Source organism: Heloderma suspectum, chromosome 3 (genome assembly GCF_057233095.1).
Source record: "Heloderma suspectum isolate Gila_16-S chromosome 3, 16-S_ref, whole genome shotgun sequence".
NCBI lineage: Eukaryota > Metazoa > Chordata > Lepidosauria > Squamata > Helodermatidae > Heloderma > Heloderma suspectum.
The window spans coordinates 317,488,932-318,051,359 of record NC_139460.1 but is presented as its reverse complement, the minus strand read 5'-3'; the positions used below and the strand labels follow the sequence as shown (position 1 = coordinate 318,051,359).

Sequence of the window (562,428 nt, the reverse complement as noted above, 5' to 3'; positions counted from 1 at the left end):
CGCAATCCTATGCATGTTTGGACAGGAAAAATAGCCTGCTGGGGCATGCTGGGAGTTGTAGGCCTTTTTCCTGTCTAAACATGCATAGGATTGTGCCCTTAATAAATGGAACTAGGCAAATGCTTGTTAACACCCCAACTCTCATATCAAAGATCACTTTCTGAGCTCCACCGTGTTCCACTATTAATACATTGTTGAAGCTCTTACCTGCCTATTGCAGCAGTTCTCAAACTACCCCCACCCTGCCTCAGAGTGGTTCAGTAAAAATGCTGGGGAATCCCAGTGGACCACTTTCTTCCTTTCCTTCTTATACCACCCAATAGCCGAAGCTCTTTGGGCTATTCACAACTATTAAAACCACAAAATACATCATAAAATCTTCTATATATATAAAAGTCAAAAGTTTTGTGTGGGTTTGTGTGTTTGAGGCTGGCTGCGGGGCCATCTGTAACGCAGGGAATAAGGGGGAGCTGCCCTGCGTGTAATCACACTGTAGGGGCCCACTGAGCCTGTCATTTGGGCCCTACAGTTGCTGCCCCTTTTACTTCTCATTCTCACATGCCAGAGTGTATGACAGGAGTCACTAGGACATTATTACTTTGTTTCTACTTTCCCTTAGTAACAAGTACACCCTCCCAGCCAGTCATGGTACAGGCCAGGTTTCTGATTTCAGCTACCAGTCATCCTATGGGCCATCTTTCATTCTATTGGTCTCTCTCCCATTCACTCTGACTTCCTTCACCTTGGATTGGCTGGCTGCTGTTTGTTCCCTCCGCTTGACTCATGGTTTCTTTTCTGACTGTGGAGAGCATTTAGTTTCTCTCCCCTGTTCCTGCAATATCCAGCAAGGAAGCCTCTGTTGAACATTTTAATAGTGGTATGAGATTCATTGTGGATTATATTGTAGAAGTGCTTACAGATTCAGTCTCTTGCATTTTTAGTAGTGTTTTTTATTCAATACGCTCATTATAATTGTTGTGCTTTTTTAATCAAGTCTGGCGGATTCAACTTTTCACCTTTCTTATGGGGCCTACCCGAGAAGCGTAACCCTACCTTAATGTGTTTCTAACAAACAGTGCCTATGACTAAATTACATCCCGGGCAACGCCGGGTATATCAGCTACTACAATATAAAATTTAAAACTTTAAAACTACAGTATAATAGTACAAGCCAAAATAAAACCTAGCAGCAATGAAAATGTTTAAAATACAATAACAGATTTAAAACAATACAGCTAAAAAAACTAAAATGCCTGGGAAAATAAAAAGGTCTTCACCTGATGCTGGAAAGAGTGCAATGTAGGCCCCAGGTGAGCCTGCATAACCAGAGTGCCACAGCAGAAAAGGCCCTCTTCCAGACACCCACCTCACTTTCTTTGTCAGAGGCTCCCAGAGAAGGATCACTGAAGATTATTTTAGGGTCCAGGCAGGTACATATGGGAGGAGACGATCCTTCAGGTAACCTAGCACCAAGCCATTTAAGGCGTTGAATATTAATACCAGCACTTTGAATTGGACCTGGAAATGGACTGGCAGCCAGTGCAGATGGAAAAGTACTGGCATAATATGGTCATGCTGGCCAGTCCCTGTTATCCGACCATGACAAGGGGATGGATGTTAATTCCCCCACTTTCAGATCAACATCCTCCTGCCCAGTCGAGAAAACCAGATCAAGTGTGTGTCCTCTTATATGCGTTGGGCCAATGACACATTGAGACAGTCCCATGGTTGTCATGGTGGCCATGAAGTCCCGAGACAGCATGGATACAGCAGCCTCTGCATGGATGTTGAGATCCCCCAGAACCATCATCCTAGGGGTCCTCAACACCAAATCCAAGACTACCTCTGTCAGCTCAAACAGGGAGTCTGATGGGTAATGGGCTGGGTGGTACACCAGCAGAATCCCAAATCCGTCCCAGGTACCCAACACAAGGTACAGACACTCAGGATCAGCACTCAAATAAACAGAAAGCTTAGAGAGGAAGACAGTATTCCTATAGTCCACAGCAACCACCCCTCCCTGACCCTCAAGTTGGTGTTGGTACTGCACCAAGTACCCAAGAAGTTATATATACATTTTTGTTACATAATTAAAAGCACAACTCTTTTAAAAAAATGTTATATTTTTCTTCAGCCCCAGCACCATAGTCAACACCAGCACCATATTATGAAAATCACAGGCCCTAGGCAAGGCTGTTAATAAGAGCTCCTTTAACTATTACATGTACAGGGAAATATTACTAAACTGCACTTGTGCTGTATTATGAAAATCATAACCAGGGCCTTGTTAGACTGTTTGATAATCCGTCCCTCCTCAAAACACCCATGATCTCCAGGGTCAGAAAAAAATAAATCAGGTGTGGAGTCAAGTACAGATATTCTTAACTGTTCCACACTCTTTCCATAGACCATCTGAATGGAGTTCGTGGACCACAATTTGCGAACCTCTGGCATACTGTACTCTTTTACTCCGTAACAGTCTGTCCTCCAGTGATTCAAAATTCAATAAGATTACTGCCCATTTGTTTAAAGATGTACAAGAAAAACATGTTATCAACCATTCAAAACATGCCATGCCAGGTGTGCATGTGCAATGCACTTACATGCTTGTGTACTAGAGATAACAAGATCCATGCATTTCACACTCAGAGATTTACTAAATATCTTCAAGAGACTGCAGGGAGTGAGCTGAATCCTGAAGAATGACAACTCTAACAACTCACACTAGCAAAAAGTTGACAAGTCATCCTCAAAAGACAAAAATTAGGACAAAACGGACAGTGGTGATTTACTAGGGAGAAGGACCAGAAAATAGTTCCTCTCCCTGGTAAACAGGGACAGATGGTGTGTATGCCATTCTCTCCATTGCCTGCACTAAACACCTTCACAGAAGCCATCATAAACTCATATAGGAGGAGCAGATGCCTTCCTCCTATTCTGCTAAGCCCACGCCTGTGGGGACATACCCAAGAACACTAAATGCAAAATTAGTCATCTCTTACTATCCTTTGCAGATCCCATCTCATTCACAATCAAGGTGATTAGAAGCTGCACTTTCCACACACTTTCAGTTATAAAGCAGAAATTGGGTGTTAATTTTTTCCAAATTAATTAATGCAAAGCACAATGGTAGGATTCTTCCTCCTGCTGCTAAAGAAAAAGAGAAAGCTCTTCTGTCACTTTAACTGCTATTGAAGTGGCTGTTCTGATTGCATAAAAAGTCTCAATTCGGATACAAAACACATTGTGGTGTATCTGAACGACTCACAGAAGCTGCCCTCTGCGCCTTCCCATAACGTTTTAAAACCCGCATCCCAGACAGATGTCTTCTGTGAGCAGTTGCTGTTAAAAGACATGCACAAAACAATCCCGCCCCACTCAAAATGTGAGTCACTGGCTGACTTTTTGAGTTACTAGGGGAGCCAAAAGGAAACTTCTCTCCTGTCAAAGACAATCCCAGTCTGGAGAATAAAAATGCTCTGGTAATGCAGAAAACTGAGACAGTGAGCTGACAATGCCATTGAAGGGCGCGAAACAGAGGGCACCTTTTTGGCTCACCCAGCCCACTGAGGACAATAACAACAACAAAAATGTATTCAGTTTACTATTCAAGAACTTTCAAAGAGATACAGACTTTGCTGAAAGCTCAGGAAAGTGTTCAGCCTTTCCAGATTTATAGATCTTTCTTCGACCAAGAAATGGGAACATCTGTGACAGCAAACAGAAAAAAAAATCCTTCAGTTTGAAAGGATCATTAGAAACTAGAAAACAGCAGAGCTCTGGTTGAGCAATGGTTCAGCCATTGGCTATCTGATGTAATTGTTGTTGTTCAGTCGTTCAGTCGTGTCCGACTCTTCGTGACCCCATGGACCATAGCACGCCAGGCCTTCCTGTCCTGCGCTCTCTCCCGGAGCGTGCTCAAGTTCATATTCATTGCATCCGTGATGCTATCTAGCCATCTCATCCTCTGCCGTCCCCTTCTCCTTTTGCCTTCAGTCTTTCCCAGCATCAGGGTCTTTTCCAGGGAGTTTTCTCTTCGCATTAGGTGGCCAAAATATTGGAGCTTCAGCTTCAGGATCTGTCCTTCCAAGGAGCACTCAGGGTTGATTTCCTTTAGGATGGACTGATTGGACCTCCTTGCAGTCCAGGGGACTCGTAAGAGTCTTCTCCAGCACCACAGTTCGAAAGCATCAATTCTTCGGCGCTCAGCCTTCCTTATAGTCCAGCTCTCACAGCCATACATTACTACTGGGAAAACCATAGCTTTGATTAGACGGACCTTTGTCGGCAAGGTGATGTCTCTGCTTCTTACTATGCTGTCTAGGTTGGCCATAGCTTTCCTCCCAAGGAGCAAGCGTCTTTTAATTTCATGGCTACAGTCACCGTCTGCGGTGATCTTGGAGCCCAAGAAAGTAAAATCTGTCACTGCTTCCATTTCTTCCCCTTCTATATGCCAGGAAGTGATAGGGCCAGATGACATGATCTTAGTTTTTTTAATGTTGAGTTTCAAACCAGCTTTTGCACTCTCCTCTTTCACCCTCAACAAGAGGCTCTTGAGATCCTCTTCGCTTTCTGCCATTAGGGTGGTATCGTCTGCATATCAGAGGTTGTTGATAATTCTCCCGGCAATCTTAATTCCGACCTCTGATTCATCCAACCCGGCATTTCTCATGATGTACTCTGCATATAAGTTAAATAAGCAGGGTGACAATATGCAGCCTTGTCGTACTCCTTTCCCAATTTGGAACCAATCGGTTGTTCCATGTCTGGTTCTTACTGTTGCTTCTTGACCCTCGTACAGGTTTCTCAGGAGACGGGTAAGGTGGTCTGGTACTCCCATCACTTTCAGAATTTGCCACAGTTTGTTGTGATCCACACAATCAAAGGCTTTAGCGTAGTCAATGAAGCAGAAATAGACGTTTTTCTGGAATTCTCTTGCTTTCTCCATGATGCAGCGAATGTTGGCGATTTGATCTCTAGTTCCTCTGCCTCTTCGAAACCCAGCTTGTACTTCCGGTAGTTCTCGGTTCGCATACTGCTGAAGCCTAGCTTGTAGGATTTTGAGCATCACCTTGCTGGCATGTGAAATGAGCGCAATTGTGCGGTAGTTTGAACACTCTTTGGCGTTGCCCTTCTTTGGAATTGGAATGTAAACTGACCTTTTCCAGTCTTGTGGCCACTGTTGAGTGTTCCAGATTTGTTGGCATATTGAATGCAGCACTTTAACAGCATCATCTTTTAGGATTTTAAATAGCTCGGCTGGAATACTGTCATCTCCGCTAGCTTTGTTGTTACTAATGCTTCCTAAGGCCCACTTGACTTCACTCTCTAGGATGTCCGGCTCAAGTTCAGTGACCGCACTATCATGGCTATCAGGGACATTCAGATCTTTCCTGTATAGTTCTTCTGTGTATTCTTGCCACCTCTTCTTAATCTCATCTGCTTCTGTTAGGTCCCTGCCTTCTTTGTCCTTGATCATGCCCGTCTTTGCACAAAACGTTCCCTTGAGATCTCCAATTTTCTTGAAGAGATCTCTAGTCTTTCCCATTCTGTTGTTTTCCTCGATTTCTTTGCATTGTTCATTTAAGAAGGCCTTCTTGTCTCTCCTTGCTATTCTCTGGAACTCTGCATTCAGTTGGATATATCTTCCCCTTTCTCCCTTGCTTTTCGCTTCCCTTCTTTCATGAGCTACTTGTAAAGCCTCATCAGACAGCCACTTGGCTTTCTTGCATTTCTTTTTCTTTGGGACGGATTTTTTTGCTGCCTCCTGAACAATGTTACGGACCTCCGTCCATAGTTCCTCAGGCACTCTGTCTATCAGGTCTAATCCCTGAAATCTATTCCTCACCTCCACTGTATATTCAGAAGGGATATGACTGAGGTCATACCTGAACGGTTTAGTGGTTTTCCCGACGTTCTTCAATTTAAGCCGAAATTTTGCAAGAAGCAGCTCATGATCTGAGCCACAGTCAGCTCCAGGTCTTGTTTTTACTGACTGTATGGAGCTTCTCCATCTTTGGCTGCAAAGGACATAATCAATCTGATTTCGATATTGACCATCTGGTGACGTCCATGTGTAGAGTCGCCTCTTATGCTGTTGGAAAAGAGTGTTTGCTATGATCAGCATGTTCTCTTGGCAAAACTCTATTAGCTTTTGTCCTGCTTCATTTGGTACACCAAGGCCATGCCTGCCTGTTATCCCGGTGATTTCTTGACTTCCTACTTTAGCATTCCAATCCCCTATGATGAAGAGGACATCTTTTTTGGGTGTTAGTTCTAGAAGGTGTTGTAGGTCTTCATAGAACCGATCAACCTCAGCTTCTTCGGCCTCAGTGGTTGGGGCATAGACTTGAATTACTGTGATGTTGAATGGTTTGCCTTGGATTCGTACTGAGATCATTCTACCATTTTTAAGATTGTACCCCAGTACTGCTTTTCCCACCCTTTTGTTGACGATGAGTGCTACTCCATTTCTTCTAAGGGATTCTTGCCCACAATAGTAGATATGATGGTCACCTGAATTAAATTCGCCCATGCCTGTCCATTTTAGTTCGCTGATTCCCAAGATGTCGATGTTCAATCTTGCCATCTCATGTTTGACCACCTCCAGCTTACCTTGATTCATTGATCTGACATTCCAGGTTCCTAAACAATATTGTTCTTTACAGCATCGGATTTTCTTTTCACCGCCAGACACATCCACAGCTGAGTGTCCTTTCGGGTTTGGCCCAGCCGCTTCACTCTTTCTGGCGCTACTTGGAAATACCCTCTGCTCTTCCCCAGTAGCATATTGGACACCTTCCAACCTGAGGGGCTCATCTTCCGGCGTCATCTCTTTTAGCCTTGTGATACGTTCCATGGGGTTTTCTTGGCAAGAATAGTGGAGTGGGTTGCCATTTCCTTCTCCAGTGGACCACATTTTGTCAGAACCCTCTGCCATGACCTGTCCGTCTTGGGTGGCCCTGCACGGCATAGCTTATGGCTTCACTGAGTTACGCAAGCCCCTTCGCCACAACAAGGCAGTGATCCATGAAGGGGTATCTGATGTAATAAATAACAAAAATATCTGTAGCTTCCATTCTGATGGAATATATTTCATGCCTATGCTCATTCTCCCACAGCTGGAGCTCTCTGGTTTTCCTGCATTTCTCCACATCAGCTGAGGGACAATTCATCTGGCCCTTACTGAGATGGGAAAGCTAATTCAAGGAAACACTTACCCCTGCCTCCCCACACCCAGTTTTCACTTGGTCATGTGGTCTTGTGAAAGCCTGCCTGAAACATGTATAATTTTATTACAGATTTTGATTTGGGGGAGTTGGCATAACTCGGAAATCTTTGTTCTAACACAATCTCTTTTTTAATATTTCCATAAACAGTAGCAGAAACCAAAGCCTATTCAATTTCAGGATAGTATACGTATGTAGGAAATTAAGACCAAGGCCTGATCCACATGAAGTATCATCTCTACCTCCTGACCATTAGAAAACTCATTAAAGGTAAAGGTGTCCCCAACCAGTCGTGTCCAACTCTAGGGTGCGGCACTCATCCCCGTTTCTAAGCTGAAGAGCCAGCGCTGTCTGAAGACGCTTCCGTGGTCATGTGGCCGGCATGACTGAACACTGAGGTGCACGGTACGCCGAAGCGGTACCTATTTATCTATTTGCAATTTCTTGCTTTCGAACTACTAGGTTGGCAGAAGCTGGGACTGAAGACGGGAGCTCACTCCGTCACGCAGCACTCGGGTCTCGAACTGCTGACCTGCCGACCTTCCAGTCTGCAGTTCAGCGTCTTAACCACTAAGCCACCGCGGCCCCTAGAAAACTCATTAGACCACCCCTAAAGTATTAATGTAGAATCCTGAAAAGGCTACCCTGGAAGCAAGTTCCATTGAAAATGGCCCATAAAATTGCAGGTTTCTCTTAATCACCTTGAGGACTAGAAATTTGTCACACACACAAAAGCTCAGAGAACAAGTTCTCTTCAAGAGATTATGTTCTGAAAGTTGCAGCTTTAGTAACACTATGTAGGCTGCTTGCTATGCCCACTGCTTACAATGCTGGCATGTTGCATCTACTTTATGGCTGATGTGAGTATCAAAGTCTGGCAGGTACTGTAGTCGTTTTCTAACTGTGTACAGAGAATCTTCGAAGCGGATTAAGTTAGATCAGTAACAGTAAATGAACTCCCCTGAAATTCAACAGCTAGCTCATCCCTAATGATGTTTCCCTGCAGCGATGGGGAGGGACTATTTTAGGATGTGCTCGTAGTTCACTTGAGGGAACGGCAAAGTTCAATAAGCCTGGAAAAGAGTTTGTGTGAATGGAGTGTGCCTCTAAGTCTAGAATATGCGCCAGAAGTCTCTGGAAGGCCCAGGGATCCCATGGCAGATATGCTGATGTGGAAACAATTGCCTGGAGTTGGAAAGGTCGCAAAATCACCGCTTTAGTGTTTCACTCATGACAGCCAGTATGTCACAGCCAGGGAGCAGCAGATGCAAAACCACGCCAGTGCCAAAGACATTGCAAGGGAAGTGGCAGAATGGGAGATCTGCAGTGTGCAGCAGCAGCAGAAAAAAAAGAGCAGGCAAGCAGCTGTAGAGGTTTCAATGACAACAAAACTTTGGGAGCTTGTTCAGGTGGGTGAGAAGAGGCAGAATGGGATAGATCATTCTGCACAGGATTCCAGTCAAGCTATGACAGGCAGAAGTACACAAAATGTCAGAAAAAGATATGTAAGGATTCATATTATATCCTTACATACCCCCAAAGCATCCTGAGCCCCATCTACACCAGGCTTTTACTCCGGGGCGGGGGTGAGATGAAGTCCCTCCTGATAGATGACGCAGTCATGACTTTGCAGCCATCCATGGTTTTCGCCCAGAAAAAGCGGAGTTCCAAGGAGTTGTTTTACTGCAATTTGGGGGGGGGGGTGCTGTGGGTTTCCCCGTGGTTGCGGGCTGTCTGTTCCTTCCCCAAACTGACTTCGCATCTTACAGTGGGCATGTCGTAGGTGTACATAGTGCCTGTGTCACTCTGTGACGCCCCTTTGCTCCCCCATCCCTTCGCAGCTGCAGTTACAGAGGCACAGAGGGGTGTTTTCATTTATTTAATCACACTTTCACACATTCTTGCAGCTTCATATCTTCACAACAGCTGCTTCTGGACTCAGTACCCAAGGGCTGGGGAGGGTCTTGGGGGAGGAACAACATCGCTCTGGGCACCATTTTGAAGTGATGGCTAGGCACGTAGCGCTCACACTTGTGTGTGCGAACCATCACGAGATTCTCAGGCTGGGGAACTGACAAACGGATGGTGCGGAAATGAAGGAGCACAAAACACCCCATTTTTACTTAAAACAGGGTCAGAAAGACACAGCAGAGCCCCTCAAATATAAAACAGCCACTGAAGTGTCGCAGCCCCACACTCACAGGACTGCACAACTGCGGATTTCAGTATAATGGCAAAGGGGGGGGGGGCGCAATGAGTCTCTTAGGGAAGCAGTACATCGCCAATGTATCGCAGGGCATGGTGATTTGAAGCTACATTGTGCAGTTGCAATGGGGTGCAGGGTCAAAGCAGGGCCATATAGATGGGGCCCAGGCCTCATTCTGCTTAAACCAGCCTGCAGTATTTAATTCTGTTGCTCAACCACTGTGGGAAAGTAAGGCAGCACTTCAAATTGTGTAATGCTAAGTACACTGGCTGTGGTTATGCCCAACACCTATGGCTACTGGACTAACCAGACTTTTGGTCTGATCCAGCAGGGCTCTTTTTATGTTCATATGTTGTCTCAACCTGTGTCAGATGGCACAAAGGACAAGTATTGGCAGGCATTAACAAATTTTCCCCAGGAGCCACGCAAGTGCTAACATTTGCCTGATGAAGTCAGTCCATGTATATTTAGCAGTACTTTCTCATTTCCCTCATCAGCCATCCTGTGCTGAATAGATTTCAAGTTTCAACTGCCCTCCGAACAGCAGGGCTTCTGTTACAGCAGTGCCAACAAGACAGTTCCCACAGCAGCAAAGAGCTTCTGGAAATTATCAAAAAAGCGGTTCATTCCTTCATCACAGTGTTTCCTCTGCAAAGCAGGGTGGCTGCAAACGTGTTTGCTCATAATTCTCTGCAACCCTGTGCAGCTTAACCAAAAAACTCTATTGGTCATTGCTCACGCTCTCTCTCTCTCTCTCTCTCTCTCTCTCAAATATGCTATTCTCCTTTTTTAGGCAGCAGCAAGGTCATAGATTTTGGTTCTCTTTGACTCCTCCCCACTGCTGCTGAGTTTTTATTATGACCCTGTCTTATATAGTGTCTTCAGCACAGGAAATCCAGGCGAAAGTGTGTGTCTTTTTCTCTTTCTTTCTTTCTTTCTTTTTCTCTCTCTCTCTCTAAGCAGCAGCACTATGGCAACAGGACTTCTGGGGCAGCATTTCCCTCAGTTCACTCACATTTATGCTCTGCCTTTAGCATGCAAACTAATGGCTTGTTCACACACTGCAATATTAAACACATACAGTTCAAATGTGCATTTGTACTGCAAATTCTTTTTCCACCAGACTGGAAAAGGTGCTTTTCTTCTAGAATGCTTTCACCTCAGTCTCCCCTAGGAAAAGCAGTAAAATTAATGTTACATTTTGTAAAAGAAACACGGTGTTTAAAGCTATAATATTAAGCTTTTGCAAACCAGATAGAGAAGGATCTATATTAGGTATCTCTCACCAGCTTTTAAAGTGGGATACAATTTCATCGCAATTCGAACATTCCTTTATTAAATACGACTCAGGCATGAGTGTTAACATTTCCTGCAGCTAGACAAGCAATGAAGTCACATAGGGATATCTGCTGAAAATCAAGGTTGCATTCCAGAAGAAAGTTCTGAGTATGAAGTGCACCAGCTGAGATGCTTGTACTGTTACACAAACATCCCTTTTAAAACAGAGAACACTGTTTTCACAAGGCTGATTTATCCCCCAGCCTTACACAAAGATGCCAAGGATTGAACTGGGTGCTTTCTGCTTGCAAAGCATGCAATCTACTCCCAAACTACAGCCTTTCCCCACCTCAGGGCTGGCCTCATGGGGATTTTGCTGTATTTCGAGGCTGTTCACGGCAGATATCGTGGCCAGTCTGCAGCCACCCTGGAGATTTCTGGTGGAAAAGGCAGATTTTCTGAGACTGAGACTTTCACCATTGTCTTTCTTTAGTTCAGGTTCTCGGTGCTTCTGATACTGCGTGCCCCTATCCTCCGTGTTTACTTTGGCATGATAGCCCTGCCCAGGGGTGTGTCTTTCACCTGGCCAGGACCTCACTGAGCTTTTCCAGCCTTCAAAATTACCCTGCACTCCCATTTCACCAGCAATTAGCTGCCATGATGATGCACTTATCTGATATTTGCATTACTTCGCTTCACTGTTGTGTTAAATCACATCGCCAATATTGCCTAAAGTCACTTCTTTGATGTTATGTAAAGTCACTTCTCTGATCTGGCAAGGTCTCAGGAGCCTGTCATTGCAAGCAAGGAGAAAGTGCCCAGAGAAGGAGAAAGGGGGGTGGGGTGGAAGCAATAACTCTGACAGTTTGCTGGAAGAGGGCAAAATGGGGAGGGGGATGCCTCATGGGGAGCCTTCAGATGCTGCATTCAAGACTTGGGTATTTTGGCTTCTTCAGGCAAAAGTGTACACATTGGGAAAAATGGGGTGGGAGAAATAACTCTTCAACAGTTTGCTGGAATGGGGCAAAATTGGGGTGATGGGATGTTCTCATAGGGAGCTTTCAGATGCTGCACTTGAGAATTGGGGCTTCTTCAGAGAAAACGGGTGGGGAGCCTGGACAGGGGCGGGAAACAAGCCTCTCTCATTGGTTGAGCAGCCCCTGCCAGGTTGATAACATTCCATTCTACTCCCCCCACCAAACCTGGAAGCAAGCTCCTTTGAAGTGCTGTGCGACACATGAAAACCAGATTTTAAAGGTACAGTACACTCAGCTTTTCTTGTTTTGTGTGTTCCTGACGGACCAAAGCTGATTCCAGGAAAATCTGGATAATATTCCATTGTGCTTCTTATTCCATTGTCGTGAAGATCCTCCCAGCCCCTTGTTTCTAGTATCTTTCCTCCCAGCTTCTGATTTAGCACTAGAAATAGTGTATAGAGCTGCTCTCTACATACAACTCAAGATAAACAGAATACATTTATGACATATGTAGGCAATTTTTGTTTTTGAACAATGGGACTGATTTCATGCATAGCACTGTACACCAGTACTATGTACTCAGTACAAATCTAAAGAGTGAGGGGAGGGTTTGGCCTTGCTTGGGGGGAGAACAGCCAATTTTCCCATTTTAAGGGGCATGAGAGCTATGCTCTTTAGCACTGGAAGGGGTAACACAAACATTCTTCTACAGAAAAAAAAGTAAAGAAACAGGTGTTACTGAAGAGGGCTAGATAGCCTTAATAGTTTGCACTTCTTTTCAAGGGCTACAAAAGAAAATGCAGGGAAGAGCAGGGAAGAAACAAAACATAAGCGATCACAAAACAAAACTTGACTAACAAAATTTAAATTGGCACAGAATTGCATGTCATCAGTGATATAATGCTAAACACAGGATCTCAACAGCAATGGTGGTCACTAACAGCACAATTCTATACACATCCTCTCAGCAATAAGTCCCATTGAGTTCAGTGAGGCTTATTCACAGGCAGTGGGAATAGGACTGCATCCTAAAGCTATCCCTTGGCCTCTTCCCCCCCTGTAAAGTGGCAATGATGACTGACCTTATACTGTTGGAGCAAAATGATGTACTAGAATGCTGTGAAATTGCTGAAAATGCTATAGAAACCAATTCCCCAGCAATATAGTAATTTAGCAGGGTTTTAAAATAAAGTAATTCAAAGAGGGACCATTTAGTGAAAATTGTGTCCCAATTTACCCCATTGCTGCAAGGGAAGGGACAATGCAGAAGACCTTGGGTGCAATCTGTAGCATTTTCAGTTAAAAGATCTCATGTTGCAAGGCTAGGGAAATCTGCTAAGACTCAGAAGATCAGCTATAAGTGAGGGTTGAGAGTACTGGACGAGATGGCCTATTGGTCAGACTCATTATGAAGCAGTTCCTTATATCCGACTGATTCCTGATCGGGGCATTTACAAGTAGCAAACATTACATCAAGCAATATATCCAAGGTCCTAAGGATATATTTACTCAGAAGGCCCATTGTGTTCAATTGAGCTTCCTCCCTAGGAACTGCCAATGTAAATAGCTGGCATGGGGGGGGCGAGGCAATTTTGATCTGGACCACAGTGGGGCAAAGATTTAAAGCCTTCTCCAATGCCATGGTTCCAAACTGGCTTCCCCTGCACCCATGCTTGCTATGAAAAATCAGTCACACAAAGCCAAACCATGTAACAAGAGCGAAATCTAGTTTGGCCCTTAATTAGAAAGAAAACCTGAGGGTAGGGTCCATGTCGTATTTTTGTTGCAAACAAAACACTAGGTGCTCTAAGATTTTTTTTTTAATTAAACCACTAAATGGCGCCAGAAGAATGTTGAATAGTAAATTGCTACCAATATAAAAGTATACAGTTGTGGTGCTTTTTCTTGATTACAAAAGCAAAATGGTCTGTTATGACTCAGAGCTGTAGTATACACATGACAAGATAAAGGGATCAATAGATTTCTGCAATCTGTTACAAATTGTCAAATGCTAGATCTTATTGTTCAAGCAACAGCATCTGCTTATTGCTAGCTGCCACAACCTACTGCACTCTGGGAGGGCTCAGACAACAGTGCCACAGCTGGTAACTGATGATTAAAGGAAAAAATAATATTTAGAGGCAGGTATTTCATACTCTGCTAGGAACAATCCCCTAAGACCATAGTCTGTCAAAATGTCTAGAGCAGCAGGCAGGATTATGAAAATAGGGCATCCATCTCTGTCTTCCATGGAAAAGAAAATATATGTAAAAGGAACAGATTAGCACTACTTGCAAAGGCTTCCAGTGGTTTTATGGCAATTCTTGCCTTGAACACATGACACAGGACTCAGAAGCCTTATGAACATTATAGCCATAACCTGCTTGTGGCACTCATTTTACAACCCAGTCCACAGACTTGATGTGCCTTGGATAAGGTATTTAACCACCAACACAGGATCAGAAGATGATGTGTGGCTTGCATTTCAAGGATGTTTTCATGCAGGTACTCTCAACACAACTTGCAGCCCAGTTTGGGTACTTAAATCCTGTCTTGCTAAACCATAGTTTAGCAGCCAGGAACAAATGACAAGATTGTGTGCTCCTTCCTTCCCCCTCCCTTCCTTGGTGCTTACATCCCGGTTTAATTAAACCACAGTTAGCTGTTAAGTCCAAAACAGGGAACTCGTTTAATGTCAGTTTACCAACCAGGATGGGATCTTAAACCAACTTCAAACTGTAGATCTTGGTTAGTGCACTGACATTAAACCACAGTTCCCCATTTCAGACATAACTAACTGTAGTTTAATTAAACAAAGATGTAACTGCTGATGATGAGAGCAGAGGGGCAAGGAGGGAACATGAGGGCTCATCACTCAACCGCAGCTGCTAAATTGTGATTTAGCAAGCTGGGAATTGACTGCTCTAACCAAGCCAACATTGTAAGGCCAGTTGCTAGCGTGTCAGTTGTGGATATGATTCAGTGCAGCCTTCCCCAAACTGGTGCCCTTCAATCATTTTGGACTATGCCACCCAGGATTCATAACCATTGACCATGCTGGGTGGGGCTGATGGGAGTTGAAAGCCCACATCTGGAGGGCATCAAGTTGAGGAAGGCTGATTCAGAACAGACCTAGGAATGCAATGGAACCACCCTGCCTCCCATGTATAAACATTCTCCCATACCACATTACAAGTTGCTCTTGAAACTCTGGGGAGTTTTACAAGGAAGTAGCAATACAGGGAGCAGGGGCTTCTTTTGTCAAAAGAAAAATAAAGCCCCAATGCAATGTACAAAGTACACATTGGATCGTGGCTTGTAACAGCCATATTCAGAATCTATAAACATCTAACAGCACAATCTTATGTTTACTCAGAAGTCCCATTGTGTTAAATGGGGTTTACTCCAAGGTAAGATTGCAGCCTAAATGACATGAGCAGGTAGAATAAAACTTATCTAGAAATCGGCCGGGGAAACCTTGCTTGTTTTCCTGCCAAAAGCAGAGGCTAGGAAGGTGATGACATGAGGCACGGCATTCTCTGTGGTGGCACATTTATGGAACTGGTTTGCTCCCACAGTCCAATTGTTCAAATAAAGACGGAAGACATGTTTCTTCAGGCATTTGGACTCTGATGTAAAGTTGTTTAGGTGCGGTCCTAGTGGGGGTTATCATGGCTTTTGTATTTTAATGCACCATGATTTTAAGGATGTTTATATTTTTACTTTATGATTGTTTCAGTATTTTGTGTTGTTCGCTACCCTGTGTTCCAGAATTGGAAGAAGGGCAGGATACCAAAATACTGAATGAATGAATGAATGAATGAATGAATACTGTACAAAGAGCCTGAGCATGCACAAATATGTTCAAACCAATCTTTCTTGTTCCCTCTACACTTTGGCTTTTACTGACAGCTGTATATGAAATGAAATACACTGCACTGTCACAGCATTTTAGCCCCCTACATGAAATATTAATGCAACAGTATTTCAGAAGTTTATCAGCAGCTACCACCTGCTTCAGCTCTCATTCTATCTCCCATGCAACCTAAAGGGCAAGCTCTGCCCCTCAAACACGTGCACACCATCTCCCAGCAAACACTTTATAGCACTTTCCCATTAAAGATCTCTACATGCTAGACAAGGTAAACCCTAACAAAAATATTCAGGAAAGCCTTTCTCCCCCAAGAAGGAGAACACCAATCTCTTCACAGGGACTTTATGAGGGTTATAAGGCTTTATCTTCATGTCTCTTTGTGAGATATGACATTTCTCGTTAGGTTAAGACTGCCACAACATTATTTGGTTGTCTGACTGACATACTTCTTTGAAATGGTTTCCCATTCAAAGGCAGCCCAACTCATTGCATTCTAGCACTGGCATTATGGTTCATTGACCTTTACGTACTCGACAGTTCAAGATTTATAGCTGACTGCTTGCTTCTGGCCATTGTTGTGAACTGCCCAGAGAGCTTTGGCTACTGGGTGGTATAGAAGTGTGTGTGTGTACGCACAACTCACCCAGCCCTGAGTTTTGCTAGTGCAATTATTAATTGGCCCACAAGCCCATTTAAGTCAACTGGTTTAAGTGGTTCCCTTCTATGTGTGGCTTGACTATATTTCATCACTTGGAGCTATTGCTCTGCTAACAGCCTTGGGTGGTGCACCAATTATTTAACTGATCATAGTACCACTGTTCATTGGACTGTAGAGCTGGATGCCCAGGGGATTGGACTGGTAGCAATAGTGACTACTAATGCCATGGATCAGGTAGAAGTTGTTCTTATAGAGTTATCTATCTACTGGATTTGCAGCATTAGCACTTGACTGTTGTAACTAACCAAAGTTAAGGTAAACACTTCATAGGGCATGCCTCGGGCTGATTTCATATCTTAGAGGTAGCAAGGTCTCCATGCAGTGACTGTATCACTTCAAAAATAAATGTGTAAAATCAGACCTAAATAGTGTGCAGTGTGTGTGTACGGAGAATTTGCCAATGAAATTCAGCTGTAAAGATAGAAAGTACTTTTTCCTGTCCTCCAACCCTTTCCCAAGGGCTCAGTGGTGCAATACATGCCTTGCATGCAGAATCTCCCAGATTCAATGCCCAGGATCTCCAGTTGAACATCACTGGGAATTGCCTCTGCCTGAGGCTTTGGAGAGCTGTTGCCAGATAAAGTAGACGATACTGACCAAGTATAGCTGGCCAATATAAAGTAGCTTCATGCATACAAGCAGCATAGATTCAAATCAGCTTTAAAATGTAACTGGCTGCAATCTCGTCCTATGGAACAGCCTAATTTTCCATAATAAGCTGTATCTACAATACTGTTGGTTAAACTATGGCTCATAAGGCAAAGAGCCTTCCAAGACATTCCAAAAAACCAAAACAGAAACAGAAATAAGTGTATTCCAGGTTGTTGGAGGGAAGGAAAAAAAGAAATATTAGTCATCTGGGATAGGTCTTGGGTGTTGAGAAACATTCAGGGATTCTAGGGTCTAAGAGGGAAGGAGATAGCAGTCAGTAAGATAGGCTCAGGGGAGGGAAGAGGAACACGGCAAAGTCTGTGAAGTTGCTCTCAAACATATACATCCCAATCTTAATCCTATTTACACAAAGTAAGTCCCAATTATTTCAGCAGGACTTACAAGTACATGCAGGACTGTAGCCAAAGAAAATTTTGGTATGCAATTATTTCATTTTAGAACTTTTGCCATCCCTATCTAGTCTGTTACAAAGTTATTTGATTTTGCTCATTTTGATACTGCCTTAGCATTAGTATAGAACCGTGGTTTTCAGTGCATTGCTGCCTGACTTTCCATGCAACATTCAGCCACAGGGGACTCCTGGGCACAATCTCAGTTCATGAAAAACAACATGAAGCACCATAGGCCTGTGCCTAGCACGGGCTGAGCATCCTAAATCATACCCCCAAATCCTCTGAGACATGTAAGAGTTCCTCTGCAGACAAGTCAATGTAGAAATGGTCCCCTAAAATTTAGGGCCAAAATTAATGAATGTTTGGAAACTACTGGGATAGAGGAATGGTGGCTATTACAGAAAAAAAGCATGACAAACTCAAAACAGATCAACATATATAAGGTCTCAGGTGAAAACTGATGTGTAACAAGAAGAGCCTCTTAACAGTCCATAAACCATAGAAATTTACAGCACAATTTAAAAACAAAGATAACCATGCTAGTCCATGAGAAAAAAATCCAAAATCCATAGTTGGGCACTATCTTTATTAGGACCAACCAAAATGCCACAAAACTTTGTGCAAACTTTTGAGTTCTTCAAAAGCTCTTCAGCCTGGATGATGGGAGATCCAGGATAAAAGAAAGTACTTCTTCATATAGTGCATCTTTAAACTGTGGAATTTGCTACCACAAGATGTAATGAGAGCCACCAACCTGGGCAGCTTTAAAAGGGGATTAGACAAATTCATGGAGGATAAGGCTATCCATGGCTACTAGTCATGCTAGATATATTACCTCCTGTCAGGCGCAGTATACCTCTGAATACTAGTTGATGGGAACATGAGCAGGAGGGTGCTGTTGTACTTATGTCCAGCTTGTGGGCTTCCCAGGGACATCTAGTTGGCCACTGTGTGAACAGAATGCTGGAACAGATAGGCCTTTGGATGGATCCAAAATGGCTCTTATGGTCTTAAGACATCCTCCCATTTATTAAATTACATGCACGACTCAACAGGAAATGGCTGCCCTGATCAAGTCTAGCAATGATCCTGTACTATAACTAATTTTCTCTTCTGTTACCGGCTTAAACAATATACCTCAAAGGATGCAGCTTCTGCTTTTACAGACACAATCCTATTGAGATAGTCTGCAGCCTCCAAAGTTAGAGGTTGCTGAGCATCCAATGCATACCTCCATGCTCCAGCCGCCCTGTGTTTTTAGCTAGATGGCCAATATCAGTCCCGGGTGTAGGAAAGAATCCTGCCTGAAACCCCGGAGAGCTGCTGCCAGTCAGTGTATGGCCTGACCAACAGGTAGCTTCCTATGAACAGTAATAACTCACTGGAAAAGACCCTGACGCTGGGAAAGATTGAAGGCAAAAGGAGAAGGGGACGGCAGAGGATGAGATGGCTAGATAGCATCACCGATGCAGTGAATATGAACTTGATCACACTCGGGGAGAGAGCGGAGGACAGGAAGGCCTGGCGTGCTATGGTCCATGGGGTCACGAAGAGTCGGACATGACTGAACAATCCCATACGGCAACCAGAGGGCTGAGGAGGAAAGAGTGCAGCTTGCCCAAGAGAATTCATACCAGAGATGAGGTCTTAAGGTGGGCCATCCAAGTTCATTGTTTAGCACTAGCCACTGCTCCAGCTACTGGCTTTTGGAGCACCTCTGGCACCAACAAATACCAGAACAAAATTACCCCTATCACCCTCTCTTCTGATTGCCCTTTTGGCCCTTTAGATCCCAATACCCCTCTCCTACCCCTCATTCTCCACCTCCAACTCTGTCACCAATTCTCTCTTCACCCCTGCTCCTATTTCTTAATTCCCTTCATGGATGTCTCTCCCCCGCCCCATATCTTTCAGCCCCGCACGCTTTCGCCTCTTCCTTATGCTATTCCCTCCACTTTCACTCTCCTCCCTAATTCTCCTCACACATTTCCCCAGAGCCCTAATCCTTGTCTCGCCTTCCTCACTTCTCACCCCCCAGACAACTCCTATCTCCCCTCATCCTCATTTCCCCACTCTCTTTCTCCACAGCTCTCTTACCCCCGCTTTCTATCCTCAGTCAAGTCGTGCCTCGCCACCACCTCCCTGCTTTATTTCCTCCTTCATTTCTCCCCCCCTCACCCCAGAATCCCCCCAGGCAGCCACAACCACCGCCATTTCCCTCGCCCTTCTCAAGCCCCGCCCCGCACGCTTCCGAGGCAGGGGCGATGTAGGAAACCCCGTTTACGAGACTGAGGGCTGATAAGGGAGGGAAGAGGAGGCCGGGAAAAAAGCGGGACGCAGTCAGTCGCCACCCAACTGCTGCAATATCCCTCCGCGTCGCCGTGCGTAAAGTAGTCCCACGCAAGGCCTCTGTCTGACCTGAAAAGCCGTAATCCTTGACGCTCCTCTAGAATTATCCAAACCTTTCCCTCATGAAACTGTGAGAAGGGCTTTCTTGTCGGGCAAGGGAAACAGTGGTGGGGTGTTGTGCCTAACGCGCGCCTCGCACGTTGTTAATAGCTATACCCCTCCGCAACGAGAGGAGGCGGAGGGGGGAGTAAAAGTAGTCCCGGCCAACGAGACGGATATATAAAGCAGGCGCCGCGGAGGCGCTGCCTTTTCAGTTGGGGAGAGCGGCGGCGATCGGAACATGTCAGGCGGCTCCGCGGACTATAGCAGGTAGTAGGGCGCGGGAGGGGGAAAGCGAAGCGGTTATGTTGGGAAGGTGGGGACTATTTGAGGCCGGGCGGAGGCTTTTTTCGGGCAAGGCGGAGCGTGTCAAAGGCTGTGACGTGAAAGGGGCAATAAGCGGGACGATCGCCGCGCCGCCTTCAAGGCCGCCGCGGGGACGCGCCGTTTCTTCCGCCCCTCGCTTGTGAAATCGAGGCCGCACTTCTGAGTTAGGTTTCCCGTTGATAAGCGAATCCATGCAAATAACTGCCTGCCCTCCTTCCGTTGGGATGAGAGGGGGCTTTTCCTCCCTCGCCGGGGCGCCAAATGGTGTGGTCCGAAATGGCTGCGAGGAGGAGGGGACCTAGACCAATCTGGCCGTTGGCTTTAAGGGGGGAAACCGGCCTTTCCCGTCAATTTATTGCATTTGCTCGTCTCTTTAATTACGCTCTCCAGCGGCGTGCCACATTGCTAGGTTAAAAATGGATCCCCCGTTTCTCCACCCCCCCCCACCCCCGACTCCTCTCAGAAGGCCACATGGTTTCGCCCAAATGGTGAGCCTCAAGCCCCTCAGCGAATGTGCCTCGGAAGTGCCCATTTCACCCAAAGGAGGGGGGAGGATAGCGAGCAGGGAGGGGCGCGGCTCGCAGGCCGTTCGTTCGCCGGCAGCCTCGTCAGTCACTGGCGCGTCCTCGACTTGGCGCAATGAAGCCTCGGGTGGAGCTCTCGCGAGAGCCTCAGCTCTCGGCGACGAGCGGGAAGAAAGGCCGGGCCTTGGCTAAAGTAACTCCCCCATGAGGAAGAGTTACAAAGTCTGAGGCTGCTTAATCTAGAACAAGGCGAGTATGGGGAGACATGATAGGGGTGTACAAAATACTGTCCCATAAATAATAGAACCCGGGGTCATCCCATGAAGCTGATTGGGGGGAGATCCAGGACGGAGAAGAAGAAGGGCTTCTTCACACAGGGAAAAGTTAAACTATGGAATTCACGTCCACAAGAGGTAATGCTGACCGCTAGTTTGGGCGGCTTTGAAAGGAGATTAGGCAAACTACTGGAGAAGTATATCAGTGGCTACCATTGGGGCATCTGACACACGTTGCTAATACCACACCATGTGCCTGTCTCCTCTTGCCACTCTTCCCTCTTAAAAAGAACTCAGGCTGATGGAAGAAATATGGAGCAGTCTCATCTCCTATGTGCATGAAGGGCGGGGTTTCCCCTCCCCCCCGACCTGATATAAAAATTAAGAACATAACTTTATGATAGAAGGTATGAAATGAGTATAACAGACCTTAGTGTAGGTCATTAGCTGAGCATTTCCGCTTACCCATCTTCTAGGCATGGAGAGCTTTTATGCCCAAGCTTGTAATTTGCACATACTCTGAAGTGAGTTGTATAGCAAGAAAAAGTAGTACTTTCAGTTTCAGGTTTTAAAAAATGGTTTGACTGTAGTGAACAACTCAGTAATGATGTCGACAGGATAGGAAGGTAGTAGTTTCAGTGTAGGCAAGGTACGTACTTCAGAGTAATCGTCACTGTATTTGAGTCAGTTTTCATTTAAGTTGCATCCGTAGGAGTCTTCACCCAGCCTAGTTGACAACGTTTGTGTCTCATTTGACAGAGACCATGGCCCAGAGGGAATGGACCCCGATGGTGTCATTGAGGTTAGTATTTCAATTATAGTTCCATTAAAAGCGTAAGGGGGAAGGTGTTGATGAGTGAAGTAAAATTTACTTTCCTCCTGCAGAGCAATTGGAATGAAATCGTTGACAATTTTGATGATATGAACTTAAAAGAATCCCTTCTCAGGGGAATTTATGCTTATGGTTTTGAGAAGCCTTCAGCTATCCAGCAACGAGCTATTATTCCATGTATCAAAGGTGAGCAAGTAGTCATTGAGTAGATACTATATGAGTAGATACTAAGAATTGTCAAAGCTCTCCTTAAGTTCTCAGCCTTGGGGTGGAAGTAAAACACATCTTTCCTTGAAAAGTGAGATGATGGTATACCATCTTTCGGGACTGACCTGGAATGGAGATAATTTGTAACTGCTGATCACTTGAAAAGGAAATCAACAGTTAAACTGAATCCTGATGTGTTGTGTGGGAGCAGTAAATATCTATCCTTTTTTTAGGGTATGATGTGATTGCTCAAGCTCAGTCAGGTACTGGCAAGACAGCCACATTTGCTATTTCCATCCTGCAACAGTTGGAGATTGATCTCAAGGAGACCCAAGCACTAGTATTGGCCCCTACCAGAGAACTGGCTCAACAGGTATTGATAGTGTAGTTAAAAAGCTGCTTACATGTTGCATAGGTTTCAGGTTTCACAACTGTAGGACAGTTAACATTTCTTGCGAGTCTGTAATGACTTCTTGTTGCCTCTGGGTTGTAAAAATAAAAACAGGCCTCTCCCCCTCTAACTTTTCTCCTTTAATTATATGGAGAGAGGTCAGATGGGACAATAGGCCAGTGACGCTGGGATGAAGTGGGGTAACAGCTGTATAGGAGTGATGGGCATATCCAGAAGACTTAGTGATGCTAAATAGCATAATTTGAGTAGAAAAGGCACTTTTAAAATGCATGCAGTTGTGCAACATGAAAACTGCAGTGCGCATGTGATCAGTTCATTTTTTTCCTGTATGTATTTACTTTGTACTGTGTGTGCTTCAGTCTCTTAATCTTCTGTTTTGAACAGCGTTTTTGCAGCACTACACACTCCCTATTAAATTCTATGTTCTTGTGAATATAACCTTGAATATTGAGATAAGTGTAGACCAATTTATGACAACCTTGGAGGAGTTTATAATTCGGTTCAGTATTAAATTCTTATTTGGGCCTAAAATGTAACACTTCCTTGGAGGCAATCATTCAGATAACTTAGAAAACACACTCTTCTACAGTATCTCTGTGCATATAGCTAAAATACAGGTAACAACTAGGATGCCCTAGAGTGGAGTTCTGGGTTCACTTGCATAGTTTCTCCATGGAGACAAAGCAACAAATAAACTGAGATTAGTCTTTAAGGAACAATACATAGCATTCAATTTAGAGGTGTTTTTGCCAGTGTGATTCGCATTTGCTTGCAATGTAACACCAGATTATCTACTCTGAGGAAGCAAAAGGGTGGTTGGTCAGTTGTCAGCACAAGACATGTCCAGCTGTTTCCTTATGTATCAGCATAGGGATACCATATTTAAAGTGATGTGTAGGTAGATATCTGTTGAGAGCCTGCTAAATTCACTTAATCTGTCCAGAAGGGTCAGTTATTTAAATTTTTATTTTTCAATGTAATACCCTCCCCGCCAGCTTATGGTATTTTTTTTAAAGAAACAATACAGTGCTTCTGCATAGGTAGTAACTAGTAGCTATTCTTTGTTTTGCCATGGCACCAAGACAAGCCTAGTTCTTGACTGGGAGTACTTTAATGTGGGCCTTTATAAAACATAAGGCTCCCCTTCTGTGGAAAGAGCCAGCATTTCTGTAGTGGAAGACAATCTGACTATGAAGACAGCTTTGGATGTGATGAGTTTCCAATGCAGATAGAATCTGTGGGTAGGAAATGCTTTGCAAACTGCATGTAGGTCATAAAATACGAGTTGCATGTGCCCGTCACTATACACAGTGTACACTCGCTGGGAAGCTCCTTTGATGCCATTCTAATTGAGAATTATTATTTCAGATCCAAAAAGTTATTCTGGCTCTTGGAGATTATATGGGCGCAACTTGCCATGCTTGCATTGGTGGCACAAATGTTCGCAATGAGATGCAGAAGCTGCAAGCAGAGGCTCCCCACATCGTGGTGGGAACTCCAGGACGTGTATTTGACATGTTAAACAGGCGCTATCTGTGTAAGTAATGAAATACTAATTAAAACCTCAGAGGGACAAGTTTGAGCAAGTGTTGACTAAAAGAAAGGCAGAGTTTAAAAAGTTAACTAGGCTGCTTAAAAATAACATATAAACTCCTGCAAGGTGGTCTAAATAGTAGCTTGGCGTTTGGTAGCACTGATTTTCTCGCTCAAGAAGTCAGCGTTCTAGTTAGAGGCACTCTTAACCTATAAAACTGCTGAAATGTTTGCTTTTCTTGTAGCACCTAAATGGATCAAAATGTTTGTCTTGGATGAAGCAGATGAAATGCTGAGCCGGGGATTTAAGGATCAAATTTATGAAATTTTTCAGAAGTTAAGCACAAACATTCAGGTAAAGTCAAACTTGATGTGATAAAATTGGCCATTCCAGAAATGCAGGTAAAGTTACAATGTAGCTGTGAAGTGCTGTATTGTCGTTCCCCCTGCACAAAGCAAAATTGTCTCTTTTCTATCCTTGTTTGTTTCGATTCCACAGCAGACAAGGACGCTTGGTTTCATACATTATTTTATTATATTTCTGCAGCACTCAATAGCCAAAGCTGTCCAGGCGATTCTCATTGACCACTACCAACCTGACAAGTGTCTGACCAGTTTTACTTAATGAATCTTTGCTGTTCCAGGTTGTGTTACTATCTGCCACTATGCCAATGGATGTGTTGGAAGTGACCAAAAAGTTCATGAGAGATCCCATTCGTATTTTAGTAAAGAAAGAGGAATTGACTCTTGAGGGCATCAAACAATTCTATATTAATGTGGAGAGAGAGGTAAGGAAGACACTTAAACCATCTTAGGAGTACTTCTTGTACAAGCACTGTGCTAAAACTACATAAGTTGAGGTTGTGCCTTGGCTTCTGTAGTAATGCTAGCACGGTACACACAAGAAGTAGAACAAATGCACTGGATCAGTAAAAGACTAGGGTGGACCTCTTTCTTAATGTCCAGTGTCCTAGTCTGTGGACTTGGTGCAACACTACTGTCTGGAAATTTGACTTTAGTTAGCAGCTCAGTGTAATCTTGAACATAGTATACTGAGGCTTTATGTATTATTTTGTACAGCCCTTTTCATGTGTGCTAATGACCATTGCCTTAACATTACAGGAATGGAAGCTGGATACCCTCTGTGATTTGTATGAAACCTTGACCATTACACAGGCTGTTATTTTCCTTAATACAAGGAGGAAAGTAGATTGGCTTACAGAGAAAATGCATGCAAGGGACTTCACTGTCTCTGCTCTGGTAAGTGTTGATACTGAAGATGTGTTGCATGATGCTACTGGAATTGAGAAGCAAGTTCTAAATTGCAAAGTATTTGGAAATGGTGTTCCTAATACCAGTGACATGGCGTTAAAAAGTTGACTGACAGAATTGTAGGGCTGAGAAATGCTTTAATCTTACTTCAAAACAAGACTGTTTTTGCTTAACTACATTGTCATACCTTACTACAACCTCCAGCCCCCTCTTAGATATGGTTTGCACATAATGACACTCGGCCCAACCTACTTCACAGGCTTGTTAGGATAAAATGGAGGAAGAGGATAATGTAAGCCACCTTGGGTTCCTTGCGGGGGGGGGGGGGGGTTGTTTATAAATTAAATAAATAAATATTTAACCCATGGGTGGTTGAATTCTGTCCTGATGTGTGAACGTATCCACACTAACAATCCATGCTTTGTTAACCATGAACAACCCAGGTAAAGAACCCATAGTTTGATGTTGGATTGTTTAAACCCTAGTTCGTTGCTCTGCATGAACCCAAAACGGCAGGTTCATGGGTTGTTTCATTAGACTACATAGGCAGTGGGGGGAAATAGTGGCTCTACGTGCTATCGCTGCAAATGCATTTGGGAAACGGGGCTGAAGGAGGAAGAAAACAAACAGCCCAGGGATTGAAAAAACCAATCAGTTTGTTACTTCATTTGCCAGACAAACTGGGTAGGGAAATAAGCTGTGGGTTAGTGTTATGGGCAAAGCAGGTCTTAATGTACATTTTCTAGGCCATAGCATATCCGCTACAGATGGTAGATACATCTCTTACAGTTTTTGTGAGTTTAGGGTTCTGGTAGAGCCAGAGTGGTGTACTGGTTAGAGTGTTGGTCTGGGACTTGGGAGACCCAGATTCTAGTCCCTTAGCCTAATTTATCTTACAGGGTGGTTGTGAGGATAAAATGGAGAGGGAGGAGGATTATGTACGCTGCCTTGAGCTCTTTGGAGGAAGGGTGGGACATAAATGTAATAAGTCACTCATAGAGATGTGAGGGCCCATTTTTTCCACGAGGACCACTTTTGTTTTTTTCCTGAAAATTTGAACAGCTTTGGATTATAAAATACTTCTTTAGAATTTAAGACAATGTATTTATATATGGTTAACCAGCCTTTACTCCCCCTAAAATTATTCCTAAAAGCTACATAATAAAAACACTGATAGAAAGACTAGAGATGTAAAATGTCTGGAAATAATGAAGCCATGAGGAAAAATATTTCTTAATCCTGTCTGTGGAACCCCAGCATAGTTATTTCTTTCATTCCTCATTAAAATTCTTGGATCTAAAATGTTTTACTGATATTTATGCTCAGTTTCCCAATGTGTGAGTAAAGTTGCTATTGTGCGTTATTGACAGTGAGTGTGCATTCTTGACACCTTGGATTTTGTTTTGTAGAGCCCTGTGTTTCTGATGCTGTTCCAGTCATTTAATATAGTTCTAACATATTCAGACAGTGACTACAACTATACTAACTTGAGTTCACTTTTAAAGGTTTTAAAATAAATAATCTTATGAGCAAACTTAAGTCATACATAAAATGACGTTAGAAACAGCCCCCAACCAGGTGGCTTCCAGATGTTTTGGACTAGTGCCCAGCATTCCTGAAAGTATATGGTCTTTTTTACTTGCTTGATATTCCAATTAACATAAGTTTTTAAAAATCTTTACAGCATGGTGACATGGACCAGAAGGAGCGAGATGTTATCATGAGAGAGTTTAGATCAGGATCAAGCCGTGTCTTGATCACTACTGATTTGTTGGTAAGTATTCATGGTCACTGCCCTTTGTATATACTTATCCAAAGCTTTTCTCTTTGGTGCAGGTTATTGTAACCTGAGCTACTCAAGCTATTGGAAGAGTAAAGACCATGCTCCACTATGAACTTGCATAATTGTAGTTCATCACTATATCATGGTCAACAAAACATAAATGCTTTAACCTAGGCATACAGTGGGTTTTCTTTTTTGATGTGTTGCCTTCCCTCACAGGCTCGTGGCATTGATGTGCAACAAGTATCATTGGTTATAAATTATGACCTACCGACCAATCGTGAAAACTATATTCACAGGTTAGTTGACTTTTTGCTGAGTTTCCATGTTGAAGTTCCTTCAGAATCTACACCCTCAAACTTGCCTTCCTTTCTTGCATTAATACTACACTGTGTGTGTATGTAGTGTGGTGAAGATGGGAGGGGCAGAGCTTCTTGGTTAGCTAGTAAGACAAAACAGTGGGAAAACTTAGTTGTACTAGAACTTTGGCAAGTAATGATCGGCCATCAAGACATCTTAAGAGCTCCAGAACTAATGTTCTATGGCATGTGTTGTGGAGTCTGCCAAAGTTCTTTAAAGATCTTGTGTTGCGTATATTGTGACTAGGAAAGAATTTCCAGAGGTTATGCTTTTTACACTAGATGTAAATATTTGTGCCTCTCAGCTTGTTTAATGTTGCTTTATTGGAAGTTTCTTCATGCCAATGCCTTCACTGCTGCTCTTTGGTTCCTCTTACAGTGGGATTCTTTCTCTGGTGTCTTCTAGTAGAACTTTCAGTTTATCTCCCTAAGCTGTTATCTATCTTAGTGGCTTTGTCCCTAAATGAAGTAAATTGTACCTTGTTACTTGATATAAAAAAATACAGGAGTCGCTAGCCCACTTGATGACGAGATGGTGCTCAGAAACGGCGTTGGCGTAATTTAGGACGTGGATTCGTAAGCGGCACACTGTTTGAATAAAGAGCGAGTTGGTATTTATATACTTTTCTTTTGTAATGATTGTTGTGAGCTATGTTTGTCTTAAAGCTCTTAATGGTTTGGCCAGATGGAGGCAGAAGTTGTGGGTTTGAAAACCTCTATATGTACTGTGTGCCCTGTAAATGATCTTGCAAAAAAACTAGTTGTTGGTGGTTAAGTTTTCCCACTGATGAATAAGCTTATGTCTTTGAAAAATTAATTGTAAGGCTTGGCTTTTAAGGGCTTTGATTTGGAACAATAGTCTTAATGGTTAAAACAATTTTTATAATTTACAGGCTGACATCAAGCTCTGTCCATGTACAAAAAGAAATGGTGTGAGATAAGAACCTTCTTCCAAAGTTCTCTAGAAAGCTTGGGGGATGGGGGAGTCTTCAACTAGAAGTCATGCAAAGTATAATGGTTCTTTGTCTGTGCTACCTAGTGTGACAACCTCTCTGTAGTTGGGGCATTTGTCAAGACTTCCAATAGATAGCTAAACAAACCTTGCATATGGATTTGGCACAAAAATAGTAAATATAATACAGGATTTGTCATAACTAAAGTTTTTGACAATGAGTACTAATAATTTTTAACCCTGAATACAGGTTATTTAAAACCTGTTTAAAAGTAAGCTCTTCACAATTTTTTCTGTTCTACGCAGGATTGGCAGAGGTGGTCGTTTTGGCAGGAAAGGTGTGGCTATAAACTTTGTCACTGAGGAGGACAAGCGGATCCTTCGGGATATTGAGACTTTCTACAATACTACGGTGGAGGAAATGCCAATGAATGTGGCAGACCTCATTTAATCCCTGGGATGAGATGTTTTTGGAATGCAGTGCTCGCTGTTGCTGACTAGGCGATCCACAACGCGCATTGTGCTTCTTTCTTGGGGGATACATTGAATCTTGTCTCAATGCTCATTACGGATCAGAAATACAGATTTTTGATAAGCGAAGCGACAATTTGTCGTGAGCTTTTGTGGGGATTGCCTTTGGCTTTCTCCTCCTTAGGGTTTAGACTGTTGGGGTTGGGTGGAAAGACATGGGGTCTGTAAATTTTTTCTTTATTAGAAATTTATTTCCTAGTTCTGTAGAAGTGATAGTGTTAGATGTTCTTTATCATTTAATAATTTACTTATGGACTAAAAGGTATAAGCGCTGTATAAAATCAGCCAATTATGTTAAACTGACATATTTACCTTTATTGTATGTTATAGTTCTATATTAGACTACATTGGAAAGGCCTTTCAACATGACTCAACTTTTATAAGAGTATTAAAATGCATTTTTGTTTGGTATGTATTTATTGAATAAAGTATTTAATTAGTGTTAAGTGTGATCTGGACCCTATAGCTAAACCCCAGCAAGCAATCATTACTATTGTCTTAGTTAGGGTTAAACCCATTAAAATTGCCATATTGCACATGTCTTAATGAAGTTTGAATGTTCAATAAAACACTTATATATTCACTGGGTGCACTTCATTGCTTCTTGGGAGGCTAGGGGCTTCAGTTATGATTGGTAGGCTCAGTTGTGGTTGGTTCAGGGGACTGCTACCTTTCCAAGGAGAAGAGTAGTTCTAAGCCAGGATGGGAAATGTGCAGCCCTCTAGCTGTTGGACTCTGCACTCCTTTCCATTAACTCTGTTGTAACACAGCTTCTGGAGAAGGATAGGTCCCCCACCACTGCAATAAAGGCTCCAGAGTATCTTACAAAAAACTGCTCAAGATTTTTAACCCTTAGAAAAAAAGCATAATAGTGCAGATTGTACTCATCTATCCTGATGGCGCTTGAAATAGGCTGCAAATACCCTGAAACCACTTAGGTCACAAACAGTACAGCCTCAAGAGGAAAATTCCGTTTTCTTTCTACAGCAAGCATCTAGAATGCTGCGCACAGTTCACATTCCCACTACAGAGACTGCAAGGCTAGAGCTGGGTTGAATCTCAGCCACTGGGAGAGGGCACTATAGAAATGGGGGGGGGGGGGGCTTCCGTTTACCTTAGTTTTAGACAAGGTACAATGGGATAGTCTTTTCTCATTTTTCAAACAAGGCTCCTTGCTGGAGAGACAAGGGGAGGCTATGGAGAACGTCACTGGATACTTTTTAACGTGGAAAAATTTATCTACGACTCCATCTAAAATGTAAGATTTTTAGATGAGAGATTTTTGGCAGGTGCTGCCATCTGTTCTGCATAAACTTAGACAATTTGTAGGAGCAAACTAATGGAAGGTCACTTAAAATACTTCTTAAATGCAAGCCCATAGCCTTCATAGCTACTTCCTGTTAACACCTTTTCTGCTTGACACCCAGCCAAAGCAAAAAGATGAGGTCCCAACTTAAATGTTCCATTGGATTATTGCAAGGTTATCCAGCCCCCAAAGTAGCATGCTGAAGTGTATACAGGAGCGATTAAGGGCAAACTACCTTTTCAGTATGCAATACTATGTAGTTTTGCAAGAAAGTAAAACTAGAACAGACCTGCACAAAACTGCCCTGAAAGTTCTGGACAAATTGGGTCTGCTAATGTTTAAAAATAGTTAATGTGGGCAGCATGCAGAGAAGATGTAGTACAAGTTATACATTGCAAGATTTCTTTTTTGAGCTGCAGGAATTGTGAATGGTAGCTTTCCCTATGCAGGTGGCTCCAGGTGGGGGTGGTGATCTGGAGGGTAGTAGGTAGGACAAGGTTGCTGTATAGTATCGGTGAAGTACAGTTTTAGTATAAATAACTCAATTACACACAGCTGTATTTTATTACAAAAACAGTTCACAAATAGGTTTGTCTGTCAAAACTGCATCAAAAATTATATACCAAGTTCCTTATGGAGCCATTAAAAGGGAAGTTTCACCTTGCAGTTAGCTATTTTGAATTAGCTGCTGCATCATTACTGCACACAGGCTGATCAACTGCAGGAACTCGTCAGAGCCATCTGCCAAGCATTTGTCTACCTCCTGCAACAACAAAAAGGTCAAGGTTTTCCAGATTCAATGACAGCAATACCAACCTGCCAGAGAGCAAAAATTTCAGCAGGGTTTTTACAGGCTACCTCTTCCACGCACCCCTCAGGAATATACATCCATGATTCTCAAGCTGCAGAAACTAGTCAAGGGTATGGTTTGGCTTCCCACAAGTATGTTTATACCAGTCACTACCTTAATAGAAGTTAAAACCGATGTATGCAAGATACTTTGAGTTGCTAGATCTGTGTTTGTGATGCTTGCTTGATGGAGAAATTCTACTAACATTTAAATTCACATTCCACATACCATCTTTCAGGCAGCTATTCTACTTGCCAATAAAGAGCAAGAATGGCATACAGGTGATTGGAGGGTACCACTTCCATCTTCCCTTCCTGCTAGATGAAGCAAGTTCAGAAAGCTGAGAAAGGATTGCTCAGACAAGATGACTGGGGTGCAACCTCCACCAGACATTTTATTTGAAAGTTATTTCTCTTGCTTCTCAAGCCCCTCTCAACTATCCGTTACCATAAAAGGAAACATAGAGACTTGGTTCACACATAATGTTAACCCATGGTTTATTTAAACCATGATTTGTTGCCCTACGCAAGATGTCTGGCAGACAATCAAACCATGATTTGATTTCTCAGTCGCTGAATTGTTCCTCTCATTTGCTCGTTCCCTCCCTTTATCCCAACCGCAGCACTGCCCAAAGTAAACTGTAAACAACCCACAGTTCACAGCCCCACAATAAAGCATAGGTTCTCTTCATGGGTTGTTTGTGGTTAACATTCCATAGCTAACTCATAGTTCTAGGTTTGCATGCAACAACCCAGGATTCAATAAACCATAGTTTGTCACTGCATGTGAATCGGGTCACTGAGAACTACCATTAGTATAATTTCTCATGAAGGAAGAATACAGTATGAACAAGAAAGAATACAATAAAAGACAACTCCCCACAAGCAAATGAACATTCTAAATGCTTCATGTTCATTCTTAACTCTATGTTTTAGCCACTAAGGGAACAATCCTATGGCGGCTAGACAGCCATAGGATATCTGGTTTTCTGGGAACCAATCTCTCCTCCATCCGTGCTCTGCACTCGCAAGGGCAGCATGGAGTGGCATAAAAGGGGCATTACCGGCGGATGTTCTGGGGTGGGGAGGGCAGAAATGCCTGTACAACTCATCCAATGTGTCATACAGCAGCCCACTCTCCCACTCTGCCGTCCCGCAGCTATACAGCTGCAATTGGCTGACTAGCTGAAAATGCAGGGCGGGAGAAGCGCGGAGGGAACAATCTCCTCCGTGCTTCTGCCCTGCACTGGATAGGCGGTTGCCTCTGAGTTCAGAAGCAGCCACCTATCTGCATAGGATTGCACCCTAAAGATCTTAATGAAAAGCAAATAACCAAGACTTACAGCAAGTTTCTCTGCAATAACAGATTTCTGCTTGTCGCTGAGATCCTCACTTTCAACAATGATATCATGAAGCTGGTTTATAAGTTGTGTAGCTGCGTAACCTTCACTGATCAAATTCTAGATACAGGGAATATTGAAAGTAGCTAGCATTAACAGTTCTAAGCAAATATGTTTTATTGACTTAAGACTACAAACCCCTTTCATTAGTAGAGAGTGAAAGTTCTCCTTGACTTAAATAGCAGAATGGCGGGAGATGCTCAGCTTATCATTAATTCCCTACAGTGTCCCATAAGGTCTATTGTGGTACAAGGTTTCCTGAAATCGGGAATTATATTATGAAATGCAAGCATATACAATGCCAATTCTTAAAAGGTAGCTTAAATGGGATTTGTCTAATACTCTGAGGATTACTTGATGGCTCAGACAACGGGGCTATCTCATTTTGTTGTATGCCAGCACTGTAAGAGCTTTAAGCACAAATCAGGTAATTAGCTTAGCAATTTCTGCAGGTTAACCAGACACCCAGTCCCTCATTGAGAGTCCTGAAATATTTGTGCAAGTGTTTGTGTTATGTGCTGACAAGCAGGCTTGCAGCTTTACAAGAAATTTGCACTGCTTGCGAAGACCTAAAAAGATCCACTCTACTAATATAATCTTTGAGGTGGCCTTCACAGTGTATCTAGTCCATTTCTCTATTGGAAGGAAGGATATTCAGCATTCTAATGTAGAACTCCCAGCCAGAAGGCCCTCTCTATCAAAGCAATTTTATTTGGCCCCTAGTTATCCTATCAAATTTTAATCAAAATGTGGTAAAATGTTTGCCCAGTTCCACTTATAAGCAAATGGGAAATGTTTTTAAGGTAGATTCCACAGCTCAATGTTGCATGCCTAAGATTTTGTGTAATGCCCCAAGCTATGTCAGAGTACATACGCTCTATTTAATAACTAGATGTCATCAACTTCATTACAGAGCCTAACAGTAAATTGGGGGGTGGGGGGAAGACTCCTGCTGCAGCTGTCTGCAGAGGGCTTTTGGCTATTTGCAGGGGGGCGCGGTATAGAAATGTAATAAATAAAAAATAAATGTGAGGGAAGAAGGAGTAAGTGAAAGGGTGGGGAACCCAGACCTAACAAACACTGGAAGGATTCTACATCATAAGAACATAAGACCCATGCTGGATCAGACCAAGGGTCCATCTAGTCCAGCATTCTGTTCTCACAGTGGCCAACCAGCTGCCCATGGGAAACCCACAAGCAGGACATGAGAACAAAAGCATCTTCCTGCCCAAGTTCCTCAGCAACAGCCTTTGACAGCATATAACCATCAGAGCTAGTAGCCATTGATAACCTTCCCCTCCGTGAATTCGTCCAATCCCCTTTTAAAACCATCCAAATTGGTGACCATCACTTAGGGATGTCGGAGAATTCCGCCACAGGCCCCAATGAGGCCAGATTCAAAGGAATCCGGCCTCTGGAGTACGCAGCAAAACGGATCCCTTACCTCCGCCGCCTCCCCAGAACCATCCGGAGCTGGATCCTCCCCGCAACTCTGCGGAGCCGCCAGCCGGCTCCGTATCACCAGCAATGCGGCTATTGCCGTGCCACATCACTAGGTTAAGGGCTGACGCTGGACGCAAATGGCATCCACTACACCATTTGCGGCCGTAAAGCTCTTAGATTAACCTAAATGCAGCCATCAATGGCTAGCCTATCGCGGGAAAAACCAGACGCAAATGGCGTAGAGGACGGCTGCATTTAGGTTAACCTAAGAGCTTTATGGCCGCAAATGGCGTAACGGATGCCATTTGCGTCCCGAGTCAGCCTTTAACCTAGCAATATGGCATGGCAATGGCCGGCGATACGGAGCCGGTGGCCAGCTCCGCAGAATCACTGCAGAGCGGTGTTGGCCAAAGAGGATTCCAGAGAGAGGAATGGATTGCCTCCCCTTGGGGGCAGATTCCCGCCCCCCCCCCCGAACAACAGGTAGGGAATCCACCCACCCCTACCGTCACTACACCTTGCAGAAATTAATTCCATAGTTTAACTATGCGCTGTGTGAAGAAGTACTTCCTTTTATTTGTCCTGGAACTCCCACCAATCATCTTCATGAGTTGCGCCCTAGTTCTAGTATTATATGAAAAATGTCTCCCTATCCACTTTCTCCACACCATGAATAGTTTTGTATACCTCTATCACATCTCTCCTTACTCATCTTTTTTCTAAGCTAAACAATCCCAGCTGTTGTAAACTTTCCTCATAGGGGACTTGCTCCAGCCCCTTGATCATTTTAGCTGCCCTTTCCTGCACGTTTTCCAACCCTACAATATCCTTTTTTTAGATGCAGTGACCAGAACTGTACGCCGTATTATCAGCATGGTCATATCACAGATTTGTAACACGGGGAGTATGATAATGGCAGTTTTATTTTCAATTCCTTTCCTAATTATGCCTAATATGGAATTTGCCTTTTTCACAGCAGCCGTACAGCAGGTTGACATTTTCATTGAGCTGACCACCACAAACCCAAGATCTCTTTCAGGGTCAGTCACCGCTAGCTTAAATCCCATCAGCTTATACTTGAAGTTGGGCTTTTTTACCCCAATGTGCACCACTTTACACTTGCTTACATAGAACCACATTTCCCATTTGGATGCCCATTCTCCCAGTTTGGAGATATCCTTTTGGAGCTCCTCGCAATTCCCTTTTATTTTAACCACCATAAATAATTTAGTGTTATCACCAAACTTGGCCACTTCACTGCTCAGTCCTAGTTCCAGATCACGGATGAATAGGTTGAAAAACATTGGTCCCAGTACGCATCCCTGCGGGGCCCCACTATTTACATCATTGAGAGAATTTCCCATTTATTCCCATTCTTCTTTCTGTTCTTTAACCAGTTAGTGATCCATAAGAGGGCCTCTTCTCTTATTCCATGACTGCTGTTTGCTCAGGAGTCTTTGGTGTGGGACTCTGTCAAAAGCCTTTTGGAAGTCCAACTAAACGATGTCTACCAGATCACCCCTCTCCACATTTTTATTGACACTCTCAATGAACTCTAAAAGGTTAGTGAGACAGGACTTACCTTTGTTAAAGCGATGTTGCTTCTTTTTCAGTAGGGCTTGTCCTTGCATATGCTAAATAATTTTATTTTTTAATAATGCTTTCAACCTATTTACCCAGAACAGACATTAAGCTCACTGGCCTGTAATTTCCTGGATCCTTTTTTAAGAATTGGTGTTACATTGGTCATTCTCCAGTCCTCTGGCAAAGGACATGTTACATATTTTTGTTAGAAGATCAGCAATTTTACACTTGACTTCTTTAAGTAGGATGGATACCATCTGGGCCCAGGGATTTATTAACTTTCAATTAATAAATTGAAGGTTGAGAACTTCATCTTTTGTCACCACTATTTGCCTCAGTTCCTCAAACTCCCTTCCTGAAAACATCAGTTCACACAGAGGTATACATCCTACATTTTCTAGTGAAGACAGATGAAAATAATTCATTCTGCTTCCCCACAATCTCCTTATCCTCCTTTAGTACTCCTTTAACTCCATTATCATCCAGTGGTCCAACCATCTCCCTAGCTGGTTTCCAGCTTCTGATATATTTAAAGAATTCTTCATTGCTGGCCGTGACATTGTTAGCAATATGCTCTTCAAAATGCTTTTTTGCATTTCTCATTGTCTGCTTGCATCTCCTTTTGCAAACTTGTGCTCCGTTCAGTTTTCCCTCATTTGGGGAAGCATTTACCTTCAGAAAATGGAAGCCTTCTTTTCTCTAATAGCTTCCTTGACACTGTTCATTAACCATGCTGGTGACATGGTGCTACCTTTCCTAACCTGTGGTACACATTCTAGCTGAACTTCTTTTATTGTGGTTTTGAGTAACCTCCAAGTATTTTGAAGGGATTTAACCCTCTTGACTCCCTTTTTCAACTTCATTTTTGCTAGTTCCCTCATTTTAGAGACATTTCCTCTTTTGAAGTCAAATGTAACTGTGTTGGACTTCCTTGGCAATTTTCCACTTAAATATATATTAAATCTGATTAACACTGTGAGCACTGTTTCCAATTGGTTCAGCAACATTTACATATCGTACTAGGCTCTGAGCAACACCACTTGGGATTAAATCCAGGGTCGCTTCTCTGGTCGGTTCCATGACCAACTTTTCTAGGGCACAGTCATTCAGGGTATCAAGAAATGTAACGTCTTTGTCATGAATGGAACATCCATTTATCCAGTCAATGTGAGGGTAATTGAAATCAGCCATTATTACAATACTGCCTCATTTGGAGATTCTCTGATTTCATTTCCCATCCATCTCAAGATCACCATGAGTGTTCTGGTCTGGGGGACGATAGCATGTTCCTAGTACTAAATTAGTTTTGGAGTCCAGTATTGTCACCCACAGCGCTTCTGCAGAAGCGTCTGCTGAAAGGACCCTTATATACAGCTAAGGGTATAAAGAGGGAGAAAAAGAGATTGAGTTGAAGAACCCGATGACAAGTGGAGTGTCCTCCTAGCTTATCAGGGAGAGGGGGTTGTTGAAGGAACATGAGTTTCTATAAACCAATCCCAGGCACACTAGCCAAGACCTATTCCTCTATTTCTGCCTGCTATCTCCCTGGCTGTCTCCCTTGATCATACCTACTTAAAGGAAGACCAGGAAGCAAGTGTGGGTGGGAGTGACAGACTTGGCAGAAGGAAACATAAAGCACACATGATTAAGAATTTTCATGTGATTTCAGCACCTGCCACACTGAATTATTCAAATATGCTGAAGCTTAACATTAATCAAGCCCTTACTGTAAGTCAACTCAGAAAAGAACTCAGATGAAACCAGTTGCATAAATCTTTACTGTACAAACTGAGCCAGGCAATTTTACCTCTAGGGATGTCTATTAGCAGGAGGGCTACTTCTCCCCTTAGGAGTGCTTTCCCACCTAAGGTCACAGGCCAAATAAATGTCAGGGAGTTCACATTACATTTACACCATGACTGGCTTAAAGGCAAGCAGGTTTTAGTTTCAATGTGCTTACATAAGCACCATCACCTCCTCTCACAGCATTTACAACCTACCAACACAGAAAGGAGCATAAAATAACCCTGACCCTTATATGTTTAAAATTTTAAGTAAGCTACCTTTGTTACAGCTTCCAGTTTCTCAAACGAACCACTCTGACAGGCAGTTAGTAGTCCATCCAACATTTCTTTAGGGACAATCTGCAACAAAAAGCTCCATGAATAAAAGTACACGTACTTTGCCATCTCATGATGCACCAAAACAATTTTTTAACATTAGTGGTATTTCAAGAGAGTGTGGATATGCAGGCAAAAAATCAAAGGCCATGATCAGAATATTTTGGCTTATATCCAATGATGTCATTCTACAGCTTGCAGAAACCCTATTTTTATCCTTGCACAAGTGTCAAATCCAACACTTTGTTTGGCTTGCACAAGGCCTTGCGCAACTCATTACAACTTCATTAGACTAGTTGTTGTTAGTTGTGCTAGCAGTTGCACTAGCAGAACGTTAACTCTTCTCATTTTTCCACTAGCATAACATCGGATATAACTCAGAACTAGCACAACTAGCACAAGCAACACCTCCTAATGAGTTGCACAACAGCTTGAGCAAGTACAATCAAAAGTATTGGATTTGATACCTGTGTGAGGATAAAAACTGGGTGTCTGCAAGTTGTAGAAGCTTTGCGCTAGCATAATGACATTGAGTACAACCCCCGTTTCCCGCAAATTGTCTCTCATAAGCACTGCAACCAGTGTTCTTAGGTTTCCATACATTTTTAGATGGAAAACATTTCATATGGCAACTTTACCATACCACCAATGTCAACGCTACAACACATTAACATCACGCCATGCAAAAAAGGGATGGTAGAACCCAAATTAAGGGCTTTACCTAAAAATGTATGAGCATCAGTTTTTGGAATGGGCAAGGCATACGCATGTACTAGCAGTAGATTATGTAAGGCATGAGTATTCGTTGGCAATATTATACAATAATGGACACAAGTTGTGGGCCCATAAGGAATCACTAGTGGGACGGGCAAAAGTCAAAGAAGTGCATTTCCTGCAGCCTCAACACCTCCTCCACCAAGATTCTTTGAATCTAAAAAGGAGTCAGAGCCCTTAAAAGTTTATAGCATTCTCAACTGGAGTGGTGGACCCCACAGATCTCTCTACAGTACACATCTCTCAAATCAACTCTGTAAGCTCTCAGGGAGTCAAGCAGACCAGTCCCTTCGTCCGTCCACCCCCCATCTGATGCTCAACTGCCCTTAATATTCCATGACTCCTAAAGCACAATTAACACACACAACCCCATGAAATCAGTTCAGAGGGGATTAGCTGTTATTTATATGTTTAACCACCCCTTTGCCATGGAACAAGATTAGGCAAGTAGTTTCACAACAGTGTTGATCTCTGCCATATTATATGCCTTTCCTTTGCTTGATCAGCTACTCTAAGAACGTGTCAAGCTTCCAAAAACATGCATATCAATATTATTTCTTTATTTTTCTATGCCACCCAACAGCCAAAGCTCTATGAGCATTTACAAAATATTAAAACCTTAATAATACAATATAAAACACAATAAAAACAATTTACATATAAAAAGCCATAGATGTTCATAGCAAGAGACAAATTACAGCTTGTTTTATCCTGCCTTGGTAATGGGTTTAGTGTCACATTTCAAGACTTATAAACAAGCTAGTATTAGAAAAGGCTACCTGTGTCAAGAATGTCTTACTTTGCCTTATCTCGTATGTGCCCTACAAAGGCTTCTGAGAAATTTGTGTTCACAGGAAGAAACAAAATAAAGTACACTACTTATGCTGGTAATTCATTCATAATTTGTCAAATCAGATTAATTCAACTTGAAAAATCACCAGTATCGATTATTTACCACTAAATCCTTAAAAAGACAACTAAGCAGGAAGGAAAACTTTTTTTTTTGCTCAAAATGTTTCCCTTTTGAATCAGAACACCTGGTTCAAAGGATTTCTAAGGATACATTTCTGTATGCTTAATTTTTTACCCTCAAATCATTAAGTTTATTATTCTTAGCAAGTCATAAAAAAAAAAACTTGCCACTACTGAAAGCACAGCTTTGAAGAAAGACTGCCGTTTTACATGGGCATTTTTCCAGTAGCAAGCACGCGATAGGTCAGCTTAAATAAAAGTGCTTGGACCCACCCCTGCAATTTCAGTGACAATTTTCTCAGTGACTTCTTTCCCGCCTGTTAGTCGTGTAGCACTCTGAAGAAGCGTGATTGCTTTTCTCAAGTCTCCTTCCGACGCATGAACAAGATAAGAGACTGCCTATGGAACATAAGAAATAATATTTAAAAGAAAAGAAAACAAGAGTAAATAATGACCAGGAGAGATGAACACTGGATATCCTTTTCTGAAGCACTCATCTTCCTGTTTCTTACAGCATATTTGATATCTAATTGACTGGGAAGGCTAACACCAGGGGAAGTGGGGGAGAGAACAGAGCACTGTCCCACATAAAATGATTTGCCACACCTAAGAAGATACATTCCAAGCTTTCCTTTTCAATTATAAATTTATCTGAATGTGTTTAATAGATGAATCTATTTGCAACTTAAAAAGAAGCCCATCTCCCAGCCATTTCCTTAGATGTGTTTTAGGGTTGTTTCTCATATTACTTTTCCTTACAAGCATTCTTAAGTGGATATTGGAACCAGATTGTAAGCTTCTTCCTGCTGAGAAGCACCATGTACATTGATAGTATCGCATCTTAAGTTGGTTGGTTGCTGCACCGGCAGCAAGAGTCTGCAGCACTCCTGAATGGTAGTCGGAGGGCTCATGGGCCTGGCTATGGCACAGCACCAGGCCTACAATCTGCTCCCTGGCTCAGTGAACTAGAGGCAAGGCCACTGCATGGGGAAACTGGATACGCACTGCTCTCTAGAATGGTGCTATTCTGTACTTTGGATGTAACTTGTGGCTCATTTGTCAAAAGGCTGGCCATTCACTGACCAAGCACAGAAACTGTCTTACAATGCTCAGATATTGTTGTTTTGGCTATCTGCTACAGCAACTATCCTTCTGGGAAATGGGAATAATGGTTGTACCATGCATGTAGTTCAGCAGTGACCCAGAAAAATACACTGAGCAATGCAACAGTCTCTTTTCACAGCATTAAAACAATGAATCTCTGGATTAACAGAAAAGCTACCTCACTGCTGACCATTACATTCTCCTTTTCAGCAATGTCTAGAAGTCTCTGCTGTTGGATTTTGTCTGAAAGGGGCTTGAAACGAAATTTAGAGCATCGAGATGTTATAGGTTCAATTATCCTGTCAAAAGGAGGCAGGGAAACATAATTAGAATAAATCCATTACCTCCAGTTTCTATAGAACAAAACAGTTTTCATTCCCTCCTACCCATAGTAGATACATTTAATTTAGCATACACACATGTGGAATTCAATCAATTCTAAAAATACAAGCTTAATCCTGGGCTTTTTAGGAAAGGAGCTTGTTAAGAGTGGGGTACTAAAACATACACAAACAATCAATAAGGGTGCATGGTAAAACCTATACATACCGGCTGATGTAATTACAGATAAGACAGAAGCGTGTCGTTTTGGATTCTCTCTCCATGGTCCGCCGTAAAGCTGCCTGGGCTGCTGAGGTCATAGAATCTGCTTCATCCAAGATTATAATCTTAAAAGGGGGACACGGCTTTCCACTAAACACACATCCACCACCAAAACACACATTAACAACTTATGGTACTAGTGCAATGTTTTTGGCAACATATATTAGCAAAAAAAAATCAAGCTAGGACATAAACATTGTTTAGCCATGTTTATCAGTTTGAGATTTGAAAAATGCTTTAATATTTCAGAACTCTTCACATGCAGGACATCTTCTTAGAACACTGTGGCACTCTCTCTACTCAAATGTTACTTGTGTATTAAATTACTTTCTAGAGACAAGTTAAGTTCCTTTCGCTTGTGAACCTCTTTTCCCCCCTAATAATTCTTTATTAGTTCTCAGTTTCATATAACAAAAGAACAATATATCAAGAAATCAACAGTATCCACTAGTCCGTGTCTTTCTACTGATTAAACATAAATAAACGTTCTCAAATCCTGGACATTGTTGCATGAATTTCCATTTCTTTTTCTTACAGTCCTTTTTCCCCTACCAACCTTCCCTCCCCCCACCCTCCCATAACACCCATCACCTGAGTGATCCCACCTCAGGAAAAACAAAAAAACCTCAGATGGACAAAATAATATTCAAAGAAAAGCAAAAGGGGAAAATAACTTAGTAATTAGTGATTAACCAAACAGTTCCACATATGGCTGCCAAATCAGGAGGCCTCTGTCCTCTTTCATCAGGTTTTAAACAACATTAATTCATGGGAGGCCAAAGATGACATGGCCTCACACCATGCTTCAATCCTGGGTGGGTGTTTTGCCTTCCACGCCTGCAGCACCGATCTTTTAGCCTCTAGAGTCGCCTTTAACAAGTCCATTAGTGGTACGTCACTCCTCCATATTAATGGTCTAACACCACAGTATGGCCTAGTATGTCAAAATCTAATTGAAGAGTGAATTTGATCGTTTCAATCACATTCCCCCAAAACGGTTCCAGCACTGGACAACTCCAGAGCCTGTGCATTAGAGTCCCTTTCCCTTTTTGACATCTCCAACAAAGGCGAGAGTCACTTAAATTCTTCTGAGACAGTCTTTCAGGTGTCCAGTAGGCTCTTAGAATAATCTTTTGTTGGATTGATCTTAATTTCAGATCTAGGGTGCTTTTTTTTAAATGCAGGCATGGGTTCCAAAACTTGCCCCTCCACCACCACCCAGATAGGGGTTTCCAATCATTTCGGTTCAGACCAGTGCAATGTCTGTGGTTAAAATATAGGTAGTGTGGTAGGTGCCTGGGTCTGGTAGACTGAAGCTTCCCTCCTGCACTGAGAGTCTCATTTTGCAATAGAGAATCTGGTGTTTTTTCCTTCCCATAAGAACATTCTAAATAATGTATCCACAAGATTAAAATAAATAGGCTTTGGATATTTTGAAGGGGATTCCCCTTAGCACGTAAATCAGCCTGGGGCTGATATTCATTTTAATGGTATTCGCTTTGGCCCACAAACTTAATCTGCATCCCTTACATTGTTCAGTGTCTAGCTTTATGTGCTCCATTAGGGGATCTAAATTATATAGGATCAAGTTATTTAATAGCTTAGGGACGGAGAGACCTAAATACTTGAAAGAACCTTCACTAAGTTTAAATCCCAATTCTGAATAAATCATCTTGCTATGTGGGGTTCCTAGGAGCATAACCTCTGATTTCTCCCAGTTCACCCTGTAACCTGAGGCTTTGCTATATTGGTTTAGTGTGGTAATTAGTTTAGATAGGGACTTGGAAGGGTTGGAAAGGGACACCAGGGTATCATCCGTATACAAAAATATTTTTTGTTCAGTGTCACCCAGTCTAATCCCTCTAATTTTTGGGTCCGTCCTCAGTGCACAGGCCAATGATTCTAATGACCACCTGTAAACCTCCTTTAAAAAAAAGTTGTACATAAATGAGTTAATCTTAGACTCGAAAGGCTCTTTTTAAAATTCCAGCTGGAATTCCCCTCCCTCTCTGCCCCAAGCAGCAAATCAGACTAGATGGCTTTCAGGGTATAGCAATGAGAGGAGAAGGAGAGGAGCACCAAGTATGTGACAGGAAACAGCTGACCCAAAGAAGCAGATTGACCAATGGTTCTCATAAAAATGAGAAGCAAAGAGCTGCCAGGGAAGATGTAGCCTTTCGCCAACCCTTGTCCTGTATCTTTCTTTGAGTTATTTCAAATAGGCTATTTCCCTATGTACCAATTGTTGCCCTGATGTTCAGAATCGACAGCACTATTTTCAACCAGATTTTTTATTTTTCAAGGGTATCTTTATTCAAAACATTTAAAGCTTGCCATTGTCCTGTGTTGTCTTAATCCTTTTCTTAAACTATGTAATATTTTTGTTCCTGATTTAAGGGCAAGAGCAAGTGCCAATAACTCTCCTAGTTGTATTTGGGAAGGCTCATGTAAGGCCTGACAGGACGTGGGGGAAAGCCCTTAGCTTTGTAAGCTTCTGATGTGTACCTGATAACATTTCAACGCATTTGCTATGTCTGCTTGCCCATTTGCAGGCCACTGATTATGGGCATGTAAGCATTAACATGCAAATGGCCCACCACTTGCGGCAAGCGCATTCAGAGTTTGCCCAAGACAAGGTGGACATGATGATGCCCCTCCCCCATATCAAGTACAGAAGCCAACTGGACTGGCAGCTGAATCTTACTTCAACACTAGCAACTTGACAAGTGTCTTCCACCGCACTTGAGGTCAATGGGCTAGCTTGGGGGAGTGCAGGGCTGGCAGCATGGCACACACAGCTCTGTTCTTCAATGCCACTTGCTCACTGCCCACTCAAGCAAGTACTGCAACGCAGGGGTGCCATGCCAGCATGCATCATCTGAGCAGAGCAACATGTGCACACTTAATTTATTAAATTTCATCCCGTGTTTCTGGGATATAAATTAGCTGCTCAAGGCAGCTAAAATAAAACACAAATTAAAAGATCTTGGTTAAAACACAAATAAAAACAAATCAATTAGAAGGGCACAATCCTAAGCATGTTTAGAGAGAAATAAGTCCTACAACTCCCAGCATTGCTGGCTGGGGGGTTCTGAAAGTTCTAGAACTTATTTCTCTCTAAACATGCATAGGATTGTGCCTTAAAAGACATAGCCAGCACCCAACCAATTAAACCCCCTTCAACAGAAGACCACCTTTCATGCCAAATGCCTGCCTGAGTAAAAACATTTGTCTGCTGATGGAAGGCCAACAGAGACGGAACCAACCTAGCCTCCCTCGACAGCGTTCCAGTGTCTGGGAGCAACTATGTACAATGATTCCTGCTGAAATGTGCGGTCTGGGCTGGCTGCCTCTCTGCTTGCTTGCCTAAGCAGACACTTTTCCCAACTGTGATGTCTATGAAGCACTGAGTACAAGTGACAAGAGAGCCAGCTAGCTCAGGCCAGAAATAAGCAAGCATTGCTGCTGCCAGAGTACCAACTTAGGCAGGTAGGAACAACATGAGTGTGTATAGCTGGAGGGGTGGGGGGCACTCAGGAGGAATGGCATGCATGATGCCCTCCAATATTCACTGCTGAATGTGGCTGCCTCATTCTGCCTAATGGTAGGGCTGGCCATGACTGAATTTAAATGTGACCAGGAATGCACAGTAAACTTAGTTTGCTTATGGCCCACATCCTGTAAATCAGGCCTATGAACTGTTTACCAGAAGTGGCAAAGTACTGACAAGATAAATATCTTATGTACCAGGGACAACACGACTTAACTGGAAAGAAAATTAGCACTGGAATATTTTGGCGAGAGAATGTATGGATGTGAAGCTTGGGTAGAGGAGGCAGGAACAACAGCTATTGTATAGGGCAGGGTTCCCAAACTTGATCACAGTAGCCCTCTAAAGCAGGGGTGCAGAACGTCTTTCAAGACTGGAGAAACTCTTGCGAGTTGCATTCCAGTGATGGGCAGGACCCAAGGCAAAAAGGATCAGCCACAAAAAAACAAAAAATACCAGTATAGTTTAGCTTGAAGTTCTTACTGCCAGGAACTAAGCCTCAGAAGAGGTATTTCAACCTCTTAGACTGGGGGAAAAACCTGCACAAAAGCCAGGAAACCACCAACCGATTGGTGGTTGTGGAAAAGAGGCTAGGGCCAGGGGAAGGAGTATAACCATCTGAGAAACCCTGGAGAGCTGGGTTTGGACCCCAGGCCCAAGGTTCCCCACCCCTGCTCTAAGGCAAAACAAAACATCAACACCTTTTTGCATCTTCTCCCTGGCAGCTTTTCAGCTACTCTGGAAAATGTAATCATATCCTCTCCCCCCGCACTCTTAACATTTTCCCTAAGCACAACTTTTAATATTTCATGCTTTCATCTTGTAAGCTTTTTAGCCAACTCTGATCAACGGGCTGATAGGATGCAGGATATCCAGTGCCAAAAACCATGATTGTGAAGCTGTTCATATTCTAATGACTGAATCATTAAGGGTGCAATAAAAGAAAAGTACATTCAGCATTACAAAAGCTTAAAAGGGTCCATACGTGACCTATCAGGGACTTTAGTGCAAGATGTGTGCAACTGGTGAAGGATAAATTCTCTCAGAACGTAGTTATGCTCTGTGACTCACAGTGGCATGCATTTTAGAACCTGAAAGCCATCGTGCAGTGCTGACTCATGGCTTATTTTAGCATTACAAAGCTAATCCATATAAAACTGAAACAGAAAAATATAATCCTATGGAGTGGCTTTGATCGTTGTGCTTACTCTGAACGACTTCCCGACACTGTCAGCTGAGCAAAACTCTTCACTTTCTCTCGAACGACTTGTATTCCACGTTCATCAGATGCATTTAACTCAAGGACTCGCTGTCGGAACAGTTCGGGCCTATTTACCATAACAGAAATTTAGCCATCTTTTAATAAATTTATTATGCAGAACTGTTAATCTGGCTTCACATTTTGAATTCTGGATATTGGTCTTCCCAGGATAAAAACAAGGATTTCTCTCTCCCTTCCTTCCCCTTAAATAGGGATGTACAGTTTGTGTAAAATCCGTTCTGTCTGTGTTTCGCAGATTGTCAGACACCTTTCATTCCATCATCTGCCCATCCACAGAATCAGTTTTGTTTCCGAATTTGCACAAATTCGTATTTGCACAAATGCACGTTTGCACACATACAAAAATGTGCAAATTCCCCCAAAATGCCCATTTTCACGCTTTAGCCTATGGGGGAAATGCACATTTTGGCCGGGTTATTTTAATCTTGCATATTTTTCTACGACTACACTTTGGAAGGTTAGAGAAATGGCCCATAAGTCCATGGGATCTACCTGATAGGGAGAAAGCCGGTCTACTGCAGAATCTGGGAGTCAGATTCATGAAAATCCAAACTCATTTGGTTCCATTGTGGATTTCTCTGACATCCCTACCTTTAACTGAAGATCCATCGCTTTGAAATGATTCAGCTGATGCTATGCCCAGCACCTCTTTGCTTAAGAAAAGAATGAGTGTTTAGGGCAAAGCATCAACTCCAAAACAACACGAAATGTTGTGATTATTCAAATGCCTGTGGTACCATCACAGGCCTCCACAACCTGTGACGCATTAAAATGAACACAGCCCATCAGGGGAATAATAAGCCTCTTGTTTCTGTAATTAGTCGTATAATGCTACTCTGAAATATCAGGAAGATGCATGAGTGTGAAGATGGGAAAGGTGTTGGAGATGTGATAGGACATAGGAAGCTGCCTTACACTGAGTGAGATCACAGGTCACAAATTCTGCAGGCCTTTATTACTGTTAGGCTTTCAAACACTCAAAGCCATGCCCTCAGTTTTAAAAAATAACTTTTGGTTTTCCTCCCAACATTGCAGTTAATCTTACTGCCACAAAACTAACATACTTTGCAAGATTGTCATTCCCAATATTCTTTGGGCATTAGATTATAACAATAGGTCTAGTGTACCAGCTTTACAACCTCGAAGCCCTTCTCCCCAAGCTTAAGATGGGGATATTTAAGGAGTGTATAACAATGCAGAACAGTTCTACTAGCCACTTTAGCTTCCCCTGAAAAAGGCATAAAGAAATTGTTGATAAAATGGAGATGGGAGGCCGTGGCTTAATCATTAGAAGCGAAGTTAAGTATTTTTCTGGATCTGGCTTCCGGTCTTTTTGTTGTTGCTAAAATACAATTCACTCCTTCCTTTCATGTTCTAGGCATCCTTTTCCAACTATCCCTCTTTTATAAGCTCCATTCAACTGAGCTTACTTACATTTCCCTACTGTTTTCTATGTAAAGATATTAGTACTTTGCTCTTCACTGTCAGTCACCCAGAGCATTTCCCAGTCATCAGTTACAGATGTAGTTCAAATGTGAAGTTTCCTGTTTCCGGGAAAGACTAAACTGTTCTAACTAGAAGAATAAGGGCTGATCACAGGATAGTAAACAACCTTTCAAAGATGCACATCTCTAGTTACTGGATTTTTTAAAATTCACAATTTTTATTCTCTCATTTAATATTCCTCCTGCCCTCATAATATTTTTGTGGCTTTTGCTATTAGTAGTTTTACTCTAGTTTATATGCATGTTTTATTATTTAAATAGATCCTAGCATACTTTGACAACAAATATTTCCTAGGCATCGTATGCACATGTCCATGAACATATATGGATTTTTCATTCTTCAATCTTTGCCAACCATTAGCCTTGTGAGCCTACCTACTCTCCCCACTCCAGCATTTTATATGCATGACTACAAAGCATTTTACTGTGCACTATTTTGTTGAAGTTAGTGCCAGATATGCCTACGAACTAGAACAGCGTATATATTTAAAAACACAATTCAAGTCATCAAAACTACAAGAGGATTGCCAAACTTGAAATGGACACTTTCCTAAATGCCACTGGATTCCAGACTTACCCATAGAGTTCTCTGGCTGCTGCCAAAATAGTAGATGTTTTTCCAGTTCCAGGTGGGCCATAGAACAAGAGATTGGGAAGCTGCAACAGCAGACGGTTAAAATACTTAGTCATACAATATTTAATTAAGTATGTATTTTGCTGTCTTTTCTGGACATTCACAACAGCAAGTGCAGAAAAGAGGCAGTACATAATTATATGGGAGGTGGGAAATACACAAACATTCAGAGATGTATTTTGTCCATAACACCTTTGCTGTGTTCGTTCTCACACACAGCCTATTTAACCTCTATTTGTGGTTGCACTACACTACCCTCTTCCTCTCCCAACCCCCTCCCACCCCTAGTACCTCCATTCACATACTCATAATGGTAATAAGGCATTAGTCTGATAGTCTTCCCTCCTACTCTATCTGCATCCCTTCTCACCAAGAGATTCATAAATTCCTAGGCTGCGCAGTCCAACAGTTTAAAATTTCCGAGCAGCTGGATAGCACCATAGCAGCTGAGCCAATGGCAAGGCATGTATTCTAGTATGTCCTAACCCTTTAACTTAAAGGTGCGCTACTATACATGTCTACTTGGAAGTAAGCCCTATCAAGTTTAATTGGCCTTACAACAGGTAATTCTGTATAGGACTGCAGCCTTAATGGCTATATTTTTAGCAGAGCTGTAACTTGACCAAGCCACGCTATTTCTGACTCTCGCCAATGATGAGGTTATGATACCTGTTGGAACAGTCTATTCTGATTACAAGAAGGTTACAGTTACGTGGAAATTTACAGCTCATGGTGATTTCTCCATGGAAAACACATTCAAACAAAATGTTGACTACTTTCAAGATATGTCATCAGTCAATCGATGACGTATTACTTTACCATGGTCAAATATTCTATTGAATACTTGGAAAAGGTATTTATAGTCCAAAACATCTGGAAGGTAGCAGGTTGCCTACCCCAAATAGAATCATCTTTAAATGAACTAACTATTCAATAATGGTGAGAGTTCCAACAGCTACCATAGGCACCAAAGAAGGGACATGTCCCATTACATTATTAACCCTTTCTTTGAGCAGACACCCTTGCTGTATCACAAGCTGCCTTTGACAGCCCCTTCAGTTAAAAAAAACTGCTTTTTGGCAAGGGGAAATGTCTCTTTAAGAAATGGAACCCTGAAGTCCCTTGGGCAAGTTGTGTAGTTTTTAGGATCCCAGTCAATAATATTTTTTTCAACTACCAATTAAGCAATATTGTTCAAATATCATTTGTTTGGTCATTTCAAATCTAGGTATAACATGGAAGTTATATTCAATGCTTTCTAACTGGGATGCAAAAAAAAGCTCTCAGCTTATCATTATGTCCATAAACTTATCTGAACCTGTAAGCATCTAAAATAGTAGACTCAAAATAGAACAGCCCAGCCATCTTCACAAGTCAAACAAGGCACCAAATTATCAGTCTTCTAAAGAGAAGCAATAGTATTTCTTCTCTTACTAATAAAAGTATTTTCTTTTTGAGTTATCATTATAATTAACTATATAAGGAGCAAGTAATAAGCCTCTCTCTGTTTCAAGGCAAGAACCCAGCAAAACAGTATCTTTATACTTTCTTTTATATTCTAGTGTAACTGTGAAGAAGTGTTATTACATTCTGGGGACTGCTCGCACTTACGTGGAATATGTATCTGCTTAAATACAAGATGGTTTCACCTTCGAAGCAAAAATTATAACTCCCCCACCCCCAAATTTTTTTTTTATATATATATATATATATATATATATATATATATATAAATAAAAGTTCTTGCAGCCTTGCAATATCCTGCAATTAAGAATACTGGGTCAATTCAACTTTCAAGAAGCAACACTAAATTACACATATGGTTGCTTGTTTTAGAATGAGCAGCACCCTAACTATCACAAGAATATGACACTGCTGGAGTCACACTCAGGAAGTTGACCTCCTTACTCATTCCTATAAGCATCATTCTACAGCTAAGGATTTTATGGCATTTTGACCTTATTTTGTAAGCTGCTCTGACAGCCATGGTTGAAAAATGACTAAGAAACATTTCAAATAAATGATTCATAAGGCAGTAATGCACAAGTGCTCTTCTACTGAAGGACAAGTTTAGTTTAACTTAGATATGCTACAAAGCATTAAGGGAACTACAGTACTCACATCAGCTCCCTGTAAGGATTTCTTCAGTACTGCAACAACTTCTTCTTGAAATGCAACTTCATCCATACATTTTGGGCGGCTAGATAGAAAAAAGGAGGAACACTAAACATGTACTAATTACTAATACTGATGAAAATTGTTATATGTATTCTCTTCATTCCCTTAGATTAATGAGCAAAGACTTGCTCCCCCTTTTTTTTAAACTGACGTTAGAGTTTTGAGGGTGCAGAGCACAGCTGTCATGGCTGCAGGACCCATCCTGTAGAACTCATTCCAAGATATGCACCAGACTCCCTTATTGTATTATTTTCACTGCCATGAGAAAATGTTTTATTTAGTAAGGGCTTTTTTATTGGATATGCAGCTTAGGCTGCAATCCTATACCCACTTACTAGGAGTAAGCCCCATTGAACTCAATAGGTCTTACTTCTGAGTACACATATATAGGAATGTGCTGTGAGTCTCTTAAACTGGTCCTCTGCAGCTGTTCATTTTTAAATGTAGTTTTATTTTACTGTAAACCACTTCCTTTTAACAGAAGTTAATAACTCGTTCACACTTCAAATCTGGGGCCTGAGAAATATTTTAGTCAGAACAGATGCATATTCTATAGTGACTCTGAAGCTCTAAGGTTCATTATATAGACTAGGGTAGGCAACCTGTGGCCCTTCAGATGTTGCTGGATTCCAACTCCTGCCAACAGTTATGGAAGCCAGGAGCAGGAATTCAACATAATCTGGAGAGCTGGAAGTAGCCCACCCCAATACAGACAGTCGATGTGCTAGTCACAGATGAAATACAAAATAGAAGTACAAATAATTTTTTATTGTGTTATATTATTAAGAGTTCTTGCACATAGCCTCTCTGCTTATGACTGCAATACCATGCTGTATGCACAACAACACTGTCAAGTCTTTTTTGGCCTCCATATCATCAGGTAGGTATGGATAAAGCGAAATATATTATGGGATTACTCTCAATGCCGTCTGAACTGCAGCATAACCTTTCACTGGCTGGAACATCCAAAGGACATCCGATGTGTGGTGAAGTCATGCCAGGCAATGACTGAAAATGTTACCAGACTCTGTGCACTGACTCAAAAAGGCTCTGTGGGAAAGAGAAGGAGTGCCAGGATGAACAAGGAACTGCGGCATCCCTAAAAGGAGTGAACAAGGGTAGCAGCCCAAAACAGAGCAACTGTACTGGTTCTCTTTTTCACGGCTTACCTACCCAAGTTAACTGCCAATATGAGTGGTCTACTTGTGCAAGCAACATAATCTAACAGGAGCTGCAGACGGAATACCACAGGTTCTATTTTTCCACAGAAGTAGTCTCTAATCTTCCACAAGCAGCTCCTCTGGCACCAGACTTCATATGAAGGCAAAGTTAATTTAAACTGGCAGGAAATACTCACTGGTGCACTTGTCTATTAAATGTAACAGAAAATCAACACGGGGGACATCTAGCAGTTACAACCACAGTGATTACTTAAAACACCTAAAACACTGGCAACCCCCTTCCCCCAAGCACTTCTACCTCTTGCATGAATCCTAGGTAGTTACGCCTGTCAGATCCTAAGCCACAGCCCAATGCTTACTATTTTTCCACCCAAGGAATGGGTCTGACCCTCTTGCCCTCCCCACTGCCTCCTGCAGTGGCAGCTGTTCCCCGGTCCTTGGTAGATAGGGGTTTAGTGCTGATTGAAGATGGACCTTTCAGGAAAGCCTGCATTGCTGCTGTTTCTCACCAGACTGCAAAGGGAGAATGAGAAGAGGATTAAACATACGTCATTATCGTTTGCCTTTGAAAAAATATGTTTGTACATGTTAATAGCCTCCTCTTGTTTTTCAGTGGCCCCATTTTGGCTATAAACTGACTGTCAGCACTCACCATCTAAGTTTGCTGTTTCTATATACATCCATGGTTTTAACCTGAAGCGCAGACAATTTTTTTAGTCACCTGTATTAGGTTTTCTCTTTTTGAACCTTAATTTCCACTTGTTTTAACTCTCCTTTCTAAAACCTTCTTTCTAAAAACAAAGTCCACATTATAAAAAATAGCAACCTTAGTTATCACAGGGAGCACAATCGGCACAGCATCCAAAGATGGTAAGAACATAAAGAGAACCAAACGAAGTCCCTCAGTCAACTATGCAACTGCACAAGAGAATGAAGAAATGCCTAATAAAGTCATCCAACTCCAGATGAATATTGGATTAAAGTTGCTAACTGTCAAACCGCTTTCTAACATGACAGCTCCACAGAAGATCTGTTATTTCATGAGGGGAAATTGACTTCTTCAGAACAAGGGTAAAAAAAAAAAAGCAATTACTTTTGTTGGACCAATTCATTTACATGTAGCAAAGTCTTCCAACATCCACATTTTCCATCTGGTATCAGAATACAATGGGTGAAGTCTGCAAGGATCATTTCACCTACTGTCCCATTCTCTAGAACCAACGCAGTGACAGCAGCCTTTTTAATCCAAAACGTCATTTTTATAGTTCAAAACTGCAGGTAATTTAAGTCCAGCTACTAACAGGATCCTTCAGCAAAGGAGATCGTTACCTTGTCGTGGTGCTAGAGCTTGAGCACCTCAATGACGTCATGAGCTAAACTGTGAAGGGACACCCAAGACGGGAAGGTCATGGCAGAGAGGTCAGACTAAATACGATCCCTGGGGAAGGAAACGGCAACCCACCCCAGTATTCTTGCCATGAAAACTAAATGGATCAGTACAACCAGAGATATGTTGGTATACCATCGGAAGATGGGACTCCCAGGTCGGAAGATGGTCAAAATGCTACTGGGGAGGAACAGTGGATAAGTTCAACTAGCCCCAGATGTGATGACACAGCTAGCTCAAAGCCGAAAGGACAGCTAGCAGCTGACAGTGCTGGTGGTGAACGACGAATCCAATGTTCTAAAGATCAACACACCATAGGAACCTGGAATGTAAGATCTATGAGGCAGGGCAAACTGGATGTGCTTATTGGGGAGATGTCGAGATTAAATATAGACATTTTGGGTGTCAGTGAACTGAAATGGACTGGAATGGGCCACTTCACATCAAATGACCACCAGATCTACTATTGTGGACAAGAGGACCACAGAAGAAATGGAGTAGCCTTCATAATTAATAATCAAGTGGCTAAAGCAGTGCTTGGATACAATCCAAAAAATGATAGAATGATCCCAATTTGAATTCAGGGTAAGCCATTTAGCATCACAGTGATCCAAATATACTCACCAACCACAGATGCTGAAGAAGCAGAAGTAGATCAGTTCTATGATGATCTGCAGCACCTACTGGATAATACACCAAAAAGAGATGTTATTTTCATTACAGGAGACTGGAATGCTAAGGTGGGTAGTCAAACAACACCTGGAATTACAGGCAAGCATGGTCTGGGAGAATAAAATGAAGCGGGACATAGGCTGATAGAATTTTGCCAAGACAACTCACTGTGCATAACAAACACTCTTCCAACAACCTAAAAGATGACTTTATACATGGACTTCACCAGATGGTCGACACCGAAATCAGATTGACTACATCCTTTGTAGCCAAAGGTGGCAGAAATCTATACAGTTGGTAAAAACAAGACCTGGAGCTGACTGTAGTTCAGATCACAAACTTCTTATTGCACAATTTAGAATCAGACTAAAGAGAATAGGGAAGACGCACAGATCAGTTAGATATGAGCTCACTAATATTCCTAAGGAATATGCAGTGGAGGTGAAGAATAGATTTAAGGGACTAGATTTAGTAGATAGGGTCCCGGAAGAACTATGGACAGAAGTTTGCAACACTGTTCAGGAGGCGGCAACAAAAAACGTCCCAAAGAAAAAGAAAACCAAGAAGGCAAGATGGCTGTCTGCTGAGACACAGGAAGCAGCCCAAGAAAGAAGGAAAGCAAAAGGCAACAGTGATAGGGGGAGATATGCCCAATTAAATGCAAAATTCCAGAGGTTAGCCAGAAGACATAAGGAATTATTTTTAAACAAGCAATGCAAGGAAGTGGAAGAAAATAGAATAGGAAGGACAAGAGACCTCTTCCAGAAAATTAGAAACATCGGAGCTAAATTCCAGGCAAAAATGGGTATGATCAAAAACAAAGATGGCAAGGACCTAACAGAAGCAGAAGAGATCAAGAAAAGATGGCAAGAATAGATGGAAGATCTGTATAGGAAGGATAATAATATCGGGGATAGATTTGACGGTGTGGTCAGTGAGCTAGAGCCAGACATCCTGAAGAGTGAGGTTGAATGGGCCTTAAGAAGCATTGCTAATAACAAGGCAGCAGGAGATGACGGTATCCCAGCTGAACTGTTTAAAATCTTGCAAGATGATGCTGTCAAGGTGATGCATGCCATATGCCAGCAAATTTGGGAAACACAAGAATGGCCAACAGATTGGAAAAGATCAACTTATATCCCCATACCAAAAACGGGAAGCACCAAAGAATGTTCAAACTATCGAACAGTGGCACTTATTTCACATGCCAGTAAAGTAATGCTCAAGATCTTGCAAGGTAGACTCCAGCAATTCATGGAACGAGAATTGCCAGATGTACAAGCTGGGTTTCGAAAAGGCAGAGGAACTAGAGACCAAATTCCCAATATCCGCTGGATAACGGAGAAAGCCAGGGAGTTTCAGAAAAACATCTATTTCTGTTTTATTGACTAATCTAAAGCCTTTGACTGTGTGGATCATAACAAATTGTGGCAAGTTCTTGGCGGTATGGGGATACCAAGTCATCTCGTCTGCCTCCTGAGGAATCTGTATAACGACCAAGCAGCAACGGTAAGAACAGACCACAGAACAACGGACTGGTTTTAAGATTGGGAAAGGAGTACAGCAGGGTTGTATACTCTCACCCTACCTATTCCACCTGTACGCAGAACACATCATGCGACGTGCTGGGCTTGATGAAGCCAAGGCTGGAGTTAAAATTGCTGGAAGAAACATTAACAATCTCCGATATGCAGATGATACCACTTTGATGGCTGAAAGTGAGGAGGAGCTGAGGGACCTCATGATGAAGGTGAAAGAAGAAAGTGCAAAAGCTGGGTTGCAGTTCAACCTCAAAAAAACCAAGATTATGGCAACCAGCTGGATTGATAACTGGCAAATACAGGGAGAAAACGTGGAGGCAGTGACAGACTTTGTCTTTCTAGGCGCAAAGATTACTGCAGATGCTGACTGCAGCCAGGAAATCAGAAGACGTTTACTTCTTGGGAGGACAGCAATGACAAATCTTGATAAAATAGTGAAGAGCAGGGACATTACACTGACAACAAAGGTCCGCATAGTTCAAGCAATGGTATTCCCCGCAGTAACCTATGGCTGCGAGAGCTGGACCATAAGGAAGGCTGAGCAAAGGAAGACAGATGCTTTTGAACTGTGGTGCTGGAGGAAAATTCCGAGAGTGCCTTGGACTGCAAGAAGATCAAACCAGTCCATACTCCAAGAAATAAAGCCAGACTGCTCACTTGAGGGAAGGATATTAAAGGCAAAACTGAAGTACTTTGGCCACATCATGAGAAGACAGGATACCCTGGAGAAGATGCTGATGCTAGGGAAAGTGGAAGGCAAAAGGAAGAGGGGCCGACCAAGGGCAAGATGGAGGGATGATATTCTGGAGGTGACGGATTCGACCTTGGGGGAGCTGGGGGTGGCGACGGCTGACAGGAAGGTCTGGCGTGGGCTGGTCCATGAAGTCACGAAGAGTCAGAAGCGACTGAATGAATAAACAACAACTAACAGGATCGCAGCAGTTCAACTTCTCTGGTCCCACAGATCAGCTTTCTCCATTTCAAATAGAGGGGTAAAGTACCAGACCCAACTGTATTACTTTCATCTTCTTGGGTGGTGGGGGGAGGGAAAACTCTGCAAGCCACTGCTTCAAAGCACTCTGTGTGCCTTGAAGCAGCAGCTCCCAATGGCACATACTTCTCCCACTCCTTGCCCTTCCGTCATCAGAAGACGACACCATAAGAACAACCATGCTGAAGCAGACCAAGGCCTATCTAATCCACCATTCTCTTCCCACAGTGGCCAACCAGATACCCCAAAGGGAAGCCCACGAATGAGACTTGGGCACAAAAGCACCCTGCTGCTCGTGCTCTCCACCAACTGGTATTCTGAGGAAACACTATCCCATATACCATAAGCAATATTCAGCCATCATGACAAGTAGTGATCGCCGATAGCCTTACCCTCTATGAGGAGAAGGAAATGGCAACCCACTCCAGTATTCTTGCCAAAGAAAACCCCATGGAACGTATCACAAGGCTAAGATATGACAGGGAGGCCTAGCGTGCTATGGTCCATGGGGTCATGAAGGGTCGGACACGACTTAACGACTGAACAACAACAACCCCCATTTGAAGCCATCCAAAGATGAAATCGCAGTGAGCAGAGCCTGGCTTAATCAGACAATGCATGAGCTTGTTCCTTGAGGAGCTCCTGCACTGCCCCCTTTGGTGTCCAATCCAGCAGACTTTTGAGTGCAGCAGTTGCAAAGGCAAGTTGGTACGCTGCTTCAACCCAGGAAGGCTTAAGCCAGGGAAAGACAGCAGGCCGGATGCGGAGGCCAGCAGTCCCCCATCCCTCTAGTTCAGGGGTGGGCAACCTGTGGCCCCCGTGATCCCACAATCCCTCACCACTGGCTATGCTGGCTAGGACGGTAAGCCAAAACATCTGGAGGGCCACAAAGTGCCCACCCCAGTACTGGAGGGATGAGAAACTGCCCACCCCTGCTCTCCTGCAGCCTTCCCCAACCTGGCGCCCTCCAGATGTGTTGGAATGCACCTCGCGGAAGCCCCCAGCCACTGCAACTGCCCGGGGGGTTCAGAGAGTTGTCGCCCGAAACATCTGGGGGGCACCAGGTTGGGGAAGGGTCTAGTACAGGGGCCCACCGTGCCTGAGGAGCGGGGAAAGGATCGCGGCCTCCGGCGTCACTACCGCCCGCGCGCTCCCCACAAGCCGCCTGCGAGGCGCGCGCAGCTCCCCTCTGCCTTCTTCCGCCCGAGGCCGCCGCCGCCGCCGCCGGCCGCTTCCCGCCTCGCCTCCCAGCTCCCGCCAAAACCGAGCGCTCTTTTTCCTCCACCCAAAGGGAGGGGCCACTTCCGGCCACATAGGACCGCGCTAGGAATGCGACTGCCCATAGAGCTTTACTACCGTCGCGCGGCCCGTAGAATTATGGCACGACTCGAAGAGATGGGGGAGGGGAGAAGGCGGAGCCATCTGAAGGGACGGGGGAGGGCCGAAGGGAGGGGCACGAAAGGAGAAACCCCTCCCGTCCCGTGAAATACGTCTTCACCCGCCAGCGTTCCCTCCCCTAATCGGGAGAAAAGACACACCGCGCATGCGTAGAACTCCGGCTCTGTTTCCACCCCCTCCCCCGCGGTCCCAGAGGGTTTACGCGTGGGTCCGCGCGAGAGGCGCGCTGTCGCCCTCGCCCATACCGGGTGACGTCATGCTTCGAACTGGAAAGACGGCCGCTAGGGCGCGCATGCGTACAAGTCTGTCTACAGAGTCCGTAGAGTTAAAGTAAAAAAGACAGTTGTATTTGCGGAGGGCGTCGTGTTGAGTCTCTCTCGCGCGCGCTACAGGAGTAACAGCGACAACGCGAAAAAAATTTATTTATTTTATTTATTTATTGCATTTATACCCCGCCTTTTTTCCTCTTGCAAGGAACCCAAGGCGGCTGACATTATCCTCCTCCTCTCCGTTGTATCCTCACAACAACAACCCTGTGAGGTGGGTTGGGCTGAGAGTGTGTGACTGGCCCAAAGTCACCCAGTGAGCTTCCATGGCCGAGTGGGGACTAGAACCCGGATCTCCCGGCTCCTAGTCCAACACTCTTGCCGCTACACCACACTGGCTCTGTGTATCCGGCGCTGTTTCGTTACAGTGTCGAAAATCCCTGTACGTGAGCATCCCGCCCACTCGCCCGCCCGTGGAAAACGCAGAAGAGAGACACCCATGTTCTCCCACTCTCCGGTTTGGATGTGCTGCGGGAAAACACTGCCACTTCTCACTGCCCTGCAAAATACCCCGCGCAGCTAGAGCGCGACTGCACGCGTGTTCAGACAAGAACGGAGTCCTACAACTCCCAGCGTGGAGGGGTGCGCCTGGCCTGCTCAGAAGCAACCTTTGCCCAGAGCAGCGAACCGGCGGCAGAAGGTGGCCCTGTGCCGGAGGGAGACGGAGGGGAACACAGCTGTGGGCAGGCGTGCGAGAGGAATTCGCCGCGTCCCAAAATGTCCAGTTTCCTCGCACGTTTGGAAACTGGAAATGCGTCTGCGGATGCAAGCCACGCGTTGTTGTCATTCAGTCGTGTCCGACTCTTTGTGACCCCGTGGACCATAGCACGCCAGGCCTTCCTGTCCTGCGCTCTCTCCCGGAGTGTGCTCAAGTCCATATTCATTGCATCCGTGATGCTATCTAGCCATCTCATTCTCTGCCGTCCCCTTCTCCTTTTGCCTTCAGTCTTTCCCAGCATCAGGGTCTTTTCCAGACAGTTTCTCTTCGCATTAGGTGGCCGAAATATTTGAGCTTCAGCTTCAGGATCTGTCCTTCCAATGAGCAGCCAGGGTTGATTTCCTTTAGGATTGACTGATTTGACCTCCTTGCAGTCCAGGGGACTCGTGAGAGTCTTCTCCAGCACCACAACCCACACATACCTCTTGAGTAAGCCCCACGGATCTCCATGGGCATTACTCCTGGGTAGACGTGTGTACGTCTTTGTAGCCTTTTGTTGCATGCGCGTGGCAGAGGCGAGGGTGGACAGATCTGGCTCATAATGTCTAGGTACTTTTATTATATTACCTTTTTCCCCCATCCTGAAATGGGATCTCATGCCGTGTGGAAATTCAACAGGTGCAGATTTCCCTATACAGCTGATAAAGCGTATGAAACCCTGTCAGGGAGGGGGGGAAAAGTGGCAACCTGATCCTACTTTTGTGCCTCAGGGGCAACACTTCACCAAATTTTTCTGGAAGTTTCAATACCATTATAGTGCCAATTGCCTGGTTTAAAAATAAGGTGGGGAAAATCCTATGGCATGGATTTATTTAATACATACATTTATTAATCATTTTTCTGCTAAATAAGCTCTCAAAGCAACTTACAAACACACACACAAAGAAACTGCTCTTAAACTAATTAACATGAATTAAAGTTACGGCTCTTCAGCAGCTTTGGGTGGGATGGCAAAATGTTCAGAGAGGCCTGTGTAGCAGCAGAAACATACACCCATCAAGTCTGTATACTGGTGATTTTTTCTGTTGGCCAGGTAAACAAGATCACACTTTTTCCCTCCAGAGGTTTTAGTCCACTTTGGCTGTTAAATAACACATTACACAGTGTCTGATCCCTAGTTTAGATTTCAGCATGTTTTCCATAGTGTATTAGAAACCGATTCCAGATGTGGGAAACAAAGGGTTTTAGAGCTTCAGTTGCTGCTACTGAGCATGCTCAACAAACATAAAACTGACCAGTGTATGTAAAAGTTGCTGTACTGGCCCTGCCTTCCCTGATCCTGTGGAAGGTGATAGAATTCAGGGAGCCAAATCAATCGCTTCATCAGTCTCTTCATCACAGAGTTGGAAGCGATCATGGGAGTCATCTAACCCTGTCCACTGCTCAGTGCAGACTCTGCGCTGTAGGGTGCAGCTTTACAGCATCCCTGACACAAGGCCTTCCAGCCTTTGCTCAGATAACCTCCAATGAACGTATACCTCCGCTCCTGAGGCAGTGTGTTCCACTACCAGACTGCTCTTATCATTAAGACGTTTATCCTAAACGTTAAGCTGAAATCTGCTTCCCTGCCATTTCTGTCCAGTGGTTAAAGTCTTGCCCTCTGGAGCAACAGAGAAAAAATCTGTTCTTGCGCAGCGCTCTTCAGGTACTTGAGGACTGCTATCATGTCTCCCCATAATCTTCTCTTCTCCAGGCCCAGCATACTGACAGGGTTGGATCGGAGCCCATAGAGCCCCAAAACAGTTCTGATTCTGAGGAAAAGACAGAAACTGTGGGAGAGGAACCTGCGCGCTGTTCAGGGGTGCTGCCGGAGGGAGAGTCCCTCCTCCTCACATTCCTGAGAGTGGTAGTGACCCTGGCAGGCAGGGGGAGGGACAACTGGAGCTTCGGGACACTAGGCGCCGGCGCAGGGACAAGCGGGAGGTGGAGGGCGCTGAGAGGAGGCGCTCAGCCTGCTTGGTGCGACATCAGCAGCTGTACCCCAATGCCCCATGGGAAAGGGGTGGACTTTTGCCTCCTAGCCCTTAAGTTCAGAGGCTTCCCGCCTTTACCCTCCAGATGGAGATCAACTGATTCACTTAGGCTAGAAACCCCTAGTAGGCAGCTCTCTTAAGTTTCCCTCATTAGGCTCATGCAATTAGCATCTGTAAGCATCATTAGGTTGAATGGAAATACAGCCTCGGAAAAGAGCCCTATCGTCTGCGTGTTGATTCTGGCTACTTGCGGATTTCGGAAGGCAGCAAGGGCGCTCCTGACACATGCTTGGCTCTTTCATCCATTCCTCACAGAGCATGGTTTCCAGTCCCCTCACCATCCTGCTCACCATTCCCAGAACCTTAGAAGGACAGGTGCATTCTTGGTTCATCCATGATAATTTCAGGCTGTCTTTACAAGAGATGTCCATGTGTAATGACATCATCTTAGTATTATGTGTTATTCATGTTCTAAAGTTACCACTTTCTGTGGTGAGGGGCCACTCAATAGGAGTAGAATGCGGGTGTTTTCTCAGCCATGCATGCCTCCAGATGTATCCTTTTCACAGCACACCATGGTCTATCAAGTTTTTTTCTTAATTTGGAAGAGAGACCAGAGACCACAATAGATGGAGAAACAGACACACATCACCTGCTTATTCAAGGACTGGAGTATCATATTATCCCCCTTGTAGTTATTCAACTGGTTTTATAGAATCCCTATGAGCAACAACTTTGTATCTTTGTTTCCCGCCTCCCAGCTGAGCAGAGCAAGCTGCTCCAGCTGGTCCAGGGACTACAGAAGCAAGCAAGTGACCAGAGGGAGCGAACAGGGGGAGCAAACAGGAGTTGGCCAGGGGAGCTGCAGCAGTAGAAGAGACAAAGAAGACAGAGGCTAAGAGGTAAGTGGGCTGCAGGAAGCCGAGGGGGCTGCCCTTTATCCTTCTGAGTGGCTGTGAGTGTCAGGGTGGACACTGAGCCCATAGAACCTCAGAGCAGTTCTGAATCTGAGGAGGAACAGCCGTCCGTGGGAGAGGAGAGCGCTCATCCCTCCCAGGCCCTGCAGCTGGCAGAGATTCCTCCTGTCGGCATTCCAGACATAGATAGCGGTCCCGGTAGTGAAAGAGTGCGGGAGGAGGGCTGGCTGGATGCTCGATGCAGACGCAAAGAGCTACGAGCTATGGAGGGCGCAGAAAGGAGGCGTAGTGCCCGTTTGGCGCGCAAGCAACAGTCGCGTCCAGAGGACCCACGGGAAAAGGGGAGGGACTCTCCCTAGCCCAGAAGTTCAGGGTCTGCAAGTGATTCTCATTCAAACGGGGACCAACTGTTTCCAACCCGGGGCATAGGTTACTCTGCTGTTCATAGCTTAGTCACTGGTGATAGAGTTATTAAGTTGTAAAAGGAATAAAGCCTTGAAAAGAATCCTTTGTCTGTGTCTGGAGTTGGCTACTGGAGTAGACTGAAAGAGGCCGGCTAGGGCCCCCTGACAGTGGGCTCACCAGGTGCTTCTGAGAGCTCCAACTGGATTGGGGGTGTGTGGCCTGAGTACTCCCAGCAGCTGAGTGGGCGGGAAACTTCAGTCTGTTTCCTGCCTCCTAGCTGAGCAGAGCAGTGCAAGCTGCTCCAGCTGGTCCAGGGACTACAGAAGCAAGCAAGCTCCCAGAGAGTGAGCGACCAGAGTGAGCAAACAGGGGGAGCAAACAGGAGTTGGCCAGGGGAGTTGCAGTGGTAGAAGAGACAAAGGAGACAGAGGCTAAGAGTGGGACTCTGCTTTTAACCTCTAGTGAGTAGAGGAGCAGGCACAGGCTAGTCTAGAACAATCAGAAAGCTAGACACAAAAAGGGAAAAGAGGCTATGGAAGGACAAGACTCTCCAGTGGTGGTGACCTGCAAGGTGTGTGCAATGTTTTCTTGACTGAGAACAACATGGCCTACACCTGCAACAAGTGCATGTTGATCATGCTGCTGGAAGAAAAAGTACGTGGACTGGAGCGGCGACCGTCGACCCTCCAGGGAATAAGAGAACACGAAAAGTTCTTGGACAGAATGGGGGAACTACAGCAGCAAAGTGAAGAACAGAAGCTTGAAGAGCAACAGCTAGCTGAGGCAGAAGTGGGAAATGCTGAGGTGAAGAAAAATGGAGTAGAGAATACTCCTTGGAAAAGGGTGACAGTTAGGAGAAGAAGAACTAGATGCCACTCTGCACAGTGGAAGCAGTGGAGCTGTGGAACTGATTCCAGGTACTTGAGGATGAGACTGGAGGACAGCCTGCAGAGGAAGAATCACAGGGGAACCTACATGAGAGTGAGCAAGAGGCTGAAGGTCAATCAAACAGAGGCGATGAAACCCAGACCTACAACAAGAAGAAGAGAAGAGTGGTAGTAGTGGGAGACTCCTTGTTGCATGGGATTGAGACCCAAGTATGTCGCGAAGACCCGTGGATTCGCCAGGTATGTTGTCTCCCAGGAGGATGGATTAGAGACGTGACTGAAAGGTTGCCTGCACTCATAAAGCCCACTGACAGGTATCTCTTTCTTCTTATCCATGTGGGAACAAATGATACCGCCAAGCAGAGCTACGAAGAAATCACATCAGACTTTGAAGCTTTGGGGAGGAAACTCAAGAACTTTGGGGCCCAGATAGTTTTCTCATCCATCCTTCCAGTAGTTAGAAGAGGGATAGAAAGGGAATGAAAAATACTCCGGGTGAATGACTGGCTATGAAGGTGGTGCCAACAAGAGAGATTTGGATTCTGGGACCACGGGCTATACTTCCTGGAAAATGGGCTGTTGGCAAGGGACGGGTTGCACCTCACAAAGGATGGGAAGAATGTGTTTGGCCACAACATGAAGAACTTCATCAGGAGGGCTTTAAACTGAATCCTACGGGGAAGGGAGATGTAAAGTTGGAGGTAAAAATGGACGCAGGCTCATGCACTGCAATGGAGAGAACAGCTCTAATAGCACCCAATAATAGTCTTCAGACACATGTAGGAAGAAAGCCAGACTATGAAGCACATGGTCTTCGATGTCTATATACTAATGCCCAGAGTATGGGAAACAAACAGAACGAACTTGAACTCTTAATACAAGAGGGAAATTATGACTTCATAGGTATAACTGAGACTTGGTGGGATGTCTCTCATGACTGGAATACAGCAATTGAAGGATATAACTTGTTCAAAAAGAACAGGAGGAACAGAAAGGGAGGGGGGGTTGCACTGTATGTGAAAAATACATATCTCTGCACAGAAATACAGGAGGATGAGCTTGGTAGCCCCATTGAGAGCATCTGGATCAAAATAAATGGAGCAAAGAATGAAAGGAACCTGGTGGTCAGAGTGTACTACCAGCCACCCAATCAAGGAGAAGACAAGGATGAAACTTTTGAAAAGCAAATAGCCAATGTTTTAAGGAAGCATGATATAGTAGTAATGGGGGACTTCAATTTCCCGGATATTTGTTGGGAGACAAATTCTGCAAAACATGGCCCCTCCAGGAAATTCCTGACTTGTGTGGCAGATAACTTCCTCCTACAGAAAGTAGACAAAGGAACTAGAAGATCGGCTATCCTTGACTTGATCCTAACCAACAGAGATGACTTAGTGGATAAAGTAGCAGTTACAAGAACTCTGGGGGAAAGCGACCATGTTGTACTTGAGTTCTTGGTTCTAAGGGAAGCAAAAGCCGAGTGTAGTCAAATGCGTACCCTGGATTTTAGGAAAGCTGATTTTAATAAACTCAGAATAATTATCAGTAAGGTCCCATGGCAAGCGACTCTAACGAGAAAAGGAGTCCAAGTTGGGTGGGAGCTTTTAAAAAAGGAAATTCTCAAGGCACAATTACAAACAATTCCAACAAGAAGAAAAGGTGGAAGACAACAGAAAAAGCCAATGTGGCTTCACAAAAAGCTTAGAGATGACCTGAAAACAAAAAAGGACACATATAGGAAATATAGTGGAAAGAAGGCCAAGCAACGAAGGAAGAGTACAGGCAGGTAGCACAGAATTGCAGGGATGTTGTCAGGGAGGCTAAAGCTGAGAACGAGCTAAGGTTAGCGAGGGATGCTAAAAACAACAAAAAGGCTTTCTTCAGATACATGCATAGTAAAAGGCAGTGGAAAAAAATGGTTGTTCAGCTATTAAATAAGGATGGCAAAATGATAACAGATGACAAAGAAAAGGCAGAGGTGCTCAATTCCTACTTTGGCTCAGTCTTCTCCCAAAAGAGGGTCTATGACCCCCCTGGCAAAGGCGAAGTAGAGGCTGAAGGGGCAGGGTTGCAGCTTGAGATCGATAGGCATATGGTCAAGGAACACCTAATTACTTTGAATGAGTTCATATCTCCAGGGCCAGATGAACTGCATCCTAGAGTAATAAAGGAACTGGCAGAAGAACTCTCAGAACCACTGTCTATTCTCTTTGAGAAATCATGGAGGACGGGGGAAGTGCCAGATGACTGGAGGAGGGCTAATGTTGTCCCTATCTTCAAAAAGGGTAAAAAGGAGGAACCTGGGAACTACAGACCAGTCAGTCTGACATCAATCCCAGGGAAAATTCTGGAGCAGTTGATAAAGCAATCCATCTGGAAGCACCTTGAAAACAATGCAGTGATTACTTGAAGACAACATGGATTTGTCAAGAACAAATCCTGCCAGATGAATCTGATCTAGTTTTTTGATCAAGTAACCTCCCTTGTGGACCATGGGAATGCTATAGACATCATATATCTCAACTTCAGCAAAGCTTTCGACAAAGTGCCCCATGATATCCTGATGAGCAAACTAGCTCGAAGTGGGCTAGATGAAACAACAATCAGGTGGATTGGCTACAGTTGGCTACAGAATCGGACTCAAAGAGTGCTTATCAATGGGACCTTCTCAAACTCAGGAGAGGTAACGAGTGGGGTACTGCAGGGCTCAGTCCTGGGCCCAGTGCTCTTCAATATTTGTATTAATGACTTGGAGGAGGAGGTGCAGGGAATGCTGATCAAATTTGCAGATGACACAAAATTGGGCAGGATAGCTAATACTTTGGAAGTCAGAAACAAAATTCAAAGTGATCTTGATAGACTGGAGTGCTAGGCAGAAAACAACAGAATGACATTTAATAGGGATAAATGCCAAGTTCTGCACCTAGGAAAAAGAAACCAAATGCACAGTTACAAGATGGGGGATACGTGGCTCAACAACACTACAAGCGAGAAGGATCTTGGAATTGTTGTCGATCACAAGCTGAATATGAGCCAACAATGTGATGTGGCTGCAAAAAAGGCAAATGCTCTTTTGGGCTGCATTCATAGAAGCATAGCTTCCAAATCCCGGGAAGTACTAGTTCCCCTCTCCTCAGCACTGGTTAGGCCTCATCTGGAGTACTGTGTCCAGTTCTGGGCACCTCACTTTAAGAAGGATGCAGACAAACTGGAGAGGGTTCAGAGGAGGGCAACAAAGATGATCAGGGGACTGGAAACAAAGCCCTATGAAGAGAGACTGAAAGAACTGGGCATGTTTAGCCTTGAGAAGACTGAGGGGAGATAGGATAGCACTCTTCAAGTACTTGTTGAAAGGTTTTCACAGAGAGGAAGGCCAGGATCTCTTCTCGATCATCCCAGAGTGCAGGACACGGAATAATGGGCTCAAGTTACAGGAAGCCAGATTCCGGCTGAACATCAGGAAAAACTTCCTGACTGTTAGAGCAATACGACAATGGAACCAATTCCCTAGGGAGGTGGTGGGCTCTCCCACACTGGATGCATTCAAGACGAGGCTGGACAGCCATCTGTCAGGGATGCTCTGACTTGGATTCCTGCATTGAACAGGGCATTGGACTCGATGGCCTTGTAGGGCCCTTCCAACCCTACTATTCTATGATTCTATGATCTACATTCGGGAGAGGCAGCAATGTTAATTTGGTGTAGCAAGAACAATAAAGAATCTTGTGGTGCTGAAAGACTAACAGATTTAGGGAGCAATCCTATGGCCGCTAGTCAGTGGCTAGACAGCCATAGGATATCTGGTTTTCCAGGAACCGACCTCAGAGCCCATGCTCCAAGGTCAGTTCCCGGAGAACCGACCTCCCCCCACTTCCAAGGCAATGTGGAACAGCCCCGTCCTCCACGCTCGCAGGAGGAGTGTGGAGCACCTGGAAAGGGGCGTTCCCAGAGGGCTTTCCGGGGCAGGGAGGGCGGAAATGCCTGTATGACACATCCAATGTGTCGTACAGCAGCCTCCTTCGCCGCTCGGCCTTCCTGCAGCTAGACAGCCAAAATCGGCTGTCTAGCTGAATGTGTGGGGCAGGAGGAGCGCGGAGGGAACTATCCCCTCCATGCTTCTCCTGCCCTGCATTGGATAGGCGGTCGCCTCCGAATTTGGCGGCGGCCCCCTATCTGAATAGGATTGCGCCCAATATGCCCCAGCTAGCATGGCTGACTGGAGAATGCTAGGAGCTGTAGGACTTTTTTTTTCCTGTCTAAACATGCATAGTATTGCACCTTAACTGTGGCATTCAGCTCGTGTAGGTAAGAGTCCATTTCATCAGATTCATGAAGTGTTAATAATGACAGTGAGTGAGTGAGTGAGTGAGTGAGTGAGATGAATCAGGTCAAAAGGCAACAAAATTCAGAGTGATCTGTTCAGAACAGCAGTCACTGGTGCTTTCTTCCTAATTTTGTAATCATGTTGATCTGTTAGGAAAAATCCCAAAGCCACAGCTGGGTAATACTTTTATTATGACCAACCAAATGTCACAAAGCTACAAGCAAGCTTTCTCGTTCCCCAGAACTCTTCCTCAGGCCATATGCATTAAACAAAATAAGGGGTAGGGAATGAGGTTAAAGCCACAAAGTCTGAAGTTTTAAAATGGAGTGCAGCCTTACTACATGTCTTCTCAGAAGTAAGTTTGATTGTTTTCAATGGGACTTACTCCCTGGTAAGTGCATATAGGATTACAACCTTAATTAGATCAGTTTCGGCTGGGTGCTAAATAGATTTCATGCTATTGGAACAACAAGAAGCAATAATGTCTGTTCTACAATGGGGGTAGGATGGTGTTACATTCATACATACTAGGTAATCCTGTCCAATTAGTCTTCTATTTGCTCTCCAGCTAGTGCACCATCTAACATTAATCTCCAGCTTTGCTAATATACAGTCATGTTTCTATTTACTTTTGCCCCTCAAAGGAACTGGGTCTTCTGCTGATTGCTAGAAAAAGAACTACTATATTTTATATGTTCCAAAACATGCACTCCCACCCCGTCGTCATCACTCCACTGTCATCATAACCAGACACCCCACAACTGCCCACATACAGCAGCTCATTTCGCCATGGTACAGGTACACAGACTGGCACTTTTATGGCATGACCAGAGAAAATACTGCATTTTCCCCGTTCTGAAATAGCACAGGATAAGCAGGGGGAAAGCACGGAAAACCAGTGGAGGACGACGACGTCATGTAAAGCACCTGGAAAATTCCATGCTTGAGGAATGATGAATGCACAACAAAACCCAGGTGTACAGACACCCTTCATCCCAGGTAAGTGAGTATGTGTTTAACAGCTAATATGGTTGCCAACCAGGGATTCCATGCAGGCAAATGAGCAGGCTGACATAGGAGGGACAGATTATTCCACTCCCCCTCCGCCAGCCTGCTTGGTTTCCATGCTAGCCACAGAGGAAGAAAAGTCTCTTTCTTCATGATCGGCATAGAAATGCAGCAAGCTGGGCGAGAGAAATGGAGGATCTGTCCCTCAAACTACTTGGTAGAAGTGGGGGGGGGGGCAACCCTAGAGGCTAGTGGCCTTCCTCTGTGGCCAGCATAAAAATGTAGCCTACTAGCCTCTTAGCAGGATAGTAAACATTTCTGCAGACTGATCACTTCTGAGGGTTTATTTACAAGGCTAGAGAATAGGTTTGTGGTTGATTAATCAAATAAGTTCTGCGCAATTAAAATATTACATTTGCACATAATAATTTTTTATCTCTTTTGGCCAATATTTGAAGGGACATTTCCCCTGCTCTTTCTCATACAGGTAGGAATGCCCCTTTACAAAATCCATTCCCCATCTGGAGTTTTTACATAAATACTTGAATTTTTAAACAAAGATTTCTTTACTTTTGAAATTTGCTACCCATTAATCAGGGGCACATTTTTAATCAATCAAAATATTTTAATCAATTAATCACACCAGTTAATCAGGCTGAAATAATCTTTTGTCGTCATTCAGCCAGTTAACCCACCTACCCATACCTGAAGGCATGCTTTATTTATTTGCCTAGCTCTTAAAATTCTACCAAGCACCATAGAAGGAATCCCAAACAAACAGGATTCTGCCAGAATAGCTTGCAGACTAAATAGACAGGTCACATATCACAACAAGAGATGGCAGAAGGAGGAGTAAAACAAACAAATTCAGGGCAAAGATAGAAAGACATTTGGCCAAAGAAGGAACAGATGGGGGAAGATTACTTTCCTTCCCTCCACTGCACGCAGACAGAATATTCAGCTTCAGCTGCCAGTTCCCTTGGGGCTGCAGAACCCAAAGGTAACATGTTCTGCCCCCATCTATTGGTCAGAGGACTAAGGGGCACTGGGTTATTTGTATTTGTGTGAGTTGTGTGGGGAGGGATTGGTACTATTGTGTGTTGGTTTTAAGCCACCTTGAGAATCATTTGATATATAAATCTTCTTTAAAAAAAAAAAGGGGGTGGGTGGGATGAACATATGTCATCTGCTCAGAAAACTAATGATCTTGCATCCCAGCAAACTTGTATTCAAACCACTTGAAATATTCAGAGTAGGAGCATCTCTACACCAGCCTAAAATCCCACATTGAAAACAGGGCCTTCTGCTTCTGTTTTAATTGCAGAATCATGATGGACTCCCTTTACATGGACTCCCTCCTGCCTTTCCCCCCTCTTTTTCCCCTTTATCTGAGCCTTCCGTATGTTTCATTGTATAGCTGCTAGACAGCGCTGTGGTCTAGCACGTCTTATTGCCGGTTTTCCTCTTTTCATGAGGGAACTCAAGTGGAACTCAAGCACTGTAATTTGATAGCTCATGATCTCCAATCGTCATTTAGTGTGGGAGATGCCCTGGAGGTTGACGACGCCATCTAAAGGACCTGCAAACATCCATGAGTAACCAATTTCAATAGCAGGATAAAAGCTCTGTGTGAAGAAGCCCTTAGGGTGCCTCCAGACAAGGCGTTTATGGCGATGTCGCTGTGCCTCACTCATGGAATTTTACAGGGCGGTGGGGTCCGGATGATGTTGTCTTCCATTCATAATCCTCCCATGTTTCTCTACAGCTTCTTCTGTCTTTTTTTCCTAACTGCAGAAAATTTGTTAAGGAAGGAAAGACGGATTAGCTGGATGATGCCTTCTGATTGGTAGTGCTAGGGACTCGTCTGTCTGGAAGGGCCCTTGAAGTCTGATCACTTTACAGATGAATGGGTGGAATGGCCATGATGGAGACTGTTCAGGAGGGAGGAGCTCACAAGCTATTGGTCCCAAGCAGGCCTGCAAAGAGGACCACCTGGCTACCCTGGGGTGACTCCAGGTTTGAGGGCATGCTCAAGAAAGTATGAAAGACCAGATGGGACAAAACAAGCTGAAGCTTAATCCTGACAAGACAGAAGTACTGTTGGTGGGTGGACGATCTGACTCAGGATTGGGTGTTGTCCTGTCCAGCTTGGTTCAAGGCACCCAGATGGGCTAAAACCAGCAGGATACAGACAGGCAACCTGACAAGTCAGGTTGGGACCAGGCCAGGCCAGTGTAAGGGTCCTGAATAGCCAGGCAAGTTAGAGTCTAGACCAGGCAGGGTCTTCCAGGACCTTGGCTAGCTCCCAAGTGGCGGAGATTCACACAGGAGAACTGTTTACTCTGCAACAGTCAGAAGCTTTCTGAAGCCTTATGAAGGCCAGTAGCTCAAGACCTGCAGTTAAATCCACCCCCTCAGAGAAGTAGCTACTGCCTGATCTGTAACCACTGGTTCCTACGGGGTGGGGGTGGTGAAGGCTGTAAAGGGGGGTGTCTTCTGCACCAGAGGAGTCAAGTAGAGGCACATCCTCTGGCCTAGCGAGGACTGGATTAATGGAGGGCGTGTCTTCTGCCTCCGAGTCCTCTTTGGACCCAGAGGACAGGTCAAGGCTGGGGAACATGACAGGGGTTCAACTTGTCTTGGATGGGGTGGTACTCCCCCTAAAACAGGGGGGTTGGATCTCTTTCAGCCCAAGGGCTGGATTCCATTTAGCAAAAGCTCTCAGGGGCTGCATTCCAGTGGTGGGTGCTGGCAAAGGGGTGGTACCAGAATTACCAGCCTACGTTAGCATAATAGCTGCATAAGGCCTTCTGATTGGTAGCACTAGCTCTTACTGCCTGTAAGCCTTAAAAGCCTTAGGAGAGGTGTTTCAGCCTTTGAGAATGAGCGGGGCGGGATTGCATAAAAGCCAGGAAACCACCAAATGATCAGCGGTTGGGGAAAAGGGGATGGGGCCAGGGGAAGCTGGGGTATTCCCCAGATGGCCGGATTTGGCCTCCAGACCTGAGGTTCTGCACCTCCTACCCTCAAAGAACAGGTTCATGGTTTGGGAGTGCTTCTCAGCCTCTCACTTCTGTTGGATATGAAGGCAGCATAAATGGCAAGGGGTGTTTTTTTTTCCAGTTTTGCCTGGTACACCAGGTATGACCTTTTCTGGCCAAGGCAGACCTCACCAAAGCCACTCACACTCTAGTGGCCTCCAGATTAGACTGCTGTAACATGGACCTGCTCTTGAAAAGCATCTGGAAACTTCCAACTGGTTCAAGACGCTGGAGGAAGATTGTTGACTGGCATGAGGCCCACTACTCCTATTTTGTTTGAGCTAGATTGGTTGCCAGTGTATTTCCAGGTTCAATTCAAGCTGCAGGTTTTAACCTATAACACCCTAATGGTTTGGGAGCTGGATACCTTAAGCACCACATTTTTATGTATGTAAGCTCCCAGCATGCTCCAGTCAACCATTGAGGACACATTAGCTATTGATGGCAATGGAGGTGTCTACTAGGAGTAGGGCCTTTTCAGTAGTGACACCCACCCTGTAGAACACCCTTCCAAGTCGGCTCCATCACACCCCAGCTTTGTATTTCTTCAAACACTTGACAAAAACATGGCTGTTCATTAAGACCTTCAGCTGAATGTTTTTAGTTTGATATATGTTTAATGCTGTTCCCTTACGTGCTTCTCTTATATTGGTTGGTATGCTCTTTCTGTATCTTTATTTTATATGGTGGGGAGGGGCATTGTTGATGATCAGGCTTTTAAGATGTTGTTTATTTTGTGAGTACCCAGCTTGCTGGGGGAAAGGTAGTCCCGACTGGGGAAGGCAATGGCAAACCACCCTGTTATAGTCTGCCATGAAAACGCCAGCAAAAGCGGCATCCCTCTAGGGGTCGACAATGACTCAGTACTTGCACAGGACGAACCTTTCTTTTTTTCCCTTATTTTGTGAGCTGTTTTGTGTCCACAGCTGGTAGGGGAACAGTGGGATATAAGCATTTTAAGTAGTTGATAAATAAGTGTCTTTTGGTGGTCCCCTTCTTCATTAGTGGGCCATGGTAGGTTTATCTGGCAGTGGTGGCCACAGCTTGGAGTTGCCATTTAAATTTCCCACAGTGTCCCCAGTGTAGTTTTGGCCATGGTACAAACTTAAAAAGGCAGCTCCTAGACCCACATGCCTGATGCAGGGTGCTCAAGACAAGCATCAGTACAGAGGTTTGGAGATGGGACCCCCACATCTGCTCAAGGGTGCCGGTCTTGTAAAGCTCCCTTCCCCTCCTAGTGTGGCCACTTGTGAATCACCAAAAAAGAGGGTACCAATTTGCATACACTTTCTATTTGCTATTTTATATCTATAGATGCAAATTTCAAAATTATCAGTGTTATATTATTTAAATAGAAATACTGAACATGTGACCAGAGTGTGGAATACTGTGACCAGGTGAGCTGTGTGCCCTGCTCAGTCTGCTGTCCAGGTGCTGTTGAGAGGAAACTTCAAGGCCCTTTAGCTCTTCCTTCTGATGGTTCTTTATCTTTAAGTTGGACTTGGACTGGAAAGGAAAGGAAAGGTTCCTCCTGTGCAAGCACCGGGTCATTACTGACCCCTAGAGGGACGCTGCTTACACTGGCGTTTGCATGGCAGACTATTGCGAGGTGGTTTGCCATTGCCTTCCCCAGTCGTGACTACCTTTCCCCCAGCAAGCTGGGTACTCATTTTACCGACCTCGGAAGGATGGAAGGCTGAGTCGACCTGAGCCGGCTACCCAAGACCCAGCTTCCGCTGGGATCGAACTCAGATCGTGGGGAGAGTTTCGGTTGCAATACTGCCGCCTACCACTCTGTGCCACACAAGGCTCTGGACTTGGACTGGACAGCCCTTCAAATACAGGATGCCTTCAAAATAGAGGACAGTCTTCTGGCAGACCAAAGAGGGCTCATGGCCACTGCAGCTTCAGGAAGCTGACAGGTAGAATGGCCACCTGGCCACCGATGGAGTCTCTGCAACTGGGACCAATAAGGACTCCATCTCTCTATTCCACTCTAGGTATCTATAGCTGATCTCTGGCTACCCTGTTGCCATTCCTCTGTTTGGCATTGTAAAGTCAACACTTCTCGTAAATGAAATGTTTGTGCACATGCGTTATTGGGCAAAACAAAGGCACCATCCAGCAATTAAGCCAGAGGACAACAACAGGAGGAATCACTTGGGAAAAAAGCTATGCAAGGGCGGAAAGGTGACCTGGAGAGGGTCTCTATAGCAACAACAGTTTATTGAAAAGGAAGCTGCAGGGAAGGCAACAAGCTAAAATTACATCATTCTACTGGGAAAGGAAAGCTATAATTTTGTTTGGGGCAATTTGGAATAAATAGCTTCCTGTTATTGGGCACAGGAGTGGCATCCTCCATTGAATCAGACCAGATCACATATTAAGGGCAGTGAAGGGTCAGCAGTATTTATAATCAGTAAAATTGCACCGGAGAATTTTCCTTACAGCACAGGAGGGAAAATGTTCTTTGCATCCATCATGGATTGATGATATCATAGAATCATATTGTTGGAATGAGTCTTGTAGGCCATCTTATCCAACCCCTTAGAAATGCAAGGCAAGAGCATCCTCTACAGATGGCTGTGGAGTCTCTGTTCTAAGACCTCCTGCAGGAGGGAGCCCAGCACACCTCTAGGTAACTAACTCCAGTGTCAAACTGCACTTACCATCAAGAAGTTTCTCCTAATGATCACTTATGCCCATTACATCTAGTCCTGCCCTTCAGGTATTTGAAGAGAGCTATCACATCCCCACTCAGCCTTCTCTTCTCCAGGCTAAATGTACCCAGTTCCTTCAACCTTTCCTCACAGGGTTTTCCATGCTGCTGGGCATCTTCCGTGTCCTCCTCTGAACTCATCCCACTTTGTCTATATCCTTCTTAAAGTGTGGTGCCCTGAACTGGACACAGTACTCCAGATGAGATCTGATTAATGCAGAATAAAGTGGAAGTATATCTGAGCTGTATCTTCAGCCTATCACGTGGCGGTGAAGGAAGCAAAAAAGGAATATTATGCTGCCTCCATCGCGTCTGCAGAGTGCTGCCCCAGGAGGCTGTTCCAAGTGGTCCGGAGCCTGGTCGGTCCTGTGGCTCCAGAACCACTGGAGCATTCTAAGGCCTCCTGTGAGGCTTTGGCAAGGCACTTTGCAGATAAAATTGATCAGATTAGGTGTGTTACTCTGCACACTGTGGATACAGTTAGTGAGCGAGAGGCGGCCTGTGGCAAACCGGTTTTGTGGGATCGGTTCCAGCTTCTTCCTCCTGATGAAGTGGACAAGGTGCTTTCATCTGTAAGGCTGACAACCTGCTTACTTGATCCTTGCCCATTGTGGCTCATTATGAGCTGCAGAGAGAGACTGGGTGAGGGGATCAAGGCGGTGGTGAACGCCTCCCTTGAGGAGGGAGTGATGCCATCAGCCCTCAAGGAGGCAGTGATAAGACCGCTCTTAAAGAAGCCCTCCTTGGATCCTCAAGTTCTGAACAACTTTCGCCCAGTCTCAAATCTGCCATTTTTGGGCAAGGTGATTGAGCGGGTGGTGGCGGTGCAGTTGAAGGCACACTTGGAAGAAACTGATTATCTAGACCCATTTCAGTTGGGCTTCAGGCCTGGGCATGGGACAGAAACGGCCTTGGTCGCCTTGGTGGATGATATGAGGAGGGCTCTGGATAGGGGTGAATGCTCCTTCCTTGTTCTCCTCGACCTCTCAGCGGCTTTTGATACCGTTGACCATGGTATCCTCCTGGACCGCCTGGAGGGGTTGGGCATTGGAGACACTGTATTGCGGTGGTTCCGGTCCTTCCTCTCCGGCAGGTACCGGAGGGTACCACTGGGAGAGGAGGTTTCGGACCCGTGGCCACTTACTTGTGAGGTGCCACAGGGTTCCATCCTCTCCCCGATGCTATTTAACATCTATGTGAAGCCACTGGGGGCTATCATCAGGAGGTTTGGGGTGCAGTGTCATCAATATGCGGATGACACGCAGCTCTACCTCTCATTCAAATCTTCACCAAAGTTGGCCGTAGAATCCCTGTCCAAATGTCTGGAGACGGTGAGTGGCTGGATGGGGAGGAATAAGCTGAAGCTGAACCCTGACAAGACCGAGGTACTTTTGGTGGGAGACAAGAGGAGGCTGGGGGATGTTGACCTGGTGTTGAATGGGGTATGGCTACCCTTGAAAGACGAGGTCCGCAACCTGGGGGTCATTTTGGACTCCCAGCTGTCCATGGAGGCTCAGGTGTCAGCTGTGAGCCGGACAGCGCTGTATCAACTCCATCTGATACGGCGGCTGCTCCCCTTCCTTCCCGACCATCTGCTCCCATCGGTAGTACATGCCCTGGTCTCCTCTCATTTAGACTACTGTAATGTGCTCTACGTGGGGTTACCCTTGAAGACGGTTCAGAAGCTGCAGCTGGTACAGAACGCGGCGGCTCGCCTGATTAAAGGCAGCCGCTGGCGAGATCACATCACTCCAGTGCTGAAGTAGTTGCACTGGTTACCAGTTGTTTTCCGGGCCAAATTCAGGGTGTTGGTTTTGACCTTTAAAACCCTATATGGTTCCGGCCCACCCTATCTTAAGGAGCGCCTCCAGCAACACCAGACAGGCCGCTTAACAAGATCAGCCTCGGATGGCCTTCTCTCTGTCCCATCAGCCAGGACAGCTAGACTGGTGGGGATGAGGGAGAGGGCCTTTTCTGTGGGGCCCCCACTCTGTGGAACTCCCTCCCTAGGGAACTCCGTCATGCCCCCTCTTTAATGAGCTTCCGTCGTGCATTAAAAATGTGGTTGTTCAGGCAGGCATTTGGGGTGGGTTAGGGTATTTTAAAAAAAAATTATGGTAAAATTTTATTGTTTTAAATTGTTTTATGGTGGGTTGTACATCGCCCAGAGTGGCTGGGTGACCAGTCAGATGGGCGATTAATAAATTAATTAATTAAATAATTAAATAAATAAATATTACTTTTCCTGTGATTTGGAAACTATGATTTTGTTATAGCACAATCCTATGCATGTTTGGACAGAAAAAAGTCTACAACTCCCACCATGGCTGTCTGGGGCATGCTGGGAGAGGTAGGACTTTTTTCTGTCTAAACATGCAGAGGATTGCACTCTTAGGGCGCATAGGATTGTGCCCTTAGTCTTTGAAAGTGCTGCTGAGCAATTCAGACCTGCTTACTTCTCTGAGTAGAACATGCCAGTTAGCTTGATGTCTGTTCTGGGTTAATTGGTTGAAAGCATCACTGCAGATAAAATTAGTAAACATATAGAAGGACAAGCCCTGCTGAAAAAGAATCAACATGGCTTCCACAAAGGTAAGTCCTGTCTCACTAACCTTTTAGAGTTCTTTGAGAATGTCAGTAAACATATAGACAGGGGTGATCTGGTGGACATTGTTTACTTGGACTTCCAAAAGGCTTTTGACAAATCCCTCACCAAAGACTCCTGTGAGCAAACTTGGCAGTCATGGAATAAGAGGACAGGTCCTCTCTTGGATCAGTAACTGGTGAAAGAGCAGAATGCAGAGAGTAGGAATAAATGGTAAATTCTCCCAATGGAGGGAAGTAAATAGTGGGGTCCCACAGGGATCTGTACAACCAATGCTTTTCAACCTGTTCATAAATGATCTGGAACTAGGAGTGAGCAGTGAGGTGGCCAAGTTTGCTAATGACATCATATTACTTAGGATAGTTAAAACAAAAAGGGATTGCAAGGAGCTCCAAAAGGATCTTTCCAAACTAGGAGAATGGGCATCCAAATGGCAAATGCAGTTCAGTGTAAGCAAGTGTAAAGTGATGCACACTGGGGCAAAAAATCCCAACTTCAAGTATAGCCTGACGGGATCTAAGCTAGCGGTGACTGACCAGGAAAGAGATCTTGGGGTTGTGGTGGACAGCTCAAGGAAAATGTCTGCTGTAAAAAAGACAAATTCCATGTTAGGCATAATTAGAAAAGGAATTGAGAATAACACTGCCAATATCATACTGCCCCTATACAAATCTACAGTGTGACCACACTTGGAATACTGTGTATAGTTCTGGTCACCACACCTAAAAAAGATATTGTAGAGCTGGAAAAAGTGCAGAAAAGGGCAACTAAAATGAACAAGAGGCTGGAGCATCTCCCCTATGAGAGAAGTTTACAACAGCTAGGATTGTTTAGCTTGGAAAAAGGAGGGTAAAGGGAGACATGATAGAGGACTACAAAATTATGCATGGTGTGAAAGTGGATAGGGAGCCATTTTTCTCCCTCTCTCAAAATACTAGAACCCAGTGGGGTCATCCCATGAAGCTGATTGGTCAGAGATTCCAGATAGATAAAAGGATATACTTCTTCACACAGCGCATAGTTAAACTATAGAATTTGCCACCACAAGATGTAGTGATGGCCACCAATTTGGATGGCTTAATAGAGGGCTAGATACTAGGGATGTCAGAGAATTCCATCACGGGTCTTGGGGAGGCCGAATGCCAGCACATTCGGCCCCCCCAAATCGGTGGCGGAACGGTCTGCCCCCCCGCCCGCCCCCCCGGGACGAGACTTACCTGGGGCGGATCTTCCTGGCGGCGGCAGCTCTGGCGGCGGGGCGGCGGCAGCGGTGGCCGGTCTTCTGACCGGCTGCCACCACCGCCATTTCCAGTTAAAAAAAAACACAAAATAAAAAAACGTGATAGGCTATGTAAAGATTTACGTAGCCTATCACGGCTAGATTTAAAAAAAACACGTGATAGGCTAAGTAAATCTTTACGTAGCCTATCACAGCTGACTTAAAAAAACAACAACAACGCGCGTATGCAAATGGCGGCGCCCATGGGCGCCGCCATTTGCGTTCCTTATTTTGGCATGTCTTAGTCTATGTAAACATTTACGTAGACTAAGACAGCGAAAATAAGGGGAACGCAAATAGCGTAGACGCTACGCTATTTGCGTTCCCCTTATTTTCGCCATCTTAGTCTATGTAAATGTTTACGTAGACTAAGACGTGCCAAAATAAGGAACACAAATGGCGGCGCCCATGGGCACCGCCATTTGCGTACACACGTTTTTTGTTTTTTGTTTTTACTCAGCCATGATAGGTTATGTAAACATTTACGTAGCCTATCACGGCTGACTGCAGGGACACAAACAGTGGCTACGGCCGCTGCCATTTGCGTCCCTGCTAGCCAGCGGCTGGATGTCCGGCTGCTGGCGAAGCTAGCCGGCGGCTCTGCAGAATCGCTGCAGAGCACAGCCGGCCAGCCAGGATTCCGGGGGGGAGGAACGGAGCGCCTCCCCCCCCCGGCGAGGATTCCGGGGGGAGGGACGGAATGCCTCCCCCCGCACCATCAGCATAATCCCCAAAAGGTAAATGATTTTCGTACATCCCTACTAGATACAGTCGGGGCCAGAAATATTGGAACAAGGATAACTGTTTTGGCAGTTGGCCTCTGTACACCACCACATTGAAGTTGAAAGGAAACACACCCAGATGGGAGAGAAGTCAGGACTTTCAGCTGTAATTCAAAGGGTTTGACAAAAGTGGGGCACTAACCTTTCAGGAAGTACAGCCAGTGGCATGCATACATACATACATGCATACATGCATACACATACACATACATACATACATACACACACACACACACATCGTTGGTGGCTCATAAGTAATGGAACGAATGGCTGACAAGCAGCTGCATGGCCAGGTGTGGCCTGTTTCCTGGGTACCCCATGACCAATCAAGCAGATAAAAGGCCTGGAGGTGGTTCTGAGTGTTATATTTGCATTTGGTAGCTGTTCACTGGAACTCCCAACTTGAGGTCCAAAGAGGTGTCCATGCAAGTGATGGAGGCGATCATTAGGCTGAGGAAACAACATAAACCCATCAGAGAGATAGCAAAAACAGTGGGAATAGCGAATACAACAGTTTGGAACATCCTGAAAAAGAAGGAATTAACTGGCAAGCTCAGCAACAGCAAAAGACCTGGAAGACCACAGAAGACAACTAAAGTGGATGACTGCAAAATTCTGCTCTTGGTGAAGAGGAACCCTTTCACAACATCTAGCCAGGTCAAGAATGCTCTTGCGGAGGCATGCATGTCATTGTCAACATCTACAGTCAAGAGACGGCTTTATGAATGTAAATACAGAGGCTTCACAACAAGGTGCAAACCATTGGTAACGCTCAAGAACAGAAAGGCCAGATTAACCTTCGCCAGCAAACAACTAAAAAAGCCTGCCCAGTTCTGGAATAAGATTATTTGGACTGATGAAACCAAGATTAACTTGTACTAGAATGATGGTAACAGAAAAGTATGGAGAAGGAAAGGAAAACACCTCATGATCCACAGCCTACCACATCATCTGTCAAACATGGTAGAGGCAGTGTTATGGCATGGGCATGTATGGCTGCCAATGGAACCAGGTCACTGGTGCTTATTGATGACCTGACTGCTGATAAAAGCAGCAGGATGAATGTTGCTGGGGAACATGGGCGGGAGGGTGCTGTTGTGCTCGTGTCCTACTTGTGGGTTTCCATGGGCATCTGGTTGGCCAGTGTGTGAACAGAATGCTGGACTAGATGGACCCTTGGTCTGATCCAGTTTTAGGGCTCTTCTTATGTTCTTATATTCTTATCCAGAGGCCTTTCCTGCTTTCTTCTGAGTATTTATTTATTTATTTATTCCATTTCTATGCCGCCCAATAGCTGAAGCTCTCTGGGCGGTTCACAAAAATTAAAACCAAACAACACACAATAAAACAATTTAAAATATATAGAACATTAAAACCACAATATAACAATACAACCACAATAAAACCTAGCAGCAGTGCAGGAGTTTAAAATACAGATTTAAAACAGCAAAGCTAAAAATTTAGAAAGCTAAAGTGCCTGGGAAAATAAAAAGGTCTTCACCTGGCGCCGAAAGGAATACAATGTAGGTGCCAGGAAAACCTCACTAGGGAGCTCATTCCAGAGCCAGGGTGCCACAGCAGAAAAAGCCCTCCTCCTAGTAGCCACCCGCCTCACTTCCTTTGGCAGGGGCTCACAGAGAAGGGCCACTGACGATGATCCTAAGGTCCGGGCAGGCACATATGGGAGGAGGCGATCCTTCAGATAACCTGGCCCCAAGCCGTTAAGGGCTTTGAATGTTAACACCAGCACTTTGAATCGGGCCTGGAAATGGACTGGCAGCCAGTGCAGCTGGAAAAGTACTGGCGTAATATGAGCTCGCAGGCCAGTCCTTGTTAACAATCTTGCTGCCCTATTTTGGACCAGCTGAAGTTTCCAGACCGTTTTCAAAGGCAGCCCCACGTATAACGCATTGCAGTAATCCAGACGAGAAGTTATCAGAGCATGGATAACTGTAGCTAGGCTATCTCTGTCCAGATAAGGGTGTAGTTGGTATACCAGCCTAAGCTGATAAAAAGTGCTCTGTGCCACTGAGTTCACCTGTGCCTCAAGTGTAGGGATGGCGGAGAATTTCTCCCCGAAACTTCGGGGGGCCGAACGCCAACGTGTTCAGCCCCCTGAACAAGTTTCGGGGAGAAATTCTCCGCACCCCCCCGCCCCCCCCCCCCCGGGACGGGACTTACCTTTGCCGAATGTCCCTCCCAGCAGCGGGTCCGGCCAGCGGTTCGGCGGGTGTTCGTGTGGGGTGGGAGCAGCAGCCGGTCTTTCGACCGGCTGCCGCCGCCACCGCCACCGCCATTCCAATAAAAGAAAAAAAAAACACGCCCCTGTGATAGGCTACGTGACAATTAACGTAGCCTATCACAGCTAGATCTGCAAAGTCAGCCGTGATAGGCTACATTAATCGTCACGTAGCCTATCACGGGTGACTTAAAAAAAAAAAAAAGCGCGTACGGATAATGGCGGCCCCCATAGGGAGCCGCCATTCCCGTTCCTTATTTGGTCGCTGTAGTCTACGTAAAGATTTACGTAGACTACGGCGAAAATAAGGGCAACGCTATTAAATAAGGGCAACTACGGCCCTTATTTTCGCCGTAGTCTACGTAAATCTTTACGTAGACTACAGCGACCAAATAAGGAACGCGAATGGCGGCTCCCTATGGGGGCCGCCATTAGCGTACGCGCTTTTTTTTTTTTTTTAAGTCACCCGTGATAGGCTATGTGACGATTAACGTAGCCTATCATGGCTGACTTTGCAGATCTAGCCATGATAGGCTACGTTAATCGTTACGTAGCCTATCACGGGGGCATTTGTTTGTTTGTTTTTAAACTTTGGAGTTCGCAGCCGGGCGAGGCGGGAAGCCTCCTTCCTGGCCTGAATTTCAGCCGGGCGAGGCAGGAAGCCTCCCCCCCCGGCCTGAACTTCGCGGGGGGAGCAGCGAAGTGCCTCCCCCCCACCGCGAACAAGCTTCGACGACAGGTAAGTGACTTTCGTCCACCCCTACTCAAGTGACAGTTCTGGATCCAAGAGCACCCCCAAACTACGAACCTGATCCTTTTTGGGGAGTGCAACCCCTTCCAGAACAGGTTGAATATCACCTAGCCGGGCAGATGAACCACCCACCAACAGTACCTCTGTCTTGTCTGGATTGAGTTTCAGTTTATTGGCCCTCATCCAGTCCATTACCGTGCCCAGGCACAGCCACTGCCTCACCTGGGTTTGATGAGAAAGAGAGGTAGAGCTGGGTGTCATCTGCATATTGATGGCACCTCAGCCCACACCTCCGGATAACCTCCCCCAGTGGTTTCATGTAGATGTTAAACAGCATGGGGGATAAAATGGAGCCCTGTGGAACCCCATGGCACAATTGCCATGGCATAGAGCAATAATCCCCCAGCACCACCTTCTGGAATCGGCCATCCAAATAGGAGCAGAACCACTGTAGTGCAGTGCCTCCAACTCCTAACCCAGACAACCTATCCAGAAGGATACCATGGTCGATGGTATTGAAAGCCACTGAGAGGTTCAGGAGAATCAACAGGGTCACATTCCCCCTGTCCCTCTCCCGGCAGAGGTCATCCCACAGGGCGACCAAGGCAGTTTCCGTTCCAAAACCAGGCCTGAAGCCCAATTGAAATGGATCTAGATATCATTCAACAGTGCCTGGAGCTGTCCTGCAACCACCCGCTCAAGCACCTTGCCCAGGAAGGAGATGTTGGCCACTGGCCTATAATTGTTAACATCCTCTGGGTCCAGGTTAGGCTTTTTCAGGAGTGGTCTAATTACCGCCTCTTTTAAAGCGGCAGGCACCACTCCCTCTCTCAAGGAGGAATTTACAACCTCCTGGACCCAGCCAGACATCCCCTCCTTGTTTGATTTAATAAGCCATGAAGAGCAAGGGTCAAGCACCCAAGTGGTCGATCGGACTTGGCCAAGCACCTTGTCCACATCCTCAGGCCTCAGTAACTGAAACTCATCCAATAAAACTGGACCAGATGGTGCTCTGAACGCCTCTACCAATGGAACTGCATTAATGGTGGTGTCCAATTCATGACGAATCTGAGCGACTTTATCCTCAAAGTGCCGTGCAAACTCATCACAGCGTGCTACCGAGGGTTCCACCGTCTCTCTCCCTGGCCCAGAATGTAACAGGCCGCGAACCACTTGGAAAAGCTCCGCTGGCGACATTGAGAAGATGCAATGCTGGTGGAAAAGAACTGTCTCTTTTCCACCCTCACCGCCACAGAGTAGGCTTGATAGTGGGCTCTTACCTGTGTTCGGTCAGACTCAGCATGAGTTTTCCTCCACCTGCGTTCTAGCCGTCTCCCCTCTTGCTTCATTGCCCTCAGCTCAGGTGTATACCAAGGAGCTGGCTGGGCTCTGCTCAGAGGGAGAGGGCGCTTGGGCGCGATCGTGTCAACCGCCCGAGTCATCTCTGCATTCCACAGAGTGACCTGGGCTTTGACAGGAGCACCAGCCATACCAGCAGGAAAATCCCCCAGAGCCCTCTGGAATCCATCGGAATCCATTAATCTCCGGGGGCGGACCATTTTAATAGGTCCCCCACCCTTGCAGAGGGGGAAGGCTGCCAGGAGTCTAAACATCAGCAGGAAGTGATCTGTCCATGACAAAGGGACAGATGTTAATTCCTCCACTTTCAGATCACCATCCTCCTGCCCAGTCGAGAAAACCAGATCAAGCGTGTGTCCTTTTATATGCATTGGGCCGATGACATGTTGGGACAGCCCCATGGTTGTCATGGCGGCCATGAAGTCCTGAGCTGCCCCGGATACAGCAGCCTCGGCATGGAAGTTGAGATCCCCCAGGACCATAATTATAGGGGTCCTCAACACCAAGTCCGAGACTACCTCCATATGCTTAAAATCAGTACGAATGACATGTTGGCCCTACCCACTTTGCCTTTGGGCCCGCACATAAACTGAATGCACCTGCTGAGACCTTTCCCACATTGGAATTCAGTTCTTGAAGTTCACTGGGTAACTTTGGGCCTGTCACTAACTCTAACCTACCTCACACAGTTGTTATGAGGATAAAATGGAGAGGAGGATCATGTTAGCTGCCTTGAGTTCCATGGAGGAAAAAAGGTGGCATATAAATGTAATAATAAAAAATAAATCATGCCCAAACAAGGAAATTATGGTTAATGGCTTCTAAGCAAACCATGTTTTAAAGCTGGCTTATAGATTCTGGCTTATTTGGAAGCCATTAACTATAGTTCCCAGTTCGCACATATGAAGCTTTGATTAATTTTGGCTTCTTGGTTTGTTCACTTGCTTGCACAAAGGAAGAGCAAACCAGGAGCAAAGGGTGCATGAAGCTTGTACTTTGATCATGTGAACTGGGCCTTAGAGTATGGTTTTCCAACCAGCTGTGAATCCACCAGATTATAGTATATTAACATTATTTATCTCAGGGGTGGGGAACATGTGACCCCCCTGATGTTAGTGGACTGTAAGTCCCATCAGCCCTAACCAGAATACCCAATGGTGAAGGATGATGGAAGTTGCAGTCCAGCAACATCTGGAGCACTACATGTTCCCCACCCTTGATCTAGCCCATATTTAAACCGTTTGCTAACCAAAATAACATGGGAGACTTGGTCAAATTGATGCTGGCTTCTACTAATCACTGCACTGTTATCCAGCTGCTTTCAAACTGACTCCTTTATAATAATTCCCGATATCTTTCCAAGTATCAAAATCAGACTGACCACTCTGTAGTTTCCCAGATATTCCCTTTCCCCATTTTTGGAAGACTGGGGCAACATTTGCCTGTCTCCAGTCCTGCGGCACCTCACCCATTCTCAAGGATTTCTCAAGGACAACAGACAGAAGTTCTGAGTGTACATCAGCAGGTCCCTTTAGTCGTACCATAGGATAAAATTCATCTGGCCCTGAACTCATTTAAAGTAGCTTGGTATCTTTGTTTGAAAGAAGAAGAGTTGTGGAAATTCTTGGTGAATATAATTGTTTTTACAGAATCAGAGAGGAACTCACTTGCCCTTGCAGATTGCAGTGATTTTCCACTGAATATTTCTTCACAACATTTTATCTCATGTTGCAAACCCATTTGTAGGTGATCATATGTCTCGGTATGCAGACAGCTTGCACCGGTATGATACAGTCATGATTCTATGCTCACCCAGAACTATTTTTTACCACTGGAAGGGGGTAACCATTTGGTTTCTACATCAAGTGACAAAAAGTATCAAGCCAGACACACCCACCACTTATTTATTTTTGTGTTCACAATCAGGGTGGCTAAAGAATGGTGCAAATCACTTCTTCCATTCTTTCTGTGCGTGTTTATGCTGGAGGTTGCTGTAAATTGTACTGGTTATTGTGAGCATGCAGCTGGTGGTAGTGATGTTTTTTCCTGATTCCTCTTGATGTCATCAAAATAGAATCACCCTAGAACAGGCCCACAAATCATGTGATACACCAAACTGAATCCAGCCTACCAGCCACTGGTGGCCCTGCCATGTGCCCAATTTCCCCCATCTTCATGCTGCCAAAGGCAGGCAGCAAAAACAAGAGGTTTATGGAGCCCCTACATCAAAATGGCAGCACAGTGCTACACTGTGTCCTATATGGTTTTTCCTCTTTCCTGCAAAACTGTTGCTTGAAAAGGTGACAGGAATCCAGATGTGGTATGCTTGTGCACTTATCTAGTGGCCAGATTCACATGATCAGCAGGGGAAAAGAGGCTACTGTGGCTTGTTATCCCGCCCCTGCGCATGCCGCTCACACACACATTATTTGCCTAATTACCTGCGACGTGGCGCAGGATATCATGTTGTCCAATCCCGGCACAGTGCATGGCAAGGGTGGCTTCTAAACCACCCCACAACCCCATGGGTTTGGACAACGTGAGGCAAACGGTGCGTGCGTGAGCGGTACGCGCGTGAGTGGTACGCACGGGGGGGGGGAGAAACCACAGTGGCTTCTCCCCTGCCCCTCGTGTGAACCCCAGTCAATGAGTCAAAAGCCAAAACAATTCCTTCCCTTTTCTGTAATTGTCCCCTGCCAATTCCACCCCATGCACCATTATCTTATAATTAATGCATTTCTCCTTGGTTTTGATAGGTAGGAGGTCAAAACAAATAAATCTGGAATGTGTAAAAAAAAAAAAAAAGAACAAAGAACAAACATCCTTATTCCCCTATTATCCCATTTATTAGAAATTCTGTCTGCTTCTCCGGCCCAGAGTACGATTGCAATTTGTAACTGTCCACTCCATCAACCTCTCTCTCTCTTTTAATTCTAGCTTTATATACCAGCTGGGCTCCAAATTGGTATCAGAGCTCTCTATCCATTATAGCTGTTCCAAAGGACATCTGGAGACACCCAGGGGATCCATCAGTATCCACCAAAAAGACAGCTGTTCCGCTCTTGTATCCAGGCTCAGCCCAGCTCCTGGGCATCTCTGATCTACAATTTCCCCTCTTATTTAATTTATCCAATCTGATGGGCTTTGCTCTTATTCTATAATGTTCCCATTTTAAACAATCAACTCCCACCCTCTCTTCCTCTGCTTCTAAAAATTGTGGCCAGTCTGACTCAGTCTCCTGGGAGCATCCCTCAATGTGCAAAGAAATAGTATTAAGATTTTATTCTTAAATGATGATGAGAAAAGCATCCATTTGGTATCTCATGGGGATTTTGTGCAGAAGGTTGCTATATTTGCCCTAGTAGACCAAGGAATTAGGCATAAATTAGTCTCTCAAAATGTGGTACTTTGGGCCAGGGATCGAGTCCGCTAAACTGTAATACTATGCTCCTTTTTAAAGTTTGTACCTGTCACTGCCACCTGAGTTTGTACTTCCAGTGGCTTGACTGAAGTATTATAGTGAGACTTTGACATATTAGGATTTCTTCTTCTCACATTACGTTTTGCATATCTGAGGGTTGCTTTCCCTACCTTTGTTTTGCATACAACTATAAATATACTGCAGGAAGGACTCAAAAGCAGAGCAGGACTTGAGCTGTTCTCAGATAACAAAGTGTACAGTGTGATATATTCAGGCACAGTGAATTGTGAGCTTTTAGACTCCTTCCCTTCTTTTGGCCTAGGACAGCTTTCCCCAACCTGGCACCCTTCAGTTGTTTTGGATTATAACTCCCAGCATTCCTGGCCATTGGCCATGCCAGCTGGGGCTGATGGGAGCTGAAGTCCAAAATATCCGGGAAGTACCTGTTTGGGGAAGACTAGCCTTGGAGAAACATTGCTGTAGGCCTGCGCTAAGCAGCCTGCCAGAGAAATTTATAAAAACCTGTTAATAAGCCAGTTACGTTACCAACACCAGTGTGAAGCCTGAATTCAATAGTCAAAATGTAGCAACAGACAATGCATACAGAACACACACACAAAAGCATACCAGGTCAATATAGATGAAATCACAATCATTCATTCATTCATTCATTATGTTTCTATACTGCTCAATAGCTGAAGCTTTCTGGGCAGTTCACAACAATTAAAACCACAAAATGCAGCATAAAATACAATATAAAATTTAAAAGTTTAAAACTACAGTATACAAGTCAAATCAAAGTTAAATTAGTGGCAATGCAGAAATTTAAAATACAATAACAGGTTTAAAACAACAGGACTAAAAGACTAAAATGCCTGGAGAAGTAAGAAGGCGCCAGAGACCTGGCACCAGAAAGAGCACCAGTAGGCAGGCACTCTCATGGAAGCTCATGTCATAGCTGGGGTACCTCAGCAGAAAAGGCCCTCTTCTTGGTAGCCATCCACCTCACTTCCTTTGGTAGGGCTCCCAGAGAAGGACTACTGAGGATGATCTCAGGATCCGGGCAGGTACATATGGGATACTGATACAAAAATAGAAAAAGTGAGTGTCCACCAAAAGAACTTTAGAAATGTAACAAATTCAAACCACAAACAGAATTTAGGGCTCCTTCACACCGGGCTTTTATCCTGCGATTGAGAATTGAGATGGCTCTCTCTCGGAAGTTTGCAGGCTCTTTACATGACGCCGTGACCCTCCAGGGCATCTCCTACACTAAATGCCCTTTGTTCCGTTTTTAAATAGATTGCACTCATTGCAGATAATGAGCTATCCCAATTACCCGGTTGTGTTCCGCTTCACTTCCCTCCATCAAAACAGTTAAAGCAGCAAGAAGAGGAGCAAGATCAATGAAAGATAATGGAAGACTCAGCTATGGGGGAGAAGGAGCGGGGAAGGGGAGGGGGGGAAGGAGTGATCCTGCATTTAAAGCAGAAGCAGAAAGCCCCATTTTAAATGCAGGATCTTAGGCTAGTGTAGAGATGCCCCTAATCTTGTTACTTCTAGACTTAACACTGTGCATATGATCATGATTGATATAATGGCTGATAAATCATTGGGAAGTTGGTCAACTTGCCCAGTGTTGTATATTTTGTAAACAAATGTATTCATGAGTATACCAATAAGGTAAAGTACCACAGCATGGGACCAGAATATCACACAAACTATGTCCCTCCATCTGAGGGTATCTCTACACCAGCCTAAATTCCTGCATATAAAATGAGGCTTTCTGTTTTAAATGCAGGATCACAACTGACTCCCTTTACACACGCTTCCTTTCCCCCCTCCCCTTCCCCCCTCCTTCTCCCCCTTATCTGAGTCTTCCATTATCTTTCATTGATCTCGCTCCTCTTTTTGCTAGTTTTCCTCTTTTCACAGAGGGAACTCAAGTGGAACACAACAGAGTAATTTCATAGCTCATTATATGCAATCTGTTTAGGGATGTACGAAAATCACTTACCTTTCGGGGATTATGCTAATGGTTGGCGGGGAGGTGTTCCGTCCCTCCCCCTGGAATCCTCGCTGGGGGGGGGGAGGTGCTCCGTTCCTCCCCCCCTGGAATCCTGGCCGGCCGGCTCCGCTCCGCAGAGATTCTGCGGAGCCGCCGGCTGGCTCCGCCAGCGGCCGGACATCCGGGCGCTGGCTAGCAGGGACGCAAATGGCAGCGGCCATAGCCATTTGCGTCCCTGCAGTCAGCTGTGATAGGCTACATAAATGTTTACGTAGCCTATCATGGCTGATTTAAAAGGGAAAAATACGCGCATATGCAAATGGCGGCGCCCATGGGCACCGCCAATTGCGTTCCTTATTTTGGTACAACTTAGTCTACATAAATATTTACGTAGACTAAGACGGCGAAAATAAGGGGAACGCAAATAGCGTAGCGTCTACGCTATTTGCGTTCCCCTTATTTTTGCCATCTTAGTCTACGAAAATGTTTACGTAGACTAAGACATGCCAAAATAAGGAACGCAAATGGCGGCGCCCGTGGGCGCCGCCATTTGCGTATGCACGTTTTTTTTCTTTTAAATCAGCCGTGATAGGCTACGTAAAGATTTACGTAGCCTATTTAAAAATCTAGCTGTGATAGGCTACGTAAATCTTTACATAGCCTATCACTTTTTTTTTTTTTTTAACTGGAAATGGCGGCGGTGGCAGCCGGTCAGAAGACCGGCTGCCGGAGCTGCCACCACCAGGAAGATCCGCCCAAGGTGAGTCCCGTCCCGGGGGGGCGGGGGGGCAGACCATTCCGCTACCGATTTCGGGGGGCCGAATGCGCTGGCATTCGGCCTCCCTGAGATCTGTGGCGGAATTCTCTGACATCCCCAAATCTGTTTAAAAATGGAACAAAGGGCATGTAGTTCAGGAGACACCCTGGAGATTCATGGTGTCATGTAAAGAGCCCGCAAACTTCCATGAGAGAGCCATCTCAATCGCAAGATAAAAGCTCCATGTGAAGAAGCAATGTATATTTTCTATAACTGATCTATCTTCTACTTACATCCATACACAGTGTTGACTTCCTGGCAACCTGACTGTACTTGCAAATGAGGGCCCTGTAGAGGTATCCTGTTAGAGTAAGTTAAATTCTGAAGTTCTTCAGCTGAGGTCCAGACTTTCAGTACATGGTCTGAACCCATCATTCCATCTATTTTTGATGTTCAGGCTGTGAGCACCTATGTTAATGTAGCCAAAATGGTATGCACCACCCATGCACACGAGAAAAGTATCACCAGGCTAGCAGGAACCCTGAGGTTTGCAGAATACAACAATAAGGTGGGGGGAAGCCCTAAGTGGGGAGGGGGAGTCTAAAACAACAGCCCTATGAGGATGGAGGCAAGGGGGTGGTGGAACAGGGTGACTGGAATGCTGAACGGGGAGCATTCCACTCTGCAACTTTTTGTCCCACTTGTGAAATTATTTCCTCATATTTTTATTTGTTTATTTATTTCTATACTGCCCAATAACCAAAGCTGTCTGGGCAGTTCACATAAATTAAAACCACAAAGCTCAGCATAAAACAATAAAAAATGAAAGCTTAAAACCACAATATAACAGTACAACCAGAACAAAACCTAGCAGCAGAGATTTAAAATACGGATTTAAAACACCAAAGCTAAAAGACTAGGAAGCTAAAATGCTAAAATATTGGGAGAATAAAAAAGTTTTCACCTGACGCTGGAAGGAGTACAACATAGGTGCCAAGCAAACCTCCCTAGGGAGCTCATTCTACAGCCGGGGTGCCACAGCAGAAAAGGCCCTCTTCCTGGTAGCCACCCACCTCACTTCCTTTGATGGGGGCTTCCAAAGAAGGACCCCTGAGGATGATCTTAGGGTCTGGACAGGCACATATGGGAGGAGGCGATTCTTCAGATAACATGGCCCAAGCCATTAAGGGCTTTGAATGTTAATACCAACACTTTGAATTGGGCCTGGAAATATATCTATAAGGCCTAGCTATCACTGAGGCGGTAAACCTGTGTCTGAGCTGTACCACTGCAGGCTTCAGGTGGGGGACTGAATGCCTCTCAGTGAAATAATAATAATCCTTGCACATAGAAAAATAGTTGTCAAAGAGGAAGGCTTATATAGCTTGGCTTTCTCACTGACACGCTATTTTTCTAGGTGCAGGGATTTATTCATGGTTATGTTTCTGGTATGGAGGAGCTTTCCATCATATGAACCCCCACCTGCATCCTGAAGTGGTACAGCCCAGACTTGAGTCTACTACCCACTAACCAGGTAAACCTGTCTGGCCTGTGCACTATAAACAGTTCTGGGAGTTAGCTAGGTCGGCATAGGACTCCACAGATTTTCAAATAAGGCCTTGCTCAAAATTTAATCATTTAGAGATATTAGGAATGTTGAAGAGCCTTTTCTGTAGTAGCCTCAAGGCTTTAGATTGAGTTCCCACAAGAAATGCAGCAATGCACCTCACTATTGACTTTCAGAAAGAAACAGATGGGCCTTTTGGGAGGGGGGCAAACCGAATGTAGCATCAAACACTTATTCATTCAAGGTTTCTATCCCACCCTTTCCAAGGGCTCAGGGTGGGTGCCAGCATGGTAGAAATGTTACCTCATGGAAGTCACCCCAGGGTAGAAATCAGAATGGTATTCTTATATCATAGAATAGTAGAGTTGGAAGGGGCCTACAAGACATTCGAGTCCAGCCCCCTACTCAGTGCAGGAATCCAAGTCAGAGCATCCCTGACAAATGACTGTCCAGCCTCGTCTTGAATGTCTCCAGTATGGTGGTGGTGTCTCCATCACCTCCCTAGGTAATTGGGTCCATTGTCACATTGCTCTAACTGCCAGGAAGTTTTTCCTGATGTTCAGCTGGAATCTGGCTTCCTGTAATGTGAGCCCATTATTCTGTGTCCTGCACTCTCGGATGATCGAGAAGAGATCCTGGCCTTCCTCTCTTTGACAACCTTTCAAGTTCTTTGAGAGTGCTATCGTATCTCCCCTCAGTCTTCTCTTCTCGAGGCTAAACATGCCCATTTCTTTCAGTCTCTTCTCATAGGGCTTTGTTTCCGGTCCCCTGATCATCTTTGTTGCCCTCCACCGAACCCTCTCCAGTTTGTCTGCATCCTTCTTAAAGTGCAGTGCTCAGAACTGGACACAGTACTCCAGATGAGGCCTAACCAGTGCTGAGTAGAGGGGAACTAGTACTTCCAGGGATTTGCAAGCTGTGCTTCTATCACTGCAGCCCAAAATAGCATTTGCCTTTTTTGCAGCCACATCACATTGTTGGCTGCAAGAAAGGCAGAAAGAAAGTCACATTGCATGAAAGCACCTGTGGGCAAAATACCACTTCCATGCTGCTGCTTCGTGTAGGATAGAAACCCAGCAAATTCTGTCTTGGAAATTTCCTGGTTCAGATCTCACCTTTCGCTATGCTATGAACTCATTTCTTGGGTGAGACGCCCACCCCACCCCACCCCACCCCACCCAGACACACCTGCCCTGTGTGTGCTTGTGTGTAATGGCACTGACAGGGCTGTTGTAACGATTCCACCAAGAGAACTGCGAACAATCTACAGCACTCCATACATGCTAGGTATTTTTATTATTTCTCTTTATTTATTTCTTTTACATGGAAGTGCTTTCTGTGTACCAATTTTGTTTCACTTGAAACAGACCTCGCGCTGGTTTATTCTCTGCGGTGCTGTGTGTAGGATATATGTTTTAAGAAGGAATGACGGATTTAAATGGATTCCGGCACACGTATGGGAGGAGAGTCTCCAGGCATTTTGTGTGTGCAAATTAATGGGCATGTGCATATGTGCAGTTTCTTCGTTCTTCAGTCTTTGCCAGCCATTACCCTGTGAGCCTAACCCACTTTCATCTCTTAATCGCAAAGGTGGAGCTGCATTGGGGGGAAGCAGTGTGTGTGTGTTTGTGTGTGTGTGTGTGTGTGTGTGTAAGAATACGCCTAACCTCTCTGTCTGAGAAAGGGGGGAGAGGGACCCTCAGGCTAAAACAGTCGGATTTTCTAGTGCAAGCGTGCTGCCTATTATCATTTTAATCGTGTCACAGCTCTGGGATTTGTTTTTCCTGCCTCGCAGCATTAGGATCTCAGAGTCTCCTTGGAAATTAGGTAGCTGCCGGCTGGAGAGATCTGCCTCATTTAAGAGAGAGACAGAGAGAGAAGAGGGAGCAGCAGCAGCAGAATGAATGACATACGGATTTGTGGGTGGTGGTGAGCTCCGAAATGTATCACAGCTTAGGAAAGGGCCTTGCGAGGAGGAACTGCTAGCGTGCGCTCCAGGATATTACAAGAAGAGCCGGCCAATGCAAAATAGGGTGCAAGAATCCGGCCAGTAGCGCTCTGGAAGGATCCGACACTGTGGGAGTGGCACATGCATTGTGCTTGTAGCTGAGCTGCTTCTCACTCCAGCTACATTTTGGGGGTGGTGTGGGGGTTGGGGGGAGGGGTGTCTGTGTTTTTGGATGCTGTGCAGTCGTGTCCGGGTGAAATGCTTTTCTGGTTGAAAGAAGAAGAGATGTCGCATCAGGAGCTAACCCAGCGACTGGCTACAGTCATCACTCATGTGGGTAAGGAAGGCACCTTTTGTCGTTCTCCCCCCCCCCCACCACTTGATTTTTTTGTAGGGACAGGCGTGTCGGGATCCCCTCCCTCTAGGCTGCCATGGTGCTGTTACCCACAAGGTTGGAATGCTTTTGTGTGTCAGTGTTACACCTGGGGGAGGGAGGGGGAGTGTGGCATCCTAGCAGATCTGTGCATTGGAAAGGGGAGGGGTGCATCTTCTGGGCATTAAATATGGTTGGTGCACTGAGTCAAGCCGGCAAGTTGTTATCCTTAGTTATGTTTTATTAATTGTGCTCTATGCGTTTAAGTGAGCTTGGTATGATCCCTGTGTGCGTCTGTGTTTTTAAGGGTATTGGAGGTTACTGCTCTCACTGGCTTCGGACTAAATTTGCAAAATGTGGAATTATTGCGTATACTTCATAATTCCTGCAGATACATTTTAGAAGGGGAAGCACTTTAGGAGCAGAGTAAATGGTTAAATGCAGCGTGTCCATAAGCATCGTCTAATCAAAATTAAAATTGCAGCCAGTTGAAATATTAAAGCGAACACGGATGCACTCTTTCATCCATTGGGGCTGTTTCAGTGGTTCTGGAATACGTGAGCAGGTGTATCCCTAGTCTTGAAAGCTGTAGAAGAAGTGGGGACTTCCTCCAGTACTGCTGCTGAGCTTGGCAGGGCCTGAGATGGTGGTGATGTCCCCTCTCCCAGATAGTGGGGGTTACCCCAATGGGGTTACTGAATGCACATTATCCTGATGATGATGATAGTCCTGAAGATTAGCAATGGCTACTGGTCCTGATGGCTATGTGCTACCTCCAGTACCAGAGGCAGTGAGCCTATGTACACCAGTTGCTGGAGAACATGGGTGGGAGGGTGCTGTTGTGCTCATGTCCTGCTTGTGGCTTCCTGGTCGACAGCTGGTTGGCCACTGTGTGAACAGAATGCTGGACTAGATGGGCCCTTGGTCTGATCCAGCAGGGCTCTTCTTACATTCTTATGAAGAGCCCTATAATGCTGTTGGCTTTTTAAAAAGGGAACTATACCATGATTGGTATATTTGACAAAGGCATATAATGTAGTTGGAACACACTCCATTTCCACCCATAAGAGGTATTTGTAGGCTTAAAGATGTACCATATTGTTGACATGTTCATAATGGGGGGCGGGCGGGATCAGATCCAGTTCTGGTTCCAGGTTTTGGTCAAAATGATCACAGTGGCCCACCTTCTCCTCTTACTTGTCCCTGTTGCTGCTGTCCATTCACTAGCTTCTCCCTCTATGCCCATCTGTACCACCTCCCAGAAGGAGAGTTAGTGTATGTAGACGTCAGGCTGGCATCAGGGTTTGGCACTATTGGGCATTTGCTGAGGTCCTGAGCCCTCCAGGGTGGCCACCACCCCATTTCCCTCCCCTTACCTTGAGGCCGGTGTGTGCCAACAACTGCAAAAAATCCATCTAGCAGCCAGCAAGCCCTTTTTTTAGGGCCCACAATTCTGATTCCCCAAGAATGTCTCTAAGGGGGCCCTGACAGAGTGTCACTTTGTTGGGGCCCCAGCAGCATTGTGGAGGAATTAAATGGAAGACCCCAGCAGCACTTGCCAGCTAGACCATCTTTCTTGCTTGCTGCTGGTCCACACTTGCTTCAAGGTAAGGAGAGGGGAGGAGACCGACCCCCAGGGGAGTGAGTTCACAGTTTCCACTGCCACCCCCACTATCTGGGAGAGGGGATATCACCACCATCTAAGGCCCTGCCAAGCCCAGCAGTAATACTGGTGGAAGTTCCCACTTCTTCTCCACCCTCCTCTCACTGCTTGCGTGGGCAGTGCAGGGCGCTGGACAAGTAGCAACAGGTGAAAAGTCTTCAGAGGATTAACTACAGGTTTCCTGCTGGGCTGTGTGAGCCTTGGCAGGTACCCAGGGATTCTGACCCCAGAGGCCAGCCTGCTTGGATGAGATCTCTTTTTACTAATTGTATTTGTTTGTTTGTAAAGTGCTAGTGCGGTGTGGTGGTTAGAGTGTTGGACTGGGGCTTGGGAGATCCAGATTCTAGTCCCCACTCAGGCCATGAAGTTCACTGAGGGCGCAATCCTATGCATGTTCAGATAGAGAAAAGGCCTACAACTCCCAGCATGCCCCAGCCAGGATTGCGCCCTAAGTGACTTTGGGCCAATCACTGACTCTCAGCTAACTTACCTCACAGGGTTGTTGTGAGGGTAAAATGGAGAGGAGGAGGGATCCCTTGGAAGAGGGGAAAAGGTGAGATATAAATGTAAAAATAAAATTGCTAGGCGCTATACACATGCTAAAAATAATACAAGCCCTGCAGACTGGCTTACAGTCTAATCAGCCTTTCTACCAATAACTATTAGTCATCATTTCTATTAGGAAACCAAAGCATCTTGCTCATATTGTCATTACCTCTATTTGTATAGCTAGCTCCAAAAATAGAAGGCAGGTTTATTAGCGAAATAATAAATTAAAGGGGCCATCCATTTATAGCCTTGGGCAGGGGGGTTCTTAAGCGGTGACTGTTTTATCTGAGGCTGTTTTAGTGAAGTATTGTGTGTGTTCTTCTAGGTCGTGCCATGTAAATACGTTGTATTTTTCAGATGCTATATCACGTTCTTGTTAAGTATGAACATCAACCATTCCTATCATGTTTTTGCATTTGAAAAGTGCCTTATGAGATTTAGGTGCCATCCAAAGAAACTCTGGTACACCTTAATCCTATAGACATCTGCAGGACTTGAATGCTTATACGTCTGGTAAAGACGTGCCATTGATTTCAGTGGAACAGGAATGGCTTCAAACAATACAGAACAGAGTGCACGCACAGTACCCTTGTACTGAATCATGAACTGTTTGAAAGAGAGAGACGTGTCAGTGAACAGATAGTAAACATGTGCCTGGGAGGTTTGTCCAATCTACCCATTGGTGAGCCGCGCTGAAAGCATAAGTTCACATATCTGTCATGTAGTCAACACTACATAATTGCACCCTCAAGGGATGTCTTGTATGTGTGAAACAGCTCTTAGGAATCACAGGCAGGGCTGCCAGGGTCTCCTGACCTCAATTCATATGCAGTATTTTTCTGTGGATGCAATCCACCTGTTTGCCTGCAAGTATTATTATAATTATTATCTTTCTTGGGCACGCATGTTGGAAAAATGACATTTTCAACAGGTGCCGTAAACCCAGCAGGGTTGACGCCTGTCTAATTTGTAGTAGTAGGGAGTTCCAGAGAGTGAGTGCAGGACTGGCATCAAGGGCAGGCATGATTGGGCACCAGCCAAGGCCCACAGTCCAGCAGGAGCCCACTGACAAGAGCTCTGGAGGTGCTGCTCCTCTTCACCATTGCAACCTGCTTGTTCACCTGCCTCTCACTCAGGCCCAGACGATGCTGGCAGTGAAGGAAGAGCAGCAGATGCCATGTGGCCTACTTGCTCACTGCCTCTCTGCCTGTCATCAAGCAAATGGTAGCCATGATGAGGACGAGGATGAGGGGGACGAGCAGCTGTTGTCAATGGCAGTGAGAAAGTAGATTCTCTGAGGGAGGGGGCCCATGGAGGGTGTCTCCCTCAGGGCCCTCGAAACCCTGTAGCCATCACTGAGCGGGTGCTATGACACTGACGGTCCTATCCCAAGCCATCACGGACTGGACCTCTGAAATCTTGGGCACCACCTGACCTGTCCCAGGATCACTCAAGTCCTTGACTGATAGGGGTTGCTAAGAAATGTACATGCATGTGTGAATCAGCATTTATGCTTCCATCCTAACCGCATTTACTTTACAGATGTGAAGGGAGAAGTGGAAGAGTGAGTGTGCTGAGGCTGGCAGACCTAACTTTGTGCAGGACCCCAGCTAGCTCAACCAGATTGTGCCTTTTGCTAGCCTCCTCCAAATGGTTGTGTGTGATTTCCCCCTTCTACATCTTTGCAAACTGTGTCTGTGGGGTGGTTACCCTGCGACCTGTGGGATAGGCAGCTACCTCCATTAAATGCATTGCCTGCAGTTAAAAGTTTAGCCGAATTATGTTAAATCGGGTTGTTTGGTTCTTTGAAAAAAATGCAAAAATAGAATCGCTATGGAAGCCATTTTAATAGCCCTTGGTTTCTTTTAAGAGGTTGTTTGTTGCAAAGGAATCATACTTGCCTCTGGAGCGCGTCCTCTTGATTGTGGTCCTGCATTATGCGTGAACTGTAAATGCTGTCCGTTTTATGCGCTGTTTCCATGCAATTCGTCATGGGCAGCTTAACACTGCACCACATCTGGATGTCATTCTGTGCGCCTTTGTTGGGTTTTAAGGACCAAAAATGGGCAGAAGAGTTGAGAGGCCTTCCTGTACTGGTACTTTCACTAGGACATTCCTTTTAACAAAGACTATCAGCCACTTTTTAAAAAATGAGTTGATAAGTAACCTGGCTTTAATCGCCTAATCTAGGTTTCCCCAACCTGCTGGTACCCTCTAAATGAGATTACCCCAGTTTAGATGTTTGTGCCTCCCTCGCCCCCACCCCCATTCAGAGGTGCATTTGGTGGTGATGTGAGAGGGGGGCCTTCTCAGTGGCTGCTGCCAAGCTGTGGAACTCCCTTACGGAATGAAGCTAGGTTGGCTCCCTCTCCATTGTCCTTCTGTCTGTGTTTTTATTCAAGCAAGTCTTTGGTGTGTAAGCTGGTCTGTTGGAGTGGGTGCTGTTTTTATTCTGTTGTGGTTTTTAGGATGCAATCCTATGCACGTCTAGATGGAAAAAAAGTCCTACAACACCCAGCATTCGCCAGCCAGCTATATTGGCTGGGAAATGCTAGGAGATGTTGGACTTCTTTGTTTAAATATGCATAGGGTTGAACTCTTAGGGTGCAATCCTATGCATGGTTAGAAAGAGAAAAAGCTTACAACATGCATAGGATTGCGCACTTAATTGTTTTTAATGCCTTTGTTTTATTGTTTTAATCAAGTTTTTATTTTATTTTTTATAGTTTGTAAGCCCCCTTGAGTGCCATTTTCTTGGTAGAAAGGCAAGGTACAAATCAAATTAATAGATACATACATATTCAGATGGGGCTTTCTCACCCAGGCTGCTGCTGCTATCTCTTGCATCTTCTGGCTCTTGGTGGCAGATGCAAGAGGCACTGGGGAAACCAAGATGTTTACAAACCTCCCCCTCCCCCTCAGATATTCCATCATGAATAATGAAAAGCTCATTGTTACAACAAGGAGTATCCAACTTTAACCTATACTTGTTCCTTCCCAATTCCAATAACTTTCAGCTACACTCATTGGAATTGACCTTCACTGATTGATCAACTAGATCTTCAGTTAATCTACAGATTAAGCTAATTAAAGACTGTAGCCACCATGACTCTGAAACCTGAAGTCCAGCATCCACCTGGACACAGTGGGTGAAGGACTGTGGTGTTGACTGAGGAGACATTGGCCCGAGACCCCCAACCCTAAAACTCCTGAGCCTGGACCCCGGTGCCTGGTTCTATTGAAGGCCCCTCCAACAGTGCACTAATGCAGGCACTGCACCTGGGATCAGCTCACGGAGAGCTGATGGAGTTTTAGGCTCTCGGCCAGAGGGCTGCCCCTTTAAGACCCTAGACTCCTCAGCAGTGGGGTGGAACCTGTGAGGTATAGTGAGGTAACCTGTTCAGAAAGCATAAAAGGGCTCCGTTGGAACAAGTCATCTGCTCCCTAGGCTCTATCCAGGGTCCTGAAAACCTACCACTGATTTTCCTGGTTTTTCAGGAATCCTGTCTAGATCCCACCTTTCTTCCAAGAAGGTCAAGGTAGTATACATGGTGCCCCCCCCCCTTTATTCTTACAGCAACCCTGTGAGGGAGGTTAGACTGAGAGTTGGTGAGTTTCATGGCCAAGTGGAGATTTGAACCTGTGTCTTCCCGGTGCTACTCCAGCACTATAACTGCTACAGCACACCCACATCTTGAGTTAACTCCGCATGCCCTCTCCTTCTGCCCCAGATTGGTTTCCAGGTGTTCATCCTCATGACTTGTGAGAGAGATCTATACAAATTCCTTACTTTGCATAATGTCTGCAGATTCCAAAACCCACTTTTTCCCTTGGTGCAGAATTTTGTCACCTTGCAGGAAAATGGCCTTTTAAGGGTAATATTTGCAGAAATATTTAAGGAGGTACTCTTACCCATTAGAAATAACATTTTGGTCTCAGAATGAAAGAGGTGGAGTGTTCATCAAAGATTAATGAATCTTCCTGCTACCTTTGATTCCTAGGGAAAAATATTCTTCTTTCTGATTCAGTTAGGTGGTTTCCTCGAGATCACTGTTGTATACGGTGTTAGTGAGAGACAAAAACCCAGGCAGAAAAACCAAACTTCCTATATTGACATCCAGAGCAGATTTCTTTGGATGCCTCTTCTGTTTTATCTAGAACAAAGACAAGGGAAACATAAACTCATCTCAACAAAATACCCCACAAATGTTCATCTCAAGCACTCACCATTTTTATTAAATCAAAAAATTACGAAGAATGTATAAAAACATTAAAAATGTAAAGGATATCTAGTGATATAAACAACAAACATGTAAAATATTGATAAATTTGCAATAGATACATAAGTAGTAGATGGAAAGACCCAGTTCGGGCTGGCTCCAGGTTTTTGAGGGCCCTTGGGCAAGACACCCTCAATGCCCCCCCCTTCCTCAATGAGTCCACCTTCTCACTGCTGTTGTCACCAGCTGCCCTTGCCCCTCCTCCTCTTTCTCATCACTGCTGACGCTTGCTTGCTTGCTTGCTTGCTTGATAGGTGGAGAGCCAGGGAGCAAGGCAGCAGGGGCATCTACTGCTCTTCCATTTCACCACCACCATTGTCTGGGCCAGAGCATGGGGCAAGTGAAAAAGCAGCTTGCAAGCGTGAAGAGGAGGAGCAACTCCAGGGGGCTCTTGTCAGTGGGCCCCAACTGGTGAGTGGGCCCTCAGCAGGTGCCCAACCATGACTAACTTTGACACCGGTCCTGGGCCCAGTTTTCACAAGTCCAAGAAACACATATACACAAATATGTTAGATGTCCTGAGGCCTGCATCTGAAACAAGGTCAACTTTGCCAGATGTGATCTGCTGCCTCCAATGCTGATGTGGAGATGCCCTGACATCTCACGGAATATAATTTGCACTGGTGAGGTGGGGTAGGTCTCAGGAACCCATGGAGTAGTTCCTGAATTGTGCAAACAAAACTCAAAAGGTGGACACCCAAACGAGAAAGAATGCCAAAAGCAAAACTAGTTCTCAAAGGTGCTGCTGATGAGAACTGATTGCAGCCCAGGGAGCGACGTTTTGGAGCAATGAGCTCTGTCTTCAGGAGCATCCCAATTCTGAGAACCCATCTTACAAAAATAGTGCTGTATTGCACCATCCTTAGCTTGTTCTCAGAATTTGGATGTACAAGATTGCCCCTGAAGAAGGAGCTAATTGTTATTGGGCTGCAATACATTTCCCATTGTTTAACAGGTTCATAATATAAATATTTTTATAGGGGGTGGATACTCAGATCAGCCTTTGTCTTGGTTATTGGGTGAACAGTTTGCAGGGGGAGGGAGGATCTGTTTTCTCCACAACTGAAGTCGACAAATCACATGTTTTCCAGGGCCAGCGACGGCTTGTCTAAAATAGAATGTGGAAAAGGTACATATTTTTGGCAAAACTGGGAGGGATTCATTTTGCAAAGTCTTTGTATTTATTTTTCTTTGTCTGTCTGGACCAGTCACCTGAATTTTAAATACTCCTCTCAAGTGATATATACATTCTCTCTCCCCCCCCACACCATCCCAATGACACACTAAGTCATGAATCATGTTATAGCTAGCTGAATCAGCACCAGCTTATTAGAGGTCAGGAAAAAGATCACCTTTTATGGTGGCTGATGTGATCTGTTTGAAAAGTGCAGGGGAAAGCACTATTTTACAAGTGCATTTTTCATAAGGCCTTTTGCAGTCCCCACCCAACCACCCAGCAATTTCATAATTGCGCTGAACTCACTACACCAGCCTTCCCCAGCTTCATGCCCTCCAGATGTGTTAGACTACAACACACATCATGCCCAGCCAGCAGGCCCATTCCCACCGAGAGCCATGTTGGTATAGTGGTTAGGGTGTTGGACTGGGACTTAGAAGATCTGGGTTCTGAGGATAAAATGGAAAAGAGGAGGACCATGTAAGGCACTTTGGTTTCCTTAAAAGAGGGAAAAGGCAGGATATAAATGTAATAATAAGAGATGATGATGATAATGATGTCCACTAGCTTAAATAAGGGATGGGCTGATTCAGCCTTCTGTAGCTGCAACCTCGCGTGGTGCATACGTAACCCACTGGTATATTTTTCTTTAAGAACTCTGATGGAATATTCTTGCACACGCTCAGTAAAGGCGTGAGATAGGGAGTGACCACCATTTTAGGCAGTCACCAAAAATGCAGTGTGGAAGAAGCTTGCTTTCTCCTCTCTGTAAGACCCTGAACTTTTGAGACAGGGCTGTTTACATTTTTCCTGTGTTGCTGAATCTTGATCCATTTTTGAGAACATTGCTGTGGAGCTGGAGTGAACTGGTAGAGACTGTTTTCTTTCTCTGGCCAGCAGAAAAATTAAGCTTCAGAGATGTTTTATTTATACTTTTATTTGTGGACTCAAGCTGAAAGACAGAACTTTGGGAGGGCTGTGTTCTGTTTTATTGTTTTGGTGAGAAGTGAATTGTTATTCATGTAAAATTATTACATGTGCATTATTATTGCTTTTAATTCAGAAATTAAAATGATATATGTTAATTGCCCCTGTACAAGGTCTTTGCTGTGAGTCTGTTTAGAGATCCTGAAGAAAAGTGTTACACATACTCAGGAACTCTGAATATTTAAAGCAGAGGTGCAGAACCTCTTTCAACCTGAGGGCCAAATTCCATTTCATGGAAGCTCTCTGGGGCTATATTCCAGTGGTGGGCAATGCCAAAGGCGAAAGGAATGGGACCAAAAACCTATTTTAGTATAAAGCTCTTCCTGCCAGTAAGCCTTAGGAGAGGTATTTAAATATTTTAGAATTGGGAAAAACTTCACAAAAGCTGGGAAACCACACAATGACCAGTGGTTCAGGGAAAGGAGGTGAAGCCAGGGGAAAGGAGCATGGCTCTCTGAGAACCCCTGGTGGGCTGGATTTTCTCTCCAAGCCTGAGGTTCTTCAATTTGATGGGATACCCGATCTGTGTTAAGTGATTCTGAGCATGCGATCTTGCTTGGGAATGGGAGAAGGGCTTTGCCGGATCATACGAAGACCCACCTACTCCAGCCTTCTTTGCCAGAAGCACAGCAACCAGCAGGTCTGCATCATTCACCAGTAATTGGCTAGTGGCTACTGGTAGATCACAATTAACATTAGATAAGATTTACAATGATTAAGGGTGCAATCCTATGCATGTTTAGAAAGAGAAAAGGCCTACACCTCCCAGCGTGCCCCAGCTAACTATGCTGGCTGGGGAATACTGGGAGGTGTAGGCCTTTTTCTGTCTAAACATGCATAGGATTGCACCCTAAATTAGATAGGTCTGGCTTCCATGATTTCTATCAACAGTTAGTTGCTGTGAAAACTAAGGGCACAGTCTTATGAATCTGTAGCAGACCTCAGGTTCCTAGATATGTAATTAGATCTAAGCAACAGGGCAAGGTTAACCCAAATTTATAAAATAAAGGAAAGGGCAAGTACAGAATTCAGATAATGAAGAAAGGGAAGTCAGTACATATAACAATGATGCCAGAATAAACAAATGCTTCCAGCATTTAAAGAAATACAGTTCCAACAAGCAGTAATACTTATACCACAGTGAGGGCATCTCTACACCAGCCTAAAATCCTGCATTTAAAACAGGGCTTTCTGCTTCCATTTTAAATGCAGGATCACAACAACTCCTTTTTTCACGTGCTTCCCTTCCCCTCACCCCTTTCCCCCCTCCTTCTCCCCGTAGTACATGAGTCTTCCATTATCTTTCATTGATCTCTCTCCTCTTCTTGCCACTTTTCCTCTTTTCACAGAGGGAACTCAAGCGGAACACAATGGGGTAATTCGATAGCTCATTATCTGCAATCTATTTAAAAGCAGAACAAGGGGCATTTAGTGCAGGAGACGCCCTGGAGGGTCACGGCATCATGTAAAGAGCCCACAAACTTCCATGAATCTCAGTCACAGAATAAAAGCGCCGTGAGAAGAAAGCCTGAGTCTGTTGTAGTTCTGTCTCTCCTTCCTTCAACCTCCAGAGGTGTACCTTCCGAAAACACAAACCCCTAAAAGTCCCACTTTCCACATCAGTCAGGCCTGACGCACAGCACAGACGCACTCAGCACTCAAGAGTAGATGCTTCTTCTGTTAACAGTAACTGCTGACTTCCTCTGTCAGATTTCTTACTCTCTGTCTTCTGCTGTCTCAGGTGCTTATTCTCGACTTGATTTGTTTTCTAGGGATGTCAGAGAATTCCGCGAAGGATCTCGGTGAGGCCGAATGCCAGTGCATTCGACCCCCCAAAATCCATTGCGGAACGGCCTGCCACCCCCTCGCCACCCCTGGATCCCCCCAGGATGAGACTTACCTGGGGCGGATGTTTCAGGTGGTGGCAGCAGCAGTGGCGGCTTCGGTGGCGGTGGCGGCTGGTCTTCCGACTGGCTGCTGCCGCCGCCATTTGCAGTTTGTCTTTTTTTCTTTTTTTTTCCCCCCTATAGATGTGATAGGCTACGTAAAGACTTACGTAGCTTATCACGGCTGGGGGGGGGGAGAAAAACACGTACACAAATGGTGGCAGCTACGGCCGCCGCCATTTGCATTCCTTATTTTTCGCCATCTTAGTCTACATAAATATTTAGCCCAGTACACTATTTACGTTCCCCTTTCTTTTCTTCGTCTTAGTCTACGTAAAAATGTACGTAGACTAAGACGGCGAAAAATAAGGAACGCAAATGGCGGCTTTAGCCACCGCCGTTTGCGTACGCGTTTTTTATTTTTATTTTTTTTACCCAGAGCCCTCCGCAGCCGGAAATCCGGCTGCGGACGGCCCTGGCCTGGGCCTGGCCAGCTGCTCTGCGGAGCCGCCACAGAGCACAGCTGGCTGTCGAGGATTCCAGGGGGGAGGACCAGATCGCCTCCCCCCCGTTGAGGATTCCGGTGGGAGGGACGGAACGCCTCCCCCCCACACCATGAACAGAATCCGCGGAAAGGTAAGTGACTTTCGTACATCCCTAATTTTCTTCCTCCTCTCATGAAGACTTTCTTTAGCTTCCCTCTCAGTCAGCCTCCCTTCTTTCCACTCTTCCTTCTTTCCCCCTCCCACCACATCAACTGCCCACATTCTTTTTCGATTAGTCATGCAACTTGCTCCCTTCCCCTACCCCCTGCTGTATCCATCTGATAATTTCAGCTCTTTCTACACGTTTAGATGGAAGGTACTGCTGCTGAACTTCTAAGTTCTCACTGCTCGGATAGACTGCTTCAGCAAAGATGTTGTGCAGAAAATCTGCTTGCTGTTGCTGTCCAACATCATATGTCTGTCACTGATTTTCTCCTTCCCCACCATTGGTTTTCAACAACTGAATACACTTTACTGGATTAGGCTGTTAACATTACACAGTTCAACTGATGCAATGCACATGACACAGCACTCCAAAACAAATCAACTGACCAGTGATAATGCATTCAGTTTATAAATTTGTAGATTTAAAAAATTATAAACAGATTTTAAAAATGTGAAACATTTCAGCATAAAACACCAGCTTCAGTCACAAATAAGAGTATGCTACAATATTTTGGCTCTTGCTCAGTTTATATGTCATATTGTTGCATATTCATATCTGTGACTGAAGCTGGTGTTTTATGCTGAAACATTTCATGTTTTTAAAATCTGTTTATAGTTCTTCAGATTTAAAAATTTATAAACTTGATGCACTATGGTTGTTCGTTTTGTTTTGGATTACACAAGTAAACATTGTTTTAATAACTGTCAGCATGCAACATGATCACTGACGCCCATTATATGCTTCCGTCCCAGTGGTACTCCATACATGTAGCCCTTATTTCTCCATCCTAGTTAGTTACACCTTTGCTGCACATAAAATGTAGGTGCAGTACAGAAAAGCAGAGAATTCCACAATGTGGAGCCAGACCACAGGACCAGCCCAAGATATTTTGCTGCCTAAAGCAAAGAACAAGATGGCCCCTCCACCACTGCAGATACAGAAGCCAGCCAGAGTGGCATTTAAATATTACTTCAACACTAGTTAAGGGACGGCATCCTGCATGGCACCTGAGTGCAGCATGCTAGCTTAGGGGGGTGCAGGGTGAACCACATGGCACACACAGCTCTGTCCTCCAACATATTGCCATGACTCACTGCCCCCCAGCATCTGCTGACTGAGGCAGCTGCCTCACTCTGTTGAATGGTAGGGCTGGCCCTGCCAGACAAGCTATGTTAGCAACCTGGTGTTCACACTGGCTCCATTGATAACAGGTTCTACCCCCGACTCATCAGGACAGAATCTGACTTTAAAAATCAGTCCTACCCAAGGAAGGCTGGGGGAGGCATTTCATAAGTCAAAAGTTGGGGCAGGGGGAGGCTCACTACCCAGGCTAAAGCATAAATGTCACAGGAAAGCTAGGATTGTATAATACAGTAGGAATCCTGTGCATGCAGAAACATCTGTGAATAGTTTGATTGCTTCTCCATACACAGAGTATTGTTAAAAATAATAACTGTTTTTCTCCCCCCTCCCCCCTCCCTCCTTGCAAACATTCGAGAGAAACGATTCACTTCATTTATTGGTGTTAATTTCCCCCTCCCCTCCCCACATCTATCTCTTTGATGAATGGCTGGGTGTGAAGCTTTTATTAAGGAAATGCCAAGATTGCTCTTCTCTGCACAGACTGGAAGAAAAAAATAACCATATCAGCGGCAATTAACAGCTGGTGCAATTTTTATGTACTTTTGTTCTTGGGCAGTTGTATTTCAGTTCCTCAGTTTGGTTTCATTAATGCTGACTTTCCAAAACTTTGCTGTAAGAAGGTGGGCTGGAAGAAGAGCTAGCAACTAAAGTTTAACAGAGGCCATGTTTTGAACCAAGCCAAGGCTGGAAGGCCAGGAACACAGGCTAACAACAACCCTGTGAAGTAGGTTAGGCTGAGAGAGGTTGACTCACCCAAGATTACCCAGTGAGCTTGTTGGCTGAGTGGTGATTTGAATGTGTCACTGGGTTCACGCAATACAATAACCCATACTCAAGACTGAGTATGGGTTGAGTGTAGGTTGTTGAATGGTCAGTTGTTGTTGAACTGTTGGTTGTTGTGTTGTCTGAACCCAGCTGCACTAACAAACCATGATTTATTAACCACAAACAACCCACCGTTCACAACCCAACAACAAACCATGGGTTCTATGTGAAGCCGCTGGGGGCTATCATCAGGAGGATTGGGGTGTGGTGTCATCAATATGCGGATGACACGCAGCTCTACTTCTTGTTTAAATCTTCACCAAGGTTGGCCGTAGAATCTCTGTCCAAATTTCTGGAGATGGTGAGTGGCTGGATGGGGAGGAATAAGCTGAAGCTGAACCCTGACAAGACTGAGGTACTTTTGGTGGGAGACAAGAGGAAGCTGGGGGATGTTGACCTGGTGTTGAATGTGGTACGGCTACCCTTGAAAGACCAGGTCCGCAGCCTGGGGGTCATTTTAGACTCCCTGCTGTCCATGGAGGCTCAGATGTCAGCTGTGAGCCAGACAGCGCTGTATCAACTCCATCTGATATGGCGGCTGCACCTCTTCCTTCCTGACCATCTGCTCCCATCGGTAGTACACAGGGGTGTGCAAAACCCTGCGGGTTCCGCAGGTGGGAGGAGGCGATCTGTTCCTCCCCCGGAATCCTCGATGGGGGGGGGAGGCGATCTGTTCCTCCCCCCCGGAATCCTGTCTGGCCGGCTCCGCTCCGCGGCCAGGCTGTGAAGCTACCGGCCGGGCCAACCCGCAGTGGGGCCTCCAGCTGCTGCCTGGCTGCTGTGGACGCAAATGGCGTCCTGTGTAGGGGATGCCATTTGCGTCCCTACGCCGGCCTGTGATAGGCTATGTAAATAATTACGTAGCCTATCACAGCTAAAGCAGGGATGCAAATGGCATCCCCTACGCCATTTGCGTTCCCACTTTAGCTGTGATAGGCTACGTAAATATATACGTAGCCTATCACGGGCTGGCATAGGGATGCAAATGGCAGCTGCTACGATGGCTGCCATTTGTGGCTGGAGCCGCCGGAGCCGGAGCCATAGCCAGGTAGGCTCCGTTTCGCAAGGCTTTCGCGGAGCGGGGGGCTCCGTTCCGCCACGGATTCTGGGGGGCCGAATTCACTGGAATTCGGCCCCCCTGGGATCCATGGCGGAATTCTCTAACATCTCTGGTCTCCTCTCATCTAGACTACTGTAATGTGCTCTACGTGGGGTTATCCTTGAAGACAGTTCAGAAGCTGCAGCTGGTGCAGAACACAGTGGCTTGCCTGATTAAAGGCAGCCACTGGGGTGATCACGTCACTCCAGTGCTGAAGGAGTTGCACTGGTTACCGGTTGTTTTCCAGGCCAAATTCAGCGTGTTGGTTTTGACCTTTAAAACCCTATATGGTTCCAGGCCAGCCTATCTTAAGGAGCACCTCCAGCAACACCAGACAGGTCGCTCAACAAGATCAGCCTCGGATGGCCTTCTCTCTGTCCCATCAGCCAGGACAGCTAGACTGGTGGGGACGAGGGAGAGGGCCTTTTCTGTGGTGGCCCCCACTCTGTGGAACTCCCTCCCTAGGGAACTCCGCCATGCCCCCTCTTTAATGAGCTTCCGCCATGCATTGAAAACGTGGTTGTTCAGGCAGGCGTTTGGGGTGGGCTAGGGAAATTTTAGAAAATGATGTTTTAATGTGTGATTTTATTGTTTTAAAACTGTTTGTATTATTGTACATCGGCCAGATCGGTGATTAAGAAATTTAATAAATAAATAAATTAACCACTCTTATAATGCAAGGGTAGCCATGTTGGCCAAAAGAATTCCAAAAGACAAATGTCAAAATCCATATCACCATAATACCTTTAATAGGACAACTCAACCATCACTAAATACTGTGAAAGCTTTCAAGTTCTCCAGAACATTTCATCAAGCAGGATGATAAACAGAGCCAAAAAAGTGGGGGGCGTAGCTGATGGGAGGGGGCTGCAGACATTCAAATTAGGGTCTACCAGGTACTGAAATGTAATCCTCCTAAGGGTTTGCTGAGAAGATGAAACAAACAATGACTGATTCACCATGTTTAAAAATATTAAATCCTTCTGCTACTCAAAAATCACCTCCATCCTTAAGCAAAACACACAGCTTCCTTGGTAGGTGGGAAACAGAAGTAGAGAGAAACTAGACAGATTTTATATTAACAAAACTGAAAATAATTTTAGATGGTGTATTGGGTTTTTAAAAAGGAAGCCAAATTGGATAGCTTTACCTAATAGTTGGGAACGTACCCTCAGAAAATGAAGTCCCAGCTTCTGGTGGTGTGCGATCATATTTGTCTTTACCCTTACTAGAAAGCTATAGGCTGTACCAGAATACTTCCTTTGTTTGCAGTCCTTAAAGTTTTGTTTCCTGCTGCACTGTTGTTCCATGTTATGTTTCTGTGCAGCAAAATGTTCATGAGAGTTCATGCTAAGTTGTACCCTGTTTACAGTATATGTGCTCTTCCGCTTTCCACAATTAGCAGCTGTACTTTGCATTATGAATGTGGGCTTAACTATTTTATGAATTGTGCTGAAGTTGGGCACAGCCGGATGTGCTCAGGTTAGCTTAGATATTGTTCTTTGCATCTGTAATTTCCTCTCAGCCCCTTAGCTGAGGCCCCAAGCAGTAGGTTCCAGCAGCACCAAATTAAAGCTGGTACTGAAGAGTAAACAAGGATCTCAGTTAAATTGGTCATCCCAGAACAGTGACTCACCGCAGCTTTCGATGCTGAGTCACCATACATCTGATCCACACTTCTGTCTCAGGAGACAAGAGGTACTTTATGCAGAAATGTTAGTGAGGTGCTGTGCAGAAATTTAGCTGGCAATTTTTTTCCTAGCATGCAGATGAAGTCTTGGGGAAAGCTGCACATGGCCAAGTTTGGCCTGCTGGGTTGCTGTTAAAGGCAGAGGAGCAGAGACAGGGGCTCCATCTACATGAGCCATTTGCTCTAGGGCCACTGCAATTCAAGGTCCTTTGGGACATAATGCAGTCACCACTTTGCAGCCTAACCGTGGTTTTCACCCGGAAAATGCGGATTTCCAAGGGCGCGTTTTGCTGCAATGTTTTTAGTTTGCTGCAGGTTTCCTGCAGTTGCGAGCTGTCTGTCCCTTCCCGAAACCAACTTCGCATTGTGTGGTAGGCGTGCCTAGTGCTTGTGTCACTCTGTGATGCCCTTTCACTCCTCCCCATTCCTCCAAGGCTGCACAGTTACAGAGGCATGGGGAAGCATGCTCATTTCTTGAACCACGAGTCGGACACAACTGAACAACAATTGCAGCTTCATAGCTTCACAATGTCTGCTTTGGAGTCATTGACCAAGGGCCGGGGAGTCTCGGGGGTGCAGGAAGTCCAGGACCAACTTTGCTCCAGCCACCATTTTGGAGGGATGGGTATGCACGTACCTCTCAAGGGCACACGCCTTGGCCAACCATCATGAGAGCCTCAGGCTGGAGAACTGCCAAATGAGGAACAGACAGACACAAAAGAACCCTTAAAATATAAAACAGCCACTGAACCCCCAAGTGTGGCACCCCCACCTTCATGTGCATGCGCAGCTGCACATTTAATAATAATGGTAAAAAATGGGGGGCAGCGCGACTGCCGCAGTTTACTTCTCTTCAATGGCTATGTGTCAGGTGGTAAGCTTAGTGAAAAAAGTGGAAGTAAGAACAGCTGAAGTGCTTTATTGTCATTATGGTAATGAGTAGCAGGGTAGACATGTCTCCTTTGTCCTCCAAGGAAATGTGTCTCTCCCTTGAAGTCTTCTTTCTAGAAGCAGAAAGCCTGGACAGGAGAACCTTCAGGATGTGGTTAAAAAAAGAATGTTAGAGTAGCAAGGCCAAACTCACAGCACAGTTCAGCCACCTGACCTTGGATGTATTTAGGATAATTAAAGGGTGCTTCAGACGGCAGGCTCCTAGCGATACCAATCAAAAGGCATTGTGCAGTTAAACCATCTTTCCCTCCTTAACAGATTTTTTTCTGGAAGAAAAAAGACAGAAGAAGCAGTGGGGAGACATGGGAGGGTTACAAATGGAAGATAATTATATTTGGACCTCCACCCCCTGAAATTCTGTGAATGAGGCAGGGCAATTGCACAAGAAAAGCCTCGTCTAGAAGCATCCCCAATGGCAAAACATCGTATTTTGAGAGCATTTGTTATGGTTATTTAAGAATAACCAAAGATATATGTGCTGCTGCTGAAGAATATACAGCGCTGTGTTTCACACCTTTGCGCTATGAAACACAGGATGCAAACTGCCCTCCATTCCTGCGGTGTGCCCCTGAGGGTAGGGTTGTGGGCCGTGGTTACTGAAATAATGTAAACATCTTACACTACTTGAACCCCACAAGATTACAGTGAACTGTACCAGAGAGACTAATTCAGTATTTTACACTGCTAAGGGACATGCCACTAAACATGACAGGACAGCCATGTGTAACAGTCCCAAACAGGGGACAATTTGCAGGTGGAAAGGGCTGGAGGCTGAGAGCAGATGGGGTCCTTGGGCCCTCGCCCCACAAAAAAGCCCTCTTCCCTGCCCAGCTCCTTCTCCGCAATACCTAGCCCCCACTCCCCACCCCAGGGTTCCAGACGGGTGCTTTGAAGGCTAGCAAGGTTTCATGCTTTAAAAAGATTCTTCTGCATTTCAGATTTGATGTGTGAAATCAAATAGCTCAGGTTGACTTCTCTGCTTCCTACCTGACAAGTGATTTGGACATTCCTTGCATTGCCGAGTGGCATCTCAAGAGCTGTGGTTAGCTGGGGCTTTTCAAGTGCTGATCCAGATTTCAAAGCCTTCTGACAAAGCCTTCCTTGGCACGAGGGCGAGTTATGTAGAACAGGCAGTTGCCAAGGGAAACACGATGCACGTGGCTGCTGACTATACACTGCTGTGGGCTGTATGATTTCCCATTTACTGGGGGCGCGATGAGTCCTTTGCTACTACCCCTGTGCACTTCCACTGTTTTTCTGGCTGAGAGAGAGGACACACAAGACTTCCTCCAGCACTGATGCGCAAGAAGCTTCCAGCTCAGGTAAGAATTGCATTTAAACTGCAGCATTGGGTACTGCAGTAAACCGGAAAGGGGTCAGAAAAGATCGAGGACAATGATGAGCGTAGCTGTGTGCAGGACTGGCGCAAGGGGTCGGCGTTGTTGGGTTCTGTGCCTGACCCCGCTGCTGAGCCCCTGGCCCTGCTCCTCGTCCTCCTTGCTGTTGCTGCCTGCTCACCTGCCTTCTCCAAGCCCGCAGGCAGACAGAAGGGCAAGGAGAAGCAGCAGCTGGCTCTGTGTGTGCCACGATTATAATGTGAATGTGGAAAAATTGGTATTGGGCACAGAACTGAGCATCCTGAACATCTTAGCGTTCAGTGATTGATCGTTTTTCTTACGTTTCTAGCCCTTAATGCTTGAAAGTTTTTAGGCAAGTCAGAGAGGAGCAGAGCAGGCTTTCCAGTGTTCTGGAGCTGGGTCTTCAATTTAGCACAACTGCGTGCCCCTCCCCATGACTAGGATATGCAGAATCAATTGTGCCAATCAAGAGAACATGCCAATGTGCTTTATTTGCTTGATCCATACAAGTTGCAAATTTCCTCTTTTCTTGGCTCAGGAGTTAGAGCCCAGCTTCACTTTTAAAGATGGGGAGGTGGAAAACATGGGGGAAATAAGTATATTTAATTTACGGAAAAGAAAAGGAAGAAGGGAAAGGGCAAGATGTAATGGGTTTAAATACAAAACAAAACATATAGGTTAAACGGTAGAAGAAAATCTTACTACTAAGCAGTTCAGTGGAGGGAAAAAGACTACTAAGGGCACAATCCTATGCATGTTTAGACAGAGAAAAGGCCTACAACTCCCAGTATGCTGGCTGGGGCATGCTGGGAGTTGTAGGCCTTTTCTCTGTCTTATCATGCATAGGATTGCACCATAAGTTTGCTAGCCTGTGGATCTGGACATTTTGAAGGATTCAGTAGCTGAGTAGGGAGAGCACAGCATATTCCAGGGTGTTTGGATGAATTAGGGTCTGTAAGAAGTTGGAAGGAGAGTTCCAGCAGAAAACAACCTAGGTTACAGACTGCCAATCAGTTAGTGTTATTTTGGTTTGATCAGTAAAACGCATATTCTGTGAGGAAGCTCATATTGGGACCCTTAGGAGTTAGTAGGGTGGCCAGGTGTCCTTTACAAGGGACTGTCCATTATTTGAAGAGGGGTCCTGTCCAAATCTGGTTTAAAATCAACGAACCATAAGGAGGAAAAGCAGGGTCCTTCATGTTCCCCATCAATAGCACCTGGACAGCGGACTGAGCAGGCACACAGGTCACCTGGTCAGCCTTCTCTCCTATGGTGAGATGTCTTGTATTTCTGTTTAAATTATAGTAATTATTTCTAAATGTACACTTACAGATATATAATTGCATATGCAAATTGGCATCACCTTTTGTCATTGGTGACACATTTCGTCCTTTTTGGTGATGTGTTAATGGTTACCCTAGGAGCTCCAGATTCCGCCAGGCTCTTCCCATGACATGAGCCACTATATTCTGAAAGCTCCACCCATAACGCACCAATTTCTGCCCCTGCCAGCCAGATTTGATCCTCACTCTGCTCTGACTCCCTCAGATTCCTCTTGGTCCATCACAGACTTTTGTCCTGACTCTTGCTTCCCTGGTTTTGTCTCCTGGCTCTGCCCAAGGTTGTATGTGCATGTATGTCCATATTTTTGAAATCCAAAATGAGTAACTCTGATTTGTTTATTTATTTATTACATTTTGATACCACCCAATAGCCAAATGGCATGGATTCCATGCATTTTCTTAATATGCAGGAATTAGCAGGCAGGTTTCTTTCACCGCCTGGAGATAAGTATTATCACCTGTAGATCAAACAGTTGCTAAAAGGCCAAGCTATAGGGAACAGTTCAAAGGTTAGCAACCCTGCTCTTCATGCTTGGGTATCAGTAATAATTAAAAGGCATTCCTGTGATAGGCTATACCTATAACTGTATGTTCCCTTATTCCTATCTTGCATTATTGGCAGTATTGGGAAGGGGAAACAAAAACCACAATTACATCATGTCACATATCTGTTATAAACATTAACAGGGAGAGGGGAAATAGAGACAAAGAGGAATGGCAGCTCCACAGCTGTTATCACTCCTTCTAATAACAAACACAGATGGTGAGTGCCGAAAGGATTGTTACCAAAATGGAGCCGCTGAGAAACAAGAGGGATGTGTTACCATACTCAGGGGGGCTCAAGGTTTGCAAAAATACAAAAAAAAAAATGTTAAGGAAAAGATCTAAGGGAGTAAGAAGCAACATCAGCCTAATGAGAATTAAGTGTATTCAATGTCCATGTAATGCTGAGTGTTAGTGCGGGGAAGAATGGAAGGGCCATCATAGCTCAGTGTGATAGAGCACATCCTTTGCGTGCAGAAGGTCCCAAGTTTGATCCCTGGCTTCTCCAGGTAGGCCAAGGAAAGAATCCTGCCAGGAACCCTTGAAAGCTGCTGCCAGCCAGTGTTGACAATACTGGGCTAGATGGACCCAGGGTCTGACTCAGTATAAGGCAGCTTCCTATGTTCCTATGGAAAATGGTTGGTGGGGAATAGACATTACAGTTGAGACATACAACAAGGTGTAGTGTGGAGCAGTCCTGTCCAGATTTTCAGCCAGCCAGGCCCTCTTCCAGCATGCTACTTCCCATTCCATGGAACGTTTTATACTAGAAGAGGGCCTGGCTAGGCTGACTGAGAGCATCTCTATATCAGCCTAAAATGCTGCATTTAAAATGGGGCTTTCTGCTTCCATTTTAAATGCAGGATCACAACGGCTTTCTTCACACGGAGCTTTTATCCTGTTATTGAGATTGCTCCTTCACAGAAGTTTGCGGGCTCTTTACATGACGCCGTGAACCTCCAGGAAAAAGGAAGTGTGTGAAAAAGGGAGTCAGTGTGATCCTGCATTTAAAGCAGAAAGCCCCATTTTAAATGCAGGATTTTAGGCTGGTGTAGAGATGCCCAAGGACTCCCTTCCCCCTGCTTCCCCCTCTCCTTCTCCCCATATCTGAGTCTTCCATTATCTTTCATTGATCACACTCCTCTTCTTGCCGCTTTTCCTCTTTTCATGGAGGGAACTCAAGTGGAACACAATGGGGTAATTGGATAACTCATTATCTGCCATCTATTTAAAAACGGAACAAAGGGCGTTTAGTGCAGGAGATGCCCTGTGGTTCGCGGCATCATGTAAAGAGCCTGCAAACTTCCGTGAAAGAGCAATCTCAATTGCAGGATAAAAGCGCTGTGAGAAGAAGGAGCCATGACTGGAACACTCCACACCATATCTTGATGCATGTCTCAATTGTAATGTCTATTTCTGTTCTGAGTGTCCAGGTAAGTAAGTTTGCTGGCAGCTGCCCTTCTATTTTGCAGACTTAATGTTGCTTAAAGTATGCTTTTAAGAATGTGTTGGCTCTGAAATCAGCATCTTACTGGGATTGGTCTGCCTATATTTACTACAGCCAGAGTTGTTTCTTTGTTGATCAAAAACCTCCCCCCTCTTATAACAACAAAGGAGGAGGACTATAAATATTTTCTCCCTGGGATTATGAAGTTGAGACCTGCTACACTGCTAATGCTGCTTAAGCTTTGTATTTCTGAAGTGAATCAATGCTGGTGTTTCTACGCAGGAGCTGACAACAAAGCACAGGAGTTATACAGAAGAGTTGTGTTATTGATCTGTCATGATGCAGAGAGAAAAGGTTATACTGGGACAGAAAAATGGCTTCAGCCACCGTCTGTTGTTGCTTGCAGCAGGCAAATGACAAATTACTTTGGATTCCAACGTGCTCAAGAGACAGACCAAGTCTTTGCCAGACTTTCCTACCTTTATCATTTGCTTTTGTTTTCTGGGCAGTTTCAACTGAAGTGCTGTAAAGTGTTTGTAATGTTATTTGTAAGAGAGATAAGAAAGATAAACTTTGCAAGAGATGAGTTATAACGTATTATTCGTAATATTTGGTGCTGCATCACCAAAGTTCCCAGCATGCGATCTTCCTCAAGTACATGGAACTGGCAGCTATGAAATGCAATTATTATTATTTTCAAAAGATAAACTTCTAGATCAAACCCTGGTTATTTATACTTCAGGAGTGGCAAAATGTTTATGCCAGGATTTCTTAGTGCTGCTCAGACATTCAGCTGGAAGCAACATTAAAATACTAGTCCACATGGCACTTAAAACAGTGCAAATCCCATTCCTACAGGCAAGATATTAATATATGTTTATTCAGAAATAAGTCCCATTCAGCAAGAGTTGTATTTCTCCTGGATACTAGCTCTTCAATTAGTAGCTTCTGCCTCGCCACTTCCTTTTAAATGTAAAACATAATTGTGATATTTTTAAAATGTATTAAAAAAATTAAACTTTCCTCTGGTTGCAAAGAGGAAAGTAATAATTAATTCCAGAGAGAGAGAGAGAGAACAGAAGCATGCTAATTAAAGGGTTGGTTCAGAAATGCTGTGGTTGGAATAAAGGAAACAACTAATCAAAGCTGAAAAGTAGAAGCTACTTTAAAAGAAAGGAGAGTTAGACTTATTAAAGGTCTGGGACTAAGAAGCAGCCTCAGTAGCACTCTGTCAATCAATATTGGACAAGCTGGTGGTGTGATTGTGTTTTAAGTTCCTCAAATTGCACAAATCAGGTTGGAAAAAAAAGACAAGAAGACACACCCAAAACAATAGAATTCAACAGTTTGGCACTATTGCCATCTGGATTCTCTGTAAAAACCGGGTAAATGGATTATATTAATCCTGCAGAAAACAGCTACTGTGGAAGCAAGCCAGGTTTCTCCTCTTGAACCACCAAAAGGAAAGGCAGCTGCTGCACTGAAGGTTGATTTTTTGGCAAATGTTTTGAGGTTTTGAACCCTGTTAGCTTCCTTGCTATTAACAACACAGCAATGCGACATTTCGATTTTAAATAGGAATCTGTTCTACGAGGCTCATTATGGCCCCAGTCTACATTGTTTCAGATTGCCCAAGCCAAGGGTGTGCAACATTTGGCCCTCCAGATGTATTAGCCTACAATTCCCATCAGCCATAGCCAACTTAGACAACGGTGAGAGATGATGGGAGTTGTAGGCCACAAGTTGCCCACCTCCGCACCAGGCAGTCTTGTTACTTATAGGATGGTTCCCTCGCCATCAAAAGGCTACAACCGGAGCAAGGTCCACAGCTGGTATAATCAGTTTAAGCCCACCCATTCTGCTTTGCACGAAGTGAAGCTGCAGCCCCCAGGAGTTGTCAAAAGTTGTCAAACCCCTTTATTTCTTCCCTGCAAATTTTGCATCTCAGTCCCTTCATAACAAATTCAACTGCATCATGAATGTGGTTATATGTGGACATATGACTGCATCATACCCAACGGCAGATAAACCAAGGGACAAATCTAGATGGAAATGTCATATCATGGTTTTCTTTCAAACATCTGAGTGACTGAAAAAGACATTTTTTTCTTGGATCAACATGTTTGTTTTTTATCCAAGGCAGCAGGAAGCACTGACACCAAAGTTCAGTTTTCGAATGTAGGAAACTAATATTACACACATTACTTTTTTAGTGTTGTGTCAAACCCCAACTTTTCCCAAGTGCTACACATAGTTGGAAGACAAAGTCCTTCATTTAAGCATTGCTACTGTCTTTCTGATCCAGTGAGTTCTGAAATTTTAGCTTCTCTTGGCATCATCTTGCAACTTGGAGCTTATACGAAGTTCTTGTCATGATAACATCAAAGGGCTGGATTCAGGATGGGAGTATGGTGGGAATTAGGATGCCCAGATTTGTTTTTCAAAGAGTGGGCTCCTCTACCTATAACAATTGCTAGGAAATGTTATCAGGTGCAGCTTTTCTCACCTTATATAATATGCATCACCTGCTAAAATTCCATCTACAGCTCCCCAATCCTGCAACATTTCCTGATCTTTTAAACTTTTTACATTTTTTAGTTTAATTAAAAAATATTTAATGGCTACATACTGAAACATTTACTTATAATGTGTAATAACAATGTTACACTTTTATAATGTTCCATGTATATTATCTTCTTGTAATCTTTGCAAAACTTTATAGAGTAGCGCAGAGGCAGACCATCTGCTGTGCATGCAGGAGGCTGCAGGCTCAAACCCTGGCAGCTCTCACTGAAAGACAGACAGTCAGCTATCAGGCGATAGGAGAGACCCCAGCCTGAGACCTTAGAGGCAATAATGGGCTAGATGGACAAATAGTCTAATTCAGTATGGCAAGTTGTTATTATTATTATTATTATTAAATTTATTAATCGCCCATCTGGCTGGTCACCCAGCCACTCTGGGCGATGTACAACATACAATAAAACAGTTTAAAACAATAAAATTCTACAATAAAAACATTTTCTAAAATACCCTAACCCACCCCAAATGCCTGCCTGAACAACCACGTTTTTAATGCACGACGGAAGCTCATTAAAGAGGGGGCATGGCGGAGTTCCCTAGGGAGGGAGTTCCACAGAGTGGGGGCCACCACAGAAAAGGCCCTCTCCCTCGTCCCCACCAGTCTAGCTGTCCTGGCTGATGGGACAGAGAGAAGGCCATCCGAGGCTGATCTTATTAAGCGGCCTGTCTGGTGCTGCTGGAGGCGCTCCTTAAGATAGGGTGGGCCGGAACCAGATAGGGTTTTAAAGGTCAAAACCAACACCTTGAATTTGGCCCGGAAAACAACTGGTAACCAGTGCAACTCCTTCAGCACTGGAGTGATGTGATCTCGCCGGCGGCTGCCTTTAATCAGGCGAGCCGCCGTGTTCTGTACCAGCTGCAGTTTCCGAACCATCTTCAAGGGTGACCCCACGTAGAGCGCATTACAGTAGTCTAAACGAGAGGAGACCAGGGCATGTACTACCGATGGGAGCAGATGGTCGGGAAGGAAGGGGCGCAGCTGCTGTATCAGATGGAGTTGATACAGCGCTGTCCGGCTCACAGCTGACACCTGAGCCTCCATGGACAGCTGGGAGTCCAAAATGACCCCCATGCTGCGGACCTGGTCTTTCAAGGGTAGCCGTACCCCATTCAACACCAGGTCAACATCCCCCAGCCTCCTATATTATGTAAGTTCATATATATAGCTCATAAAATAAAACAAACAGTGTATGAAATAGTACAAAATCAGCATCTTTACCATTTAAAATGTCTGGAAATACATTTTTAAGTGTGCATTGCTACGCCTAAATTCCATCAACACAGTGGCCTGGTAGTAGCTACTTCCAGAATTGTGGTTCTCCCTGCACTAAGCCCATTGTACCAAGTAAAACACAGATGTTCTTATCCAACCCTTTAAAGCAGTGCCACCCCCCTCTAGTCTAACCATTATGTAGGTTAGACTAGAACCACCTGATACTAAATTAAATAGTATTCATAGTGGCAGCAGTTAATGGTTGTGGCGATTCTGTATTTTCCTCACTAAACATGAATAGAAAGGCTTCATCGTGATAGTGACAAAATCTCATTAAGCAAATCAGGCTCACGCTATTTTGGAGCATAACGTATGGTGTTAAATCAGAAGGCCAATGCCGATGCCAGCAGCTTCCACCGGATGGATTTCACACAGACACACCCCAATCAACTGAGATGTCAGGGTTCAAACATACCCCCAAATCTCTTCTCTGATCCCAGAAGTATGGGGGGCTAGGGGAAAGGACTTTGTGGCCAGCTGTATATGTGCTCAGAGGCACCATCCTCACCAGCCGTCTGGAGAAGATGCAGCTTTAGCAACTATATCTTAAGTAGTCTTAGGGTGAAGACAGACATTCCATATTGAGGAAGAAGAGGATTTTTGAACAGACATTTGCTGCATTCCAGAGTATTTGGTTTGGGGGCAGAGAAAATGTGTCTAAACAACTTCTGTCACACCTAGAATGTCTGTCTCTCTGTCTGTCCCCTTTGAATCTGGAGCCTGAAAACAGCTTACGGAACATCTTCTAATGCCAGTAACGGTTTGCTACCCACACCAGGGCAGCATGCAGGATAAATGGGAGTGCAGGATGGGTCACTGCTAAAGACTGGAGGTGGGACAGCTTCTTCCTATGAGTCATTGCTTGGGTGGGGCCATGACATGCCCACATTCTCCGTTGCCCCCCACGGTGTTATCATGTAGCCAAATCAGGTTGGCTATGGATGCCTGTGATCGTGGCTTGTTCACTACGTGATCCCTGATTGGATGGGATTACCCAAGTGCCTCATCCAGGAAGAAGAAAACTGGGTAAACAAGGGTTCCAAGCAGAATAGCAAGAAAGGTTCAGTCTTCTTAAGTGGGTTTGTGGAGAAATTTAAACTCCCCTGAAATCCTAAAAATTGAAAACTAGTCACTGTTCACCTTAGAAAATGATATTTAGGGCACATTCCTATCCATGTTTAGACAGAAAAAAAGTCCTACAACTCCCAGCATGTCTAAACATGCATAGGATTGCACCTTAATTTATTAGATCGGAACTGAGCATCAGTCCCCCAAACAAGAGGTGAAAATTCCCTTGGCTGCTATTTCTAGGCACTGTGGTTAGATGTGAGATGTGCATGTCTTTCTGCATGTCACATGCCTTATCCTTCCCCAGCACAAAATGGACCATGTTACTTAGCCTCAAATGAGGATGGCTTAGTGCTTTAAGCTCTAGGTTCAACAGTTAGCTCTAAGGGTGAAAGTGCTATGCATTAGAATGCTATGCATTACTAGCAAAATAAAAAATGTGTTTGCTATACACATCTCTACCAGTTTGTAAATGGAGGGGGGGGGCATTTGCAGGGGAGGTTTGGTAAGGAGGATACTTAACCTTTCCAATTGCTATTCATTCCCCCATGCAAATACCTTCTGGGGTAATTTTGCCCTGCAGTTGTGCTTCTTCCAGTCTCAGGAACTGGCCGAAGGAAACCAATTAAAAAAAAAAAAAAAAGCCCAGGGAGCATTTAATAACATAGATGCAATACGAAGTACTTCCTTTACCTTGGTATGAAGGGTGAAGTGTTTCTAACTGGCCCCTCTCTTTTTAAAAGCCACCCAGATACAAAGAAATTTAGAAGCTAGAGTTTTTCCACATCACTTATAACCATGTTAGGAAATGCTTCCCCTGGTTAATGTCTGTGTCTGGCTGCTGTTAAAAGCATAGGAGTATGGCCACTAAAAAAAAGCGGGGGGAGGGTGGATATACCTCTGAGGGCTGTGCACCGCTTTGGTCTGAAGCCTGAATAACAAGTCGAAGCAGGCTGTTTCAGAGGTGCCTCCATGTTAGGGATGTCAGAGAATTCCGCCACGGATCTCGGTGGCGGAACGGTCTGTGTCCCCCCCCCCCCCGGGACGAGACTTACCTGGGGCGGATCTTCCTGGCAGCGCTGGCGGTGGTGGCCGGTCTTCTGACCGGCCGCCGCCGCCGCCATTTCCAGGTTAAAAAAAACAAAAAAACGTGATAGGCTACGTAAAGATTTACATAGCCTATCACGGCTAGATTTTTAAAAAACACCGTGATAGGCTACGTAAATCTTTACGTAGCCTATCACGGCTGACTTTTTTTAAAAAAACAAAACAACGCGCCGTTGTTTCAAGGTGTATACTTGGACAAAGATGAGTTCTGTGCTTTGATTGGGGGGGTTGGGTTGGGCAGGGGGGACCCAATGTAAAAATTCAGAGGATCTTATCCATGGTTTTATAACAAGACGGTGCTATGAAGCCCCCAAAGCTATGTTTTTTGTCACTCAATCCGTGGGCATAGATGTGTTCTGTGATATGATGGCGTTTGGGGGCATCTTTCTTGTAAAAATCATGAGGATCCCTAAGGATCCCTGCCTTAACTCAAAGTTCAAAAACTCAAAGTTCAGCCGCACCTAGCACAAAGAGTACTGGGCCAAACTGTCTGAAATTTGGCAGGTGGGACCCCCTCCATGTCAGCAGAGAAGCTCCCCAAATTCACGTATTTTTCACAAAATTGAAAAAGTTATGGCCATTTGTGTTTTCCCATGCAAGACAATAGGAAAACGCCCAAACCAAGTGGTCCGAATCTCACTTTGTATCCAGAACCAAGTTGAAGTGGAGGGGGTCCAAATAGGTCCGAGGTGTAACAGGGCTCATTAGGAGGGTCTGAAGTGGCATCCGAAGCAAAGTGGGGGGTCCGTGCACAGCCCCAATATCTCTTTCCATCTGCCCTTTTTCTGCCCTCTTCTATGTTAGTGCTTTCATGGGGGAAGCTGCCATCTAGATAGAGTTTAAGCCCACTTCCTCCAGATTTGCAGATGCTGGCAACCAAGATGTTAAGAGACTGGAATAGGGTCTGGATGCATGTACACAGCATGGTGGCCATGTATGCATCACCCAAAAAGAGGAAAAGCATCACCTAAAAAGAGGACAAAAGAGGACACAGACTTGCATAAAATTTACATGTACTAATATACATGTATAGATCCAAATTTGGAAATAATTACTATAATTTAAATAGAAGTACAGTACATCCCACCCTAATGGGGAAGCCTGTGGCCAGGTGGCTGGTATATCTGCTCAGTCTGCTGTCCGGGTGCAAAATGTTGATGGGCAACTTCAAGGCTCTGCTTTCTTAAGGTTCTTTATCTTTAAACCTGACTTGGATGATAGCCCTTCAAATACAGGACACCTTGAAACAGAGGACTATCCTCTGATAGCTCTTTAAACAGAGGACTGTCCTCTGTAAAGTAGGTCACCTGGCCACCCAAATGCAGCCACCTGTCAAGTTCTGCCTGATGGGGTGTAGTCAGTGGAGGCTGGTGGCTCCTATGCCAGTGGGGCAGTGAATCCACTCTGGGTTTCAGTCAGAACTGGTCAGAACTCTAAAGGAGCTATCCAAGGTGCTTCCAAGGGATTCCTCTCAGTAGCAACCAAGACATCCTATGTCTAGGAGAGATGAGCATTGATCTCACCACTTCATTGTTCTCAAGTCCAGCTCTTTGTTGTTGTTTATTCGTTCAGTCGCTTCCGACTCTTCTTGACTTCATGGACCAGCCCACGCCAGAGCTTCCTGTCGGCCGTCGCCACCCCCAGCTCCCCCAAGGTCGAGTCCGTCACCTCCAGAATATCATCCATCCATCTTGCCCTTGGTCGGCCCTTCTTCCTTTTGCCTTCCACTTTCCCTAGCATCAGCATCTTCTCCAGGGTATCCTGACTTTACTTTTTACAGCTCTTTACTTTTCCCCATAGTAGTGAATGGCAGCCACATACCTACATTGGAAGAAGTGTGTGGGGGGGTTAAACATGCTTCCTGCCCCAGTGACCCCAACAAGTCAAACCTACTTCTATCTGCATAGCCCCACCTCTTCATTTGCATAGTCCCATCCTGGGTCCGTTCTTGCACATCACTGTGTGATGGAATGTTGAAGACCAGAGTGCCTCGTACAGACACAAAATGAATTGTAATAATTCTTCCACTTATTGCAGGAGACCTAATATTGTAGGAGGCCCCCTTCAATGGTCCAAACAGATTGCAGTGCCCAAACAAATACTGAAATGTCCTTGGTGAAAGGTAAACAGAGAGCTTTATGATGCATCATCAAGGGAGGGAAAAGCATGTTTCATGCAGAAATTACAAAAGGTTAAAGTCGACGATGCCCAGGGATATAATTTTATAGGTGGATCCTGAATTTGCTGCAAGCTCCACCCATTTGCCATAGCAATCAATGAGTGATAAGGAAGCCATTCTGAATTGTATGCTGACTTGCCCCATCTGTCTCTGTCTCTTGCTTCCATCAATAAGAAAATAAATGAAACTGATATTAAAAACAAAGGAGAGGAAACAAGTGCAGTCAATAAGCCTATCAAGGTCTTGACCAATAGGACTCAGGAGATTTCTGCACGTTACAACGACCTTGAATGAACTTAAGCTGGATAAGTCATCTGCAGGGATTGAAAGCTAGCAACCGACCTGCGGGGAAGCTATGGTAAGGGACATATATCTACTAGCCAGTTTTGTCTTGGCTCATTCAATGGCTTCTTGGTGTAAAAGATGCAGGAAACATGTGGGTGAAAACCCTCCTTTCTCCATCGTCCGAATAACAGAAGGAGAAATGAAGTCCTACTACAATTTCTTAAGGGAATGTACAAAGTTGGAGAAGATGGCCGGGACAGGTAGGTTGAAGTCTCTTTATAGCATGATCTGAAGTGACTTTACTGAAAGCTCAGAGGGACTTATTCCATAGTAAAAAGTACTTAGGTTTGCAGTCTTAAAAAGACTGGGCTGTTGTCATATAGTCAAGTTCATATTGATTTGTGGCCATATTTTATTGCACTTTTCATTATTTTATTTGTGGGTTTTGGATTGTCAACTTACTCTGACCCTGACGGCTCATGGGTAATACTTAGAAATGTCTAACTGAAAGACATGCTGTGTGACCCTAAACAGGGCCCAATCTATATGGAAACGGAATGAGAAGCACTTCCTGGTTTTATCCGGATTGTCATGAAATCGGCTTTGGTCCATCAGAGGCACACAAAGCAAGAAAAGCGGAGTATACACCACCTAAAAACCCGCTTTCACAAGTCACATCAGTGCACTTTAAACCGCCTTACTTTGGGGTTGGGCGGAGTCCCACCAGTTGAAGTGAATCATGTCATCAACAGCAGAGGTGCTGCTCTGCGAATGAGAGAGGCTTGTTCCCCGCCCTATCTATGCTCCCGCTACTGGGCGCCCCCTCTCCTTCCCCTCTGTGAATGAAACTGCGCAGTCAAGTGCAATGGATGTGTGTGACTTACTTCCAAGTAGGCACATTTAGCGAACACCTCCCTTCATGTGCTCCTTCTCCCAGGGGAAATTGGGGTGAATTAAAGTACTTCAATTAAATTCCTATGGACTTGCAGACAGACAGGCTTGCCCCGTCCCCCACTGCTCTATGCATTCCCGTGCTTTGTTAAGTCAATAGGAGACACCAAGTTACTTCTGACCCTTTTCTCCTTTCCAGGCTCAGTCAAGTGAAATGGAGGAGAATGAGGGAGGGGTGGGGTGGGGATAGGAGCTTTTTGAGCTCATAGAAAAGCATAGTTCTGCACTGCTGCATATGCGTGCATTCGAACCATCAGCACTTCAGTGCTTTCCCCCCTCACTTGTGTGCAATGGAGGAGTTACTTCCCAGTAGACGTACAAACATCCCCCGTCCCACCCCTCTCTCTTCCTCCGATGGTGGCAGCCCTCTAAGCCCAGGTGAAGTAATGCCAAGGTGCGCAACAACGTTCCTCTGGAAAAGCAATTTTGTGAGCAGCAGCACTACTACTACTACTACTACTAATGGTCCTGGTTGGATTAGGGGTCATTTGGGGGCCATCAGCTCTAAAAAAGAAAAAAGCAATAAAGCTCTGCAGTACCTGAGAATCAGGAAGTGGGGGAGGGGAAGGGCATTGCAGGAATGAGTGTAAAACTACAATGCTGCATAGAGTTGTGTGTTGTTTTTTTTAACAAAGGGAACCCAAAAACAACCTGCTGACTTTCTCAGGAGTAAGCCTCACTGAAAAAAATGTGATTTACTTCTGAGTAGACATGATTATCCATGCCAACTCATTGTTCCTTGAGCCAAAGAAATTAAAAAGGAGAAAGGATAGAATCAGCCCTATTCACATATGCATTTCCACCCCACCCCCCATCCCAATAGGTAGAAGCCGAAGGTTAACTCCTTCCATTCCTTCCCTTTCCTGCTGTTTGAGGCTTGCTCTCCACCACTCTCCCCACCCCCTCTCCACTGGTAGTGAACTACAAAAGAGGACCAGTTACTTCCAAGTAGGGAAGTGTAGTTTTAAAATGACAGGCTTGAGGCTTGCTCTCTACCACTCCCACTCCCTACTCCCACCTCAATGAATATTATAACAACAGGCAGAGGAATTATCCCGACCCCTGTGCTCCTGTACTCAGCAAAGTGCAATTTGAAGTTACTTCCGGGAAGACATGACTCGGCTATCCCCCCCCCCCGCACTTTCTCTTCTGCCAATAAGCACTGCTCCAGCAGCCCACAGCAAGGGCAGTTCAGCTCACACAGACCCCAAAAGCACGTAAAGGCATCGCAACAAGATAATCAGTCAGAAAAGCAGTTTCAGAAACACCAGATTTTAGGGCTAGAAACAGTGCGTTGGATACAGAGAAGGTCATGCATCATCTGACTCTATCAACTTTGGGGTGCAGGAGATCTGGCATAAAAGCCCCATGTGGAGCCAGCCCAGGTTTGCTCAAAAGTAAGCCCCACTGAGTTCAATGGGACTTGCTACCTAGGAAGTATCTTTAGGATTAAAGAATTCAGACTGTGTGGTGTAGTAGATACTGTGGGACCTGGGCTTAAATCCCCATCTCATGGATTGGTGGTACAGCCTAGAGCAAGTCAACTTTTGCCCAGGCTCAGTTCCCCATCTATTACACTGGAATAAGAGTGGTCACTCTTGCAGCGTAGTTGTGAGGTCCCACATCTTAAATGTTGTAAAGCACTATGCAACTGTAAAAAGGTCTGTGTGTGTGTGTGTGGGAGGGAGGGAGGGAGGGATGGCTACTTTCCAAGATTCTAGCACATGTGACTGTGACCCAGAAACAGAACTGGGGATGGCACAAAGCCTATAATACAAGGTCACAATTTATCAAAAGCCACCAGTTTTATTCAGTAAGAAGCAGTTATATATAATTACAGCAATAACAACCCAGCATAATACCATCTGGTGACATCTTTTTTTATGGGAAAGCACCTTGGAATAAATGCACTTTCAAAGCCCACTTAAAGGCCTGTATTAATGGGGCCAAACAAATCGCAGTTGGAATAGCATTCCATTTCCACAAATGTTGGGCCACCACCAAAAAGGCCCTATCCCTCATGCTTGCCAGCCTAATTGATCTCATTGGTGGGGATACAAGCAGGGCCTCTGAAGCTGATCTTAGTACAGGCAAGTTCATATGGGTGAAGGCAGTCCTTCAAATAATCAGTCCCCTAACCATTTAGTGCATTAAATTGAGCACAAAATAGACTGGTGCAATATTGGTGTCACATGCTTTCACTATCCTACCCCCATCAACACCCAAGCAGCTGCATTTAGTACCAGTTGCAGTTTCTGAACTGTCTTTAAAGGTAGGCTCACATAGAGTGCATTACCGTAGTCTACCTTTGGGCATCACTAGTAGTGCATGGGTAAGAGGCAAAAGCCTGCCAAGCTCTAACAAACTTCTGACTGTCTCCAGACACAAAATGCTTGCCTAGGAAAAAGGAACTTTGTATTTCTTATATCTGGAGTTGCAGTGCTAATGTAATACACTCCTGGTGACTATGAGCCACTGTCAAGAAGCACATCTGCAATCAGCAACATTAATCTATCTGCTGAGGCCATAAGAAGGAGAGGAAGCAGCTGTCAAGCACCCTCCATCGTGCCTCTTCTACCAACTGTCAATGCTGAGGTCATCAGAGGAAGCAGCGGCCCTTTCACTGTGTTTAGATCCCAACTCCATGACCAGCTGAACTTTGCAACTAAGAATCTAGTCCCTGAATTTGCTTTTTTTTCTCCCTGCCCCACTCACCCCCTTTCCTTTTGTGTTGTGTCTTTTAGATTGTACATTTGCAGGCAAGAACTGTCTTATTTCTTAACTTTGTTAGCAGCCCTAGCAGCCTTTTTGGCAGAAGGGCAGGATAAAAATGCTTTAAATGAAGAAGCATGTAATATTGATGAAGCACCTACAATGTACTAGCTACTTTCTGCATTACCTGAAGTTTCTTCACTATTTAAAAAAAGGAAATGGAGGTGAAGGAGGCAAGGAAACCAATAAGTAAAGCTTCCCCCAATGTGGAAATGGAATCTGATGCTGGAGCAATTAAGAGGGTCTATTCAAGGGGCAATTAACAGCCTAATCTCCCAATTTCAGTAAACAGGAAGCAATAAAATGGGCAGGAAACTGTTAGTTAAAGGCAAAGGAGCCCTGAAAAGTCTTAATAGCAGTTTGCTATCCAACACTGGACAGATTTGTGCTGCAATCACATTTAATCACAAAAATTTGCTGCTATTCAGGTCTGAAAAAACACAGGAGGACAATACAGAGAATAAAGTTCTGCAATAATCTGACAATTTTGTTGCCTGGATTCTCCATAAAGTGGAAGTGACACTAGAAGGAAGGTAGTATATTAATGAAAAAAGCAAAAGACTTTTGGCTCTTCACTTCTTTATCTGCTCACCCTTTATCCAAATGTTCTGCCTTCCTTGTTTGGATTATGGCTGAAATTGACGATCAAATTGAGGCTGCAATACTATACACACTTATCTGGGAGTAAGTCCCATCCAACTCAGTGGGAGTTACATCTGATTAAACATGAATAGGTTTGCACTGTTAATGACAATAAGAAAGCAGAATAAATCAAGGTTCTTGTCACATGTTTGATGCAAACTGAAGTATTAATCAAAGTATTTCCTCTGACTGAAATCATGGATTTGAAAAGTGCATTTTGCTTTTGCTAAGAAAGGAAGGAAGGAAGATAAAGAAAATGCTGTAGCATGCAGCACTTGCCTTGGCATACAAAGACTGCAAAGTCTATTTTGGGGGTCGGATTTGATATTAAAGGAAGTCAATGAGAGTCCATTAACTAAGGTGATTGGGTCGTTTAATGTTCAGTACTGCACTGTAAATGCACTTTTAAGTCTTCTCAGCTCCACAGCAACAGAACATATAGGAAACATTCATATGCAAAGAGGGAACCAGGAAGGAATGCTGAAGTCAGATTCAGACCAAACATATCTTTTCTCTCCAGGGTCCAGCTCTGGAATCAATTGATTCTGCAGGTTTGAAGCAGAAGTTGCCTGTGCGTGTTGCTGATTGGGTGACAGCCTTTCTCCCTGATGTGCTAGGGTGGTTGTTTTTTACTTGCAGGGTTGTTGTTGTTTTTTAAATGGCACGTCCCACCTGTAGCCAATTGTACAGTCCATGCTACCATTTCATTCCGCTGCATGCATAGATGGGTGTGTGTGTGTGTGTGTGTGTGTGTGAAGAAATGCCCTGTATATAACTGTTGTTCTTATGTAATGTTTACTTTGTGTGGGCTTTGTGAGGCAACAATGTATCTGTGTAGGCCTGAAGCCTTGTTTTGTTACTGTCAAAGGCCTGTGTAGTGATTGCTTAGTGACATTCTGAAAGAAGGGAGAGAGACAATTGCTTCCAATATTGTTAGATGGGGCCTGGATCAGGTACATTCAATTCTGATTGGCTGGGGCTTCTAGCTAAGTGGGAAAGAGCAGTTGGAACGTGACAGTTAAGGAGCTGACAGTTGGGAATTTAGGGCGCAGTGCTATTCGGATAGTCGCCAACCTCTGAAATCGGAGGCTGCTGACTATCCTATGCAAGGCAGCTGGAGCACAGAGGAGCTCCTCTCCTCCGTGCTCCAGCCACCCTGCATTTTGGCTGGATGGGTGATTTCGCCTGTCCAGCTGCAGCTTTGGGGAGGGGGACGCAAGGAGCCTCGAGACCCGATAGGAAGCTGCATAAAGCAGCTTCCGCAGTCTCCTCCCCTCCTGCCACCTGGGACTGCCCCTTTTCCCTGTCTCCACGTTCCATTTCCAAGCACGGAGACGTAGCTGGCGTGGAGAGAACCGCGCCAGCTACAAAGGGGCAGAGGAGGGGAGTGTGGTTCCTGGCCTCGGAGGTCAGAGCCCTGGTTCCGACTTCAGATCCCAGAAACCAAACAATCCTATGTCTGTGTCTTCCCACACACCCACTCAAGAAGCTGTCTAGGGGCATACAATTGCTCTCTTAGTTAACTGGTTGGTAGACAAGAATGGAGAAGTCTGTTGGTTGGTGTGCAATGTTTAAGAAGGACTAGGAGAAAGCTGAGGAGAAACTGAATAGCTAAGTCCTGAGTATTAAGTTATTTATTCTCTGTGGGATAGCCACACATGGCTGGTGAAGATCAGGAGTTGGGAGCAGGTGGCTGTGTGATGCCAGGAGGCTGTCCTAAGATCTTGCCAGAAGAGGTTTATACAAGCAGGCAGTAAAAACCCAGATAAATGGTCCAAGCAGCAAGAAATATAACAGAAGGAGCACTGCTGTCAAAGGAAGACTGTACCCAGGAGTTGGACCTGGTTGTAAGTGTATTTGGCTGGGGTGAAGGTTAGGGAATTTGGCCTGAGGTAAAATAAGTCAATAAGAGGTTTGTAGCAGCAACAGTATCTCTTGAGTCCTTCAGAATTGTCACTAAACAGTCTCTTTAAAAACCCCAAAGAAAATATTAGTAATGCCTTATGCACGAAATATCCCATTAATAAATTGCTTGTTTAATTGTTCATTTTTGCTTTAGTGTCGGTCCCCATTTCACACCTAAACCTTTTATACCAGCTGCTAGAAGGTTTTAAAGTATTCTAACAGAATTGGTGGCAGCAGAAAAGAGTCATCTTGTGGAACTCCTGAGTTATAGTGGCAGAGAGTTCCTTAGGCCTAGAAATATAAGCATTTGTTATAAATAAGAATGGCCATAGGTGGGACTGCCCAGTGAAAGTGCAGTTTCCCCATAGGTGGTAGCAGTGCTGGGGAGAGGAAATCACCCATGGGGGGGATGGCTTTCAATGTTGGCTGATGTGCAAAGACATATAAAACAATGCAAATCTATACATGTCTCCTCAGGCGTATGCCCCATTGAGTAAACCCTCTAAGCCACACATTCCTGCCCCTGGCCTTTTTTGCAGGTCCTGCAGTCAAATTTTCTGCTGAAATTCAGTGGCACAGCAGTGGCAAAAAAATTGGTGTGGTGGCAGAAATTTCAGCAGGGTGGGTATGGCTCTTGTGGATTCCAGGAGAAATTGGCCCCTGGACCCCCAAAGGTTGCCCACCCCTGGTGTGTAGGACTGCAGAACAAGTGTGACACTCCCTGCTCAGAAGACCCACAGTCTACACTACACCACTAGCCTCCCCCAACCTGGTGTTCTCCAGATGTGTTGGGCTACAACAACTCCCATCATTTCCAGACAAGCATGGCCAAGGTTGCAGTGCAGTATGGTGGTCTCTTCAAAGTGCTTAAACTATGTGGAATATCCCTAATTCAGACCTCTAGAGCAGCCTTCTCCAACCCAGGCCTCTCCAAATTTATTGGACTACACATCTATGGGTTGGGGGGAGTTGTAGTCCAGTGCATCTGGAATCCCCCACAGTGGCCATGTGTCCTCTTTTACAGAGGACAGTACTGTATTTTAAAAGGCTGCCAGAGGACTGCCCTCCATTCTGAAGGCATCCTCTATTTGAAGGGCAGTCTAGTCCAAGTCCAGGATAAAGATAAAGAACCATCAGAAGGAAGAGCAAAAGGGCTTTGAAGCTGCCCCGGGGTGTCATTATAAAAAGCCTACCTGGGCATCGGCCCCGGAACTTTTTTGAGCTGTGCCCTGGATCTTTTGAGCTGTCCTAATTGCCATTTTTTCTCCCTTCATGGATCACTGCCTTGTTGTGGTGAAGGGGCTTGAGTGAAGCTCAGTGAAGCCATAAGCTATGCCGTGCAGGGCCACCCAAGATGGACAGGTCATGGCGGAGAGTTCTGACAAAATGTGGTCCACTGGAGAAGGAAATGGCAACCCACTCCAGTATTCTTGCCAAGAAAACCCCATGGAACATATCACAAGGCTAAAAGAGATGATGCCGGAAGATGAGCCCCTCAGGTCAGAAGGTGTCCAATATACTACTGGGGAAGAGCAGAGGGAATTTCCAAGTAGCGCCAGAAAGAGTGAAGTGGCTGGGCCAAAGCCGAAAGGACACTCAGCTGTGGATGTGTCTGGTGGTGAAAAGAAAGTCCGATGCTGTAAAGAACAATATTGTTTAGGAACCTGGAATGTAAGATCAATGAATCAAGGAGGTGGAGGTGGTCAAACATGAGATGGCAAGATTGAACATCAACATCTTGGGCATCAGCGAACTAAAATGGACAAGCCTGGGCGAATTTAATTCAGGTGACCATTATATCTACTACAGTGGGCAAGAATCCCTTAGAAGAAATGGAGTAGCACTCATAGTCAATGAAAGGGTGGGAAAAGCAGTACTGGGGTACAATCTCAAAAATGACAGAATGATCTCAGTACGAATCCAAGGCAAACCAATCAACATCACAGTAATTCAAGTCTATGCCCCAACCACTGAGGCTGAAGAAGCTGAGGTTGATTGGTTCTATGAAGCCCTACAACACCTTCTAGAACTAACACCAAAAAAAGATGTCCTCTCCATCATAGGGGATTGGAATGGTAAAGTAGGAAGTCAAGAAATCACTGGGATAACAGGCAAGCATGGCCTTGGTATACAAAATTAAGCAGGACAAAGACTAATAGGGTTCTGTCAAGAGAACATGCTGATCATAGCAAACACTCTTTTCCAACAGCACAAGAGATGACTCTACACATGGACATCACCAGGTGGTCAATATCGAAATCAGATTGATTATGTCCTTTGCAGCCAAAGATGGAGAAGCTCCATACAGTCAGTAAAAACAAGACCTGGAGCTGACTGTGGCTCAGATCATGAGCTTCTTATTGCAAAATTTCGGCTTACATTGAAGAACGTAGTGAAAACCACTAAACCATTCAGGTATGACCTAAATCATATCCCTTATGAATATACAGTGGACGTAAGGAATAGATTTCAGGGATTAGACCTGATAGACAGAGTGCCTGAGGAACTATGGACGGAGGTCTGTAACATTGTTCAGGAGGCAGCAACTCAATCCATCCCAAAGAAAAAGAAATGCAAGAAAGCAAAGTGGCTGTCTGATGAGGCTTTACAAGTAGCTGAGGAAAGAACGGAAGCAAAAAGCAAAGGAGAAAGGGGAAGATATATCCAACTGAATGCAGAGTTCCAGAAAATAGCAAGGAGAGACACGAAGGCCTTCTTAAATGAGCAATGCAAAGAAATCGAGGAAAACAATAGAATGGGAAAGATTAGAGATCTTTTCAAGAAAATCGGAGATCTCAAGGGAACATATTGTGCAAAGACGGGCAGGATAAAGGACAAAGAAGGCAGGGACCTAACAGAAGCAGATGAGATTAAGAAGAGGTGGCAAGAATACACAGAAGAACTATACAGGAAAGATCTTAATGCCCCTGATAGGCATGATAGTGCGGTCACTGAACTTGAGCCAGACATCCTAGAGAGTGAAGTCAAGTGGGCCTTAGGAAGCATTACTACCAACAAGGCTAGCAGAGATGACAGTATTCCAGCTGAGCTATTTAAAATCCTAAAAGATTATGCTGTTAAAGCGCTTGCACCCAATATGCCAACAAATTTGGAACACTCAACAGTGGCCACAAGACTGGAAAAGGCCAGTTTACATTCCAATTCCAAAGAAGGGCAATGCCAAAGAGTGTTCAAACTACCGTACAATTCCGCTCATTTCACATGCCAGCAAAGTGATGCTCAAAATCCTACAAGCTAGGCTTCAGCAGTATGTGAACTGAGAACTACCGGAAGTACAAGCTGGGTTCCGAAGAGGCAGAGGAACTAGAGATCAAATCGCCAACATTCGCTGGATCATGGAGAAAGCAAGAGAATTCCAGAAAAACGTCTACTTCTGCTTCATCGACTACGCTAAAGCCTTTGATTGTGTGGATCACAACAAACTGTGGCAAATTCTGAAAGAGATGGGAGTACCAGACCACCTTACCTATCTCCTGAGAAACCTGTACAAGGGTCAAGAAGCAACAGTAAGAACCAGACATGGAACAACCGATTGGTTCAAAATTGGGAAAGGAGTACAACAAGGCTGCATATTGTTGCCCTGCCCTGCTCATTTAACTGATATGCAGAGTACATAATGAGAAACGCTGGGTTGGATGAATCACACAGGTCAGAATTAAGATTGCCGGGAGAATTATCAACAACCTCCGATATGCAGACAATACCACCCTAATGGCAGAAAGCGAAGAGGATCTAAAGAGCCTCTTGTTGAGGGTGAAAGTGGAGAGTGCAAAAGCTGGTTTGAAACTCAACATTAACAAAACTAAGATCGTGGCATCTGGCCCCATCACTTCCTGGCATATAGAAGGGGAAGAAATGGAAGCAGTGACAGATTTATTTTCTTGGGCTCCAAGATCACCACAGACGGTGACTGTAGCCATGAAATTAAAAGACGCTTGCTCCTTGGGAGGAAAGCTATGGCAAACCTAGACAGCATAGTAAGAAGCAGAGACATCACCTTGCCGACAAAGGTTTGTATAATCAAAACTATTGTTTTCCCAGTAGTAATGTATGGCTGTGAGAGCTGGACTATAAGGAAGGCTGAGCGCCGAAGAATGGATGCTTTCGAACTGTGGTGCTGGAGAAGACTCCTACGAGTCCCCTGGACTGCAAGGAGGTCAAATCAGTCCATCCTAAAGGAAATCAACCCTGAGTGCTCATTGGAAGGACAGATACTGAGGCTGAAGCTCAAATATTTTGGCCACCTAATGCGAAGAGAAAACTCTCTGGAAAAGACCCTGATGCTGGGAAAGACTGAAGGCAAAAGGAGAAGGGGACAGCAGAGGATGAGATGGCTAGATAGCATCACCGATGCAATGAATATGAACTTGAGCACACTTCGGGAGAGAGCAGAGGACAGGGAGGCCTGGCGTGCTATGGTCCATGGGGTCACGAAGAGTCGGACACGACTTAACGACTAAAAATTGCCATTTTTAATAAACATTTTCCCATTGACTACATTGGAAGACAGAAACGGCCATAACTTGTTTAGTGTGTATGATAAATACATGAAACTTGGAGACCCGGTAGCCCCCATGGATCTTATTAAACCTGCCCCCAATTTCAGGCAGTTAGGTCCAGTGGCTTTTGTGCTAGCCACAGGTAAAATTTGCTTTTTTCAACAAAATCTATCAAACCAAAGAGCTATATTTTTTGTGCTTCCACATAAGTTTATGGAATATGGGGACCTGGCAGCCCCTATGGGGCTATCTGACCCTGCCAAATTTCAGACAGTTATGTCCAGTGGCTTTTGTGCTAGCCATGCATAAAGTTTCCTTTTCCCAAAGACTAAAACAAAAAGTAAAAAACTGTCAAACCACACAGAGGATTAGAGATCCTAATCAGACGGTGTTTAAGGTGACCATTAGGAGATCACTATCCCTAATCTCTCGTGTAAATTTTTTTGAGGTGCAAAAAATCTGGCTCCCCCTACTTTTCTGCTCTTACATGCCCACTGTTGGAAGCTTGTTTGCAATGAAATTTTGAAGAGGGAGAAGGAAGGGAAGAAAGAGCTCCATGTGAAATACTGGTATTTCACACAGCATCTGATTTTACTGCCCCAAACTGGGACCTTTGGCTTCCGCAGAAGTTTAGTAGCTTCAGTACAGCAAAGGATCCAATCAGCCTTCATAAAGTTCTTTTTTCCCCTCCACTAAATTTCTCCCAAATAGCTGTAGGACTCAAATTATTCCAAAAGGAGGGTTAGGACTATGTGCTGTCATGATCGAGGAACTGCTGAGGCTTTTAAATAGGTTCTACAGTTTTAAAAAAGCAAGAAACCGCCCTCAGCCACCTCACCTCATAAAGTTAATTTAACTATGTGCAATCCTTACAAACCCTCCACAGCCTCCTAAATTCCTCTGAAGTACTACATCTCTTGGGCCATGGGGTCACGAAGAGTCGGACACAACTGAACAACAACAACAACTACATCTCTGAAAGAAGCCACTTGGCTCAGAGAATTATCTCCCTACCCCCCACCCGGTACATTTCCAATCACCATTCTTCTTTTATAATTCCTTCCCCTATCCTGTTCTTTCTTTCTCTTCTTTATTCCACCCAGAACATATCCTGGGGAATTCTTAAAGAGAATTCCCTTCGGTGGGCAAGAGAAGTTCTGAACTGTATTTGACTTTATATAAACAGACAAGAGGGTTGGTTTTTCTCCTTTTCACTCAAGTCTTTGAAAAAAGTGGGTTCACATGGTTGCAGAGAAACAAATCTGGGGCTGTTTTGTTTCTCAGTTGCCACTGTCCAGCAACAGGAAGGGCTGTAGCTCAGTGGCAGAGCACATGCTTGGTATTCAAAAGGTCCCAGGTTCAGTCCCCAGCATCTCCAGGTAGGGCTAGGAAAGAATCTGGCCTGAAACCCTGGAAAGCTGTTGCTGCCAGTCAGTGTTGACAATACTGGGCTAGATGGACCCATGGTCTGACTCAGTATAAGGTACCTTCCTATGTTGCTATGAACAGAAAGCTTTAATACAGTTTGGTTTGTTTTTTAAGTGGAGGGGATATAAATACTGCTCATTTATACAAGCCTATGTATGCCTACTCAGAAGCCCCATTATGTTTAAAGAGGCTTACCCTCAGGAAAGTATGCATAGGATTCCAGCAGAAGTTACTTTTGCAGGAAGGTTTGCACCTTGATGTTCTGCATGTTTACTCAGAAATAAGTCCTGAGTTGTGAGCATGGTACTGCAGGCTTCATACAGTGCCTACCCAGTTCGGTCTAATGAATTGCCTACTCTTTCAGCTCAGTCCAATGCATGTTTTGTTGTGTGTGTGTTTTGAAAACAGACTCACTGGCTGAATCCTGGTGAAGTCTTGGCACAAATTAAGTTATGAGGAGGAAGATACAATGAGAGTTTGTGCATAGCAAGGAGGAGGTAGAGGAGAGCTGCACAAAACAAGACATCTGTTTTTATGAAGAGTTGCTGGAGGATGGTAGGATGAGGAGGGATGGTTGCATGGAGGGGAATAGAATTGGTATGGAGAGAATATAAGTGCTCAGTAGTGAAGGAAAAGCATTCTGCATATGCTCAGAGGCACTCTCTAAGAACATAAGAAGAGCCATGCTGTATCAGACCAAGGTTCATCTAGTCCAGCATTCTATTCGCACAATGGCCAACCAGATGCCCATGGGAAACCCACAAGTAGGACATGAGTGCAATAGCACCTTCCCACCCATATTCCCCTGCTGCTAACATTGGTGAAATGTAAACAAATTCTAGTAATTCTAAATTTGCATGTATGGTGGATATCCTTCAGGAACTTTGCAGGTTTTTTGCCTGGGGGACACTTCTAATGACTTGTGCATTTTCATACAAATGTACCCAAAAACTGTTGGGGAAGGGGTGAATGGAAGGGAAAGCAAATCACTCCCTCCTCCAAATTGGAAATGCCCTTCCACATGAACTGCTTCACCTATCCTTCTGAAATGTTGCTGGTTTCCTACTTAGGGACAACTCTAGGCTGTCTGTAATTTTCAGAACACTGGTCCACAAGGAAAACAGGAATAAAAATATATCCTCTTTTGGAGACCTCAAAATGTCAAGGCCACCTTTGCACAAAAACTCCTGTGGCTATCATTCTGAAATTTGGCAGACATGATCTCCTCTGATAGGGCAATGAATCCTGAAAATTTTATCCAATTCTTCCAAGGAATAAAAATGTTATTGGCAGTTCCCTTTAAAAGAAAATCAAAATATAACCTATTTTTCTGACATTGGACAGATGTAATCCCCTCTAGGAGGCTACTATGCCTGAAATTATCATCCAATTCTCACCAAGAGAAAAAAGTTACAGTTTTTTTCCAGTTCCCCATGGTAGTCAGCAGGAACCCTAAAGACTCATTTTTTCAAACCTTGACTCAGGTTTGGTGCTGAGCTGAAATGGTCCAACTATAAATTGGCCTGAGCAGAAGCGGGATGTTTTCCAAAACACTGAATTGAGGTGTGAGTTGAAGTGGGGTGGGGGGTCAGTGCACACTTTTTATGTGTGTATGTATGTAATCTGTACACACACGCATTTCTGTACACACACAAGCACACCACACACACACACACACACACGAGGTGCACTCGGATATACTGTATATTTATATATATATATATATATATATATGCGCAAATTTGTGTTATGGGCCTGTGCCCCAGATCTTTAAAGAACCTAAAAACACCCCTAAATTCTAATAATTCTAAATTTGCATGCATGGATATCCTTCAGGAACTTTGCAGGTTTCTTGCCTGGGGGACACCTCTAATGACCTGTGTATTTTCATACAAAGTTACCCAAAAACTATTGGGAACGGAGGGAAGGGAAATCACTCCCTCCTCCAAATTGGAGAACTCCCCTTCCACATGAACTGCAGCACCTATCCTTCTGAAACTTTGCTGTTTCTTACTTAGGGACAACTCTAGGCTATCCATAATTTTCAGAACAATGGTCCACAAGGAACATCGAGAGATAAGTATGTCCTCTTTTGGAGACCTCAAAATGTCAAGGCCACTCTTGCACAAAAACCCCTGTGGCTATCGTTCTGAAATTTGGCAGAAATGATCTCCTCTGACAGGGCAATGAATCCTGAAATGTTTATGCAGTTCTTCCAAATAATAAAAATGTTATCGGCAGTTCCCTTTAAAAGAAAATCAAAACATAAACCTTCCACCTATTTTTCTGACATTGGACAGGTGTAATCCCCTTCTAGGAGGCTACTATGCCCTATCATCCAGTTCTGACCAAGAGATAAAAGTTATCGTTTTTTTCTAATTTCCCATGGTAGTCAACAGGAAGCATAAAGACTCATTTTTCCAAACCTTGACTCGCGTTTGGTGCTGAGCTGAAGTGATCCGACTATAACTTGGCGGGAGCAGAAGCAGAATGTATTCCAAAACGCTGAACCGGGGTCTGAGTTGAAGTGGGGCAGGGGCGGTGGGGGGGGGCAGTGCACACTTATGTATGTATGTAATCTATATCACATGCACACACACCACACGCATACACACACACACACGTGTGTGTGTGTATATATATATATATATGTTAGAGGTGCGCTTATACTCGGACATTATATATACAAACACACACACATTTGCGTTACGGGCCTGTGTCCCGGATCTTTTAAGAACCTAGCAACGCCCCTGAAGCTGCCCCTCATCACTTAGGACCTGGACGGAGCAAGGCACACACATCGCCCAGCGTTAGGGTGAGATGACCTGTATTTCTATTTAAGTGATGCTGTTAATTTTGAAATTCGCTTCTATAGATATAATTCGGCACGTGCAAATTGTGCGCCAGCGGGCCCCCTCGTTCGCCCCCCGTTTCGGCGATGCGCGCTCTCTCCGGGGCGATCACAAGGGGCCGCGCTACGCCAGGCTCCCGGAGGCTGCTCTAGAGAGACCCCCCCCCCGCCGGCCCCCCGCGCCTGCGTTGCGAAGGCCAGACCCAGGGATTGTCCCTTCGGCGCGGGCGCTGGTTCGCTCGTGCGGCCCCGTTACAGCAGAGGAAAGCCTTCCCCTGCCCACGGAGGCTTGCCGGTTTCCGCGGCCAGACAGACAGGCAGACAAAACAAGGCAGCGCTGGCCCGAGGGCGCGTGAAAGGCTGTCGAGAGACGAGGGCTCTTTTGAAATGGCTTTGCGTTAGTTCCCTGGTTTGAAATGGACCTTTTGCACTGAAGCGATGGTGGCAGCGTGGGGAAGAGCTCCGCGGGGAAGAGGGCTGCTGGATCTCTTCAAGAGAACAGGTTGGCTTTGGGTCGGAAATGAGCAAGCCGCGCGGCTCGAGCAGCGTCTTCTCTTCGCGGGGCTGAACTTTGCGGGGGGAGCGCAGGCGGCTGCTCGGGCTGCGCATTGTGCTCGCATGTAGGGCCGGAGCGGAAAACACACACGCGCCGCGGCGAGTGTTTTGGAAACGGCTCCGAAAATCAACCCGGCCCTGCTGCTGTCCCCTCCTCCTGCATTCTTTTTTAAAGTGCTCTTATGGAGAAAGGTTGGGGCCACCCAGTGACTTTCACTCCCGAAAGCCTGCGGGCATCACCCCATCGCTGCTGCACAATTGGGTGGGGTTGGATGTTTGGGGGGATTCGTAGGCATATTATAGATTGTGCTGTTTGGCGTTAAAGCCACTGGAAGCAAAGTAATAGGATCGAAGCAACCGGCGGCATTATCATTTGGGGTCTCAGAACGGTCGGTGTAGTCCGTTTATGGAAAGAGTGGGAAATCCTGTGCCATTTGGTCCCGTACATAGCGGCGAACCTGATTGTGCTTACTAGGAGTAAGTCCCGCTTCTGAGTAAACACACTCAGGCTAATAGAATGTTTTGATTAACAACTTATATAGTGTTTTTTTAAAAATAAAATAAACCTGATAGTAAGTAAGCAACAAAGATGCCCGGAGTCGTTAACAGAACACTGTAAAATAATTTTTTTCCGTAGAGACTTCTTTAGGAATTTTCTTTGTTCTTTGGTTTTAAGTGTTTATACATCCCTTTTATGGTAATGCATATAGTTTTTATTTTGTTTTATAAAGGCTTTGCAGTGTGCAGCTTAGGCTATGAAAGTGTGGTCGTTTATTGTTCATTTATGAGAAGGATGAGTTAATCACGAATCCTTCAATGGAAAGAAAGAAAGAAAGAAAGAAAGAAGCTGGCATAGAAATAGTGGAATATCCCATATTTCAACAAGGGAATGCTTGGGGCTGCTACAATTCTGTGCAAGATGGTAAAATGGTTTATTTTCTTCCCCTCTCAACAATGTTAAAGAATTCAGCCAGAGATTTATTTATTTATTTTTGTCTTTAAGGCAAGTGGTTATTGCACTTTTAATGCTATCGATGGCATAATTACAGTTGTATTCTTATCTTCTATATTCTAGTCCACAAAACAAGAATAATTTTGCATTTGAAACATTAACAATGCATTCCTACACTTGTTTACTCAGTAGTAAACCCCACTGAGTTCAGTGGGACTTGCTCCCAGGTAAGCGTGTATAAAATTGCAATCTAAATATCTTTTGTGAGGTGGATGGCATTCATCATTTGAAATTTGCTCTCATTTCAGTGCCAACCGATAATGAATAGGGGAAGGAAGTTACATACTACACAAACAAAAATATTAATAAAGCTCATGCAATGTGTATTTTACATATGCATTGCTTTGTAATGCATACATGGTTTATGATGAGGAGGGGTCTTCTTCATAAGAAACAGGCCCACATCTTGAACTTTGGCACTGAAGGGAGAGGTACACAGGAGTTGTATGTGCACAGGAGTTGTATGTGCACATTTATATGTTTTAATAAGTTGTCTGTTTAAAAGCTCTTGAAGAAAAAGCTAGTTTCCCAATCTAGACTGGTGTGACTGTGTTGCAATATAGTAAACATGTGGTCATTCCAAAATAATGCAAAAACACAATTTCAACTCACTTGGAAAAAAGAAGAAGAAAAGTGTTTGAATGTTTTCCCCAGACATGCTAGCTTTCCGCTGCTGCTGTGGAGTTTTTGTTAAGGAGGAGTATATTGTCATGTGATTCTCCATCTTCACTCTGAAGTTGTACACTTACAGGACAGCTGTACTATGTGCTTTTTCAGAAGGTGTAAATCACCCCTCCATCAGCATTTAATGTCATGATGGCTGTCCTCCTGAACCCCGGGGGGCTGCATGCACAATTGGTCTTGAGTGGTCCTGCACAACTTGTGACATACCCAAAGTTAGCCCACTAGCTGTGTTTGTGGCCTGCAAGGGGCTTAACAATGTCCCTGTTTGCTAACCAGGCAGGTGACAAAACCAGGAAGTCTCTCAAGAACTCGTTGGGCTATCTGTAGAGTGGCTCTAGAAAAAATCGGAGCAACATGCAGCCTGAAGTGAACTGGAAACCATCATTGCTCATATAGTACTGTATGGATGCAGATAGTACAGTGTGTTGTTGCTCTAGGTTAACCCTTCATCTCTATAGTGCAGTTCTTAATTGCCTATTACTTATGTCAGGCAAATGAGTGCTGAGGTGGGAGACAAGCTAGTTATGTATGATGACTGTTACAAGCATTTCTAATGTGAAAATACATTCTAATGTTTTCTTAATAGCTTTTGTTCAGATGTAGAATTCCTTCCACCTGGAAGTTCTCCAGGGTCTAAGCAGCAGCGGTGTAGGGCTCCCAGGGATACAGTGCCAGCACTTGTTCATTAGCAGGGACTCTGATGTCATCTTCCAGCCCCCACAGAATTCCCTGTTCCCTCTGAGTTTAGCTGCAATCTAATCTTACAACAGCTGGGAGGAAATGAATTTTCCCATTGTTCCCTGTTGTACTGCGAAGTATTTTGGATGTTTGCTTAGTCTTGAACGGCAATTAAGACCCATTAGCTTTACCAAAGACCTGCTGTTGGTGGAGATTAAAACCGCTAGAACTGGTTTGTTGATATGGATCAACACAGCTGCCTGAATTTTTGGACTCTCTTTGAGGGTGTAGCTATATGGGAATTGTCATGATGAGTGCCTGGACTTCAAAATTTATCACTACCCCACTACTAAGCAGCTTCCAGAAGCACAGTATGGCCTTTACTGAATTGGCTCTCAGTGGGTTAAGCTGGTACTGGCAGGATTTTTAGATTTGTTTTGAAGTGTGGTTCATTTGATCTTTTCCCCTGTTTAATCTTATGCTTTATCTTGCTGGTGTATTATTACAAAATGCTGCAACCTGTCCTGTCCTCTCATCTTGGGATAGAGTAGAACGACAGATCAAAATGCGGGGAAAAACTAAAAACATTTATCTATATATTACAGTTTGCCTTAATTAATTACATCACTTGTCTCAAAGACAATTATCTCAAATTCTTATTTTGTCCCTATTTTTGTCTTGTGGGAATACTTGTTAAAAGTTTTGTGAGATCAAGTTACCAATGCTGTTCTTCGTGTTTTCACATTCTCCCCAAGGTCCCCCAAAGAGAGAGAAATCTCTGTAGAATGTATACAACTGCTTTCCCCAACCTGGGCCCTCCAGATCCATTGAAGTGCAACTCCCAGCTGGCTAGAGGATTATGGGAGTTGCAATCCAGCACATCAGGAAGGCCCCAGGTTGCAGAAGGCTAGTATACATCTAAATGTGTGCATGAAAAGGAAGGTGTCATTTCAAATACTGCAGCTGCTGAGGTATATTCTGAACTGTAGATGATGCAACCGTAGGACAATTGTATTTCTCTAGTATACCTTTAGATATAAGATCAAATACCCTCTTCGCTTTTTAACCAGTGGACAATTGATTAATTGGCCCATTGCAGGGCAAATAAGAACATAAAAACAGCCATTCTGGATCAAACCAAAGGCCTATTCAGTCCAGCATTCTGTTCACACATTGGCCAACCAACGTCTGTAGGAAGCCCACAAGCAGAACATGAGTAAAATAATACCCTCCCAGTTATGTTCCCCTGCAACTGGTATACAGAAGCATACAGCCTCTGACACTGCAGGCCATAAATAGCCACTGGTGGTCTTATAAATACAGTAAGCAAGTCAAGTCTTCAGCAACATAAAATAGTTGGATGTTTAATTAGAGTTTCAGGCAGTGATCATTCATTGGTATTAGTAATGGAGGTAAGATGTTACATGCATACCGCCGTTTCCATGTGTTTTTCATGTGTGAAATATTGAAGGGAATTTGTTGGGAGGGGAGGGTAAAATTGCAAAGCATGGATATATAAAAGAACAGGGGGAAACCTCACCTGCAATCCTAAACACACTTACTGGTGAGTAAGCCCCATTGAACAATATGGAATTTACATCTGAGTAAACATGCATAGGATTGCACTGTTAGTGTTTGCTTCTTCCTAGATACCTTGCATTTGATAGAAAAAGAAGAATTTTCTAACACATACACAATCAGCCCAGACACCGGAAAACTCACTATAAAGTGGTTAGATTTGGAAAAAGTGACCAAAGCAGTTTAATTCCCACAAAAGCATGAACTAAGCCAAGACTGACTCAGCAACTGGCATGGATTAGTGAAGCAAACCCTGAACAGGGCAGAGGGACAGCAGCAGAAGCCATGTAGTCAGCTCCATAGCAAGCAATATAACCCAGGGAGGCTGGGTATTTGCTGGGCCAAGTGCCGGCTCCAGGTTTTTGAGGGCCCTTGGGCAAGATACCCTTAATGGGCCCCCTCCCCCAGTGAGTCTACCTTCTCACCACCATTGTCACCAGCTGCTATTGCTCCTCATCCTCTTTCTCATCATTGCTACCGCTTGCGTGACAGGCAGAAAGCCAGTGAGCAAGTAGGCCGTGGCATCTACTGCTCCTCCTCCTCACCACCACCCTTGTCTGAGCCGGTGCAAGAGGCAGAGGAACAAGTAGGTTGCAATGGTGAAGAGAAGGAGCAAGTCAAAGGCGCTATTTTCAGAGCAAGTTCCCAACCATGCCTACGCTCGATACCAGCCATGGGGCTAAATAATAGACAAAAGGTTCTACCTGCGGACAGTGGTGATATTCTCACTCTCTATGGGGGGCACATGAGATGTTCAGAGGCAGTAGAAGTTTCTTCTGGGTGGGGGTGTCTGTTGTTAATTGAAAGACTACTCCCCCCCACCCCAAGTATGCCACACATTCCAGGTTAATTGGAAGGGTACAGAATTGATCTCTTACTTTGTGTCAGATGCCACTCAATTCTCAGAGTTCTCCGGTAGACATCTGGATCTCCATGGGTACTGGGCATCTAACATGAAGTGAGGAATCAATTCTGCCCCTTACAATGGCTGTGACACACAGAAAGAGAGAGAAAGACAAGACTTGTGATCATGTTTGTGTCTGTGCCCCCATTTTTTAAAATGCTCTGGTAGGCTGTGGGGATGGTTAGAAGTTTCTCTACCTGCTACTGATCTTCCCCAACATTGGGGGTAAAGTGAGAGAGGCCACAATCACAGGAACATAGGAAGCTGCCTTATACCGAGTCAAACCCTTGGTCAATGTAGACCAGTCATGTCGATACTGACTGGCAGCAGCTCTCCAGGGCTTCAGGCAGGAGTTTTTCCAGTCCTACCAGGAGATGCCAAGGACTGAACCTGGGACCTCTTGCATGCAAAGCGTGTGCTCTACCCACTGAACCATGACCAATGCTATGGCTTAGTGGTCCCTTCATTCCAGGCAGTGGGGAAGGTCAGAATCAGCTAGAGGAGCTTCCACTGTTTTGACTGACCCCCAAAGCCCAGCAAGGCGTAAGAGAAGACTCCACCTCAGTATACAAGGCTCCCCTTTTGCATATAGGTATCATGGTATAGTATGAAGGCATATGACGAAGCAACCTTTTTGAAGCTAAGCAGGTCTGGGTTTGGTCAGGGGCTGGATGGGGGGCTGCTTGGGAATCTTATATTGATAGAATTGGTTTACCAGTTTACCTACTGAATGGAATCCTATGAACTTCCATGAATAAGAGTTGGTGTACTTTTGCCGTGCGATTCTGGATCTCTGTGGCAAATTTCCTCACCTCCTACCCACATTGCGCAATTCACCATGTAAATTGGGGCCATTATATCATTGTATTCCCTCTCTTTGATCCATATCAGTGGAGATTGCTGGCAGGGAATGGGGAAACTCATACCTCATGGCCCCAATTCACCTGACATGGTGCTGGGGAAAAAGCTGCTACAGACATGCAAATACTACCAGCACAAGCTCTAAGGCATAGGGTAACCTTCCCCAACCTGGTATTCTCCAGATATTTTGGACTACAGCTCCCAGCATTCCTGACCATTCACCATACTGGCTGGGGCTGGTGGGAGCTGAAGTCCAAAACATCCAGAGGGGATTTGGTTGGGGAAGGCTGGCATACGGAGCATCATTTGATGAAGTGCTTACACTCTTCTGTTTTGGGACATGTAAGAACTTCTGTAATGTTAATACTGCTTTTAGAGTTCACTTTTCTTTTACTATGTTTTTACACTATTACTGGATCACAGTGTAGTACTGGAGTGGGCATGTTTGGACCTCCAGATGTTTAGGCCTTTAACTCCCATCAGCCCTAGCCAGCATGGTCAATGGTGAGGGATGATGGGAGTTGTAGGCCAAAACATCTGGAGGGCCACAAGTTGCCCATCCCTGGTGTAGTCTTTTCTTCACTATAGTCTTTTTGCAATACTAAAGTGACCATGTTACCTGTTGGCAGATTTACATACAACATACATCCCTTTTTGAAATGGAGTTAATTGCTCTCAGGTTACCCGTACCGCAGAGGTAGGCTTAGTGGCAACAGAAGCAGAGAGTTTTCCCCTTGTTTGAGCATTCATCACAGGTAGGTAAGAGGAAATTCCAAGATAAGCCCCACCAAAAGCGTCAGTTGGCAGAATTTATTCTTTTGTGGTGATATTCTCATTTTCTCCATCCTCTTCCACATGCAGATGGGATAGGAGTTGAAGCTCTGCGTTAGGAGGCTGATCGGATGAAACGCTGATCCAGATTTGGCATTACACGCAGAGGATTTTTTGTGTGATTAAAAAAAACATTCCTGCCATTAGCTCGGCTTCTGCCCATGTATACAAACTGGGTCATATTTTCCCCTGTGGCCTGCACCTGCTCAGAGCTCTGCAGAAGAGCTGTGCTTGTAAACTCTCCTTCCCTTGCAGGAACAATATCCCAGTTCACCTACAAGCAGTGTGCAGGTATCTGCTAAGCAGAAATAGGAACACTGTCAGTAACCCTCTGACAGTTCCAGCTTCCCTTTATTTAACACCTCTGCAGTGCATCTTTCACCGCAGCATAGCCTTATATATATTATTTATTTCATTTATTTCATTTCTATACCGGCCGATAGCTGAAGCTGTCTGGGCGGTTCACAAAAATTAAAATAAAAAAGCACACAGTAAAATAATATAAAATATAAAAACATTAAAACCACAATATAACAATAAAACCAGAATAAAACCAGAGTAAAACCTAGCAGCAATGCAGAGACTTAACATACAGATTTAAAACAGCAAAGCTGAAAGTCTAGAAAGCTAAAATGCCTGGGAAAATAAGGTCTTCACCTGGCGCCGGAAGGAATACAATGTAGGTGCCAGGTGAACCTCACTAGGGAGCTCATTCCACAGCCGGGGTGCCACAGCAGAAAAGGCCCTCCTCCTAGTAGCCACCTGCCTCACTTCCTTTGGCAGGGGCTCATGGAGGAGGGACGCTGAGGATGATCTTAAGGTCCGGGCAGGCACATATGGGCGGAGGCGATCCTTCAGATAACCTGGCCCCAAGCCATTTAGGGCCTTCAAGGGAACAGTCACTGAGTTTTGTAAAAACAACAACAACCCAAAACACTTGTTTCCACTGGTGGAAAGTGTCAGAGATGGGTGCCTTCAGCTATAGTGAAGCACACAACTAACATTTCTTCACACACACACACACACACACACACACAATGGTCATTCCATGCTTTACTGCCAGGGATGAGTCTAAGTGCCTTGTCTGACAGCTCCAATTCTGAATCAGAGTTGGAGCGTCAGCTAGATCAGAGGCTGGAAGAGGTACCCTCTCTAGTGAGCCAAAATGCTGGAAGAGAGTTGCAAATGCAAGACCTTGACCAACAGATGGCCCAGACTAAGTCCCTCTCCTTCCTCTCCACCATAAGAAGACAAGTTTCCGAGGAGGAGGAAGAGGGGCATGACTTGAGAGATTCTAGGGCATGACGCAAAGCGGGAAAAGTTAGGGGCAGGGCTCAGACGTTCCATCTGGATAGCTACTCTTGGAAGCCAGTGTAGGAGGGAGCCACCCTAAGGGATGGGCATCACTGTAATGCTAGCTTGGCCAGGAGGTTCATACCCCAAACTGCCAGCAACTTTCTGTCCCTCTGGTTCCTCTCCTCTGTATAGAAATTGTTGATTAGTTGTTTAGGGCCTGGAGGCAGCTTGAGAGTTTTTCTTGAATCTGCATTTGTAGAGAAACTGTTGTTGTTCAGTCATTAAGTCGTGTCCGACTCTTCATGACCCCATGGACCATAGCACGCCAGGCCTTCCTGTACTGCGCTCTCTCCCGGAGTGTTCTCAAGTTCATCTTCATTGCATCGGTCAATGCCGTCCCCTTCTCCTTTTGCCTTCAATCTTTCCCAGCATCAGGTAGGGATGTAGGAAAGTTCTGCCACGGATCTCGGGGAGGCCGAATGCCAGTGCATTCAGCCCCCCGAATTCGGTGGTGGAACGGCCCCCCCCCGGGACAGGACTTACCTGGGGTGGATCTTCCTGGTGGCGGCGGCTTGGCGGCGGCGGCTGCGGCGGCTGGTCTTCCGACTGGCTGCCGCCGCCGCCATTTCCAGGTTTAAAAAAAAACAACAACAACAAAACGTGATTGGCTACATAAAGATTTACATAGCCTATCACGGCTAAATTTTAAAAAAACACTGTGATAGGCTACGTAAATGTTTACGTAGCCTATCATGGCTGATTAAAAAAAAAACAAAAAAAACCCCGCGCGTATGCAAATGGCGGCGCCCATGGGTGCCGCCATTTGCGTATGCGCGGTTTTTTGTTTTTCTTTAATCAGCCGTGATAGGCTACGTAAACATTTACGTAGCCTATCACGGCTGACTGCAGGGATGCAAACGGTGGCGGCTACGGCCACCGCCATTTGCGTCCCTGCTAGCCAGTGGCCGGATGTCTGGCTGCTGGCGGAGCCGGCCGGCAGCTCCACAGAATCGCTGTGGAGCACAGCCAGCCAGCCAGGATTCCGGGGGGGGGAGGAACGGAGCACCTCCCCCCCCGGCCAGGATTCCGGGGGGAGGGACAGAACGCCTCCCCCCGCACCATCAGCATAATCCCCGAAAGGTAAGTGATTTTCGTACATCCCTAGCATCAGGGTCTGTTCCAGGGAGTTTTCTCTTCGCATTAGGTGGCCAAAATATTTGAGCTTCAGCTTCAGTATTTGTCCTTCCAATGAGCAGTCAGGGTTGATTTCTTTTAAGATTGACTGATCTGACCTCTTTACAGTCCAGGGGACTCGTAAGAGTCTTCTCCAGCACCACAGTTCGAAAGCATCAGTTTTTCGGCGCTCAGCCTTCCTTATAGTCCAGCTCTCATAGCCATACGTTGCCACTGGGAAAACCATAGCTTTGATTTTACAGGCCTTTGTCGGCAAGGTGATGTCTCTGCTTCTTCCTGTGCTGTCTAGGTTTGCCATAGCTTTCCTCCCAAGGAGCAAGCGACTTTTAATTTCATGGCTACAGTCACCGTCTGCGGTGATCTTGGAGCCCCAGAAAATAAAATCTGTCACTGCTTCCATTTCTTCCCCTTCTATATGCCAGGAAGTGATGGGGCCAGATGCCATGATCTTAGTTTTGTTAATGTTGAGTTTCAAACCAGCTTTTGCACTCTCCACTTTCACCCTCAACAAGAGGCTCTTTAGATCCTCTTCGCTTTCTGCCATTAGGGTGGTATCGTCTGCATATCTGAGGTTGTTGATAATTCTCCCGGCAATCTTAATTCCAACCTGTGATTCATCCAACCCGGCGTTTCTCATGATGTACTCTGCATATCAGTTAAATAAGCAGGGGGACAATATACAGCCTTGTCGTACTCCTTTCCCAATTTTGAGCCAATTGGTTGTTCCATGTCTGGTTCTTACTGTTGCTTCTTGACCCTCGTACAGGTTTCTCAGGAGACAGGTAAGGTGGTCTGGTACTCCCATCACTTTCAGAATTTGCCACAGTTTGTTGTGATCCACACAATCAAAGGCTTTAGCGTAGTCAATGAAGCAGAAATAGACGTTTTTCTGGTATTCTCTTGCTTTCTCCATGATCCAGCGAATGTTGGCGATTTGATCTCTAGTTCCTCTGCCTCTTCGGAACCCAGCTTGTACTTCCGGTAGTTCTCAGTGCTGGCATGTGAAATGAGCGGAATTGTACGGTAGTTTGAACACTCTTTGGCATTGCCCTTCTTTGGAATTGGAATGTAAACTGACCTTTTCCAGTCGTGTAAGGAGCATGAGAGAAAGGGATAAATACCCTCTCCCAGAATACCACTTCCACAGTCTTCAACACTGTTAAACTAGGTGTCAGGCCTTTCTGGGGAGAGCATTCCACAATCTGGTTGCCACCACTAGTAAGGCCCCTTCACTTGTAGCTGCCTGCTGTACCTTGTTTGTCAGGGACACTTGAAGAAGAGCTTCAAATGAGGATCTCAGGTTCTGGACAGTTACATGTGGGAAGTAGTTATCCTTCAGCTGCCATGATCTAAAGCTATCATGGGCCTTGAGCTATAATGGGCTGAGCAGTTTTAATTTTGCCTGGGAATGGACTGGGAGCATGTGAAGATAATACTGGTCAATGAGTTTCTAATGTAAGACCCTAATTTTCTTGGCTGGCTTGCAAATCCCCTACTCTACCTGCTGTCTTTGTAGGTGTGACAAGTTTTGATGTGATCTGTTAATTTACCAATAATAGAGCAAGTGGAATCCTTCGAAAGCTGCTGAAAGGTTTTTAATTTTCATGTGTATGTCTACCATGTGTGCTACTGTGGTTGCTTTGTGGCCTGATCCATAATTACCCAGAGTCCCAGTGAAAAATGTGACGTGTTTGGCCATGGCTAGCAAATAACAGTGCAGCTATACATCAGATGAAAACCCCTGTGTCCTCCGGATAGTTAATTTCTCCTCCACTGTGTCAGGAATCCTGAATGTTGCACACATCTTTAATTTTAATCAAAGCACTGACTCTGAAACAGAAGGTCATACATTTCGCCAAGTGTGAATTAGGAGATGGGATCCTCTGTGTGCTTGACAAAGTGTTCCCCCACCTCCACTCCATCTCATTCTGGGCTCTCTCCATCCCTAGGTTAATATGCTATAAAGGTACATCCAGAACACTGGTTTAGTTTCTTTTTAGTTTGCCTTTTATCCCTCATTTGTCTTGGGACAAATCTTTACATGCATTCACATTAACACAATACTCATGGTTTCACCATCACAGTGGTAATCTCTGCGTGGGGGGGGGATTAGCACTCTGGGTCAGCCTTCCCCAGCCTGGTATCCTCCAGATGGGTTGGACTACAACTCCCATCATCCCCAGCCAGCATGGCCATGGCTGGGGAAGGCTGCTCTGGTATCAGAATCAAAGACCCTAAATTGGATGAACCCAGTAATGCAGAACTTGTAAGCTGCATGTAGATGGCATGATATACCATGGCTTATCATGACTAGAACAAAACTCACCTCCCCCCAGGTTTCTGCACTTCCCCTTCCTGTCCTCTGGCACTGCCATGAGACGTTTAGAAGTGTTCACTTCTGGTTTTGGTTAACTACAGCTTGTATTATTGTTCGAACCCAAAAAACTTTGATTAATGTTAACCGTGGTTTGTTTGAAAGTCACTACCTTCAAGCTATGTTTTATGAAACTGGCTTGTTTCAACAAACCACAGTTAAGATTGACCACCGTTTAGAGTTTGAGCATAACACTTTGTTGTTGTTGTTGTTGTTGTTGTTGAGTTGTTAAGTCGTGTCTGACTCTTCGTGACCCCATGGACCATAGCACGCCACGCCTTCCTGTCCTGCGCTCTCTCCCGGATTGTGCTCAAGTTCATATTCATTGCATCGGTGATGCTATCTAGCCATCTCATCCTCTGCCGCCCCCTTCTCCTTTTGCCTTCAATCTTTCCCAGCATCAGGATCTGTTCCAGGGAGTTTTCTCTTCGCATTAGGTGGCCAAAATATTTGAGCTTCAGCTTCAGTCTCTGCCCTTCCAATGAGCAGTCAGGGTTGATTTCCTTTAGGATGGACTGATTTGACCTCCTTGCAGTCCAGGGGACTCGTAAGAGTCTTCTCCAGCACCACAGTTCGAAAGCATCCATTCTTCGGCACTCAGCCTTCCCTATAGTCCTGCTCTCACAGCCATACATTACCACTGGGAAAACCATAGCTTTGATTATATGGACCTTTGTCAACAAGGTGATGTCTCTGCTTCTTACTATGCTGTCTAGGTTTGCCATAGCTTTCCTCCCAAGGAGCAAGCATCTTTTGAGCATAACACTAAGCTCTGGTTAATTGAAAGTGAAAGAACTCCTCGTGTTCAAACCAAAGCGGGGAAGGGGGGGATTCCAGGAACCCTTGGGAGGCTTGGCTCATTCCCATCATAATAAGCCATGGTTTATCGTGATATCTGAATGCAGTCATTGTGTGACAAAAACTCTATACCAAGGAAAAATTGCTGACCAGCTTCTAACATCCTCTTACTGATTTCTTTTGCAGTTACAGCTGGGGCCAACGAGGCCTCAGCTGTACTGCATTCCAGGTCCACAGAGAGAGCAAGCTTGTAGAGCAAAATCAATCCCTGCTTTTAACAGAGGAACCAAGCGAAGCTGGATGAGTGGTTGTCATCACCCCAAGTCACATACAAAACAAAGATGTCCCAGTGTTCTGCTACAGCTGGTTGCCTCAGCTGCTCTTTCATTAAGCAATAAGACATTAGTGTGTCAATCTTCTGTGCATAGTTTGGTCTTTCTCTCCAGCTGGTCATGTTTTTGACAGTCATTTGGAGACAATTAACATATAAATGAGTTTGCTTATGTCAGGAGGGGGGAATGTGGGGTTCAGCAGGCCAAGATGGTATTCACTGTGGTGCATTTGGTTAGAGCATGGCTTCTTTTCATGCTGGTCTTAAAGTAGCTGGCACTGTTCCATCCATCCCAAGGCCGGACAAAGAAAAGTGGAAGGATTGCCCCTCCAAAAGATTTGAAGGAAGATTCCTTTTCCTGAAGTGGTACCACCATGCAGCACCAGCTCCAGGTTTTTTAGTGGTCTTGAGCAAGACACCTTCAATGGGCCCCCTCCCCCAGTAGGTCAGTCTTACTACTATTGTCACCAGCTGCTATCGCTCCTTCTCTTTCTCATCATTGATACCACAGGCAGAGAGCAGGTGAGCCAGTAGGCTGTGGCATCTACTTTCTCACCACCACCGTTATCTGAGCAAGAGGCTCTGGAACAAGCAGGTTGCAGTGGTGAAGAGGAGGCGCACCTCCCGAAGGTTTTTGTCAGTGGGCCCCTGCTGTGGTGTGGGGCCTCGGCAGGTGCCCAACCATGCCCACCCTTGACGCCGGCCCTCCCACCGTGGCAGGACTTTGAGGCAGAAGTCCAGGGGCCCATTCAGGAGAATGAACAGCAGGGCCCCAAATGCAACAGGCTGACATACTAAATTATGACGTAAGTGAAGTAATACAGGTTTGTGTTGTTCAGTCGTTAAGTTGTGTCCGACTCTTCGTGACCCCATGGACCATAGCACACCAGGCCTTCCTGTCCTGCACTCTCTCCCGGAGTGTGCTCAAGTTCATACTCATTGCATCGGTGATGCTATCTAGCCATCTCATCCTCTGCCGTCCCCTTCTCCTTTTGCCTTCAATCTTTCCCAGCATCAGGGTCTGTTCCACAGAGTTTTCTCTTCACATTAGGTGGCCAAAATATTTGAGCTTCAGTATCTGTCCTTCCAATGAGCAGTCAGGGTTGATTTCCTTTAGGATTGACTGATTTGACGTCCTTGCAGTCCAGGGGACTCGTAAGAGTCTTCTCCAGCACCACAGTTCGAAATCATCCATTCTTCGGCGCTCAGCCTTCCTTATAGTCCAGCTCTCACAGCCATACGTTGCTATTGGGAAAACCATAGCTTTGATTATACGAATCTTTGTCGGCAAGGTGATGTCTCTGCTTCTTACTATGCTGTCTAGGTTTGCCGTAGCTTTCCTCCCAAGGAGCAAGCGTCTTTTAATTTCATGGCTACAGTCACCCATCTGCGGAGATCTTGGAGCCCAAGAAAATAAATCTGTCACTACTTTCATTTCTTCCCCTTCTATATGCCAGGAAGCGATGGGGCCAGATGCCATGATCTTCATTTTGTTAATGTTGAGTTTCAAACCAGCTTTTGCACTCTCCACTTTCACCCTCCACAAGAGGCTCTTTAGATCCTCTTCGCTTTCTGCCATTAGGGTGGTATCGTCTGCATATCTGAGGTTGTTGATAATTCTCCTGGCAATCTTAATTCCGACCTGTGAATCATCCAACCCGGCGTTTCTCATGATGTACTCTGCGTATCAGTTAAATAAGCAGGGCAACAATATACAGCCTTGTTGCACTCCTTTCCCAATTTTGAACCAATCGGTTGTTTCATATCTGGTTCTTACTGTTGCTTCTTGACCCTCATACAGGTTTCTCAGGAGACAGGTAAGGTGGTCTGGTACTCCCATCTCTTTTAAGAATTTGCCAGAGTTTGTTGTGATCCACACAATCAAAGGCTTCAGCATAGTCAGTGAAGCAGAAATAGACGTTTTTCTGGAATTCTCTTGCTTTCTCCATGATGCAGCGAATGTTGGCGATTTGATCTCTAGTTCCTCTGCCTCTTCGAAACCCAGCTTGTACTTCCGGTAGTTCTCGGTTCACATACTGCTGAAGCCTAGCTTGGAGGATTTTGAGCATCACCTTGCTGGCATGTGAAATGAGCACAATTGTACGGTAGTTTGAACACTCATTGCCCTTCTTTGGAATTGGAATGTAAACTGACCTTTTCCAGTCTTGTGGCCACTGTTGAGTGTTCCAAATTTGTTGGCATATTGAGTGCAGCACTTTAACAGCATCATCATTTAGGATTTTAAATAGCTCAGCTGGAATACTGTCATCTCCGCTAGCTTTGTTGTTAGTAATGCTTCCTAAGGCCCACTTGACTTCTAGGATGTCTGGCTCAAGTTCAGTGACCGCACTGAAAATCTCCGATTTTCTTGAAAAGATCTCTAGTCTTACTCATTCAATTGTTCTCCTTGATTTATTTGCATTGTTCATTTAAGAAGGCCTTCTTGTCTCTCCTTGCTATTCTCTGGAACTCTGCATTCAGTTGGATATATCTTCCCCTTTCTCCCTTGCTTTTCGCTTCCCTTCTTTCCTCAGCTACTTGTAAAGCCTCATCAGACAGCCACTTAGCTTTGTTGCATTTCTTTTTCTTTGGGATGGATTTCGTTGCTGCCTCCTGAACAATGTTACAGACCTCCGTCCATAGTTCCTCAGGCACTCTGTCTATCAGGTCTAATCCCTTAAATCTATTCCTCACCTCCACTGTATATTCATAAGGGATATGATTTAGGTCATACGTGAATGGTTTAGTGCTTTTCCCTACATTCTTCAATTTCAGCCGAACTTTTGCAAGAATCAGCTCATGATCAGAGCCACAGTCAGCTCCAGGTCTTGTTTTTACTGACTGTATAGAGCTTCTCCATCTTTGGTTGCAAAGGACATAATCAATCTGATTTCGATATTGACCGTCTGGTGATGTCCATGTGTAGAGTCGCCTCTTGTGCTGTTGGAAAAGCGTGATTGCTATGATCAGCGTGTTCTCTTGGCAAAACTCTATGAGCCTTTGTCCTACTTCATTTTGTACACCAAGGCCATGCTTGCCTGTTATCCCCATGATTTCTTGACTTCCTACTTTAGCATTCCAATCCCCTATGATGAAAAGGACATCTTTTTTTTGGTGTTAGTTCTAGAAGGTGTTGTAGGTCTTCATTGAACCGATCAACCTCAGCTTCTTCGGCCTCAGTGGTTGGGGCATAGACTTGAATTACTGTGATGTTGAATGGTTTGCTTTGGATTCGTACTGAGATCATTGTATCGTTTTTGAGATTATACCCCAGTACTGCTTTTCCCACCCTTTTGTTGACTATGAGTGCTACTCCATTTCTTCTAAGGGATTCTTGCCCACAGTAGTAGATATGATGGTCACCTGAATTAAATTCGCTCATGCTGTCCATTTTAGTTCGCTGATGCCCAAGATGTTGATGTTCAATCTTGCCATCTCATATTTGACCACCTCCAGCTTGCCTTGATTCATTGATCTGACATTCCAGGTTCCTAAACAATATTGTTCTTTACAGCATCGGACTTTCTTTTCACCACCAGACATATCCACAGCTGAGAGTCTTTTCGGCTTTGGCCCAGCCGCTTCACCCTTTCTGGTGCTACTTGGAAATTCCCTCTGCTCTTCCCCAGTAGTACATTGGACACCTTCCGACCTGAGGGGCCCATCTTCCGGCGTCATCTCTTTTAGCCTTGTGATACGTTCCATGGGGTTTTCTTGGCAGGAATACTGGAATGGGTTGCCATTTCCGTCTCCAGTGGACCACATTTTGTCAGAACTCTCTGCCATGACCTGTCCATCTTGGGTGGCCCTGCACGGCATAGCTTATGGCTTCACTGAGTTACGCAAGCCCCTTTGCCACAACAAGGCAGTTATCTATGTCTGTATGTGTCACGCCATTAGCCCCCACATTTAAAAGTACCCAACTGCCAGTGCCTTCTAAGTTGTCAGCCAGCTAGAATTTTACAGGCCTGTGTAGAATTTCAGCTTTTTTGCTTCTTCCCCAAATGAAAAGCCAGGAAAATTCCAATTATTTTATTGTTATTGCATATGCATGAGTTATTACAGGGTCAAACCATATGTGACAGGCAAGAAAGGAACTTGAGTGTTTTAGGGCGCAATCCTATGCGTGTTTAGACAGAGACATGGCTGGCTGGGGAATGCTGGGAGTTGTGGGCCTTTTCCTCTGTCTAAACATGCATAGGATTGTCCCCTTTGTTGTTGTTGTTCCGTTGTTCAGTCGTGACCGACTCTTTGTGACCCCATGGACCATAGCACGCCAGGCCTTCCTATCCTGCGCTCTCTCCCAGAGTGTGCTCAAGTTCATATTCATTGCATCGGTGATGCTATCTAGCCATCTCATCCTCTGCTGTCCCCTTCTCCTTTTGCCTTCAGTCTTTCCCAGCATCAGGGTCTTTTCCAGGGAGTTTTCTCTTCGTATTAGGTGGCCAAAATATTTGAGCTTCAGCTTCAGTATTGGTCCTTCCAATGAGCAGTAAGGGTTGATTTCCTTTAGGATGGACTGATTTGACCTCCTTGCAGTCCAGGGGACTCGTAAGAGTCTTCTCCAGCACCACAGTTCGAAAGCATCAATTCTTCGGCGCTCAGCCTTCCTTATAGTCCAGCTCTCACAGCCATACATTACTACTGGGAAAACCATAGCTTTGATCAGACGGACCTTTGTCGGCAAGGTGATGTCTCTGCTTCTTACTATGCTGTCTAGGTTGGCCATAGCTTTCCTCCCAAGGAGCAAGCGTCTTTTAATTTCATGGCTACAGTCACCGTCTGTGGTGATCTTGGAGCCCAAGAAAGTAAAATCTGTCACTGCTTCCATTTCTTCCCCTTCTATATGCCAGGAAGTGATAGGGCCAGATGAGATGATCTTAGTTTTTTTAATGTTGAGTTTCAAACCAGCTTTTGCACTCTCCTCTTTCACCCTCAACAAGAGGCTCTTGAGATCCTCTTCGCTTTCTGCCATTAGGGTGGTATCGTCTGCATATCGGAAGTTGTTGATAATTCTCCCGGCAATCTTAATTCCGACCTGTGATTCATCCAACCCGGCATTTCTCATGATGTACTCTGCATATACGTTAAATAAGCAGGGTGACAATATGCAGCCTTGTCGTACTCCTTTCCCAATTTTGAACGAATCGGTTGTTCCATGTCTGGTTCTTACTGTTGCTTCTTGACCCTCGTACAGGTTTCTCAGGAGACAGGTAAGGTGGTCTGGTACTCCCATCACTTTAAGAATTTGCCACAGTTCGTTGTGATCCACACAATCAAAGGCTTTAGCGTAGTCAATGAAGCAGAAATAGACATTTTTCTGGAATTCTCTTGCTTTCTCCATGATGCAGCGAATGTTGGCGATTTGATCTCTAGTTCCTCTGCCTCTTCGAAACCCAGCTTGTACTTCCGGTAGTTCTCGGTTCGCATACTGCTGAAGCCTAGCTTGTAGGATTTTGAGCATCACCTTGCTGGCATGTGAAATGAGCGCAATTGTGCGGTAGTTTGAACACTCTTTGGCGTTGCCCTTCTTTGGAATTGGAATGTAAACTGACCTTTTCCAGTCTTGTGGCCACTGTTGAGTGTTCCAGATTTGTTGGCATATTGAATGCAGCACTTTAACAGCATCATCTTTTAGGATTTTAAATAGCTCGGCTGGAATACTGTCATCTCCGCTAGCTTTGTTGTTACTAATGCTTCCTAAGGCCCACTTGACTTCACTCTCTAGGATGTCCGGCTCAAGTTCAGCGACCGCACTATCATGGCTATCAGGGACATTCAGATCTTTCCTGTATAGTTCTTCTGTGTATTCTTGCCACCTCTTCTTAATCTCATCTGCTTCTGTTAGGTCCCTGCCTTCTTTGTCCTTGATCATGCCCGTCTTTGCACAAAACGTTCCCTTGAGATCTCCAATTTTCTTGAAGAGATCTCTAGTCTTTCCCATTCTGTTGTTTTCCTCGATTTCTTTGCATTGTTCATTTAAGAAGGCCTTCTTGTCTCTCCTTGCTATTCTCTGGAACTCTGCATTCAGTTGGATATATCTTCCCCTTTCTCCCTTGCTTTTCGCTTCCCTTCTTTCGTGAGCTACTTGTAAAGCCTCATCAGACAGCCACTTGGCTTTCTTGCATTTCTTTTTCTTTGGGACGGATTTTGTTGCTGCCTCCTGAACAATGTTACGGACCTCCGTCCATAGTTCCTCAGGCACTCTGTCTATCAGGTCTAATCCCTGAAATCTATTCCTCACCTCCACTGTATATTCATCAGGGATATGATTTAGGTCATACCTGAATGGTTTAGTGGTTTTCCCGATGTTCTTCAATTTAAGCCGAAATTTTGCAAGAAGCAGCTCATGATCTGAGCCACAGTCAGCTCCAGGTCTTGTTTTTACTGACTGTATGGAGCTTCTCCATCTTTGGCTGCAAAGGACATAATCAATCTGATTTCGATATTGACCATCTGGTGACATCCATGTGTAGAGTCGCCTCTTGTGCTGTTGGAAAAGAGTGTTTGCTATGATCAGCATGTTCTCTTGGCAAAACTCTATTAGCTTTTGTCCTGCTTCATTTTGTACACCAAGGCCATGCCTGCCTGTTATCCCGGTGATTTCTTGACTTCCTCCTTTAGCATTCCAATCCCCTATGATGAAGAGGACATCTTTTTTTGGTGTTAGTTCTAGAAGGTGTTGTAGGTCTTCATAGAACCGATCAACCTCAGCTTCTTCGGCCTCAGTGGTTGGGGGATAGACTTGAATTACTGTGATGTTGAATGGTTTGCCTTGGATTCGTACTGAGATCATTCTATCATTTTTAAGATTGTACCCCAGTACTGCTTTTCCCACCCTTTTGTTGACTATGAGTGCTACTCCATTTCTTCTAAGGGATTCTTGCCCACAATAGTAGATATGATGGTCACCTGAATTAAATTCGCCCATGCCTGTCCATTTTAGTTCGCTGATTCCCAAGATGTCGATGTTCAATCTTGCCATCTCATGTTTGACCACCTCCAGCTTACCTTGATTCATTGATCTGACATTCCAGGTTCCTAAACAATATTGTTCTTTACAGCACCGGATTTTCTTTTCACCGCCAGACACATCCACAGCTGAGTGTCCTTTCGGCTTTGGCCCAGCCGCTTCACTCTTTCTGGCGCTACTTGGAAATACCCTCTGCTCTTCCCCAGTAGTACATTGGACACCTTCCGACCTGAGGGGCTCATCTTCCGGCATCATCTCTTTTAGCCTTGTGATACGTTTCATGGGGTTTTCTTGGCAAGAGTACTGGAGTGGGTTGCCATTTCCTTCTCCAGTGGACCACATTTTGTCAGAACTCTCTGCCATGACCTGTCCGTCTTGGGTGGCCCTGCACGGCATAGCTTATGGCTTCACTGAGTTATGCAAACCCCTTCGCCACAACAAGGCCGTGATCCATGAAGGGGCTAATCTGTATTAGGGCACAATCCTATCTAGATAGGCTGCCGCCTCCGAACTCGGAGGCAACTGCCTATCCAAAGCAGGGCAGGAGAATCATAGAGGGGATTGTTCCCTCCGCGTTTCTCCTGCCCTGCTTTTTCTGCTAGACAGCCGATTGCGGCTGTCCAGCTGCAGGAGTACGGAGCAGGGAAAGAGGCTGCTGTATGACACATTGGATGTGTTGTACAGGCAGCTACGATCTCCCCGCCCCGAAACGCCCCCAGCCCCTTTCCAGCCCCTCCACACTCCTCTTGCGAGCACAGAGGATGGGGCTGTCCCGCATTGCCTCGGAAGTGGGGAGAGGTTGGTTTTCCGGGAAGCAACCTTGGAGCGCAGGCTCTGAGGTCAGTTCCCAGAAAACAGCATATCCTATGGCTGTCTAGCCGCTGTCTAGCGGCCATAGGATTGCTCCCTCCGTATCTTATTAAACAAACACTAACATTATCAGGACAACCTGTGCATTTGTTTGAATAAATGCCTCTCGTCGTCCTTCGACCCAATGACTGAACTGCCCCCTTATTCCTCCTCTACTAGCAGAGTATCTTCTCTAAAATGGCTAAAAGGGAGGAAGGAGAAAATAAAAAGAGAGTGCACAATAAATGAAATGATAATGTGTTTAACTTCATTTTAAGTAGGGAATTGGGAAGCTCAGCTGTGGAAGTCTTTACTACCCCAAGGGATTAGATGGTATCACTGCTGTTTCTGTGTTGAATCAAAGAGGAGTGATATCAAACTGACGGACATAGTAATTGCTTCTTCTCTTGGTAGAAACCAAAAGCAGTGCCATGTGAAATGAGCATGTATCAAATATTTTCTGTGGGCCTTTTGACATTACATCTCAGCGAACCTGGCTTTGCAACCACCAAGTATACCATACAGCTAATCTTGCCTTTCCCTGAAGAGCACACCTGTAAAATGCAGTTGGCCTTAACCAGGATTGGCATCAGTACCTGGCATCCTTGGGCAGTTCTCAGAGCCCCAGGAACCTGGCTGGGCCCACCAGCTCTCCATCTCCCCCCACTCTTTATTAAAACGACAGCTGCAGCAGCAACAAGCCTGACCTTCAGTACTGGCAACTATGTCTACCTGCTATTTAAATTTCCTATAATGCCCCAGGAGTGGTGCTACATTGTGGGCATTGTAAGAAATTAAAATGGCAGCTAGACCCAGCAACCTGGCACCGCTTGAAGCATCACTGATGCCCACTGCCACTAGGTAAGATCACCAGGGTCCATTGAGAGTGGAGAAGGTCTACCAGAGGGCATTTTGCCCAGGGACCCCTCAAGCCTGGAACCAGCCCTGGTTTTAACCTATAAAGCCCTATTGAGCTTGGGACCAGATAGGTCAAGGACTGTCTGCTTCTATACAAACCTGTGCATGCCCTGAGATCACCTGGGAACTCCCTTTGCCAGATTTCCACTTGCTGAGGTTAGGTTTGTGGGGACTGGAGAACAGGCCTTTTCCGTGGTGGCACCCCACTGGTGGAATTCCCTTCCAAGATCTCTATACCTGGCAGTTAAGGCTATGAGTTCTCAGCACCAGGTATAAATGTTCCTACTTGTCCAGGCATTTTAACTTCAGTGTATTGTTTTGCTGTTCTTAGGGTGCCCATTTATGCATTGCCAAAAAAGAGGACAAAAGAGGAGCCAGAGTTGCATAAAGTTTGCATGTGCTAATTCAATTGATTACTGCAACGCGTTATATGTGGGGCTGCCTTTGAAAACGGTCCGGAAACATCAGCTGGTCCAAAACAGGGCAGCAAGATTGTTAACAGGGACTGGCCTGTGAGCTCATATTACGCCAATACTTTTCCAGCTGCACTGGCTGCCAGTCCATTTCCGGGCCCGATTCAAAGTGTTGGTATAAACATTTAAAGCCCTTAATGGCTTGGGGCCAGGTTATCTGAAGGATCGCCTCCTCCCATATGTGCCTGCCCGGACCTTAAGATCATCGTCAGCGGCCCTTTTCCGTGAGTCCCTGCCAAAGGAAGTGAGGCGGGTGGCTACTAGGAGGAGGGCTTTTTCTGCTGTGTGGCACTCCGGCTCTGGAATGAGCTCCCTAGCAAGGTTCGCCTGGCACCTACATTGTATTCCTTTCGGTGCCAGGTGAAGACCTTTTTATTTTCCCAGGCATTTTAGCATTTTAGCTTTCTAAACTTTTAGCTTTGCTGTTTTAAATCTGTATTTTAAACTCCTGCACTGCTGCTAGGTTTTATTGTGGTTGTATTGTTATATTGTGGTTTTAATGTTCTGTATATTTTAAATTGTTTTATTGTGTGCTGTTTGGTTTTAATTTTTGTGAACCGCCCAGAGAGCTTCGGCTATTGGGCAGTATAGAAATAAATAAATAAATAAATAAATAAAATATGAATAGAAGCAAATTTGGAAACAATTTCTATAATTTAAATGGAAATACAGTGCCTCTCACTCTAATGGGGAAGACTTTGACGAGGTGACCTGTGTGCCTGCTCAGTCTGCTGTCCAGATGCTAACTGCAGATGGGCAACTTCAAGGGCTTGCTCTCCCTTCTATGGTTCTTTTATCTTTAAGGGTGCAATCATATGCATGCTTAGGCAGAAAAAAGTCCTACAACTGGCTGGGGAATGCAAGGAGTTGTAGGACTTTTTTCTGCCTAAGCATAGATAGGATTGCTCCCTAAATCAGTTTTGGCCTGGACAGTCCTTCAAACAGAGGATGCCTTCAAACAGAGGACTGTCCTCTTTAATGTAGGACACTTGGCCACTTGCCTTGTTTAGATTTTAGAGTTATTTTGTGTTTGCTACTGTTTTGTCACTTTAATGCTACTTCTCATCTGCTTATTGTTCCTGTTTTCAACTTCCTTGTTGGTATTTATTGTTTTATATTTGGTTTGTACAGTGTAAGCTGCCTTCTACTATTTTCTTGATGAGGCCTGGTAGAAATACATTAACTGAATACAGGTCTCCTTCACACTCTACATCCCTTGGATGCACACTTACAGGGTTTTTTTAGATGCACTCCTAAAACATGTAATGTATGATACGGTCTTGTGAGTTCTATTCATTCTGCATGAATATAACTACCCAGTCAGGAGCTTCTGTGGGGACACAGCTAGGAAACTCCTGCTGACTGGATTGGGCTTCCACTTGCCTGCCACTAGCATAGAACCTAGCACATACAGAAACCATCACATGACTGCTGGTTTACCGTGTGCACAACAGCCCAGCTTGGGCCTTACCTTTGAGCCCTAAAGCAGAGCAAGGGGACCTGTGTGGCCCTCCAGATACTGCTGGACTACAGTTCCCATCAGCCCCAGTAAGCATGACCCATGATCTGATCATGGGAGCTTAGTCCAGCAACATCTGGAGGACCACGGGTTCCCTAGCCCTGCCCTAAACTGTCTGGGTCCTGCATACCTGCACCTTACTGTAAAAGTGTATGCACACCTGGGCGTGTGTCTTCTCCCATATGAACCTTTCCATGGACTAAAATCTACCAGGGGTGCCCTGCTCCACACCCAGGGTGCCCTGTTTACACCGATGAAATCTGCCAAGGACCAGGTACCATCGGTGATCATGCCCACTCTCAGGAACTCCCTACCACAAGAGATCCCTCTATATTCCCTCTATTTTTATCATTTACTGCCATGAAAAAGCCTTCTTAATTCTGAAAAGCTGTCAAGGTCTGATGCTGAGACTGATAGTGTTCCAGTCTTTCGGTTTATCTGCTCGCTGGTTATTTATGGTTATTGTGTTGTTTTCAGAGTCTTTAAAAAAGAGCCGGGGGGCGGAGATTGCTATTTATCAGTTTTATGTTTTCCAAAGGATGTAGTTGTTTTGAGCACCTTCTGGCAGGAATCCGTGACCCCCAAATGCAGTCAATAAATCAAAGCACCCAGCTTGCAACTTTGGCTAATTTTACTGTCGTGTCGCTACATGCACAGTCAGCAGCTTTTCTGAGCCCTTAATTCCACTGAGTAACTTTTTGCGTATTAATAAAATTTGCTATTGCATATGCAGGCTGTTATTATTCTTGGCCTTGGTGTGCTGTTCTTGATGGATTGCACTGAAGCACACAAATCGTGACACCTCGCACTATCCCTTCCATCTCGCCTCCCTGGCACTCATTAATTTTTGCACTCATTATGATAATACAGCATGCAGGGGATGATACCAATGTTAAATGACCCAGATTTTCTCTGCGGTCATGTGGGATAGTAGGACAAATTCAGAAACAACGAAGTCCAAATGTCTGAAAAAGCAAGCACCATGATGCCTCGCATATTTATTTATGTCTGTAGCCACCTTCTTTGAACCATTGTTACAAATGGATATAACAAACTCTGAAGTCTGCCTGTCATGGACAAGAATTATATTATTTGTTGTATATAGCACAATGTCAGTGGCCCTTTAAAGAGTCAACCAACAAAAGGTTCTCTGCCCCAAACAGTTTACACTTTGTAAAGGCAGACATTGTGGGTGTATTGGGTTTCCTATCTGGCTTCTGTGAGATGGGCTGTAGGTGTGGGTTGCCCTAAAGCAGGGCTGTTGAACCTCTTTCAGCCTGAGGGCCAAATTAAATGTTTGAGAAAGGGCCGCATTCCACTAAAAACACCAGCGTGTTTTAGCTTGAAGATCTTCCAGCCAGTAACTAAGCCTTAGGAGAGCATTTCAACCATTTAGAAGGAGGGGGTGTGGACTTTTGGAAAACCCCAGAGGGCTGAATTGGAACCACAGCCAAGCCGGATTTGGCCTGAGATTCAACACCTTTGCCATAAGGCAACAGTTGGACTTGTCAAAAGAGTGTCAACAGCCCAGAGATGTTGCCTTGGGAACCAAATACTAAGCCAATTGCTTCTTGATACATGATAGTTTTGAGAATGTTCTGAAGAGGAAAACCAATCAGACACCCCCCCCCCCCAGCTAAGGATGAGTGTCTGTGTATGAATCCAGGCGTCTGTGTATAAAAAGGACAGGAGACTGCGGTTTTAATTTGGAGATAGAGAGATCTGAGTTTTGGATTCGATAAGCTAGGGGTCCCCAGCACGCAGCTGCAGAGATCTTCATCTGCGTCCACTAAGCTCTCCCCTCCCTGCCACCTTCAAAAAAATTATTTTAAGAAAAACTTTGGAAAATATTAGAGCAGTCTCTTTCTAGCCTCTAGCCTTGCTCTTTCTCTCCTCTCTCCCCTTTGCCTTGCCATTTTCCTCTCCCTCCCAGCCTCTAGCCTCACTATTTCTGTCTCCTCTCCACCACACTAGCCAGGCCCCTGCAGCAGCCATTATGTGAGTAGCCATGGCCTGCATGGGAGCCATTCTATGGTGGTGCTCTCAGCACTTTCTCAAAATCCCAAATATGTCCACAGGTCCGAAAAGGTTGGGGACCCCTTCTGTAAACCTTTGGTATGTAAACTGGTCTGTTGGGTTGGATGCTGTTTTTATTCTGTTCTTGTGTTCTTAACTGTGTTTTAATGTATTTGTTTTATTGTTATAATCAAGTTTTATTTTAAATGATTTAGTTCCTGTGTTTGTGAGCTGCCTTGAGTGCCATTTTATTGACAGGAAGGCGGGGTACAAATCAATCAAATAAACAAACATATAAGCTAACAGCATTTTTAGGGTACTGGCTGACCTGGTTTGCACGACACAGTGCAGGTTATCAGGGGTTATGTAACACATGATAAGCTGCGGCCCCCATGGGTGCCACTTTGCATATCCAACCCCCACTCAAGGGTTGTCATGTTGTGCGAACCTGGCCAGCATGGGTTTTGCGAGGGTTAAGCAAGCCTTGCATAACTCATGGTCTGTTCTAGCTAACCGGGTTAACTCGCTAGTTTTGCACGACACAACAACCCCCAAGCAGGGGTTGGATATACATAATGGCAGCCGCACATGCCACTGTGCCTTTCCACCTATGGTCAACCTGTATATTTGTAAATAAACACATAAACCAATATATAGACGATGTGATACGCATGACCCAGCACTCCAAAAACAAAAGAATTTATCAATAATAGCTCATCCAGTTTATAAATATTTAAATTAAACAAATATAAACAGATTTTTAAAATGTGAAACTTTTTGGCACAAAATGCCAGTGTCAGTCATTGAAACGTGCCGAAACGTTTCACATTTTTTAAGTATGTTTATATTTTTTTTAAATCTATACATTTATAAAATGGATGTTCTGTCATTGGTCATTCATTGTTTCTGGAATAAGCACATACCTTACAAAATGCCAGTAAGCCTCCAGTGACCTCCTTCCAAAGGAAACCACACGTGGGTAAGTGCTGCACCCTGGAAGTTCTCAGCAGTGTGCATGTAACAGGGAAGCACACGAAGGGAGGAGAGGGCCAGATGAAGATGACAGGGGGTTCACGGGCTTGGTTTCAGTTGGAGATAAGGACTGTGGTAGGTATTGGCAGTTCTTCTCACCAAGTAGCAAAATGCCTGTCTCTATGAATGGGGGCAGAGGATCTTGCGGGGGGGGGGGGTATCTCTGTTGCTGCAGAAGAGGGGACTTCCATTGTCAGGGGGAATATCCCCCCCCCCCCGCTGCAAAAGTGCTTACAATGCTTGCCATACTACAGTATTTCAGTAATCTTTACAATAGTCCTGTAAGATATTGTCATCTCCCACTTCACAGGCTGGGGCTCAGAGAGAGAGAGATGTTTTCTGAAGGCTACCTAGTGATTTGAGCTGAGAACCGAACCTGAGGCTTGCAGACTCACATTTTGTATCTGCTACACATCAAGCCACTTTGGTTCCTTCCTGCTGTATGATACTGTGAAATGGCCTCTTTCCCTTTGGGGCAAGAATGTTCTCACTTAACTGAGCCTTCCGTCTCTTATTACAAAGCCATGGAAATGGTTCTATAGTTAAGATGAGTGGCTTTTTCAGGATTCTATAAAGCCTTAAAATGCTGTTCCTTATAAAATCAAGACAAGCAGCAGCATACGAGGATTTGGGTCTGAAAGACCAAGGGGAAGTATGAATGCAAGGAGCTGGAGTAGGACATGACTCCACTATGCGAGAATGTACAATATCTTTACTGCTTTCTTGGTGCATGAGGAAATTTGCAAGTACCTTAAACAATGTGTTTTTTATCCAATAATTACTTCTAGGGTTGCCAACCACCAGCAGGGGGAAAATGTCCTGGCCAGCTTTTTCTCATTGGTGCTGGACAACGGAAAAGAAAAGCAATCCCCTCTGCCCCAAACACACATCAATTTCCTCCCCTTCAAAATGATGTTTTCTTCTCTCCCCCACCGCCCCACACACTACATATACATGCTGGAGTCATGGGGAGTTGGCAACTGGTGGTGGGAGTACAGGGGCAGCAAAATTTTAATTTTGGGAGGCTCCATGGTTCCGTAGTAGAGCACCTGCTTTGCATGCCGAAGGTCCCAGGTTCAATCCCCAGCGTTTCCAGGTAGGTCTAGGAAGGAATCCCTCCTGAAACCCTGGAGAGCCTCTGCCTGGCTAACAATACTGGGCTAGCTGGACCAATGGTCTGAGTCAAGACGAGGCTGGGCAGCCATCTGTCAGGGATGCTCTGACTTGGATTCCTGCATTGAGCAGGGGGTTGGACTTGATGGCCTTGTAGGCCCCTTCCAACCCTACTATTCTATGATTCTGTGACTCGGTATAAGGCAGCTTTCTAGGTTCCTATGAATACTGCACATTGCCTCTTCATGTCTGAGGGCTGAAGATGGTGCAGGCAGATGGTGGCTGTAAGGAGGAGCTGTTGCTGTGCTAGCTGTGGATGACTTAGTGGGGAATGAGGTGGAAGAGGACGGAGGAGTCTCAGTGAGGAGTCCAGCAGGGGCGATGCACATAATCATGACAAATTCATTATGTTACACTGCAAAGCAACTTCAAAGGTGGGTTCCAGCCCCCACTGAAGTGCTCAGAAGTTCCCAGCCAACCAGGTTAGCTCACTGGTGCAAAGAGAACCCATCAGCCTTGCCCCACCTGCCTGCTTGTTCTCCTCTCTGATGCTCAGGAAAGAAGAGGCAGAAAATGCCAGCACAGCAGCTACTCAAGTGGGACTGAGTCCCTCAGCCTAAGTTAGGCTCTGGTCTTGTGCTTGTGTGTCCACGTATAAGTGGGGAACCGTGTTTCTCAGCTGCTTAATTCCTCGAGAGAATATCTGTCTCCCGCATCATGCATAATCCTTTAACCATTTCATTTGTTTATATTTAAAGGGTTTCTGTCCCACCCTTCAAATAAAACCATCTTAGAGCAGTTAACAGGGTTAAACATGAAAGAGCAACACATAACATAAAAACAGCATAAGACAATAGCAGTGGGAGAAAACAAAAGAAGCCAGATTAAAACGGTATAAAAAATCAGTCTCAGCAAATAAAAAACTCATTGCTTGGTGCTGAGAAGACATCAGGCCTTAGTCCCAGGCGAGCCTCCTTGGGGAGTGAGTGTGTCCTAGAGTTGGGGCACACCCACAACTCAAAAGGCCCTACCTGCCTTACTTCTGAAGGTGGTGGGTGGGAACTGAACAAGGAGCATCTGGAAATGCTCTTAGCGGCCAGGCAGGTATATAATGCATATGTGTCATCTTGACTTGTTATCTGTGGTTTGGTCCACTTTCCTGTGTTATCTACTCTTTGTGGGCTCTTAAGTGCATCTACCCTATATGTAGGTTATCTTCTGCTTTCCTATTGTGACACAGTCGTAGAATGGATTGTGTTGTGATCCGTCGGGGGATGATATTGTGTCTGGGTGATATAGCTTTGCAGCAATAAGCCACTTGTAAGCACATGCAATTGTTGTATATTGGACACATTTAATAAAATGGAACGTTTTCCCCCTCAACCAAGTACCAGAAGTTTTTAATTTTATTTCAAGAGTTAGCAACCCTAATTACCTCATCTCTTTATCCTTATCCCACAACATTCTTTTGGTAAGAAAAAGAGCTTAAATACCAGTGAATAATGGTTTTTAGAAGCAAGCCCATATAAAATAAATGTATATGGGGAGAGGAAAAACACACAGAAACCGTTCTTTCCTCTGCAAGGCTTGGTAAGTGTTAGTGATGCAATTTCTTCTTCTATAAAGTTTTCCAGTCCTCAGATTTTTGCAGTGTGCTATTTGTCTTTTAATGATCGTGGAAACCCTCAAGCAATGGGCATATAATTGGAATGGCCTTTGAGACTGATGTGTTTTACTTAAGCCATTCCAGGTTTTAGTGTAGCCAAAGACTCATACAACCAGAACCATTTTAATTAACGTTAGGCCTGTTCTACACAGGTAGCAGAAAGAGGTGGGAGAATCCTGAGGCGGTTCAGCGGACTGTACCACTTCAGGCGGCAGGTGAGGGATGTCATTTTTGAATGCTCTCCTTTGTAAAAACAACAACAGTGTCCTCCCAGGAAGTAAAAAACTAGCAGATTGGGGAGAAATGTTCTAACCCAGCCCTTTCCCTGCTGTGCTAGATTTCATCTTGCAGGGAGTGTTTTGTTTTGTTTTTTAATTAATATTGGAGAGCAGTGGGGAGCCAGGTCAGGGAAGGCTGCTGTAAGGGGTTACATGTCCTTGGTGGATGGGGCCACTCTTTTTCTGTGTCTCTTTCTGTCACCCCCTTTTCTGCCTTTGTCTCCCCTTTTCCTCTCTGTCACTCAGTGAAGAAACTGACACACATTTCCCCCTTGTACTGTTAACCTTTTCATCTTCAGCCTTGGTTTTACACACAATACACATAAACACATTAAACATTTGCCTCACAAAAATCAGTTTCTTCACACACAACCTTTCTCCCTCTCCCTCTCTCCCTACCTCCCTCTGTCACCTCTTATACTCTCTCTCCCCACCTCTCTGTCTCCCTCTTCCTCCACTCACAGCCGTTTTCCAGGAGAGGGTCAGTTCACTGTTGACGGAGGTCTGAATTCACTGGGTACTTGCAGAGATTTCAGCGCTTTTTGTGCTGGGGGGGGCGGGTGGTGGAGATTCTCAGCAAAGTTTAAAGGCCTCTTGGATATATTAAAGACTTAACTGAGAAAACAACAACAATTCAGGCGTGTAACTTAAGAGGATTTCTTGCAGTTACTTTTTGTACCTTGTAAAAGCTATAGCAATGGTGTCAACATCAAACAATCACATCCTTTTTTAAGCAAAGGGATTTGCAGCTTTGGGCTTCTTCACACGGAGCTTTTATCCCGCGATTGAGAATTGAGATGGCTGTCTCTCGGAAGTTTGGGGGCTCTTTACATGACGCTGTGAACCTCCAAGGCGTCTCCTGCACTAAATGCCCTTAGTTCCGTTTTTAAATAGATCGCAGATAATGAGCTATCAATATTTATTTATTTATTTATTTATTTATTTATTTCTATACCGCCCAATAGCCAAGGCTCTCTGGGCAATTCACAAAAATGGTCAAATTATCCTGTTGTGTTCTGCTTGAGTTTCCTCCGTGAAAAGAGGAAAAGTGGCAAGAAGAGGAGCGAGATCAATGAAAGATAATGGAAGACTCAGATACGGGGAGAAGGAGGGGGGAAAGGAAGCACGTGAAAAAGGGAGTCGTTGCGATCCTGCATTTAAAACGGAAGCAGAAAGCCCCGTTTTAAATGCAGGATTTTAGGCTGGTGTAGAGGTGCTCTTTGTGTAGTTCTATGAGTTGGTCAGAAATAGATGTCTTCCTCCTGAGAAAGAAGCACATGTAATCTAAAATTGCGGAAGGGGATATCAGCTGTCCCCCTCCTTCCTCCCATATCTCCCACATACAAAAGGCACTTTTACAGCCCAGTCCTATGCATGTTCTCCTCAGTAGTAAGTCCCACTGTGTTCAATACACAAGTAAGTATGCATAGGATTGCACAAGTAAGTGTGCATAGGATTACAACCCTGTCACTTTGAAGTTACTCTGCATTTGCATTGCATTCTGTGCTCGCCTCCAAACACCTGACAGAACAGTCACACTAGGTTAGGGGAGACCCGGGTTCTATTCCCCCCTTGGCCATGATGCCCCCTGGGTAACCTTGGGCCAGCCAGTCTCTCTCAGTCTAACCTACCCCACAGGACTGTTGTGACCATGAAATGGAGGCAGGGAGAAAGAGAGCCATGTTTGCTGCCTTGAGCTCCTTGGAGGAAAGACAGGATGTAATATAAAAGAAAGTAAATAAGTAAAACAGTCACTTATCCAGAAATAAAACAGAAGCAAGCTAAGAGCCCCTAATTATCCAGGGGCTCTTCTTTGAGCTCACATTTGCTTCTGATGAATGCCCTGTGTACCTGCATAATAGTCTGAAGCAAAAGGGCCTGTTATCTCTGAAAAACTAGCTCAATGAGAAACCTCTCATGGATTACAGGAAATAACTCTGGACCTTGATATAGCTATCGTCACGCTCATCGCCAACCATCAGCCAGTCCCACCTCGTAATTCCAAAGCCCTTGCCGGCTTTCCTCTGCATGACTGTGCAAAGGAAGTGGTACTTGTCTGTCAGGCAGGAGTGGGAAACCTGTAGCTCTCCAAATGTTTTTGGACTCCCAGCTCCCATTAGTTCCAGGCAGCATGACCAGTGATTAGGGTGATGGGAGTTGTAGTCCTGCTGTAGGGGTAAATGCGGAGAACATTGCGTGTGTGTTTACAGCATCTTCCACTTCCTTCCACTATTCATTATTCAAAGCATGAGCAGCTGCTGAAAGTACAATTTATAATGCTCTTAATTAGTTTAGTATAAACAGAAAAGAAAGCACCCCCCCCCGCAAGATAAATAAATAAATAAATGTACAGCATCAACAGCTGCTGCATTTTGTCACAAGAACATTGGTGATTTTTTTTTAAAAAAATGCTTGGAATCATACTATGATATTAAATATTTATGAACCCCTATTTTTCAAAAGGAGTAAAAGGTAGCCCACAGGTCCATCTGTGGGGAGGAAGTTGGCACTGAGGCTGGGGGAGATGAACAAAAAAAGACTTTATCAGTTTTATCATGCCTTGCACACTTAATAAAATATGAATTTGCTACAGTGTTTTTTTTACTGGGATGGGAATGAGGCTTCCCACACACACACGCGCGCGCGTGCACTTTTTTTTTTTAAGGAAAGATGTATTTGATTTATAAGTAATTGGATGAAATTGTAAGAATTAAAATAGCTGGACTGTAGAAATTGCAATCAAGGGAATATGTAGTCCCCTGATTGGACATCAAAATAAGATATGGATTAGAATCACGTTTGTCAAGGAAGGACAGGAGCAGTGCTTAATTTATTGAAGTATTGATGCTGATGTGCAAGTCTTTTTAGAAAAGCCTCGTGCTGAGGGCCAAAACAGAAGTTACACTGGAGATCTCCAGTCAAATCTCCAAACATTTTTTTTCTACTTCATTTTTAGAAATTGAACACTGGTGGTAATTTTGGGTTTATCTGCATCACAGACTCTATCTACTGGATAATATTCTTTGTTCCCAAGAGATCTTAGAAATTGTCATTTTTAAAGGGAAAACTATGGTCTCTGAACTGGGAATTCTCAGCACTCTCACCATAAGAAGAACCCTGCTGGATTGGACCAAAGGTCTATCTATTCCAGTACCTTGTTTCCTGCAGTGGCCAACCAGGTGCCTCTGGGAAGCCCACTAACAAGTGGGCAATATGCCCCTGCTGTTCCCCAGAGACTGGTATCAGAGGCACACTACCTCTGATCTTAGAGGCAGCATATAGCCATCATGGCTAGTAGCCACTAATAGCTTGATGAACCATTAATTTGATTAAATCCCCTTTTAAAAGTATCCGGGTTGGTAGCTGTCATTGCATCTTGCAGCAGTGAATTCCAAAGTTTAACAATGCACCGTGTGAAGAAGCATGTCCTTGTTCTGAGTCTTCCGCTGTTCGGTTTCATTGGATGACCCCAGGTTCTAGTATACAAGTATGTCATGTGGGTTGTGTCCTCTTGTCTCCTGAATCCATCAAGAAATACCTCATCAAGAAACACCTTAAAGACGATCAGGGTGAAGCTGAACTTCCCCGCCCCCCATGGCAACTGCTTGTAACTCTCTGGAGAGGACTGTGCCACCTTTTGAAAAGCATTACTACAAGGGGAAAGGCGGAGATGAGAGGGACTATGGCAACATTGTGTGTTCTATAATTTGTGAAGAATGGAGTGCTTTGTTACAAGGATGGGGTCAGGCATACCAGTATTTCGTTCAAAAATAAATAGTGCTGTTTCAGAAGATTGAAAAGGTGCTTTATTTCAGAGTCCAGATGCATGGACTTAATATAGACCATGAAGTTGGCCATTAGAAGCTCATTGCCCTCAGCAAAGCCCTAGTAAGACTCGGTTTATGAAAAGCCCATTTCTGCAAAGCACAAAGACAATACATAAAGTAATTGGACTGGAGATGGGGCTTTTCTGTAAACAACACTCAGTGAGCGTTTCGACCTTCAGAAAAGTCATATGACAAAGTGAGAGCCAATGGTCAAGGCAAGAAGGACTCTGAATATCTGAGAACCTTCTTTGTGTAGCTGTGTGATGGTGGAAATCTGCAGGAGAATTTCTCCGTTAACTGATTGGAGGTTTCTCTAATTTTTCTCTCTCCCTTTTTGCGCAGATGAAATCATGCAACAGGAGATCAGGCCTCTTGTTGCCGTGGATATCATAGAGCAGCTTCACCGGCAGTTTGCTATCTTGTCAGGTAAGGATTGGGCTTCTGTTGCATTATATCTTGATTGAACCCACCCCTTTAATTGCCTGTTAAGATAATCAGGGGAAGCTTTACTGAAGCTACCAAGTGCCCTGGTTTTCAGGTCCCCTGATGCTCAGACCCTAAGATTTAGGAGCAGACCCTTGAGAGCTCTGGAGAGGTGTCTAGCAGAAGATGATCCCCAGCTGCTTCTTCTAATGGATCTCCAGGGCAGGATTATTGCCATGTGCTTTCAACATATGATAGGATCCAGAGAGCTGTATGTGGCCTCCTCACATGCACAGGGGCTTTTGAGGGCCTCCTTTCCACCTGCAGCCCTTTGATCCACCTTCAAAAGGTGCTCCTGAAGATTATGTGTGTCTTGAGTGGCCTGAGTGGGAGGGGTGGGGATACGTCTGTAAGGGGAAATTAGCACAGTTCCCCAGTGTGCATGGACTTCTGTAAGAGCATCTCTGCACCAGCCTAAAATCCTGCATTTAAAACGGGGCTTTCTGCTTCCATTTTAAATGTAGGATCACAACAGACTCTCTTACACATGCTTCCTTTCCCCCTCCTCCCCTTTCCCCCTCCTTCTCCCCCTTATCTGAGTCTTCAACATGTTTCTTTGATCTAGCTCCTCTTCTTCCGGCTTTTCCTTTTCATGGAGGTAACTCAAGTGGGGTAATTTGATACCTCATTATCTCCAATCTATTTAAAAATGGAATAAAGGTCATTTAGTGCAGGAGACGCCCTGGAGGATAACGAGGTCATCCAAAGGACCCACAAATTTCCAAAGGCTTGGTGTGAAGAAGCCCTTTAGACAGGCCTCTTTGGATCTTGGCCATTTTTATTATGCCCAGTACGGTGACTGATAGTGCAGTTTGCCACTCTGTCCTACACTGGGCTGGCAGCGGGATTGAGGGGCTTTGGTGTGCCTCCCCCACCCCTGTAAGTTTAGCAGGTCCCTTTTTCTTTCTGTTAAAAAAGGTGGAATGGTAGAAGCACTGCAAAGAGAAGAGCAGGCCAAGGCTGCAGCACCTGCCATATTCTTTTCCCCAGAATGCTCCTGGGTACCCTGATGTCAGGGAGAAGCCTAGGCTAGAAACCTTCTTCCTGACACTACATTTACTATTGAGTGGAGGGAGTGGGGGTTGTATGGAGGGGCATTCCATCAGGTAAGTCCTCACCTGCAGTCTGAAGTGTTACAGCCCAGATGGAGAGTGAAAACTAATTTCAGAAGGAGACCAAAATTCTAAAACTTCTGGTCAGACCATGAGACCTAAGTAACACTAGCATGGATAAAGAAAAGGATATGTACAGCAGATCCAGTGCCACAGCTATCCTTTCCTAGAGAAGCTTGGGCCCGTCTACATGGGAGGTTTTCTCTAGTGCTGCTGTGGCTTAAAGTCGTTAGGGACACATGGCATCGTGGCCACTGTGCAGCAAAGCCCTCATTTCCGGCCTGAAACCCAGAGTTTTTCAGAGGTGTCTTGTGCCACATTTCCCCTTGAAGCCAGCTTCTGCCCACTTCCAGTGCAGCGTGCCCCATATCCCCAAATTAAATGTGGCTTCTTACGTGTGTGTGTGTGGGGGGATTCTGCTGTTGCTTCACTGTAGGTGGGCTGCCCCTTTTGTTTTGTTTTCCCCCGCCACATCCCTGCTTTGTGGAAGGATGGCCGTCGGGGTTTGGGGACCTCATTGCCCTCAAGTGCACTTGAGCAAAGAGCAGAACACCCACCAAAGGGTAAACACAAGCTCAGCATCGTTACTCAGAAGTAAGGGAACACCTGATTGCCCCAGTTTAATTTTTAATGTAATTTTCTCCACATCCATTTTTTTCTGAGGGCACCAGGTTGGGGAAATAACTGGTTGTCTCCTCATATATCACTGAGCACGGAAAGGGGGCTGCAGGGGGAAGCGAGCCTGTTATTCTCAATCGGCACTGCTTCTCTGCTGTTGCCTCTGCTGGCTCCTCCTCCCTTTCCTGCATCCTTTAGTTTTCACTCTATCGCCCTATCCATAAAATGAAATACTGGGGCTGCAGACTCTCACTCCTGGCCGCCTCCTCTAGCTAGATAGCTAGTACTTGAAATAGCGCCACTCCAATTTTCTCAGTGGGAAAAAGACACTACAGATTCTCAATGGGGGGAAAGCAGGCAACAGAGGCTGTAGACTGAGAACAGGTGAAGCAGCTAGATCACTGTGTTTACTCCCTGGATGTGCACAACTGGGACTTTATGACTGGGCAATACAGGCTGCAAGCTGTCAATGGGTGAAGTGGCTAGATCCCCGAATTTACTCCCTGCAAAAGGAGAAAGGGGGTTGGAGCTCTAACTCCCTGACTGTTGGCTGGAATGGGGTGAAATTGCACTGGTGGGTGCTCTCATGGGGAGCCTTCAGATGCTGTCGGGGATAATAATGTGGTAGCCGGGGGAGCCTGGACAGAGGTGGGAAACAAGCCTTTCTCATTGTTTGAGTCGCACCTGTTGGGTTGATGACATTCAGTTCTACTCCCCCCACCCAACCCAGAAGTACGTTGCTTTCAAGTGCTGTGTGACCCATGAAAAGCGGATCTTTAAGTTATGGCACGCTTGGTTTTTCTTGCTTTATGTGTCCCTGATGGACCAAAGCCGATTCCATGAAAATCTGGATAATACTCCAACAGCTTCTCATTCTGTTGTCATGAAGATCCCCCCATTGTCTTTCTTCAGAGGTCCAGTGAAGGCATAACATTAGAGCTGAAATGAATTTGTTCTCAGAATTCTCCTATATGAATTTTGATATTAAATATTCTCCAAATGTTTGCTGTCTGTATTTGACATCCAGTGCTATTTGATTTTCAGTAGTTGATAACCTGGCAATTGACATTTTGCATTTTGATTGTTGAGGTACTTAGCATTTGATAGTACTGATTTTCCAGATAGGCAATAATAGCATGCCACTGCAGTTTTCAGACTTTCAGCGTTTAGGAATCACTTTCCACATCGACATCTTCCACAGTGCATTTTGCACTGGATTCTGCAGCCTGTTTTGTGGTGCACACTCAGTTCACACAGGACAGTGCTGGGCCCACCGCTGCCCACTGTGAACTAAGAATGTGTCCTACAACACACCAACCATCCCCCTGGGCCAGCACACATTGTAAGGGAAGATTAGTAGTGATGGGCAAACTGTCTTTCTGCCAGTGCCTGCCTTGGGGGCCTCTTTGTTCTGGGCGGCCACCATTTTTATTTCCCACAGTGCCTCCAATGTAACATTGCTGCAGGGCATTGTGAGAAATTAAAATGTCAGTCCCCACTGGGAGGCTGACTGGGGGCTGTTATTTTAATTTTCCACAAGACCTCTGAATGAGGCAACGTTGTGGGCATTCTGGAAAATTAAAATGGTGGCCGCCTGCACTAATTGGGGGAGTGTCGCCAATGCTGCTGCTGCTGGATAAGCATCCTAGGGCAGGGGAGCACTGACGTAAGAGGGGGACCATCAGAGGGCACTTTTCAAGTGCCCCCCTCTCCCGCTCACTCACATTTGAGAGACATCCTTATAATTAACAACACAAAACGACACCAGGGTGAACCCCAGCATGATCTCATCAGCTATGCTCATTGTTCATATATCTGCCCTGTTTATACTATGTTCATTATTATGGCTTCCCCCAAAGAATTCTGAGAATTGTAGTTTGGTGAGGGTGACACCCATACCAGGGAGAAGGAATCACTATTCAATCACTTTCAGTCTGTAGTATAGATTTGCTTCAGGCCCACATAAAACTGGCGTGGCAGCCACATGTTTGTTCACATGCCTGCTCTGTTCGTATACAAAGCATGTGCGTATGTTTTATTTTAACATCAACAGAAGTTCACAGGTGAGAAACTGAACCCTCCCTTGCCTTTCGTCTGTGCGCTCAGGCACTTTTTTCCCAGCCTGGCTCTAATACACGAAGAGAGCCAACCTGAGGAGAAAAGGTGTCTGAAGCAGCAGAGCATAGGGAGATAAAAGGCCAGTTCACACATGGGTTATGAGAGGGCTGCTTAGCCCTCAAATAACCCCCACCAGCCAGGTTCGCATGACACAGCAATCCCCAGTTGGGAGTTGCATATTCATAATGGCAGCCAGCAAGGACCCCAGCTCCTTGAAGGTAATTAACCCAAGATGGGCTGTGCGAAGCAGGTCAAAGCTGGGGAGGGGTAAGGTTCAGTTCCCTTCAGTTGTGTCTCTCCCTTGGTGTCTAAAGTAGATTCCCCACCCATGCTTTACAAGAGTTAGAGATGCGAATAAACAAATATGGCTGCCCTGTCATGTTTCATTTGACACTGAGACCTATCTATACCGCAGACTGAAAGTAGTTTAATACTGGGAACTTTGGAAACTGTAATTCTGTGATGAGAGAGGGAAGAATCACCTCTTGTTCATTCTCTCCAGGCGGCAGGGGGTGTCACAGTCACCAAGCCACAATTCGACAATTCTCAGGATTCTTTGGGGGAAGCCACAACAATAAACATAGTATAAAGCCAATATAAGCTTGTAATGTCAGGAGGGTCTCTGTAAAAAAGAAGAAAAAAGAGGTGTAGCAGCTGAAAGTCATGTGTCAGCTGAGACTGTTACTGATGCCTTGATAGATTTTTTTTTCTTCCTTAAATGCCCAGGAGAAAAAAAGAGAAAAGAATGGCTATCCACCTGCTTTGTATTTCATCGTCCTGTAATAATCTGTAATTATGTACAAAGGAGTCCAGTGTGCTGCACCTTTGATTGATACACAACAGGCATTTATGAGACAAACTGTCACCAAAGGTATTAAAGAGACTTTGATTTCCTTCGCAAACTAAAGTCTTGTTTTTTCCATGTCTTTAAAATCAGCTTAGTGTCCTTTTTTTTGACTGGAATGGAAGAAGGAAAAATATATTTTTTAAAAACTGGGAAGAATGGACGATTATTATTTGAATCTACAACCCTAACCTCATGCCTGAAACCCAGACTGGTAATACGATTCTTTCCTGTCCACCCACCCAAACACGCACAGAGTTGGCCTGGGCCACAAAACCTAAAATCTACATGGCAGATTTCCACATTTTGGGCCTGGCACTTTTGCATAAAACCAGACTTGAAGGGCACAGTAACTGGGAGGGAGAGACATGGGAGGAATGTACCAACTTGTGTGTCATTTCTTCCAGTATGTCATGCAGTGTGTCCAGATGTGCTCTCTAAGCTAGGGTGGCCTTTAGAGAGGACAGTCCACTATTTTGGACAGCCAGCAGTGGACAGTCCTCTATTTGAAGGTATCCTCTATTTGACAGCTGTCCAGTCCAAGTCTGGGCTAGATAAAGAATCATAAGAAGGGAGAGCAGCAGGGGCTCGCAGTTGCTTATCAATGGCACCTGGGGGGAATATCCACAAGAACAATGAGAAGCAAATGGTGGCTTACCTGGATTTTTCAAGGAATTGGCTTTGGTCCATGCAGAGCTCCACAAATGAGTGGCCTGCACCTTGTAAGTCACTTCACAGGCACATACCTCCGGGTGGGGTGAGGGGATTGGAACTGAGCATCATCAGACTGGCAGAGGCTGCTAAACCAGTGAGAGAGCCTCCCCCTCTCCCCGTCCAGGTTCTCCTCCCCTTCTTCCTTCCCCATTAAGCTCCTGCTGTGTGATACGGTATACTTCTTAAAAGCAGTGAACCAAACATCAAAGAAACTGAGCTTCGAGATTGAACTTCACAGCTTTTAGGAGAGTTACTCCAGTCAGCCTTTAACCTGTCAATACTTGAGTTGCCCTGGCTCCAACCAGCCCTGTCTACCCCTTTTCTTTTTCCCCTGAAGCTCAACCAATGAGAGAGCCTCCCCCCCCCACTCCAGGGTCTCCTCGCTTCCTCCTTCCCCATTAAGCTCCCGCTGTGTGATGCTGTGAGGATCAAAGGATCGAAGCTGCAGATTAGTTACTTCCTAAAAGCAATGAACCAAACATTAAAAAAACACAGCTTTGAGATTGTACTTCACAGCCTTTAGGGGAATTACTTAGTTATTTAAGGCTCCTAAATGCACTATTTTGGTTGATGGGAATCTCAGTAACTTCAGGAGTGCGCTTTTAGGGAACAAGCCTCATTGACCACAATGGAAAGTTACTTCTGAGTAGACACAAACCTCTCTCTGGTTTGTGCTGGGAAACACAGGAACGGGGAACACCCCTTGACCTGGGTCACAGTGAAGGGCTCTGGGTAGGGTTAGCATACCCAAAGCAAATAGTTGGGTATGCTAACCCTACCCAGCTAGGGGAAGTTGGGGTGCACAACAACTATAGCGCAGAGAATCCGACATTAGGAAAAGAATCAGACTTTAAGTAGTCTCAGGAAATCTGGGTTTTCTGCAAAAAGGCCTGGGGTGGCTGCTGGATGGCCATGATGTGATGTGCCCCGAATGCTCTCCAGACGGAGCCAGCTCGCAGCAAATTGACCCTGGGGACACCCCCTGGACAGCAGACTTAGTAAACACACAGGTCACCTAATCGGTCTTCTCTGCTATAATTTCTGTTGAAATAATAGTGTTTATTTCTAAATGTGTACCTATACATATACATTTGCATGCATAAATGTTATGCAAATTGGTGTCCTTCCCGTGTTGTCCTCATTTTTTGGTGATGCATTTCCTCTTTTTCGAAGATATGTAAGCGCACACCCTAAAGCTATATCAAAATCTGTTGTTTCTTCTTCCTCTAGACTCTAGAGGCAAGCAGTTCCAGGGGCAGCGGTACAGGGCCAACTTCCTTGGGTAGAGACTTGGGGTGTCTCAGCAATATCTCTGTGTTGGCAAATATACAGGCTGAGCAGATGCAAAGCAAGCTGGGACAAAGGCAGACAATGTTAGTCCAAATACAGTATGATCAGCCCCCCCAACAAAAGCACACCATTTCAGCCCCTGTCCCCTTCTTTTTTTCTTGCCAACCAGAATCCTCTTAGCAACCTTCAAAACTCTACACTGTTTTGTCTTTCTCTCTCTGGACCTGATTCCAGAACTGCAAAATTTGTTCCAGATCACATCCAGGCAGGAGAGGCATGACAACCATTCCAGTGACTTGAAGTGGCCATGTGCTAGAAAGGCCTGGGTTGTCCACCATCAAGTACCAGGATATACAAAACCTAAGAGCATGTTTACAATGCTGTGAACGAGAATCCTCTCCACGTCTCCCTCTAGCAGCTATTAGTGCCACTGCCAAAAAAAAGGTTGCCAATTTGTTTTCTGATACTGCTCCTATGCCTTTAACAGCCATATGACATGACATGCAGAAATTTATCACATGCAGTTTTTCCCAGCACAGAGATGCAATCATGGGAGAATCAAAGCTTTGCCATATGAATTTTCTCCTGCCTTGAAAGCTACGAAAGGCACACGAGCCCTATCAGAAGTGGAGGGGAACTGGCAACTTTACCATCTGTGGATTTCTGGATGAGTAATGAGACAAAATGCGTATGGGTATTATTCATTGCCTCATAGATTCCCAGTGGTTTTCCTTTTTTGAGTTTCAGACATAAAATTATCTGCTTTTACAATTTAACTATCTGTAGACTTTATAAAAATACACTAAGTTTATGGATGTTTCTCCACAAAATAAAGACTAATTTTTCTTCTAGCAAGTCCTTTTTAGCAAAATTCACTGGCGTTGCCATTTTAAATAATCTGCTGTCAGTCCCTGATCAAATCAAATATTTTTCTCTTAAAAATCTGCTGTGCCTTTAAGAACCTATCAAACAAAAGATGTGGATGACTGCAGCTTTCTGACCGCTGAGAAATCTGCAGGAATTTGCATAATCTGAACACAATAAACACTGCAGCAAGCCTTATTTTAATTCATTTTTCCCTAAGACTGACAGAGAGAGAGAGAGGTTTGACAGGTTTGTGATTTATTTCTCCCATGAGTGTTTGTTGATGGACCTCCCCCTCCGCTGGTTAACTAATTAGAAAGAGCGTGATTTGAGAACCTCCTTGTTTCAGTGCATTGATCACGTGCTTTGCCTTCTTCGTCCTGGGTACTAGTGCCAAGTAAACCTAGGTGGACAGCCTGTTTTGGCCAATATGCCACGGGTGAGTTCTGAAGTCTGAGCTGAACTAGTGCCACTGACGTGTTACAATACCTATTCATCTCTGAGAAGGGCACACAGGCTTAGTTATACCATGAAGTCAAAACGACAGTGGGGAGAGTCAGATGGCTGTCGTTTTGACTTCATGCTATAACTAAGCCTGTGTGCCCTTCTCCTGCTGTCCAGATGTGCCACAAGCCACTGTTGCCTATGCCACAGGCTGGCTACCCCTGGCTTATGGAGATGGCCAGAAACAAAGGGCTTTGCCGTTGACAAGGGTCTGTGTATGTTTGTGTGATAGGGAATTTCAGCAGGTGCAGTTTCTCCACAGTTGCTCTTCTGCGCAAATACAAAAGGTACAGGAGCCCAGTGCTAAACACAAAAAAGTGTTCTGAGTAACTCAGAGTTCACTTCCAGCGTTTTGAAAATTCACTCATTTAATTAAGAGGTATCACTCTGCTTTGTAATTTTTATTGGGGGGTTGTTCAGTCGTGTCCGACTCTTCGTGACCCCATGGACCATAGCATGCTACGCCTTCCTGTCCTGCGCTCTCTCCCGGAGTGTGCTCAAGTCCATATTCATTGCATCGGTGATGCTATCTAGCCATCTCATCCTCTGCCGCCCCCTTCTCCTTTTGCCTTCAATCTTTCCCAGCATCAGGGTCTTTTCCAGTGACTTTTCTCTTCGCATTAGGTGACCAAAAAGCTTCAGCTTCGGTATCTGTCCTTCCAATGAGCAGTCAGGGTTGATTTCCTTTAGGATGGACTGATTTGACCTCCTTGCAGTCCAGGGGACTCGTAAGAGTCTTCTCCAGCACCACAGTTCGAAAGTATCAATTCTTCGGCGCTCAGCCTTCCTTATAGTCCAGCTCTCACAGCCATATGTTACTACTGGGAAAACCATAGCTTTGATTAGACGGACCTTTGTCGGCAAGGTGATGTCTCTTCTTCTTACTATGCTGTCTAGGTTTGCCATAGCTTTCCTCCCAAGGAGCAAGCGTCTTTTAATTACATGGCTACAGTCACCATCTACAGTGATCTTGGAGCCCAAGAAAATAAAATCTGTCACTGCTTCCATTTCTTAGCCTTGTGATACGGTTCCATGGGGTTTTCTTGCAAGAATACTGGAGTGGGCTGCCATTTCCTTCTCCAGTGGACCACATTTTGTCAGAACTCTCCACCATGACCTGTCCGTCTTGGGGAGCCCTGCACGGCATAGCTTATGGCTTCACTGAGTTACGCAAGCCCGTTCGCCACAAGGAGGCAGTGCTCCATGAAGGGGTTATTGGGAGGTGGGAGGTAATTAAACTCTGATATTTCCCGCTGTTATCCTCTAGGCCATAACCTGCCTTGTCCACTTGTTGTTCAGTCGCTCAGTCATGTCCGACTCTTCGTGACCCCATGGACCATAGTACGCCAGGCCTTCCTGTCCTGCGCTCTCTCCCAGAGCGTGCTCAAGTTCATATTCATTGCATCCGTGATGCTATCTAGCCATCTCATCCTCTGCCGTCCCCTTCTCCTTTTGCCTTCAGTCTTTCCCAGCATCAGGGTCTTTTCCAGAGAGTTTTCTCTTCGCATTAGGTGGCCAAAATATTTCAGCTTCAGCTTCAGTATCTGTCCTTCCAATGAGCACTCAGGGTTGATTTCCTTTAGGATGGACTGATTTGACCTCCTTGCAGTCCAGGGGACTCGTAAGAGTCTTCTCCAGCACCACAGTTCGAAAGCATCAGTTCTTCGGTGCTCAGCCTTCCTTATAGTCCAGCTCTCACAGCCATACATTACTACTGGGAAAACCATAGCTTTGATTAGACGGACCTTTGTCGGCAAGGTGATGTCTCTGCTTCTTACTATGCTGTCTAGGTTTGCCATAGCTTTCCTCCCAAGGAGCAAGCGTCTTTTAATTTCATGGCTACAGTCACCGTCTGCGGTGATCTTGGAGCCCAAGAAAGTAAAATCTGTCACTGCTTCCATTTCTTCCCCTTCTATATGCCAGGAAGTGATAGGGCCAGATGACATGATCTTAGTTTTTTTAATGTTGAGTTTCAAACCAGCTTTTGCACTCTCCTCTTTCACCCTCCACAAGAGGCTCTTTAGATTCTCTTCGCTTTCTGCCATTAGGGTGGTATCGTCTGCATATCGGAGGTTGTTGATAATTCTCCCGGCAATCTTAATTCCGACCTCTGATTCATCCAACCCGGCATTTCTCATGATGTACTCTGCATATAAGTTAAATAAGCAGGGTGACAATATGCAGCCTTGTCGTACTCCTTTCCCAATTTTGAACCAATCGGTTGTTCCATCTCTGGTTCTTACTGTTGCTTGTTGACCCTCGTACAGGTTTCTCAGGAGACAGGTAAGGTGGTCTGGTACTCCCATCACTTTAAGAATTTGCCACAGTTTGTTGTGATCCACACAATCAAAGGCTTTAGCGTAGTCAATGAAGCAGAAATAGACATTTTTCTGGAATTCTCTTGCTTTCTCCATGATGCAGCGAATGTTGGCGATTTGATCTCTAGTTCCTCTGCCTCTTCGAAACCCAGCTTGTACTTCCGGTAGTTCTCGGTTCGCATACTGCTGAAGCCTAGCTTGTAGGATTTTGAGCATCACCTTGCTGGCATGTGAAATGAGCGCAATTGTGCGGTAGTTTGAACACTCTTTGGCGTTGCCCTTCTTTGGAATTGGAATGTAAACTGACCTTTTCCAGTCTTGTGGCCACTGTTGAGTGTTCCAGATTTGTTGGCATATTGAATGCAGCACTTTAACAGCATCATCTTTTAGGATTTTAAATAGCTCAGCTGGAATACTGTCATCTCCGCTAGCTTTGTTGTTACTAATGCTTCCTAAGGCCCACTTGACTTCACTCTCTAGGATGTCCGGCTCAAGTTCAGTGACCGCACTATCATGGCTATCAGGGACATTCAGATCTTTCCTGTATAGTTCTTCTGTGTATTCTTGCCACCTCTTCTTAATCTCATCTGCTTCTGTTAGGTCCCTGCCTTCTTTGTCCTTTATCATGCCCGTCTTTGCACTAAACGTTCCCTTGAGATCTCCAATTTTCTTGAAGAGATCTCTAGTCTTTCCCATTCTGTTGTTTTCCTCGATTTCTTTGCATTGTTCATTTAAGAAGGCCTTCTTGTCTCTCCTTGCTATTCTCTGGAACTCTGCATTCAGTTGGGTATATCTTCCCCTTTCTCCCTTGCTTTTCGCTTCCCTTCTTTCCTCAGCTACTTGTAAAGCCTCATCAGACAGCCACTTTGCTTTCTTGCATTTCTTTTTCTTTGGGATGGATTTCGTTGCTGCCTCCTGAACAATGTTACGGACCTCCGTCCATAGTTCCTCAGGCACTCTGTCTATCAGGTCTAATCCCTGAAATCTATTCCTCACCTCCACTGTATATTCATCAGGGATATGATTTAGGTCATACCTGAACGGTTTAGTGGTTTTCCCGACGTTCTTCAATTTCAGCCGAAATTTTGCAAGAATCAGCTCATGATCTGAGCCACAGTCAGCTCCAGGTCTTGTTTTTACTGACTGCATGGAGCTTCTCCATCTTTGGCTGCAAAGGACATAATCAATCTGATTTCGATATTGACCATCTGGTGACGTCCATGTGTAGAGTCGCCTCTTGTGCTGTTGGAAAAGAGTGTTTGCTATGATCAGCATGTTCTCTTGGCAAAACTCTATTAGCTTTTGTCCTGCTTCATTTTGTACACCAAGGCCATGCCTGCCTGTTATCCCGGTGATTTCTTGACTTCCTACTTTAGCATTCCAATCCCCTATGATGAAGAGGACATCTTTTTTTGGTGTGAGTTCTAGAAGGTGTTGTAGGGCTTCATAGAACCGATCAACCTCAGCTTCTTCAGCCTCAGTGGTTGGGGGATAGACTTGAATTACTGTGATGTTGAATGGTTTGCCTTGGATTCGTACTGAAATCATTCTATCATTTTTAAGATTGTACCCCAGTACTGCTTTTCCCACCCTTTCGTTGACTATGAGTGCTACTCCATTTCTTCTAAGGGATTCTTGCCCACAATAGTAGATATGATGGTCACCTGAATTAAATTCGCCCATGCCTGTCCATTTTAGTTCGCTGATTCCCAAGATGTCGATGTTCAATCTTGCCATCTCATGTTTGACCACCTCCAGCTTACCTTGATTCATTGATCTGACATTCCAGGTTCCTAAACAATATTGTTCTTTACAGCATCGGATTTTCTTTTCACCGCCAGACACATCCACAGCTGAGTGTCCTTTCGGGTTTGGCCCAGCCGCTTCACTCTTTCTGGTGCTACTTGGAAATACCCTCTGCTCTTCCCCAGTAGCATATTGGACACCTTCCGACCTGAGGGGCTCATCTTCCGGCGTCATATCTTTTAGCTTTTCTGACTTGGATTCCTGCATTGAGCAGGGGGTTGGACTCGATGGCCTTGTAGGCCCCTTCCAACCCTACTATTCTATGATTCTAGCCTTGTGATACGTTCCATGGGGTTTTCTTGGCAAGAATACTGGAGTGGGTTGCCATTTCCTTCTCCAGTGGACCATATTTTGTCAGAACTCTCTGCCATGACCTGTCCGTCTTGGGTGGCCCTGCACGGCATAGCTTATGGCTTCACTGAGTTACACAAGCCCCTTCGCCACAACAAGGCAGTGATCCATGAAGGGGGCCTTGTCCACTAGGTGTCACTAATTCTCTTCTCTCTGAAGGATGGTTCCGTTCAAAGGCATCACTGCTATTGCATCCTACATAGAGTTGAGTGATGCTTCAAATCAAGTGTTCCAAGTTTACTACACGGAAAGCATTACTGTACAGGAAATGGTGTCAACCCATTATGTATATTGCCAGACAATAAAAACAATTAACAATTGTTAACAACAACGGCAAAATGGTAAAAACACTAATTACATTACACATTTTGAAAGACTAAATTGAAAATATGCATCTTTACACCCTTTCTAAAAGCCAAGAGAGTGGGGGCTAATCATAGTTCTTGAGGGAGTGCATTCCATAGTTTGGGAGCAATGGAGGAGAAGGCTCTTTCATGCATGCCCAGCGAACGGGCCTCTGCGGGTAATGGCACCCTCAGAAGCCCTGTCCTGCAGATCTCTCGGGCAGGCTCATAGCAAGACAAGTGGTCCCTTAGATAGTCAGGTCCTAAGCTGTTAGGACACAATTCTATGCATGTTTAAACATAACAAGTCATACAACTCCCAGCATTGCCCAGCTGGCTAGCTAGGGAATGCTGGGAGTTATGGGGCTTTTTTTGCCTGAACATGCATAGAATTGCATTCTTAGGGCTTTGAAGGTTAAAACCAACTATATGCTCAAATACACTTGTTTTTCATCCTTTCCCTCCCCCACCTGCTGTAGGAAGCCAGAACTCAGGGATCCTGTTCTGCAGGCTGGGGAGGGTGGTAGATGAAAGGAATCTTGATTGCAATTTGGCAGTCGGAGGCATGAATTATATGATACCCCATTTCCTAAATTTCTGCATACACCCACACCCACACACACACATATAATATGGCTAAAAGCCATTGTGAAAGAATGTGACTTGGTCTAGCAAACAAGAAACCTCAGTTGAATTTCTGTGGGGTTCTAATCCAAAGCACCTTGGATAGCGCCTTTAGAGTTCTGACTGGTTCTGAGACTGACACCTGGAGAGGATTCACTGCCCCACTGACATCGGAGCCACCAGGCTCCACTGAGTTTATTTCAGGCAGATCAATGAGGTCATTTGTGATACAAGCTAGAACACAGCAACCTGTGCAATTTGGCCAGTAGTCCATCATGCCCAAACTGAGCATCATTTTTATGTCTTACTTCCTCTGCCCCAGACCTGCTCATCAAGGCGAAGCTGAACACTTGCAGCCTGGCCTGTTCCTGTCAGTGGTCAGTTATATGTATCCATGAAAGGTAGCGGTGTTGAGCCTCTTTCTGCCCATGGGCCAAATTCCATTTCGGATAAATTCGGGGGGGGGGGAGTTGCATTCCAGTGGTGGGCAGGTCTGAATGCCAAAGGGGTGAGGCTAAAAACTACCAGAATATTTTAGTTTAAAGCTCTTCCTATGAGTAACTAAGCCTTCGGAGAGGCATTTCAACCTTTTAGAATGGGGAAAAAACTGCACAAAAGCCAGGAAATCACCAAATGATCAGCAGTCAGGGGAGGGGAGGGCCTTCTGGAAAAACCTAGAGGGCTGGATTGGGACCCCAGGTGTGCAGATTTGGTCCCTGAGCCTGAGCTTCTCCACCCCTGGTATACAGACTGGGTTTGGACAATCGGCGGGGAAAACAGTGCAGGATGGGTTGTTTCCCCCACCCCCTCATGCAACCGGCATTTCCCTAATTACTAGTGCCGCATCGCAGGTTGCTGTGTCGTCTGAACCCAGTGTGCAGTATGGAAGGGGTGGCTTCTTACCGGCCCTACAACCTATGGCTTGCGGTAGGGGTTATGGGTGGGTGAGAAACTAACCCCGCTGCACCGTGTACCAAGTTCAGACTAGACGGCAACCTGCGTTGTGGGTAATTAGGGAAATGCCAGTTGCGGGACCGGCATGCATGAGAGGCGGAGGAAACTATCCATACTGCATTGTTTCCCCTGCTGATTGTCCAAACGCAGCCCAAGTTTAATTAGTCCCCCAGTCCTCATCCCCAGCTGAAATGGAGCCTAAAAATGCTAACTACATTTGATTGCATTTATTCCTTGTTAGCTTTGGCTCCCCCATCTCTGCAAGCAGCCACCATTTAGATTATAAACTCCGGAAGGGCAAGGATAAATCACCCCTGGGCAATTCCCCAGGGCACCACTGCAGATTAATAAATAATCAGAAGAACACTTTTTGGTGAAAAAGTTGTACGTTGCTTTCGTTGGGTTTCTAGCAACATAACTGCAAGTTGAGGAAACAACATTGATTAGAAACATCTGATTGCTGTGGTCTAAGGGATTTTTTTTAGTCTGCTCACAGCCAAATTTTCTTGCAGGAGGAAGAGGGAAAGATGGGGCACCGATCATCACCTTTCCCGAGTATGCAGGTTTTAGTGAGATCCCTGATGAGGATTTTCTGAATGTTGTGACGTATTTAACTAGTATTCCCAGGTAAGTCTGAAAATTTTTTTATCAATGCTTTGGGGCCCAGATTAATTCACCACTTTTTTTCAGGGCACATCCAAATGGCACCTTCTCATACTTCCCATTTTTACATCTTCCCTTTCTGCCCCCCACAGACCCAATGGTGTGTGTGGGAGGCCACAATCAGCAGAGGTTCTAGTCCTTGTCAGCTACATAAACTGGTGGGACTGATTCATCTTTTGCGAGCTCAATCCATAATACGTTTTTTAAAAAGCATATTATGGATAGATCCTGTCTATAACTTTTGTGAAGGCAGAATTGTGCATCCAAACAAAGTTCAGATTGAAGCTGAAGTTTGTATGTGAATTCCAGGTCATGTATATACTGGCTTATACTATTGAGAAAAACAAGGAGAAGTGAACTGTATTTCAGAAATAAGTACTGATGAGCCTTTAAAGTTTGTAAATTCAAAATATGAAAGAGATTGAGTTTGATGCAGATGAATGCGGGAGTAATCTCTGCACATTCTACACCTATATTTGAGGACATACCTTGGGGATTATGTCAGTTTCTGCTACTTTTCCTGCTGTTTGTTACGCAATTTACTTTGATTTGTACAAGGAGGTATATGTTGTGCAGGACATAATGCTGTCACAAAAACCTTTTGTTGAGTTCTTCCCCAAAATGTGCAGTATCTTTTTACCCTGTGTCATGATATCATCAGTTTGGGGCTTCCCTACCCTCTCTACTCATTATTTGCTGCAGGCAGGGGCGGAAACATGATACTATCATGAGACAGGGTGATAAGTCTACCAAGTTGCAGTGGAAAATGTGACATAGGTGCTGTTTTCAGTGACAGCTCTGAGTAATGTGTAGTTCTGTGGATTTTTATTGATATTGACTGTTGTATTGATATATTTACTAGCATTTGGACTTCATAAGTTTTTATACTGACATGATAGAAGTGTGTGAATCAGCTTTGTGTGGGAGTCTGTTAAGAGCAGTGAACGGGAGTTACCTCTCTATAGTGAACAATATTCTGTTTGAGAGGTTTTAATGTAATTATTGTACCTTTACAAGCTAACTTCCCCTCCTTTTCCAGTGTGGTTGGCAGATTGGTGATTCTTGTCTTGTATCCCTCGTTTTCTCTTTGCCAAAATGTTTAGCACTGAAAGCAAACTTGTTGTTGACTGCCATTGTGAGAAACCCAGAGATAAGGAATTATCCGGGCTGCCATATTGACAGAATAGACCAGGGGTCCTTTTTGGACTTGTAGGCACATTTGAGAATTTTGGAAAAACAACAGCGTGTCGTCAAGTAATGGTACATGAGCCTTCTGGGTAGTGACACCCACCTTCTGGAATGCTCTCCCACGTGTGGGCTGAGAGGCGGAAACTGTGGCAAACTTTAGATGCCTGTTGAAGATACACTTGTTTACCCAAGCTTTCCCTGACATGTAATTATACTACTCTGTTTTACTGTTTCTCTAAAGTTTTAAAGGTATTTATTATTTTATATTGCTTTATGTTGGCTTTTCTATTGTTTTTTATGTATTTCTTATCTAAACGGCTTAGAGATCTTATTACATCAAGCGTTATAGAAGTAGTTTAAATAAATAATAAATAAACTAAGACTCTTATGAAACCTTAAAGACTAATACATTTATTCTTTCATAAAGCTTTCGTGGACTGTAGCCCACCTCATCGGATGCATGGAGTATTATGGACAGTTTCAAGTTTATGGGCAGAATGTTGTGGTTAAAGTTGTAGGTGACAGTATTAGGTTCTGTAATAGAGTTTCCAGAGTAGACATGGAGTCTGGGTTTGTTGCAGAGTCTGGTCCCTGTGTTTGTATTGTTCTTACATGGCCTGCTGTTATTGGTGAGTAGCTGTTTTAGGTGGGGGCGGGGGGGGCTGTCTATAAACAAATACAGGCCTACCACCCAAGGCCTGTGAGAGGAAAGTGCTGTTGTCCATGATGAGCTATAGATCAGTGATGACACATTTGAGTAGTTTTAGCTGGGAACTGTAGGTGACAACAAGTGATGTTCTCTTGTTTTCTCTTCTGGGTCTGTCCTGTGGTAGATTGTTCCTAGGTACACGTCTGGCCTTGTCAATCTGTTTTCTCACTTCGTTGGGCGGATGTTATAGTCTGACGAATGTCTGATTTAGATCCTTAAACTGAGTTTCTGATTCCAGCGAATCTGAACAGTCATGGTTATATCGTAGGGCTTGGCTGTAAGCAATGGATCTTGTGGTGTGTTCTGACTGGAAGTTGGAAGCATGTGTAGCTGTCAGTAGGTTTCCGATATAAGTTGGAACTTATATGGACGTTATGTAGTTGCAAAGTCATGTCCAGAAAGTGAATCATAGAATAGTAAGGTTGGAAGGGGCCTACAAGACCATCGAGTCCAACCCCCTGCTCAATGCAGGAATCCTGAAGCTGTTGTGTGGATTGTTCAAGGCTTAGTTTGATGGTGGGGTGAAAGTTACTGAAGTCCTAGTGGAACTTCATTAGTCCCTGCTGTCCATTTATCTGGACTCCTGGATGGGAGACCCTGACAAAGTTCCACGAGGATCTGCTGTTCACATCATATACAATCTCTCCACTGGATTTTGAAAAGTATTTATTTAAAACATTTTAACCATAAGAACATAAGAAGAGCCATGCTGAATCAGACCAAAAGCCTATTGAGTCCAACATTCTGTTCATACAGTGGTCAACCAGCTGCGTGTGAGAAGCCTGTAAGACATGACTGCAATAGCACCATCCTGCTTGTGTTTCTGAGCAACTGGTATACAGAGTCATACCGTCTCTGATACTGGAGGTTGTGTATAGCCATCATGATTAGGAGCCGTTGAAAGTCTTGTCTTCCATGAACTTGTCTGAACCCCTTTTGCTGTATTTGCCATTTTTAATTAAAAAAAAAATTAAAAATCTCCTTTGAAAGCCATCCAAGTTGGTGGCCATCACTACATCCCATGGTAGCGAATTCCATAGTGTAACTATGCACTGTGTGAAGAAGTACCTCTCCTTATCTGTCCTGAATCTCCCACCATTCAGCTTCATGGGATAACTCCAGGTTCTAGTATTATGGGAGAGAGAGAAAAATGTCTCTCTATCTGAATATAATAAGACCCACGCTGGATCAGACCAAGGGCCCATCTAGTCCAGCATGGTCAACCAGCTGCCTGTGGGAAGCCCACAAGCAGGACATGGATGCAACGGCACCCTCTTGCCCATGTTCCCCAGCAACTGGTGTACATAGGCTCACTGCCTCTGATAATGGAGGTAGCATATGACCATCACGAGAAGTAGCCACTGATAGACTTATCCTTCATGAACCTGCCTTCTCTGGGGCACAAATCTAGAATGGTAAATAAAAAGATTTGGGCTTCGTGGCATGCCACACTGTAATTTACGAAAGGAGACTTTTAAAATACAAAACTACGTCTTTGCCCACAGTTTGTTGGGGGAGCAATAGTGAAAAATGAAAATACCTCTGCTCCATAGTATATTTAATGGTAACAATATGACTGACAGAGAGAGAATGTCAGTGAGGTAAGTAGAATTATTCCATTTTACTGAGGGAAGCTGGTAATAGAATTTAATGTGCTGGTATGTAGCAAAATAGAGCAGTTCCGGGTGGGACACATAACAGATGCTTAAATGTGTGCACCTCTATTATGTCTCCTCTTATCTTTTTTCTAAGCTAAACAGTCCTGGACCATAAAAAGTTAAATTGCAAGGTCTCCCATTCTTAGGCTTGTTTACCCAGCCATAACCCAGTAATTTTTGTGAACCTCCCAGATTGCTTTGGCTATTAATAATAAACAAGAAACAAACAAACAAACTACCACTGTGTCCATAAGAACTTGCTTCCAGGTAAGCATCCATAGGGTTGCAGCCAAAGGCACCTTACAAAATAAAACATTAAAACAACAATAATAAAATATTTCATGTTATTAAGACCAGAGATTAGACAGATTCATGGAGGATAAGGCTATCAGTGCTACTAGTCGTGATGCCTATATGCTACCTTGAGGATCAAGATCAATGGATACCACTTGCTGAGGAACAGCAGCAGAGGAGGGCTATTGCCCTCCTGGCCTGTTTCCTGGCCTCCCGTAGGCTTCTAGTTTGCCCAGTGGAAGTTGGTGGCTCCAATAGGATTCTGTGATTCAATGATTCTGTATCAGCTTGGCTACCTCCTTTACAGTTCTGACGGGTTCTGCCTGACCCCTGGAGCAGATTCACCGTCCCACTGACATCGGCGCCACCAGCCTCAACTGAGTTTGGCACTGTGGGAAACAGGATCCTGGAGCAGGCAGGCCTTTGGTCTGATCCAGCAGGTTCTTCTTAAATAAACAACAACAACAACAACAACAGGGAGTTACCCCAGCCATGAAAAGAGAAAGAAGTGACCGAGGCATAGCACACAATGAATAGGCACTGTTGTGACTTCGTCACTTCTCTTTTCTTTATATTCAAGAAATAAACAGGGACCATTAAGCAAGAGTCAGTATGAATCCAACATATTTAGTAACTCAAATACCACAAAATGCTTAGGAAAAAAGCAAAATTTTAACCTGGCACTAACGCAGGAATGGGAAATGTCTTCTGGGTGCTAGGGGGGTGGGGGTGGGATGTATTTGTTATTATTACATTGATGTCCTGCCTTTTTTCCTCTTGTAAGGAACCCAAGGTGGCTTACATGGCCCTCCTCCTCTCCATTTGTATCCTTACAACGTCCCTGTGAGGTAGGTTAGGCTGAGAGTCTGTGACTGGCCCAGAGTCACCCAGTGAGCTTCATGGCCAAGTGGGGACTTGAATTGTGATCTCCCGAGTCCCAGTCCAACACTCTAACCACTACACCATGCTGGTTCTCAGTGATCCTCCACCCGGCCCTCTGCGGACCAGATGATGGCATGGGGTTGGCCTCACCTCTGACATCATCTGGTTCCTCGGCCAAAGCAGCATCTGGAGTGCTGCGACCAGGAGCCGGCTTTGTTGCACGTGGGCTTTTCTGGCTCGGGAAAGCCTGCGTGCAGCAAAACCGCCCTGACCAAGGTGCCAGCTGGAAGTGCACCCCAGCTGCTGCCTCAGCCAGAGCACCTTCCCCATGTGCTTCCCAATAGGGGAAGGTGCAGTGAGGGCAAAGCCTCCCTGGCTGGAGGGGTGGTCCTCAGGCCTCTGCCTTGCCTGGGACCTGCCTTCGGTGCCTGTGGACTTGCCCCAGCTGGGGAAAGCCACACACATCAATGTCGCCTTAACCAAAGAGCGATCCTCCATCCCACACTTCATTCAGGGTGGCTTCGCCTGCCCTGCACCTTCTCCCACTGGGGGGCGGGGGAGGGCAAGCAAGGCACTTAGTAGTGACTAATGGCATTGGCACCAGGGGGACAATCTACAGCAAGGGGAGCCACTGCAGAGGAGGCCCTAAACCTGGTAACTAGCCCCCTCACTACCAAAGTAGAGACATCCTGAGTAGGTCTTCTGTCAAAGACGTCTCTCTCTAATGAGGCATATTATGCCCCAAAGTATGCAGTAAAGCCCCAACACTGTGGGATTTCAAAAAGAAAAGAAGGGTGGAATTGGGAGTGGAGAACAGTGTCAGGGATGGGGGTTAACTTAGTGACCTGGTTCGCACAATCAGAACAGCCCACCACGGGCACTTATTTAAGCCACAGTGGCCTGCAGTGCGTGCAAGAGTGTGCCAGGCAGGATTTGCATATTCAATGCCCAGACAAGGCTTGTCATGTTCTGCCAACCGGGGGACCATGGGTTATGCAACGGTTTGTTTAACCCTCACATAACCCACAGTCTACGGGTTCTTACAACATGACAAGCTTTGGCCAGGCACTGACTATTCAAAATGGCTGCCAGCATGCACCACAGCCCACAGGGGCGTAAATAAGCCATGGTGGGCTGTTCGATCATCAGTCTCTGGCCATATATTTCTTGCTCCCAATAGCTCCTTCTGTAGCTTTTTGTGTTGCAGGATTCAAAACGTGTTTGACTTAGTTTTGAATCCTTTGGTGGGAAAAGCTGCTAGTATGTGTGTGTACACGATTGTGAGAGGAAAAGCTGGGAGTGTGGAAAGAGTTAAACACCCTTTCCCTCCCCCATTGCTTCTCCACTTTTAGTTCCTGCTTCCCAGAGCTACTTCTCTTAAAAGAAAAGAAACCCCACAATATTCAGGGCTTCTATCCAAGCTTTTGCACCAGTACTTATCTAAAAGATAGCCTCCCCCTGTATAGATCAGTTAGACACTACGATCTTCAGGAGAGGCGTTGCCGCCCTTGCCACATATTGCAGAGTCCCGCCTGGCAGCAACACAGCATCGGGCCTTTTCTGTGGTGGCACCCTCCCTCTGGCATGACCTCCCCTCTGCAACATGTCAGGCACCAACCATCATGTGCTTTCAACAATAACTTAAAACTAAGCTGTTTACCCTGGCTTTTCCCAACCATTGACCTATCTAAATGCTGTTATGCTTTTAATGATGTATTGTTTTGTAATATGTTGTGAACCACTTTGGGATTTTTAAAATGGGAAGCAGTATATAAATGTTCGTTAAAAATAAATAAATAAATAAAGAAAGAAAGAAAGAAAGAAAGAAAGTAAAATAGCCCATCAGTGCCATGTGACATCTAGTTCCTGGTGAAAGCTTCTATTTTGGGGTGCTCAAGTTGAAACTGTATCATTTGCTGACATTTTGTTTCTTTACTTTCTGCCTAGGACTATAGTTCTAGCAACATCTCAAGTAACAAAAACTTAAGAACCTAGCAGCAATGCAGAGATTTAAAATACAATAGATTTAAAACAACAGAATTAAAAGACGAAAATGCTCAGAGTTAAATTGCATGCTATGTTAAATGTGTAGCATGTAGCTGATCCTAACTTTTTACTTTAGTGTAAACATCTGGGGTCCCAATTCGAGACTACCACACATCGGTAGGGGGGTTAAACCTTCCCACCAAGCTACTTCCCTCTGCCCGTACCTGCCCCCAAACCTCTCACAGAGGCTAAAGAAAGGAAAAAAATAAATTGGTGCCAATTGAGGTTTCATCACCTTCTTGAGCCCCCTGCACTGTGTGGTCGTGGGGAAGCCACTGGGTGGGATGGTTTAACCCTAACCCCAACCTGTGTGTGGTGGTCTTGATTTGGATCAGGACCTTGCTCGCTTACTGCTTACACTGAAGTTTTCAAAAAAGGATCAGCTACATGCTATGCAATTAAAGTAGCATGTAGTTTAGCCTTCAGGGGTAAGGGAAATACACTCCGTGCATGCTCAGAGGTATATTTCTTTATTACATAATATTGCTTCATGTCTGTTACCTGAAGAAGAGGCATAGCCTAAACTGGGAGGTGGTATGTCGGGAGGGGGGGCAGCTACTTGACCAAGGCCAGCAATAAGGAAAAAATTGTCTATATCAATCTAAATATACCAGACATTTCTCAACAGCAGCCTAAAATCCCACATTTAAAACAGGGCTTTCTGCTTCTACTTTAAATGTGGGATCACGATGGACTCTCTTTACATGGGCTTCTTTCCCCTCCTTTCCCCCTTAATCTGAGTCTTCTATACGTTTCATTATACAGCCACTAGATGGCGCTGTGGTATAGCGCCTCTTCTAGTGGCTTTTCCTTTTTCATGACGGAACTCAAGCTGAACTCAAACGCTGTAATTTGATAGCTCATTATCTCCGATCTTTTAAAAAATTGAATAAAGGTCATTTAGTGCGGGAGACACTTTGGAGGTTGTCACAGACCTCTGTGAGTAGCCAATCTCAGTAGCAGGATAAAACCTTCTTGTGAAGCTCTTCTCCAGTGGTTCCATCTTTAGTTCAGGGAAAGTACCCCCTCTTGGACAGACGGAGCAGCCTCTTGCAGAAACAACACCAAGACGATGGGGCTTTCCCTAAATTAAAGAGTTCCCTTTCTTGGAACCACTGAGAATGGAAATCCATGCCAATTCAAATTTCCATAGACTCTTCCATGATCTTTTTATGTATGTTGGAAGGGACAGCAATATCACACCCTACCACTCACTGTGTGCATGTGAGCATAATGTTTGCATAGGGCATAAAATCCAGTGTGCAGGCCTGCAGAGTGCAATCCAATTTCTAGGTAAGACGCAGGAAATGACATAAGCTTTGGTCAGTTCTGCAATGGCTTTTACATTTGTATATCATATTCAACTGTAGGGTTGTACGGACTGTATAAAATCCGCTCCGTCTGTGTTTCTCAGATTGTCAGGCACCTTTCTTTCCGTCGTCCGCTCACAGACGGATGTGATTTTTTTCTCATCATGTGGAAAATAATACAAATAATTACATAAGAGGTTCTGTAACAATTTACATAATTTGCCATAGTACGTAACATTTAGTGTATTGTCCCCCATTCCGTTCAACTTTTCCTCAGCAGAAACATGTGTGTTTTCCTATGCATAAATATGCGTAAATTTCAAGAAAGTAAAAAAAAAAAATCTGAAAATCCACGGATTCTGTGCAGCCTGAAGGGGTCTCTCTGCAGCAGATTCTGCAAGTCAGATTCTTAGAAATCCGAGCTCATTTTAGTCCATCTTGAATTTCTCCAGCATCCCTATTCAAATGTTACACTCAGCAGCCATAATGATGGGACAGGTATGTTCGGTGGGCTGGGAAGGGAGGTACAGCTTTGCGGGGAGAGATTAACGGTGAGTGTCCAAGGGAGGCCCAGTTCTTTTACCAAGTCAGTGGGATCTCTGTTTACCAGCAGGAAGCACATAGGTGATGCCAAACTGTTTGCGTTGCCATGGTTTGGGGAATCTGCAGCAAAGCAGCCAAAGCGATCCATTGGATAAAATATTCAGGTTTTGTGGAAGCTGATAACCTGATGCTGGGATGGAAGTGGGGGGAGAAGGAAGAAAGAGCAAGAAAGAATTGGTTTGCATCTCCCTGCACAAGCAGTTTCAGGTCTAGTTTAGTCACACTCTCCCCTGTCTATCCTGCTTGTTAATAATGAGTTCAGAGCGTGCCATGGAGGCTGTGCTTTTGCTGCAGTACCATCGCTTGGAACAGGGTTGCCTCCATGTAATCCCATATACCTGCTTTGGATATTTTGCAGTCTGGAGGCTGCCAGCATTGGATTCATCATCATCATAGACAGACGGCGGGACAAATGGAGCGCTGTAAAGGCTTCCCTCACACGAATAGCAGTAAGTGCCTGGAATGTATTTATTTATTTTACTGCCCTTTGCCTTCTGCAAATTGTTATGACTCTGTTATGATTTGTTGTTGTTTTTACTTCGGCTGTGCTCTTTTGGTTGCTCATGCAGTTACATTCCCTTCCCTATTGAATGAGAATGAAATAGCTCCAGCAAGACACAGAAAAGAGCATGATTATTTCTGTACCATGCTGCAGTGTGCAAACTGCTTTACAGTTCTAATCTTGTTAAGAGCCAGAGTAGTGTAGTGATTAACAGGGTCAGCTGAGGACATACACACACCCCAGCTCAAGCAAGGGTCTTCTGTTGGCCTCATTTTCCCAAGCAAAATTGGAATGGTAACACTGACAAATCTTTCAGGATCGTAAGAGGTTCGAACTAGAGATGATATGGGAGACACGTGGAGCATTCGCCCCCCCCCCCCGCAGTATTTGTCTTTAAAGCAGGCACGGGGGGCTTTGAATTTGATTGGAGCACTGCGGGGAGGATGCTTAACTCTTTCCCTGCATGCCTGATTATCCCACATACACACAGCACCTGCTTTCCCACCCAAAGGGGAAAAGATACCAGGTCCATTTACTTTTCTCCTATAGGGGGGAAAACAGCTTGGATCGGGCAGTTTTAATTGTGAAAATGGCCCGTTGGAGGAGGGGCACTCCATCCCTTCCTGTGCCACTGCTCTGATCAAATCTGGGACCGGCCACAGCGGCATTAAAATAAAAATGAAAATCATTAGGAAACACACCACATACTTCTCATGCTCCCACACGTTGGGTGCAGAAGGTCCTACCTCCAATCTTTGGCATCTCTGGTTAAGGGATTTAACCCTCTTGACTTCGCGTTTCAACTTCCTTTTTACCAGTTCTCTCATTTTAGAGTAGTTTCCTCTTTTGAAGTCAAATGTGACTGTGTTGGGCTTCCTTGGCAATTTTATCATATATATATTTATATATAGAGAGAGGAAATTGGAAAGAGTGACCACAGTGCTATCAGATTTAATATCAGAATATATATATATATATATATATATATGTATGTATATATATTCTGATATTAAATCTGATAGCACTGTGGTCACTCTATATACATATACATACATACATACATATATATATATATATATTCTGATATTAAATCTGACAGCACTGTGGTCACTCTTTCCAATTTTACTGTTTGTACCACTGAGCAGCCATGGCTCAGTAGTACAGCATCTGCTTTGCGTGCAGAAATTCCCATTTCAATCCCCGGCATCTCCAGGCCCTTGTCTCCACGACAATGGAAGGAGAAGGGAGGAATGGCTCACCCGCATTTTTGTAGGAGCTGCTTTTGGTCCAGGCAGGGCTCCATGAGGGTGTACATCGCACCATTCTAAGTGGCTTCATATAACTTACTTCCGGGGGCGGGGGGTTGGAGTGAATGTCATCTGAGTGGCAGGGCCTGCTCAACCGATAAGACAGGCTTTCTGCCCCCCTCCAGGCTTCGTAAGGAAGGTGCAAAGTAATTACTTCCCCTTGTGTGCATTTGTAAGACAAGTCTCCCAATGAGCCCCAAGCCTCATTGAACACAATGGGTGTTACTTCTGAGTAGACACACATATGCTTGTGCTGGGAAAGGGGACAGGGAGAACACAGGGATGGGGAACACAGCCCCCTTTCTAACCAAACTGATACTGCGTAGGATCTCTATAACAAAGCTTTGAATTAGTTACTTCCTAAGACAATAAAACAAACAAAAGGAGAAATGGAGCCTTGAGATCGGGCTTAACTGCACTTAGGGAATTGGGCTTTAAAGTGTGCCATTTCAATTGAGTGGGATCTCTGTAAGTACTGATGTGGGCAGTCAGAGGGCAAGCCTCATTGACCACAACGGCAGTTATTTCTGAGGAGACTAACTGGTTTGTGCAGGGACAGGAAACACAGAGGAAACACCCCTTGACCAGGGTCACAGTGAAAGGCACACCCCTGGGCAGGGCTAGCAGACCCAAGGTCAGTGCAGGGGTTGGGGCACACAGCAAGTATACCAGGGAGAACCCAACTTGAGGAAAAGAATTGGACTTTTTAAGCAGTCTCAGGAATCTGGTTTTTCCCTGATAAGCTCCAGTGTGGCTGCTGGACGGCCACAACTTCATGTATCCCTAACGACCTCCACACGGAGCCAGTTTGGAGTAAATCGTTTGTGGAAACAGGCCTCAGGTAAGGCAGGAAAAACTTCTGCCTGAAATCCTCGAGGGCCACTGCCAGTCACTGCTGACAATACTGGGCTAGATGGTCCAATGGTCTAATTCAGTATACGGTGGCTTCCTATGAATCAGTGTACAGTAGCTTCCTGTATTCCAAGAAACTTGAAGTAGGCACATTGCTAAGAAACATAAGGCATATCTATTTCTGGTCTCTTTTAGTCAACTGGCACAAAATACAGATGCCTGCATAAATCACCGGATAGCATGGGAGGATTGTAGCCATAACTAAGTATATACTTGACCTTTTATTGCAATCATCGTCAGAGGTGCTCCTGCCACTGGAGATCAGGTTGTTGGCCACTGGAGATAGGGTTTCCTTGGTTGTGGTTTGCCTGACACCTAAACTGTCCCCTTTTAGGCACCTTGTGAAAACATGTTTATTTTCCTGGTCCTTCACTAAGTGAGGTTTTTTTTTAATGGTTTTAATGCCCTTGTTGCTGATTATGTTTTGATCACTGTTAATGGGTGGCTTTATGGATTTTATATTCTGATGTAAGTTGCCTTGGACAACTGATTGGAAAGACAGGGTATAAATGGGTTAAATAAACCAACAACTGAATTTCAAGGGGTGCATGCACAAGATCCCCCTTAAAATTCAATTAAAATATGCAAGAATGAAGCGCAGTAGGTGAGATATGAAAAATGTAATACATAAATAAAGTCACAATACATTATTAAATCAATTAATGAAAGAGGATGTGTCTCTGTCAGTGTCATAGCTCCAAGATCATGAGACCTAAACACCTGAAACTTGGTGTGTGAACTAAGGGGACCCTAGGGGTGTGCATATTGGGGTTGTTTGGTTTTTAAAATTCACTAGTTAATTTAAATGTGTCAGTGTGTTTGGAGTCTACAGTACCATCTTCAGTCACTAGGTGGCAGGCGTCCCTAACCAGCACATAGTTTTGTAGCCAATACAGTCTGAAGGCAGGAGACAATAGGCCCAGGGATAGAGTTATATGACTACCCCCTAACCCCTGCTGTGGGGCAGCCCCCTCAGGGGAATGGGGTGGACAGACCCTTCCCTCAGAAGGCTGTAGGGGTGCACCATGGCAGGGGCTATGCTAGTGGGTGTGGCTTCACTCAGACAGGGCAGGTACAGTCAACTCCGCACCATAAGTTTCCTTGAAGGCTTTGCTGTATCAAACTAAGGGCTATTTCAACCTGGGTAAAGCCAGGTACATTCACTAGTTACATTAATAAAATGAAAGTTCTCTTGTACTTCCCAGCTTCATGTGGAGCAGTGACTTTACCTTGGTTGACCTGGGTTTCAAGAAGTTTCTCTGGAGAGTTTGCAGACATTTCATAGCACCATAGCTTCAGAAGCGTCACATACCTGTTCCTAACTGCAGTGGCTTCTCTTCAGTGTCTCATATTTTCACATTTCTTCTAGGGAGCATTTCCTGGAAACTTGCAACTGGTCTTTGTCCTGCGGCCGTCCCGTTTCATCCAAAGGGCAATCGCTGACATCGGCATCAAACTGTATCGCGATGACTTTAAAATGAAGGTACCGGTAAGCACTTTTGTTGTGGTTGGAACCTGTGTTCTTTTGTAGCTTCTTCATCTTCTCTTTCTAACTGTCTGCCATCTCCTTTTCTCTCCTTCGCTTTCCCTTTGATGTTGCACCTGTCAGAGCTAAATAATCCTTCGAGCAAAGATAGGTGTCCATGACAGGGTTTTTTTGACCCACATAGAACTCAGATGTAGAATGAAGTGATAGATTAAAGGCACAATCCTATGCATTTTTAGACAGGAAAATATCCTTTAACTCCCAGCATTCCTCAGCTCCTGACCTTTGTCCATGCTGCCTGAGGCTGATAGGACCTGAAGTCCAAAATATCTGGAGGGCACTAGGTTCAGGAAGGCTGCCTTAAAGCAACAAAGTGACTTTAGCAGTAAAAAAGCGCTAACAAATAAGTATTACTTAGTTTTCCCTCCCCCCACCATTTTCATTTTTTCTGAAAAAAAAGCGGGGGGGGGCAGGTTTTTTCCACGGCCTCAAAATTTCTAGAAATTTTACAACTCTACACAGGGGAAAAGGACCTTGCAGCTGAGCCTTGTTGTTGTTAATCCTTACGGTGCTTCAAGGAACTGTTCAGAACAAGCTTTGACAAGTCCCCAGGGCAGGGATGGGGAACATGTAGCCCTCCAGTTGTTGTTGGGTGGCAGTTCCCCTCACCGTTGGCTGTCCCGGCTGGCGCTGATGGGAAATGCTGTTCACCAACATCTGGAGGGCCACACGTTCCCCACCCCTGCAGAAAGGGATTTCATAGCCAAAGGGCAGGAATCTAGGGTGCTTCCGAACGAGGCTTTTATCCTCCCGCATTTTAAGGGCAGTCCAACGGCGATGTCTTCCACTCACATCCCTCCCACGTTTTCCTGCTTCTTCTTCTGTCTTTTCCTTTACTGCAGAAAATCTATTAAGGAAAAAAAGATGGAACAGCTGCACAGTGCCTTCTGGTTGCTAGGTCTAGGAGCCGTCTGCCTGGAAGCACTCCAAGTCTCCCTGACAGGGAGTGTCCAGAAGTGATGCACACCCACAAACACACACAGAGACACACACAGTTGTAGTGTGAAGAGAGAGAGTCCACTTTACTACCTTTAGAAGCCAGTCATGTAATTCTGCTGCATGCACAGGCCCGTGTGTGAAAGGAGGGTGGGCATTGTTAATGCTGTGAGTACTTATCCCGACCCCTTCAAATACCTGCCAATCATTATTTTTTCAGTCTTGCCTGGATTTAATTTCTATTGGTTCTTCTGCATCTGGCCCACACATTTAGGCCTCACAATCATGTGACCAATATGTCACAATCGTCAGTGACAACAAAAGGTTCAGAAAGGTCTAAGAGCCTTTCTACACGAGGCTTTTATTGTATGCTTGTGATTGCTCATGCACGGTAGTTTGTGGGTCCTTTGCATGACGTTGTCATCCTCCAGGGCCTCTTCCATGCTTTACAACCATTATCGTGTTTTTTCCCCTAACTAGGAAAGTCTGGCATTATTTAGAAATGGCAGAATGAGAGTCTTGTGTAATTGTGCAATTCTGCTGTACCACAGTGGCATGTAGTGGTTGTATGATGAAACATATAGAAAGGCAGAGAAAGAACCCCCCCCCCAAAAGCTTGTGTAAAGGAGCCAATCTTAATCCCACAAAGAATCCAGAAGCAGAAGTCTCAGTAAAGGTGCAGGATAAAAGCCTCATGTAGAAAAGCCCTAAGACAGCCTTCCCCAACTTGGTGCCCTCCATATGTGTTGGATTACAACTTCCATCATGTAGCAGTCAGGTGATACTGGCTGTGGCATGATGGGAGTTGTAGTCCAACACATTTGGAGGGCACCAACTTGGGGAAGGCTAGTCTAACAGGATAAATCTAGCTATCTGAGGGGGAATTGTAGCTCCATGGTGGAAAACATGCATTGCATCTAGAAGATCCTAGGTCAACCCCTGGGCATCTTCAGTTAAAAGGACTGGGTAATAAGTGATGTGAAAAACCCTGGAGAGCTGCTGCCAGAATACTGGCTTAGGTGGCCAAATAGTCTGTCCTGGTCAACCAAGGCTAAAAGTATAGCCTCAATGCAGAAGTCCAAAACATCTGGAGGGCACCAGGTTGAGGAAGGCTGGCATAGGGTATGGGGGTGCATTTCTGTGGGCCATTTCCACAAGCAAAATCACCTTTCACAAGATGCCTTCCGACCTGTAGGAGAAAAGGCACTGGGTTCACCTACCTTTTCCCCTGAGGAGAGAACAGCAGTGGAAGGGGGGAAATGGATCAGGAAAGAAGCCTGTTGGGAAAGTGTTAAGCATCTAAGTTGTATCTAGTTTGTCTTGTTATTTTTCAGCCTAACCAACCTCACAGAGTTGTGTTGATAAAATAGTGTTGCCCCCATGGGAGCTGCTCTGAGCAGCCTAGAGCAAAGTTGAGATACAAATGTGATAAACACCGTAAAGATTTTCTTCCCTCCAAATAAATTATGCAGACTGATACCCTTTATTCTGATTTTGTCATTTTCCGATCACCTGCTCAGTTCATTTGTGCCAATGCTGATTCAATATTCCAGTGTTTGCCAAATTTGGCAGCACCTGCTGCTGCAAGGAATGTTTTGATGGCAAAAGAAGGCATAAAGGTGGAGTAGGAAAAGTGAAGAAGGAGAGGAAAATTACTTGCAGGGGGTATCAGGGGTATGTTGTAGTGGTGGGGATGACCATGCAGGGAGCTAAACCTTTTGCAGATGATAACCCCAACTCAGATGCATACATGGCTCTCCATCACTTGAGGTGTCTGAGGAAGTCTGTGTGCCGCAGAGCTCAAAAGGTTTACATTCTAAGTTTTATAACGTGACACTAAATCTACAGAAAATGAAGGAGCATTATAAAAATGTGATGAAAGCACAGTGTTGAGGCTGGGTTTTAAAAGATGTATATCCTGGTTTTGTTTTACTGATGCAGATCATCATGTTAAATTCGGTTTCTGACCTTCACGGCTACATTGACAAGAGTCAGCTTACCCGGGAGTTAGGGGGAACCTTGGAATATGGACACAGTCAGTGGATACACCATCGAACTGTAAGTACCATGTGTTGGGTTGCTCCGTTTCTCGTATCTAAAAATGAAAGAACATGTAAATGCCAGGAAAGGGTTCTAGGTCCCTTGTTCCAATTTTCATTGAAGAAATTACAAAGATAGTTTCAGCAGACTGAGAAACGAATAATTCTGAATCGTAATGAACTTGTCCTCTTTATGGACTTGGTAAAAGGTAACCACCTTTTAAAGTAATAGCAATGATAATGAAAATAACAGTAAAATTTTATGTTTTGCTTTCCTTCTCTAACAAGCTTTTAGGTCTTGATTTTTGGCCTTTGCAGGTGACATGTTCTACACATAATGGGGAGAATTGTGATCATGCTGTCTGGCCCCACCCTCTCAATGCACCCAACCACCATTCATTGGATATCGCATATGAATAGTGTCCTACACAAATGCCTCCCCACCCCCAGTGTCTGTGGGCTCCAAGTATGCAATCTATGCACCAGAAAAACAGGGTTTACAGGATCTGCAGTTGAAGCCTATATGGATTGTGGCCTACATGGGAAGGCCATTTTGCAGACATGCTCTTCAAGGCATCGAGGCTAGGTGTGCCAAGGGAGGAAGGTTCTGTAATGTGCCATGCACATGGATGCTGCTTCATATAACAAGTAACAACAAGTTTCTTTGATAAGAATTCATTGTACAGGTGTAGCTACAATACTAAGTACTTTATAAAAGCACTTTTAAATCCCATTTATTTCATTGGGAGAGATTTAGGGGCATGATTACCTCTCCTGCTGAAATCAGTGGGACTTGAACTGCTTTTAAGTTTTGCTGGATCATGCCCCATCTACTTTGGTGCTTAAAAAAAATACAGGGCAGCATTCCCTCTGCATAAAGAGAAAAGCAAATGTTAAAACCACATCCCTGATACAATTAAAAAAAACAGAAAAGTAAAGCAAACCCCATTGTTGTGATGGCCGTTTGATGAAAGCTTTGTGCCCTCTAAAAACACCGTTTGAGCGCTTTTAAGGAATCCTTGTATTTATTTCTGTAGTCTTTTAAAGTATTGTTTTTATTTCATCTTAATACTCGATTGGTATTGTGTAGGTCACGAGATGCATTTCTGGCCTAAACTAGGCACTGTGCAAACTGCTTCATTTGTTTACTCACATATCTGCCCCATTCACATATAAAGTTGTGTGTGTGTGTGTGCGCGCGCGTGCGATCTGAACCTTTCCCGCCGTACCTTCTTGTGCTGTCACTTCAGGTACTTTTTTCCCAGGCTGTACCATTTTTTGGTATAGAAGACAATTCATTCAAGACCCCGAAGTGGTGGAGGGTGGGGAATAAATAAGCAGCATTAGCTTCTAAGTACTGCTATGTTTTTATGGGTGTCATATCTAGTGCCATGCTTCATGGACTTCCCAGGTAAGAGTTTCTGGAACATATGTCACACCCACCTTTGGGGTGGAAGTGGAACCCATCTTTGACTTGCCTAGTAGAGTTGCCAAGAGGCCTCTTGGGGAAATAACAGTTTTGGGGGTTTGTTTTGCTTGTTTGTTTTATATTTCAGGATGCCGTGGCAGCTTTTGTATCATGCCCTCCATCCCTGATGGCCGCATAGCCTGTATGTTTATAAATAAATAATTATCCCCCAAGCCCCCACCATAAATCTCCCTTCCCTCCTCCAGAGAAAACATACTCTGTAAAGGCTTCCCACTGCTTAAAGATGGGACAATACTTATTGATGTCAGAAAAACTTAGGTGTGTTATGACCAGAGGCATAAGGCTGGATTGTGGGAGCATTAAACTTTGAATATATTGATGACCTTATATGGCTTTGGTCAAGTTAATCCAACATTGCAATCTTATGCACGTTTACTTGAGAGTAAGCCTCAGTGAACACAGTGACCAAATTTGCACATCATGGTGGCAAATTGGGGTTGTTTACAAGTTCGCACATCATGGTGGCAAATTGGGGTTGTTTAACCCATGATTCGCAGGGTGGGTGGGGGTGCATGCCTGTGAGCCACTTTTGGTTTCTGTAAACAACCTCCGATCGGCCTGATTGGAAGTTGTGAGCGTGACATGTGAATCTGGACTGATGGGTTGTTTAGAGACTAAACAGTTAACCCATAGTTTGTTGTTGGGTTAACTGGTGAGTTGTTTAACCCTTAACAACCCATCGCTCCAACTTTGCATGTCACACTCACAACCTCCAATCGGGCCCATCAGAGGTTGTTTAGAGAAAAAGAAAGCAACTTGTGTGCAGTGCACATTCTGGCAAATCGTGGGTTAATTAACCCACGATTTGCTACTGTGAATGTGCGAACTGGCCCAGGGACTTAATTCCATCTAAACATACATAGGATTGCCCTTTAAGTCCAATAAATAGACAAACAGCACTTGCTTGGGTAACTTCAGAGGAATGGGGTGGGGGGAGGCTTGGTAGTACTTGCACTAATATTTTATTTGATCTGTGGAATAATAGCTTTTAAAAGACTTTTCAATTGCACAAATTTTCCAGGCCATTGAAAATTTTGCCATGACTGTGAAAACCACAGCACAGATGTTACAGACCTTTGGAACAGACTTGGCAGAAACAGAACTTCCCAACGATGTGCAGTGTACAGAAGAGCTGCTGTCGTACCACACAGAGCAGCACATCAAGTTGAAGGTCAGCATTTGTGTCTCTCAGAGCACTGGACGCATCAGCTTTGTCACACCCCTCTGATTCATCACTAGATTTTTCTGGGACAGAAGTCAAGAGTAATAATTCTTCTGTCCTATGTCTGAGAACAGAAACATGCTGCAACATTTCAGTGCTGTGCTATGAAATATTTATTTGTTATAAAAATTATCTGGAAAAACTGGGGCAAAAATTTAACCTGGTGCAATCAAAATAATAAAACACTTCGCTTGTTTTTCAGCTTAGCTCGTGCCTGAATCCTTGAGATGATCATACAGCACTGGCTACCGCCTGAAAGCAGCAGCATGCACATTACTGCATCACCTGCTTGGTTTTAATTTTTGTGAACCACCCAGAGAGCTTCGGCTATTGGGCGGTACAGAAATGAAATAAATAAATAAATAAATAAATAATCTGCTTCAGCCATTCGTTACAGCAGGAAGCATTCTGTCATAAACTATGTCTGCTGAAAAATACAGTAAAACACAGTAACATACCCTTTCCGGGATGCTTTTGGAAATTCTTGGAATCTAATCAGGGATGCCATTTCCAGTCCTGGTTTGTTGGGTGGGGTGGGACCAAAGAGATATTTCACAGGTCTGCTCTTGGATATATTCAAAATGAATTTCCTTCCAAAGCAGCGCGTTTTAAGAGTTTTTGCCATTGTTATACCACGTAAGTATGTATCAATGTTATTAACATATATATGCATACCTAACACATAGGTCCATTTCATTGTCGGCTGTGGCAATATATTCACCCTGTGTGTAGAACCATTAACTGGAGATACAAGTGCTCCTGAGGAATAGCAATGTGCACTCTGAAACATATGTGCTCTGAGACGTGGACAATAACCAATTCGCATCTGAAGGGCAGAAAGGCCATATCACGGCCTCAAATACAAGTTTACTTGATTATTATTGGGTGATATGGACCCTCATCTGTTGCAAGAAGGCGTTACATCACTTACCTCTTACAGTTGCTTCATGCGCTAGCCATCGATGCTCATTTAGGCCGCCGTATCTCACTATGATGTGCGCGTGTGTGTGCACAGTGGTGTAGTGGAGCCAGGCTCACAAGGACGCAGCACTGGCACTTTTTTATCAGCAAGGGTGTTGAAATCACCTGCCGCACCCCACCTCAGACTTCCCTGTTCCCTCTGAACTGAGCAGCAGTCCTCACAGTAGCTGTGGAGAACGTGTTTTCCCAGCAACAATATATTGTTCCCTGTTGTAATGGGAAGTATTTTGGGGAGGCTTGGTCTTGAATAGGCAATTAAGACCCATTCCCATTACAAAAGACCCACTCCTGATGGAGATGAAAACTGGAAAACTGATTTTTTTAATATGGATCAACACAACTGCCTGATTTTTTGTCCTCTCCTTGGGGCCATAGCTATAGAGATCGTCATAATGAGCACCTGCACTTCAAACTTTAGCACTATACCACTGTGTGTACGTTGGCTGTGGCTGGGCCAAATATTCCCCACCACTACCACCACCACTTTTGCAGGACCATTCACCCCAACAAAAGTTTGGAGAATATTTGACGACTTTCCAGGTGACCGGGGGTTATTTCCCCTCTTGTTTTAATGGGGGGCGGCCTTTGACCCCTCCCGAGGATACTGTTATGTTACTTTTGACCTATTCCAACAGCTTAGCCAGTCAGGTTATTTTTCAGAAAGGACAGCGATCCGGTTGAGGAACACAACACATGCTTTACTTGTTCTGCTTCTGGAACACAAACTAGGACTCCCTTCTTGAAACTCCGCCCTACACACACGAAGGCCGTCGTACTTCCAGAACCCTGTCTGTGTTTCTGGCCCACCTCTCCACAGACAGCTCTCCTACTAGGCTCTGTTCTTGAAGATCCATGAAGCATAAACTGACTTTGTTACAATACCCTTTGGAACAATGACGTAGGGCCATTCCCATGGAGCATTACAAAACGAATGCTGCTGGGCTGCCAAGGGCAGCAAAGCTTTTTATTTTCCTGTTAAAGAAAACAAACCCTCAGCCACCTCACCTTTAAAGGCAAGCCCCACCCTCACGTGAAAGTTCAAGAATACACCAGCAGCTGCTACAAGAATAAGAGAAAGGTGTACAGAGGCAGGGAGAGGAGAAGAGGCAGAGGGATGGGGTGACAAGTAGGCCTGATGCAGCCTGTAGCTTCATAGCAAAGCACTGAACCACAACTTGTTTCTGCTGTATATCAGGCCGATGCAATTCTCCAGTATTTTTTCTTTCTATTCTTGGACTAAGTCCCTTTGTCTTCAGGGGGTCTTCCAGAAGCTCCTCCAAGTGTTTTCAGATATTTATTGCACCCACTCAGTGCTGCTCTTTTTGGTTGAGCATTATTAAAATAATACAGGTAGTCACTGCCAACGCTTTGCTATAAAAACAACCTCTTGCCTTGCGCTGCCTTGTAAAGCGTTGGAGGGAGAATTGATGTATGAGCAGCAGATGACGCTATGTTGTGGGAAGCCAATAAAAGCCTTTTCAGGGAAATCCCTTTATGGTTTTAAAAATGTGTTTCAGGACAGTTTTATAATCCATTTATTGCCAGTGTCATTGGTACAAAAGATTCGCACTACAATCAGATCCAAACTGCTTTGCAAAATACACAAGGAGGACACCAGAAGTTCTAAAAACTATGGGGATGATCCAGCTCTGTGCTGCATCCTTCCCAGGGCTTCTTCACACAGAGCTTTTATCCTGCTATTGAGATTGGTTACTCGCGGAAGTTTGGGGGTCCATTAGATGACGTTGTCAACCTCCAGGGTGTCTCCTGCACTAAATGATCTTTATTCCATTTTTTTAGAGATCGGAGATAATGAGCTATCAAATTTCCACACTTGAGTTCTGCTTGAGTTCCCTCGTGAAAAGAGGAAAGTCACAATAAAAGGAGCCAGACCACAGTGCCGTCTAGCAGCTGTGTAATGAAACATATGGAAGACTCAGACAAGGGGGAAATGCGGGGAGGAAGCAAGTGTAAAGGGAGTCCGTGGTGATCCTGCATTTAAAATGGAAGCAGAAAGCCCCATTTTAAATGCGGGATTTTAGGCTGGTGTAGAGATGCTCCCATTCCCTTCCACTTGTGTTGCTTTGGACATGAAGTTTTCCTACTTCTAGCTCCATGTCATTCCCCTACTCCCCATGTATGGAGGTGAAAAAATGAATCATCCCCCTTCACTTTTGTTAATTTAAGGTATATCTTTTCAAATGTGTAAAGTAGAGTAAAACTATATACTTTTAATGGGTTACTTTGTTAGATTTAGGATGTAATCCTATGTTTGTTTATGGCTGGCTGGGGAATGCTGGGAGTTTTAGAACTTCTTTTCCATCTAAACATGTACAGGATTGCACCCTTAAAAACTTAAATAAACTAATAAGGTCCCCCTAATTCAGCTTTCCCCAACCTGGTACCCTCCAGATGTGTTGGACTGCAACTCCCATCATTCGCAGATGATGCAACTCCCATGGTTCTTGGCTGAGAATAATGGGAGTTGCAGTCCAACATATCTGAGGGCACCAGGCTGGGGAAGGCTGGCCCTAATTAATTGGACAGCAAAGACATTCGCTCTTCTCCTACACACAGAAGGTATAATGCCTGTCTGCTATGATACATGTGTGCATCATCAAAAAACAAAGAAAATATTGTTCTTGATTCAGAAATATTGTTTATTCAACCCAATGATTAATTTATGTTTTTAAAAATAATTGGCTTGCAGCCCTATTGAAAACCCGTTAGGTCAACATGAGATGGTAGATGCGCTCCCACCTCAGGCCCAACCTTGATTGTGCCAATGGGGCTCAGACGTTGTTGTTGTTGTTGTTGTTGTTCAGTCGTTCAGTCGTGTCCGACTCTTCGTGACCCCATGGACCATAGCACGCCAGGCCTTCCTGTCCTGCGCTCTCTCCCAGAGCGTGCTCAAGTTCATATTCATTGCATCCGTGATGCTATCTAGCCATCTCATCCTCTGCCGTCCCCTTCTCCTTTTGCCTTCAGTCTTTCCCAGCATCAGGGTCTTTTCCAGGGAGTTTTCTCTTCGCATTAGATGGCCAAAATATTGGAGCTTCAGCTTCATTATCTGTCCTTCCAATGAGCACTCAGGGTTGATTTCCTTTAGGATGGACTGATTTGACCTCCTTGCAGTCCAGGGGACTCGTAAGAGTCTTCTCCAGCACCACAGTTCGAAAGCATCAATTCTTCGGCGCTCAGCCTTCCTTATAGTCCAGCTCTCACAGCCATACATTACTACTGGGAAAACCATAGCTTTGATTAGACGGACCTTTGTCGGCAAGGTGATGTCTCTGCTTCTTACTATGCTGTCTAGGTTGGCCATAGCTTTCCTCCCAAGGAGCAAGCGTCTTTTAATTTCATGGCTACAGTCACCGTCTGCGGTGATCTTGGAACCCAAGAAAGTAAAATCTGTCACTGCTTCCATTTCTTCCCCTTCTATATGCCAGGAAGTGATGGGGCCAGATGCCATGATCTTAGTTTTTTTAATGTTGAGTTTCAAACCAGCTTTTGCACTCTCCTCTTTCACCCTCAACAAGAGGCTCTTTAGATTCTCTTCGCTTTCTGCCATTAGGGTGGTATCGTCTGCATATCGGAAGTTGTTGATAATTCTCCCAGCAATCTTAATTCCGACCTCTGATTCATCCAACCCGGCATTTCACATGATGTACTCTGCATATAAGTTAAATAAGCAGGGTGACAATATGCAGCCTTGTCGTACTCCTTTCCCAATTTTGAACCAATCGGTTGTTCCATGTCTGGTTCTTACTGTTGCTTGTTGACCCTCGTACAGGTTTCTCAGGAGACAGGTAAGGTGGACTGGTACTCCCATCACTTTCAGAATTTGCCACAGTTTGTTGTGATCCACACAATCAAAGGCTTTAGCGTACTCAATGAAGCAGAAATAGACGTTTTTCTGGAATTCTCTTGCTTTCTCCATGATGCAGCGAATGTTGGCGATTTGATCTCTAGTTCCTCTGCCTCTTCTAAACCCAGCTTGTACTTCCGGTAGTTCTCGGTTCGCATACTGCTGAAGCCTAGCTTGTAGGATTTTGAGCATCACCTTGCTGGCATGTGAAATGAGCGCAATTGTGCGGTAGTTTGAACACTCTTTGGCGTTGCCCTTCTTTGGAATTGGAATGTAAACTGACCTTTTCCAGTCTTGTGGCCACTGTTGAGTGTTCCAGATTTGTTGGCATATTGAATGCAGCACTTTAACAGCATCATCTTTTAGGATTTTAAATAGCTCGGCTGGAATACTGTCATCTCCGCTAGCTTTGTTGTTACTAATGCTTCCTAAGGCCCACTTGACTTCACTCTCTAGGATGTCCGGCTCAAGTTCAGTGGCCGCACTATCATGGCTATCAGGGACATTCAGATCTTTCCTGTATAGTTCTTCTGTGTATTCTTTCCACCTCTTCTTAATCTCATCTGCTTCTGTTAGGTCCCTGCCTTCTTTGTCCTTGATCATGCCCGTCTTTGCACAAAAAGTTCCCTTGAGATCTCCAATTTTCTTGAAGAGATCTCTAGTCTTTCCCATTCTGTTGTTTTCCTCGATTTCTTTGCATTGTTCATTTAAGAAGGCCTTCTTGTCTCTCCTTGCTATTCTCTGGAACTCTGCATTCAGTTGGGTATATCTTCCCCTTTCTCCCTTGCTTTTCGCTTCCCTTCTTTCCTCAGCTACTTGTAAAGCCTCATCAGACAGCCACTTTGCTTTCTTGCATTTCTTTTTCTTTGGGATGGATTTCGTTGCTGCCTCCTGAACAATGTTACGGACCTCCGTCCATAGTTCCTCAGGCACTCTGTCTATCAGGTCTAATCCCTGAAATCTATTCCTCACCTCCACTGTATATTCATCAGGGATATGATTTAGGTCATACCTGAACGGTTTAGTGGTTTTCCCGACGTTCTTCAATCTAAGCTGAAATTTTGCAAGAAGCAGCTCATGATCTGAGCCACAGTCAGCTCCAGGTCTTGTTTTTACTGACTGTATGGAGCTTCTCCATCTTTGGCTGCAAAGGACATAATCAATCTGATTTCGATATTGACCATCTGGTGATGTCCATGTGTAGAGTCGCCTCTTGTGCTGTTGGAAAAGAGTGTTTGCTATGATCAGCATGTTCTCTTGGCAAAACTCTATTAGCTTTTGTCCTGCTTCATTTTGTACACCAAGGCCATGCCTGCCTGTTATCCCGGTGATTTCTTGACTTCCTACTTTAGCATTCCAATCCCCTATGATGAAGAGGACATCTTTTTTTGGTGTTAGTTCTAGAAGGTGTTGTAGGTCTTCATAGAACTGATCAACCTCAGCTTCTTCGGCCTCAGTGGTTGGGGCATAGACTTGAATTACTGTGATGTTGAATGGTTTGCCTTGGATTCGTACTGAGATCATTCTATCGTTTTTAAGATTGTACCCCAGTACTGCTTTTCCCACCCTTTTGTTGACTATGAGTGCTACTCCATTTCTTCTAAGGGATTCTTGCCCACAATAGTAGATATGATAGTCACCTGAATTAAATTCGCCCAGGCTTGTCCATTTTAGTTCGCTGATTCCCAAGATGTCGATGTTCAATCTTGCCATCTCATGTTTGACCACCTCCAGCTTACCTTGATTCATTGATCTGACATTCCAGGTTCCTAAACAATATTGTTCTTTACAGCATCGGATTTTCTTTTCACCACCAGACACATCCACAGCTGAGTGTCCTTTCGGCTTTGGCCCAGCCGCTTCACTCTTTCTGGCGCTACTTGGAAATACCCTCTGCTCTTCCCCAGTAGCATATTGGACACCTTCCGACCTGAGGGGCTCATCTTCCGGCGTCATATCTTTTAGCCTTGTGATACGTTCCATGGGGTTTTCTTGGCAAGAATACTGGAGTGGGTTGCCATTTCCTTCTCCAGTGGACCACATTTTGTCAGAACTCTCTGCCATGACCTGTCCGTCTTGGGTGGCCCTGCACGGCATAGCTTATGGCTTCATTGAGTTACGCAAGCCCCTTCGCCACAACAAGGCAGTGATCCATGAAGGGGGGGCTCAGACATACTATTAAATATTTCTGAAGGCTCTTCTTTGCCTGTGGTACTTATTCTTTAAATGCACTAGCTTCTAAAGCACCGTATGTTAGTAAGCCATTTCATTTTTTTTAATGGAAGAATGTTTACTAATCTCACAGTAGATCTGCTTGTCCTTATTATAGATCAACTGCTGCAATTCATACACATTCAAGGTGCAATCCTATGCACTTTTGGACAGAAAAGTCTTACAACTCCCACCATTCCTCCGGGCAGCCATGGTGGCTGTGTCATGCTGGGAATTGTAGGACTTTTTTTCTGTCTAAACATGCATAAGATTGCACCCTCTGACACATTTACTGTTTGGATAATTAGTGGCTGGGTCAGTGAGGGGGATGGAAGAGAAGGCAGAGCACTCTCCTGGAAGAGTGAACACCTAACAAAACAAATTCTCAACAAAAGGTGAAAGCAGGGACAATGATTTCCTAGGCACAGAAATCAGGAAATCAGGACTGTCCTTTGTAAATAGGAACAGTTGGAGGATATGCTCCTTGCTCATACTATAGAGCAAACGTGACCTGGGAGACTTTGTAGAGTCAAAGGGACAGTGCAATTACTGAGTGGGAGCCAGCAGCTTGCAACCAGGGCCCAGTCTACACAGCCAATTTAGTGCAGAGCGACAGCACATCGGGGTCGTTCACAACAGATGACATAATCGCCAATCTGCAGCAACCCCACAGCTTCCCTCTGGAAAAGGCGCATTTTCAAAAAGTCCTTTCAGTATGTCTTTTTTCCTTAAACGTGGCTCCCGCGCGGTTCTGCTGCAGTGTGCCCCGTCCCCCCACATTAAATCCTGGGTGTGCCTGTTTCTGTGACCTGACTGTGACCCGGCAGTGACTTGGTCAAGCGGTGGGGCCACCCCCTTTTTTCACCCATTCCCTTCCCCCCCCATTCACAGTAGAGCTGCTTTCCCATTCACAATATCTAGCCTCTTTTCCCCATTCACAGTATCAAAGTATTGAAGCAGTTTTGTTGGAGGAATTCGCAATAGCGCAGTAGATGCTTCACCCATTCACATTTTGTAGCCTGTTTTTCCCATTCAGAATATCACAGTAGCGCTGTTTCAAGAATTCACAATATCCCAATGGTGGATGAGAGGGGAGAGGTGTGGAGTAAACTACAGGGGCTTAATTCAGCACTTCCAGTAAACTTCCCTGAGCAGGGGAGTGTGGACAGGAGCGGGGAACAAGCCTCTCTCATTCACTGAGCAGCACCTATGGGGTTGATGATGTTCAGTTCTATTCCCTGGATTCTGTCCACCTGAAGTTTCAAGTGCTGCATGACCCGTGAAATCTAGTTTTTAGGTAGTGTATACTCTGCTTTTCTTGCTTTGTGTACTGCTGATGGACCAAAGCGATTTCATGAAAATCCAGATATAACCAGAAAGCTCATTTCATTCTGTTTGTTTGTTTGTTTGTTTGTTTCCATGTAGATTGGGCCCAGGAATCAAGAGAGAAACACTAGGAATAAGACAGTAAATACTGTGCATTGCTGCACAGGAAAAGTACCAGATGGACCTACAAGCCTTTATAGCCCTTTCAGGTCTAGGGTGGCCACTTATGCATGGCCAAAAAAGAGAACAAAAGAGGACACAGATTTAAATAGCATTTGCACATGCTAATTTATATGTATAGACACAACTTTAGAAATAGTGACTATAATTTAAATAGAAATACAATCCATTCCACCGCAGTTGGGAGGATCATGACCAGGTGAACTGTGTGTCTGCTGCTCTATCTGCTATCCAGGTGCTAATTGTGGATGGGGAAATACAAGGCCTCCACTCTTCCTTCTTATGGTTCTTTATCTTTAAACCAGAATTGAACTTCAGCCCTTCAGTTAGAGAACAACTTGAAATAGAGGACTGTCCTCTGTAAAGTAGGACACATGGCCATCCTATCAGGTCAGAGAGAGCCCATGGTTGGCCTGGGTGGGTGGAACCTAGGAACACTTCCAATCTCCAGATGTGTTGGCTATCACTCCCATCATCCCTAGCAAGCAAGACATGGGCTGTGCTAGCTGGAGTGATTGGAGTTGTAGTCCTTGTAGTAGTTGGAGGGCACCCAGTTGGGAAAAACTGACCAAGGTAATGTTTTGACCTGTATATTCCTCAGTGGCTCACTAGAGAGAGCAGCAGAACACAGGTCCGATGCTCCTTTGGTCTGGCTTCAGCAGCTTCTGACAGGTGTTACAGTACATTCTGATGAAATACACGTTTCTTCTCTCTCTTTGACTCTGAACAGGATGAGCTGAAACTAGCCGTGAAGCAGGGGGCCACACTACTGACTTGTATCAGAGAGCCTGTCACACGAAGTGCCACCAGCAAACTGAGCCCCGATGAGCTTGAAAACGTGGCGACTGTAGAAAGGTTGGAGAAGAGATCAAGATTTAACTAACCGGTTTTGCTGACTAGAGAAATGTGAACTTATCTTCAGTTGCAATCTGAATAATGATTTAGATCGTGCATATATCTGCTTGTATTCTTTTTTTTAAAAAGAAAGAATGTACTCGTAACATGTGGCTAAAATTCAGGGTGCTTCCGGATGAGGCTTTTATGGCACCATCATCTTTCCTCATTCGTGGACGTTTACGGGCATTCCAGACGTCCTCTTCTACCCGTGACCCTCCTGTGTTTACTTACTGCTCTTCAGTCTTTTTCCTTAACACAGAAAATCTGTTAAGGAGAAAAAGAGATAACAGTTGCACAGTGCCTTCTAACTGGTAGTGCTAAGAGCCTTCCGTCTGGAAGCACCCTCAGCACATGTTCTGCAGCAGAAGAACAGTGTTCATCACCCCTCCTTCTCTCACGGTTTCTTCTACCGGATGTCTGCATGTGGAATCAGAAAAGTCTGGGAGGAGAGAACAAAGCAAGGAACCACTCACAAAGGGCTTCCTGTTCTTCCATATTTACAAGTGGGAGAAAGAGCTATCTTAACTTGAGGAGCATACTAAAAGCCAAAAGTAGACATAGCAGTGCAGCCTTGTGGATTTCATCCACACGTTTATCCCTTTCACTTTTACCGTGGGGGTGAGGGAATCATGTAGGGGAGGGAGCAAACCCTACCACATTCCCAACCTTGCCTTACTATACTCCCTTGCTTTAAGGAATTTTCCTTCAGCCTATCTCATTTCTTTGATATGATCTTCTTTGCGTTGTGCTACTCAAATCTGAAAGGCTTGTCTCCCAGGGGTGCCAGTTCAATAGTGATGAGCAAAGAGATTTCAGTACAGTTGAGGTGAGGAAAGTGGGGAGATTCTCAAGCAAAGTCACAAAGTTTGTTCTTGGGATTATAGTCAACATTACATTGCGAAAACAGAAAAAGCTATATTTGAAGAGCATTTGCGGTGGTCACCCATAGGCCCATTTCATTGTTTATAACATGGAGCTGAACTAGGCAGGATCCAAAGGATTGATCATAGGGTGGACAGGCATAAAAGAGGACAGGGCTCTTGAACCTTTAGTAGCTGGGTGGAAGAGGGAATTTCAGTAGCTATAGCTTGCCCAGTTTGCATCTGGCCACCCTAGTTGGTCACAGAAGCTCAGTGAAGGGTTTCTCAGTGCATTGTTTTGCTATGTTACAGAGTCAGTGACTGGTTATTGTTTTCAGAAACATTTTGTCTGACATTTAAACAACTGTGCTGGGTTGGGCTCCAGTGAGGTATAGCAAAGAGGGTCAACGAGGAATTATTTTCCAGTTCCTGATCCTCCAGCTGAACATGAGAAGCAGGAAATAAATAAACAGTGCAGTTCTATATATATCTGCTCAGACATATGCCCCACTGAGTTCATCAGGACTTATTCCTAGGTAAGTGTGTATAAGAGTTGCAATGTAAATAGATAATGAATTTCAGAGTTCTCTTGCACCCATAAGAAACTGCTGGGTCAGGCTATGTGTTGAGATGCTGAACGTATAATTATGGGTCAATCTACACTAGTATTTTATTCCGGTATGGTAATGTCTGGCTTACTCACACAACACACGATGCACTCCCCAACTTGTTGTCCAGATGTGATTTCTCCCTCAATATTCCATTTTCCCTCAAACTACTTCTATGGCCATTTTTTCAGTGATTGCATTTGCAAAGTCATGTGTGTTCCAATTTAATGGTATTATAACCCTTAACAGTGGGAGCGGTTTTACACTATAGAACCTGTTTTGCGACATTTCCCCCCACCGTTTCCCCAATCCCAATGTCTTTCTTTTCCTCATTCTTCCTTTCCCTGCTCTTTCCTTGCAAGGACATTGATGGAATTTCTGAGCAGGAAATCAGTGATTATTATTTTTTGAGGCTATTTCTCACTCCACAGCTGTGGAGCTGTGAATAACCACACAATTTATTTTTAAACTTGCAATTCTGGATAGCTGAAAATGTGCGCATGCAGGTACTAGACTTTAAAAAGAAAAGCAAAGCAAACTGAATTGGTAGCGCGACCTCTCATGTCTCCCACAATTGCACTATGCCGTTTATAGCACTGTGGCTTATGGCATGTGGTCATGCTATAAATATAAATGTTGAAACTCATGTAACATTTCAAAATCGTCCTGCAGTTACAACACCATGCATTGGTGTGTGGCCCTTGATCACATTATAAACATAGCGGATTTGTTGTTTATTCGCTCAGTCGCTTCCGACTCTTCGTGACTTCATGGACCAGCCCACGCCAGAGCTTCCTGTCGGCTGTCGCCACCCCCAGCTCCCCCAAGGTCGAGTCTGTCACCTCCAGAATATCATCCATCCATCTAGCCCTTGGTTGGCCCCTCTTCCTTTTGCCTTCCACTTTCCCTAGTATCAGCATCTTCTCCAGGGTATCCTGTCTTCAAACACAGCGGATACTTCACCATATTCATTAATGTATGTTCACAGACTAGCATTGCATTTGGAATAAAATACCACCAAAGCAGCACCTCACAAATGAAAAGGGTCCAGTGTAAAACCTCTCTCTGGTCATTTTAACATCTGTGTCCGGAAGGCTGCCTCCAGTGTTAATAATTCCGAGTAATGTTTTGAAAAATGTATAGAATGGAAATGGCCAAGAAGTGTTCTGATTGTGTGTGAGTGGGGGGCAGGGGGCATATCATCCTTGGGTGGCAGGGTTAATCTGTATGCTCCTGACCCCACCCTCACATTTTCTTTCAATGTGTGGAGAGGGTCACGTGTCCCCTGTGTGTCTTTGATTTCTATCTCCAACTTTCTCTGCCTGTCAATGGGAGACCCTTCAGAATTCTTGACAGGATCCTTACATAGTGGGGTTGCTCTCACATGAGGAATATAATATGAATCAAGCTCTGAGATAAAGTATGGGGGAGATGATGCCCTCAGCTGTTGCTTGCTCACTTTCCCCCTGACTTTTGTAGCAGGAGAGGCTTGTATACATGGGTGGGAAGTATGGTGCCTCATTTAGGCTCTGTCTCTTTGGCAATTGTGCTATCTCCTTAGTGGTAGAGATCAATGTGTTAGTTTGCTTCACCTCTGTGCTCTGAAATTAAGAGAAGCCTATGCCTCTCAGGATCAAATGCCATTCTCTAATTGCCTCAACAGGTTGCTAGCTCAGTTAGATGAAACGGAAAGAGCGTTTGATCAGTTCTGGTCCAAGCACCACCTAAAATTAGAACAATGCTTGCAGCTCCGACACTTTGAGCAGGATTTCAGAGAGGTATTTTTATTTGCGTATTCCTTACCATTTTTAATGCTTTTATTTTGGGGGCCCAGTGAAGTGCTTGTTGATTGTAATTTCCATCTATTTGTTGAGGGCGGTATGTCTTATTTACAGAAAAATACATACATAAGTAAGGAAGACAGAAATGGAATTGTGTAATCTAACCTGCCAGCTGTCAGCCAGTGAATTCCAGGCAGGGCTGGTTCAAGAAGTTTTTTTTGCCTGAGGCGAAGAACAAGATGGCGCTCTCTCCCATTCCATGTACAAAAAAAAAAGTCTGACTGAATGGGCAATTTAATCTTTCTTCAACACTGGCTATGAAATAGTGTCCTCCACTTCACCTGAAGGTGCAGGCAAGCAGACTAGCTTTGAGAGAGCAGGGCAGGTTGTGTGGCATACAGCTTTCTGCTCCAGCATCTTGCTGCTACCACAGACGATTTCATCACTCTGCCTCATGGTAGGGATGGCCCTGATCCCAGGCAGAATCAACAGAATGGCAGAAATCGCTCAGTTCTGTACCTCTTAAACTCCAGACCTAAGGGCCAACTGCCTTTTATACAGAAGATTCATTATTAAAGTAATTATGCTTTTGTTTCAATGCAAGTGCAGGGCGTTCCAAATCTGATCAGACAAGCAGCACTGGGGAATGAAGAGTTTAATACCCCTGTGTGTTTTTCCCCAAACTAAACAGCCGTTTCATTCCTCAAAGCTGCTGTGAATCTCCTTGGAGATGGGAATACTGATAAAATGGAGCAGTCCAGTAAATGCAAGAGCAACAGCCCAAGAAATCTAGGCATGTAGATGTAATTTTGGAATGCTTGGGAGACGGTTGGGCCACTTTAATAGAATGGAGCCAATTATGGGTCTCTTAAAATGGGAGGTTCACAAAGGAGGGTTCACCAGCCTCCAAGGCAGCCTCTTCCAATGTCAAATGACTTGTATCATCAGGAATGTTCTTCCTAACATTTAGTTGAAATTCCCTTTCTTGCAATTTAAACACATTGATTCAGGTCCTAACCTCCGGAGAAACAGAAACAAATTTGCTCTGTCTTCTACATGACGGCCATTCAAGTGTTTGAAAATGGCCATCATATCACTTGTAAACTGTCTCTTCTATAGGTTAAACATACCCAGTGCCTTCAACATTTCTCCATAGAATATTCTCTAGACCCCTCCTCTGGACATATGTCCTAGTCCTTGAATATTTTCACAGTTTAGCAGGCAGTTGTGACCAGTCCTGATTCCATAAAATATGAACTTGTATGAGATACACAACTGAAACACACGGTTGCTGCATGAACGTTAGTTTTATGGACCCATGTAAAACATTTAATGTGTACCATGAAAGCATGATGTTTAAGCAGTGATTTAGCTGGTATATCTACCACAGTCAGCTGACAAACAGAATCAGAACAGTTTAAGTTATACTCCATGGCAAGTCTGGATTTCCTACCATGTAATGTGTGAAAAAGCTCATGATGTCAATTATATTAATGGGTGGAAAGCATTCACATTTATCAACAAGAGAAGAGGGGCAGAAGAATTTCCTATGACTATCTCTAAACAGCTTTGATTATAAACTGGTAACTGTCAAGGCATTTTAGGGCAGTTGCTAATTTTTCCCCATCTTTTTATGCACATTATCCTTATAGGTCAAACTGGCACTGGACAACTTGATGGAAGTACAGGCGGGTTTCACAGATATTGGAGACAGCGTCTCCCGTGTGGAACATATTCTGAAGGAACGAAAGCAATTGGAAGAGAGAGGACAGGTTTGCCTTTTTATAGGCATTATAAACAAGACAGAATAAATCATTGTTACTAGAAATTATATTATGATGATTTATTAATAATATTAATTGTTGTTATTCTTTATTTATTACAAGTGGGATCTGTAACACAATGTTGCAGTGTGGAGTGCTCCTGTTCAGGATTCCAGCCACTTCATTCCATTCCCACCCCCCATGCCCTGCCCCCAATTTCTATTTTGCCCCTTAACTGTCAGTCATCGTTCCATGGCCACTGACCACACTTAGTCCTCATTGGGCTGTTTTATGTCCCCCCCATCCCCGGTGCTTAGAGTTTTCTCCCCTTAAAAATTGCACCTCTGCAATCCTTTGCATTCCCCTGAGCCTGCCTGCCTCTTGTGCATGGGTGGCGCAGGTTTGGCTACATAAGCAATGGCACTGTCCTCCTGAAGATTGGAAATAGAGAGAATGACAGTATCCTCAACCTATGTGTCACATTACAGAGTTCCACAAGCAAAGAAGATAGGCCCCTGCCCTCAAGGAGCTTAAAATTCACATTGTGACAGAGACAACATAGGGAGGGGAAGGGAGAAAGAGGCAAAGATCGCAAGGGATGATTGTGAGCACATGCAGTTAGTTATGCATACTTGAGTTTCATTACAGGAGGTGAATATTAAGGGCCAAAGGCTCCATGGAAAAAGTGGGTTCACAGGAGAGATTTGAAGGGAGAGACTCCACAATCTGTATGCTTAGGAAGGCGTTCCAGACATAAGGAGCATCAACAGCGAATGGGCATAATACTTTCAGAGAAAAGGGGGCCTTTTGCTGAGAGCGATAGAGCTATAGAAGACCCATAGGCAGGGCATAATTGGAGATCAAGGCAGAAAGAAAGAGAATGGGGCAGACCATGGAAAGGTCTGTGGGTAAGGGTAAGGAGGCTTTAGACTCTGAGATGTGCAGAGGGCAACTTCCTGATCAGGCTCTGTAGTGCCCAGCTGTGAGCACAAGAAGTGTGATAAGGAAAAGAGGGGTTGCCAACCACATTGGCTAGTCTTGCCAACTTTTTAACTGGTCCCTTCTCTAGTTCCTTTAACCGCAGCTTGATCTGCAAACATTAGCCGCGCAGTGATGCTTGTCTCCATGCTGCCTTGAAAAGCTTCACTTGCTGATTTCTACAGACTCAAGCTGCTTCTAAAGGCACAACACAGGAGACAACACTTCACCCTCCAGTCAGGGGACAGCCATGCCTTTACTGAATACATTCCTGCTTTCACTGCGCAGCTGTGAGGACTTCACGGATCCACATTTCTCCTTGTCAGCTGCATGGGCCAACTTGGACTGGATGTGACTGAAGCACTCCATGGGTCTGGGTTGTGGATATCAGAAGGGCTAAAGTGTGCTTGCAAGCAAGCCAACAATCTTCATTTATAAGAAGCAGGGATGTGTCTTACAAGAAACAGTAGCTCCAGGTTTGCCTGTGGATGACAAAAATGTTGCCTTTATTCCTGGTGTGCTTGAATTACATACATCTTAACCCTTTTTAATGTTTTGATCTTTTACAGGAGCCTTTGGAAAAAGCTCAGTCATTAGCCCTCCATGGAGACCAGCTGATCCAAAACAACCATTATGCAATTGACTCCATTAGACCAAAGTGTGTTGAACTCAGGCGTATCTGCGATGACTTTGCCAATGAGACCAAGAAAAAATACGATATTTTAGGGAAGTCCCTAGAATTGCACAAACAATTAGATAAGGTAAGATGCATGGGACCAGTGAATACAGGAGCAGTTAATTAATTAAAATTTATTAATTAAAATTAACACAATATTGGGTTACGGAAAACTCTTCCACTTCAATTGCCGCGAAGGTTTAGAACTCTGCATCAAGCCCCCCAAATCCTGCCAGCAGAAACCCCAAGTTCTATAAATAGAACAGGTAAATTCAGGTGAAATGATGATGTGTAAGGACTGAAAATAGTCTTGACTGTAGCAGTCTTTTCCAGACCATGAGAAGCCCTTTCCAGGCTCTTAGTGGTGTCTTTGTCTTTGGCAGAAACGGCCAGGAGTTTTTAGGTTTCTCTGTATGTGAACTAGAAACCTGCCCGCTCTTTTAAATGACATGTGATGTGCTCCAGATTTTGTTAGTGAAAGTTGTTGCCTCATAAAGATGATGAGCAGGTGTTTTTGTGCAAATGCACAGTGGACCAGTCATTCTCAGTTGTGTCGGTGTGAAACGGAGCCACCACGTCTACATGGTATGTTAGAATGATTGTGGATGAAATTGATCATCTACAGCAGCCTTCTCCAATCTGGTGCCCCCCAGATGTTTTGACTACAACTCTCAGCATCCTGACATGCTGACTGGGGCTGATAGAAGCTGAAGTCCAAAACGTCTGGAGGGCACCAGTTTGGGGAAGGGTGAGCTAGAATGTATATTGTGCTTGAAGCACTGTCAGATCCAGATCATTCAGAACCACACATTGTGGCAGTGAATTCCATAAGGTCATGATGTGTTAATTTTGATGCTCAATGTACTTTACTGGATTCCTGCTGCAAGCCAGAAGGCCAAATTCTGTATTAGAGGCCAAAATCCATATCCTTCAGTACCATGTCAGCAGCTATCTGTACCAGTACAGAATTTGCTCTGACAACCTCCAGAGAAAGGAGCAGAGGGTAGGATGGAGAGGGGGAAAACACAGGGAGTGAAAATCATGATGTGTGCCGTGCACAACTTACTTTAGAGATGTTCCTTTGTTAGCACGAGGTTTTTACTCCGGTTCTACTCCGCCCCCAAGTCAATTGTGTCAGATGATGCATTTAGCTAGCGTGGCGTTTCTTGCCCTAAATCCGGGTCTTTTTCATGCTCATTTTGTGACTTTTTTCCGTCACAGAGGCTTCAGTGCAATTTGGCAGTCTGTGTGACCTCAGCTGGCTTCACTGCGGGCTGGTGGAAGCAGCGCTGATTGGTGGAAGGGAAAGTCACATGGGGCGAGGGCGTGGGGAGAACAGAGGGCTAAATGTCTACCTGGAAGTAACTCATTGCCCTGAACTGCACTTTGCCTATAGGAGCAGAGGGGTCAGGAGAATTCCTTTGCCAGCCCTTTTTCTTAAAACTGCTCAGTCACTGCCTCTCCCTTTAAATATTCATTCATTGAGCACTGGGTAATCATGCTTACTTGGAAGTAGGGATGGGCGAACTTCACCTGGTCTTAGGGGTGCTGCCACAGCAGTGTCTGTTGTTGTTATCATTGTTACTACTGCTGCAGTTGCTTCCTCCCTCTGCTAGCGCTTGGCAGGGCAGCAGCTGCTGCTGCTGCCACCACTGCCTCTGCTTCCCCTGCCCCAAATTCTTGTTTCTGCAGGAAAGCCTCCCCCCCCACACATACACACACAGGCAGGAAAATCACACACACAAGGGAAACTGGCTAGTATTTCTGGATGAAGAAGTTTAATGCACTCTGTCAAAGGGGTGAAACACCATCGTTGTGAATGAAGGAACTGGGGATGCTATTATTTCTGAATGAAGAAGGTTAATGCATTCTGTTAAATGGGCGAAACACCGCCATTGTGGGGTTGTGAATGAAGAAACCGGGGATGTGATTGTGAATGACTTAATCAGAGGCTGGTATTTATGACTGAAAAAGGCTAACGGGGAGGGGAGAAAAAAGTGGGAAAGGAAGCCTGTGTCCAAAAGCGCCCTGGGCATGTTTACTCAGTAGTAAGTTTCGCTCCCCATTAAGAAGTAAATCTAGCCCCCATGCAGTCTTAAGCAGCGGATTTATGAAGTTCGGCTGGATCCCATATTTCCCAATGGATGGTGAAAGTAAATGACACGGGGAAGTTGAAGTTACTCATCGGTAACTATTATGTTTAGGATTGGGACATGGAAGGATAAACTGAGGTTTGCTTTTTCTCAAGGATACAGGATGGGGATTCACCCCAATGCTGGATGAGAGGGGAGGGGTGTGGGGTAAACTACAGGGGCTTAATTCAGCTCTTCCAGTAAACTTCCCTGAGCAGGGGAGTGTTGACGGGGGCAGGGAACAACCCTCTCATTCTCTGAGCAGCACCTATGGGGTTGATGATGTTTTTCATGATGGAATCCACTTTGGCCCATGAGTGGCACACAAAGCAAGAAAAGCTGGGTTTTAGGTAGTGCTTGGCTTCTCTTGCTTCGTGTGCCGCTGACAGACCAAAGAAAAAGCGGAGAAAAGCTGAAAATGCTTCTCTATGCGTTTCCGTGAAGATTGGCCCCAGGTCTTTTCAGTGAACCTTTAAGCAGCTTTTTAGGCTCCCATCAGTTAAATAAAACACTTTGTGGGTTTGGCTTAAAAGCGACTGAAAAATAGCCTTTTAAAATCCTGTGCATGGGGCCTGGGGGTGGAGGATTGCTCAGGGGAGCTGCTGGTTAGAGAATTGCCTAAACCAACAGAGGGTATAATGCACCAATGGCAATATAATAAAGGACAGTAGGCACGCACACACACCAAATAAGGATGCACAGTACATGAAGTTTCAGCTTTTAGTCAAAAGAAGAAGTAACTCAAACCCACAATAGGAAACCAACTTGTTTGACAGCAACCCATTTCTTTGAAATGGTTTTTGCATTAAGATTTCCCTGTGCTTCTGTATTCTGGCTGGGAGAGGAAATAGGACTTTTGAAGAATCAAATGAAATTCTCATATTATTCTGCATCCGAGAAGGGATAGGATTGATGGCCTAGCCCTGCTATTTATTTCCTAACCCTGCTATGTATTTATGCAGCTTATCCACTTATGCCTCTCACTTTGCCTCAGGCCCAGAAAACATCTTGTTTCTCTGCCTGCTCCCATTATTACAGGGATGTCATACTTCTACCCAGAGCCAGTGTATAGAACCAGTGAGTTGACCCAAGACAACTGCTCCTAAGGCATAATAGTGTTTAGTTTGAAACATTGGGCGGGGGTGGGGGGGCTGGCTGCCCTCCCAAAATGGTGCCCCTGCCTAGAGTATGTGTAGTCCAAGCATTTTGAAGACTGGAGGAACACACCATTTGACATTTTAATAGCTCACTTTCCCCACCCACCCCTTTCAAGGCTAGCCAATGGTGTGAAGCTGGAATCTACCTCTTAGCTTCCCAAGCTGTGGACAAATGCCAGACGCAAGAGGGAGCTGAAACTGCACTTTGTGACATAGAGAGATTCCTGGAAACTGCCAAGGACCACCAGCTGTTGAATGCAAAGGAGTTCTACAATCAGTTTGATATGATTCTCACCCCAGAGATAAAGGTAAGAACATAAGAAGAGCCCTACTGGATCAGACTGAAATCCTATATCAGGAGTGTTGAACCTCAGGCCCACAGGCCAAATCTGGCCTGTCTGGGGTCCAAGTCCAGTCAGTTGGGGTTCCCCAGATGGCCCCACCCTCTTTCCTGACTGCTGATCGTTTGGGGGCCCAGGTTTTCCTCCCTTTTGAAAGGCTGAAATGCCTCTCCTAAGGCTTAGTTACTAGAAGTAAGAGCTTTAAGCTAAAACATGCTGGTATTTTTGGCCCAGCCGCTTTTGCCTTCAGTCTTTCCCACCGCTGCAGTGAGGCCCCCCGAGAGCTTCCCCAGAATTAAACCGAGTCCTTGGCTGAAAGAGGTTCGACACCCCTGTCCTATGTAGTCCCAGTATTGTGTTTAAGAACGTAAGAAGAGCACTGCTGGATCAGACCAAGGGTCCATCTAGTCCAGCATTCTGTTCACACAATGGCCAACCAGCTGTTGGCCAGGAAAACACAAGCAGGGCATGAGCGCAACGGCACCCTCCCACCCGTGTTCCCCAGCAACTGGTGTATGTAGGCTCACTGCCTCTGGTTCTGGAGGTAGCGCATAGCCATCAAGACTAGTAGCCATCGATAGCCTTTTCCCACAGTGGCCAACCAGATGCTTCTGGGGAGCCCACAAGCAGGATAGGACGGCAATAGCCCTCTCCCAATGTTGCTCCCCAGCCACTGGCACTCAGAGGCATACTGCCTCCAACCCTGGAGGTGGCATAGAGCCATAATGAGTAGCAGCCATTGATAGTCAATGCAGATGTGCTTAGAATCTGGCTGTGAAGAGCGATTAACCCTTCGGGATGGAAGTATTCCATTCTGGAGGTATACTGAGCCTCCTGCCAATACATATTCTGCATCTATCTTCCTCTTCCAGAGCAATGCCCAAAGAGTTCTACAGAAACTAGAGGATGTACAAGAAATGTTTGACAAGAGGCAAGTGAGTCTGAAGAAGCTGTCAGCAAAGCAGACCCGGCCCGTGCAGCCTGTTGCCCCACATCCTGAGTCATCACCAAAGCGAGCGTCGCCTAAAAGCATCCGGCCTGTCACATTAGGTAAGGGAATAACAAATAGGGACCCCTGAAAGAGACAAGCAAAAATGGGGGGGGGGGAAGCTGCACAGGAGGTTGAAGAATCAGCATATCCAGGTTTGAAATTTCCTTCTTCCCTGATAAAGGAGCATTAGGATCCAAAACCTGTTGGACTATGATAAATATATTTTTTCCTGGTTACCCCATGGTTGGTTTAAAAAAAATACTGTTTTGCACATTAGGTAAGGCACAGAGTGGGATAATATGTGGGTAAGTAAAAGTCCCTTACTTTTGAGTCAAAGGGCTAAGAGAGAGAGATGCCTGCACGGAAGGAGGCCTGTCTCTCCTCCGTCTCGACCTGCTCTAGCTGTTCAGTACAGTGCTGATTCCCTGATGTGAGCCAGCACTGCAGGGGTGGTGGGATCCAGGATAAGTGCATTTCCGTTGCACAAGCATGTGAGCACCCCTCCCCTCAAAACAATTCTGTTGTCTGCCATGCTGAGGGTGATTTGGGCTCAGAACCGGTTTTTCCTACTCTGAAGGCTGGCACAGCATGTTGGAATAAGCAACCACCATTCTTTAAGACCTACTGGAGGGGGTGGGTGGGGGGGAGCAGGGAAGGATAACTGGCTGAAAAGCCACCAAATGGTGAATGCATGTATGGAGTTGAGGTGCTTGTTTTGGTTTCATTTTTGCCTACTTACTTTGCCTGCTTTAGTCGTAAAAAGAAGATGCCTGTTAGTATCACGTAAAGGTCCCATTTAAAGCTTGCAGTTCTCTTCTGTTTCATGTGGTTAGAGAAAACTTACTCTGCAACGAAGGCCTGGTTCTTACTGAAGTAGTAAACTTGGGTCTGGGCTGGACTACTTCCAATTGCAAGGATTGATCTTTTTACTCTTAATAATGCTTCCCACCGATTTACTAAAGTTATGGGAACGAGCCTGTAATTTCCTGGACCCCCTGGCTCCCTTTTTAAAAAGTGGCATTACACTGGTCACTTTCCAGTTCTTCAGTACAGAGGCTGACCTTAGGGCCATGTTACGTATTTTATTACAAAAAACAAAACAAAAGTGGCCATGTTGGCTATAAGAAGAAATCCAAATCCATTTCAGACCAGTTCACCTGTAACAACAGCCCATGGTTTAAACAACCCCTGGGCTGAAAGGGACATGTGGAAGAGAGTGGGCGCACAGCGCACTACCTGCAGCATGCCAGCTGCGTCTGCTTTTAATCAACAACCTACGATCGGCCCATTCATAGGTTGTTGAGCGTGATCTGCGAAGCTGGAATGCTGAGTTTAACCCCTAAAGAAGCCAGTGGTTAATCCAACAACAACCCACGGATTAATCTCTGGGTTATTTAGCCCCTAAACAACCCAGCACTCCGTATTCACTTGACACGCTCAACAACCTGTGACCCAGCCAATTGTAAGTTGTTCATTAAAAGCAGAAGTTGCAGTTGCACAGGAAGCAATGTGCCGCTCTCTCCCACTCCTGCACAACAACCCATGGGCTGTTTAAACCATGGGCTGTTGATACTTGTGAACTAGGTCATAGTGTAATACCTTTATGAGGCCAACTCAGCGATCACAAAAAATGTGCAAGCTTTCAAGATCTCAAGATCTCTTACTCAGACAAGATGTTACAAAAAGCAGGTTGGCCAGGGCAGGGGAATAGGAGGAGAAAAGAACTGGATGATTGGACGTTGTATTCAGGATGTCTGCATAGTCAGAATCTTAAGATGATATGTCTGCTAACAGAATGTCTGTTAGCAGTCCTTCATATTGGGCTCTGACAGCTAATGTGATGGTTTCAGGTTTCAGTTCCCCCTAGGACCACTGGGAACAAGAATGTATCAGACAATTGTCGATCCTCCATTTGGTAGAAGATCAGTAGTTTTTCATTTGAGTCCTTTAAGAACTCTCAGATGCATAACATCTAGAACAGGTGATTTGTTTAGTTTTCAGTTTGTCAGTTGGGTCTAGAATTCATCTCTGGACACCACTATTTGCTGCAGTTCCTCAGACTCCCTTCTTGAAAATATCAGTTCAGGCATGGGTTTCTGCCCTGCATCTTCTGCAGATGCAAAGACACTTGAGATTCTGGGGGCTTAACCCACCTTTGGATCCCCATTTTGAACCTTCCCCACTGTGTTGCTGTGCATCTGGGCTGTAACTTAGGGCCAGTCTACATGGGGCTTTTACTCTGTTTCTACTCCACCCCCAAGACGATCATGTCAGATGACGCACACCTCTCCTCATGCCGGTAGCACGGCATTTCTTCCCCTAAATCTGGGTTTTGTTCAAACTAATTTTGTGACGGATTTTCCTGTCACGGCAGCTTTAGTGCAGTTTGGGAGTCCATGTGACGTCAGCTGGCTTTGGCGTGGGCTGGTGGAAGTGACGCAGATTGGTGGGAGGGAAAGTTGCATGGGGCAGGAGTGTGGGGAGAGCAGAGGGCTAAACATGTCTACCCCAAAGTAACTCATTGCCTTCAATTGCACTTTGCCAAGTACAGGAGCAGAGGGGCCGGGAGAATTCCTTTGCTTGTTGTTTGTGTGCCGAAGTGGGGAGAGGAGCCAGCCCTGATGCTTTGAAACTGCGCAGTTGTGGAGCAAAGGAGTCAGGAGAATGGAGGGAAGCCAGCCATGATGCTTTGAAACTGCGCAGTTGTGGAGCAAAGGAGTCAGGAGAATGGAGGGAAGCCAGCCCTGATGCTTTGAAACTGCGCAGTTGTGGAGCAAAGGAGTCAGGAGAATGGAGGGAAGCCAGCCCTGATGCTTTGAAAATGCGCAGTTGTGGAGCAAAGGAGTCAGGAGAAAGGAGGGAAGCCAGCCCTGATGCTTTGAAACTACGCAGTTGTGGAGCAAAGGAGTCAGGAGAATGGAGGGAAGCCAGCCCTGATGCTTTGAAACTGCGCAGTTGTGGAGCAAAGGAGTCAGAAGAATGGAGGGAAGCCAGCCCTGATGCTTTGAAACTGCGCAGTTGTGGAGCAAAGGAGTCAGAAGAATGGAGGGAAGCCAGCCCTGATGCTTTGAAACTGCTCAGTTGTGGAGCAAAGGAGTCAGGAGAATGGAGGGAAGCCAGCCCTGATGCTTTGAAATTGCGCAGTTGTGCAACAGAGGGGTCGGGAGAATGGAGGGAAGCCAGCCCTGATGCTTTGAAATTGCGCAGTTGTGGAGCAAAGGAGTCAGGAGAATGGAGGGAAGCCAGCCCTGATGCTTTGAAATTGCGCAGTTGTGCAACAGAGGGGTCGGGAGAATGGAGGGAAGCCAGCCCTGATGCTTTGAAATTGCACAGTTGTGGAGCAAAGGAGTCAGGAGAATGGAGGGAAGCCAGCCCTGATGCTTTGAAATTGCGCAGTTGTGGAGCAAAGGAGTCAGGAGAAAGGAGGGAAGCCAGCCCTGATGCTTTGAAACTACGCAGTTGTGGAGCAAAGGAGTCAGGAGAATGGAGGGAAGCCAGCCCTGATGCTTTGAAACTGCGCAGTTGTGGAGCAAAGGAGTCAGAAGAATGGAGGGAAGCCAGCCCTGATGCTTTGAAACTGCGCAGTTGTGGAGCAAAGGAGTCAGAAGAATGGAGGGAAGCCAGCCCTGATGCTTTGAAACTGCTCAGTTGTGGAGCAAAGGAGTCAGGAGAATGGAGGGAAGCCAGCCCTGATGCTTTGAAATTGCGCAGTTGTGCAACAGAGGGGTCGGGAGAATGGAGGGAAGCCAGCCCTGATGCTTTGAAATTGCGCAGTTGTGGAGCAAAGGAGTCAGGAGAATGGAGGGAAGCCAGCCCTGATGCTTTGAAATTGCGCAGTTGTGCAACAGAGGGGTCGGGAGAATGGAGGGAAGCCAGCCCTGATGCTTTGAAATTGCGCAGTTGTGGAGCAAAGGAGTCAGGAGAATGGAGGGAAGCCAGCCCTGATGCTTTGAAATTGCGCAGTTGTGCAACAGAGGGGTTGGGAGAATGGAGAGGAGCTAGCCCTGATGCTTTGAAACTGCGGTTGTGGAGCAGAGGAAATGTGAAGGTACACAGAGCCATAGTAATTTCAAAAGCTTCACTGAATGCAGGCGGGGGGATGGGGGACGGAGAGCAAGCCTCTGCTCATTTGCTCTGCCCACCCAACTCCTGAACTAATGTGGTTTCAAGTGCCATTTGCCCCATGCAAGCAGGTTTTTAAAATAATGAATACACTGCATTACTGGCTACCGTTTGCCCCAGGAGGAGCTAACCCGCTTTCATGAAAATCCATATTTAAAAGGAATTGCCTCAAAAACCATCTCCATGTAGATTCGGCCTTAAAAATGTTTTGAGTTTTTAATAAGTGTCTTTTAATCACATAAATCAGCCTTTCTCAGCCTGGTGCCCTCCAGGTGTGTTAGGCTACAACTCTTAGCATCCCTCAGCCAAAAACGTAGAAGCAGTGCTTAAATAATCGGCTTCAAAGCAGAGACACAAAGGGAGGAAGACAAAATCGACACTATCTCAGTGCTTGAAGCTGAGGCTGTCTGTTGTTCGTAGCACAAAGTTGTTGGGGGCAGGGAGCCAGGCTCACCCTGCAAGAGGAAATAAAATGACATCATCTCCTGCTGTTAGCGACCTTTCACTTCAGGGTTTGATCGATCTTATTAGGGGAGCGAAAGGCAGAGAGCCAGAACTTACTCAGAAGTGCATTACACATTCGAAAGACAGCTCTAGATGGCTGAATAAGCAGAATGGGTAGTATCCAGCGTTAGTCCTACGCAGAGTAGACCCATTGAAATAAATTACACTTACGTCATGGCTAACTTAATTCCCATTCATTTCAATGGGGCTACCGTATGTAGGACTAACATTGGATACCATCCAATGTATTCCCCCGATGTCTGAAAGCTTTATTCTCAGCTAGAAAGTAAGGTATTTGTTTATTGAGGCTGCATATCCATTAAAGGAGGAAATCACAACACCTGAATATGGCCTTTGTAAGAGAGTGAAAATGTACACAGAATTTTGTTCAGTGCTAGCTCTGGACAGACAAGACAGTTATATATTTTGGGCATGGTCCTGGTGTTGCACTGCCAGGTGGGGGATCATTGCCAGGTCTCTTTTGCTGATCAGGAATGAAAGGGACTTGGCATACCCCATTTACTGACCAAAAGATTGCAGGGAATTGAAGTGGGGTAGGCGTGGTGAGACAAGCCTTCAGCTACCCAAGCAAGCAGCACAACCCCATGTTCAGACTACCAATGCAAAGCCTCCTACTGTAATTATATAGCCACCCCATAACATAAGTTAGGAAGGAGATCTGTGATGGAATCTCCTGATGGTTACTTTTTTAATGAAATGAGCCCCAGAAGAGCGGTGGGGTGGGGATGCCAATTTGTTCAAAGCAGCACAGAGGACGGGCTGTTTGACCTCTTCCTCCACCTTTTTTCCACTCTAAGAGCACAATCCTGTGTTGATAGGCTGCTGAGTATCCTAACACAGGGCGGACATGCATGGAGGTGATCCTCACCTCTGTGCTCTGGCCACCCTGCATTTTTGTTAGATGGGCGATTTTGCGCATCTAGCTGCGGTGCTTCAGAGCACGAGGGAAGGAGGCTGGGGAGAGCATAGGAAGCTGCATAAGTCAGCTTCGCTGGTCACCTGCCTTCCCTGCCCCTGGGCACACACCCTTTTCCTTGTCCTTGTCTCCATGCTCAGGTTTCTGAGCGTGGAGAGATAGACAGCATGGTTCTTTCTGCACTGGCTACAAGGAGGCAGGAAGTGTGGTTTCCTTCAAGGTCAGAGCCCTGTCTCTGACCCTGGAGCCAGTAAACTGAACAATCCTATGTCCCTGCCCCCCGACACTGTCTAGGGGACATAGGATTGCTCCCTAAATGGCCCTTCCCCTCCCATGCTGATTCTTTTGTTTCATGGTGGGGGAACACAGGTCCCTAAGTGTAGTAGGTGTATTTCGTTTTGAAAGTGTTGAGTGTCCAGAAAAATAAGGACATTAGATGACCTCATTCAAGGGCCCACAGGATAGCCTCCCTGATTTTCCTGAATTACAGTCTTCTCCCTGTGACAGTGAGGTGGCAATATCTTGAGTCAGCTCAACTGTCCTGTATTTGGACCTGGCATCTGTCTTATTTCCAACACACCTGAAATAGTAATGGCATGCCTCGCTCAAGGCAATGAGACATCTGATTGTGCTGGATTCAGCTCAGAATTAACCACTGTGCTTAGGGCTTGGCCCCTCAGCTGTTCAAGTGAGGATTCATGGAATCAGATTCATGCTGCAGGCATATGAAGAAGGGAGCAACCTTAACACATGTTAAGAACATAGGAAGCTCCCTTATAACAGGTCAGACTGCTCGTCCATCTAAGCCAGTATTGTCTTGACTGGCAGTTGCTTTCCAGAGTCTCAAGCAGAGATCTATCACATAATCTGGGATCTTTTTATGAGAAGATACCAGGAATTGAACCTGGAACTTTATGCATGAACATAAGAACAGCCATGCTGGATCAGACCAAGGGTTCATCTAGTCCAGCATTCTGCTCACATAGTGGCTGGCCAACCAGCTGCCTGTGGGAAGCCTGCAAGTACAATATGAGTGCTATAGCACCATCCCAGTCATGTTTCCCAGCAAGTGGTATACATAGACATACTAGCAGCCATCAAGACTAGTCCCCATTGATAGCCTTATTCTCCCATGATTTTATCTAATCGCCTTTTAAAGCCATCCACATTGGTAGCCATCACTACATCGTGTGTTAGCGAATTCTATAGTTGCATCATGTGAAGAAGTACTTCCTTTGATCTGTCCTGAATCCCCCAGTATTCAGCTTCATGTGATGACCCTGGGTTCTAGTATTATGAGAGAGGGAGAAACATGCCTCTTTATCCACTTTCTTCACACCGTGCATAATTTTGTACCTCTGTCATGTCTCCCCTCACTCGCCTTTTCTCTAAGCTAAAAAGTAACCTTTCCTCATAGGGGAGTTGCTTCAGCCCCCTGATCATTTTAGTTGCCCCTTTGTGCACTTTTTCCAACTCTACAATATCCTTTTTTAGGTGCAGTGACTATGTAAGGCATGTGCTCTACCACTGAGCTGTGTTCCTTCCCCTATGGTGTTGTGCGCTTGCCCTGTGATAGTACTGTTCTGAACTAGCATTTTCCAGCATACCTCTCTAGTTCTTCATACTGTGCAATAGTAGTATTAGTGTGCAATTTTACATTATACCCCAAGAATATGGGATGAGTTGATTCACAGGCAGCCTGCCTAGTTTCCACTTCCATTATATTTACCATGCATGCGGAGGCAATCTCACAGTTCCTTTAGTACTCAACAAACACTGCAAAGACCTACTCAATCCATATACACAACAGTCCAGTTCAATTGCATGAATTAGCCCCGGGGAAACTGTCACATCGGCTTCCTTTTGAGGGGAAGCACAGCTGGAGTCTGTTCAATCCTTTTAAGTAATAAAGTCCTAATATAGTAGTTATATCCCATGTCCAAATATCCAGCTGACTGTTGGATCCATCATAGCATCCTACGTTATCAGTAATGTGTAAAAAAAATCATTTAATGAATAACATCTGGTGTGAAGATAAACTAGAAAAAGCTGGGGAGATTAGCTGACTCAGGAAATGTGGCAGATGTTAATTCCATCAATGTCTCTTGAGAGGACCACTAGTTTCATATAGCCCTGAATGTTTATTTTAAAAAATAGAAGTGAGGAAAGACTTTCCTTTTTTTTCTTCCCCTCCCCACCCACTTCCTTATTTACAGGGAAGTTGTAGCATATGCCAGAGTCAGGGTAGAGGATTGAAACCTTGATCAGGTTTCGTCTTGCCAAAGATGCTTTTGTAGTATGTGACCTAGTTGAAAATCTATCTCAAAAGCATTAAAAAGAAGAATGAATAAGCCCTAATACTGAACTATTAGTGCGCATACTATGTACCTAAAAGAATACAGTCTGTGCAATAGAGAGTTTCGCTTTCTTAGTTAGCATGAATAAGTAGGTGGAGACTTGACAAAAGAATGTTAATGTTCCTTAATGACTAGGAGTGTATTTTATTTAAAAATAGCCTGGAAATCTCTCTCTCTTACTCCAGCAAGCAGTAAAAACAGAGATCAACTGAGCTCCTGGTACATGGCCAATGGGTTGGACTTGGCCTGTTTGGTCAAAAGATGGTAGTGTTTTATGAGCGTTCAAAGCACTTCACATGTATGATCTCTGTAAACCTTACAACAACTGTGTGCAAGAGGTCAGCATTATTAAAAAGAAGAAAGACCCTACACTGCCTTGTTGTGGCGAAGGGGCTTGCATAACTCAGTGAAGCCATAAGCTATGCCGTGCAGGGCCACCCAAGACGGACAGGTCATGGCAGAGAGTTCTGACAAAATGTGGTCCACTGGAAAAGGAAATGGCAACCGACTCCAGTATTCTTGCCAAGAAAACCCCATGGAACGTATCACAAGGCTAAAAGAGATGATGCCGGAAGATGAGCCCCTCAGGTCGGAAGGTGTCCAATATACTACTGGGGAAGAGCAGAGGGTATTTCCAAGTAGCGCCAGAAAGAGTGAAGCGGCTGGGCCAAAGCTGAAAGGACACTCAGCTGTGGATGTGTCTGGTGGTGAAAAGAAAATCCGATGCTGTAAAGAACAATATTGTTTAGGAACCTGGAATGTCAGATCAATGAATCAAGGTAAGCTGGAGGTGGTCAAACATGAGATGGCAAGACTGAACATCAACATTTTGGGCATCAGTGAACTCAAATGGACAGGTGAGGAATAGATTTCAAGGATTAGATCTGATAGACAGAGTGCCTGAGGAACTATGGACGGAGGTCCGTAACATTGTTCAGGAGGCAGCAACTCAATCCATCCCAAAGAAAAAGACATGCAAGAAAGCAAAGTGGCTGTCTGATGAGGCTTTACAAGTAGCTGAGGAAAGAAGGGAAGCGAAAAGCAAGGGAGAAAGGGGAAGATATATCCAACTGAATGCATAGTTCCAGAGAATAGCAAGGAGAGACAAGAAGGCCTTCTTAAATGAACAATGCAAAGAAATCGAGGAAAACAATAGAATGGGAAAGACTAGAGATCTCTTCAAGAAAATCGGAGATCTCAAGGGAACGTTTTGTGCAACATGATCAAGGACAAAGAAGGCAGGGACCTAACAGAAGCAGATGAGATTAAGAAGAGGTGGCAAGAATACACAGAAGAACTATACAGGAAAGATCTGAATGTCCCTGATAGCCATGATAGTGTGGTCACTGAACTTGAGCCAGACATCCTAGAGAGTGGAGTCAAGTGGGCCTTAGGAAGCATTACTAACAACAAAGCTAGCAGAGATGATGGTATTCCAGCTGAGCTTTTTAGAATCCTAAAAGATGATGCTGTTAAAGTGCTGCACTCAATATGCCAACAAATTTGGAACACTCAACAGTGGCTGCAAGACTGGAAAAGGTCAGTTTACATTCCAATTCGAAAGAAGGGCAACGCCAAAGAGTGTTCAAACTACCGCACAATTGTGCTCATTTCACATGCCAGCAAGGTGATGCTCAAAATCCTACAAGCTAGGCTTCAGCAGTATGCGAACCGAGAACTACCGGAAGTACAAGCTGGGTTTCGAAGAGGCAGAGGAACTAGAGATCAAATCGCCAACATTCGCTGGATCATGGAGAAAGCAAGAGAATTCCAGAAAAATGTCTATTTCTGCTTCATTGAGTACGCTAAAGCCTTTGATTGTGTGGATCACAACAAACTGTGGCAAATTCCTAAAGTGAATGGAGTACCAGACCACCTTACCTGTCTCCTGAGAAACCTGTACGCGGGTCAAGAAGCAACAGTAAGAACCAGACATGGAACAACCGAGTGGTTCAAAATTGGGAAAGGAGTACGACAAGGCTGCATATTGTCACCCTGCTTATTTAACTGATATGCAGAGTACATCATGAGAAACGCTGGGTTGGATGAATCACAGGTCGGAATTAAGATTGCCGGGAGAAATATCAACAACCTCAGATATGCAGACGATACCACCCTAATGGCAGAAAGCGAAGAGGATCTCAAGAGCCTCTTGTTGAGGGTGAAAGAGGAGAGTGCAAAAGCTGGTTTGAAACTCAACATTAAAAAAACGAAGATCATGGCATCTGGTCCCATCACTTCCTGGCATATAGAAGGGGAATAAATGGAAGCAGTGACAGATTTGATTTTCTTGGGCTCCAAGATCATTGCAGACGGTGACTGTAGCCATGAAATTAAAAGACGCTTGCTCCTTGGGAGGAAAGCTATGGCAAACCTAGACAGCATAGTAAGAAGCAGAGACATCACCTTGCCGACAAAGGTCCATCTAATCAAAGCTATGGTTTTCCCAGTAGTAATGTATGGCTGTGAGAGCTGGACTATAAGGAAGGCTGAGCGCCGAAGAATTGATGCTTTCGAACTGTGGTGCTGGAGAAGACTCTTACGAGTCCCCTGGACTGCAAGGAGGTCAAATCAGTCCATCCTAAAGGAAATCAACCCGGAGTGCTCATTGGAAGGACAGAGACTGAAGCTGAAGCTCAAATATTTTGGCCACCTAATGCGAAGAGAAAACTCTCTGGAAAAGACCCTGATGCTGGGAAAGACTGAAGGCAAAAGGAGAAGGGGACGGCAGAGCATGAGATGGCTAGATAGCATCACCAATGCAATGAATATGAACACTCCGGGAGAGAGCGCAGGACAGGAAGGCCTGGCGTGCTATGGTCCATGGGGTCACGAAGAGTCGGACACGACTGAACGACTGAACAACAACAACAACAACCTCCTGGTGGCTTTGGATACCATCAACCATGGTATCCTCCTGGAGCACCTGGCGCAGCTGGGCCTGGGGGTGCTGAGTTGCAGTGGTTCCTGTCCTTCCTATCAGGTTTTGTCCAGAATGTGGTGCTGGGGAATTACTGTTAGACTCCACAAGCATTGGTCTGTGATGTCCCACGGGGTTCTATCTTGTCCCCCATGTAATTTAATATTTATTTTTAATTAATCAACTACATTTCTATATCGACCAACTACTGTCTGGGCAGTTCACAACAATTAAAACCATATAGTACAACATGTTAAGACACAATATTAAAAGTTTAAAACTACAGTATAAAATAAAAATAAAAACTGAAACCTAACATCAATGCAAAGGTTTAAAATACAGTAACAGATTTAAAACAACCGAAACTGAAAGAGTAAAATGCCTGGGAAAATAAGGTCTTCACCTTGTGCCGAAAAGAGTACAATGTAGCCGCCAGGTGAGCCTCTCTGGGAACCTCATTCCACCACCAGGGTGCCACAGCAGAAAAGGCCTTCTTAATAGCCACCCATTCACTTCCTTTGGCGGGGACTTTTGGAGAAGGACTGCTGAGGATGATCTTAGGGTCTGGGCAGGTATATATGGAAGGAGACAATCCTTCAGGGAACCTGGCCCCAAGCCATTTAGGGCTTTGACCTAAAATGCCTAGGGCTTTGATCTTTGACCTTTTATTTAAACAAAACTGCTGTGAGACATCATTGAGAGCTTTGGAGTGAGGTGATGACACCCATGTTCACATAAGGGGGCTTCAATATGCTGATGACGCCCAGCTCTATTGCAGTTCATCACATAACACCAAGGAAGCGGTTGAAAAACCTTGAATGTTGCCTGGGCTCAGTAATGGACTAAAGGAGGGCCAACAAGCTGAGTTTAAACCCAGACAAGAGGTGTTGTTGGTCAGTAGAAAGCCTGATTTGGGGATTGGGATTCAACATGTTCTGGAAAGTCCCCCTGAAAGACCAGGTCCGTATCTTGGGAGTGTCCTTGACTCGACTCTGTGCCTGGATCTTCAGGTGGCAGCGGCAGCAAGGAGTATGTTTGCACAATTACGCTTGGGGCGCCACTCTTAGTCACTCTATGGCATAGAATCATAAAATCATAGCATAGTAGGGTTGGAAGGGGCCTATAAGACCATCGAGTCCAACCCCCTGCTCAGTGCAGGAATCCAAGTCAAAGTATCCCTGACAGATGGCTGTCCAGCTTCATCTTGAATGCCTCCAGTGTGGGAGGCCCACCACCTCCCTAGGTAATTGGTTCCATTGTCATATTGCTCTGATCTCTCATTAGTAAGGTCTGTGAAACAGCCCAATTTCATGGAGTGTCTCCACACTATTGTCACCCATTCTTGGCAGCTGCTGGTACTAACTTGGAGATTCCCTATGCAAACAGTCTGATCCACCTATTAAGCAGCTAACAAATGTTACAGCCCCTGCCCTTACAAGCAGAGTGCCACCATGTCATAATGGTAATTGGTCTTGTTCTTATCAAGAAGTGCTCTGTTGTCCATTATCCCCTTGGGACTAATCAAACCTTTGAGGCAGACAAACATTTTGGCACAGGAAGAGGGGCAGGGAGAAAAAAATGGAGAAGGAAGGGTTGGTGTTTCATACATTTGTCTGTAACTGTGTACAGGGACGCAGGTGAGTAAGGAACAGGCAACACATAAAAACAAAAGTGTTCATGCAGTTTTGATGGCCCTTGAGGATGGAGAACTAGTAATTAAAACCTCCTTCACATTACTGGCTGTGAAGGAGGTTTTAATTACGGCAGCTTGGATATACTGTCCCTCACACTTCACCCTTTTAATAAACATGTTTATATTGTCATGAAATAAGGTTTGAACATTTCAGCTCAAAACACAAGGGCTTGAATTCTAAGTTGATCCTCAGTTCATGCAAAAGAGGACAATTTCCACCCGCTCTCCCCCTTAATTAGTAGTCCCATGCACTGTATGCCATACCATTCCCAAGAGTCCTGCAATCCCAACGGTACAGATTTGTGGGGGGCTGCAGAGGGAAGAAGGAGGTGAGAAAGCCCCGTTCTGTGGATGTGAACACTGTTCTGTTCATGAAAGGAAAGTTAGGATCCAAGCCAGATACTATATGACTGCGTTTTTACTCTTTTTTGCTGCAAGGATAACAACATCTTGTTCATTATTCTACTCGCACAGGAACTACATTGTTTCATCCATACACAGCGCAGTTATTTCCAGTGTAGCTACTTGGCATGAGCCTTAGTTTCACCCTTCCTTCATTTCATTAATAAGAATGAGCCACTGATGTGCATTGGCAATGCAATAAATTTATTTCAAATTTACGTACAAGAATTCCAGCTGCGTCCAGAAGTTCCTCCATTCTCATCGGCTGGGATGAATGGCTGTTTCCCCCCCCCTTTCCCATTTGTTTGGTTTTTTGTAATTAACGCTTAATAACTTAATAGAATTTTCTGCCACAAGGTGGGGTGATGACCATTGGCTTAGATTGCTTTAAAAGGGGGTTGGACAAATTCATGGAGAATCTCCATGTTCAGACGCAGTATGTCTCTAAATATCAGTGGTTAGGAGGCAAACAGTAGGGGAGACCCATTGTCTTTTCACCCTTTTGTTGCCTTTCCATGGGCTGCCGGAATAGGTGGCCCATTTTGCTTTGATCCAGCAAGGCTCATCTTATACTTGAATTTTTTTAAAGTTTATAAACGACTTAGAATAGGGACCTGTCTGTTTGACAATGATGTAGTACAATACTAGGAACTACATGAACAAAAGCACATAGTAAACAATACATATATAAATCATGGGAGGAAAAAGCACCCACGAGGTCACTCTCACCCATCTACACAGGGGATTTACTCCAGCTCTACTGTAGCTCCCTGACAATCATGGCACATGGCATACACCCCTCTCCGCAGCAAATGCAGGTTTTGATGCCATAAAAATGCTTTTTTGCAAATTTGTTTGATGGATTTTCCTGTCATGGCAGCTTCAGGGCAGTTTGTGAGCCGATGTGACCTCAACTGGCTTTGGTGCGGGCTGGGAGCAGCAGCATTGATTGGTGGAAAGGAAAGTTGCATCATGAAAGGGTGGACAGGAGGAGAGGAGTGGGCTAAACATGTCTACTCAGAAACAATACATTGTCTTCAATTGCACTTTACTGAGTATGGAGTAGAGAGGGGGTTCAGGAGAATTCCTTTGCCTTTTGGCTTAAATTTTCACTCATCCGGACCAGCGTAGGTGCAGAGAAATTTAATAAGTTTAAAAGGTGATTGCCCCCAAGTGACCCTTTCTCCTGCTGAGTAGGGATCTCCAAATTTTGTGAAATCCATCACGTGTGTGTTTCGTGGATTGTGCAATTTTGTTCATAGAGAGATGAATCCCGCTCATAGAGGGATTCTGTTTTTTTTGTCATGCGGAAAAATATGGAAATAATTCCAAAAGAGGGTTCGCAACAATTTTTATAATTTATGTTAGCACTTAACATTTCGCGTATTGTCTCCCATTCCGTTCAACTTTACCCCATGTATATTTTCCAGTCTCAGCAGAAACTTGCATATTTTCTTATGAATAAATTTGTGTAAATGTCAGGAAAGTTAAAAAAAAAACAGATCCGAAAGTCCACAGACTCCACGTGGCCTGAGGAGGTCAGTCTGCAGCAGATTCCTCAGGTCAGATTCTTAGAAATCTGAACTCATTTTAGTTTATCTTGAATTTCTCCAGCATTCCTACTGCCAAGAAAGGGTGGACATGAGTGGGCTAAATATATCTACTCAGAAGTAACTCATTGCCTTCAATTGCAGTTCACTGAGCACTCCACTCATCCGCTGCACCATACCTATGCAATTGATGATGTTCCGTTCTACTTTCAGGGCTCCACCCACCCAACCCCAAATTAATATGGTTTCAGGTGTCATTTGCCCTGTGAAAGCAGATTTTTGTCAATGTATATACTGCGTATTTGAGCTAATTCAATTTCTAGAAAATCTGCTTTTAAATGGAATTCCTTTGGAAAGCATCTCTATGTACATGGGGCCCTGCAGAAAGGTCCCATGGAAATCCTAAATTTGGCAGACAGATGGTGAAAACAAAGTAAGTCCTGTCTGCACAACTGCCACATAGACATGCTGTTCTATTTTGGCTAACCAGTTTTACCCTGACAAAAGGGTGCTTTCTGCTTTGTTGTTTTAAAATAAATTAAAACTAAACAGACAAAATGAATCTAATGCAGGACAAAAATGAAGATATATTGTTTAATCTCGTCTTTCCATTTGGAAAGAGGCAGAAATAATTCCGTACCGGAAGCCTGTGTTGTTGATTCCTCTCCTGCCATTACCGAGTTGTGTCTCTCTTTTTTGTATGTTAGCCATGGTAGATGCTCAGTCAAGACTATGGACAGTGTTGTTTCTAGCAGCATCAACTAAGTGGTTGACTGCCATATTTTTCAGCCATGTGGAACCAAAGTAAATAAGCCTATTGTAAAATGGAATCTTTAGCATAAATATTAGAAAAGTCCTTTTCATAATTTATTGCTTTTTGACCAATCTAAAGAAATAAATCACTTAACTTTCATGTAGGACTTTCTAGGTACTGCATAGCTGTTGCTTCCGCAACCCAATTGTTTGAGCTAATAACCTGCTTTTAGCAAAGATGTATGTAGGCTGTGTAGTAAAAAGCAGAGACATCACCTTGCCGACAAAGGTTCGTATCGTCAAAGCTATGGTTTTCCCAGTAGCAACATATGGCTGTGAGAGCTGGACTATAAGGAAGGCTGAGTGCCGAAGAATTGATGCTTTCGAACTGTGGTGCTGGAGAAGACTCTTACGAGTCCCCTGGACTGCAAGGAGGTCAAATCAGTCCATCCTAAAGGAAATCAACCCTGAGTGCTCATTGGAAGGACAGAGACTGAAGCTGAAGCTCAAATATTTTGGCCACCTAATGGCGAAGAGAAAACTCCCTGGAAAAGACCCTGATGCTGGGAAAGATTGAAGGCAAAAGGAGAAGGGGACGACAGAGGATGAGATGGCCTAGATAGCATCACCGATGCAATGAATATGAACTTGAGCACACTCTGGGAGAGAGCGGAGGACAGGAAGGCCTGGCGTGCTGTGGTCCATGGGGTCACGAAGAGTCAGACACGACTGAACAACCACAATGTATGCTGTGATTCCACAGGAGAAGAGAATGTGGTGGTGGGCATGGAATACAGCTTCCTGAGAATCTTAGCTTTCTTTCTTTTTTAAGGAGCAAGTTTCTAGCTCTCATGGCTGCAAAAATATGCTTGAAAGTCCATGGGCAATGTATGCTGAAATCTCAAAAGCAGAAGAGCTGGTCAGTAAGGGCCAAATGACCTGTTACATTAATGTTAGAGGGGCCGTAGTTCAGTGGTAGAGCACCTGCTTTCCATGCATAAAGCCCCAGGTTCAATCTCCCAATAAGGCTGGAAAGAATCCTGGAGAGCCACTGAAGAGCCAGTGCCAGTCAGTGTCGACAGTACTGGGCTAGATGGACCAAGGGTCTGACTCTGTATAAGACAGCTTCCTATGTTTGGTGGGGAGGGGCTGTAGCTCAGCCATAGAGCACCTGCTTTGCACACAGAAGCTCCCTGGTTCAACCCCCAGCATCTCCAGTAAGGCTGGAAAGAATCCTGGGGAGCCACTGCCAGGTAGTGTCGACAGTACTGTACTAGATGGACCAGTGGTGTGGCTCAGTATGAGGCAGCTTCCGATGTTCCTATTCACATAGTTTGTTCTTGCATTTTTAAAAACATTAAATAGCACTTGCTGGGGGCGGGGGCAGGGGCGGGGGCGGCAGGGAGAATCAGGATTAGATCTGTGGTGCAGGTGGAGAGATTTAAAACCCTTTCCTCTCATGCTGCAGTCTTGAAGAAAATCGCCCCCCTCCCCAAAGCTACCACTGACGCAAATATCAGCTTCGAGAGGGGATTTTCACCGGGACCGTGGTGTAGAACAGGAGTTTACTGCCTTTTTGGCCTTAAGGGCAAAATGTGGTGATTCCAGGAGATCCAGGGGCTGCACATGCATGCACACCAATGCTTGTGTACAGATACGCACAAACTGGAGTGGCTGGAAGGCACACAGACACCTATATACATAGGGGGATGGGATGCTGAGGAGTGCGGCGTATACACACACACACATGAACACAGGGGGTGCCTAGCGATGCCAAAGGGGTTGCTACGACCCTGATGAGCATGTCTGTTTTTGCACCCCCAGTAGTGGCACAGAAGCAGAAATGTTGGCTGCTTCAAGTCCTTCTCCTAGTGACCCCATAAGTTTTGCTACTTTTGTGCAGCCACCTGCAGTGCAGAAGCAGCAATCCGAGCCCCACCAACCCTGATTCAGTTGCTGCCATACTACCACCGTTAGCAGCTGTAAAGTAATTTACAGTAAAAACAACAAGGCCAAAACTATATGTTTAATGTAACGGTGTAGTTTGACCTTTGGATTTGTAGTGGTGGGATTCAGTGCCCCATATAGCTTTTGCCCTTGATTAACAGAACCAGAACGATACAAAATAGCAAACACTGCAGAACAAATGATGCCACATATGACAGTCAGGTTGAAGACTTTAAATTATCTTAACAAATGTTTATTTATTAATTCGTTCATTTCATTTCTATACCGCCCAATAGCTGAAGCTTTCTGGACAGTTCACAAAAATTAAAACCAAACAGCACACAACAAAACAAATTAAAATATACAGAACATTAAAACCACAGTATGTCAATTTTGTTGTTTTCAGTCGTTAAGTTGTGTCTGACTCTTCGTGACCCCATGGACCATAGCACGCCAGGCCTTCCTGTCCTCCACTCTCTCCCGGAGTGTCCTCAAGTTCATATTAATTGCATCCGTGATGCTATCTAGCCATCTCATGCTCTGCTGTCCCCTTCTCCTTTTGCCTTCAATCTTTCCCAGCATCAGGGTCTTTTCCAGGGAGTTTTCTCTTCGCATTAGGTGGCCAACATATTTGAGCTTCAGTATCTGTCCTTCCAATGAGCACTCAGGGTTGATTTCCTTTAGGATTGACTGATTTGACCTCCTTGCAGTCCAGGGGACTCATAAGAGTCTTCTCCAGCACCACAGTTCGAAAGCATCGATTCTTCAGCGTTCAACCTTCCTTATAGTCCAGCTCTCACGGTCATACGTTGCAACTGGGAAAACCATAGCTTTGATTATACGAACCTTTGTCACCAAGGTGATGTCTCTGCTTCTTACTATGCTGTCTAGGTTTGCCATAGCTTTCCTCCGAAGGAGCAAGCGTGTTTTAATTTCATGGCTACAGTCACCGTCTGCATTGCCCTTCTTTGGAACTGGAATATAAACTGACCTTTTCCAGTCTTGCAGCCACTGTTGAGTGTTCCAAATTTGTTGGCATATTGAGTGCAGCACTTTAACAGCATCATCTTTTAGGATTCTAAAAAGCTCAGCTGGAATACCATCATCTCTGCTAGCTTTGTTGTTAGTAATGCTTCCTAAGGCCCACTTGACTCCACTCTCTAGGATGTCTGGCTCAAGTTCAGTGACTGCACTATCATGGCTATCAGGGACATTAAGATCTTTCCTGTATAGTTCTTCTGTGTATTCTTTCCACCTCTTCTTAATCTCATCTGCTTCTGTTAGGTCCCTGCCTTCTTTGTCCTTTATCATGCCCGTCTTTGCACAAAACGTTCCCTTGAGATCTCCAATTTTCTTGAAAAGATCTCTAGTCTTTTCTATTGTTTTCCTCGATTTCTTTGCATTGTTCATTTAAGAAGGCCTTCTTGTCTCTCCTTGCTATTCTCTGGAACTCTGCATTCAGTTGGATATATCTTCCCCTTTCTCCCTTGCTTTTTGCTTCCCTTCTTTCCTCAGCTACTTGTAAAGCCTCATCAGACAGCCACTTTGCTTTCTTGCATGTCTTTTTCTTTGGGATGGATTGAGTTGCTGCCTCCTGAACAATGTTACGGACCTCCGTCCATAGTTCCTCAGGCACTCTGTCTATCAGGTCTAATCCCTGAAATCTATTCCTCACCTCCACTGTATATTCATAAGGGATATGATTCAGGTCATACCTGAATGGTTTAGTGGTTTTCCCTACGTGTTTAAATTTAAGCCGAAATTTTGCAACAAGAAGCTCATGATCTGAGCCACAGTCAGCTCCAGGTCTTGTTTTGACTGACTGTATAGAGTTTCTCCACCTTTGGCTGCAAAATACATCATCAATCTGATTTCAATATTGACCATCTGGTGATGTCCATGTGTAGAGTCGCCTCTTGTGCTGCTGGAAAAGCGTGTTTGCTATGATCAGAGTGTTCCCTTGGCAAAACTTTATTAGCCTTTGTCCTGCCTCATTTTGTACACCAAGGCCATGCTTGCCTGTTATCCCAGTTATTTCTTGGCTTCCTACTTTAGCATTCCAATCCCCTATGATGAAAAGGACATCTTTTTTTGGTGTTAGTTCTGGAAGGTGTTGTAGGTCTTCACAGAATCGATCAACCTCAGCTTCTTTGGCCTCAGTGTTTGGGGCATGGACTTGAATTACCGTGATGTTGAATGGTTTGCCTTGGATTCGTACTGAGATAATTCTATTGTTTTTGAGATTGTACCCCAGTACTGCTTTTCCCACCCTTTTATTGACTATGAGTGCTACTCCATTTCTTCTAAGGGATTCTTGCCCGCAGTAGTAGATATAATGGTCACCTGAATTAAATTCGCCCATGCTTGTCCATTTTAGTTCGCGGATTCCCAAGATGTTGATGTTCAATCTTGCCATCTCATGTTTGACCACCTCCAGCTTACCTTGATTCATTGATCTTACATTCCAGGTTCCTAAACAATAATGTTCTTTACAGCATCGGACTTTCTTTTCACCACCAGACACATCCACAGCTGAGTGTCCTTTCGGCTGCGGCCCAGCCGCTTCACTCTTTCTGGTGCTACTTGGAAATTCCCTCTGCTCTTCCCCAGTAGTATATTGGACACCTTCCGACCTGAGGGGCTCATCTTCCGGCATCATATCTTTTAGCCTTGTGATACGCTTCATGGGGTTTTCTTGGCAAGAATACTGGAGTGGGTTGCCATTTCCTTCTCCAGTGGACCACATTTTGTCAGAACTCTCCGCCATGACCTGTCCGTCTTGGGTGGCCCTGCATGGCATAGCTTATGACTTCACTGAGTTATGCAAGCCCCTTTGCCACAACAAGGCAGTGATCCATGAAGGGGCAAAGGGGTAATATGACAATACAACCACAATAAAACCTAGCAGCAGTGCAGGAATTTAAAATACAGATTTAAAACAGCAAAGCTAAAAGTCTAGAAAGCTAAAATGCTAAAATGCCTGGGATAATAAAAAGATCTTCACCTGGCGCCAAAAGGAATACAATGTAGTTGACAGGCGAACCTCACTAGGGAGCTCATTCCACACTCGGGGTACCACAGCAGAAAAAGCTCTCCTTCTAGTAGCCACCCGCCTCACTTCCTTTGGCAGGGGCTCACGGAGAAGTGCCGCTGAGGATGATCTTAAGATCCGGGCAGGCACATATGGGAGGAGGCGATCCTTCAGATAACCTGGCCCCAAGCCGTTAAGGGCTTTAAATGTTAATACCTGCACTTTGAATCAGGCCCGGAAATGGACTGGCAGCCAGCGCAGCTGAAAAAGTACTGGCGTAATATGAGCTCAGTGGCCAGTCGCTGTTAACAATTTTGCTGCCCTACTTTGGACCAGCTGAAGTTTCCGGACTGTTTTCAAAGGCAGCCCCACGTATAACACATTGCAGTAATCCAGACAAGAAGTTATCAGAGCATGGATAACTGTAGCAAGGCTATCTCTGTCCAGATAAGGGTAGTTGGTATACTAAGCTGATAAAAAGTGCTCCATGCCACTGAGTTCACCTGTGCCTCAAGTGACAGTTCTGGATCCAAGAGCACCCCCAAACTACGAACCTGATCCTTTAGGGGGAGTGCAACCCCTTCCAGAACAAGTTGAATATCACCTAGCCAGACAGATGAACCACCCACTAACAGTACCTCCGTCTTGTCTGGATTGAGTTTCAGTTTATTGGCCCTCATCCAGTCCATTACCGTGCCCAGGCACTGATTCAGAACAGCCACTGTCTCACCTGGGTTTGATGAGAAAGAGAGGTAGAGCTAGGTGTCATCCACATATTGATGGCACCTCAGCTCACACCTCCGGATAACCTCCCCCAGCGGTTTCATGTAGACGTTAAACAGCATGGGGGATAAAATAGAGCCCTGTGGATCCCCATGGCACAATTTCCATGGCACAGAACAATAATCCCCCAGCACCACCTTCTGGAATCGGCCATCCAAGTAGGAACAGAACTACTGTAGTGCAGTGCCTCCAACTCCCAACCCAGACAATCTATCGAGAAGGATACCATGGTCGATGGTATCAAAAGCCGCTGAGAGGTCCAGGAGAATCAACAGGGTCGCACTCCCCCTGTCCCTCTCCCGGCAGAGGTCATCCCACAGGGCGACCAAGGCAATTTCTGTTCCAAAGCCAGGCCTGAAGCCCGACTGAAATGGATCTAGATAATCTGTTTCATTCAACAGTGCCTGGAGCTGTCCTGCAACCACTCGCTCAAGCACCTTGCCCAGGAAGGGGATGTTGGCCACTGGCCTATAATTGTTAACATCCTCTGGGTCCAGGTTAGGCTTTTTCAGGAGTGGTCTAATTACCACCTCTTTTAAAGTGGCAGGCACCACTCCCTCTCTCAAGGAGGAATTTACAACCTCCTGGACCCAGCCAGACATCCCCTCCTTGTTTGATTTAATAAGCCATGAAGGGCAAGGGAAGGGTCAAGCACACAAGTGGTCGATCAGACTTGGCCAAGCACCTTGTCCGCATCCTCAGGCCTCAGTAACTGAAACTCATCCAACAAAACTGGACCAGACAGTGCTCTGAACGCCTCAACGAATGGAACTGCATTAATCATGGTGTCCAATTCAAGATGAATCTGAGCGACTTTATCTTCAAAGTGCCGTGCAAACTCATCACAGCGTGCCACCGAGGGTTCCACCGTCTCTCTCCCTGGCCCAGAATGTAACAGGCCGCAAACCACTCGGAAAATCTCCACTGGATGACACTGAGAAGATGCAATGCTGGTGGAGAAGAACTGTCTCTTTTCCCCCCTCACCGCCACAGAGTAGGCTCGATAGTGAGCTCTTACCCGTGTTCGGTCAGACTCAGCACGAGTTTTCCTCCACCTGCATTCTAGCCGTCTCCCCTCTTGCTTCATTGCCCTCAGTTCAGGTGTATACCAAAGAGCTGGCTGGGCTCTGCTCAGAGGGAGAGGGCACTTGGGCGCAACCATGTCAACCGCCCAAGTCATCTCTGCATTCCACAGAGCGACCTGGGCTTCAACAGGCGCACCAGCCATACCTGCAGGAAAATCCCCAAGAGCCCTCTGGAATCCATTAGCCTCCGGGGGCGGACCATTTTAATAGGTCCCCCACCATTGCAGAGGGGGAAGGCTGCCAGGAGTCTAAACCTCAACAGGAAGTGATCTGACCATAACAAAGGGACAGATGTTAATTCCTCCACCTCACCATCCTCCTGCCCAGTCGAGAAAACCAGATCAAGCATGTGTCCTTTTGTATGCGTTGGACCAATGACATGTTGGGACATCCCCATGGTTGTCATGGTGGCCATGAAGTCCTGAGCTGCCCCAGATACAGCGGCCTTGGCATGGAAGTTGAGATCCCCCAGGACCATCATCCTAGGGGTCCTCAACACCAAGTCCGAGACCATCTCCATCAGCTCAGGCAGGGACTCTGATGGGCAGCAGGGTGGGCAGTATACCAACAGAATCCCTAATCTGGCCTGGGTACCCAACACAAGGTACAAACACTCAAGATCTAAACTTGAATGAGCAGGAAGGCTAGAGAAGGAGATTGAATTCCTATAGACCACAGCAACTCCCCTCCCCTCAAGTCAGTGTTGGTGCTGCACTGAGTACCCAGGAGGGCACAGCTGGGAGAGAGTAATCCCTCCCAGTTCCCCCACCCAGGTCTCAGTAATACATACCAGGTCAACCCCCTCATCCACAATCAAATCATAGATGTGGGAGATTTTATTTTGGGCTGACCTGGCATTCAGCAGCAGCACCAGACCCAAGGGCAGACTGGTAAGGCTGCCAGGAACCATCAGGTTGGGGGAAGAACCAGAAGAGGGGACAGCTGTAAGGTGCCTAGCCCCTCTTCTCCTCAGCTGGCCTGTTAATCCCCCAATGCCATACCTCCCCCTGCCCATGACCACAGTTATGGTGGCACCTCCCCGACCCCCTGAGTTGCACAATAGTCCTCCCAGGCACATATTAAAATGTTAAGATATAAAATATACAACAATATACAAGAATATAAAAGAGAACAGCAGCTAAGAAGGAGCAGTTAAAATCTATGTTTGCCCCTTTCTCCTTCGTCTTTAACGCTGCTGCCCTCTGCTGCTATTTGCTGCTGGTATCTGTGGCTGATGGTGTCTCTGGAGAGGAGGTGGGTGGGTCTTCATGTGCTGTTCCATGCGTCTCTAAGTGCGATGCCAAGTGCACACTTAGCGCTGCATTTGGTGCGATGCCGAGGCGCTGCCTCTGGCAGCCCCGCCTTAAGTACCTGTTTGGCAGGGGCAGAAACAGGCTCAGGATCCACCTGGTGCAGCTGGCTGGTCCTCCTTCCCCACAAGCTCCTTCCCGAGCAGCCTCTGGCAGCCCCGCCTTAAAAGACTGTATTTATGTTTTAAAGCAAAGCCCTGGCTTTTATAGACTTGTTTCAAACATTTTGCCTAATCCAATAGACTGCAATTTTCCATCTATTTTACATATATAGCCAAAAAGAATGTACTTAAATCTGTATAGCCATTAAAATGACTAAACTCTCTGCTTTTGATTGCACTGGGACCTTTGCTTGTGGTGTTGCATTTCCTGATACTATGTAGGGCCTCTTTGTCTCATTTCAGCTACCAACAGGAGATCAGTAGAAATTTCTAGTCCTCCAAAATCCATCTCTGATGCAGACTTATCAAAAAAGAAAAGTGTAAAGAAGACCAAAGGTGGAATTAAGGTAGGAAGATTGTGTTGTTTATGTCAATACAGTCTCCAATGGAGAAAACCCAAGTCACCATCACCATTTTTGCATAGTACATAGCTTCTAGATGAGGATTGGGGAAACTTTTTGGGTCTGAGGGCAGATCACCTCCCATGTATGCTGGGTGATATCAGGGCATGGGGCCCATCTGTGATGACTCCATGATGCCATTGGGTCCCCAGCTGAAGTATTGGCTGGAATTTTTCCAGCTAGTGTCTTAGTCAATGAGCCAGCTTTGTTCTATGGGGGCCTTTCCCAGATAAATAGATTTTACAGCAGAGTCTTAAACTGTGATTAAAGATTTCTCAAGCCCCTCCCCTACCTCATCTGAGCATCAAAACAGATTTTTGTTTTATTGTAAGGATACCATTTACTTTTTGGTGTCATTTTCTCATCATAGTAAACAGAGAGAGCTTTGAATTGACTCATACACTGAAAGAGCCTAGTTGCTTTGTTTATCAGCTTTATGATTCTAGCCCTTATGTTTTCTGTCTATGTCTCCTCTCCTTTCCTCACCTCAGCATATTGACTATTGGGACCCATTGTTTCACCCATCCTATCTTCATACTTCCTTGTTTTATGCATCCATCAAGCCACTTTCTTCCCCGCTTCAAATCCCTCGTCAATTTACTGATGACACTAGAGAATCTGCTTTTCTAACTTTATCCAAGCCTTAATTTCAGCCAGTGAGAGCAGCCACTTCCAGTTAAAAGAATGAAGTAGCAGGTGATGAGAAATGCTCTGCCAGAGATTAATAGACAATGCTGAGCAAGATGGACCAATGGTCTAACTTGGTCTAAAGGAAGTTCCTATGAGTTCACGGATGTTAGAGTATTTTCTACTAGAATTCTTGGGAATGAAAATGCATTGAACACAGAACAAAAGAAAAAAAGTGTGTACGGTCAATGTACATTGGGACCTACCTCATATTGATCACACGCAAGAGCCACTGCTGAGTAGGATTTTCACAGCGTGTGAAAGTGGCTCCAAGATGCTGGCAGATTTCGTGGTAAAACACATTGACAAGCCACTACTGCCAGCTTTCTGACTGCTAGCTTTATACAGAGCATTGCACCACAGAAGAAATAAACCCTTAGTCAGAAACCTTTCTCTTGTGTTTTTCAAAATCATTATCCAGATTGAAGTGATGCATGAAGCGAGTCAGGGAGGTTCCAGCAGAATCTTAGTGATGAGCGAAAGTGAAGAAAATCTTTCCACCAGGAGGAGGTAAGGATGAAGCCAGTTTCTACCAGCAGAAATCAGTAGTTATTTAAAGAAAAATTAGAACCTAAGCACCCCAACCTATGCTGCACTAAATGCAATGGTCTGTGGATCACACAGCTTACGAGCTTGCTACACACAGCAAACCTTCGGACTGGACTACTAACATTTTAGGGGGGCCGCGGTGGCTTAGTGGTTAAGACGCTGAACTGCAGACTGGAAGGTCAGCAGGTCAGCAGTTCAAGACCCGAGTGCTGCGTGACGGAGTGAGCTCCCGTCTTCAGTCCCAGCTTCTGCCAACCTAGCCGTTCGAAAGCAAGAAATTGCAAGTAGATAAATAGGTACCGTTTCGGCGGGAAAGGTAACAGCATTCCGTGCACCTCGGTGTTCAGTCATGCCAGCCATATGACCACGGAAGCGTCTTCGGACAGCGCTGGCTCTTCGGCTTAGAAACGGGGATGAGCACCGCACCTTTCACGAATGTCCCTCCAGGCGGCGGGTCCCGGCAGCGGTTTGGCAAGTCTTCGTCAGGGGCGGGGGCAGCAGCCGGTCTTTTTTTAGTTTTTGTAAAGCATCCAAGAGTAGAAAACTGCCAGTCAAGTATCACCTAGATGAATGGAGACAGCCATTTCCCCCCCAGTAGTACTCTTGGGAACAACACTATGAATGCCTATTGGGGCATTCTGTTTGGGATTAGAAAAAACATTGGTGGATTGCTCAGACACCTCTGCCACTGCTTCAAGTGGTGGCGAAACTTTTTTTGTGGTTAAAAAAAAGAACTCCCGGCCACCACATCATTAATGGAGAGTCACTCCCCCACAAAGTTAGAATTCGCCCTAACCCACCAAGAGCCGCTGGACATCTGACACCACCGCTCTTACAGGAGATAGGGGAATATTCAACCCACCACTAGTTCAGACATTTATCGAAGGACAACTAGTTTATAATTTAGGTAGGGCTAAAGCAAGACACTTTTACTTTTCTATGAGCACATTTAAACTTAAGATGGTTTAATACCCATTCCATCTCTCAAAGTGAACTAGGAACTGTAGGGATGGATCTAGGATCTGCTTTTCAAAGATGGTGTTCTGCTGTGGCTGGTTCAGGCTCGGGTCCTGAGGCAGTCTATGGGGCAAATCCGTCTCGAAGGTCAAAAGGCAGTCAGAGGTCAAAAGCACAGGCAAACACTCCAAGAAAACAGGGTCTAATCAGACATCTAGGGGTCAGCTATGTTAGAGATCAGTCCAAGGAGAAGCAAGGTTTTGAGGTACTGGAAGCTGAAATACGATGTTGTTCCAGCAGCCCTCTTGCCTAGGACTAAGGCTTATAAGATGGAACTTCCAGGGCCCCATCCAAGACTCAGCTGCAATGCATTAGGCTTCTGGAAGAATTCCTCCTTGCGAGGAGGGCCCTATTCACAAGGAGTTCTTTATTCACGAGGAGCCTTCCTTTATAAACAGGCACTCCTTCTCACAGAGGTTGTTCTGGCTGGCTGTCAAGGGCTTCTTGGAGGCCTCTCTCAGTCTAATCCAGTAGCCAAGTCCAGACACAGACAAATGGATTCTTTTCAAAGCTTTATTCCTCTTTTACAACTTAACTCTACTGTTAGCAACTAGATCTGAGCAGCACAGTACCTATGCCCTAAGTTGGAACAGTTGGTCCCCATTTGAAAGGGAATTACTGGCAGACCCCTGAACTTAAGGACTAGGGAGAGTCCCTCCCCCTTTCCCTTGGATCCTCTGGGCGCAGCCGTTGTTTGCGCGCCAACCAGGCACTACGCCTTTCTGCGCCCTCCATTTGGCGCCACTCTCTGCGTCGGCGTCGCGCGTCCATCAAGTCTGCTTCCCATGCTCTGTCACTCCCAGGACTGCTATCTAAGCTAGGAATGCGGGTGGGAGGAATCTCCATCAGCTGTGGGCCCTGGGAAAGAGGAGCGCACTCCTCTCCCAGGAGCGACTCCTCTTCCTCAGAATCAGAACTACTCTGGGATTCTATGGGCTCAGTGTCCACACTGACACCGGCCTCTTGAGATAGCAAGTTCCCCTCCTCTTATGGGGATGGACCCACTGCTGCCTCCCCTGATGGCCCAGCCTCCTCCTGGTCTTCTGGCATGGGCTACTCTTGGATGCTGTTTACCTCTGGGAGGTCTAGCACCCCTTCTGAAGAGGATTCCTCCAGCATGGGTGTGACAGACAGAAGGGCTCTGCTCACAGGAGGTGCCTCCACCTGATATTCAGGGATCTTCCCTGCCCCCAAAGCTTACTCCATTCCACAGGGTCTCCCGATCCGTTGTATAGCATTTTCAGGTGGTGGCTGTGGGGAGGAAGTCTGCTTCCCCCAGCCCAGTTGCATGCATTTAAATCTGTATCCAACCCACAGTTTATAAAGTAAGGAGACCAGAAGAATCTCTTACAATTCTTAGCACCCTCACCAAACTACAATTCCCAGAATTCTTGTTGGGAAACCATGAGTTAGAACAATGTTTATAACAAACATCTATAAACTTGTAGTATAAATGTATAGTGTATTGTATATGTAGTATACATGTATCCTCTACATCACTGGCAAAGGAACAATATTCCAAGCCTTAGAAAGGACCATGGCTAGAAGTGCAAAATAGTTGTTTTCAAGCTGTGGGAAAAAACTGAAATATATGCAATACTTACTTTTTAAAAATTAAATTTAAACTTACTGTACTACTTTTAAGAAAACAAACTTCTATAAAATAGCACTCAAAGTGGCACACTTTAGTATAATTTATTAAATCTATCTATCTTTGTTTTATTCAAACAATAATTACAAATATACCCAGAGTAGAGATGTATCTGCAAATGCAATGCTGTATGGTTCGTAAGGATAGCTTAGTTTTTCCAGATGGGAAAATAGAAAAAGCAGAAAAACAAAAGGTGAAAATTGAAACTATCAGCATTGTAGTAAACAAAGTTGTTATCTGGTCATAGCATCAGCATGTAGATCGCAGCATTTTCACGCAGAAAAATAAAAACTCTTATTTTCTTAGATAAAATATATGTTCATATACTGTAATTCCAGAGTAGCAATACATTTGGATATTGGCTCATCATTGTACACAGGCTGCACACTTAATTCCAAATGAGCCCTCTTGAATATCCTACTCAATCTCAGTCAATAATATATCCTTGAAAAGACTAGCATAACTCAAGTATATTTCTCTAACTTGTGTCTGAAAGAGCCATTCCTTCCAATACTGAACTTTTAAGCTTCAGGAAATGGAAAGTTCATATAAGAACACAAGAAGGGCTATGCTGAATCAAGACTACAGGCCTATCTAGTCCAGTATTTTGTTTCCACAGTGGCCAACCAGCTGTCTGTGGGAAGCTCACAAGTAGGACATGAATGCAGTAGCACCATCACACTTGTGTTCTCCACTAACTGGTATATAGAGGCATACTGCCTCCAATACTAGAGGTGATATATAGCTATCATAACTAGTAGCCATTGATACCCTTATCCTCCATGAATTTGCTAAAGCCATCCAAGCTGGTGGCCATCACTACATCTTGTGGTAGTGAATTCCACAGTTTAACTAAGCGCAGTGTGAAGAAGTATTTCCTTTTATCTGTCCTGAATCTCCCACCATTCAGCTTCATGAGATGATCCTGGGTTCTAGTATTTTGAGGGTAAGAAAAACCTCTACCTACTTTCTCCACAACATACATAATTGTGTACACCTCTATCATGTCTCCCCTTCCTTGCCTTTTTTCTAAGCTAAGCAATCCCAAATGTTGAAAACTTTATTTATAGGGGAGTTGCTCCAGTCCCTTGATCATTTTGGCTGCCCTTTTTCCAACTCTGTAATACCCTTTTTGAGATGTAGTGACCAGAACTGGTCACAGTATTCCAAGTGTGATCACAATAGATTTGTATATGGTAGTATGATATTGGCAGTCTTATTTTCAATTCCTTTTCTAATTATATCCAACATGGAAAGTGGCTTTTTTCACAGAAGCCACACACTGGGTCATTTTCATTAAGCTGTCCACCACAACCCCAAGATCTCTTTCTTGGTCAGTCACCGCCTGCTCAAATCCCATCAGCATATACATGAAGTTGGGATTTTTTGTTCCAGTGTGGATCACTTTGCACTTACTTACACTGAATTACATTTGCCATTTTAATGCTCATTCCCCCAGTTCGGAGAGATCCTTTTGGAGCTCTTCACAATCTGTTTTAGGGTCAACCTTCCTAAATAATTTGGTGCCATTAGCAAACATGGCCGCCTCACTGCTCACCCAAGTTCATATCATTTGAGCAATTTAAAAAGTACTGGTCTCAGTACAGATCCTTGTGGGACCCTCCTGTTTACATTCCTCCACTGAAAGAATTTACCATTTCTTCCTACTGTCTGCTTTCTGTTCTTTAACCAGTTAGTGATCCGTAAGAGGACCTCTCCTCTTATTCCATGACTGCTGTGTTTGCTCAGGCATCTTTGGTGAGGGACTTTGTCAAATGCCTTTTAGAAGTCCAATAAACAATGTCTACCATGTTTATTGACACTCTCAAAGGATTCTAAAAGGTTAGTGAGACAACACTTACCGTTGCGGAAACCATGTTGATTCTTTTTCATCGGGACTTGTCCTTTTATATGCTTATTATAATCTTAATAATATTTTCCACCAATTTAGCTGGAACAGGTATTAAACTAACCAGCATGAATTTCCCAGATCAGTGCTGGACCCCTTTAAAAAATGTGTTACATTGGCCACTTTTGAGCCTTCTGGAAGAGGATCTTAGGGGCATATTACATGTTTTTGTTAAATATCAGCAATGTTATGTTTGAATTATTTAAGAACTCTAGGATGGATATCATCTGGTCCCAGTGATTTGTTGGCTTTCAATTTGTCAATAAGGACTAGAACTTCATCTCATCAACACTATTTGCAGCAGTTCTTAGAAAGGACCATGGCTAGGAGTGCAAAATAGTTGTTTTGAAATAGTTGAAACCATGTTGTTTTGTCCCACTACTTCTGGACAAACAAGCTGTTGAAACATCACAAAAACCTGCATAACCTGTTTACCAGAGACAAAAGTGCAATATATGTGCTCATCATACAAAGTGATCTCTGTCATTTTAATCTGCTTTCAGCTCTCTGCCTCCAGCTAAAATTTGTAGGTGTGCATGTATGCACCCATCATTTGCATACCTTCTTTCTACTGAATTGTGCATATTCCTAAAATGGTGCATATAACATGTGGGAGAGCAGATTCTAAAAATCCCTTCCTGAAAATAGGAATACAGGCAAGGGTATCTGCCCTATTCCTCTGTAATGAAGACAAAAATAACTCATTCAGCTTCTCTGCAATCTCCTTATCTTCCTTTAACTCCATTGTCATCCAATGGTTCAACTGCCTCCCTAATCAGTTTCCTGTTTGTGATGTATTTGGATGAGTTTCTGCAAGTTTGTGTCTCATTTTGTTCTCCTCAAAAAGGAGAACTAAGGTTTATATTTCTGCAACAGGACTCTGGCATGACTCAGGGCTTTGGTGTAGATTTTTAGAATCTGCTCTCCCACATGTTATATGCACCATTTTAGGAATATGCACAATTCAGTAGAAAGAAGGTATGCAAATGATGGGTGCATACATGCACACCTACAAATTTTAGCTGGAGGCAGAGAGCTGAAAGCAGATTAAAATGACAGAGATCACTTTGTATGATGAGCACATATATTGCACTTTTGTCTCTGGTAAACAGGTTATGCAGGTTTTTGTGATGTTTCAACAGCTTGTTTGTCCAGAAGTAGTGGGACAAAACAATAGTGCACACACTATGGTAGGGTTGTTGAACCTCTTTCAGCCCAAGGGCCAAATTCCATTTTGGAGAAGTTCTTAGGGGTCACATTCCAGTGGTGGGCAGGGCCAAAAATACCAGTGTATTTTAGCTTAAAGCTGTGCTTTTTCCCCTTTTGGAGAGTGGGAGGAAACTGCAGAAGCTGGGAAACAACCAAAGGAACAGTGGTTGTCAGAAGGGGGTGGGGCCAAGGGAAGGGGTGTGGTCATCTGGAGAACTCTGGAGGGCCAGATTGGAATACCAGGAGGGCTGGATTTGGCCCCTAAGCCTCTGGTTCTGCACCCCTGACCTGTGGGAAGCAACACCTGTGAAACCTTTAGCTCTCTTAATAAACTATGGGCTTTCTCCAGCCATAACACCCCTTGCTTACCAGCAAAAAAGAGGAGTGAGATGACAGTATCTTAATTGGACTAGAGAACAGTAAAATGGGGAACACATGCAGCCCCCCCATCCATTCTTTGCTCTGCTTATGTCATCACCAGTCGGTCCATTGTGTTTGAATTGGATGTCCCTCCTTCCATCCATTAGCATGAGGCAATACTCTTCGCTTCAGCTCCTGATTCTGTTCTATTGTTCAGTCTGGCCCAGCCCAAACAGTACTTTTCTCCCAAAGCAGCATATTCTCTCATATTAGATCTTACCTCCGTCTCAGCGCATGTAAGATGTGGCTTAATAAAGAAGCACATTAACTTCGCATAAAAATATTTATGTGTTCTTGAAAGGACTTCCGTATTGCAGAGAGAATACAACGCACTAGTGATTACTGTCAGTAACATCAATAAAACTAGTCAATAAATGCATTTTAATATTTCAAGCTTCAAAGTCAAAATGGGAAATAATTTTTAATAAAGGAGATCTTCCCCCCTAAGGCAGGAAGAGCAGTCTTTATTTGATGGTGTTGGAAATGCTATTCTTGACCAAACAAGGTGGACCGTAAAGAGATTTCAATTTAAAACCAAATGATGTCACCGTGCAGAAATCAGAGCAGATCACATTTACAAAATACACAACATTATTTATTGAAAACAGGTATTTTACAAAACATGTGGTACAGAGCAGAGTCAAGAATAAATAGTCATTTTTGTGTAAAAAAAAAAATCTAATATCTGCAAACCAAACAGGTACAAACTAGCTTAAGTAGTAAACACTTTTGTGCAGCAGTGTCAAAACTGGTCCCTGAAGTGACCATTCAGGCTGATGCAATTTTACTTGTGAAGTCAAGAAAGAAATTGTGTAACAGCCTTGCATCTGGAGCACTGGCAAACCTAAGAATTTCCAGTTTTAAAAATATAAAGACAACGTTCAGAGCCCAAAAGCTTAAGAAATCATCTAGCTCCCCTTTCTTGGAAAAGGGGTGCCTTCATAATTTCTTTAAATTGTTAAACTTTCTTCCCTGTGCTAGAGCAGTACACAACTTTCTGTCCCTTTAAAACTAGCTAATAAATACTTTTTAATCACAACAGACCTGCTGTAAAACACAAACACATACAGCCATTTCAAAGAGTCAACACAAGTTTATAGGTACTAGCTTAGGTCTTAAATCTCGCAAAATACATGCACTTAATCTGACTTGCAATGCTGACAAATTAAACGCCTGCTTGCAAGATCAAGATTCTCAAGCATTTTCTGACTATTATTAGAGTTCCTATAGATAGTTGTTGTCAGTGTCATGTTATTTTGAAACTGGTTAGAATAATATGGAAATCTTACCATCCCATTTTCAGTTTACCCAACATTCCATATCACTTGGGTTTTAAAGTTATGCCAGTAAACAGGATGGAGCTTGTCAAGACACCCCCCCACCCACCCCCCGCGGTCACATTATGACAAAAGTGTATGTCTAGAGCCATACAGGTTACAATGCAAGGTATGACCAATGACCAAATCAGAGAAATTATTCTAAACCATACTGGAAACAGAAGATGTAGTTATTTTGTTCATATTGTTAAGAGGAAAAATATAGGCTGGAATGAGAAACATTTTCTGTTGCAAGACCATAGACAGTAAAGTCATTCAAAGTTTGCAAAGTTTGTATTTGCATATCAAGTTGGCACAGATTGTACATGTACATTTTACATCTTTCTGAACTTTAAAAGCATATACTTTTTGCTGTGTAATCCTGCATCCTTCATATTCATGTTGTGTAATCCTGCACCCTTCAGATTCGTAACTTTTTTTTATATTGGACCTCCACGCATTAAGGGTTTTTAAAAAAAATCTGTGCAGGACACATACTAAAGTAGTAGTTTTTTTAAAAATGACTCTTCTCAAGTTTAACATGAATATGTGGGGAGGCAAATCTATTTGCAGTGATGACCAACTGGGACACTTTGAATAATTAACTGTGCTCTTCATTCAAAGATAGATTGGGTTGTTTGGACATACACAAGATTTAACCATTTTAAAATTCTATTATGGTGTTAGTTAACTTCACAAAATTCTCCAAGAGAGATGAAGCACATTCTTTCCATAAACTTATTCTTGTTGAGTCAACATTTCTGCAGGGTTCATTTGAACAAGTGTTTTTAAAGCCAACGCTAGCACCGCTTATATAGAATCAACTTATATAAAGTTGTTTTTGAGTGATCAGCATCATATAGTGGTAAAATGCATAGCCATTCAATTCATCAGACATTGTATCAAAAGGTGATTGTGCTTAGGAATGGTGCTGTGAGGGGGTGGGGTGGCAGGAAGAGAAAATGCCATTTGATTAGTACATCAAGTTTCACTGCAGGTAATTTATTTGACTTGCCTACCTTATCCGTGTTATTTCCAGTTCTCATCACAACAGAAGATGTACATGAGTCTTCAGTTTATCAGTTTTCCAAAATTCAATTCCATTTGGCAAGTAGATCGTTCAGCATTTAGAAGTGTAAACTGTTTTGTTTTCAGTAATATCTAGCCAATTCTTAAAATCACTTGGAAACAAATAAACTGTATTATATGGAAACAACTACAGCTATAAGGAAACTTTGGTGAACCTACTAAAATAATTTGGAATATAGCCAGGCTTTCACATTCTAATTTTTTTTACATAAAATTTCATGTTCATTTTGCTTATGTCGTGGAGAAAATAGTTCAGATTTCTCATCCATTTTTGGCTCAGTAAGTCTATTTTGATATTCAAGTATTAGGACAATGCAGCTGAACATGGATATGTGTCCTGATAGTATAATCTGCAGAGAAGCATAATGTTAACCATTCTGCAATATATTCTCCCCCAAACCCCGGAGGAAACAGTTTTGACTTTTGGATCTGTAGCCTGCTTCCAAAGATAGTGAAGGTCTTCTACATGTCCATGAGAGGTCATCATTTTGTTGTAAATGCAAGGATGATATGGAGCTTTACCTTCGCCAGAAAAAAACTGATGATGCTGTGGTACAATTCCCATTTTGTTGGCACAGAGACCCATGAAAACATCATCTATATAAAGGCTTGAATTAAGAGTCTGTGAGGCTGCATATACTTTAGCTGCTACATCGCTCGATATTACATATGCAGCTCCAGCTGTATAATCAGGATAGGCAGGCCATGGATACATTTCATAGGGAACATAGTATTTGCTTTTCTTATCTCTTATGGGAGGCGATCCACGATGGACACGCCCAATCCAAAGATTCTGAACACCAACTTGCGATAGATTCTGGAGGTATTCAACAAGGTTTGGCATGTGGATAAAAATGTCATCATCTGCTGACATAACGAACTTTGCGTGAGGGCAGAACTTATTTACCCAGCTGAACTGCATGAGTAATTTGTGGGTAAGATTGTAAAATGTATCCAAGAAGTCTTGTTGAATCAGATCCCCATACACCTTGTCTTCCATTTGAAGCCTCATTTGCATTTCGTCTCTTTGTGTAAGGTCTCTTGGCTGCCCTAAAGCAAATAGGGTCTTTATATTGGCCTTAAGATAGTAATGAACATAGTGTTCATTACCCCATGTTTGTCGAATTGCGTCTCTCCGGTGGCGGTTTTCAGGTGAAGTCTTCACAAACAGCAAAAGGAGAACATCTTGCCGTTGACATTTCTCCCTGTGGTTGATCAAGTATTGATAGCCTGCTGCTGTATCCAAGTTGTCTCTACTAACAGATAGACTTTCATTCACAAAAGAGTAGCTATTTATGAGGTATCTATACGAGTAAGATTTCATGTGGCTCATAACACTACTGTCATCAAGTGGTCTCCAAAAAATCATGAGACACAGTACAAAGCAAGTGGCAAATAGCTGCATAAATTGGCATTTTCTAACTCTTCTAGGATTAACATACATTCTGATGCAGTACCTTATGTCTGGTTCCACTTAAGGATTGTTTAAGCAGAGTTCTTGTGAGAGAGTTCACAACCTCTCCTTCAGGGGAAGTGTTCATTGTAGATGCATACTTCTCTCGGGCAATAGCTTTAATAAAGTCTCCATACACTGACTTTTACAAGTCATCTTGCTTCAGAAGTTGTTTTGTTAGCACAGAAGGTACGCATAAGAGTCTGGACAACAGCACTTGCTCAGTATACACCATCCTCTGCTGCATCTTCATCTGATCTAAATATCACTTCAGAATTGATGTTGTTACAGCTTCAGAAGACAAATTTAAAACAGAATGATCTGCAAAATATAGTAAATGAAAAACTTTAGCAAAGTTTATCCCATCTTTATGTACTGTTCATAATCCCCCAGAAGACACCGGTAAAGCAAAAGAAGGGAAGTATAATTACTCCAGACTTAAAACAGGCCAATCTTGGGGCCAATTCATATGAAATCAAGAGCATTTCCCCATGGCTGGATCCTATGCCATTCTAGAAACATTTCAATAAAAACTACATTGGTCAGGCAAATAACAAGGTTACTTTCCATGCAGCATCACTAGCACACAGGACATGATTATTACTGTCATCAACCTGCTAAAGTAACATATTAAGCACATAAGAGCCCTATCTGGTCCAATGGCCAACCAGAAGCCTGTGGGACATGAACACAATAGCACCCTCCTGCTCAAGTTCCCTAATAACTGATATTCAGAGGCATACTCCCTCTGATACAAGAGATAATACATAATCATCATGACTGTACTGAGGAGACTGAAAGCCTTATCCTCCATCCTATTGATTATCCCATAAACAGTAACCAAGTTTAGAATTTCAGAGTGTTTATCCTTGCAATATTCCTGTAAGGCAAGTCAGTATTATCCCAATATTGTAGCCTGGGAAAACTGAAGTGGGATAGCACCTGGGGAATTCATGGTTCATGCCAGAATTACTTGGATCTTGAAAGGTAGGAGCTGCAAAGAGCTATGAAGTGGCCATTAGGCTGTGTGCATCCATGTGTGTTTGCTTACATCTTGCTACCAAGAACTGCTTTTCCTCTGCAACCCACTCTTCTCACCTGCATTTCCCACAGCCATGTTCAAGGTGGGGTGCTGGCTAAATTTCAGTGGAAAGCAATGGTATTTGGAAGAGTTAAGCACACATACCTCTGGCCCACCACTTGAAGCCCTTGCTGCTTTATGGGCACCCAGTTTCCAAGACAGGGCTGGTTCAAATCATGTGCCTCAGGCCCACAACCACCATTCCACTTACGGAAACCAACTGGAGCGGCAACTGAATCTTACTTCAGTACTGGTGACAGGATAATGTCCTCCACCATACAAGGACAGCAGCATAACGTAGGGGATGGAGAGCAGGTTGCATGGCACACACAGCTTTGTCCTCCAACACCTTACTGCTGCTCGCTCCCCACTCATACAAATGCTGCAATGCAGTAGCACTACCAGCAAACGTCATTGGAGCAGAGCAATGTATGCATGATGCCTGCTGGTGTGCATGGCCTGGGCTATCTGCCGCTCTGCCTGGTCACTCAGGGACCTCTCACAACAGTGCTGTGACACATTGGGAGAAGGTGGCTAGGTAAGACAGCCAACCAGCCCAGGCCTGCAACAAGCAAGCTTTGCCATCACATGAGGATGGGAATGCCTGGGGACATGGGTGGGAAGAGACCTACAGCTGCCCCCACCCTAATGGACCAGTCCTTAGCTACTGCCCTCTGCCAGGTCTTTTATATTTCCAGTATCTTTATTCTAATGTAGTCTAGGAAGAATGTTGCCTCAGTAAGCAAGTAATCACTCTTTGCTAATTTACAGGGCCAGACTAAACTACACCCACCAAATCCATTAGTGTTGCACTTTTAAAATGGGTATATCATTGCCTAGGCAATTAAAAACCAGGATTTTCCTGGGACATGGCTTTCTTTGCTATTTACAAAGCAAATATACACAAAATACTGCCAGGTGAAATTTGAGGGAAAGCTTGACTGCATAAGGCAGGGGTGAGCAACCTGTAGCACTCTAGATTATGTTCGACTCCAACTCCCATCAGCCCAAGCCAACATGGCCAATGGTCAGAGAAGATGGGAGTTTTAGTCCAACAACATATGGAGCAGCAAAGGTTCCCCACTCCTGGCGTAAGAAAAAGTGTAACAAACAAGACTCTTCAAAACATGGTACTAACAGGCACAACTCAAATTAAAATATTTGTTTTAGCGCCTATGCTACATATTCAACCATGCACCCATTGAAATGTCCATATTTAGATGCAAGTGGGAAATTTCAACAAAAAAAGACGGAAGTCAAGCAGCTGCTTGCAAGGAGATCCAAAAGAAAAGAAATACCATTTTTTAAAGCTGCATCAAAAATTTTCAAATGTCCTACTGCAATTCTGTACAAAGATTCACTTCATAAAATTAGTATTATTTTAGCATTATGACCTAAAGCTGAAAGAAACTACTTGGTTTCCAGTCAGAAGACATCCTTTTGTCAGAGAAAGGGCTGGGGCTTGTTTGTGCCATTGTTGGTTTCTTATTTAATTATTAACACAGTCTGTATACAGCCATTTTGCCTCAAGGAAGCTTTCTGCATGTTAGAAGGAGGTGTGTATGGATGCAGCAGTGGTCATAAGTGGAGGGAAATGCACTGTATGATAATTGGTAGTTCCATTAGCAGAACACTGGCTATTCTCAGCTTGCCCTCTGCGGCCCCCAACCAGGCCCCTATACTTTAAATGGATTATTTCAGCAGGGGGCAGCTGCCCCTCTACGGCGGTGTCAGCTCTACTGAATATAGTCTTACAGTTTGGAAGCTTAGGTTCAAATCCTTGCTTGTCCATACTAGTGGGAGGGCAGGATGGGCATTTGGTCTCACAATCTCCCCAAAATATCAAGGGCTTTCTTAGAAGGGTAATACCTGCCTTATGTGGAGCCCATTTTATTAATATAGGGATGTCTAAAGAGAAATCCCTGTGAGGCCTGGTTGTTAACCCCTTGAGGGAGGCTGTGCTTGAATGTCTGAAAGCAAGAAGCCCAGAGTGTGTAATAAGCTCTTGAATGTACTCCAGTGTGCGGGAGGCATTTCTTCACGCAGAAGCTATAGTATGAAGAAAACCTTTCTTCAGTTTGTGAGGAAGCTTCCTTCAGCATTATGATGCTGAAGTGGAGAGAAGTATGAAGACAGCCGGCCATTTGTACATAGAAAGTCTCTCTGTACATTGTGGGGGTGTGTGGGGGTGTGGGGGGGGAATGGGTAAATCTGCCCTTTACCTCAGGCAACTTAATATGGCTTCTCACAGAGGGCAAGGAACCCTCTGTGGCTTAGGTACTATCCCAAAGAATTGGAATGCAAGTTGTTGTTGTTGTTGTTCAGTCATTAAGTCGTGTCCGACTCTTCGTGACCCCATGGGCCATCACTGGGGTGCCTTATTGACAACAAGGGATTTGATCGGCCTGCTGTCTGAGGAGTGCAGCAACTTGCCTCAGGATGGAGAGGTGGCAGTAATTCCCAGTCCTTCAAGTCTGGGAAGGGCTGTGCCAGAGTGAACTCATTCATATCAATCCCCCTCAAACTGGGCAAGCGGCAGGAGCAAAATGAGGGTAAGAAGGGCAGCCACACCTCGGTGAGGAGATACACCGAGCAAGGCAGCAGGAGTGGCGAGGCAGAGTCCCAAGCCGCGATTCCTGACTTTTCTCCCGCTGAGGGAGCCCAGCAGCCACAAGCTCTTCCCCCTTCCCAAGCTCCTTTTTTAGAATATACAGTACCAGGGAGGGGGGGTGAAGAAGTGACAGTTTAATGTCATGCCCTCTTCCCTGTCATTTATACTCTCCCCTCAAAAAGGAGCATTTGTTGTGAAAACAGAACATGTTTAAAGCCACCCAACAGGGAGGAGAGACAGCATTTTCTTCACCCATCCTCCACATTACAAGATGTACAAGGAGCTGACTTCTATGACTACCTATGTATAAAATACTAAATTATAAATCATTGTGCTATCTTTATTGTAGTTTTGCCCTAAGCACCTTATCATATCACATGCCCATAGGGATGCTTGACCCTTTCCCCCAGAAACCTAACCCCTCCCTTATTTGCTAAAGCAATCATCTTCAAAATAATACTTTCACCATCATCTGCATCTTGTTCACTAGGCTCCAGTTTAAAGATACTTTTTTTGTTATCACTTGGTCTGAGAGGCCTTGATTATGAGTTGCATTCAATATACAGTCTGTTCGCCCTACCAGTTCTTTAAATCACCTTGACAAAAAAGAACATTTATCACGATCAGGAACGAAAAAAAGGACCCACCACCAACAAAAATCTACTAAACCAATATGAAAGCCAGTTCACCCCATACGAATGTAACCATGTCTTGTCAGTGAATTGCAGACCAAACTAACACCTAATGCAACAATTAACTCCTACCAAATACTTTAAAAGTTTCTCATCACTCTTCCTGCAGACCACTTCACCATTAAAGATTGTGTTGCCTTCCTCTCACAACCACCAAATCTCATGATGACCAGTTTAATCTTTTTTTTAAGGGGAGAGGGGATCAGGAGGCACTGAGCAGATACTCTACCACTCATACTGATTTACAGCAGTATGCACCTCCAAAATCCCCTTTCATTAATTCCTCCAGGCCTGTAACTAAAGCAGTCCGTGGGTAGGAGGTTGCAATGTACACTACTGTCCCCCAACATAAACTTACTAATTGGTGGAAGCATGAAGAGTTTTTTGTCCCGAACATACTGGCAAAACAGCAAAAGCATCTTGGCTACTGGCACCATCAGGAATGGTTGAGTGTTTCTCCATGTGCTTCCATAGAGGATTGGGCTGGTGTAGCAGTCCGCACCTTTGCTTCCAGTTTCTCCATTGCGGCAGTTACACAAAGAGAAAAGGCACTTTTAACAAGGGATGCGCACACACAAAAAGAGGATGACTAATGCAGGAGGGTTGTTTGGCTTTGTTTATGTTCTAAATGTAGTTAACATAGACTGCAGATAGGGAAGCGCTTTTAAAATTCTGATACACTTATAGGAACCAAGGATCTGGAGGACATGTATTTCTGACCCTGTAACAGGACACACCCATTCATGGATCACTGCCTTGTTGTGGCGAAGGGGCTTGCATAACTCAGTGAAGCCATAAGCTATGCCGTGCAGGGCCACCCAAGATGGACAGGTCATGGTGGAGAGTTCTGACAAAATGTGGTCCACTGGAGAAGGAAATGGCAACCCACTCCAGTATTCTTGTCAAGAAAACCCCATGGAACATATCACAAGGCTAAAAGAGATGATGCTGGAAGATGAGCCCCTCAGGTCGGATGGTGTCCAATATTCTAGGGATGTACGAAAGTCACTTACCTTTTCGCAGCTTGGCTTCGCGGTGGGAGGAGGCGCTTCACTTTTCCCCCAGAAGTTCAGGCGAAGGGGGGGAGGCTTCCTGCCTTGCCCGGCCGAAATTCAGGCCGGGGAGAAGCGCCCCGTCTCCCCGGCCGTGAAACAAAAAGTAAAAAAAAAGACCCCGTGATAGGCTACGTGACGATTTACGTAGCCTATCACGGCTAGATTTCCAAAGTCTATCACGGGTGACTTTGGAAAAAAAAAAGAAGCGCATACGCAAATGGCAGCGGCCCATGGGCGCCGCCATTTGCGTTCCTTATTTTGGCACGTCTAGTCTACGTAAAGATTTATGTAGACTACGGCGAAAATAAGGGCAACGCAAATAGCATTCCCTTATTTTCGTTCTCCCCCGAACAATCTTAAGTTCTCCCCGAACAACCTTCGGAGGACCGAATGCGTTGGCACTCAGCCCCCCGAAGTTTCGGGGAGAAATTCTCCCCCATCCCTACAAAAAACAGTGAGCAGGTTTTCAAGTTCTCCCTATTCTTCCTCAAGAAGAATGCTAGCAACAGAATGGGAGGGGAAGAAAAAGCAAGGCATTATATTCAAGCCCCTCAATCTGCAGATTATAAGAGATGGAATACTGGAGGTGTCAAATGAATTTACAACACAATCCTGGGCCCCATCTACATGTGCCATTTACTCCAGGGCTGCTGTGATCCGAGGATCTTCAGGACAACGCAGTCGCCACTTCGCAGCCAAACCATGATTTTCCCAGAGAAAACGCGGAGTTCTGTAGAGGCATTTTGCTGCACCTTTTTAGCTTGCTGCAGGTTTACCACGGCTGCTGAGATGTCTGTCCCTTCCTCAAACTGACTTTGCAATTTGTGGTGGGCGTGGGGTAGGTGTGCTTAGCGATTGCATCACTCTGTGACGCCTTTTCACTCCTCCCTGTTCCTTTGTGGCTGCACAATAACAGAGGCACGAAGAGGGATCCATTTTGGAATGATGGTTAGGCACGTACCTCTCACATGGGCATGACCCTTCACATGTGCGAGCCATCTCGAGGGTGTGGGGCTGGAGGACTGCCGCTGTGATTGTGTACAAACAGTTGGCATAGTAACAAAGAGCAGACCTCCCACATCTTACCAAAGAGGAACGGACAGACACAAAAGAACCCCTAAAATACAAAACAGCCACTAAAAACCTGAAGTGTCACACCCCCATCCTCACTTGGCTGTGCAGCTGTGCATCTAAATACAATGGTAAAAAAGAGAGAGCAGTGCAACTGCCGCACTTTACTTCGCTTTAACGGCCATGTGTCAGGGCACAGCGGATTGTTCCACTGGAAATTCCGCAGTAAATCGCACACGTGGCACAGCAGAAGCTGCAGTGCTGCACAGTTACGACAGAATGAACACTGAAAGCGGTGCCGTGTAGACGGCCCCTTATTTGTGTCTACTCACTGGTAAGTCCCACATAATTCAGTGGGGCTTAATTCTGAGTAGACATGCAAATGATTACACTGTTAATTAGATTAGTTACAAAACATATTTTAGGCTGCACCAAGGACTGCTGGGGCAAAAAAAAAAAGTTGCCCCCTCCCCCAGCCCTGTATTTTGGAAATAAAATCTAACAACTCTCAGATCTGCCTCTAGCACATATTGGAACAGGTGGGTCCCTTGGGAGGAACGGCACAGCCGTAAAGACCGAGACTGGTAATCTTTATATTAGAAGAGCTGGAGATTAATTCATGGGATGACCCCAGATTCCAGAATGAAAGAGAGAAAAATGTCTCCCTGTCCACTTTCTCCACACCATACATAATTTTGTACACCTTTATCATGTTCCTTTTACTCACCTTTTTTCTAAGCTAAACCATCCCACACGTTTTAACCTTTCCTCAAAGGGAAATTGCTCCAGCCTCTTGATAATTTTTTAGAAAACTTTTCTGCATATTTTCCAACTCTACAATATCCTTTTTTAGGTGCGGTGATCAGAACAGGACACAGTATTCCAAGTATGGTAACACCATAGATTTGTGTAAGGGCAGTATGCTACTGGCAGTTTTCTTTTTGATACCTTTCCCAATTATGCCTAACACTGAATTTGCCTTTTTCACACCAGCCACATACTGGGATGACATTTTCATTGAGCTGTCTGCTACGACCTGAAGATCTCGGATCATTTAGTTTGAATTGTTTACATTAGAAATGGTTTCAAACTGGTTTGTATTTGTGGTATAGGAGAGCACAAGGGAAAAAGGTCTGGCAGAGGGATTTGCAAGAGGAAAGGTGAAGAAAACACAGCTGTTGAAAGGGACTGGGGAGAGAAAGTATATGTGTAGATGGGAGGGTGTAGACATTGTTATAGGTCAGCCTTCCCCAACCTGATACCCTCAAGATGTTTTGGAGCTCAGCTCCCATCAGCGCCAGCCAGCATGGCCAATGATAAGGAATGCTGGGAATTGTAGTCCAAAATATCTGGAGGGCACCAGGCTGGGGATGGCTGCTCTAGCACAAGGTGTTTACCATCCTAGTGGAAGGGAAAGAGTCTGGTTTTATTTCTGATAGCACAGTGCAACACAGCCAAGGTTTGTTGTTAGTGGCGCTCAACAGGAAAAAAAAGCTGTACAAGCAGTTTGACAAACACAATTGAAATCAGCACTTCCTGTAGCACATGTCAAGCTTTGCTATTTTAGTTACATAAAATTACACAACACACATCAAATGAATAAAAACCTCAGCAACTGCCTGCAACAGATACAAGCTTAGTTGCAGTTTGTAAGCTAAAAATATTAGAAAGATGCAAGAGTATGACACAAAACCACCCCTACATTTTTAGCTGATTTTTGTTGTTGTTGTTGGGGGGGGGGTATTCTTTAGTCCCACCCATCATACTGACTGCTACTGTAATTATACCCCAGCTATTATTTTCTAGGCCTTCATATTTCTAGTTGTAATAACAACTGGAAATGTACACGAAGCATTTCAAATTCTTGGAATGCGCTACACAAGTTCTACTAAATATGTCCTTCACCTACTGCCAAGCACTGTAGTGCTCATGGTGGATGCTGCTGAAAGGTGGGGAGGGGGACCCCTTTCATTCAATGCTGCAGCAACACAAATACTCCTTCCTTCAAATGGCTGCTTGCAAGGAGCCATGAAGCATTCTCTAGTGATGAGAACCCTAGCTGAATCTTACGCACCAATACTATTTTAGCATTAGAATCTCTGGATTAGTAGTTTTCATGTTATGTTAGGATTCATATTACAAGTATACATGTGCAATACTGTACATAAGCCTGCAAATAGATTCTCTGCAGAAAGAAATAATGGGAAGGCATTGTGAGCTACAAAAACAGAAAGAGGTTTCTCATAATTTAAACAACAGATTATCACCATGTGCACTACGGTGGCCTTAGGCAACTGGGGACAATAATACCTCATCTTCCAAAGATGTTGTCAAGATTACCCATATAATGTACCCGATAAACTTTGAACACTCAAAATGCTAAGAATGATCACTCTCCAAAGGCTACTCTTTGCTTTCTGCCCAGAAAGAGATCTAGAAGGTTTCCAGTAGCAAGAAAATGTGTTAACAGTCTAAATGCAAACTTGGTGTTGGGCTTTCTAGGACTATAGTTCCTTTTTTTTAATCACATGAGACAACTTTTATAAAGACAAATGCAATATATGGTTTCAGTGGCATGAATAAGGCTAAGATCTCAAGGGTGCAATCTTAAGGAGATAGACGTCACCCCCTGAACTCGGAGGGTGATGCCTATCCAATGCAGGGTGGCCACAGCACATGCTCTGGCCACCCTGCATTTCTGGCTAGACGCGTGATTTTGCATGTCTAGTCAGAGACATCGCAGCAGGAGGGGGGAGGCTGTGTGGTGCGTAGGAAGCTTCGTAAAGACGCTTCCGCAGTCTCCTTCCCTCCCTCAGGACCGCCCCCTTTTTGACCTCTCTGCGCTCCGTTCCTGAACGCAGAGAAGTGGCTGGCGTGGAAAGAACTGCACCAGCTACGAGGGAGTGGGGGAAGGGGCGGGCAGTGAGGTTTCTGGGAACCAAGCTCAGAGCCCTGGCTCCAAGCTCAGTTCCCAGAAACCGAAAAATCCTATGGCTCTCTAGCCAGTGTCTTACTGGCCATAGGATTGCTCTCTCAAACATGCAAGTCATGGAGTGGGGTAGGACCCCAATGGTTCACATGAGCCTGGTAAGTAAATCTTCAAGCCACCAGTTATAGGCGATAGTTTAGTCTTTCCGTGCTAAATTGTGTAGAAGGAAAAGTGGAAGTTTTTGGCATAATGCACATTGGTTTGGGGAAAGACAGATCCACACATCCTGTATAGCCTATAAATAATGAGGCTTAACTCCAATGGTTTGTGGGTAGCTTATATACAGAAATACAATAGCGTTGTTGTTCTTTTAATTGAGGTTTGCTCAGCTTTTCTTCTAGCAGAAGTATAGGGTGTGGGGGGAAAATAAGATTTTGCTCATACAAATTCTAAGAATCTTTCCTGGATCAGACCAGAAGATCCATCTAGTCCAGGTTTCTGTCTCTAGAGCGCTGCTGGCTGGGAAGGATGGAAGTTGTAGTCCCACACATCCGGAGGGCACCAGGTTGGGGAAGGCTGCGTAGGGCACCTAGAAAGCTTTCTTCATACCCTGCTTCTCCCATTTAACCCCACAAGAGATCTAATCACATTGGATGATGCAAATCAGTTCAAAGAAAATGAGAAACTATGCCTTTTTTTTATCCCACACTTCGCCTAAGGAGCTCGAGTGACATCAGGGTTTTCACCATTACAGAGCACTCCTTTGCATTTCTTGTTGTTGTTTATTCGGTCAGTCGCTTCCGACTCTTCATGACTTCATGTACCAGCCCACGCCAGAGCTTCCTGTCAGCCGTCGCCACCCCCAGCTCCCCCAAGGTCGAGTCCGTCACCTCCAGAATATCATCCATCCATCTTGCCCTTGGTCGGCTCCTCTTCCTTTGGCCTTCCACTTTCCCTAGCGTCAGCATCTTCTCCAGGGTATCCTGTCTTCTCATGATGTGGCCAAAGTACTTCAGTTTTGCCTTTAATATCCTTCCCTCAAGTGAGCAGTCTGGCTTTATTTCCTGGAGTATGGACTGGTTTGATCTTCTTGCAGTCCAAGGCACTCTCACAATTTTCCTCCAGCACCACAGTTCAAAAGCATCTGTCTTCCTTCGCTCAGCCTTCCTTATGGTCCAGCTCTCGCAGCCATAGGTTACTACAGGGAATACCATTGCTTGAACTATGCGGACCTTTGTTGTCAGTGTGATGTCTCTGCTCTTAACTATTTTATCCAGATTTGTCATTGCTGTCCTCCCAAGAAGTAAACGTCTTCTGATTTCCTGGCTGCAGTCAGCATCTGCAGTAATCTTTGCGCCTAGAAAGACAAAGTCTGTCACTGCCTCCACGTTTTCTCTCTGTATTTGCCAGTTATCAATCAAGCTGGTTGCCATAATCTTGGTTTGTTTATGTTTAACTGCAACCCAGTTGCATTTTGCATTTCTACTCAGAAGCAAATCCCACTGAATTCAATGGGACTTATTGTCAGGTAAACATGTATAAGGCTGCAGCTTTAGAGAGTTAAGGATACCATTCCAGTGGTGTTTTGATTAACTGGGGAACCTAATACTAAAAAAGTAAGTATTTCCACTGCAGGATTTGTATCTGCTGCTTTTTTAGCCAAGAGCAAGTAAAGTCAAGATGTCATAAATAAAAAATATGACCACTCTACAAAAAAGACATCTTCACTGTTTCTTGTTAAGATGTTTACAGTTGATACTGTTAGGCAATGTGCCTAAGATAAAAAAGGGGGGTGTTTATAGAATCAATTGCTGGATTCTGACTAGACTGAAATGGCTTCTTTGCACATTAAATGTGCATTTACTCCCCATCTATAGCACACTGTGTAATGTTCCTTTTGTCAAGGTTGCATTTTAATTACATTATAATTATACACTATAATTCTAATCATTAGTACACTATTGAGTACTTCTCAGGTTGTGCATTTGTAGTCTGTGTAAATGCATCGTGATGTGTTGCACAAGTGTTATGTTCAAGGCTGGGTTCTGCATAACAATAATTTGTGATGAGGAACCATTCACAGAGCATGTTATGCATCAAGGTGGAGAGAAGGGATATCAAAGCGACAACACATGAAGTAGTGGCTGAAATAGGTTGTACTAAAGCTCCCGTGCAGCTTTTCAGTGCTGCTGCCTGCTGAGTGCCTGAATGCTGAGCGAGGATTCTTATTTTTCTTGTTCTTGTTGTTAAAAGGATTTTTAACAACAACAAAGCAAAAACAATTATCTCTCTCTAAACTTTCAGGCACTCTGCAGCACAGGGAAGGGAGGAAGACCTGGCTAAGTCCTCTCGGGGGCTTTCCCGGAAGCTCAATCAGCCGGAGAGGCTGCAAGGACAGAAGGGGGGGGGGAATAACAGAAAGAGCATGCATACCCTTCAACCACCTCCTTACAGTAAGGTGATCTTACTGAAGCCGTCCACCCTGAGAAAATTCTCTGAAATTCTTACCCCTTCCCACAATTGTTGGGTGTAATTTCTTTTTGCCCCTCCCCTCCAATGAATGGTCAAAAATGAATAGATTGAAAAATTCAGCACAGTGCTACTTAAAACCATCAACAGCTGTAGTGTAATAATGTGTGCCTGTGGGAGAGGACAACCTGTCACAGACAAGGCCTTCAACTAAGGAAGTATTGCCAACTGAATTTCCTCAAAGACTACTTCTCCTTCCCATTTAATTGACTACAAAAGGAATCTTGGGGTTGCAGTGGATAGCTCTATGAAAACACTGACCCAGTGTGCAGCAGCAGTTGCTATGAAAAAGGCAAATTCCATGTTGCAGATCCTTACGAAGGGAATCCAAATTAAAACTGTCAATACCATAATGCCTTTATATAAATCTATGGTACAACCACATTTGGAATACTGTTTACAGTCAGCGCAAAAAGGATATTGTAGAGCTGGAAAAGGGCAACCAAAATGACTGAGGGGCTGGAGCAACACCCCTATAAAGAAAGAGTACAAGTTTTGAGGCTTTTTTCATTTCGAAAAAAGATGAATAATGAGGGGAATGCTAGAGGTGTATAAAACTACACGTAGTGTGGAGAAATTGGAGAGGGAGATGTTTTTCTCCCTCTCTCATAATACTAGAATCCAGAGTCATCCGATGAAGCTGATTGGTGGGAGATTCAGGACAAATAAAAGGAAGTACTTCTTCACACAGTGCATAGTTAAACTAAGTATAGCAGTAGCCACCAACTTGGACAAGTTCATGGAGGATAATGCTATCAATGCCTAGTAGCCATCTCCGCTATATTATCTCCATTATTGGAGGCACTATGCTTCTGAATATCAGTTGCCAGACAACATGAGCGGGAGAGTGCTATTGTTGTCAAGTCCTGCTTGTGGACTTCCCATAAGCATCTGGTTAGCCACTGTGGGAACACAAAGATAGACTAGATAGGCCTTTGGTCTTTAGCATGGCTTTTCTTATGTCCTTAATCCAGTATTACAGTGGACACACAGACAACAGGAGCGATGGAGACCACGTGTTTGCAGCGTTTTAAAGTTCATGACCTTCACAATTTTCCATGTGCTTCTCTCTCTGATCGTATTCACCCATTCAGATTTGCATCACTCACTACATCAATTTGGTAAAAATTACATAGAGGAACTCCAACAGGAAACGTTTTAAGGGAGAAGAAAGAGACATCTGACATAAATAGGCAGCTGCTATAGTCTGCATAACAGCTTCACATCCTCAGTTCTTACAATAAGAAGAATGCTACACTATATAATAGATGTCTTTATTGTGGTCTTTCATAAATGCAGCTGCTTAGACTTAAGAATTAGTTTGTTTCTTCTTACCAATAGTTTGACTAATGGTGCAATCCTATGCAAGTTTAGACAGAAAAAAGCACAATTCCCAGCATGCCCCAGCCAGCCATGCTGGGAGTTGGATGACTTTTTTTCTTCTAATTATGCATAGGATTGAGCCCTAAATGTATTGGTACAGGAGTACGTAAACTTGAGAAGTACAGAACTTTAGTCAAATGCAGAGCAGTGTCAATATTATGAGGGTGGGAATTTATTTATTTTTTTTAGCAAGTCAGAGATTGAAGGAATTAGCTACAGCAGAAAAGCAAGCAGATATTAAGGAAACCTGAAGACAAATGGAATAAAAGTAAAGGAGTAAGAGTAACTGAGGCCTAGAGAGTTTGTGCGAGAAAGTCATAAGCTCTGTCTTGGGTGAAGGCAGGGAATGAACTGGAATGGAGGAGCCACAGGCCAGGACCAAGGCAAAAGCTCTTGGGTCACATGATTCCTGCCTTTCCCGGGCAGTGGGGCACATAATCTATCATGGATGCCTCCTCACACTGAACAACCAACTTTGCTTTACAACTGAAGAACTGAAAATGGAAGCAGTCATGACCTAGCCAAAATTCGTATTTCCCCTAAGTCCAGGGTCTACTCATTGGATCACAGTAATACATGGAGACAAGTGCTTTATGGAGCCATGAACTACTTTGCAAAAAAGCTTGCTCTAGGTACTAAAGGCAGTTCTTCTGTACTGGTATCATTATAAGCATCCGCTGTTCATCATCACTTGAAGGAGGTATTTACACAGATACCATTTTGTATATAAATTTCATCATCTCTGGCAATGTTGAATTAAGGCAGCTTCCTATATTCCTATGTCATACCATTGGTCCAGCTAACTCTTTCCCAGATCTACCTGGAGATCCTTGGGACTGAACTTGGGACCTTTTGCTTGCAAAGCTTGTGCTCCAACACTGAACTATGGTACTTTCCTGTAATGTTACAACCTCTGCCAATCATTCTTGAAGTGCAATACCACTCCCTCCTTGGAACGCATCCGAGACACTCTGGCATGCCCCGTTGGCGCCTTCACTGACATGCAAAGCAACAATCAGTTGCCACCCTCACTCCAAGAAGCTGTAAATATTGCTCCACATGCTGATTTTGTCAACAGATCGAATCAACTGGGCTACTCCTCCTTTTTCCCCCACAAGCTTCGCTGTAGTCCTTCTGCCAATATCTTGAATACATAGTTTGGAATAATAACGTTCTTTAGATATCCTTCTTCTCAGGATGAGCGGGCAAGCAATCCTTTGCAGGGGCATAGGTCCCCATGGGCAGAAAAGAACACTTAAGTGCATTTTCATAATTTGTGAAATGCTTCAAGATTTTAAAAAAAAAAAAATTCTGGGCAAGCCTCTGCTAAATCCAAGCAGTTAGCAGAGGCTTGGGACTACTTGAGATATCTCCCCTGCCCAGGTAGTTCTCTCATGGATCAAAGAGAATGATTTTAAGGCACCACCAGACAGGCCGCTTAACAAGATCAGTCTCAGATGGCCTTCTCTCTGTCCCATCAGCCAGGACAGCTAGACTGGTGGGGACGAGGGAGAGGGCCTTTTCTGTGGTGGCCCCCACTCTGTGGAACTCCCTCCCTAGGGAACTCCGCCATGCCCCCTCTTTAATGAGCTTCCGTCGTGCATTAAAAACATGGTTGTTCAGGCAGGCATTTGGGGTGGGTTAGGGTATTTTAAAAAATGTTTTTACTGTAGAATTTTATTGTTTTAAACTGTTTTATTGTATGTTGTACATCGCCCAGAGTGGCTGGGTGACCAGCCAGATGGGCGATTAATAAATTTAATAATAATAAAAAAATAAAAATAAAATTTTAGAATCAAACGGGCCCTCTGGCCAATTAACTTTTGAATTACTGGTATGGCACATGCAAAAAACACAACAAAAAAACACCCTAATTGAAGCATCACTTGTGTAAACAGCCAGGCGCAATGCTAGGAAGGCAAACTCCCTCCCCGTTTGCTGTTGCCTCCTTTCGCCTAATTGTAGAGAAGAGGGTTACAACTACGGTGACTCCTTATGGTCTGTAAGCCAGAAAACGGCCGCAAAGTCATGCACACTGCGCCTTTCCTCCCGCGCGAAGAGGAGCATCGTGCAACTTCAGCGACTTGGGCTACCCTTTCCCCGAGGGGAACAGCCGAGCCCAGAAAATTGTCCTGCGATCCGCTCGGGAACCCGCCTAGAGGGGGCAGCACAGACTGGGACTACCTGGCAAATGATGCCACAGCTGCGCAAAGCAGCGAAGTAACTCCCCCCGCTCCGCCCAAACAAGAGAATGGTATGGAAACTCTTGTCTCTCTCTCCTCCCCACCCCCATTGCCAAATAAGGAAGAATAGTTGCCCCCGGGGGTGCGGGGGGGGGGGAGCGGAGAGACCTACAAAAACCTCGGGGCTGAGCTAGCCCGCTCTGGGCAGCTAAGGCTGCAATCTTACACTCACTTACCTGGGAGTAAGCCCCGCTGAACGCAATGGGGCTTCCTTCCGAGCAATCACGTATAGGTTTGCCGTTGTAAAGACATTAACCTAAACTCAGAGGCGTAAGTGAATTTGGTTACCTAAACAAGATGGGGGGGGGGGGTGTAATTAGTCTTCTTGGCGACATCCCCCCCCCCCCGCCCAGTTACAATCTTGGCGGGTGGGGAAGAGGGACGCCACTGGAGGTCTGGCAGCCCTAAAGAAATTCCGGGGGCGGGGGGAGCGTTGCGAGAAAGAGCCATTAGCGGGGAGACCATTCTGTGGAAAACGCCTGCTAGCCGCCACCGTGGGGGAAAGGCTCTCATTCAAAACGCTTGCAAAGGGGGCGGCTTTCATTGTTCCTCCCATCTCATGCGCTTGCTGGGTCGATGTTGCAACTTGGCTGGTAGGAACCAACGCGAAGCTGGATCTGCTCGTTTTGCCGGCTGGAAAGACCCGCACACAAAGAACAGGGGAGGCGGAATTCGAAAGGCAGCGTGATGGAAGATTTTATGCATTCCGTATGTTGCTACAATGCCATTTCGAACCTTCTTGGCCGATTTTTTCCTCTCTTTACAAAGAAAAAGGGATCTTACCCGATCCCCCTTTTGCCTATAAAGCTGTGTTGCTACAACCCTCCCACAAAAATAATCTTGCCCAGAATAACCTGCAGGTTGTGTATTCATTTACCCAACGCCATCCTACATCTACTCAGAAGAGTAGTCTACAGTCCTGTTGAGTTCGATGGGATTTACCCCCACGTAACGGTGTACAGGGCTGCAGCCCTGAAGAAACAAGAAAGGGACTCTAGAACTTGCAAGAAACAACGACCGAGAAAAAAAGACGAACACCCCGCCCCGTTAGCTTCGAACACAGCTTAGAGAGTCAATTACCACATCTACTTTGAAGAGTTAAGAGTTAATTATAGCGAGTCTCTACAAGAGAAGAAAGCCGGAACGAGACAATAAAATGGGTGTTCTTTCAACAGGCGTTAAAGACGTAATTCTGGAAATTAGCCTAACTGAACTATTCCCAGCTTTTTAGGTTGAGTAGACGTTATCTCTCCCCCCCCCCCCAAGCGGTAGGGAGGGGTGGGGGAAACCCTAGTTCAGAAATTTTAAAACAGAGCTTGGGAGAGCGAAGGCGGTCGCTATTAGATTTTCCTCGCCTTAATACTGGACATCTTTGCAAGATATCAGTAAAAGCCCCCTTCTCCATCTGCCTCCTACACTCTCAAACGAAAAGCATTTTGCCCAATAAACTATTTTAAAATATACAAATATGTGTGCATATGTTGCTTACCAAGCAAAGGGCCAAGAGACCATCAGCCAGCAAAGCGAGGTTTTAATTTTCCCCGATTGCTTCCATTTCGAACTCGCACACAAAGTAAAACAGGCGAGGATGGAGAGAGCGCGAATCGACATTAAAGCTCCTTTCCACTTGGCGCCCCACACGCTAATGTGCTTCATTCAGACGTAGGCAGCAGAGGCTTAAGGGAGAGGCGAGCTGATTGGCCAGAGCGGAGCGCCTCTTTTGCAGTTTGCCCCCGAGTTAAACTGCATTCCTGCCTCTTCACAACGGGAGGCGGCCCAATTCTGGGCATGCTTACTCATTAGTAAACACCTCGGACTTAAATGGGATGGACCTACTTGCAAGAAAGTATGCCACAGGATCGCATACTTTCCATCTCTGTCACTGTTTACCCGGAACTTTCTTTTACCGTCTTCATCCCGGCTACATCACTTTGCTTTTTGAGAATGCCTTAAAAATAAAGAGCGTGAACTACTAGATTTGCCCCTGTTCACGGTGCAGGGACTCTAGAGCAGCCTTTCCCCAACCTGGCACTCTGTACATGTGTTGGCGCCCTAAACCTCAGTGGGGAGATTTCAAGTGTCTATGCATCCTCAGAAACTTGCACCAGTGCATAGTCCGCCGTTTCTGCCGCTAACTGCAGTTGGTGAGGTATATTTTGAATTGCTAGAAACGTATTTTAAGTTTTCCTTACACTGGCTTTTAAATAGGCAGAAGATAGGTGGTTGCAGGGTAAATGAATACACAACCTGCAGGTTATTCTGGGCAAGATTATTTTTGTGGAAGGGTTGTAACAACACAGCTTTATATGCAAATGGGGGATCGGGTAAAATGAGGATCCATGAAATCAAAAAGGGATCCTCATGATTTCATACTATTTTTAAAGGGGAGAACCCCCCCCCCCCAAACCACCATCATATTATAGAGCACATCTACCTCCATGGACTGAACCAGAAAAATCATGGATCTGCCACTCATGGATGCAGCCATGGCCCCAAAACAGGGATCCTTGGCAGGGATCACCTCGATTTCATATGATCTTTACAGAGTAAATCCCCCAAACAACCATCATATTATAGAGCACATCTGCCTCCATGGACTGAATCAGAAAAATCACGGATGCACCACATGTAGGCGCAGCCACGGCACAAAAACAGGGATCCGAGGCAAGGATCCTCAGTCATGATTTTAACAAGAAAGAAACCCCCAAACACCATCATATCACAGAGCACATCTGCTTCCATGGACTGAACCAGAAAAATCACGGATCTGCCAGTCATGGGCATTGCTACAGCACAAAAACATGGATTGAAATTTTATATAGGATCCACATGGAACCATGGTCAAATCACAGATCACACGGATGCCCATGTATTGAATGAAATTACTGATCCTGTACTTGACCGTTCCACTACAGTACAGAAGCATAGATTTAAGGCACATATCCTCAGAACTGAACCTTAAAAATCATGGATCCTGTAATCACTTTTTTAAAAGCCTAGTTTTTTTAGGAATGAGTGAGCATGCTCGTGCATGCTGCCTGATCTCCTGCTGTTAGTGAGAGCGGCTAAATAATCCAGGAATGTTTCATCCTTGGGTTGTTTGTCGTGATGTGCAAATAAGGAAGTCTGGCTTGTCTCTTCCAGAACAAGCCTGAGAAATAACCCCAAACCAAACCGTGGCTTATTTCTCTGGGTTGATCATGAATAAACAAACCAGGGTTCCTGGTTCCATGTCACAACAAACTAGCAGAACATCCCTGGGTTGTTTCAGTGCTCCCACTCACAGCAGAGGTGATCAAGCAGTGTTCACCAGTTTGCTGTCATACTCACAGCCCAGGATTGTTGTGATATGTTTTCCAGGCCCCTTTGTCCAAATCCATAATCAAATCAGCTCTCATCCTTCTATACTTGCTGGCCTCTAAAAAGCATGTATCCATTGGAGCAAGGTGTTCCTGTGGAGCAACAACAACAGGTATATGAGGAATGGATCCTCATTAATCATCTGAATAGTTTTTACATGGAACACCTAAAATGAAGTGTTAAGTCACACTTTTATTGTTGTTCAGTCGTTTAGTCGTGTCCGACTCTTCGTGACCCCACAGACCATAGCACGCCAGGCCTTCCTGTCCTCCGCTCTCTCCCGGAGCGTGCTCAAGTTCATGTTCATTGCATCGGTGATGGTATCTAGCCATCTCGTCCTCTGCTGTCCCCTTCTCCTTTTGCCTTCAATCTTTCCCAGCATCAGGGTCTTTTCCAGTGAGTGGGGAATAAATTACTTCCTTCTATCTAGCACTTGGGTGCTTCTCTTTTCAATTCGAGTTGGAAAGGAAGGCCTGGTCCCCTTTGCCTTTAAACAGCATTTGTTGTTCAGTCGTTAAGTCGTGTCCGACTCATCGTGACCCCATGGACCATAGCACGCCAGGCCTTCCTGTCCTCCGCTCTCTCCCGGAGTGTGCTCAAGTTCATATTCATATTGCTATCTAGCCATCTCATCCTCTGCCATCCCCTTCTCCTTTTGTCTTCCATCTTTCCCAGCATCAGGGTCTTTTCCAGGGAGTTTTCTCTTCGCATGCATCATAAAAATCAGCATGGATCCAGCATGCTGTACCACACCATGCTGTGCAAGCCTTGCTCATGTAATCATAATGATATAAAAAACTATCTCTGAGGCACGAGATCTAATGGATCTCCATGGTTTTGGGAGGCATGCCCACTGTCTATACAGCTCACATCCACCTGCAGGTAATCCAGTACAAGTAGGGATGTACAGATTTTGTTAGATCCTTTCCGTCTGTGTTTGTCAGGGGTCTTTAATTCCGTTGTCCACTCACTGACAGAATTGGATTACTTTCTATGAGAATTATCTTCCACTTGTGCAAATGCACATGAGTGCTAATGCACAAGAGCGCTAATGTGCATTACATTATTGCAAGTATGCATTCGCGCTAATGAGCAGTGATGCAAATCTCCCCCCAAAGTAAGAGAATGGTCTGGAAGTCCACAGAATCCGTACAGAAGTCAAGAATATGTTAAGAACTGCATCATGAGATTCAAAGAAGTGCAAATTCTGGGGGAAAGCTACGTTCTGATGACATTGGTCTGAGAGGTGCAGGTCAGTTTATATTCATGTTGGAATTAGCAAAGATTGAATTCCTCAGGTATCTCTAATTTTAAGATGATGTAAGCATGTTGTCTAGCAGGCATCATCTAAGAAGAGGCTTTCTTCCTGTGTGTGAGAGAACGAGGGGAATGCCTCTTCTAAAATGGTGCTTGCCATCTACAATTTTTATAACTACTGGAATTAAAATCATTTTAAATAATGTGAGGCATGATAACAATGTTTTCTAATCTAAACGATTAATCAATTAAATGTTGCAGATGAACAGAACAATCCTAAGTGGGGTCGAGGTAGGAGAGGAGTGAGGGTGGAGGCCAGGACATATGTGTAGCGGGGGAGCTTTGCCAAGCTTTTCAGTCTGGCAGATCCTTTTTACCCATTCAGCCCCATTGAAGAGGGGGGGAGGTGGAATTAGCTGCACCAGCTCCGAGCTGAGGGGCTTGATCCAGGCTCATCTCAGGGGAACAAAGAGCCTTGGATCCCTCCCCTGCTCTGCCTCTGGAACACCCCATTTCATCAGGAATACCGCCAGCAGTAGATTTATGCCCATGGAACTTTCTGCAGGATGTCACACACAAACACTCCCTGGAAGAGCTCCTGTTTGCTGGCAGAAGGGACCCCTGCTACATACTAACTGGGCAACCATTGTGTTACACCTCATGCTGTGTGTGTGCCTGTGAATACTGCTAATGTGGCTTCTAACTAAAGTAGGTTGTGTGTTTGCATTTCTGCTAGGGAAGAAAGGACAAAATACTTCTAGCATGGTGTAAGAAATGTGTAGCGGTTTGTAATCTTGGTCTTATCACAGTTGCGAAATACCATTAAAAACAATAGTTAACAATCACAGAAACCTCTTTTTTGTTCTGATTGAAGTGACAGGCTTAAAAAAATCTTCTAGATGACACTGCCTTTTAAACAAAGTACTTAAACCTAAGCAGGCAAATGTTCCCACTGCCTTCCTCCTCACGCATTTCCATTCTTTGGTCTGCTCACCATACCCATGTCCATCTGATGAAATAGCCAACCCTCTAGGAAAGCTCTTACCACAATGATATTCACAAAAAAGAGCCTTGCATTACCTAAAGCCTAACAGATTTATCGCATAATAAACTTTCTTGGACTAGAGCCAGTGTGGTGTAGTGGTTAGAGTGACAGACTGGGACTCAGGAGGTCCGGGTTCTAATCCCCAATGAACTATGACACTCGCTGGGTGAGTTTAAGCCAGTCAGTGACTCTTAGCCTAACCTACCTCACAGGGTTGTTGTTAACAAAAAATTAAGTGGAGGAGGATTATGCAAGCCGCCTTGGGTTCTTTGCAAGAGGAATAAAGGTGGGATATAAATATAGTAGTAGTAATAACAACAACAAGTTCATCTTCAGTTGGCAGTTATCTGTCTGATACAGACACACATACAGTTGTTGTTGTTGTTCAGTCGTGTCCGACTCTTCGTGACCCCATGGACCATAACACACCAGGCCTTCCTGTCCTCCGCTCTCTCCCGGAGTGTGCTCAAGTTCATATTCATTGCATCGGTGATGCTATCTAGCCATCTCATCCTCTGCTGTCCCCTTCTCCTTTTGCCTTCAGTCTTTCCCAGCATCAGGGTCTTTTCCAGAGAGTTTTCTCTTCGCATTAGGTGGCCAAAATATTTCAGCTTCAGCTTCAGGATCTGTCCTTCCAGTGAGCACTCAGGTTTGATTTCCTTTAGGATGGACTGATTTGACCTCCTTGCAGTCCAGGGGACTCGTAAGAGTCTTCTCCAGCACCACAGTTCGAAAGCATCAATTCTTCGGCGCCCAGCCTTCCTTATAGTCCAGCTCTCACAGCCATACGTTACTACTGGGAAAACCATAGCTTTGATTAGACGGACCTTTGTCGGCAAAGGACCTTTGCTTCTTACTATGCTGTCTAGGTTTGCCATAGCTTTCCTCCCAAGGAGCAAGCGTCTTTTAATTTCATGGCTACACTCACCGTCTGCGGTGATCTTGGAGTCCAAGAAAGTAAAATCTGTCACTGCTTCCATTTCTTCCCATTCTATATGCCAGGAAGTGATTGGGCCAGATGCCAGAGTCAGGTATAAAGAAAAGAAATGTTAACAGTAGGGCCACAAAGGCCATGAAATGTGAAAGGTACGGCCTGTGACATTTCTAAGTAAAGCCTAAGTGTGTTTAAGATAAGAACAGTGATCAATAGCACAATTAGTTGACCTCACTGTTTACGTTTTTCATCTATCCACCTACCAACTGAAGATAGCAGTTAGGGCATAATCACATGCATGTTTAGACAGAAAAAAAAGCTCTACAATTCCCAGCATTCCCCAGCTAGCCATGCTGGCTGGGGAATGCTGGGAGTTGTAGGATCTTTTTCTGTCTAAACATGCATGTGATTACACTCTGAACGCATCTGATGAATGGGTTCACAACCATGAAAATCAATCTGTTACTTGTTTAGATGCTACAAGATTCTTTAGCAGAAAAGCCTTATTCCATCTGTGAAGGAACAAAAGTGTCTTATAATGTTGCATATAGTTTGGATGTTAAAGGTTTTTTTTTTCTGTGTAGGCTGGTCAGGGTAAAATCAATAGGTCAAAAGTTAGGGCAGTTGCCAGTACTTCTACAGAGTAAGACAGGTGACAAGGAGGTTTTACTTCAAGTCAAGAGCCTTGCTAAGCTCTTTGGAGCAGAAATGTCCGCTCGGAGAGAAATTTCTGCAAGATACTGAGGCATTTGCAGAAATGTTTCCAAGGAGGTCAGCAGAAAAAATTTAGGTCATTGGTGAGCCCTCTATTAGGTTCAAGAGCACAGGCTAGATTTCATATGTAAAATGTTCAGGCAAAAAGGCTGTTTTTTAGTAGAATGTAGAGAAGGGGTGGACAACTTGTGGCCTCCAATCATCCCTAGCCAGAATAGCCAATGGTGAGGGATGATGGGTGTTGTAGGCCAAAACACCAGACAGGCCGCTTAACAAGATCAGCCTCGGATGGCCTTCTCTCTGTCCCATCAGCCAGGACAGCTAGACTGGTGGGGACGAGGGAGAGGGCCTTCTCTGTGGTGGCCCCCACTCTGTGGAACTCCCTCCCTAGGGAACTCCGTCATGCCCCCTCTTTAATGAGCTTCCGTCGTGCATTAAAAACGTGGTTGTTCAGGCAGGCATTTGGGGTGGGTTAGGGTATTTTTTTTAAAAAAAAATTATGGTAAAATTTTATTGTTTTAAATTGTTTATGGTGGGTTGTACATCGCCCAGAGTGGCTGGGTGACCAGTCAGATGGGCGATTAATAAATTTAATAAATAAATTAATAAATAAAAACACCTGACGGGTCACAAGTTGCCCACCCCTGATGTAGAGGAAGGCTGAAATAGAGAAGAAGGTTGGATGGAAAAAATGAACCAGAAAGAGAAAGAAAATCAGAGCTATTTGGACGAACCTGAATGCTTGGAAAAGTTAGACACTGACAGTTAGATATTGCTGGAAAAACTTGGAAAATGGGTCACAGTCTACTTAGGTTTAGCTGGATACATTTATGCTGGTACAGCTCCCCACTGCAGATGTTCACACTGTGGCTTTCTTCACACAAAGCTTTTATCCTGCAATTGAGATTTCTCCTTCACGGAAGTTTGCAGGCTCTTTACATGACGCCATGATCCTCCAGGGCGTCTCCTGCACTAAATGCCCTTTGTTCCATTTTTAAATAGACTGCAGATAAAGAGCTATCCAATTACCCCGTTGTGTTCCGCTTGAGTTCCCTCCATGAAAACAGGAAAAGGGGCAAGAAGAGGAGCGACATCAACAAAAGATAATGGAAGACTCAGATACGGGGAGGGGGGAAAGGAAGCGCGTGAAAAAGCCAGTCACTGTGATCCTGCATTTAAAACGGAAACAGAAAGCCTCATTTTAAATGCAGGATTTTTAGGCTGGTGTAGAGATGTCCTGTGTCTGCGGATGCCTGGGGCAGTGCTGGTTCCAGGTTTCTGAGGGCCCTTGGGCAAGGCACCCTCCCTGGGCCCACTCACTCAGTGCGTCAGCCAGAGCAAGGCACAAGTGAACAAACAAGTTGCAAAGGTGAAGAGGAGGAGGAGCTCCAGGAGCTCTCATCAGTGGGCCCTTGCTGGGGTGTGGCCTCTTGGCGAGTGCCCAACCATGCCTACCCTTGATGCTGGCCCAGGCTTGGAGACAGTGGTAGTGCAAAATGTCCCACCACCTGAGGCAGGAGGACATGATGCACTGCCGTTCCCCATGCTACTGTCGCCATTGTCCCCCTGCCCCATTAGTGCTGGCACCACACTCCCCAGAACAAGAGATGGAGCGGCAGCCTTGCCAGAGATCTGTCTGAATAGCGTGCTTTGCGAGGTCCTTCCTCCAAGCGAGGCATTGTGAGGTGGCCCCGGAGGCTGCCTGCCTAATCTTTCGCTCTGATGACCCCCAGAGAGAGAGGTCAGGGGGGAGGGCCCTCTGGAGAAGCCACCCACCCACGCACCTGCCTGATCTCTCACTGTGGGAGAGTCCTCAAAGCAAGAGATCGAGTGGGCGGGTGGCCTCTCCAGAGAGCCCACCCACCTAAGCTCGCTCTCTCTCTCTCTCTCTCTCTCTCTCTCTCTCTCTCTGAGCCCTCTCCCAAAGCAAAAGATCAGTGTAGCCCCTCCAGAGAGCCTGCCCACCTGATCTCTCACTCTGGTAGAGTCTTTAGAGCTAGAGATGGGGAGGGAACCTTGCTGGCTGTTGTCCTGCTGTTCCATTAGCAGCAGCAGGCGAGGGCGAGCTGGTGCGATGGTGGTGGGAGCGCCCACAGGGGCCTTCCCGATCGCAGGGGTGTAATCCACTGCCTCTCCTGATCCGCTGCCTGAGCAGGGGATTCACCCAGCCTCATAGGAGGGCAGCCCTGCTTGGAAGCAGAGCTGCTCAGCACATGCGACGTGGGAGGCTTACTTAGCATGGCCCTGGCCCTGCTTGTGTGTTAAGCAAGACCTTCTAATAACAGCTCAGAAGCTCCATACAGTCAGTAAAAACAAGACCTGGAGCTGACTGTGGCTCAGATCATGAGCTTCTTGTTGCAAAATTTCAGCTTAAATTGAAGAACGTAGGGAAAGCCACTAAACCATTCAGGTATGACCTAAATCATATCCCTTATGAATATACAGTGGAGGTGAGGAATAGATTTAAGGGATTAGACCTGATAGACAGAGTGTCTGAGGAACTATGGACGCAGGTCCGTAACATTGTTCAGGAGGCAGCAACGAAATCCATCCCAAAGAAAAAGACATGCAAGAAAGCCAAGTGGCTGTCTGAGGAGGCTTTACAAGTAGCTGAGGAAAGAAGGGAAGCAAAAAGCAAGGGAGAAAGGGGAAGATATATCCAACTGAATGCAGAGTTCCAGAGAATAGCAAGGAGAGACAAGAAGGCCTTCTTAAATGAACAATGCAAAGAAATCGAGGAAAACAACAGAATGGGAAAGACTAGAGATCTCTTCAAGAAAATCGGAGATCTCAAGGGAACGTTTTGTGCAAAGATGGGCATGATCAAGGACAAAGAAGGCAGGGACCTAACAGAAGCAGATGAGATTCAGAAGAGGTGGCAAGAATACACAGAAGAACTATACAGGAAAGATCTGAATGTCCCTGATAGCCATGATAGTGCGGTCACTGAACTTGAGCCGGACATCCTAGAGAGTGAAGTCAAGTGGGCCTTAGGAAGCATTAGTAACAACAAAGCTAGCGGAGATGACAGTATTCCAGCTGAGCTATTTAAAATCCTAAAAGATGGTGCTGTTAAAGTGCTGCATTCAATATGCCAACAAATTTGGAACACTCAACAATGGCCGCAAGACTGGAAAAGGTCACTTTACATTCCAATTCCAAAGAAGGGCAACGCCAAAGACTGTTCAAACTACCGCACAATTGCGCTCATTTCACATGCCAGCAAGGTGATGCTCAAAATCCTACAAACTAGGCTTCAGCAGTATGCGAACCGAGAACTACCGGAAGTACAAGCTGGGTTTCGAAGAGGCAGAGGAACTAGAGATCAAATCGCCAACATTCACTGCATCATGGAGAAAGCAAGAGAATTCCAGAAAAACGTCTCTTTCTGCTTCATTGACTACACTAAAGCCTTTGATTGTGTGGATCACAACAAACTGTGGCAAATTCTTAAAGTGATGGGAGTACCAGACCACCTTACCTGTCTCCTGAGAAACCTGTACGAGGGTCAAGAAGCAAGAGTCAGAATCAGACATGGAAAACCGAGTGCTTCAAAATTGGGAAAGGAGTACAACAAGGCTGCATATTGTCATCCTGCTTATTTAACTGATATGCAGAGTACATCATGAGAAATGCGGGGTTGGATGAATCAGAGGTCGGAATTAAGACTGCTGGGAGAATTATCAACAACCTCCGATATGCAGACGATACCACCCTAATGGCAGAAAGCGAAGAGGATCTCAAGAGCCCCTTGTTGAGGGTGAAAGAGGAGAGTGCAAAAGCTGGTTTGAAACTCAACATTAACAAAACTAAGATCATGGCATCTGGCCCTATCACTTCCTGGCATATAGAAGGGGAAGAAATGGAAGCAGTGACAGATTTTACTTTCTTGGGCTCCAAGATCACTGCAGACAGTGACTGTAGCCATGAAATTAAAAGACGCTTGCTCCTTGGGAGGAAAGCTATGGCAAACCTAGACAGCATAATAAGAAGCAGAGACATCACCTTGCTGACAAAGGTTTGTATAATCAAAACTATTGTTTTCCCAGTAGTAATGTATGGCTATGAGAGCTGGACTATAAGGAAGGCTGAGCGCCGAAGAATGGATGCTTTCGAACTGTGGTGCTGGAGAAGACTCTTACGAGTGCCCTGGACTGCAAGGAGGTCAAATCAGTCCATCCTAAAGGAAATCAACCTTGAGTGCTCATTGGAATGACAGATCCTGAAGCTGAAGCTGAAATATTTTGGCCACCTAATGCAAAGAGAAAACTCTCTGGAAAAGACCCTGATGCTGGGAAAGACTGAAGGCAAAAGGAGAAGGGGATGACAGAGGATGAGATAGCTAGATAGCATCACCGATGCAATGAATATGAACTTGAGCACACTCCGGGAGAGAGTGCAGGACAGGAAGGCCTGGCGTGCTATGGTCCATGGGGTCACGAAGAGTCGGACACGACTGAACAACAACAACAAGGCTCAGCCACCCTTCTAGAATTTGTCACAATGACATAATTAGTCTTTAGGGTGCCACAGCACTCACTTTCTCTCCCATTTTGAAATCTCAGCTATGTGACTTGCACCAGAGCCAGCACAATGCTACCAAACAAGCTTTGGATGTGGAAGAGTTAGGTTCTTCAAACAGCTGTGTTTACACATCAGGCTCAGTAGTCCTGGCCCTGGGCAATTAATTCTCACTAGGTTGCTAACTGACTAGATAGGGTTGGCCCTGCCCTGCAGCAGGGTGAAGGGACTGCTGCTGTGCTTTTAACAGCAGGCAGAGCTGCAGAAATTAGCAGCGAAGCTTTTTTCAGTAGGGAGATGAGCATTATCACCTGCTAACTCCTGCAGATCAAGCAGCTGCTAAAGGCATAGGGGCTGGGGCAGATTAAAAAAAGTTGGCTGCCCTAGCTCTTCTTCCCACCCTCTCCTTGTAGTACGGTCCCATGACAGCCCTGCCTGCTCCAACAGGATACTATGCAGCCTTACTTGAAAGTAAGTCTTGTTGGACTCAGTAGGGCTTATGTCTGAGTAAACATGTATAGGATTGCATTGCATCTGGGAGAAACCTCATGATTTCTTTGTCATGGAGTTTAGTACATGCTCACCCGTCCCTGTGATTTCTGAGGACAGGTGTCAATTAACCCTACTAATGTCAGCATTTGCTAATGCTACCAAATACAGCTGACCACAAAACCCATTCAAATCTTTTTAAAGTAATGTAATGTATTTACATTTGGGTGTTCACTTGAAATGTATTTCTGCTCACAAACTTCCTTAGAAGCGGATTTCCTTTTTCTGTGGGTTTTTGCTGCACAGCATGTTCTTGTATTTTAATTTTAAATGGCTGAAAGCAGAGTGAAGAAGGTGGTACTGAAATTTGTTTTCAGTGTGTGTTCTCTTTAACATCCCTTTTTTTTTGTCAGATAAATACAGACAACATCCTGAAACTTGAGATGCATTAGTACATGCAAATGTATGGTTGGCAACCTTGTTGTTGAAAGCTATTATCATCTTTTTGATGTGATTGAGAGGCCATTTTTTAATAATATTCAAGGGCTTTTATTTTTCTCTAGAATACCGAGATGTCCAATGCTCTATTTTTCAATGCAAAAGAAGGAAAACACCCAACAGCAATTTCTGGAGGTTGGGCTAAAAACCCAAGTGTATGTATTACAGCAAGTGTGAGAATGCTTATTGTAGTGTGTGCGTGCGCGTGTGGATTGAGAATGAGCTTGCAAAATCTACTTGCTTGTTGACTTTTAGAAGGATTATTTGCTTTGATTTCTTTATAATAGCAGAGAAGGAGATATTATAAGAGTTCTGGAGAGGTTGCCTGCCAGAAAATAATAAACCACTGAATAATAAATGTATTTCTTCTGAGAATCAAGAAATATAGTTTAATTGAAGATGAGCATGCGAGCTCAAAATGGGTACGTTGGATAATTTACTTTTTTTTACAACAAATGTTCTCATATGTATTGCTCCCTTGGAGTTTTATCCTGGGTTGGGAGGCCCTCGTACACTACCATATTAACAGTATCACATTTAGAGTGCAATCCTATACATATCCACTCAGAAATAAGTTCGACTGAATTCAACAGGGATTACTTCCAGGTCAGCGGGCATAGGATCACAGCCTTAGATATCTTTTGGAGTTGCCAAAAACAGATGGATTTAAGATGTAAGACAGCTGCGCATTGGGAGAACCAATGGTTGTGCAACATTTTAAAAGCAGCCAAGATTCAGCAACTCACAAAATAGTTATGCCAAAGGACTAGACTCCAAGCATCTTCTTTTTTAATTATAGGGTCACCATTCTTACATTGTACACCCTACTACTCATTTTAAAATGTTTTTGTATATAGTATTTTGTATATAGTTGTAAATAAGGCTCTAATATTTAGTTAATTGGTTAGATTAATATTTTAAGTGATTAAAATGATGTCCCGCAATTAAATGGGGCAGATTTAAAAGCAAACATTTAAACAAAACACTGGCTGTTTTTAATTACAAATCAAAACACTGGGAAATCCAACAATGATTCCTGTCCATAATATGGAATTTGGCTGTTAGTCCTTGTTACTCACCCAACCATTTCCATAGCCTCATTCTAATAACAGCATTTTTTCAGTGCTTCTAAATACTCAGTCCTTAACAACCCTGTAAGATAGGTCAGTTGATTGCTCCAATATTGCCGGGTGAGACAGCAAAGGCAGAGTGTCTTGGCCAAAACCATTGAATGAATTCCTGGTAACTGCCAACTTCCTGATTCATTATGCAGTTACTCAGCCAATACACCACAACAGCTGATGTGTGATTCTTCTCTGAGAATCTTGTTAATTTCCACAGAATGGTATAGCTGTCAACATTCAACCCATTTATGCAAGAGAAACTGCAATGACTTCATTAACTGTACTCTGTTACAGTTAGCACCAAGAATATATGTTGTTGTCGCCTCCCAAACAAAACAAAATATTACAAAGAAAAGCAAGATACATCATATGGAGACTGCTGTTATTTCAGTTCCTTTTTTGAATCATTGATTGTCATGTTACTGTTTACCCGGAAAACAAGACTATGAATTACAAAATTTATGGCTGGACTAATGCTTAAGAGCAGTATGAAATCCAAGGATCATGTGATAGTATGACTAACAGCCTAGAAGCTTATGATCTGAATTGGCTACTCTTTAAAATCACACCCTCCCAAAATCTCAGTTGTACGTCCAAGAAGCTTTTTGTGCTCTGTGTAACTTTAATGTACATTTAAAACATTGGATAAAGGTGTGTTATTTGTTGGATGCTGATTGTAAGAGAAGAGTAGTGCTTTCACCAGTGTTGGCATTCAAAGTGTTATGAGATTGGGGGTTGGACTGGATGACCTCCCAGGATTCCTTCCAAATTGGTGATTCTTGATTCAGAGTTTGGACATGGAGGGTTAATGGCACAATATCCAACCCCATAATCAAATTAATATGAAAGGTGGGGCGAGAGGGACAATTGCAAAGCAAGACAATGATTGGTCTGGGCAGATATTTATTTCTTTATTGTATTTATACTTATACCCGGCTTTTCAGCCAGAACTAGCTCCTAAAGTGGCTAATAATTAAAGTCCAAACAAAAAACACAATGTAATTAGAGAAGGGAGGGCAGTCTCTTCTGACCCTGGCAGTTGGTGATACAGTCCAGATTCCAGGCTCTTCTGTCCAGAGGGCAGTGTGGGGAGGGCAATGATACGAACAGGTATCATCAGAAACATACACCAGTACACTGGTAGTACTTCCTTTAGGCCAGGTTAGCAAAACTTTCTTCCTCTCATAACTCCCTACGCAAGGATAGGAGAAACCCTTGATTACACTACTATAATGTGCAGAGATCACGCAGTTGTTAGTTTTACAGGGCCTGAAGCCAATGACATCTGTTTCAGCTGCCAATTGCAGCTTCCAGTGTTCAGTCACACAGGGCCAGTTCATGCTGCACCCGGAGGTGTACACTCTGTAACTGGGATGGGCAGAAGGTACACTGGGATCTACTGGTACATATCTGGGTGATTGGCAGTAGAACTGCAAGGATTTCTGACTCCTAATATTTTTTAAAATAGCAACAACAAAATGACTTTCCCACCTAAATTGGGCTGCCAAAATGAAGAAAGCTTCGGATAACAAGACATGGATTTTTGTGCAAAAGGACTGAGCTCAGCTCAGTTCTGGACGTGAAAACACATTCCTAGGCTCAGAATGTGCTGAGAGGCACCCTGTACTTTAATGTTAAGTGTACACTTGTTGCATCTGGTTGGTGGATCATGGGGTTCTAGGGGAAAAAAAGTAGATCCAATAAGCTTCAACATCTGCCCCTCCTTGCAATAAAGCGAGATTATGCTTTGCATCAGTGGTTGGCATTGTCATGTATCTGCAAGCGAGCCCGCCTCTGTCGACAATATTCCTCTTCTGCTGCAGTCGCTGCCACCGACCAGAATTCCACATTAAGGATTGGCCTGAGCGGGACAGGGCCCAATCCCCACTCTGGAATAGTGGTGGGTCATAGTGGTAATGGTAAGGAGGAATAGTCTCAGATTGCTTGTTTCTTGACCCAGGGAGGTTTGCTGGGGGCAGGGGGGATAGAATCATAGATTCATAGGGTTGGAAGGGGCCTACAAGACCATCAAGTCCAACCCCCTGCCCAATGCAGGAAGCCCGATTCCCAGGCGGTCCCCCATCCAAGTACTAACCAGGGCTGACCCTGTTTAGCTTCTGAGATCAGATGAAATCGGGCACATCCAGCCCTTAAAAACTTGATATATGCAGTACTCAGGGTAAGTAGATGTTTCAGTCAGTTTTGTCTTGCCGCAGTGGTCATTTCCCTGTGGTAATTTCCTGTGAACTAGCTGTGATGCAATGAGGACGATCCTTTATTGTGTCTGTGGAATGTGTTCTGACTTTACAAAAATAGCCTTTTGTGAGGCTATCAAACAAAACTGCTTATTTGTGGGACTCACACAGAGAGATTAGGGTTGTAACGGGAGACCCTTGCACTGCACCAGAGAGTCATGGAATATTTGTTTGCATGCAGACAGAAGGATCTAGTCCATTGATACTCTAATTAAGCATACAGATCTACTTTAGACAATTGTGCACATATCAATAGCATACTCAATGTGCATGAGAGCAATGTGCATGAGAGCAATGATGCATACAAAGGCTGTAGTCCTATGCACACCTGAGAGTAAGCCACACTGAACGTAGTAGGACTTGCTTCTGCATAAAGATGCATAGCACTGGGCTGAAAAAGTGTAATTGTTTCAGATTATCCATGCAGGCCCAAAGTAGATGATCATGTAACTCAGAGGAGAATTGGACCTCTGCTCTGTTTATGTTGTGTGCTCAAATACTCCAGTACCAATGGTATATTAATCAACGTTGTGTGATGCCCCTGCTGGAAGAATCCTCCTCTGAGGAGGCGCTAGAGCTCCCAGAGACAGACAGTGCCAAGGAGTCACCCATGTCAGGAGATCACTGCTAGTCCATCCCTGCCGGAGGAGGGGAGTTCCCACCTCTGAGGCTGGACAACCACTTCACCCCCTGAGAATGTCACCACCTCGAGAGGCAGACCAATAGGGCTCCTCTGAGAAGGAGTGCTGGATTACAAAGGAGGATTCCTTGGGAGCAAGGCCCTCCTCCTGAGTCAGACTTTTGCTAGAGGGCTTATAATGCACTGTAGCGGACCCTGGGGGAGGCTCAGAAAGCTCTGGCAATATAAGCTTTCACTTTTAGCTAAGCTGGTGCTGGAACAACATCATTCATCAGCTCCTCTGCCTTGCTTCATGGACCTTCCCTCGTGATTGACCTTCTTTGTTACTGGTCCTTGGACTTCTGTTTGACTCTGCTTCTGGACTGTGTCTGGTAACTTACTGCTTAACTGTGCTGTGACCTTTGCCTGTATCTGGACCACTCCTCCCTTTGCCTGATCCCATACTGGACTGGAACTTTTGTGCATGACCATTTGCTCATTTTGTTGCCTTGCCTTTTAGATTGCCCTATAATTTGATCTAATGTTGAGTCTGATTCAACTGCAGCAGCACACATTGGTTATCAGGAAACAGGAATTAAGTATATCCTTAGTATACTTCTCAGTCTCAGCTATTCCTGCATCTTTTGACTGAAGGGCAGAAGCTTTTAAACAAGGTTAAGGCCAAGGCCTCAAAATGACAGGCACAATGAGCAAGAGCAAATGGACACCTACTACCGCTAATAATAATAATAATACTTAACATTTGTATAGTGCTTTGAAGTGCTTTATATACACGATCTAGTTGTAATTAGGATGGCAATGTGCCCTATTTTACAGAGAACAGTCCTCTATTTGGAGGCATACTCTGTTTGAAGGGCTGTGTCGGGTCCAAATTTAGTTTAAAGATAATGAACCATAAGAAGGGAGAACAGGGGCCTGGTGGTTGCTCATAACAGCACCTGGACAGGAGCAGACTGAACAGGCACGCAGGTCTTCCCTGCTAGGGTGAGACGTATTGCATTTCTATTTAAACTATTGTAATTATTTCAGTGTTTTCATCTGTACATAGCAAATACACATTTTATGCAGATCTGTGGCCTCTCTTTTGGGGGAGGGGGGGGGAATGCAAAACTGGCCAACCTAGTTGTGATCCTTATAACAACCCTGTAAGGTAAGTCAGTATTAATATTCCCCATAGTGAGGCTGAAAGAGTGTTTCTTGCTTAAGGCCACCTAGTGAATTCAGGGCAGAGAGGAAGATTCACAACTGAGGACTCCCCAATTCATAGCTGAGATCCAAAAATATTATACGAAAGAGCAATCCATCAAGAAAAGCAGTAAACAAAATTGAGTGGGAAGAGCTACAGACAGACAGCCACACTGGTGCCTGTGCTAAGGTTAATCTTTTGGTTATGAAGCCATGATTTTTGAAAATGGAGCCAGGACAGGACCAGGGATGCTGGTGATTGTCAGGGGCCAAACTGGAGAAAGATGCTCATTCAAGGGGAGAATGATGATCAACTCTGGCTGGTCAGGAGTAGATCCAGCACAGAAACAGATAGGTTATAGGTGGAGCTTGCAGAATCTGATGGGTCACAGTGTTATTTGTGTGATATGTTGTATGCAGAAGGCATGGAATGATCAAAGAATGAAGTGGAAACCATGATTCTTTTATTTTTATTACTGATTTAACCGATTATAATTACAGCAATAAATTTAGTATAGCACCATCAATGTGCAGGGCCAGCTCAAGACGTGTATTTATTTACTTAATTTATATCCCACCTTTCTGCCAGAAAATGGCACTCAAGGCAGCTTTTGCTGCCTGAGTCAAAGAACAAGAGGGCGCCTCTTCCCATTCCATGTACAAAAGCGGACTGGACAGGCAGGTAAAACTTTCCTCAACACCAGCTGTGCAACAATGTCCTCCGCTACACTGGAAGGTGCAGGCCAGGAAGCTAGTTCTGGTGGCGCAGGGCAGGCTGCGAAGCATACAGCGCTCTCCTCTAGTATCTTCCTGCTGCCAGAGGTGATTGTCTCACTCTGCCTAATGGTAGGTCCAGCCTCGTCAATGTGTACCTTGTCCAAAGTATAAGATGACAGGTCCCTGCCCCGAGGAGCTTGCACTTTAAAATTCAACACAGGAGAGAGCAGAGGAAAGGGAGGGACATGGAGGCAGAGGGAGATATTCGATGAAGATGTGTTTATTGCAGTAATGTGCATTTAAACTTACTTGCAGAAGGTTACCGGAACTAAGGAGTTATATCAAAAGCTTCATAGAGAAGCTGGGTTTGAGAAAAGATCTGAAAGAAGAGGGAGGCAGCATTCTGCAGACATTCCGGAAGGATGTTCCAGGTATAAGGGGGAGCAAAGAAGAAAGGGTAGGGTTGTCTGAGGGCTCTGTTAAAGTGCACTTGTGGTTCGGCATCCCTGCACTATGTCCAGCATTAGGTTTTGGTTTTAGTCTGGCTTAAACAGCAGTGACCCTGTACATCTTACAGTGAGCATCTGAAATATTGTTCTCATGTCAATACTGCTGTTTGAACTTCACGGGTGCTATTGTTGTTGCCTATAAAAATAGCAATGAATGATGCTGTTGACTAAGCATGAGCCAGTTCTTCATGTGCCTGTGACTGTGTGTGTGTTTTGGGGAATTCACTGTCTTGCATCCCTCGGGTCTCCATATAATCAACCAGTTTTTCCATATTGTAATGAGCAAGTATCAGTGCAGCAAGCACTTAGAAGGTAGCAAGTGGACATGACTTGAATTTACAGAGTTCCAGTTATACTGTACATGCACTAGAACTGGGGTCCCAAAAGTGCCACCTGCAGATGCCACTGAGCCCACGAGGTGCCCACCAATCTATTTCTCCCCTTTGCAAATGACTGGAGAGATTTCCCCATTCACTTGTATGGGGGGAGGTGGGGGAAGTACCCTGCCAAGGAACCATGGGGCAATTGGGTCTTTCGTGGGGAGTGGCCTCCCCCCCCCCTTCCAGCTGCTTTTAAGCAGGGGCGCTTTTCCTATCCCTATTCAAGTGAATGGCGTTATTCCCCCATTTACTTGAATAGGGAGGAAATATGCTCTCGCTGCCAAAATAAATGGCTGGAGGAGGGTAAAAACCCACCCCTGCCAAGGACCCTTGGGCTATCAGGGTCCTGGCGGGGGGGTGGGCTTCCCCCACCCTCCAGTCAGTTTTCAGTAGGGCAGCTTCTCCTTGCCCCATGCAAATGGGGATGGAGAGAGACAGAGAGAGAAGAGGACCCAGAGAGAGAGAGAGAAGAAGCAGCAGCCGCAGCAGCAGAGCCAGAGAGAAAAAGCTAGAGCCAAAGAGAGAGAGACAGAGAGGCCAGAATGAGAGAGAAAGCACACACAGGGTGTGAATGCGCACACCCGAACATAGAGAAAGGGGCACTTCCAACATTTTTGTGATTGCTCCCCCCTGCCCCGCCCCCACAGCAGCCAGAGTGTGGTGGTGCCCAGGGTACTCCTTCAGAATTTGAAATGTAGGCAAAGGCCAACAACGTTTGGGGACCACTGCGCTAGAACATTTACAGTTTTTAACCAGTTTAAGAGGTTGCAACAGGATTCAACTTGTTTAGAAGGTAGCTGTGATAGTTCACCATCAATCTGTAATACAATTTCATACAAAAGTACAGTTCATTCTTTAGGAAGTGTGAGTGAGAGAGTGACTCTTGAAATGTGACAGAGCCCATCTACCTGAGTATTCTTGTGTAAGAAAATTTCAGGGAGATTGATCTGTCTACACCTTGGTCCTAAATCACTAGGCAGGGAACTGCAGCCTACCCCAAGTGAGAGATTCTGGGATACTATTAAATTGGTCAGATGTTTGGTATATTATGTTTTACCACCACAGAGATGGCATCTCGATGTTCAGCCTCAGTCACTAAAATGTCTAGAGCCAGGAAGCTGCCTCATACCAAGTAAGACCATTGGTTCATCTAACTCAGTATTGTCTACTCTTGACTGGCAGTGACACTCCAGGGTTTCAGTCACAGGTTGTAATGGAAGACTTAGAGAACAAACCTGTCAGAAGAATTTCATTGTCTCTTTCCAATAAGAACAGAACAGCAATAGGAAACTCATGACTCCACCCACTAACTAAACTATATCATGACACTATCCACTTGGGTCTTTCCCAGCCCTAGACATGCCTGGGATTTAACCTGGGATCTTTTACAAGTAAACCATGTACTCTGTCAGTGAGCTACAGACCTTCTCTAACAGATACCTATTTATTCACCAGTGAGCTCCACTGAGATGAACTAATGTATGTGTTCCTAGTACACCTGCTTAGGATTGTTGCTGCTGGGGTCTTATTTCTACAGTTGTAGTCGGGTCTTTGCTATTTAGGAAGGAGCTGCTACATTATTTTCTACCTCATACCCTACTTGGGAGCACCATCGAGTAAATTTGTGCAAGAGTTAAGAAATATTTGTGTTGTGAATAATTACCTACATAATTCCATTGCTGACACATGAGTCAGTTATGTCCACCACTACGGTAACGTTCATATAAAATGGACTTAAAGATTTTGGACTTGTAAAATTCCCTACGAGAAACATTTCCTCATATTTCCTTTCTACTTCTTTGTTCCATTTTATTATATTTAAAGAAATAACAGTTCCTTATCCACTGTGCTTCTTTCTTCCATTGGTCCTCCCTTTTATTAGATTTAGAGAAATAATGTTTACTTATCCACTCTCATATACTTCTTCCTTGTTGCTATTTCATTTACATAACATCAAGCCAGAAGAAGAACCTTATGAAGGTTGGTTGACAACTTTGGGATTAGAAACAGCACTAGCTTCCACTTTCCTTGCCTCAGTGTCCCCAATTATTATGGTGATTTGTCCCTCCCGCTTGGGCCCCATCTACACAGAGATGCTCTTTGAGGTGATTCTGTTTAAATCCAGATTTTCATGAAATCAGGTTTGCTCCACCCATGGCAAATGTAGCCAGTAAAGCAGTGTATACATTAAAAAAAATCCGCTTTCATGGGGCAAACAGCACCTGAAACTGCATTAGTTGGGGGCTGGGTGGGCTGAGTCCCAGAAGTAGAACTGAACGTCACCAACTGCATAGGTGCGGGGCAGTGAATGAGCGGAGTCTTGTTCCCCACCCCTCTACAACAACTTTAGCTCTGTCCTTTCTCTGTGAAAATAAGGCAATCAGCTTTGGGGCGATCAGCTTTTAAAATAATTACAGTCCTGCGTACCTTCGCTCTTCCATAAGAGCAGAGATTTAAAATGACAAGCTTGCTTCCCACCCCTCTCCTTGCTTGCATGCTCAGTGAAGTACAATGGAAGAGAATGAGTTACTTCCAAGTAGATGCGTTTAGCCAACACCTCTCATGTCCACACTTCCATGATGCAAGTTTCCCTTCTGCCTCTCAGTGGCGCTCCCCCCAGCCTGTGCCAAAGCCAATTGAGGCCACACAGACTTCCAAACCGCACCGAGGCCACCGCAACTGGAAAATCTGGCGCAAAACAACTTTGCAAAGAAGTGGCTTCTCAGGCAGAAAAATGTGCGGTTGATGTGGAGTGGGGGTTACATCATCTGCCATGATCACCTGTGAGGCGCAGTAGAACCAGAGTAAATACCTATGTAGATGGGGCCTAGGTCCCCCTCCTTCCTGCCTCTGCACCAGATAGCCGGAACTCTTAGATTGGTAGCTCTCAAGAGAACATGTCACATATGGCAGTACAAATCTCTCTGTGTCTCAGACTAACAGATCTCTCTCCTAGTGAATGGCTTTTCCCAGCAGCATTGCTGATCACAATGTCACTTGCTCATTTATAACATGGCTTCTGATTGGCGCCAGCCAGTGCGTCTCTATAAGTGTGTCTCTATAAATATCCTCAAGCATGATCTCCCATTTAGCCTCAATTCCCCCCTTCCCCCTCAGGGTAATAGGGTTGCAGCTTCTGCCCAGCCAGTGGAGACTGGTGGCTCCAATGCCAGTGGGGTGGTAAATCCACTTCAGGTTTCAGTCAGAACCAGTCAGAACTCTAAAGGAGCTATCCAGAAATGCGCGCTGGGTTCCTGACTGAAACCCAGAGCAAATTCCCCACCCCACTGACATCAGAGCCAGCTGCCTCCACTGTGCCGACCCTTCTGAAGTTCTGCGCCCTGGTAAAGCTTACCCCTCTCTTCTGTGTTTGGCACTCCGCATATTTATGTGAAGTTTTAGTGTTTCTGTTGTAAATTTTCTTGTATGCCTGCAAAGCAGAGGGTGCGATTTAATAGATCTGATAATAAAAAATATCACAAGGTCCCCTTTTTATTTTTGTGCTTCATGAAGAAGCAGCAAGCCCACTTTGCTTGTTAATTGCTCATAGCTTCATTATCACTGCATTTATGCAGTGGCTGGTAGCTGTCCTTTGGCCTCTGCTAGTTGTGGTGAAGGGGATAGGAGTGTTGGACTGGAGTATCGAACTCTGCATTCAAATCCCAGCTCAATCATGAACCTCACTGGGTGACTATGGCCTAGTCATGTGCTTCCAAGCCTATCCTACCCTGCCACAGGGTGGTTGTAAAGATGAAAAAAGAGGCAACCTCCATGTACCCCCACCCTGGAGGAAGGGTGGGATATAAATGTGAGAAAGAAACATTTCTCACATTTATACCCCACCCATTCTCCAATCAGAGACTTTTGTGGAAGCTAGTAACATTTTAAAACTATAAACACAACAAAATGGATGTGTGTGTGTTTTAAATTAGAAATTATTTAAAATGGGACAAAATACATAAATAAGAACATTTTGGTCGTTAATAGCTGAAGAGGTTTTGCCAATGAGCATACTACCTGCAGGATAGGCTCTGAAATTGTGTGTGTGTGTGTGTGTGTGACAGAGGGATGGAGGGAGAGGGAAGGGTGGGGTGGAGATGGAGAAGCAGTTAGGACTGTAGCAACTGGCTTGTAAGAAGGAGCCATTGGCGTGTGTGGTGTCAAAAGGGAACCAGTTTGCTTTGGGAGGCTGATCCTGCTTTGCAGACTAGCACTGGCTGTCTGAGTGCTTGCCATCTTCCCCATGCTCAGCGTGCATGTTTGCAAATACATATTACAAAAGGCGCTATAAATATTCAGACATTTGAAACTGCCTTATCCAGAGCCAAGCCATTAACTAGAGATGCCAAGGTCAAAGCCTGAGAACTTTGACATGCAAAGTATGTGCTCCACGGGCTGGTCCAAGACATTTTCCTGCTTGAGGCAGAGTTGCAAATGGTGCCTGCCTTCCCCCCCACCCCGCCCCATGGGATTTTTGAAGCAGAAAATCCCACAAGTGCCACTCTCTGTGAGTAAAAATTGCATTTATTTAAAAAATTTCTTGGCCGCCTTTCAGGGCAGAATCCTTCACAGCAATGAAATACATAAAAACAGCTGAAATATTAAAAGCGATAAAAACAAACACAATAAAATAGCAATAAAGCAACAATAAAACCTGACAATAAAATAAGCAACAATAGCAAATATCCAGAGAAGGCCACAGTAAAATAATACATTTTCAAGGCCTTCTTAAAAGCCTGCAATGATGGTGCATGGCAGACCTCCAATGGCAACTTGTTCCAAAGGTGTGGGGCCACTGCAGAGAAGGCCCTCTCACATGTGATCACCCACCTGACTGCTCTCACCGGTGGACAAATGAGAAGGGCCTCTCTTTCTGATCTTAAAGTGCGGGCAGGCTGATATGGGTGAAGGCGGTCCTTCAAGTAACTCCGTTCCAAATTGTTTTAAGGCTTTAAAGGCCAAAACCAGCACTTTAAATTGGGCTTGGAAACACACTGGTAACCACTGCAGCTAGTGCAGTATCGTATAGGCATTATGTGATCAAATCGCCTTACCCCCACCAATTCTCGGGCAGCCGCATTCTGCACAAGCTGGAGTTTCTGAACTGTCTTCAAAGACAACCCCATGTACAGCGTATTACAGTAGTCCAGCCTGGATGTAACTAGTGCGTGGATAACTGAGGCAAAGTCTGTCCTCTCCAGGTAGGGCCATGAGCCTGAGCTGGTAAAATGCTCTCCTGGACACGGCAGCCACCTGGGCTTCCCCAGTTAGCTCGGAGTCCAGGAGGACTCCCAGACTGCGCATTTGGTCTTTCAGGGGGAGTGCAACCCCATCTAAGACCAGTTGTAAACCTCCATCCAAAGTACTTGATTTCCCAACCCACAGAACCTCCATCTTGTCTGGATTACATTCCAGCTTGTTCACCATCCCAAAACAGCCTCCAGACACTGGTTCAAGAGTTCCACAGCCTCCCTAGGATTTGCAGATGGAAATGAGAGGTAGAGCTGAGTATCATCTGCATACTGATGGCATTTCAGCCCAAATCTCCTGATGACTTCCCCCAGTGGTTTCATGTAGGTGTTAAAAAGCATGGGGGACAAGACAGAACCTTACGACACTCCGCGGGCTAACAACCATGGAGTGAAACAGAAGTCTCCCAGCACCACCTCCTGAGAGCACTCCACCAGAAAGGACCGGAACCTCTTTAAAACTGTGCTTCCCAAGCCCAGTCCAGATAAACGATCCTGAAGGATTCCATGGTCAATGGTGTCGAAAACTGCTAAGAGGTCCAAACGAACCATCAGGGTTGCATTCCCCCCACCCATAGGGTAAGTCATCATCCAGTGCGACCAAGGCTGTTTCCGTCCCATAACCAGGCCTAAAACCTGATTGGAATGGATCTAGGTAATCAGTTTCATCCAAAACGGCTTGGAGTTGTGAGGCCACCACATGCTCCAGCACCTTGCCCAAGAATGGCAAATTTGACACAGTGCGGTAGTTATCCGAAACCATAGGAACTAAATTTGGCTTCTTCAACAAGGGCCTCAGCACAGCTTCTTTCAAAGCTGCATGGACCTCACCATCCCTCAAGGTGGGGTTTACCACCTCAGAGGTCCAGCCCAGCTGTAGCAGATTTCACAAGCCAGGATGGACAAGGATCTAAAATGGGAAATAGTAGGCCTCAGTCCTCCAAGCAGTTTGTCCACATCCTCAGGTTGCACAAGCCAAAAGGTATCCATAAGATGGCTAGATGGTGCACCAGCCCCATCCATATCAGACTCTGTTAAAACAATGGCATCCAAGTCAGCATCATTGCGAGCGATTTTATCTGCAAAGTGTCTGGAAAACTGTTCGTAAGACAAATACAATAATAAATTAAATAACTAACAACTTGCTGCCCTTCCATGACACACCAAATCAGCTGCCTGATTGAAGCATCCGCCTCACTGTACCTGATGGGAGGGCCAACCCTGGTGCTCGGGGAGGGGGAGGGAAGGAGGCTGGGGCGGCCAGAAGATTTCCCGTAAACTGGGAGATGCTCGGGATTGAATTTGGGACCTTCTGCATGCAAACCATGTGTTCTGCCACTGAGTTACTGCATCTCTTCCCCAAAGCTAGGGCCCCCTGTCAGAATGTATTTGCAGAATTTATTCGGTGGCAGAGACCCAAAGAATAGCACTCTTCAAGTACTTGAAAGGTTGTCACAGAGAGGAAGGCCAGGAACTCTTCTTGATCATCCCAGAGTGCTGGACACGGAATCATGGGCTCAAGTGACAGGAAGCCAGATTCCAGCTGAACGTCAGGAAAAACTTCCTGTTAGAGTAATATGACAAAGGAATGAATTACCTAGGGAGGTGGTGGGCTCTCCCACACTGGAGGCATTCCAGACCGAGGCTGGACAGCCATCTGTCAGGGATGCTCTGACTTGGATTCCTGCATTGAGCAGGGGGTTGGACTCAATGGCCTTGTAGGCCCCTTCCAACCCTACTATTCTGTGATTCTGTGAATTGTGCAATTTAGTTCTGCATGCCCAAAGGAGCTTTGAGCTTGTGGTTTTTGGACAGCGGGTCCCCCTGACACAATAAAAAGCCAATTGCATTGGAAACCAAGAGGTCTTTTGAAAATGATTTGTCACATGGGTGTATACCATTTCAAGTGTGGGGGAGCTAAAAATAGCAGTGGGCATGCCCAAACCCTTTAATGCATCTTAAGTAGTTCTTTGGACCCCAGCCTAAATCTGTAAGTTGGCTCTACTTCTGGCTGTTTGCCACTCTATCGCTTCTTGGGCCTCCCATATATTTAAATCATCATCAAGGGCCCTGCCTCATGTTCCCATGATACAGGAAGTGAAGTCCTCTGCAGCATGGAGCAGGGCTTTCTTAGTAGTGGCCCCAATGTTGTGACATAAGAACAGAAGAGCCATGCAGGATCAGACCAAGGGTCCATCTAGTCCAGCATTCTGTTCACACAGTGGCCAATCAGCTGCCCACGGGAAACCCACAAGCAGAACAGGAGTGCAACAGCACCCTCCTGCTCATTGTCCCCAGCAACTGGTGTACATAGGCATGCTGCCTCTGATACTGGAGGCAGCATACCATATAGCCATAATCTCTCTCCAGGAAGTTTGGCTGTGACTAAACAAATCAGAGCACAAAAGCATTCTCAAAGAGACACTTCTTATGACATTTGGCATCCCTTTGTGGACTATATGAATAGAAGTACAACTGGTAAAGGACCCCAGCATCACATGTTGCCTACGGAATGACCTAGGCCACATCTACATGGGGCATGTACTCCGGTCCTACTGTAGCCCCAAAGTGTCACATGGCAGATGCCCCTCTCCATAGCAAGCACAATTTTTCATGCTGTAGAATCATAGAATCATAGAATAGTAGGGTTGGAAGGGGCCTACAAGGCCATCGAGTCCAACCCCCTGCTCAATGCAGGAATCCAAGTCAGAGCATCCCTGACAAATGGCTGTCCAGCCTCGTCTTGAAGGCCTCCAGTGTGGGAGAGCCCACCACCTCCCCAGGTAATTGGTTCCATTGTCATATTGCTCTTACAGTCAGGAAGTTTTTCCTGATGTTCAGCCGGAATCTGGCTTCCTGTAACTTGAGCCCATTTATTCTGTAAACCCCCCCTTTTTTTTTTTGCAAACTCCTTCTGTGATTTTCCCATCACTGCGCCTTCAGTGTGGTTTGGCAGTCTATGTGATCTGAACTGCCTTCGTTGCAGGCTTGAGGGGAGCAGGGCTGATTGGTGGAAGGGAAAGTGGTGTCAGGCTCAGGAAAGGGTGGACCTGAGGAAAGGAGTGGGCAAAACATGTCTATTCCTTCTGCTGCATTGCACTACATTAAGTACGTGAGTGAGGAGCGGGGTGGGAGCAGGGGCCAAGCCTGTTGCTTTAACCATCTGCTGCTATGAACGAGCGTAGTTACAAAGGACTGTAATGATTTTAACAGCTGACTGCCCCCAAAGGACCCTTCCTCCTACCAAGAAAGGGTGGAAACAAGGGTTTTTGGGTTTAAAAGGTGCTTTGTTTCCCCACAAATGAGCCTGTGCTTTGGGATGACTGTTGTTCCTTTGAAATCTCCACTTCTGCCCTGAAAACAGCTGTTACAGCCTGGCTGCTTCTGCTGAGCACACTGTTCAGGCTGTGGGGAGAGAGGAAGGTGCACACAGGTGTGTGTGTGCACACGCATGTGCGCACACACACAAAACACACAAGAGGCCATTACTGGGGTTTTAATTCTGCAGGGAGGGATGGTTGGGGAAGCCTGTTGTTTCAAATCCGCAAGTATACATAGGAGCAGACTTGAAAAGGTGATTGGGCGTTGTTGTCTTCCAGATGAGCATTAAAGTCACCACGGTGCTCTGGGATAAGTTTTGTCCTTTGAACACTCCACCTCTGCACTGAGAACGGTAATTCCTGTTGATTTCTACTGCACTTAAGAGCAAGGAGCCGAGAGAAGGGGTAGGAATACAATAGCATTAAACCTCGCTTTTCAGGAGGTGCACGCGAGCGAACGTGTGTACTCAGATGTAATTCCCATTTGCTTGCACTGCACTTACTGAGCACAACAGGGAGCTCAGGGAGAAGCGGGGAAGCCGTTGCATAACCTTAATGACCCAGCGGCAGGGAAGACGGAGAGAAAGCGAGCAAAAGGGGTGCCAGAGGGAGTCCCTGTACTTCTGCCACTGCCGTCTGCCCACGCTCCCTGTCGCCTCCCCGCCAGCCTGGCTGTGGTTGTAGGGCTCCTGCGCTTTTCGGTGCTGGCACTACTGGCTCCTTGGTGGTGGTGGTGGTGGTTAGCAGTCCCGGAGACAGAGAAGGGGTGAGAGTCAAGCTGCTGAACCACACGGGGGTACAAATTGGCAGGAGGAAACCTCCCACTAAACATGCTGTCAGGGTTCCCATTATGACCTGGACTCCCTGAGCAACTCCTTATGGATCTCTTGCCTCCTTAGGAGCTCCACTTTCCTTCTTTTACTTTCCCCTTTCCAATAACGTGGGGTTTAGGCTGTAGGCATGGGGTGATTGACACTGTAGACACAACACTTTACTGGTAAATTAAAGCAAGCAAATCACAGTCAAAGGTATTTACACAATAGAGCTCAATGATACAAAAGGCATTAAGAGAAAATAAAAGTTGCAAACTGTTCTCCAGGCTGCTGCTTCTTGCTCCCTCTTCAGGCTCTGGTCTCCCCGACTCTCTCGAACTGGCTCTCTCACTCTCTTTATATACCGTCCCTCCTCAAAACCAGAAGTACTGCTTCAAACCTGAAGAAATAAAACAACCAGGGAAATGAAACAACCAGGGAAATGAAGCTACTCCTCTCAGGGATACCCCGGCCCAACAAAAAACCCCAAGCCTCTAAGCCTGACCTTTTCCCCTTTTGCTTCTGTAGGCCTCAAACCTTTACCTATGCCTACTAAGAAGTAACCCCCATTGACTTCCACTGCACTTCCTCAGGGGGGAGAGGGGTGGAGAAGCCTATTGTTTAAATCTGTCATAAGACTCCACTCACATATGCCCAAACTTAATGCCATTTGTAGTCTGCCACACAAAAGCGTTTCTCTTCTTTTTTTGTATACGCCGGTTTAATTGCCTGCGTGTGTCGCAGAAGAAGGAAATTTTAATCCATGAGAACACAGTTTTAAAAGGAATCATATCAGAAAGCATCTCTGTGTAGATGCCACCCTATTGGGACAAATCAGTCCTTTTTCTGATTCGTGTTTCCCTTTTGATGTAATTGCAACACAGTGTGTGTGTGTGTGTGTGTGTAATTTATTTATTTTAGTACAGTTATATACCACCTCCCACTTTAAAAATCCCAAAGTGGTTCGCAACATATTACAAAACAATGCATCATTGTTATGTAAATGTGTAACAGCATTTACGTAAGTTAGTGGTTGGGAAAAGCCAAGGTAAAAAAGTACGTTTTTAATAATTGTCAAAAGCACATGATCATCAGTGTCTGACATATCACAGAAGGGAGGTCATGCCAGAGGGAGGCACCACCACAGAGAAGGCCCATTGCCGTGTTGTTGCCAGATAGGACTTGGCAGGGTGTGGCGCAGACAGCAAGGCCTCCCTTGAAGATTGTAATGGGTCTACATATGGGGAGATGGTATTTCAGATAACCTGTTCCTAAGTTGTTAATACCTTAAATCTGGCTCAATACCAAACTGGCAGCCAGTGTAGCTCTTTCAAAACAGGTGCTATTTGCACATGGCCAGGTACTCTGTACAACAGGCTTGCTGCAGCATTCCACACTAACTGCATCTTCCGAACCAAACTCAAGGGAAGCTCCACATAGAAAGCACTACAGTACTGCAGTCTCAAGGTTATCAGTGCATGGATCCCAGGAGTTCCTATCTAGGAAAGGGGAATCTGTGCCCAGGAATGGGGGCAGTTGACATACCAGGTGAAGTTGGTAAAAGGTGCTCCATGCCACAGAAGTCACTTGGGCTTCTAATCAATTCAATTTTATTGCATTGACAACCAGTCATTTGCAAAGCAATGAACCAGGCCATACAGCTAAAACATATTTAAAAAACAACAACCACTCATTACCTCTAGAAATTCAACAACCCTTAAGATTTAATATTTAAAACCTAAGACCAAACCATTTCGTCTTATCTTACTTTGAACTAAGCACAATATGGGGGTTTGAATTCAAAGCCCCTTGTTTCACTTTCAAGGAAGAATTAATATATTTTGCCGTTCTAAAAGCAATATAATAGTCCGATCCATTTACTACCATAAGCACCTTATCCCTTGATGTGTCCAACCTCTTTTTCTTTAGGAGTGGAAAAATATATTTGAATCTCAAGTTATCATATTTAGCACACTCTAGCAGAAAATGAATTCGATCCTCTATTGTCTTGCAACCAAACGGACATAGCTGACATGGCCTGGGTACGTTATGAAATCTTCCCTCTACTTCCTTCAGGGGAATACTATTCAGTCGGCATTTTGTAATAAGAACCCGTAATGAATAGGGACATGGGTGTGCCAGATATTGTGCTGCCTGGTTGAATGTAGCTGGCAACCCTGCATATAATTCATTTGACCTACAGTTAGCCACCTTGGCTGTGTCCATTTGCCATGATGTATCTGCTATACTCTGCTTTATGAGCGATTTGGCCACATCATATCCCTTTGATAAAAGGAATTCATATGAGAAACCAATCTGGGTCACATACTCTCTCATTTTACCTGGCCAAGAGCCGGCAGCATGGTTCATCTCATCAAAAGCGGCCTGAAGCAATGGTGAAGTTAGCTGAAAAATCAATCTGAGCCAGAGACGAGCCGCTGCATTCATTACCAGGCCTGAGATGCGTAAGACCCCCATGTCAGTTCTTATTATGGGCCCTGGGCTGCTTCTTGCTACATATAGAGCTCTTGTTAAAAACCAATGTTGAACAGATTCCAGCTCAGCCAGGTTTGAATTTGCCCATAGCACTGCCCCATAAAGCATTTGTGGCAATAGTTTACAACGATAAAGTTCCAAAAGTGGGGAAATTAAGTGCCTTCCCCTCCCAGCTGAAAACCTTAGGATTGCCCCAGTTGTAGTCTTAGATTTCTCTGCCATCCCTTTTATATGTTTATCCCATTTGCCAGCTTTTGAAAAAATGATTCCCAGATATTTATATTTAGTTACTGACTCTAGGTTATGGCCATCCAGCGACCAGCGATGGATCTTTCTAGATCTACCGAATTCCATAACCTTTGTTTTCTTATAGTTCACTGTCAACATTTCTTGCTGGCAAAACTTGGAAAGAGCCACCAGCAACCGTCTCATTCCTATCGAGGTGTAAGACAGGATGACAGCATCATCCGCATATAATAATACAGAAACTGGATGGTGCCCCAGAGAAGGTGGAAAGAACTGTGGACCAGACAGGGCATTTACCATGTCATTCAGATATATATTAAATAACGTTGGGGCCAGCAGGCATCCCTGTCTCACCACCCTATTGACAGGGATAACTTTGGATAATGTTCCCTTGGTATCCAGTCTAACTCGCATGATAGAATTTGTATATAGTCCCTGGATTCTCGCTCCCAACCGGGGGTCAGTCTGAAGATCTCTGAGTTTCTGCCATAGTTGCACTCTTGAGATTGAATCAAATGCAGTTTTTAAATCCACAAATGTTGCAAATAGTACTTTGTACGGTGGAGAAGTATATTTCCCAATCAGATGGTGTAGGAGGAAACAATGATCTATAGTAGAGCGTTCCCTCCGAAAGCCCGCTTGTTCCTCAGCCAGGATTCCAGACTCTTCTAGCCAGACTCTAATTTCTGTAAAAGAGCTTGCCAATCTATAGAACTTGCTCTATACTATAGAGCTTGCCAATCACATCCAGGAGACTAATTGGTCTATAATTTCTCGGGTCAGATCTAGAACCACCCTTATGGATTGGGATGACAACTGCCATAGCCCACTCCTTTGGGAATACTGAGACATCAATAGTTGTAAACAACGATGCAAGCAATGGGGCCCACCAATTAATTCGATCTTTCAAAAAGTCAGCAGTTATACCATTTAAGCCTGGGGCTTTGCCTTTCTTTAAGCCTGTAATTAAGTTAATAACTGTTTCCAGGGTTACAGGGGGCCACACTTGCTGGTTTACCAGGTCCCCTGGCCCCACATCTATCTCTGTCCCTACTACATAAAACAGCTTTCCAAAGTGATCATCCCATCTAGATGCACTGATGGGGGATAAACTTTGCAGAGGACTTGACTTGTGATGTTGATTTATCAGCCTCCAGAATGTTGTTCTATCCTTAGACTTTAGGGCTGACCCCAGCTCTACCCACTGGGAGAGGAAGTATTCCCTTTTTTTTCTTTTTAATTAGAGTTTTAAACAATTGGCGTTGCTGAAAACACCAGATTGGGAGGGGGTAGTTGCCCTTCGTTTAAGCATATTATGAGCTTTGTTTAGCTTTTTCTTTTGTAGCTTACAGTTTGAATCAAACCACGGTTTTGAAGAGGTTTTGGGGCCCAATGTGGGTGCGGAATAACAAGGGTTCCAGCTCTGTAATCATATCCTGGAATAGGTCGATTTCAGCTTCTCCAATATGACCATCTGTTACTAGATCATATAGATATCTCATTTTATTGGAAGCAAGTATTTGTCCTAATTCCTGTTGATCCACAGTTTGCCGTTGAATCCTTATTCTGGCACTCCTGAGTGGGCCTCTGATTCTAGTTCTGGCTTCCCCTCTCCTCATGGAGTTATGAATGTCTGTTGCTAGCCTCACTGGTTGATGGTCCTGGTCTGGATAAGAACCACTTGAGAAATGTCTGACGTTGTCTAGGCAACCCCCTGAAATCAGAATGTAATCGATCACACTTGCCCCCCAGTGATTGAAGAAGGTAAAGTCACCCTCAAGATCTTTAGAGCTTAAACCATTTAACGGGATTAAACCTGTCTCCCTTATCAACGAGCAAAGATAATGACCATGACTATTTACTGAGCAGTCTTTAGACTGCTTTGTGCAGGGCCAGTAACTAGGGTGGCCAGATGTGAAAGAGGACATGGTAGCTACCCTGCTTGCCTACTTGCCCTCATTCAACAAAGCCTTAGTTAAATTCCCATAAAACAAGCGTCCCTGTTTTCACCTCTCAGGTGTTAAGAGTGTATGCAGTTTTAACCATCCTGCAAAATAGAGCCAGTAATACTTGCCTTGCCAGGACTGTCTTAAATGGATGCTTGTGTAAGCATTCTGAAGTTGAAAATATTTTTTATTATTTGCATTACACCTGGCTCACACACATAGAACGTGTCTAAACAGTCAGATCAGATCTGATTAAGAAATGCTGCAGTTAACTTTGAGCTTCTCAGAGCTTGGCCTTGTAACTGAAGCATCAGTGCTGGGGGGATTGGAGGAATGAGCAGACTTCATAATTGGGGAGGGGGTGGAGAAAAAGGATGGTGGAAATGAACTAGTGTTCAGAAAAATGTGTGTGTTGTTTTGTGTGTTGTGTTTACTCCTCCAAAAAAACAAAACAACTTGTTTCATATATGCCCGCACTTCTTCCCTCCATTCCTTAATGGGGGGGGGGCGGGGGGACCTGGGTCCTTAGATGAATGTCTGAGGGAGGGAAGCCAAGCCATCAAGTGAGAAGCAGAGAACCCATAAGGACTATTGCTGTCCAGGCAAAGTCTCGGCTTGCACAGGAAGCTTTTATAGTTCTTCCTGCTGAGGGGAGCCAATGGCCAGACTGGGTGGGCGGAGGCACTTTGCACCCTTTATTTGCCTAGGGAAATAAAGGGTGCAAATAAAGACCAGGCACTCTTTATTTGCCTAGGGAACACTCCCGCCTCTAACCTTGATGGTTGCCACATGCGACAGCAGTTTCAAGATCTGTGGGTTCCTGATTTAGCTCCTGACAGTCAGTCCTCTCCCACCCCACATGCCCCCACTAGCACACAGTATTTGGCCATTAAATGTTAGATGTAGTAGCGACCCCTCATTTAGCATTGCTTGCAATCCTTGCAATCCTTGTACATGACTAACAGGGCAGAAAGAACAGGATTTATTCATTAAAAATTATGGAAGGTGGATGAAGGCTGGCAATTAGTTCTTCACAGGACCTCCAGAGGTTTTATTTTTTCTTAAAAGTAGTGGGTGGGGGGGATGGGATGGGCTGATTTTGATTGAAGCAGTGGTGCTGTGGGAGGGTGTATTCAACTCATCTCCCCCCACCGTTACTAGCACTATTTTCCTGATCTAAGTTGTGCCCCCTCACAAAAGTGCTGTTAGCCCTGCAATGGAAAAAAATAGAGGTACAAATAGTTGTTGGGGGGTAGAATTCAGATTGGAAAAATGTGTAGGAAATTATTAAACAACCGTTCCCCACAGGGTAACTGCTATGATCCAATTCGGAGTACACACTTCTTGCTGCTTTTAACTAAAAAATAAAGGAGACTATAGTTTGGTCCTCAGTGTCTCCCCGCCGCCGACAATATGAAACTAATAAAAATTAAGTCTGTACACTTTTCTAATGTTTAACTCTGCCTTCACATGTAGAAAACTAGTACCTTTAGGTAAGGCCTATAGGTAGAACATTTCCCCCTGATGTTCTAGTTTTCTACATGCATAGAAAGTATTGTTTTTGTTTATTTGTTATATGTGGAAGTACTTTTAAAATGCAACTCCCCACCCTAACATGCAGTCACAAATGATACAGTTCAGGATCTTGTGATTATTTTGCTGAACTGAGAGCTCAGCAGTAAGTGATACCAGAAAGCTACATTTGGGCAAATCTGAGTACAAAGTCACTATCTATGGCTATGTTCCTGCAACAAGACAATCATATGTTGCAATTGCTCCACATTCCCTATTGTGTTTTCTTACTTATCTCTTAAAAATCCTTTTGTTTAGCGAGGCCAGTGTTACTAAGAAACCAGATGGCAAATAATGGGGTTTGCACATTTTTGTTGTCACCCAAATTTCTGTGCTGAATGCGGAGCTAGCCTTGGGAAATAAAGCTCAAACTACACATGATGTTAATCACATATAGTTTTCCCCATGTGTGTTTTTCTCTCTCACACACACTAAAGCAGTCGCCCTACAAATTCCTACAAGAGGTGATGGGGAGAGGCGGGAGCATCTTCACCCTTTTGCCCTCCCCACCAGTTTTCTATCTGCAAATTCACTCTCCTCCTTTCCTGCTGCTTTTTACCTGGGGTGCGGGGTGGGGGTGGGGAAGGAAGCAGGTATCCATATATTTGCAGGACTAAAAGAGTGGCAAGGGCCCCAATTTGGACCAAGGAAACCGGCAGATTAAAGGGTTAAAATCCCTCCCCACACACACACCTCTCTTTCTGCCAGTATCCCTCTGCAGATTGCAGCATGGGTGGTTGCTTTTGGAAGGAAATGTCTCAGGACAAACCCGACATGATTAACATCATGTGTGCTTTGATCCTAAGGCAGCCTTCAGTAACCTGGAGCCCTCCAGATGTGTCAGACTGCAAGTCCCATCGTTCCCAGTCAGCATCTGGATCCAACAAATCTGGAGGGCGCCAGGTTGAGGAAGGCTCGTCCATATGACATCTCTCCACATATCTGTGTGCACTCCCCTCAGTTATCACTGTGTTCAGAGTGGGAACCCAGAGCCTGCATGGAACCTATAAATAACTTGACAGCCCAGTGCACCAATAGCCAGGGCCCAAACCCTGTTATTTCAGGGATTCCAATGAAGCAAGGTACCCCAACAACCTCTGTGGCACTTCAATTTGCACCTGGGTTGCAACTTTTAGATTGTGCAGTGCAGCCACTTGAGGTGACTGAACATGTTGGGCTGGCCCTAATGGTAGTGGACAATCAGTTAGCACAGTCTTCCCAGCAGCCCCACCTAACTTGGACAATGGTCAGGAATGCTGGGAGCTGCAGTCCAAAACATCTGGAGGGCACCAGGTGTAGGAAGGCTGTCCTACGGTATAGAAAATAATATGTCCAGTTCACAGATTAAAGCAGCCTTCTAGTGCGCTTGTGCCATGGAAATATGGAAGGATTTCCTTTCTGTGGCAACACTCTTAGAAGGCTCTCCATTTTATAAGATTTATTTTCTTTCATGATAGGACCAAGGACCACAGCTGACATTCACGCCTCATCCCACCACCATGGCTGCATCTGACACCAGTGCTGGTGTAACACCCTTTTGCTTTGATTTGATCTACAGACTGTAACGTAGCTGTAGATCCTGTTCTTTATTTACAAGTGGCAAACTCAGGAAAATCAGTGGAGTGCACCTTCTTCCTTGTTCTCCCTGGAATCTCCCTTATCCTGCCCAATGCTTCATAAAATAAAAGCTGAACCCCATACCCCCAAAGTCTGCTGCCTTCTTGACTGCCAGTTCTCCCTCACCATATGCCTGCAACTCCCCTCGAGGACACCTATGTGGCATAACCTCCAACATGGCATGTGTGGAAATTTGTGCATTTGGGACAAATTCCAGAAGGGTAGCAGTGTTAGTCTTTTACAGCAGATACAGCCAAAAGCCTCGTGACACCTTCATGAGTGACAAATGGATATATTGCATCAGAAGCTTCCTTGGAGTAGAGCCCATTTCGACAAGCACAAGATGAAGAGCTTCGGATGAAGTGAGCTGTAGTCAACGAAACCTTGACTCTGTTCCATCTTTAAGGTGCCACAAAACTCAGAGCTGTGTTTGCGTCCTTGTAATGTTTCTGTTCTCACGCCAAGGATCACTGTCTGTGGCCCATTTTCTCAGTGGCACATGGCTGCAAATTGTTCTCCGTTTATTTACTCTAAATGTATTGGCTTCACCCAAATCGGCTTCCAAAGCCGGGCATGTGAGTAAATAATTGACCATAGCAGCTTGCTGATTTTTTTAAAACTGTCATGTTCAAATAATATATTTAATTTTGCAAGCCCTATTCCAGCCTTCCCCAACCTGGTGCCCTCCAGATGTGTCAAGCCACACTGGCTGGGAATTATGGGAGCTGCATTCCAACACATCTGGAGGGCACCAGGTTGGGGAAGCTTGGCCCTATTCACACATTCCCCTTACGCATAAGACGAAAGTGGCCTTTCACAACCTGGTCCCCTCCAGATGTGTTGGTCTACCACTTCTACAAACCCCCAGTCAACATAATTATGCTGGCCGGGGGATTCTGGGAGTTGTAGTCCAACACATCTGGAGGGTACCAGGTTGCACAGGGCTTGGCTAAACCATGGAGGCTGCAGTGGGTCCCTGCCTCCTGCCCCTGTCCCCAACATCTGTTTGCCAGGCCAGCCACACCCCTCTTGACCTCTGTGCGTTCCGAGAATGTCTGAACCGGGAGCTGGCTGTGGTGTGGTTACGTAGGCTCATCCATACAATCAAGACCCCAGGGCCTATATAAGTACAGCGGACTCCCCCTTCAGACTTCCGCTGCACATCCAGAAGGGCAAAGCCAACTGGGCCTGCAGATAATGGCAGCTAAGAGGTGCAGCCCCTGCATTACCATCCATGGATTAGCCTTACCTGTGGAGGAAATGCCTGCATATTGTCACAGTAGCAGTGGGTGTACTTGTTACAGACTAGCTGCAGCTCAAATGCATTGAGCAATATTTCCTGTCGAGAAAGGTGGCTCTTATAATGGGGGACAGGAGGGAAGCAATGCACTTGCATTTCATGCCCCTCTGTGTATATTTATATGTGCATTAGAATAGAGCTGTTCTCACCAGAGATTTAGGGCACAATCTTGCGCATATTTAGACTGTAAAAAGTCCTGAACTCCAGTATGGCTGGCTGAGGAATGCTGGGAGTTGTGGGACTTGTTTCTGTCTAAGCATGCATAGGATTGCACCCTTAATCTCCAGTTGTTGAGGGAGGGATGCTGTTTAAATCTGAAGAATGAATTGAAAACCCATAAGAACATAAGGCCCCTTCATGGATCAGTGCCTTGTTGTGGCGAAGGGGCTTGCGTAACTCAGTGAAGCCATAAGCTATGCTGTGCAGGGCCACCCAAGGCGGACAGGTCATGGTGGAGAGTTCTGACAAAATGTGGTCCACTGGAGAAGGAAATGGCAACCCACTCCAGTATTCTTGTCAAGAAAACCCCATGGAACATATCACAAGGCTAAAAGATATGACACCAGAAGATGAGCCCCTCAGGTCGGAAGGTGTCCAATATATTACTGGGGAAGAGCAGAGGGAATTTCCAAGTAGCGTCAGAAAGAGTGAAGCAGCTGGGCCAAATCCGAAAGGACACTCAGCTGTGGATGTGTCTGGTGGTGAAAAGAAAGTCTGATGCTGTAAAGAACAATATTGTTTAGGAACCTGGAATGTCAGATCAATGAATCAAGGTAAGCTGGAGGTGGTCAAACATGAGATGGCAAGATTGAACATCGACATCTTGGGCATCAGTGAACTAAAATGGACAAGCATGGGTGAATTTAATTCAGGTGACCATCATATCTACTACTGTGGGCAAGAATCCCGTAGAAGAAATGGCGTAGCACTCATAATCAACAAAAGGGTGGGAAACGCAGTACTGGGGTACAATCTCAAAAATGATAAATACATCATGAGAAATGCCAGGTTGGATGATTCACAGGTCGGAATTAAGATTGCTGGGAGAATTATCAACAACCTCAGATATGCTGACGATACCACCCTTATGGCAGAAAGTGAAGAGGATCTCAAGAGCCTCTTGTTGAGGGTGAAAGTGGAGAGTGCAAAAGCTGGTTTGAAACTCAACATTAAAAAAACTAAGATCATGGCATCTGGCCCCATCACTTCCTGGCAGGTAGAAGGGGAAGAACTGGAAGCAGTGACAGATTTTATTTTCTTGGGCTCCAAGATCACCACAGACGGGTGACTGTAGCCATGAAATTAAAAGACGCTTGCTCCTTGGGAGGAAAGCTATGGCCAACCTAGACAGCATAGTAAGAAGCAGAGACATCACCTTGCAGACAAAGGTTCGTCTAATCAAAGCTATGGTTTTCCCAGTAGCAACGTATGGCTGTGAGAGCTGGACTATAAGGAAGGCTGAGCACTGAAGAATTGATGCTTTTGAACTGTGGTACTGGAGAAGACTCTTACGAGTCCCCTGGACTGCAAGGAGGTCAAATCAGTCCATCCTAAAGGAAATCAACCCTGACTGCTCATTGAAAGGACAGAGACTGAAGCTGAAGCTCAACTATTTTGGCCACCTAATGCGAAGAGAAAACTCTCTGGAACAGACCCTGATGCTGGGAAAGATTGAAGGCAAAAGGAGAAGGGGACGGCAGAGCATGAGATGGCTAGATAGCATCACCAATGCAATGAATATGAACACTCCGGGAGAGAGCGCAGGACAGGAAGGCCTGGCGTGCTCTGGTCCATGGGGTCACGAAGAGTTGGACATGACTTAACGACTGAACAACAAACAACAAAGAACATAAGGAAAGCCCTGCTAGATCAGACCAAGGGCCCATCTAGTCCAGCATTCTGTTCACACCGTGGCTAACCAGCTGCCCATGGGAAACCCACAAGCAGGACATGATGCAACAGCACACTCCCGCCCCCAGCAACTGGTGTATATAGGCATACTGCCTCTGATAATGGGCATAGCATATAGGTATCAGAACTGGTAGTCACTGATAGCCTTATCTGCCATGAGGATAAGGGACTGCTGTGATTTAAAAAAAAATAATATTTTATTATTGAATTAATAATTTACAGTACAAACGTACAGAGACCTTGAGATAAAAAAGCAGAATCAGTTTGTATTAGGTGAAAGAGGGAAAATATACATACAGACAAATCATATTGTATTGAAATATATCAGCCCAAAATAACTTTGTAGAGTCAGATATTTTTTTCTAAAGAAAATATAATTGTACCCCATCTTTCTACCAAAAGTCAGCTTACAGGTATAATTAATATTGATTAAAACGTTGTTCAGTCGTTAAGTCGTGTCCAACTTAATTCCGATTAATGTGATTCATCCAACCTGGCGTTTCTCATGATGTACTCTCATATTAGTTAAATAAGCAGGGTGACAATATACAGCTTTGTCGTACTCCTTTCCCAATTTTGAACAATCGGTTGTTCCGTGTCCGGTTCTTACTGTCGCTTCTTGACCTGCGTACAGGTTTCTCAGGAGACAGGTAAGGTGGACTGGTACTCCCATCTCTTTCAGAATTTGCCAGTTGGTTGTGATCCACACAATCAAAGGCTTTAGCCTAGTGAATGAAGCAGAAATAGACGTTTTTCTGGAATTCTCTTGCTTTCTCCATGATCCAGCGAATGTTGGTGATTTGATCTCTAGTTCCTCTGCCTCTTCGAAACCCCGCTTGTACTTCCGGTAGTTCTCAGTTCACATACTGCTGAAGCCTAGCTTGTAGGACTTTGAGCATCACCTTGCTGGCATGTGAAATGAGCGCAATTGTACGGTAGTTTGAACACTCTTTGGCATTGCCCTTCGTTGGAATTGGAATGTAAACTGACCTTTTCCAGTCTTGTGGCCACTGCTGACTGTTCCAAATTTGCTGGCATATTGAGTGCAGCACTTTAACAGCATCATCTTTTAGGATCTTAAATAGCTCAGCTGGAATACTGTCATCTCTGCTAGCTTTGTTGTTAGTAATGCTTCCTAAGGCCCACTTGACTTCACTCTGTAGGATGTCCGGCTCAAGTTCAGTGACCGCACTATCATGGCTATCAGGGACATTAAGATCTTTCCTGTATAGTTCTTCTGTGTATTCTTTCCACCTCTTCTGAATCTCGTCTGCTTCTGTTAGGTCCCTGCCTTCTGTGTCCTCATGCCCGTCTTTGCACAAAACGTTCCCTTGATATCTCCAATTTTCTTGAAAGATCTCTAGTCTTACTCATTCTATTGTTTTCCTTGATTTCTTTGCATTGTTCATTTAAGAAGGCCTTCTTGTCTCTCCTTGCCATTCTCTGGAACTCTGCATTCAGTTGGATATATCTTCCCCTTTCTCCCTTGCTTTTCGCTTCCCTTCTTTCCTCAGCTACTTGTAAAGCCTCCTCAGACTGCCACTTTGTTTTCTTGCATTTCTTTTTCTTTGGGATGGATTTAATTGCTGCCTCCTGAACAATGTTACGGACCTCCGTCTATAGTTCCTCAGGCGCTCTGTCTATCAGGTCTAATCCCTTAAATCTATTCCTCACCTCCACTGTATATTCATAAGGGATATGATTTAGGTCATACCTGAATGGTTTAGTGGTTTTCCCCACGTTCTTCAATTTCAGCCGAAATTTTGCAATAAGAAGCTCATGATCTGAGCCACAGTCAGCTCCAGGTCTTGTTTTGACTGACTGTATGGAGCTTCTCCATCTTTGGCTGCAAAGGACATAATCAATCTGATTTCGATATTGACCATCTGGTGGTGTCCATGTGTAGAGTCGCCTCTTATGCTGTTGGAAAAGAGTGTTTGCTATGATCAGCGTGTTCTCTTGGCAAAACTCTATTAGCCTTTGTCCTGCTTCATTTTGTACACCAAGGCCATGCTTGCCTGTTATCCCGGTGATTTCTTGACTTCCTCCTTTAGCATTCCAATCCCCTAGGATGAAGAGGACATCTTTTTTTGGTGTTAGTTCTAGAAGGTGTTGTAGGTCTTCATAAAACCGATCAACCTCAGCTTCTGTGGCCTCAGTGGTTGGGGCATAGTCTTGAATTACTGTGATGCTGAATGGTTTGCCTTGGATTCGTACTGAGATCATTCTATCGTTTTTGAGATTATACCCCAGTACTGCTTTTCCCACCCTTTTATTAACTATGAGTGCTACTCCATTTCTTCTAAGGGATTCTTGCCCACAGTAGTAGATATAATGGTCACCTGAATTAAATTCGCCCATGCTTGTCCATTTTAGTTCGCGGATTCCCAAGATGTCGATGTTCAATCTTGCCATCTCCTGTTTGACCACCTCCAGCTTACCTTGATTCATTGATCTTACATTCCAGGTTCCTAAACAATATTGTTCTTTACAGCATCGGACTTTCTTTTCACCACCAGACACATCCGCAGCTGAGTGTCCTTTCGGCTTTGGTCCAGCCGCTTCACTCTTTCTGGCGCTACTTGGAAATTCCCTCTGCTCTTCCCCAGTAGTATATTGGACACCTTCCAACCTGAGGGACTCATCTTCCGGCGTCATCTCTTTTAGCCTTGTGATATGTTCCATGGGGTTTTCTTGACAAGAATACTGGAGTGGGTTGCCATTTCCTTCTCCAGTGGACCACATTTTGTCAGAACTCTCCACCATGACCTGTCTGTCTTGGGTGGCCCTGCACGGCATAGCTTATGGCTTCACTGAGTTACGCAAGCCCCTTCGCCACAACAAGGCAGTGATCCATGAAGGGGAATTAAAACATTAAAATACAATAAAATACAATAAAATAACAATCACAGAATAAAAAAATAACAATGGTTTTTAGTTGGAAGGGACTGTGGGAACAGCCCACTTACCTCACTGTGGTTAATTTTTATTTGTTGTCGAACAATGCATGTTAAGCATTCTAGAAACAATAAATGATGCTGGTGTATGGGAATTCACACTGAGAATACTTTGGGAAGGCATCCCTCACATTGTCTCCCAGAGGCGAAATGGGGACAAAATGAGATAATGATTTGCCAGTGACAGAAATTGGAAAATCAAGACTGTATAAATTGACCTGGAGTGTATAATATGGTGTCACCAGGGCCAGTGTTGGTCTGACGCCCCTGAATACCTTGCAGTATTGCAGTGTATGTTGAGATGCATTCATGAACTGTGAATGTGGCCAAGAATTATCTGGATTGCAGTGGCGGCTGGTGGGGCAGAGGACAGGGCAGATGCTCAATATTCTACTAAGTTTGCAGGAGGAGTACATATCTCAGTGTGGTAAGTAGGGTGGCTAGCTACACATCACCAAAAAGAGGAAACGCATCACCAAAAACAAGGACAAAGGAGGACCCAGATTTCCATAACATTTGCATATACTATTTTAGATGATAGATAGATAGATAGATAGATAGATAGACATTTGAAAACAATTATTATAATTTAAATAGAAATACTTTATATCTCACCATAATCAGGAAAGCTGTGACCACATGACCTGAGCGTTTCCTGAGTCTGCTGTCCAAGAGTGCTAACGATTAATGGGCAACTTCAAGTCTCCTGTCTCTCCCTTCTTAGGGTTCTTTATCTTTAAATCAGATTTGATCCAAACAGAGGGTACCTTCAAATAGGAGACTGTCCTCTGCGAGCCCTTCAAAGAAGTATAGATTCCAAATCATGTGAAGTACTAGTTCCCCTCTACCCAGCACAGGTTAGGCTTTATCTTGAGTACTGTGTCCAGTTCTGGGCACCACACTTTAAGAAGGATGCAGACAAACTGGAGAGGGTTCAGAGGAGGGCAACAAAGAAGATCAGGGGACTGGAAACAAAGCCCTTTGAGGAGAGACGGAAAGAACTGGGCATGTTTAGCCTTGAGAGGAAAAGACTGAGTGGAGATAGGATAGTGCTCTTCAAGTACTTGAAAGGATGTCGCAGAGAGGAAGGTGAGGATCTCTTCTCGATCATCCCAAAGTGCAGAACATGGAACAATGGGCTCAAGTTACAGGAAGCCAGATTCCAGCTGAACATCAGGAAAAACGTCCTGACTGTTAGAGCAATACGACAATGGAACCAATTCCCTAGGAGGTGGTGGGCTCTCCCACACTGGAGGCATTCAAGATGAAGATGGACAGCCACCTGTCAGGGATGCTTTGACTTAGATTCCTGCATTGAGGAGGGGGTTGGACTCAGTGGTCTCATAGGCCTCTTCCAACCCTACTATTGTGTGATTCTATGAAAGAGTGGACTGCCCTCTGTAAAGTAGGAGACATTGCTACCCTAGTAAGGCAAGGGTGGAAAATCTTTTTCCTGTGAAGGGCTGTTGACCCATGGGAAAAGTAAATAATAAAAAAATAACCCTGAAAGGCAGCCAAGAAATATTTTAAATTAATGTTTTTCCCACTGCTTCTTTGGTCTTTTTTGTTACTGCAGAAAATCCATTAAAGAGAAAAAGACTGCACAATGCCTTCTAATTGGTAGCACTAGGAGCTTTCCATCTGGAAGCACTGTTAGGGCCAAGGACTTGTGTTTTGCTTATGTTACCCTAGGCAGTGACCATGCACACTGATTATGATATATTAAATAAAAAAAAAAACTAACTAACTAAATAGTATACTTCAGTCTTGCATCCAATACCATGCAACAGTCAACCTCCAATTTAAATTATTTCTGCCCAAAAGCAACATGTTTAATAAGATCTTCAGGGCTGCAGCAGAAGCTACTACAAATTTCTCTCGCTTTCTCTCTGTCTCTCTCTCTCTCTCTTCTTTAGCCATATAATAAATGAACTGATAGAAACGGAACGGGTTTACGTGGAGGAGCTTCAAAGCATATTAGAGGTAAGTTGCGTATTTATGGAAACTTAGGGCAAAGACAGGTCTAACAAGAAAGGTATCAGCACATCCTTCAGTTGCAGGGTCTTCATCCCAGGTTTGCACCTGAAATGATAGATGTACAGACCAATAAATCAAAAATGGGTTCAGTCAACCTGTCCACCTTTTCTATTTTTAAGAGTGCCACATGAATGTTCATACATTTATCTGCTCATTCATCACCTTATTCTTTTTTGTGTGTAAGGATTTAATAAACAACAAAAACACTGGATGCACCTGATCTCATCTGATCTAGGAAGCTAAACAGGGTCAGCCCTGGTTAGTATTTGGATGGGAGACCGCCTGTGAATCAGGTTTCCTGCATTGAACAGGGGGTTGGACTCGATGGTCTTGTAGGCCCCTTCCAGCCCTATGATTCTATGATTTCTATAAATTGCTCCAGGCAGTAGGAGGAGGTACCTTGGTGACATCACAGAAAGCAGCCAATCAGCATCTTACCCAGCCAGCTTCTGCTTCAGACTTGCAGAACTGTTTCAGAGATTGGTCCTGGGGAGGAATGGGTATGTTTGGACTCAGTAGAGTGAAGGTGCTTCTAGGGTTCTCAGTACTCAAAAAACATTGCATTAGGCGGTGCTGTTCAAAGTGTGATCCAAAGAACCTTGTTTCTAAAAAAAATTAATCTGAAGTTCCTTTATGAGAAGTCCAGTAAAGCCAGACAAGCTTTCTTGAAACAAACTTAGCTACCATTACCAGTCTTCTCCAGCAATGCACAGCCTCAGGAGAGTATTGACTGCTTCCATTTAAAAGTATGAAATTCCATTTTGGGAGCTAGCAAAGTTTGAAAAGCGATCAGTCCCATCAAGTAGGTTTCAGCAGAAATTGTCAACTCCTTCTCTCTGTGCATTTATGCATCAGTGAAACACAACTTTGCTTTTCAGTAGGACACTCCTGCATAATGTGGGTAATGTAATCTCTTGCTCTCTCCCTCTTTCAGTCTGGTTTATATTGTTTTATTGCTTTACTGTTTTTATTCTGCTTGAAATATGGGGGGCATGCACCAAGGAGGGCCTTTTCTGTGGTGGTTGTGGAATGAACTTCCCAGAGAGGTTTGCCTGATGCCTATGTTCTGCTCGTCTCAGCACCAGGTGAAGACTTTTTTTATTCTCCCAGGCATTTTAGTTTTTTAGTTTGTTTTTATCTGGTACTATATTTTAAATTGATAGTATCACCGATGCAATGAATATGAACTTGAGCACACTCCGAGAGAGAGCGGAGGACAGGAAGGCCTGGCGTGCTATGGTCCATGGGGTCACGAAGAATCAGACACGACTTAACGACTGAACAACAACAACATATTTTAAATTTCTTGCTCCTAGCTTTGTTTTATTATATTGTAGTTTTAAACTTTTGTATTATATTTTATCATCTATATTTTATTATTTTGTATTTTAACATTTTAATTGTTGTGAACCGCCCAGAGAGCTTTGGCTGTTGGGTGGTATAAACATGAAATAAATAAATAAATAAATAAATAAGTAAGTAAGTAAGTAAGTAAGAGATCAATTGGGGCGAGGGAGAACATAAAGCTTTAGAAAATTTTCATAAACATTTATTTTATGGCATGTGGGGTGGTGGCAACAGATTTTTAAGCTTTTATCTCCCCCCTGCCCCTTTTGTTGCTGCAGCCACAGACAGCAGTGGCAGGGGAGATGCTTATGGTAGCCACTTCCCTGTGTCCATTTCACCACCCCTTCCCAGAATGCCCCAGAACAGTGCTACATAGCATCATTTTGAAAGGCATTCTGAGGGGGAAAACAGCAGCTACCTGATGGAATTGACCAGCCTCTCCCTGCCCCTGCCCTCCAATGACTCTTAGAACAAAGCTACGTTGACATAGCATCATATTATTTATTTATTTATTTATTTATTTATCGTATGACACATTTACATCACATTACAATAAAAACATAGAGCATAATAAATATGAAATGTAAAATATAAAATATAGACAGGAATATTACAAACGTATGTCTAGGTTACAGATATAGTTTTTTACTTCTGTTGTCACAGCCAGGAAATCAGCAAAGTCTCCATTGTAGGCTCGGTTTTGATACTCTGTCACTATATGTTGGATAGTTTGTCTTTCAGCCCCACAATCACAATTTGATGATGCTGTTTTGCCCCATTTATAAAGGGCATCTGCACATCTACCATGACCCGTGCAAATTCGGTTCAAGGTTGTCCATATCGCATGGGGCTGGTCAAATTCAGGTGGTTTTTCCAAGATGCAGGGCAAGCTTTGGCACTGTGGAGGGCAATTTCCTAGCCAATGTTGTTTCCACGTGTTGTGGATATTGAAATCATCTTCTAGAAGAGCTTTAGCAGTAGAAATGGCTGGATGTCTCAATCTTAACCTGTTTCCCTCCAAGTAGGTTACGTCATTTAATATTGGTAGCTGGAGATTGTCAATAATCTTCCGGTATTCTTGAAGAAGGGCGCTCTTTAGGGATGGTGGAGAATTTCTCTCCGAAACTTCGGGGGGCCGAGCACCAATGTGTTCGGCCCCCCGAACAAGTTTCGGGGAGAAATTCTCCGCCCCCCCCGCCCCCCGCCCCCCCCCCGGGACGGGACTTACCTTTGGCGAATGTCCCTCCCGGCGGCGGGTCCGGACGGCGGTTCGGCGGGTGTTCGTCCGGGGCGGGAGCGGCAGCCGGTCTTTCGACCGGCTGCTGCCGCCACCATTCCAATCAAAGAAAAAAAACAAAAACGCCCCCGTGATAGGCTACGTGACGATTAACGTAGCCTATCACGGCTAGATTTGCAAAGTCAGCCGTGATAGGCTACGTAAATCGTCACGTAGCCTATCACGGGTGACTTAAAAAAAAAAAAAAAGCGCGTACGGATAATGGCGGCCCCCATAGGGAGCTGCCATTCCCGTTCCTTATTTGGTCGCTGTAGTCTATGTAAAGATTTACGTAGACTACGGCAAAAATAAGGGCAACGCTATTTGCGTTGCCCTTATTTTCGCCGTAGTCTACGTAAATCTTTACGTAGACTACAGCGACCAAATAAGGAACGCGAATGGTGGCTCCCTATGGGGGCCGCCAGTTGCGTACGCGCTTTTTTTTTTTTTAAAGTCACCCGTGATAGGCTACGTGACGATTAACGTATCCTATCGTGGCTGACTTTGCAGATCTAGCCGTGATAGGCTACGTTAATCGTTACGTAGCCTATCACGGGGGCGTTTATTTTTTTAAAAAAAAACTTTTGAGTTCACGGCCGGGCGACGCGAGGCGCCTCCTCCCCGGCCTGAATTTCGGCCGGGCGAAGCGGGAAGCCTCCCCCCCCCCGGCCTGAACTTCGCGGGGGGAGCAGTGAAGCGCCTCCCCCCCACCGCAAAAAACTTCGAGGACAGGTAAGTGAGTTTCGTCCACCCCTAGCGCTCTTTTGTCTTGCATCTGGAGGTGGTATATGGCTCAAAACAGGCAGCCAGTATGTGGGGGTAGATTGTATCGTCCCACTAACAATACGCATTGATCAATAGCATTATATAATGACATAGCATTGTTCCCGGGCATCCTAAGAAGCATTTGTTTAAATTGTATAATTTATACAGATTGCAGAGGGCTTTTATTTTTACTATGGAAGAAGGCCTGGCCTGGACACTAGATGAAAACAGCAGTTTTATAATGAAGGATTGCATCAGTGGGCCAGAAGAAGTCACTTCTCTCTCTCATGCGTTCCCACTCTCTGTGTTGTTGTTTTTAAGTGACCAAAAGAAAAACGGAGCATATATTTTTACTCTTTCATTCTCCTCACGCTATTCTTTTTTAATAGGGCTATGCATCAGAACTGGACAATCCTGATTTAATTCACTTGATCCCAACTGCAGTTTCCAACAAGAAGGAAATTCTTTTTGGAAACCTCTCAGAAATCTACGCATTTCACAACAGGTTTGCTGGCATACTTTAGTATGTGACTTTACATGAATATTTTAAAATGGAAGTTGCCCCATGGGATATAATCTTTTCTGTCTGCAGCCTCTGACATATATTCATTGTGCCTTGCTAACAGTGATCTTCATGCACCAGTCCACATGTGAACTTCTGCTGATCTTGGCTGAAAACAGAAGACCGGGGGAGGGGGGGGGGCTTACAGATAAGGGTATCGCTGTGCAATCGCCTTGCCTCAGACATGGAATTTGATGAGCGTGGTGGGGCGTCCAGATGATGACATCTTCAGTTTGTAACCCACCTGTGTTTCCCCCCCACTCCTTTAATCTTTTCTCTTACCATTAAAAAAATCCCTTAAGGAGGGAAAGACAGAATAGCAGCACTAGTCTATGCCTTTTGACTGGTAATGCTAGGAGCCATCTGTCTGAAAGCACCTTAAGTTCAGATGCCTCATTTCTTTCTCCCTGGCTAAAATGTTATCACTTGTTAGGAGCTGAATAAGGAGAACAGCAACAGTGCTTGCAAGTTGGCTGGTGAGGGTAACTCCCTACCCCACAGGCATACAGTGAGAAGGCTTTTATGCTACCAGTAGTTTGCCTTTTCCACTGAGAAAGTGTAATGATAGTAGGAACCAAAGTGTTCTGTCCTGGGGAATCTGCTCTTCACTTACTTGGGGCATTTTATAAAGTTAGCTGCAACAACAGCAAATATCACAGATAGTATTGTCCAATCAGATTAGAGCATGGTTATACCGTGAGAAGCTAAATGTCCCCCGTCCCCCCATCTCAGTCCCAGGATGACAAGATTGTTCCAAAAGGTTACATAAAAAGTTTTAAAATATATACCGTTGGCTTCCCATTGAAATTTCCTGCTAGGGGAACTTCCAGACTAAATTTAAATGAAGACCTGGCCCAAATGGGGGCTGGACTCAATGGTCTTGTAGGACCCTTCCAACCCTACTATTCTATGATTCTATGAAATGCACAATACAATAACCTCTTCTAAAATCTTTTTTCCCCGCTATCTCTATTCCAGAATCTTCCTCAAAGAGCTAGAAAATTGCATTGAAAATCCAGAGCTTCTTGGTCGGTGCTTTTTAAAAAGAGTAAGTGAATGGCAGTTGTTTGGTTAATCTGGTTTCTCAGGGCTCCATCACACAGGCAGAAAATTCCACGTCCATGCCGGTTCTTTCCCCATCCAGTATCATTGCAGGACTGGGTCATTCTCTTTAGACGGCTGTCCCCGTCGCGTTATTTTTCATTTCTTTCCTTCTCACGGGGGTGGTGATGCCGCTCAGAGGCATTGCCACCTTTCCGCAAAAAAGCATTACGCTTGGGGTGTGGCGACAGCTCCTCCCTGGTTCCTGCCCCTTTCCCTCCCCTTGCACGTTACTGGTGGATGGAAACTGACATGCAGACAGTCCCCCCCACAGATCTCCCCACCCCACCCGCCTGCCTGTTCAGTATTTTTGACAATCTCTGCCATTTACTCAGCTGTTTACTCACTGGGAATGCACAGCGGGGGGGCGTCCTGGCAGGTCGGAAGGCTGGCATGCCGCTCCACTGACCTGCTGCTTCGCTGACTACCTGCTCTGCTGACCTGCTGCCTTCTTCAGAACGCTGCAGGCCGGAAATTGCGAGGACCCAAAGTGGTGCAGGCACGGGAAGGCGACACTCCCCACAGCCCATTGTCATCCCTTTGCCATCATGATCACACCCTCAACAGCCCAAAACAATCTCCCACAGCCGCTAACACACAGCGGTTCATTTGTGCTACGGGAGAAATACACAGTGAGGTCATGGCGCTCCATTTGTTCATATCTGGAAAAATAGCACATTTTTTCTGTTTGAGGAAAACACAGGATAGGTGGGTGGAAATGGTGGGATAATGACTGGACAATGACGACGCCATGTAATGGACCTGCACAATTCAGTGAGTGGCCACTCATGAATGTGCAATAAACTGGAGGTGTAGAGACGCCGTCAGTGGTATATGGGGCAGTTCTCCATGACATCTCATTACCCTACGGAGTTCAACATTCAGTAGCCAGCCAGTGCGCACAGGGAAGTCAAGAAGCAGGAGGGCATGATGGCAATAGCAACCCCTGGTTGTTAGTCTCCATCATCTGGCAGTCTGCTGACATCTACAGATCAAGCTGGCCTTCTCAGTGGTGGCATCCCATTTGTGAAATTCCCAGAGAAGCTCACCTGGCACTGATATTTTTATCCTTTCAGCACCAGGCAAATACATACAATACTCTCTCAATCTTTTACAGTATAATCCTATATATGACTATTCAGAGGTATGCCCCATTGGGTTCAATGGGTTTTACTCTCAGGTAAGTGATTATGGGATTACAGCCTTAATGTATTATGTTGCTGTTACGTTTTTGTGTGTGTGCATTTTTATAAGCCTCTGCTGAAGGGTGCTATATAAATATTTCAAATAAATAAAGGCACAGGAGCAGGTCAGCCTGCTTTTTTCTGGTTAGCTGGCAGCCCTGTTGGCTGGGTGTTGATAGAGTTGCATATTGTCTGTATTTGGAGCCCCCTTTCATCCTCCTCTCTTCTCTTTTTCCTACGTCCTTAAAAACAAGTAGCAGAATATAAAAAAGAGAATACTGACATTTTGAAATGACAAACTTGGAAGCGTAAACGAGCCATCAGCAACAAAATGCAGATCCCTGCATACAACCGTTGTTTCAATGAAGAGAGATGGTTCCAGTGTGTTCTGCTAATTCAGTAGAATGCAAACATCCATCCTGCTGAGGATTTTTTCCATTCATGGAAGGGTGCTCTAGACGAAGCTTTTATTGTGCAATCACCCTGCCTCAAACATGGAATTTTTATGGTGTGTGTGTGTTTCAAACATCGTCGTCTTCCATTTGTAACCCTCCCATGTTCTCCCTCAGTTTCTTCCTTCTTACCACAAAAAATCCATTAAGGAGAGGAAGATGGAATAGCGGCACAATGTATTTTGACTGATAGTGCTAGGAGCTGTTCATTTGGAAACACGCAAAGGTAGAGATAGGTGTTTTGCTAGAGCAAAAAAGAGCGTGGGAAGGCTGGCACATGATTATGCCTATTGGAAACTCCACAACTGTGCAACATAGGAAGCTGTCTTGTACTGAATCAGATGGGACTGTCTTCGTGAGCAATTTAGTGCGAAGTTAGAGTAGTTTAAGTTTCTTCGTGACAGATGATGTTGTCACCAATCCGCTGCCAACCAGCCGCTTCCCTCTTGAAAAGCCTCATTTTCTGAAACTCCTTTTACTCCGACTTTTTTACTGAAAGCGGCTCCCTGGTGGTTTTACCACAGCATGCCATGTCCCTGCCCCCCGCTGCATTAAATCCTGGGCATGCCTTTGTGACCTGGCAGTGATGTGGTCAAGGGGGTGGGATGCCCCATTCCTTCTTATTTCCCCAATGGAAATAGTTTTTTCCCATTCCCACTGAGAAAATCCACAGGAGTGTGGCAGCAACCCCTCATATTACCGAAGTAGTGGGGACACTCAATCAGCCTGCTTTTAATCTTTAATATCCCCCTTTCTGTGCATGTTTACTCAGAAGTAAGAGATAAATCTCACTCCCCTGCAGTGAAAGGGTTAAAGGCTAACTTTAGTAACTTGCCCTAAAGCACTCTTTCACTTTGATGCTCTCTTAAATCCTTAAATCACAAAATATTTCGATGTTGTGCTTCTTTGATGTTCTGTAGTTTCTCTGTTGTTATGTAAAGTCCCTTCTCCTGGATCTTTCCTGTTTACAGAGATTCTCATTGCAAGCAGGGAGAAGGAGAAAAAGAGAGAGTGTGGGTGGAAGGAAGGAAGGAAGGAAGGAAGGAAGGGATTGGAAGCAATAGGCAAAAGTGCACACATGGGGGTGTGGGGGGAGCTCTCAGGAGCCTTCAGATGCTGCACTGGAGAACTGGGGATTTTCATTTCTTCAGGGAAATCTGCACACACAGGAAAATTAGTTGCTCTCCATTCATAATGTAGTAGCAGTGGGGAGCCTGGACAAGGGTGGGAAACAAGCTTCTGTCATTGGTTGAGCAGCCCCTGCCAGTTTGATGACGTTTAGTTCTACTCGCCCCGCCCCACCCCACCCCACCCCACCCCACCCCACCGGGATGTATGTTGTTGTGAAGATCCCCCCCCCCCCATTGTAGACACTGACTGGCACCAGCTCTCCAGGGCTTCAGGCTGGATTATTTTCTAGCCCTACCAGGAGATCCTGAGGATTGAATGTGGGACCTCCGGCTCGCCCACTGAGCTGTGGCCCCTCCCTAAAGTGTTACTCATGCTACTTAAATGCTTTAAGCATAGGACTGCATCTGCTTTGAAATAACCTCCTCCAGGCTAAATGGCTGATCCTCCATCATCCCAACCAGGGCAACCAATTCACTAGTTCGGGGAGGGGTGTGTGTGTGTGTGTTTCCACCAGTGATTTACTCCAAGCCAGCTGCGTGTTGAGGTCGTTAGAGATACATGACGTCATGGCCATCCAGCAGCCACCCCGGAGCTTATCAGGGAAAAAACAGATTTCCTGAGACTACTTAAAGTCTGATTCATTTCTTTAAGTTGGGTTCTCCCAGTATAGTTGTTGAATGCCCCAACCCCCGCATTTAGCTTGGGTATGCTAGCCCTGCCCAGGGGTCAAGGGGTGTTTGTTCTGAATGAGGCTTGCCCTCTGAATGCTCACAGAAATAACAGAGAAGCCCCTCAATTGACATGGCACATTTCAAAGCCCAATTCCTTAAGTGCAATTAAGCGCAATCTCAAGGCTCCGATTCATTGCCTTAGGAAGTAACAACTTCACAGCTTTCTTATAGAGATCCTGTGCATTAAAATTGGGGCTGGTTTCCCTCTCTTTCCCACAACAAAGGCATTAGTGTCTCCTCAGAAGTAACTTCCATTGTAGTCAATGAGGCTTGCCTTTGAATGCTCACAACATTCAACATTTAACTTACAGCTACCCCCCCCCCCAATTGAAATGGCACATTTTAAAGCCCAGTTCCTAGGAAGGAAGTACTTTGCAGCTGTTATAGATACCCTATGGGTTACAATGGGGGCTGGTTTTTGTCTTTGTGTTTACTGCTCTCTTTCCCACAACAAAGGCTTTAGTGTCTCCTCAGAAGTAACTCCCATTGTGGTCAACGAGGTCCTGCGTGTTAAAATGGGGGCTGGCTTCCATCTTTGTATTCTCCCCCTACCCCTTTCCCAGCACAAGCATATGCGTGTCTGCTCAGAAATAACTCCCATTGTGGTCAATTAAGCTTGCTCTTGAAATGCAGGTGCATCTGGACTTTCAGGGAAAAGGAGAAGGGGGAGAGAGGGGAAGCCTCTCTTATTGGTTGAGCAGCCCCTGCCAGTCAGATGACGTCCACTCCAACCCCCACCCGGAAGTATGTTCTGTGAAGCGATGTTTACTGGGCTGGAGAATCTGCTCATGGAACCCTGCTCACAGGAAATTTTAAAAAATCCAGTACTACTCCATTCCCCTTCATGGATCACTGCCTTGTTGTGGCAAAGGGGCTTGTGTAACTCAGTGAAGCCATAAGCTATGCCGTGCAGGGCCAAAGGTCCGGATAATCAAAGCTATGGTTTTCCCAGTAGTAACGTATGGCTGTGAGAGCTGGACTATAAGGAAGGCTGAGCGCCGAAGAATGGATGCTTTCGAACTGTGGTGCTGGAGAAGACTCTTACGAGTCCCCTGGACTGCAAGGAGGTCCCATCAGTCCATCCTAAAGGAAATCAACCCTGACTGCTCATTGGAAGGACAGATCCTGAAGCTGAAGCTCAAATATTTTGGCCACCTAATGCGAAGAGAAAACTCTCTGGAAAAGACCCTGATGCTGGGAAAGACTGAAGGCAAAAGGAGAAGGGGGCGGCAGAGGATGAGATGGCTAGATAGCATCACTGATGCAATGAATATGGACTTGAGCATGCTCCGGGAGAGAGCGCAGGACAGGAAGGCCTGGCGTGCTATGGTCCATGGGGTCACGAAGAGTCGGACACGACTGAACAACAACAACAACACTCCTCCATTAGCTTCTCCTTCCATTGTTGTGGAAACACGGCCCTGGTGGGTCAGGAGAGGGTAGGGCTTCTACTTGCCAAAATAAAGTAGAACTCCAGACAGAGCAGTAAATAAACACCCTATGCAAAAGGTTTTGAGTAAATACAATTTATATTTAAAAGCTGAACCAAATACAGAAGTGGTAATGAAACATCCTAAACATAACAAAGATGGAACAAGGTAAACCTCTATAGGGAGAGTATTCCACAAATCATTTTTAATTGTATTTTATGGTTGGTTTTTACTGTTGTTAGGATCCCCGAGTGGCATTGTTGCAGAACCCAGAGTCAGAGAGACCACGGAGTGAAGGAAAAAGAGATTCTTTATTAACGCGCGGGCTTAAGGCTGGAATCATTTCCAAAGAGCCAGAAGCCCTGAAATACATCAGCACATTGTTTTTATAGACATTGTGACACATATGAAACGGCTCCTCCTCCCCCTCCCGTGTGGGGTTGCAGTCCTCAACATTTCTTCTCCTAGCACCATTGTTTATAATACAAGAACTGGGTTATAGGGTAGCCATGATAAGGAGAGAACAGAAGAGAACAGCAGAGAACAAGATATACAATTGTATGACCTTTGACAAGATAAGGAATTCCTGTGTCTTGTCAGCTTACAACAATATATTCAAGGGAGAAAGAGCTCAGCAAGAACATGAAGCATGAGACTGCATGAGGCTACTTAGTCTGACCCCCAATATGGCTGCTACATTCCCCCCTTAAATGCATAATTTCATTACAATTATAGCATTTCTGATAACCATACAAAGCTTTTTGTGACATACATATTACTTAGCCTCTTGTTGGGCTATTAGTGCGTAGATGGCAGCAGTTTTACTAGCTGAGACATAAAACAGATTGGTTAAACAGCGCATAAGACAAGGAACGCAGAGACATAACAGAACTTTTATGAACAACACTGGTAGAATTAGGATGAACAATGCTTCAAGCCAGCTAAGATCTGGAAGCCAAGGGGTTAACTAATTGAGCTAATTGTTTTGTCTTATTGTTTTGTTAGCTACTATATTGTGCAGCTTGTTGATCTGTTCATCTACAGCATTGCCATTATCAGTTAAGTTAAAACAACAGAGCTTTTGGTGTGTCTCACAACTTAAATGATGAAGAAGGAAGAGGTAATCTATTGTTGTTGTTGTTCAGTCGTTCAGTCGTGTCCGACTCTTCGTGACCCCATGGACCATAGCACGCCAGGCCTTCCTGTCCTGCGCTCTCTCCCGGAGCGTGCTCAAGTTCATATTCATTGCATCCGTGATGCTATCTAGCCATCTCATCCTCTGCCGTCCCCTTCTCCTTTTGCCTTCCGTCTTTCCCAGCATCAGGGTCTTTTCCAGGGAGTTTTCTCTTCGCATTAGGTGGCCAAAATATTGGAGCTTCAGCTTCATTATCTGTCCTTCCAATGAGCACTCAGGGTTGATTTCCTTTAGGATGGACTGATTTGACCTCCTTGCAGTCCAGGGGACTCGTAAGAGTCTTCTCCAGCACCACAGTTCGAAAGCATCGATTCTTCGGCGCTCAGCCTTCCTTATAGTCCAGCTCTCACAGCCATACATTACTACTGGGAAAACCATAGCTTTGATTAGACGGACCTTTGTCGGCAAGGTGATGTCTCTGCTTCTTACTATGCTGTCTAGGTTTGCCATAGCTTTCCTCCCAAGGAGCAAGCGTCTTTTAATTTCATGGCTACAGTCACCGTCTGCGGTGATCTTGGAGCCCAAGAAAGTAAAATCTGTCACTGCTTCCATTTCTTCCCCTTCTATATGCCAGGAAGTGATGGGGCCAGATGCCATGATCTTCGTTTTTTTAATGTTGAGTTTCAAACCAGCTTTTGCACTCTCCTCTTTCACCCTCAACAAGAGGCTCTTGAGATCCTCTTCGCTTTCTGCCATTAGGGTGGTATCGTCTGCATATCGGAGGTTGTTGATAATTCTCCCGGCAATCTTAATTCCGACCTCTGATTCATCCAACCCGGCATTTCTCATGATGTACTCTGCATATAAGTTAAATAAGCAGGGTGACAATATGCAGCCTTGTCGTACTCCTTTCCCAATTTTGAACCACTCGGTTGTTCCATGTCTGGTTCTTACTGTTGCTTCTTGACCCTCGTACAGGTTTCTCAGGAGACAGGTAAGGTGGTCTGGTACTCCCATCACTTTAAGAATTTGCCACAGTTTGTTGTGATCCACACAATCAAAGGCTTTAGCGTAGTCAATGAAGCAGAAATAGACGTTTTTCTGGAATTCTCTTGCTTTCTCCATGATGCAGCGAATGTTGGCGATTTGATCTCTAGTTCCTCTGCCTCTTCGAAACCCAGCTTGTACTTCCGGTAGTTCTCAGTTCGCATACTGCTGAAGCCTAGCTTGTAGGATTTTGAGCATCACCTTGCTGGCATGTGAAATGAGCGCAATTGTGCGGTAGTTTGAACACTCTTTGGCGTTGCCCTTCTTTGGAATTGGAATGTAAACTCACCTTTTCCAGTCTTGTGGCCACTGTTGAGGGTTCCAAATTTGCTGGCATATTGAATGCAGCACTTTAACAGCATCATCTTTTAGGATTTTAAATAGCTCGGCTGGAATACTGTCATCTCCGCTAGCTTTGTTGTTACTAATGCTTCCTAAGGCCCACTTGATTTCACTCTCTAGGATGTCCGGCTCAAGTTCAGTGACCGCACTATCATGGCTATCAGGGACATTCAGATCTTTCCTGTATAGTTCTTCTGTGTATTCTTGCCACCTCTTCTTAATCTCATCTGCTTCTGTTAGGTCCCTGCCTTCTTTGTCCTTGATCATGCCCGTCTTTGCACAAAACGTTCCCTTGAGATCTCCAATTTTCTTGAAGAGATCTCTAGTCTTTCCCATTCTGTTGTTTTCCTCGATTTCTTTGCATTGTTCATTTAAGAAGGCCTTCTTGTCTCTCCTTGCTATTCTCTGGAACTCTGCATTCAGTTGGGTATATCTTCCCCTTTCTCCCTTGCTTTTCGCTTCCCTTCTTTCGTGAGCTACTTGTAAAGCCTCATCAGACAGCCACTTGGCTTTCTTGCATTTCTTTTTCTTTGGGACGGATTTCGTTGCTGCCTCCTGAACAATGTTACGGACCTCCGTCCATAGTTCCTCAGGCACTCTGTCTATCAGGTCTAATCCCTGAAATCTATTCCTCACCTCCACTGTATATTCATCAGGGATATGATTTAGGTCATACCTGAACGGTTTAGTGGTTTTCCCGACGTTCTTCAATTTAAGCCGAAATTTTGCAAGAAGCAGCTCATGATCTGAGCCACAGTCAGCTCCAGGTCTTGTTTTTACTGACTGTATGGAGCTTCTCCATCTTTGGCTGCAAAGGACATAATCAATCTGATTTCGATATTGACCATCTGGTGACGTCCATGTGTAGAGTCACCTCTTGTGCTGTTGGAAAAGAGTGTTTGCTATGATCAGCATGTTCTCTTGGCAAAACTCTATTAGCTTTTGTCCTGCTTCATTTTGTACACCAAGGCCATGCTTGCCTGTTATCCCAGTGATTTCTTGACTTCCTACTTTAGCATTCCAATCCCCTATGATGAAGAGGACATCTTTTTTTGGTGTTAGTTCTAGAAGGTGTTGTAGGTCTTCATAGAACCGATCAACCTCAGCTTCTTCAGCCTCAGTGGTTGGGGCATAGACTTGAATTACTGTGATGTTGAATGGTTTGCCTTGGATTCGTACTGAGATCATTCTATCATTTTTAAGATTGTACCCCAGTACTGCTTTTCCCACCCTTTTGTTGACTATGAGTGCTACTCCATTTCTTCTAAGGGATTCTTGCCCACAATAGTAGATATGATGGTCACCTGAATTAAATTCGCCCATGCCTGTCCATTTGAGTTCGCTGATTCCCAAGATGTCGATGTTCAATCTTGCCATCTCATGTTTGACCACCTCCAGCTTACCTTGATTCATTGATCTGACATTCCAGGTTCCTAAACAATATTGTTCTTTACAGCATCGGATTTTCTTTTCACCACCAGACACATCCACAGCTGAGTGTCCTTTCGGGTTTGGCCCAGCCGCTTCACTCTTTCTGGCGCTACTTGGAAATACCCTCTGCTCTTCCCCAGTAGCATATTGGACACCTTCCGACCTGAGGGGCTCATCTTCCGGCGTCATCTCTTTTAGCCTTGTGATACGTTCCATGGGGTTTTCTTGGCAAGAATACTGGAGTGGGTTGCCATTTCCTTCTCCAGTGGACCACATTTTGTCAGAACTCTCTGCCATGACCTGTCCGTCTTGGGTGGCCCTGCACGGCATAGCTTATGGCTTCACTGAGTTACGCAAGCCCCTTCGCCACAACAAGGCAGTGATCCATGAAGGGGAGGTAATCTATACCAGCCCTATTTTTTAGAACTGCACCTCTTAGATCACGCAACTCTTTATTTAACAATGACAATGCTCGTGAGCTGGCATTTATGCTTTTGGCTAAGCTGCAAGCTAACCGGTTGATCTTCAGACCATCAGCCAAGGCTAAACCTGGAACCCCAACCAGTGACATTGCTAAGGCCAATTTTTCTGAGTCAGAATATAACTGCACATGACTATTACAATTTTTAGTTAGTTGGAGTGCTCGAGGCTGCCGTCGACGGATTTTCTCGGGCCACAGGGGAAGAATTGGCACCAGTTCAATTGGCGGCTGAGGCAACATGGGTGGTTATTAGACAAGTTGGCAGGAATGAATGACCAAGTGCGGGAACTACATGTCTAAAACCATCCATGAGGCAAAAGCATGTGGGCATCATTAAAAGATATGTTTTGAATTTTATTACAGTGGAAGGGGGCCAGGGATAGCTTTATATTTTCTGGAAAATTTTTGACAATTAAGCATTCGTGCACACGTAGCATTTGTTTCAGCAACAATGGGGGTGCGTAGAGTGAACTCTGTAGGGGGTAGGATCTTTGCAACCACGCCCCAATTAGCATTTTGGGAATAAGTTAAACTTACACCATAAACTCTTAACATGGTATCTTTTTGAATTTTCCCAGGATGTCTACAGACAGGTATTAGGCAAGAGCTAATAAGCCTGTTTGCTTATATCTCTTGGCAAACAAAAATGTTTTACTCTCGTGATGTTAGCCAGGTGAAGCCAGTAATTATCAGCAAATCACTGGGACAAACTTCTCCTTCCAGGGGCAGACCCCCCTTTTTGCATCTTATTAAGGAAACACAATGCAACACTACTAACACTACAACACGCATGTTTGATCTTCTTTGGGATCTGACCGTACGCCGGGCAGCTATTCACCTGGCAAGCTGCAGTAGGGTCTAGTCCCCTTCTTCAGTTCTCCAGTTGCAGGTCTGACCGTACGCAGGGGGACAGTCTCCGGGTGTGTCCACAGTAAGGTCTAGCCTGAGTCTTCTTACTGCTTTTTCAGAATGATTTTTAAAGGATTTTCAGGATTTCTGTTTACAGTCTACTCTCCCCCTCTCGCTCTCTTGACTCGTGTCCAATGTATCCAAGGTTTAACTCCAGCTGCTTTCATAGCTGCGGGGGTGGAAAGTATGACAGTTTTCAGTCCTCTCTATCTGGGAGTCAAAGGGTTATTTTTTTCTCTTTAACTCATACTTTAACTCTTGGTTGGAAAGGATGAACTTCTGTGATGGGAATGGCTTATTTTTTAAGACAAAGCAACGCTGGGCTTGAAGAACTTTGCTCAGTGTTTGGACTTCTTGTTTAAGGCTAAGGTTTGCTTGCTCTTGATGCTGCTCCAGTGTCAATTATGAAGTCAGTGTCACGGCCCCTCTCAAGCTGTCTCCCTCTTCGCCCATTCTGGCCCCTTTGGTTTTTTCCTTTGTGTATTTGATTTATTTTATTTGGGCATTCATGCCACTAATGTCCATCTTGTCCACACTGGGCACACTGGTTCTTTTTTAAGAATCTTCTGCCCCTGCCGGGTCTTCTTCTTTTCGTCTTTCGTCCACGTCTTCTTGGGCCTCTGGGTTGAGGGGGGTATACTGGCGATAGGCATTTGAAAGACGCTCCAAGTACACTCTGGGGCCTCGGTGGCACCTTGCAGCACTTTAGACACTTTGGTCATATCAATTGACTTCTTCATACCTGCTTTCATGGCTTCTAACAGCAAGGTTTGATACTGGGTGAGGCGCTCTAGCCCAACTTGTGTTTTGGGATTCCAGCGGGGGGGTTTACTTACAAGGAGACTTTATTGGGTAACTTACAGCACACAGGCATACCTAATGGTTGGATCAGACAGCTTCTCTGAACCACGAGCTATGGGCTAAATGGGTTTTATACCATACATGTTACCCATGAGGCAGCACAACACTAGCAAGCATTTTCAGCATAGGCTAGAAGTGTTTGGTTCTCAGGCACAGCTTCCTGTAAACAACTTCGCTTCTCAAAGTGCTTGATAACACTTTTATTCATTAGTATGGGAAGACAAATTTTTTCTCTTTCTTTTGCTTTCTTTTTCTTTGCTGATCTTCCTGTATTGCAGATCACGTTTCAAACTTTTTACATAAAACTTTCTGCTCCATGCACCAGCCTTGTTTCTTTATTTGTTTTTTTCAAGTTAAACTCACTTACTTAAACCTTTCTGCCTTACACTAGTCCCAATGACACACATTTGGGATAGGCTCTTCTTCTCCTTCTAGTTATATTTTCTTCATCTTAAAGAACTATTACATTATTGTGGCTACTTTACCCCAGGTAATAAGCTCCAGGTAATAAGCTCCAGGCAAAATCAGCTGCTTTTAATTTACCCTGGGGGCAACTATGGCCACGCTTTTTTTCTACAAATGTTTTTTTTCTTTGCCTCTTGCCTTTTCTTTTTTCTCCCTTCTCTATCTGTCTTCCATTTTCTCTGTTCCTTCTTTTTTACTTGCTTCTGTCTTTCTCTACTTGACTTTGTCTTTTCTCCTTGTCATCCATTGGGAACCACACTTAGTATTATTTGGAGTTGCAACTAACACTAATTTGCAAATATCACATATATTTTATGATATTTAAGAAATCATAAAATATACACAACAAACTTTTTTCTGCAATTTAACACAATGAATGGAAAACACTTTTAGCACGTTGAGGCATGATGGAGCAGATCCAGCAATCATACTGCTCTTCTGGCTGAAAGCTCAGGGCCCATTAAAATCAAGGGACGGGCATACCCACACACGCAAAGAGTTCTAGGTCACCATTTTTGCATCCGCAACTCTATGCTGCATGAGTTCTGGCAGAAGGAAATCTAAAAGTCATAGATCAAACTCAGCCTGCTGTACACTGAGCTGACTACAAACACAGACACACGGTCCACAGCGATGAGAGTTCAAGTTTATCAGAAGCTTCACAGCACTGTCCATGGCAAGTCTTTGACAATTTAAAATTTTAGTTCATGTGCAGAGTGTCTCTAAAAAGCCCAGACAATGATGGAGGCAAACAGAGAAGGCTCTGGGCAATGAAGATGAGATGTTTCCAGCAAAGGCTCTCCACTTCTGCATCAGTTTAAAAAGGGGCCCTACAGAAGGGGTGTAGTGTGGCCCTACACCCCTTCTGACAGACAAGGGCCTTTAACATTTTAGCAAGGCCTCTGTCTAAACAGAGCGGCACAGCTCAGCTCTCTAGCCGTGACGCTTTAACCTGGGCAACTCCTCTGTAAATTTTATTCTACTTCTGCCAGGTTCTCACAGACATTTTAAAAACTTACTCTTTTTTTTTTCTTCTAACCTGGTACACGAAAGCACTGAAACACTGAGTGCCGAAACTCAGGACGCTGGGGGGTGATGGGCATCGCCTTATACTTGCATTTTTCAGGCAGCCATTAATCTTCAGGGAGGCGGTGGGGTGATTTGCAGGACTTCAAAGGCAAGCTTCTCAGTTTGTTTGTATTTGTAAATCCCAGCTTAAAACAGGACATGATGAGGTGCAGGGCAGCTAAATCTTTGCTTTGGCATGGGCAACAAATAACTCGGGTCAGCTTTCTTCGCTGGGGTCTCAAACAGGAAAACAGTCTTAATTTAAAGTTGTAACATCACTGACAGCGTCAGCCAGCCAGCTACACAGATCTCATTGTTTTTTAAGACAGTTGCTCCAATATCGTCTTTTCTTCTCAATCAGGTTGGGTCTCCCAGCTTACACAGTTTATTGCAGCTTTCAGGAGCATGGTAGTAGCGTGATTTTGGCTTGGCCAGGAACATGCTGTCTGGTTTCTCGGTCTCTTCAGCACACACACTTAGGCAGTGTAACACTGGACACTCAAATCAGTGAGATTTCTTCATTTCAGGGAATCCCACGGCAAAAGCTTAATGGTTACGCTCTTCAGAAATCATATAGCCGATGGTCAGTAGCTACAGGCTCTATGCAATTCTAACACAGTTCAAAGCTAAACACGGTTACCTTGACAGAGATCTTCAACGTGGTCTCTCCGCTTCATTTTGCTTTGGGACAGTCTTATGGCACACTTTTTACTCGAAGAGGGGTCTAGCCTGTGCTCTGGGGGCTGATTCTTCACCTTTATTTTCTATTTTGCCTTCATCTTCTGCGTCTTCATTTTCAGTTTCCATTTCTTAGGGATTTCATCTCAATTAGGCGAGGTGATGATGTTGCACAACTCAGAACGTTGTGGGCAATTTTCCTGCCCCCCCCCCTCTCGGCACGCTAGGCTAACAGCTACTTCTTCGGCCTTACACTCTCACGCTCCCACGCTTTGTTAAAAGCCAGGCTGTCCTGCAACATTTTTCTAATTAACAGCCTCAGATCTTGTTCTTTTTTTCCTCTCAGCTCGACCTTGAGCTTTTTGCTGTTTTCTCTCTCTATTCTGAATCTTTTTAAAAAAACCTTTTTCCTTTTTTGTTTGACATACATCTCAAGGGGGTGCAAGTCTTGAGCAGTAGACGAGCTCGCTTCCCTTTTTTTTTTTTTTTGTGAGAACACATCTTTTTAAGGGTCACTGCCGATTTTATTAAATCTTCTGCCCAACACTTCAATTCTTCAGTTTCTTTTATTAATGCTGATTGAGGTGTAAGAGGGGAACCTCCCAATCCCGTAGAGATGAAAGTCTCGGCAGACAATATCTGGGAGTTGAGGACCGTAGCTGAAATCGGCGAATTACTGCTGGTGGGGCTTGAAACTGATGGCAACAGTTCTAAGTCAAAGCGAGGGGCAATGCCTCTGTAGGGGGGATGGCAGGGGCTCAGGAGCCACAGGATCTGGATCTCGACAGGGTGGTCTTACAGTAACATGGGCCCGTGGTGGAAGCAGGGCATAAGCAGGTGGAAACGCCGTTAGCTCTGCCAGATCTTCACACGGGGCTTCTAACACTGGTTGTAATTTCTTTTTGGCCAATTTTTCTTTTCTGAGCACCAAAACTTTTGCCTGGGATTCTAGGCATTTCTTTAGCCATGGAGGAGAAGCGCGGACTATGGAATCCCACGGGTTTATGTAGGGAAATTGGTCAGGGTGCCCAGGTCTCCCAACCACAATGGCATATACACGGCTGGGCTCCAAAGAGCCTTTAGTAGGCCATCCTACACCAAAAGACAGCCACTCTATTTCACACAAAGTCTGCAACTGTTGAGGATTCATGGGGGGGTCCCCATAATCTCTACTAAAACCTTTCTTAAAATTTGCTAGCATACATCCCAAGGGGGTGCAAGGTTTGCTTCCCCCACCACCCATAGCCTCCCTCCTAAATTGAAGACAGACACAATTAGGGAATGGGAATTGGTCAGTGAGTAAGCGGTCTCACTGGCCGACACAAGAGGATTTTACACACCACGCACTTTGCTACTGGCCTGGGCACCCGGATGGTCAACGGTATGCGTCAGAAACCACAGTAGCCACTCACACAATCATCAATCTCTCCACTGCATCCATATGTCCCTGCCACCCACTTTTCCCACTTTTTACCAGAGCGGAAAGCGGCTTCCCCAGCTTCCTCAGCTTCCTACTGAGTACTGGCGTGCTGGGTACTGGCACCCACTCAGGGGTGTGATCAGGGCCCCCTTCTACCCGCAAGGAGTAGGTTCTTTTTGTATACGTATACCACCAACACTGACCTTCTTCATAAGGCGAGGCCCTCTTTTTTTCTGCCCAGAGGCCTTTCTCCCTAAAGGCGAGGCCCTCTTTTTCCCATATACTTGCCTTTCTCCTGAAGGCTTCCAATGTGGGTTTCAACTCAATTGCAGCTGCGATACAGGCAGGGCTCAAGTTCCTTCCTCCGCTTCCCAAGGTTCTCTTGCTGCTCGCTGCCGTTTGGGCGATCCCGGTGCAGGCTTTCTCCCATTCACTCGACAAAAAGGTCGGTGGCGCCAAGAAAGGGAGGCATGCGCCGAGCTCGTCTTCCCGGTGCGGCGATCAAGAGCAGGCAACTGCCACCTGTCTGGCTCAGACCCTGCCACATCCGAGTCATGGCACCATTTATGTTGCAGAACCCAGAGTCAGAGAGACCACGGAGTGAAGGAAAAAGAGATTCTTTATTTAACGCACGGGCTTAAGGCTGGAATCATTTCCAAAGAGCCAGAAGCCCCGAAATACATCAGCACATTGTTTTTATAGACACTGTGACACATATGAAACGGCTCCTCCTCCCCCTCCCGTGTGGGGTTGCAGTCCTCAGCATTTCTTCTCCTAGCACCATTGTTTATAATACAAGAACTGGGTTATAGGGTAGCCATGATAAGGAGAGAACAGAAGAGAACAGCAGAGAACAAGATATACAATTGTATGACCTTTGACAAGATAAGGAATTCCTGTGTCTTGTCAGCTTACAACAATATATTCAAGGGAGAAAGAGCTCAGCAAGAACATGAAGCATGAGACTGCATGAGGCTACTTAGTCTGACCCCCGATATGGCTGCTACAGCATCAACACCAGAAGGGTGGGATATAACATACATTTCATATATCTATCTATCTATCTATCTATCACCACCAATACAAGTTTGTTTTTTGGTAGAATTACCTCTAAAATAATCTTGACTGCAGAATTCTGGGCACCAAGTTCATTTAGTTCTTGCAACCTCCTATCATCCTTCAGTATGGTTGCCAGGGTGCACCCTGGAGCTGCTGCATTTGTCTTTTAAAGTGCCAGGGAAATGGGAGATAGTACATCCAAAACTTCACACATCCCTGTCCCCATTTCCTTTGCCCACTTTCCCCCCATGTGTAGTATAGTAAACCTGAGTTCTTTCCACAGCAGATAAGAGCCACACTGCTTTGGGGCAAACGTGAAGTCCCACTTGCTTCAGCAGCTGAGGGAAGACAGTGAGCAGTGGGGATGTGAGAAGGAGCAGAATGGTAGGCACAGTGGAAGCAACAACCGCATGTGCAAGTAAATATATAATCTCCTGGTGCAACCTGGCAACACAAGCATGGAATTAGATAGGAACAACAATGGCTGTGTCATCTTATGTTTCCATGGCACTTTTAAAAAATGAGAGCAATTGCTGTGGGAATGTTACTGTCAGGGTGGACACTGAGCCCATAGAATCCCAGAGTAGTTCTGATTCTGAGGAAGAGCAGTCGCTCCTGGGAGAGGAGCGCGCTCCTTTTTCCCAGGGCCAACAGCTGATGGAGATTCCTCCCACCAGCATTCCTAGCTTAGATAGCAGTCCTGGGAGTGACAGAGCGCGGGAAGCAGACTTGATGGACGCGCGACCCCGACGCAGAGAGTGGCGCCAAATGGAGGGCGCAGAAAGGAGGCGTAGTGCCCGGTTGGCGCGCAAACAACGGCTGCACCCAGAGGATCCCAGGGAAAAGGGGAGGGACTCTCCCTAGTCCTTAAGTTCAGGGGTCTGCCAGTAATTCCCTTTTAAATGGGGACCAACTGTTCCAACTTAGGGCATAGGTATTCTGCTGCTCATATCTAGTTGCTAACAGTAGAGTTGTTAAGTTGTAAAAGAGGAATAAAGCTTTGAAAAGAATCCTTTTGTCTGTGTCTGGACTTGGCTACTGGATTAGACTGAGAGAGGCCTCCAAGAAGCCTTTGACAGTTACATGGCTGCTCCATGGAAAGCAGTTTTAGGCTGGGAGTGGGACATTTTAGAAATTACACTGTATTTATTTAGGAAATATATATTGGCCTGGTTTGCACGTAACAACAATCCAGCGTATGGGTTGAGTATGGGTTCTTGTTGACTCATGGGTTACTGTTACATGAGAACCCTGCACTATGGTTTAACTATGGGTTGTTAATCATGAAAAACCCAGGAAGGGAATCCATGGTTTGTTGTTGGGCTGTGAACCTTGGGTTGTTTGTGGTTTACAACCCATAGTTAAACAATAGTGCAGGGTTTGCACGTTATGACAGCCCACAGCAATGCATGATTCAATGGCAACCCATATTCAACCCATACTCTGGGTTGTCGTTACGTGTGAACCAGGTTATTCTGTCTTTCTACTATAATATTTATATTAATTATCTGATTAATTAAAATGAATCCCACCGTTCCTCCAGGAGTGTTCAGAGTGCTATACAAGTACATGGTTCTCTGTTTTCAAAATCCCCATAACAACCCTGTGAGGTAAGTTAAGCAGGGAGATAGCGACTGGCCCAAGTTTACCCCATGAGCTTCATGGCTGAGGTGGATTTGAACTTGGGTTTTCTGGGTCCTGGTTTGACACGCTAACCCAGCCTTCCCCAACCTTGTGCCTTCCCACCAGGTTCGGAGAAGGTTGCTCTAACCGCTACAGAACACTGACCCTAAAAACATTCACAGGAATTGTTTAAAGAGAACTACTGGTAAGGTCAATATATATATAGCCCTTCAGTAACAGTTCTTCATTCAGATGATCTCAGACCGCTTTTTTAAGCTTATGGGAGCTTACAAACCCCTTCATGCATCACTGCCTTGTTGTGGCGAAGGGCTTGTGTAACTCAGTGAAGCCATAAGCTATGCCGTGCAGGGCCACCCAAGACAGACAGGTCATGGTGGAGAGTTCTGACAAAATGTGGTCCACTGGAGAAGGAAATGGCAACCCACTCCAGTATTCTTGCCAAGAAAACCCCATGGAATGTATCACAAGGTTAAAAGAGATGACGCCAGAAGATGAGCCCCTCAGGTCAGAAGGTGTCCAATATACTACTGGGGAAGAGCAGAGGGAATTTCCAAGTAGTGCCAGAAAGAGTGAAGCGGCTGGGCCAAAGCCGAAAGGACACTCAGCTGTGATGTGTCTGGTGGTGAAAAGAAAGTCTGATGCTGTAAAGAACAATATTGTTTAGGAACCTGGAATGTCAGATCAATGAATCAAGGTAAGCTGGAGGTGGTCAAACATGAGATGGCAAGATTGAACATCGACATCTTGGGAATCAGCAAACAAAAATGGACAAGCATGGGTGAATTTAATTCAGGTGACCATTATATCTACTACTGTGGGCAAGAATCCCTTAGAAGAATTGGAGTAGCACTCATAGTCAATAAAAGGGTGGGAAAAGCAGTACTGGGGTACAATCTCAAAAACGATAGAATGATCTCAGTACAAATCCAAGGCAAACCATTCAACATCACAGTAATTCAAGTCTGTGCCCCAACCACTGATGCCGAAGAAGCTGCGTTTGATCGGTTCTATGAAGATCTACAACACCTTCTAGAACTAACACCAAAAAAAGATGTCCTTTTCATCCTAGGGGATTGGAATGCTAAAGTAGGAAGTCAAGAAATAACCAGGATAACAGGCAAGCATGGCCTTGGTGTACAAAAAGAGGCAGGACAAAGGCTAATAGAGTTTTGCCAAGAGAACACGCTGATCATAGCAAACACTCTTTTCCAACAGCACAAGAGGCGACTCTACACATGGACATCACCAAATGGTCAATATCAAAATCAGATTGATTATGTCCTTTGCAGCCAAAGATAGAGAAGCTCTATACAGTCAGTAAAAACAAGACCTGGAATTGACTGTGGCTCAGATCATGAGCTTCTTATTGCAAAATTTCAGCTGAAATTGAAGAATGTAGGGAAAACCACTAAACCATTCAGGTATAACCTAAATCATATCCCTTATGAATATAGAGTGGAAGTGAGGAATAGATTTAAGGGATTAGACCTAATAGACAGAGTGCCTGAGGAACTATGGACGGAGGTCCGTAACATTGTTCAGGTGGCAGCAACGAAATCCATCCCAAAGAAAAAGACATGCAAGAAAGCAAAGTGGCTGTCTGATGAGGCTTTACAAGTAGCTGAGGAAAGAAGGGAAGCGAAAAGCAAGGGAGAAAGGGGAAGATATATCCAACTGAATGCAGAGTTCCAGAGAATAGCAAGGAGAGACGAGAAGGCCTTCTTAAATGAACAATGCAAAGAAATCGAGGAAAACAATAGAATGGGAAAGATTAGAGATCTTTTCAAGAAAATCGGAGGTCTCAAGGGAACATTTTGTGCAAAGACGGGCATGATCAAAGACACAGAAGGCAGGGACCTAACAGAAGCAGATGAGATTAAGAAGAGGTGGAAAGAATACACAGAAGAACTATACAGGAAAGATCTGAATGTCCCTGATAGCCATGATAGTGTGGTCACTGAACTTGAGCTGGACATCCTAGAGAGTGAAGTCAAGTGGGCCTTAGGAAGCATTAGTAACAACAAAGCTAGCGGAGATGACAGTATTCCAGCTGAGCTATTTAAAATCCTAAAAGATGATGTTAAAACGCTGCACTCAATATGCCAACAAATTTGGAACACTCAGCAGTGGCCACAAGACTGGAAAAGGTCAGTTTACATTCCAATTCCAAAGAAGGGCAATACCAAAGAGTGTTCAAAGTACCGCACAATTGCGCTCATTTCACATGCCAGCAAGGTGATGCTCAAAATCCTACAAGCTAGGCTTCAGCAGTATGTGAACTGAGAACTACTGGAAGTACAAGCTGGGTTTCGAAGAGGCAGAGGAACTAGAGATCAAATTGCCAACATTCACTGGATCATGGAGAAAGCAAGAGAATTCCAGAAAAAATCTATTTCTGCTTCATTGACTATGCTAAAGCCTTTGATTGTGTGGATCACAACAAACTGTGGCGAATTCTTAAAGTGATGGGAGTACCAGACCACCTTACCTGTCTCCTGAGAAACCTGTACAAGGGTCAAGAAGCAACAGTAAGAACCAGACATGGAACAAACGAGTGGTTCAAAATTGGGAAAGGAGTACGACAAGGCTGTATATTGTCGCCCCTGCTTATTTAACTGATATGCAGAGTACATCATGAGAAACGCCGGGTTGGATGAATCACAGGTCGGAATTAAGATTGCTGGGAGAATTATCAACAACCTCAGATACGCAGACGATACCACCCTAATGGCAGAAAGTGAAGAGGATCTCAAGAGCCTCTTGTTGAGGGTGAAAGTGGAGAGTGCAAAAGCTGGTTTGAAACTCAACATTGAAAAAACTAAGATCATGGCATCTGGCCCCATCACTTCCTGGCAGATAGAAGGGGAAGAACTGGAAGCAGTGACAGATTTTATTTTCTTGGGCTCCAAGATCACCGCAGACGGTGATTGTAGCCATGAAATAGAAGACGCTTGCTCCTTGGGAGGAAAGCTATGGCCAACCTAGACAGCATAGTAAGAAGCAGAGACATCACCTTGCCGACAAAGGTTCATATCATCAAAGCTATGGTTTTCCCAGTAGTAATGTATGGCTGTGAGACCTGGTCTATAAGGAAGGCTGAGCATAGGAGAATTGATGCTTTCGAACTGGGGTGCTGGAGAAGACTCTTACAAGTCCCCTGGACTGCAAGGAGGTCAAATCAGTCCATCCTAAAGGAAATCAACCCTGAGTGCTCATTGGAAGGACAGAGACTGAAGCTGAAGCTCAAATATTTTGGCCCCCTAATGCAAAGAGAAAACTCCCTGGAAAAGACCCTGATGCTTGGAAAGATTGAAGGCAAAAGGAGAAGGGGACGGCAGAGGATGAGATGGCTAGATTCACCGATGCAGTGAATATGAACTTGAGCACACTCCGGGTGAGAGTGGAGGACAGGAAGGCCTGGTGTGCTATGGTCCATGAGGTCACGAACAGTCAGACACGACTTAATGACTGAACAACAACAACAAACTTACAAAACAATTTGGGGGATTCTGTGGGGAACACTACTAAGGAACAACCACAGAAAAAAAATAGTTGGTGTACAGTTGGTGAACATGTGTGTTTAAGGATCATATCCATGATCCAGTTTGTGTTCCTTTTTGAGTTTATGTAGCTCCTTGGTTTTATTTTCCTGTTGCTTTGGTTACTTTTGTGGTCTACCAGGCATAGAAGGGCATGCTATTGAGATTCCTAAAACAAATCAACTGTTAATTTTGCATTAAACAGGCCATTAACTTTTGTTTGCTGCATATTTAAAGCTGCAATACGTGGTCTTAGCCTAGCAAGCAGAAATTGTGTAGCTATTTTCACCACGAGGAAAAAGAAGTGATTGTTAAAAGTAGTTTACTTGATACCTCATAAAATGGATGATCTTGCAGAGGCAATGAGAGTTTAACTCTGAAGAGAAATAACCCTTTGTTGGTGACCTTCATCTTCTCTGAAGCATTAAAGCATTCTATTGGGCTGAGGAGCCAAGTCACTCGGGCATCTGCTCCACCTCTGCCCATAATTGAAACCTTGTTTTCAGGGTGTGAAGAGAAACCCTGTGCTTGTCCCAAGATGCCAAACAAAGTAATTCTCTTGGATTCCTGGGCTTTCCCTGACACAGTGAAATTTCAGCCAAAGGGAGACACATCAGGTCCTAAAAGCTGTTACTTCTCTTGAGGCAGTAGCTGGGAGAAAGGGGCAGACAAAAGTCTGTTTGTATGGCTGCCTTCCCAGAGTGCTTGGCTGTTTGCTGTTGCACCTCAGTAAGGGGGCCTTCTGTTTGGCCCAGCTGTTTTATCAATGGCTGTGCTTTCTTTGGCACAGAACAAATTTCTCATCTGCTGACGGGTACGATAAAGTTGATTTATTTATTTTACTGAAAATGAGCATTCTCTTTTATTCTTAAGCATTTAAGAACATAAGAAGAGCCGTGCTAGCTCAGACCAAAAGCTTAGATAGTCCAGCATTCTGTTCCCACAGTGGCCAACCAGATACCTGTAGGAAGCCCATAAGCAGGAGTTCAATAGCACCCTTCTGCTCATGTTCCTCAGCAGCTGGAATACAGAGGCAAGCTGCCCCTGATACTGGAGGCAATATACAGCTATCAGGATTAGCAACCATGGATAGCCTTATCTTCCATGAATTTGTCTAATCTTTTAAAGTCATCCAAGTTGGTGTCTGTCATGAATCTTGTGGTAGCAAATTCCATAGTTTAACTATGTGTTGTGTGAAGAAGTACTTCATTTTATCCATCCTGAATCTTCCACCATGCAGCTTCATGGGATGACCCTGTTGGGTTCTAGTATTATGAGAGAGGGAGAAAAACATATCTGCAATTTATTTATTCATTCATTCATTCATTTATTAATTACTTTTCTATACTGCCCAATAGCTGAAGCTCTCTGGACAGTTCACAACAATTATATCCAGTTTCTCCACACCATGCATGTAACCACTTCCTCCACACCTCTTATCATTCCTCTCCTTACTTGCTTTTTTGGTAAACTAAAAGGCCTGAAAACATTGTAACCTTTCCAGCTTCAGCCCCTGGATCATTTTGGTTGCCTTTTTCTGCACCCTTTCCAGCTCTACAATACCCACTTTGGGTTGTGTTGGCCAAAACTGTACACAGTATTCCAAGTGTGGTCACACCATAGAAGTATCTAAGGGAATTACGATATTGGCAGTTTTATTTTCTACTCCTTTCTTAAGTTCCTCAACATGGAAAGTTTTTTCACAGCAGCCACACAATGGATCAACATTTTCAGCGACCTCTCCACTACCTGAGAGAGCACCTTCTCCCTTACCAAACTGCCTGGTCACTGGGGTCATCGGAGGGCTTGCTCCTGGTGGTTCTACATGGACCTATGGCCTGACTGGAGTCCACCAGGAGAAGAGCCTTCAGTGTGGCAGTCCCCATTCTTTGGAATTCCCTCTCCCTGGAGGTCAGGCAGGCACCAACACTGCGTTCTTTCCGGCACTGTTCCAGGATAGGCATTCCTTAATTGACAGTTACGGTTTTTATTGGCATTGTGTTTTTAAACAAGTATAATTTTAATGTGGCATTTTAATATTTTATTCTATTTACTGTTTTATTTCTTGTGTGCACTGCTCCAAAATCTAAATATTGTAAATAAATAAATACAACCCCAAGATCTCTTTCCTGGTCAGTCAATGCCTGTTCAGACCCCATCATTGTACGCGTGGAGTTAGGATTTCACGATGGACGTTGGAACAGAGCCTCTCACAGTGTACCTGTGGCCTGTGAGGGCCAGAGTACAAATGGCTGCTCTGCTCACAATGGTTGTTTCATTCTAGTTTCTAATTATTTTCAGTGAACAAGTCACTACAAAACTGTTTGGTATAGCTTGGATGGTGGCACACAGGCCTAACCAGGATTTCCCTTCCAAGTAAGGTCTGAAATTGTGATTTGCAGGGGACTGAGATCTTCAGTTAAGGAAATCCTTAGCCATGGTTAACACTGGACTGTATAACCATGGTTAAGTGGGAGAGGAGGGTGTCGGTTCCTGGAAAGAGAGGGCACTGGAGAGGAAATCCACACTGCTAAAGTTGGCTCCTGATTTGTTAACCATGGTAAGAAGGGCAGAGGATTTCCATCTGAACTGGTCCACTGTGCCACATACCCATTCTACCTTGTTTATTTAGGAAGGAAGAAGTTCAGTTGGTTATTTTGACTTGTGTTGTTTAACATTTACTTCCTTTTTGTTGCAGAAAGAAGATCTCCAAATATATGAAAAATATTGCCAAAACAAGCCAAGGTCAGAAGCTCTCTGGAGACAGTGTGGAGACAGCCTCTTCTTTCAGGTGGGTCTTAGTGAGGCCTAGGCTCATGATATCCTAGGCTATCTTGGATAGCTCATGAGCTATCCAAGAGCCTCTGCTGTTCCCAAATTAATTAAGCTTGTCATCTTGGAGCAACATAACATGCATGTAAAGTCCACTGAAGGAACAACTTTCTGAGTGCTTGGATTCATTCAACCTTCCTATCTCACATACACACTTTTCTCTTTCTAAGTGAAAGCTTTCATGTGATCTCTGCCTCCTTATTTGAACCTCTACCCTTCCCGCTCAGGAACATCGTTTGCTCCACAAGGCCTCCCAAGTTTCAGAAAGTATTTATAGATTCCAAAGTAAACATGTGTCTGTGCACACCTTTCAGTGCCTGCTCCAGGTTTTGAGGGCCCTTGGACAAGACCCCCTCAATGGGCCCCTTCCCTCAGTGAGTCTACCTTCTCACCACCATTGTCACCAGCTGCTATTGCTCCTCGTCCTCTTTCTCATCATTGCTACCGCTTGCTTGCTTGACAAGGCTACCTTCTCCACCACCATTGTCTGGGCCAGAGTGAGAAGCAGGTGAACATGCAGGTTGCAAGAGTGAAGAGGAGGAGCAACTCCAGGGAGCTCTTTGTCAGTGGGCCCCTGCTGGGGTGTGGGCCCTCAGCAGGTGCCCGACCATGCCAACCCTTGACCCTGGCCCTGACACCTTCCTTCTCTCCCTGCCCCATTTTTTCACATAGCTGTGATTTATTTTCTATTGACCATGGGTCATTTGAATGTATTATTCATTTTTTAAGTATTTGTATACTGCCTTTAATGGATATAGGCCTCTTCGGGCCATTTCAAACACAACAAACACATATTAAAACAAATAGTAAATACATGAATCTTAAAAACGTAAAACAAAATTAAAATAATCTAAGTAATGGATATACTGTTGATTTATTTAAAACATTTTTACCCTGTTCCTCATCCAGTGTAGGCTCCCAGAACCACTGACATGATTAATAATAAGACAAGGCCTGCCTTCAGGCTTAAAGTCTAAAAAAAACACAACTCAAAAGGAAAAGAGATTGGGAAGAGGAGGGGAAAAAAGCAAATTCAGGCACTAGTTCTTAATAGTTCTTACAAAGTCCTTATCATGTTGGTTCTGAAAGGAAAGGGCTTAGCAAGCTCCCTGCAGCTGTTCACTTTCTGGCTGATGTACGTGGCCAGGCTGGTCCCCCTGTTGCTGTGATGTTCTTTTCGGGAGGGAGGGGATGCAGCCTCCCAGTGGCTCTTGCTCCCCTGGGCAATGGATGAAGCCAGGGTGTGCTGCCCTTCAGCTCTACAGTCCCAAGGCGACTGTCAGTTGGAGCCAAGAGTTCTTTCTGGCAGGGAGGGGCAAAGGCAGCTCTCTGTAGCCGCGCCCCTTAGCCACTCCCCATGTATGGGGACAGTTTGGCCTCCCCTTTGCTGTGATGTGCTTTCTGGGAAGCAGCGGGCGCAGCGTCCCAGTGGCCCTTGGTCCTTTGGCTGATGGATGAGTCCAGGTTCTGCAGCCTCAGGGCAGCTGTCACTTGGATCTGATACGGCCCCCTCAAGGTGGTTTACACACTACAGTGGTCATATAAATGTTAACAATAAATAAATAAAACAAAAGAGACAAAAATACAAAACCAGTAACACCATCCACCATTCAACAATGCCACCTAAAACCATCAATAATACAATTAGAAAGCAGCAACAATTAAAATAAATTATTTAAAAGCCTGGGCCAACTTCAGCTTAATCAGGTAAAAGCAGATGAACAACCAGGTCTTTAAAGCCCATTTAAAAACACACACAACAAAGCGGCTAAGTGAATTTCCTAGGGGAGGGACTTCCATAGTGATGGGACCACTACCAAGAAGGCCGTCTCTTGTGCCCGCTAGCATGCTAGAGCTTACTGGTGGTCCCATAAGCAGGGCTTCAACAGCCGATCATAAAGAGAAACACGTACATTATGTAAGTTCCAGAGTTACTGATAAAAGCCAAATATAAAAGTTATAAGTGAAATACAAATATACCAATTGTGTTGTGTTATAGGTGGCTTTCAGGCACAGGGAATTGTGCACTGTCCCCTTAAGAGCAGCCCTATCTCTATGTTCCCACCTCCCTCATCCATTAGACTTGGAGAAACCCTGCTGTGGTTGATAATTAGGTACCTTTACTAAATGGAATACAGACATAATCTACCTTTCTTGCCCCATTATCTGAGATACATGTATCCTTTCCCTGGCAATCTTTTGGACCAGAGTAATTTATAAATATATTGGAAGCAGGAAACCAGCTAGGGAGGCAGTTGGACCATTGGATGACAATGGAGTTAAAGAAGTTCTAAAGGAGGATAAGGAGATTGCAGAGAAGCTGAATGAATTCTTTTCATCTGTCTTCACTGCAGAAGATGTAGGACAGATCTTCTGACCGATGTTTTCAGGAAGGGAGTCTGAAGAACTGAGGCAAATAGGTCAAAAGATTAAATTCTCAAACTTATAGACAAATTGAAAGTTAATAAAGCAGTGGGCCCTGGTGCTTACATAGATAAACAAGAGCAATATGCAAAATGGAAACAAAGGAGTTTTATAGAATGAGAGATTTCTATAAAAATAAAAACTCCTCTCACATTAGCAAAATTAGAAGAAAAGCTTCAGGGAAAAGAAATGAATTGGATGTTCCTTCATCAAATACATTATCTTATTACAAATCCTTTAGTAAAACAAAGCATGACTAGAAGTATGAAAAAAGCTGAAGGTATACTATTGGAACATATGGTTAATACAAAAGGATTCATTTCTAAAATTTATTCACATATTATTGAAATAGAATATGTCAGATGGACTGAAAATAATATGGGAAGATGGTACTGGGATAACAATAGAGCAAAAGATATGGAATAAAGTATGGATGATACAATCAGGGAAAACTGTATCAACAACTCTCAGGGAGAATGTGTTGAAATTGTTATACAGATGGTATATCACGCCAGTACGTTTGGGAAGAATAGCCAACACAAACAATACAAAATCTTGGAGAAACTGCAATTAGCAAGGTTTATATATCTATATGTGGTGGCCATGTCCGATTGCGTCACAGTTTTGGAACATCATATTCTTGAAATTGCAAATATCACACATCAAACTATACATGTTACATCAGCATTGGGCCTATTAATAATATGGGAAGAACAAAATGTAAAAGTGACATCTACGGATTTAATTGCATTCATGCTGATGGCAGCCCGAAGACTCATGGCTAAAAGTTGGAAAACTGCAGAACTTCTAACACTGAAATTTTGGTATATGGAATATGGCAAATAGCCATGACAGAAAAATTGATGTACCAACTGACATTCTCCAAAGACAGACTCAAAACATCTGACTTTTGTAAAATATTATAAAATATTTTACTTTATATACTGATCAGGGACATACACAGCAGTATTTGTCAAAGCTTTTCCTCAGACTATGGAAAAGAGACTAAATATAATGTGATCTAGTGAAGAATTATAAAGAAAACCTCCAAGCAGTCTATGGATTCCACCTATATCTTGGTCTGTAAAGTAAAGCAGAAAATATGCATATATGTTAAATGTACTGTCCACTGTAAATAATTAGATTTAAATTCAATGTATTTCTTTTTATCTATTTTTAATACCTTTTTTAATTTTCTCGGTTTGTTTAACCTTGCTTTGGAAAACTAATTAAAAAATTTGATTAAACCATCCTAGAGTTCTTAAGGGCACAATCCTATGGGGATAGTCGGCCGCCTCTGAACTCGGAGGTAGGGCGGGCAGATCACAGAGGGGATCCTCTCCTCTGCACTCTGGCCATCCTGTATTTGCACCTAGACAGCCCATTTTGGCTGTCTAGCCAGGGCACATTGGAGTGGGAAGGGGGGAGGATGGACAGTGCATAGGAAGTGTCATAATGAAACTTCTGCAGTCTCCTCCCTTCCCTGCCCCCAGGAACGCCCCCTTTTTGCCCGCTCCACACTGCACTTACAAGTATGGAGACGGAGACAAGCTGCACTGCCTATGAGGCAGCGGGGGAGGGGGCAGGGAGCGAGTTTTCTGGGAACCGAAAAATCCTATGGCCATCTAGACACTGTCTAGCGGCCATAGGATTGCTCCATCCAGAACTCAAATGTGAAATTGCTGACCTTCTAACCAAAATGTGTAACATTTCCCTAAGATCAGCCACTGTACTTGAGGACTGGAGAATGGCCAATGTAATGTCAATATTTAAAAAGGGATCCAGGAGGAAACTGGGAAATTACAGGCAGGTTAGCTTAACGTCAGTTCCAGGTAAATTCATAGAATCATAGAATGGTAGGGTTGGAAGGGGCCTATAAGACCATTGAGTCCAACCCCCTCCTCACTGCTCACATTGGTTGAAAGCATTAGTAAAGGTAAAATTAGTAAGCGTATAGAAGGATATGCCCTGCTGAAAAAGAATCAACATGGCTTCTGCAAAGATAAATCCTGCATCACTAACCTTTTAGACTTCTTTGAGAGTGTCAATAAACATGTGGACAGGGGTAACCCCATGAAGCTTAATGGTGGGAAATTCAGGACAGATAAAAGGAAGTACTTCTTCACACAGCACATAAATAAACTGTGGAATTCACTTCCACAATATGATGGCCACCAATTGGGATGGCTTTAAAAGGGGATTGGACAAATTCCTGGAGGATAAGGGTATCAATGGCTACTAGTCCTGATGGCAGTATACTACCTCCAATATCAGAGGCAGTATGCCTATATACACCAGTTGCTGGGGAACATGGGTGAGAGGGTGCTGTTGTTCTGCTTGTGGGTTTCCCATGGGCAGCTGGCTGGCCACTGTGTGAACAGAATGCTGGACTAGAGTGGCCCTTGGTCTGATCCAGCATGTCTCTTCTTCATTTAAAACTGAATTTCCAGCAACATAGTGCCAAATCTTAAGAATATTATTTATTCCTATTAGTTTCTGGGAGAGGGTCAAGCATCACTGGTTAACAAAAGACCTTTTCCCACTGTCAGGGTGGCATACAACAAAATAGTAAGAGCATCAATATAAAATCACAATTAAAATGAGTGTAAGAAAGAAGAGCAGCATAAAAATGCAATGTAAAAATTCAGCAGAAGGGATAAAACCTGTTCAGTCCACCAATTTACATTCTGTGCTTGCCTGTGCAAATAAAAACATCTTAGCTTGGTGTCAGAAAGATAATAAACACAGTTAGTACTAAGCAAGCTTACCTTGGGAAGGCATTCCATAGATGGGGTGCCATGACTGAAAAGGCGCTCTTTCTGGTCACCACCCAATTAACCAGGTGGTGGAAGGGCCAAGAGGACATCCTCAGATGATGTATGCATTGTTTGGACAAGTTCATGTTGGATGCCCAGGCCCAAGCCGTTCTAGAGTCCTTCTGATCCTGTGAAGTGGTGGTTTCAGCTTGGCACATTTATTCTCTCTTAGCTACCTTGGCATCTTTCACCCCGGGCTTTTATCCTGCGGTTGAGATTGCTCCATCACGGAAGTCTGCAGGCTCTTTACATGACCCTCCTGCCCTAAATGCCCTTTGTTCCGTTTTTAAGTGGATCACAGGTAATGACCCCATCGTGTTCCACTTCAGTTTCCTCCGTGCAAAGAGTTAAAGTGGCAAGAAGAGGAGCAAGGCCATAAAAGATAATGGAAGACTCAGATACGGGGAGAAGGGGAGGGGTGAAAGGAAGTACGTGTAAAGGGAGTCCGTTGTGATCCTGCATTTAAAACAGAAGCAGAAAGCCCTGTTTAAAATGCGGGATTTTAGGCTGGTGTAGAAATGCCCTTTATCTCATAGCCAAGGTTTTTTAGATGGGTAATCTGGACTCTTGTTTTAGCGCAGGGATGGGCAACTTTTGCAGGCTGGGGCCAATCCCCCCCCCCCAACTGGGTGCCACCCACTGGGCACCGCATCCTTCCCTGCCGCAATTGCTGCTGCAGTCGCACCAATTTTGTCACCAAAATTTGGCGACGTGGTAGCGGCAAAGAAGCAGCGATTTTCTTTTAGAACAAAGTGCAGGGGAGTCTATGCTTTGTTGGAAAGCAAAATTCTGCTCCCAGGAACGCGATTCCGCTTCCCAACAAGGCTTGCACTCCCTGTACGCCTTGTTTTAAAGGGAAATTATGCTTTTTCCCCCTTAAGCCTCAAGTTTGGCAGCAACAATGGTGGTGGCCCATAAAAATGGCTGGGAGGGCTGCATGTTGCCTACTCCTGATCTAGTGGATAGCCTGAGGACATACCTGTTTATTATGCTTGACATATATCTATGGGATGGGACTTTATCAGTGCCTAAAAAGAGAACAGAAAACATTAGAAATAGTGATATTACATTTACTAAATAGGTCAGAGGAAATCGACTTGTTCTTTAAAATACACCACAGGTCTCCTTTCCATGTTCCCACAATCCTGATAATGAACTCTTAACAACGTGTTTTACTGGAATCAGTTGAAAAACAGCTCAATCAAGCGGACAGCTTAACTGATCCTGAGACAAATGACGCGGAACTTTGGAAAAAGCCAGTGGGGGAAACTCACTCTTGCTGTTGACCTTTGATACATGATAAGCATCAGTCTTGGGACAAACAAACATAGTCATTCATTACCCCTCTTCCACGCCACCATCCCCCACCCCATTTTGAAACAGAGCCTGGATCTACCCGTACAGTGAAATGAGCTAATAGAAGAGACTATCTGTATAACTGATGGGGCACACCATGTGTGACTTTCCCCTTGCAAAAAGAAAAATCACAGTAAACAGAAAACTAACACCGTCATCAGGGGAAAGTTTCTGGCCCAGCCCTTTGCTATGTTGGTTTTCAGTTTATTAATTTTATTTACAAAATGTATAAACTGCTCTGCATTGAAAAAAGCTTCCCAAGTGGTGGGAAGAAACATCAAAGTACAAAAGAATAAAAATGTTTAAAATCAAATTATACCAATAAAAACAAACATGGCTGGTCTTTTACTAAGGAACGGCTTGCTTAAATAAAAATATATTTAGCAGATGACAAAACACAGAGCAATGTTGGTGCTTGCCTGATATCCACTGGCAGGGAATTCCACAGAGAGGAAGCCAGTAAACTGAAATCTCTGCTCTAAGTGGACTCTAAACAGACCACAGGACAATGTGCAACCACCAGAAGCACCTCATCCAATGATCTCAGTGACCAGGCAGGCTGATAAGAAGGGATTCTCTCAAATATCCTGGTCCCAAGTATCTCCTGGACTCAGGAACCAGTCATCCACAGGCCTTCATCTTGCCAGGATTCAGCTTCAGTTTATTGGCCCTCATCCAGCCCATCACTGAGTCCAGGCACTGATCTTGGACTTGCACAGCCTCACCTGATTCAGATGTCACAGGGAGACAGAGTTGTGTGTCATCAGCATACTGATGGCACTTTGCTCCAGATCCCCTAATAACTGCACTCAGTGGCTTCATATAGATGTTAAACAACATTGGGAACAAGATGATACCTGCAGAACCCCATAGCTCTGTTGCCAATGAGCCAAGGAATAATCAGCCAATGTTACTCCCTGAAACTGACCATGCAGGTAGAACTGTGACCACTGTAACACAATGCCACCAATGTCCAGTCAATGGAGCCAGTCCAGGAGGATGTGCAGCCTCAAATCTAAATCTCACAGGAAGTGGTCTGGCCATGACAATGGGGTTACAAGGACCCCCCACAAACACACACACACGCACACGCGCACACACATGCTTCCAGACTCCCATCCTCCAGTTCAGTCAAAAATACCAGGTGATGTTCTGAGTGTTTTGGACCAATGATGTATTGAGACAGCCCCATGGTTGTCATGGTAGCCATGAACTCCTCAGCTGGCCATGTAGCCCAAGTGAGCATCCTGGGGCTTTCCAACACCATGCCCAAGACCACCTCAATCAGCTTGGGCTGGGAGACTGATAGGCAGTGGGGTGGTTGTTACACCACCAGAATCCCCAATCTGTGTCTCTGGCCTAGCACCAGGTACAAACATTCAGATCCTGAACTCAATCAAAGAGGTCTCCTGGCAAGGGAAATAGAATCCCTACAGATAACAGCAACTCCCCCTCCGCCACTCTCCTGTGCTCATGTTCCATAACATAACCCAGGTGGACAAAGCTGAGAAAGATCATATGTAGTGATACCAGTGAAGCTCAGAACTAGTCAGCTTGTAAGTCTGATCTTGCATGTTCATAATTCTCAACTTCAGCCCAAGGAATATTAATGCTTTTGTAATTCATTCTGAGATTGATTAAGAGTGAATTTCTTTTTTCTGCAGCTGTGCAGTCTGCACTGTTGGCACGGCTAATCAGCCAAACTCACTTTGCCATATTTGTGCATGCTCAGTTGGTTGTTGCTGTTAACTTTCCAATGGAAATGAAAAAGTGCTGTTTGCCATGCACATGCACTTAATGATTTTACTTTAACCTTTTAGTTATGCTTTGCCAAAGGAACAAATCAGTTCAGAAGTTTGGATCTGAAACCAAAAAACAACCTATCACACTGGAAGAAACAGAGTCAACACAATACCAAATCCTGCAACTAACATACATTTTTGTTGTTGCTGTTGCTTCGGCTGCTTTTGCAGCTGCCGCCACCCCCTGTGGTGGCTCGTATGTTGACCTACGATTTTAAACCAAAGCACATGTGATAGCAACCAGCAACCAATCAAGGAAGGATGCATCGTGCATGGGGTGGAAAAGAGCACCATACCATGGCCCCATCCACACATGGGATTTACTCCAGAGCTACTGCGCCTCACAGATGGTCATGGCACATGATGTTCTCCGCTCTCTGCAGCAACTGCAGATTTTCATGTCATAAAACCTGTATTTTTTTCAAAGTCGTTCTGTGATGGATTTTCCTATTGTGCTGGCTTCAGTGTGGTTTGGGAATCTGGGTGACCTCAGCTAGCATTATTGGCTATGGTGCTGACTGGGGGCAGCAGCACTTTGAGGCAGAAGGGAAAGTTGTGTCATCAGCACTTACCTGGAGGAGTTTTAAACTTCAAAAAGTGCTTTGTTTTTCCCCAAAGAAGCCTTAAAGTAAGCACATTGCTTTAGGATGACCGTTGTTATTTTGAACCTCCACTTCTGCCCTGAGAACAGCCCACTAAACGTGTGTGCTCAGAAGTAATTCCCACTGACTTCCACTGCACTTTCTCAGCATGGAGCAGAGAGAGGGGTGGAGAAGCCTTTTGTTTTAAATGTACACTTATCCGGTGAACCACATAAGCCACATTAACCACATAATTCACATAAGGTTAATTACATTTTTTTTTAAAGGAAGCTTGTTGATGCCATGAGACTCCACTCACATATGCCTAAACGTAATGCAATTTCTCATGTAGACTGCCATGCAAAAGCGGTTCTTTTGTTTTTTTGTCTATACTGCTTTATTTGGCTGTATGTGCCATGGGAGGAGCAAATCTGACTTGATGAAAAAGCGGGTTTAAACTGAATTGCATTGGAAAGCGTCACCGTGTAGATTGCCCCCATGTGTGTCATATTCCCAAAATGCACTGGATACATATGCAAAAATTTGAAGATACTTTGACATTTCATAATAACATAACTGTCGTCCAAGTTTGTACCACCGCATTCATAATTCAGACAGCAAATTATGATTGGGTCAATTCATCCATCACCATAAATATATTGACAGGATTGTAGACTAGGCTAGCGTAAATCTAGTTCCTAGGTATGTTTTAAAGACATGGGAACATATTTGAATGGTAGTGTTACAAGTTGCATAAAACCACCTCTTTAAACTGCCAGGGGATACCGAAGTTTATAAACCTGCCTTATAAAAGTAATAGGCTTCTTTGCTTAAAAAGATATTAAACTGTTGGTGTTCTTGCATGTTGTGTTCATTTTTCAGACTAGTGGCACTTCATTGCCACCTTTTCCCTTTGTCTTTTCCAGGAATGTCAGCGGAAACTAGACCATAAACTCTCCCTTGATGCTTATCTCTTAAAGCCAGTCCAGAGGATTACCAAGTACCAGCTGCTTTTAAAGGTAATAACTGAATCCAGAAAGCTGCTTTCTGCAAGGGGAAACACTGGGTTATTGCAGTACTTGATTATGTACTTCAGTAGCCTTCTCCAACATGGCACCCTCCACAGGTGTTGGACTACAACTCCCTTCATCCCCAGCCAGCATGGTCAATGGGAGTTGTATTCCAACAGATCTGGAGGACGCCAGGTTGGTGAACACTGACGTAAAGAAAAAGATGGTGGTGTTCAAGTTTTCCAGAAGATCTGGTCCTCTAATTCCAGATGCGTGGAATGACTGGCGACTGGCACTTGTTCCACAGTGGTTAGGGGAAAGCATTCTGCATGTGCTCAGAGGAACTTTCCTCTCTAGCTATCCTGAATATGCAGCGCAAACTATATGGTCCCATAACTATTATTAAAACAAAAACACACACCACATCATTCACCTCTTACTAAATAGGTTTTATACAGCTGTTTTAAACTTAACCAGTCAAATCTAAACCAATCCACTCAAGAAAATCATATATATAAATCCAAATATAAACATTAGTCCAGGTTGAAAAACAACAACAACTCACCAGGTCAGTTGTGCCAAGTAAGAGTTGTCTTCCAGGATGCTTCCTGATGAGGCTTTTATTATGCAGTCATCTTGCCTCATTTACAGAATTTTACAGGGGGTCCAGACCATGTCTTCAACTTGTAACCCCTCCCGTATTTTCCCACCACTTCTGTCTTCTTTTCTTCCCACAAAAAATCCATTCAGGATGCTTCCAGATGAGGATTTTAATGTGAAATCGTCCAGCTTCATTCATGGGATTTTCCAGGGGAGGGGGTCCAGACATCGTTGTCATCCACTTGTAATCCTCCCATATTTTCTTCTTCCATTTAGAAGAAGAAAATTTAAATCTCCTAAATCTTCCATATCTTCTAAATCTTCCATTTAGAAGATATTTACTTCTTCCATTCTTCTTTCTTAGTGTGGAAAATCTGTCAAGGAAGAAAAGACAGAATAGTTGGACAATGTATTTTGACTGGTAGTTGTAGGAGCCCTCCAGGTTCCTGAATCCAAGTCTGAAGCTTGGTTTAAAGCATGCTGCATAATGACGTGTGATTGAGATGATAAAGACTCCTGAGGAGGTGGAATGGACTGTGCCACTTCAAGCCACAGATGGGGGAAGACTCTTTTGAATATTCCCCTCTGTGAAGACCCTCCTGCAAATTAGCACAATAGAGAGAGCAAGCTTAGCTAGAACCATTGTCCCAGCTGGGCTGGGTGCTTTTTAGTTTTTGTTTTTAACTTGCAGGGAGTGTTTATATGGAGGAGGATTTAAAAACATTGGTCTGTTCATCTTTGTGGATCATACTGTGCCCAGGGTCAATTTCAGAGCTAGGTCTGGCTACAAGAATACAGCCACGTCTGTTCCTGAAGGAAGGAATCTTCCTGCATATTGTGTTCATTTTCTCTGTGGAGCTAGAAAGAGCTGGATTCCACACTGCTAAAGAGGTAGAGAGAACACTAGCCAGGTAGTATGGACGTCTGAAATCCTCCCATGTTTTTCCGGGGCTGCTTCCGTCGTTTTTCTTACCGCAGAAAGTCTGGTGTGTGTGTGTGTGTGTGTGTGTGTGTGTAGAAAAGTAGTGCAATAGTGGGGTGGGTAGTGCTCCAAATCAGTCACAGTACCACAAAACCTTGGCAAAACAACAACTAGCCATCTAGGTTTCAAGCTTAAAAGAATAGCACTCATAAACTTTGCTGGTTTTCTATCTAGTTGTTACTTGAACCCCCACCCACCCCGTAAACAGAGGTTAAGATTAGATCTCAGGACAGTAAAATTATCTGGCAGGGCCAGTGCAGTCATTGGGACAAAATCACGCTTGACCAGTTCTGCACTCACTTAGCAGTGTGCTGGAGTGGATATCAAAAGCCCCAAGAACTATCAAGAGATAGAATATATACCGGGTAGAAGCAGTGCTGGCTCCACGTTTTGAGGGCCCTTGGGCAAGACACCCTCGATGGGCCCCCTCCCTCAGTGAGTCTGCCTTCTCACCACCATTGTCACAAGCTTGCTTGCTTGTCAGGCAAAGAGTCAGTGAGCAAGTAGGCAGCGGCATCTGCTGCTCCTCCTTCTGACCATCACCATTGTCTGGACCAGAAGAAGAGGCAGGTGAACAAGCAGGTTCCAACGGTGAAGAGGAGGAGCAACTCCAGGGGGCTCTTGTCAATGGGCCCCCACTGGTGTGGACCCTTGGCAGGTGCCCAGCCATGCCTATCCTTGACACCAACCCCTGGGTAGAAAGACCTGATGTTTGGGGACAGTGGGATGGCTGAGTGCCTGGCTCTCCTGCTGGGCAGCTACACCACCATTTTCCTGTTGTTGGTGCTTTATTCCAGGGGAGCACCACCGCTAGAAGCTGATTGATCGATCCTTGCTGACTTTGTCTGAGTACAAATGCTTCCAGGGCAGCTGTACCACACCTGTTGTGAGAGTGGGCTCCTGAATTTTCTGCTTCCTTCATTGATTCCTCTTGGCTGTTGATCTCAGCCTACCTCTGAATTCTGCTCCTCATCAGCATCTTGCCCTACTTGTGCAAATTCTGTCGTAGCAAGCTTGCTTGTCCCTGTTTATAGTCTCGAGCCTTGGACAAGGTCTGTTATGGCTGAACTAGACATTACACAGGAATGTGTGAGTTGTCTCCAAATGCTTTGTCTTTTCCCCATTTGTTATTTATTTATTATTAATACATACATACCACTTAATATAATAAAATCCCTAAGTGGTTGAAATTAAAAACAGAAGTGAAACTTTCAGTCTCTTTCTTGCAAACATGCCACAGATGAAAGGAGAAGGGGAAGCTCATAAAGCTAAGGTTTGTCTGGGCTTGTTCCTATAATGATAAACCATAGTTCACCATTATGCTCAAATGCAGCTATGGTGCTACTATTTTCTCATTCTGTTCTGGGGATTTGGCCCAAGATGGGTACTTCAAACCAGCTACTGAGAAGGAAGAAGTAAAATTCAGCCAGTGGAGTAGGTTGGGGTGGGGTGGGGGAGGATTTCACCTTTAGAATATAAGAACATAACCCCATCTTTACAACATAAGAAGAGCCATGCTGGAACAGAGAAAGGGTCCATCTAGTCCAGCATTCTGTTCACACAGTGGCCAACCAGCTGCCCATGGGAAACCCACAAGCAGGACATGAGTGCAACAGCACCCTCCTGCCCATGTTCCCCGCCAACTGGTTTACATAGGCATATTGCCTCTGATACTGGAGGTAGCATATAACCACCAGGACTAGTAGCCCGTGATAGCCTTCTCCTCTATGAATTTGTCCAATCCCCTTTTGTTGTTTATTCGTTCAGTCGCTTCTGACTCTTCATGACTTCATGGACCAGCCCACGCCAGAGCTTCTTGTTGGCCGTCGCCACCCCCATCTCCCCCAAGGTCGAGTCTGTCACCTCCAGAATATCATCCCTCCATCTTGCCCTTGGTCGGCCCCTCTTCCTTTTGCCTTCCACTTTCCCTAGCATCAGCATCTTCAGGGTATCCTGTCTTCTCATGATGTGGCCAAAGTACTTCAGTTTTGCCTTTAATATCCTTCCCTCAAGTGAGCAGTCTGGCTTTATTTCCTGGAGTATGGATTCGTTTGATCTTCTTGCAGTCCAAGGCAGTCTCAGAATTTTCCTCCAGCACCACAGTTCAAAAGCATCTATCTTCCTTCGCTCAGCCTTCCTTATGGTCCAGCTCTCGCAGCCATAGGTTACTACAGGGAATACCATTGCTTGAACTATGCAGACCTTTGTTGTCAGTGTGATGTCTCTGCTCTTAACTATTTTATCAAGATTTGTCATTCCTCTCCTCCCAAGAAATAAACGTCTTCTGATTTCCTGGCTGCAGTCAGCATCTGCAGTGATCTTTGCGCCTAGAAAGACAAAGTCTGTCACTGCCTCCACGTTTTCTCCCTCTATTTGCCAGTTATCAATCAAGCTGGTTGCCATAATTTTGGTTTTTTTGAGGTTTAACTGCAACCCAGCTTTTGCACTTTCTTCTTTCACCTTCATCATAAGGTTCCTCAGCTCCTCCTCACTTTCAGCCATCAAAGTGGTATCATCTGCATATCTGAGATGGTTTATGTTTCTTCCAGCAATTTTAACTCCAGCCTTGGCTTCATCAAGCCCAGCACATTGCATGATGTGTTCTGCATACAGGTTGAAAAGGTAGGGTGAGAGTATACAACCCTGCCGTACTCCTTTCCCAATCTTAAACCAGTCGGTTGTTCCGTGGTCTGTTCTTACCGTTGCTACTTGGTCGTTATACAGATTCCTCAGGAGGCAGACAAGATGACTTGGTATCCCCATACCACCAAGAACTTGCCACAGTTTGTTATGATCCACACAGTCAAAGGCTTTACAATAGTCAATAAAACAGAAATAGATGTTTTTCTGAAACTCCCTGGCTTTCTCCATTATCCAGTGGATATTGGCAATTTGGTCTCTTTTCTAAACCCAGCTTGTACATCTGGCAATTCTCGTTCCATGAATTGCTGGAGTCTACCTTGCAACACCTTGAGCGTTACCTTACTGGCACGTGAAATAAATGCCACTGTTCGATAGTTTGAACATAGGGAAGGAGCCTGGGAAAGGAGGACCAGCCAGCAGCTGCACCGGGTGATCCTGAGCCTGAGCCTGCTTCTGCCCCCGCCCACAGGTACTTAAGGCGGGGCTGCCAGAGGCTGCTCGGGAAGGAGCCTGGGAAAGGAGGACCAGCCAGCAGCTGCACCAGGTGATCCTGAGCCTGAGCCTGCTTCTGCCCCCGCCCACAGGTACTTAAGGCGGGGCTGCCAGAGGCAGCGCCTCGGCATGCGCCTCGGCGTCGCACCAAGTGCGACGCTAAGTGTGCACTTAGCGTTGCACTTGGAGTCGCGTAGGACCTGAAGACCTACCCACCTGCTTCTCCAGAGACACCAGCAGCCACAATACCAGCAGCAAATAGCGGCAGCAGAGGGCAGCAGCTTTAAAGACAAGGGGAAAGGGGCAAATGTGGACTTTATCTGCTCCTTCTTAGCTGCTGTTCTCTTTTATCTCTTTTATCTTTTATATTCTTTTAAACTGTTGTGCTATTTATATCTTAACATTTTAATATGTGCCTGGGAGGACTATTGGGCAACTCAGGGAGTCAGAGAGGTGCCACCATAACTGTGGTCACGGGCAGGGGGAGGTATGGCGTTGCGGGATTAACAGGCCAGATGAGGAGAAGAGGGGCTAGACACCTTACAGCTGTCCCCTCTTCTGGTTCTTCCCCCAACCTGATGGTTCCTGGCAGCCTTACCAGTCTGCCCTCGGGTCTGGTGGTGCTGCTGCTGAATGCCAGGTCGGTCCAAAATAAAATCTCCCTCATCCATGATTTGATTGTGGATGAGGGGGCTGACCTGGCATGTATTACTGAGACCTGGGTGGGGGAACTGGGAGGGGTCACTCTCTCCCAGCTGTGCCCTCCTGGGTACTCGGTGCACCACCAACACCAACTTGAGGGTCGGGGAGGGAGGGTTGCCGTGGTCTATAGGAATTCAATCTCCCTCTCCAGGCTTCCTGCTCATTCGAGCGCAGATCTTGAGTGTTTGTACCTTGTGTTGGGTATCTGGGACAGATTGGGGATTCTGTTGGTGTACCGCCCACCCCGCTGCCCATCAGACTCCCTGCCTGAGCTGACGGAGGTGGTCTCGGACTTGGTGTTGAGGACCCCTAGGATGATGGTCCTGGGGGATCTCAACTTCCATGCCGAGGCCACTGTATCCGGGGCGGCTCAGGACTTCATGGCCGCCATGACAACCATGGGGCTGTCCCAACATGTCATCGGCCCAACGCATACAAAAGGACACACGCTTGATCTGGTTTTCTCGACTGGGCAGGAGGATGGTGATCTGAAAGTGGAGGAATTAACATCTGTCCCTTTGTCATGGACAGATCACTTCCAGTTGAGGTTTAGACTCCTGGCGGCCTTTCCCCTCTGCAAGGGTGGGGGGCCTATTAAAATGGTCCGCCCCCGGAGATTAATGGATTCCGATGGATTCCAGAGGGCTCTGGGGGATTTTCCTGCTGGTATGGCTGGTGCTCCTGTCGAAGCCCAGGTCGCTCTGTGGAATGCAGAGGTGACTCGGGCGGTTGACACGATCGCGCCCAAGCGCCCTCTCCCTCTGAGCAGAGCCCGGCCAGCTCCTTGGTATACACCTGAGCTGAGGGCAATGAAGCAAGAGGGGAGATGGCTAGAACGCAGGTGGAGGAAAACTCGTGCTGAGTCTGACCGAACACAGGTAAGAGCCCACTATCGAGCCTACTCTGTGGTGGTGAGGGTGGCAAAGAGACAGTTCTTTTCCACCAGCATTGCATCTTCTCAGTGTTGTCCAGCGGAGCTTTTCCGAGTGGTTCATGGCCTGTTACATTCTGGGCCAGGGAGAGAGACGGTGGAACCCTCGGTAGCACGCTGTGACGAGTTTGCACGGCACTTTGAGGATAAAGTCGCTCAGATTCGTCATGAATTGGACACCACCATTAATGCAGTTCCATTGGTAGAGGCGTTCAGAGCACCGTCTGGTCCAGTTTTATTGGATGAGTTTCAGTTACTGAGGCCTGAGGATGTGGACAAGGTGCTTGGCCAAGTCCGATCGACCACTTGTGTGCTTGACCCTTGCTCTTCATGGCTTATTAAATCAAACAAGGAGGGGTTGTCCGGCTGGGTCCAGGAGGTTGTAAATTCCTCCTTGAGAGAGGGAGTGGTGCCTGCTGCTTTAAAAGAGGCAGTAATTAGACCACTCCTGAAAAAGCCTAACCTGGACCCAGAGGATGTTAACAATTATAGGCCAGTGGCCAACATCCCCTTCCTGGGCAAGGTGCTTGAGCGGGTGGTTGTAGGACAGCTCCAGGCACTGTTGAATGAAACGGATTATCTAGATCCATTTCAATCGGGCTTCAGGCCTGGTTTTGGAACGGAAACTTCCTTGGTTGCCCTGTGGGATGACCTCTGCCGGGAGAGGGACAGGGGGAGTGCGACCCTGTTGATTCTCCTGGACCTCTCAGCGGCTTTCGATACTATCGACCATGGTATCCTTCTGGATTGGTTGTCTGGGTTGGGAGTAGGAGGCACTGCACTACAGTGGTTCCTCTCCTACTTGGATGGCCGATTCCAGAAGGTGGTGCTGGGGGATTATTGCTCTGTGCCATGGCAATTGTGCCATGGGGTTCCACAGGGCTCTGTTTTATCCCCCATGCTGTTTAACATCTACATGAAACCGCTGGGGGAGGTTATCCGGAGGTGTGGGCTGAGGTGCCATCAATATGCAGATGACACCCAGCTCTACCTCTCTTTCTCATCAAACCCAGGTGAGGCAGTGGCTGTTCTGAATCAGGGCCTGGGCACGGTAATGGACTGGATGAGGGCCAATAAACTGAAACTCAATCCAGACAAGACGGAGGTACTGTTAGTGGGTGCTTCGTCTGCCCAGCTAGGTGATATTCATCCTGTTCTGGAAGGGGTTGCACTCCCCCTAAAGGATCAGGTTCGTAGTTTGGGGGTGCTCTTGGATCCAGAACTGTCACTTGAGGCACAGGTGAACTCAGTGGCACGGAGCACTTTTTATCAGCTTAGGCTGGTATACCAACTACGCCCTTATCTGGACAGAGATAGCCTTGCTACAGTTATCCATGCTCTGATAACTTCTCATCTGGATTACTGCAATGCGTTATACGTGGGGCTGCCTTTGAAAACGGTCCGGAAACTTCAGCTGGTCCAAAATAGGGCAGCAAGATTGTTAACAGGGACTGGCCTGCGAGCTCATATTACGCCAGTACTTTTCCAGCTGCACTGGCTGCCAGTCCATTTCCGGGCCCGATTCAAAGTGCTGGTGTTAACATTCAAAGCCCTTAACGGCTTGGGGCCAGGTTACCTGAAGGATCGCCTCCTCCCATATGTGCCTGCCCGGACCTTAAGATCATCATCAGCGGCCCTTCTCCGTGAGCCCCTGCCAAAGGAAGTGAGGCGGGTGGCTACTAGGAGGAGGGCTTTTTCTGCTGTGGCACCCCGGCTCTGGAATGAGCTCCCTAGTGAGGTTCGCCTGGCGCCTACATTGTATTCCTTTCGGCGCCAGGTGAAGACCTTTTTATTTTCCCAGGCATTTTAGCCTTTTAGCCTTCTAAAATTTTATCTTTGCTGTTTTAAATCTGTATTTTAAACTTCTGCCCTGCTGCTAAGTTTTATTGTGGTTGTATTGTTATATTGTGGTTTTAATGTTCTGTATATTTTAAATTGTTTTATTGTGTGTTGTTTGGATTTAATTTTTGTGAACCGCCCAGAGAGCTTCGGCTATTGGGCGGTATAGAAATGAAATAAATACATAAATAAAATAAATAGTGTTTCCCTTTTTTGGTATGGGGTTATAAGTTGATTTTTTCCAATCTAGTGGCCATTCTTGTGTTTTCCAAATTTGCTGGCATATGGCATGCATCACCTTGACAGCATCATCTTGCAAGATTTTAAACAGTTCAGCTGGGATACCGTCATCTCCTGCTGCCTTGTTATTAGCAATGCTTCTTAAGGCCCACTCAACCTCACTCTTCAGAATGTCTGGCTCTAACTCACTGACCACACCGTCAAATCTATCCCCGATATTATTATCCTTCCTATACAGATCTTCCATATATTCTTGCCGCCTTTTCTTGATCTCTTCTGCTTCTGTTAGGTCCCTGCCATCTTTGTTTTTGATCATACCCATTTTTGCCTGGAATTTACCTCCAATGTGTCTAATTTTCTGGAAGAGGTCTCTCGTCCTTCCTATTCTGTTATCTTCTTCCACTTCCATGCATTGCTTGTTTAAAAATAATTCCTTATCTCTTCTGGCTAACCTGTGGAATTTTGCATGTAATTGGGCATATCTCCCTCTTTCACTGTTGCCTTTTGCTTTCCTTCTTTCTTGGGCTGCTTCCAGTGTCTCAGGAGACAGCCATCTTGCCTTCTTGGTTTTCTTTTTCTTTGGGACGTTTTTTGTTGCCGCTTCCTGAACAGTGTTGCAAACTTCTGTCCATAGTTCTTCCGGGACCCTATCTACTAAATCTAGTCCCTTAAATCTATTCTTCACCTCCACTGCATATTCATTAGGAATATTAGTGAGCTCATATGTAACTGATCTGTGCGTCTTCCCTATTCTCTTTAGTCTGATTCTAAATTGTGCAATAAGAAGTTCGTGATCTGAACTACAGTCAGCTCCAGGTCTTGTTTTTACCAACTATATAGATGTCCGTCACCTTTGGCTACAAAGGATGTAGTCAATCTGATTTCAGTGTCGACCATTTGGTGAAATCCATGTATAAAGTCATCTTTTAGGTTGTTGGAAGAGTGTTTGTTATGCACAGTGAGTTGTCTTGGCAAAATTCTATCAGCCTATGTCCCGCTTCATTTTGTTCTCCCAGACCATGCTTGCCTGTAATTCCAGGTGTTGTTTGACTACCCACCGTAGCATTCCAGTCTCCTGTAATGAAATAACATCTCTTTTTGACGTATTATCCAGTAGGTGTTGCAGATCCTCATAGAACTGATCTACTTCTGCTTCTTCAGCATTTGTGGTTGGGGAGTATATTTGGATCACTGTGATGTTGAATGGCTTACCCTGAATTCGAATTGAGATCATTCTATCATTTTTTGGATTGTATCCAAGCACTGCTTTAGCCACTTTATTATTAATTATGAAGGCTACTCCATTTCTTCTGTGGTCCTCTTGTCCACAGTAGTAGATCTGGTGGTCATTTGATGTGAAGTGGCCCATTCCAGTCCATTTCAGTTCACTGACACCCAAAATGTCTATATTTAATCTTGACATCTCCCCAATAACCACATCCAGTTTGCCCTGCCTCATAGATCTTACATTCCAGGTTCCTATGGTCTTTGTTCGATCTTTAGAACATCGGATTCATTGGTCACCACCAGCACCGTCGGCCGCTAGCCATCCTTTCGGCTTTGAGCTAGCTGCGTCATCACATCTGGGGCTAGTTGAACTTATCCCCTGTTCTTCCCCAGTAGCATTTTGACCATCTTCTGACGTGGGAGTCCCATCTTCCGATGGTATACCGACATATCTCTGGTTGTACTGATCCATTTAGTTTTCATGGCAAGAATACTGGGGTGGGTTGCCGTTTCCTTCCCCAGGGATCGTATTTAGTCTGACCTCTCTGCCATGACCTTCCCATCTTGGGTGTCCCTTCATAGTTTAGCTCATGACGTCATTGAGGTGCTCAAGCTCCAGCACCACAACAAGGTAACAATCTCCTTTGCTGGAGAGCTGACATTTACCTCAGGTTTTTTTCCTCTCTCTTGTTGAGTTTATCTGATTTTGGGAGCAGACTGACAATGACAATATTATCCTGAATTTCTAAGCTTTGGGATGCAATCCTATGCATGTTTAGACAGAAAAACATGCTGTCTGGGGAATGCTGGGAGATGGATCTTTTTTTTTTGTCTAAACATGCATAGGATTGCACCCTTAATTTGATACTTCATTTATCTCTTTATATTTATAATAGTAATTGCCCTATTATAATATCTAAAGCTGGTTTTGACTTAGCAAAAAAGTAAGTAAACGAAGGATTTATTGTGTGATACTTAGGGATGTTTCTGAGGATGTTGATTCAAAATTGTAATCTGGAATAACAACAGCCCTATCCACATGTACAAGGAATTCCAGTCTGTTTGAGTCACATATAAATCATTTCTGTGATTAAAAAACCCTGCTCTTGTCTCTTTGACCACTCTCCTATGATGAAACAGAGATAAGGGCCAAATTAGAAGTGATGGTGGCAGAACCATCTGTTTAAATGAGATCTGCCCAACTACGTATAAAGCCAGGGATAAAGTTTCATTTTGAAGAACGAAAAGGGGATGTGGATGGGGATGTGAACTTTCTTTTCACCTTTGGCTTACCTCCATTACAGAAGCAAATAGGGCTTGGGCAGAGAACAGAACTTTGAAACAAAGTGTTATTATAATAATAAAAGAAGATGTGTGTCTGTCTGTCCATCCATCACTGCCATAGCTCCAAGACTGTGAAACCTAGATAACTGAAACTTGAAATTCATACTAAGAGGACACTATGGGTGTGCACCTCTGGGTTATTTTGTTTTTAGAATGCATTAATTCATTTTAATTAATTTAAATGTGTCATGTGGTTGACAGATTTCATGTAGTTGAAGCCTGCAGTACTCTTCAGTCATTGGGGGCAGACTTCCCCAACCAGCTTTGTAGTCCATACAGTTTGAAACCAGGGGAGATTATTAGGCCGAAGGACACTGTTATATGCCTACCCCTCCCTGCTGCTGTGGGGCAGCCCCCCCCCCCGGGGGAATAGAGTGGATAGACCCCCCCCATAAGGGGCTACAGGGGTGCACCAGGCAGGGGCCATGCCTAGGTTTGCCAGTGGGTGTGGCTTCTCTCAGAGGGGCTGGGCATGATATGTCCAGCTCTCTGTCAGCTGTGTAAGTTTACTTGAAGGCTTCACTGTATCAAACTACAGGCTATTTAGTAGGCCAAGGAACAGAGTTATATGCCTGCTCCTTGTCCTGTACTATGGGGCAGCTGCCCCCGTCCCCCCAGGAGTGGAGTGGAAAGAACTCTCCATCAGAGGGGCATAGGGCAGGGGCCATGCCAAGGGGTGCCAACTGGCATGGCTTCATTTAGACAGGGTGACCACAATGTGTCCAGCTGGGACGGCTGTCTTAAGTTTGCTTGCAGCCTTCACTGTATCAGTGTAAGGGCTATTCCCACTTGTGCAAAGCTGGGTCCGACTAGTGTTAAATATTGTACTAGCCAGTATGGAGGGCCTCCTATTGCTTTATATAGTTATCCAAGGATAGTTACATTTTAACTAGCTTAAGTATATGGTTCGGTTACACCTTCAAATAATGAATTAGAGGAGAAGAATCCATGGTGGAATTGTCATCCGTCTGCCTCTGATGTCACTTTTCTCTCATCTGGACTCAGGTACCACAGAAGCGAACCCTGCTGAAAGTGCCTGAGAGGAGGCAAGGGATGGGTCCAGGGAGGCTTCAGCACCCCTCATCCATCCGCCTCTTTTGCTCTTTAAATCAGATCCACTCCACTTGGTCACTTAAATCAAGTGATGAGATCTGGAGCAGGCCTGCATTTAAAGAGATGGGTGTGTGCCACTATCATGACTAGTTTGACTTGGAGTGAAGAGCCCTTGATTCCCCTGCTCTACCCCGCACTTCTTGCCTTCAGTGCCAGCTCATATCAGCTTCCACTTGGATTTGTAATCAAATCACATGAGCTAGTTCAAATGCTATTATCCTAGGATAACCACGTAAGCAACACTTTAATCAAAGCCCCTCTGTATTTGCTACGACAGAGTTTGATCTAAACATTATTTGTTTTGCTATTCGTTGTTTCAATTCCCCCAAGGCCATTTGTGTGGCAAAAAGGAATCGCAAGAACATTTTCAATGGGGGGTGGGGTGGGGGTATTGTGGTGGCTATAATAAAGTCATAGAGCAGCAACCAAGAAAAAAGGTGAACAAACAGGGACCTATTGAGCTGGCAGAGGATTATCCACAGATGTGTTTGTCTTTTCATCAGGCAACCAGCAAACATGGTCTTTCAGTAAACAGGTTGACAAGAGAATGCCCAAGGGCGCAACCTTATGCATGTTTAGACAGAAAAAGTCTAACAACATGCATAGGATTGCTCCCATAATCAGAAAAAGGTGTGTCTCATAAGGCTTATCCCATAAGTAACATAAAAAACAATGGTTTGTTCCCACTCATGTTGCTGAAATAATATCTTTTGCAGACACAGACTTATTTACATCCCTTAGTGTAAGGGTACCCAGTGTGGCGCCCACAGGAACATGCAAGCCCCCCCCCCCATTTTTAAAAAATACGTACATGGGTTTGCATATATCCATAGCAATGAATACTTATGAAACACATACAACTTTTTAGCCAAATACATTATAAGTTCCTCAATCCATTGCATTATAGGAGGAGAGTATTTATCCTTCCAATGTTATAATATCAGACTTTTAGCTGTCAAAAGGGCGCAGATAATCCATTTATGCTGACCATTTGTTAACTTCCATGATCCAGGTAAATAATTTAAAAGAGCGTGTGTATCAGTGAATATTAACGACTGTTCCAGTACAAAATTTATCTGCGCAATAACCTCTTCCCCAAAAGAAGCAACTACTGGACATTGCCAAAATGTATGTTTAAAAGAAGCATTAGCTGTATTGCACTGCCAGCAATTAGCCAAATTAGACAATTCCTTATTAAAGAGACGTTGCGGTATCCAACAGTCAAGGAACAAACTCTTTGCTGAATAAGATACAGCCTAAGAGCCATAGATGCAACAGGTAGATGCCAAAGTGGTGATCCACTGATTAGGCATTTTGTGGTGGTGCCCATAGCAGTTTCTTAGATTCCCAAATGTGTCCACGAGTCCAAAAAGGTTGGGGGCCACTGCCTCAGTGGGTGTAGAGCAGTGTCCCCCAGTCTGATGATTTTATTCATTGATTTGATTTGTACCCCACCTTTCTACCAAAAAATGGCACTCAGGGTGGCTTACAAAATTAAAATTAATTAAAACAGATGTGTTGTTGGATACTACATCATCCCCAGCCAGTATGGCCATTGAGCATGCTGGCTGGGCATGATGGGAGTTGCAGTCCAAAGCTTCTAGAGGGCACCAGGCTGGGGAAGGCTGGTGGAGAGAACTCATAAACATGAAAGAAGCGCAGTGATGGATCGGACTGGGGGCCCATCTAGCCTAGTATCCTTTTTCCAGCAGTGGACAGCCACATGTTTCTGGATGTTTTACAAGCAAAACATGAAGGCAATAATCCTCCTCTGTTGTTTGTCTCTATCAATTGACATTCAAAATTGCACTACCTCTAAACAAGGAAGTTCTTGGGATCATGTGTCAGGATCAAGGACTATATTATCTTTATTATGAATCATATTAGCCTTTAAAAATCTTAATTTTACAGGGGCAAATTATATCATGAAACAAGAGACAAATATTGTCAGTTCCTTAAAAACATTATATCATCTTCAAAAATAGAACAAAACAATAAATCAAAAGAGGGAAACCCCTCATTATGACTCACTAAATCTTTCATTATAATTATCTGATTATGATGACACATGAATATCACTATCTCGCTTACCGGTGATCTCAGTATACTTGAGCTGTTTGTTTTGTTTTGTAAAAGCCTTCCTCATACACTGTGTTTCCCTTAAGGGGAATCTCATATCTTATTAAGTTACTTTCATCTTTAACCTGGAAGTAGGAGCTCCAGTTCCCTGTCTCATCCTGCTACTCTGAGTGCTGGAAAGCTGTTTACATGAAGCTTCCCAGAACAGCTCTGTGCTGGTTTCTACAGCTGCTGCAGGCTCCAGTCCATAACTGGTTCATGGGACACAAGGTTCCATAGTTTTCAGAGGGCATTTTGATGAGAAATTTGGGGTGGAAGAATACATGGCTTCTGCGACTGTGCCACAGGCAACTTCTGTGGAACAGCCTTGGACCTCTTGGCAGTGACCCACTGGGAGGGTCAACTGTTACTTAGGGCAAGCTCAAAGAGGTACAAAGAGGTACCTCAAAGGTACAGAAACCCTGAGGTTGTCTTCTGAGACTGAGAGACGCATGAGGCCTACCCTCCCACTTGCGTTTTCCAGCAACTGGCATACAGAGGTATACCGCATTCAATACTGGAGGTAATATATAGCCAATATGACTGGTAACCATTGATAGCCATATCCTCCATGAGTTGTGTGTGTTGAAGGGTATAATTTCTGGAAGAAATGAACCTGTTAGACTTTCTGTTCTGTAGATCTTAAGGATACCTGTTTAAAGGCTGGCTTGCTCGCAGTTCCACACTCCTTCAAACAAACAGTTGCTTGAGGGATTTGGCTTTTTGTTTGGTCATTGAAGATGAATATAGATGATGAGAGACAGAAGCAGTGCTGGCTCCAAGTTCTTGAAGGCCCTTGGGCAAGATCTTGGAAGCTAAGCAGGGTCAGCCCTGGTTAGCACTTGGATGGGAGACCGCCTGGGAATCAGGCTTCCTGCATTGAGCAGGGGGTTGGACTTGATGGTCTTGTAGGCCCCTTCCAACCCTATGATTCTATGATACTATGATAAGACACCCTCAATGGGCCCCCTACCTCAGTAAGCCCACCTTCTTACTGCCATTGTCACCAGTTGCTATGGCTGCTGATCCTCTTCCTCATCATTGCTACCACTTGCTTGCTTGCCAGGCAGAAAGCCAGTGAGCAAGTAGGCCGTGGCATCTACTGCTGTTCCTTCTCACCACCACCATTGTCTGGGCCTGAGCGAGAGGCAGATGAACATGCAGTTTGCAATGATTTCATTTATTTGTTTGTTTGTTTATTTATTTATTTGAACTATTTCTTGGCCGCCTTTCAGGGCAGAAGCCCTCCCAAGGTGGCTTACAACATTAAAATACATAAAAACCGTTAAAATATTAAAAGTGATAAAAACACGAAAACAATAGAACAACAACGATGTTAACAGCAATAGCAGTCATATCAAGAGAAGGCCAAGGTAAAATGATGTTTTCAAGGCCTTCTTAAAAGTCTGCAATGACAGAGCATGGCGGACCTCCGATGGCAGCTTTTTCCAAAGGTGTGGGGCCACTGCAGAGAAGGCCCTCTCACATGTGGTCACCCACCTGACTGCTCTCACCGGTGGGCAAATGAGAAGGGCCCCTCTTTCTGATCATAAAGTGCGGGCAGGCTGATATGGGTGAAGGCAGTCCTTCAAGTAACTTGGTCCCAAACCGTTTAAGGCTTTAAAGGTCAAAACCACCACTTTGAATTGCACTTGGAAACGCCCCGGTAACCAGTGCAGCTGGCGCAGTATAGGTGTTACATGATGGAATTGCCTCGCCCCCACCAATACTTGTGTGGCCACATTCTGCACAAGCTGGAGTTTCTGAACCATCTTCAAAGGCAGCCACATGTAGAGCATTACAATAGTCCAGCCTGGACGTGATTAGTGCATGGATAACTGAGGCAAGGTCCATCCTCTCCAGATAGGGCCGCAGTTAGCGTACCAGCCTAAGCTGGTAAAAAGCACTCCTGGACACTGCAGCCACCTGGGCTTCCCCGGTTAGCTCAGAGTCCGGGGGACTCCCAGACTGCGCACTTGGTCTTTCAGGGAGAATGCAACCCTATCTAAGACCAGCTGTAAACCTCCATCCGAAGTAGTTGGTTTCCCAACCCACAGTACCTCCATCTTGTCTGGATAAATTTTCAGCTTGTTCACCCTTATCAGTTCCAAAACAGCCTCCAGTCCAGACACTGGCTCAAGAGTTCCACAGTTTCCCTGGATGTGCAGATGGAAATGAGAGGTAGAGCTGAGTATCATCTGCATACTGATGACATTTCGGCCCAAACCTCCTGATGACTTCCCCCAGCGGTTTCATGTAGATGTTAAAAACATGGGGGACAAGATAGAACCTTGCGGCACCCCACAGGCTAATGACCGTGGGGTGGAACAGAAGTCTCCTAGCTTCACCTTCTGAGACCTCCAGAAAGGACTGGAACCACTTTAAAACTGTGTCTCCCAAGCCCAGTTGATGAAGAGGAGGAGCAACTCCAGGGGGCTCTTGTCAGTGGGCCCCTGCTGGAGTGCAGATTCATAGCGGGTGCCCAACGATGTCTACCCTTGACACCAGCCCTGGGTAGAAAGACCTGATGTTTTGGGACAGTGGGATGGTTGAGCGCCTGGTTCTCCTCAACCATGTGTACCCTTGATGCTGGCCTTGGGCAGAAGCAGATGTTACTGAAGACTTGGAGCTGTGGCTGTTCCATGTCTTCATCCTCCCTTTCCTTAGTAATGTTTAGAGTGGCTGGGTAGCCGGCCAGATGGGCAGCTAATAAATCTAATAAATAAATGAAATAAATAAAACACCACCTACAATGTGGCATCAACGTGCTGTGCATTTTCTTTCACCCATTTTACATAATTGTTGGTCAACGGCAATGAAATGCACAGCGTGATGATGCCATCTCATACAGTGTGGTGTATTGGACATTACCAGGAAGAAGGGAGAAAAGGATTGGACACGCCAAGACCATTTTCCAAGTAGTCACATAACTACAGCGCGCTTGTAACCACTTAATTGTCTGTACTGTCTCTTTAAGTGGCAGAAGAATCTTAGCACTCACTTGTATCCCTTGATTTCTGATCCAGAAATGAAGTATGTAAGGTTCTGCTCACCATTTCACAGGAAAATACAGATGACCAGCTTCCCAAATGGCATATAGGCCCACCACGTTAACTTCCTACTTGGCAAATGGTTGCATGTATGAACTCCAGGAAGGGTGTCTTTTTGCCAGAGTTGTGTGGTTAAAGATGTTTCCATGATGGAAAACGTCTGACAGGCCTTCTAATATTGAGTTTCCATTTTGTATCCATCTTAAAATCAGGAAATGTTAAAATGCAGCAAGAATTCAGAAGGCACAGCTGAACTGGAAGAAGCTCTAGCCACAGTGCTCGATATCATCAAGTCGGCTAATGACTCCATGCACCAGATAGCAATTACGGGCTATGAGGTATGCTTTCAGCAAATCATAAGAGTATTCTCTCAGTCCATGGTCTTCAAACCCTGGTATTCCCTGGAATCTTGCTGGTTTCCTCAATGGCAAGAGGATCTTTAAGGCGATAAATGGGCTAGATTGGGAACAGGATATCTGAAGGGCCGCTGCAGAGATCTTCAGCTGAGGCTCTGCATCCCACCGCCTTTGGTGGTCAGGTAGGTGGGTACCTTTTCTCTCATTGCACCCAGGCCTTGGCATTCTCATCTCTAGGATGTTTGCTGGGCCTTTTCACTCTTAGTTTTCTCTGCTGCTGTAAAACCTCATCTATTCTGGAGAGCCTTTGGGGTGGGGGGTCAGTTTTGTTTTGTTACATTCCTGCTGGCTTGCTCTGTGAATCTCCCCTGCTGTTGTCGATTCTGATTATTTTTCTGTCTGTTCATTGGATTGGATTGGATTGGATTGGACTGGATTTCTATTAGCCACTTTGGATAGGAAGTTGCTTTTTACTGAGCCAGGCTGTTAGTCCATACAGCTCATGACTGTCTGTGCCAGGGGTGGGTTATCTGGCATCTCCGATACGTTTTGGACTAAAATTCCCATGAGCTCCATCCAGAACGCCAGTGGTTAAAGATATTGGGAGTTGTAATCCAAAACATCTGGAGGACACCAAGGTTCCTACCTCTTGTTTACACTGACTGGTAGCTACAGCCCCTCCCCAGAAAAGTGGGATATAAATGTTTAAAAGCAACTGAATTAAAAAAACATTATGTACATAAAATAAGGTCAGCATTGCCATCAGTGTTATCCGAAAAGACAGCTTGCCCACCACCACCAATTTTACTCTGCAATGAGTCAGGAGTGTATTCTCAGGTCATGCTGAAAGGTGGCAGGGCCTTACTAGTTCCTCACAGGAACTGACTGTGCAACATATAACACTCCAGAACAGTCTTCCCCAGTGGCTATGCTGGCTGGGAATGGAAGTTGCAGTCCAACACATCTGGCGGGCACAGGTTGGGGAAGGCTGCTTTAGAATGCTTTACATTTCATCATGCAAGGCGTTCCTTGGTGGACAAAGTCACATGGCCAACGTTCAACCAGTGTAGAAAGCCCAAACCACAAAGAAGCAGGCAATGTTCATGCAGGATGACCAGCAGTACAGGAGAAATGTTGGTAGCTTTAAAAAAGCCTTTATTTTTCTAGAATTGCTTTTCCTTCCCTTTTATATCAAATCACATGGAATGAGAAGCATATCCTTTATACTACATAAAGGGGATACATAGGTCTAGTTTTTGAGGTACAAATGTAGTCCTGGTCTTGAACTGAATGAAGAAGCAATTCACTAGAATAGATAGAAGAGACTCGTTTGAGTTCAAAGGCAAAATAGTTCAGTTTGTAATGTTACCAGTTTTTTCCATAAGAATTTCCCTTGTTGTTCATTCTTCTCCCCTGGCAATTTGTCCCAAAGGCTCCAGCCTTATGTGGATTTTTCCCTTCAGCCAAACTGACCTAATTCTCTGTCAAAATACTATGACCTGTCTATCTCCTCCTAGCAGTTAGAATGTTTGCAGACATTCCATGATGTCACATCAGTGGGTTGGGGGGAAAGGTTCAGCAGTAACCTGCATTTAAGCTATTTATAGTTTAACACAATTTCATTAACCTAATAGCCTATTTAACCTATTTATATGATCGCTCTTTTACCTCTTTCGATAGTAGGCCATCCATATTACAAAGTTACTTCCCTCTTGCTTTTAAATCTTTCTACCTAGTAGAAGGCTAAGCTGAATTCAATGTGCATTGAAGTTATGCAATAGAAATTCCATGTTTGTAGGCAGTAATCTAAGTACCTCAGGAACTTTAATGACAGCTGAGTCCTAGATCAGTTTAACGTTCCAGTTACTTTGGATGACAATAACACGAAGCAATTACCGTCAAAGGTATGACTCTAAAGATAGAAGTCTAGGCACAAAACATCTGAATATAAGAAGTAAAGAGTCATGTGGCACTTCAGAGACCAACAAATGTATCGTGGCATAAGCTGTTGTGGACTATAGCCTACTTAATCAGATGCATAATGAATATGGGGTATAGTCCACGAAAGCTTGCTTATTTATTTATTTGATTTATACCTACCTTGCTACCAAATAGCACTTATGCCAGGATAAATTTGTTAGTATTTATTTATTTATTTACAATATTTATATACTGCTCCACATCTAGAACAAATTTCGGAGCAGTGAACATAAAAAATAAAACAGTAAAAGAATAAAAGATTAAAACACCACATTAAAATTATAGTTTTTAAAAAAACACAATGCCAGTAGAAATCGTGCCTAATAAATTAAGGAATGCCTCCTGGAACAGTGCTGTTTTTAGAAGGCACCGGAAACAACACAGTGTTGGTGCCTGCCTGACCTCCAGGGGCAGGGAATTCCAAAGAAAGGGGGCCACCACACTGAAGTCTCTTCTCCTGGTGGACTCCAGTCGGGCCGTGGGTCCATGTGGAACCAACAGGAGTGAGCCCTCTGATGACCTCAGTGACCAGGCAGGTTGGTGAAGGAGAAGGAGCTCTCTCAAGTGTCCTGGTCCGGAGTTGTTTAGGGCTTTGTACAGTGGTACTAAAACCTTAAACCTGGCCTGGTAGTGAATAGGCAGCCAGTGCAGTCCCCTCAGCAAAGGAGTTATAGGCTGGAAAGGGGCAGCTCCCGACAACAGCCAAGTTGCTGCATTTTGCACTAGCTCCAGCTTCCAGAGCAGCCTTAAAAGCAGCCCCACATGAAGCACATTGCAGTAATCCAGTCTTGAGGTTACTAGCACCTGCACCACTGTGGCCAAGCTATCCCTGTCGTAGTTGGCAAACCAGCCGAAGCTGGTAAAAGGCACTCCAAGCAGCCATGGCCACTTGGGCTTCCACCAACAGTGATAGCTCTAGGAGTACCCCAAACTACAGACCTGATCTTTCAAGGGGAGTGCAACCCCATCCAGAACAGGCAATGAGCCTATCTCCTGGACTCAGGAACCACTCACACACAAGGCTTCTGTCTTGCCAGAATTCAGTTTCTGCTTATTGGCCTCATCCAGCCCATTACTGAGTTCAGGTACTGGTCCAGTACTTGTACAGCCTCTCCTGATCCAGATGTCACAGGGAGATAGAGCTGTGTGTCATCAGCATACTGATGGCACTTGGCTCCAAATCCCCTAATGATCTCAGTGGCTTCATATAGATGTTAAATAACATTGGGAACAAGATGGTACCCTGCGGAACCCCATAGTTCACTTGCCAAGGGGCCAAGGAATGATCACCTAATGTTCCTTTCTGAAATTGGCCCTGCAGGTAAGACCGGAACCACTGTAACACAGTGCCTCCAATACCCATCCCATGAAGTCAATCCAGGAGGATACCATGGTCAGTGGTATCAAAAGCTGATGAAAGATAGAGCAAAATTAACAGGGTTGCGCTCCCAGGGAGCAGAACGGGTTTCACAGCACCAGAGAGGGCCAAGTCGATGGTCCTCCGCATCTCACTGTTCCACAGTGAGGCTAGAGCCTTGACTGGATCACCAGCTTTCTCCATTGGGAAATCCCCAAGAGCATCAGAAATCCATCAGATTCCATCAGTCTCCTGGGGTGGACCATCCAAATAAGTCCTCCACCCATGCAGGAGGGAAGTAACGCCATGAGTTCAACTTTCACCAGGAAGTGATCTGAACACCCCCCCCCCCCCGATTTCAGATTACTGATCTTACAGCTTGGAGCAAAAACCAAATCAAGGGTATACCCTGCCTCATATGTTGGCCAATGACAAACTGAGACAGCCCCATGGTCGTCATGGAGGCCATGATGTCCCAAGCTGCAGCTCCAGAGACAGCCTCAGCGTGGAAGTTGAAGTAACCCGGAACTATCATCCTAGGTTCCTCCAACACCAGACTTGAGACCACCTCCGCCAGCTTGGTCAGGGAAGCTGCTGGGTGGGAGGTACACCTGCAGCATCCCCAATCTGTCTCTATGGCCCTAACCCGAGGTTCAGCCCTTCAAGGCCTGCTCCAAGGTGGAGTGGTTTCCTGGTGATAGAGATGGGGGTTCTGTGAACCACGCTGACTCGCCTCCCCCACCCTGGCCCTCCAACCTATGTTGGTGCTGCACTAAGTACCCAGGTGGGCAGAGCTGAGTCAGGTCAACCTGACCTGACCTTTAAAGTGCCACAGGACTTTTTTGTTGTTTTCACTGCAAAAGACTAATGTGGCTATCCTTCTGGAAATAGAATATAAATAGTATGGAAAGAATTAATTCATGGGATGAAGCTGAAGTAAAATTGAGTCAATGAGAGCTAGAACCTTGCTTTATATCTTTGTCCCCCTCTCTTGTCTATCTCTTTAGGGAGATGTACATGAACTTGGCAAATTGCTACTTCAGGGCTCCTTCAATGTTTGGACAGATCACAAGAAAGGCCACAATAAAGTAAAAGATTTGGCCAGGTTCAAGCCAATGCAGAGGCATCTCTTCCTATATGCGAAAATCTTGCTGTTTTGCAAGAAGCGAGAAGAAAATACAGATGGCCATGAGAAGTCTCCTTCATACAGCTTTAAGAATTCTTTAAAGGTAAGTGGTATGTTATGGCAGAAGAGAAAAGAGGTGGAAATCTGTAGATCAATACATTTCAACTGGATGCCAAAACAATACCACTGCAAACAAACTGGAATAAACTCACATCTACCTTCTCCCTGCAGAGAGTTGCAGATGGGAAAGATCTCCTCCATAGTTGAGGGAACATTGGAGACTTGTGCTATATTTATTCTATCAACAAGTAGAGCATAATCGAAATAGACTTCTAAAGCAGGCAGCAAAAAAAGATTCCCCAGAGCAAGAGCATGGAACCCCACAACCCACCAAGCAGCTTCCAGTCCAGCTAAATTCACATCTCTCTGCCTCTGTCTGACTCTCTCTCCTTAGGTTTCAACGTGCTACAAATGATTTCTCTGCCTCTTCGACTAGCTCTGATCAGTGTCACATTCTGAAGGCAGGGGAGATAATCTTCTAGACCAGGGATGGGGAACGCCAGCCCACGGGTCATTTATGGCATGTGAGGCCTCCCCAAGGTCCAGCTGAGGCCTCTTCCCCTCCCTGAAGCCTCCATTCTTCAGCTCCACGCTTGGGTGCCAATGCTTCGAGGCGCTGGGAGTGCCTGGATGTGGTGGTTCCCCAAGGTTTCACTTAGTCTTTGCCATTCCTGTCAGGATAGGTGAGGGCAGAGCAAAGCCAGTTCACTGGGGAGCCGCGCTGGGAGCATTTTGGCATGGCAGCTAGACCTCCCCTTACCATGATCTCCCCACTCTGTGCTGCTCAGTATGTGTGTGTGAATGGTGTGAATGGGGAGTGTGTGATTGTCAGTGTGTATCAGGTGTTGTATGAATGGGGTGTGCATGTGTGTTTGAGAGAGAGTGGGCTGCCACAGGCCACGTTGGGTTCTGACCATACCCACTGTGACCATGACCATTCCTGGCATGCAGGCCAGCCCCAGAGAGTTATCCCTGGTTTCAGTCCAGCTCTCAGGGTGAAAAAAGTTCCTCTGCCCTGTTCCAGACCATTAAGGGAACTCTTCCCAGTCCTTAAGGAACATTAACATTCTTTTGTCAAGCTTCTGGCTGTGCATTAGTCTGCACAGCCAGATTAGTCAGACAAAACTGTGTAAGTAAGAAGCCCATTCATGATAATAACCCAGCAAAACTCAGAGCTCCATGTTCTTATGCTCTGGTGATCTGGTTTGAACTACTTGGCTGTGCGTTTTAATGACTGCTTAGAAGCTGTAGAAGTACAAAATATATTTTCCTTGACAGTCGAGTCAATCAGCAGGTAAAGAACTGGCCTTATTCTCCCATCTCCAGGGAGGAAAAGCTCTGTGGTTCCTCCACTTAGCCTAGAGGTTCAGGAATGTTCATTTATAAACACTGCTCAGATTACAAGTATATCTCCTTTTTCAAATAAGCTCTGGGGAAGAATGACAAGGGTTGATTCAAATACACCCCCTCCAAAACAAAACAACAACAACAAAATGGGGGAGTATTTGAAATGCAGATGTTCAACCTGCTGTTGGAAGCAGTTTCTACATCAACAGAAAATAGCCTCACATAAAAAATGCAAGTGAATTTTCTAACAACTATAAAAGACAAGCCACTCATTGCTACATAGTTAGAGGTGCCAGATCAAGGGCCTTGTCACACGTAGCTCCTGTGACGTTTGGAAAGGAAGTGGTCTGTAGTTAGCAAAAACAGAACTCCTTGTTGCTCACCAAAATGCCTCCTGCCTTCCCCCACCCCCCATCCAGAAGCCTTTATAGGGTTCAGGGAGGGTCACCTGACCCATTCTGGCTATTGGTGAAAATAGGCATAGGGCACAATCCTATGGGATTGATGCCTATTAGATGTAGGGCTCCAGTCTTGGATCCTTCTGTCTATTCTGTGCCCTGCTGGGCTGTTGCCAGAAGGGTGGGAGGAATGGCAGAGGCTTTTTTCTCTCTGTCCTCCCTTTGTGCTTCATTTGCTAGATGGGCCTCTGAGGGGCAGGGACTGGAGCTGAGAGGCCTTTGGATCCATTGGATTCATGGCCGCCCCTCCCCTCTCCCCTCTCCCCTCCCTACCTCCTGGCACAGCCCCTCCTTTCCCCGCCATCCCCTTCCTGAGGCTAGAACTCAGACTTCGGGAGAGAGGCCGCCACAGACCTTTCTGTGGTGGCTGGGAGAACCACTTTGGGATCTCCTCCTCTGAGGTCAGAGCTCTGTCTCTGGCCTCAGAGGAGGAGATCTGCAGGAGACTGTGGCCCCTCCAATGCTCTTATAAATGGCTTACAAATGGGATTAGATAAAGATACGGAGGCCGGATCTATCAGTGGCTATGAGTCATGACAGCTAAATGGATAATGACAGATAAATGAATGACAGATAAATGAAAATGAAAGAAGTAATGATATCAATGTCATAAGATACCTTATGCCTCTATTGGAACTGTGTAACCTCATATGGGGATTTATATTATGTTATGTTTTCCAGTTAATGAATTTTAACTAGATTTAACTTGATTTTACAGTCTTTGGACATCATGTCTTGTGTAACTCTTCTGGCAATATGGCAGTGCTTGCTGTTTAAACCTTTTCTTAGCCACAGTGGAAAGATTTCCAAATTCATAAGCAGTCTGACTTCCTGAGCTATGACCTGAGGCATGATCCATAGATAAGCCATGAGGGAGTTTGGAAAGAGCAGGCCATCTTGGGATTACGATGCAATTTTTTACCAAGAGACATCTTAGACTGACACGACCACTTTAGGATGATTTTACTTTTGTTGTGTGTGTCATATTGCAGGTCTGTGGTTCTTTGTGAATGCTACCCAAACAGAAACCTTCCCATTTTAATCCCAGGGCATATTTACCTGATGAGAGGAGGGCACATAGCTTAGCGAGCATATTATTTGCATAAGTGTCATCAGATATTAACTTCTTGGCAAAGGTCTCGTGATGCAAGATCAAGAGATCTCTGCCAAGAAATACGTAGCATAGGGATGGGTAACCTTTTTGCTTTCAAGAGCTGCATGCAACAATGGGTGGCAACTCAGGGGCTGTACTGCCTGCCTGCGTGCACACAAACACTCATGCACATACACACTCGGTCTCTCAAGTACACACATGCAAACACTCAGGTGAGCACATAGACACACACAGACACACTCCCCACCTCATCAAGATCACTTCCTCACTTCTGTTAGCAGTAAGGAAACAGTGATCATGATGAAGCTCACTTACTGGGGGAAGTCAGAGCCTCTCCCTTTGCCCAGTCACCCAGATCAATAACTGTTTCTTCACTGCTATTAGCAGCAGCGAAACAGCAGTCTTCAGCAGTATCACTGGGGAGTGAAGTTAAAGGCTCTCTCTGCCCCCCAGTGATTCTGATCAGGTTCACTGTAGGGAGACAAGGTCAGAGCCTCTCCCCGCCCCCATCCCCAGCCTCCAAGATCCTAATCAGGTTTGCTGTTTCTCCACTGCTAATAGCAATGGGAAAACAGCAATCTGTTCCCTGCCACCCGCTGGTCAAGTGGGGAAAAGTGGGCAGGGCACCCCAGGGGTTCTGCTAGCCACATGCTGCTTGCAGGCTGCTGGTTGGCCACATATGACTTAGCACATCAATATCTGTAGGCGAATATCTAAAAATGGAAGGTTCAAGAAGCAACAGGCACCCGTTTGCAAACATATGCATCATACAATTACAGGGAGCCATTGGCTGGGGTTGGCGGCAACTCCATTTTGAATGTATGTTCGCTAGCAAACCCAAATGTGTTAGTTTGCATAATGTGCGAAATGGCCCTGAGAACCAGAGCGCTTTTGCTAGTCAGGGTGGACAGTACTGGGCTAAATGGGCCGTTGGTCTGACTCAGTAGAAGGCAGCTTCTTTTATCTAATATATAGGTGGCCACAAATAGACTTGTGATTTCACCAGGGGGCAATTTCTTCTCCAAGCCTCAGCACAAGTAAGGTAACATCCTCTCTCTCTCTCTCTCTCTCTCTCTCTCTCTCTCTCTCTCTTTCTCAAATCCTCTGAACACACCAGAAGAAGGAGAGGCGGAGGTTTTATCTAATTTGCACTGAGGTTTGGGTACGATAAGAAACATCAGGAGCGATACATCTTTGCCACTCCCTGAAACCTTATGTGCATGCTAGAGGACTTCTGGGAGGGGGAGGGAAAGGGTTTCTGGGAGTACAATCAACACTGGTTAGTAAGCCAACCCAATATTTGTGGAGCCCTGTTTATATTTCAGTATCCTCCACAGACATTTCAGTATCCTGTTGGTTCCATGTGATGTGAGCATAGTCCACCAGGACTATCAAATTCTAGTAGAAACAGTGGCCTTTTGGACCATGCCGCTATTTTTTGTCGCCCATCTGGGTGATTCATATCTAAATTGTGATTGGACAGCAGATCCATAGGACTAATCTTCTAACTTAGGATGCCTATGTGTAAAACAGAAAGAGAAATTCCCAACGTGATAGCATAAATCTCTCATTCTGCACCAGTTTCATGCTTCAGGTTCCTCTTTTCTGCCCAGAAGTCAAGTGATACATTTCCCATGTGTTTTCTGGAACAAGAGTGACTTTGGGTACAGCAAAGTGTAAGTCTAGTGTAGAATGAGAAACAAGTGTTTGGGGGCCCTTTGTGAAACAAAACTCCATTGTGAACTCCATTGCACTAAGAAATGGAATAAGGGGTTTTGTTTCTTGCGGAAGTGGCGTGGTGTACCCTCAAGGACCCATTTCACTCACTCCTGATTTGCCAGGCAGCTGCACAATCTGATCAGGAATCAAGTCAGGTTGGCCTGCTGTATCTTAAGCTTCATGCTTGATTCCCCTGGGGCAACTGCAAAGTCAGTCTTCAACCGTCCTGGGCAAACAACACCATATGGGCATGCCCTTAATGTCCAAATATAAATATGTTCTTGTACTTCCACTTTTAATGGGGACCAAACTGCAAAAACAAACATCCCCCCCCAAAAAAAGGTTGGCCCTATGAATGTGATCAAGCAGAATGTTCTTCATAGATGGGGCTCCACTTTTCCTGTTTATTTAGGCTTCAGTAATATGGCACTAATAGCAAAAAAAAAGAAGAAAAAATGTCAACAACATTTTGATTCAATATAACATGGAACTGTGCTATCATGAAATATAAAAAAATGGGAAACCAACAGTCCAAGATGTGGCTGTTTTGTCTAGTTTATTTTTCCCTTGCTGCTCACGTTTCCTGCTAGTTAAGTAGGAAGATTGCATCTAAGTAGGAAGTAGTAAAAATCGCAGGTAAAATCCAACGAAGTAGTTGTACTGACAGAAATGCTTCCAGGAGTGGGCGGCGATTCCCCCTTCCCCCTGTGTGCCCTCAAAATCCTCTCTGCAGGGTCAGGGAACCCTCCGGAGCGAATTTTCAGGGGGCATGGGGGGGCCTACAAGAGAGGGAGAAAGTCCCACAGTGAGAGCAGAGATGTTGGATTCTGCCCCACATGCATAAAAAACATACATACAATAGAACACAATTAATGAAAAATCTGAACATATCCATCTCAGCTTAGTGTGGCCACCAAATTACATCCAATTATACCCAAGATGATACTTGGAGCAAAACTTACTTTTCTTTCCACTCAGGCAGCTTCATTTCCTGAGGGTTGGGATATGTTTGCATCCCCATAGCTTCCATCAGGTTCCAGCTTTACTGCCAAACTATCTGTAACACTGTATGGGCCCAGGTGTCTTTGCACAGGCATACATCACTCTGCACTGCACTGCACTGCATCATAGCTATGGTGGTTTACAGTTGGCATCAGCATAGGCTTTGCATTCTGTAAGTGTGGCGTGGTGGTTAAAGTGTGGTGTAGTACTTAGGGTGCTGGACTGGGAGTTGGGAGACCCAGGTTCTAATCCCTACTCAGCCCACTGGGTGACTTTGGATCAGTCAGTGACTCTCAGCCTAACCTACTTTACAGGGCTGCTGTGAGGATAAGATGGAGAGGAGGAGGAGGATCATGTATGCTGCCTTGGGCTCCTTGGAGGAAAATCAGGATATAAACATAACAAACAAATAAAGTTCTACATGTAGAACATGAAAGCTCCTACATATACAGCAACTATAGACTATAAAGTCTGTGACATAGTGCAACTCAGAGCAATGTGCACAGGCACACAGACATCTAGGTACTCTCATATTCCTGTTACTTAGTTTCCATTTCCCCTTTGCCCTCTTCCCATTCAACTTCCCAGCTCTTTAGTTCCCCTTCCTATTCAACATTCCTTCCTCTCATTGTACCTTTCTGCCATCAACACAGACTCCTCCCATCCTTAGGTCCTATGATTATTTCTAAAACCTAAATTGACCTTTCACTTCACTAATAGAAACTGTACTTCTTGTGAACATTCTATGGCATCATAGCAGCTGAGCCAGTGATGAGCCATGGGGTGTTCACACTGAGGCAACAGCTAATTTATGAGATAAGGGTGCATTATTTCCATGTGAGTGGGCTTGGGTATCATAGAGGCTAAGGGCCTGGCATTTCCCTATTAAGAAAGTACAGTGTGTTGTAGTGATTTAATGCGCTCAGTTATGTCAGCTAAAATAAATGGGATATATTATGAAGTTAACATATGATGTTCCACAATCAAGATTCTCTTTTACACAGATGAGCACCGTTGGTATTACTGAAAACGTCAAAGGTGATAATAAGAAATTTGAGATCTGGTACAATGGCAGAGAAGAAGTTTATATTATTCAGGTATTGTAGGTCATACTTTTTCCAGCTGCCAATTCTTCTTGTTTTCTTCTGGATATTATGAATTCCTTTGATATCATAGTGTGGGGGATGACAGGGTGAGTAAAAGAGAGACTTCATGGGGAATGTTACTTTGCTTCTTCCTTCTGTCAGAATAACAAACACAGGACTCTCAAGAACATGAGACATAAGAACATGGACTGGGAGCTGGGTAGTTCCTGGTTCAAGTCTTACCACAGGCACAAACTCAGTAGGTTGTGTCAGGCAAGCCACCATTCTGTTAAGGTGGAATGGCGCATTCCTCATTCATCCTATGGAACCCCTCTATAAAGAAGCTTCTGAGGGAACAGTTTGCAGGGGTGAAGAGACAAGTGGAAAGAGGAGCACGTAACCTTTCCTTCTGCTGCCAGTTCTCCTCACAACCACCCCCCACCCCCATGTTCTTGTCCCTACCTGGGGTTCCATATTTGGGACGGAACAGTTAGCATTTATACAGCACTTCTTGAGTGTGTTTCACATACACTGTGACTTTGGACATACCTCCTTGCAGGAGTGGTGCATTATTTTTCTGTTGCAGGGTGAGCTCTGCTTCCCCCTGCTTTTACTCTCTAATGATACTTGTGCCCCGCTCCGAATCCAGGCAGGCTTTCAATTTTTTAAAATATTTTTTTCCAGGTACCTGATAGAGTCATCTGGTTAAATGTTTACTTGGCACCTTAAAAAAAAAGAAAAGAAAAGCCAGTCTTTTTCTTTACGTTGGGACACTGCTGCAGTCCAGACATGGTGCTGTGGGAGTAGCTTCATGATTGGCATAAGGGCCAGCCAATTACCATTCCGCACAGCCTGGGGAGGGAAGAGAGAGGTGGCTTTGTGATTGTCACATGGGCCAGCCAATCAGCACTCTGCGCAGCAGGCTTCTGCTGGAAACAGGAAGTAGCGTTTGCTCTTGGGCTTGATTCTCTGAGAAAGGCTATACATCTGACTGGTTGAATGGGAACTGGGAATTCACAGCGGGCTCACCGCTAAAGCTATGAACCCAGCCTATCTCAGTAAGTAAAGACACCAGAATGAGCACGCTCCGGGAGAGAGCGCAGGACAGGAAGGCCTGGCGTGCTATGATCCATGGGGTCACGAAGAGTCGGACACGACTGAACGACTGAACAACAACAACAAACCCACTGAAATACCCAACACGTTCAATATCATACTAACAAGGCACAGATTCTGATCTTCTGTTTGAAGAAGGCATTCCACAATTGTGAGATAATCACCATGGTTTCCTCCTGCCCTGCCACCCCAATTTCTAAATGGGAAATCACTCTCATCTGAGCCCGTCACTCCCAAGGCTTAGGCAAGCCAAACCTCTCTTCTTGCCTTCTCCTCCCCTTCCAACCCCTTCACCTTGACAAATACAATTTTGAGAACTGATTTCATTAAAAAAGGAAGGGAGGAGGGAATGGTATATCCGAGGCCATAGGCTTATGACTGTAGGAATACTGTCCTAGGATATTTAAGGCAACTGCTCAGACCTCTTGTAATTCCCATCTGCCCTGTGTTTTGCAGGCTGCTTCTGTGGAGCTGAAGAATACCTGGGTTTCCGAGATTAGAAAAGTCCTCACAGGACAACTGGAGGCTTGCAGAGGTAGGATGCCATGTTGTGGGAATGGTTTATTATAATAGTAAGGCTCTGCTGTATTCCCCATCCCTCACCTTTCGGAGGCCTTATAGCCATATTTTCCCAGCTGCAAGTTGAGGCACTTCAAGCCATGAGAGAACTGCTAGCGTGCCATGAAAAATCCATCAGTGACATTCTTATTTGTTCCTGTGAGCCCAGAGCACCACCTACAGAGGAGTTGGCCCATTTAATCTCTGCATGAGTCACTGCTCTGATCTTGCTTCCTCCTAATCAGTGGCTTAATCAACCTCCCTGGGTAATTTTGCTGCATTGAGTGGATTATTCATTTCCTCCCAATGCACAGATGTGTGGGAGTATTACCTGGCCTCAGAAGAGGCTGCCTGTTACCATCTTACACACTGTTAATGGAAAATGTTTGAATTATGATGCCTCCCCTAAAAGGTTTTCATTTAGAGTGTGGAAGGTGGCAACTGACTGACACATGCTTTGCATGCAGAAAATCCCAAGTGCAACCTCTGTTAGCATCTCCAGTTAGAAGGAACAGGTAGCAGGTGACCGGAAAGACATTTGTCTTCCTGAGATGCTGGAGAGACACCGCCAGTCAGAATGAATATTAATTAATTTATTTATTTATCTGCAGCATTTATAAGCCACTCTATATCTTAAAAAGATTCCTGAGTGGTGAACAATAAAGAAAAAAAAAGAATAAAACTATTTAAAATCAAGTTGTACCATGGCAGATAATTCAAGGAAAGCTTGTTCAAATAAATAAGTATAGATGGGCAAATATTCTGGACTAGTATAAGTGTCAAGGTGGACACTGAGCCCATAGAATCCCAGAGTAGTTCTGATTCTGAGGAAGAGCAGTCGCTCCTGGGAGAGGAGTGCGCTCCTCTTTCCCAGGGCCCACAGCTGACGGAGATTCCTCCCACCAGCATTCCTAGATTAGATAGCAGTCCTGGGAGTGACAGAGCGTGGGAAGCAGACTTGATGGACGCGCGACGCCGACACAGAGAGCGGCGCCAAATGGAGGGCGCAGAAAGGAGGCGTAGTGCCTGGTTGGCGCGCAAACAACGGCTGCGCCCAGAGGCTCCAAGGGAAAAGGGGAGGGACTCTCCCTAGTCCTTAAGTTCAGGGGTCTGCCAGTAATTCTCTTTCAAACGGGGACCAACTGTTCCAACTTAGGGCATAGGTACTGTGCTGCTCAGATCTAGTTGCAAACGGTAGAGTTGTTAAGTTGTAAAAGAAGAATAAAGCTTTGAAAGGAATCCCTTTGTCTGTGTCTGGACTTAGCTACTGGATTAGACTGAGAGGCCTCCAAGGAGCCCGTGACAATAAGGCAGCTTAATATGTCCCTTTTGTGATGTCAGAGTGAAGTGTGCCTCCATTTTTATTTTTGGGGATGGGGGTGTGGGGAAAGGATGCCCAACTAGGAGCCAATAAAAGCTTCCCTCAGAGCTAATAGCAGCTTCAGGGGACTATGGCTGGGGAGGAAAGATTAAACTCATTTTCCCATGTGCTGTGGTCCCAACAAAAATATCTCTGTCTGTCTGTCTGTCTCTCTCTCTCTCTCTCTCTCTCTCTCACACACACACACACACACACACACACCCCTGGCATTAACATTACAAAAACAACAAATACAGCTGCACGTTGTATTTAATGCCAAGTCTAGTTTGGCCCTCAGTTATCAGAATTGTGAGAAACACAGGCAGCAGGGAAGGGGATTTAAATCTGTCTTTCTTTTGCACTACACCATCTATGTTTTGCCCCTGGCAAACTATTTTAGTTTGAGGTGGGGGAGGAAGCACTTGGCAACAAAGTGCTTCCTCTCCTTCCTTTCTTGGAATGAAGAATTTGGCTGAGGTTGAAACATAATGAAGCCATATTGGACAATCCCTCTCCCTGATCCTGGAAGGAGGTGAGACATGCCTTGCCTACCTTCCTCACCCAGTCAGAGCACCTGCCCCACCTCCAGCATATCTGGATGTCCAGGCAGAGTGTAGCATTCAAATACTGCCTAAGCACATAAAATCCAATGCGATCCATTTTGCATGACCGATTTCCTTGATAAAAAAATAGTAATTGACACCATGATCTGGGCATACACACATTTTATTCTACTTGCATAGGCCATATTCGAACATTACACCCACATATGGACATCCAGAGATGTTGGAGGCAAGGCAGGCATGCTCACTTTTCTTTTCACACATATCACTGATCTGGACTAGGGAGAGATCTTATCTGATCCAGTCCAGTGAGACTGATAACTACTGAGTGTGGCTTTCTGAAGGGACCCTGTTGCCCCAGTTGTGCCTAATACCAGACAGCAAACAGTACCATTCCTCCCTCTCTGTTCCCATCAGAAAGGAGAGTGCAGGTGCCCACCCCACTGGTTGCATGGCTTCTCCACATCACCCTGGATAAGAGTACACATTCTCCAGCTGCAGTACTGGTGCTGAATGAAACCATTGCAGCTGAAAAGTGGGAAAACATGTTGGGTTACAGAACACACATGCACTGCCAAGGGCACAAAACAACAATAAGACTTGCGTGTTGAACATCAATTGTTGTGAGCCACCCAGAGAGCTTCGGCTGTAGGGCAGCATAGAAATGAAATGAATAAATAAATGTGAAATACATGAGTGACTTTAAATTCTTACATCGTGTAAGCAAGCAGTAGCAGCCAGCAAATGTGTGTGAGAAGGAGCATATTCCTCCTCTTTCCTTTGTGCCTGTTGACAGCAGCTTCTCTGATCAGGCCCTGGGATTCTTTTTTGAAGGGACTGTACTGTTCCTGCAGGGCAAGGCACCTGTAATACCAACCTGCCTGGTCACTGAGGTCATCAGACCTATGGCCCAGTTGGAGTCCACCTGAAGAATAGCCTTCAGTGTGGTGGCCCCCTTTCTTTGGAACTCCCTGCCCCTGGAGGTCAGGCAGGCACCAACACTGTGTTGTTTCCTGTGCCTCCTGAAAACAGCACTGTTCCAGGAAGCATTCCTTAACTGACCAACCATGTCATGTGGACACACATGATTGCAGCTTCCTAATTTTCCAGATTCAGTGCAAAGCAGGCACCTAGTCCTTCCTCTTTCCCTCCCTGTGTGTAGACCAGCCTCCACTAACCTAGTGCCACTGGCCATACTGTCTGGGGATTATGGCATTTGTAATATTTGTATTTGTAATATACCACATCTGGAGGGCACCAAGTTGGGAAGGCTTGTGTGGGGAACCACTGGCCCTCCGGATGTTCCTGGCGTAGAGCTCCCAGTATCCCTGACCACTGGCCATGCTGGGTGGAGCTGGTTTATTTATTTAAAGTATTTTTACCTTGCTGCTCAGCCAAAAAGGCTCCCAGAGCAGCTTCCATATAATTAGTAAAACAAGACAGTTCCTGCCCACAGACTTACAATCTAAGAAGAGACAACACAGAAGGAATAAGGAATAGGGAGGGAAGAGGGGAAAAGTGGACGGTATAGAAATATAATTAATACATAAACTAAATAAGTTTCATTCATTTTCATTTCATTTATTATATTTCTGTACTGCCCCATAGCTGAAGCTCTCTGGGTGGTTCACAAAAATTAAAAAACCATTAAAATACATTATATAAAGTATAAAACCATTCACGTAATGACATAGAACAAACAGCACACACAACAGCAGCATATATCTAAAACAATGTAAACAAGTTATAACAAACTACCCTCTCCTGTTGGTGGTGCTACTTCCCTCTCCAGTCAAATGAATCTGCACCAATCTACTGAGGACGAGGAATGGAGCTAATTAGTTCCAAGTGCCTGAGCGCAAGTGTTCATGATTGTCCTCATACGTCCACATGCAAATGCAAAGAAACATTCACAAATGCCACCCTTCCTTGCTTTCTTTGACAGAGGCCAGCCAACTGCACCAAAGAATCACCGAGAGTGTGTATCATGCACCCATGAATTCATCCAACTCCTCCAGGTAATGAGTACATTGATAGCTACTGTATAGTTTGCCATTGTGCAGGGCTTTATGAAAGATTAAGGCATATCATCAGAGAGGAAACAGAATGCTGGGTGGGGCTGCTTGTCATCTGATTTTGCTTCTGATGGACATTTGGAAGGCAGGAAGGTTCTTTTGTGCAGATGGCACTGGTTAGTGACCTGGTGTGGGAAAGGAGAATGTTGCCCTGCTGTTGCTATTAATATTATTAATTTGGTTTATGAGTCGTCCAATAGCCAAAGCTCTCAGGGAGACACGTGCAACAAAAGCAAATACACTTGCGCATTCTATCTAGCCTTTTTTTACTAAGCTGTTCTTACAACGTGGAGGATTGCTTGTGTTAGGCTGTTTCTCCCTGCTGTTCTTTGCTCATGGCTCAATTCTGGAGGGAAGGCCTCCTCTGCTTGCTGATCTATGTACCTGGTCACATTGATATCCTCCCTTAGCCTCCATCTGCTGTCTCCAGTCCCTTCCCCTCATGGACATGACTTGTCTTCTCCACTCTTTTCCTAGGCCTACTGCTCCCTTTGCCCTTCCTTCCCTTGGCCCAATGCAGTGGCTCCTCCTTTCCTATACTCCCTGCTTTCTTACCTCTTGTCCCTAGAAGATTTCTGCCTAAGGCAGGGGTGTGCAACATGTGGCCCATGGGCTCTATGTGGCGGCCCATGGGCGGATTGTGTGGCCCTGCCATCACCGCACTGCCAAATTTGCTGCCAGAAGTTTGCACAGCAATGGCAGGAAAAGAACACCAATTTCTCTTTAAAACAAGGTGCTTGGGAAGCCACAGATTCCACTTTCCAGAATTCTTTGAAACTTCTCTGATGTCACAGAGGGGCAGGGGCCCCTTAGGTTAGGGGTGGACAATGTCTGGGAAAATCATGTGCCCTGAAGTGTCCCGGAAGCGTGATTATGTTTAAAACAGGGTGTACACTCCCTGTACTCCTCGTTTTAAAGATAAATCAGTGGGGATTTTGCTGCCTCATTGCCATATTGTGGTGGCAAATTTGGCAGCACAGTGGGGTGTGTCCCCTGGTGGGTTGCATGGGTATGTGGAATTGGCCCCAAGCATCCTGGAAGTTGCCCACTGCTGGCCTAAAGAATCTCCTCTGAGACATCAGAGAAGCTTCCTAGAATTCTGGAAGAGGGAATTTGCGCCAAGATCCACAGCAAGACCTGAGGAAGGAAGGCAGTGTGAAGAAAAAGGTTGGAGGAGTTCTGTCTGTCTGTCTGTCTGTCTGTCTGTCTGTCTCTCTCTCTCTCTCTCTCATATTTCTATACCGCCCAATAGTTGAAGCCCTCTGGGTGGTTCACAACAATTAAAACCACAAAATACAGCATAAAATACAATATAAAATTTAAACATTTAAAACTACAGTATAAAAGCAAAACCAAAATAAAGCCTAGCAGCAATGCAGAGATTTAGAGGTTCATCACACGAGGCTGAAATCCCGCATCCTTACCGAGGCTTTCTGCTTTTGGTTTCTTTGCATGATTACGATGGGCTCCTTTACAGGGGGACACATGATTTGAATTGAAAACTTCCTTTCTTGGCAATGTTCTATATGTTTCCTTATACAGCACCATCTAATGGCTGTATTATAATACAACTCCGTCATTACACACTGTTGATATCTCACATTAATGTTTGTTATCGGCTTATCGCCGATCTTTTAAAAAGCGGGATAGAGTTCAAAAAGCGTGGGGAAGCTCCGAAGGTTCACAACATCATATAAAAGTCCTGCAAACTTCCATGAGTGACCAATCATGAGTGTGCAATAAAAACCTCATGTAGAAATGCTCTTAAAATACAATAACAGATTTAACTAACAGAACTAAAAATTCTGTTATGGGCCAAGGAACCCAGGAGTTTTTGGGTACTTCCAGGCCAACAGCTCTTAGCGCTACCAGTCAAAAGACACTGTGCAGTTATTGCAACTTTCATTTCTTAATGGATTTTCTGTGGTAAGGAAAAAGACAGAAAAAGCGGTGGGGAAATGTTGTTGTTGTTGTTCGGTCGTTCAGTCGTGTCCGACTCTTCGTGACCCCATGGACCAGAGCACGCCAGGCCTTCCTGTCCTGCGCTCTCTCCCGGAGTGTGCTCAAGTTCATATTCATTGCATCGGTGATGCTATCTAGCCATCTCATTCTCTGCCGTCCCCTTCTCCTTTTGCCTTCAGTCTTTCCCAGCATCAGGGTCTTTTCCAGAGAGTTTTCTCTTCGCATTAGGTGGCCAAAATATTTGAGCTTCAGCTTCAGTATCTGTCCTTGCAATGAGCACTCAGGGTTGATTTCCTTTAGGATGGACTGATTTGACCTCCTTGCAGTCCAGGGGACTCGTAAGAGTCTTCTCCAGCACCACAGTTCGAAAGCATCAATTCTTCGGTGCTCAGCCTTCCTTATAGACCAGCTCTCACAGCCATACATTACTACTGGGAAAACCATAGCTTTGATTAGACGGACCTTTGTCGGCAAGGTGATGTCTCTGCTTCTTACTATGCTGTCTAGGTTGGCCATAGCTTTCCTCCCAAGGAGCAAGCGTCTTTTAATTTCATGGCTACAGTCACCGTCTGCGGTGATCCTGGAGCCCAAGAAAGTAAAATCTCTCACTGCTTCCATTTCTTCCCCTTCTATATGCCAGGAAGTGATGGGGCCAGATGCCATGATCTTCGTTTTTTTAATGTTGAGTTTCAAACCAGCTTTTGCACTCTCCTCTTTCACCCTCAACAAGAGGCTCTTGAGATCCTCTTCGCTTTCTGCCATTAGGGTGGTATCGTCTGCATATCGGAGGTTGTTGATAATTCTCCCAGCAATCTTAATTCCGACCTCTGATTCATCCAACACGGCATTTCTCATGATGTACTCTGCATATAAGTTAAATAAGCAGGGTGACAATATGCAGCCTTGTCGTACTCCTTTCCCAATTTTGAACCACTCGGTTGTTCCATGTCCGGTTCTTACTGTTGCTTCTTGACCCTCGTACAGGTTTCTCAGGAGACAGGTAAGGTGGTCTGGTACTCCCATCTCTTTAAGAATTTGCCACAGTTTGTTGTGATCCACACAATCAAAGGCTTTAGCGTAGTCAATGAAGCAGAAATAGACGTTTTTCTGGAATTCTCTTGCTTTCTCCATGATGCAGCAAATGTTGGCGATTTGATCTCTAGTTCCTCTGCCTCTTCGAAACCCAGCTTGTACTTCCGGTAGTTCTCGGTTCGCATACTGCTGAAGCCTAGCTTGTAGGATTTTGAGCATCACCTTGCTGGCATGTGAAATGAGCGCAATTGTGCGGTAGTTTGAACACTCTTTGGCATTGCCCTTCTTTGGAATTGGAATGTAAAGTGACCTTTTCCAGTCTTGCGGCCACTGTTGAGTGTTCCAAATTTGTTGGCATATTGAATGCAGCACTTTAACAGCATCATCTTTTAGGATTTTAAATAGCTCAGCTGGAATACTGTCATCTCCACTAGCTTTATTGTTAGTAATGCTTCCTAAGGCCCACTTGACTTCACGCTGTAGGATGTCCGGCTCAAGTTCAGCGACCGCACTATCATGGGTATCAGGGACATTCACATCTTTCCTGTATAGTTCTTCTGTGTATTCTTGCCACCTCTTCTTAATCTCATCTGCTTCTGTTAGGTCCCTGCCTTCTTTGTCCTTGATCATGCCCATCTTTGCACAAAACGTTCCCTTGAGATCTCCGATTTTCTTGAAGAGATCTCTAGTCTTTCCCATTCTATTGTTTTCCTCGATTTCTTTGCATTGTTCATTTAAGAAGGCCTTCTTGTCTCTCCTTGCTATTCTCTGGAACTCTGCATTCAGTTGGATATATCTTCCCCTTTCTCCCTTGCTTTTCGTTTCCCTTCTTTCCTCAGCTACTTGTAAAGCCTCATCAGACAGCCACTTGGCTTTCTTGCATTTCTTTTTCTTTGGGATGGATTGAGTTGCTGCCTCCTGAACAATGTTACGGACCTCCGTCCATAGTTCCTCAGGCACTCTGTCTATCAGGTCTAATCCTTGAAATCTATTCCTCACCTCCACTGTATATTCATAAGGGATATGATTTAGGTCATACCTGAATGGTTTAGTGGTTTTCCCTACGTTCTTCAATCTAAGCTGAAATTTTGCAAGAAGCAGCTCAGGATCTGAGCCACAGTCAGCTCCAGGTCTTGTTTTTACTGACTGTATAGAGCTTCTCCATCTTTGGCTGCAAAGGACATAATCAATCTGATTTCGATATTGACCATCTGGTGATGTCCATGTGTAGAGTCGTCTCTTGTGCTGTTGGAAAAGAGTGTTTGCTATGATCAGCGTGTTCTCTTGGCAAAACTCTATTAGCTTTTGTCCTGCTTCATTTTGTACACCAAGGCCATGCTTGCCTGTTATCCCAGTGATTTCTTGACTTCCTACTTTAGCATTCCAATCCCCTATGATGAAGAGGACATCTTTTTTTGGTGTTAGTTCTAGAAGGTGTTGTAGGTCTTCATAGAACCGATCAAACGCAGCTTCTTCGGCATCAGTGGTTGGGGCATAGACTTGAATTACTGTGATGTTGAATGGTTTGCCTTGGATTCGTACTGAGATCATTCTATCGTTTTTAAGATTGTACCCCAGTACTGCTTTTCCCACCCTTTTGTTGACTATGAGTGCTACTCCATTTCTTCTAAGGGATTCTTGCCCACAGTAGTAGATATGATGGTCACCTGAATTAAATTCGCCCATGCCTGTCCATTTTAGTTCGCTGATTCCCAAGATGTTGATGTTCAATCTTGCCATCTCATGTTTGACCACCTCCAACTTACCTTGATTCATTGATCTGACATTCCAGGTTCCTAAACAATATTGTTCTTTACAGCATCGGATTTTCTTTTCACCACCAGACACATCCACAGCTGAGTGTCCTTTCGGCTTTGGCCCAGCCGCTTCACTCTTTCTGGCGCTACTTAGAAATTCCCTCTGCTCTTCCCCAGTAGTATATTGGACACCTTCCGACCTGAGGGTCTCATCTTCCGGTGTCATATCTTTTAGCCTTGTGATACGTTCCATGGGGTTTTCTTGGAGGGTTACAAATGGAAAACGTCACCATCTGGACCCATACACACACACCGGTACAATTCTGTGAATGAGGGAGTGCAAGATAAAAGCCTCATCTGGAAGCACCCAGAGAGGCAAGTCACACCAGTACATGAAATCAAAGTCTTTCACTAATTAGTGAATCTTGGCTTGTAGCTCAGTCGTTTCCTAAAAAAAAAAAAAAAAGCGCTGTTACACACCTGGTAGGCTAAAATCAAAATAAATAAATGGAGGTAGCCTCTCATGCCGTGTCTCAACTTTAAGGATTGCTCTTAACTTAGATCCACGTTGCCAAAGCAATGAGAGCTTATTATGTCATTGCAGCAAAATATATTAGATGTGCAAGGAGCCTTAAAGACTCACTGTCTAAGAAGAAAAAGGTAATATTGCTGGCTTGCCCCTGCTCCAAGGCAGATACTCCTGTCTCTGCTGGAGTTTACCATTCTGTCTCATTTTGGTCACCTAATGCGAAGAGAAAACTCCCTGGAAAAGATCCTGATGCTGGGAAAGACTGAAGGCAAAAGGAGAAGGGGATGGCAGAGGATGAGATGGCTAGATAGCATCACCGATGCAATGAATATGGACTTGAGCACGCTCCGGGAGAGAGCGCAGGACAGGAAGGCCTGGCGTGCTATGGTCCATGGGGTCACGAAGAGTCGGACACGACTGAATGACTGAACAACAACAACTCCCTCACTTAACGTCTTCCTGCAAGTCAGAAACCAAAGACATATAGGAATAATCCCTTAGGACTCAAAAGAAAAAAAAATGAAGTTATACTATTATGTCTTTAGCATGTCTCTGAAACATTCATTCATTCAGGTGCATACAATTCAGCAACAGAGGGAAACTGGTATCATTGGTGCCACACCCAAGAAGGGTGGCTAGCTTCATTAATCAGATGAAATTGCATCCACGCAATTGCCCCCTCTTGGGTTACTCACACTTGATGTGCAACTACAATTATTTTGTTGACAGCCAGAAACCAAACCTGCCTTGCAACACCAGAGACACCTCCTTGGATGACAGGTACAGAGGAAAGCTATAGAACACCTTCTTTTATCTTTACCTGTGGGCAGGCTGCTTTGACTATTTCTGCAAAATTGCTGTTGTTATTTGGAAACAGCAGGGCAGGGCTTTGGAGGAAAGGAAAACCTGGTTGCTGCAGGAAAGGAATAGAGGTGATTGAACGATTAATTATACTGTTAGTGGCCCTTTCAGGTGCCCCTTACAGCCCAGTGCCTATGACTGCAAAGAAATTCAGGATCTCTTCCCACAATGTAATCTTTGCCTCTTAAGATTTCTGTAAGTAGAGCTATCAGTGTGAGTGCCTTGAGGCAAGAAGATCCTAAGAAGACCCCAGCTGAATCAGCATTCTGTTCACACAGAGGCCAGCCAGCTGTGTGGGAAACCCACAAGAAGGACATGAGTGCAACAGCACCCTCCCACCCATGATCACCAGCAACTGGCGTACATAGGCATACTGGCTCTGATACTGGAGGCAGCATACAGCCATCACGACTAGTAGCCATTGATAGCCTTTTCCTCCAGGAATTTGTCCAATCCCCTTTTAAAGCCATCCAACTTGGTGGCCATCACTGCATCTTGTGGTAGTGAATATCATAGTTTAGCTATGCACTGTGTGAAGAAGTGCTTCCTTTTTTCTGAATCTCCCACCATTCAGCTTCAGGGAATGACCCCTTTGGGATCACTATGAAAGAGGGAGAAAAATGTCTCCCTATCCACTTTCTCCACACCATGCATAAATGAAGTCTTAAAGCCTGACAAAAGAAATTTGATAGACAGTAACATTCTGGTGCGTTTCAGTGGGAACTAGGACGGCCCAGGAAGGCCATAGATGATGAGCAGCGTCATCGTTCTTCCTTCTCACCCAATCCCCATTAGACTAGGGGAGGGAGCGAGGGGGGGGGGTGCGTGGCAGGAACTGGATCTGAAAAGGAGGCACAGAGCTGACTTCATTCTCTGCCAGAAATCCTATGGCACTATGGGTTTCCCTAGGGGTTTGATGGGGAGCAGGAATCTGTTGGAGTGTGAATGTTCTGGACCCTCATCTTATGCTCAGCCTGTATGTAAATAAATCGCATATCACAGAAATGCCATAAATCTTGAGTGACTTCCATCTAAGAAAACTGAATCCTGGGTAAGCACTGGAACCCTTGAAACTTCTCACCGCTTGGAGGTGGGGTGCATACATGTGTAACAATATTTATTTATTTAACCTGAGGGTGGGGCCTGTGTTAACTTAAGCTGCTTCAGGACAAATGCTATCTCCCAAAGTACCTTAGATCAACATAGGTCCCACCCTCAGGCTTACAAAGACAAGAAACACAAGGGAAAGGGAGTGGAGGAAAAACGCAGAGGAGGGAGATGAGACTGAGAATCTCAGAATGAAGTGGTGAGTTCCAAACGGGCGCATCTCCTCGGGCTGGGCTGATCTTGCTTGGACAGAGGCAGTGCAACTACCAGTTTGCTCTTATTCCTTTGACTGATGGCAAAGTGTCCTCCTTCCCTTCATGTAAATAAAAAGTTCTCAGTATCCTTGGTTTTCAAGACTTACAGTAGTGCAGGGCTGTGCTAGCAATAATAAAAATCATGCACTGAGATAATTTAAATTCTCATTCAAAAGTTCCAGGGCTGCAACTAGGAAAATATGGATTTTGTTAAATCTGTTCTGTCTGTGTTTTGCAGATTGTCAGGCGTCTTTTGTTCTGTCATTGACGTAATCGAATGTTCAAAACCAGACTTTCGTTCTACTTGTGCTAATTCACATTAGCGCAAATGTACACTTGTTCAAATGTGCTAATTCACATTAGTTAACTTGATTAATTCACTGGATGCCAGTAAGCACATTTGTGCATGTGCACATTACTGCTAATGCACCCATGTGCTAAGGTGCATTAGCGGAAATCCCCCCCCCCCCCAGTGAAAAACGGGTCCACAAGTCTACGGAATTGTGTGTGGGGGGGAAAGCCAGTCTGCTGTGGCATCGGCCAATTGGACTCATAGATATCCGAACCCATTTGGATCTGTTGCAGATTTCTCCGACATCCCTAGCTGCGACAGAGAGGGCCCTGGCCATTTTGGGGGCTTCTCAATTGTATAAATTGAGGGGGAAGTGGTAGATGATGTGGAGAGCTAGATTTCTGAGTCAGCTTAATATACGTACAGCAAATTCTCTTCTGTCTCCTGTCCTGTGGTACATTTTTTACAGTCAAAAGTTCATTTGGATAGGAACATTTTTAACCGGGTGACATGATAATGATGACCTGAGGAATGATGATGGCCTCCAGCAGCCTGCCCCTTCAAGGGCTGCAGAACAACAGTTGTGTGTCTTTTGTCTCTAAAGGTACGGCAGAAAGTCGGTGAGTTTGTGCGAAAACAAATCTGAACTCTCAAGCCTGGAGATGTCAAACAACCGGGACCGGAACATCAGCCCCAATGTCAGACAGAAAAGAGGTAGGCGATGTAAGAAGGATCACTTCCAAGGAGAGCCCGGGGGAGATGGTTTAGACATTGCTTTTCTCCACTGAACAGCTGTGAGCTTTCCCTTTCCCACATCTGCTGTTTGGGAAGAGGGGAGGAGCCCTCAAGGATCCATAGTATCAAATGAAGGCCCCCAAAGAAAGATACAAGCTTCCTTCTAGGCCTTGCAGAGAGTTGATCCACATGTTACGAGCATAACGTGGAGACTTCTAGAAAGAGCTTTTGAATGGTGACTTGCCCTCGCCTTGGAAGTTATGCAGAATGCTGTTCCTAACTTCCTGAGATCAGTTCACATATGCATGGACAGGACATCCCTTGACCTCTCATCATTACTCAATGCTTGGGGCTGGTTCACACATATATTTTGTCATTTGAACATCAAGTGATCATAGAATCATAGAACAGTGAGGTTGGAAGGGGCCTACAAGGCCTTCAAGTCCAACCCCCTGCTCAATGCAGGAATCCAAGTCAGAGCATCCCTGACAGATGGCTGTCCAGCCTCGTCTTGAATGCCTCCAGTGTGGGAAAGCCCACTACCTCCGTAGGTAATTGGTTCCATTGTCGTATTGCTCTAACAGTCAGGAAGTTTTTCCTGATGTTCCGCCGGAATCTGGCTTCCTGTAACTTGTGCCCATTATTCCGTGTCCTGCACTCTGGGATGATCGAGAAGAGATCTTGGCCTTCCTCTCAGTGACAACCTTTCAAGTACTTGAAGAGCACTATCCTATCTCCCCTCAGTCTTCTCTTCTCAAGACTAAACATGCCCAGTTCTTTCAGTCTCTCTTCATAGGGCTTTGTTTCCAGTCCCCTGATCATCTTTGTTGCCCTCCTCTGAACCCTCTCCAGTTCGATGTGTGTAATATCAAAAAATGACCTGGACATCTAACACAGGGATGGGCAACATGTAAGTAGCATGTGTCCCTGGACTTTTATGTGGCTGCCCCACTACTACTGATGAATTTGTCATGGCGGCAGTGGCAAAAAAAACCCTGGCAAAACAGCTGTGAAACAAGGTGCGTGGGGAGAGTGTATAACCTCTACTTTTGTGGGTCCTGTGGCGCTTAATTAGAATAAAGCTTGCAAAGATATAACTGAACAATATGTCTTTAGTAAAAATTAAAATTGCAACCATTTCCCAATACAAATAAATGCAGCAATTAGTCCTTCTGATTCCAAACAAAAATATGGAGTTCTTGCTTGCAACTTTGCAGTAGGCCAATTCCAAAGTGTCTTTGATTTCACAAAATGCTGGACACTTCAGTAGTCTTTTTGTAGATGCCTTAACTTTAGTCCACAGGACAATCCACAATTGGTAGCTTATACATCGTAGTTCAAGGTATTATCCCTGCAATAATAATATGAATATAACAAGTATCAGAGATACAAACATGATTTCCCATCGCCTTGAAATTCCTCTATACACAAATATCAGTTCCGTTTACCTTATACAAGGTGATAAGAGCCTATAATCATAAAACAGTTCTCTAGCATTCAGCTTCCCAGCAGAACAAACGGACTCTTTTTGTGTGTTTTTCTCTCAGCTGTCCCTCTAAGCGAGGACTCCACCCTTAAGGGACTAAGCCATTCAGTCTATAGGGGTTACAAGTGCACCCTGTTTTAGGGCAAGATCGTGTCCTGGAGTGCAATTTTGCTTTTAAAACAAAGCGCTCTCTCCCCATGTGGCTTGTTTTACAACAAAACTGTGGAGGGTTGTGGAAGCCATGAGGGGCAGGGGTGTGGCCCCCAGTGGGCCCCTGGAAGTTCCTTACCCCTGATTTAGCACCAGAGATGGTTAGAACCCTCCTATGACCTCACATGTGACCTTGCTACCTGAGATAGTCTTTAAATGGAGTTGCTGGGTATCAACACTGGGGCCTTCTGCATGCAAACCATTTGCTCTGCTGCTGAGCCCTGGCGCATGGCAATTGGCCTGGCACATTGCCTAGATGGGCCACCGTCAACATGTGAAGCTGTCACAGTGAGTCAAACCACTGGAGTTCTGTATTCTCTAGACTAGTTTTGTCTCCTCCAACTAGCAGAGGCTCTTCAAAACCTCAGGCAGAGATCTTCCCCAGCCTTGATGTCTGGTATCTTTTTAACTAGAGATGCCAAGGGAGCCAGTGAATTCAGTTGACAGGCCGTTGACATGGCGGTAGGCCCCGTAACAGACAAACCTTTCTCTTGCTGGCAGAAAAGGCTGTTGTGGGTAGAGCTGACACAAGACGAACCAGCTGCCAGGCGAAAAAAACTGAAACGTTCTGTTAACAGGAGGTTTGGAAAACAAGAGAGCTTTTACTTTAGGATTTTTCAAAATGTGGGGCTGCATGCATCTGGAAAACCAGCAGTTTCAGCTATTTGAGGTTTGGGGAGACTGTCCAATTCTAAGTGGCAGAATGGCTGAGAGAGCCCTTCTTTTATGTAGTGGTGCGTCCAACCATTTGCACGGTGCGTCTTGTGCACCATCTACTGGCTGACTGGGGATTTAACTTCAAGTTAATGTCCGGAACTTTCTATCATTCTGAGACAAACATTCTGTTAAAGTAAACTAAAAAAAAAGTTATTGTAAGAATGACCTAGTTCACAGATGTGTCATGAATGTGTCAGTACAAACAAGATTTATTTTCATTTCTATGAAAAGGTAAATCATCGTATACATGAGAAAAATAATAGCTCTGGGATGAGCTGGCCTAGATGGCTCATCTCTTGTACAGAAAGCAAAGCAAGCACAGACCAAGATCTTACTTCAGCCTTCCCAACCTAGCACCCTGCAGATGTCCTACACATAGGCTGTGCTGCCTGGGGATAGTGGGAGTTGTAGGACAACACATCTGGAGGGGACCAGGTTGAGGGAAGACTCCTTAACTTAAGGCGCAGTCCCATGTGTGTTTAGACTGAAAAAAGTCCTACAACTCCCAGCATTCCCCAGCCAGCCATGATCAAGGAGACAATAGCAGGATTTTTTTAAATACAGAGTTCCATAATCACACAAAAAAATTATCTGTAGCTCATACAGACTGGAATTCCTTGTACATGTGGATGGGGTTGTTGTTAATTCCAGATTACAATTTTGAGTCAGCCCCTTCAGAAACATCCCCAAGTATCACACAATCAATCATTTTGTTTACTTACTTTTTTGCAAAGTCAAAACCAGCGTTAGATATTATGATAGGGAAATTACTATTATAAATATAAAGAGATAAATGAGGTATCAAATTAAGGGCGCAATCCTAGGCATGCTTTGCCAGAAAAGGATCCTGCAACTCCCAGCATTCCCTAGCCAGCCATGCTGGCTAGGGAATGCTGGTAGGACCTTTTTCTGGCTAAACATGCCTAGGATTGTGCCATTAATAGGCTAGCTGCCTCATAAGATAGTAGTGCTGGGGGCAAGATTTCAGATTTCAGGGGTGAGGGAAGACAAAAACATTTCTGTGGGGGACCAAGGAGATTCTCAGCAAGGTCTTGGATATATTCAAGATTAAACTGCAAAAACAAAAAAGAGTATTTTAACAGCTGTTCATTGGGGTTAATTTTTCACTATAGCAATGTTATCAATACAGGTCAAGGGCCTGCCTGGGTAGTAACTACATGGCCCCATTGAATTCTTTCTAATGACAGTCATTCTGGAAATTGAACCAGCCAGTTGGCTGGAAATATAGAACAATCACACACAGTCTGAAATGGGGGGGGATCCCCCCTCCCCTAGTACAGGAAGTTTGTGCTTAATGCACATTGCACAAGCCTCCAGCATCAAGGAGGTTAAGCTCGGCCCTGTAGACAGTGCATCAGTCATGGGGCACACTGTTGTCCCTGTTCGCCATGCTTAGCTCAGGCTGAGCTCAGAACATCTTCTGGGGATCAGACACACTGGATGAGCATCCCCAGTCCTCACTCTGCATCTTAAATGTATGAGAAAGACATGATAGTTAGGGCAGTCTAGCAGGATTAACTCGCTGCTTCTTCTTCCAGCAACAGGCAACGGTGACCTTTTCATACACAGACAGTTTGCTCAGCTTAGAATATTAATGCCCCTGTTTGTTTTTTGAAATCTTGATTGTATATAGTGTATTTATAAATGGTTTATAACTGTATATTTTGCATTAGGTTTTTTTTAGTGCTTCTATTAAAACTATGGCATTCTTTTCTGCAAGCCATGTTGAGAGCTTTCTTTTAAGTGGAAAAGTGACTCGTGCATTTATAAAATAAATATTTGGGGAGGAGGAGCTTCAGAGGGAGAACTTCAAAGAAACAGTGCTTCAGTTGGGAATAGGGAAGGATAAACACATCATGTAGGACAACCTTCTCCAACCTGGTGCCCTCCAGATGTGTTGGACTACAACTCCCATAATTACCAGCCAGCATGGCCATTGTCCATGCTGGCTGGGAATTATGGGAGTTGCAGTCTGACAGCTCTAGAGGGCACCAGGTTGGGGAAGGCTGTTGTAGGTGGAGTTATGTCTTTATAGTACATGTAAAGTTCATCTGTAAACGTGCACTACACCAGAGGACCTATTTAAAAAGAATCTCCTACATCCAAACTAGCACTTGTTAATTTTGTGATGAATGCCGTTGGGCTTGATTGCCTGTCATTCCATGGTAGTGTTGGAGGGTTTTATGGGCACTAGATTTTTAATTTTTTGTTTTTCAATTACTTCTTTGCTGACTTGTCTTTTCAGAACTGTGTATCCCCCCCCTCCCCCGGCGCTATTCCATTTTGCTCTCAAATGAAACTTAGCTAGTCAAATTCATCCTTTGCACAAGAGGGATCAGTTTGGCTGCGCTAGTTTGATTACCTTGATTTCCTGGTCACCTTCCTACCTGCTTACTTGCTGCACAAGCATGGGCTCAAGCTGCCAGAGTTTCATGTTTGTTAACTGTCTGTCTCTCCCCTCCCTTCTGCCCCCACAAGCTCTTCTAACCTTTGCTTTCTTCATACGCTGCAAGGTTGACCCTTCCTGCCTTACTTCTCTCTTCCCTCTGCCTCTTTCTCCTAGCCGATTCTTCCACCAGCCTTAATCTTGAGCGCTCAGCTCTTGCTAGAAAGCGGTTTACATTGCAAGGTCTTTCCAACCGCAGAGCTCCACCCAAAGGTAAAACAATCACACACACCCCCTGCAGCATTTGGTCGCCAGCCACATGTCTTCCTGAGTGCTGTCTCCATTCCATAGTGCCATCCATCACTCCTCTGCAAGTTTGGCCACTTCCCATTGTAATGTCTTTGTCTGATGTACCCGTCCCCTGTTCTTTCCTAGACTTTTTTTAAATAGTCACTTGCTGATGTTTACAAAAGGGTGCCTTTAATAGGGGTGCCACCTGGTTTTGCTGGTCCTGCTTTTGTACCTTTAATAGTAACCTGACACACACATGCATTTAGCAGGTGAATCTTTTCATGGCATGGAAAAGATAGGTGAAGGGAAAGCTTCAACTACTAAATTTCTGCTGTTGGGCTGCTGTTAAGGACACAAGGACAGGAGCAGTTTTATCTGGGAAGACTAGATTTTAGGTACATTTTTACCCATGTGTTAAGAGCAACCAAACTGAAATAAACAGGAACAGCGCTGGCTCCAGGTTTTGGATGGCCCTTAGGCAAGACACCCTCAGTGCCCTCGGCGTCTACTTTCTCACTGCCATTGTCACCAGCTGCAGCTTCTTGTCCTCTTCCTCATCATTCGTACCATTTGCTTGCTTGCCAGGCAGAGAGCCAAGGAGCAAACAGGCAGTGGCATCTACTGCTCCTCCTTCACAGCACTACCACTGCCTGGGCCAGAGCAAGAGGAGGATGAACAAACAGGCTGCAGTGTTGAAGAGGAGGAGCGGGTCCAGGGGTCTTGTCAATAGGCCCCTGAAGTGCCTAACTATGCCGACCCTTGAGGCCAACCCTGATGTCCAGACCTCTGCTGATGTCTGGATTGCAAGGATCAAGAGCACCAAAGAAGTCCATACAGTCACTGAAAGGAGGGCCACCTGCACAGGCCCTCGCCCAGCAATGAGATATGCTCCATTCTTCACACTGTATGGTGAGCCTGCACGCATCCCTTGCTGTCTGTGCTGCAAATGGTTGGGGTGAATTCCATAACTGTGGAGCACCCACCAAGAACTCCTCCTTATGGGGCAGCTTCACATTTTATATGGAAGGGCAGAAACAGGAAGCGCAAAAGTGACTCACTTCCTCTTTGCAGGCTTCTAGGATAATGTGCCATTTTCTTTTAAGCACATCTTCTTAATTGGCACCCCATACAGTGACATCCAAATATTCAATTACCCCAGTAATAACATCATTATATAAAATCTCTGGTGGTGCCTTTGCTGCTGCATTGGAAGCACTGTGTACAGTTCTAGTTGCCCCATCTCAAAAAGGATATTGTAGAGCTGGAAACAGTGCAGAAAAGGGCAGCTTAAAATGGGCAAAGTGGTTGGAACACCTTCCCTACGAAAGGTTAATGAAACCTTCCCCAACCTAGTGCCCCCCAGATGTGTTGGACTACAACTCGCATCATTTGCAGTCCCAACACATCTGAAGGACACCAGGCTGCTCTAGGTTCAGAGGCAAGTAGTGGCATCCCTCTGAATAAGGATGCTGGGGAAAGGCTGCTGCTGCGTTCACATAATTGCTTGGGGGCTTCCTGAAAGATCTGGACGGCCACTGTTAGAAACAGGGTGGAGGACCAGATAGATCAAGCAGGACTCTCCTTACATTCTTATGCATTGTATTTCATCCAAACAGCGTAGCCGCCTTCTTTTTTTGTTATCCTTGTTTTAAAAAGGCACAATCAATGTTGCTCTTTTCAGTGTCCTCCAGAAGCCATCCTACACATACTAGAAACAGATATTTGTAACTTCTGACTGAGGTTTGCCCAAACTCACAAGTCTTGTCTTCACAAACTCTGCCCATGCTTCTTATGGTGCAGAGCTCACAGGTGCCTTTCTTTGGAACTCCCTGTCCCTGGAGGTCAAGCAGGTGCCAGCATTCTGGGGCATCCTGGAAACAGTGCTTTTCCAGGAAGCATTCCTTAACCGACCAGCTACACTTTTTATTGGCATCATGTTTTTAAAAGAATAATTTAAATATGGTGTTTAATCTTTTTATTGTTTTACCTTTAAGCTCTGGAATCTGCTTTAGATATGGAGCGGTATTCAAATGTAAATAAATAAATAAAATATGAAAATCAGGAGCAGTTATGGCGGGGTAGTGATGCTATAGGCATCAGGGAATCAGGCAGCTTTATCTTGGGAAGGAATCAGGAATGGAGGGCTAGGGGTTTGGGGCCAGCCAAAGCACACAATTCCAAGCGATGGGGTAACATTCTCCATTCAGTACAAGGTGGCTGAGGGAACCGGATGGATTGTGATCCATGTGAGAGTTGTGCCCCAGCACCCTCTATGGGGTTGTGAAGTATCCTGAGGCACACACATCTCAGGGCCAAACCATATGTGACATGGGAGATCCATAATCTCTCAATATCTGTTTTTTAGCCTTTAAGGGTACAATCCTATGCATATTTAGGTAGAAAAAGTCCCATGCTGGCTGGGGAATCCTGGGAGTTGTAGGACTTTTTTCTGTCTAAACATGCATAGGATTGCACCCTAAAGCTTCTTTCTCCCTATGCCATTTACTTAGTGGAGCATCCCCCCTACCCTCAGCCAAGCTGCTATGAGACATGGAGGGAGGGAAAGACAGGTGCAACATGGCTTTTTCCTCCTCCACAGCCAATAGCAGTTTGTGGGGGTTATTTCCATCAGGGTAAGGACACAGGGGAAAGGGTTAACCTCCCCTCTCATAGCTCCATAGCCCCAATGCAGATCCCCCCCCCCCGCACTGTTAAAAAGATGTCACGAGATCTCTTCACGGATCATAGACATCATCTAGAAGTCATCATTTGGAAGTCATCTAGTCAACCCCCTGCTCAATTCAGGGGGTAACTGCAATGCAGCAAGATGCAATTACAGCATCACTGACAGAATGGCATCCCCACCCACAGTTTGAATGCCCTTAGGGAAGGAGAGCCCACCATTTCCTAAGGCACTGTTGATCAGCTCGTTAGGAAGTTTCTCCTAATGCTTAGCTCAAATCTGCTTCCCTTCTCACCCATCGGTTCTAGTCCTGTCCTCTGGAACAACAGAGAACAAGTCTGCAGCATCTTTGGCATGACAACTGTTCAGATACTTTTAAGACCACTGTCATGTCTCCACTTGACCGACTCTTCTCTGTGCAAAACATACCACCCCTTTCAACTGTTCCTCATAGGAATTGGTTTCCATATTTCTACCATCCTGGTTATTCCAGTTGGTCAATGTCCTGCTTAAAATTTGGCACCCAGAACTGGATACATACTCCAGATGTGGCCTGACCAGAGCAGAAGAGTGTGGAACTATTACTTCTTGTGATTCAGACACTATACTTCTGTTTATGCAGGCTAAGATTGCATTTGCTTTTTTAGTAGCTACATCATACTGCGGGCTCATGTTTAGCTTATGATCAATTAAGACACCTGGATTCTCTTCACATGTACTGCTGCCAAATGCGGTCTACAGCACTCCATAGCTGTGCCTTTTATTATTTCTACCTAATGCAGGACTTTACATTTATTTTTTGCTGAATTTCATCTTGTTGGTTTTGAGCCAGCATTCAAGCTTGTTAAGATAATTTTAAATCTCGTTTCTATTTTCTATGGTGTTAGCTACCCCTCCCAGCTTCATGTCATCTGCAGATGTGATAAGCATCCCCTCTACTCCTTTGTCCAAGCCATTTTAAAAAATGTTGAACAGCACAGGGTATAGGACAAAGCCGTGTGGCACTCCATTCAAGACCTCCCTCCAGGTTGACATAAAGCCATTTATGAGCACTTGGGTACACTTGTTCAACCAGCACGTACATCTAATGGGAGTATCATCCAGCCCACATTTTACTACCCTGTCAACAAGGGTATCATGAGAGACTTGATCAGACTCTTTGCTAAACGCACAATATACTGAGCAGGTTTGCACAACATCTTGGGTTATTTTACCCTTGAGGAGCTATGGTGTGTGCTGGCCACCATTAGGAATATGCAACCTCCAACCAGGGTTTGTTGTGGGTTGTGTCATCTGAAACCAGTCAATGGGAGTTGTTTGAGGGTTAAACAACCCTCGCATAAACCATGGTTTGTTTTAGGGTTATGCGAGGGTTGTTTAACCCTCAAATAACCCACACCGGCTGGGTTCGCATGACATGACAACCCATAACAACACCCAGTTGCGGGTTGCATATTCATAATGGTGCCTGGCATGTGCCGCAGCTCCTAGAGGGGAAATTAGCCCATGATGGGCTCTTGTGTCCTGTGAACTGGTTCACCGTATTGATGGCATTCCCATGATCTACCAAACTAACTCTATCCAAAACAGGAGGAGATAAGACTTGTTTGTCATGATAATATGTTGTCTCTGTGTAATCAGAGCATTATTTACTAGATGTTCACAAACAGACTAATAATCTGTTATAGTCATTTGCCTGGTATCAACATCAGGCCGACTGGTCTATAGTTTCCTGGATCTCAGATCTGATGTAGTTTGACCCTCAGATGTCACACTGCTTGATGGATGGTGCTTGACACTACACAAGCCAAGAATTGCAGTCTTGGGGTACACTCTGTAGAATTACATGCTCTGCAGCCACAGTGGCTGGCTGGCAAAATATTGTGGGTTGGTCCTGGGAGCTCAGTATATTAAATGCAGAGCTTGGGACTCATCCACCTGAAGGCGTGGTGAAAAAACTCCACATAAAACAAATCAGTTTTTATATATTGATGGAATTTTCCTTGCCAAAATCTCATTAATAAATGCTGAGCCAATCTCTACTTGACATTGTAATGTCTCAAAGAGATATTAAATCTTAACTGCCGGTATAAACATGTGCAGACATCTTTTACGTTGCGTTTATTCAAGACCTTACATGGGTGCTGGACTGGCACCATTTTGTTAGTTTAGACTGCAGTTGCATCATACAAGCAATCATTCTTTTAAAGTTGCTAGTAAATATAGATACACGTTGTCACACTGTGAAAACGTTGGCTGTGCTGCGTAAATCCTGCAATTCATCAGCTTTTTCATGGGTCTGCTGTGAACAATCCGGAGTCTCAACACCCTAAAATGCCATAAAGGCTAATGTTAGATCTACTGTGTAATTTAAGGCACAATCTTATGCATGTTTAGACAGAAAAAACTCCTACAGCTCCCAGCCTGGGGAATGGTTGGGGGGTTGTAGGACTTTTTTCTGTCTAAACAGGCATAGGATTGTGCCTTTAGTGGTCGATGGGTAACTATATCATGTATTGCAAGAATCACAATTTTAGAGCTATTTCTGTTTTTCTTTGCATTCACAAGCCATGAAAAGACTAGAACAACATCCCCTGTGATGACCTGCATACATCCTTGTAACAGAAATGTGCCATTTTAGTTTTCATGCTCATCGTCATACACTGTACAGAGTTTTAATTCATGTTTAATGCAAAGTACTAGCTGTTTTGTTTCTTTTGCCTCTGAGGTTGGCATCAGCTCTGACTGTTTTAACAAGCAACATTTTATCATGACCACCACTCCTAGGGCTTGTTTACATGATCAGTTATCCTAAAATAAGAACTCAATTGCTAATCAAGTGCTAAATCGGAGCCTGGGCCAAGTGCGAAAGAGAGCCCCAGATAAGTGTGGGGTGGTGAAGATCGTTCTGAGTATAAAAAGATGAGAGGAATTTACAATTCACTTGACATGAGGTGAAGCCTGCAACCATTTACCACGTGGTCACTTCCCACAGCGTGTGTCTCTGTGTTATTCTGCCAAGTGGTGTGGAAAATTTTACCAACAAAAGAGTGGTAACATTTTCCTCACTGCTCGTCAGGACAATACAGATGATCAGTTTACCAAATGGTTACAAGCACACTTGGTAAATTGCTTCATGAAATCACCCCATATCAGGACATTAATAGGCAATAGATCCCTGCCTGTATTCCTCCATGGCGAATAAGAGTGTGTAGTTAAACCTCTCAGGGATTACCCATCCATGTAAACAAGGGTTGTTTCAATATAACAAATCCTGAATCATCTTGTCAAACCATTTACAGTATCTCTGCTCATGTAAACAGGATTGTAACACACTATTTGTTTTTTTTACTGCAGTTTTAAATGAGAGCAAGCTACCTTTTTGAATCCTCTCCCAATTGCTGTTACCCTTCCTATACCTTATTTGCTTGCTTGCTTTGAACCCTTCCTTGACCTGCATCTATCTGTTCTCCCAGATGCAGAATCTAAAGAGAGAGATGTTACCCGCCGCTTTTCTTTGGCTTCCTCCATCAGCACCACAACTAACACATCTGCTCTAACCAAAGGTACAGTCACACTAACTCTTTAGCTGGCTCCCTTCCTCTTCTGACATTGGTACAGATGCTGTGGTAGTTGAAACTTTACAGCCTGACCCCATGGTCTGCTTTGCAAGGAAAAGGATAGAAAAGGTCAGGTGCAAGGCGCATGGTACTGGTACAACATTGTGAGCTGTGGAGTTTCACCACCAGGATGTTGCCCCAAATGAAGCAACTCAGGGCAGTTCAGCCTCCGTGTGCATGCAGATATACATTATTCCAAAGCCTGCTGGTTTCTTGTGGGCGGGGGCTCTTCCAGTTTGGAGCAGAAGCTGTAGTTAAACAGGGCTGATTGGCTGGCTCTTGTGTCAACCATGAAGCAACTCCCCATGCACAACACTGACTGGTAATCCCTTATGTCCCCACCACATCAAAGTGTCAAAGTATAAAACAAGGTGAAAAAACCCTTCTAAAAATAACAACAAATCACTGGACAAATGTATGTGCAGTTACACATGGAAACACAACGAAGTAGGAGGAAAAAGGGTAAGTTCTGTAAATCTGAGTGGGTTAAAAAAAACAGCAACAATCCTACAATTTTCCTACAATCAACATAATAGCAAAGCATAATAGCGTATATCCTCCTCCCCATTCATTGCTGGATAATTTGCTACAATCAGAGAGAATGTTGTGATGGTGGTTTTTGTATGCTCAAATATTCAGGGGTTAGCTGTAGTTTTCACGTTAACACAAACGCATAACTAGGGGCACCACATATGTATTAAATCGGGTGGTCATATTGGGCATAAGTCCATTCGGGGGGGGGGGCGCTCTGCATTCTCTTGGGATTGCAGATAATAAAAAAGCAAAGAATGTGGTGATTTGTTGCAAATCACAAAATATGTTTCTCCCATTTTTACAAGCTGACTTTTATAAATATTTCATTAATATTTTTTGTTGACCAAGGTAAGCTAATAATAATAATAATAATAATAATAATAATTTCCACCTGCTGATGATCCTATTACTTTCCCATGCCAAGGGAACAGGGTGAATCTCTAACTGTATTTCCAATCTTGTTATCTGCAAACTTTATCCAGGTCCCCTTGTTCCTGCAGTTAAAGTCAAGAGGCATGAAATAAAAAGTGATCCTACTCCTCTGGGTTTTGAAGGTACAACTATTGACTCAATGCATGGAGCTGTTTTGTGACAGTCCTTTGGTACCGCTCATGGAATGCCCATTCTTTCATCATCACTAGCATATGACCTGCGAGAGAGTTCATAGTGACCTCTAAGTCAGCATATCAGATCACTTTCAGTTTTTGGAAAACCATTTGTCATTGTTTCATTGCCTGTTCCACATATATCTGATCTGCTTGCCAAGTTCCATTTAGGGATGAGCTCTGGGCAAAGCTATAGACGTTGCTGGGTGTTGGTGGGGAGGAATGTCAGAACCTGTGTCCAGCTCTAAGCTTGGGCATTGATTCCTAGGCTTGGATGTTGGCAGGCATAAGAGAGGGAGTCTTTTCTGTGTTGGTCCCATCCTTATGGAATGCTTTTCCTTGGGAGATGTGCCTGGCTCCTGCTCTGACTTTTTAAACAGGACTTAAAAAACTGAATGCTTCAGATGCTGGTCTACAGAGCCAGTGAGGTATAGTGGCTAGAGTGTTGCACTAGGAAGTCGGGAGATCTGGGTTCTAGTCCCCACTCAGCCATGGAAGCTCACTGGGTGACTTTGGGCCAGTCACAGATTCTCAGCCCAACCTATCTCACAGGGTTGTTGTTGGGAGGATAAAATGGAGAGGAGGATTATGTATGCCAACTTGGGCTCCTTAAGGAGGAAAAAAGGTGGGATATAAATGTAATAAATAAATACATTTTATGAGTTGTAGTTTTAACTGTCCTGTATATTTTTGGTTTATTGGAATGGAATCTTTCATGCTGCTGTTTTTGTCAATTGTATTTTATATCTGAATCTTAATTTTTTACAGCGTTGACTTGCAAACTACCTTGAGAGGGCTTTTGCTTTGAAAGGTGGTATAAAAATATTTTAATTAAATACATAATTAAATAACCTCCCCTTCCATTCAGTTAAAATAAAGAGTAAATTAAAATCTAAAAGAAAAGGCAATTTTAAAAATTACCCTTTGCCAGCTAAACATTAAGTGTGAAAAATTAACCAAATTTTTAAAAGTCTTACACTGTTTCTGGAATTATTATTATTAATTATTAATGTATTTGCACACATCCCATTTTTAGTCCAAAAATAGGCCTCAAAATGGCTAACAGAAACAATAAAATTAAAATAAAACACACATACACAAAAATAAACCATTTGAAATTCAAAAGGCTAAAACCAGCATCAACATAACATCAGCAATTTTAAAAAATCGGTAAACAAAACTAATAGCAGCCCCCACAATAGCTCTCAGTTCAATGTATTGATTTAGTTAGGCTGCAATCCTATACCCCTTACCTGGGAGTAAGTCCCATTGAACGCAGCGGGATGTACTTCTGATCAGACATGCGTAAGATTGTGCTGTCAGTTGCAGAATCTTTTTAGCTCACCTTTCCACTCCACTGAGTGCTTAACATGGCTTATAATAATTGAAAACAAACCCTGTCGCCTGAGTTCGGACGACACTAGGAACCATGGCATCCCCGCCACCAGGGGTTGAATATTTGGCACACACCACAATCCACCTTGGTTTAAGTAAGCCAGGATGGGTTGCAAGGATCATGTGAACCCGGTCACTGAGAACTACTTCTGAGCAAACACAGATAGGATTGCACCATTAAATCACTCTTTGGGATTTCCCTTCTTATTTAAATCAAATGTGAAAGCTATAGAGACTAGGACGTATATTCAGTTTTTAAATGGCTCATTTCCACTTTCTGTGCCACATTTACAAGTTTCACAATCCAACTAAAAGGCAGTCATAATAGCATCCTTTGAGAAGGGGTGGAGGGTGGGGACTTGGCACCATCTCTTTGTGTCCATGGTCTTTTCTTCATTGCTCCATTCATTTATTCTATTCCATTTTCTCTCTCTTCAATATATGTCAGTCATTCGTCTCTTGGGTTTGCTGATTGCCACTTTTCGTTTGTTCCTGTGTCCTTGGTTGCACGCTGATGTAACTTACCCAGCCTTGCTGCCGATTTCCTTTCTTTTACTAAGGCTGCAATTCTAGACATACTTACCTGGGAGTGTACCCAATGGGACTTACTTCTGACTAGACCTCCATAGGATTGCACCATAAATGGCTCCCAGTAGGAATGGGTATAGCTATGGTCCCACTGTTACTCTTTAGCTGCATGCTCCCCATGATGTGATACAGAATACTTATCCCCTCACACGCTTTACCCTTTTATGACAGAGGAGTTAAAGAGTGGCAAAAATGGTGGTTCCCCCTCTTTCAACGCATGCTTAGGTGGGAAGCAGGGCATTCTGTTGGTATGGAAGTAGGATGGGCATTTTACCCAGGCAGAGCAGGGTTAACATTTTCTGCCCTGGGAAAAGAGAGGGGCTTTAGGCAAAGTTGGCTCCCCGTGCAAACTTCACATGCACATGACATGCAATGTGAGCTGCCATCAGCCCCAGCCAGCATGCCCAGTGGTCATGGATAATGGGACTTGTAGTCCAGCAATGTGTCTGGAGGGCCACAGGTACTCCTGCACTCTATTCTAGAGGAGTCTGGCATGTTTCCGGGGTGCTCCCTCTGTTTGCATGGGGAGCTGGTCGTGCTAGAAGCAGAATGCAAGTCCTCTTGCATGCATCCCCTAGCTCAGCAGGAATCTATCAGATTGTGCCACCCTAGGCAGATACTTAGGGTGAAGACAGACATAACATTTTAAGAGTGGGGTGGAGGTAGTTTGATGTCACTGCCATCCCAATGCATGTTTCTGTCCCATGGTAAGTTCTGAAGAAACCTGTTTTATTTTGAACCAGGGAAAGGGTGAATGTGGTGAGCTCATACCTGCTAGTGCTTGTGACATCATCAACATCCTCTGCAGCTGTTTGTAAATTTTTAATAAAGTGAAGGATGAACATTTATATGAATAATGTATATGTCTCATATAAAAAATGTAAATAAAAAAGGTGGACAACCAACCTGGTGCATGATGGTTGAGCCTGATGTACCTTGTTCACGGGAAGCAATTTGCCAGTCGACCATCCAGTAATGCAAGTTGCAAAGATGGGCTTACACCATGTGCAAAGAACCTGTTGTGATCATTCTTAGAATGCTTAATCTGTCTTCACCCTTAATCTGTCTGTTTGGGAGAGCTGGTCCCGATTTCAGATTAATTAATCCAGAGTACAAAGGGACAATTTTACGTATGTGACATTGAAGAAATCCAGCCTGCTCAACATGGTGCAGGCAACGAAAGTCACCAAGGCCAGGTTGCTTGTTCAGTCTATCTTTAAGATCAATCTCAACTAGTACAACTCCCCCCCCCCTTCCTATCACAGATGCTTTTGAAAGCAACCTCTTGGCTCAAGCTAAATGCAGCACTGTTCCCTCTACGAGATCGGTACCTAGATCTGCTTCACAGACAGGTAAAAAGGAATCAGAACATTGTATTTAAGATCTGATGTTTATGCTGTTCAGAGAATACCTGAAGACAAAGCGGTTATCCTGTGCGCAACCCCTGTGAAATGATTGGGAACCAGGAGAGGCTGGTGGCTCTGACGTCAGTGGGACAGTGAATCTGCTCCAGATTTCAGCCAGAACCAGTCAGAACTTTACAGGAGCTATCCAAGGTGCATCTTAGTTGGATTCTACACCCCACTGACATTGGAGCCACAGGCCTCCACTGTTGGGAGCTCCATGTTATTGTGAGGCACCAATTCATTTCACGGGGGCTTGTGCGGGAGAATTTCCTGATAGATTGTGCCTGAAGTGTTAAAATCATATTTCCTTCTAGCTGAGAACTGAATCCTCCTTTTCTCCCTCCATTTTTTGAGGGGGCTCGCATTTATCCTTTGTTTACTCTTGCATCTCCCTCTTGACCCTTTATTCTCTCTCCCCCACCCCCCACCCCACATTTAGAGGTAGATGTTTTCCAAAATGCAGCCATGGAAACAACAAACTAAAGTGGAAAACGTGTGCAGGACAGGAGGGGGTTCTTAACCATCTTCTGTCATGCCATCATTTTTTCACTAAAAATTGCACACCTCAAACTGCTTTTTGCTCTGTAAGGTACCTGTGTCTTTTCCTTGCAGGGCAAAAAGGGCTGCTTGTAGGGGGATTTTTAGCAGAAAAAATGGCACAAGGGGCAAACAATTAAGAACTCCCTCTGAAATAGTCTTCCTCCTTAGTTTGCAGTGGCTGCACTTTCGTGGTGGGAATGACATTTGGGACAAACTATGATCTGGTTTACATATAATGCTTATCCATGGTTAACCTATGGTTTGTTGCCCTACCCAAGATTTGTCTGGCAGATGATCGAACAAACCATGCTTTGTTTTCTCAATCCCTGCATCATTTGTTTCCTTCCTCCTTAGCCCGCTTCCTCTCTGTATCCTAAATACATTTGCTGTGCTGTAGTACTTTGTAGAGTGGCTGTTCATTATTTTTACCACTCTTGCCCGCTGCCTCTGTAGCCTGGCGAAACAACCCATGAACAATCCACAGTGCTGAGTTCACATGTAACGACAACCCATAGTTTACACAACCCAGAGTTCAGAACCCAAAACAAACCATGGGTTCTCTTTCCAGGTTGTTCATGGTTAACAAACCATAGTTAGTGTGGTTGGGTTCGCACACCATAACAATTCAGAATTCATCAACCTATAATGTGAATTATTGTGCGAAACCAGCCTAAGTGTTTGGCTGAGTGTTACGAGCTCAGAGTAGCCATGACAGATATGCCTAAGATCAGGTATGTTCAGGCTTGTAAACTCCCACTGGTGTTTACAAGTACAGCTGGTGCTGACATTACAATCTTCTTGGCACCAGGTTAAGACTTTCCTCTTTGCCCCCTGACCCTGACATTTTTAAGGGTTAGGTTGTCTCAGTCTGCTTGCAGTTTTTATAGTCTTTTTGCTGCAGCATATAATTCGGGACGAAAGGGATTATGTTATTATATTTGTATTTTATTTAAACATTTTTACACCTATTCTACAATACCCTGGAAATGGCTGGGTGAAGGACAGTTTAAAAATCTTTTACATCAGTCAATCAGTCAATAAATATATTTGCTAGGAAACGGAATGTGATCCTGATGCAGTTGCTGCAACAGAGAAACCACTTTTAAAAAGCCGGCAGTATTAGTGCACTCTCACCTCAACAAAATAGGAATAGCATTCTGCGTGGCACCTGAAAGACAAGCAAATTTATTGTGGCATAAACCTTCATGGGACAGAGCCCAGTTTGGGAAACATCTGACAAAGCGTCAAACTACATGTTACGTAACGTTTAGTATGCTCACTAAAGGCCATACGCACAACCGGCTGCTCTCTTCCTTGCACAAAAAGCAGCTGTTGAGCCCTGGATCTGAACTGGATAGGGAGTGCAGTGCAGGGAGAGGAGAGGAGGATTAACTCTTTCCTCCCTGTGCTGTCCTCCTTCTGAAAATTGCCCCCCTACGCTGCCATTTGCCTCTATGTCAACAGAGGGGAACCTCAGGCCAGGGGACAAATCCAGCTCTCCTGTGGTCCCAGTCAGGCCCTCCAGGGTTCCCCAGAAGCCCACACCCCGTTCCCTGGACCCTCTTCCTTTCCCCCAACCACTGTTCATTTGATAGTTTTCTGGCTTTTGTGCAGTTTTTTCCCCATTTCAAAAACTTGAAATGCCTCTTCTCCTGAGGCTTAGTCACTTGCAGGAAGCGCTTGAAGTTACAATATGCTGGCATTATTTGTATTTTTGACCCCACCCCTTTTGCCTTCGGCCCTCCCTCTGTTGCCTGTGGCCCCACCCACCATGGGAATGCGGTACCTGAGAGCTTATCCAACATTTTATTTGGCTCTCGGGCTGACAAAAGGTTCCCCACACCTGCTCTATGTGCTGCAAATAGCATCTCCAGCAACAAATAACAGGACAGGAGGTGATTTTGACGGGGAAATGGTGCAGGGAAGAAAGGCTTGATTTATTAATTTAATGTAATTAAAATATTTCTAGGCTGCCCTTCAGGACAGAAGCCCTCCCAATGGACCTAACACCCCTCCCATGCCCCAGCTGCTTTTTGTCAACGGAAGAGAATAGACATTTAGACTAGACGTCCTTTAAAGCACGTGCTAAAAGTAATGTGTGGTTTGACCTGATGTGGGCTGTTGCCCACTGCTAACCCTTTAAAAATTCTTGATGCATCAATTCCTGCCTTCATCCATCCCAAGTTCCTAATGGTGCCACCTCAATCAGGTCTCTTCACCCTGCTGCATGAGGCAGCTCCCAGAAGCTTATCAGAAAGGTGTTAGGCCACAATCGTTTGCATGGTTAGACAGAAATAATAACTACAACTCCCAGCATTCCCAGCCAGCCATTAAAGAAAAAACACGCTCTTATCAGACTTTCTTCTTGTGAAGTCATTCCACGTTTACCATGGACTCCTTGGTACCATGGACTCCAGCAACCAAGGGCGACCATGTGATTTGTAATTTAAAACATCCCCTCTTGGCAATCCTCCATAATCTTCAATGAAACTGCACCATCTAGTGGCTGTTTAATAGTGCAACGCTGACTTTACACACTGGGAATAACCTGCAATCTCCTGCGATAATTTTAAATAGTTCATTATCTCTGGATCTTTTAAAGGTGAGATTACTGGGGGAAGGCATGGGATCTCACCTGGAGGTTGATGACATCGTGTAACGTACCCGCAAACTTCCATGAGTGGCCAGTCACGAGCACGCAATAAATTGCTTGTGTGGAGAAGGTCTTAGATTCACTGCACCATAAATGGAGCATGTAATCTCACTCATATAGCCTTCCCAAACAATGGGAAGTAGTTCTCCATTCTGTTTCTTCATCCTCATTGGCCTTGTATTTGAAATTGATCCAACAGAAGTCAATGTTGAGGAGAGGGTGCAGCTGAGTGGTAGAGCACCTGCTTTGCACGCAGAAGGTCTCAGGTTCAATCCTGGCATCTCCAGGTAGGCCTGGGAAAGAATCCTGCCTGAAACCCTGGAGAGCCGCAGCCAGTCAGTGTCAACAATACTGGGCTAGATGGACCTATGGTCTGAGTCAGTATAAGGCAGCTTCCGATATTCCTAATATTGAGAGTGTATTGGGGTTCCAAATTTGCCAAACTGAGTATAGATATATCCATCTGTGATGCTAAATGTGCAGAAGGCCAAAGACTACAATGAGACACTCTGTGTTATGAAGTTGCCCTCCGGTAACATCTTCTTGGCACACACTTTGTGACACAATGCCAAGCCCTGATAATCTCCCCTTTGAGGCAGTTATATTCCAAGGACCCAGGCAATACCTAAATATTGTACTTGGTTTCTTTTAAGGACTTTGCTGACAGCCAAATGCTTTGTATTGATTTTTTAGAATTTTTTTTTAAATCCTCCAAGTTGAAGTAAGACATGCTTAAATTAGCATTTCATAAGAAGGTCCTGTTCTGTAGACACTTTTTTTAAAAATTGGAGAGAATATCTGGACATGCATGAGGGTACAGTGTCATAGTATTAGGATTCTATTAGTATCATTTAGTGCTCTATCTGTTTTTTCTATTTCTTTTTTCCTTTTCTGTCTTTTATTCTTCAGTTTGACTAATCTTATACTTTTATGGTTGGGAAGGTGTAATCTCTATCGCAGGGAAGGGTTCAATGGGGTATATTTTTTCTGTTACATTCTGAAGCAAGCAAATACCGTATACTAATGGGGGAGGGGATATTAAAACGTCTGTAAAACGGGAAGAACAGTGAACTCTCTCATGAGCAGGGCTCCGCAAATCCCCTTGCCAGTTCGCCAGTAGTTTTCCACCTCCCCCAAGTTCTTCATGAATTGTACATCTGTCTTTTCTCCTACTGGCTTTGCAGGTTAGAAGCAGTGCAAGACCCTTTGTGCTCCTTCTACCTCCTGCAAAAGTTCTGCTGGATGGGAAACAAAATGTAGTCCCTTCACCCAGTCCTCTGGCACATACAGAGATCTCAAGGGGGGGGGGGTCTGGTGGCGTTCAGAATAATGCTGGCTAATAAGCCAAACCAGAATTTGTGTACCCCTGCTCAAAATAGTGCTGTGAAGGTAGGTGAAATTATTGTTGCTGTTGTTGTTGTTATTTACATATCTGAGCCACATCTCCCATCCCACAAAATGAAATTGTTTTGTGCCTCTCTGATTCCACATATCAACTGTCTGGATATCTGCCTTTGTCAGATGTGCTTATTTCTGAGCATGTTCCTTATATGAGAAGACCTGTGTAACCTCTACATGCAAGGAGGGTGAGTGAGGTGGAATGTACAAGCTCCGCCCCCTCATCACCCTTCTCATTGTCTTCGCCATATGGAGGCAACTGTGTGCAGGGGTGAGCCTCCTCTATCTGTGAAGTCTCTCCTCAAGATCTAGAACCCTGATCTCATGCGGTCTCCCATCCAGGTATTTACCAGACTCAGCCCTGCTTAGCTTCAGCAAGATGGTTGTCCCATGTGACTGGTCTGTGGTTGTCAAGATCAGTTGCAATTTTAACTGGGGCCTCCTGGTCTCTTGACTGGTACCCCTTGTGATGAGGCAACTGAGGACATAGGCTGGAAGGAATAATGGGCTTCTCTACACCTTGCTTTTATCCCACAGCTTTACTGGGGCTTCTGCTTCCAAATTCTTTGCGGGATCAAGAACGGCTTCTTTACATGTGCTTCCTCTTGCTTTTGTTCAGGGATTTCCTTTCTTTGCAAGGTCCATATGTTTCATTAAACAGCCACTAGATGGCACTGTGGTATAGCCTAATTGTGCACTTTACACACAGCAATATCGCGTGACCCAGGTTTAATACCATATTTTCCCCATTAAGGGAAAAGCCGCAATATTGGTCACAAAGGACGGGAGAGGCCCTGGAGCTGATGCCGTCATGTAAAGGACCTGCAAACTTCTGTGAGTGACCAGTCGCACACGCACGATAAAAGCCTCATGTAGAGAAACCCAATATTGTTTGTACAAGTCCCTTCAAGATTCCTCCCCTCTCGGTAACCCTTTGCATCCACCTGATCTGACTTGGCTTCCCTCACAAGATTGTTTTGAATCAGCTGTGCTGATTCTCTGAGCCTCTTGAAGGAAGGGACAGGATACAAATACAGTAAATAAATCTGAGTAGAGAGTAGGTCTCTGCTGGACTACTGTTTTTTAAAAGTTACATTTCCACGCTCTGGAGAAGTAGCATCAATATCTCATAGTTCAATGCCAGTTCAAGTCTTCCTGTGCTCATGGAACTGGAGCCCAAGCAGCACCACCAGTGCATAAGACAGGAACAAAGGAAGCTGCCTTATACTGAGTCAGTCTAGCCTAGTACTGGTGGCAACTTTCCAGGGCTTCAGATAGGAGTTTTTCCAGCCCTACCTGGAGATGTCGAGGATCAAAGCTGGGACTTTCTGCACGCAAAGCATGGGCTCTGCCACTGAGCCACAGCCCTTCCCCTGTCAGAGAGCTGTCAGGGTAACCAGGGTATACAGATTCCTCCCCCAAAAACTTTCAGGGAAAAACACTAAGGGGGCAGAACACCCTTCTCCTAAACATCCCTGTGATAACTCAATGGCATGAATGTTGAGTAAGTGAGAGGCAAAGAATCGAAGAATGGAATGGAAAGGGAGGGGAGAGGTGAACAGATAAATAAAAATGGTAGAAAAAACAATCTCATGGTCTGGATAGGTCATTTCCTGGATTACAATGAGAAGCTCTTTTTAAATGTCCCCAGGGACAGAAGAGAGAGCTGCCCATGCACATTAAATTAGACATTAAGGAATTTAATATAGCTGGGTTTGGGCCTCCTCCCCACCGCAATAACAAAATGGAGCAGGGGTAGGGGAGACCCAACTGCCCAGTGAGGGCTGAGCATGCTCAGTAGACACAATATGCTGACTGGCTATAGTGGCAGGAAGGAAAACCAGGGAGGTGGAATGGAATGGCTGAAATCCTGAACAGAAGCACTCCACAGGGCAACATTTTGTTGCAGGGACCCCGTTGTTTAATCTAAAGCGTGACAAGAGCTAATGCCGATTGTTCTGTTTCTTTTGCAAAGGATGGCCCAGCAGGCAGATGCCATCGCTAGACACCTTTGAGGATTTTGAAGCCATCCCATCCAGTGCTGAGGAACTCTCTAACTCTTCGGATATGGAGGAAGAGAGCCAGCCTAATAACGTATGTAACATCCTCTGAAGCGTTGTGCTGCTGTCTTTCCCGTCTCCATAAACGTGCCTCAAGCTGAGTCTTAATGGTATAGAAAATTTGGTGTGGCATTTTCCCAAATTAAAGGAATGCTTCAAAACATGGCATTGGGTTGGGTTCTTAAGGTACAAACAACATTCAGATATGAAAGTGTGCATTCTTTTCTTAAATCCTCACTATAGTTTTGGATTGGATGGCAGGTGGGGAGGTAACCTGGGCTGTCTCTGTTCAATTAGTTTGATCTGGAGTTTACTCCGCTCCAAGAGTTGGTAACAGGATAACAACAGGGCTGTGTCTGTATTCTGTAGTTATACCATACAAAATGGAGAAATTGATACAAAATGCAGCATTCAGCACCCTCAGGTCCTCAGATTCTCTCTTTCTAATAATCCACATATGTAATTTCTAGTCCTAAAGCATACATACTTCAGAGAGCCTATTTCTTATATGTTGCTCACTATGGACCTATGGCTTTTCCTTTGTATCCCTCCATTTATTTTGGTTAAATCTGATAAGGCATGGTTGTTATGGTATACAACTTTAGGATTGCTTTCTCTTGTTCAAGAACAAACCATGGATTAACTTTGGGATGTTTAACCCATGAACAACTCAAAGTGCTTGAGTCCGGACATGACGGTAACAACCTATGAATGCAGCATTCGTAGGTTGTTCCTGTGGAAACTGCTTGCGTGTGGTGTGCAAACCTGCAATTCATGGGTCAATTAACCCACAATTTGCTGCTGAATGCTGCTGTTATGTATGAACAACCCTCTTGTGTGTCTTCCCTTTAATACAATTGCTATTTATTTATATTTTTGAATTGTCAGTTTTTTCTTATTAAGCATTTTCAGTTGCTCCTCATTTGACATTTTATAAAAGACATATTGCTTTGAGGGAGCTGAGTTAGACATTTCTCAGTAGCCTTCGTACCAATTCCAATAAAGCTTAATCTTTGACACCATTACCAAATTCTAGCCTGGAATACAGGACATTAGGAAAAGGAGAGATTAAAACAATTTTCTGCTTTTCCAGGTACGTTTATCATTCTGGATTTTTGAAATGCATCAGCAGAACACGCTCTCCGCTCAGCCCTGCCCATATCCCTTCACTCTATAATAACTGCATGTGTGGCTTTATTTCATTTATTTTAGGGAGCCAACCTTTACCGGGTAGAAGGCAATTCTGACACCTGTTTCCCAGACTCCCTTATGCTAGAGGATGGAGATTTAGTGCAGTTTATACAGGAAGGTGAAGATGGCCAGTGGTAAGTATGACAGCTACTGAGAAAAACACAGAGAGGCACACAGATCAAAGGCGTTTTATTGGCCACACCTAAAGGGTAGCAAAACTTTTCTTTTAAAGTGTCAGATGAGTTTTGAAACAAACCTTGACAAACTGCTGTCAGAAGAGAAGAGAAAAATGCGTGGGTGGGTGGGGAATAAAACATTATGTAGCCTCTGGTAGTCTCCAAGCTAGCTTTTTAAAAAGAATGAATTGGCTGCAGATATACACGTGACGCAGGGTGAGTTTATGGCCTGGTTTAAAGCACAATCCTGTGCATGTTTAGACAGAAAAAAGTCCTGCAACTCCAGGATCTCTTCTTGATCATCCCAGAGTGCAGGACACGGAATAATGGGCTCAAGTTACAGGAAGCCAGATTCCGGCTGAACATCAGGAAAAACTTCCTGAGTGTGAGAGCAATACGGCAATGGAACCAATTACCTGGGGATGTGGTAGGCTCTCCCACACTGGAGGCCTTCAAGACGAGGCTGGACAGCCATTTGTCAGGGATGCTCTGACTTGGATTCCTGCATTGAGCAGGGGGTTGGACTCGATGGCCTTGTAGGCCCCTTCCAACCCTACTATTCTATGATTCTATGATTCCCAGCAGTGCTCTGTCTAAACCTGCATAAGGACTTTTTTCTGTCTAAATATGCATAAGATCGTGCCTTTAGAAACTTACCATTAATCTGAGTCTTTTGCGTGGTGGAACAACTGGGAGTTCACCCCTTCCTCCTGAGACATATCTCGAGGCCCATATGTGTGAGTGCCCAATTTGCCCAAGCTCCCCCCCCCCCACACACACACACTTTTGGGGCTTCTTCACATGGAGCTTTTATTCTGCTATTGAGAGTGATTACTCATGGAAGTTTGTGGGCCCTTTAGATGACGTTGTCAACCTCTAGAGTGTCTCCTGCACTAAATGAACTTTATTCAATTTTTTAAAAGATTAGCGATAATGAGCAATCCAGTTACCGCACTTGAGTTCCGTCATGAAAAAGGAAAACCTGCAATAAGAGGAGCTAGACCACAGCGCCATCTAGCAGCTGTGTAATGAAACATATGGAAGACTCAGATAAGGGGGAAAAGCAGGGGGGAAAGCAGGGGTGGGGGGAAGGAAGCACGTGTAAAGGGAGTCCGTCATGATCCTGCATTTAAAATGGAAGCAGGAAGCTTCATTTTAAATGTGGGATTTTAGGCTGGTGTAGAGATGCTCTTTGAAGGGTGGTGGAAATTGCATGACTCAAGCCCTTACGTATACTGGAGGGATCACGTGCCGCACATTAGTTTCGTGGCACGTATCAGAACTAGGACTGTGTAATTTTGTGCGGCAGGAAACAGTTCCTGCAGGAACAGTTCCTGTCAAGCCCTGAAGTTTCATTTATTTCACTGGGACAAAGTGCCATTTCAAACAACCGAGCTAGTTGCGCTGGTTACAAAGGCTGAGTGGATCTGGTTATATTCAGTGTGCCCGTACATCACTGCGTGATTGCCTCACCACCAGCGGTAGCTGGCAAGATGGCAGGGCCGGCCCTACCATTAGGCAGAGTGAGGTGGCTGCCTCTGGCAGCAGATTTGAGGTGTCATAAAAGGGGAGCAAATCGTTAGTTATTTGTTATTATTGTATTGTTACAGCCAGAGGTGCTTGTGGGATTTTCTGCCTCATGTGCCAAAATAATTTAGTTTGGTTTGGGTACTATGCACCTTGACATGGGTAGGATGAAGAGGCGGCATTTCCTACTCTACCTCCGGCAGAAAAATGTCTTGAGCAAGCCCTGCAAGGTAGGGTGGACAATAGGAAGTGGCCACTATTGCTAAGCAGTGACTAAGGCAGGATGGGGCCCCACGCTCTTACCGGCAGTGTCACGAAGCAGGAGTGGAAGGCATGACTGGAAGCAGGAGAAGGTCCAGGCAGCCATTGGAAGGCATGACTGGTGAATAGCCAAGGGCACCCAGGGAAGGCACGGGCCAATGACATTATCAGTATACTCTGGGGACTGCTGGCCACTTCTGCAAAGCGTTGCCCAAGCATCAGTGACAACAAGCACATCAGTCCAAACTATATGTAGTTCTCATTTTCCTTATGGATGTGCATGTGTTTTTTATTTATTTATTTATTTATTTATTTAAAACATCTGTATCCAAACCTATATCATTGGGATCTCAGGGCAGCGTAGAGATAAAATCAATTTAAACAACGTAAAAAAGTAAATAATTGAAATAGCTGAAACATATTAAATCATTAAGCAAGCTAACACCAATTTAAAATCTAAAACAAAACAGTTAAAACAGTCTGCTACTTCAGGGAATGCATTTGGACCTCAAAGCTTTTGATAAAAAGCCATGTTTTAACTTGGTGCCAAAATGCAACCAGTGTCTCTGCAAATCGGGCCTCCAAGGGGAGAGCATTCCACAACGGGGGTGCCACTGCAGAGAAGGCCCTCTCCCATGTCCCACCATAGTGTACGTCTCGCGCTGGTGGGACGCAGAGGAGGGCTCCCCCAACAGATCTCAATCCTCGGGCAGGTATATATAGGGGGAGGTGCTCCCTCAATATCAAGGTCCCAAGCTGCTTAGTGCTTTAAATGTCATCATTGGCACCTTGAAATCTGACCGGAAACGTATTGGCAGCCAGTGCAATTCCTTTAAGATCGGTCTTATGTGATTTTTATGCGATGTTCCAGTCAACAGGCTAGCTGCTGCATTTTGCACTAGCTGCAACTTCCGAGTTGTCTTCAAGGGCAGCCCCGTATAAAGTGCATTGCAGTAGACTAATTGGGAAGTTACCGGTACATGCACTACTGTGGCTAGGTTATCCCTGTCCAGGAAAGGCTGTAGCTGGCGGATCAGCTGAAGCTGGGCCCAATTACTCCAGGCCACGGAATCCACCTGGGGCTCCAGTAACAGAGACGGATCTAAGAGTACTCCCAAGCTATGCACCTGCTCCTTGAGCGGGAGTGCAACCCCATCCAGAATAGGTTGCTTACCGAATTTGCAGACTTGGGAACCACCAATCCACAGAGCTTCCATCTTGTCAGGATTCAGCTTCAGTTTATTGGCCTTCATCCAGCCCATTACAGCCTCCAGGTGTCCAGCACCTTCACCACCCCAGCTGACTCCACCGACATGGAGAAGTAGAGCTGAGCGTCATCAGCGTACTGCTGACACCCCACCCCAAAACTCCTAATGACCTCTCCCAACGGCTTCATATAGATGTTGAACCGCATGGGGGACAGAATAGAACCCTGTGGCACCCCACAGCTTAAAAGCCATGGGATAGAACAAGAATCCCCCAATACAACTCTCTGGAATCGGCTCTGCAGGTAGGAGCGGAACCATGTAGCAGTGCCCCCAACTCCCATCCTGCAGAGCAAGTCTAGTAAGACACCATGATCAATGGTGTCAAAAGCCACTGAGAGATCCAGGAAGTTCAACAGGGTAGCACTCCCCCTGTCTTTCACCCGGAGTAGGTCGTCAGTCAGAGCAACCAAGGCCGTTTCAGTGCCGTACCCTGGCCTGAAACCAGACTGAAATGGGTCCAGATAATCAGTTTCCTCCAAGAATGTCTGAAGTTGCCCAGCCACCTCATGCTCAAACACCTTGCCCCAAAAGGGGATATTAGCGATGGGGCGATAGTTCTCACATGTCTGGGTCCAGGGAGGGCCTCTTCAGGGGAGGGCGCACTACAGCCTCTTCCAAGGTGGCAGGAACCACCCCCTGACGGAGCGAAGCATTTACCACTCCCTGGATCCACCCAGCCAATCCACCCCTGCTAGATCGTATAAGCCAAGATGGGCAAGGGTCAAGCTTACATGTGGTGGACCGGACTGATTCAAGCATCTTGTCCACATCATCAGGCTGCAACAACTGAAACTGATCCCAGGAAACACAACCAGATGGAGCACTGGACACCTGCCCAGACTCTGCGATAACTGTGGCGTCAAGTTCTGAGCAAATACGAGTGACTTTCTCCTCGAAGTGCCTAGCAAATTTATTACAGCAAATGATCAAGGATTCCAATCCCAATTTCTCTGAGCCCGAGCCAGATCCCAACAGGCTATTCGCCACTCGGAACAATTCTGCTGGGCGACATTTTGAGGATGAGATAATAGCTGTATAATAAGATTTTTTTGCCATCCTCACTGCCACATAATAGGCACAACGAAGAGTCTTTGCTAATCTTCGATCATACTCGCTCCGAGACCCGTACTACCTGCACTCTAGCCATTGTCTGGCCTGTTTCATTGCCTGTAGATCTTCTGTAAGCCAAGGTGAATTACGGGCTCCACAGCACTGGAGCAGGCACTTGGGAGCGATTGTCTCAATGGCCTTTCCCATCTCACCATTCCATACTGAGACCAAGGCCTCGACCGAATCACCAGTCCTATCAGCCGGAAAATCCCCCGGAGCATTCAAGAATCCATCAGATTCCATAAGTCTCTGGGGGTGGACCATCTTAATTGGTCCCCCAACCCTGCAGGGAGGATCTGCTACCACCAAACCAAACTTCACAAGGAGGTGATCTGACCATGACAATGGGGTTGTTGACACCCCGCCCAAACTAGACCATCCCTCATCTGCCCAACAGCAAAAACCAGGTCCAGGGTATGTTCTGCCACACGTGTCAGGCCAATGAAGTACTGAGACAGCCCCATGGTTGTCATGGTTGCCATGAAGTCATGAGCGGGCCCTCTCAGGATAGCCTCAGAGTGGATGTTGAAGTCCCCCAGAACCACAGTTCTAGGGTTCTCCAGCACCTTCTCTGAGACCACCTCAGCCAGCTCAAGAGGGAGACTGCTGGGCAGTGGAGTGGGCGGTATATCAGCAACATACCTGTTCTGTCTCTTTGGCCCAACACAAGGTACAGACCCTCAAAACTGGTGCTAGGGTGGATGGTTTTCCTTTTGAGGGAGATGGAATCCTTATGGATGATGGCAACCCCTCCCCTCCCGACCCTCCAATATAGATTGGTGCTGCATTGAGTACCCAGGTGGACAAAGCTGCGACAGATCCAACTCATCCACTCAGGTCTCATTAATGCACACCAGGTCAGCCCCTTCATCCACAATCAAGTCATGGATAGTAATTGTTTTATTATAGACTGACCTGGCATTCAAAAGCAACACCAGCAGATCAGAGGGTGGGCTGATAGGGCAACCTAGATTTTGAGGTATGGGGAAGGACCGAAAGATGGAACAGATTTCAAATGTCTGTCCCGCCTTTCCCTTACCTGACATGTCCAACCCCCATTGCCATACTGCCCTCTGCCTGAGATTAGTCCAGTAGGGGCATCCATTCCTCCCCCCTCCCCTGGGATTCACCTGAGCACATGTACACATTAAAATACTACAAAAGTAATAACAAAAGGTCAGTACAGCCAGGCAAACAAACCAGGGCAGTAAAAGGCAGTAGCAACAGCCTACAATAGGCCTACTCTACCGCCCCCCCCAACACCCCACATTTCTACATTCTCATAAGTCTGTCATCCAGGCTATGGCTAGCCTCTCACCCTAGCCAATTGTCCCCACCCCTCAACTCTCACCTAAGGGTAGTAAAAGTATAGCATTTAAAGTGACCCTGTGTCTGTTGCTCTTTAGAATAAAGGAACAGGACCATTCCTTTGTTCCCAGAGAGCTTTGGCTTGCTCAGAGGGCTCAAGTTATACAGTGCCTTCAAGAAGCAAAGTGGTGAATGAAGAACGATTGTGGGGGGGGGCCTGTTCCATTATTTCCACAGATGTTTCCATCCTCCCACACACTGACCCAATTCATGTACCACATCAGCAGTTCCTGGGTTGTTTAACCCAGGAAATGCGGGGATAAGTGGAGAGTGCAAGCCATTTCCAGTTTCAATTAACAATGCAGGAATGCCCCATTTTGTGACATGTGAACCAGGAAACTCTGGGTTGTTTATAGTTTAAACAACTCAGAATTAACCGAACAACAAACCATGGGTTAACTCTGGGTTTCACCCATAAACAACCCAGAATTTCCGGTTTCACACATCACAAAGCAACCCAGGAACAGGGGCGTTTCTGGGTTGTTAATGAAAAGCAGAAATGGCTCTCATGTGGCTTTCACACTCTGCTCATTCCCAGCAGTTCCTGAGTTTAATAATCCAAGAATTGCCACTGTGATGTGTGAACCAAGTCACTGGCATTGCATGTTCAGGGCTCTTCTTTGCAAAAGTAGGCAGGCAGTTTTCACCACGCAGATGCAAGTAGTCATCGTACGTTGCATGTCTGTTATAATCTGCAGTTGGCTTAATGGTGCAGCATGTTTCCCATTCAAAAGCTCAGGTATCTCCACACAGTCTAATGTGAATCCAAGCCATTGTCACGCTCCTCACTCAAAGGATTACTCATGCCAGTATAAATTTCACTAAGTGCAAGCATGTGCTGCTCTGTAACAATACCCTGCCGTGCTTCAGTTTACATATCCAGTCACCGCTTTTCTCTCCCTGCAGATCTGAGAATACTTCCAAATTTGGTACTCCTTGTTCCAGTTTTGCAGTTTTGGTATCAGGAAGAGAAAATTACAGATATTTCCAGTGTTTCCAATTAATAATAATATTCAAGAGACTATTATCTTGTTTAATTTTAGGTACATTCATATTCGGGGTAATTCACTACAGCAAGAGACAGGCAACATTCAACCCATAGCCTTTGCCATGTCCTTTACCATGGCATGGGAAGCCCCCACAATCTTTTATTTTATAGGCTGTAGGAGAGAAAGAGTTTGTGTGGGAGGGAAGGTAGCTGGAGCAATTGTTTAATTAATCGGATGCAGGCTAGAAGCTGGCCCTACGTTGCTACCTGTGGATTAGAAGCAAGCATCAATCTACCAGGGATATGACCTAATGCAGGGAAAGATGGCAGTAGAAGGACATTTCACATATTCTGTTTTTAGGTGTATGCCAGAGATGCTTCAGGGACACACTTAAAGAAATGAAGTGTGAATGTAATAAACACTTTCCAGAGACGTAAAGGCCACAAAAGCTTATGCCGTTATGAAATTTGTTAGTCTTTAGGGTGCCGCACGTGAAGATCCAGCACAGGTTCTAACTGCTGAATGTGCCCTTGTTAGGAAATGATTTATGTATTTATTATTTACAACATTTGTATACCGCTCCACATCTAAGCAGATTCCGGAGTGGTGAACAAGAGATAAAATGAACAAAAGATAAAAAAGGAAAACATGATATTAAGATAGTTCTTTAAAAAAACAGAGTGCCAATAAAACTGAGGCTGGTTAACCAAGGAAGGCTTTCCAGAAAAGAGCTGTTTTCAGGAGGCACTAAGAACAACCCAGTGTTGGCACCTGCCTGACCTCCAGAGGCAGGGAGTTCCATAGGAACAAAAACAAAAAACACTGTATGTATGCACATCAGCCTTACAATTGTTTTAACAGAACATTCTGGATAGAGAGTGCGGGATAAAATGGAAAAAAGTCACATTCTATCATTTGTCTCTGAATGCTTGAAAAACCACTGATCAGATTCACACTGTTCTTACCCCTGATGCCCCTTTGCAATGGCTGGGTTCACACAACATGACAACCCACACTCAAGGTTGAGTGTGGGTTGTTGCTGAACTGTGGGCTATTGTGTTGTGTGAACCCAGCTGCGCTAACAAACCATGGTTTGTTAGCCATGAACAACCCACAAAAGGACCCATTGTTTGTTGATGGATTGTCAACTGTGGGTTGTTTCTGGTTAACAAACCATGGTTTGTTCATGCGGTTGGATTCACACAACATAACAACCCATGGTTCGACAACAATGTATAGTTCAACAACAACCCACACTCAACCTTGAATGTGGGTTGTCATGTTGTATGAATCCACCCAATGAGTGTTTGCACACCTACTAGCTTCTCTGTCCTAACTTAGGCACATTGCATGAATTCCCTTGAAGGCTACAGCAGCAGTGGCAGAGAAGGCAATTATGGTATTTCCTTTGAACATTCAGGTTAGTGAAGAAGCTGGTTTCTGAGAAAACCGACTGGGTCCCTTCCCGTCTGCTACAGCCAGTAGAAGGGGATGCCAACCACATGCGCAGAATCAGCAGTGCAGGTAACAATGTTTATCAGTGTTCTAAAAGTGTTATGCTTGTCCCCCTTTAAAAATCAACATGACTGTTACTTTGTGTACTCCACAGTCCTGAGCAACAGGCAATTCCAGAGCACCTTTACAGGTTCAGCTTCTTTGTGAAGAAGGCGAATCGGTGACTTGTGAAATTTTTGTAATATTAGTTTCTTTAGAAATGTACAGTCAAAGCAGGGGGGAAGCAAGTGGACATGCAACAAGCGCAAGTGGCTAGTGTCAGGGCAGCATCCATCTCTACAGGCAGTAGTGGCTCTCTCCCAACCCTCCTTTCCACCCACACCCCCGTTGCTTCTCTAGCCAGTTCCAAGATTTTAAACTTCTTTTTTCTCTGTCTGCTCTAATTCAGGCTGGGCAAACTGTTCCTTTCAGACCTCACGGTCGAAGTTGATGGACTGTAACATTCCTTTCCCAATAGTTTTAAAAGATCTATATTAGTGTGATGATCCATCAGTGGTCATGAAGGAAACACGTGTTCTTCACCATCCCCAAGCAGGCTTGGCAAGAGCCTAGGAAGTGAGGGCACTCTCTTTCATTGCAGGGGAGACCAGAGAGGGAGGGGAGGAATGGGAGAGTTGAAGGGCTGTTAGTGGGAAAATGTAGGTGCTTGGGCTTGGTTGCACTTGAGGATGAGGTTCAAGATGATGGTGGTGGTGGCGGCATTATCTTGTGTGAAACTGCTGGAAAGCTGGAATCCTAAAAGTGGGTGGAAAATGGTTATATGGAATACACCCATGCCCAGGCATTTCCCAGTATCTCCACCAGCAAGGCCGTCTTTACCAATACAGGTGCATTCCTCTTTCAGATGTCTACAGTGGTACCTGTAGCACTGCATCGACAAATGCTAGATTGAAGGAGAGCGAGCTGACCAGAAGCTTAACAACTGAACAGAAAGCTGGGAGCTGAACGCACCTTGCTACATTTCCTCAGGACACCCATCTTCTCTGTTGATTGGCAGATGCTGGACCGAATCGCTTTTCCCACAAGCTCTGAACTTCAGAATTATGTGAAATTTCATCAGCATGAAATGCATTTTTTAAAAAACAACTTGATGAGATAGGAAATCTGGAGGATAATTTAAGCTTCCAAGCTATCAAAGCTATCTTAGTATTTGACAAACACACCCACAGTATGCTTTTTTACATTCATTTTTTGAACCACTGAAAAGGGTGTTGCCTAAATTCGACTAACAGCAGTGAAAGGTCACTATGCTGTCAGCTTTGTGGATATAGTGGTTGAATGCTGGATTATTTAAGGACAGAACTTTGGATGCCCCAGAAACCATCTCAGATTCCTTTGTCCACTTAGATCTGCTGCTCACCCTCTCCTTTGTGGCTTGATCAATGAAGGCTTGATTATCTCAAGACAATCATGAACAGTGAGAACAACAAAAACAGGTTGGGTGATGGTCAAGAAGATGCAATTCCTGAACCTGAGCCAGCCGCTATGCCTTTGCACAACACGAAGGGTGTGACATGGTTTTGGCTATGTTCTTCTGTCTACAAGGTGTTTTGGATGGTAGTTGGAAACAGATGGGCATCTTGTGGGTAAAGAATGGTATGGGTTAGGCAGGGGACAACTACTGCTAAGGCAGTTCTGGGATATGTTTGGGGTATCAAGAGGGTGCCTGATTCCCCCCCCCCCCATGTGTGATTGAGGGAACACATCCCTTTGCATTCGGTGCTGACAGTTCTGTCTGATGCTGCCATTCAATGTTTTACACTTGAGTAAAATGCATGTTAGACATTATCATATGCTGGGCTCTGGAACAGAATACAGTGCCCTGCTCCAAATATTTAATGCATCCCCATATGATGTCCCCAATATGTTTAGGTACTTGCAAATGGACCTACTGCTGAGGAGAACACGTGGACATATTAAAGATGTGTTGCCCTGCCATCATAATTTAAGGAAGACTGTCCCAACCCTCTGTCACCATGGACAATATCACAACTTGCCATAGGCGTTCAGATTCACAGGACAAAAGGCACTTGTGAGTTCCAAGGGGAAAAGAAATATATAAATATGTTTTGCATGAAGGCATTTTGATGGTGAATGGGAAAGTTAGGTCCCGCAAAGCTGCTAGTCCCACAAAGCTACTAGTAATGTAATGTTTGGGGGCGGGGGGGGGGGGACTGATCTAGGAATAGGGCTACTTGTGGGATGGTGTATGTAAGGCTGATAAGTGGAGAAAAATCCAGATAAAGCAACCCCGACCCTTGGCATTTTGCCACCCCCAAGCAGCTGCACCACACAAACTGAGAGGTGTGACACGGGATCCTTAGCAATGCTGCAAAGAGTGCTGGGTGCACCCCTCAGATTGCATGCAGCTTGACCGACACATCAGTCAACTGCTTGTTTCACTTGTGCTGTGCCATGGACAAAACCCAGAATTCAGCTAAGTGTTGATGAAGATGGGAGAGCTTATTGCAGAAATACTGCTTTGCATAGCAATGCTGTGACTGAAATTATAGGCCATTTCCCCAGTACATTTATCAGCACATTAATTCTAATTGAAAGTGTCTGTACTGTTCCCATTTGTTATTCTTATTATTGAGCATCTAGAAAATGTGTTTAGTGTGCAGAATCAGTATCCATCCATCCTTCCTGTGAAGCAGGGCACCCTTAATCCTGCTTTAGAGATGGAAACTTTAAGCTAAGAACTGGACTGCATGATCAGCATACCCACACTGGGCCACTTCACACAGTCAAACAAGCCACCATGGCTTAAATAAGCCACAGCAGCTTGTTTTAATCCCAGATGCGTGTCAGTGTGTGCTGGGCACCATTTCCCTAATTACTCCCTGGGAGTGGCTTATATCATCCGAATCTGGGCAGCACGGCTTGTCTGAGGGAGAAACAACCCTCAAATCACCTTACAACTGACCATGGGTTATTTGATGGTTGTTTCCCCTCAAACAAGCCCTGCTGCCTGGGTTCGGACAACACAACAACCCACACCTGGGCAGGTAATTAGGGAAATGACACCAGCACACGCCGGAGCTCAAAATAAGCCACCAAGGCTTATTTAAGCCACCGTGACTTGTTTGATCATGTGAATTGGGTTACTGGGCAGGTTCACATGATCAGCAGGGGAAACTACACAGTAGTTTCCCCCACCCCTGCGTGTGCTGCTTGCGCACTCTGCATTTGCTTAATTATCCAGACAGCGTCATGGGTTGCTGTGTTGTCCGAACTCAGCATGCAGCGTGGTGGAATTGGCTTCTAACTTACCCCACAACTCCTACTACAAGCCATGGGTTGTGGGGTGGGCTAGAAGCACCCTGCTGCACACCAGGTTCAGATAACACAGCAACCTACGATTCAGTGCAGGTAATTAAGAAAACGCCGGGCACACGCAGAGGTGGGGGAAGCAACCCATACTCCATAGTTCCCCCCCCATCATGCGAACCTGCCACTATCTGTTGTTGCTGGACTGTAGCATTTTAAATGAACATCAGTGGTATTGTGTTACTTCATGCACATGCAAAACAACAGGGAGAAAGCTAGTCTAAACTCTTCTCCCTGCCATACTAGCTTTTCATGCAGGAGAGCATTCAGAGATTCAGCCCTCAACCAGCAATCTGAAGTGGTACAGTCCAATAACTAACTTGACATGTGAGAGTACTGATCATGTGCTTCAGTTCTAAAGGGCTACGACTTTCCCACAGCGAGCCAGTATATGAGCTGGAGGGAAACTGAACCCACATAATTCTGAGTCTAGTATTCTTATCTCTTGGCTTATTCTTTTAGTATTACATTTTTAATTTATTCATCACAGACACTTAAAGAGTTGGCTGACCCATGCAGCAACAGCAACAAATTTCCTACATATAAACGTGTCCAGTAGGCATTTGTCCACATTCTCATGGAGACAGTAGGCAGCAAATTGGAAATACACCCATATATGCAATTTCTGTGATTGCAACATCCTGTTTTTCAGAGGTCACAATAAGCAAGAATTGCAGCAATTGCATGTAAACGGGTGGATGTGTGCTTCCAGTTTGCATGCTACTTCCCCCTGGCAAATGTGGGCAAGCCTGAGCCAAAGAATGATTTGTGTGGCTAATTCAGATAAATGTTCACTTTTAATAAATTAGTCCTCCTCCAAAATTATGTTTGCCGGTATGGAAGGGGTTAGGATAACATATTGCACTCCCAGACTACTGGAAATTCCACTGAGGTGTCTTCTGGTTTCGGTCCTGAATTTGTAAACTTTATAGCTGTTGCTTCTTATTTTCTCAACCCAAGGAGCCTAGAAATGTGAAATGTGACCATTTGTTTAAGTGGAGACAGATTTTCAAAACTGCAAGAAAATGATCATTCTCTGCATATTTTCTACAATGCTCTATGAAGCCATATTACATTATTCAGTGCACATAACTGCACCAGTTCATGTTCCTGGTCCCTCTTGCTAAGGGACAAATATGTACAGGTTTAGTGTCCCGATTACTTTTTTTTTTTTTTAACCTCACCTAAAATCCTATATATTCATGTTGCTTCCTCTTCCCTAAGTAGTGGAAAGTGAGTATGTGTTGTGAGTGGGATTGGTGAGAAATTTGTCTCTTAGGGATTCTTATATAAACACACACACACACACACACACACACACACACGGATGCTAATAGGATTTTAACAGGGTCTTTGAACAGTTCTATGCTGTTGCTTCCACTGCCACCCCCCGCCCGTTGTCCTTCATTTCAAACATTTCATTTGCTGCTGGAATTCTCCAGGCACAGCCAAATTATAGACAATCTTTCTATGTGGTCATCATAATGTATTAATTCAGTAGGCTGTGTGTGTCTGTGTGTGTGTGTACTGTGTATTTTGCAAAATATATTACAAATGTTTTTCTGTTTCATCATGTACCAGAATTCACACAGACAATAATACTGAGATATTAAAAGGATTTACTCCCAGTCCCAGACAACAAGAGGGATTTGGGTGCAGATGCACGCTTCTTCTGGGCACAGCTGATGCCATCCACATCCACTCTGCATGTTCATCTCTCTCCTTGAACATCTTTTGATTTTCCATAGTTGCCTGCAACTAGTTGCATGTGACAAGCCCTGCATTGAGACCTGAAACGTTAGGTTCGGAATATTTTAAAGCACAGCTTTCAGAGTATTTTTTCCACTTCATTATGTTTAGCTTAAAAATTAGTTTTAAAAAGCAACTCCTAAGATTTTCCAACACACGCTGATAATTGCTTAGGAAAGGATACACCAAGCCCTCCTGTGCCACTTGGTAACATCAGAGATAGTGATCTGCCAACATGACAAGGAAAGGTATTACCACAAATGCTTAAGATCAGTTTATAACCTGGATATGGAGCTAAAACTCAGCACAAGGTTAACACATTCAAAGAATCTCACCATTTTACAAGCAGTTTTGTGCGAGGGAGGGAAATAGGTCTCTAAGGCAATGTAGATCTTTCCAAAGCAAGGCAACTAATATGACATTATTCTTGCTGTGCCACTTTCAGTCTAAAAATAAAAAACCTATTATTTGTACTCCCCACTAGGAATGCTCATAAAAACTTTAAAACATGATATGAAACACAGGCAGGAAATGCACGTAGGTGTTTGGTTTTTAGCTTTAAAATAGCATAGAGAAAGTGATGCCATACAGGGATGGGCAGACGTCAGGCTTGCAGGATTGACTTTGTTTTTTTACTAGAACTCTGAGCTTCACCAACCACAGCCAGGTGCAAAATACTGGCTCAGGCAGGCAGACTTACACCAAGAATTAAGGAACAGGGTACCTCTGAGCACCTGCACAGTCCAGGAGTTTGTGATCAGTACCAGAACCAAGATCAGATGACCTTTCATTCCAAAGGCCACTCCCCGTTTCCCCCAAAATGTTCTGCTTTTCAGCAACTTAAATTTTTTGGTGAGCAGGGGAAGGTTTTTCATTGTTGCTATTGTTAAACAACTGGAAATCAGAAACCCTTGTCTAACCCAAGTCACTCAAAGATCTACCAGTAGATCCCACTCTACCTTCTGCCCACCCCTGAAGTATCATAGAATCATAGAATAGCAGGGTTGGAAGGAGCCTATAAGACCACCGAGTCCCACCCCCTGCTCAATTCAGGAATCCAAGTCAAAGCATCCCTGACAGATGGCTGTCCAACTTGGTCTTGAACGCCTCCAGTGTGGGAGAGCCCACCACCTCCCTAGGTAACTGGTACTATATGTCTCTTCTGGAAAGGACAACTCTGTGGAGTAGGGGTTTGGCAGATGTTCTTAAAGCACTGTTTTTCACTTTCTACCTTCAGGGAACCCTTTACATATCAGCTAGAACAACATGGATATGCTTGGCTTGTTCCAAAAGATTTGGGATATGTTATAGGCTACCCACTCATTTCACTTTGGCTTCTTGTGTCCCACCATTCTCCTGTATGACTGGGACCATGCCCTTTAAAACACCACTCTCCTGTAGCTGCAGAGCACCGCAGAAGTTCACTGTCTCTTGGGGAGTCGATACTGTTCCTTCTGACTGAGGAGTCTGAAAAGCCTCGGAGGTATACCACAGTTCGGTTTGTCAGAACACAGTCTGAAAAACACTGCATGGCAGCTAAATAACATGTTATGGATCACCTGTATTTGTGTGTGTGTACATTGCCTGTGTGCCACTTAAGAAAATAAAATAATAGGGCAGCAGGGGGGAAACATTAACTTCCAGATGGCTTCCACCTGACTTGCAAATGTTGAGGATTTCTCAAGTGTGCATAAAACCCCAAGCCCCAAGTCTCTAACCTCTTTACACCAGTTTTGTGGTACAGAACTACTGACGAAGAGTTAAGAGGGTCACAATCACAATAATGCTGGGAAATGTGTTTTGCTGCCCCCATTGTTATACCTTTTCTCACCAAGTGTAGATTTAAGATTTGTGTGTTTTATTTTGAACTGATTTAGGGCATTACTACATACACGCACACAGAAGCCTTTTCTTAGGTACACTGAAGAACTTTGAAAGACATTTGTGAATAGAAAGACATCATAAGCTGATCTGAGATGATACTTAAAATAATCCCATTCTGTATTTTCCTGAGCAGCTACAGCTAGTACTGAAACTGCTGCTAAAATCCCTTCTTCTGCAATTGCTGCTTGGTCCAAGACATGTAATTTTTACCCACTTTCCATGTTGAGGGTAATTTGTAGTTTGTGATTGCTGGAAGATAGGCAGAGGCAAATCACAGAAATTGCTCTCTTCCCTCTTTTGTATCAGGACTGAATGTATGACAAGATATGTGTGTGTGAAGCTGGACTTTCTGTAAATAGACCATTATGAACTGTGTAAAACCAACCCTTTGTTTTAACTTTATAAAAATTATAAATACTGTATTACAAAATTGCTTGCAAAATGGATTTTTCTGTCTTATTTTTCTTTTTTTTAAATAATGCATAACAAGGAGCACAAATCAATCTACCTCGAAAGGCATCTCTACACAAAAGGCATAGGGCCAAATGAGATGTGTCATTAATTGTTGGAAATGTAATGTGTATGGGGTTTTTTGTTATAGAAATTGCAGGTGTGGAGAAGTCTTAGCAGCCTCAGGACTGTGGCGGTGAGGGTGGGAGATGTGGTGGAGGGAGTTTAACTTTTTCTCTCAAGGCCACAGTCCCAACAAAATATTCTCCCTGAAACTGTTGTTTGCATTTCAAAGGCAGCTTGAATAACGTATAGTACATATAAGCACTGGCGCAATAAAAAAAAATACTCCGATGGTGCAAAACCAATAAGGCCAAATCCAAGTCATCTTGCAGAAGTTTTTTTTTTTTTAAACTTTCAATACCGCTCCAAAACCATGAGAGACCCCAAAATGGAGTCCCCAGGATTTACACTAGTGAGTATTATGTCCCTATTCAGGGTGTGGCAAATGCTTGTCCTAACAGCACCATGTGCCAGATTTTTGTTATGGCCAATTAAAACATAAAAATTACTACTACTTACTCTATGTGTCAGATTGACCACATCGACCACATTGCAAAAGTGTGGAAATGCAACTCACGATTCATTGCAATACAGCTAGGAATCTGCATCCCGTATTATGGATTGCTTGTAAGTATATGTAATTCAAAACATTGTCCACTAGGAGGCTACATCATACCTTTGTTAACTACTGCTGGAACCTATTTCTCCTCCCCAAAGGCAAAAAGCAGCCTTTGACTTCCACTTCTGCATGCTAAATTCTGGCAAGAAAAGCTTTCCTGGGTACATCCAAGGTAGCTGCTTATGGCCATTGTATTGCAACTTGCCTCTTTTTAAGATATTTCATCTCTGTTCCAATTGCAGTGACTGTGCGAATTGGCTTTCCAGGCCTCATGAACAGTATGGGGGAAAAGGAGTGTGTGATTCCACTCCGAAAATGCATTGATTCTATAACGGGGCATTAAGAGAACAAGAGGAGACTGGAAATTACTAGTCATAGCAAGATACCCATGAACTGTTACATATGCTCCAATTGTCCAGATTTTCTAGTACCTATCTCTATTTTGCTTTTTGGCGAGATGTTGGCATGCTCATTTAAATGTCGTTAGTATGCATACACGTACTCTAGAGTTGTTCAAGTTTTATTCTCCTTCCCTGTAGCTCTAGATAGAAACCAAATTCATGGGGAAAGGATGGATGCAGTCCAGTGCATGTGCTTCTAAATGTACATACATAGACATAAGAACATAAGAGGTGCCCTACTGGACCAGACCACGCACCCTTCAGGCCTGACATCTAGTTTCCCACACTGGGCAACCAAGGTGGGTCTAGGAATCCCAAAGCCAAGTATGGAGGTAGTAGCCATCTTCTGCTCTTGTTTGCTCTGCAGCAGCTGGTGCTTAGTTGCATAGTGTCTCTGAACTGGAGATTCCATGTCACCATCGTGACTTGGGGCTTCTTCATGCGGAGTGTTTATCCTGCTATTGAGATTGCTCACTCATGGAAGTTTGTGGGGCCTTTAGATGACGTCGTGAACCACCAGGGCATCTCCTGCACTAAATAACCTTTATTCCATTTTTAAATAGATCGGAAATGAGGTATCAAATTACAGTGCTTGTGTTCCGCTTGAGTTCCCTCTGTGAAAAGGAAAAGCCACAAGAAGAGGAGCGAGATCAATGAAACATATGGAAGACTCAGTTAAGGGGGAGAAGGGAGGGGAAAGGGGGGGAAGGAAACACATGTAAATGGAGTCCATTGTGATCCTGCATTTAAAACGGAAGCAGAAAGCCCCCTTTTAAATTTGGGATTTTAGGCTGGTGTAGGGATGCTCTTGTAGTCACCGATGGACCTATCCTCGATGAGACTCAAAATGCCATAAGAACCTCTTCCCTTCCACCTCTCCTCCTTTAATAGCTTCTTCCAACATTGCTAAATTGGTTTGAGTTTCAACTGTTCCATAATAAGGGCAACCAGATCCACTGTGAGATTAAACAGTCTTGAGGGTTTACTGCTCGTGTTGTTATTGATGCTGATGACAATGGAGGAGGAGGAGGCAAAAATTATGATGAGTTTACTAATCCACCTTGGTTCTGAAGCCACTGCAGGCTATTCCAGAGGAATTGATACAATAAAAAGAGGCATTCCCAATATATAATAGGGTTGCAAAGCCTTGACATCCAAAAAAAATTATTGAGCCCCGGCTGGGGCTTGCGGTGGAGCTTTCTGGGTCAGGGGGCGGGGTGGACCGTATAGCAGGTCCAGGACAGAGTACCACCAGGGAGTACATGCATTTTTCTGGGTCCAGGGCACAGCAAAACAAATTGGGAGGATCCAGGGTCAGCAACCAATGGCCTTTTGATGCATCTGGGGGTGATTCTCAGCAAGTTTTGACAGGTCTGGATTCAGAGTCCAGTGCAAAACTGTCCTATTCACTTACGGTGAACCGCTGAAAATTAAAACAAACAAACAAACAAATAATGGCTGTGCTGGAAAGAAGCCCCTTTGTTTTTCTGATAACTAGCCTGAAATAAAATAATCCAGCCAGGCTGTTTTTGGGAAACCCTACTCTAGCATGGGGAAAGAATATATACTGGGAGTGGTTATGGGTTTATTATAATTGTGCAGGAGTGTGCCTCTTTTGAATTGTCAAATGCTGGTGGGTATGCTGTCAAGGACCTCAAAGGCATTTTGGGAAACACCACAAGATATTTTGTCTTTTTTCTTCAATCCAGCAGAATGGATCCAGATTATCTGGACTGGTCTGTTCGCTGCTGGATCACCATTCACTTGCTAAACCAAGTCAATCTTGCTAACACTTTCAGTTCCACCAACATTTTTTACACTTATTCACATGGTTCAAGGAGGTCTTTCCCACTCCCTTTACTGCTTTGCATGTGACTTTTTGGCTGCCACATAATCCAAAACGTTGCAGTCCTTGAGCTGTACTTCCCCTTTGCTCAGAGCTCATCAGAAGGGAGCAGCAAACTACTTGGCTTCCAAAGGAGTAGTCAAGTGAGTCTGTTGTAGGGGGGAAATGTAAAAGATTCTTGTGGCATTAAAGAAGACTGGTGTATGTGCCCTAGTCCACGAAAGCTTCTACCCTCATAATAATTCTGTTAGCCTTTAAGGTGCCACTAAACTGCTACTTATTCTGGTCTCCAGTCATGATGACCTGGCAGAATCTGCTGGTGGAATTTCTTCTAATCACAGCTGGCGGTGAGTAGACAAACATCTGCTCTTATCCCTGTATGTTATCAGGGTATGTTGGAGCTATGCAGGCAGGTAACAGAAGCTTGCAATGAGCACATTTCTAGTTCTTCTGTACCTTTAATTGCTCTGTACAGTTTTCAGCAGATACAGCTTGTTAATGTCATGCAGGGATGACGAAAACTGAACCTGTTAAAAATCCCTACATTGTACAGCTATGAAAGGGACAGGACCCCCCCCCTCCCATTTTTAAATCTGGTCACCTGATAGGGTTCTTTGGTGATAACTCCTATCTCATATGCACCCCTCCTTGAGCTTTTATAATGAGCAACTCTGCTTTTAACCATTTTTGGGATCAAGGAAGTTGGGGGTAATTGGGGGTTGTGGTCAGGGACCATGGGGCCTGGTCCCCAAATCTTTTTCCCAGAGTCCCACATGTATTTCCCAGAGCCTTGAGTGTCCATTGATGACAAGGGAAGGAGTTTTTAAAACATACGTGCCATGTAGGGGAAGGAATTTTCAGGGGGAATTGCTTCAAGGGAGGGGAGGGTTGACTCCCCCAAAACCCACCCTCAGGGTAAATAAACTGAGGGGGGGAAAGTCCATTGGTCCCAATGGAAGGTATTTTTCTAAACGTAGTTAGTATGCGGGGGGATTTTGGGGGGGGGAGCGGACAGCTAAACCTCCCCTCCCCATACACTATGATCCCACTGAAAATTGCCCCCTGTATGGCAATTAACCTTACAAAAAAAGCTTCAGTTGGTGTCAATGGAAGTTTTTCTTTATTCTTAATTGCCATAGAGGGGTAGTACACTGTAATCTCCACCCCCAAATCACCCCCCCAAATGTGGTAGTTAAACTTTGATAAAAGCTCTCCGTTGGTGCCAATGGACACTATTTTTTCAAAACATAATTCCATGTGGTGGGGGTGATTTTCTTCCAGGAAGGGAAGAGAGAGAGAGAGAGGTAAGTGAGGAGAGGGACAGAGAAATGAGTGGGAAAGAAAGACAGAAAAAACTGTTTATTGCCATTTAAAAATGTTAAATAATCTGCACCGGAGGTCCTTCTCCAGGTACCCCAAATGTGTGTTAGATCCTGGTCTTGTATGTGTGTGGTGTGTGACCCCCTGTCCTGCACTGTAGAGGTGCATGGAGAGGTGGTGCTAAGTGTGCCTGTTCTGCTTGTGTCTTCCTCACTGTGTGACAGTGACCTGGTTTGCATGATCAAAACAGCCCACTGTGGGTTGTTTAAGCCACGGTGAGCTGTGGTGAGTGCCAGCCACCATTTTGACTATTCAACCCCCAGTCGGGATTGTCGTGTAGTGCAAACATGGCCACCGTGAGTTATGCGATAGTTAAACAACCCTCACATAACCCATGGTCTATTGTAGGGTTATGTGATAATTGTTTATGCGAGGGTTATTTAACCTTTGCATAACCCAGAGTTTGCATGACACGACAACCCCCAGTTGGGGGTTGAATATTCAAAATGCTGCATTGCAGTTCACCATGGCTTAAACAAGCCACGGTGAACTACAAGCAATGAACTGCAAGCCTTAAACAAGCCATGGTGGGCTGTTTTGAACTGGCTCGTATCTGTGTATGTTGCAGGGTGTAGGAAGAGTCACAAGTCCCCACCACATAGCAAGACAACTCCAGAAACTGAAGAGGAGAGAAAGAGAGAAAGCTCTTTCCACTCCCCCTGCTTCTTCCTCCACCTTCTCCTCCTCTCACAATTCCTCTGCCTCTTCTATGTCCTTCTTCCATCTTTCCTCTCCCTGATCCGCACTGCCAAACCTATCTGCTCCTTCCTTCTTCCAGTCTCCCCCTGCGCTCTCCCTCTTAATCTCCTTCCTTTCCCCATTTCATCTACCTCTTCTGCTCCACTTTCTAGCCCTCTCACTACCCACACAACATTTTGAACCCTCTCCTCCACAGCAGAATCGGACACCGCTTTATTTTATTTTGAATTTAATGTATGTTGGTTATGATGGTTGGTGAATGGGATAATTAACTGAAGGGAAAATGATTAAATGTTGGAATAGGATCTGGGTGGGAGCTGGAAATTAAATGGGACTGCCTGGCTTTCTTTGGGATTAATGCTCTGTAAAATTTTTGAAACTCCATTTTGGTGCAAAAGTTACAATTTTTAAGGGGGGGGGGTGTGCGCGCGTGCTAAAAGGGCTCATTAAAAGAAACATACCAGCATTATTCCATACCTGTTCACAGCCATGCAAATTAATTCTAATGGAAGAGGAACCACCAATTTGGGATGAACTGGGGGGAGGGGTGCAAATTAATTGAATAATTTTATTTGAGGTTTTTTGATGGGAAATTTGAAACCTGTGAAATTGAAATCAATCCTAGAAATTATTTCTGCATTTGCATACATAGATATAAAACAGCCTATGAAAAGTCTATGCAATTTTGTGTCCTTGGGCCTGTGCCATAAATCTTTTAAGTACCTAGGCAAAGCCCTGCTTATGGGCCTAAAAGATGCCCTTGCAACAGGGGTATAACTATTAGAGAGTGCTACCATGCTGTTTGTTGCTTACTGTGCTATGGACTCTGTGGTGGAGAATCTGGCAAGGGGAATATTTTTGGATGGTGCACTCTTCCAAAGAACCCATTGGCCCGGTTCACACGAACAAACCATAGATTGTTTGTGAGTACAAGCAAGTGTGCTGGCTGGGTCCTGCCCAGTTGTCCACTTCCCCTTCCAGAAAAAAAATCAGGAATGCCCTGTTCATGGGTTGTTGTTATGACATGCAAACCCAGCACGCTGGGTTGTTTAGCATTAAACAACACAGAGTTTTAACCCATGGTTTGTTCCTGGGTTGTTTCTGAAAACTGATGGAAATCGGAAGTGGTGAGCAGGTGGGAGGCAGCATATTTGCTCCTGTGTTGCCATGTCAATACCTGGATTGTTTAACCCAGCAATTGGTGTTACATGTGAACAAGATTGCTATATAAGCCTCTAGCTGTTGCGTTTTCTGTTTTGTTCCAATGGCATATATTCAAAATAGATATGGAGGTAGTATCAAACTGCTGGAAGAATTACACTTTAAAAAAATACTGGAAGAAACCAAGTGTTAAGGATTTGATACCTAGGATCTGCCAGGTAGTAATCAATGCCACCATGACAGGACTGGGGCAGTGCTTTTTGATCTAATTGGCAATTTCATTCTGATCACTCATGTGAATCAGTGGGATCTTTTTGTTTAAATGCAGTAGCGTAAAAGCAGTACAATACTGATAGCAACATAATTAAATGAAAGTGGTCCTGATCCAGCCAAAGTTAATCACGCTTCAGTCCCATTGATTTCAATGGGAGAGTTAAACACATGCTTATCTTTCTCCTACTGGAATCAATCTTTTCCTGTACACCAACCGATCCTGCCCAGAACTGCAGGTGGGGGTGTGGGGGTGTGATTCCAGTTAAATGTATAAGAAAAATGTCTCCCAAGAGGTCTGAGGTAAGGCCAAAGCGTGCAATGAAGAACAGTATAAAATTCTGCTTGGAAACAAGATTAAACCTATTCTCTGCTCGTTTGCAGCAAAGCTATCCTGCAATGGCAAAGTGCTGGATAATGAAAGGCAAGTCAAGGCAGCTCTGAAATCTACCTTGTTTCTGCCGAGAGTTTTGTTTTCTCAGTTGCTGCCTCCTTCCAGACGCCTAACCACCACTGTTCCATATAATCAGTCAGAATCTTCAGCCACGGAGTTAAGCCACAGAACCACACAACCGGTCAACCAAGCTAAGATAATAACAGCAGAATCCGTACTACCAGCCAACCAAAATGCAGGCCACCCACAGGCAAAAACTACGATCGCTCCTAAAGTGACATCTGCAAATCCCACACATCCATCCAGTCAAACTGAAATACATACAATGGTTAAAACCACAGCTGCTGCCAAGAGGACCGTTATGCAATCTGAAACACTAGCTGACCAGACCACAATTCAAAGAGCCATAAAAACAACAGCAGCTACTCAGAGGACAACTTCAAAGCCTGAACCACCAGACAGACAGAAAACAATTCCTGCCCTGCCAGCAACTACGGAGAATGAGAATAAGACTGTATCTGAGACAACCGACAAGCACACGGCACATTTGAGTAAAGAAACAACAACTAAAAGAGCAAGTAATACAGCCCACAAGAACATGACATCAGTTGCAATCTGCAGTTCCACTGCTCCCTTGTCAACAGCTCCAGTTGGGCCTACCCTCACACCGAAGCCATTGCCAGCTGCAACTGGGGCTTACAATGTTTCTAATGGAACTGCAGATTGCATTAAAGCCTTAACTGGCTTGACAATGATAGTTAAAAAGAGAAATACAGTAAGCTGCAACTTTGTTTTTCCTTTCCCTTTTCTTAATTTCCTCTCTTTTTGTTTGAAAAGTCTAAAGTAAATTCAGATTAATCCTTAATCCTAGGTTCTAAAAGCTATTTTAGAAACATCCCCAGATTCATGCTAGTCAAGGTCAGACCTAAGTCACTGGTCAGATGTAATGCCAAATCAGGGTGAAGACAGGTGAGTGGAGGAGGTTGGGGGAAGGCTCTGTGTGATCCCATGGTTCACTTCTGCATTCACAGCATTCACACAACACGTTAACCCACACTGGGGCTGTTCACACAACATGTTAACCCACACTCAGTGGTTGAGTGTGGGTTGCTGTTGAACTGTGGGTTGTTTGTTGAATTGTGGGTTAGCATGTTGTCTGAACCCAGGACTTTTTCTGCATTGCATTAACCATGCAATGTGGCTTGTTAAGCATCCTGAACAACCCAACAACAAACTATGGGTTCCCAAGAAGCCAAGAAAAATAAGCCACAGTACGTGGTTAACAAGCCACCCTGCGGAAAATGTGCTGTGTTCAGAAAACACAATAACCCACGGTTCAACAAACAATCCACAGTTCAACAACAACCTGCTCTCAACACTGAGTGTGGTTTAGCATGTTGTGTGAACCCAGCCAGTGACTGGCCCAGAGTCACCCAGTGAGCTTCATGGCAAAGTGGGGACTTGAACCCAGGTTTTCCCAGTCCCAGCCCAACACTCTAACTGATACACCACACTGGCTCCCTCTACTATGTCTGTGCCAGCCTCTCAACTTGACAGTGTGCAGCAGGGACTGTACATGATGGTGCCAGGCCATCGCAGAGATGAGTCTGACCTGAGTTACACTGTGGGTGCAAGGAAGGCCCCCAAGGGTATAGTGTGAAGGAAGTGTCTTTGAAAAGGGTGGGATTTCTAAGTAAATGCATTTAGAATTAAAGCATCTATTCCCCTCTCTCATTGTTCTGACCATGTGACCTCATTCCTTAGGTCCCTCACTGGTTTCCTATCCACTCCCGGATCCTGTGCAAGCTTCTAGTCCTCACCTTCAGAGCCCTCCATGGCCTTGTCCCTCCCTATCTCTCTGCACTTATATCCTAAAATATCTCTTCTGGTGACCTTCTTTGCTCATCCAGCTCTACCACCCTGAGCTATCCAAAGGCCTCCTGGTCCCTGACACATCTCTACCCACATCCGCTTGCTGCCCATTATGCCTTGAACCGCCTCTGTGTGACCACAGTACTTATTTCTTTAAGCCCCTCCTTTCTGGGAAGCCTGGGATCATCCCCATAGGATGGTCTTCAGTGGAAGAGCAGGTTTTGCATGCAGGAGGTCCCAGGTTCAACCCTCGGCATCTCCAGGTAGGGCTAGGACAGAATCCTGCCTGAAACCCTGGAAGCCACTGCCAGTCAGGGTCAACAATATTGGGCTAGATGGACCAGTGTTCTAACTCAGTACAGTACAGCTTCCTATGTTCCTGTGTGGTCCCCTGTACTGTTACGAAGCCAAAGTATGTGCAACTGAAGTAAGCTCATGTTCCACACCTGCTTACCCATGCCCCTATTTCTCCTTTCCTCTGTTGTTTTCCTGTATCTGTTTCAGACTTTATACCCCTTTGGGTAAGGATCTTTGTCCTTTGGGTAAGGATCTTTGTAAGGATCCTTCATAAAGTACTATGACGATGAATGGTAATAATGATGCTGATGCCAGGCTGGAGTTCACGCATTGGCATTGATTTTATCTCCGTTATACAGAGTAACTTAGAATATTTTAATATTGATCCAAACACCACACACACAAGCGGAATGTGTGGAGTTCAGCTGTCAACTCTAAGCATCTCATTTCACGGTGGCTTCATACGCTTCACTTTTATCAAGGTAAGCATTTCATCAGCTGATTGTTTTGGGATCCAGGAATTTTTCAGGGCAGAGGCCCAGGTCCACAATCTTATGTATGTATGTATTTATTTAAAATGTTTATTTTCCGCCTTTCTGCGTGACAACAGATCTCAAGGCAGCTGACAATTCACGAGAATGAATACATAACCACATATATTATTTAAAAAGCAGAAGAACCTAAGAAGGCTCTGTGGGGGGATGAGAATGGTGGAAATCTCCACTTCCCAGGATTTAGATGCCGCTGCTGCTGGTTTTGATATGGCTGTTTCCCTTCCCCTTTCCACTCTTCCTTTTTCCTTCCCTCTTAATTCTGTGTAGCAGTCACACAAATGCTGCCCTCTATTCCCCAGGTGGCCATTTTGTTGGGCATGCAAAAAAATGGAGAAGGATGTTACAGTTGCCTAGCAACTGCAGAACCAGCTCCCTGCTGTATTTGGATTGAGTTGGAGCCCTAATCAGCAACTTGTTTCCTTGGAAGGCCTATTTGACAACGTAGTAAATGGCAAGTCAGGCCTACAACAAAGAGCCTTTCTACATGAGCTGTTTATCGTGCGCTCGTGATTCCTCACTCACAGTAGTTTGTGGGTGCTTTTCATGACATTGTCATCCTCCAGGGCCTCTCCTGTGCTTTGCAACCATTCTAGCATAGCTGTTGTATTTCTGACGAGGAAAGCCTAGCATTTCTGTGAATGGCAGTATGAAATCCTGGTGTATTTGCACAACTCTGCTATACCACAGTGCCACCTAGTGGTCCTCTAATGGAAAATATAGAAAGATAAAGACACCCCCGCCCCCGAAAATAACACAGGTAAAGAAGCTAATATTAATCCCACGAAGAATCCGGAAGCAGAAGCCTCGGTAAAATGGCGAGTTAAAAGCCTCATGTAGAAAAGCACAAAATGTTGCAGTCTTGCAGTGTGGAGTGGTCCTTTTCTGGGTTCCAGCCAGCCATGTCCTCCTCCATTATAGTCCATTTCACTTTCCCACCTCCCCACCCCTGGTTTTTTTATCTCCCAACACACACACACACACACACACACTCACTCTGTCATAATTCTGTGGATTCTGTAAATTTTCCCTAAAGAGTTTTTGTACTTCTACAAAACTTGGGGTTTTCCTGAACCTGCTGATACCTCCCTCTTGTGCATGGATGGTGCCATTTAAGGACCCAAAGTTGGAGAATGAGTTTGCTATTAGTTAGGCTGACCATATTTCCTTGAGACAAAAACAGGATATTGGGATGACAAAAATGGGACGGAGTTCTCTCTCTGGGCAAGGTGCCTGGCCCTACAATATATAAAGGAAACTGCACTACGGTCAAAAAAATAATAATAAAACCACAATATAACAAAACAACTGCAGCTCCCTTTGCGGTCTCTAAAAAACAACCTAAATTCACTGCAAAAGAACATGGAAAGGGGCGCAAATGAATAACACTAATTTATTGCATATACACAAAAAAACCCCACTCATAAATATACATATATAAAATACTTATAAAATATCACATGAGCAGTAAACAAATCTGTATGGCATACCACACTGAACACTCTAACGCAGGACTGCAGTGGCCAGACTGCAAAAAATCATAAACATACACCAAAAAGGAAAAAAAAAGGAATGAACACCCTGACTGCTATCACAAGCTGGTATATGCTAATGTCCTACCGGAGAGTTCCGCTGTAATAAAAAAATAGCTAACAGCCTGTTGAACCGAAATATGAGTCTGAAAAGTCCAAATCAAACTGAATGTAGGACAGAAAGAATCTCTATGGGCGGAATGATGGTAGAAATAACAGTAAGACTCACCCTCCTGGCTCCCACACGCTGAATGGGGCTTAGCGACCGCCTCTTGCATTCCCCACCACTGCAGACAAGCCAGGGGGCGGCGTCTGATCGTCGCTAGCTCAAGACGCCTGGCCCTGACTGGATAAAGGAAATGGAATCTCCTCTTTCGTCACACTAGTAGTTTTACTGCACGCAGTGATTAGCATAGGGACTTATGATAAATGCGTTTAGTTTTTTACAAAAAATTAAAAATGGGACAAAATTGACATTTATATTAAAAGGACGGGACAGTCGGGAAATATGAAAAAAACGGTACTGTCCCGTTGAAAACGGTACGTATGGTCAGCCAGCTACTAGTATTATAGAGGTTGGAAGGCCTTCACCCTCCAAGTGACCTTCTGAGAAGGCTGACACCATGCCCTGATTTTGCCTCTAGATTGGCAACTGGTGAGACAGTGGGGCAGCCTTGACTCAGGTTCTTTTACTTCAAGGGAGGGCAACCTCTGGCCTGTGGGCCTAATTCGGGCCGTGCGGGCCCCACCCCCTGCCTTCCCCAAGCCCAGTCCCCTGGGGAGAGGAATCTCCATCAGAGGGCAAGTGGAGCAAAGGAGAATCCCTTCTTATCTCCAGTCTCTGATCTGACATAAACTGGGGATTGCTCCGACCACTTGATGGCACTTGCAGGAGCTGGTTCCTCCAAGCGCTGGCCAAGTCCCTTCCTGCGCTGCTTATGCCCTGATCAGGATGCGAACGGTGCAGGAAGGAGCAGCCCGACTCAGAGGGGGAAAGTAGGCCGGGTTGATGATGTCATGGCAGGGGGAGGAGCTGTGGGGTAGGGTGCCCCCTTGACATCATCCAGCCCCCCGACCAACATTTGCTTCCCTCCTGTTTTAGTTGTCGATCCTTACTGTAGGCATTTGAAACATGACCCTTTCCCCTTGCCAAGGCTTTTTCTAACTGCAGTTGTGGCAGTTGTGTGATTCTCTCAACTCTCTTTTCAGTAACAATCATGACATATCCCTTCCATACCTTATAAATGAGGATTTGCTTTGCTGCAGAGGGGGTGAATAGCCCATACATTTATTTAAACCTGACAACATGTGTTTACATGAAGAAGAAAACAAGAGGAAAAAACAGTTCTGAAAATAGTTTGGGCTCACAGGGAGAAGGGGTAGGTAGTGTCATGTCGCTCATCACCGATTACATAAATTGCAAAAAAAAAATCCATTAAGTGTCTGTGACATTCACACAACAATATTGCACACAGCAGTCACAACAGAGACTGTGGGGTGCAGGGGTCGCTAGCCTCACAGGGAGCAGCTGTGGTTCAGTAGTAGGGCACCTGCTCTGCATCCAGGTTCGATTCCTGGCATCTCCAGGTAGGGCTTGAAAAATTCCTGCCTGAAACCCTGGAGAGCCAGCTGCCAGTCAGTGTTGACAATACCAGGTTAGATGGACCCATGGTCCGACTCAGTATAAGGCAGCATCCTATTTTCCTGGCCTGTCAAACCTTGGACCAGGGAGAGTCAGGTTCAAATCCTCACAGACGGACCTCAGACCAGTCACTGACCTGGTTCGTATATCACTTCAATTCTTGGGTTGTTTAACCCAGGAATTGCTGGGGATGAGCAAAGAAATGAGCTCACTGCCTCCCCCGCGCTTGTTGTTTCTACTTTCAGTTAACAACCCAGGAATCTAGGTTGTTTCATAACATGCAAGCCTGGAAACTCTGGGTTGTTTATGGGTTAAACAACCCAGAGTTAACCCAACAATTGCCCATGGTTCTTGGGTTGTTAATTGAAAGAGGAAATGCAAGCTTGTGGGAGGCAGCGTAGTCACTCCTGGCAATTCCTTGGTTAAATGACCCAGGAATTGAAGTGATTTGGGAACCAGGTCGGTCTTTCACAGCTTAACCTGGAGGTTGTTATGAGAATAAATTAGGGGGGAGGGGAACCATATATGCCATCCTGAGATCTTGGGAGGAAGGGCAGGGTAACAAATAATAAAATGAATACATAATAAGTACACTGAGTGAGTAAAATACCTTAGGTAAAGTAACTAAGGCCATAATACTGAGATGGAGCAGAGTTAGGTGCGGGTGGGGTGGAGTGGAGTGGGATGGGTAAGGGGTTGTGTGTGAGTCCATATCATTTTCTCAACAGATGAAGGTGGAAACGTGAACTGCACAAAAGCTCATTGTATTGAAAAGGCCCTTGTCTCTAACACACTAATTTTCAAATAAAGGCTCAGATTCATGTGTTTGCTCTGGCTGTTTGCTCTCTTACCCATAAGAGTGCAGGATTATTTAACTGAAGTAAGATCTTTAGAAACTGTTGTGCAATTGAGAGTCACATAGAAAGGTTTCAGTGAAGAAGCCGAGGTAAAATTTGAGTTAGCTGATCCCTCCTCCCACCCTCTGAGAACAATGCAGCTGCTGGTGCCACACTGTTGAATTCAACCCTCTCTTTAAGATAAGTGTTCAGAGGTTGTTGAGGCTCTTTGAAATATGAGCAGATATGAACTTCCCATGTCAAATTTCCTGCATGTGAATGTTTATTTTTCCAAATCTCAGAGACTTGATTCTTATTAATTGGATACAAGTTAACACAATACGTCTGCATTAATGTGCAGTCAAGTAAAGGAAGCTTCTAGAAAAGGCTTGGTTAGGAGCAGGCAGCCTGACCATAAACACTACTAAGGGTGCAATCTTATGCATGTTTAGACGAAAAAAAGTCCTACAGCTCCCAGCATTCCCCAGCCAGCATTCCCCAGGCTGTGCTGCCTGGGGAATGCTGGGAGTTGTAGAAAAAAAACTCACTTTGGTGGTGGTTATATATATATGTATGTATGTATGTATGTATGTATGTTTTACAGCAGGTAACCTCAGGCATTGTGAACATCTTGGAAGCCTCAGATATTTTCAGATTCAGGAAATCACTCTAGAATCAGGATTGGGCCAAAGTGATCTCACACCTCAGACAGAAAATCAAAATGGTGGTCTGCATCACTGAAAATAAAAACTTAATTAAAAAAAACTATTTGCTGCCCTTTAATGGTGCTCCAGATCTGTTGCCTAATGTGTTCCACCTCAAGAGTGGCCATGAGTCCTACATCACAGAGAGCAGTCCTCTGTTTGAAGGGCTATCAAAGGATAGTCCTGTATTTAAAGATATCCTCTGTTTGAAGGGCTGTCCAGTAGTTCAAGTCCAGTTTAAAGACAAAGAACCCTAAGAAGGGAGAAATTGATCAGGCATGCTGGTCACCTGGTCACAGTCTTCCCCACCATGGTGAAATGTATTGTATTTCTGTTTAAATTATAGCAATTAATTTAACAATTCTAAATGTGCATCTAAACACAAAGTAGCACATGCAAATTTTATGCAAATTGGCACTCCCATTCTTTCTGACGTGTTTCCTCTTTTTTGGCAGTGCAAAAGTGGCCTCCCTGACCACCTCGCTTTGCCTAATGGCACTGCCTTGGAGGATGGGTCTGCTGTTATATGGGCAAAGGTACCCATCCTTCCCAGCACCTCTCCAAGGCTCCTGAGGGGCATGGATACACTGTGCATCCAACAACAACAAATATTTTTATTGCAGTAGCACAATAGCCATAACAAACACACAACAACTAATAACAATACATGACATCAGTTAAAATACATAAAATAGCATAGTAATCCTTTAAAATTAACCACCCAAAGCCAATAATCTTAACTCAATTAATAAAATCACATAAAAAATATTGGTTATAGGCACAACTCCAGCAGTCTAATATTACATAGTAAAATCCATACAGTCCAGAGTAATTAATGAGTCAGCCACAGCTGGAACAGTTGATTTTATCTTTAAAATGGCTGCAATAAATCTTGCCATTTTGAATGTGATAAATTTGTCTCTATCCTCCAACAATATTATTATTTTGTCTTGGTCAGATTTTCCAGCTACTCTCAGGAGAATAGACCCGAGAAATCTCTCACGATCTGCTTCAAATCTCGGGCACCAAAGTACCACATGGGCCAGGTCTTCAATGGACCTCCAATTGCAGGAACAGACCCTTTATTGTGCCTCCAGAAACTGCTCTTCTGGATGTTTACACCATGCTTCCCTACTATGGGACGTGCATGACTCACACATTTCAGCCCTCTGTTAATGGCAAATACTTTTCATAAGCAGCTAGCAAAAAGGAAAGTTCCCTTCTGCTTATTAGAGGAGGTTCTGCTTAGTTAAAAATCTGTTTGTTTCCACTGAATTGTCTACCTATAAAGCTGGTTGTGGTCAATCTATGAATCAAATACTATGTTTTCTAAATTCTAAGAGGTGATCTTTGATAAAAGTATAATCTTTCCTTTCTTTTTTCTTATTTACAGGATGGAGAAGTATACTATGTCAGTGTGATTGAGGCCAGTTTTACCATACCTTCTGAAGGTAAGTGCCATACTTACTCTTTTTCTTTGGGCAGTTAGCGACTTGGATTCCATCCTATCTCAGGCATTGTGAAAGCCTGGGAAATCTCTTTTTAAGAGAGGCTAGCACAGTGGCTCAGATGGGTAATTCTAGACTCTGGAGTTAATATTCTTACAGAGCCCATCCCCCACTCCACTCTACATGCTAAGATGTATCATTTCGCTAACTTCACAATAAGGTAAACCAGCGCTGTTGTGCTTGAGGGCTCATTCCTTGGAGTGGATCCCCAGAAATCTACCCGAGTCCGACCATGATGGCACAGCTGGCCAACGTGCTTGATTGCAAAGCCCCCCAAACTCACAGCTGGTATTTGATCATCACTGAGCACAAATACAAAGGAAGTTAGACATGTTGCTTCAGCACTTGATCGTGTGCACAACTTTTTTTAAAAAATTAAAATGGGGACATAGGCAGATCTAACAATAATACTTGACCTATATACATACACACACACACACACAGTACATCAAATGTTCACAGTGCTTCACATATATTACCTCGCTGCAACCCTGTAAACTAAGTCAGTATTGTTATCATCCTCATATTATAGATTTGTGGGTGGGAGGGCACTGAATCTGGGTGGCCTGCAGAAGCAGGGATGTTTAAGGATTTTGTTTGGTTCACATTTTTATGTGAACTGGCCTGATATGCACTTCCTAGACTAGTACATGAATCAAGATGCAGTTATCCTTTGGTTTTCACACTTCCCCAAATTCTGCAATACAGTACTTGGCTCAAAATGTGTACAAAAATGAGCATTTTAGGATAAAATGCATACAAAAAGGCACATTCTTTGAAAAAAAAAACATTCATATTTAAATGCTAATTTTTGTGCAATTTCCTTTAAAAAATCATAGATTGATGCTGGAACAGGATGGTCATCAGGACTGTACTGGTGGGGAAAGTGTTAATCCCCTCCCTCTTCCCCCACCCTACATCACAGTCCTGATTGCCCGCACATCTGTTATTTAGAAGATTTAAAAAATTAGACACATTAAATGCATTCATGCACTCAACATCATATCTAGTTTGGCCTGAACTTTTCATGAAGTTACATAAATGTTTAATAACCATTTGTTATTAATGGACATTGCAGGCCAGTTTAAAGGAGGTGCCATATGCAGCTGATCTCAACAGAGGGAGCCCTACCAACTCACCTCTCCCTCTGCTGTAGCCAGGTGGAATGGCTGTTAAAAGCTCGAGGAGAGGAGGAGATGTAAAAACCTATACACTGTCATTTGCAAAACAAAGTACCTTCCACTGTCCCAGGTTGTTTGTAATTCCAAATCAGGCCTCCTGACACAGAGTATAGGAAACTGGTGCTTGATTTATAGACCTGTAGCTCAGGCTCCACAGTGCCTCCTGACACATGCCAGTTATACTTCAGCCAAAGAAACAACTCCCAACAAAATAATTTGGCATTTCTATTTATCTGTGTGCTTCAGGTTCACTGTACAGTGGAATTAAAACAGGCCAGCTCTTTTCAGCTCCAGTAGGTAACTGCTTTAAGTGTTTCAGCAAGCAAACCATGGACATGGCCGATAATTTTCAACTGCTGGTTGTCAACTCCCAACTTCAAGCCTTTGATATCGTTGGCAACAAATTTGGGAAAGGTTAGTAAGCGTGTCATCACTGGGCCTACGTGATGGACTTCCCGTCAGTCTGTGTGCATGTATGTGTGTGCATCCGTGTCTGTGGATGATGGCCCTTTTCACACAATTGATAAGGTATGCCAAATACATGGAGGGGGAAGGGTGATTTCACTTGCTATCTTCACACCTTCTGCATTTAGCCAAAGATCTGAACACAGTCTGCACGTATGTAACTATGTGTGATCAGGAACCCTGCTTTTAGTAGGCTTCCTGATAGCACAGGAAGAACTAATGCATGTACAATCTGTAGGCTTTATCCACACAGCAGGCCCAATCCAGATTCTCATCTCTGTATTCACTGAATATGTGAAAAGGGATAGTTTTTTCTAATAGGGAAGTATCTGATGGGATTATTTAGTAATGATGCCTCCTGTTAGCAAGGCAATTAGCAGAGAAAAACAAAAAGACAAAAAAGAATGAGTGTTTACCTGTCCCACAGGCTATTTTAGCATAATAAAGGAGACCACACCCTTCTTCAGTGAAGGAAAGAAAACAGTTTTACTCATAAGTATTCTTGCATATACAGTGCAGGTACAGTGTGGACTTTCAAACGAGTTTGTTCAGTCCACTTTGTTTTCCATTACACTGGCAGGAGCAAGAACACACGTGCTCCCAACAACAGAGGAGGTCAGAGAGAGGGGTGGGGGAAGGAAGAGGTGGAGCAAAAGGAAGAAATCACAGGAAACCACACTGTAGGCTAGTGAGGTCTCAAGGCTAGCTGTGGCCAAAATTCCCATGAACTAACTGCAACACTGCCCCCTTCCAATAACTTGCAGATGAGGTTGCAATATTCCCAACAGTATCAGGGGTCTAGTGTACTGTCCTTAGATCCTAATATGGCTTGTCCCAACTTTGAGCAGTAGCCTATGGGGCACAATAGGTAATAAAACAGGCCAGAGTTGCAGAACTACAGAGAGCTACAAGTGAGTAACTAGCTCTGACAAAACCTGGGACTGAACTGAAGCCTTTTATTCCTCCAGGGCCTGATAACCCTCCTAGGCTTTGTCCCTTCCCCAAGGAGTGGAAGGCCCTAAAGGGGCAGTCCTCTAACTGGAAGCCTAATTCTTCCTCCTCCTTGTAAATTCCCCCTTGGCTGGTTACCTTCGCTGACTGTCTGGCATGAGGATGTGTAGAGTCCCTTGAGAAGGAGTGTTCCTCAGGGGGTGCAGACTCAGAGGTTATTAACTCTGGAGGTCTCAATTCAGAGGTCCCTCGCTCAACGTGCCAACACACCAACAGACTCTGACTCATGCCCAGCCATGATGCTGGGGCTTGGATCTGTATCCAGCACCTCTGCATGCTGTAGGTCCAACTGCCCTGGCTAGGGAAGGAGAAGGATTTCTTCTATGTAACGTGGAAGGGGAATTGTGATAAGGAAGGCCCCCATTTATGCTGAGCCAGACCATTGGTCTGTCTAGCCCAGTATCGTACTTGCTGACTAGTAGCAACTCTCCAGGGTTTCAGGCAGAGTGGGGTTCCCACTCTGGAGGCTGGCTGGGGAATGCTGGGAGTTGTAGGCCTTTTCTCCGTCTAAACATGCATAGGATTGCATCCTTAATAGGTGAGATCCATTTAAGTTGAAATGCCAGCCAGGGATTGAACCTGGGACCTTATACATGCATAGAATGTGCTCTATAACCACTCCCAAATGGATTGGAGAGCCATTGCCAGAGAATCTGGTGCCAGGACAGGATGGTCAATATGTCAGATACTTGGGAAGATGGCAGATCAGAACCTCAGAGGCAGGCTGACAGCTGGACATCACAGAGGTAGAACTAGGCAGCCTTTACTGACAAGCTTCCCAGACTGAGGGAATTAATCAGCAAGTATCTATAGCCCTCAATAACACCATATCGATCTTCTAGCACCACCTGACCTTGCAAGCCAGGAGGATCATGGGCCTCTGTAGCAAACTCCTGGCGGGAATGGCCTGTAATTCTCTCTTCTGACCAGAATCCCAGGTGGTGCAAGGAGCCAGTACCTGATCCACAGGGGTACCACTGATTTGAAATGGGCCACAGGGTCTCAGGCTTAATCCTTGGTTGAAGCTGGAAAGACTTGTAAATGGTCACATAAGAACTAACTTTAAAAGGAAATGTTGCCTTCCATAAGCGTTAGGGGGGAGAGTGGGTAATGCTACAAGTCAGACAATTCTAACTGGCCCAAATGCCAACTCTGCAGACAGTGCTCACCAGGTTTTGGATAATTATCAGTAGCTGTATTCTACTGAGCAAAAAACTACTGTGAAAGCATATGATATTTATGTAATTGGCCCTAACATCCTGACTTTAATTGCAGAGGAAGAGTGTGCTCTTGACAGAAAAAAGAAACTGATCCCAGTTACGGTCGGCCTCAGTCTTGCAGGATTATTTGTCATTGTACTCGTCACCTGTGTAATTTACAGAAGAAAACCAAACCGAGGATATGATCGTATCTGAATCATGAATATTACTTAACAGCATGTGCAGCAGCATATAAAGAGGTTGGGAAGAATGGAAGATTCTGCTTTTCTGCAGTTACAATTGCAAATAGATTACATTGTATATTTCAAGTTGCTTTTTCCAGCTATGTACAGTTGAAAACTGACAATTATTTTATTGTTATTACTTCTATATTCATACCATACTTTCTGCCTAAACAAGAACTAGAAGCTCCCAATAAAAATCTTGACCTACAAGCTTTAATCATGGCACTTTTACTTAATCAAAAGTTAATCAGGCAGCATGTAACGTTAAATGTATATCAAAAACCGCAGATGAGAGGCACCATCTTCAAAGAGGTATTTAAAAAGCCTCTTCTGAGACTATGACCTGGTTTCACCATAGGTGATTCTTGGGTTAACTCTGGGTTGTTTAACCCCTACACAACCCAGAGTTCCAGTTCGGATTTCATGATAACAACCCAGGAACAGGGGGTTCCTAGGTTGTTGATTGAAAGCAGAAGTAACGAGCGCATCAGAGGCAGTCAATTCAACCAGTCAACCCCGACAATTCTTGGGTTAAACAATCCAGGAATTGTCATTATGTGTGAATTGGTGCTATGCTTATGATGACATGTGTGTGTGTCATGTATCTTCTATCTTCTCTTCTCTTTTTTCTATATAAATAAAAGGAAGTGTTTGTTTTTATGTCCGCAATGGACTCGAAAACTGTATATCTGATTGTTATGAAACTTTAAAGATTTGTTCTACCTCTATCTGGAATGGTTTTGGGCATAGTGAAAATTTCAACCTCCATCTTGAACCAAAAAGGTGGCAAAGCAGTTTTAAAAAAGAATTGCTGCTTCAATACCATTTGATTGATTTCAACCAAACTTCACATCATGATTCAGCACTGCAGTGAGCTCACCATACAACATTTATATTTTTCATGTTTTGTAGATATTTTTTTTAAATCAAGCTGCAAATACTGAGAAAAACCCATGTTAAAGTATGAAAGAAAGAACAAGCACAGTCTAAATTCAGGGAAGATTAGTAGTCCAAATTATAGGCCTGCCCCCTCCCCTCTGCTGTGGGGCAACTCCATCTAAGAAGGATGGAGTGGACAGGCTGCTCCCTCAGAGGGCTATAGGGGTGGACCATCGCAAGGGCCATGCCTGGGGGTGCCAGCAGGCATGCCTTCACTCAGGTGGGGCGGGCACAATGTGTCCAACTCTTGACAGCTGTGTAAGTGTGATTAAGGCTTCTCTGTATCATCCTACAGGCAATTCCAACCCATGCGCAGCCAGGTCCATTCACTAGTCTATAATGAAAGGAAGTATGCATTTTGCTTCAGACCTATAGATTTGGGTTTTTTTATTCATATAAATTTATACAAAAATAATTAATGAAGATTTGTTTAATCATGTAAAGCCCCTAAAAACAACTACTCCATCTTTCTTTCGTGTGCACGCATGCACCCCCCACCTATATATCCCATAAACCAGCCATGTTGATACCACCAAAGAAAAACACAGCAGATGAAAGGATATATTATACTGTGCCAACATTTTTTTAAAGTCACAATATGTGGAAAGCTTTTGAGAGTTTTCTTCAGATATAAGTATTAGAGCAAAGTTTTATAAAGTTTACACACACATACACACATTTGATTTCTCCCATTTAAGTTAGAGAGCAATCTTATGGTCCCTGGATGGGCGTCCCAGGGATCATTGGCTGGTTCCGAAACCCCCTACGAGGTCAGAGATAGCGCTCTGAATTTGGAAGGAGGAGTTGGATCCCCCAGCAAACCCCTCCCCCTCACAGCCAGCATGGAGAGAACAGTGTGTCAGCTGCCTCTCTGAGGCCAGAAAAACAACCTTGGAGGAAGAGGAGGAAATGGGGCATTCCAGTGGGCGGGGAGGGAAAGTGACTGGGGAGGTCAGGATACAGGATACTTGAGTCTTTTTCAGTCTCCCTCCCGCTCTGAGGTGTCCTTGCTAGACAGGATAAAAAGCCCACTGAATGAAAACACCCAAGATGGAGGACAGGGAGGCAGAGGTTGCCTCCGCTGTTCATCCTGCCCTGCCAACTTCAGCCCGGCAAGGGACAGGAAACTCAGCCTCCGAGTTTGGTGGCTTAAAAGCAGTGAGGGCGCAATCGGTAGGATTGGTTTAATGGCTGCCATTCACTCCTATGGGAAAAATAAAGTACTGCACCTGGAGCCAACACTGCAAATTCATTCACCACTTCTGACACCACAATGCCCAGTCACCACTGACAAAGTACATTATATTTGTGAATGCACACACACATATACACACAGACATACTCAGAGGTTCCTCTGAAATAAGAGTAAGAAGAAACAGAGCCTTTGCTCTCCTGCTCAGGGATCCTCAGACTGGTGCATGGAGACATCTCCTCCCCTTTCTCTGGCTCTGGGGGCAGTTCCTGTCCTCTAATAGCATTAGGGGCTTTCCCAGGCACTGTTAGGAGGTAGAGTCCCAGGTGGCCCAAGACAAGGCCTATTGGGTGGGCCTCACATCAGCACAACCTTGCAACAGCCAGGAACAGTAGCATGGAGATTTTTTTCCCTTATACTACTTAGAGCTGTTTAGCATAGTTTATTTCCATATTGGAAAAAACAAGTATAATATCACTTGTGAAGAGTAGCTGAAGTGTGTGTTTTACTCTTACAGGTGTCATGAAGTTGCTATGAAAATGCTATTGCTGAGAAAGAGCACAATGAGAAGGATATGCTAACTTAAAACAACTTAGCGTGCAATCCTATGTAGGTTTAGACAGAAAAAAAGCCCTACAATTCCCAGCATTCCCCAGCCAGCCATGCTGGCTGGAGAATGCTAGGGGGTATAGGATCTTTTTTTCCCCTGTAGGAGTTTTTTTGGGTGGGAGTTTTTAAAAAAAGGAAATTCTCAAGGCACAATTACAAACAATTCCAACAAGAAAAAAAGGTGGAAGACAACAGAAGAAGTCAATGTGGCTTCACAAAAAGCTTAGAGATGACCTGAAAACAAAAAAGGACACATATAGGAAGTAGAATGAAGGCCAAGCAATGAAGGAAGAGTACAGGAAGGTAGCAAAGAACTGCAAGGATGGCATCAGGAAGGCTAAAGCTGAGAACGAGCTGAGATTAGCGAGGGATGCTAAAAGCAACAAAAAGTCTTTCTTCAGATACATGCATAGTAAAAGACAGAGGAAAGAAATGGTGGTTCAGCTATTAAATAAGGATAGCAAAATGATAACAGAAATGCTCAATTCCTACTTCGGCTCAGTCTTCTCCAGAAAGAGGGTCTATGACCCCCCTGGCAAAGGCGAAGTACAGGCTGAAGGGGCAGGATTGAAGCTTGAGATTGATAGGGATATGGTCAAGGAATACCTAATTACTTCAAATGAGTTCAAAACTCCAGGGCCAGATGAACTGCATCCTAGACTAATAAAGGAACTGGCAGAAGAACTCTCAGAACCACTGCCTATTATCTTTGAGCAATCATGGAGGACGGTGAAGTGCCAGATGCCTGGAGGAGGGCTAATGTTGTCCCTATCTTCAAAAAGGGTAAAAAGGAGGAACCTGGGAACTACAGATCAGTCAGTCTGACATCAGTCCCTGGGAAAATTCTGGAGCAGATTATAAAGCATTAATTCTGTAAGGACCTTGAAAACAATGCAGTGATTACTCGAAGCCAACATGGATTTGTCAAGAACAACTCCTGCCAGACTAATCTGATCTCATTTTTTGATCAAGTCACCTGTTTTGTGGACTGTGGGAATGCTGTGGACATAATATACCTCCGCTTCAGCAAAGCTTTTGACAGTGCCCCATGATGCGCAAACTAGCTAAAAGTGGGCTAGATGAAACAGCTGTCAGGTGGATCCACACTTGGCCCAGAATCAGACTCCAAGAGTGCTTCTCAATGGGATCTTCTCATACAGGGGAGAGGTAACGAGTGGGGTACTCAGTCCTGGGCCAATGCTCTTCAACATTTTTATTAATGACTTGGATGAGGTGCAGGGAATGCTTATCAAATTTGCAGATGACACAAAATTGGGTGGGATAGCGAATACCCTGGAAGAGAGAAACAAAACTGAAATTGATCTTGACAGGCTGGAGCACTGGGCAGAAAACAACAGAATGACATTTAAAAGGGACAAATGCCAAGTTCTAGATCTAGGAAAAAGATACCAAATGCAAACAAGAAGGGCGATACTTGCCTCAACAATACTACAAGCCAGAAGGATCTTGGAACTGTTGTAGATCACAAGCTGAATATGAGCCAACAATGTGATGTGGCTGCAAAAAAGGCAAAGGCTATTTTGGGCTGCATTAACAGAAGTATAGCTTCCAAATCAGGAAGGCTTCCAAATGGGTTCCAAATGAGCATAATCACAGGACACATTTTCTGTGCCGCTTGCCTCAAATATAAACTGTTGGCTTATAAAGAAGCATTGCTGATAACTAAACAATTTCATAAAACAAATTAAATGCAATTTGTAAAAAGTGTGGAGTTCCCTAGAGATGATGGCCTTTGACAAAGTTTTACCCCCCAAAAAGTGAAATCCCTTCCTCCCCGCATGTAGCATCATCAGTGTGCATAGCTCTTGATAAAGGAACAAACAAAAGGGCAGCCCTCTGCCTTACACTAGATGCTCAGGATGGGACTAAGGGAATAAAAGGTATGTTTTTGAGGAGGGATTTGAAAAAAAAGGAAGGAAGGAAGAATGGCAGCACTGCACAAATATTCTGGGAGGAAATTCCAAGCATAAGGAGCACAAAAGGGAAAAGGGAGGAGTTGTTTAAGGGAGTGGGAGACTTTCCAACTGTTGAGGATGGTGGAGTCAGGAAGCTAGAATCTTTCTGGGAATGGGGAGGAATATTCTGCATAGAGTTATGCTGTGTTTAGCAATCTGCCACAATCCACCAAGCAAATCTGGGCAAGCTCATGTGCAATGATGCTTGCTCAAGAGAAAGTATACGTAGATTGTGCCCTAAGTTTTTAATACTGTTACATTTACCCTATTTCTGTGAGGGGTAGGATGTTCCAGAGGTGCAACATTTACCCAGGTTACGCTTCCATTCGAAGGATTATTGGTGTTTTGTAATATTTGTATCCATTTACATATATACAAATTGATGGAGTGTAGGTGAAGGTGTAGCTTAAACACTCTGACAGTGAAAATTATTGCTCCCACATCAGATCTCCAGAGAGACAAGCAACACCCTAAGATGCTTGCTGATCTCAAACTCATCTGCTCTTCATCTCTGACTCAAACTGCAGTCTATTTTTCTTTTACACAGAGACACCTGGATTACCTCATCCTTACCTCAGAGGGGTGTGTGTCCATGTCCCCTTCTCTGCTAAGTTTTCTCTACCCAGAACATTCCCAAAATGATCCTGTATCAAGAAGGAATTGGCAAACTATGGCAATGTATTGCCTGTAGTTTATCTTTAAAAGGACGTGCTGGGCTAGACCCAGCCAGCAGGTCTGACCAGTTTTAAGTGTCTCCTATTCAGGCTCACAACAACATCTTTAAAAATACTATTTACAAATGCAACCAAACATCACACCAAAGAAGCAAGTTTGGTTAAAAAGAGAAGTAACCATGACATAGATTCTGAAAATCTAGATGGTGGCAGTTGTCCTGCAAATATCTGAGGCAACTGTCCTGCCTTAAAAGTGGGTGGTTTCTTCAAAATGCTAAGGGCCAAACTACACATTGACCTAGTTAGCACATCATGGCCAATTATCAGGTTGTTTGATGTGAGCACATGCACCACCTCCTGCTTGCTTGCCACTGCTGCTTTTGGAAATAACTGAGGAACATTCCTGGGTTATTGTGACATCTGAACCCAGGAACTCTAGGTTGTTTAAGGGTTAAACAACCCAGAGTTAACCCAACAAATTTCAATGGTTTGTTGCTTAGGGGTTAAACAATCCAGAGTTATGTAGGAGATCCATTTTTGGATTCTAATGTTTTTACTTTTTTCCCCTTTAAATAAACGTTGGGAGGGGGAAGGAAAGTGGCTCTGAAATTTATCAGAGTAGTAGCACTGGAGGAAAGAAAGTTTAACCTTTTCCCATGTGCCATTTTCCTTATCGAAATTATCCTTCCCACAAGCTGTTGTTGGCCTTGCAATGTACCTGTATCCCACACACACACATACAGACCCCATCCCAGGCGGCTGCTAACAGCAGCTTTGTGGCATGTTTAGAGAGGCAAAATAATACAAGGGGGAAAGGGTAAAAGGTCTCTTCTGCCAGCAACACTGGTACAAAATAATCAGAACCTTCCCTGTGCCTGTTGTTGGTTTTAGGACTTTTCTACATGAGGCTTTTAACCCGCACCTTTACTGAAACTTCTGCTTCTGGATTCTTTGCAGGATTAAGATTGGCTCCTTTACACGGTTGTTCTCGGGGTATGTGGGGTGTCTTTCTCTGCCTTTCTATATGTTCCATTACACAACCATTAGGTGGTGCTGTGGTATAGCGGAATTGTGCAACTACACAAGGCTTCTATAAGGCCATTGAGAAAAATACCAGGCTTTCCTCCTTAGGAAAACAACGACGACGTGATAATAGTTGCAAAGCACTGGAGGCTATGGAGGATGATGACAATGTTGTATAAAGGACCTGCAAACTACTATAACCTAATGGCAGAAAGCGAAGAGGATCTCAAGAGCCTCTTGTTGAGGGTGAAAGAGGAGAGTGCAAAAGCTGGTTTGAAACTCAACATTAAAAAAAAGAAGATCATGGCATCTGGCCCCATCACTTCCTGGCATATAGAAGGGGAAGAAATGGAAGCTGTGACAGATTTTACTTTCTTGGGCTCCAAGATCACCGCAGACGGTGACTGTAGCCATGAAATTAAAAGACGCTTGCTCCTTGGGAGGAAAGCTATGGCAAACCTAGACAGCATAGTAAGAAGCAGAGACATCACCTTGCCGACAAAGGTCCATCTAATCAAAGCTATGGTTTTCCCAGTAGTAATGTATGGCTGTGAGAGCTGGACTATAAGGAAGGCTGAGCGCCGAAGAATTGATGCCTTCGAACTGTGGTGCTGGAGAAGACTCTTACGAGTCCCCTGGACTGCAAGGAGGTCAAATCAGTCAATCCTAAAGGAAATCCACCCCGAGTGCTCATTGGAAGGACAGATACTGAAGCTGAAGCTGAAATATTTTGGCCACCTAATGCGAAGAGAAAACTCCCTGGAAAAGACCCTGATGCTGGGAAAGACTGAAGGCAAAAGGAGAAGGGGACGGCAGAGGATGAGATGGCTAGATAGCATCACCGACGCAATGAATATGAACTTGAGCACGCTCCGGGAGAGAGCGCAGGACAGGAAGGCCTGGCGTGTTATGGTCCATGGGGTCACGAAGAGTCGGACACGACTGAACGACTGAACAACAACAACAAAACTACTATAAGGAATCACAAGTGCACAATAAAAGCCTTGTTAGAAAGGGTCTTAAAGTAAAAAAGTAATGACATTGGGGAAAGATCTCCTTTTGCTTAAGGCTTTGGAGAGGCACTGCCAGTCAAAGTAAACATTACTGGGCTAGAGGGACTAATGCTCTGACACAATATAAGGTAGCTCCATGTGTTCTCATATGTTCAGTCATGGATCTCCTGTATAGCATGTAGTTTGGCCCATCCATGTTCCTAGAGGAGAAAGTGGACATAGTTGGGCAGTTTCTGTTAAATCAGAAGGGCTCTTGTTGGAACTTCTAGCAGTGCCCAAAAGCTGAGACTTCTGCTCCCTAACCTTGCATTTAATGGTACTTAATCAATTATCACTTAAGTACATGGTAAAGAAAGTAGCATCCTATTACTTTTCTGTGAAAGAAGCATAATAAATTAATTATACAACATGTTTCTTTTGGGGGGTTAAGTGAAAGGGCCAAGAATTCTGAATAAAAATATTAGCAAGAAATTCTCTTGGGAGTATCCTTGATCATCACCATTCTTTGTTCACACTAATCATTGGGGTACTTTACCACAAGCCCTGCTTGTAATAGACACACAGAATCTCTGAATTCTGATACCCTGTATTCTGGAGACAAAGTTATCTCTGTTCCAATAAGATCTATCACATTTATTTTGGGGTTAGAGACATATCACATGCATGCAAATATTAAGCCACATGAACAGAAGCATTGGTTAGTATCCAACGTTAGTGCTGTGTAGAGTAGACCCACTGAAATGAATGAGCTTAAAGTTAGTCATGACTGACTTAAGTCCCATTCCTTTCCATAGGTCTACTCTGCATAGGATGAACATTGGATACTACCTATTAATTCCTGGAGATAGGGTGGCAGAATACCACCTCATCCCCAGTTTAGCCACCACCAAGGCATCACAATAAAATCTGTGTTCTCCAAATTTCAGTACAAATACTTTCCTATTTATTTGTCTCATTAAAATAAAATCCCTGTTTTTTATTGTCACTTATTTTTAAAATGGACATTTGGCAACTTTAGATCATCTAAATGAAAGCATAAGAACATAAGAAGAGTCCTGCTGGATCAGACCAAGAGTCCATCTAGTCCAGCATTCTGTTCACACAGTGGCTAACCAGCTGTCAACCAGGAAACCACAAGCAGGACATGAGTGCAACAGCACCCTCCCACCCATGTTCCCCAGCAACTGGTGTACATAGGCTCACTGCCTCTGGTAATGGAAGTAGCACATAGCCATCAAGACCAGTAGCCATTGATAGCCTTTTCCTCCAGGAATTTGCCCAACCCCCTTTTAAAGCCATCCAAATGGATGGCCATCACTACTTCCTGTGGTAGTGAATTCCATAGTTTAACTATGTGCTGTGTGATGAAGTGCTTCCTTTTATCTGTCCTGAATCACCCACCAATCAGCTTCATGGGATGACCCCAGGTTCTAGTATTTTGAGAGAGGGAGAAAAATTTCTCCCTATCCACATTCTCCACACCACACATAATTTTGTAGACCTCTATTATGTCTCCCCTTACCCTCCTTTTTTCCAAGCTAAACAATCCCAGCTGTTGTAACCTTCTGTCATAGGGGAGATGCTCCAGCCCCTTCATCTTTTTAGTTGCCCTTTTCTGCAGTTTTTCCAGATCCACAATATCTTTTTTTTAGGTGTGGTGACCAGAACTGTACACACTATTCCAAGTGTGGTCGCACCGTAGATTTGTATAGGGGCAGTATGATATTGGCAGTGTTATTCTCAATTCCTTTTCTAATTATGCCTAACATGGAGTTTGCCTTTTTTACAGCGGCCGCACACTGGGATGACATCTTCATTGAGTTGTCCACCACAACCCCAAGATCTCTTCCCTGGTCGGTCACCGCTAGCTCAGATCCCATCAGGCTATACTTGAAGTTGGGATTTTTTGCCCCAGTGTGCATCAATGTACACTTGCTTACATTGAACTGCATTTGCCATTTGAATGCCCCATTCTCCCAGTTTGGAGAGATCCTTTTGGAGCTCTTCACAATCCCTGTTTGTTTTAATCACCCTAAATAATTTGGTGTCATCAGCAAACTTGGCCACTTCACTGCTCACTCCTAATTCCAAATCATTTATGAACAAGTTGAAAAGCATTGGTCCTAATACAGATCCCTGTGGGACCCCACTATTTACTTCCTTCCCTTGGGAGAATTCACCATTTATGCCTACTCTCTGCTTTCTGTTCTTTAACCAGTTACTGATCCATAAGAGGACCTCTTATTCCATGACTGCCAAGTTTGCTCACAGGAGTCTTTGGTGAGGGATTTGTCAAAAGCCTTTTGGAAGTCCAAGTAAACAATGTCTACTGGATCACCCCTGTCTACATGTTTATTGACACTCTCAAAGAACTCTAAAAGGTTAGTGAGAAAGGATTTACCTTTGTAGAAGCCGTGGTGATTCTTTTTTCAGCAGGGCTTGTTCTTTTATGTGCTTACTAATTTTATCTTTAATAATGCCTTCAACCAATTTACCCGGAACAGACGTTAAGCCGGTTAGGCCTGTAATTTCCAGGATCCCCCCTGGATCCCTTTTTGAAAATTGGTCCCCGGGTACAGAAGCTGATCTTAGGGATATGTTGCATATTTTGGTTAGAAGATCAGTAATTTCATATTTGAGTTCTTTGAGAACTCTAGGATGGATACCATCTAGACCCAGTAATTTATTTGCTTTCAATTTATCAATAAGGTCAAGGACTTCATCTTTTGTCACCACTATTTGCCTCAGTTCCTCAGACTCCCTTCCTGAAAACATCAGTTCAGGCACAGGTATCTGTCCTATATCTTCTGCAGGGCAGACAGATGAAAAGAATTCATTCAGCTTCTCTGCAGTCTCCTTGTCCTCCTTCAGCACTCCTTTACCTTCATTGTCATCCAATGGTCCAACTGCCTCCCTAGCTGGTTTTCTGCTTCTGATGTATTTTAAGAATTCTTTATTGTTGGCCTTGATGCTGTTAGCGATATGCTGTTCAAATTGCTTTTTTGCATCACTTATTGTCTGCTTGCATCGCCTTCGTGCAAGCTTGTGCTACTTTTTGTTTTCCTCACTTGAGCAAGGCTTCCATTTTCTGAAGGAAGCTCTCTTTTCTCTAATAGTCCCCTTAACATTGCTCATTAACCATAGCAGCAGCATCTTGGATTGGTGCTACCTTTCCTAACCTGTGGTATACATTTTAGCTGGGCTTCTATGATTGTGGTTTTGAGTAATCTCCAAGCATTTTGAAGGGATTTAATCCTCTTGACTCCCCCTTTTAACGTCCTTTTCACCCTCATGAGTTCCCTAATTTTAGAGGTTTCCTCTTTTGAAGTCGGTTGTGATTGTGTTGGATTTCCTGGGCAATTTCCCATTTAAATATAGCACTATGATCACTGTTTCCAATTAGTTCAACAATATTTATATCTCATACTAGGTCCTGGGTGACACCTCTTAGGATTAAATCCAAGGTCACCTCCCCTCTCCCCTTCATGGATCACTGCCTTGTTGTGGCGAAGGGGCTTGCGTAACTCAGTGAAGCCATAAGCTATGCCGTGCAGGGCCACCCAAGACGGACAGGTCATGGCAGAGAGTTCTGACAAAATGTGGTCCACTGGAGAAGGAAATGGCAACCCACTCCAGTATTCTTGCCAAGAAAACCCCATGGAACGTATCACAAGGCTAAAAGATATGACGCCGGAAGATGAGCCCCTCAGGTCGGAAGGTGTCCAATATGCTACTGGGGAAGAGCAGAGGGAATTTCCAAGTAGCGCCAGAAAGAGTGAAGCGGCTGGGCCAAACCCGAAAGGACACTCAGCTGTGGATGTGTCTGGCAGTGAAAAGAAAATCCGATGCTGTAAAGAACAATATTGTTTAGGAACCTGGAATGTCAGATCAATGAATCAAGGTAAGCTGGAGGTGGTCAAACATGAGATGGCAAGATTGAACATCGACATCTTGGGAATCAGCGAACTAAAATGGACAGGCATGGGTGAATTTAATTCAGGTGACCATCATATCTACTATTGTGGGCAAGAATCCCTTAGAAGAAATGGAGTAGCACTCATAGTCAACAAAAGGGTGGGAAAAGCAGTACTGGGGTACAATCTTAAAAATGATAGAATGATCTCAGCACTAATCCAAGGCAAACCATTCAACATCACAGTAATTCAAGTCTATGCCCCAACCACTGAGGCCGAAGAAGCTGAGGTTGATCGGTTCTATGAAGACCTACAACACCTTCTAGAACTAACACCAAAAAAAAGATGTCCTCTTCATCATAGGGGATTGGAATGCTAAAGTAGGAAGTCAAGAAATCACCGGGATAACAGGCAGGCATGGCCTTGGTGTACAAAATGAAGCAGGACAAAAGCTAATAGAGTTTTGCCAAGAGAACATGCTGATCATAGCAAACACTCTTTTCCAACAGCACAAGAGGCGACTCTACACATGGACGTCACCAGATGGTCAATATCGAAATCAGACTGATTATGTCCTTTGCAGCCAAAGATGGAGAAGCTCCATACAGTCAGTAAAAACAAGACCTGGAGCTGACTGTGGCTCAGATCATGAGCTGCTTCTTGCAAAATTTCGGCTTAAATTGAAGAACGTCGGGAAAACCACTAAACCGTTCAGGTATGACCTAAATCATATCCCTGATGAATATACAGTGGAGGTGAGGAATAGATTTCAGGGATTAGACCTGATAGACAGAGTGCCTGAGGAACTATGGACGGAGGTCCGTAACACTGTTCAGGAGGCAGCAATTCCATCCATCCCAAAGAAAAAGAAATGCAAGAAAGCCAAGTGGCTGTCTGATGAGGCTTTACAAGTAGCTGAGGAAAGAAGGGAAACGAAAAGCAAGGGAGAAAGGGGAAGATATATCCAACTGAATGCAGAGTTCCAGAGAATAGCAAGGAGAGACAAGAAGGCCTTCTTAAATGAACAATGCAAAGAAATCGAGGAAAACAATAGAATGGGAAAGACTAGAGATCTCTTCAAGAAAATCTGAGATCTCAAGGGAACGTTTTGTGCAAAGACGGGCATGATCAAGGACAAAGAAGGCAGGGACCTAACAGAAGCAGATGAGATTAAGAAGATGTGGCAAGAATACACAGAAGAACTCTACAGGAAAGATCTGAATGTCCCTGATAGCCATGATAGTGCGGTCACTGAACTTGAGCCAGACATCCTAGAGAGTGAAGTCAAGTGGGCCTTAGGAAGTATTAGTAACAACAAAGCTAGCGGAGATGACAGTATTCCAGCCGAGCTATTGAAAATCCTAAAAGATGATGCTGTTAAAGTGCTGCATTCAATATGCCAACAAATCTGGAACACTCAACAGTGGCCACAAGACTGGAAAAGGTCAGTTTACATTCCAATTCCAAAGAAGGGCAACGCCAAAGAGTGTTCAAACTACCGCACAATTGCGCTCATTTCACATGCCAGCAAGGTGATGCTCAAAATCCTACAAGCTAGGCTTCAGCAGTATGCGAACCGAGAACTACCGGAAGTACAAGCTGGGTTTCGAAGAGGCAGAGGAACTAGAGATCAAATCGCCAACATTCGCTGCATCATGGAGAAAGCAAGAGAATTCCAGAAAAACGTCTATTGCTGCTTCATTGACTACGCTAAAGCCTTTGATTGTGTGGATCACAACAAACTGTGGCAAATTCTTAAAGTGATGGGAGTACCAGACCACCTTACCTGTCTCCTGAGAAACCTGTACGAGGGTCAAGAAGCAACAGTAAGAACCAGACATGGAACAACCGATTGGTTCAAAATTGGGAAAGGAGTACGACAAGGCTGCATATTGTCACCCTGCTTATTTAACTTATATGCAGAGTACATCATGAGAAATGCCGGGTTGGATGAATCAGAGGTCGGAATTAAGATTGCCGGGAGAATTATCAACAACCTCCGATATGCAGACGATACTACCCTAATGGCAGAAAGCGAAGAGGATCTCAAGAGCCTCTTGTTGAGGGTGAAAGAGGAGAGTGCAAAAGCTGGTTTGAAACTCAACATTAAAAAAACTAAGATCATGTCATCTGGCCCTATCACTTCCTGGCATATAGAAGGGGAAGAAATGGAAGCAGTGACAGATTTTACTTTCTTGGGCTCCAAGATCACTGCAGACGGTGACTGTAGCCATGAAATTAAAAGACGCTTGCTCCTTGGGAGGAAAGCTATGGCCAACCTAGACAGCATAGTAAGAAGCAGAGACATCACCTTGCCGACAAAGGTCCGTCTAATCAAAGCTATGGTTTTCCCAGTAGTAATGTATGGCTGTGAGAGCTGGACTATAAGGAAGGCTGAGCGCCGAAGAATTGATGCTTTCGAACTGTGGTGCTGGAGAAGACTCTTACGAGTCCCCTGGACTGCAAGGAGGTCAAATCAGTCCATCCTAAAGGAAATCAACCCTGACTGCTCATTGGAAGGACAGATAATGAAGCTGAAGCTCCAATATTTTGGCCACCTAATGCGAAGAGAAAACTCCCTGGAAAAGACCCTGATGTTGGGAAAGACTGAAGGCAAAAGGAGAAGGGGACGGCAGAGGATGAGATGGCTAGATAGCATCACGGATGCAATGAATATGAACTTGAGCACGCTCCGGGAGAGAGCGGCGGACAGGAAGGCCTGGCGTGCTATGGTCCATGGGGTCACGAATAGTCGGACACGACTGAACGACTGAACAACACCTCCCCTCTGGTCAGTTCCATGACCAACTGTTCTAAGGCACAATTGTTTAGAGCATCGAGAAATTTGACCTCCTTGTTGTGGCTGGAACATGCATTTATCCAATCAATGTGGGGGTAATCACCCATTATTACAATACTTCCTTGTTTGGAGGCCTCCCTGATTTTATTTTCCATCTCAAGAACACTCTGAGCATTCTGGTCTGGGGGACCATACCATGTTCCTAGCACTAAATTAGTTTTGGAGCCTGGTATTGTCACAGTGCTTTTGTGGAAGAGCCTACCCCTTTTAGGTGTTCTAGATTGCTCGACCCTATGCTCTCTTTGATGTAGATGGCAACACCTCCCCCAGTACACCCTTCCCTGTCCTTCTTATAGAGTTTATATCCAGAGATGACCGTATCCCACTGGTTCTCTCCGCTCCACCAGGTTTCTGTAATGCCCTCTATATCCAGGGTTTCCTTTAAAATCAAGCACTCCAACTCTCCCATTTTGGCTTGGAGGCTTCTAGCATTTGCATAAAAACACCTATACGCTATGTTCCCCCCTCAGATGCCTTTGGCATGTGCATCTTTTGCTGAATTCAGCCATTCACATGCTTACATGGCACATTATTGTTATTGTGTATTATTTTTTATCTAATGCAGATATTCAAGTAACTTCTGTTTGTAAATCCTATTTAGCAGCCTCTTGCCTTTTCGATCAAGTATTAACCACCGCTTCTCAAGACTGCTAACGATACACAGAATGCCCTCTTCTGTCCAGATGCACACAGTGCCACTCCCAAACGGGTGCTCAAAGCACTGCGATGTGCAAACCCCTCCAGCCTTAAAAGTCATGCCCTTATCTAAATGTAGCTACGCGAGTGTGTCTAGTTATTTAACAGTGCGATCCTAGGCGTGTCTACTCAGAAGTAAGTCCCACTGTCTACACAGGAACCATCCCATACACATTTACCTCTGAGAAAGTCCCACGGAACTCAGTGGCACTTAGAATCATAGAATCATAGAATAGTAGGGTTGGAAGGGGCCTACAAGGCCATCGAGTCCAACCCCCTGCTCAATGCAGGAATCCAAGTCAGAGCATCCCTGACAGATGGCTGTCCAGCCTCGCCTTGAACGCCTCCAGTGTGGGAGAGCCCGCCACCAACCTAGGGAATTGGTTCCATTGTTGCATTGCTCTTAACAGGCAGGAAGTTTTTCCTGATGTTCAGCCGGAATCTGGCTTCCTGTCACTTGAGCCCATTATTCCGTGTCCTGCACTCTGGGATGATCGAGAAGAGATCCTGGGCTTCCTCTCTGTGACAACCTTTCAAGGACTTGAAGAGCGCTATCCTATCTCCCCTCAGTCTTCTCTTCTCAGGGCTAAACATGCCCAGTTCTTTCAGTCTCTCCTTACAGGGCTTTGTTTCCAGTCCCCTGATCATCTTCGTTGCCCTCCTCTGAGCCCTCTCCAGCTTGGCTGCTTCCTTCTTAAAGTGTGGTGCCCGAAACTGGACACAGTACTCCAGATGAGGCCTAACCAGTGCTGAGTAGAGGGGAACTAGGCCTTCCCGGGATTTGGAAGCGACGCTTCTATGAATGCAGCCCAAAAGAGCACTGGCCTTTTTTGCAGCCACATCACATGGTTGGCTCATATTCAGCTTGTGATCTTACCTCTGCTCAAGGAAGTTTTAATTCTGTATTAGATGAAGGAAGGTGCTCTGTGGTTCTCCGCTTTCCCAGAGCACTCAGAAGTACGCTGTGCTTCTCGCTGGCCAGAGCACTCAAAGGCCGGAGCAGGCTTGCTCCTGAAAACAGCCCACACATTTTCCGGAATAAGAAGGGCCGGTAATTTATTTTAATGGGAGCTGAACGGCCGTGGAATCTTCTCCCCGAGGGAGAAAGGCCGCCAGGGGCCGCGCTCTGACCGGAGCCTCTCCCCCGGCTCCCTTACACGCGTACCTTCGTCCGCGCCGGGGCCTCCGCCTCAGCTTTCTCCCCCTCAGCCCGCCCAGCGCCGGCCTCCTCCCAGGCCTGGCTGGCAGGCCCGAGCGCTGCGGCCCCGCCCCCGGCTCCTGCGTAGCCATGGCGGCCGCGGTTTTCGCGCGAGCGCTGGAGTGGCGGCGCCAGGCCCTGCGGGGGTTGCAGCGCCAGTGAGTGCGGCAGGGCCCGGGGCGGGGGTGGGCTCGGAAGCCCCTCGGCCCGCGCTCAGGGAATCCCGTGGGTGGGGAATCCCGCCCAGCATCCCCCTTGCACCGAAAGGTGGCGGGGGGGGGGGAGGCCCCGCGGCAGTCAGCCCCGCCGCGTGGCAAGCGGTCCCAAAGACGAGGGTCTCTCTGAGGATGTGCAAAGCGCACGTTTCTCTCCGGTGAATAGCCCACCCCTGCATGTCGTGGGTTGGGGCTTCAGCCTGAGCGGAGGTCGCGGGACGTGGGAGGCAGAGGGGCTGGAGCCCCAGCTCCTCTCATTCCGCAAATTAAACTACTTCGTGAAAGGGGGCAGTGAGAAGGGGGAGTCCTGTGCCGCCGCCGCCCGCCCCCCCCCCGAAATAGTACTCATGTTGAGTAACAAGCAGCTTCCTCCTCTCTCAGCTGTTGCAGCTGCCTCTTGACATAATGGTGCCTGTGTCGGGTCCAGCGTTCACACGACCGGCGGGCAGAGTAGAGCTTGCTTGAAACGTCATGGCAGTAGCTTTGTGTGTGGCGAACCATTTGCCTGCAGAGAATCGGTTTGTGCCATATGGTATAGTTTCTCCCACCATGCCGCAGAGGCTGACTTGCGTGGTGAACTGTGCCACAAGGACTTGCTGGACTGAGCAGGTGACAAACGGGAGCAGGGTCAAGCAAACCACATAATGTTTGTAGGGATCAACCTCATATCCTACATTGTCCATCCCGACAGTAGTTGTTCGAGTGGCATGAGATCTAGCCATGGGAAAGCAGGAACCATGACACTTTAGTCATGTATGAATTCAGAGCAACTAAGGACATAATCCTATGCATGTTTAGAGTGAAAAAAGTCCTACAACTCCCAGCATTCCCCAGCCAGCCATGCTGGGACTTTTTTCAGTCTAAACATGCATAGGATTGTGCCCTAATAGAAGGAAGCAATAGAACAAGGGGGCTGAGAGGTGCACCTCATAGGTGAGGCAGTACTGTAGAAAAGCCTGTATCCCCTTCCATCTAGTTGCCTGAAAAAATGTTTTTACCATCTTGATATTTTAACCATCCCTGCTTGTCTTATAAAGAAATTGTTCTGCTTTATTCAGTATTGATCTGGATGCTGAAAGCTTGTTTGCTTATTAAAATTACATAGCCTTTCCACCGCTAAAGGGCCATCAAGGCAGATTTTGTAAAATCAATACAACAATTTGAAGCATTGTTGAGCCCTAAAACATCACACAGAAATGTTGGGTTGAATCCAGATTTAATCACTGTGCTTAGAGTAGACCCACTGAAATAAATGAGACTCAGTCTGGATCCAACCCATTAAAAAGGAGCCCTATTACTGGGTGACACTTGGCAGAAGGCATGAAGCCAGTAACCCTTTCCTGTTGATGCAGTTGCAGCAACCGGTAAACTGCTGTGCACTGCTTCTAAACATGGTGGTTCCATATAGCTGTCATTGCTAATTGGCACTGATAGACCCCCCATCCTCTATGAATTTCATAGAATTATAGAGGTGGAAGGGACCTTGGAGGTTGTGTCGTTCTACTCTCAAACAGCTCATACTGTTAGGATGTTTCTCATAATGTTAAGTGGAAATCTACTTCCCTGCAATTTCCACCCACTGGTTCTAGTCCTGCTCTCCGGACCAACAGAGAACAAGTCTGCTCCATCTGACTTGGCAGTCCTTCAGATATCTGAAGACCAGTATTATATCTCCCCTTAATCTTCTGTTCTCCAAGCTAAACATACCCAGCTCTTTCAACAATTCCTCATAGGAATTTGTCTAATCATCTTTTAAAGCCTCCTATTGTAGTGGACAATGCTACATCCTGTGGCAGTGAATTTCATAAATTACACATTGTGTAAAGACTTTCTTTGATCATTTCTACATCTACTGCCAATCAATTTCCGTGTCTAGCATTATAAGAGAGAGAGAGAGGTCTCTATCCACTTCCTTTGCAACAGGAAAAGTTTTATGAACTTTTATCATATACCCTGACCCCTTTGGGGGCTTTTTAGTTTTAAAAAAGACAACTAATATGGTGCAAACCTATGCATGTTTAGACAGACAAAAGGCCTACAATTCCCAGCATGCCTCAGCCAGCATGGCTGGCTGTGGCATGCTGGGAGTTGTAGGCCTTTTGTCTGTCTAAACATGCATAGGATTGTGCCTTAAAGTGTTAACCTTTCCTCCAAGGAAAGATGTACCAATCCCTTTGATCCCTTTGTTTGCCCTCTTAGACACCTTTTCTAGCAATACAATATTCTTTTTGAGATGGGGAAACAAGAACTGTACACAAATGTAGCTTCACCATAGAGTTATATAAAAGCAGTATGGTACTGGGCATCTTATTTTCAGCCCATTTCCTGAGCATTCCTAGGTTGGAATTCGACAGTTACTGCTGCTGTAACACTGAGTTGACATTTCTATTGACAACCAAGATCTCTCTTCTGGTTAGTTATATCAGTTCAGAAGACCTCATCAGTATTTATGTGAAGTCAGGATTTTTGCCGTGATGTGCATCATTTTATACCGGGGTAGGCAATCTTTTTGGACTGTGGGCACATTTAGCAATTTGAAAAACTGTCCTGGGCACCACTACAAAAGAGCTGCCATGGGAGGCATGGCAAAAGACAAGTAACCTGTCTAAGGACGCAATCCTATGCATGTTTAGATAGAAATGAGTCCTACAGCTCCCAGCATTCTCCAGCCAGCATGGCTGAATCGGGCATGCTGGGAATTGTAGGACGTTTTTCTGTCTAAACATGCATAGGATTTCACCCTAAAAGACTGAGTACAAGGCAGAGGTGGGGTAAAGTTTCAAGCTTACTTATAGTGCACTACATTTGCTATTTTATTGCCCATTCACCCGGTTTGGGAAAAGGATAACAGACCAATATAATTTGTTCTTCAGTTTCTCCTCCTCTGTCTTGCTCTCAGTCATGTGGATGTGGCTAAATGTTAATTCTAAGAGCTGAGTTCATACAGCTGCGTTGTTCTTATTGGTAAACAGTGTTACCATATAGTAGCTTGATTGTGCAAAGTTACTATTATACATCACCCAGCTTTTTTTCTAACTGGGTTACACTACTATTAACAACGTTACCCATCATTTTATTTCTATACTAAGAATGGCTCCTGCTGAATTTCTACTTTGGTTGTATGCTATGCCATTTTTCTCCCACAGAAAATGGATTTGTGCACCAAGAGCCAGAAAATATGCTTCTGCAACAGGTAAATCGGACTATTTTCTTTACAGAAAGCTTATTTTAAGTGTTTTAATGTTAACACTTTATAAGAGCTATAAAAAATAAAGCTTGATTCTGTAAGGGTGCAATCCTATGCCTGTTTAGAAAGAAAATGTCCTATAGCATCATGCTAGCCGGAGAATGCTGGGAGTTGTGGGACTTTTTTCTGTCTAAACAGGCATAGGGTTGTGCCCTTAAGAGCAGTTGTATTGCATCTCTTTATTATAAGGAATTGACTTATTGCCTATAATGAAGGTAATCCAATATGTAAAAGTTTTGCAGGATTGGGGAACAAGATATAATTTATCTCTTGAATGCACACCAACATTATTTTTTTCTTCCTTAGAAATGGAAAAGGGGACTAGTTGGAAATGTCTAGGTGTCTGGGCTAGCCTAGGCACCTGAATTAATTTAGCCCTGCCATGAAATATCTGTATATTCCACTTTCGCCTCCCTTTCCAGAAACATGGAAATGACAGAGGTAAATGTGAACTGGAATGGGTTGGAAGTGAAACACAATTCCAGCATAATTGAGGATGGAATCTGTTCCTGACAAACTACAGGCACCCTGCAATACTTCACCAACTCTGTTTCCTTATGATTGGGGAATCCTGGCCCTGCAGAATCTAGCAGGGGCAACCGCAGTGCTCTACAAGGATGTACAACAGGGTTGGGTAAGGTGTGATCCTCCAGATACTGGTGGAATGTAACTCCCATCAGCCTTAACTAAAATAGCCAATGCTGAGGAATTATGGGAGTTGCAATCCACCAACATCTGGAAGGCTACACCTTCACCAGCCCTGCTGTAAATGAAATGAAGTGACTTTGTTCGTTATGTGGAAGAAAACAAGTAAAAAATAATCTACTAAAGTTACGCAAAAGTATTCTGATCTATGACTTATTAGCAATAAAAATAACAGTTTAATTCTGTTGAAATATATTTTCGCTCTGTTTGTTTTGTTTTTAAAACCAGGACAAAGGAATATTGAGAAGGTCCTTGTCGCAAATCGAGGTGAAATAGCATGCAGAGTGATGCGAACTGCCAGGAAGATGGGGGTGAAGTCTGTGGCAGTTTACAGTGATGCTGACAGGAATTCAATGCATGTAGCAATGGTAATACATGATGGTTAAAACTTTTAAGGGCCAGTCTTGAAAGCAATTTTGAAGTGGGATAATTTTGAACATATGTGGCTGTATTGCATGGAGTCAGACTGTTGGTCCATTTAGCTTGGTGTTTTCTGCTCTGGCAGCTCTCTGGGGTAAGCGCGGGGGGGAGGGGGGGCTTTCCCAGCTTTGTTCCTTGTGATCCTTTCACTGGAGATGCTACGTGTACAGCCCGCGGGGCTTCTGCATGTTAAGCATGTGCTCTGTCACTGAGTCATGGCTTCTACAACAAAGCTTTCAGGCGTAGGTTGATGATTTGTAAATGAAAGTGACTTATTATATAATGAAAGGGACAACTGAACTTGCAGAAATAGAAGAGGTTTGTAGTAGTTCATGCAACAGATTTCCATACCTAGAAACTTACAGTTCAGTCCTGCTCAGATTGCATCTAGTCTTATCCCACTTCTCTACATATGTTGGAAAATAAATATACAGTTTTATTGTTAATCATATTACAAACACAGGTTAAGGGCTGTTTAAGTCTCTCTCTCTTTCTTTTTGCCAAGTATTCAAACCTTTATGTAAACCTTCAGCCTTGTGCACACGTACTCATGTTTAAGTTCCATTAAACTCAGTGGAGCTTATTTCTAACAAAATGTAGTCCAGTAATAAATACTGCATTAGGTCTCTTTATTTCCTTACAGGCGGATGAAGCATATTTCATTGGTCCAGCACCATCTCAGCAGAGCTACTTGTCCATGGAGAAGATAATGCAGGTGGCCAAAAAGTCAGCAGCACAGGTACAAGCTAAAATTACCTTGGCATTTGTGGGTGTGCGTGTGCATATAAATGGGTCAGAGAGTATTGCTGCTGAACCCTTTTTTGTTGTTGTTCAGTCGTTCAGTCATGTCCGACTCTTCGTGACCCCATGGACCATAGCACGCCAGGCCTTCCTGTCCTGCGCTCTCTCCCAGAGCATGCTCAAGTCCATATTCATTGCATCAGTGATGCTATCCAGCCATCGAAAAACTTGCATTTTCTTTTATATTTGAGAATTCCAGATGTCCTCTTGGATCCCTCACAGAGCATCAGGGATTATCTTTGTGTTTGTTCTTACCTTTCTTCACAAGCAAACTGTATAGGAAGAGCCGCCTTCTGCAGGTTCCTCCCCATACACCAGGGGTGCAGAACCTCAGACCTGGGGGCAAAGCCTGCCCTCCTGGGGTCACAGCATCGAACTTGGGGGTTTCACAGAAGGCCACACCCCATTTTCCCCAACTACCAATCAATTGGTAGTTTCACGGCTTTTGTGCTGTTTTCTCCCCATTCTAAAAGGTTGAAATGCCTCTCCTGAGGCTTAGTTGATGGCAGGAAGAGTTTTAAGTACAATACATTGGCAATTTTAGCTCTGCCCCCTTTTGCCTTTGGTTCCGCCCCTTTGGCCTGTGTCGCCGTCCACCACTGGAATGCAGCCACCAAGCGCTTCTCTGAAATGGAATTTGGCCCTCAGGCTGAAAGAGGTTCAGCACCCCTTCTGTACACTTACATCAGTAGGAGAGGCTCTGCTTCATCTCTGATTCTTTGCTGAGATTAGGTTGGGGAGGATGTGGGGCAGGGGTTTCTTCGTGGTGGCACCCACATTGTGGAACTTGCTTCCATACAAGATCCATCTGGTTCCCTCCTTCCTGTCTTTCCACTGGAAGCCAATGCCATCTTTAAGAGCTTTTCCATTTAACTAAAATATTGTATTTTCTTTTGGCTCTAACATTCTGGTTGTTTTTTTTCTTTTTTTTACTTCTGGTATTTTAGCTTTAGTTTTAAGTTTTTATGGATGTATGCCTTAGGTTTTTTAAATGTGCTTGTGTGCTTATTGATTTTATCGCTGTGTATTTGGTTGATATTGCGTGTTGTTTTGAATGCCAGTTCGATGGAGGATGCTGCAATTAAGAGTTTTAAATCAGTAAATATTTATGTATTTTATTTATTTATTTAATTTCTATACCGCCCAATAGCCGAAGCTCTCTGGGCGGTTCACAAAAATTAAAACCAAACACACAATAAAACAATTTAAAATATATAGAACATTAAAACCACAATATAACAATACAACCACAATAAAATCTAGCAGCAGTGCAGGAGTTTAAAATACAGATTTAAAACAGCAAAGATAAAAAATTTAGAAAGCTAAAATGCCTGGGAAAATAAAAAGGTCTTCACCTGGCGCCGAAAGGAATACAATGTAGGCCCCAGGCGAACCTCACTAAGGAGCTCATTCCAGAGCCGGGGTGCCACAGCAGAAAAAGCCCTCCTCCTAGTAGCCACCCGCCTCACTTCCTTTGGCAGGGGCTCACGGAGAAGGGCTGCTGACAATGATCTTAAGGTCCGGGCAGGCACATATGGGAGGAGGCGATCCTTCAGGTAACCTGGCCCCAAGCCGTTAAGGGCTTTGAATGTTAACACCAGCACTTTGAATCGGGCCCGGAAATGGACTGGCAGCCAGTGCAGCTGGAAAAGTACTGGCGTAATATGAGCTCGCAGGCCAGTCCCTGTTAACAATCTTGCTGCCCTATTTTGGACCAGCTGAAGTTTCCGGACCGTTTTCAAAGGCAGCCCCACGTATAACACATTGCAGTAATCCAGACAAGAAGTTATCAGAGCATGGATAACTGTAGCTAGGCTATCTCTGTCCAGATAAGGGCGTAGTAAATAAAGGGGTTAGGTACATAGTACATAGGAAGTTACTTTATACCATGTCAGGCTATTTGTCCATTTAGCTCAGCATTGTCTATTCTGACTGGCAGTGTCTCTCTAGGCAGAGGTCTTTCCCATCTCCTGCTACGTGGTCCTTTAACTGGAGATGCCAGGGATGGAACCTGAGACCTTCCACATGCAGAGCATGTACTCTGCCATTGAACTATGGACATTTCCCATAAAGTTAGGTTGGGGAAGGGTGTGCTGTGCTGTCACTGCACTGCTGATGCTCCTGCTTTGTCTGCACTGGGGCAAGGCTGGGTGAACTCATCCAATTTCCTGGTTATATCCGCATGATTCAATGTGTGCTGAGATTGGCAAATGAAAATATGTATATGAGATACAGGAGTATGGAGAATCATATGCCATAGGCACTTAACAAACTTACGTTTCCCATGTCTAAGCCCAGCACTTGATCCACTGTTTCACACTGGCTCTCTTAGATAGCTTCAAAAAAACCCAGGGCAGGCTGTGGAGCAAAAACAAAATGTTCTTCTGGTGAGCCACTACCATCAATGAGAAGGTTGCTGCATTTTGGGCTAGGCGCAACTTCTGAACAGACACTGAAGGCACGTCATAGAATCATAGAATAGTAGAGTTGGAAGAGGCCTATAAGGCCATCGAGTCCAACCCCCTGCTCAATGCAGGAATCGAAGTCAAAGCATCCCTGACAGATGGCTGTCCAAGCTCGTCTTGAATGCCTCCAGAGAGCCCACTACCTCCCTAGGTAATTGGTTCCATTGTCATATTGCTGTAACAGTCAGGGAGTTTTTATTGATGTTCAGCTTCCTGTAACTTGAGCCCATTATTCCGTGTCCTGCAGTTTGGGATGATCAAGAAGAGATCTTGGCCTTCCTCTCTGTGACAACCTTTCAAGAGCGCTATCCTATCTCCCCTCAGTCTTCTCTTCTCAAGGCTAAACATGCCCAGTTCTTTCAGTCTCTCTTCATAGGGCTTTGTTTCTAGTCCCGATTGTCTTCATTGCCCCCCTCTGAACCTTCTCCAGTTTGTCTGCATCCTTCTTAAAGTGTGGAGCCCAGAACTGGACACAGTACTCAAGATGAGGCCTAACCAGTGCTGAGTAGAGGGGAACTAGTAGTTCACCTGATTTGGAAGCTATACTTCTGTTAATGCAGCCCAAAATAGCCTTTGCTTTTTTTGCAGCCACATCACATTGTTGGCTCATATTCAGCTTGTGATCAACAACAATTCCAAGATCCTTCTTGCTTGTAGTGTTGTTGAGCCACGTATCCCCCATCTTGTTACTGTGCATTTGCTTTCTTTTTCCTAGGTCTAGAACTTGGCATTTGTCCCTATTAAATGTCATTCTGTTGTTTTCTGCCCAGCACTCCAGCCTATCAAGATCACTTTGAATTCAGTTTCTGTCTTCAAGGGTATTAGCTATCCCACCCAATTTTGTGTCATCTCTTTATGTCTGTGGACGGCACTTCGAGGTCTGCAAGTCTTGTACAGTATGCCCTTGGTATTTCCTGTTTTAGGCTATCCATCCAGGCTATGGCTTCCTGTCGGAAAACACAGAGTTTGCAGAGCTCTGCAACCAAGAAGGAATAATTTTCATTGGCCCTCCTTCTTCTGCTATTAGAGATATGGGCATTAAGAGGTACTCTGTTTTGCCTCATGGCTAATTTTATTATAAAGGATTGTTTGCTTGGTACTGCTAAGATGTTTTTGTGCTTTGAACCTGAGCTCCCTCACCCCCCCCCCTCTATACACACATACACATACAATGTGTTAAGCCTCCAGTCCTTTCATACGTCTGAGAATAATATGAATACGAGAATGAGACCTGAAAATATATGGTGAACCCCAGCATGGAAGGAAATCTGACTGTGTATGAAGCAGTAGAGCAGGGGTGGGCAACCTATAATCTCAGGGACACATGCAGCCCTTGGCCTAATTTAATGTAAGTAGGGGGAGCCCAGAGGGAGAGATGGAGGGCGGGAGGGGAAAAAATGGGGATTGGGAGCCAAAATGGATGGAGCAATGGAAGGAGGGAAGAAGCCTCTGCAAGCTGTCAGTTCAGCCCCCTGGCAAGGAGGGTAGGGGGAAAGGTGTGTTGAAATTGATGAAGTTATGTAAGGAGGGGTGGCACAGAGAGGGAGAGAGACGGATGGGGTAGCACAGAGAGAGAACTATGCATTCCTGCAAACTCCGCCCATATTTGGCTCAGGTTCCACCCACCACCAGCTCCGGCCCTGCCCACTGTCAGCATCTGGCCCCTGGTAGATTACCCACAAGTGAATACAGCCCTTGACAGAAAAAAGGTTCTGCACCCCTGCGCTAGAATAAGTCTGGAATCAGTTTTGATAGGATGACAGAGTGATTTTCTAATTCAAGTATAAAACATTGTGTTTTTTAAATTTAGCCTTTGTAGAGTCATGGGGGAAAATTGAAACTCCAACAAATAGGGTTTTCCTATGTGCAAAAATCTTCGACGTAGAAAAATGTGCTAAAAGTATGTGGAGACAGACCTCATGTACTGATCACATATGCATCTTATGTGCTGCATATATGCATATTGGGAAGCTCTAGTTGGACAATTGTGGCTTCCCAGCATGCATGCATGGCATTCTGGTTTCTTTTCAAATAAGAAAATCAGAACATTTGAAGCAGCCCTAGACTGCGTGAGCAAAATTAAGTGAATTGTTGCAGATCTTGAGGTGCAGAATAAGTAGCTCCTGCTGTTGTTGCCACTACCAAATAATATTCTTTTGCAGCACTTCCAAGGCCATAATGTCTGCAGCCGGGGTTCCTGTTGTGGAAGGTTACCATGGTGAAGATCAGTCTGACCATTGCTTGGAAGAGCAAGCCAGAAGGATAGGGTATCCAGTCATGATCAAAGCAGTTCGGGGAGGTGGAGGAAAGGTAGGGACAAATAAATGTCTATTTCCTATTCAAATAGAACAGTCTAAAGATTTGCTGCTCCACTAAAGAAATACTTAGGATAAGATGTCCCAATCCCTGTGACAGTGCAACATCTCAGGCCATGGTTGCACTATGAAGTTATACTATCTGCTAATAGCAAACTCCTTCTCTGAGTGTGGATCCTTATGTTGCCAAAACAGCACAATCCATGCATCAGAGGGAGATACCAGGAGGCTTGGTGGAACCCAAGGTTTACCTAACTGCAAAAGATCAAGGAAAAAAACCCTAAGAGGGGGGAGAAACTCTCCAAAATCAGCCCAATGCGGACTGAGCATGCTCAGTGGGTATGGAATGCTTATTTGGGAAAGTGGGGGAATGCAAACCCAGGGAGAAGGGGAAATAGAATGGAGTATCTTGGAAGAGGACATGGCTGGCTGGAAACCTGAACAGGAGCACTCCATACTGTAAGATTTGTTGCAGGATCCCAGTTGCCTTCTGTTATTATTAACTTCTGTAAACCACCCAGAGAGCTTCGGCTATGGTATGGTATAGAAATGTAATAAATTATTATTGTTGTTGTTGTTGTTGTGATTTAGGGCGCATTCCTATGGCTGCTAGTCAGTGGCTAGACGGCCATAGGATATGTCAGTTTCTGGGAACTGACCTCAGAGCCTGTGCTCCAAGGTCAGTTCCCTGAGAACTGACCTTCCCCCACTCCCGCGCTGCCTCGTAGGCAGCGCAGAACAGCCCCACACTCTGCACTCGGAAGAGGAGCACGGAGCTGCGAAAACGGAGCATTCCTGGGGGTGTTCTGGGGCGGGGAAGGCGGAAATGCCGGTAGGACACTTCCAATGTGTCGTCTGGCAGCCGCTTCCCCTGCTCTGCCTTCCCGCGGCTAGACAGCTGAAATCAGCGGTCTAGCTGCAAATGCAGGGCGGCTGAAGTGTGGAGGGGACGATCCCCTCTGCGCTTCTCCTGCCCTGCATTGGATAGGCAGTTGCCTCCAAGTTTGGAGGTGGCTGCTGATCCCGGTAGGATTGCTTCCTCCATTGCCAGATTATGTTCATTAGGACCAGGCTGCCAAAGATGAATGATTTAACTTCACACAACTTCAGTTCAGTGCATCTCCTGCACGTGGTGATAATGTCATCAAGGATGTAATGAGAGCAGCATAAAACTGCATTTGCCAGTTTGGTCTCTCTCCATAGCCATACACATAACATGTGTATCCATGCTATGTACTCAGGGACACCCGAACAGGCTGAGTACTTTCAGTGTGGTGGCCTCAGTAATCACTGTTTTGAAATTAATAATTGTGTGAGTACACATCTGTATTGTAGACCATTCCGCTTTTTCCAAGTAACTTGTTTTCTTACTTTTCTTATGTTGGTTTTGTCATACCTTCTAGGGTATGAGAATTGCTCTCTCAGAAAAAGAATTTCGTGAACAATTAGAATCAGCCAGGAGAGAAGCTAAGAAGTCTTTCAATGATGATGCCATGTTGATAGAGAAGTTTGTAGATAATCCAAGGTAATACAATTGTCCATCTACTTTTAACCACTTTAGGGATTGTGCAGACACGAAGGGCAGAAAATGGATGGGGAGTGTGAGAGTCCTTGGGTATAGGAGAAGTAACAATATAAACTGTTACTTGGGTCCTATTTGGGCATCTGGGGTACTGGGGACAAGATCTACAGAGCTATGGAATGAAAGAAATTGTTGGTTTGACTCATAAACAGCAAGACTGTATGTTTCCTATTGGAAGAGGGGACAGAGGCACTGTTGGCCTGGACCTCCGGCTTCTGAAATGAGTGAAAAGGCATGGTTGCTGAGGCAGTGACCAAGTCTTGGCCAAGTTATGATACAATGTACCTTCTCCATACTGCTCTAAAGTTGGATACTTCCAATGGTTTTATACCCAGAGTGTACCCTGATAAGGGCTTAAGGTCATATCAGTTGCCTCAAGACAAAGGGAAGCTGTTTCTGGGCACGAAAGAAAAGTGGTGCAATGAACTTTTCATCCTGACCTGCCATCTACCAATACAGAACTGGATTTTTAGTGATGAGGGAAGAAATGTAACCAATCGGAGAGCTGGAATTGGTTTTGGGGTGTTGAGGAACAGAGAGAAGGGACAGTTCAGCTCTTCATCTGTAGTGGACTCCATCTTAGCTCGAGCTTTTTCTTTTTCACATACAAGCAGGGTGTTCCCCACCCCCCTCCGATGCATTGTGTGCACTGAAACTTCTCTGGAACACATAGAGAAGGAAACATTGCTTTTAAATTTTACTATTTTGCTTACGATACTTTTACAAAGGGTTAGGTGTTTCAAGTGTTGAGTTTTCCACTGACTCTTGGCACAGCTCTGATGAAGTTTTGTTACTTCTTTTTGGAGATTTTCCTTCTCTCTAATCATAACTTTTCCTTGTGAGTTTTTACACAGAGGTAGTGTTTTCCTGGGCTACATTTTTTTAATAAATCCAGGTTTCCTAGGTTTCCCTTCCTTTGTACTTTTTAAAAATTCCTTTTCTTTTATTTCCTGTTCTGATGAGGCTCAAGACTTTGCTACTTTATTTTTGAACATTTTCTTTGATTCTTACGTGGATTAATTTCCTATTTGGATTCCACTGGATCCTACACCTTGCCCCTAGAACTTCAACATGAGCCTGTCTCCTCTGCTTGGGATAGGTAGTTATAAGTCTTTCTTCCTCAGTCTTTAGGCCAAACTGCTATACAGCTGAGAATGTAGTAAGCTTTAACAAGGGGGCTGGTGGAAGATTAGGGACAATCGTAGGGTTTTATAAAGGGCTAACCCTAGCTAATTTTACACGTTGTAAGTTTTTTATGTAAGACCCATGCTTTAATGCAAGTTGTTCCACATTGTACTTTTCATTTAATTATTGTATTATATTTTCTCTGAATATCTTTTTCCATTTATCACTTATGTATTGTGCCTTCATCTCATAAATCTGGTTCCCTGATTATCTGCTATGAATTAAATAAACCTTTCTAATACGTTGCACCTGTGAATAGCCTGAGCTCATCCCTTTCTCCCTGGGGCAAAGAAAGAACTTCATTTTCAGAGATCCCTGACATTTGCCCAGACGGTGCTCAGAAAGTGTCTAGGAGGCTGTAGTCGTGCTCTCCTGAAAATACAGCTCTGGATGAAAGGAAGTCAGTGTTTGGGTGGCTGAAGGATGCTTGCTTCTCTTCAGCCCAGCAACAGCTCCCGTTATGGTTTGGGGGCTGAAGTGAGGAGCCTGCTCAACTACCCCCACCTATTGTTGGGGCTGGGTAAGGGGTTGTTGAAGAAGCCTGACACCATATCCCTAGAGGTGTTGGCACATAGTATTGACCTCCCCAAGTTGATGAACCCTTGCCTACTGGATTAGAAATGGATTAGAGTAAGAGATGCAAAATAAATTCTCCCTCCCCTCTCATCTCTTCCCCACCCCCACCTCAAATTCCTTGTGGAATAGTACCACATTCTTAATGCCAAATATATTTAACACTAAGCTATTTATTTAGAAGGCACATGCTATGTTTTAAGGTGCAAGCATCTCTCACATTTCTTTCTCTTAATAAATAACATAAGTTGGTGCAGGGTTCATTCTCTTTCCCAGGACATAGGTTTGATATTGTAAACAGCATACTCACAGATCGCTTTGTGAGTTGTTCTGTTGGAATTCTGGACCTCTGCGATAAACTACAGCGTTAAAAAAAAATAAAACTGCGTTCTTGATAAATGTTTGTTTAAGCAAATGGACCTTTGTTCTCCTTGAATATAATGTTGTAGACCATTATGTCTAATTTTATATAAAATATGATGGAAGTGTAACACTTCACTGATCCTCCTGTGAAAACACTGATCCTCCTGAACTATACATCCTTTCCAGACCTGAAACATAAGATTACAGCATGTAGTATATAATAGAGTGTGAAATTTCTTGAAGCGTCTTGAAGTTTCACAGGGAACCATGCTGGATTAATGTATCTTACTCCAAAAATTGGCACTGGTGGACAGTTGTGGCCTTTATAAACCTTGATCTATTCATTTTAAAATCTGAAACAGGCATGTAGAAGTTCAGGTATTTGGAGACCAACATGGCAATGCAGTCTATTTGTTTGAAAGAGACTGTAGTGTACAGAGAAGACATCAGAAAATTATTGAGGAAGCTCCAGGGGTGAGTGGCTGTTTCTCAAAAGATGTTTGAAATAGTTGTGCCTTTTTTTGTTTCCTATATTAGCATAATTTTTGTTTTTCTCATGTGATGGTATATTATTTTTGCAGAAAATAATACCAGTTTCAGAAATCCCCAAATCAAAGAAAGCACTTTAACACAGGATATCTTTTTTTACTGTATTGAATATGGAAATAATACCAGCTACTTTTTCTAGAGTGTTATGTTAGTTTATCAGTGGCATTCTCAGACATCTGTCTGTTCCTCTTTAACTTGACCATGGCTATGGTGTTCAGCAACTGTGGCCCCACTTGAACTTGAAATGTTTTGCATATCTTGTCTTTTGTCTACATACTTGTATTAAAGCAATTTAATATTTTTCTTTGGAGAGTTTTGGGATTGTCAGAGTCACTAGGTGACTTGTTCTCTGAGACGCTCATTTTATGCAGATAATTGTAAATGGAAATGTAGCCTGAAGAACTGTATTCAAAAATAACAAAGTGGGTTTATATCAGTTTTTCCAGGGTAGATCATACCTGCATACAGTAGGCATGCCAGCACATAATACTGCATCCTATAAATGTAGCATTATTTCTATTGTGCTTAGCCGGGAATTAAGCCTGAAGTGAGAAGAAAACTCGGAGAGGCAGCTGTTAAGGCAGCTAAAGCTGTGAACTACGTTGGAGCAGGTATTTCAAACTTCCTTTTAGTGCTGTATTCAAGTTCACACTGAAAGATATTTGTTTATAGAAAAGCTTCTTTAAGTTGCACCATAGAGTTTACAAGGCAGAGAATCTCCCAAATATGCAGCAGGCAAAAGCAATCCTTAGCAGAAATCTGTGCCATCAAAAATGGAAGTTAAGGAGAAAATACATATATAAACTCTGTGCAGGATTCTTTAATACAAAATCTAACACTAGTACATAGAATAATACAAATAAGGAAAGATCATAGCCAAAGATATCCAAAAACTACAACAAATTTGGTCAAATGCATCTCGACATATCAGACCATCAGTGGCCTAAAAAAGATCTAAAGACAAAGCAATCTAGAGTCAGTAGAGGCAAAATTAAAACATCCAAAATGCGATTTCAAAAGGCAATTGATATGCACCGCTCAGCCTTGACTCTTGTATATGGCTGTTGTATATAAAACTAGCTCTTGTGTTATACTAGTTGGTGTTAAATTTTGTAGTCAAGAATCCTGTACAGAGAGAATCTTCCAAAGCCAATACGCTTCAAGGAATGACTGTTATGAAATTCTCCCATGAGGCACAGCGAGCCCCTTGCCTCAGGCAATAGATTTCGGCCAGCGCTGGAGGGTGGCAGAATGAGATGGCACACCTGCCTCAGCTGCAGTGCTGCCTTCAGTTTGCCCATCCCTGCCCGCCACGGATGCTGGTGACTCATCTGACCCATCCTCTGCCTGCTACTGTTCCTGGTTCTCCCACCTGCCTAAGTCGGAAAGCCCAGGTGAGCCTGCTGAGCCTGGCTGTGGAACGGCCACAGGTTTTCCTTGTGGAAACTGTGGTGTAGAGCGCCAGGTTGGGGGGGACGGGTCCTTGATGTTTTAACGAAGCCCTGGGTCTCAGCCAGTCTGCTGCCTACCTGGCCTCTGATCCCGACGCTGCTGCTGCTGTCCTCTCTAGCCAGCCCTTCAGTGATTTGTCTAGGCAGCATGGTCTTCAGAAGCAGGCCCATCCCTGCCTGTCCCCTCATGACAGCAGCAGCTTCTCCTTGTTGCCTCCTACTGCGTAGAAGGATGGGGTAGGAAAGTGAGTTTATTGTGAGACGGAGGAAGAATACTGATGACAGTATTTAAATGCTGATGGGAGTATTTAAAAACAAAGCTGCTGCTCTTCCCAGCCCCTTCCTTGCGAGGGCTGTAGCTTAGTAGTAGAGCACGTTTTGCATGCAGAAGTTCCCAGATTCAGTTCATGGCATCTCCAGGTTTGGCTGGGGAAGGCACCTGCTCAGACCTTGAAGAGACTGCTGCCACTTATTGCGCAGACCATACTGAGTCAGATGGACCAGTAGTCTGAAAGGCAGCTTCGCGTGTGCGTGTGTGTGTGCGCGTGCGTGTGTGCGCGCGAGAGGGAGAGAGACAGAGGGATAGGGTTTGTGATGGTGGTGGTGGGGTGATTGTGAGAGAAAAATGGGGAGCAGGGGAGAGATTTCGTGCTCTACTTCAGCCAGCAAAATGTCTTGGGTCAGCCTTGTGAAACAGTGTAGAAATTCAGGATTTCAAAGCTTAATCAGTTTCATAGTTTGATTCTTGAGAGTGAGTTGTGCCCAAGCCAAAAGATAATAGGAATTTAATTCTAATTCTCTCCTTGTTTTCCTTTTCCTCTCAGTCTCTTGCCTCTTGGCTTCTCCTCTTGCCCTCGTAACTCCCTGCTTCTTGTACTCTTCCTTTTCTAGGATGTTCTGCCTGTCCTGCTCTTGTCTAGAATCAGAACAGCCCAGCCAATCACTGCCAGAAGCCCTTCTAGCTACGTAGCTTCTCTATGATAGGCTGGCCACTGAGCCAGTTCCTTCATCAACACCATGAACATGACCAGTACAAAATCTCCCAGTGCACTACAACATAGATTTGGGAACAGCTTATAAAATATTAACATATCTGAATAGCTTTAAGGCTCCATTTTAAAGAGACTTATTTCAACTGTATAAGAGGTTATACTTCCTGAAGGATTTCCAAGTTCTTTGATATATATTTTGGGTGAGGTTTTTAGAATATTATTTCTATTTAAGATGCTTACAGTGGACAATGAATTCTATGGACATGAAGATATGCTGGGATTGGAGTTATTCTGGGACTTTACCTAGGGAAAGCATCCCCACCTCTGTGAAATATACTTCCCTTAAATGTTTCAGGAACAGTGGAATTTATAATGGATAGTGAACATAATTTCTATTTCATGGAGATGAACACAAGGCTGCAAGTGGAGCACCCTGTTACTGAGATGATCACAGGGACTGACCTGGTAGAGTGGCAACTTAAGGTAAGACCTTACAAATGACACGGCAGGGGCCATCCATTTGAGTCCAAGGTAACAGCATTGTTTACTGCCTGTATGGTAGGGTTTTTCCTTGCATCTGGGGCAGTGAATTCTCACTCTTTCTGTCTGGACTGACTCTGAACTGGGCAATGAATAAAGGGGTGGAATGGGTTTTTTTGAAGTTATGCCTGTGCAGAATGTGTGTGCATGTATGTGTACACACACGCGCACCTGTGCACACATACATCCTGTTTGCTACAGTCTGACATGGGGATCAAGGATGGCAGGATTAGTCAGTTTTAGGCAGTATAGAATTGCATCCATAACTCTGAAGAGGGTCCAGTTTGTCTGGAGACTCTTAATTTGGAGAGATTATCAGTAAGAATTCATATGGGAGTAGGAACCCAATATTGTAGCTTATTTGGTGAGCACAAAATCCGGCTCTTCTAAGAACAGAAATCCTGTGTAGCTAAACTGACCATAATTCCTCAGATCATTGTGTAAATGTTAGTTAACCAGTATATCTGTTGAGGGATTTTTCCCTACTTAACTTTTGTATTATATTAATTTGTGATTCCTTAATATCATCAGAGTTTGCAGATGCTATTTTTAATTCCAGAGAAAAAGCAAAACTGCTTGTCTTTACAGGTTGCTTCAGGAGAGAAGATTCCTTTGACTCAGGAAGAGATCTTGCTCGAGGGACATGCATTTGAAGCTAGGATCTATGCAGAAGATCCAAACAATAATTTCATGCCAGGGGCTGGGCCCTTGTTTCATTTGTCCACACCACCCTCTGACAGCTGTACCAGGATAGAAACTGGGGTAAGACAAGGTAAAATTGAAATCCCCCATGGGAATTGGGGACATTCTTTTAGTCTTCAGTGTACCATTAAGTAGTTTCTTTGTGGATAGGATTTAAAGTGCTTGGCATTGAAAAGCACAAGGCTTTTTTTATGAAGTTATGAAACCATTATTTGAAGTTGTTCCTTTTGGGGAGTTTACTGTATCTCCTTTGGATCCCTCCCATCTCATCCATTGTGTTTTGGGTTTGGCAAGAAGGGACACTTCTGGCATAGAAGAAAAAGCCAAGAAGAATTTTGAAGGATTGTATAACAGCAACACCCAGACCTCTTACAGAATTCTTCATACATTTATTTATTTTTATTAATTATACATTGCTCTTCACCCACCAAAGTGGGTTCCAGAGCAGTGTACAAAGATAAAATGGCACATCAACAGCTGCCCTGGTGCTGTTGACAAACAGGATGGAAACATCCATCTTGCCCTGTTTGTGAGCTTCCCAGGCACATAGAATCATCGAATAGTAGGGCTGGAAGGGGCCTACAAGGCCATTGAGTCCAACCCCCTGCTCAATGCAGGAATCCAAGTCAGAGCATCCCTGACAAATGGCTGTCCAGCCTCATCTTGAAGGCCTCCAGTGTGGGAGAGCCCACCACCTCCCCAGGTAATTGGTTCCATTGTCGTATTGCTCTTACAGTCAGGAAGTTTTTCCTGATGTTCAGCCAGAATCTGGCTTCCTGTAACTTGAGCCCATTATTCCGTGTCCTGTACTCTGGGATGATCAAGAAGAGATCCTGGCCTCCTTCTCTGTGACAACCTTTCAAGTACTTGAAGAGTGCTATCCTATCTCCCCTCAGTCTTCTCTTCTCAAGGCTAAACATGCCCAGTTCTTTCAGTCTCTCTTCATAGGGCTTTGTTTCCAGTCCCCTGATCATCTTTGTTGCCCTCCTCTGAACCCTCTCCAGTTTGTCTGCTTCCTTCTTAAAGTGTGGTGCCCAGAACTGGACACAGTACTCCAGATGAGGCCTAACCAGTGCTGAGTAGAGGGGAACTAGTACTTCCCGGGATTTGGAAGCGATGCTTCTATGAATACAGCCCAAAAGAGCATTTGCCTTTTTTGCAGCCACATCACATTGTTGGCTCATATTCAGCTTGTGATCGACAACAATTCCAAGATCCTTCTCGCTTGTAGTGTGGTTGAGCCACGTATCCCCCATCTTGTAACTGTGCATTTGGTTTCTTTTTCCTAGGTGCAGAACTTCGCATTTATCCCTATTAAATGTCATTCTGTTGTTTTCTGCCCAGCGCTCCAGTCTATCCAGATCACTTTGAATTTTGTTTCTGTCTTCCAAAGTATTAGCTATCCCTCCCAATTTTGTGTCATCTGCAAATTTGATCAGCATTCCCTGCACCTCCTCCTCCAAGTCATTAATAAAAACGTTGAAGAGCACTAGGCCCAGGACTGAGCTCTGCGGTACCCCACTCGTTACCTCTCCCCAGTTTGAGAAGGTCCCATTGAGAAGCACTCTTTGAGTCCGATTCTGTAGCCAACTGTGGATCCACCGGATCGTTGTTTCATCTAGCCCACTTTGAGCTAGTTTGCTCATCAGGATATCATGGGGCACTTTGTCGAAAGCTTTGCTGAAGTCGAGGTATATGATGTCTACAGCATTCCCACGGTCTACAAGGGAGGTTACTTGATCAAAAAATGAGATCAGATTTGTCTGGCAGGACTTGTTTTTGACAAATCCATGTTGGCTTCCAGTAATCACGGCATTGTTGTCAAGGTGCTTCCAGATGGATTGCTTTATGATCTGCTCCAGAAATTTCCCAGGGATTGATGTCAGACTGACTGGTCTGTAGTTTCCAGGTTCCTCCTTTTTACCCTTTTTGAAGATAGGGACAACGTTAGCCCTCCTCCAGTCATCTGGCACTTCCGCCATCCTCCATGATTTCTCAAAGAGAATAGACAGCGGTTCTGAGAGTTCTTCTGCCAGTTCCTTTATGACTCTAGGATGCAGTTCATCTGGCCCTGGAGATTTGAACTTATTCAAAGTAATGAGGTGTTCCTTGACCATATGCCTGTCGATCTCAAGCTGCAATCCTGCCCCTTCAGCCTGTACTTCGCTTTTGCCAGGGGGGTCATAGACCCTCTTTTGGGAGAAGACTGAGCCAAAGTAGGAATTGAGCACCTCTGTCTTTTCTTTGTCATCTGTTATCGTTTTGCCGTCCTTATTTAATAGCTGAACCACCATTTCTTTCCTCTGCCTTTTACTATGCACGTAGCTGAAGAAAGCCTTTTTGTTGTTTTTAACATCCCTCGCTAACCTCAGCTCATTCTCAGCTTTAGCCTTCCTGACGCCATCCCTGCAATTCTGTGCTATCTGCCTGTACTCTTCCTTTGTTAATTGGCCTTCTTTCCACTTCCTATATGTGTCCTTTTTTGTTTTCAGGTCATCCCTAAGCTTATTGTGAAGCCACATTGGCTTCTTCTGTTGTCTTCCACCTTTTCTTCTTGTTGGAATTGCTTGTGATTGTGCCTTGAGAATTTCCTTTTTTAAAAGCTCCCACCCATCTTGGACTCCTTTTCTCGCTAGCATTGCTTGCCATGGGACCTTACATCTGGTTAACCATTGTTGGAATCAGAATGCTGGGCTCAGAAGGACCTTTGGTCTTATCTAGCAGGACAATTTTTGCCTCCATCTACAGATTAATCCATGCCTTATTGCACCAGAGATCTTTAAGGTTGAATAGTTGGAAAATCTTTGGCATGCGTAGGACCAAAGGAAAAGATGTGGCCAGTTCTAAGCAAGTCTGCTAAAAAGGCTTTTACCACAATGTGTAAGAAACCTCTTTTTGTGGTTCCTAAGGATCTTGAAGAGAAGACAGTTTTGGCATCAATGGTTCATTGTTTAGTCACTCCCAGATTAGACCACCACAAAGTTTCCTTTAAAAATGGTTCAGAAACTGCATTTGGTCCAAAGTGTGACAGTCAGACTGTTGCTGGTGCCCAGCAATCAGAACTTAATGCTCCAATCTTACTCGAGTGTCGTTGGATTCATATTTGGTTTTGGTCTCAATTTTAAATCCTAATATTATTCTTCAAAGCCTTTAAATAGCCTGAAACCAGGTTATCTGAGATCAGGTTATGCCTGACAATGAAGATAAACTTGGATTCTCTGGTGGCCATCCCATCAATACACACAGTTAAATGGGCAGGTATAAGAGAACAGGCCTTCTCAGTGGTGATGCAAAAGTTGTGGAATGCCCTTGCTTTGAAGATCCGGTAGGATCCCTCATTTTTGGTGTTTAGGCATCTTTAAAGACCTTTCTTTTTCAACATACCTTTGGGGTGTGATTTTAAACTTGCTGCTTTTAAGGTTTATATCTGCTGTATTGAATTTACAAGATTTTTATTGTATCTGCATATGAAGTCTTGAAATTATTTTAATTGTAATATTATTGACTGGATGGGTTTGGGGGGGTACTTTAACTTTGTGCACTGCTTTGAATGATGCTTCACAAAAGCAGTATATAAATAATAGTAAATAATGAAGTTGCTGTGTGTGGCCCCAGTGTCGTCCATTGAGTGGCATATAGTGGCTTCAGATTGATGCAGGTTTCATCATTCTTCCCATTTTCAGTTAAACATTCCAAACCTCAAGTTGTGATATGATCATGATGAAGTGTGGATACTTTGCAAGCAGAGTTCTGCATAGCGTTACAGTGGGTTTACTAGTTCACCCTTTCCATAAAGTTGACCAAGTTGTCATACCTGGTGTAAAGTACAGGATGGGAGTATGAACCGGTTCCTTTTTAAGCTACTCATTCTGGCAAATCATTTTTCCATATATTCCTGTTTCAGGGGATGAGGTTTCTATACATTATGATCCAATGATTGCTAAATTAGTTGTCTGGGCAGAGGATCGTCAAGCAGCATTAAGGAAATTAAGATACTGCCTTCAACAATATAATGTAAGTATAAGAACTCCAGAAAGATTTTAAAGTTTGACTCTGTCTGATAGAGTGTACACAGTATTTTGATAACGAGCCTTGCATTCTTTCTCCTTGTGCCCCTGAGGGCACTTGGGGATTGCTGTGCTTCATTACCATAATGTCAGATCAGTGCTGAGCACTTCTTTGGAATACCTGCCCTTGTGAGATTTCCACAAATATACTTAACTTCATTTTTTCCAGCACACTACTGCAATAACTGCTGCACGTCTGCCTATTTGAACCTACAACTGAAGCTCTGTTATTGCCCAGTTATTCATCTTCATCTAGTATTTCTGTTCCCATCTCTCAACAGATTGTAGGGCTCAGCACCAATGTTGATTTCTTACTGAACCTCTCGGGACACCCAGAGTTTGAGGCTGGAAATGTTCACACCAATTTTATCTCTCAACACTGTGATGGGCTCTTCCCATCCAAAGAGGCAACATCAAAAGTGGCTTTGTGTCAGGCAGCTCTAGGACTCCTACTGAGAGAGAAAATGATCACAGACACTTTTAGAATTCAGTCAGAAGGTAAGGTTGAGTTACCTTTTTCCTCTTACAATAACTTACTTCCACTAGAGTGAAGGAGATACTGATGTATTTTCTTTCTCCCATATATTATATGTGGTTCACATTCATAAGCAACAATGTTCCTGATCCAGTGATTGTTTACAGGCCCTGTGGTTGTGGTACTTGCGTTATTTGCCTGAAAGAGCTTCCCTATTCATTTCAATGGAAGGACCCAGTCTGGACATGCACACAGGAATATGCATGTGACTTGAGAAGGCCCTGTGTATGTGTCAGTGTGTAGAGTTCTCGATAAGGTTCATGTGTTTGGGATGAATGTTGCTAGTAGGAAAGCATCAAATAGAGCATTAAGTTCATCTCCCTTTTTGTACATATTTTATGTTCTAGATAAGTTCTCTCCATTTGCATCCTGCAGCGGTACAAGGATAAATATACCCTATGTTAGAAACCTGACTCTTCTTGATGGTGAAAATAGTAAGTGAACTAACTGAATAAAGAGGATTTGAGTGATGATTCTTATTCCACTCTGTATATAGTTGACAAGGATCAAGAGAGATACAGTAGTACAATTATTCAAAATGTTGTTGTGTTGGATCCAGAGTTATGCATGCATAATGGGGCTGGTGGAAGCAGATTCCCTCCCACCACCAGACAATGCTACATGGAGGGCCAGAAGGCCTTGCTCAATGGGATGGACTATGGTGCGGTCAGCTGAGGGGGAAGGGGAAGGTCCTAGAAAATTGGGTGGAGGCATCTACTGTGAGCAGAAGCTCTGCTTGTGGAAAGTGCCTCTGCCTGATTTGGGGGGGGTCTCCCCTTTCCCCCTGAGCGCCCTGCCCACTGCATTAAACAGGGTCCCTTGACTATCTTTAGCATTTTCAGAAGGCTGTGCAGGCTGGCATGGAGAGGAGGGGAGGGGAAGTTTGCTTCCGCCACTCCTGTTACCCACATGTAACTGTGCATTCAACCCATTATTATTAACGTAGATTGGAACAATTCGTAAAGATGACATGGAATCGAAGCTTAATTGCAAGCATGCCCCATGTTCCTTGGCTGTGTTTTTTAAGCCTAATTTTGTACATGCTGCTCAACTTATGGAAGCAGGCTTTGCTACATATGCTACCATGCATATGTAGGGTTAAGTGTGTCCTATGTGTAGAATTCAGGGCTTACATTCTACATTAGGTGGACGAGGGGAAGAAATCAAGGATTGATGGTGACCAGTGGAGATGGTGGAGTAGAGAGTCTGATGGCAAAGGATGAGAAAATAAGGTGAGGAGGTTCTGGAAAGGCTTTGTTGAGCAGGTGTGTATGAAGGAGACACTTGAGTCTGGGATAGATGATGATGATGATGAAGAAGAAGAAGAATGGCTTGAAAGAGCGATTACTGTACACTCCCCCTACTTTTGCCTCTGGTAGATAAGTGTGACAGACTTTTGTATCTGAAAAAATCTGTTTCACCAGAGACAACAGAGGGACAAAAGAAATGTGTGTATATCAGGGGTATTGGAACTACTTTCAGCCTGAGGGCCAAATTCCATTTTGGTGAAGCTCTTGGTGGGGCTGTACTCCAGTGGTGGGTACGGCCAAAGGCAAAAGGGGCAGGACCAAAATACCAGCAGACTGTAGCTTAAAGCTCTTATTGCCAGGATCTAAGTCTTAGGAGAGACATTTCAGCCTTTTAGAATGGGGGGAAAACTGCACGAAAGCCAGGAAACCACCAAACCAATGGCGGTTGGAGAAAGGGGATGGGTCCAGAGAAAGTGGGTTTGGCCCTCTTGGGAATCCTGGAGAGCCAGATTGAGACCCCAGGCAGGCAGGATTTGGCCCCCATGTCTGAAGTTTTGCACCCCTGTTGTATACCATAGACAGCAGTGCTGCTCTCAAACCACTTTCAGGTCTCTTAAAATCTATAGCCTCTCTCCAGCCTTTGTGTGGAGTGGGGGAGAAAATTGATCAATAGAGGGGAGAAGGCTGTTCTCAGCTGAAGAAGGAGCAGCATGACAGAAAGCACCAGGAATGGCTACGGGAGAAGATGACTGAGAGGGGATAAGCACCGTACATTTGTGCTGAACAAAGACAACAACAAGGGAAAGACCATGGAGTTGATAGAGGGTGAGGGAAGTGATTTAAAAGAGGCACAGTTCTACTGACACTGTGGGTTGTCCTTATGTATACCTTAGCTGTATGCTTATTTTAGGCTCTTAAAGTTTTCTCCCCACTTGAAGTAGTTTAAATCTTTATTTATTTTAACAGATGTGAATATGACTATAACCTACAATCGTGACAGATCATATGACATGCAGGTAAACTTATCCATGATAGGGTTTGAATTACTTAGAGGGTCAGCAACATCAGGCTCTTTCCATGTGGCTCTTTGTAAATCCTTAGTGGCCTAGCTAATCCCATCTCTGTAGAATGAGTCAAGTAAGGTAGAGTTTCTAAAGGACACAAGAATGGCTCAGGTCAAAGGATTTCACCTGGGAAAGTTATGGTGGTGGAAACAGTGGCACTGGGATGAGTTCTGTTGTTGGGGTGTCTTCCCAGACTCACATTAACAACTGCAAAATGGCTTTTATTATTATTTAATCATAATTGTTTTTTTGTTTCCCAAATAATTTGCGGGGGGGGGGGAGGAGAACAAGCTACACTTTGCTTTCTGTGGTGCTTTATTCCTGCTTAAAACAGAGTATTCAAGGTTTCTTCTACACTTTTATTTCAGCTGTGCCTTCCTAATGGCCTTTTTAGTTCCCTGGCCTATCTACCACTTTTGAGCAAATAAGCTTAGAACAGGCGTACAACATTCTGGATTCAGATAGTAGATGTAGAGGACTGAAAAACCTCTTCCTCACTGAGTAGTAAAGCTCTTCCCCAAAAGGCATGTATGCTCTGTCAGAGCTCATCTCATACAGAGATTTGGGACACCCTTCTGATGGGTGTTGGGAGGATTTGTGCCACTGTACAATTGAGCTGATGGGCATTTTTGTATACGTGTGTAAGATTCGTCAACTGGACGTGGGAGTGCCCAGTAGCATCTTTTTAAAAACAAAACAAAACATTCTTTTGAGCAGGATTCTTCCAAGCTGTTTTTGAAATTTCTATGAGTTTTAAAAGTGGTTTGATGGGGACAGGCAGGGGTGAAATGCTGCAGTTTGAGAAACACACGCTCTAGTTGTCCAATTCTTTGGATCTCAGCAAGTGTGTATGTGTTGTGAGTATATGTGTATTGAGAATATATACATCTTTTGTGAACTGCCCAGAGAGCTTCAGCTATTGGGTGGCATAGAAATGAAATAAACAAACAAAAAATCTCTGTATCAGGATGCGTGTGTGTGTTCTCTATATCCACCCTTGGAATGCAGTATGCTTTCCCTCTCTCCAAATTTATTTCTTCAAAAACTGGTACATGGACCAGGGAGTTAAAATACCTGTAACTATATTTCAGATTCAGGATCAGTCTTTCCATGTTTCTGGATGCCTTTCAAGGGATGGTGATTCCGATTACATAAGATGTTCAGTAAACGGAGTTGTTTGTAAATCCAAGCTGGTAATTTTGGATGACGCCATTTACCTCTTCTCACCGGTAATATTTTCTACTTTATTGTCTGGGGAATAAAATTTCCAGCCATGGAAACGAGTGAAAAAAGAAGCAAACAGTGATGGATTTGGTTAGATATCTTTACATTTTGGAGAGAAGGACTGAATACGAGCCCCTATTTTTTTCTGTAAGCAGTCCATAAGCTTATTTATTGTAATCCTTGAAAGTTTATGGCTTTAATTAGAGGAGGCTGGGCAGTCAGGACTGAATTATTCAGTGAATAAATTGACTGGAAAATGCCTCCCCTCCTCTTCAAATCCTAAGGACAGGGAGTTGGGGCTTCCTAAAATTTAAAAGAATATCCTAAATGGTTAGATGTCTGTGTGAGCTTTCTTGGAACAGAGCTATAATATTTGGAGTGTATTCGTTTTTGTGAACCGCCCAGAGAGCTTCGGCTATTGGGCAATATAGAAATGAAATAACCCTTTACATGCGTTACACTATTTCCAAAATATTTGTTGGCTTAGACCTGCCTTCCCTAGTCTGGTGTATTTTGGACTTCAACTCTCATCACCCCCCACAGTGTGGCCAATGATCAGGAATGCTGGGAGTTGTAGTCCAAAACATCTGGAGGGCACCAGGTTGGGGAAGGCTGGCTTAGACTGACACCTGAAACATCTTACTGCCACAGCTTGGAGGTAACTAAATCTAGGTGGGGCTGTGAAATAGGGACATTGGAACATCGAAAGCTGCCTTATATTAAGTCAGACCCTCAGTCCATCTAGCCTGGTATTGTCGACACTGACCGTCAGCAGCTCTCCAGGGTTTCAGGCAGGATTCTTTCCTACCCAACCTGGAGATGCCAGGTGTTGAACCTGGGACGTTCTGCATGCAAAGCAGCTGCTCTATCACTGTACTATGGCCCCACCCAAATAAATCTCTTTGGCATTTTCTGCATTACATTAACAACCTTATTTATTTATTTCTATACCGCCCAATAGCCGAAGCTGTCTGGGCGGTTCACAAAAATTAAAACCAAACAACACACAATAAAACAATTTAAAATATATAGAACATTAAAACCACAACATAACAATACAACCACATATAACAATACAATCAGATGCTCGACATTTACCTTTATGACCCCTATAACCTGGCTTAATTACCAGGAGACCCCTCACTACCATCTCAGCATTTATTCATATGGCTGCTGCCATGGGAACGCCCCTGTGTCAAAGGGGAATAAAAGATGGCTGTCATTTCTCTGGCAGAGGGGAAATGTTCTGTTTCTCCAGTTTCTCCCAAATGCAAATTTCATAAAATGGTGAAGTACTATTGTGCTATTAAAATCATCCAGATAAAACATAGGATTGCACCAGTAATGTATTAAAACCATCTCACTAAAACATGCAATGACCTATAGAAGCTGAGGCAGGGAAGTCCACATGTCACATCCACTAAAAAAAAGCCCTGCTTCATGCAATTACCTTCCAAGATTAAAAATAATAACACCCAAATCATGGTCCCAGCTGATCACCTCTTCTATATTTGGAGGTTGTAAGGGGGAATATGGCCTCTTTGTGGATCCTTTGATGAGAAATAATGTATGTGCAGAGACTGAATCTTACCACAGTCCAAACAATTATGGGATTTCCCTCCAGTGTGCATTCTCAAGTTCATGGAGGCTTAATGCATCATGAACACTCTTGTTACAGTGTGAGCATTTGTGTGACCTCTCCCCTGTATGGACACTTAGTTGTATCATGAAGTTTGCTATCTAAGTGAATATTTTTCAATGTTATAAGTATTTATACAGAGTCTCCCCTATATAAAGTTCTTTTATCTCTAGCAAGTTCTGAACACCCAACTTAGCTCTACAAAAAGAGCATGCATACAGCATATCCTTCTCTGTAATTTTCTTAACATGATAAAATACATCAAGCTATTAAAAACATCCCACAATTACAATAACCAGCGAACCACAGAAGCTGAGGTAACGCGTTCCACTTACCACATCCACTAAAAAGGCCCTCATGAAATTACCTTTCAAGCAGGGATGACTATCGTGCGGAAATCTGTCCTTTTTTGGGCTCACCGGATTTCCCCAAAGCCCCATGCTCGACTTGCGTTTGTGAGCTAAGCTGGGGACTTTCCCCCCAAATCTGGGAACTTTCGCAGTTTTTTTCCTCCCTCAAAATTGGAATTTACACAAGTTTCGGTGGCAATTTCCATCAGTTCCATGAATTTTGGCCAGTTTGCAGGTAAGCGAGCTGGAGCACTGGGGGCATTGCTGCTGAAAGCTTGGTGCACTTGATCCCTTGAGCACATTCCTCCAGCTTTCCTACATCCAAGATGCAAAAGACTTAAAACCTTAAGAATAGCCCTAGCTGATCACCTACCAATATTGTGAGGACCAAATGAAAAAACATGTGGATCCTTTAATGCAAGGTGTGTGGAGGGGCTAAAAGTTCTACGACACTCCAAGAAGACAGAGTGTTTCTCTGCTCTGTGCATTCTCATGTTCATCAAGACTGGATTCATCATCAAAAAGTGCCCTGCAATGACTGCCAATGCATTAAGGACATGGTTCTGTATTGTAAGTTTTGCTAGGCAAGTGAACATTTTCTCACACACTGAGCATTTATAGGGAGGCCCCTGTGTATGAATTCTTTGATGATTAATAAGATGTGAGCTCAGACCAGATGTTTTTCTGCACACAGAGCATTTCTAAGGTTTCTCTCCTGTGTTAATTCTTTCATGTTTACTAAGGGTTGAGCTGTGCCTAAAGCTCTGTCCACATTCTTCACATTTATAGGGTTTCTCCCCTGTGCAAATTAGTTCATGTCTGGCAAGGGATGAGTTCTGATTGAAGCTCATTCCACATTCCTAACACATCAGATTCTTCCGTTCGTGAATTTTTTCATGTCTGTTAAGATTTGAGCTCTGACTGAAGCTTTTTCCACATTCTTTGCATTTGTAGGATTTCTCCCCAGTATGGCAAACTTGATGTCGTATAAGGCTTGATTTGTGGCTGAAGCACCTTCCACATTCCTTGTACCTATAGGGTTTCTCCCCTGAGTGAATTTGTTGATGCGCTGTAAGGTGTGAGCTTTGACTGAAGCTTTTCACAGATTCTTTGCATTTATAGAGTTTCTCCTCTGTATGGCACCTTTCATGTTTTATAAGGTTTGATCTTTGATTGAAGGTATTTCCACATTTTTTACATTTTTTAGGGTTTCTCACCTGAGTGAATTAGTCGGAGTTCACACCTTACAAGACATCGACTGAAAATAATTGTTTTTATAAAATGTATAAAAAGGAATGTTCTGGCAATGCTGTTAAGAGATCAGTTGCAGTTGTTTTTCTAGTAAAAAGTGATTAAAGGGCATTAAAATTGGTCTCTAATGAATGTCATGTAAAAGCCATATCACCAAGTCAAGTATTAATGTCCATCCTAGTAGCATCCGTCCATTTACAGAATGTGGAAAATCTAAGCTTGTACCAATCGTAAAAGTGTTGTAGTGTTCATCTGCTCGTTTTTTTTTTCCTCCTCCTCCTCCTTCTTCTTCTTCTTCTTCTTCTTCTAGGAAGGTAGTGAGCAGATTGGTCTTCCAGTGCCAAAATACTTATCTGGAGTGAGTTCAACTGGAGGTCAGGGTGGGGCTGTGGCCCCCATGACAGGGACAATAGAAAAGGTAATTCTGGGAATCAGGGTGTGAGAGTGACAAAAGCATTTTATACATTGCACGGTAGGTATTATTCCTGTTTTTCCATTTTCTTTTGTACCAAAGGTGATACCTCAAGGCCAATTTACAAGGAGTGTTAACACATGGCATTTACTTCAGGTTACTTAAGAACTGTCCTTTCATTACTTTAGAATGTGATTCCCCTCAGTAGATTGTTGCTAGCCACTGCTTAGAGCACTGATTTCCTCATCTACTGAAAAACCTCAATGCATTGCAGGAGATTCTGGGGCCCGTTCGGAATATGGCCTTCCCCAATCCAGCGCTCTCAAGATGTGTTGGACTACAACTCCCATCATCCCCAGCCAGCATGGCTAACAACTATGCTGGCTGGGGATAAACAGACTTGTAGTCCAACACATCTGGAGGGCGCCAGGTCAGAGAAAACTGATGTACTCATTTCATGCTGGGCACCAAGTAGGCCTCATCTCTGTGTAAACTGTCTCCCGTGGTTGTATATTGCAGACAAAGACTGGCAAGGGAAGACAAGCTTTGTTTCAGGGAAACTTGCCCATCTTTATGGATCTTCTCACTGAGGAACCTAATTAGCTTCAAAGGAATGTCAAGGTTCTCCTTCTTGCCTGACCTGCTCCTCTGTTTCCATCTAACCCTAATCTCATTGTCCTCACAACTAGTTTGTCAGTCCCCACCACCTACTGTAATCCCGCTGCCCACCCATCATGCTTAAAACACCAAGAACACACAACACAAAGAAATGGAGAATGCCTATGAGGTTAGGATGAGCCCTTATTTTATGTGGTGAAAAGACCCCCTCCCCCCAACGGGACAGTATTCCTCCAACCCACAGCAGCCTGAACTGGCACAGTTGAGAAAAGTTTTACCATTTGATTATGCTGATGGTGCAACTGACTTAGTCTTCTGTTCAACACTTTAATACACATGATGATGCTTAAGAAATATCAAGTATTTGTTGTTGTTGTTCAGTCGTTCAGTCATGTCCGACTCTTCGTGACCCCATGGACCATAGCACGCCAGGCCTTCCTGTCCTGCGCTCTCTCCCGGAGTGTGCTGAAGTTCATATTCATTGCATCCGTGATGCTACCTAGCCATCTCATCCTCTTTCATCCCCTTCTCCTTTTGCCTACAATCTTTCCCAGCATCAGGGTCTTTTCCAGAGAGTTTTCTCTTCGCATTAGGTGGCCAAAATATTGGAGCTTCAGCTTCAGTATCTGTCCTTCCAATGGGCACTCGGGGTTGATTTCCTTTAGGATGGACTGATTTGACCTCCTTGCAGTCCAGGGGACTTGTAAGAGTCTTCTCCAGCACCACAGTTCGAAAGCATCAATTCTTCGGCGCTCAGCCTTCCTTATAGTCCAGCTCTCACAGCCATACACTACTACTGGGAAAACCATAGCTTTGATTAGACGGACCTTTGTCGGCAAGGTGATGTCTCTGCTTCTTACTATGCTGTCTAGGTTTGCCATAGCTTTCCTCCCAAGGAGCAAGCATCTTTTAATTTCATGGCTACAGTCACCGTCTGCGGTGATCTTGGAGCCCAAGAAAGTAAAATCTGTCACTGCTTCCATTTCTTCCCCTTCTATATGCCAGGAAGTGATGGGGCCAGATGCCATGATCTTCGTTTTGTTAATGTTGAGTTTCAAACCAGCTTTTGCACTCTCCTCTTTCATCCTCAACAAGAGGCTCTTTAGATCCTCTTCGCTTTCTGCCATTAGGGTGGTATCGTCTGCATATCGGAGGTTGTTGATAATTCTCCCAGCAATCTTAATTCCAACCTGTGATTCATCCAACCCGGTGTTTTTCATGATGTACTCTGCATATAAGTTAAATAAGCAGGGTGACAATATGCAGCCTTGTCGTACTCCTTTCCCAATTTTGAACCACTCGGTTGTTCCATGTCTGGTTCTTACTGTTGCTTCTTGACCCTCGTACAGGTTTCTCAGGAGACAGGTAAGGTGGTCTGGTACTCCCATCTCTTTAAGAATTTGCCACAGTTTGTTGTGATCCACACAATTTTCTTGAAGAGATCTCTAGTCTTTCCCATTCTGTTGTTTTCCTCGATTTCTTTGCATTGTTCATTTAAGAAGGCCTTCTTGTCTCTCCTTGCTATTCTCTGGAACTCTGCATTCAGTTGGATATATCTTCCCCTTTCTCCCTTGCTTTTCGCTTCCCTTCTTTCTTCAGCTACTTGTAAAGCCTCATCAGACAGCCACTTGGCTTTCTTGCATTTCTTTTTCTTTGGGATGGATTTCGTAGCTGCCTCCTGAACAATGTTATGGACCTCCGTCCATAGTTCCTCAGGCACTCTGTCTATCAGGTCTAATCCCTGAAATCTATTCCTCACCTCCACTGTATATTCATAAGGGATATGATTTAGGTCATACCTGAATGGTTTAGTGGTTTTCCCTACGTTCTTCAATTTAAGCTGAAATTTTGCAAGAAGCAGCTCATGATCTGAGCCACAGTCAGCTCCAGGTCTTGTTTTTACTGACTGTATAGAGCTTCTCCATCTTTGACTGCAAAGGACATAATCAATCTGATTTCGATATTGACCATCTGGTGATGTCCATGTGTAGAGTCGCCTCTTGTGCTGTTGGAAAAGAGTGTTTGCTATGATCAGCGTGTTCTCCTGGCAAAACTCTGTTAGCTTTTGTCCTGCTTCATTTTGTGCACCAAGGCCATGCCTGCCTGTTATCCCAGTGATTTCTTGACTTACTACTTAAGCATTCCAATCCCCTAGGATGAAGAGGACATCTTTTTTTGGTGTTAGTTCTAGAAGGTGTTGTAGGTCTTCGTAGAACCCATCAACCTCAGCTTCTTCGGCCTCAGTGGTTGGGGCATAGACTTGAATTACTGTGATGTTGAATGGTTTGCCTTGGATTCGTACTGAGATCATTCTATCGTTTTTAAGATTGTACCCCAGTACTGCTTTTCCCACCCTTTTGTTGACTATGAGTGCTACTCCATTTCTTCTAAGGGATTCTTGCCCACAGTAGTAGATATGATGGTCACCTGAATTAAATTCGCCCATGCCTGTCCATTTTAGTTCGCTGATTCCCAAGATGTCGATGTTCAATCTTGCCATCTCATGTTTGACCACCTCCAGCTTACCTTGATTCATTGATCTGACATTCCAGGTTCCTAAACAATATTGTTCTTTACAGCATCGGATTTTCTTTTCACCACCAGACACATCCACAGCTGAGTGTCCTTTCGGCTTTGGCCCAGCCACTTCACTCTTTCTGGCGCTACTTGGAAATACCCTCTGCTCTTCCCCAGTAGTATATTGGACACCTTCTGACCTGAGGGGCTCATCTTCCGGCGTCATATCTTTTAGCCTTGTGATACGTTCCATGGGGTTTTCTTGGCAAGGATACTGGAGTGGGTTGCCATTTTCTTCTCCAGTGGACCACATTTTGTCAGAACTCTCTGCCATGACCTGTCCGTCTTGGGTAGCCCTGCACGGCATAGTTTATGGCTTCACTGAGTTACGCAAGCCCCTTCGCCACAACAAGGCAGTGATCCATGAAGGGGATCAAGTATTTGTGTTGTTCAGTCGTTCAGTCGTGTCCGACTCTTCGTGACCCCATGGACCATAGCACGCCAGGCCTTCCTGTCCTGCGCTCTCTCCCGGAGCGTGCTCAAGTTCATATTCATTGCATCCGTGATGCTATCTATCCATCTCATCCTCTGCCGTCCCCTTCTCCTTTGGCCTTCAGTCTTTCCCAGCATCAGGGTCTTTTCCAGGGAGTTTTCTCTTCGCATTAGGTGGCCAAAATATTGGAGCTTCAGCTTCATTATCTGTCCTTCCAATGAGCACTCAGGGTTGATTTCCTTTAGGATGGACTGATTTGACCTCCTTGCAGTCCAGGGCACTCGTAAGAGTCTTCTCCAGCACCACAGTTCGAAAGCATCAATTCTTCGGCGCTCAGCCTTCCTTATAGTCCAGCTCTCACAGCCATACATTACTACTGGGAAAACCATAGCTTTGATTAGACAGACCTTTGTCGGCAAGGTGATGTCTCTGCTTCTTACTATGCTGTCTAGGTTTGCCATAGCTTTCCTCCCAAGGAGCAAGCGTCTTTTAATTTCATGGCTACAGTCACCGTCTGCGGTGATCTTGGAACCCAAGAAAGTAAAATCTGTCACTGCTTCCATTTCTTCCCCTTCTATATGCCAGGAAGTGATGGGGCCAGATGCCATGATCTTAGTTTTTTTAATGTTGAGTTTCAAACCAGCTTTTGCACTCTCCTCTTTCACCCTCAACAAGAGGCTCTTGAGATCCTCTTCGCTTTCTGCCATTAGGGTGGTATCGTCTGCATATCGGAGGTTGTTGATAATTCTCCCAGCAATCTTAATTCCGACCTCTGATTCCTCCAACCCGGCATTTCTCATGATGTACTTTGCATATAAGTTAAATAAGCAGGGTGACAATATGCAGCCTTGTCGTACTCCTTTCCCAATTTTGAACCAATCGGTTGTTCCATGTCTGGTTCTGACTGTTGCTTCTTGACCCTCGTACAGGTTTCTCAGGAGACAGGTAAGGTGGTCTGGTACTCCCATCACTTTCAGAATTTGCCACAGTTTGTTGTGATCCACGCAATCAAAGGCTTTAGCGTAGTCAATGTAGCAGAAATAGACGTTTTTCTGGAATTCTCTTGCTTTCTCCATGATGCAGCGAATGTTGGCGATTTGATCTCTAGTTCCTCTGCCTCTTCGAAACCCAGCTTGTACTTCCGGTAGTTCTCGGTTCGCATACTGCTGAAGCCTAGCTTGTAGGATTTTGAGCATCACCTTGCTGGCATGTGAAATGAGCGCAATTGTGTGGTAGTTTGAACACTCTTTGGCGTTGCCCTTCTTTGGAATTGGAATGTAAACTGACCTTTTCCAGTCTTGTGGCCACTGTTGAGTGTTCCAGATTTGTTGGCATATTGAATGCAGCACTTTTAACAGCATCATCTTTTAGGATTTTAAATAGCTCGGCTGGAATACTGTCATCTCCGCTAGCTTTGTTGTTACTAATGCTTCCTAAGGCCCACTTGACTTCACTCTCTAGGATGTCCGGCTCAAGTTCAGTGACCGCACTATCATGGCTATCAGGGACATTAAGATCTTTCCTGTATAGTTCTTCTGTGTATTCTTGCTACCTCTTCTTAATCTCATCTGCTTCTGTTAGGTCCCTGCCTTCTTTGTCCTTTATCATGCCCGTCTTTGCACAAAACGTTCCCTTGAGATCTCCAATTTTCTTGAATTTTACCTCTCAGTACAAGTATTTGTACTGAGAGGTAAACATAGTAGGTGACTTCTGGTACGGCAAATAAGGGGAAAAGTATAATGTGTGCTCAAGCTGTTAGGGCCCCTTCACACATGATGTGCTGCAAATGTGTATTTTCAATTGTGTGTACATGTAGCAAGCAGCTGTGGCCAAGCCTTTCTGTCTGGAACATATGCCTTTGTAACACACATGGTGATAATTTGCATGTGCAAATTATATTTTTAGGTTTACATTTTTATAGGCACAACTTAAATCTTATCCTGCTGGAGAAACTAGCTCCAAAGGCAAACTCTGTAACTGTTTCCATTCTTCATCTTCACACAAGGACTCTTCTGTCCTTCTTTTTGCTATCTGTTAGCATGTAGGAAACCCTAGCCTAGTGATGTTTGTACAGTAGGAATGTAATACTTGGCTTCAAGTTCTCACTTGTGTTTCAATTTGTTAGGTGTTTGTGAAAGCAGGGGATAAAGTCCAGGTTGGAGACCCACTCATGGTTATGATAGCCATGAAAATGGAGGTGAGTATTTTTATAACATTTTAATTGTAGAGAAGATAAAAACATAGTGCTCCTGTTGGGATTTGGGTCTAGTTTATTAACACATTTTATAAAGTGTGCCTTAAATGTTGTGGAAATAATATGTTAACTGACTAGATGTTTGAGGATTGTGCTGTTTTTATTGGCATAGGTGATTTCTATCTGTAACACACTGTTCTAATGTTTCACAGGAGTAAATATTCCATTCCCTTTACATGCAAGATGATCCTTTATAATTTAGAGCAGCCTTCCCCAATGTGGTGCCCTCCAGATATTTTGGACTTCAACTCTCATCAGCCCCAACCAGCATGGCCAGTGGTCCGGAATGCTGGGAGTTGTATTCCAAAACATCTGGAGGGCACCAGGTTGGGGAAGGCTGATCCAGAGCAATTATTTTTCCCACACTGCCATTTTATAATGTATAATTTTCTAATTTATAATTGTGTAAAGATGTTGCTTAGTTCTTTAGTAATAACCTCAGATACACTGGCTCACCTTGGTGTAATGAATGCTGAATTACATCTTGCACATTTAACTGTTGTTAGGCAGGGTGTAAATGGAGTAGTATTGTAATACTGTATTAATCTAATGGAATGGCTGTTGTTCAGTCGTTAAGTCGTGTCCGACTCTTCGTGACCCCATGGACCATAGCACGCCAGGCCTTCCTGTCCTCCGCTCTCTCCCGGAGTGTGTTCAAGTTCATATTCATTGCATTGGTGATGCTGTCTAGCAATCTCATCCTCTGTTGTCCCCTTCTCCTTTTGCCTTCAATCTTTCCCAGCATCAGGGTCTTTTCCAGTGAGTTTTCATTTCTCCCAGTGAATGATATTCTGTGCTAGCTTTTGATCCACCTGTTCAATAGATTATGATTTTGCAAGTGTAAACCTGTGAGTTTATAAGCCAGCAATCAACACTTTAATGGCACTGCTCTGTTGTGGAGGAGGAGGAATTTTAATGGCATCTGGGTCCACTTCCTCTCTAGCAGATGATGGAGGTTGATGGCAGGAGGCACCAGAGCACCATTTTCTACAGTATAACAGATACTCAGCATTGTTGCAGAAAATGTTCCTTCCCGCTCTGTCCTGTCCCACCCTGCAGATAATTGTTTCTGTGGTAGTGTTGCCTAGAAGCAGATATATCTCATCTCCTGGGGTGGAAGAGAGGAAGACTGTAGTGAGTTTGGGCATCACCCCCCCTTACAGATAACATCATGTGTGTTAGGTTGGGTTTCAAGGGGTATCAGGATGTCTCCTTGTATCCTACCTGCATGAAGCAAGCCAGTAATCTCATTAACAGCTTTCCCCAACCACACTACATGCATTCTTGAACTTGGACATTTTAGAGATATGTTTTTATTTAATTAAAACCATTGTTTAGAAAATCTTAATGCTCTCATTTGAGCCCCCCAGCCACTGGTTTAGGATGTAGCTGGACTCCTATTGTATCCATGCAGGAATTCTGAATTAGTGTTGTTGTTGTTGTTCAGTCGTGTCCAACTCTTCATGACCCCATGGACCATAGCACGCCAGGCCTTCCTGTCCTGTGCTCTCTCCCGGAGTGTGCTCAAGTCCATATTCATTGCATCGGTGATGCTATCTAGCCGTCTCATCCTCTGCTGTCTCCTTCTCCTTTTGCCTTCAATCTTTCCCAGCATCAGGGTCTTTTCCAGTGACTTTTCTCTTCGCATTAGGTGGCCAAAATATTTGAGCTTCAGTTTCAGTATCTGTCCTTCCAATGAGCACTCAGGGTTGATTTCCTTTAGGATTGACTGATTTGACCTCCTTGCAGTCCAGGGGACTCGTAAGAGTCTTCTCCAGCACCACAGTTCGAAGGCATCAGTTCTTCAGCACTCAACCTTCCTTATAGTCCAGCTCTCACAGCCATATATTGCTGCTGGGAAAACCATAGCTTTGATTAGACGGACCTTTGTCGGCAAGGTGATGTCTCTGCTTCTTACTATGCTGTCTAGGTTTGCCATAGCTTTCCTCCTAAGGAGCAAGCGTCTTTTTATTTCATGGCTACAGTCACCATCTGCGGTGATCTTGGAGCCCAAAAAAATAAAATCTGTCACTGCTTCCAGTTCTTCCCCTTCTATATGCCAGGAAGGGATGGGGCCAGATGCCATGATCTTCGTTTTTTTAATGTTGAGTTTCAAACCAGCTTTTGCACTCTCCACTTTCATCCTCAACAAGAGGCTCTTTAGATCCTCTTCGCTTTCTGCCATTAGGGTGGTATCGTCTGTGTATCTGAGGTTGTTGATAATTCTCCCGGCAATCTTAATTCCGACCTGTGATTCATCCAACCCGGCATTTCTCATGATGTACTCTGCATATCAGTTAAATAAGCAGGGTGACAATATGCAGCCTTGTTGTACTCCTTTCCCAATTTTGAACCAATCGTTTGTTCCATGTCTGGTTCTTACTGTTGCTTCTTGACCCTCGTACAGGTTTCTCAGGAGACAGGTAAGGTGGTCTGGTACTCCCATCACTTTCAGAATTTGCCACGGTTTGTTGTGATCCACACAATCAAAGGCTTTAGCATAGTCAATGAAGGAGAAATAGACGTTTTTCTGGAATTCTCTTGCTTTCTCCATGATCCAGCGAATGTTGGCGATTTGATCTCTAGTTCCTTTGCCTCTTTGAAACCCAGCTTGTACTTCCGGTAGTTCTTGTTCACATACTGCTGAAGCTTAGCTTGTAGGATTTGGAGCATCACCTTGCTGGCATGTGAAATGAGCGCAATTGTACGGTAGTTTGAACACACTTTGGCATTGCCCTTCTTTGGAATTGGCATGTAAACTGACCTTTTCCAGTCTTGTGGCCATTGTTGAGTGTTCCAAATTTGTTGGCATATTGAGTGTAGCACTTTAACAGCATCATCTTTTAGGATCTTAAATAGCTCAGCTGGAATACTGTCATCTCCGCTAGCTTTGTTGTTACTAATGCTTCCTAAGGCCCACTTGACTTCACTCTCTAGGATGTCCGGCTCAAGTTCAGTGACCGCACTATCATGGCTATCAGGGACATTCAGATCTTTCCTGTATAGTTCTTCTGTGTATTCTTGCCACCTCTTCTTAATCTCATCTGCTTCCCTGCCTTCTTTGTCCTTTATCATGCCTGTCTTTGCACAAAACGTTCTACTTATTTAAACCAGTTGACCTGATATACAGATTTGTACAACTGACCGCACTAGGCTGAAGCTATGCAAATGGAGAAACTGTGATTGGTTTGGTGTATATATGTGCTCCTTTCTCTGCAGCATACCATACGGGCTCCAAAGGCAGGAACAATAAAGAAGGTTCTTTTCCAGGAAGGATCTCAGGCCAACAGACATGCTCCACTAGTTGAATTAGTGGAGGAAGACTCTGAATCAAAATAATCCCCAGTGAATGGAGGTGATGCATTTTGATTCTTGCTTGATTCTTTTTTTATTCCTCAAGAAAGCATCCTTGTATTTTATGCATTGAACTGATTACTAATAAACTGTTTTATTTCCTGTGTTCTTTGCATATGCTCCTGTTATAACTTTAGGCAACTGCCTCCAAATTCTGGGGTTTGCTGCACTAGAATGAAAGATATGAACTCCAAGGGCTGGCTCACACATGCATGGACATCATTTGATCTCTCATTGCTTGATTTCTCAACAGTTGATGACTCTCAGCTGAAAGTAAAAACTGTATCCATTGAAAGTGTTGTATTTTGAGTTGACATTGGGTTAAGTAAAAGTTCTGACTGTTGTAGTAAGGCTGTGAGGGTTCACTCACACATGCAATTTATCACTGGATGCTTCAGTCAGTGTGTGGTGAACATGCATGTGAGTACTGGCCCTAAGATGATCCTGGGAATCTAAAGAACATCAAATGGCTTGCTGAAGAACTGGACCTGGTGGTCATATTTCCACTCAGCCATGAATTGAATGTAGTGCTTCTGGACAAGGTGAGCTCCCAACTCCCTGTTGGCAAAATCGGCAGAAGAATGGCTTGTCACGCAGGATGGCCATTGAGGATGATGAGGTAGGGGCTGTAAAGAACATTGCACAGTAGGGACAGGAAGCAGTCACAGGTAATGCAGATTGCCAGAGTCAAGTTCTCTTAAAGTGATTCATGATGATTATTTGCCCACCTGAGCAATAATATCTGTGAACACAGAACCCTGTTCCTTGTAATCTACACTGAGATCTTTTGTGTGCCTGTAAAGTGGCTGTTATGATACTTAATTGCCTCAAAGGCCAGGTAGAATTACCTTAATTATTTCAAAGTATTTTGAGAGGTGTTGATAGCAATGGGAAGTTGTAGCACATGGGTTGCTTATTGCTGGGCTAATCGGAAAAAATGAAAATTTCTAATACAGGAAGATCTCCACCTTTATATAAAATGCTAACAAGCTAATGTACTGTAATAATGGCAACATTGAAATTCAGCATCTATCTTCATCTTGATCCAGCAAAGGTTTGTGAGTAGAAGCCGAGTTCTATGTATGTGTCAGGAACTGTGAGCATTAATCAGATGTGCACCTGAATCTGAAAGTAGCATTTCCACACTGTATTATTTTCAATGAGATGACATTCCAATGCATATAACATTGAAAGTAATGCAGTGTGGAAAGATGACTTCTGCATCTGAATGCACATCTATGTTTGTGGTTCCTGATACACGGAGGACTGTTCCTGCATGTGGATCTCCTCCTTTGGGTCAGGTCATTTATATATGATCCATTCACCATACTTTGAATACTCTTACTAGTTCTGAAATCCTTCCACAGATAAGGGGACAACACTGGTCATTCCAGAAAAGGAGAAAAATTGTGCATTCTTTACTTTTCTATATACAAAAAGCAAATGTGGTACCTGCCACATAATGGCTTGCTGATTCTGCAGTACACTGACTTGTTGACAGAGCACTCCAGATACATTGGTCGGAAGAAAGGTTCTTGTTAATAAAAGTGCCCATCTTTATTTTTAAATCCTGTTCAGTCTCTTCACTATTTGCACAGCTGAATGTGGTCCTTCTATGAATTTTAATAACATTTAAATTTAGCTAGCCTAGTCTGAACAGAACTTTTTTGTTTGTTAAAATGTTTCTTTTTGGACAGTTTTGACCAGCTGTTTTGGGAAGTGTGCCATGTTAGTTCCTAAGGGCTCTATGATATGATTCACTTTATAGAGAGCTAAGAGTTGCAGTGATTCTTTTCTTTTTTTAAACTCAGTGTTTAGAAAATGCCATTAAAATTCCCAAGATTCTGGCTCATTAGTATTGTGCATCAGATAAATTATTCTGTATTAGGCCAATGTCAGTATGCATAATGATGCCCACTACAAGATGTAGTGATGACTACCAAGTTGGATGGCTTTAAAAGTGGGTTAGACAAATTCATGGAGGAAATGCTATCAATGGCTACTAGTCCTGATGGCTGTATGCTGCCTCCAGTATCAGAGCCAGTATGCCTATTTACACTAGTTGCTGGGGCACATGGGCAGAAGGGTGCTGTTGCACTCATGTCCTGTTTGTGGGTTTCCTGTGGGCAGCTGGTTGGCCACAGTGTGAACAGAACGCTTGACTAGATGACCCTTGGTCTGATCTAGCATGGCTCTTATGTTCTTTTGATTTCAGAACTAATCATATGGTGTAGCTTTTCTAAGAATGTAGCACTTCAAATTGCAGGTGGGGGGTTTCATGTGCTCCGAAATTTCAGAAGGCCAGTGGCAATGATATCATTGGCTGGTGTATGTGACCTTTAAATAGGGGCAGCATGGCTTTCCTTTTATCTGGTGAACAGGGCCTCTTTCCCAGGTTGGATGTGTATATGCACACACATTCCCAAGATGGCGGCAGAGTAGAGCCTAAGGATTACACTGTGCACTGCCAGATGAACCACTGTTGTGTCCATGTGGCAGGAGACCCCATTCTCAGTTGGGCACTGTGGTATACAATGTACGTGCCTCTGAAAAAGGCAGGTACTTTTTGGCAGGGATATTCTTGCCTTGGCATCTGGAAGCCTGGTGTTTAAGCTGCACATCCAGGCACGTTCCACTGTTGTTCCTGCCAGTTGTGGGATGAACAAAAGACCAACATATGCAAAACTATATGCTGGCCTAATATAGTCTGGTACTAGGATGGGGAAGGCAGGGAGCCCCAACCCACTTATCATCCCATCTGTCTGACCATTGTGTATTGATTAGCTGTACAGTTTATTCACACATAGCTATAGTCTTCTCCCACTCATTCAGGTTATGACACCCTCCAGATGTTTTGGATTTCAGCTCCCATCAGCCCCAGCCAGCATGACCAATGGTCAGGAATACTGGGAGTTGTAGCCCAAAACAACTGGAGGGTACGAGGCTGGGGAAGGCTAGGTTACATAAACACATATGCTTTAATTATACTGTGTATTTTGATAACTACTTGACACAAAGCCATTATAAAAAAGGACTAATTCACTGTCTAAAAGTCTTGGGTATAATGCAGAATCACTTTGGTATGGGGGTTGGGTATGGCCATGAATTATTTTCAAAACTTTAAACTTTTGTTATTCTTATTGAGCCTTCAGAGATAAGGAGTGGAAACATAAATAAAATAGGACTAGAGAAAGATAGTCCAAGAGGTAGCCCTCAGTATCTCCATGATTAAGGTGGGCATTGAACAAGGTCTCCATGTTCAGCTCATATTGGCATCTTTGCATGCATAATAGTATGCCTGCATTTGCTGGTGGGACGCAATGGTTGAAGCGATAGGCCTGCACGTGGAAAAATTAAATGCAGGTTCAATTGAAATTACTTATCATTCTGCCTAACCTACCTTGCCAGTGGGGGTTGAAGGCTGCTCTGAGCTTCTTGGAGGAAAGGCATGTTGTTGTTGTTGTTCAGTTGTTAAGTCGTGTCCGACTCTTCGTGACCCCATGGACCATAGCACGCCAGGCCTTCCTGTCCTCCGCTCTCTCCCAGAGCGTGCTCAAGTTCATATTCATTGCATCGGTGATGCTATCTAGCCATCTCATCCTCTGCCGTCCCCTTCTCCTTTTGCCTTCAATCCTTCCCAGCATCAGGGTCTTTTCCAGTGAGTAAAGGCATGATACAACTGTAATAAAATATATTATTAAAAACAAAACAAAATCCTACCAACCCTGCCTTGCCCTGTTTTATTAACAGTGGGGTTGTTCACACGTCATGCTAACCCATGGTAGGTGGTTAGCTACTCTGGGTGGGTGGTTATGCAAACAACCTACTGTGCTCCCGTCAGACAATCGGGCAAACAAGCGACACAGAGTAGTTTATTTCACCCCGCCGTCTCTCCTCCTCCTGTAGTCCTCTCAGCCATCCCTCCCTCCCAGCTTCCTTTGTGGTGGGAATAGAAATCGCTTGAGAGCAGAGAGACAGCAGCATTTTTGGCCAATCTTGCTGAGCAGCTCTGTAGGCGATCTCTGTAACCCATGCTGGCAGAACAGACAACATATTAACCCGCTATAGGTAAAATAGCCCTTACTGCAGAGTGTGGGTTCTGAGGGTGGCTTAATCAGGGGAATTAACCCATCATTGGCAGGAACACCCCCTTCCCCCGATACGCTAGCCCATCATGGGCAGCTCAGGTTGCTTATCACCATGGCTTAGTATTACATCTGAACCCAGCCAGTGACTTTGCCTTATGGAACCTGCTCCTAACAAAAGGATGATTAGGTAACAATGCCTTGAAGCAGTCCGGAAGAAATTGTGTCAGGGTAGCAGTGATGGGATGAAACAGAGTGAACACCCTGAACTGTGACCTACAACCCTATAAACCTGAGACGCATGTCATAACTAATTGCTATTTAAAAGCAGTCAGAGAAGAGGAAACAGGAAGAGAAAACTTGCATCAGACTTTCATGCTTTGTGTTTTTAGGTCTGTAACCTTTGATCAATTTAATCAGTTGTCAATTAAAATTTTAATCTTAGATTAAAAATTTGCCCCATGATGAATCAGGGGGCTGGGCTTGAAAGCACACACACAGGGCATTTAGGTAACAGCCCCGTTTGCTCCCCAACAGCTGGTATGCAGTAGCATTCTGCCCTTGAACCTGTTCTTTCTATACAGCCATTATAGCTAATAGCTGTAGATTGGCTTATCCTTTATGAGTTTCTCTCATCTCCTGTTCAAGCCAGTGGCCATCACTGCAACTTGTGGCATCAAATTTCACAAATATGTTCTGTGAAGAAATATTTTCTTTGGCTTGTTTTGAATGTGCTGCTAATCTGTTTCATTGGGTAGCCCTAAGGTCTAGTATTATGAAACAGGGGAAAAACACCTCTGTCCACTTTTTCCACACCATCTGACAGGTTCCTTGGGAGGATAAAGCAGATAAGAGTTTTAACTTTATATGCGGAAGAGTGTTTTAGAAATGACTGATAATAACAGCAACAGGCAGGGTACTGGCAAGAAGACAAAGAAAAACATCAATGAAGTCTAATTAAGCAATAAGTACTAAAGGAATAGGTTTTTGGTTACTGAATCACAGAGCTACCAGAATTCAGAAAGATCCAAGCCAAGATCCTTCAGCCTCCAAATCCCCCATAACTGACACAGTGCAGTTGTGTCACAAGCAGGAAGCTGGGATTTAGCGTCACACTTTTGCTGTCTGAACCTATGCAGTTAGGTGTGCCTAAGCCAGGGGTGAGGCAATTTATGGCCCTCTAGGTGTTTTGGCCTACAGCTCCCATGATACCTCACCATTGGCTAGGGCTGATGGGAGCTGTAGGCTAAAATGCCTGGAGGGCCACAAGTTGCCCACCCCTGGCTTAAACCCACTAAAATCGGTATAGGATTGGGCTGCATGATGCCTCCAGAGTAGAACGTATTTCCCCCTCCCAGTCGTTTTAGGAAGGGGAGAGGCTTCCCCTCAAGCTGCTAACAAGGTCTTGATGGATGGAGAAGAGGGATATATGTTCAATGGGAGGGTGGGTATCTCCATGTCCTGCATGGGCAGGAAGAGGTCTCCTGCCTCTCTTTTCCTGACTTTCGGCAAAGGTATTTTGGGATATATGAAAAAGCATAGACAGCCATGTTGGTCCATGGAGACACCCCCCCCCCCCCCGGCAAACTCTATAGTAGGTTAATGTCTTTATTACGACCAACCAAAATGTTAAAAAGTGGTGTGGAAACTTTCAAAAGCTTGCTCACTATTTGGGGTATTATGGAGGTTTTCAACTTTTCATTACCTGAAACAACTTGAGGAACTGAGAGACCAGGAAAGAGGAATGAATAAAGGGGTCATTTCTCTTGCTCTGGTGCTCCAACATCTCACTCCCATGCCAAGAGAGATGGAAACAAGTGGTGAAGAACAGCTGGATTTGCCAGCAAGTGTTGGGGCTAGAACATCACTGCTAAATCTAAAAGCCAAAAAATCAGGTGCTAAGGATCTTTGTCCAGATAACTGGACTATAGAATATCAGCCCAACATAATGTACATGCATTATTGAAAGATCATCAAATAAGAGAAGACTCTTCCTCACAAGGGGCAAGTAGGCAAAATTAATATGACTACCACACTCACTGAATGCAGAGTGTGATTCTGTTGTTCATCTGATATCCTTCCTTCTCTCTGCCATGACTGAAATGAGTCAGTGTGGGGAAGTCCACTCCACCAAGGATGTCAAAATGTTAATTAATGAAGAGGGAAAGGAAGGTAGGCCCTTTTTCCAATAGTAGCTACTACCCCATAGGGTATTCCTCTCTTCTCTGTACATTTGGGGCTAGGATCTCAGCCCATCAACTTGATAGCCCCAAATCAGAATTAAACTGCTGGGATTGTCATCAAATTGATATCCCACCCCTGGAGTTTGGGAGAGTGGAGATACACAGAGGGTCATCTAATTTTCTTTTCACAATGATGGTCTGAGCTGGGTTAGGTGGAGGTGTATGTAACTAGCCCAAGGGCATCTATTCAGTTTCATGGCTGAGCAGGGATTTGAACCCAGGTCTCCTCAATCCAGGGGCCGCGGTGGCTTAGTGGTTAAGACGCTGAACTGCAGACTGGAAGGTCGGCAGGTCAGCAGTTCGAGACCCGAGTGCCGCGTGACGGAGTGAGCTCCCGTCTTCAGTCCCAGCTTCTGCCAACCTAGCAGTTCGAAAGCAAGAAATTGCAAGTAGATAAATAGGTACCGCCTTGGCAGGAAAGGTAACGGTGTTCCGTGCACCTCGGTGTTCAGTCACGCCGGCCACATGACCACGGAAGCGTCTTCGGACAGCACTGGCTCTTCGGCTTAGAAACGGGGATGAGCACCGCACCCTAGAGTCGGACACGACTGGCTGGGGACACCTTTACCTTTACCTCCTCAATCCAACACAATTGCAACACTCTAGTCTACCCACTATACCCCATAAGCTCTTTGGTGTTAAGAGGCCCTGTTTCTGCCACCCTAATCTGGGGTGTGCGTGCGCGCGCATGTGTGGCATGTAGCTCCCCAATACCCTCCCTACAAGGGGTGTGTGTGCGTCTCCCATGAGTTACCTCATGAAAGACAAAAAGTCTACACTGCCTGTGGGTCTCATAGGAGGTTCCTATAGGATCCTTGATCCACTCATCAAGGGAAGAAACGGCCTGGAAGAGAGGAGGGAAGGAGTGACCTTGCCAATCCCCGCCCCACAGGGGGTCTCCATCTCTCCCTTCTCATATCGCTGAACAACGCCAGTGCGACGGGGTCGTGCATTTGCCGCAGAAAGGGACGAAATGGCCGTGGGGGGAGAGAAGACCCGATCTCCCCTACCCCCAATAATACCCTGTCGGAAAGGGAGGTGTGACTCTCACCACTGCCAATAATGGGGCTAAGGTTTTGCCCACCCCATTGGAGAACCGGGGTGGGAAGCGCCAGACGGGCGCCGTCACAGGAACCTTCCCCCTTCCCCTACAACAGCTCACCCCAATCGACCCTCCTAGGCTCTCGTCTCCCCCGCCACAGGAGCGGGGTGGCTGACTGACCGGCCCACACGCCAGAATCGCGCCCCCCATCCCCGCCGCCCTCTGATGCGGGCGGCTCAGGGGAACTGAAGGCGCGAATGCCTCATTACCGCCCCCTAAACGGGGTCAGGATCGTTCTCCGTCCCCGCGCCGCCGCCACGCTCCCTCAGCGGGGCACCTCGGACTGAGGCCGGGCAGGGGGCAGGCCTCAGCAACGAGGAGACGGTTGCGGGCGGCGGCTTCGCGGGCCCCTGTCCCGCGCAGAAGCCCCGGGGCAGGCGCCTGGCCCCGCTCCTCAGCCCTCGGGCCGGCCGGTTCCCCATTTCCCACACCGGCCTCGGCCCGGGGCGGCCCCGCCGCAGTGCGCATGAGCGGCTCGGCGGCGGAAGGCAGGGCCCGCGAGGAGGAGCCCCGGGAGCCGCCGCCGCTGCCGCCGCCACCATCGTTCCTCCTCCTCCTCCTCCTCCTCCTCCTCCTCCTCAGTGTCCGCCTGAGCCGGCCCAGGAGGGGAGCGAGGCCCGCGTGCAGCCCCCACCATGGTGAGAGCCCGGCCTGCTCCTAGGCCCAGGCCGCTGAGGGAGGGCGGGAGCAAGCAAGCGCCGCCATCGCCTGGCAACGCGGGGCCTAGCCGGGGGAAGCAGGCGGCGGCGGCGGCGGCGGGAGGGGGCAACACAGCGCGGGACCCTCCTCAGGCCTTCCCGGGTCTCCTAGCCCCTTTTAGGCGAGAGGCCGGGGTCCTTGAGTCGGGGGCGGGAGGGAAACTAGGCCTGAGGGGCACCCACGACCCCCAGAGAGCCGAAGCAGGTGGGCGGGCAGACTGGGGGTGCGGGATGACCTTCCCCCTGGGCTTGTATGGAGTAGAAGGGAGCTGGGCTCCTGAAGATTTGTGTGGCTGGACTGCGTGTGCGAGTGAAGGGGCAGGGGTTAGTTGCCCCTTCTTAATTTGGGGACTGACAGGATAGCTGGTCCCTTGGGAGGCTGAGCCCTGGGCATCTGAAACAGGGCTCTTTTGAGTGTGCGGATGCTGCTTGCTTGGGCCTCTTCCTCGTTTTATCTCTATGCTTCTGGAGGAAGCACTATATATTTATATGTGTGTGTGTGTGTGATATAGATAACTCTTTGTAGAATGTTTATGTGTAGATGTATGTTGAGAGATTCCAGAGGGGGCAGCTGCATTAGTCTGTTTCATCAAAACTGCCCGAGAGTCCTGTGGCACCTTAGAGATTTATAAGATTTTACTGTGGCGGAAGCTTTCGTAGACTAGAGATGATTCCTCAGGTGCATGGCTATCCTTGGTTGGCAAGTATAAGCCACGTTCTGTTACTTTCTCTTCCAGGGCTGCCCTGTAGTAGGCATTTTAAAACTGGAATACACATTTAATGAAGTGAAGAAGTGGACTGGTACCCAGGAGTTGCCTATTACAAGACAGACCCGGAAGAGAAAGTGACAAAATGCCACTTGCCATCTACAGCTTCCAGTTAAAATTAGTGATCTACGGAAGCCCGTTCTTCATTAACAGACAACAAACCTAATGGTTACTCACTAACAACAATGAGCCACCTAATAGAGACTTAGACCAAGTGGCTGGACCCGGCAACAAACCCAAGTGCCAAGTCAGTCCCAATATCTTCTGAGGCAGTGCTATTACAGGACCTAATAACCAGTAATTCAATCAGGGGCTTGTTCACCCGCTTATCCTCCAGTATGACATGTGTCATCACCCTCCAGTAATGCCTTTAAAAGAAACTGGTACATTCGCTACAAAAGAGAAAAAATAGACACAAATCTGACACCCAAAATGGCAACATTCGGAAGCCTTTGGGAGAATGTTTGAATTTCCCTGGACACGCTATTGTTCACCAAAAAGTCACCGCACTTGAACAAAAGACTTCAAGAGAGGCTCTGGTATGAAATTGCTGAACTAGAATTCAGATCTGTTGGATTGAAATGCAATTTGGGCTGTAGTTTTCTTTCCCCCTATAGGTGTTAAATTAGCATAGCACACCTAGGAAGATTTTTTATTATTATTATTATTATTATTTTACTAAGTGTTTTTGTGAAGGGGTTAGTCTCTTCTTGTCCTACTTACATTTCATATGCCTGCTGTTCCACTATGTTATCGTGACCTTTTGCATGACTTTTATATGTGTGTGTGATATTCCATATAAATACATATATATAATAACCCAGCCAGCTGAGGAATAAACTTTTATGCATATGATGGATGGAATCTAGTCCACAAAGGCCTAATATAAACAATAAACCTGTTAGTATTTAAGGTACCAGAAGACTCTGTGTGTGTGCTCGTGCATGCGTGTGTAAGACAGAGAGAAAGACATTGTATGTGTATATGTATACACACACACACATGCGTATTTTTCATTGCATAACAGACCTATCATAACCATGTGTTTTCAAAGGTAATCCTCTCTGATTTTGGTGGGACTTGCTTCCAAGTAAGTGTGCTTAAGGCAGCAACCTAAGAGTAAGTCTCACTGAACTCAGTGGCACTTACTTTAAGGGTTAGGTTGGGTTTGAAAAGTGTATTCACATTTGTTTTTCTAGATGGCTAGATTTTAAATGTTGAAAGAAACTTATATTCCCATGCACTTTTTTGCAATTAGAATGCTTAATAAAAGGAAAGTAGAGGAATTAAAAATAATTTTTATATCGGTCAGAATCCCCAAATTACTGTATCTAACTTCTTCAAGTTACATATTAAATATCTTGAAAATTGCAGCCGTAGTAATTTAGTTTACAATGTATTTATTTTATTAGTGGGCTTCTGAGATTATTTCAGGTATTCTTCCTGATTATGTGATCTGAGCACTTCCTAGTTACTTGTTGTCTCAGCCACTGTGCAGAGGCTTTAATTAAACATCATGTAAGATTCTTCAGGAAGTACAGTGAGTATATCGAGGCTCCTGAACTACTTAAGGTGTTTGAATACATTTAACTTTGGTCTCAGAGCACACACCCAGGATGTTTTCTCTTTACCTATGTGCATATCAACACCCAACTTCCTGGGAAAATACAAAGGAGTATTTAGCCAGTGTAATATAAGTTATGGCAAAGTCTGTTTATATTGTAGTAGTTGTCTCAAGAGGTATGAGACATCGTCCTTCCATCTTCTATAAAGTCTGTCCAAAGAACTAAAAAAGAATTGTATCTTATGTCATCTGGATTCAAGTTTTTGGATATATAAGTTCTAAGAGTTTGCTTCTGTCATCAGGACTTGATGTTGTAGTAAAATTAATATGCTATTGAAAGGTTTTTATGTGTTCTTTACTATTCATAGACTATCTTGGGACCACATACCATATGATAATCAGATTTTGCAAACAATCTTTTATTTATCTTCTCAGTATCTAAATTATCGTACATATTTATTGGACCAACTGTGTTCGTGGGTTTGGATGGCCAGGATCTATGTATTGCTTTATATTCCCCAATGCAGGGGGAGAAGAGGCAGCTGTGGGTTCTCCTGCACATGCCCTCCTCATGCAGTTTGTGGCATTTGCCCATTACAACAGGCAAGAGGTGGGGTTGGGGATAGAACTGGGGGAGAAATATGTAGTAGAAACCATGGTTGCCTTTTTTGCTACTGAAGTGGCGGGTTTAAAAGCTTACACGCATATTCTGAAGTTAGCAATCTGGCAGCCTAAATAGGGCAGGGTGGTAAGCTTGTGAGTTGCACAGAGCTCTTCCTGGAGCTCTTTATTTTTTTTTAAACTTCTGTAGAGTCTCCCAGTTGACTTCAGACACTGTAATCTTTTTTTTATGGCTCCCCTGTTCTGTAATTATGATAAAAAACACACTTTTACCCATATATTTTTCTCAATTGACTTTCATTTACAGGATGTTAGTATGATTTTTGACACATGTATGTAAAGTTACACAGACTGTCTCTCTGACCCAGATACACAGCAGCTTCTTAGCTGCTGGAGAGGGGCATGAGTGGGGTAATGCATGTTGTTCTGAATGCAGTAGCACATTGCTGGTTAAGAATCCCCACCCCGCCCCTGATTTACACAGTATAAAGGAGATGATTTGTGAAAAAGTAAAACCACTGTGTTCTCAACATCAAATTTTGTTTTATGGTGTTATATTTCTGGGGTGATTCACAGGTATTTAAACTGATGTAGTCCCATTGAAAATGGATCACATGTACCTAAGTGCTGAACTACACAGGTTCATTGCCCAAAATTCTCCAAAGTGTCACTCCATGCTGAGATCTCCCTCTCTCTGCTGTAACATTTCAAGGTATGTTGTCATGTGCACATTTGCCCACCATCATTCTGCATCATTGGCTGGTAGAGGTGGACAATGCACCACATGGTGGCATGAGAATGTGGCTAAGTATTGATACACATTTCCGTGGGGAGAGCTTAACGTGGGAATGCTCTTTTGCAGCAGCATCTTTGTGTCACCTGTAATGTACAATTCCGCCTTAACAGATTTCTGAATTGCCTCCTTAGGATGTTGAGTTGGCACATCACTTCCCTAAAGCTGTGAACATAGTTGAGAGGTTCTATTGAAATCAAAGGTGCTTGCTGCCCAGTGTTGGGGGCTGAAGTCCCAGCCAAATAACAAATAGTTTCTGCTCATGCTCATTTATCTTAACATGTGTTGTTCAAAGAAAAGAAAGTAAATGCCTTGAGAATACAGCATCATGGCACTGTGGTTCTATAACATTCTGTTTCTTAATTTACTATGGCTGGAATCTAAAACTCACATGACTAGTTCTGTAAGGCCAAGGGGTTTGGGGGGTTGTGTTTCTTGCACAGCAGCCCCCCATGTCGCAAGCAATTTGTAATATGGTTGTGTGTGTTCTGGTCCCACCAGGCACACCCAAAATAGCTCTTTGGATGCTAGCCCATGTAACCAGATTCTCTGGTGATAAGTGTACTATCATTGTCTTGCATGTTGCTGTAGGGAAACTTAGATTCCTGGGCTTTTAGTATGTTGCTGTTTAGTTTTATATATGGTTTGGGTGATTTTTTTTTTTTGCATTACAGCTTTCTGTGTTTTAGTTGTACACCAAATCTGTGTATTTTCTAAGCAATAAAGAAACACTCCACACATTTAAAAAATGCTGGCTGCTCCCATATGAGCATTCCCTATTTTTGAGATCTTTTCCAGAAGCTTTGCTCTGAATGTCCCTGCCTTTTGAGTTTAGGTGAGTGGTGGTGACCAAGGCTAAGGCCTTTTTTATGGTGGTGCTCCATCTTTGGAATTTCCTCCCAAGGGTCGTTTGGACGGCACCAAGTTTGCTATTTTTTAAGAGACAAATCAAGGTGGCTTTTATTCTCCCAAATATTTGATGGATTGTCTGTTTTACTACTGCTCACTGCCCTTAGTTGTTTTAGGGTGCAATCCTATCCAGATAGTTGGCAGCCTCTGAACTCAGAGGCTGCCGGGTATCCAGTGAAGGGCGGGAGGAGAGTGGCAGCTCCATCATGCTCAGCCACCCTGCATTTCTGCTAGCAGCACCTCAGAGGGGAAGAAAGGAGGCTGGGGGGTCCATAGGAAATGGTGTAGGCAGCTGCCCTGGTCTCCTCCCTTCCCCGCCCCTGGGAATGCCCCCCTTTCCCCATCTCCATGCTCTGTTTTCTGAGCACAGAGAGGTAGCCGGTGCAGTTCTCTCTGTGCTGGCTATGAGGGGGATGGGGAAGGGGCGGGGAGTGCAGTTTCCTGGCTCCGAGGTCAGCCAGGAAACTTAACAGTCCTGTGCCGCCGCCCCCCTGCCTATGGACACTGTCTGGTGGGCATACGATTGCTTTCTTAATTTATGTTTTATGCATTGTTTTTTCACAGTTTATATTGTTAGCTGCTTTGAAGGCTTCTACACTTGCCTACTTTAACCAGGGAAAAATGGTAACCATAGATGGATGTGGCTAAGTGGATTTTTATCTCCACTATAATGTTTTATCGCCTGTTTTATCATGTGAAGGTTTGGCATAGTAAAGTTTCTCCACCAGATGATGCTATCAAATGCCTTAGTTTACTGGCTATGTTTTCATGGTGACTGAAGAATCTCCATTAGTCAGGATGCAGAATTAGTGGTTCCTAGTATCTCTCCACTATTGCATAATCTACAATATGCATAATTATTGCTGTGCATAATTTTCCTGCGGAAGTACAGGAATAAAATTTTAGTAAAGGTTTAGGGGTGCTTCCAAACAAGGCATTTATCTCACCATTGCCCCGCCTGATACACGGAATTTTACGCAGGGATCAGACACCATTGCTTTCCATTCATAACTCTCCTATGTTTTCCTGCCATTTCTTCCATCTTTTTTCTTACTGCAGAAAATCAATTAAGGAGAAAAAGTTGGAATCAGTACACAGTGCCTTTTGATTCGTAGCTCTAGGAGCCTTCTGTCTGGAACAGGGCACCTAAAACAGACCATGGGTTATGCGAGGGTTGTTTAACCCTCGCATAACCCATGCTTGCCAGGTTCGCATGACATGACAACCCCTGAGGGGGGTTTGCATATTCAAAATGCTGACTGCATGTGCCACAGTCTCACTGTGGGTTAAATAACCCATGGTGAGCTGTCATGTTGTGCGAACAGTCTCATTCTGTTAAACAGTTGGTTTATTGGATTTGTGAGCTGCTTTGAGTGGCACTAAGCAATGTAACTTGGAATTAAATTGTTAAATAAAAGGAAAACAAGATAAGGAACTTACCAAGCAGACTTTCTGAATATCTGCCTTAATCCTCTGTCAGACTCCATATATCACTTGTGGAGATTGAGTTGTCCTTTTGGGTTCTAGGAGGAAGTTAGATGTTCCTCCTCAGGTAAGCACATGTGAAGTCTCACTATTCTGTCTTCTGACACATTTCCAGAACAAGTTGAAGTCATCACAGAAAGATAAAGTTCGGCAGTTTATGATCTTCACGCAGTCCAGTGAAAAGACCGCAGTGAGTTGTCTGTCTCAGAATGACTGGAAGCTAGATGTTGCAACGGATAATTTTTTTCAAAATCCTGAACTGTATATACGAGAAAATGTCAAAGGCTCCCTGGACAGAAAGAAATTAGAACAGCTATATAATAGATACAAAGGTGAGTATAATGTAGTTTTTTGTTAGCCTCTTGCATGCATTAATATACCTATAGATTTCACCTCATCTGGAAACCAGGCCAGAAACCTTGATTTCAGCTGGGGCCAAGTCATTTCTAGAACAAACCAAGGAGGAGGAATGAACATGGTCTAAAAATTGTAGGACAAACACTTCCCTTTTACTTAGTTGTGACATTTTAATCCCATCCTTCTTCTAAGGAGCTCAACGTGGTAGACATGGTCCCCCTCTATTGTGTCTTTGCAACAAACCTGTGAGGTAGATTGGAGAGATGGTGACTGGCCTAAGGTCACCCAGCGAGCTTCCTGGCTGAGTATAGACTTGAACCTGTTTTTTCCTAGTCCAAATACCCCACTGGTTCTTTCCACGATGTTCGAGTTACTGGCATAGCATTTGAGTTACACTATCTGCTTTCCCCAAATTTCTCTTAATTAAAAATAGACAAATATCATAAAATGGATTGTTTCTTGGACACAGTATTCCAAAGGTGACTAATGAAACTTGTGTGTCAGTAGAAAGGTAGATCTCTGTCCTTGAACGTGCTTGCTTTACAGGCTAAGAAAGGCACCCTTCTGATGTAGATGCGTGGGAGCCAGTTTTCCAGAATTTCATCTCATGTGACATAGGGCCAAGTGAGAATGACACCACCCACATGGCATTTTGGCAGCGACAAGATATCGGGCTGGAAGAAATGAATTGCCATTGGCAAACAACATAACTGCAAGGCCCATAATTTTTTAAATATTTTTTTATTGTAACTTTCAACAAAACCATGAGAAGAAAAGAGGGGAAAAATATAACTACATGATTTGAATATATCAATTTCAATTCATGCTTTTGAAGTGTGTGTGTGTAAACACATGAAAATACAGTTTTCTTAAAACAAAAGAAAATTATGCATAAATTTCAACAAAGTCAGACCAGTTATCCATATATGTATCCGTTTGCGAGTGGCACCTATATACCGCCTGTTCAAACGTTGAAAGCGTTGTTAGGTTGTCAGTCCATTGCATTATAGGAGGTGAGCATTTATCCTTCCAATGGTGTAGTATCAGTCTTTTAGCTATCAAAAAGGACTTCCAGGGAGCAGGTAGATAATTTAAAAAGGACATGTACATCAGTAAATATTAAAGAGTATTCCAAAACAAAGTTTATCCATACAGTAACCTCCTCCCCAAAAGAGGCAGCTATTGGGCATTGCAGAAACATATGATTAAAAGAAGCTTTAGTTGTATTACACCTCCAACAATTCGCCAACTTAGACAAACCCTTATTAAAGAGATGTTGTGGCATCCAATAGACACAGAACAAGAGTTTTTGCTGAATAAGACGTAACCTGAGATCCATAGACGCTTTGGATACAGTTGCTAATGCAGTGATCTATTGATAAGGCAAAATGGGACAGTCCAGTTCCCTATTCCATTTCTGCTTAAGACTTCATGTATTATGTTTATTTACCGATAATTATTTATAAACATGCATCATAGGTCGATATAACTGATTAGCCTCAATAAGTGCTTCCAATAGCAAAGGAGATTCCGAAGCTGTAAAAGTGGCAGGGCCAAACCTAGATTCTAACAAATGTTGCAATTGCAAGTATTGCTATTCAGCTGTAGCAGGCAAATTGTATTTGGCACGCAAAGCTAAGAATGGCAAAAACTCATTATCAGCACCCTCTAATTGATCCAAGGTAAAAATCAACTTATCCATCCAAGTCCTCCACAAAAACATTTTCTTACCAATTTTTAAATCTGGATTTCCCCATAGAGTCAGTTCAGCATGAGAAAATGGAACAAAATGGAATTGACATGACATACGCCACATGTCTCTAAAAGTCCTAACAGTGGGCGGAACCCTATCCATTTTAATGTGCTGAGAACCTAATGCCATCCATTTGGAGAGAAGATCCAGACAGGAACATTCCAAAACTGACCAAGGTGGAAAATCAAATCTAGGTAGAAAAGACCAGAATTTAATACTGGTCACCAAATAGGCCGGATGATATAAAGCAAGATTTCGGTTTTTGTTTGTTTTTGTTTTTGTTGGAACTTACAATACAAAATAGATTGAAATAAAATAAAGTAAGATCCTGAAATCCAACCCCACCTTCTTTAATTGGAGGTTGCATCCTTTTCAAGGATATTTATGGTGGGGAGGAACCCCCCTAACGTTTATGAAACAGCATTGAATTTTTGAAAATATTTGTCAGGTATAAATAGAGGAATCACATGTGTAACAGACCCATAAATATAAAGAATGGAAGCACTCTTCCTATGGTCCCTTCCTCTGACTATTTGCACAGGCCTGGCATACTTTGTCATTTTTTTCTGATTGTAATAACTTCAGCTGACAGAATGCCCTGCTTCGCACATCACGGTGACAAATTGTGGGTTAATTAATCCACAATTTGCAGGGATGTGCAGAACATGCTCACTGTTTCTGGTTTTCATAAACAGTCTACACATGCCCCATTCATAGGCTATTAGCATGATGTCTGAACCCGGACACACTGTGTTGTTTATGGGTTAAACAGCCCAGAGTTAACCTATGATTTATTGTTGGGTTAACACACAATTTGCCACCATGACATGTGAACCAGTTCAGTGTCCCAATGTCTCTCCCTCTGCCATCTTGTAAGTAGCAGCCTTGTGTTGTAGCTGCTGTGCCTGCCCATGGAGCTTGCACAGCGCAGTAATGGGGCTGTGTCTAGTTGCATGGAAACATTTTTACTCACCACAGGTAACTCACATAATAAGGGAGTGTCTTATTATGTTTCATATACATTATATTGTCCTTCTTACTGCAGCCCTATAAGGTAGGTCAATATTATTTCCATACTGCAGGTGGGAGTTTAGGGCTGAGAGGTAATGGCTTGCCTAAGGCCACTTAAGTGAGTTTGTGGCAGAGATTTGAACTGGAGTCTTCCTGATTTGTAGCTCAGTCTCTTAGCCACAAAACTCCATCAGCTCTCAGGTTCTATCTAGAATTTTAGATCCTTACCGTACCCACGTTCTTTTTGGGCGTGGTTCCTACTTTTCTCCAACCTTCCTAACAATAATTTGTTGAACAATCTCTCTCCCTCCCCTCTCAAGAATCTTCCATCCTGGACTGCATTTTAGCTTCTTCTCACAGGGAAGATGGGTGAAATCCAGTCCTTCAATGAGAGGGTTTAGTCAAGTGATTAACTCTGTCTCTTCTTTGAAATGTGAATAAGGGTGCAATCCTTTGCATGTTTAGACAGAAAGAAGCCTTACAGCTCCCAGAATGCTGGGAGATGTAGGACTTTTTTCTGTCTAAACATGCATAGGATACCACCCTAAGTAGCTCACCTTACAGTACGATCGTAATCGCAGGCAAGATAAGGGTTCCATGTGTACTTCCTACACATTTAAAAATGCTGGATAAAAGATGAATTAAATAGCAGCTGCCAGCATTTCATGTCCCTTGGGTTAGAACAAGGATGCGCGACATGTGATCCTCCAGTTGTTTGGCCTACGATTCCCATGATTGGCTATGCTTGCTAGGGCTGTTGGGAGATATAGGCCAAAACATCTGAAATGCCACAGGTTGCCCACCATTGACTTAGAAAGTGGATTCTGATAGAAGTGATTTGTCTTGAAATAGTGCATGGCTATATTCCTGTTAGAAATAGTTTCAAAGAAGTTGTAGATTTTCATTTATTTTATTTCACTTTTAAACTCCAAGATCCTCAAGATGAGAATAAAATTGGCATAGATGGTATACAGCAGTTTTGTGATGACCTTGCGCTTGACCCTGCCAGTATTAGCGTATTGATTATTGCCTGGAAGTTCAGAGCTGCAACGCAGTGCGAATTCTTAAAGATGGAATTCATGGATGGGATGACAGAACTAGGGTAAGTGTTCAATGGGTATATGAGAGTAGCCCAATCTTGTTGTGCAAGTAGAGGTTTGTGCCTCTGCAATTGAAGGAGCATCTTATAGAGCTGAGGAAGAGCCATTCAAGCTCTGTCCATTTGCTGTTTTTACATACACACTGCTGACTCCGTGGAGTGTAGGACCAGGCCATACACTGAAATTTAGAAGAAAATGCTCCAAACAAATCTTCTCCTACAAGGAACTGAACTGACTTCAGAATATTTGTTTGGTATTTTGTCTTCTAAATGCTGGCAAACATATTGGTGCAAGGCACGAGAAAGCTATGAGAGAACACAAATGCTATATTTCTATATGGCAGTCTGGTACTCCTGATAAAGCTCTTCTGTAAGTCCTTGCCTGTTCACAAGATCAAGAAAACATACTATCTGCCAGATCATTTAAATTAAATAGTCTAATTTCTAAGGACTGAATCTCAAAGACTACCCCTTCCCCTTCCTGGCTGTATGTGTGTGTGTATTTGTTTATTGTTATTTGACACTTTCACCATATTCATAGCTCTGTGAAAAGCAGTGTTGGAGCCTAAAAGGGGTTCCTAATCTTTCTTGGTGAAGTGGCTTCAGGCTCTGCCTCCTAAGGACGTTCTGACTCTAGATAGTTCATAACTGTATTGGTGAACTTGTTTTTAATCACTGGTTAAATATGGAAGAGAGCTTGAGGAATGATTAAATAAAACTATTTGGCAAGGAAATGAATGTAATATTATCTTTTGTTAAAGCAACTATTTGGTCATAAATACGTGTTTAAAATAATGGTATAATATACTGACTAATGCACAGATAAACTTCTTTTTTTAAAAAAAAATACAGATGTGACAGCATAGAAAAACTAAAGGCCCAGATTCCTAAAATGGAACAAGAATTGAAAGAGCCAGGAAGGTTTAAGGATTTTTATCAGTTTACTTTCAACTTTGCAAAGAATCCAGGACAGAAAGGTTTAGGTATGTATGCCAAAATTTCCTAGTACAGAAATAAGTGAGCCAAGCCGCCTGCAGGAATGCAGAGTCCTGGCACGGCTACTGCTGAATCTGATGATAGAAAATATCTCCCTTTCTTCAGATGTGGTGATCACATATTAAGACCAGCCTACTAAGATTACCTAAGCAACTATGTCCTCTTGCAAAAGTATATCTCACTTGACATCTTGGCCCTGTCCTGAAGGGTTGCTGTGTGTTCAGTAGTGTTTCCAAGGCCTCTTTTTTCCAAATCTAGCTTAATTTGCCAGGGGGCAAGTCACCCCTGAAATTTGGGGTATGTTCAGAAGCATGAGAAGCTATCCAGGGGAAGGGAGGGGAAAGTGAAACCCCACTGTCTAGTTGTGGCAGTCCTAGATGTCCTTGGAAGGGGGGGGGGGGGAATCTCCAAGATCTTCAAACCATCAAAGTGTTCTTGTATAGACAGTTTCTTTGTAACCATCAGTTTATTGTGCAATACCAAAATTAGTATGTCTGGGAAAAATGTAGATATTTTTAAATGTGAGTTAATTTTTTTATTTAACCTTACAGACTTAGAAATGGCCATCGCCTACTGGAATTTAGTACTTCATGGAAGATTTAAATTCCTAGACTTGTGGAACAAATTTTTATTGGTAAGCTCAAGTATTAATTGCCTCATCAGGAATGATTAGATGTTCAGTTACAGGAGCTTCTGCAGCCATCCTTGTTGCCTGGCTGTTCCAGAAGAGACCCAGATCAACCATCTTTGCCCACGAGCAATGGTCAGCAGCTGTGGGCCAAGTCTGCATTAGGGAGAACTGGCAGATTTCTTTGCCTCAAAACCTTGCTTGATTTTAAATTTGAAGGAGGAGGATGTGAGAATGACAACCAGAAATCCCATATGGAAATGTTCAAGTTTCTCTTGGATATCTTTTACAAACTTTACTACTATTCTGAGCAACTGTACTTCTGAAGCCCAGGTCTGCAGAACTTGCGGCCCATCAGCCATATAAGCCACGTGCCTGGCTGTGCTGCTTGCCTGGCCTGCGAAAACAGTGGGGTTGTCAAGCTGGTGTGCTGCATTTTGTTTCTTGGGTCATATTTGAACACACACAGCTACCATAGACTGAGTCATTGGTCCATCTAGCCCAGTGTTGACCTGGTTCACACGTAATGACAACCCAGAGTATGGGTTGAATGTGGGTTGTTGAATCCTGGGTTGTTGTTAGGTGCAAACCTGAAACTATGGGTTAACCATGAACAACCCAGGAAGAGAATCCATTGTTTGTTGTTGGGATGTGAACTCTGGGTTGTTTTAACTAAGGGTTATCATTATGTGCGAACCCAGAACTGTGGGTTGTTCATGAATTGTTTTTCCAGGCTACAGTGGCAGTGGGCAAGAGTGGTTAAAAAAAAAACCCAGTCACCCTACATGCTGCTACTACTACAGCATAGCAAAGGCATTTGAGATACAGGGAGGGAATGGACAAAGGAAGAAGGAATTAAACAGCTCAGGGATTGAACCCCCCCCCCTGCACTTCGTGCGATCATTTGGCAGACAAATCATGGGTAAACTGAGTAAATTCTGGGTTGTTGTGACATGTGAACCAGGTCACTGTGCTCTACTTGGCAGTAGCTCCCCAAGAACTAAGACAGGGCTCTTTCCCAACCCTAAGAACCTTTGAACTGGAGATGCTGGAGGTTGAACTTGGGACCTTCTTGATGCAAAGCAGGTGTTCTGCAGTGAGCTCTGGGCTCTCTTCTGGGCCTGCCAAAAACCTTGGTGCATAGATAATGCTTTTGATTATGACAATATGGTTTTCCCTCAACCAGGAACATCATAAAAGATCTATACCGAAGGACACTTGGAACCTTCTTCTAGACTTCAGTGCGATGATAGCGGATGATATGTCAAATTATGATGAGGAAGGTAATGTTTCTACTTGATCCTGTTCAAACACTTGTCCAAGTCCAGCTCTCTGGTATGCTAGCCCTTCAGGGAGTAAATCTTCCTCCTGAGAGGCTTCCCTTCCCAAGCAATTCTACTTTTGTCCAGTTTATTTTACCAGAACTTTCAGTACTTTCCTGTTAACTTCCTTCACTGCCATATTTGTTCATTTGTTGGTACTCTGAGATGTTTTAATTCTTAGGGGTGTAGTGAGCATACAATGAGGGTATTGTTTGTCCAGCTTCTGAAAAATAAGGCCAGTCATTTTGCACAGACACTGGGCACAATCCAATATTACAGTCACCATCATCACCATAGCGACCATTAAGTTCATTCTGGTGAACAGCTTCCAGCCAGATGCAGCTGTGGTATTTTGCTCTTAAAAAATAAAACCAAAACCTGACAGCATTTCCCCTATTAAGATGGTATGCTAAGTTGCCAGCTGCTGAGTCACTAATCTTGCATGCCCCTCCTGCCTCCAATTGGATGACTGACTAAGTGGGAACTTAGTGCGCCATTTTGAAATTCTTTCCTTCCTGCCCCACTTGTTTTCCCAGTCTTGCTCTCTGAAAATTCCTTAGTTGCTAAAGAGGAGCTGTCACCGTTGCTGACTTTTTTCCCCCCGACTCCCTTATGTTAGAGAAAAATAAGCTTTAGCCCAATCCCATCTCGTTCCAGTACATGGGGCATTTTTTTTTTTTAAGGCAAGGGAGAGTTGCTGCAAGGAAGGAAGAAAACCTGGAGTGTTTTTTCTTCCAGAAGGAAAGGTTGTTTATTGATCTGCCCTAGTCTTGTAAACAGATTCCTGCTGGACTGTGCTTAGGTACAAATTAAGTTCTATGTAGGGATGAGTGCAAAAAACAGGGCCTGCCTAAGTCAAGTTTGTTGGAGAGTTGTGGGGGAAAGTAACTCCAGGCAGGAGTTAGGAAAAAGCCAGGACTGTTTCTTGGGTGAGAGAGATCCTGTTCTTAATTGCGTACAGTAGGTATACTGGTAAGGTTGTCAGGTGCAGGGTGGGGATGGGGGGCAGGCAATGTTTAATTTCTAAAAAGAGAAGCGCAGGGAAAATGGGTGGTGGAAAAGGTTAACATCTGTCTTGTAGCCCTTCTCTTTCATGCTGGGCTGTGGATATGTGCATAGTGGCAAGGCTGCACTTGCTCAGTGGAAAGGGAAAGGCCCCCTGCCTGTATCCAGAGGCACTTTTAGTGTTGGCTATTTGAAATTATCATTGACTGCCAAGCCCAGCTGCAATTTGTTGATCCCTGGCTTCATCCAGAGATCTCCTCCTGCCGGAGGGTGCTGTGTGTGGTGAATCTGCACAGTTTTGAAAAAGTTGTATAAATAAATAAATACAAAATTATCATATTAGAGGAAGGACTTGGCTTTCTACTGTACATAAATAGCTGTTATTCCAAGAAATAAAAAAGCTCTTTTTTTCATTGTGTGTTACAATGAGACTATCCCATGACTGTTGAATAAACAGCAGGATCTTTTTTTTTTAATTAAACCATGAAATATGAATAGTGACCCATGTTGCAGGGCTGTTCAGGGGTTATTGGGATACTGTATGTCAAGTGCTTTGAACATTTGAAATGTACTATATAAATGCTTAGTATTACTATGTTTCTGTTTGCCCTCTTGTGAAAGCTTGTAAAAATTCAGAGCCTCCAATACGTATTTTGGTAAAGTGTTATGAAGGCTTAATAATTCATCTGTTTCCCCCACTTTCTCCTAGGGGCATGGCCAGTTCTTATTGATGACTTTGTGGAATTTGCACGCCCTCAAATTGCTGGAATAAAAAGTACGACAGTGTAGTGCTAAGTGAACCTTCTAGAATGTACATAGTCTGTACAAATAAACATAATGGGGAAAAATTGCACAGTCAATTTCCGCTGACTGACTGAACAGGACTGAAGACCAATCCTCAAGAAATAGAGGCTGAGGGTTGAGGCAAACCTTTAAGGATCTACCTTGGACCATATCAGACTATGGGTGGTTTGGGCTTCTCTCCTAGCCTGGGCCATCCTTGCCCATTTGAAAACTCCAGCATTGTGGATATCGTCCTTTTTCTTTTTTAATGGAGCACCCTAATCCTTTCCATAAATCTTAAATGTTTTTGGATGGTTATTTTGAAATTTCTGGTTCCACCTAAAGCACATGCTGTCTTCACCAAGCAAACTCTTTGGCATAAGAAGTCCACAGATCAACATTGCAACCTGATTGTTTTATTTTTTAAAAAAAGAAAAAAAAAAAGGCCTTCAGATAACATTCTTTTGGGCTAGCTGCAAAGACTATGCTGAGAATATCCTAAAACAGTGATAAGTTTAAAGTGTATTGGATCTGGTTTTCTTCCGTGTTTTTACAGCTATTGTCAATGTGAGTGGTGAGGGTTTTTGTTTTTGCTTTGTTTAAAGCAAATGTCAAAACACCCCAACAAAGGCTTGGATTTTTCTCTCCCTCAGTATCAGGCAATCCAGCTACATAGGTGCTTGACTGAACACTGTTGAAACACAGCACAGATACTGGGCACTTAACAGTGCCTGTATTTTAATAAACTAGTCAGAAACACTGGGTGCCTAATGTTGAAAGTTGAATCGTCCTTTAGGGCCCTGGTCTTCAGGAGCTGGGCCATGTGAAGCTTGTTGAGTTTCTGGCTGTTCCCTCAGTCTTCTTGCTGTTGCTCCCATGTTGTTCTTGGTGGCTTCCCATGTCTGCCAGCATTCCAGCTTTGGCCACCATGTTTCTTCACAATGCTTACACATGCAGTATCAAAGGGAAACAGGCAGGCCCTGGGATGTCTGTGTCCACCTGGACTAGTGACAGCCCCTGTAACCTGCCTGCCTCGCAGTTTAATTAGGTAGTGCTGTTCTAGGGCAGTGTTCGGCTTCTTCAGGGAATTGGGGCTTTTCTCCTCATCACCCCTCAATCCTTGGGGCTAGTTGGTATGTTCACTATCATTCACCTAACTCTGCTATCTTTGTCCACTTTTTTTGACTGGTTCGAAGTGGACAAAGTTATGGTGAAGTATCATGGGCCATGTTATTTCTAACTTCCACTGGCTGTAGGGTTTGCAAAACGAGGACCAGCAGGTTTAATCTAAAATGGGTGGGAAGCTGTGCCCCCCCAGATGTTGCTGGACTGCAACTCACAACATAGCCAATGGTCAGAGATGATGGGAGTTGTAGTCCAGCAACATCTGGAGGGCCACAGGTTCCCGACCCATGAGCTACAATGTGGGTAATAACTTGCTCACAACTGCACTTAGAGTTACCTAGAACAATTTTGTAGTATTGAAATGCTCATCTCTTTGTTGGGGAAATCTCTTCCTACTCCCTGCTCCCGTTAAGTTCTACTGAAATGTTAAGACTTGAATACAATACTGAACTTGTAATGTTTGTTACACAATATAGATTTCTTGATTAGGGCCAAGGAAGGTTTTTGATTGTGGTTTTGGAATAACAGTGAGTGTGATACGAATCCCTTCTAGACTTGATGGCTTGAGCCATGTAATAGAAATCTTTATGATGTTAGAGGTACTGCCATGATAGTCAATGTCATTAGTCAGTGACAGGTGTCTCTGCTCTTATTATATTAACTGCAGGTCACTGTGGTTGCCAAACAGAGGCATCAGCACCCTGAACAAAAGTTACCTGAGACTCTAGTGTATAAATGGGGATCTGTATGAGCAGGGGGTCCTCCATTCACATTAGTATTGGTGACAATGGGGATCCATGCATGGAATTATTGCTAACATTGGAGTTCCTGCTCAAGTGAAGCCCCTGCATGTGCTCCAGAGTTGCTGGGTCAGAGTTCAGAAGTCCACCTTTGCCAAGCAAGTATAGATTATATCAAGCCTAATCCAGCCAAATGGGTTAGGCGCTTTTAATGGGAGAAACTTCAGTATGTATGTGACTCTTCCTTTGTATTCAATAGAACTTAACTGTGTGCTTAACTCTGGCTGGATCATAGCCAGGGCCAGGGCAGGTATACTGTTTCTCAGTCGCTTAACCATGGTTAAAAAATTGGGAGTATCCTGTAGGCTCATGCACACCTCTGTCCTTTTGTATAAATTCCCTCCCGCTTCCCTTTTCAGTATAAGCCATGTTTAGCATTACATTTCCCCAGAAGTTAATGCTAACTGTATTTAGCTTTCAACCAGAATTTGAAAGTTAAGGTAAGGAGATAGTTTGCAAACCTTGATTAAAGTGAACCGTAGTGTTAACCTTGGCAGAGATACAACACTAGATGTCGTTTATGTTGAAATGGGAAGGGAAACAATTTGTATGTGTGAGAAGCAGAGGGAGCCCCAGAGATCTCCCAGTCTTTCAGCCATGATTAAGCGGTTGGAAGTGTTACATCTGCCCTGGGCCCCAGTGTGCTTAATTTAACACTACATTTGTGTCTAACACAGAGAAGGTGGCTATTCACTTCAACTGTGGTTTTATTCCTTGTGTTTTTCCATGACAGCAGCACTTGAAATGCCATCTGGCTATAATGTCATATAACTCCATGAACTATGCTTTGCTGTTTTCCTGAAATCACTTTACAGAGAAAACATTAGGAAATTTCCCATTCAAGATGTTTTAAAAATCCTTTCTAATCTTTAAGAATGAGAAGTTCAGACCTGGCACATTATCTGATGTCTCATGACTGGCGTCTCATTCATCCATGAAATTTCGAAGCGCACTTTTATGCACATGCTAAAATAATTTTAGGATAAAAACTTGAGTATTAAATTGCTTAATTTTTTTTAACTTGTATGAAGTTGTCAGAAAGGTGCCTCCCCTCTTCCTAGCCATGCCCTTTTGGAAAAGCTTAGTTTTATGTTAATTTAAGTAAACCATTGGATTAAATTGGGAATCTCTTCTTCAGCTGCTGGAACTGGTGAAGTCAAATATATTGATTTACTGCTTTCATTGTTTCTTTGTTTCTTTTCTCTCTTCTGTGTAAATATCAGTGGAGACTTGAATTATGAAAACTCTACAAGGTGTGTGTGTGCTGTTTTCTGTCTTAAGAAAAATTGGGTACAGTTTTCTCAGAATGAGTCATTGATGTATGCTGTGTGTTGGTTTTTTTTGGTGTTCTGGTGTTCTTGTTTCTTTTTAAAGTTTTAATGAGATGTACTTAATTCTGTCTCTGTCCAGAAGGTTGGGGCATAAATGCCATGCTGTTCTTGTTTTTTAAGATTATTCCTTTTGCAATGTTGAGGCCTTTTCAACAAAATGGATTTTGCCCTCAGTTTGGTACTACACAACTTATAATTACTGTGTAATTATAAAACTGCATTACATAAAGCATTGCTGTCTTAAGTTGCAGAGAAACAAAGGTTATTTGTGTGATTGCATCTTTTGAATTTTAAGAAAAGGGTTCAGTCTACCAGGTGCAAGCTGGTCACCCCCTTTCTTTTCAGTGGGATGTGTGCTGTCAAAGCAGTGCTTGGTTGGATTGTATCCAGTGATGGAAATATTTGGCTTAGCAATGCTTTGCTTCTGAATGTAAATTGTGCCTCTCTGAAAGAGTGAAAAATGCTCATAGATATGCCTGTGTGTGTGTGTGTGTGTGTGTTTTAATTTAAAAGTTGTGAACTGAATATCTACTTGGGTTGATTTTATTAATAAAAGCAACCCAAATTACTTTCTGGCAGTAACCTCCCCCTTCATAAATAATTTACTTTTTGCCAAATGTTGGAAAAAGGAGTGAATGCTAAAGAACAAAAGTAAAACCACTTTGGGGATCGAGGTTTTATTCCAATCACATGATCAGCATCTTTCTGTAAGTAGAATTGTAACTTGTTAGAAAAATCCCTCGTACAAACCAGAGGCAATAAAGTTCCAGCCCAGTTGTCCCAGTGAAACCTCATGAATTATTTCATTAACAAAAGATGTATTTTTATAAAAAATAATAATTCATGGCAAGGAAAGAGATGAGAGAGCCCAATACTGCCAAATGCATCCTGATTGACATGAAATGTAAATGCTGCAGTTGTGCAGTGGAGGGGTACTTATTCCCAACTATGATACATTGGTTTGAAATTCTTAATTGGGGGGGGGGGGCTGGAGAATGTGGTACCTCCATGTTGAATGTGGTTGGTCCAAAGCTATAGCATATGACTCCTGAACAACCTGTTAAATAAAGTAACTTATTTCTTCAAAACTGTTCTATGATATCCCTCTAGAGGAGTTTTAAACAGTTACTGTAACTTAATTTTTTAAAACACATTTGTCATTCATCTTCTATTTTAAAAATGTGACCAAACTTTTCTGAAGGCCATCTTTTGAGCAAGATGGGTAAGTCAATTTAAGGTCACTTCATAGATTAAAGAGAGGCAGATCTGAGTTTACCGCTGAGACTGCAGTCCCAGGCACATTTTCCTGAGAGTAAGTCCTATTGATCTTTGTGCCTAGACATGCCAAAGGATTGTGGTGTGAGTGTACACCTTACAGGCGGCTGCAGCCAATCATGGCTCCCTAATGAGTATACTTGCATGGTACATGTGCTTATATTTACAATGCATTTTTAGATGTATACTTAAAAAAAAATCTTAGCTGTACACCTAAACATGTATGAAGTGGCCATAAATCTGAAATCCTATGCATTCTTACCTGGGAGGAAGTTCCATTGAACAGTTTACCTCTGAATAAACATCTATAGGATTCTTTTGTTAGATTCTTTGCACATCATGTCCTCACTGGAACCTGGTGACAAATGGGAGGGAAGTTCAGATTTCATTTGGAAATAGATTTATTAGCAATGTATTGACATTAGAAGATCAGCAAATGCCAAGGTCTTACTGCACTCACAAGGTTTCTATCCCTTCACTTGTTTCCTAAATTGTGAGTGCTGTGTTGATCTCTAGGTGTCTGTGACCCCACTCCTCGTTCAGTAGAGACTTGAGTATCCCAAGGAATGACTGCAACCTCTTCCTAAAACAGCATGAGGACAAGTGCCCAGAAGTCCATACTCAATGCTGCAAGAACATAATTTGCATACTTGTTAGACCCGCAGTACTTGTTGTGCTTATATAGCACCTTCTCCCACCAGATATAGAAATTCTGTGCTCAACAGTGAATTTTTGTTCTTCTTGAGGAGCCAGTCAACTTGCAGTAGGCCATTCTTCTGGGGGCAGGAACAATTTCTGGGGAAGATTGACCCTCCTCCACTTTTCTCAGATACGTCCAGGACCGATAGAAGAACACAGCAGAAAAGGAAAAGAAAGAAAAACAGAAAGAGAGCCTCTCTGGTGCACTCTAGAGCATCCTAGATCGGTTCCTCAGGAGCAAAGTACTCATCCAGGACAAGTAGTCTTGTTCATGACTTGAAATATGCTTTTTACAGAGAGCCAGGGGTGGGGTTAACTGGCCTCTTCAACTTGAGAAGCAACAAAAATTCACTGGCGAGGATGGAATTCCCGTTTTTCTCCTTGAGAGGAAGCAGGCAGCCAGCTTGATATTGAAAAGCAGTATGAAACCAAACGTGAAATAACCTCTCAGCATTGGCTCTCCCTGAAGGTTTAATGCTCTTTGGAGAACCCTCCTTCTGAAGTCAATCTCAGAGGAAGAAAAAGTGTTGATCTTGTAGCGCTCAGTGAGGGTGTGCACCAAGGACCACATGGCCGCTCTACAGATCTCTTTAGGCTGCTAAGTTGGGCGTCTCCCTAATCAAATGGGATGTAATCCTCTTGGGGACTGGAAGGTTGCTGGGGGTATGCAGCAATATGAAGTACTGCTTTAGCCAACAGGCAAGGGAATGAGTGGATACTCTGCAGCCCAGTACCAGCCTCTTGAAGGACACAAATAAGGGTGATGTACTGCCAATAGGGCTTAGTTCTATCTTTGTAATATTTAATTGCCCAGCACCTGACAAGGAAGTGCCATTCCCTCCAGGGGTGTGGAAGGCCTTCGACACAGGACCAGCTCCTTGGTCTTACAGAAGGCAATGTTAACCTCTGGAATAAAGGTTGGATGTTGCACAATTTTATGCTGGCGAGAATGCACAGCTGTTCCTTGGAGGAAAGGGCCCCAAGTTCTGAAACTGTCTTAGCTGAGGTCATTGCAATGAGGAAGACTTCCTTCAGTGTTAGGATTGAGAGGCACTGCCCTTAGGGACTTCAACGGTGCCTTTGTGAGGATCTTAATAACCACATTTAGTCTCCATGTAGGGGCCCGGTGCTCTCAGGAACCTGTTTATGCGTGGAGACCAGCCTCTTGGGTCTATCATGACACAGGAGACCACTGTATGTTAGGCTTTGGGCCAAATGCTAGTCTTTCATGAAGGAACTCTAGAACTTCTGTTGTCCTTGAAGGCAGCGGGTGCCTGTGCACAATGGCACCAGGATAGGAAAGATCTCCATGTATGCTCATACAAGCTGTTCATCAAGGCCCACTGTGACAATGAAGTGACTACCATGCTGTTTGAATAGCTGTGTCATATCAGCACACCCCGCTCAGTCTCCAGGTGGCCTGGTGCAGGAGTCCTGCTTCAGGAGTCCTGCTTCCTAGTGAACAATGGGGCCTCACTGAAGAAGTTCCATCTTTACTGGAGGGGTCCACAGCTCTTCCACCAACAGCTTCACCAGGTCTGCATACCAAGGCCGTCTGGGCCACCTCAGGATGATCAGAATCACTTCCACCCATTGCTCCTAAATTTTTCTGATTGCCCTCAGGATTGAATGGAGAGGAGGAAAGGTACAGTTGGCCTGTGGGCCACTCTGTCAGTAACACACCCACAGCTTTGGTGCCCCCTTCCTGGCATTGTGCCACGAACCTGGGGAACTGGCCATTTGTAGGTGTCACAAACGGGTCCACGATGGGATTTCTGAACTGGACCATTAAGTCATGGAATGTCATTGTCTTCAGAGACGATTCCCCTGGAACTAGGCTCTGATGGCTGAGCCGGTCTGCTCTGATGGTCCCTTTTAGGACCATCTATGTGTTCTATGGAGATGGGTCTCCACCCAGGAGAACAGAGAGGTGGCTTCCTTCAGCATGGATTTCAAGCACATTCCTATCTGTTGATATACGGCTTTCATGTGGACATCCCTTCCCTGCAGCTTGCTGGCACAGTGAAGCGGTGCCAAGTGAATGGCCCTAAGTTCTAGGAAGTTGATGATTTTTTGGATTTCCTCCCAAGACCATATTTCCTGTGACCATGCTGCCTTGTAATGGGCCAGCCCCAGTCCCATCATTAGGCAGAGTGACACAGCTGCCTCAGGCAGCAAATGCTGGGTGATCCACCCCAGTGTTCCCATCCTCCTGAGCCAGAGTGATGACCTGGACTATCTGTCTCACCTCCCAGTGCATTGAGAGAGGCCCCTAACTGAGTGAGCAGGTAGAGAGGCAGTCAGTTTAAGCCATACACTCCAGCAGGTACATGTGATACATGCTGGCACTACCGCTGCACTGCAGCATTAATTTGAGTGGGCCACAAGCAGGCGCCAGGTGGAGTAGTAAGCAAGCCACAGTGAGGTGTCAGAGGAACTGTGTGCGCCATGCAGCTTGCCCTGCACCCCTGAAGTTAACCTGCTGCCCTCAGGTGCAGTGGTGGTGATCTGTGGAGAAAGACAGATTAAACTGCTGGTCTGGATGGCTTCTGTATGAGGAATTGGGGTGGGGTGGGGTGGGGTGGGGTGGGGTGAGAAACACCATATTGTCTTTTGCCTCAGGCAGCAAAATGTTTTAGACTATCTCTGCAGTGGGGTCCCCGTCCACTCTGGCTGGTGTGCATTGTCAGGCTGATCCATTCTGGTTCCCATCGGGGGATTCCTTGTGATATGTTTGAGTTCTTTGTCTACCATTTGAGTGACATCTGGATGGGAACGGGTATCTCTGGAACTGTAGCAGTATCACAGGAGGAAGGTCTGAAGAGGCCTTGAGTGGACCCTTGGCCAGGGGACTGAGTACAGGGAAGGGATCATCCCCAGGTTGCCATTCCTGGCATAGTTGGAGTCAGTCCAGCTTCATGTTGATTACAGCCCTAAAGTGTGCAAGAACCCACGGTCATCCCATGAAGCTGATCAGTGGAAGATTCAGAACAGTTAAAAGGAAATTATTCACACAGTACATAGTCAAAATATGGGATTCACCACCACAAAATTTAGTGATAGCCACCAATTTGGATGGCTTTAAAAGGGGATCAGAGCAATTCAATATGCTACTGCCAGTATCAGAGGCTGTAAGCTTCTGTATACCAGTTGCTGGGGAACATGGGTGGGAGGGTGCTACTGCACTCAGGTCCTGCTTGTGAACAGGATGCTGGGCGAGATGGACCCTTGGTCAGATCCAGCATGACTCCTATGTTCTTATGATGGGATCACAGTACACGTCTTCATGTTGACTACGAACTTGTGTTATTGCAGCATGTCAGTAGTCCTGCGCAAATCTTGGAGGTACTGTGCATGGAGGACCGAATCAGGAGGTTATCCAGGTATGGATACCCGTTAGGGCCCCTTCTGACCTGAGACAGGCTACTGCATCCACCAGCATCTTTTTTATACCTTTGGCACTGACAAGAGGCCAAATGGGAAAGCTTGGAATTGGCAGTGGTCATTTCTGTAGCTCAGGGCAGGAGAATGTGTAGCCACCTAGATATTGTTGGGTTGCAACTCCCATCATCCCTTACCACTGGCTATGCTGGGTAGGGCTGATGACAGTTGCAGTCCAACAACATCTGGAGGGTCACACATTCTCCACGTCTGCTGTAGCTGAAGGGGAGGGACCTGCAGCACATCATACTGATTGGAATGTGATGATATGATTCTGAGAAGTCAATGGATGTCATGAAGTCCACTTTCCTTAGACAGCAGAGTATGTAATGCAGGGTTTCCAATGTAGGACATTTGTTTCCTGGGGTGTCTGTTGACCTATTTCAAATACAGAAGAATAGCATTCTTCTTTGGAACTGTGAATAATCCAGACTACACCCCTCAACCTCAATTTTATTTATTTTAAAAAAATTCTTGGCTGCCTTTCAGGGCAGAAGCCCTCCCAAGGTGGCTCACAGCAATAAAATACATACAAACAGTTAAAATATTAAAAGCAATATAAACAAACACAATAAAATAGCAATAAAAGCAAAAATAAAGGCTGACAATAAAACCAATATTCCATCCTGGATGGAACCCCTATCCTGGAAGGGGACTAGTTTGATGGCCCATATCTGGAGTAGGTAGAGTATAACTCTTAATGTTTGGAAGAGACTGTAGGAGAAAATTACTGGGAAGAACTTGTCCCTGGGTATCTGACAGAACCCCAAGGAGTATCCTTTCTCCACTGTCTCCAGGACCCAATGATCAGTGGTAGTGTCCTTCCAAAACTCTGCAAATCTGGGAAGCTGACTCCAGCTTTTAATGAGGATGGGATGAGCAAGGCTTCTTGTTGGAATGCTGGGCCGCTAAGCTTGACTTGGACTTGAGTTTGACTGTTGCCATCTTGACTGGGGATTTCTGCAAAACTCATATCGCTATCATATTGCAGCACGTGGACCTGGCTTCCAGCTGTATGTTGTCTTGGGAGACCCCTGCCAGGTAAGCTGAGGGAGGCCTTGTGAAGGACACCACTTGTCCCTTTCTCCAGGTCTGCGTTGTCTAGGATGTTGTTAACCTGAGTGAAGGCCTTGTGTGCCACGATGGAGACTGTAGCTGAGGCCTTGAATGCCATGGAGAAAGCCTCAAATCTCCTACACAGAGAGGTTTCTGCCCTCCTATCATGTTGGTCTGTGGGCCACTCATTTGTGTCTATCGAGGGGAGGGCTTTTGATATGAGGGCCACAACTGGGGACATCCACCTTTGGAGTTAACAGGTAATGCATCACGTCCTCCTGGAGGCAATAAAATTTATTGCAGAAGTGTTGTTGAGATTTTAGCTTTGGTGGCTTGGCCCTTCCCTTTCTGATGATATCTTTGAACTTTGCGGGCTCACTGAGTGTGGGGCTGCTGGAAAAACAGTGGCAATATCTGAAGGTTTTGTTAGCTTGGTGCTGGTTGAAGGCTGGCCCTTGTCCGGAAGAGAGAGGTGAAGGGTACACCCATCTCTGACTTCTGGAAGCAATTTTGTGAAGGATAAGTCTGCTCTGCTGAAGGATAAGTCTGTTTTTTGTTTTGGCTTCTCACCCTCAGAGAGTTCACCCTTTTACCCCTCTCTGAGTCTGCAGGGGATGATCATCTGGACTCCGAAGGGGTAGGTGAGACCTCTGGAAAAGCCAGAACTGGCATGGCCCTGGCACTTGGCTGCCTCCCTCTGGCCTTGGTTGGAGAGGAGGATACTGGAATGGAGGGTCTAGTCATTTGCTGTTTCCCTTCAGGGTAGAAAGTCTGCACAACCTTTGCCATAGGTGGGGAACAATGGCTCTGTCTCTGCTCCTATGGGAGGAGCGTGGGCTGTGCTGGGTGCCTGAGAATGACTTGGAGTGTGAACAGGACTTAGAACAGTAGTGCCTGTAGCTCTCAGATCTATAGATCCCAGATCCTGTGGGCCTCTCAGGGATGATGAGCTGGACCTGGAGAGATGCTTAGATGAACTCCCTCTAAGTTAGCTGTGTCTGGAGTGACTAGATCTGTTCCTATGACAGGAGTAGTTTCTGGAATCCTTGTGTTTGAGCCTGGAGTGTGACTGGACCAGCTGGTTTGGGGTGGCCTCAATCCATTGACTAAAGTTTGCATGGATGAAATGGAGACCACCTGATGGAAACCGTTACACTGTTTGGGTTATACTTGTTTGATCGTCAGCATTGCTGCCTTGTGCAAGATGGGACACCATCGCGAGATGTCCCTCCAATGCCCACGTGGCCTGCTGGCCTGGGGTTTACTGTGCTAGACAAGTCTCAGGTCTCATGTGCTCTTCGGTGTGCCATGGAAAAGCTGCTGTGTAATGCCTATCCAAGTATGCCATTCAGTGGCCTGGCCCTGAGTGGTCCTATGGGTTCCATGCGGGAAGGTGAGGCTAACACTGCTCTTCTCCCTTCCAGCTCTCCTCTGTGCATCTGGATCTGCAACTGTGCACTGCTGGTCTGGGAATGCCGCTTTACCGGTCAGCTTTGTGGCAAGCATGTGGGAGCTGGGGGTGGGGTGGAGTGGGTGGAAGATGCCACTCTTAGAGCTCTCCATGTGGTCCATCTGAACTGCCCTGCCAAGATTGCTGGCTCCCTCCATTTTCCCCACTCCATTGATTTCCTTTCCGGGGGTAGGCTCTGACCTGCTAGGAGGAAGGAAGTTGTGATGGGATTGAGGGGAAGCTCCCTCCTCCTCTGGAAATTTCCAAGAGAGGCCTGCCTCCTGGCCCCGGAGGAGAGGCCTAGCCAAAGATGGCCTCCTCCCCTCAAAGAGAGAGAGGTTGGTGTGCACTTGTTTTGTGGACTTTGATGAAAAGCACAGCATAAGCCATAGCCATCTGTGGTTGTGAAATATTAGTTTTTTGTCTAGCAGAAACAATTGTAAAACAAAACATTGCATTCTGTATCAGAGCTGCTGGTTGTTGGTTTTGTTTTTGTTTTTTTAACAAAAATAGCTTGGACTGTTCTCATATTTAGCTGTAGGGTAAGTAAAACTAAGCTCAGCCCCAGCTGGTTTTTCTAGGATCTCTCCCTGAGCATCTCAGGAGGAGCTAGAAATTCTGTACCTTGACCCCTCAGTGGTCCTTGATTAGGGCTTCTGTTCTGGTCATTGTTTGTCCTGGAAAAGGCAGTGCCTTATTCAAGAGATACTACATTTGCCGTAAAGTTACTTGCGGTGTCTGACGAGATTTCACAAGGCCCTACATGTTCTGGCTAGGTATCACAAGGGACATGATATGGGAGGGGTGGGCCACTTCTGGGGGTCTGGGGGCTAATTTATCCGCCTGCAGTCCACCTGGTCCAGCTCCTCACACACCTGTTTTATAACAATATCACTGGAGTTTGTTGCTGCCACAGCCACACAGCAAAATCAGTGGAGGGGGTGGCAGAGGCCACAAAAAGGCCAAGGGGTGTGCGCGCATGTGTCCCACCCCTCTCATGGGGCATCACCCACAGCCTTGATATCATTTCTGTAATGACAAAGCATGTGCCTAGCATGTACTCATGCACAAGTGTACAGATCTCTATATTCCTGTGGGAACCTGCCACCAATTGTAGTTTCCACATCACCAGATGGTCAATATCGAAATCAGATTATGTCCTTTGCAGCCAAAGATGGAGAAGCTCTATGTTCTTGTTGTTCAGTCATTCAGTCATGTCCGACTCTTCGTGACCCCATGGACGCCAGGCCTTCCTGTCCTGCGCTCTCTCCCGGAGCGTGCTCAAGTTCATATTCATTGCATCCGTGATGCTATCTATCCATCTCATCCTCTGCCGTCCCCTTCTCCTTTGGCCTTCAGTCTTTCCCAGCATCAGGGTCTTTTCCAGGGAGTTTTCTCTTCGCATTAGGTGGCCAAAATATTGGAGCTTCAGCTTCATTATCTGTCCTTCCAATGAGCACTCAGGGTTGATTTCCTTTAGGATGGACTGATTTGACCTCCTTGCAGTCCAGGGGACTCGTAAGAGTCTTCTCCAGCACCACAGTTCGAAAGCATCAATTCTTCGGCGCTCAGCCTTCCTTATAGTCCAGTTCTCACAGCCATACATTACTACTGGGAAAACCATAGCTTTGATTAGACGGACCTTTGTCGGCAAGGTGATGTCTCTGCTTCTTACTCTGCTGTCTAGGTTGGCCATAGCTTTCCTCCCAAGGAGCAAGCGTCTTTTAATTTCATGGCTACAGTCACCGTCTGTGGTGATCTTGGAGCCCAAGAAAGTAAAATCTGTCACTGCTTCCATTTCTTCCCCTTCTATATGCCAGGAAGTGATGGGGCCAGATGCCATGATCTTCGTTTTTTTAATGTTGAGTTTCAAACCAGCTTTTGCACTCTCCTCTTTCACCCTCAACAAGAGGCTCTTTAGATCCTCTTCGTTTTCTGCCATTAGGGTGGTATCGTCTGCATATTGGAGGTTGTTGATAATTCTCCCAGCAATCTTAATTCCGACCTCTGATTCATCCAACCCGGCATTTCTCATGATGTACTCTGCATATAAGTTAAATAAGCAGGGTGACAATATGCAGCCTTGTCGTACTCCTTTCCCAATTTTGAACTACTCGGTTGTTCCATGTCTGGTTCTTACTGTTGCTTCTTGACCCTCGTACAGGTTTCTCAGGAGACAGGTAAGGTGGACTGGTACTCCCATCACTTTAAGAATTTGCCACAGTTTGTTGTGATCCACACAATCAAAGGCTTTAGCGTAGTCAATGAAGCAGAAATAGACGTTTTTCTGGAATTCTCTTGCTTTCTCCATGATCCAGCGAATGTTGGCGATTTGATCTTTAGTTCCTCTTTCCCATTCTGTTGTTTTCCTCGATTTCTTTGCATTGTTCATTTAAGAAGGCCTTCTTGTCTCTCCTTGCTATTCTCTGGAACTCTGCATTCAGTTGAGTATATCTTCCCCTTTCTCCCTTGCTTTTCACTTCCCTTCTTTCCTCAGCTACTTGTAAAGCCTCATCAGACAGCCACTTTGCTTTCTTGCATTTCTTTTTCTTTGGGATGGATTTCGTTGCTGCCTCCTGAACAATGTTACGGACCTCCGTCCATAGTTCCTCAGGCACTCTGTCTATCAGGTCTAATCCCTGAAATCTATTCCTCACCTCCACTGTATATTCATCAGGGATATGATTTAGGTCATACCTGAACGGTTTAGTGGTTTTCCCGACGTTCTTCAATTTAAGCTGAAATTTTGCAAGAAGCAGCTCATGATCTGAGCCACAGTCAGCTCCAGGTCTTGTTTTTACTGACTGTATGGAGCTTCTCCATCTTTGGCTGCAAAGGACATAATCAATCTGATTTCGATATTGACCATCTGGTGACGTCCATGTGTAGAGTCGCCTCTTGTGCTGTTGGAAAAGAGTGTTTGCTATGATCAGCATGTTCTCTTGGCAAAACTCTATTAGCTTTTGTCCTGCTTCATTTTGTACACCAAGGCCATGCCTGCCTGTTATCCCGGTGATTTCTTGACTTCCTACTTTAGCATTCCAATCCCCTATGATGAAGAGGACATCTTTTTTTGGTGTTAGTTCTAGAAGGTGTTGTAGGTCTTCATAGAACCGATCAACCTCAGCTTCTTCGGCCTCAGTGGTTGGGGCATAGACTTGAATTACTGTGATGTTGAATGGTTTGCCTTGGATTCGTACTGAGATCATTCTATCATTTTTAAGATTGTACCCCAGTACTGCTTTTCCCACCCTTTTGTTGACTATGAGTGCTACTCCATTTCTTCTAAGGGATTCTTGCCCACAATAGTAGATATGATGGTCACCTGAATTAAATTCGCCCATGCCTGTCCATTTTAGTTCGCTGATTCCCAAGATGTCGATGTTCAATCTTGCCATCTCATGTTTGACCACCTCCAGCTTACCTTGATTCATTGATCTGACATTCCAGGTTCCTAAACAATATTGTTGTTTACAGCATCGGATTTTCTTTTCACCGCCAGACACATCCACAGCTGAGTGTCCTTTCGGGTTTGGCCCAGCCGCTTCACTCTTTCTGGCGCTACTTGGAAATACCCTCTGCTCTTCCCCAGTAGCATATTGGGCATCTTCCGACCTGAGGGGCTCATCTTCCAGCGTCATCTCTTTTAGCCTTGTGATACGTTCCATGGGGTTTTCTTGGCAAGAATACTGGAGTGGGTTGCCATTTCCTTCTCCAGTGGACCACATTTTGTCAGAACTCTCTGCCATGACCTGTCCGTCTTGGGTGGCCCTGCACGGCATAGCTTATGGCTTCACTGAGTTACGCAAGCCCCTTTGCCACAACAAGGCAGTGATCCATGAAGGGGAGAAGCTCTATACAGTCAGTCAAAACAAGACCTGGAGCTGACTGTGGCTCAGATCATGAGCTTCTTATTACAAAATTTTGGTTGAAATTGAAGAACGTAGGGAAAACCACTAAACCATTCAGGTATGACCTAAATCATATCCCTGATGAATATACAGTGGAGGTGAGGAATAGATTTCAGGGATTAGACCTGATAGACAGAGTACCTGAGGAACTATGGACGGAGCTCCGTAACATTGTTCAGGGGGCAGCAATGAAATCCATCCCAAAGAAAAAGAAATGCAAGAAAGCAAAGTGGCAGTCTGATGAGGCTTTACAATTAGCTGAGGAAAGAAGGGAAGTGAAAAGCAAGGGAGAAAGGGGAAGATATATCCAACTGAACGCAGAGTTCCAGAGAATAGCAAGGAGAGACAAGAAGGCCTTCTTAAATGAACAATGCAAAGAAATCGAGGAAAACAACAGAATGGGAAAGACTAGAGATCTCTTCAAGAAAATCGGAGATCTCAAGGGAACGTTTTGTGCAAAGATGGGCATGATAAAGGACAAAGAAGGCAGGGACCTAACAGAAGCAGATGAGATTAAGAAGAGGTGGCAAGAATACACAGAAGAACTATACAGGAAAGATCTGAATGTCCCTGATAGCCATGATAGTGCGGTCACTGAACCTGAGCCAGACATCCTAGAGAGTGAAGTCAAGTGGGCCTTAGGAAGCATTACTAACAACAAAGCTAGTGGAGATGACAATATTCCAGCTGAGCTATTTAAAATCCTAAAAGATGATGCTGTTAAAGTGCTGCACTCAATATGCCAACAAATTTGGAACACTCAACAGTGGCCACAAGACTGGAAAAGGTCAGTTTACATTCCAATTCCAAAGAAGGGCAACGCCAAAGAGTGTTCAAACTACCGCACAATTGCGCTCATTTCACATGCCAGCAAGGTGATGCTCAAAATCCTACAAGCTAGGCTTCAGCAGTATGCGAACCGAGAACTACTGGAAGTACAAGCTGGGTTTCGAAGAGGCAGAGGAACTAGAGATCAAATCGCCAACATTCGCTGGATCATGGAGAAAGCAAGAGAATTCCAGAAAAACGTCTATTTCTGCTTCATTGACTACGCTAAAGCCTTTGATTGCGTGGATCACAACAAACTGTGGCGAATTCTTAAAGTGATGGGAGTACCAGACCACCTTACCTGTCTCCTGAGAAACCTGTATGAGGGTCAAGAACCAACAGTAAGAACCAGACATGGAAGAACCGATTGGTTCAAAATTGGGAATGGAGTACGACAAGGCTGCATATTGTCACCCTGCTTATTTAACTTATATGCAGAGTACATCATGAGAAATGCCGGGTTGGATGAATCACAGGTCGGAATTAAGATTGCCGGGAGAATTATCAACAACCTCAGATACACAGACGATACCACCCTAATGGCAGAAAGTGAAGAGGATCTAAAGAGCCTCTTGTTGAGGGTGAAAGAGGAGAGTGCAAAAGCTGGTTTGAAACTCAACATTGACAAAACGAAGATCATGGCATCTGGCCCCATCAATTCCTGGCATATAGAAGGGGAAGAAATGGAAGCTGTGACAGATTTTGTTTTCTTGGGCTCCAAGATCACCACAGATGGTGACTGTAGCCATTAAATTAAAAGACGCTTGCTCCTTGGGAGGAAAGCTATGGCAAACCTAGACAGCATAGTAAGAACCAGAGACATCACCTTGCTGACAAAGGTCCGTCTAATCAAAGCTATGGTTTTCCCAGTAATAATGTATGGCTGTGAGAGCTGGACTATAAGGAAGGCTGAGTGCCGAAGAATCGATGCTTTCGAACTGTGGTGCTGGAGAAGACTCTTACGAGTCCCCTGGACTGCAAGGAGGTCAAATCAATCCATCATAAAGGAAATCAACCCTGAGTGCTCATTGGAAGGACAGATACTGAAGCTGAAGCTCAAATATTTTGGCCACCTAATGCGAAGAGAAAACTCTCTGGAAAAGACCCTGATGCTGGGAAAGACTGAAGGCCAAAGGAGAAGGGGACGGCAGAGGATGAGATGGCTAGATAGCATCACGGATGCAATGAATATGAACTTGAGCACGCTGCGGGAGAGAGCGCAGGACAGGAAGGCCTGGTGCGCTATGGTCCATGGGGTCACGAAGAGTCAGACACGACTGAACGACTGAACAACAACAACAAGCTGTTGTCTCCTTGCTGCAGTATCCCAGCCTGTCTTGTGACATAAAGTCTTGCCCTGCCCACATGACAGTCAGGAGGCATGATAGCGAGCCCATGGCAAAGTAGGTGTTGCTTCCTCTATCTCAAATGAGGGGTGTGGAGGGCAAATAGGTAGCTCATACGGTGCTGAGAATGTGGCTGCAGGACAGGAATCAAACCACTTCTTAACAGCACAGGCATCTATAACTGGCATTAAACTCACTGCATGGCCCTGACTGATTCCTCAGTATATTGATTTTAGTAATTTTTACCCCGCTCTTCAAACATGTTCCCAGGTTGGCTTATTTCTTACTTGAATCTTCTTGTGGGTATCATTAATGGCTATCTTGAGCAATGTTAGTGATGAACTCTTCCTATATTGGGATGTAACTATCTGTTGCACAGCCTGGACAACACTTCCTGAATCTGAACTTATACCTCTTACAAGGGAGTAAGGCTGGAGAATAAGGTTAAACCTATAGAAAGGATTGGGTTGGGAGAAAGAATGTGTATGTACCTAGTCCTGTCACACACATTTTTAGAGAAGAGGCTGAGATGCTCTTAAACAAAGCTGATTTTTCAGATTGTCCCTGGGGCTTGATGAAGATATGTACTGAATGCTTAAAGTACTGAAACACAGTGAAGGTCATTGCTTTTCTGCTTTGATGATGTATCTGGATTTTAAAATGTGCAGAGAGCTAAGAAGAACTGGGAAGTTGATATGCTGTGCTTATTGACCCATGAATTGAGAAGGTGATATGCTGTGCCCATTAACCCATGATTTTTCCCCCTTTTGGAGAGGAAGCCCCCCCCCCCACCTCCATTCAGCAATTATGTGCTCCAATGCATTTTCTGTGGTCAGCTGAGAGCATTCTTGTGGCAATATTCTCCATGTGGCTAGTGTTAATGGTGAATGATGGCTGCTCCCAAGGTTGGGAATTCTATGGTTAAGGTCTGTGGGAAAATGTCTTATTTCAACACCTCCTTGCATACCCTTTTGGGGGAGAATTGCCCCAGGCCTCACATATTTTGGGGATGACATCAACCCTGATAGACAGGAGTTGCTATCCCTGCCCTACATTTTGAGCTCCATAAACCTAATGGGAAAAATCACAAGACAAGCTCCACTTTGGGACGGTCATGTCCTTTTGTCATGAATTAAACAAATGCACCGCTCTGAAATCTTTTGATGTGAAGTGGTATATAAATATTGTAAATAAATAAATAAAACACACCTTAGAAACACACATTTCCCTCAACCCTCACCCTGGGCTGGCTGTGTTCTTATGCACTCCAGAGGTTATGGAATGTCTTCTGTGGTCAAGAGAGAAACACATTTTCTGCTGAGTAATCATACTCCCTTTGACTCATGCAGGGCATTCTACCCATCTCTTGTCCATGGGACCTGGACACCCAACACAAGAGGTTCCACCTTCACTGTGCATGGCGCAGGGGGTGGGGTGGGGGCGGAGTAGTTGGCAGGGACACCTGGGGATATCTTCACACTGTCCTGCTTTTGTTTCTTTGCAGATTGTCATCCAGCTCAAGTTGTAGACTTGAAGCATAATGTTAGGGCTGAGGGATTCATCTGCTCTTCCAGTCTAATCTTGAGAGGAGGGAAGATGTCTACTCCCCTTAGAGGAACAACTAGAGTTGCTGGACCCCACCTCATGGATAAGGAGAGATGCCTCCTCCAGAAGGTTCAGGAATGCTCTCTGTGAGACAAGGGGAACAGAAAGAATTCAGTAAGGGGGTAAATGGCACATTTACCCCTTAAGGGGCTAGTTTTGGCCTAGTAGCCTCTGGCTGCTGCTCCCTCCTTCTCTCTTTGTTTTATTCACACTCATACTTGGTGCAGCATAAGTGTTGGGTTATTCACCACTGTGCACAGTGCTTGCTTAATCTATGTGCTTATGTGGTTATGTGTATTTTTTTTATTAAAATGTTTGTTGCCTGTATGGCCTAATTGAAGCAAGAGGCCACAGTAGCCTGATTTTTGGCTTTGAACTCTAGAATGTCCCATGTGCCTTTATTTTCAAGTTGTGCTAAAATGTACAACTTTGAGCCTAGTGGCGAATCCAAGAATGTACATTGGTCTTGTGTGGAGAGGGTTCAGCTGCTATGACTTGGGAAAACCTGGAACACAGAAACACACCATCCTGAAAAACTGAGCGATAAGAGACCTGAGAATTGGACGAGCTCATAGGAAGTGTTCACAGATTGTCAAAGTATTTTAAAGCGTGGGGTGGGGTGAGAAGATAAATGGGAAAGGGAGGAGTGCATAGCCATCTGGGCTGTCAGTTTGAGCTGGCTTGCAAGTTAGGGAGACAGAAAAAAAGGCATTTGGGATTTGATGAGATATTTTACGTTTTTGGATACCTGTTTGGGACTGCCCTGTGACAAATGGGGGAAATAACAGTGTGAAAGGGAGAGAGACTTGTTATCATGTTAACATTTCATATTCTTCAGCTATTGTGCTGTTGTTTAACTGGAAAGGATATTTTCCAGTTATGTTACATTATGCAAGAGTTTATAATGCATTTTTCCTATAAAAGAGCAGTAAATGGATAATCTGTTATAATATTTTTACTGCCAGGGCAGGGAGAGAAGAGATATTGTGGGCTTTTCTGCCTCTAGTGGCAAAATAAGATGGTTGACCTTGGGTACTATGCATCTTATCTGGATGTCTGTGCCATCTGCTGCTTTGCTTCAGGCAGAAAACTGTCTTGGGCCAGCCCTGGCTGAGAATAATAACCCATGGGGTGGAGGAGTTAATGGAGTGGCAAGAACATCAAACACATGTGCTACACATAGGAGAAGCAAACGCGCGATTATGTGTAAACCACACCACTTTGTATGTTATGTCTTCTATAACAGACTGTGCTTGCATGAT

The 562,428-nt window shown here is 44.6% G+C and overlaps 7 protein-coding genes, 1 long non-coding RNA gene and 3 other non-coding genes across 37 annotated transcripts; 8 read left to right on the top strand and 3 right to left on the bottom strand.

The window, feature by feature from the left end:
* Positions 1–20,001: 20,001 nt before the first annotated feature.
* On the top strand, positions 20,002–29,384 carry EIF4A2 (eukaryotic translation initiation factor 4A2). Of its 3 annotated transcripts, none has more exons than XR_014789633.1 (12): positions 20,002–20,064; positions 21,680–21,722; positions 21,806–21,938; positions 22,193–22,332; positions 23,740–23,908; positions 24,150–24,259; positions 24,549–24,692; positions 25,027–25,164; positions 26,861–26,950; positions 27,179–27,258; positions 27,825–27,925; positions 28,577–29,384. XR_014789633.1 is itself a non-coding variant. In XM_084847602.1 (11 exons), exons 1-11 carry the CDS (start codon positions 20,036–20,038, stop codon positions 28,719–28,721), a joined length of 1,221 nt encoding a protein of 406 aa, XP_084703728.1. In that variant the 5' UTR covers positions 20,002–20,035; the 3' UTR covers positions 28,722–29,384. The 3 variants fall into 3 exon arrangements, 1 of the variants encoding a protein (XP_084703728.1); XR_014789632.1 differs by having other exon boundaries at positions 27,825–27,929; XM_084847602.1 differs by lacking the exon at positions 27,825–27,925.
* LOC146351597 (small nucleolar RNA SNORD2) lies at positions 22,049–22,119 on the top strand. The gene has a single exon (XR_014789751.1). It is a non-coding gene; the product is annotated as a small nucleolar RNA SNORD2 (small nucleolar RNA).
* On the top strand, positions 24,301–24,430 carry LOC146351596 (small nucleolar RNA SNORA63). The gene has a single exon (XR_014789712.1). It is a non-coding gene; the product is annotated as a small nucleolar RNA SNORA63 (small nucleolar RNA).
* LOC146351595 (small nucleolar RNA SNORA81) lies at positions 24,723–24,901 on the top strand. Its single transcript, XR_014789713.1, has one exon. It is a non-coding gene; the product is annotated as a small nucleolar RNA SNORA81 (small nucleolar RNA).
* A 1,264-nt stretch (positions 29,385–30,648) lies between the features above and the next one.
* RFC4 (replication factor C subunit 4) lies at positions 30,649–57,585 on the bottom strand. 17 transcript variants are annotated; one of them, XM_084847617.1, is made up of 13 exons: positions 57,234–57,272; positions 53,298–53,353; positions 51,646–51,799; positions 51,023–51,155; positions 50,049–50,127; positions 47,871–47,950; positions 45,715–45,834; positions 40,903–41,046; positions 40,532–40,652; positions 39,523–39,648; positions 37,447–37,527; positions 32,300–32,416; positions 30,649–30,870 (listed from the first exon to the last, which is right to left on the bottom strand). In XM_084847617.1, the coding sequence occupies exons 5-13, from the start codon at positions 50,112–50,114 to the stop codon at positions 30,775–30,777; spliced, it is 951 nt and encodes a 316-aa protein (XP_084703743.1). In that variant the 5' UTR covers positions 50,115–50,127; positions 51,023–51,155; positions 51,646–51,799; positions 53,298–53,353; positions 57,234–57,272; the 3' UTR covers positions 30,649–30,774. The 17 variants fall into 17 exon arrangements, with proteins under 17 accessions (XP_084703743.1, XP_084703740.1, XP_084703742.1 ...); XM_084847614.1 differs by lacking the exon at positions 57,234–57,272 and adding an exon at positions 56,972–57,160 and having other exon boundaries at positions 53,298–53,356; XM_084847616.1 differs by lacking the exon at positions 57,234–57,272 and adding an exon at positions 56,972–57,160.
* Positions 57,586–92,567: 34,982 nt separating this feature from the next.
* MCF2L2 (MCF.2 cell line derived transforming sequence-like 2) lies at positions 92,568–437,507 on the top strand. Its single transcript, XM_084847599.1, has 34 exons — positions 92,568–92,646; positions 172,001–172,084; positions 187,115–187,229; positions 196,314–196,404; positions 200,046–200,165; positions 203,100–203,216; positions 205,708–205,857; positions 215,205–215,329; positions 218,503–218,617; positions 220,273–220,392; positions 221,931–222,122; positions 225,443–225,634; positions 226,540–226,717; positions 250,457–250,560; positions 251,723–251,811; positions 322,479–322,545; positions 326,377–326,492; positions 327,528–327,597; positions 351,356–351,448; positions 361,395–361,487; positions 378,972–379,097; positions 383,460–383,681; positions 390,283–390,375; positions 391,936–392,014; positions 395,906–395,978; positions 404,434–404,543; positions 409,562–409,657; positions 415,835–415,924; positions 416,995–417,066; positions 420,366–420,452; positions 427,073–427,191; positions 428,370–428,482; positions 436,468–436,571; positions 437,407–437,507. Exons 1-34 carry the CDS (start codon positions 92,568–92,570, stop codon positions 437,505–437,507), a joined length of 3,795 nt encoding a protein of 1,264 aa, XP_084703725.1.
* On the bottom strand, positions 258,069–279,155 carry B3GNT5 (UDP-GlcNAc:betaGal beta-1,3-N-acetylglucosaminyltransferase 5). Of its 2 annotated transcripts, none has more exons than XM_084847600.1 (2): positions 278,998–279,155; positions 258,069–262,235 (listed from the first exon to the last, which is right to left on the bottom strand). In XM_084847600.1, the coding sequence occupies exon 2, from the start codon at positions 261,903–261,905 to the stop codon at positions 260,766–260,768; it is 1,140 nt and encodes a 379-aa protein (XP_084703726.1). In that variant the 5' UTR covers positions 261,906–262,235; positions 278,998–279,155; the 3' UTR covers positions 258,069–260,765. The 2 variants fall into 2 exon arrangements, 1 of the variants encoding a protein (XP_084703726.1); XR_014789631.1 differs by lacking the exon at positions 258,069–262,235 and adding an exon at positions 269,834–272,710.
* A 9,477-nt stretch (positions 437,508–446,984) lies between the features above and the next one.
* Positions 446,985–464,578, top strand: LAMP3 (lysosome associated membrane protein 3). The gene is made up of 6 exons (XM_084847598.1): positions 446,985–447,251; positions 450,799–451,583; positions 453,337–453,459; positions 459,636–459,693; positions 461,178–461,345; positions 463,683–464,578. The coding sequence occupies exons 1-6, from the start codon at positions 447,200–447,202 to the stop codon at positions 463,820–463,822; spliced, it is 1,326 nt and encodes a 441-aa protein (XP_084703724.1). The 5' UTR covers positions 446,985–447,199; the 3' UTR covers positions 463,823–464,578.
* Positions 464,579–480,020: 15,442 nt separating this feature from the next.
* Positions 480,021–521,731, top strand: MCCC1 (methylcrotonyl-CoA carboxylase subunit 1). 6 transcript variants are annotated; one of them, XR_014789629.1, is made up of 20 exons: positions 480,021–480,103; positions 483,250–483,353; positions 484,341–484,480; positions 485,176–485,271; positions 488,722–488,843; positions 489,961–490,108; positions 491,517–491,638; positions 494,179–494,290; positions 494,895–494,976; positions 497,164–497,291; positions 497,937–498,120; positions 501,955–502,064; positions 502,399–502,615; positions 503,000–503,086; positions 503,798–503,884; positions 504,869–504,918; positions 506,058–506,195; positions 509,741–509,848; positions 515,596–515,667; positions 518,944–519,184. XR_014789629.1 is itself a non-coding variant. In XM_084847591.1 (20 exons), the coding sequence occupies exons 1-19, from the start codon at positions 480,036–480,038 to the stop codon at positions 519,061–519,063; spliced, it is 2,151 nt and encodes a 716-aa protein (XP_084703717.1). In that variant the 5' UTR covers positions 480,021–480,035; the 3' UTR covers positions 519,064–519,079; positions 519,216–521,731. The 6 variants fall into 6 exon arrangements, 5 of the variants coding, with proteins under 5 accessions (XP_084703717.1, XP_084703715.1, XP_084703718.1 ...); XM_084847591.1 differs by lacking the exon at positions 503,798–503,884 and adding an exon at positions 519,216–521,731 and having other exon boundaries at positions 483,307–483,353; positions 518,944–519,079; XM_084847589.1 differs by lacking the exon at positions 503,798–503,884 and adding an exon at positions 519,216–521,731 and having other exon boundaries at positions 518,944–519,079.
* LOC146351589 (uncharacterized) lies at positions 485,147–506,241 on the bottom strand. The gene is made up of 3 exons (XR_014789630.1): positions 506,041–506,241; positions 487,611–487,691; positions 485,147–486,408 (listed from the first exon to the last, which is right to left on the bottom strand). It is a non-coding gene; the product is annotated as an uncharacterized LOC146351589 (long non-coding RNA).
* Positions 521,732–526,985: 5,254 nt separating the features above from the next.
* On the top strand, positions 526,986–542,928 carry DCUN1D1 (defective in cullin neddylation 1 domain containing 1). Of its 3 annotated transcripts, none has more exons than XM_084847597.1 (8): positions 526,986–527,146; positions 530,735–530,870; positions 533,461–533,677; positions 537,400–537,568; positions 538,418–538,548; positions 539,113–539,195; positions 540,376–540,472; positions 542,226–542,928. In XM_084847597.1, exons 3-8 carry the CDS (start codon positions 533,503–533,505, stop codon positions 542,303–542,305), a joined length of 735 nt encoding a protein of 244 aa, XP_084703723.1. In that variant the 5' UTR covers positions 526,986–527,146; positions 530,735–530,870; positions 533,461–533,502; the 3' UTR covers positions 542,306–542,928. The 3 variants fall into 3 exon arrangements, with proteins under 3 accessions (XP_084703723.1, XP_084703722.1, XP_084703721.1); XM_084847596.1 differs by lacking the exon at positions 530,735–530,870 and adding an exon at positions 527,944–528,512; XM_084847595.1 differs by lacking the exon at positions 530,735–530,870.
* Positions 542,929–562,428: the final 19,500 nt, after the last annotated feature.

Coding starts and splice junctions, on each gene's coding strand:
- EIF4A2 (XM_084847602.1), top strand. CDS start 20,036: ATGTCAGGCGGCTCCGCGGACTATAGCAG. Junction 20,065..21,679: donor GGCTCCGCGGACTATAGCAG/GTAGTAGGGCGC, acceptor CTCATTTGACAG/AGACCATGGCCCAGAGGGAA. Junction 22,333..23,739: donor CCAGAGAACTGGCTCAACAG/GTATTGATAGTG, acceptor TTATTATTTCAG/ATCCAAAAAGTTATTCTGGC.
- RFC4 (XM_084847608.1), bottom strand. CDS start 51,779: ATGCAGGCTTTCCTGAAAGGTCCATCTTCAATCAGCACTAAACCCCTA. Junction 41,047..45,714: donor GTGTCGGGAAGTCGTTCAGA/GTAAGCACAACG, acceptor ATGTGTGTTTAG/TGGAAAGCCGTGTCCCCCTT. Junction 39,649..40,531: donor ATGTAATGGTCAGCAGTGAG/GTAGCTTTTCTG, acceptor TATGTTCCATAG/GCAGTCTCTTATCTTGTTCA.
- MCF2L2 (XM_084847599.1), top strand. CDS start 92,568: ATGCTTTTCTGGTTGAAAGAAGAAGAGATGTCGCATCAGGAGCTAACC. Junction 417,067..420,365: donor TACTCCTCTGGGTTTTGAAG/GTACAACTATTG, acceptor TTCCTATCACAG/ATGCTTTTGAAAGCAACCTC. Junction 420,453..427,072: donor TAGATCTGCTTCACAGACAG/GTAAAAAGGAAT, acceptor TCTTTTGCAAAG/GATGGCCCAGCAGGCAGATG.
- B3GNT5 (XM_084847600.1), bottom strand. CDS start 261,905: ATGTATGTTAATCCTAGAAGAGTTAGAAAATGCCAATTTATGCAGCTA.
- LAMP3 (XM_084847598.1), top strand. CDS start 447,200: ATGATGACCTGGCAGAATCTGCTGGTGGAATTTCTTCTAATCACAGCT. Junction 459,694..461,177: donor TTTTACCATACCTTCTGAAG/GTAAGTGCCATA, acceptor TGTGTGCTTCAG/GTTCACTGTACAGTGGAATT. Junction 461,346..463,682: donor TGGCAACAAATTTGGGAAAG/GTTAGTAAGCGT, acceptor CTTTAATTGCAG/AGGAAGAGTGTGCTCTTGAC.
- MCCC1 (XM_084847589.1), top strand. CDS start 480,036: ATGGCGGCCGCGGTTTTCGCGCGAGCGCTGGAGTGGCGGCGCCAGGCC. Junction 502,065..502,398: donor ACTGCCTTCAACAATATAAT/GTAAGTATAAGA, acceptor ATCTCTCAACAG/ATTGTAGGGCTCAGCACCAA. Junction 502,616..502,999: donor TTTTAGAATTCAGTCAGAAG/GTAAGGTTGAGT, acceptor TTTATGTTCTAG/ATAAGTTCTCTCCATTTGCA.
- DCUN1D1 (XM_084847595.1), top strand. Junction 533,678..537,399: donor GCTATATAATAGATACAAAG/GTGAGTATAATG, acceptor TTAAACTCCAAG/ATCCTCAAGATGAGAATAAA. Junction 537,569..538,417: donor GATGGGATGACAGAACTAGG/GTAAGTGTTCAA, acceptor AAAAAAATACAG/ATGTGACAGCATAGAAAAAC.